Consider the following 576,716-nt stretch of genomic DNA (forward strand, 5'->3'; position numbering starts at 1 on the left):
CATATAAGAATTAAAAATGGTAAAATTTATAATACTTAAAAACTCACTGAAATGGATTTATCCAAGAAGAACATTTCTCATGGTGAATGACAAACATAGTTGGTTTCTCAGGCATTTTATCAGAAACTACTAGATCTTTCTATGGCAGTTCAGTGATAGTGATTATATATAAAGGAGAATATGTGAAATCAAGTGCCGTTAGGCCAATTATGACAAGACTTCCTCATAAGTATGAATATTTCAGACTTGTAGCTATTCTTATAAAGAAATGTAAAAAGTAACATTTCTCATGACAGCAATCTCAGTGTTCACTGTAATAGCTGCATGTCCAACTTGGTGTGCTTTTGTTTGTCCCAGGATAGCTATACCACTTGCTTAGCTCCAAGTCAAAATCCATGTACATGTGAAGACCTTTAATGGAAACAATAGTTTCTGTTTGTTTATTCTTGTGTTTTTGTTTTTTTTTTTTGTGTAGTTGATAGGATTTCTGTGCATGGTCACATACGCCTTCAGAGTACTCACAGGTACTAGTTAATTCAGAACTTTGTATTTGTTTTAAGTCATGGCTTAAACCTATCTTTATTACTGGAAAAAATGTAGTGTTAAAAAGGAGTAAAAACATTCATTAAAAGTCTATTTTATAGAAGATCTTAGTATCTGTGTACTATTTTTATGTTAACAAAGCATAACAGTTATAAGATCACTTTATATTACATCTAGAAATGTCATGAAGTTCTTCGAAATATATCTACTTAAAGTGTTTGGGAAAACTCTTTCCCACTTATGAATCTATGCTGTGTACTTTGCAGTTAACAATGCTGTTAAGAATATGCAAGACAGTGCAAATGAACATGAAACTGTATAGATGACATAATTTTATAGATATTTAAGGATGGTACCATCCAAAGGGGCAGACCTTCCCACTTCATAATAAGATAAACTTATATTTCATAAAATGTTCAAACTGCTCTGAAATTGTTTATCAAAGATGATAAAATTTGTGTTCCTAAGAAGATGAAGTCTTCCATTTTAAAATGTCAGCATTGGGCCAATTCCTTTATACATTGTTGTCAGTTACCATTTCCATATTAATCTTAAATGATTCAATATTCCATGTTTAAATTACCAGTTACCTTACTGTTTCTAGTACCACGTTATGAGAAGTAATAGGGCTACCGTTTTAGGAATTGTTTTTATTTCGCAGTCTGATAATTTGGCCAAGACAACTACATTGTTAAGAATCAAGTGTTTACTGAAACAATTAACTCTTACGTTTTTCTTTTAATTAAGGGTTCTTGAGTCCAGCAAACCCAAATCAGGTCACTATAGGAAGATATAAGGAGACAATCAACTGAAACTCCAATGAAATGATTCAGAGCACTTACTTTAAGTACCTCAATTTGATATTGTAAACGTCCACACATTCTGTGGTCTCCCTTTAAGACCTCCTTGGTCACACCAATTTCTATTCATCTGTCTTAGCAATAAAGTCCAAAGCCAGGGACTGACCTTGATAGGCAGCAATGCTTCTGCACATGCATAGAGAAAGTAAACTCTATTCTCAGCGATAAACGTAGAAGTAATGTGCATCTAGGAAGTGGTCTGCAGAAGCAACAGTCATCTTCCATTCCTCTTTTAATTCATGCAGAGCTTTCCAAATTGTCAGGCTCACAACTGTGTTAAACACTGCAGCTGTGGTATCATGATAGAGTAAGTTCTTCCAAAACTTAGGATAAATTGGGTAAATATGGTAATATTGAACATGAATCCAGAATGAAATACTAAGATTTCTTAAATTTGGTTGGATTAATTGCAGTAAAAGCACGACAGGAACAGAGTTTTTGTGGACTTGCAAAACTGTAAGCTTTTAAAAGGCATGTAGTTCTTTTCCCCGGTTTTTGAGTTTGCTTCTAGGTTTGTCTCACACAGAATGGGCTTCGTTCTACAGACTGTTCTTTTCCTCACAGCTAGCAGAGACTTGAGGGTTGCATAAGGGAAGTCAAAAAAGATATTTTGCATTATTTAATTATGAGCCCTTTAGCTGCCTGAGTAATGTTGATGGAGTCTAGAAAAATGTGTCTTGTCTGCCTTAGGCAGCATAAAATAAGAACATGCTTGAGTTCAGAGGGGAAAAAAGACACATGGAGAAACTGGAATAGGAAACTTGCACTTGACAAATGACACAAGCCTACAAAATTTACTGACAAAATATTAACACTTCATCTTCTAAAAAGCTTGACATTATCAGGTTTTGCTTTTCCTTTTGTAAAATAAAACAAAACATTGTCAAAACCTTACAAGCTAATCAACCTCCTGTTATCGCAGTCACTGTTGTTCGTTCCAGAAGCTGTATACTTGTGCAACAGAGGTATATCATTAAGTGCTCCTCTACTGAAGGAAAAAAAAAATCACAGTTCTCTATTGCTCCAGTTTGCATCCCTGAATTTTCCCCTTTTTTGTGACATTAATTTCCTCTTATAATCATGGCAGTAACAAAGAAGGCCTGTAGGCCCATGTATCTAATCATTCCCCTGCCCACACCAACCCTTAGAAAGTCAGCACAGTGATACATTTCAAAGAATGGCTTGTGAAGGCTCTCTTGTTTAAAGCAAAGGACTAGTTGTTTGATGTAAGTTTAGGCACCGATCCTGTTTCTACTGAAGTTTACCGGAGTTTAGGCCTATGAAGAGGAGACTTCTCTCAGTGTATCTTAACTGTCTTCAGCTTCTTCATCTGTCCAGTTCTCTTGGCTATTCCTTACAAGTCTACAGCTCCAGAGATGGAAATCCTGGTACCCTATAGCCCATTCCCGGACAAGTAAGGGTTCTGATCCTAACAAAGAGCTTGTAACAAATATGCCCCAATTAGGGGTATGATTAATTTTACAGACCTAAACTCTTTGTTAAAATATTTTTATTATTTCTTTGTTATTATCTTGAGTTCCACCTTAGGAAGAGTAAGATGAAATATATAAACTATGAGTGAGATAGGAACATGTCTTAGTTATGATGAACAAAATGCATCAGCTGACTTAGTGCTAGGCAACGCCAATGCAGTCAGTCAGGAAATTGCTGGTAACTAGCTAAAAGCATTACAAGTCTCTGTCTGCTAATGAGATGGGGAGCAAAATGAAACAGGTAGAGTAAGTATTGTTCACTAGAATCTCCATTCCCTAGCACTGCATCAAGCTACTACTCTTAAGTAGTACTTTTAATATATCATACACAAAATTCCATCTCCTTCAGTTGGACAAAGAAATGGAACATTAACCTAGGGAGGACCACCCTGTTTTCTGTATCACCAAACAGTGTTAGGTTTACAGACTTCTGTTCAATTATCTCAACATGTAACCAGTGATGCTTCCCAACATCCTCTGCTAGTATTGCAGAAAAGATGCCTCACCGTGTCTGAAAGAATGTACAAACAAATGTGGTTTTGGTAATAGAATGTCTCCTAGAATGGTAGAATCGTATTTCAGGAATATCAAATCATCCTTCTTTTCCATCATGAGCCTTAGGATTTCTAAATTCTAACAATTTACAATTAATATCATAAACTATCCTTTAAACAGTGATTTGTTCAAATACAAGAACCATGCAGAAGACTACATTTTCCTTACAACATGGCAGAGGAAGTATTTGTTTTGAGTACAAAAAAAAATATATCCCTAACTTTGCTGATTTTGTTTCAGAAGAAAAATTCATAAGGAAGCATCAATGTCTTGAAAGCCCTTTAAAATCTCATGTCAACATTATACTTGTGGTTTGTTGCAGCAAACAGGACACAACACAAATAATTCCATTTCCATTAAGTAAAAAATCTCCTAGACTAAAATGAACTTGTTTCAGATCAAGCCAAAACTATTCGCAATATGTGCAAGGATGCAAGAAAGTATAAAATTCGGATTGTGGTTTAGCCAGTAAAAATAACGATTTTTAAGAATTATGAAAAATAATGAGAGAAACAGCAAATCTTCAATTTCTACATCTGACATTATCAAAGCAAGCTTATAAAAGAAACTATCAGGACAAACACTGCTTGCTTAACATATACAAATAAAGTGAAGTCTGTTCAAGTCAACAAACTGACTGCAGTCTATCAGAAACATAAGTATGTTGGCATGCTGTTCTCTGATGTGAGGACAGTGTACATAAGCAAGACTTACGTGTCTTGTGCTTTCCAGTGATTTTGAAAAAAATAGGAAAACAATATTTATAAATATTGTTGCATAGAAAACCAATATTTATAAAGCAAGTGAAAAGATTTCTCACTATTTGTTCAGGTCTCTCCCAAATATCTTTCAATAGATAAAGCTTGAAAAACAAGTATTCAATTCCTGACCACAAAAAAATAAAAAATGCAAGAAGCATCTTATAGTCTGAAACATATTTCAGTCAAATAATTTTTCAGACACTTTTCTTCCCATCACCTGCATATGCACAGAGTTCATTAAAAAACTAACTGATGATTTATGCATGGTAACTTCCTCAGCAGTGATTGTTATGCCAAGGAAAAGTTATTTAATGATTGCAGATGCCCATACAATAAGATACAAATTTGTTTATTGCATGAACCAGTCAATCAGTGTGAAGCACAGGCGGTGAATGGTGAAAACAGAAAGTGCGATGTTCCTTTTCCTTTTAATTCTAAAGGGAATATCTAAGCTATATTGTTGTCACTGAGAAGTGGGTCTCTGCTCTGAAATGTAGAACAAAATAATGTGGCATGACCTAGAAACTGTACAGTTTCTGTGGTTACAGAGGTAAAACCATGCTGCAAGCATGAGGCAATAGAACAAAATAACTGTTACATATGCAACTTAGCTCATGCATTCATCTTTAGAATCACAGAGAATTCAAGAAATGTCAACACATTAATTCTGAAAATCAGATCAACAACAACAAAAAAAAAATCTTCAGCACTATTTCAGCGCTCAAAAGCTGTACTTAATCCACAGGAACTGCAGTGAATCTGTAAAGATTGAACAGTACATCAATATTCCCAGCACCAGCTCAGTAACTTCACAACTCATTTATTGTTTTATATATGAATATTACAGCTCAGGCTTGTTCAAGTTCCACAAGGACTCCATGGCAATCTTTAGGGTGAAGAAAAATCACGGGTTTGCCATGTGCACCTATTTTTGGCTCTTCACTCAGTATTCGAATCTTTTTTTTCTTCAGTTCTGCCATAGCTGCTTTTATGTCATCAACCTTATGAAAGAAAAATACAGTTTACACAAACTGACACATTAAATTGTATTATGCACATTCTACATTTGGGAGCAATAATACAAATCCTTACTAAATTGCTATTTCTAAATTCTAATATAATTGTGAAAATCAATTAAATTCTAAAATCGTTTTTAAAATCTAGTCTTAACAATAAAAATCCTACAGAAGTTTGCGTTTGTTATTTGAAGATTTTATAAAGTACCGTTTCAGTAAATTCTAGTATATATTTAAGAATTTATTAGATTAAATTTCATCATGCACTAAGTCCATTGATTTATATTGTTACTTTATAAGGACTCTATAAATAATCAAACTCTGCATTGCTATTAATAAGATTGTATTACTTTCAAAGTATCATTAACTAAAGAAGAATGCCTCCCTGTCTAATTGATGACAGAACACTGACTCATTAGATGCTGCTGAAGAGGGAGGGCAATGAGCAGAAGGTAAAAAGAAAATGCCTACTAGATTTATATATACTGCTTCTGAGTAAGTTAAACTTCATCATGTTTCCTGACAAAAACCTTGGAATTACCAGAAACATCCCCAGACTGTGACCTAGTTTTCTTATTGAACTTAATTATAATAATAGCATTTAACATTAAATTTCAGTAGAGTTTCCTGCAGTAAAACATAATTAACAAAAAACTGTCTTTGCTGTATTGTGTGATCTTAAGTCTCATGTCATGTCATCAGATGGTTTGGATACAAACCTTGAATGCATCCATCCTTTGAAATAATGAAATTAGCACTCAGTTTAGCAAAGCCAATAGTCAATAACCTAAAAAGACCTAGAATTAAAATAATAGCATTGCTGTTTTTCCAGACTGAGGTGTCTGGACATAACTCAGTGAATAAACATACATAATGTATTTTATGGAAGATACCTAGCCTTAACTTGGAGGAACCAACTTCAGTTAATTTCTACTCATTTGCTGCAGTTTTGTTCATGAGAATTCAGAACTCACTACAGTTCTTCCTGCACACAACTACCAGCCAGCAAAAAAAAAAAAGTAAAACCAAATGACTGTCAAGCATTATCTAAAAGAAGACAGCAAAGTGTCAGAAGTGTGCCATGCCTCCCTCCAGGTTGCTTCCCCAAGCAGAAAAGCTACTACAGCTGCTGCTCCTGTCCTGCAGAGATGGCCAGAAGAGGAACTGTGTCTGGGCTCAGATGGAATGAACTGTATCCCCAGGGAAGAAGTGAGAGCGAACTGTGGAAAGTCTGTGGTTGTATCCATATTAAGAGACTACCAGGCTTGGATTTCTCTCTTACCCTATCAGTTCTCCACCATACTTTTTGTCACAGATACTGACTCAGTTATAGCTTGTCTGGAATTATTTATTTCTTCTAAAAACGCTTATTTTGTCCAAAGCAAATTCCCTATCAACACACCTTTGTAAATTTTTCCTTTGAATAATAAGACAGAAGGAAGAACTGAAAGGTATTTTAATAAACTCATCAGACTTCTTCTACAGTATGGAAAAGTATTTTTAAAATTAATCTTTTTGCAATAAAATTGTTCATGGAAAGGTATTTATACAAAATATTTTTAAATTTCAAATGAACAATCAATTGAGACTGATTTTTTTTGCAGTTTTTCTGAAAACTATTTTTGCTCAACTTCAGAGGAGGACTTACCTAGAAATGGTAGGGTTTTCCATTCTGAGGGGAATGGGAAACTGGGGGAGGAGGTGTTAACTTCTTTTTGATTGACTATGGTAGCGACCAAATCAGTTTTCAGTACCACGTAAACAGCAGCTCAACAACAGAAGGTTTTCTATGTGAATTGTTTGGTAACCTTCCATTTGAATTTACATGGAGACCACTAACATAGTTGACTTAGGACAATCTTTTTTCTGAACTTATATTTATTTTGCTTAGAGAATCTAATAGTCCCAGGCCTTCACTTAGGAAAATCTGGCTGCAGGTAGCACTAGCTCACAGGTTTAATCAAAATTATCTGCTAGATTATGACTCCTGGCTTACTTGGCCTTACTGTGTATTTGGTTATTGCATACAGTTGTCCATCATGGGATCATTAGCATGTCCCATTCTTCTGTTTTCATAATTAACAGTATGGCTTAACTTGACTGTCATCTGTGGTTTGTCTGCAACAAGAAAGATTGTATCTCATACAAAACAGATCTACATAGAACAGCTTCAGTTGGTAACAGATATTTCTTGAAAATTATTTAAAGGGATTACATATTCTTGAAACTTTTGGGAGCTTTGAACTCTTTTTGCTGAGAAGTACCTACATCTTCCTAATCTTGTATGTCTAACTAAGTACCACTGGTCTTACAGAAGGCTTGAGGACTTTTTTTGGTTTTCCTGTAAATCACTTTTTTATTCTACACTCCCTGTTTCCGACGTTCAATTTCACATTTCTGTAACAGCAGCCTACCAATTCTATTTAGGGTCAATTTAAACAGAATTAATTTTCTATTCTTGAACACCTGCACATACTCAAACTTAATGTAGGAAAAATTGCAATGCCTGTACCTATGCAAAATTTCTCAATTTTCAATGAAAGCATGCATATGCAAACACTGGTCTTGATAGATGAAATCTGAAAACAATTTCACTCACATCAGTAATCCCGTTACTTTTTATTTATAACTCTTTGTATGAAATAATATAGTTTGCAAGACTCAAATATGGAAAACATTGAAAACATTTATCATAGGCAGCAATGTGGAATTTTGCATCTAACATCTACACTAAAACATGGGTATAATCCTCTTATACAAGTGAAACTTTCATAGATATGACAGCCTTATATATATGTTTTTTACACAGGTCAATCCTATGAAAAAAAATTAATTTACTATCCATTGTCTTGTTATACGATACATTGTGTTAAAATACCTCAATGCAGATATGATGCATTCCTCCAGTCTTGTTCTTTTGCAGAAAACTTGTAATGGGACTTTTCTCTCCTAAAGGGTGTAGAAGTTCCAGCTTTGTATTTCCCAGCTCCACAAAAACAGTGTAGACACCATGTTCAGGCAGAGCTACAGTCTCGCTCACCTGTGCTCCTAACACATCTTTATACAAGGACTGAGCTTTTTCCAAATCAGGCACTGCAATTGCTACATGATTAAGTCGGCCCAGTTTCCACAAAGAGCTTGGAATGTTTTGAGAAAAAGAATGCGATGATGCTAAAGTTCGTATCATAAGAGCTGAAGTCTGCAATCTGGTAAGAAGCCCTGAAAAAAAATGAATAGCACCGATATAATGCTTTTGAGAAATTATCAGTATCTGCTCTTTCCCCTTTTAATGAGGCCTATGTAACTCCTGTGTCATAAGCACACTAGTGTGGAAACTGAAGGTAAAAAAAGTGTTGTAAATGCTTATATCTGTCTGTTAAAAATTGGAATACATGGCCAAACATAACAGTCAACTGCATAACGTACTTAAATGTTACTTCTGAATTTTTCAAAGCTTCTTATAAAATAGAGAAAGAAACAAGGACATGTCTATACATATAGAAATTATAACAAACAAACAAAACCAAGGACAGAAGTAACTGATATTGCAGGATCCAAGAGAAAGATAAAAGACTTGAACTCTTAGCTGTCAGAACTATAGCAAGGAAAGAAATGTTATGTTGTGTTTGAGGCTTAAGGGATGCTAAATACTGATTTCTGATTTTTTCTCTGAAGAATTAAGTCTTTAGCCTCTCTTATTTTTCATGTGCTGTACAGGTCTTATACTTAGTTTCAGTGGTCTGTTTCAAGATGCTTAGAAATATTTCAGTTCTAAGTACTGTGAATAATACCACATTCTACTGACCAATAACACTTTAGAAGCTTATCCTTAGAAAGTTAAAATTGTATTTCCTTTTTTAATGCAACTAGTGCCACTGACTTCAGCATGACTTACAAAAGAGAAAGATTATGATTTGTCTCATCATAAATGAAAAGATAATGAAAAAAATACTGGATGACAATATGACACAAAGGCAAGGGCTAACATCTAGATGTCGAAAAAAGATGGAAAAGTCTTGGAGAAACTTGGGGCCATAAAAAACTGCTTAGGTGTCTATTGAACTCTTCACAGACTGCTCTGACAAGACGGTTCTGACCTTTGCACTATCTCACTATCTGTCATATTTCTGCACTGCTCACAGATAGTTCTAAAGTTGCTTGAATTTTAAAAAGTCAGGAAAAAAAAGTAAAATTAGGATAATTACAAATAAAAATGAATCTATCTAAGTAGTACAATTTGGAAAGATGGGGGGAGGAACTGCGGTCTTATCAATTGTGTCTCGCACCACAGTTAGAATTAAATGAAAGGGTATATTGATAAAGGCAGCATTTGAATTTCATGCTGATTTGCTTTAGGCCATGTCAGAGTTCCCCATGCCTCAAGGCCAAGCTAGAGGCATCTCAGCATTCTGGAAGTCTTTGATGCATTCTTAGCTTTAAATTCACAAATGTGCCATTTTGCTAAGTGATTGTGCCAGGGAGGCACTGAAATTTTGGATGCTTTCCAACACACTTAGGATAACTTTGCTTACATTTTTCAGGCTCTTTGTGCTCTGGAAAGTTAGTAACACCTGTAAGGTTAGCAGTACCTGTAATTAATCATCTGGTTTGACTGTAGGAAACGGAACTACCATTTAACTGGAAGGCTACAGCTGTCAGTTTATTTTTCTTCACAAAGAATGATACAGTACTGATAGATGTACGTGCATGTGTTTATGTGTAAGCTTTAAAATTACAACATGAAATTCACATAATTTCGAATACTACCATGAAAGTAAGTGTACTCAAAATCTTTTGATAATATTAAATCAACAGCCTACGTTAAGTGCTTCCATAAACCTGCTCACTTCTCCAAGTAACTGCTCTGGTGTATTTCTTGCCAGCCTTTCACACAGTACATCCTGTCATCACTTTCATCACAGCCAGAAGTTCTGGAAAATTCTTTTTCACTTTTGTTACCTTTAGGCTATAATAGTGACAGTATTGCAACTGAGTATTTCAAAGCTTTTTACATATTAAAAAAAAAAATCCACTAGCAACTTCACAGCAGAAAAATTCTTGTTTTTCCAATGTTTCTGCTGAATCTATTCAGTAGATACACTTGCTATCTAAATGGAACTGTGTCGGGGTGAACAAAGCAGCTGCCTGAGGAAGCAATACTTTGCAATGCTCTATAATGTACAAAACAGGAAACATGCAGTATCTAGTTGGCATAATTAGAGGTATGGATAAATAACTAGAGTTTGACCAGATCACCAGAGTAAATAATGCATTTAAAAAAAAAAAGTCAATTTTTTTTCCCTGTACCCAAGATCAGTAGCTGTTTCCTGGCATTAATACTTAGGGCCTGATCCAATTCTTGGAGAAGCAAGAGAAACTCTTTCACTTAGAGAAAGTCAGTATTTTCCAGAAGAGAAAAATACTTTGAAAGGAGCGCTTACTACACTTACATTTTTGATGTTTTCTATAGCACTTTTGTTGTTTCGTCCCTGCTTCCAAATATTAACATCCCGTGATTGAGTGGAAATGCTAGTAATGTAGATTTTCAAGCAATCTTTACAGATGGGAATGGGCAAAATTTTTCTCAATCATCTTTATATCTCCTGTAATCATCTGTAATTCTTGCTGTACCTCACACAGGGCAAAAGATTACATGGTTGTTATAATTTATTCTGTATTTCTTCTATTTTCAAGTAAATTGACATTTGACAGAAATTAGATTGTCACTCGGCTATTACTGAAGCAATAGCAAAAGAAATAGAAAAAGTTAATTCTGTTGGGCTCTGCTCAAGAAACACTTGATTTTTTGCAGTGTTTCCAGGAAAGATAAGAGGGAAGAAGTAAAGAATAATCCTAAGATTCTTGTAAAGTCAAAAATACTCATATGGCAGTATTTTTTATGTCTCTCTCCACTTCTTCCTCCAAAGGTGGTAGGACTCTGTATTTTTCTGGTGATTATGTAGGGACAGAGAACTCTACAGAGTTTGTTTTTTTTATAAACTTTTATCTATGAAGACATGTGAATTTATTCTAGCTCTAGTCATAAGCATATAGAGCTTTAATTTTAAACACATAAATATCAGTATGAATTGGCTGAGAATAAACAAAAAACACTTGTTTTTTTTCTGGCATTATATAGATTAGTAACTATATAGTTACTGTAATTCTAATTCTATTAATACAATTCTAATCTTTACTCATCTTCATGTTTCTGGTCTCACTTTTGTGCTAAAAAGTAGCACACTCAATAATCAAAAGATGACCCTGAAATGAAAAAGAAAGCTTTTTAGCAGCTTCAAGCTTGAAACATGAAGCTCATGTTTGAAGCTCATGCTTGAAGCTCATGTTTCAGGAAAGAAACACTGCGAGTTATGCATATATCACAAAACTAGTCCTTTGTTCAGGTAAATGTTGTGGTTACACTCTTTAACCACAAAAACATTCATCCAGTAACTTACAGTATTACTCAAATAATTCTGAACTTTCTCCAATGCTAAAAAATAGACGTTCTCTGTTTCTTTTGAAGCCAATGGACACTGTGACTGAAGTTATCTGTCCAAGTATCTGTCCTGTTTGAAAAACTTTCATATGCTGCCCAAAGTTACACATGCAGTTTTTCTACTCCTAGTATACATACATCATTTGCCCCTACTGTTTTTGTTGTTTTGTTTTTGTAAAGACCTAATTTTTCACACACTGACAACCAAGTCAGAATTTTTCTAGGTATTTTGTCCTTTAGAGAAGATTCATCAGACCTTGTTCTCATATATGATTGCTGTCTTTCTAGCCTTAGTGTTACTGCTGAATGTACATCACCATCTTCAGCTTCATTTGAAGAATATTTTAAGGTATCTATTTGTTTTTTATTCTGTTGGTAATTGACTCAGCACTAGTATCGTGCACATCAGCGTTTAAACACGTACAGCTCTCAGTAGAGGCTTACGTTCTATTACAGGACAGGTTATGACCATGAAGTCTGAAGTACCCAATAAAATGGCACCCTCCTAATGTTTATTCATAGGCTGGTTGCTGCAGTGGGGCAGTGTTTGTTGACTTACACATCGAGGTAAATAAATGCACCCAAACCCTACTGAATTCAGTCATGTTCTCAGTGGAGGGGTTGTAGAGCTGTGGGTTACAATGAGAAGAACCTCGTCACTGCTCTGGTTGGTTTGAAGCTGAGAAAACTCTGAAGCATGGAGACAGCGTTCTCAGCAAAGGGAGTGAGGCATAGAGGGGCTGCATATTAGCTCTCTGGAGCAAAGGGAAAAAGGGCATAGTGTGTGTGTTCTCAAATCCCAGGAACTTCAAGGTGGTGTTAGCATCTTGGAAACTTTGCCAGCCAACAAGGCTCAGGTCATCCTGTTCTCACTTGTGCTGGAGGTCGCTTTTGGGAATCAGAAGGGCTCTGGTTTGTAGAACTGAGTCACATTTTGTTGCAGCTGTTTATTCTCTCAAAGTGCAATTACACGGGGGTGTTTTCATCCCGTATCCCACTGAGCACCGCACAGCACCGAGCCGCCCGTTCACCTGTTCCTGCAGCCAGTGCAGAGCCCGGCAACCCGGCGCGGTTCGGCACGGCGAGCTCGGTGCGCCCTCGCCGGTAGGAGAGGGCGCAGCGCCGCCGGTGACTGCGGTGCCCGGGCAGTCACTCTGCGTTTGACCCCTGCGTTCAGACAGGCTGCCCCGCGCTCCTGTCCCCGCACCCTAGGCGTGAAGCGGAAGCGCCGGGCCCCGGGGCCGCCCCCCGTCCCGCACCCCCCGTCCCGCACCCCCCGTCCGGCCGCGCGTTACCGGCCGCCGCCCGCCGCCCGCAGGCCGCCATCTCGCCGCTCGCCGCCGCCCGGCCGCAGGCGGGCGGGGCCTGGCCGCGGGGAACGCCCTCACGGAGCGGGGCGGCTCGGGGCGGCCCGGGGCTGCGGCACGGCACGGGGACGCGGTGCCGAGCTTCACCTCACCCCAGCCCACCCCACCAAGCGGCCCGCGAGGAAATGGCGCCGGGGACGTGAAGGTGAGGGCGCGAGGCGCCACGGCCGGGCCTTTGCTTGGGGTGGGCGGAGCGCTCCGTGCGCGGAACGCTGGGGCCGCGCCGCGGGAGGTGTCCGGAGCGCTCCGCCGCGGGCCTCGGGGCGGGGCTGGCGGCCGCACGCGCCGTGGCCGGGGCAAGATGGCGGCGCGCAGCGGGCTGGAGGCCGCGCTGAGGGTGGCGGGCGCTGCCGCCGCGCGGCCCGAGCAGTTCCTGAGGTACCGCCGGCGGCCTCCGCGCAGCGGGAGGGGAGGAGGGCAGGGGGCCTCTTGCCGGCCGGCCACCGGCGCCGCGGAGCCCTCCTGCGGGCGGTGTGGGCGGCAGGCCTGCCTGCCCTCGGGAGCTGGGAAAGCGGGGTCTGCGTGCGTTCCGGCTGCGCTGTGGGGCCGGTGACCAGGGCACAACTGGAGGGAACACCCAAGCGTGAATGCTGAGGAAGATAATTGTTTAGGTATCTCGAATGTGTGAGTGTAGTGAAGCTGAAAGGCTTAAAAATTGTAACGCTTCTGCTTCTAGGAACGTTCGGTAGCAGTACTGAAGCACGTGGAAAGTTAGGCAAATGTTGTAATTATTAAAAGGTGCTAGGAAGGTGCTACGCTGTAGCACCAAAATAACTAAGCAGATAGAAAGCTACAGTGTGACCATGCGGTTACCTTAGTAGAAGCTGTGAATGAATGAAAGCTAGCCAACTCTGAAAAAAAGAAATAACTGTTGTGCTTTTTAAAGCTTTAACTTTTTTCTCCTCCTAGTGTACAAGATGGGCTGGCTGCTGAGTTCAGAGCGTTAACAAAGACTCTATACGATTTAAATAAAGCTCTGGGAAGCAATATAGTTCGTGGGAGTCCTCTAAAAGAGCTGGTGATAGAAAATTTTGATGAAGAACAGATTTGGCAACAACTAGAGCTCCAGAATAATGCAATTCTTGATTTCTTCAAGAAATCCATTGCAAGGGATGCCAATGATAAAGATCTTTGCCTTGTCTCAGACCAGGAAGATGATGGCTCTGATGCAGAGGCTAGCAGTGATAATGAATTGGAAGACATAATGGAAGCAGAAACTGAACAGGAGAATGTTTCTACAAAACAAGAAACTAAAGCTAAAGAAAAGCAAAGTAAACCCAAAGAAACCATAACGCAGAAATACAGCGATGAGGATTCTGATGTTGACTTTGATATTGATGCACTAGAAGAACAAACTAAAATAGCAAAGGAAACAACGCTGAAAAAAAAAGGAAGGAAATCTGTAGTGGATGACAAGTTTTTCAAGCTGGCTGAGATGGAAGCTTTTTTAGAACACGCAGAGAAGGAAAATAGGGAGAGGGAGGAGGAGGAGGAAGACGATATCAATTACTTTGAAGACATCATCTCGGATGATGAGGAAGAGGAACCTGAAGAAACCAAAGTCAAAGTAAGAAGATCAGTAAACTAACTATCTGAATTCGTTTTTCGTTAAATCAAGATCTGATATCTGTTAGGTTTACTATAAATTGTTGACCTCACAGGAGAAACTGCCAAGTTAAAATGATTGGAAAACTAATGATTGCTGTTAATATTTGATGTTAAGTATCTGGTAGCAAAATGCACCAGTGCACAAGTACATACTGTCTTCCTATTCCAGTCTCTGTTTAGATGGATTTCAGGTTTCTGCATGAATTAAGGACTTGGTAGTCATGTTGTAAGAAATAGGTGACCTTGCAGAATATGTGACCCAGCTTAACAAGAAAGCTGTGTTGCTCAACATTGATGTCTCATGATTAGGGATCACTAAAGTGACTGATGCAGAGCAACGGAGGCTTGGCAACTTCTTTTTCCAGGGACAGGGCTTTGTAACTCAAATTTCACAAGTTGCTGAGTACTTGTTTCAAAAATTAATCTTTTCTTATTTAAAGTTGCCAGAGATTCTTGCTTGCAAGAACTGTGCCCAGGGTATAAGGAAGCATGTACACATACCAGTGAATAATCAGAAAAATTCATTGCTCTCTGACTTTAGTACATGTTGAAGTTAGAAATGAATTTAAGTGGCAGAATGTCTTGAGTACTTGTAAGAGAGGTTAATTTTACAGAGATGCTCTGCCCTAGGTTAATGCTTCAGTAAACTGAAGTACTATTACACAAGTCATGCTATTCCCCAGATGTTAGCCTTTCAGAGGCAGGCTGCTCTTAGACTTCTGTCATCCTAACCGCTTTTTTGGTTTTTGTTTTCCCTGTCACCTTCTTAGTCAATTAAAAGTTCTAGAGACCTGACGTACAAAGACTTCTTTGATCCTGTTGATGACAATGATGACTTAGTAGCTAATGGTGTTGAAGATGATCAGGAAGAGGAAGTAGACAGTGCTATTGAAAAGGAGAATGAAGAAAGCATGTCTGAGTAAGTATTGGCATTATTTGCAGTTAAATGTGTTTATAATTTTACACTGAAGAGTGGCACTGTTCAAATAGAAAATAAATTGTGAATTCCAGGTTCACTTGAGTCACGGTTTGTCATTTTCTGTTATCTGTTGTATGTTCATGGATTGCATTGTTATCTTAGTCAAAAAGTAGTTTATTTACTTCCCTTCTTAGTGTTGTTTCTTGGGATTTATTTCAGTAAATGATTTAATAGCCATAACTTCAGCTTTTGAAGGTTATTTTTTGATGTATAGAAGTTTCCATAGTGTCTTTGCCTTTAGGCTTCAATGAAAGTCTATTGCAGTTCTTAACTATGGGTTAGTTGTAACAGGTAAAGTTGTAATGGCTGAAATATCTTCATGCACAAATGTTAGTGGCTTTTTAACCTTTACTTCATTTTAAATTGTATTTTAATTTTACAGGGTGGAGGATATTAATGAGATGATGGAAAATGTGAGAGGTAAAAAGGCCTCTTCAAAAGTTACTTTTAGATTGCCAGACGACAGTGAAACTGAAGATGGTACTGACATGCAATTAGAGAAGAGCATTGATCCTGGTGAAATAAAGTCATCTTTTGAAAAGAGACAGGCAAAGGTAATTGTTTTATCATTTTGCTAATACTTTTAAACAGTGACCAATGTTTTTTAATAATTGTGTACATGGCATACGTGAAAGGACTTCTTAAACTTAATAAAAATAAAGTAGTTTATCAGATGTGTGTATGCAATTACGTATCTTCACATTATATGAGGAGGATTTGGAAGTACCTGAAATGGCTATGGATTTCTTGCCTTGAGTTTACTTGTGAACTGTTTTAAACTTCTTAGGAAATTGTTTTTTTTTTTTTCAGATGAGTGAAAAAATAAAAAGTTTAGAAGAAGAGTTGTTAGAAGAGAAACCTTGGCAGCTTAAAGGAGAAGTGACTGGACAAAAGCGACCGGAAAATAGCCTTTTGGAGGAAACAATACTCTTTGATCATGCAGTCCGAATGGGTAAGTATTGAGGGAGGGCTTTCTTGAGAGTATATTCCCGTACCAAGTTGGATTGTCTTGCCTGTGAGCATGATGACAACACCCATGACTTGAGGATAGGGTAACAAAAGCACTAGTTAAACTTCTCAGCACGTCTTTGAGGCTGTGCGTTTTCATTGTGGAAATTACAGGAAGCTATAGTCTTCTTGGTTCAATTTTAACTTACCTGCAAGTTCATTAGTTCAGTAGCAGTTTTAGTCACTTAAAAGCCATATGTAACATCATTCTCTTTCCCATTTTCATCTCTCTCTAAGGTAGTGGAAGAAAACATTATTTGCTTGACTTCATCAATCTCTAGTTCAAGAAAAATTTTCAACTACTACATATTTGTTGAGGCTTTACTTTATTTTTCTTTTTTTTTTCTTTCTTTTTGATTCCTTGGAGCAAAAAGCGTTTCTTGCTGGAGAAACGTTAATCTTTTCTTCTTCTTTTCAGCTCCTGTGATCACAGAAGAAACTACTTTTCAGCTTGAAGATATCATTAAACAGAGAATATTGGATGAGGTTAATATCTTGCTTGTTCTTCTCCATTTTGTTCATTGACTTTATTCACAGGGCACATTCTAAGAATGTTTAAGCTCTTAACATATGAGATACAAGGTTTTCTTGATTGTTTTCTGCAACTAGCTGTTTCATTTTGTCTTAATGAATGGGGCTTTAGATTCATAATTTTTTTTTAAGTGTGTGTTATAAGCTAGGTTTTGATGTTCTTCAAACTAAAGATTATTTACAGATAAAACTATAAGGAGTTCCTCTGGAATATAATGCCAGTCTCACTTTTTTTCTGTTATCCTAGTTGCGTAGTTCTTTATGCATTCTAAATACTAACCAAAGCTCAAATGTGTGCTTTATTTTTCTTAAAAGCCACTGATAAAAGATTTGTATCCCACAATTTGTTGAGGCTTACTGTTTGCTAAATAAATAAATAAATAAAATTACATATTGGAAGAGTATTTAAGGAAATTACACGTTTGTAATTGATTATACTATTTTTGCCCTGATTCACTGAAAATAAGCACAGAAGCTTGAGCTATGCGTCTTCTATTACTTCTTCAAATTAAAGTGTGAACTTCCTGAGTTCCTGGGGAAGCCACACGCATTAGTTAGTTAACATGTCAGATAAGTAATGTTCTTTATGTTCTAATGTTTACAGCTTATTTGCTGTAACAACTAACACATATTAGTCTGTAGTTGTATTTGGTTGTTAATTTATGACTTTCTCAGGCATGGGACGATGTAGAACCGAAAGAAAAACCAAAAGAGGATGCCTTTGAATACAAGAAGCGTATCACTTTGGACCATGAAAAAAGTAAACTGAGTCTTGCTGAGATCTATGAGCAAGAATACTTGAAACTTCACCAGGTAACACAAACAATGCCTTTCCTATTGCTTTGAAGTTTGTATCACATAAGCATATATATTAACTTGTATGCTACTAACTGCTTTAAGCTTTATGGAAGTACTTCAGACTTCTCTTGAGTGTTCATGTGCCATGTGGAATGGCTCTGAATTGCATACTGTGTTACCAGTCTTGCTAAAGTGAAATTGCTTTATGAGTGGTGTTGCACTAACATTACATTATTAATGCAGCAAAAAACTGAAGAGGAAGAAAATCCTGAACACAAAGAAATTCAGGAAATGATGGATTTGCTCTTCCTGCAACTGGATGCGCTTTGTAATTTCCACTTCACACCCAAACCAGTAAGTAGTTCAGTTTCAAAGTTACTCTTTTTCTTTATTTTCTTTGAAACTGGAGACTTTCAATTTCCCTAGTATATTTTGAGTAAACATTGAGCTTGTACTTTTTTGTATTAAATGCGCTATAACTGCCTCTTAAATATAACTAGATATTTAATGTGTTCAGTTACATGTAAATTCCATTCCTTTGAGATGGTGTACTTAGTCCTGAATATTTCTTTATTTCTAGCCTGTGCCAGAAGTGAAAATAGTTTCAAACCTGCCAGCTATCACTATGGAAGAAGTAGCACCTGTTGCTGTTAGTGATGCTGCTCTCTTAGCACCAGAGGAGATCAAGGTAAAAAGACAAACAAAAACCAAAACCCAACCAAATAACACACAAACAAACAGAAAAAGTGAGGATCTATATTCATAACAGAAGGGTGTACTGGATGCCAGATCAGTGGGAGAATTCTGCTCCCCCATCCACTCAAGGTTACTTACCTCATGAACCTCCTTGCCTAGCATTTTAAAAACTCTTAAATAGCTGGAAGGAGTGGAAAGAGTTTATAAGACCATGCTAGGTCATGATACTAACTTACGGATGGTTTTTATTCTTGACTTGTGATGGTAATTGTTTTTGCCAATATATAGCTGGGTGGAAGGGGAAGTTAAACAGCAATAGACTGTCAATTGTACAAACACTACTAACCAGCTTCTGACCGTTTTCAGTCTATGCCTTAACGTGTCAGACACCTGAAATAATGGAAACACTAAGACAACCTTGAATACTCTAAAGTGAGTTTTCTTCTGCATGCTTATATTTTTTTCTTTTTAGGAAAAGAACAAAGCTGGTGATGTAAAAACAGATGCAGAAAAGACTTCCACAGACAAAAAACGAGAGCGAAGAAAGAAGAAGCTTCGTAAACGTATAAAGCTAAGGGAAAAAGAGAAACGTCAAAAGCTTCTTGAAAAGACAAAACCGGAGCAAGGCATAAAACTCAGCAAAAAAGCTGCTGCAGCAAAATTGAAAAAGCTTACAAAAGAAGGCAAAGCAACTCTGCTCAAGGTAATGCTGTCTCGAGTAGTCGTGTATAACTTAATTTTCTTTAGCTGATGAGCTCTAAAATCCCAGGGGTAGATAATGTTTAACACAGTTAGAGGAAAGGATTTGCTTCTCTCCTATCCCTCTAGGCATAACTACACTTCCTACCATCCCCTCAGAAATTCTTGTACCAAGTAGTGTATCTGCTTGCCTACACAAACCTTGATACCTTATTTATGTTTGAGTAAATATAAAAGGTAAATACAACTTCTGGAAAGGAAGAGGTAGGAAGTAGACATGGAAAGGATGTACTTTTTTTTTTCCTCCCCCTTTTTTTTCCTTGCATTCTTTTGAGCTGTAATTTTGGAAGTACTGGTCTAATCTGTGCATGGAACTGAATGCAAAGTAGTGTTGAACGTCTTTTTTTACTCCTGATTTTGCTGATTACCCTGTGAATGTGATGTCAGGAGAGCAGCCCGAAAAAACATAGCTCTGAGTTGTGCTCTGTAGTGACCTCCTTTTTATAATGCATATTCATGTAGATGTTATTACTTGAATTATAATGAATAAATCATGCCTAATTGGTTGTTGGAACCTTCAAAAGCTTATTCAGGGTGAGATATACTAAATGAGAATATTAATTTTGGATGTGTAGATAATCTTTAGATAAGGAAAAACATGAACTGTATGATACAATTACTTTGTGTCATAGTACACTCACAAAACAAATGATTGTTTGTGTTAGGTACTACTTTTTTATTTCAAAGTTCAGAAGGTGACGTTCCTGCAAATACTAGAAGTATATTCAGTCTCTTATTTCCTGTGTTTGGACTGTCCCACTTGACTAAATGGGACTGACTACTTGCATGCAGAACTGAAGATGAGGTTTCTACTTAGGTCTCTGTAAGCTTTGAGTAACTGAACTTACTTCAAACTATAATGTGCCTATTGGCTTTTTTTACGTTTTGTGGAGCTTTCTTTATAATCCCATCAGATTGATCTTGTGCTTTGCATGCTATAAAAAAGTAAATTTATATTCCACCTGTGATGCCTTATAAATTAATTTTTTTAAATGTCTGAAATTCTGGTGTATTGGAAATAAATAGGAAAATAACTTCATTACTTCTAAACCACTTCTGTTTACCTTTTCAAAAGAAAAACAAAATACAAAATGTAAGCTCAGTAATTGTAGCTTAATATGCAGTTCTAGTTGTAGCTCACATGCCTTAGTTCCCTACTATGCCAAATCAGAATTAGAAAGGAAGCATAATCTTTAGCCAGAATGGCATAAGAATCTGCTAAAAAGAGATGACTCTCTGAAAATTAATTAGTATTTTACATATGATATTTGATTTTTAAAAGAAATGATAAATAATACAGTGGTACTGTCTATATGTTTCTTGGTGTTATAACAAATATTGGTTCCATTGACAGGATGAAGGAAAAGACAAGGCCTTGAAATCATCCCAAGCCTTCTTTTCTCAGTTACAAGATCAAGTGAAAATGCAAGTCAAAGATGCAAACAAATTAAAGAAGAAACAAAAGAAGCAGAAAGAAGTCTCTGTCCATAAACTTAAATTGTAATTTAAGTTTTAATACATGCTCTGTCTTGTATATATTAAAATGTTTCTATTTTAATGCTGCATTGGAATAAATGCTGGGTTTTATACATCATTAAAATGTTCTGTGAACCTCTATGGTGATATACAGGTGTTATTCCCTATTTTATTTTTTTTCTTCCTACTGTTGAACTCCTTGATTGTCTAATTCTAAAAAGATCATTTTTTTGACATAGGGCATGTATATAAAGCAATGTGTGATGTGGCTGTATGTTCTTCAAACTATAGCCCATAGCTTCTTTATGTAGTTGTTTATATAGCACAGGAGTATGCGTTTACTAAAACTTAAATTTCCAAATCCTAGTGTAAGGATACAGTTTAATACACTTATGTTCTAAGATTACAAACTTAAACCCTCTTATTTGGGATGTAAAGAGATTTCATGAACAGCTTGACTATAACTTCAGTCAGCCTTGGAAGGATAACATCCCTTTAAAAACAGAGCAAAGAAGTGATTAATATTTCCTAAATTAGCGTTGGTATACATCTTTGATAGACATCTACTTTATTTAATGTATTTTCTTGCCTTTTTTAACATTGCATCGGCTGTGTCACGGTGGGACTCCTCCTGGAACAGCTTCCTCAGCAGGGAAAAGCTGAGGGCTGTAACGCAGGGAGCGCAGAGCAACCTGTAAGCCAGCAGTAACTCAGTAAGCAGGAGCTGTTTAACTTAAAGCTTTATTCTCAGGGTAGAAGTACTTAAGTATATGCCCCCCTTTGGTGACTGAACAGAGCTGTGAAAGCTTTAAATTACCCCGTTAGAGGTCTGCCTTTACCACCCCCTTCGTGCTTGGACGGGGCCGCTGGGCGTGACGCCGCGCTCCGCGCTCGGCTCCCCAGGCCTGCTGCCGCCATCGGCGCTGCGCTGCGCGGCCTGCATGGGGCGGCCCCGGGCCCTAGCGCCCGCCTCCCTCAGCTCCCCGCCCGCGGAGCGGCGGGGGTGGCTCGGCGACGGTGCCGGTACGTGAGGGAAGCCGGGGGGAGCGGATGGGGGGCTGGGGGCGGCGGGGCCGTGCCCGCAGCGCAGAGCAGGCCCGGGAGACGCGGCGGCGGGGTCCGTGCCTCGGCGCCGTGAGGAGAAGGGCCCGGGCGGGCGGCGGCGGTCTGACACGCGTGGGCACCGCGTGGCGCCTGTGAGGGGAGCTCAGCACCGGGAGTACCGGGCCTATGGGTAGCTGAGGGACCGGGAAGCGTGAGCTGACTGGGCTACCGGCTTGCGTTCAGGTTTTTTCCCTTTACCTTTCATCTTCATTGCATTTGGTATCTTAGAAAATCTTTCGTTCAACTTTTTGTTTATTTTTCTCTTAAAGGGATGTCAGAGGATTGCAGATGGATAATGCAAAGCCGAGAGAAGTCTCTTTTTCCTTTTAAGTACTGCAGGATAAGGAAGTATGACCTGACTGAAGTTGCACGTGCCATGTAAATGCTCTGAAGTTCCATAATGTCAGAAGCTAGGTCTTCAGAAAGTAAAAGATCCCGAGTAAGTTTGTCACTGAGTAAAAAGAAGAAAAAAAAAGAAACAGCAAAGAAAGTGGAAATTAAAGGAACACCATCTCTACATTCAGAATCCTCCTCTATTACTTCATTTTTTAACAATGTTCCCCCTGCAAAAATTACCTGTCCCATGTGTGGGCAAATGGTACCAAGATACGGAATAAATGAGCACATGGATGCCATGTGTCCAAGCAGCCATGGTGAGCTGGGTGGTGTTGATTCAACACTGAGCTCTGGAAAGAGTGAAGGTCCTCTGGGTGCAAATGTGGACAATAATTCCAGCCCGTACTTCTCAAAAAACCTCTCAAATCTAAGACCAAGTCCTTCCAAAAGCAGTTCATTGAAAACAGAAGGGAGTGCGGCACAACATATTAGCCCTTATTTTAGCAACAGTAGTTCGGACTGTAGAGTTCACAGTGAACCAGGGGATCAAACAGTTAAAATTGTCTCTTTGGGAAGCTTGTCATCTAAACTGTCCAGAAGACGTTGCGTCCAGGGAGGAAAACAGGTAGTATATAAAGAGATCGACTCGTCACCTCCAGCTGTTCACAATATGTGCAAAAGTGCTGCAACACTGGATGATGCTGATGCTGAGATTTTTTCTGGGCATAGTTCTCAGAAAGAAAATGAGCTTGCTCAGGGAGAGCATGAGGAACAAAATCCTTCAAAAAAGGAATCTGAATTTCAAGAAGAAATAAACAAATGTAGTAGGGAAGACCTTGTGGATGTTGTTCAGGTATCACTACCAGCTGTTAACGGCAAGAGATTACCATTTGGTACAAGGAACACCAAAACAGAAAGTAGATCTGAAGGTGTGATGCTTAATCCTGATAATTTTGAAACACATTTAGCCATTTATACTTCAGCAGAGCCGATCAGTAGTTTGGAGGTAAAGACTCAGCTTCACGCTCAACTTATTCCGTCTTCCGAAATGGAAGTGAACTGTGGTACACAAAATTGCTTTGAAAAGGGTGATGTACAGGTACTTCCTGTGGAAGTTCATGAACACTTTAAGGATGACATTAATCATAATTTTTCAGAAACTGTGCAAAAGGTGGAGTTTCAAAATTCCATTGGTGACATTTTAGACAAAATAAATGAGGTTATCTCTGTTCCCAACACTCCTGGTCAACCATATTACCTCCAGAATTTTTTAGTGGTCTTGCGAGCAGTCTTGGAGAATGAAGATGATGTGAGACTATTTGATGATCAAGATATGAACATTATTACTAAGTTCTGCCAATTATCAGGTACCCTTCTATTTTTACATTCTCATGCTGTCTCTTGTAGAGAGAACTTATATAGTTTTAAGTGAAGAGTACTATACCAGTGGGCAGTTCAGCTTGTTAAACTGCTTCATGGAAGAAACTCCTTTTTCTCAGGAGGTGTATCCCTCCAGTAGCTTCTTGTAGGTAAATTTTCCTAATGCTGCTTTAAGGGAAAGTAATAATAAATAGTAGAGATTGCATGAAATAAGGAGAGAATTAAAAATATACGAATGTGGTTATTTCTGTAGCTTAACTAGAAAAATAAATTTTTTTTAGAATCTCAAATCAACTTGCTTCTGTGTTTAAACATCAATACACAAAAAAAGACCATCAGTTAATACCAAGATTTTAATGGTTAATACATATGGAAATTCTGCATAATGGGGTTATAAAAAGGCCTGTGCTATACACATAGATCTCAAAATAATAGTTCTGAAACTATTCTGAAACCTAAGTTCTAAACTTAGGCATTTTCTGCAGTGATCACAAGTAAAGTCTTACAGATTATATTGTACTAATTACATGCACTAACACTAAATACAAAAACTAATGCTAATACAAGTTATGAGTCTATCGTAAGTAAGACGAGATTGTAACATAGGTCTGTATTTGTCAGGGGGCAGCTGCTCTGCAAGGGAAGATGAGCCAGCAGCCTGAGCGGGCAGCGGGGCAGGCAAGGTGCCGTGTCCACTCCTCACCTGGGGGCGCAGACCCACGCTGCTGAGTGGGACCGGTGTCAGTAACCCCAGCCAGCCTGTGCTGCAGCGGTGGCGGGACTTGGGGCCAGCCCACAACTGCAGGGCAGGCACATGGTCAAGCCAGGAAGCGAAGCCAGTGAGGTGCCTGCTGGATGCCGGCACACCAGTGCATGGCTCAGGCAAGAGCCCAGGCCAACAGCCTGAGCAGCAGCACAGCTCCGAGTGGATGGGGACGCCCTGGTCATGCTTCCCACAGCCCTTCCCTGCAGTCTGCCTGGTAGAGCCATTTGGTGTACTCAGAGCCACAAGAATATTATTTAGCCTTCTCCACCTAAATGCATATACAGTGACATAAAGCTTGATAATACATTGCTTATGTTAGGGTAGTTAAAATCGGCGTATGTAAAGAAAGAACGGAGTAAAAGCAACAAAAGTTTTTATTGGCTCATTTACATTCAAAGGAGATCTGGGAATAAGCTTGCAGTTAGGTAGCTAGTGGATGTGGGCTTTAGCTACTTCAACCAATATTAGAAGAAAAAATCAGGATACAGCTTTCTTATTTCTACACCCCCTTCTCTTGATCAGTACTTGTACACTTGTTTCTCTTTCAATGAGTTTAGGGTTCCTCTCTCACAGGAGTTCAGAATACAGAAAAAAAAGTTATTGCAGAGTAGAGCTGACAAATCCATGTCTGCACTGACTGCTACAGTCACAAATAAAACACTCTCTCTTTGCAGGGTAGGAAAAACAATGATTCAGCTACGAGACGTGGTCGTATAGTATTAAGTCAATAGATAATGATTTCTGGACAAGTGATGGATGTCTTTACCTTCAAGAAATCTTGGACAGAATACTTTAAAAGTTCAGGTAGATAAGATATCTATTCCACATTAGTAGTTTCTACCTAGGCAAGTATTGCCTCTCAGTTATAACTAGAAAAAGTACACATACATGCTTAATGCTATAAATTAAATAGCTTGAGCATAGGTATTCTCCAGTATTTCATTATTTTCTGATAAAAGTCTGCAATTCTTCCATGAGTTATGTATTAAGAAAGGAATGATATTTTTAAAAGAATTAAATTGGAAGTAGTCCTTCCCTCCTGCCTAGTTTTCTCAAAAGTGGGTGAGCAGCAAAAAGTGGATGGAGAGCATTGCCAATCACCAAACGGATAAATAAATTAGAAGTTAATGAGAGGTGAGATAGTTATTCAGAAGGGTGGTGAATGTAGTAAGAATAGCTAGGCAAATTTCAGCTAAGATTTAATAAGTTATTATTTGGTCAAATTGCAGCATTGTTAGTATTTTAAAAGTGTTTTTTAAAGTTACTTTAAGTGATGTCTTCCCTGACAAAAATCAAATCAATAGGAGTTTTATTCTTGTCTTCAATAAATATATTATTAAAATTAGGTTTTTATATCTTTGGTAAAAATAAGAATCCAAAGACTACTACACTGAGAAGTGTTCTGTGATTCTGAAATCACCAAACTACAGCTTCTTTTGTTTCCTCAGCATCAAATGGTTGCTTATTGCTCAAGTATTAAAGAAAGCAAAAAGACCTATTTAAAGTCACACTATGCAGAGTTATAAATAAAATAAAGTTGTCATTTCCTAGAAAATATTTCTTAAAGGGTGTGTCCAAAGAAAATTTCAGCAATGTTTGTTACCTACAAAATCCATGGTAATAGTTTCTATTACCTACAGAACTTAAGGATTCTAATGAGCAATGATTACTTTGAAAGGTAGGTTCTGTTGTTTTACCAAGTCTGTCTATAGAACACAGGCAGATTTAAAATGTGTTTTACAGGATATCTGCATCACAGTAATTTTTGTAGGTAAGGTAGTGAGTATGCATAGTACCGTGTTTTAGAATTTAATGTTTTTGTTTTCTTTCATTGTTTTAAATAAAATTTGCAGTTGGTGGGCAAAAGTTATATGTGAGACTTTTTCAACGCAAGCTGAACTGGTTAAAAGTGAACAAAATAGAGTATGGAGAGATAAGTTTGGATTTGTCACCAATAATTGAAGAACTGGTTGAAGCCAGATTTCTGCAGACAGGTATGGCCAGCATTAATAAGTATTAAAAGTATTATAAATAAAACATATTGGGGCATGTTAGCATTTAATGTACTACGTGCTTGTCTGTACATTGAGAAGAGAATTAGAGGAGCAGAATAACTCCAGGCTTTGGGTCGATGAGTCCTGTGTTATGTTACGTTAATAACAGAAGCAGTTGGAGCAAAGTATGTTACAGGGAGAAGAGAATAAATGTCAGTGCCACTGATGCACCAGTCAGCCTTACTTGCCCTCATCAGCCCCATCTCAGACCGTGACCTGTGAGCTGTCTTGCCAGGTGAACCTGTCTTCAGCTCTGTCCCTGGCATGGTTTGGGAGACGGACCTCCAACCAACGCTGCCAGTTGTTTCCAGTCTTGCCTCTGGCCATGTACTGTGGATGGGTCTCAGACCTAAACTGTAGGCTTGTCTCTAGGTCTGTCTCATCTCTTAAATGGACCCTGGACCTGATTCACCATCTTGCCTTTTCTAGGGCTGCCAGTAGGCTCTGTTATCAGGACTTTTGATCTGCCTGTTCTCTTTGTTTACAGTGGGACTGCACCAGGGATGGTGAAGACACTGCCTGTGCTGTGCTCACCTGTGACTCCTGGCTCATTTACCCCTGTGGAGCAGCCCCTACTCATGCTGCTCCCTGGCAGTACATTCTTTTTGCCTTGGGAAGTTTCAGTCATCAGGAAGAGAGAAGTTTTTCTTGAGCAGCTGTTCTTGTAACTCAGCAAAATTTCTTTGTATTTGCTTTTTCTTTGAAGCTACAAAGGGATTACTTCTTATTCCATTCCTTCAGACTGGACCTTTGAAGATAATGAATTTCAAGCTGGACCAGCTAGCATCAATAATATACTTGGAAGAATCTGAATCATTAGATTAGTACTAGGTTATATGAATGTACTATACTTTGAACTGTCGATTGAATGTGTATGTGTAGCACATAATGAATGTATGTGGATTATTTTACTTCTAGAATCTGAACTGGAAGACCTGTGTGAAGGGCTGGATTTGCTTTCAGCCCCTGAGCTAAAAACATTAGCAAAGATCTTTCACTTGCCAAACCCGAACAGTCAGAAACAGCAACTTGTGGATGATTTCCAGAGATTGGCAAAACAACGTTCAGTCTTCAGCAGGAGTCAGGCTGGTATTGGGACAGTGATTTTAAAAAGGTACCTCTTAAGCTGTTTAAATCTATAGTTACGTTTTGCAGGTGAATGTAAGTTATGCTTTGAAAGACTCAACATGCCTTTAGAAGAGAGGAATGCATTTAGTAAATTAAAGTATAAAAAGTTGCTTAGCCATATAAACTTCGGGAACGTACTGCTCTTTTCTGTAGTTGACAGCTGAAATATTAGTTGCCCCCTAAGATCAGAGAATATCTTGTTCAAATCTTTGCTGCTCTGTGGAGAAGTAGCAAAAAGCTTGTCTTGTATGAAAGGGCTTGATGAAGTCCCAAAACCTAGGATTCCAAACTGTGATCTGTAAATATTGCCTTACCAGCTAACTACATCTTGTTTCATGTTGGTCCTGCCTGGCATAGCAACAGGAGTGGTTGCACCCAAAGGGCAGTTAGTTCCAATTTATTCTGCTTGTGGATGGTCCTTACACTTTTTGTTAGTTAATGCGATCCTTTGGCTTTTCACGATAGATTATGTGCATTATGTGGTTTCTCAAACTGCTTCTTTCAGGGAAAATCTGATAGAGTGGCTGGGCATTGGAATAGGCTCCCCAGGGAAGTGATCATACCACCAAGCCTGCCGAAATTCAGGAAGTGTTTGGACACAGCCGTCAGACCTATAGTGTGATTTTTAGGTGGTCCTGTGTGGAGCCAGGCGTTGGACTTGATGATCCGTGTGGGTCCCTTCCAACTTGGGATGTTCTATGACTCTATGAAAATTAAGTTTATGCAGCAAATGGTGTGAAAATGAAAAAATTCTCATACTTCATTCATGATATTTGAATTTTATAACTGATGGGAAAAACTAATTGTATAATCATTTTATTTATCCTTACAGGGCGAAGGATCTAGCTGGAAGATCTGTCAGGATCTGTAAAGGCCCTCGGGCTGTCTTTTCTCGAATCCTGCTGCTATTTTCACTTTCTGAGTCAGTAGAGGATGAAGAAGCTGGTAGTGCTGGTCAAAGTCAGCTCTCCACAGTCCTTATGGTAAACATGGGGCGTATGGTATTCCCCAGTTACACTGTAAATAGGAAAATACAAATCTTCCAGGACAGAGAAGATCTTATCAGGTACGGGAAGCTTTGGCAGTTTGGAAATCTATTTTCTTCTAGAAAAGCTTTACTGCAGTACTTGTATAGGCAAATAAGATATTCATCATATAGAACTACAGATGTGAATAGGTAGAAGTGCACTTTTGCAGTGATTTAAGATGCAGTGTTGTGTCCAAGTAAGATTTGTAACTCACAATGGCTTCTATTTTGAACTAAAATAGCATATTCATTTGTTTGATGGTATCTGCTGATGAAAGTTGCTTCTTACATCGCTGTGATTATTAGAATGGAACCTAACAAAACCAAAAATATGTTCTCCAGTTTATAAGTACTTTTAAATGTAATATATCCTGCTAGTATAAACTTTGCTGATCCTACAAGATTAAGAATAAAGTTGGCTGCACAGTTCTATGTCTTTGGAGACTGGAAGGGAGTTTTTAGAAAGTACTGTATGGAGGAATTGATTTCTTTTAACTATAAATGCTTCTTGATCCTAAAGCAGTGATAATGTATTTTTCCTGTAGGTATGCAACTGCTGCTCATCTGTCAAATGATATAGCCACTGCAGTGGTAAATGGGAACTTAGAAGAAGCTAATCATCTCTATACGTGTGCGAAAGAAACGTGGAATGAACTGAAAAATCACCCCTCTTTGAGGTAGTAAACTGGAAATGAGCACAGTGTTCATAAGTGACTACTAAGTGCATTGTCTTACTTTTGGTACTGTTCCTTTTGAGAGAGGCTTATAGACTTGTGATATTATTCAAGCCTGATAAATTTAGAAACTTTAAGGTTCTTGAAAACTTTGAACTTCCTGGTTGTTTGTTTAGCTTTTAAGTGGTATCTGTGAAAAAGCCTTTTTTCTAAAGCCTTGGGAATGAATTGGTAGGCATGGATAAAGCACTAAAACACTTCTGTTCTACATGCCAATGCAGGAGAACAAGAGCCTTATTTTTCCCTCATCATAGTTTGTTTTTATGGCTTTTAGACAAATAGCAATCAGCAGAATTTAAAATTCACTGTGAACAAAAGAATGTTGCAAAGGTTATGGGAAAACATAGTGGGTTATTCATCTATTGAAAATTCCAATTGTGTGTCATTCAGGAAACACCACTGAAGATCTGAGAACTGAAGTAATGTGTACAGTTTTTGAAGTGTCCTTCACTGTTTTTTGTGTTAATTATTTTGTTCTCTGGTTTAATGATGCACTGAAAGTTAAAGTGTTAAGTTTGACATTATATTCATTGTCATGGCAACTGATCTAAAGTAATGTTCATGGAGGGTTGCATGGAGTTTATTAGGAAGAACTTCTTTACTGAAAGGGTTGTTAGGCATTGGAATGGACTGCCCAGGGAAGTGGTTGAGTCGCCATCCCTGGAGGTCTTTAAAAGACGTTTAGATGTAGTCCTTAGTGATATGGTTTAGTGGAGGTCTTGTTAGTGTTAGGACAGAGGTTGGACTAGATGATCTTGGAGGTCTCTTCCAACCTAGACGATTCTGTGATTCTGTGATTCTATGATTCTGTGAGTTCTAGTCCATTTCACAGTGAAGGCAGTGGAAAAACCTATTTAAATTTCAGTAATTTTTTGAAACATAGAGGTGCCTACCCCAAAGGCATTAATCTTTTAGGGCAGGAAATGCTTGTTCCAGCCTTTTCCTTCTGTTCAGCTGAGTTTCTGAAGTTTGACTTATGAGAACAAGTTAGCAGTAAGGAAAAACGATGTAGTAATTTACTGCTTTGCATCTGATGCAGAACCTAATTCTTTTCTTGAAAACCAGTATCCTGAATATCTTCTTTCAACAAATTTCTTGAAACCAAATAATGTTGCACAAATGCAGCTTACAATTGCTACCTCAGCTATATGGTTATCTTTGGGTTCTTGACTTGCAGAACCCAATCCATATATAAGGCATTGCATGTTTTAAATGCTTTGATTCTAAGTATTCTTAGTAAGAGAATTTTTAAGAATTTAAATTGCCATCATTAAATGAATCTCCTGAGCTGCTCTTACCTTTCAGCTATCACAGAGTTCTACCTGAGTACCTGCGACGTTTCACAGTTGGCTGGGTATATACAAGAATACTTTCTCAAGGTGTTGAAATTTTGCAGAGACTTCACATGTACAAGGTAAGGTGAGGTGGTAAGGTGAACAGGAAAACATTTTTAATGTAGCTTTATGTATCATTTTTATTTCTGACCTGGCTGGAAAATGGTGATGTTTGCCATGACTTGCTACAGTTCTCTTAACAGATTACTTTTAAGTACAAAGTGTCTTTTTTTTTTCTGTATGTTTTAGGTTATAAAGGAAACCCCATTTTTTTAGATTGTGTTGATTTATGCTTATGCTTTGGCATGTGTAATATGCCATAATATTGTTAACGAGACTCTATCATTATTTGAAGGTATCTTTGTTTCACAAGTTTGGTTTTTGCCTTTAAAAGTGAAAATCTTGGAAGAAAAGTCCTTTGTGAAATCTCCTGCCTCTTTAACTGAGGAGCTAAGATCTCCAAAGTCCTCTGACTTTTATGTTAGATAAAGACATATTATTCTGAGAAAGACTGCCTCTGCAGAAAAGGAACAAGTAAAAATCAGGCCTTTTTCATATACAACAAGGAAGACAAAAATATTTTATTTTTACAGCTAGGCTTTAAGCTTACATAAAAATATCTCTTTTTATCTTAGAGTTCCTAAGATATACACAGACAACTGAATACTTATGGTGCTGGAGTAAAAATGGGGTTTGAATTGTGCAAAGTTTTTACAGTACCGGCAATTAGAAGGGAAAATTATAGGCAATTTATATAATGGAACTTAAACTTTGTTTTCTAACTCAGTTAATAAAAATACATCCCTGTCGCTACAGGAAGCGGTGAAGGAGCTGCAGACTCTTTTGTCTCAGGGTGTGTATTGTACTGACAGCAGAGGGCGATGGTGGGACCGTCTCGCTCTGAATTTACATCAGCACTTGAAAAACACTAAGAAGGTATCTATCATCACAATTGCATGCTGTGTGGCTGGAAACACTGCAGGCATTGTCTGAAAACATTTTTTTAAATACATATTATTTCATGAAAAGAACATCTAGGTAGGCTCTTCTAAAAATGCATATGTTGGTAGAAATCCCAAGGTCGGGGAACCACTTTCTCCTAAGAAATATAATAATTTCTGCATATTGAGTGTACCTTCGTCCTTGGTTGACCAACTTTTTTGTGTTGTGTAGAAGAGGCTTGAGGGATTGTATAGAGTTACCAATCAGCAGCATCCTCTTCTGTTCTTCCTTATAAATATGCCTGATATCTGAGAAGCAGAGAAGTTATGTGCAGTAAATGCTTATGCTTCTGAACCCAAGTCATGAAAAGGCCATATCTGGAATAAAGAAACAAAACAGGAGGTGGTAGTTGTATCAGCTGTTTGAGGATCTGTAAATACAGGAAGATTATGTCCATTTTTCTTGTCCGTTACACACAAAGCAGAAATAATGTTAGTGACTGAAAATGAAACTGTAGGACAATTTATGTCACAGCAAAGTGGGACAGGGAGACTGAAAATCAACTTTTATCTAATAATTAAAGAAAGCCAATATAATTAAACACACCTAAGAGATATGACTAATTTGGCAGTGAAAAATTGAGGTGAAAAAAAAATGATTTAAGTCAAGGAACAGTACCAGTTGTAGAGTTACTTAAAATTAGCTGAGAATAACTTTTTTTTTCTTGCTGTTGCTTACTTGCCTCAGCAAGGCTATTGAGAATTGGGATTAAATGCTTGTACTTTCTGTTGTATTTAATTCTGTAACTCTGTTAATAGGAAATAATACCATAGGCTGTCTGTTGTCTGCAGTGTCTCTTCTGCATCTTGTAGCTTGACATCAGGCTATTTCTAGATTTTGAATTGGAAGTTGTACAAAGGAAGAGTCTCAGTCATTTATAAATTAGGACAAAATGCCTTTCCAAGTCACAGAAAGACAGTACGTCACAACTGTAATTTGAATTATTATTTTTTTAATTCTAGAATTAGCCCTGGATCTTCTTCAGTGCAGTCGTGCGTCGGTCTAAACGTTGCTCTGCATGTGCATTCTTGTACAAATGATCTAGTCCTTCTGTTTCCATTTAAGTATTAAGAAACAGGCTTAAAAGTATTAAGCTTATTTACCTTAGAGCTAACTTTTTTCTAGTCACTTATGTAGATTTTACACTCAGTCTTATATTGATCAGTATGAATGGATAGTAATTCCTTTTTAATGTACCAGTGCAATCAAAATTTTAATCCAGAAGACTTCCAATGCAAAATAATAGCTAGAACTTCATTACACATATAAGAAAGGCAGCCCTGTTTATGTGCTGGCTTTTTGCATTCACATTTTTGTGCTCCTTAAATCAATCAGTCCTGGTAAGAATAGAAAGATTTGTATAGGTCGTTCTAAATTACTGCTCATTATCTTGATCTTTGCTAGGCCATTGACTGCATTAGAAATGGACTGGCAGACCCATTTGTACGTACTGGGCATCGTCTCTCTCTCTACCAGCGGGCCCTTCGCATCAGAGACTCACCAAGCTGCAGGCAGTTCAGATGCCTGTTGCATGATCTGCCAGTCATAACTGTGGAGGATGTGACTCATGTAAGTAAAGATGCCGGGAGCTTCTGAGATATACAATCTCATGAAGTCTTTATCATTTTGACAAGAAGAAGTAATCTGGGAAACTGTCAGTATGTGCTATTCACCAAACTCTGGCTTACTTCTGCTCTAGGAAAGTGAAGACAAATGTGTTTCTAAAACAAAAACCTCATGTACAAACTCCTTTTGTGCAAATCTGTTTATATCTAAACCCCATTAATTAGTACCAGTAACACCCTCAGAACTTTTCTGTCAGAAGAGCCTGAGCAAGTCTGTGCATTGCCTCTGATGTCTTCAGGCATTCTGTGTGTAAGAAAAAGTAGTAGGATGATGTGAGCATTAGACTAATGGCACAAGAAAAAGCAAGGGTTTCTTTTACAGTCTTTCGGAGTTACGCACTCTAAATATACCCTATGAAACTATGCAATACTTGCATCATATTGGAATGCCTTTTTTTTAAAAAAAAACAACAAACATTCTTTTCCCTACTACAAAAGATTTGTATGTGGGCAAAGTCAGAGCAGAGCCTTGTTCTCCCTCAGCCCTGTCACTGCATACCTCCCTACAGCCCTTCTTTTTTCAGGCCAGAATCTGTCTCTTCAGTTGTCTGTATTCTTTCATCTTGGTCTCGTATATGGAAATACTAACATTCCATTCTGCTCAGCATTTTTATGACATTTTTTTTTTTTTCTGAAAAATTTGCCAGTTTGGAAAAGCTGATTTGCCATTGAGAAATTAATCTTTTAACAGGATGGTTTCAAGGGAATTGCCAGCTAAATTTTACTCACTTGATTTTTGGAAGCAGTCAGGTTTTGGTTTAAGAAAACTGAAAAGAAGATCTGTATTTTTAGGAGGGCTTTGGATATCTAGGCTAAAGTTTTTTTTAAATGAGATACTAGGAAGTAACTAGTTGTTTTAATATGTTCAGGTTACAATCAAAGGAAAGATGTGTCCTCAAATGGGACTGGGAAAATCTGTGTTTCTAATGGAGGATGTTGGTGACGAAGAAAGAGGCGAAGACTTCAGTGTATCCACAGTCATGTGCTCAGTTGAGGAGCTTGCCTTAACTCATTACAGGCAGAATGGTTTTGATCAGGGTAACGTTAACTTTTTTTTTTATAAAGTAAGATAACTATTGGAGTAAAGAGCCAATTTACTAAGCAGTTTAGTTAATTAAATAGACCAGTTTTCAGTCTGATTCTATTTCCTTTTGCAAAATCCTCTAATATGTATTTTCCAGCTGACCTTCTTCCTGGCCTTTAATTGCTGCCTTCATGTACGAAAGGCAGTTTTGAAATGTATTAAGAAAAAAAAGTGTTTCTTCTTTCACTCCTTAGAAAAATGCTTATTTTGGCTTTCTTACCAGTGAACAGCTATATATTTGTTAGGGGCAAAATGCTAGCACTGACCTTCAAGAGAGTGTCATTAAGGAAGATACATACTTTACAGGAAAGGTAAATAGATGTCCAGTGATTTTTGGTACTAGATGAACATGAGAACAGTATGTACCATAGCAAGACACTCAACAACTGCTTTTGAAAATGCTTGTTCATATATATGAACATAATGAAACATTTTTTTACTCAGCATATATATATATACATGTTCATATAAATGACATCTAAAATTATATATGTTGTATGTATACATATATGACAAGATATACATATGTAGGTATATTCACAGTATGCATTTAAATGATACATATATTATACATAATATATAATAACACAAATGTTGCACTATACAACATATATATATATGATAAATATAATATCACATAATATATATTATATACTAAATACTATAATACATTCTATTTTACCATACTGCGGTATTAATATTATACTAAAAAAGATATTACTTAACACATAATATGTGTGATATATAATATGTGTTAACTAATTTATACAATGTATATGTAGAACACATATTTTATAGATATATAATAAATGGTAAAATAGTATAGAGTTTATAAAATATTAATTCATACACATACAGAAATTATATATAATAAATATGTAAAAATGTAGTTATATATAAAAATTATTTAAGTAGTCTATTATTACATCATACTGTGCTATATTACGTATTATATACCTTATACTTATTAATAGATGTCATTATATAACGTAATATAAAATAAATTTAAATTTATTTTTATGTATTCAAATATTCAAACACAAGCATATGTGTACACACACACACACAGTTGGCCTTTAGATGTGATTGGAGCTGGCTGGAGTTCATTGCTGCTCATATGGTGCTGTGATTTAGATTGGTGACCAGAACAGTGTTGATGATGATACGCAAATATTTTAGCTATTGCTTAATAGTGCTAACACAGTCTAAAAGGTCATTACTTGGAGATGGCAGGGCACTAGTCTGCTGGTGGTACCTGATTGCTTTTGCATCATGTTTGTTTTTTGTTTTCCCTGTCACACAAAGTTGTCTTTTTCTCTGCCCATGAGGTTTTTTTCTTTTTTTTTTTTTTCCCAACTCACTTTCGCCCTTCAATTCTGTCCCCCTTCCTGCTATCCTGTATATATCTACAAGCCAGGGCCAACCCATATACATACATTTTTATATATAAGTGATCATAGACTCATTTAGGTTGGAGAAAAATGCTTAAGATTGAGCCCAACCATTACATAACACTACCAAGCCCACCACTGAACCGTGTCCATAAGTGCCACACCCACACATCTCTTAAGGACCTCCAGGGATGGGGACTCCACCACTTCCCTGGGCAGCCTGTTCAGTGCCTAACCACCACCCTTTCCACAAAATTCTTCCTGATAGCCAACCTAAACCTCCCCTGGTGCACCTTGTGGCCATTTCCTCACATCCTAACACTTGTCGCATGAGAAAGATGGGCTGCAGCCTCCTTTCAGGTAGTTGTACAGTAATGAGGCCTTGCCTCAACCTCCTGTTCTCCACACCAAGCAGCCCCAGTTCCCGTGGCTGCTCCTCATAAATCCTGCCTTCTAGTCCCTCACCAGCTTCGTTGCTCTTCTCTGAATGCATTCCAGCAACTCAGTATCTTTCATGTATTGAGAGGCCCAAAACTGAATGCAGTACTTGAGGTGTGGTCTCACCAGTGCCACATACAAGGGGACAATCACTTCAATTCCCTAGTCCTCCTGGCCACACTATTTTTGATGCAAGCCAGGATGTCACTGGCCTTCCCAGCCACACCACGGGCTCATGTTCATCTGGCTGTCGACCAGCACCCCCAGGTCCTTTTCTGCCAGGCAGGTTTCCAGCCACTCTTCCCTAGACCTATCCTGCTGCATGGGGTTCCTATAAAAAGTGTATTAAAAGATTGTTAACGTTAGAAAAGTAAGCCTTGTTATAACAGGGCATGGTAATTTAATCTTATCCTGTAAATGAAGGCAACTAGCCTGGAATGGAAGACATTAGCAAACCATTTGAATAATAAAACATATTTATAACTTTTTGCTGCAATGTTAATATATACTAACTTCAGCTGCGTATAAACCAGACGTAGCATGTTCCTCGTTTGGATCATGCTGATTTAATAGCTCTTCATATGCAGTTGCTGTAGAAATTAACGATGTTTCCATTTTTATGACTGAAATATTTGTATTTGCTCTTAAGGTATTCATGGCGAAGGGTCAACATTTATTACACTGTATGGTATTCTAATGTGGGACATTGTTTACATGGATGACATACCTGATGTCTTCAGAAATTCCTATCAGGTACTTTTAAAAGTTTTTTTTAGTTAATTTCTTTACCCATATTGCTCTAGGATTTGTAGCTGTGTTAACAATCTTATTCCGGATTGGATTCACATTTTATTCTGAGGGACTTTTCGGAAAGGTTTTGGCATTGCTTATTTTATGCTGTTACATGGGACTTGTTGCTAAAGGGCTCCTCAGTAACTAACCACCATGTAAGACTGGGTCGACTGTCAGGTAGGTTAGGATTCATCTGGTTAAATGCAGATGTCCGATATCTGAACTCACTGCTTGAAGGGTCATTTAAGTGTAGGAATACTGCTATTCCATAGTATATAGTTCACATCATAGTTCATATCATTTGAAGCTGACACACTCTGTTAAAAAGAGCCAATTTCTTTTCGGTAGCCTTTAAAGGGAAATCACATTGTAAAGCTCAAGTTTGTTCACACCCCACCCCCATCCACTCAGCCCAAACATGTTCATGTTTTGGGCTAACCCTTTTTTTTTTTTTTAATAAACAAAGAAGCAAACAACAATACACCCTCCAGCATCAGCTCTGTCATGAAGCTTAATGATTACCGGTGAATTTGTGGCTTTTATATAGACACTTTACAGACTACAAATTACAGATACAAACACTTTTAATAATTCCAACTAGAAAACTTGATCATGTAGTGACATTTGCTAAGCAAACTCTAAAGAGCTATAATCTCAGATGTTGTAGGGCTGTAAAAAGTCCAACATTTTTCTTCTTCTTTCTTCTACCTTAATCATTGCTTCTAATTGGAACCCTATCCAAGAGGTAGAACAGCTGGTGTGGTCCTCCTCCCTAAGCAGATGTATTATTTGTACTGTATGACGTTACAGATTGATATCAGTATAAGTTACCTTAGGCATGCAGGGGTTTCTTTATTATTATTGCTTTTTATTTTCTTTTTAAAAAAAAAAAAAAAAAAACACCTTGCATGTGCTCTTGAGCTTGCTTGTTACAAGCACCTTTGTAGCTCATTTGCTTATTAGTTGTTGTTGTTAGCTAGATTTTACTTATTAACACAGAGCAAAGCTATCGCAAGCCTTAGGCATGAAAGCTGAAGGCTCACACAGACAGTCCTACGCTGCAGTTCTCGGAATTAGCTGTGGCAGCAATTTGTGTAAGGAGGTCTGAAATTTGATATTCTCTAAGTGCTCTGCATCTGAGCTTGAAAAGCTAGAACGGCACTCATCTACTTGCCTGCTATTTTTACCCATGTTCAAAATCAAATAATAGCTTTAAGGACTTTTTATACTGTGATGGGTTCAGAGATTTCCGTAAGTCTCTTTGCTTTTAGGAGGCTTGATTAATATTCCCCAGTTTTACCACTGCTTTGTTCCCCCTGCCCCTATACTGTTTCACTGTAGCTGAGCAGTCTTGATCCTGATAACAAATTCTAACTCTAGTATTACTGCTTGGCGCATTAGAGAGCACTATTTTGTTTTCTGCTAATTAAAGAAACCTCTGACCAGAGTTCAAAAAAACCAGCATGGGCTAAGATGTGGCCAGCGTTTGCTGCACTGACATCAATTGTTAAAATATATGCAGCTCTTTTCCTGTTTAATAGGGGCTTATGTAATGGATATGTTTACATTCAGTTGTCTCAGTCTGAGTGACTTGGTAGCTCAGATGAAGAAAATTACATAGTAGGGCATTGTCATTCTTGGAATCGCTGCTTTGCCAGCAGGTCCTCAGAGCTGTATTTACCTTGTCATACAGACATTCCCCCTGGATTTATACACTGACAGCTTCTATGAGAACAGGAGGGATGTCATTGAGGCCAGACTCCAGCAGCTTCATGCATCTTCCTCAGAGACTCTGGCAAAGTTGATTGCTGACATCTGGACTACTCAGGAGGGAAAAGCAGCAGCACTGGTTAGCTGGGGACGTTTTGTTTCCCTCCAGCAAGTTCAGGTAAATAACTGCTGTCCAGAGCAGGTGCGCCGCTTCATCAGGCTCACTGTTAACTCACACACAAGATCATGGTGTGCTCACAGTTTGTGCTGAGGCACTGAGTCAAGACTGACTGGGAGGGAGGAATTGCATGGGGACTTCAGCACACTTCTCGCTAATCCCATGTGCTGTTACCCTTTTCTGATATGGCCACTTCTCCTGCAACAGTAGTTGGGAACACAGAGGGAAAATTGCTGCAGATAACATCTAAATTGCTCATTACTTGTGACTAAATAAGACACTGAGACTGGCCATAGAATATTCTTATGAGGATTGAGAAATGCCTGTACAAGAAATTAAAAAGGTCAACTGCCTAAATTTCTCTTCCAGAGCCTTGTCTCTTGCCTTGGAGGAATGTTTCTGAGTGGTGTTTTTAGACGACTTTCCAAAGATCTGCGCCATTGCAGAGGGGGACTGCCTGACCTGGTTGTGTGGAGTACTCACAGTAATCACTTTAAGGTATTGTGTGCAGCTAATAGTGGTTGATTGCTTTTCTGTTATTTTATCACTTATTTTGGTGTGGCCGTAATGGGTGTAAGAACCAGCAAGAGGTGACTAGGTATTGTTATAGAATAGATCTTTTTGGTTAAATTTACTGTAAGGCAATTGTTTATCAAGCACTCAAGCAGCCATACAGATTCAGACTATTGTTGGAAAGGAGTGCTAAAGTCACCGCTTACTTACACAAAAACTTGAATATATGAACTAACTACAGAACTCTCTCTACTACAAAAATTGACTAAACAGTCATGGTTTGTGTCTTGCATCATAGTGAAATAGTTGCTAGAAGACTATTGCACATATCAGCTGTTGCAGAATCTTGTTATGCATTTATAAACCACAGCCGAACAGCAGAAATCAGTTCACTAAAACAGCTGATGTAATGTATTTTCAGTTGCTGTCAGTATAAGCTGGCACTGTGTTACTAGACGTGAATGACAGATAGGGTTGTAGATGATCGGGCTTTGAATATGTGGTCTCTTCATTCACCAGTTCCTCTGGCTGTGTTTTGGTGGGTGATTACTACATAAAATTTCATTCTTACAGTTATGGACCTGGGTTAATCATTTAGTGCCCACTGGTCATATGTCATATAAATCTGTATTACTTATGTTCCCAATAACAGCCATAAAGTAATTCTTCCATTAGTCTGTTGGAATGAATGATTTTTCAGTTCCTCCACATAAGACACACTGTTAATCAATCATTTCTTTGTAGCTGGTGGAAGTGAAAGGTCCCAATGATCGCCTGTCCCACAAGCAGATAATCTGGCTGAGTGAACTGAAGAAGCTGGGCGCTACAGTAGAAGTTTGTCATGTGCAAGCAGTTGGAGCTAAGAGTAAACGCCTCAGTTGACAAGAGATGTCTTGCTCACATGGGTAACTTGGGTGTTTTAAAGGAAATGGCACAACACACACACTATTGGCTGCTGCTTATTTAAAATATTGTCTTCTAAACTCTGGCTTCTTGGAGCACAAAACATTCTAAATAGTTTGAAAAAACTTCATGATTTAATGTATGTCACTTGTGTTCAGAAGAACATAGCCTCTCTCTTTTATACACAATTCATAATTTAATCTGTGGAAAGTAATCTTTGCCCAGTGAAGACAAACAGCTGCAGTCACATTTGTACCAATGAGAACACTCTCTACAATAAAAAATGTGGGGCATCAAGGTCTGATCGTTTCCATGTTGTCTTGGTAGCCTGAGTTCATTCATTATGTTGTGCAGGCTTCATGCGCACCTTCTCTCCAGGATGTCAGGACCAGCATGGGTCTCCCATTGTCCCTACTTTGTATTCTGTATTTCAATTTCTCTTTTTAATATAAAAAATATGGTCAAAATGATGGCATAGAATAAGGTATAGATTTTTTTTAAATGTTATTTTAATTTGCTGCTATAACTGAAAGGACAGCTTGCTTAATCGTTCCTTGTGCCTCACAGATGTGTTATCTGCAATGTGTTATCTGCAAAAAGGGGAAGTGTTTCTGGTAGTAGATAGGAGTTGTTATGTGCCAAACTTGCAGCACTCATTTGCACGTCATTCATTATAGTGAGTTTTGCCCTACATAAATGGACGTGTATGCTCCTTCACAAATAAGTGAGTCAACTGAAATGGAACCAAAAACCAAGTCCTTTTTTTAAGACATAAAAAATCCAGTGGGTCTGTCTCAATTTTAACATGTAGCCAACATCTTGTCTCTGGAGTCTTCATTCTCATACCGAGTTTGTCTGATAACAGATATTCTGTTTATCATACAAATAGCAGACACCTTGATAGAATGTAGTGAGAAGTTAAGATCAGCTGCACATTTTTTCTTTTCTTAATCATCTTTCTTACAACACAGTGTCCCTGCTTTTCTTGGGGAAAAAAAACAAACACACGTTTTTGTTTCATTAGAGGAAGTGAAAGAAAGCCACCTGAAGTTCACTGTGGAAAGGTATGAACTTTTATTTAGTCTAATTTACTTCACATTCACAATTCAGCATCAGGATTTTATAATCTTCCTGGCACTGCTACTTTACTCAATAAATCATTATCAGGCACAAAGGTTTTAGTTTCAGTTGAAATAGCGAACTCTAAGCCATCACAGCAACAGCATTAGAAACCTACTGCCTAGAGCAATTTGAGGTACAGATTTCTGTCTCTTATGGTGGAGGCAAATTTAAGATCTCATCCTTTGCTTAACTGTTGGTTAGAAATTTTTTGGTTTTAATGTTTCTTTCTGTCTGAGCGTAAGCCAAAACCTTTGCCCCACTTGCTACATCTTCATTAAAAATACAAGGCAGTTAATAGCAAAGTGGTATTGCAGGCAGGTGCACATTAAACACATGTGCAGGCCTGGGTATCTGTATACACACAAACACACACTTTTCAATGCATTTCAGGAATGAAAGGAATTTCTTTGATACATGGCAGTAAATGGGGAATAAAGTTGTACCACCATGATTACTATGTCTGCAGTAACCTCTGCCTGGCAGTAACTAGTGATACTGGAGGTACACGTTAACCATATCAACCAGCATTTCGTATTTCCCCCCTGCATGGTTTACAGTGTAGTTACAATAAAAAAAATCATGATTATAACAGCCAGTAACAGCCAAAATAGTGCACATATTATTATTATTATTATTATTATTTTTTAGAAACAGACAAAAAAAGATGAGCTTCTTGGTAGTTTTTCTATTCTGGTAGCATCAAAATGGCATTAACAGTTTAGTATGTTGAAACGGTGAACAGAATTATAATTTGAAAATGTGTACATATATACACACACATATATACACTTGTATGTCAGTATTTTGTACACAGAAGTTAAAGATAAGTACTCACACCCCAAAAAATGCTTCTGAAAGCTATTAAAGACATATAGAGCAGTCCCTACTGACAATAAGGCAACTGTGTAGAGTGGGAAATACTTTAAAATTAACTTCTAGTACCTGTGTTTAAGAAGTAAAACAAAACAAAATCTGTTTAACTTAAGGGGAAGAAACAGCATTCACAGGCATGCATGCGCGCACACACACAGTAGTTTGTTCATGGGCAAGGCCCATGCAAACACAAGGAAGCAGAACCTTGTCTGTATTTTTTGGGACACATGGATCGGCCGCCTTCCTCCCTGCGCCCCCTTAGCCATGTATTAAGGGAGTCCCCACTGCTCCTTCCCCATGCTTATCACCATCCCAGCCTTCGCCTGCCTAACTCCCCTTTTTGAACTTCGTGAAATTACTTTTCAAGTCTGTTTGGCAAATAGGCATTTAGAAAGGTTTTATTTTAAAGGCATATTATTTTTAATGCTCCCCCCCATGCTATATATATATATAATATAAAGTACAAAAACCATCTGCAGCATCTGTACACATCTTAGAACTGAAATGTAAAAATTTCTGAAATCTCCTTACAAAGAAGTCAATCCTGTTTAAATATAGTACCCATTTTTCCCTAAAGGGTACTAGCTTAACGTTATTTTTTTTTTATTCCACCAGCTGCCTGTGTGGAGTAATTTATTTACACATTTTTGGTACCTTTAAACCAAACAAAGTTTTACCTTTAAGGAAAAAAAAAAAAAAAGCATATTTTAAACTGTAATTTAACAGAGGAAGAACTGGTACCAAAATACACTAAGCACACAGGTTGAAGTCAAGTATCAGGCCAGGGAAAGCAGTAAGCTAGTTTAAAAAAAAACTACAAAAGCAAACTAACACAAACATTTGAATAATGAATTGAACAGGTTAGTTGACTGCTCCAACAAGCTCGTAAATAAACAGAACTAGTTTGTGGACCATATAACATGCTCAAACCATCTTGCAGCATAATTAGGCAATTGAGGTGAATACACATTTTTTCCTCAGAACCAGTTGACCAGAAACAATCTGGCATTATGTCATAACATGCATGTGTGCACATGCATGCACACACACACACCCCGCTTCTTTGCATAACAACAGGTTTTGGGGGGTTTGGTTAGTTAAAAAAAAGGAAGTCTTTTCTTTCTCCTCTCTTATATCAGCTAGCCTTTAAAATGAAACTGCCCACCTATCCCCACCAGACCAAACACAGTGTGAGAACGCAGCATACCCAGTGTTCAACAGTTTTGCAGTTTGGATAATTTTCAGCCTGCAGAAAATACGGTCCTGTATGCACCAGACTTTCTAGCACAAAGTTGGCACTTGTAATACATGAGCAATCTTAGACATCCAAAACCCTTATTATTGTGATACAGGCTGTGCTGAGGACCAGTGTTTGGTTTTACAGACAAACGAACAGCTCCAAATCCTATTCCCCTGCCTTTTTTTTTCACTAAAATATACTGGGTATGAACATCATAACCCTTTTTTTTCATAACAACTGAGAATAGCTTCATACAAGGCCTTCAGAGCCTTAACTTGCAAGTTTGTGCCTGAAGAGAGGCTCAGCATCAGTTTAACAGCTTTTGCATTTTACACAGAAATCAGTTAGTATAAAAGGAAGACTCACTGTTAAGAGAAGGTACTCAACAGAAGCATTCTCTTGTTCTCCACCAATGCCTTAACCTGTGAGAATGACACACCACTATCCCCCTCCACCCCAGGGCACTTCACTCTCTCATTTTTCTCCCTAAGAAACTTGAGGTTTTTTTCACGCAGCATCTGACAGTGAGTGGCATTTAAAAGGTTTAAAAGCAGTGAGGAAGCTGCTGCATTAGGCAGAGGGAAGCTGTTGGATTTAATTCCCTCAAGCTGTGCTTGTCCATTGCACTGTCCGCATGTGCTAGGAGTACATAAAAAAAGAAGGCACTGCTAACCACTCTTCTTCCAGCCCTGTTTATAAGTGACAACAGCAACAGCACCCCTTGTTGATTTAGCCACTAAGAGCACAGCCTCATTTCTGGAACCCTGCATGGCTTAAGTATGAATTATGCTGAAAGCTACTTCATCCTGAAACAGAGTGATGAGAGGGGTTGGCGGGGATCCAGGCCTGTGCAGGGATATAATGGTGAGTATTTCCGGTGCTTAAAGAAAAAAATGAGGCTCTTCTGAAACTCAAAAATGAGCTTAAACTTTGAGAGGAAAAAAAAAACTACTGTCTCCTAAGCCAGCCTTCTGTTATTCCAGAAATGGGGAGGGAAAGGCAGAGGATGGAACCAGAACTTAGCGGAACAGTCGACTGTAGAAAGGCCAGGGGTGGATGAATGGGTAGCTGCATCAGAGTAAATCCTGCTACTGTTTCCTCCCGATTAAAGGCACTTCTAAAGCTACTATGATACCATATGTACAGTAAATGTTTTAAGGTTAACAGTGCATTGTCCTGAAGTTGATTCCTATAGCCTAAAGTCAAGCTCATGATAAAGAGCACAAATCTGACTGGTTGTTAATGGATGTGTTTTGGGGAGAGAAAGAAAAGGGAACGCTCCCCCCATGGATGCACGTATGTAGGGTGATCAAGTCACAGAACATTAGTACACATGTTAGCTGCATCTAACTACTTTGATTTGTCAGTCTGTTTGACACAAAGTCACTTCAGTCACTATCTGGGACAACAGGTATTTCAAACAACCCTCAATAATGACTACACCAAGCCTTTCAATTAGCATTAGCATTCATTACAAATGCTCAATCGTATATAGTGAGCCAAACCCCAAAAATATAGAATGAATTAGGAACCAGAAACCAAACAAGACATGTAGATGAGAACTACTGAAGACAAAATTGTGCGATTTGAAACACGACTCGCTTTGCTTTTAAATATTTGTGCAAAACTTACGAAATTTTTGTATATAAAATTATTACAGCTTTCAATGCTGCATTTAGCAGTGTTAAATTAGAAAAGACAAAATGATATGCTATGTTCTCCCCAAGCCTTTAAATCATCACATCATCTTAATCTTCATTTGCAAGCGTCTCAGTGGATAGCCAGATTTTGGCACCACTTAAAAATTTACTTAAAGGTGTTCCCAGAATGCTCCGTCTGCACAGGTTCCCTACAGGTGAAAACGGGAAAGAGGAGGAGAGAAAGTCTGGGGCCCCAGTGGTGTCGTTTAAACCATTTGCTCTGAAGTACATTCTGCTTTGATCCAGTTCTGAGCAGTTACCTTGCAAAGAAGAGTTGCTTTTGTACTGTCGGAGGTTCCGGTTTAACATGTCCACTTCATCTGCCAGCAAAGAAACTTTATGAAAAGCAGTGATGAAGCCACCATGATTAATCTGGGCCTCAGGAACCCAGCGGAAGTAGCACAGTTTCCAGAGTTTTATTTGTGTTCCAGAGATATGGGGTAAAATTACACCGTGCAAATCAACAGGCTTCGTAAACCAGTCTCTGAAGTACTGTTCCATACTGTTACTCTGACTCTCTGTTTGCTGTAGAAAGTCCGGTTTCAGTTTTAGTATCAGAGAGTTTCTTCTTGGAAGGAACTCCTGGTCACTGATGATTCCATTTTTTAATGCAGGGGGGACACCTCGCAAAGTTGAGCTGTAGTTTTTCTGCAGAAAATAAATACAGGTGATTTTATGCTCATTTCAACAGCAGATTTCCCTGAGCTTCTATGATGCCTCATCCAGATAATGATGTGACATTTAAACAGTTGTACGCTCATGAGTCACCACTGCACGGCTCACAGACCAAACAATGTGGCTACTTAAGGCCTTTAAGAAGAAATACTTATGTTTTCTAGACTTTCTAGAGCAATGAATGATTGAATTAATCAGTATTCACTGACAAATTTGACAACTCTAAGGAAAAGAAAGGGGCATGTCACCACTTTTTCCACAGGTGAAATAACGGAGCTGTTGGCAGCGAGTTCAGGCATATCCGAGAATGCCCTGGAATGCAAGGTTCAACAATTGCAGTCTTTGCATCTATAGAAATCCATTTTAGTAATTTTTCTTTAGGCTGTGAAGGTAAGAGAACACTCCTATCGCTAAAGTGAGGGTGTAAAACACCACATAACTCTACGTTTTTAAGCATTAACATCATATATTTAAGCAGAAACAGCCCATTCACAGACAGATAACACCATAGTTACCTTTGAGCGTTTAAAGGTTTTCACTGCTCCATTTTGTACACACGGTGCGCTCTTCCCAATATACAAGGGGTTGTGAAAGAGCAGGCGATCCCTGCTTGTAAACTGAAGAGACCAGTCCCAAACACAAGGAAATCTGAGGCCCTTCTCATCACCCAGCTGAATGTTTTTGCTTATGGCAAATTCCTGCAAGAAGTAACACTCAAGTATAATACAAATCAAACAAAATAAGCTTATTCATAAATTTAAGCTATAAAACAGTGAATAATTATCAGGTGAGGAAGAGCAGAGACATAATCTAAGGGGGTTACAAATGAAAGCAACAAAGCAGCAAGACAGTCTGCTGCTGGAGAAAACGGCTGTACCCTGCTTTTTATTAGTGCAATGGAGACACGGGACTAATGCTGACTTAGCAAAAATACTTTTCAATTATATTAAATTGTTGGTTTGTTTACTCTAAAACCCCTAAACTCTTTATTTTGAGAATACATTAATGGTCTCTGTGCTCTGCTTCTTTGTAAGGTTGCTACCTACAACTTTAATGGGAAGCTGCTTAACAAAATTTGCTCATTTGTACTTGTATCGGCCACTAAAAGTTTTCTACACAGAGTTCTAATCAACTCTAGTTTTCAAAAATATATTCAGGTGTTAGTTTACTAAATATTTTGATATAAGCTTTCATTGTGCATTACTGTTTGGACTTTACACATTCTTTTCCAGCTTTTTCAACTGTTTAAACAATTCTGTCAAGAGACTTCAAAGTTTGCCTGAAATGTGAAATTCCGTTTATTGCATGTCATTCTGCTTTATCAATTCCAGACAAAAATCTATTTCTTAGAGTACAAATAATAATGCACAATAACAAAGCTTTTTAGAAAAAAATAAAAACAAAAATTCAATGGACTGCTTTCTTGAACATCCTGTTACTGTGCATGCAAAGCTCACCTGAAAGGCCGTTCTGATCATATTAATCTGGGGAGCTGAGTATTTTGAAATACATTTTGAAAAACACAAAGGAATGCCATTTAGTTTAGATGTTGTTGTTTCCGGAACAGCAAGCTGAAGTCTCTTAATTGAAAAGTAGATGTAACACTTGGTACTCACAGTGCTTTCCTTTACTCGTTGGTGTGGACAATTGAAGAGGAAAGTGCCAAACAATGAGATACGCGCACTGTCGTACAATATGGTCAAGTACATTTCAGAAAACTCAAAGGCTGCTGGGTATTGTTCTAGCAGCTGCCAAACACAGTCAAGAAACATCAAGAACAAAGGGGACTGGAAAAAGAAACAGGGAATTAGATTTAGTAAAAGCCTTTCCCAAGTCATGCCATTTTCTTTGCAGTTAGTGTTCCCCTCAGGGTATTTAGCCATATCTCTGGTACATTCCTCAGCAGGGTGGACTGTTTGGAGGACTGTATTTTTTATGATTTTATGCAACTATAATCTTCTGTATTCCTATTCAGCCACTTCCACAAGCAACTATGTCAATTGACTTTCTCAATGTTAATTTTCCACAGATTCCTTTTCTCTTTAAGAAGTCAATCAATTCTTTCCTGGGCTCTCTTTCTTACTCACAAAGCTGCAAAAATGCTTTCTGTTATCTTGTATGTCCCTCATAATTTCCGGATTAGTCCTTGTATGAACCTTCCTTACTACTTGGCCTTATTTTCACAATGTCTATACTTCCTTCTTGTTAGAAATACTTTGAGCTTATGATTCAGCCACATTAACTACTCAATATACTTTCTTGCTATTTCCATGGTGGCCCATGAATGGCAACAGTATAAACTATAATTTATACAAAACTTCAAAAATACTTCCTCTTGCCAGTTTCATTCTTCTGTATATCCTTTTCCTAGAGTCAAGGTGTCTGCTTTCTCATTATTTCCCTCTTAATACTTCAGTTTCTTTTGTTTATTTTTCCTGCTTACCACTCAGTGTGTTCTCAGTTCATCTGTTGGCTCCACTCTCTGGAGATACAGATAGTTTTTCTGTTACTCCCGGGCTTTGTCCCTGAAAAAGACTGCTAACCTTGGTCCTTCTATTTTTTCAACTGCAATTAAAAGCCTCTCCTTTGTAATGAAGAGCCCAAATAACTGTAAAATTACCTGGAAATACTGAAAATCAAGTACTGTGCTGCCCTCTATTAATCTGTTTGGCAGCTGTGCATCGTAATTCATAAAGCTCCAGTGCTTCTCTATCAGCTCAATACTTTGAAAAATACTGCATATTGCTATGACTTGGCATTCCAAAAAAAGAGGGATGAAAACATACCCTTGGAAAAGAAAACAACAACAACAAATAGCCCCCTCCCAATACACACCTAAACGCCTTTGATTTTAATTTAAACTATGGGGTGTGCTAACATTTTCAACAGTTTGACCTTTTCATGTGTAACACTGCAGCAACATAAAATCCCAGCAACATCCGATTTCACTTGGTGTGTCATTGATTCTCACATAGCTACAATGGATAAAGAATATTTATCTTTACCCTGGACAAAGACTCATTTTCTCTAACATAAGCTTCCAGAGATTTGAAAGTATGAAAAATATTTGTAATTTAAGATTTCTGTGTGAACAAATGTTCAGGATGATATTGACCAGATACTTTTATCACATACAATTACCATTAACTTTACCTCTTTGTCAGATCTTTTTAAGTGGTTACACCTATCCAAAAATTGGTATCCTGCCATGACCCATTCCTTCTGTATCAAGCTTTGAAATCCAACAATTGTTCGAAAATAGGGATCCAGCATGACTTGAATGAGAGAAGCAGCAAGACAGCTCAGGTCCCGTCCCTCTTCCTCTGTGAATAACATACAGAAATGTATGTACATATATACAGTATATTTATATATATATATATATACACACACACTAGATACAGAATCTCAACAAAAAGTGGCAACTGCGTTTAGTTTTGAATTCCTTTTAAACAATTTAAAATTAAACAAATATATAATTGAATTTCTTTTATAACGTGCTTTTCATTGCTGTAATTGTTCTCACAAAAAGGTAGATAAAAATAAAAAAAAACAACTAACCAAGACTCATTCTATAGTAAAGATTCCTGCTGCAGTATCTAGCACAGCAATGCATTGATAAAAGAACTAAAATACTCACTGGAAAGCCTGGTATTTACAAGATATGCTAAGAAGGAGGGCGATCATGTTGCTGGAAAAGTTTTAACATGTTTTCTTCCCTGAAGCAGTTTTTGGCAAGCTAGTGAGCCAATATGGGGAAAGTGTCATATATGAGCTGAAATTACAGAAATTACAGAATTTCTGATCTAGGTATCAGCAAGTTTTTCAGTGTATTTTTTTTTAACATGTTTGCTCTTATACAACAGCAAACAATGTTAGTGAAATGCTACCAGCTACTACATGGGATCTCTGAATAAAACTGATATTGCTTATGCAAGGAATATTAGCCTAATCGTGACAGTATAAAAGTTCACCCTGAAGTTTGGACTCTATTGTATCATTACCAGAGAAAGAAACAAAAAGACTCAAAGTGAAACAGTCCTTTGATGCTATGGTATGATACTACAGCCAAGATACATAATTATCTTTTTTTCAGTTGTTCAAATGCTTAAGATATTTAGAATGGATGGGTGTTATGTATAGAAATTACAGTTGATTTTATCTAAATTTATTCATCTACATTATGTCATTAATGCAAAGAATTATTGCATGCTATATGGTTGTATTACCTTGTAGAACTACAGAAACATGCTTACACTCCATCATATATACAAGCTCAGCAGAATGCTTAAGAAATGATCTGGGTGGGAATAGAAAGTGATACAACAATTAATATTATAGGTTCATGCTATAGAAGAAAAAAATTAGTCATAGCTATATTTACCTAGTTCATTAATTAAAATAGCAAATCATTCAACTGATTCACTGCTTACTTACACCGGTGGAAGTTTTTCACATCTCATGAACCATCACTCTACCAATGGTACAAACCTGATATACTCTAACCAGTGAGTATTTTCCAGTGAGGATAGCCACTTCTCTTCTGTTTCTTCAAAGGGCTCTGCAACAAGGAAAGCAGTAACATTGCGAAATGACTTCAAATAATTATGCCTGTTAGCCAGATCCATTAGAATTGTTGTATTCCAAGAAAATAACTGCCGTGAAAGGACAGTTCAGCATACCATTAACACACAGCTGTTTGAGTTTGATATGTGCCGCCTGGATTTCCTGGATGCTGGGAAGACACTTGTCCAGATCAGATTTGAAAACATCACTTCTCAGAGGATGGCTTCGAGTTATTGCATTACAAATCCTACGTTGTTAAAAATAATTAAAAAATAGTCACTTTATTATTGGAGAGGGGAAAGAGCCTTTCACAAATCGTTGCAAAGTCTGTAACTGCAAAACACTAAAAACAGATAGAACATGCACCTTCATTCCAAAAAAAAAAAGCATTAAGAAGATAATACTGCTCCTGCTGCAATGCTAGTGGCTCAAACATTTTTGATATCTGCAATTTACAAAACAAAAAATGGAAAGGCTGGACCATCAGAACGCTTCTGGGAAATGAAAACCTCAGGCAGAGTTACAGGTTAAACAGCTCAATTCAATTTTTAATTTTCCACAATTTTTAGAAAGATTTGTCTAGGCTAAATAAACAGAGCATATATGCAGTATATAAAGCCAGGAAATCTGACAGGGTTTCAAATAAAACTTGTAGCACCGGCCTAACACACACAATGCAAGGTCTACAAAAAGACTCTGTGTGTATTGTGGCACTAGATCTATAAAACTGTAAATGCCATAAAGAAATAATTTTCCTGTGTTTCTCTGAAGCAGGTAAGGAATTCCCCACGAACATAAGTTTTAACACACTATCATCAATACTCATCCAATCCTTTTATCAATAAATTCTGTCACTTGAAAGACTAGCTACCTAAATAATAAACATCACTTAAAACTTGAAAAATTATTCAGTATTCCAACTGAAGTGGACCTTGAACAGAAATTGTGCTATAACTGTAATCAGAGGACAGTTTCTCAAAAGGTATTGCACTGCAACATTAACTATCCTTTCAGTTACAAAATGCTGCTGTATATTGCACATAATTGCCACTTACTCTATACCATGTCTGATAAAAGAATAGCTTCAACTGTTTACCTTTGATCAATTTTTCTTTGCTGCAATACATCTTTAATGTTGGCCATTCTTACAAGGGCACTCCCATTAGGATGATTCCAGGACCATACCTAATATGGGAAAAACATAAAACAACAGCAAAAAAAGCAGGTTTGTGTTATTCCTTTTTTTTTCCTTAACGCTGCACATAAAGCTGTGTTAATTGGCATACATATCTTTAATATTAATATGGTATGATGATTAAGAACAGCAACAGAATAAAAACTGTACTTACTGGCATTCGTCTCCCAATAAAAGAGTAGGAGTATAGCTTAAGGTCTTGATCTGCTAAGGAAGATGGGACCACAAAATATTCTGGGAGACTTGGGGAAAAAATAACAGTAGAAAAGGTTACTTTTCCCTAAGTATTTCATCAGCTTTTCTCTTGTTGCAATGCTGTCTTACCAGCTCTGTTAAACTATAATGCACCAAACCCTAATACCACAGTGCTAACTGGTTGTCCTGTACATCTCTTACATGTCATCTGTACAGCTCAAATGTATTTGTTTACAAACGTGCATGTTTCAGAGGGAAGTACAAAAGCATGAAAGCAACAAATGCTGGAATACAGGAAGCAACAGGGGCCATACATTCACAAAATATGACATTTCCTCTAGAGACAACACTTGCAAGATCTTCCAACCGGGGACCTCTCCAGAGAGTGGCACATTTAGAAGTTAAAGTGTGCAGTCAGATAGTATGGAGACTTTGTTAGAAAAGACAGGAAAAGACAGTTAAATTGTCGTTTTCTTCTATGCTTACTTGCATTATAGCAGAAACTTACCAAGTAGATATCATATAACCTTCGTTGACTGAACAAACTCTCCACTCTGATGCACCTGTCCTTTTGATTTCTCTATCCCAATCAGAGTAAGTTTCAAACAAAGGTGTCTGCTGACCACTGGCACTGCCAATGCTGCCACCACCACCACCTCCTGGGTCTATTCCGTTCACCTTCTTTGCTAGGAAAAGAAAATTCATTAATGCACATTAAAAAAAAAAAGAAAGAAAGAAAAATATTCCTGATTAGAAGAGCGAGCCATTAGCATCAGGACTGACATTGCCTATTTTTGTATTAAAACAGATCTGTGGTTTAATAACGGCTTGGCAATACATGAAGATGCAAATGTACTTTTTTCCTGCAATTTCAACAGAGAAGCAATGTAAAGCTGGTATGTTGTGCTGCTTTGTAGAAAGTAGGACATACTAATGCTCAGGAACAAGTGTTATCTTCAGTCACAGGACTCCTCTCTTCAACATGCCCCTTACCAGTGTTTTAAAAACATCTAACCTTTATACGCTACCCTTTAATTAACTATTTTCTGAGTAAAGTAAAACAAATGGTACATAATTTCAACAGCTTTTCCTTATAAATTACTGCTGTATTAACAGAAAGGAAAATAACTGATGACCAGGAAAATAACTTGAAAGGAAAGGAAAATAACTTGATGACAAAGACTGTTTGATAAGGTATATTTCCTAATGTATCTGCTATATATATGTGTGTGTGTGTATACACATGTATATTTATATCCAGGAAAAAAAATGGCCTACCATTTTGTGACTAGGGACCAAGAAGATTACAAGCTCTGTCAGTAATACAGAAGATCCCCTTTGTTGATCATTCTTTAGGTGCCAAGGAGGCAGTCAGCTGTGTCAAAGGACATTGCATTTTGTTTCTTGATACTTGGAGTAAATGTTTAGATGAAGGTGAAATAAACTGGGACTCAACCCAGTAATCTCCAACAGGAAAGCTCCTATCTTTAGGAAGGGTTGTAAAGATGCAAGTAAAGATGTAAATTCTGTCCAGACAGAGCAGAACAGAGGGTTAGGGCTCTACTGTCATCTCAGTGACTGTGTATTTTCTACTTTCTAATATCTACCAACTTCAGTACTCAGACTACTTTCTATATTGTTCAGAAGACAGCTATGCTGAACTCAGACTGAAGTACCTAGTATCCAGAGAAATATCATTACTAGAAGATAGTGTTAGAATTTTACTGTTTAATGGCAGGATATATAATTATCAAACATATCCTGGGAAAAAACGATGTCCATACACACCAGAGCAATGCAGGCTGATTACATTCCCCAAGAAGCACAATGACAGTACTTCAACTTCTACTTTATCAGGACTATCAGGAATAGAGAGTTATAAAACACAGTGCTGGAATTGTAAGGGCAAAGCCAGAGATCCACGCAACAAACACCATGGTTCGCTCTACTATGTGGAAACTTAAATTAAAAACAGTAACAACCACCACCAAAGTATTTCAAGCTCTTTCCTCCAGCAACTACAGCCTAGCAGAACAACCAGCTTTTGCCATTCTGACCTGCAGCTCCAGAGGAACAACATTTTTTACCCACCTTGCATAATTCTTCCCCTAGATTTTTTTCCGTATATCAAATAGTGTTTTAAGGACATAGTAAAGGCAACTTTGTGACAGACCAACATTTTGTTCACACTCTACTTTACCACTTTATGGCTATTTTATCTGCAAATTGGCTTCCTCCTTAGTACTTTGTAACGCTAACATACATGGACCTTAATTACCACCAAGACTTACCAGGTAAGATATTATATGTATAATTATGTATGCAACATAATCACATGCACCATTATTCTCGTGCATGCATAAGGCAGTCATGTAGGCATCCGCATGAGAAATGTGCATTTTTGTACAAATTTGAATGTCTGAGCTCATAATTCCACAACATTCAAATTTTGTAACAATGATTTCTAATGCCAGCTCCTGAGTAAATATTTCTGTACCACAGATCTACATCAATGGCACTTCTGCTATTTGGAGGCTTGTAGTGCTAAAACTGACGGTTTTCAGCTGTGTATTGGCTGGGGAACACTAAGCAGTGATCGCACAGCATTACACTAGAAATCAAGTTCCAAAGGCATCTTTTTCAGGCTTACCTAACTGACAGGGTTCAGTTGGAGATTGGCCTTGAGCAGAGAGGGTGTGCTCCAACTCAGCAGGGGTGGTGGAGGTTTTGAGTGGGAAGAACTGCCTAGTAAGCCTCTAGGAAAGGAGGTATGGAGTCCCAAGCTGCACAAATGCTCCTGCAATACCACCAGAAGAGAAACTTATTCCCAAAAGAAGGGCAGGTAAACAAGCCTGCCTGATGGGAGATTAGCTAGGTACCTAGAGTACCGCTACAGACCAATACACCGATAGGAAGATCAAAGTGTGAATGGAGAAATATGAGTACTCATGCTGACATTGGCAGTTTTGTTTCAGAGTAGAGATAGTGCTTTTGATTTTGGTCTTTAAAGTGTATCACAATGACTGACTTAAGTCCAAAAGTAAGAGGTTGGCTGCAGGACAAGCCAATTTACTTGCCCCCAGAGAAAGCCTAAAAAGCTTTTTGCTATTGTTTCTGGATAGAAGACTTACTAAACTTACACATTGTGGAATAGAAGAAAATAAGGTATTTTCATACTTACCTGGATTGTGATATATTTCTCCAACATACTCAAATGCAAAGAGAAGCTGAAGATCTGTTGGCTGAGAATAATGAGCTATTGCAAGGCACACCTAGGAAAGAAACGTTTATTAGTATTATTTATATACATAACATTTATTGCTCATGATTATGGCAGTATTAACTTTGCAGAGCAAAAGCTAAAACCAGTTTCTAATGTTCAATTTCCATATTTGATTTGAAAGGAAAAACAGAGGTTGCATGTTGGAGACTTCCAGGACCTATGTCAGTCCTGCATCTCATTAAGTTGTATTCCCAAATTATGAAAGGCATTGATGAATGTAAGTAAAAAGCAAATTGTTTGGTAATTAAGAGCAGCTTCTTCCCTAAGCTACTTGCAAATAGTGGGAGATATTTTCTTGATGTTAGTCACTTGCCGTTTGTCAGCTGAGTGAGAGGCTGAAGATTCTCCATCAATCTCCATTTTCAATAGAACCTGAATTTTTACAGTAGGCCCATTTATCAAGTGTGGGGACTCTACCGCTAATTAAACATGCCAGCAATCACTCCCTTCCCCAGCTGATCTTGAGAACTGAAATAGCCAACTGAAACATCAGCAAGATGTCTGTTTTAATAAATTTTGGCCTAGCCCATATAGGTTCAGTCTCAAATGAATCACTTTCATTCACAAAAGAAATCCACCCATCACTTCTAGATGCCTGTGGGTTTAGCAAGCTCCAGCACTGTCTCTGGCAATCTGATGCAGTCATCAGGTTCGACTAGGCTGAGTCACAAGCCCTGCCCAGGGAAGAGAATTTCAGCAGAGATTTCAAATAAAAGATGCATCCTCAGAACAGCAGAGATTAACCTGGGGCATAAGGAAGAGTCTTGTCTAAACTTCACATTCTTTGCAATAGTCTTAGGAAACTCTTAGCCACGGGAAAAACTTAAAGAGTGCATTCATGCTAAGTCCTGCATGGAGAAATCCACTGCATTTTTACTAGCATGTATGTAACATGTATGTAGCATTATGGAACCTTCACTGAATTTTTATTTACTCTGATTTTTGAGGGGGACATTTCCTGCTATTTATAAAACCAGTAATGACTACAGACTAACTTGAGCTGAAAACGTTTTTTCACAAAGTTCCCAACAACAAATTCCCATCAAGTCTTAGAAGTTGCTTTGACTTTTCTTTCAGTGCTACCATGGAACTGCAATACAATATAGAAGACAGGGTACTCCTGAGAAAGAAACAGTAAAAGTGTTACAGGGAAATGGATGAGCATGACTTTTCAAATGAATGTTTATAAGCTGATTTCCACAATTTGGTAAAAACTGGTTGTAACTATCATGAAGTAACTAAAAGCCACACAAATTTTAACACAACTTGAGGTTTGAAAAGCTGAAGAACCATAACAGGATAACAGCTATTCCATAATACTTGTCATTTTCTATCAGACTGCTTTTGTCTGTCAGTGGCAGTGAAGCAAAATGCAGATCTGCATACATACACGTTTTGACTTCCATTTTTCTCATTAACTTTTCATTAGAGTAATTGATGTTAATAGAGCTACTCCCGATCTACATTTATGGGCATGAAGGATGAAAGCCTTTTGCTATGCTAATCAAGTCTCAAGGCTTGAGGATGAACTGCAAGACGTTAAAGGATGCCATTGTGCTGCCAAATAGTACAATCGAAATACAGTAAAACTATTTTTAAAGGCAGCATCTAAAATCTCTTTCATTTACTCGAGAATGCGCATGTGTGACATGTTAAGAGGGGTAAAATTGTTTGGGAAATGGTATGCATTAGGATCTGGTTCACAACACGAGACCATAGCAGTGCTCTTGAACCCAGATGCTGAGAAATGTTTCTGGGTGTTCCACAGAACAGATATAGCTCAAAGTACCAGTGCCACATGGGTGAAGAAGTCCACCTGAAGATTACAGTACAGGTTCAGGACCCCAGTTTCTATTATTAAAAAAAAAATAGTACTTATACTGCTGTCTTCATTTTACACTTTGGAAAAATTCTGGTAATATATACTAAACAACATTAAAGACATACTGATTTTCCTTTTATTCCTCACTAAATTCATATAGTAGTTTTATTGTCAGCAAGTATCAAAAGACAAGCAAATTCCACAGATCTCAGCAGATTATCACCATAAGCAGAAGCTTTTAAATAGGAAAACAAACATGTTTTACAGGAAATGTTCTCATATCAAACTGAAAAATGTTTGGTATTTTTGCCAATTTACAATCATGTAAAGCTGAAGATATCTAGGCTCAGGCAACAAGAGAATAGACTGCTTGTTGGAAAGTTCATTTATCAAAAACAGTAAACACAATGGGTTTAACTATTCCATAGTACAAAGGCCGTTTCCCTATGTCAGTGTTCCCTGCACAATGCCTTTCTGCAGAACACAGATGATACTTGCAGGGCAAGCTCTTCTCTTTTTCAACAGGAATTTTACCAAGGACAAGAACTTCAAAATATTGCTAGCGCTCTTTGGAAAAAATCATTTTGAGCACTCGTATTTAAGATGTGCTACATTAGCTGAGCCCTGCATTTCATCTTCCCTGCAACAGACTGCCTTATAAACTTGCTGGAAGCATACTATTCTTCCTCACTACTGCAATTCCTATTCTGAATTTATGCAACCAAGACCAGATCAAGTCCCATGGACAGAATTTTTAATCTTCCCAGGTAGCAAGTCTTCTTGGAACAGTAAGCTTTCAGATAACAAGACTTTCAGCCCTAGCCATCATGAACATTCTCCTAGCTATTAGCTAGGAGAATTATTATTAGCTGCTTTTTAAATACCATTAAATGAGCTTAGTTGTAAAAAATAAAAAGAGCTTTCTTTATCCCTCTCCAAAGACCATAAAAATATAATATTTTCTCATGCATTCCCAGTGTCTTGAGATATTACATTCTGAGATCAATACAAACAATCAGAACAAGGTAATATAGAAGTTTTGGGGAGTAATAACACATTAGAAAGGGTCAGGACCATTTGCTCAAAACTCTCAGTTTTATATTATTCCTTGTAACAATTAGGAAAAAAATGTTCCACTCCATCCCAAGTGTTATGACGTGTTAGAAGACTAGAATTGATTGCACAGGAAACAAGATTTGAGATAATTTTCCTTGTGTTTTGATTAAGCATGTGTTTCTGAAACAGATCTCATACTCATTTTAAAAAGTTTCCTGAAGGAAAAGAGTTGAGGGAGTTCTAGAAGAGAAAGGGACTGCAAAAATAGAGATATATTTATGAAACAGGAGATTATAGGGTGTGTGCCATTCTGGTACACTGCCAAGACTCATTTGCCTGGTAAGGCAGCACACTTTCCATCACTTAACAGTCATAAGATCTAAAGCTTCACCTATTCATACAATTTAATTTCTTAGTTTAATGTCAAGTATTGCAGTGGCTAGAAGTCAGCAGAATTTTTCAGTTTGACCTGTTTGTTGTGCTTTTTGGAACAAAGTTATTCCTTTTCCTTTAAGGAAGGTGAAATGCTTCTTCTTTCACATTGTCTAACTTAAGACTTCCCCAACTTGCTTACCCGTGCTTCCCCATCCTCCACTTCCTCCCACACCCATCTAGCTTTCCTTCCTTTGGACGCTCTACAGCTTTATTTTTGAGACAAAATGGAATCCAACTGCTAAATGATGAGGAATGTGAGTTTCCATCCCCATTATTATTCCTTAACTCCTGTTTCCCAAATATCCATTAAAAACAAGAGAGGAAATATTTACTTGACTGATTAATGTTGGGAGTGTTTTTTAGCATGTATAGTCTGCAGCTAATGTTGAAGGTATGTTTCTAATATAACCGATTTTTACGCATCTTCATAGCTTACCCCCAAATAAATTAATTCACCTCAAAATCTGACGTGTTTTTCCACTTCATTTCTGCTTTAACGTGGCAAAAAAAATGAACATTCTACCAGTATTACCCACACGTCATGTATATATTTATGTTATCAAATAAAATAGATTGTCCACATCTGAAGTCTGACTGCTTTTAAACTTGGATTCATAGTTTCACTTACTACGAAAACGGGAATACTCTCTGTTCTAGTAAAGCAGCCTAATTAGTAGGGATTATTCTCCCTTTGGCCCTGTTCTGCAAACCCAGTTACTTCCTTAGAAACAGATTACCTTCTCTTTGCCAACGCCAACTTATGTAACTGAATACTGATGAGTATTTCCATTATATTCAAGCAACTATGCTCGAAACAAATTACTTAATCGTGTGAAGTTAGTATCTTTGTTCTCCTTGTGATTCTTCCACATATTTAAAGCTCATTTTAAAAATAATAATGTTCTGCTTTTTTTTCCTTTTTTTTTTTTAAACTATGGCTCTAAAGAGAACTCTTGCTAGCCTCTCATACTGAATAAGTTAGACGCACAAATACTCCCATAGTTTGAAGTGTATATTGTAGTAGGTAGATATTTCACTTTGACCCAAGTGTGTTTCATTTATAGAATGATACTCCCTTGTATTACCAGGATTACGTCTAGGTAGAGAGAAATCTCCCTGTTCTGATTTGTACACCTGACAGTATTTATGCAAGGTTTGACTAAGGAAGCTATTTATGATTCATAGAGGACTAACGTGCAGGCTAGAGGTCTCTTGCTTTACTGAACACAGATTGTAATACTAACTGTTAACTTCACTTTCCCTTCATTTTAAAGCTAACAAGTGAAAAAGACTCTTATTTGAAAACCTTGGGAGTCAGAACTACTTCAGACATGATTATAGTTAAATTACAGCCTGCACAACTCTTTGATCACAACAGAAATGCTGAGCTCTGCAGTTTCTCAACACTGAACACCCTAGAAATCCTTCATATAATGTTTAAGCATAATTCTATCCAGTTCATTTTTTCCACTCAGGAGGTTTTCATACCTAGCTCCAAAATGAGCATAATCTTTTTTTTTTTTTTTTTTGAGGAAAAGGACAGAGCTGACAACTATTTTTTCTACAAGAGTTGACTGGAGATTGCGCCCCCGAACAAGAGGGGTGAGGAAAAGCTGCAGAGGGCCCAATGGTCAGCTACCAAGATGATCACGGTCCTAAAAAAACAGCTTCCAAAGAGTGCCTGAAGAAACTGTGCTCATTCAGCTGTGCAACAATGACACTGCAGTGCGACCTACCAGCTGCCTATAGCTACCAGGAAGGTAGTTACAGACTCTTCCCAGTCTTGCCAGATGACAAAACGGGCAGCAGCCAGACGCTGTATCTTGGGTAGTTCGAGCTGGACATCTGCAAAAACATGCAGCACTGGAACAGGTTACCCACGGACGCTGATTCTCCATCTTCAGTGACTTTCAAGACACAACCAGGCAAACCTGCAGCTAACCTGATCTAACGCTGACAGCTCTGCAGAGGAAGGCTGACTAGAGGCCCACCTCCAGAGGCCCTTCCAATCCAGCACCTCTGACTCCAAGGCCAGTTCTTTACTACGGTGCTTTCCAGGTTGGAAAGTATCACTAGCACATGCAGCCAAGGAGAACTGGAAGAACTGACTCTCATCACAACTCAGTTGTACTTTCATGTTAAGTGTTGGTCCTTCTAACATAAGTCATGCACATACTGCTATTTCCATGTATACAGCTATCAACATTTTCAAGCATGAATAGCTGGATGTAAACATATATTAAAAAGGCCCTACAATATTATAAGAATCCACCTTCCTGTCTGTTTTTAAACTTCAGGACAACCGTGCTAATATATGCTACTTGAAGGTCAGGAACAGAATGAGATAATCTTTCAAGAGTGTGGTGCTAGCAAGCCCTTTATATGCCAGAAAGAACAAACCAATTCCAATAATTAGGCTACATAAGACCATTCTACTTGTGTTCACCAAAATAATACAAGCAAAATCCTGACAGACAAACCGATCCAAGGACTTCACGGCTTTAGGTAACTGTGTTTTAATGTTAACAGAATAATGTTGTTATGGAAACACTAGTTTATGTTAACTATCTCCCCTCAGTAACAGTATGCTTCCATAATACACTCAAACATCAAAGATGCAGTAACCTACTGAACACATCAAAACTGTGGTGTTAGCCATACAATTGATATTAAAAATTATACAAGTTTTCTTCTATTCCTCGTGATCACTTTCTGATATTTGTAAATGGGAATTGTTATGCTTTTGGTCACCACCATTGCCATCTTCATAACTATGCAGATTCAGATCCTTCTGGATCTCAAACTCTTCTTCCTATCAGTCATCACATTAGTCCACGTAATTATAAATGCATAAAGCAAGCATCTTTGTAAAAAGGTTTCACTTTTTGCACTTGCATGAGGAAGTGCAGCAAAAAAAGTGTTAATGAGATGCTGAGTTTGCACTCTTCCTCCCTCCTACAGGCTAATCACTTCTTAGCTCTGACAACCAATTAGAAACAGTTGCTATAAAGATATTGCAGATAGACTGCTCCAGGGTGACTTCAGAGAAGCTGTAAAAGGGGAATTGACAGCTGAAAGATTGCCAAACTTGAAAGGTTACAAACAAAGCCAGCAGGCAGGAAGGAAGGAATGCAGAAAATAACAAGGAAAGAACAGTGTGCTTCATAACTGGGTTTCTGCTTCTGGATCTCTGTAAGAGAGCAGAAAGTGAAGAAGTGATGAATTGGACATCATTCAGTTGATAACTGCAAACAGACTTATGTCTGGGCAGATAGTGCTTAGGATTTACATGGTTAAGCTCTAATTTGATCCTACTGAAAGGGGAACTCAAAACCTCTATCAGCAAATTGGGTCACTCCTTACGAAAAGATTGCTGTGCCGTGCTTGGCCACAATGTGGTGCCATGGAGGTCACAGGACCTGTAACTCAAACAACATATCCCAGCATTCCAGAGCCAGGAAGCTGGTGAGCTGGTTTTATATAGCCTAACCACCTCTGATCAGCAGAAACTTACCTGAATTTTACCAGGTTAAACAACATTGTAAGACTTCGTTGGAACTTATGGCAACAAGTGTTAAAATTGGGGAAGGAATGAAATTTCTAGTAGTGTACAGGAAGAGGTAACTCCTCAAAAGGCATGCAACTCTAAGACAACATGGGGAAAGCACATTTTTATGTAGATTAGACAAATTGGTCGTTTCAAAAGGTTATCAAAGAACTTGCTGTGCAATGTCTATCATAAGTATACATAAGATAGTACACTTTACCTATGGCTAAACTAAGGTTATTGCTTGCTGAAAACGTGTCAAAGGATCAAACAATTTCCATATTGGAATATAAACGCTGTTATACAGCTGCTACATAGTATTTTGATTCCAATATTAAAAAAACTTTTCTTAAATTAGTAATTTTAAAAAGTATAACATATTACAAGAAATGTAGATTCATCTTACATGAAAAGAGTTAACATGTCATCTTAGATTTTTTAAAAATCTAATCGTTTTCACTCTAAAATCTAGATACTCTCCTGCAATATAATGCAATTAATTTTCAAATCCATCCCCTACACCACTATTACAACACAAAACATTATTAGCATACCTGTTGCTACATGTAATGACTACAAGGAAAGACTTCATAAAACGATATAATACCTTTTTTGCACTTTCAGGACCTGCTTCATCAAAACGAAATCTGACAATACGGAAGTCTTTGCAATAAATGATTAATTCAGTTGGATTAAATTTAAGTTTTTGGTTGGGACCAAGAACCTTCTGCTTCCTCTTGGTGTCATTCACTGTAAAGAAAAGACAGTTATTGGACTGTGCTTTGTAAGTATACAACACAAGACTGGCTCAAACACAGATAAGGCGGTGTTGTTATCAGCAGTTTCTCATTTTAATAGTATGTTTCAACTATTCAGTTTAAGTAAGAACTTGTATAGGTCCTCCTGTTGATAAGCCTCCTTTCAAACAAGTGGCTGAATTACTGTTTCCCGTATGTCTGGATTATTTATATGCATCAACAACAACTTCATAAACAAGTAATTAACATTCAGTATTTCAAAGAGTAATTTGTGCTCCCAGACACATCATCATATATGCTGCAATGCCCTTCTGATGTACAGTAACTGACAGAAATGCTCTTGGTTTTTTGGTTTGTTTTTGTCACTTGGATGTATAAATAAGCGTTCAAGTTAAGACTAATTACATTTCTTACTTAAAATTCAATAATGTAAGTATAGTAAATTGCCAGGTGGCCTAGGCCTGCACAGACAGGCTGTGTCTCTTGGCCTGTGTAACTCCTTTTCAAATGGAGAAAATTAAACTTTATAAAACTAAACACCAGAAAAGCCACAGAGATTTTGTGTGTGGTAAATGGGAAAATTGGGGTACATAGCTGCTGAATGATGAATTACCTGCAACCAGCCAGCTATGGCATCTTCTGGGTTAAGCTAAAGTACTTCCATGAAACAGAAGACAAACGTTTTAGGACAGGATGGAAATTAAACATTTATGCATTAAGCTCTTTCATCTCCTGGGAAAAGGGTGGAGAGTTTATGGCTAGAAAAGGAGCCAACAACCACTATAAATACTAAACAGTGTTATCTATAGCTTACTTTTTCTGTACTGCAGTTTCTTCAGGCATTTCAGATGGACTAACAGTTCTTTTCAGAAACACCTCTAGCACCTTTCATGCTCCTTATGCTTTCAGCTGGATCTTGCACTTTCTAACTACTGGGTTAAAATCTGGACCACAGACTCAAAGGGCAAGGAGCACAACTGAAAGAAACAGCTCCTACCTGGCCTGTGTGTGTTTGTTTATATAAAGTCAATACACCTTCAGCTATTCACCTTGAATGTACCAACCATCAAGCAACCTCCTCTGCAGTATTGGTGAAAACCCTCTCAATTCCTGTTAGTAAAAGCTTATGCTTCACTAAATTTAGTGTAAGACTGCAGAAGAACAATAGAATAATAGAAGAACAAAGACTAATTTCCTCAGGTATGTGGCAGGAACTACTGCCATCTTACTCTAACAGAAAATCTAAACAGAAAGGGGTCCTAGATAACTTCTAACATTCTTCTAACGAAACTGCAAACATTCAGGCTATTTGAATGTTTAATCTAGTGAAATGTGCAGAAAAGAGTAACCTAGAACCCATCAGCTTTTATTTTGAAACTTGAGTGCTACCTCTAAAGCCCTCCCATTCAAGAACACATGGCACATGAGAGAAGACAGAATTAATAGAACAATCATTCAAAGCTGATTAGCTTTTTCCCCCTTATTTAGGGGAATTTATTATATGGGAGCTTGTATTAGATGTTAAATGAGAAGACTGCAACAGCACGTTCATAAATCTCTCTCCATACAAAACTGTCATTAACAGATTTGCATTGTTTTGTCACAGCTACCTGGGGATTTTGAAAAAGGGCAATAAATGTGGGCCGGGGAAAGACCATGTAACAGGTCAATAGCACCTCTTCTTAAAAAAAAGAACAAACAAACAGACCACATTTCTTCTTAGTGTTCTTCCTCAGACACATATTAATCTTTTCACTTCAATTAAAACCAACTTCCAGAGTGGAAACGGATTACTGGATGACTTTAGGTACTGAAAACTTATAGGTAAGTAATGATTTACATTAAGTGTAAATTAAGTGCAATTAGAAAACCAAGTATTTAACAGCTCTTACTGTAATCAAGATTTGAAAATGTATTAGCTATATGAAATTCTTTAGTTAAAAGACAAAGAACATTATCTTTAGCAAACTAGTTAGCCTAGAGTATGCAACAAATCAAAAACAGGTTCTTCAAATTCTGTTTAGTTACTTCTTCAGATTCATGGTGTATTACCTCAAAATCTGTAGGTTTTGAGGACCACTGGCTACTAACCTGCTTAAGTGTTAGACAAGATTGAAAACCCAAGCGTTTATGTTGTGGGATATCCCAGCTATGTGTAAATTGTGTAAGTGATGCATTTTTTGCAGTCCAGTGTATTTAAATGGAAGAGATTCAGATGTTTGGAAGACAAAAGTTGCTAACAAAACGTGTACTGCTCTAACAGGTGTCTATCCTAGAACACCTGCTGATTCAGTACTGCAATTACATTTAAAACCAATACAAAGACCCAGCTAAAGACCCGCTTGAGTGTCAACAATTCTGCACAATAACAAGCAGTTAATAGCTTTAAATGAGTAAGTTTAAAGTCTGTCATCCTGATTAACTGTTTTTGACATACCTGTGACAATCTGCTCAATGCATGTTAGTGGGACATCATGTTCACCGAGGAGGAGGTTTTTATAATGGAATTTCTGAAACACATGAACTCATAGCTATTAATTGCAGTTCTGTGGTTCTCAACCAGATGATACACAGCACATCTTTGAAGAAACAATGATAAAAATCAGGCATGCCTAGACTTTTTGGACATGTACCACCCTTGCCTATTCACAGGCAATTAGAAGTACTGAAACCTGCTTTCTTGTGTTGGTGAAAGCACACCAAAGAGTTTGCAAACCCCTGTGAAACATACAAAAAAAAAAGCTTCACTATTTGCATTGAATTTACTAGCCTCAAAAATTGCTGGTAGATATTCAACGATCTGAAGTGTAAGTTTATATACATAAATATATATATATAAACTATTACTGTAGTCATCTACTATTAACTCTATTACTGTAATCATAAGAAAGAAAAAATATGAACTTGACTTTCATGAGGACAAACCCAAAGCTTTCTTTTCATACTATCAAACAGAATTAAACAGATTAAATACAAAGAATTATTCCTCAATGCTAGTACAGACTTTTCTGTTCAGACAACTGAGTGTTCTGAATCCATCTTGATTATAGTATGCTGCAGGTGGTCACTTACCACTTTCACATAAAACAAAAGCAGTAACAATCTCAATTCCAGTCAGTAAAGATTAGAGAAAGAAAATACAACTGAACAATAACAACCCTGCATGTACTTAACTTTAACATGCACTTAAATCAATAGCCATTGACACATTGCTTTCAGAGGAACAAGCTTTCAAAATCTTCTACTTTGGCTTATTAGAACAAAGGCAGGGATATGTAGCCAAATTTGATAAATAAGTTTTGACAACTCCTTCATGACAAGGAAAAGTTCTTGTCATGAAGATTTCATTTTTTGAAGTAGCTTTTGTCAAGCATACTAACTGTTATTGAAAAAGTATATCTACTTTCAGAGCTTGCCTACTTAGAGTATTTCTTTGAAAAGCACAAAACGAAGGCTGAACAACTGTACTACTGAAAATAACAAAGCTCACAATTTTGATTTCCAAACAGTACTGTGGGCTGTGCTGTTCAAAGAAAACTGGTTAAGGCTTTGAATTTCATATGTTCTGCTTTGACAAAGGCTTGATTTCTTCTTTCCCTTTTGTCATCACCTCATCTATGATGAAAGCTCATTTCACAGTTACTTTGTCCTCTGTCAGTAATGCCAAAGAAACCTGGACACATTAAAGGCTTCGCTGATTTGACACTTGTGTAAGAAAAGGAGCACTTGCAATTCTCCTCCTTAAGAAGGAACACGTTTTTATACAATTCCTGCTTTGCCTTTTCCCATTAACTTCCCAATGAAGCCTGCATAATCAGAGGTAACTAGAGCTGGCTGTACTTCCACTCCAAACTCACTCTGTTCTCATATTCTCGGTGAAGGAATAGAACAACAACACATTCAGAACAGGACAGTTTAACCTCATCATTCAGCTTTCTTTGTTTTAGAAGGCATCAGAGCTATATCAGTTTGAGATAAGGATTTAATGAGAATACAAACATTCTATCTATCACATCTGTTGTCACAATGTAGTAATGTGAGCAATAACAAACCTGTAGTGGCATTGGGTCATCTGTAATAAAGGAAATCTTGAAGTTAGTGCAAACCAATTTGCCCCACAGGTCATATTGACTCGTATCTGTTGCAATGCATTTTCTCACAAAATTGACTTCATTTACCACAATTTCACCTAAAACAGAAAAAAGGGAGGGGGAAAAGAATAGCCTATATAAATCTCAAAGGTACACCAATTGTAAGTCTGTGGTACCAAGAACCCCCTCTTTATCCCATTTCAAGTTATATGCAGCTTCTGGGTAAACCCTGTGTTTAATTAACACCATTCCAGAGAGAGGAAGAAAATGATAAAAAAACACACACATGAAAAAAACACTACCTTTCCAAAATAGGCATTGCTTTGCTTTTAACTGCTTAGCAATATTGCTAAGCAGTTAAAAGCAAAGAACTACTCCTTCTCTATACCCAGAGATTAAAATCTGCAGTTCTCCACTATTAAAAATTCATTGTTTAAAGTACAGTGTAGTTCAAACCAAAGGCATATGTTAACGTACTCCAGATAGTATTTAATTTAAAAACTGAAATTAGCTAGCTATAGTTAAATACTTTAGAGACTATTATGAACCTCTTGAATTCAGAAGATTCGTGTACAATTAGCTTGCATTTCTAAACTGATGTTCAGATGATTCCAGAAAAGCAAAACTCAAAGACAAACACATTACACATTCCTTGCAGAGTTTCACAAGTTCCTACACAGTTTCTACTGTGACCATCTGATGAAAGAGACCAACCATGTCAGTTTGCAAAACAGAAGACCCAAATAATTAAAAAGCCATTAAGTTATCTGAGATGAGCTATGAAATAAAAAAGCATATAGGCAGATGTAAATGAGGACTATTTAAATAAAAAGGAAAGAAAAAGGTAAATCCCTGTATTTAGGGCTGCTTTTCAGTCTCACAACAGAGGTTTCTGGAAGCTAAATGGTAATTTCATTCTTCATGAAGAAAATAGTCGTTTAATTTACTCCTATATAGGGCTATCACTTCTGTCATCAGATAAACCACTTCCTTCTGCTGCTGTCTGCTGTAAATAGTGTGGTAATGGAAGCGTGTTCAAGAAAAGTGTAATTTTATTTCAGCTGTTGTTTTTTTGTTTGTTTCTTAAAGACTAAGGACTAAAGGTTGCTAAAGACTAATTTGCAGGCCATACCTAGTCCCTAAAATGTCATCTCAATGTCCTACGCTTTGCAAGAAAACGGTCTGTTCTTTGAGCAACTATACTAATGGCAGTAATCAGTTATCTGTACCCCCAACAAGTATGTATATAGCTTTGAATGAATCTACCATCGCTCTACTGATACAGAGGAGGTTATTGCACCCAAGGAACCATATATTCAAAGACCTCTCCTTAGCATTCCAAACACTGGAGCACCTGACTCTGGGAATGCACATTTTGCTACTCTCGAGTTCCAGTCTCTGTGCATGCTCCTCACCCTAAGCTACTTAGTCACGCTGCTGTGTTAGCTCTCTTGCCCCTAACATGATTGGGCATTAGCCTGAAAGTCACCAAAACCAGCAGTGGAGTCCCTCCTCTTAGTTCAGCTGTCATAAACAAATACAAAAATCTATTGGATTAACTGTGGTCTTGAGCTGGCAGAATTACAGTGAGTATTCTGGAGGGCTATGGGGTCCTTTCAGAGTTAGGAGACATAAGGGGATGACTTTCACTGACCTATGGTTATTAGGTATATATAACTATAACAGAAGTGAGAAGAGTTGGGAAGGTGCTCCAGGGACAAGCAGACATGCTGGAGCTTAAAACTGTTTTTCTCAAACATCCCTAAACTATGGTTAAATAAGCCTTTGAATTTGAGGAAAAAGAAAAGAAAAAAACAGATTCCAACAGCTTCAGTAAGAATAGTTAAAGTTCAGCCAAGTGCACAGCAACTGAAGACAATGTCTCATTAATAGGGTACATGAAAAGGACAGGGCCTACTTCTGTTAAACATTGTACTGAAATATTTTCATTTCTTCTAGCGGAGTCTGGCCTGAAGCCTCTTGATGTCCAGTGTTTTTTCTAATAAACTACTTGCCTCAATAACTGCAAAAGCACAAACTGTGTATTTAAGCAATTTCTTCTCACAGTTGGTGTTAATCTTCAACTATTCAATGTTGAGTTCTCAGTCACATTCTGCCTGCCAAACTTCCTCCCTCCACAAGTCAGTTCTTCCAAACCTAAGTAGTTTATAGTCTTGCCTCTCTCAAGTGCGCTGGTACATCATCGCATTTCTAATAAAAAGATATGGAGTTCCAAATATACCATAAAATGGAAGTGTCGAAGACAGGTATTTTCCATATAATATCCTCTTATCTGTTATCAAGTGGAATATTCTTTTACTACCACGCACTCTTGCTAAAAGCAAATTGCTATTACCAAACTATTCCTGTACTTTGCATCTCTGATGCTATAAAACAGTAGGGAAATAAGAGATCCATTACTGTTCTCATGCAAAATCATTCCATTTGGATCAACTACAGTTTAAAGTACGCCTGACACATTGTTCTCTTTAGCAAAGCCAGTCCTTTTTATTTCTTTCCTCTGTTCCTCATAATTGTGTAGCTACACTACAACATGCTAATACTAATCCTGTTTTAGTGCAACTTTATTCGCATTTCTTCCAACACGAATACATTATAGATTTTTTGGCCTCACTTGGATCTTCTGCTTTGCACAAGTTTACATCCCTAACAGAGAACTGTCAGTTTTGAAGGTAAGTATTATAACAAGGCAAGACAGAGAACATGCACAGTGATTTCAACTGAAGGGTTTAAACATATTTGCAATTGAAGCACGAGAAAGTTTGCAATGCAAATGCAAAGTAGATGCAGTTTTCAAAAGCCTCAAACTGAATTTGTAAATAACAGGTGTGGAATTTTATATTGACCCTCATTTGGATGTCTGTAGTGAGAAACAGAAAAAAGTGCAAGCCTTCCAAACTTAACACAACTTTAGTAAAGTTGCTAAACAGAAGTAGAAACAAGACGGTTTTATACAATGAAACCTTACTGTAGTTGTAGTTCAGTAGGTGATTTTTCTATACAAGTGTCAACAACAGAGCTATTCAGAGATATTACGCTGCACATTTTTACAATGTAGCTGCTGCTTTTTCCAGTAAACAGTCACAAGCTGTTCCAGACACGGAACAGCAGTCAACACTTCCATGTGACTTGAACAGTCAAAGAATGATCTCAGGAGACAAGAGCAGTTTGTTTAAACTCTGACAGGAAACCAGAAGAAAAATTACAGGTTGCCACCCTTAAATATAAAGCCTAATCGTGATTATAAAAATATTTCTACACTGAATACATGAATCACAAAAATAACAGGAGAGACTACAGGATTTACACAACACACACCTTCCATGGAAAACACAGCTTCAGAAACTGCTAAACTTCAGACAAATTCTGCTAAACTTCCCAAAAGCACATGTAATTTGACTTGTCCATATTTTAGACATTAAGAGAATCTGTGCCATGTTACATATCTAATCCTCCACAATACATAACACATGACAATGCATATGCAATTCAGAAAGCACAGCAAGCATGCACAGGAACAGGAGGCAGCAGAGGCAAAACTAAAAAAGCTGAATTCAGTGATCATCAGCAGAATCAGTCATCAATGCACGTGGCAGCTGTTGTGCACGTTCTGCACTTTTTTGTTCCTCCACATTAGAGTCTGGCTAAAAGTGAGCCTGGTCTAGCGTCCTCATTCACTAATGTTGCAAGTGATTATACCCAATTAAGAAAACAGAAATACAGCTTGTTTGTGCAAGAGAGACACTCTATAAAGTTCTCAATAAAAAAAGTTATCTCAAGTTGTCATTTAACAATTAAAAACATGCATTAATGAATTCACTTGTATTTAGAAAGATGTAAGCCTAAAACTGTTCCAAAATGGTTAATGAACAACTACCTTTTATAAGTTGCTGCTGAGTAAGTTTTCAAAAACAGTATAATAGGTAGCTGAAATTCACAGCATCTTCACTCATTTAGCCGCACTTTTTCTTGCGGTTAGATTACAAAAATTGTACAGGTTTATTAGCATGCTCTAGGCATTTAGATGTAAATGTTGCTAATCCATTTGTACAAGGAATCTTCTGTTCAGTGCTTTCAACCACTACCAAACTTAAGAAAAAGTAGCTGTAAGCTCATGAAAAAAAAATCTTTTCTAATTTTCTTGAGCTCTTACAAAGTATTTAGGGATGAAGGTATTATAAAGGCCAAAGAGCTGCACAATATAATAGATATCACCCATTTCCCCCCCCCCCCCCTTTTCCAGTATAATCTACGCTTAAGTTTCCGTACATCTGCAGAATGCAAAACAAAGTAAAAGTGTTTTTCCAAAAGGACAGCTCAATGCTGTGATTAATCGGGAATAAAACCCAATTTGGACATATTCCATTTGCATTACTTTTGAACAGGAGAACCTTGCATTTCTGTCCAAAATCTATGCTCACCACTGTTTGGCCTGTTTTAAATGCACAGCACCAAAAAAGCTTGCTTTGTCGACATGATTAGAAAATTTGTTATTAAAGTATCATGTAAGAATATTATACAGTTCTTCTAGTGTGCTAACAAACAAAGAAACATCATGACTGACTTAGTTAAATTTCAGAAATAGCAAGGAAAAACATAGCAAAACCAGACTTTTTGGTCAAAGTCTTCAAAGAAGAACTATTCATTTACTGTTTGTAATTACAAGATTTAAATGGGCATTTGTCCAGTAATAGATAACAGCTGTGAATCTTGCAAAAAAAAAAGAAATTGACCATAGGAGGGATCTGAAAACACGCCGCTTTTCTTAACTAGCATGGGATGCTCCACAAAATCTTCACGTCCCCACGCCCCAGTGGAAAGTGAAGGATGCAAGAACATAAAGCAGCCAGCCAAAGGGAGTTCATGCGGTGAGAAGAGATCGTCCATCCATTACAAGGCAGGCTCTCATTAGCAACCAGATCCAAAGCAAACTATTACAGCAGATTACAATTCTTGATCACACTTAAAGAATTGCTTTAATCCAGCGCAAATCTGTATTACTACTAAAATGCAAACAGTTCATGTTCATTCCCATCTCAGCCCTTGCACAGCACTACCATTTGAGAAAGACTTTGTTAGTCATGTCAGAGAAACAACTCAGTTGAAGAATTATTCTGACGTATTTCCCCTCCTTTTTTTCTTGTCAGTCCTGATATGAATTGAATTAGGTCTGATCTGGCTTGTGCTACAGTTACCCAAACGCAAGTGTCAGCACAAAGTCGTTAATAGCAGAACACATCTGTAATGATGAAAATGAAAGAATTAACTGTCCTTCTTGGCATCAGTATAGAGTTTTAGGCTGAATTACAACAATCCTATCACCAAAAAAAAAAAAAAGTTTAGCAATGATTTGGTCACAGTTCTGTAACATGAGCAGTACAGAAGCCAGCGAGGAGGGAGAGTGTTTTGGTTCTTTTCGGTCTGGCTACATGAACAACAAATTCCCAAATCCTAACTTAGTTTAAACAGTATAATCAGTAACAATCTGAGATGACTGCTTCTCAGGGTTTTATAACTATGTTGTCAACACAAGTTACAGATGCTGTTCTGAACTTGTAAAATACTTAATTTTAAGCCAACCCTGAGTCAGTCAATACAGAAATATACATTCCTTAGAAATTAGTTTGCTGAAAACTTATTTCATTGGAAATGAATATAACTGCCATGAGACAAAAAAAAAAAATGCAGTTGGTGAGCTGACAATTCACAATCTTCACTAACATTTTATTCCCCTTCTGGTCTTTATGACACATGGCATTAATGGAACTTCTCTGCAGAATGTGCATGGTGAAACATTAAAATATTTAATTGTAAAGTGCGTTTGGACTTCCACCTTTGAGGAATGATTTCTGTATTGCACTACAGCTAAGCTGCTGCAAATGGGAAGTAACTTTTGTACAAATACTTAAAACATATTACTAGTCAGGAACCGTAACAAATACATGTTATGTATTCATAACAAAGAAAGCAGAACTGACTCCACCCAGTAAAATCCATTTGTAAGACAGTATCTGGAACTTAGATCTTGCACGCAGACTGCTTCGGTAGTACTTGTATGATGCCATGCCTTAAAAAAAATAAAAAAAAGAAAAAACAAAAACAAAACAAGCAGTTAACTGAACCCAAAGCATGCCTGAAGATTTACTGAGTCAAACAAACAAATAAAAAAGCTATAATAGTAAAGAGCACTTACTATATACTTACAGTAAGTGATGCCTCAATTACTCTAAATATAACTAAAATGCCTGGTTCTTTTCTAAACTTCTTACAGTATGAAAGATGAGTTTGCAGAAAGCTGCTGTTTCAGTTTTCAAATCTAGAATTTAATTAAATAAAACTTTTGGCAAACTGCTTAGCATAAACTAAAAAACCCTACGTCAGAAAAGTGTTATGGGAATGTATCATTTTCCAAATAGTCATTCTGGTTTCTCTAATTTAGCTGTTCTGAAATGTTGAAAATAATTTCACGCTCACATATGGCACTGATTCCTCAAACATGGTGAAATTACAAAGGTATTTCACTCATCTAATATCACACACCAACTTTAATAATAATAAAAAAAATAGAAAACTTTTACATTAACATTTAAATTTCAAATAAAAAACCTGAAGCAGGAAAAAGCCCCTAGCTCTGCAATACGATGTCTTAATCAGCTGCACAATGAGTAAGAGAGCCTCAGTTAGCACACCACAATGCTGGAAATGAGAATCAACAGTCGAGTATGCTTTGGAAATGACCAGTACCTGACTTCATACAAGTTCAATGTAGTTACCAGCACTGACAGGCCATCACTATTCACCATCAACAGATGAATAACGCAATACCTGTCTGAGTATCAGCAACTCATTCCACAATTATACATGGGAAAGGGCACTGACAGTAACAACATTATTACTTGTACCAAGCAATTAAACAATCCCAGTTTCCAATTTGAGGTGCTAAACCAAGAGATTACACCCAATATACAAGAAAAGCAGACCTGACAAGTCTCTAGGGTTACACATTCAGCTCACTAACTTAGTATCTGCTTCTCACCCCACTGTCACAGGGCTGGCACTCACGCTCCAACACCCTGACCTCTCTTCTCCAGAGCTGGGATATCAGAAACCAAATGAAAATGCCAAGAAAGAGGCACAGGGGTTCAAAGCAGACAGAGAACGTATCTGGGGTACTACGTGCGATGGTGTCTCACCAAAAAGTGTACTTTCCTCCTCCTATCACAAGATGCATTGCAGCTGCTGTGGAACACTAGCCAATGTTCTAAAGATTTGCAAAGCAAAAAAAAATAAAAATAAAAATAGAAAGATCTGAAGATCTGGAAGCTATCTTAAGAGAGAATCAGACACTTATTGATACTGTCTTAAAAGTTCCCACAATTAAATTCAATTAAATTTCTACAATCGGTTGCCTATCAAAGGGCACATGTATCCAAAAAAAAAATCCAAAACCAAAAAGCAGGTGGTAGAGCCAATCCAATAGACATTATTAAACAAAAAAAATATATATATCCATTAGTGAAAATCTTGAACACAATATGCAGTTACAACTCATCAAGAAGACAGCACAACTGTAGAATGTTCAGAGGTAATCAAAAGGATGATGAGAGATAAGCAAAGCTTCCTTGTTAGGACCAACTAAGAAGACTGTGCTAAAGAAAGAGAAACATCAGATATGTGACATAAGTCTGAAAATCATGAGTCACATGGATTAGAGGAATAGAGTTTGATGTTTGCTGTGTGAGGGAAGAACTAGGACGTATCCAAAGAAACTAGATGGTGGTAGGCTGAGAACAAACCAACAAAGGTAGTCTGTAACAGCACAAAATTAAATTGCCAAACTCCTAACCAGAGGAAGCTGTGGGTGGCAGAAGTTTACGTGGCTTTAAGAAAGCAATCAGATCGATTCCTGCAAGAAAAGTCCAGCCAGAGGAATTAAATATGAAAGCACCACCCCTATGATGCTCTGCGACGCCTCACTTGGAGCTCCCCATTACGTTAGTCCGAAATGAAAGTCCCCGTGCCACACATTGAGGGAAGCATACAAGGCAGAAAAGGCAGATGGGAGCTCTGCTGACCTTGCTCTCCCCTTCCCAGGCACCTGCTGCTGGCCACTGTCAGTGGGAGGCAGCATCCGACCCAGCCCGGCTGTACTTGGACCTGCTCATGAACAGGTCTGCAGTTGCCTTCTGTGATCTGGCCCCAAAACGTGGTGCAGATACAAGAAGACTACAAATAACTGTTTTGCAACAGCAGTTTGCCACCAATGATCCCTTAATGTGAGCAGGTCTTAATGATAAAAATACTATTCTAACTCAGTTCACTGCTATGATTTTACTGTATACACTTTTAAAAATAAAAGCGACTCAACTACTTCTAGCCAGTTTGTAAAAATCTTACAAATAGCAAATATTAAGTTAAGCAATTAGCAGATTAGTATACAGAGCAACACTAAAATAATTAGTGCAAGCGAGTACTACGATTCGGGAGGAACGATCCTTCCCTCACACTTCACAGGATGTCCCAGAAGTTACACGATCTCCTGCAGAACAGCTGGTGTGAGCAACTGGCAGGACTTTTCTGCCTGATCATGCCCATACCCCAGAAGAGCACTGCTCACAGTACAGACACTGGACTAGTTCTTCATCCATCCATGTATAGCTCCTCTCTGTGCTTTGTTTTTCCAATAAGATCATAAAAGCATACACTGCATTATATTCCAGCTATGTTGTACAATTTTCTTTGAAAGCTTTGGTTGATGTCTCAAAAATGCTAGACACTGATGTGGAAAATGTGCTACAATTTATTACCAGAACAAAGCACACCTTCATGATTTAGTTTAGTATCATCAATAATGTTAAACAAAGCACAACTTTAACTTCATTCTCCCCTAAAGTACACAAGCTAATTACTTACTAGCCAGACAAGTTGCTTTAATAGACTGTCTAGCAGACTACTTGCCATTCCTCTATTTTCCTCTTGGATATACTTATAAACCAAGCTATACAAACAAACAAACAAACAAACAAGTGAAACCATTGCACAGGCCAACTCTTCAACTAAATCAGCAAAAATACTTGATCAGGAGTATAGACTAGGAAAATGGAATTACAGAAAAAAGAAAATGTTTCTCTAATTCCATCTTAAAACTTTACCACTTTTTTTTGAAGGAAATTAATCCAAATTCTATAAAAAATATTTGCTTTTCGCTATAGTGGTATCATTGTTGCCACTAACAACCATTTTATTTTTTTTACTTGCTTTAAATGATGTCTGTTGCTCTTCTTAAAGCCACACCTTGCTCAAGGTACACAGTTCCATTGGAATTATAGGCTTTTGTTCCAAAAGCTGAAGAGATGCATCTCTATTCGTCTGGACACCAAGGGAAACTTTGTAAAGAAACTCTATAAGATCAAAGTTCATGTCAATGTAAATTCCAAGGACTTTTTTTTTTTTAATAAAAACCTCATAATTTTATAATCCGACTCATATCATTTCCATGTCTGGAACTCCCTTTCCTAACCTCCACTGCATAAAAATACAAGTTTGGCAGCAGGGTGTTTAACTAGTGTCCTACTTCAGAATTCGATTTTTAGTAAACTACTCCCCCAAAATGATTACATGTTAGGAATTTCATACTTAATATAGCTATTTGCAGTTTTTGATGATTGCTAAATTAATTAACTGTTTGTGCTAATATATTTTAGTTCCAGAATAACTCCTTAAAAAATCCACCAATTAAAAGATAATAATCAACATTCAGCCACTCAGGTTTGGCTCTGTTTCCAAGAGCAAAAACAACTTCACGCTACTATTAAGGTCAGGATGTTAGGAATACCATACTCAAATTGTATTTGCAGGGGAGTACAAGTCAGCTTTAATGTAATTAAATGAGTTGGAATTTGGCCAGAAACTTAGGTTATGACAAATCCAAAAGCCCGTCCACCCAACAGTACAATGTGTATTTGTTTATGCAGTTTTCTACTGCACTAGCTGATGACAAAAAAAAAAAAAAGGCACTTAGGCTTAAATGAAACTCTTCCTGTTTAAGGTTAAGTCATTTAAAATAAGTCACTTCTAAACTTCACCCCACCCTCATACAGACTGATGCTCACAAAAAGATTTTGTCACAACTGTTCTGTAGCTGAACGCAACAGTGAATTTTATTACGGAATAATTCAAAATAGCATCTCGGAATGATTTGAAGACAGAAAGTTTAATAGCAGTTTTAATTCTGTGCTCTGAGTCCCATTCTTTCAATCACTTTCTATATTACCGAGAGCAACTTAACTACAAGTGTCCCCAAAGCCACGAAATGTTGATTTCAGAAACAGCACAAACAAGGGAAATGAGAAAAGATGCAAACCTGGAACAAATATAAGCCAGTTGAGGAAAAACAAACCCAGTCAGCACCATTTCAAGTGCACTTTGGAGTTTCACAAAGAAAGAATTAACCACACAGCAAAATGTTACTGCACGTGGGTTGTTTTCTGTAACTGCTCATGCACATGCCCCACAGTAAATGCAAGATGTGTTACATTTTGAGAAGAGCAATCTCGTACTGCCTTGCGTTTACTGTGGAATGTCTCAGGGAAGAACATGCAGTCACTTCCTTGTGAGTCAAAGACCTTGGATGAATTACAACTGCAACATAACCAATAAGATTCCAACTGTTAAGCAGAAGTTTAGCAAGCGTAAAAATATGTCAAATACTGAGCTCTCTTAGCAATGCATCTCAGAGTATTCACACCCCATGCAAAATCTGTATACTTCATGAAAAAGGTTCAGTCAGCTGGTATTTAATCTTTCAGTTGAATCTCTTCCACAAGATTCCAGCCTCTTAAGGTACCTCACTGGACCATACCATATATTAATTAGCATAGCTGAATTAACAACAGTTCCATGTGAAGAAGTGAGAGAAATAATTCTGAAGATTAACTTTTTTATTCTATTGATCACTTTGAAAGTTAGCAGGCTTTATCAACTTTGACAATGCGATAGCAAAAGCTTCCTATATTACTGTGTAAGTTTACATTTGGTAATATATACACTCTAAATGCTAAGAAAAAATACATTATGAAGTTCTGTTTTAAACTTAGAAATTACCCTTAAGAACAGCAAGCTTTGGAGTGTGCCAAATTTATGGCTGTGATGTACAGTTTGCAATTAAAGTAATCTTGAAAACAGTAGACTGTTCCTTTAGTATCTGAAAAAGGCTTTTGGAAATGCTCACTGATCAAAACATCCTTTTCACATTTAAAATAAGACATAGTCTTTGGTAAATGAAGTCATGAACAGCTTAGAACTGTATACCTATGTAATTATGAACAGTAAGAAGAACATTGCTTTTCTCATCCACACATTAAAAAGAATAGTCTGCACAGGTTTACAGACAGGTTCCAAAATAACCTAACAGCTACGTATTCAATAAGAGTACGTGAACACAGACAGCATTAGAAGTCTTCTAATACACGAGTCAATCATAACTACTCGGTGGAAGTTCTACACATACTTTCCTTTAAAATAAAGGAAGACCACAACACATGCTATGGTAGTGAGTTCAATCCAACTGTAAAGGTCTGGCTGCCTGAGAAAAATGTAATTACTAATGCAGTCTTCCTAGAAATACCACAAAAGCTGCAAAATTTGCAGTAGTTCCATTTCAAGTACTTGCAATAGAATAAAGACATTATTCTACATGTAGTAAACGGTCACACAGGCAAAACTGCTTACGTATTTATTTAGCATTTCAGGTTTAGGTAAACATGTTAGAACAGCACTCTACAGACTAGCACATCACTAGATTTTCCTACTTGGTTAGAAGTTTCACTCTCTTGAGGAGCGTGCTAAGATTAAAATATACTGAAATCTATAAACACAGAAAAACAGGGAAAACAATTTACATATTACCAATCCTACTAAAATAAACAGAAGTTTTAAATACATATTTGTTGAGTTATCTGCCAAATTTCTGGCTTACACCTACCTGGCAAAAGTATTGGTTCCAGTTTTTTAATCCTGGGTTCTGCAGTTATATGGTCTTCAGACTGGGGGAAGGAAAGAAAAAAAGGAATTTGCTTAAAAAGACACAATCCTACAATCAGACACAAGTTTGATCTGTTGGGGCAAAGGAGAAAGTTGTTCTTTTAACAAGTTGATTTTAATGAGGCAGGATCTAATCATAGCAACAGCTTTCTGTAAATATGGTTGTGGATATTTAGTTTTGTACCAGAATAGCAGTATAATATTTTAATTGCTAATATTTAACTAGTTGTGTAATCTAGGATATAACAAGTTACTGGATGAATGAAAAACAATTAGGCTTGGCACTTCATAACGGCTTGAGTTCTACAAGCTTTACACAGATACAGACCATCAGGTTTGCACAAAACTCTGCTGGCATTTAACACGAACAAATTTCCAAGCATAGGAAAAGTTTCCTAAAACCAAGGCACAGAACACACACACACCTACTTGCTTTTTAATTCCAAACTTTTAAAATAAAAACCCTTCCACAAAAAAGATTGCCACTATCAGTGAAATATGCTGAGTGGTTACAGATCCTGCACTCACAGGACTAAGAATACCCAGAACTGCATTGCGTTGACATTTCACTTTTACCAAGTTACTCTGAAAGAGCAAAGTGAGACAACCTGCCAAATGTGTTGCTGTAACAGGCCCTGCTGTGCCAGCCTTAAAGTATAAATAATTAAATAAATCACGTCCTGTCAAGTGTAAAAAGTGCACAGTCAGACGACACACAAAATCCTGGCAGTTGCACTACTACCCTTGATTTTGTTATTCGTGCCAGCAGCCGAGCATTAAAAGCGAAACAATGGGTACGGCGAGTTTAATCCCCTGCGTAACGAGCCCAGCGGCTTTCTGCTGAAGCGTTCCCCGGTGCGAAGCGGACGGTGCCGCTCCCTCCCGGCACAAAAGGGAGGACGGGAGGGAGCCGCCGCCACCTTCCCAGAGCCCCAACTTCCCCAAAACACCTCCCCTGAGCGGGCTGTGCCGCACGCACGGCGCTGCCCCACCGCAGGCCCCGCTCCCGGCGCAGCGGACACCCGCCGGGCCCCGAGGCCGCCCCGGGCCGGCAGCAGAGGCGCAGGTGCCGCTGCGCCCCCCGCGGCCGGTGAGCTCGGGAGCCCCGGGGGAACAAAGGGCCGCGCCGTTACCTGAGGCAGCGGCAGGAGGTACGACTTGAAGGTGGGCTTCGGCGGCTTGAGGGAGAACATGGTCGCTGCCGCCGGAGAGCCCGGCAGGGCCAAGCCGGGGGCCGGGGGCCAACAGCCGCCGGCTCAGGCCCGGCGCCCCGCAGCCACCCGGGCCGGGCGCTCCCAGTCAGTCACACGGCGTGGGCGGCCCCGCGCACCCCCTTCCCCGAGGGAGGAGCCAGCGGCCCGCGGCTGCCCCAAGCCCTCATGGAGCCCCCCCCGCGGTTCCCCCCCCCCGCCCCGCGGCCCCGCCTCCCGGCCCGGCGGCTCCCTACGGCCGGCGGCGGGCGGGCCGGCGGCGGCCCCGGCGGGCTGGGGGCGGGCCGAGGCGGGCCGGGCCGGGGCGGCCATGTTGGGCGGGGGCAGCGGCCCTCGTACGGTGGCGCGCAGGGGCCAAGCGGCCGCTGAGGGGAGGGGGCCGCGGCCGGTGGGCGGGAGGCGGCCCCGAGCGAAATGACTGGAGCCGTTCTTCCCCATCACCTCAGTAATAACCACTTAAAAATATTTTTCAACGTTACAGGTTGCAATACGTTAAAGTACACCGATGCCGTTTGCTTTGTGCAACCACAAAGATCACAAACTGCATCTTCTACATAGCATTCATAACGCGTTTTCAAAGGACTGTACAGCCTCAATCATTAAACTGCTGAAATTCATTAATCGTGTTTTGTCTGCTTTTAAGGCGATGAAATTTCATCGCAGAGCAGGACAAAAGGCTTGCTAGAGGCCGTGTGATGTGGTGCGGTGGACACACAGCACTCAGTCTGAGGTGCCGCTGAGGGCTGGGCTGTGGAAGAGATGTCCCAAAACCAGCATCTGCCATCTGATCTGCGCCGAGGGAGCAGCCAAAGTCCCTCCGGCACCGCCTGGAATCTGACATTGCCCTCTGCAAGATTAAATCACTAACTCTGGTAAAAAATAAAAGAGGTAGACTGGTGTGCTCACCTGTTGATCTGCCAGCTCTAATAACAGGTAAAATAGTTGTAATAATGGCTGAATCGCTTTTTTGTACTCCTCACTGAATTTGAATGAGAAAAAGCATGACACTCTCTCACAGCTCTCATAGTCTGTAATAGAAATGCGTGCAAAATTACAGATGGTGAGAATTGGCTGCCATGGGCTAGGAAAGGGTAAACATTTACATTCAGCCGTAAACAGCTTCAAACAGTGTAATGCAGCAATGTGGGGCAGGCAGAAATAGCAAAGGTACTGTTACCCACTTCCTGCAATAGCACTTCCCATCAATGTTGTTATTTTTGACCAGAGGGAAAGTAGTTTTAGGTTACAACAACTTTCCGATTTCCTCAGAGACCTCCCTCACCCACCATTCCTTGTTTCCAGATGAGGGAAGGGGAATTTGCTCCCAAAGCCTCCCAAGGGCACAGGGGACCTCAGGGCTGGTGCTCCAGCTCAGCACTGCCTCTGGGTGAGGGCCAAGAGGCTGCATCTCCTCCTGGCTTTCGCCAGAGAAAAACAGTTACAAAAGACAGGGTTTGGGGAGCACAACATTAAAATGTAGACTAAAGCAGAGGATTTCCACGATTTGGCCTCTGAGCCACTTGGAGACTGTGAAACCTCTGCCTTAGGCCTGCAAAGGGAGGTTTTATTGTAATCCGGGGTTGTCTCAGGTAATTGGTGTTAGAATCCAGCTCCAGCATGAATCAGCTACTGTTACCAAGTTCTTATTGTCACCTTTTACATGAGGTGTATCACCACACTATGGCTATGGAATATTGTAAGGACATACTGGTGAAGCTCCCAGGCTGCTGCCACAGCCATCCTCTTGCTCACCGCTGTAGATGTGCAAACAACTGGAGAAAGCAGATGCTGGTCTACAGCCATGGAATTCCCTTTACTTAGGTTTTCAAGGCATTCCCAGATTGCTCGCTTTAACTTCTCCAGAATGTGAAAGCAATGCAGTTGCCCACCCAAACTCCAAAACATTGCACTGCTATTTCTTTTGATAAGCAGGAAACCAAGTTTCAAAATGACTTATAAAATGGCACAAAATAGTACGTACAGCACCTAGCACCAGCTACTGGGAAACACACAGCATTGCAGACCCTGTGAACTTTTGGTGAGGTTAGGAGGTGGGTATTCAATGAAAGAACAGACTTCAGGGCACCATCCAGATTCCCTGACATATGATGCCCCATTGATGCCAGGCGCAGGGAGGTTTGCTTGAACAGCGAGGAGCGAAATGATCCACTGGCACCTGCTGAGGTCGAAGAAGAAGGCTGCATGCACATTTAAAGCTATTCAACAGCCCAGGGGAGAACATCTGCAAGGACCTCCATAACCATCCACTATGCTTGGACTTTCAGGTACAGAAGATTAAAACAATCCCATCCAGTATTTTTTAGAACAAGCGTACCTCCATGCACAAGGGTCCCATCTATTTGGTGTCAATGGGCAGTTCCCTTCACTTTATCCTGTACTTTTATATATAGGATTTATATTTTATGCTGAAAAAAAAAATTGTCTAACTGGCATTGTTCAGCTGCATGGTTTTGGGCTCAGAGCCTTTTCATTTTAGAGAACGTGCTGTGCTGCAGAAGCTGCTGGTGGTATAATGCTGAGTGCCTGACAGTGCTGTGAGTGCAAGCCACAGCTCTCCTCCTGATGGTGACTGATCCCCTTTCACGAGGTAAATCCCTTGAATGTTTGATAAGTGAGAAATACTGCAGGGACTTGCCCTCATCTTTACTCTTCTTGAATGTTTTTTGTTCATATTCAGAACGTTGTTCAAAGAAAATTAAAATCAGAAAAGGGGTAGGAGAAAGCAAGGGTGGGAGTGGGGGGAGGCAGAATCAGTACAAATCAGCTGGACTTGAAATTACATATACCAAATTTGCCTGTGTCATTAAAAATGACTATATCACATCAGAATTACAAGGGTGATTCTGCATCAGCACAGAGCCTTCTAAGAAGTGGCTGCAAATGCAATCTGAATCTTGAGGGAATGACCAAAGGATAGCACAAATTTCCATTAAGACTGGACTGACATTCAAATTGCAGTGCTGTTCTGAAAATGAACAAACAAAAACTCAGTGAACATTGGGTCACAAGATTTGTGAGGGTGTTTGTTGGAAACAGTCACAAGTTGCCAATGGAAGAGTTTTATGCCAGTGGGAGGAGAAAGTTCATTTCACAAAAGTGAGTATTTCAGAGGAGCAAGTTAATTCTGTCACAACTTGCAGCGCAATAGAAGCAGGCAGGACAGGGCAAGGCAGGCAGAGCCAAGCAGGGCAGACAGGCAAAGCAGGTAGGGCAGGCTGGGCTGGCAGGGCAAGGCAGGCAGATGAAGTGGTCAGGGAGGGTAGGGCAAGCACGACAGGAGGGAAGACCCCTGAATCCCGCTGTTTGGCAATGCATTAAAGTGCCTGCTCATCTCCAACCATCCCAGCTTGACTCACTTGCTCGCTATTTTCAAGCAGTTCTACTAAGCCAGTGGTTTCTGAAAATGCCTTTGTTTTATATAAACAACCCAAAAAGAAAAGTAGGAAGCCAGTGTAACTAAAAAGGAAACAACAGCCCTTCTTTATTCTCATGATTTAAAAAAAAAAAAAAAAGTTGTTTCTGACTCAGTGCAGTTATTTTCATTGCTTAAACATTAAGATATCCACAGATACCTCCTGTGGGCTAGACTGACCAGTACCCTTACACTCGTCCAGCATCCTGGCCCTCCCAGACCTGCCTGGCCAGCTCTCCTGGTGGTATCAGACCCCACATGCTGAGTGGCAGTTTCCTGAGGCTTCTTATCTCATACAATGTAAATTGTCTGTAACAGTGAGATATTTATCTGCTTACCTATGGCTATGGTGCATAACCTGCTGTATTAACAGCACGTCAGATTAGGTATCTTCCTTAAAGTTCTGGTAGAACCTCAACAAGACAGCTCTGTGGTTGGGGAAGTACTTTGGCTTGTGCAGTGCTGGAGGTCTAGGATTAAATCAGAACAGATTTTCATAATGATCCCTTTTGATCTCAGCAGATTAGAGAATGGCTTTCATTAGACACATTCAACAACAGGTTAGACTACCATCTGCCACTGATGCTATCATCACTGCTGAACTCACTTTACTGTTAATGATCTCTCTCTTCCAGGCCTGTATTTTTATGGCAGCTTGTGTGTTCTCATAGCTTTATGAAGAGTGCTTCAATTATTGGTTTTAACTCCAGGACACAAAGATGTGTGTTGTGTGATTTCACAGCTTAGCTACATGGTCAGAGCTACCGCAAATATGCAGCAAGTCTGCTAAGTCAGGGATTCACTGATCAAGGTTTAGTCTATTTTTCATTGAACACATTACGGTTTGTTACTTCAACGTGGACCTGTGCACTCAATAGTTTGCACACCCGAGCTGCCATAGTCTGCATGTAGAAGTGTGGTATTTCTTCTGGGGACTTGTGAGGAAGCCAGCCCTACAGGTCTGTATTAACTCTTGTGGAAGATCATCATTACACCTTAATTTATTTTTTTTAAGCAGTTGAAATAAAATCTCTTTCCTCAGTATCATTGACAAAGATCCAGCAGAAGAATATAAATGTGATTATTTACACAAAACAGCCACGTTGATAGTCTTGGCTAAGATATGCAAAATACATAAAAACTATGTGAAGGTTTTAGATTCTTGAGGTACCCCAGGAAAAAAAAAAAGCAACTCCTTTTAAAAGCACATCTGCAAAGTAGGGATAGTATTCTTAGTGTGTGAATTTAATGATGCTGAATTTTGCTATGTTACATAACGGTACTTTCCTTGTTAATCATTACGTAGGTATTACTTGCCTAGAGTTATTTGGAGCTATTCTTTGCTACAGTGTTCCACCTTGGCTTGCGCTATTTTACATAGGTAATGTGATAATGACTCTCAGATTACCAGTGCTTCTAAACTAGAAGCCAGCCTTTTCTCCATGGTCATTTTTGAAGTCTGCTGGTCTGATCAGATAATAGAGAGTCCATCTGGTTAGTGCAAGAGAAGGGAGATGCTGGCATCTAGAATCATGCAGGATGATGCACTGCAGTTTCAGAGGGGTTTTAATGTTGTAGAGACAAATCAGGAGCAGAGCAGGCAGATGAAATTACGCAATTCCTTTTTCATTAAATTTCACACCAAGCAAATGGTGGATATGGACGATTAATTATTCTGGCTGAAGAACTGCAAATATGACTTTATTTAAAGCCTGTTTTGAAGACTTACCTTACATCCATTGTGAGGATACAGGGCATCAACCATAAAGTACCACTTCACCATATCAAATTTTGTTTCTCCTGATTAGGCTCAAAGTTGAAAGAAGCCAAAGAAGACTGCAGTTTTAAGAGAATTTGTAGTTTGTCTCTCATTTCTCCTAAGGTCCGTGTTTAGTCAGCCTGCAATGCAAGGTACTGCTGCCTACTGGTTTTTGACTGCCCAACCACTCTGTCCCTGGCACCAGATGAAATGGGCATTAAATAGCCCAGTCAGCCTACCTGGTCCTTATACCTGTTTTGCTTTTCTGTTTGATGCTGGATCCCATTGGTTTATCAAAATCCACAATAGGCTGAAATAACCAGCTGAGGTGACCACTTCATTCAGTGAAACGCTTATCTGCAATGCCTGTAGGGAGAGGAAAGCACCTCCTGGACTAGAGTTGTCTCACAGCCCAGTTTCTAGCCCCAGCTACACTTTCTAGAAAGTATTGTCACTGCTAGTAACAGGCCACAGGCTTTATGCTGACTTTGCAGGGCCTCAGGACTGAGGCTTGTCAGGACTGCTTTGTCTGAACTTGTCTCAACCTGCCCGGAGCTGTGCCTTGGCTTGTTTGTTTATCTGAGAAAGCAATTCTTACGGTGACTAGAAAACTCAGGTGTAATACAGAGTAGTAGGCCAGTGAAGAAAAACAAAGATGTTAAGTTTTTTAGCAAACATAAAAATGCCTCCAAGCAAGCAAACAGTAAAGAAAAAGACACCATCAACATCATGCTCATCCTAGCAAAGGACCTGGGATCCTGACACCTGGCAATGTTTCCTCCCTGCCCTCATTGCAGCCTGAAGCCACTGACCCAGAGGATCAGTGCAACTGTGAGCATAACATCCGAGAAAAAGGGGTGGATACTAGGAAGTGCGTATATATCAATTTTACCTTATTTTTTCCCTGTAGTAGCGTAGTAGTATTCTTTTCTCTCCTCTCATTTTTTTCTCTCCTTAGTAATAATTACATCTAGACTAACAATAATTCATATATTAGACTGTTAGTACTTCTGTTATACTAACAATAAATTCATGACTTTTTATATAAGGTAAATCTCCTTTTTGCTTATAACAACTTTTTGAGTGTAACATGAGTCCAACTAGAGTGACCAGTGGTACAGAAGTAATAAGCTGACAATGATGTTAGCAGGTGAGACCCCTGCAATGTGTCCAAGTGCTGCTGTTACCCTCTGAAAACTCACCTCTCCCATGACAAGTGCTCAGCAGCAAACTGGCTTTGTGTCAGTGGATTAACTGTCCAGAGCACCCATTACAGCGCACAGTCCTGGGGATCATGCGGATCTAATGAAACAGTCCTGTTGACATCCTTGGTCACATGCCCTCCTTGCTTTCCTGTTTTCTGACAAGGCTTTGCAGATCCTAATTCTTTTAATTTTTATTTAGAAAGACAGATAGATATACATCTTGCCAAATATGACAGTCAAGACCAGAACCTAGAAAAGGGTCCAAAGAAGCAGTATGGAGAGACCATGCCTGAAAGGATTGAGTGATTATTTGAATTCACTATTTAATATTATGGACATTTGATTTTCTTGGTTGTCAGGTATCTAAATCCAACATTTCAAATGGAAATGGTGATGCATTGCTGCAATAGGATAGGGCTTGCAAGAGTAAAGTCAGGCTAGTCCCAGAATGACGCAATGTAAAATGGAGGAATTGGAATCAGCCAGTATAGTTAAGAACCTGCTTACATTAATATAACAATTGGTCACCGTGTTTGAAATACGTGCCTTGAGGGAGAGGGAAATGTCTGTATTGCAAGATACTAGAAGGTGAATTCACCCCAATTACCTCAGTGTAATGCCTCTGCCTTAGTGCATAGCCTTAGACTGCACACTCTTTAGGACCTGACCTGGTTCAGTACAGGTCAAGTACATAATAAAAAAACAGTAAGCAGAATTCACTACGACACTGCTGTGGAGTCACCACATCCTTAGTAACGGGAGGGATGCATCTTCTTAAAAAGCAGCATTAAGCATGTATCTTCAGAAATACCAGTTCTACACTTTCATCCTTTCACCCAGTATTCAAGAAAGAAGGAAGGCAGGCATGCAGGTGTGTTGATCATTATTCTATTTAGCGTGCTCCAGATCTAGTATCAGTCTTTTATTTACATACAGAGCCGTATTTAAATATTATTAAAATGGCCATACATCTAAAATAACTCTGCCAAAGGTCAGTGTAGTTACATCACATTTAATGGCAGAGGGGTTATCATTTCAGTTCATGCTATCCAAGAGCACAGAAAGCATCAAAGCCTTATGAAGTCATAAACGGATACAGAACTTTATGGAAAATTACTGACAAATGTTAAAAAAGAAACTTCACTTAGAAAATGTTCAGCCCACTCACTGCATAAGAAGAAACAGGTAAATAAAGAGTTGATATCCTTACCATGGCCAGTTTGGTATACTGAATTCATTTCACATCTTTTTCATAAGATTTCTTTATAAATGATTTACACAAAGTACGAAAATAAATACAAAGGTAAAATGTTTTTGTTTGAAAACTACATGTCACCTAATAACTTTGTAATGCAAATGATAAAAAAAGACTGGTCAAACAAAGTGTGATTTAACTCAAATTTTATAAACACAATGTAACAAGAGACATGCAACACACTGTACTGTGTTCCACAATGCATACTGCTTGTTTAGCAAAGTGCTGAAAAGCTGCATCCCTTTGTTTGATGATGAATCAGTTCCTGGCGAGTGTGCAGGCAAACAATAAAAGGCATTGGCAAATTGCAGGATATTTGAACCACGCATACAAAATGGCTGTGTAGTTGCATAGAAAGGTAACACAGAAGTAAACACAGAAGTGAAACAATTTCAAATGTCATTCTGTTTTTACAGAACGTCATGTTCCCTAAAGTTGAATAAAAAAGAAGCCCTCATGAAAAGCAAAATGTCAACACTGTTCTGCAACAGTGAAACCAGTAAACATGCTCATAAGACCAAGCTGGCAAAAAGCTATAGTAAATGATGACTGAACCTTCAGAAGTATCTATGCAGTTACCATGATCATGCAGTATGGTAACAATACTTCACAGTGTAATTGTAGAGTATGAAAATATAATACAAATATTAAAAAAATGATGCCATCAATGCATTCTAAAGTCTTCCATCAATCTCTGTGTTTCAAAACAGAAAAGCATTACCAAAGAACAGACAGAGACATACATACCGAGGAGCTGATGGTGGGGGACAAAAAGAAATTCTGTTTTTTCAAAATAGTGTATGAGTAAGTACTAACTGTTAATGAATTAAGCATAAACTTTGGACTAGTATTCTGTGAACAAGTAACATAGCTTTAACTCATTTTCTGTCCTGTCTGTTCATTGGCAAGCCTCTCCTGCAGAAAGAGGTGCTGAGTATTTGGGAAAATGAAATTCCTAAAAGGTAACAGAGAAGAATGAGGCAAATAAAAAATCATACTATTATGAAGAAAACTATCAAAACCTAGTATGTAGGTTTTTCAACCTACTGTTGAGACAAGTGTGCTAGGAAACTGTAACTACAGATGTGGATTTCCACTCTTAGTTGTTGAGGGATAGAAAATGCTCTGTAGAGAGTTATTTTCTTTGAACTTTCTTTTTGAAATTGACTCAAGAAAATATATAGAAATTCTCTTCTCATTTGTAGAATTTATTTTTTTTTTAGACTGACTCCTAGGAACTCTTGCTCCTTGTGCACTGTCATATTGAATTTGCAAAATGAAATACTAATTTGTCACAGTAGATTTGCTTCCAACACAGATTGGCTACATTCTGATCTCACCTAATCAGACTACCTTTTCTGTTTTTTTCTCCAGTGCAGGCATTTTAACAACGCCATTTTTTTTCTCTACATGGGATTCCACTGTAATCCCTTCTTATACAAAACACTAATGCAGATCTTGGATTCACATTATTAAAATCTCCCTACACTTTATATACTTATAATCTCCCAAAACATTTTGAAACAATAATCACTGTTTTTCAACGGTTTAAGGCTGCCAGCATGCTTTGGGGCAGGGACAGATATGATCCTGAAAGCAGACCATGGTAACTGAAGTTCAAAGATGGGTCAAGAATATGTTTACACATAGCTTTCCAGGTCAGGTTTTTCAAAACACAACTGTATTTTTCCATTCAGCTCTATTTTATTGGATAGAAACTGCTATGTTCTGCCTTTCTGAAAGAGTTGCTAAGAAGCATGCAAGAAATCAGAAGTGAAAGGGAACTGCACAATATTTCCATGCAGTCAACAATTTTGTTTTGATCTGGAAAACATAATGGCCAGAAAGAAACCAGCTGCATAAATCAGGATAAAAACTAAGGCTGGTTAAAAATTTGTGCAATTTAAGAAGTCTTCTGATAAAGAAGAAAAAATATTTTCTAAATTATTTCATGATTGTATTGTCCTTTCAAGAGCTTTTATAAAAAGTCTATCAGTAAATAAGCTTACGAGGGAAGTGGAAATAGAACAAAGGAAGATCTAAGCTCTCAGCATCTGTGGACTGTGCCTACTTTTACATCTGCCCCTGAGAGAGTATGTATCTCCCCTTCACCTGACCCACTGCACTTATTTAAGAACAGAACATGTATCTAGCAAGTCTAAAATGAAAAGAAACAAACATATGCAAAATTCTTCTGTAAAAATTCATTAAAAAATCCATAATTTGTTCAATTAGCCATGCTCCTTTTTTGACTGTTGATAAAACAGGGGCCATAAACCATTTCAACACTCAGTTTCTGTGGATGCATTTTCTTGCCTAGCTTTCTGTTCTTCCGTTGCACTGCCAAATGCGACCACTAAGTTAGTTACACTACTGGCGTGTCCTGGTCTGTTTAATTTGTCCTTTACAGACTTGGCTTTCCGAGAATGGCTGTGCAAACTCTTGGACCGTACTGATGGGAACCCAGAAGTCCTGTCTGGCTTTACTGATAGTAAGTTCTCCTTCTGAGCCTTGACAGTGGCAGGTGCAGACGTGTAAGAGGCACTAATACCTGCTTCACCAACATCGCTGTCATCATCTGTGTCCATCTGTAACTGTTTCTGCTCTGCGTGCCTTTCTGCTTCAGAGACAAAACCAGGGTACTCTGGAGGATGTTCTTGAGAAAGCTGCTGCTCAACTTCGTATTTCCACTCTGTGGCCCACTGCTCAATTGTAGAAGGGCATACCTGATCCATGATGGTACTATACTCAGTGGTCCAGTTGTTAACTCCTCCAACCAGCTTTCTGCCTTTTGCAAATATAAAGCTCCTCGACTTCATCATAGTGGTTTGACAAGCACTGAATGTTTCAGGAGGAAAATAGCGCATTGCTTTTGATTTGTCCAAGGGATAAGAGATCGTTGCTTCTAACTTAGTCCGTTCTACTTTTAACTGAGTGTTCTGAAAATCTGGTTTGGGTACCGACTGTCTGCTGATAACAACATCCATCTGGTTTATACTTCGAGGAACCGTTTCATCATTCTTGAAAATCCCTTGGTTTTCATCCCCCAAAATACCCGAACCAGAATGGGGTCTGGAAACATTTTGTTCAATTTCTAATGTAGATCTACTGTAATCTGATGGGTTGACTGCATTAGCATTAGAGGTACAATGGAGACTGGTCTGGTTCTCTCGAACCAGCATCCTTGGGTCTGCTCCATCTTCTTTTGTACCAATAGAATGGGCTTTTTTACACAATCCTATGGCTGGTGACATAGGAGTGGTGCTGTCATCATATGTTAACTCATCACCACCAATGTGGTATCTATACATGCTGCAGCCATCAGAGCTGTTGACACTGCTTTGCCTCAGGAGATACGCAGCATCACACTCAGATGAAGCCCGTGAACGCGTATATGTCAGCTCAGACTTGTCAATACCTGCCAGCTTCTCAAGAGCATTCACCATCCGACCAGAGAGTTCTTCCAATTGAGAGAGTCGAAGGTCAACTGTTTGGAGAGAGGCTTTCATAAAATGTTCTCTTTCATTCACTTCTTCTAGCCTCATAGACATATTTTCAACTCTGTTGGGTACAAAAGAGGCATAAAACAGAAAGGGTGGGATGGTGCAGTAACCTGTTATAGGCCCCCAGCTACTGATTTCTTCTTAAGACAGAATTTTGTGCTATGTATCATTATACATCATTATTTTTTCCTGTGTGTAGCATAGTACTTGTTCATTTTCTTTTTATCCATGCTTTTCTTATACCATATTAGAGGCTATTTGAATTTTGCCCTTATTTACATGCCAGGAGAGTACAAGAGTTGCAGCCCTTTTGGGAGAAACTACCATTACATTCCTCTTTGAGTGTGCCACCCTCTTCGCATTCAGTTGTGAATGCATCAATTAATTATATCAAAAATACCTTCTAACGACATGTTCACAGGATGACTTAAAATAGCATCAAGGCATGTTGTAGAACAGGTTTTGTGGCTGTGGAAGAGGGAACATGCACTAGTGTTTATGGGATTACTTCCTCTCTTGACATACCTTTCAATTACGTATCAGAGCAGAAGGGAGTAGAATTACTTAGTTCAATTTAAAAAATTCAATAAAAAAACACTTTTTTTTCCATTTTCTTTTATCATTTATATCGTAATGGAAATTATGGTACCAGAAGAATGAATAAAAAAGCCAGGTGTTAGAATGTGACTTAGAGATCATATACTAGTAAATCAACTGTGGAAATGAAATTAACATTCTTTCGCTCTTACACACAAAAGATGATTAAGCATCTGGAGCAAGAAGCCATGAGAAATACGCAAATCTGCTTTGTGACTATAGACCATAGTGAATCAGTGAGGCTTAGCAACCACGCTTTTTTCTCTGGTACAATACCTAGGATTTTGACAAATTGCCATGGAGAAATAGTGCAATAGAAATGACTTGATAACACGTAGCAGATTTCATTTACTTCTCTATTCTCAAACTTCACAAATAATATTTTAAGACGTAAATTGCCTCCCTTCAACAGAAAGATATTTATCCGTTAGGGAATTAAACGGCTCAGAGAGCAACTTCGTAAGAAATCAAAGGAAGCATGGACAGCAGGTTGAGGGAGGTGATTCTGCCTCTCGACTCTGCTCTCGTGAGACCACACTCACAGTACTGCATTCAGCTCTGGGGCGCCCCCAGCACAAGAAGGACATGAACGTATTAGAACAAGTCCAAAGGAAGACCACAACGATGATCAAAGGCTGGAGCTCCTCTCCTATGAAGACAGGCTGAGAGAGCTGGGGATGTTCAGCCTGGAGAAGAGAAGGCTCCAGGGAAACCTCATCACAGCCTTCCAGTACCTAAAGAGGGCCTACAGGAAAGCAGAAGGTTCTCATTGTCAGGGAATGTAGCTTAAAAAGTTTAACAAGTACTGATTTTCTCAAGTGGAATCTGAGGGGTAACTGTGATCTTCAAATGGGTGAGAGGGAAAAAACCACCTTGAACAAAAACGTTCTTACAATGAAGCTAACCAAACCAGCAGCCTTAGTGACATGCCATCAGAACAACAAAAAACTTGTTCTTGTGAGAGATGCATCTGCATTGACATTTACCTAGGATTCAGATCAGCTTCTGATATGGTGAGGGTTTCTCCGAGATCATAAGTCTACTTTATCTAAACTTCAGTTATGATGAGGACACAAAAAGCAATACACTGTTCCATGTAAGTGATTTGGTTTCTTTTCTTAATAGGTACCTTTCAGAGGTAACTCTGATGCGTTCATCATTAGATGACTGCTGCTCATCCTCTTTTTCCTGGAAGTATTCTTCTACGCACTGCTCTTCAAACTCATACAGTTTTTTTAGCTCTTCATCATTCAGAAATAACTCTGCATAAAACAGAAGAAGGAAATGTGTTTCCTTTTCCTAAACTTCTGTCAGTCAATTTAAATCCAATTTAACAGATTATTTTGGACATATGGATACTGCAGATTCTATGTCTGCACTAAAAGAACAGATGATTTTGTAAACAGGGAATGAGCACTTCACCAAAGATGGCTATAGCCCTGAAGGCAACGTAATGCATTATGACTATTATCTGCTTCTACAACCATCCACTAAGGGCTGTATTTTCTTAGTGACCTTTACCCTTTCTAATAATAGTGCTACATGTTGAACAAAGTCAACAGATTTTATAGGCTGAGACTAGAGCAATCTCTCCCAGTTTGATTGTTCCTTACTTCAAGTATCATCCATAAAGAATGACAGTTAAAGGCAACAGGTAACGTGATATAACATTGTTTTCCAGACATTCTTCAGATAAGAGCTTCAAAAACTTAAAATCACGTAGGAAAATCCAATGGAAACATAAGCTCGTGGGAACATTTTATCCTTTATTCAGATTTGTCTCTTTTTATCTGTAGTGACTGTTACATTTGCTCTTTTTTTCTGCCCTTATTTCCTTTTTTTAAATCAAAAGCATACTGTGCAAAAGATAATTACTTAATTGCAGAGTGTGTTAGTAGAAGAATCCTCACTGTTCTCCTGTGAAATAGCAGGTGTGTAACATGGAGGAAGTGGGTATGCTCTTGGACACATTGCTCACAAAGTTGACACTACAGATGACATTTGAAACTGTAATCCCTTCCTCTCAGTTTCCTATTTCCCCTTTCCATTGTATGAACTTTACTAGAACTTGGTAAAACCAGATTAAGTGGATGCCACATATGCTGAAGTATGTTAAAGAAAGCATTCATTAGCAGCATAGCATCTCGTAATCTTAAGAGCCCAAAGAACTCAATGGCTGTTAACTTCACATCAATTTTTTCCCATACTGTCCTCTGCAAATACACTGGACAGTCAATGTGAACAAAATTAATAGTTCAGCATTTGAAAAGCTACTGCTTTCTGCTAATATGGTGCAAAGAGCTAAATTTAGAGAAGATTCCTTGCGTACTCAGTCCTCTGTCACGCTCATCCTGGTCTCCTTCACGCTTCTTGCAGCGACAGCAGACTCTCTTGATGATTATGTAGAGGTGGCTGAAGATAATCATCGGCGGTGGGAGGACAGGTCTGTCATGGAATGTCATAATCAGCTGGTACCGCTGGAACTTCCAGACTTGGTTGGATATTGATTTTACCTCAAAGAAGGTATTGCTGAAAGGGAACATAGGTACAGTTTCTGTTAGGCCCCTAAGTTTACTTATCATTAAGCAAGAATTAACAGTGGAAAATAAATAAATATATAAATAACAACATGAGGCCACATGACTTGCTTGGTTCACTTCTTAGTTGATGCAACTGAACTTGCTGAACTAATGATGAACTTGAACTCATGATTTTATTACTCCTTTGGAAGGTAGCAGAACAGAAGGTGCTCTGTATCTCTTATGCACCACTCAAAATAGTCATCATCTTAGACTATTTGCTTCTACTGTATAAAGTGCTTTATCTGTCAGTGAAAAGAAACTTACACAATTTATGAATCACATAATTGGTCTTTTGGGGCTTAGTTATAAAGTATTTCTATTAACACATTCCAGTATTTGATATTATACGAAGTATTAAATCCATGAAAGGTATTTTGTATGCTAAACCCAGAAGAATCAGAGTTTTCTTTTAACATGCTAATCAGCTTGACCTACATAAAACACTTCTCAAGTTATCACAAAATGTTCTAAATTCAAACTTTGTTCATTCAGACTTCTGATTTGAAAACACTGTGCATATTCTTTTAAAACACGTTGTTCTTGGAAGCTATGGCTTCATCATTTCTACACCAAAATGGGGTGTGTTATAAAGACATTCTGTTTTGTAATTCAGGGGATATGAAGGAGTAGAAAGTGGACACTGTTCAATCCAGAGACGACAACATTCAGGGTTATAAAATGACAACTATGAGAGAGAAGATTTGGATGTTCTGTGTCTTAGATGAAGCTTTTCAAGCTATTTTAAAATATACTAGGACAGTTCACTTCTATGAGGATGATATTGGCACTCCACTTTTTACTTTTTCATCCAATTCTTTTCTTTCTGTGCTTTAGAAAATTTACCTTCACAAAAACAGTTAAAAAATCTCTTCAAAAACAGAGAATTCTTGAGTACACATAGCTCCTAGTTTCTTTTGGCTAAGCATACATGAGATTACTTACACTGGTAATTGACAATCTGACTTCATTCTGTGTCTCCAGCATAGCAGGAATTCCCCAGCTAGGTCTCACCCCCCTGTAACCATGCTAGGATGGCAGGAGTTAACAGCATGACCTACTTCCCAAACTGCTGATTCCCTGGTCTCTTCAGCCAATAATAGCTATCATTGTAAAATACTTCCCCTTTCCCCTAGCAATGTGACTGGCATTTGAGCACTTTAAAATTCATGACCTTTTAAGCTACATACATCAAATGAAAGACAGGCTTTGTGAGCTGTAGATTTCTGAGCACAAAATGAACTATTTTTGTGGTTGTGATACCCGCCACCTATGCCAGCAAGCCCTGCAACACTGCGTATTTATGGACATCCAAATGGAATCACCTGGTTTTCTCAGTTGGTGTTACGGGAAAACGTTAGTAGCAAGTAGATGTTTCAATTGTTCCTATTTTTTTTAATCCCTAGATGATGATAGGAAAAGCATGCAACATAACTGTTGGCAGAAAGCACAGGCTGTAGAAATGCATTTAGTTTTACTCCAGCAAATTCTAAGTATGGATTTTATGGATTTATGGAATAACATTAAGAATTTGCACAGCTGCATGTTGCTTGTACTGGCCACACATGTAGCCACAGATCTTGGTGATGTGTAGCCATCCTTTCTCTTGGTTCAAGGCAATATACACTCCTGTCATGGGTGGTGTAAGAACTCTGCAAAACCCTCTCTTCTTTTTTTTCCTAAGTTACAAGCAAAGCAAGAAGAAAAAAGAAGCCAGATGATGCAATGATAGTAGAAATGCCTTCTGCTTTTGATGCTTGCATTTTCATTCTGCAGAACTATAGTAGAATCATGTTTGCTAATGGTTGTATGGGCCTTCCATCACATATGTAGCAGGTTTCATGGATTCAGTTTTCATCTTTACTAAGCAATCTTGAGGCCTGACATATTCCATTAGGCGGTGATTGATGATAGCCAGATCCTTGCATACGCACTACTGCAATTGCTGGCAAATTTGTAGTAACCTGTCCTATGCTCTTTCTTTGTATGAACCATTCCAAACATTTGCCAGTCATGTTCATAGAGCAATTAGATTCTGAGTGCAAATGCAAACCCTTGCAAAATCAGTTGATGGACTCCCACAGAAATTTTATCTTGCCAATAAGAAAGTAAAGATAGTACATGATCATTTACATACTTGAAGACAGCAATCAGCAGGTTTACCAGGAGGATATTTGCCACCAAGAGGTAACAGGCCATAATAGCTGGAGTGAGCCAGGCCCCTGGTATGCATGGAGGGAGGCGTTTACCATCCTCATCGTAAAGATTGTCTCCACAAGGAGCTGAATTAAAAACAGGAAAGGTATTTAAATTGCCTGACAATTGAGAAAAGAATTCACATTTATTTAATAATGACACACATATAAAAATTACCAAACTAAATAAATTTTGCCAATTTATTTCCAGTAGAAAGTATGTATAATTTCTATTCCAAAGTCTGCTTCTAACTACACCATACAAAAATAATTTCCTGTAATAGTGAACATGGAAGTGACCTCAAGTTTACTGTGTAATGCAGCTTCCTTTCCAAATGGATTTTTTCCCCCCCCTCACAAAATACATAGACTCTCTGGAGTAAGGGGCTTTTTTTGCAGTTTGGGTAAATGCAGCAAGTTTGTTCTGTCTTTAAGTGCAGAGGCAGCCTATCTCATTTCAAATGCAAGGCTAAACTCTTTTATGAAACCATTTTGTATTAGGTAGAGTGTTTATCAACCACAGGTTCCTTTGCTGAAATCCCTTAATGAATACTAAGTCTGACAATAAGTTCATTACACTTTTAATTTATGCGACTAGGCAAAAACAGCTTTTTAAAGCTTTCTGGAAGTGAAAAAAAAATCCAACGTCCCCTGAAAAATACTTTCAAATATTAGACAACAGTTTATTCTTACTTACTGTGGAAGAAAATAGATATTTAGTCTACGATTAATCCCAACATATTTTACTTGCTTTTCAAAGATCAGACCTACATTTTCCTGTTTATCACAAGGAAAGTATAAAAGGGAAGTCAAATGAATCATAGTATTACTCACATGGATCAATGAAAGTGCTGCTAAAGAAACACTAATATATAGGTAATCAAAGGTAATTATTTATAACATAATATTAATTACAAAAGCTTGGCCAAAACTTCTGATCTGCAACATATATTAACATGTTTTTCCTCTGCTTCTTTTCAAATGAAACTATTTCAGCAGAAAAACAATTCACATGTGAATATTGGGTAAGCCCTGTAATTATGATATCTACTGAATACCTAGGTTCTAGTGAAGAAAAAGATAAATGAACATATTCAGCTAAATGAGATAATCAGCTCTCCACAGAGACTTACGATTGATTTCCATGGCATAGACTGAATGGCATTCCAAAGGAATGAAATAAGAAAGGAGGCAGGGAGAGAAGGAAAGAAAACAATAGAATAATATAAGGAAAACAGAAACCAAGAAAGATGATTGAAAATACAGTTTTGTCACCACAAAAAGATAAGCAACTTAAATGTCGTAACAGTGGAGACATATGGTTAGAAACAATGTATTAGTTAGAACTGCATGGCATTCTGCCATTTCCTTTTCACATTGTGTTCTCCAAATGTTACACAAGGCAACAAATTCATGATATTAAAATAAATCACAAAATGTTGATGGCAGATGATCATGTAAACTTACAAGATATCTCAGGCAACTAACAAAACTGGCAGTCACCACAAACACAAAACAACTCAAAGTTACCACACAAGATCATTCTTTCAGCTATTATGAAATATTTCCTTCTGATTTTTTATTATTATTTTAAGAATCACTCTGGCTTTGAGTCTGCCAGCTGTTTCTGTTGAATAGCTCTGTTTCCATTAATAGCCATGACACTGCTGTTATTAAAGTACAGTATCATTAAAGCCCATTCTAATGGCAGTATGGATACTTGCTCGCCAACCCCTAAATGGTGAGCATAAGAAAAATCACACTATTGAAAGAAACTCGGCCAGTCTTCCCTATTGCTAAAGAATATGTTGCTGTTGAATACCACTGATTTCTTGCCCATGGGCATCTTCTAAATGGAGTGAACTAGACTGAAAAGCTTCCTGGGCTGCATTAGGAGAAGAGTTACCAGCAAGTTGAGGAAGGTAGTTGTTCTCCTCTATTCAGCCCTGGTGAAAGCACATCTGGACTGGTGTGTCAAGTTCCAGGCTCCCCAGTACTGGAAAGTATCCAGCAAAGGGCCACAGAAATGTTTAAGATGACTGGAGCACCTGACAAATGAGGCAAGGCTGGGAACTGGGACAATTTAGTCTGGAGAAGAGAAGGCTCAGGAGAGATCTTACCAAGGTGAGATTACACCCAACAGTGGTGGGGAGTAAAGAAGACAGCCAAACTCTTCTAATACATACTAAAGGAAGCCAGCTCCATGTTTAACCATCTGTACAAATTTTGAATATTAACAAAAAACTACCAGTAATATGACAGCGTCCATCTCCTCTAAGACAGATTTTATTTTAATCTGTGCAGCTTTTGTGTAAGAAATGCTATTTCAACACCCAAAGCTAATCAAGCAGCTTTATTGTTTTGTTTTTCCAAAGATGTAGAAAAGAAAAACATGAGTGATTTATGAAACTGAAAGATTTCTGGAAAGTAGATAGATGTTAGTAAAAATGTATTAGCTCATTGTTTGTGCTGTGAGCTGGAGATAGAAAGGTATGTATAGTTTTGTCTCCTGTATAAGGTATTTATTTTCTTCTTCTTCTGTTGGAATTGTCTATTAGTAAAACATTGGTTCAAAGAAAAGTTTAAGAATGATCTCTGTTGATTCCTGGAAGTAAACAGAACGTTTAATACTGTTATACTCTCTGATAGGTGAGTATTCCAAACTATATCACTCTCACTGTTAACTGAATTGGGACATACAATGAGAGACAGGACATGCAGGCGGGGAACAGAAAGTTCTTAGCCTCCTGAGTTTGTCACAAGAAAACCCTCAAGACAAGAATAATTAATCATACAGACAAAACCACTCTAATTCCAAATTAAAAAAAAAAAAACAAAAAAAAACCACATTAATTTGGATCTGATCATCTGCCTCATAAACAGGAAACAGAATCTTACTATGAATTCTACTCTTACGGTCTATCTGGTCTGCGAACACCTCTCCATAGATCATCCAGTAGGGCATATAGAAGATGTTGCGAGCTAGTCTCCAAGAAGGCTCTTCATCCGGATGCAGGATAGCTTGACGGGCTACTCCAAAACTCATTAGAACAACAAGCATGATCACCACGAAGTAGAGCATGTCAATCATCTGCAGAGAGACCATACAGAGGGGTTCTTATCATCAGAAGCTAGTACAGTGGCATCGGCATGTCTGTTTGCCAACATGCAGTAAAATGATCAAGTCTCAGACATTTTCCTAGATAATCTTCCTGATATTATTCTTTGACTCTAACTACTCCTCATGAACTGAACATAAATAAAAATACAGGAAAAAGTCTGAATTTGTATTTTTAAAAAAGACTTAAAACAGTAAAAGGTTTGTTATTCCTATTCTCTTTTGTATCATGTATCACGGCATTACTATGCTGTGCTTCCAACACAGAGTTTTTCTGTGGTTGCAAAGAGATGACAATCATTGTTGTATCATTTTTCCACAACTGATGGTTTTGTGGATGATTCCTATGTATCAGCAATCTGTTATTGCTATGGCTTTGGGAGGCAGAAGGCAGGCAAAGTGAACAAGCTTTGAAATTGGTTCAAAAAAATTCAAGAAGTACCTCCCTCTTGAATCAAGCAATTATTAGCAAGAGTATTCAATCTCATGTGTGTGCAAAATTTACAAGGAAATTTTTTTCACAGCCCTTATTCAGAGTCCTACACAGATGGAAAAACTTCTTCAGGATTGTTATTTAAAATCAGAATTGAATTTTGTTTCCTACAAAGTTCTGGAATACATAACTTACTAACCATCTTTCCAATCATCATGACGTAAGGTCCCAGATACTTGTTAACACCAAAGATATCTAGTACTCTAATGTACCAGAAAATTATATCAACACAGTAAATCACTCTTCCATAACCCATGTAAGGCTGGTTCTGTAGACGAAGAATTGCTCCTATCATAAATACTGAAATAGCCACCAGGTCAGTAATATTCCAGTATTCCTGGAGCCAAACTTTCACTTTTTGGCTCAGCTTTCCTGGCTCTGACATCAGAATCTAAAATAAAAAATTAACAAAGACATAATTAGGAGAAATGCCAAGCTACATTTCTGAAGTAACAGTCATGAAAAAAGAACAACCTTTTCACATTTAATAGGTAGCTGGGACCCCCTCCCATTGACAGCACAATTTGTCTTAAGCAGCAATATTTTAAGTGCCTAGCTGCAACATTTTCTTTTAATCTTTCTTTCTATTTTGGCTTAATTAAGCCTTTGTTGTTGTTGTTGGAATTTATCAATAACATTCAAACCAGAAGACTTACCCAGTAAGGGGAAGTTTTAGGATATGGGAATGGGTCATAAATGAAACTCTCTCCAGTGATGGGCATTTTGGGACTCTGTGGATAAGACAATCTTCTCTCATGCACGGCTTCTCACATTCTGCATAAGTCAATGCCATTATTACCTCTACAAAAGAGCTTCATTTTGAAGATTATGTGATGTTAGTATCATCAGACTTTACCTCTCTTACTTTCTCTAAAGCCAGTGTCACAATGTAAGAGATGACAATCCATTCCTGGACTGACGGCCACCGTTCCATCCGCACCAAGATGATATAATTAAATAGCATCAAGTAACCCAGGTATGATATCTACAAAAAGGAAATCCTTTATAGAATTTTGTGACATTGATATTAACACATATGAACACATATTTTGAGGCTGTGTGTGACAGATTGAGGTGCTGAAGACTTACTTGTGCAAGGAAAAAGCTTTTCTTTCGTGAAAGAAGTATGCTTGCTACAATGCTCTTGCTACCAGAGCTGTCACGCACAGTGGCAGAGGCCATGGGCCTCCAGCAGATGGATATGATCCAGACAGCTGAATTATCTCATTTGTTGAAATAAGCAGGACAATGCCAAAGCATTTTAAATCAGGCCCTTTGTGCCTGTGGCTTTTTAAATCTACAACAGTGTAATTCCTTTACACTATGAAACCACGTTGAATACTTATATTTGAAATTAAATGGGAATTTTCCTTTTAAATTATTATTACAGGCAGCAGAAAGATCAGTATAGTGCTTTGTGATGATGCGCTGAAACTAAAAACCTACATAATATTATAGCATACTAGATATCAGAAGTCCTAACTTAGAATAAAAAAGAAACCAGTATCTTTCATGCAGGGCACACATGAAATTCATCATCAGCAGCATGAATATTTCTTTCTGTTTTATTAGAGTTTGGCACCAGACAATTCTTGATGCACTAAAGAAAAAATGAGATGGTTGTAGTTTAGATTGCTTTTAATTATTTAAAAAGGAAAAAAGCGTCTATGAAGTCTTAGGGATCTGTGCTTCTGCTGAGGTTGCACTCACCTGAGCCTAACTTGACACAGTGAATGGCAAGCACTCATACTGCAGCATTTCTTGTTGGGTGTTAAAGTGCATTTCAAAGCAGAACAGGATCCAGAGGGCTTTAAAAAGCAAGGGAATCCAGTCTAGCGTGGACTGAGTGACTAGACTATGCAGCTCGCATGGTCTGGCGTATGTTTAGCTAGCCAGAGCCTCCTTCAAAGTGTGTAGGAGCTTTAGAGGATGACAGCATAAGCTACAGTTACTCGTTCTGTTTCACTGTCTAAGCATTTTTCTCTGAATAAAAAGAGTGCTTTACTCATCAGATTCCATGAAAATCACTATTACGTACATATTATGTGGTTATTATTTTTACATTGCAATCCTTTAAGTTTCATAGGCATGAGAAAAACAATCACTGTCAGCTTAATCACCATGACTTACTGTGTAGAACCAAAATTTGACAATAGGTGCATTATAGAACTCATAGATCTTTGTTCCAATTGGAAGGCTGTTTTGTTTTTTATTTCCATTCTCTTCATCTCCTTTTCGGGAGCCTGTATCCACATTTGCATCCTGAAAAAAATGAAGTTGTCAGTTTTCACTGATACATTAAAAACAGTAGCTCTTCTCATTTATAATCCCAGCCAACTGTTAGCTTCAAAACTCCTCCTCTGAGCAACAGACCTCCAGTTGTCTTTTCTTAAAATACAAAATCTCTCAGCTATAGTAAATCTATACAACTATACAGATAATTTACACACCCTGAGAATACAGCCTACATACTTCCAAAACCCTTCACTGATTCTTCACAGAGGCAGTTGTGATTTTAACCTCAGTGACCTACAGCACAGAGAACTTAGAATACTGAGCACTCTTAGAACTTCCTGATAAGCTCCAGTACTGACCACATTTTCGTCCTCTTTTTCTTTGCCTTCTTCATTTTCTCTTGATGTCTGGTAAGAATAATCATCGTAACTGCGAAACTCTAGGAAAAGGATGGTAGGAGGGAAGAGAATCCCCATTATAACCTGTACAACAAGAAAGAATTCAACTCAGACTGCAATACTTGTTTAAACTAATAGTTTTCATAAAAAAGGCTAATCCCATAAAAAATCTTTTCTTTTGCATAGTATTCAAGATACTCTGCTATCCTTAGGCCTACAAAAGTAATAAATATGTAGCACTTAAATATTGTCAATAAGCTATTGTATGAAAAGATGACACTGGAACACTTTCCATCTCTATGAATATACAGCATGTAAAAAAAAATCTGTTCTCCAGAATTAGAGTTGAGCAGAGAAATTCCATGGAATGACATGGTGGCAGTGGGAGGAGGGCTTTAGATTTCTTATTGGACTTTATAGTTACTTTACTCAACCACTGTAATTAGTTTTTAGTAGTTAAAAAACTTGTGAAAGGTAAAGGAAATTTTGTAGATAGTACCTGGAGAATTCTTTTACTGTACAAGAATGCAGAGATACGGAAACACAGGCATGAGTTGCCAAAGTACAGAAAAAGAGTAAAAGAAGAGACGAATGCAGGTAACAAAATTAGAACATTAGCAGGTTGATTAATGCTTTGGAGAAAAGAAGGGAAATCAATGAACAGATTTAGAAATCACCATGATGAAAACTGAAAGGCAGACACAGACCTGAAGATTTTGAATGGCTTTACGTGGCAGATGGGGGAAAGCGGAAAGAAGTTGAAAATGACAGAGGGAGTGCAACGTGTGTGAGCAACCTCAGGAGCATGACCTGGGAAGGGTGGCAAGGCACTCTGACATGGGGGGATTAAGAAAATAAGGAGGTGAGACTGAAGGCGACATCATCATGATGGGCCTTCACGTGGAGGACAGCATCTGCATTATATCATGAAGAAAAGATAATATTCACCTAAAAATGCACAAAAAAACACAACACAAACACTGGTCTGGTCTATTTCCTTAATATTGGCTCACTCATGTTTCTCTTTGTGGCAGCTTCCTCACATTACTACTTTTTTTTTTTTTTCCAAACCCAATAATCAGGAAATATAAAAATCAGTACAAGGGATACAATCATAAAATTGTAGAAGAAAGGAATAAAGATCACATGATTTCACACAATACAATTGCACAGATTTCAATCTTGACTCTGTGTCTTCTGGTACAACACTAATAAGAATCTGTCCAAGTCTGGTTCCTTTTCTCTCTGTCTTCATTGTGTGGACCCATAGAGATCTTTTTGCTTTTATCCAACTAATTTTTAATTTGGGATTCATGTTTTAAATGAACAGATCTCAATATTTATTGAAAGCCACAACTTTGCTCTCAGGTTCCAATCACATTAAGCCTTCTATAGGTCACTGTCATGTCATTTTCCTTTGTCACAGGATAATGTTCCTTAGACTACCTGAGTTTAGAAACAAAAAATAGGATATTCCAAACATGTATGTTCTGAAACCATCTTTAATTAGTAAGCTAATTTGTTCTATGTATACACTATATATAATGTAGTATTATTTGCAACCATATCTTTGAAAGTAAATGCAGAACAGAAATACCTTAAGTCCTGGGTTTTTCCGCATACGTAGTCGCCCCATCCACATATCTGTTAAAAGCATCTGACTGCATGTGTGAGCAATGAAGTCCCTGTGTTTAGCTGCCACAGCCAGTTTCAGGCAGGTAGAATTACTCCAATTTTTCAGTTCATAGGTCAGTAGTTTCATGGCAATCTGCTCATCATGTTTGTAGGACTGATCCAATAGCTCAACTGCCAGCTGGCCAAAATCTCTGGAAGATGCAAGGTATGTGTAGTGAAGTTTGATTTAGCAATCAGCATTTGCTTGCATTTGGGATTTTCATTCTATTCATATAGGGTTCCATCTTCCCATACACAAAGACAAGAACAACCGAGTCTCGAACTTGATTTGGGACAGTCTACAAAAACTCCAATCAAATTTTTAGTGTCTGCAGACTATTGGTATAAGCTTATACCAATAACATCTTTAGACCAGTTTAACTATATAATCAGATACCCCTTAATTTATGCGATCATATCTTGAAAATAACATTGTGAAATAAAACTAGCTGGTTTACAGAGAAAGAAGCTGAAGAAAGAATGTGTGCCATCAGAAAAAATGCAAGTCTTCTCCTTGCTAGCGCTGCCTTCGGACTCTCAGAACAAATTTTGGCTTTTTTACTGTTGATATCTAGGCTCCAAGTCACATTCAATGAACCTACAGTCTAGAAATTAATTGTACTCTACTAAAAATCTAGCTTTTCAGCAGGTCCAACAACCCCCTCTTATCAGGTAGAGGCATACTTTGCACCAGGTCTACTAACTTTGAGTTGTTGTCCAGATCCTGAGAGATGTCATCCACTAGTTCACTCTCAGAAGACTCATGAGCCATAGATTTGTAAAGCTTACAGGCAACAAGTGCCTTGGCCATGGTTTCCTCTCCTCGTTGCCAAAGGAAGAGTGCCATCTTTTGCCGTTTCATCAGCACGGCCCATATCATAAGTTCATGAAATGGATACTGAAAGCGGCTGACTTCTGGGTCATCCACATCAATATCGATCTCTTCCTCCTTTTTCTTCTTCTTCTTCTTTCCTTTTGTGGGAGGCTCATCATCCTGAGAAGAAAAAAAGAGAAATTCTTCCCATCAATCTTTAACAGCTAATCTGACAATGGCACCATGCACAGGACGCATATTGAGAGGATATGGTATTATTACTTTTTTTTTTTCTTTTTGCTGAAGCAAATGATAAAAAAAAACTATGAAGAACATGTGAAAGAGCATGCACTGGGCTAGCACACACATTAATATTTTATTCAGAGAACCAGTTCTTGCATGCTTAACTACAAGTCACCATTCTGGATAAGTACAGTAGAATCCTATTGTTCTGAAGCCATCACTTTACACTGCATTGTAAGTGGATCTCTACCACATGTGTAATTGCACCAGTTGATTTGCAGTGAATTAATATTTAATACATTCTACTGCAGTGTAAATGGAGCTTTAGCAAACCTGAATTCACTGTGAACGTTCCACTCTAAGTTTTTATTTGATATGTCTATATCTATTCCGGAAGAACAGTGCTGCATATCTTACAGGTATCAAAGCAGTCTGCAGATACAGGTGGAGAGAGTGGTTAACATGCAAACAGAAAAGACAGGCAGATAGTGTCCTTAAGAACAGCAAGATACTAAAGGGAGTGTTCACCTTTGAATAAGCAATCTCCTCTTATGTATGCTGGGCAAACGGAAGGTTTAAGTATCCCGTTTCTTAAAGGGATAGAGAGGATAGGCCATTACTACAGGAACCAACATGGAAGTAACTGAAGGGAAGTACTGACAATGAAGCAGGATCCTGAAGGGAGAAAAGCCATGATTGGGTAAATTAAGGTTTAAATAATGTAGGAAGAACATTGCATTTATAGGTGTAGACAGAGATTATCGTCATTGTAGGCCTTGACTCCAACCTCAGAATAGGATTGCAAGTAAAAGCAATTACCATCCTACAGAATCAATTTCTGTTCATATAAGCAGTCTCAGCCTAAAGCACTACTTTATGACAATTATAAACTTAAACCCAAATTCAGGGTTCAGCCTTACACCCCAGGTTTCCAAAAAACCCTCTTCAGTTCAACAATCAAGCATGCATTTCTTTTTCAGTGGTTCTAAAAACTGCAAGTGGTGACCTTGGTCTCTTACAGAAAATTTAGGGGTCCTTAACTGCATGAATAAATTGCACATGAATAAATTGTAGAGCATCTTTGAAGCACAAAGCATAAAATCTCAAATGGAGGAACAAAAAATCAGGTACTCCTCACGCTCTGAAAGGCAAATTAAAACAAAAACCCTGGGTAGGAAAGAAAGTGCCAAGGAGCCTAAACTTCTTGTTTTAAAGCTGCTAACACTGGAAGTGAAAATAAAAATCGGAGATGCATGAAATTACTGACCACTTCAGTAGAAGAAAAGTTAATTTTTCATTTCAACATTTTCTTTTAGAAAGAGGGAGTGAGCTACACCCACTATCAAGTGCAGAGAACACTTCAGTTTGTGCCACATAAACCACTTCCCACTGAAAGAGGAAAAATCAAAATTTGCATTTGGAGAAGCATTAAGTAACCTAGATGTGATCAAAACTGATCAAACAAGGCTGCACCTCTGAGTGGCTGAGCTTTTGGCTTTGATCCATCAGAAAATATGAAGTTGAGCACAGAAATTAAATTCAGCTTGAACTTTTCTTTGTGGAGAAGAAAGCTGCTTATCTGCTGGGGGAAACAGAGGCTTTCGTGTGCGGGTAGAGTTCACATCAAATATAACACTAGCAAAATGTACATATATAGTGTTCAAATACTATCACAGCACTAATAAAGGCATACGTCATAGAGAAATGTCCTTAGCCTCTTTAGGTAAATGCTCTCCTGCTATGTATAAATACATTTTTCAGAAACAAAAGCAACTGCCTCCAGAACAGGGTGCACATTTAGGCATCATCCCAGACTTGATCCTGATCAACTCAAAATTTCTGCAGACTGACAGGTAATTGAGGCAGGTTTTGGACTGAAATTCTGGTTCAGTTCCATCTCATATTTTCAAAACATGGTGTCATCAATGGTAGCAAGGATCTTTTATAGTGGAAGACAGCACTTAACATGCCATAACACCTTGTTTTCTCAATCCACTTAAATGCTTTGTCTATGATATAACCTCATTTGTGCTTTAATTGTTACTTCACGGTTTAAAGAGATTTGACTATAAGCAGCACTGTTGGACTACACTCTCTCTTCAACATCATTGGTGTTCACATCTGAATGATTTAATCTACAGTACATTCCAGCATGAAACGTGTTATCACATAATAATGCTGAAACTGCCTGTGGATTACCATGCAAAGCTTTAAGCAGCTCTCAAGACCCTACCCATAAAAAAGTCAGAAGTATTTCAGAGGCTGTTTGCAAAACACAAGATCCTCTCTAGTTACAATTTACTTTAAGCCACAATAATAGTGAAAAAGCTAAGAGCAAGAGCAGATTTGTACCAAGAAATGCACTGATAAAACCAGTATTTTACAATAAATCCAACTTACCTCCATCCCTAGTAGTTTAAGAGCTTTCGGCTGAATATTAAGATAGAAAAGAAAGTTAGTTAGATGGGAGGCAAAATTCAAAGACCAAAAAATACCAAGGAAAAACACATTTTCATTAGAATTACTCTTCTAAATAATTGTATCAATAACGGTGCAATTAATTAATCTCCCACTTAATTGTATTTGCAGGAAGGCAATGGATTAGAAAATGTTTTCCATCCTGCACCCAAGTGAAATCTTTTGATTCAGACAAAATAGTTAAATATAATTCAATAACTGACTACTTTGAGAATTAAAATCATAATATGTTCATGTTCACAAAAAAAAAATGAGTCTAAGCAGACAAAGGGTAATGAACTGACAGGAACAGTTAAAAAAAAAAAAAAACAGGTCTTCAAACCTCTCATATTTTCCCATAAAAATATTACCTCTGTTGTATTATGAAATCTCTGCTTTACATTTTCTGTAAAAGGTTTATTTGTAAGTTCAATCAGATAGTACTACACAATATATATATACACTATATCTTGGCTACGGAATAGTTTACTTGGGGTATGAGTGGCCTTCTGACCATCTGAAGCAATTGCTTTTTGTAATTAGGTTAGGAAGCTTCACTTGATCTTCAAACCTGAACCAAACAAACAAATAAGTTAACAAAAATAATTATTCTACTTGCTCAGAACAGAATTTTTAACAAAGCAAGGCCTGTGCTTGATATTCTCAAAATTGATCCATAACTACAAAATGCTTTACTGAGACTATAGTGGTTTCTGCAGGATAAGATTTATGCTCAGAGCAGTTCCTTAGAGGACTCATTTAATTACTTGGCAAATAGACCTGAAAGTTTATTTTATACAGTTTACAGTTCAAACTAAAAGGTCAAGCTACAGCTTAAAGTAGGAATAAGTACACATGCAGACAGGACAGATAGAAATCCTTGGATTGTAAACTACTAAAATAAGAGGAAATTTACCTTCAGGTCAATGTATTTACCACCTTTTGGGCCTTCCTAACCTTTAACATGGATGTGTTACAGGATCCTTATATAGCTTCACTATCAGAGTTTCAACATCAGTCTTATAGCATTTCTTTAGCATTGGACATGCAACGTTTCACAACGATAAAGGAACAAAGTACTACCTATTTTTACCATCAGCATGATGGCCACATCCAGAATTAACTCATTCTTACCCTTTTGGTCCAAATAAATTATTATAAAGAGTCCGAAAACTTTTCGAGTATAGTTGCAGCGATAAGCTCCACCCATGAGATATTCAAGTACAAGACCAATATCTATTAGGCTGATATGATAATCTGGTGGAAGATTTCCCTACCAAAAACAAGCAAAATAAAAAACAAAACAAAATAAGGACTTGGGATAAGAAAAGATAATGTACATTAAATTGCCTGACTAGATATATTGTTTCATGTTTATACTGGTACAGTGGTAATATTTATAGCCACTGGTGTCAATCTCTCAATATTTGTACAAAATTAATGATAACCAATTCACATCATGAAAATTTTGGGGGCCAGATTTTTTTTTTCTGGCAGTATTTATAGTTGAGGACAAATTTTTATTTGTGATTTACTTGTACAACATGTCAGTGTCCATATAAGCACAAGTTGTTTGCAAGAGTTAAACTGGTGAATTTAAATAACTTTGTACTGATCATTATTAATCCAGTATAAAAGCATGACTCACTTATTTTCATAGTGAATATCAGGTATACGCTATATCTTATAGAAACTTGTATTTTGATGTAATATTATCTACAGAGTTGACTACAATGCAGAATGATTTAGATTAATATGTAGCCCAGAATCAAAGAAAAAGACTATAATTTCCACCATCACACTTAGTTGTATTAATTCTCCTAGAACCATGAGCTGAAAACTTTACTTAGTTGCTCAAACTACATCCTACAACATTAAATGCTTCTACAACACCACTGAGTAGCTGCTACAATGAAAGAACTATAACCTAAGCAAACACATCACCTCCATGTTAACCCAACTGAATCCCCGAGACTGTCGCTGAATGAGTGAGCCATGAAAATGCAATGAGAAGGAGAGACAGACAGAAAGCAGAATGCAGAAGAGCATTAGTGACACTCAAAAAGACAAACACTGAATGAGATAAAGTAAACTATGAAGTAGATCACTACAAATTACACATTAAGCCAGTACTGCATAATTCCCACTCTCAAGCCTCCCCAGGATAAATGGGAGTTTTCCTTCCAAATAGGAAGACCATTCATTGTAGTTACATTTTACTGAATAAAAACTCCAAAATCTCAAAGAGAGTAAATATGTAACAACAGATTTTATAATTACCCTGTTAATGAACTAATTCATATGTAACGGAAACAATTAACATATTTAGGACTTGTAGCACTTAGAACAGATTTTCTCCCAAGGACTGCCTGGGAGAAAAGTAACTGAATAACATACAGGGAAACAAACAAAAGGGAAGAAATTATGTTCTGGGAAGTGGGGCTTCCAGTAAACTTAGCAAGCCTTTCCTTTCACTCCTCCTTTGTAACACTGCACTGGGAGCTTCTTGTGGAGAAGAAACAGTATCAAAATCTCAAATGATACAATATTAGGAGCTTTACTTTCCTCTCCATTGTTTTTAAATTACTAGTAGTGCAATACAGCCATATCCAAATTAGACTGACACCATTATTTGCCCCAAGAAATTATCTGACTTTCCTTAACAGCTACCATCTCAATTTTACATGTCTGTTTTCCCCCATGCTGTGCTTGCTTTTACAGTTGACTCATATTGTTAATGTAATCATGCAAACGTAGTGCAGCTGTTAGGCTTACCTTTTCACATCTCTAACTAGCAAATGCAGCGTATTTGGAGGGCCCAGTCTCTGAAACAAAAATTATTCACTGTCCATTAGAGCTTCAATAATTCATATTTTTCACAAATACAAATAGGCCTGTAGGAAGAACTTTAGGCAAGTATGTGCCATCACATTTAACAGGGGTGAAAAGAAGGAACTGGGCTACAGTGACAAACACAGTATTAATCAAGAGTTGTATAGTCCCTTTCTTATAATGCTTTATGTGGTAGTTCAACGATCTTGATTCAAGTCACAGCATTTTTGGTACTGTCTGAACTTATGCTTTCCAGCAGGAGCCATAAGGGATTAGAGAACTAGACTTAAGTTATATGTTGTATGACTGCTGCCCTGGACTACCTGCCACTTAAACGACAGCTAGAAAAACACTCTAGAAGTAGTCATGTTCTTGAAGAATTTGCTGCAGTTTGGGCAGGGGAGAATATAAATAAAGAAGCATGATGTCCTACAGTTTGGGGAAAAACGTTTTGTTTTTCTTGGCCACAAAGAAAAATGGTACTGACTTATTGGTTCTTTAAATGTTCTCAACATGCATTTTAAACACGTCATTACATAACAAAGTATAACAGCTTCTAAAAGCTGCTACAAGCTCAGTCATCAGGAATGTACATATGTAGGGAAACATCAGGACACTGTGTAATAGCAATGGCTCCCTCTACTGCTATCCAACTTCTCTGGACTGTTACGGCTCAGCTTTTTAGAGATCAGTTTTTGAAGCATATATCAGAAGGAGAAGAAGAAAAAGGACATCCCTATACAGTAGCAAAGATATCACATGGCATTTTGTTACTTCTGCTCACTCACAGTATTATAAAGTTCTTCCAGTCGAGGAATAGTGAGGAAGTGTTGCATGTTAACTCCATTCTCAATGAGTAGTTTCACGAAGTCCACTCGATCCAGAACCAGTGCATCCAGCATAGCCTGCTCCAGAGAATTTACCTGAATTGCAGAATGGAGAACATGTGACTACACAAGCACAGATGATGTGGTTGGCCAACAACCACAAACATTTTCGTTACTTAGGAGATCCCCAAGTTCCCAAATACATTGATTAATCTCTAAGTGAGAAGGAATTTAGAAAATGACATTTTACCCTTGTGCAAGTCAATGCAAATGGTATAGCTTACAGGTGACTTTTTGAGAGACAAGAAAGCAGTGAAACAAACCTTCAGCAAATAAGACTATAGCTTTCCAGTCATCTAATTTAGTATTTTTATCTAAACCAGGCTTGCCATACTGGATATTATGGGAAAGACAGATTTAATTGCTTAACATGGTAGGAAGAAGTTAAAATAAAAAAATAAAATGATACTATATACATTTAATAAGAGGTTGACATAATTTACCTGGTAACTCACTTATGTATCATCTACTCACTGTCACTCACAGAGAAAAGGCAACATATAATGCCTGAGAGGCTCAAATCATTCAGGAAGAAGTATTTCCTTTTCCTTCAGCAACTCAACTTTTGGCTTTGGAAAATGGTCAGAAAGTCTAATAGATCTTCTCTTAGTATGGTCTAAAGGCTTAGAACCCATTGGGAGAGGGGAAAAGCCCTTGAGCAGCAATCCTTTAGACACATGAACTTGAATTTAGACAACTAAATGCTTTAACCTACTGCAAATGGAAAATGAAGCACTTAGAAAAGTCAATGTTTAAGCTGCCTTCATTTTATAAATAATGTATACAAAGGAGGATGAAGATGTTCACTGATGTCCTCATTTCCTTCTGACAAGTGCAGGGAAGATGATTCAGCAGACAGGCACTGACTTGTACTGTTGTGGTGTGGCTGCATGTAGTGCACACTGGATGAGAAATGTTCCTGTCTCCAAGATTGAACAGCACCCCTGCACAATTTTATTGCTGATCCTACAGAAACATGCAAATGAGTGTTCTGTAGAATAAAAATGTTTATTTGCTGAATAGAATATTTTATTTAGAATAAAAATGTTATTTGTTTATTTCTTTGTTCCTGAGAATGGCTTAAGTACTTTAAAAACTAGTAGTTTGGATTATTCAGTCTCTCATACAGTTTTACAAAAGGGTAAGTCCCACCTGCGTACAATAATAGAAAGGCATACAAAGAGGTAAAAAAAAAAAAAAAACTCTTGAACAGTTTTAATACAAATACTTCCACCTCACCCAGTTCAGGAGTTCAAGCTTTCTTGGATCTGTTTCTTCTTCTGGCTCTTCTTTTGCTTTTCCTCCTTTTTTCTTCCCTCTTCCTTTCCCCCTGGCTGCTTTAGTCTGAGCTGCTGGAGATTTCTTTTCCTTCTCAGGGGCTGTACCCTCAGTAGCTGTAAGGCTTCCTAAAGGCTGTATTTAATAATGCACAATTATTAGAAATCTAATTGATCGTACAGTGATTATGTCACTGAATACACTCCTATTGAACTCGCTTGCCAGTCACCTCTTTTTCCTACGCAGTCAACTTAAAATTATTTCCTTAACTACAAAGAACTTTTGCTTTACCTTTTTTATTAAAAACTATTATCTCTAATGCAGTCAATAACACTGCAAGTCAAAGTAGTGAAGTAGATAGCCTGTGGTGGGATTTAACATGGAAGATTTCTCTCTCAAAACAAAATCAGTGTGAGGGGACTGGGAATAGACAGTACTCAATCAGGGGACGCTTCAGCTTCTTTGCTCTCGTGTAAAGTTTTAGTTTTTGAAATAAATAGCAGCAAGCAGGTAGGAGCTGGATAGAAAGACAACAAAGATGTTGCATAATGCCAAAAAGTATCCATACTGCAGAGGCTGAAAAGGGGATGAAAGAAAGTCCCTAACTAGTTAATTTATGTTCTGCAAACAATATTCATGCTTATGTCTTTTCAGACACGTCTACTCTCTGCTAATGCCTTCCTCTTTCCAACCTACCTACCCAAGACAGGGAGGGACACGTGCAAGTATTTTGACACTACTTGTCTGTGACTTGGAGGCTTAAATTGCTCTAGCTAATGCTTAGGTTACATACCTCCATGTACATGAAAACCATGAAAACCAGAGTAAAACATCCGTGCTGTGCAGAGAAAACTAGAAAACAAAGCCTATTTTTTTGTTGCTGTTGCTTTTTAACAAGGCTTGTTTCCTGTGTTTTTGTTCATCTTAAAAAATCTTCTCTGCCTGGCTACCATGAAACCATTTGTGAGCATGGATAAAATTGCATCTGCCACCTCACAGCATACAAAAGCTGAATCTTCATGACTGAAAGCAATCTTCATGAATTAGAAATTACAATGCATCAAAATTGGCTAGCAGTTTCCACAAATTGTTGCACAGTATGATTATGAAATAGGACAAACAATAACTGGATTCAGTTCCTAGATGGTATTTCTGAATCTAAGTGCAATAATTGGGAGATTGGGGGCATTCCCTCCAAAAAATGTTTTATAGTAATAACACTTTATAATATTTAGGATCATTAAATCTTCTCTGTATAAGCATTTAATGAACCTTGAACGCTAGAAACAACACATTACCATAAGTAAAGGAATAAAACAGCATGTACAGTTAGAACTTTAATGATACAGGCTTCTACATTAAATAAACGTCAACATTATATATAGCATCCACATGAATAGTGTTCCTTTGAGAACCATTTTATTGTATAGTTTCCAGAAAGACATCTAATTAACAAACAACCACCTTGTACTTCACTCTGTCTCTCTCTTTCATGCTAGTTTCCTCATGACACTTTATAGTAATTCGATAAAAGATGGTTCAAGCAGTAGAGTAAAAAGCATCAATACAGTGCAACATAAAAGTGGCTTAAATAGAGAATTTTAGTTATACCAATAAACAAAGGCACTGCACTGATTCACCATTGACTTCAACCGGTGCAGCACCAGTTCTAATACTTTGAGAGAGAAAATTCCATTTCAGGACCTAAAGTTTTACTAAGGATCTGCTTCTTAGTTCATTTGGCACAGCACTGCCTACCAGAGGCCTGTTTTCAGCAATGATTTCGTTTGGTCATCAGCATTAATCCAAATTGTGATTTTCACAGCTGTTAATGAAGTGAGACACACAATTCCTTCTAAGCAGCTCCATGAATTTCAGCTTTGCTGCATACTCTAACAGTTAGTTGGGGACTCTAACAACTGCTAGCACATATCACTGAGACAGTCTGAAGTCCAGAAAATGTTTTTTTTTTTTTTTTTCTTTTCTTTCAAATCTCGCATGGAATCTAGTTTAAGGTTATTCTTCTGCTTGTTAGGAAATTGTTTTTCTTTTTTTCACAGAGCTTAAATTATTTCTATTTTATTCAAGTGGCAATGCAAAGAAGTTTCAAAACAAACAGATGATTCTTAATGAATGAGATATCTTACATCAGCATCAGCTTGTCATAACCAGAATTCAATACTCTTCCTCCTGCCAATAAAATCCAGGGAGTGAATATGTGGCCACTTATTTTCAATTGTTAGCAAATAAGGTTAATGGTTGGACTTAATGATCTTAGAGGTCTTTTCCAACCTAAATGATTCTATGATTTTATGATAAATAATATGGTGAGGAAAACTTTGTCTTACTGGCCAGTGGTGTCCGAAGACGAAGATTTGGCTGCGTGCAATGTCAACACGATTCCAGGCCAAAGCCAAGCTAAGCTGGTCTGGAGCAGATGCATTCGTACCTAAAGAGAAACACACACCAATATTTGGTATTTCATGCACAATGAAACAAGGATGGATAACATTCTGCAATTCACTTCCCCAAGAATTAGAAAACGACAGGCCTGACTCCATAGCCTATTACCATAAGAATGATTCTACTAGAAAGTAGTAGATGCATCAAACCAATTTATAACATCTTCCATTTGACCCCATAATCCTAATTTCAAAAGGATTAACCAGACCATCTCCCTATTTCCCTTACAGCTCCCATTTTGACTTTATATTTTGTTGCTAAAGATAGACATTAAACTCTTCTAATAGACTCCTCCTCTCAGCTCCACTGGCTGATGCTGTATATATGAGTAAAATAATTCCTCTCTTTTATCTTTTACTTAGCATTAGGGACACCAGTGTTCCCATATTGAGACTGTTATCAACTACTATAAATATGCAGACAGAAAACAGATGATGTTTCTGCAAACATAACAGGCTCAAAATAAATTGGGAGCTAATCCTAAATTTGCCCTAAGGCTTAAAGAGCACAATCTGAGGTCTGAAAAAATCCACATTGTCTTTTAATCTTCCCACCATTTCTTCTAGCTTTATAAATCTATGACAGAATTGCAATAGGATGTGTTGAAATATCAATACAGCTGTTGCAGCATTCCCATTCCAGGCCTTCAGGTGAGGGAAGCCACAAAAAAATTTCTATCTAGATTTTATACTTTGAGCTAATCTGAATTTTAAGTCAAGGATTTTCAAGTTAGTACTTTGAGCCCAAGCTAATAAATCAGACTTCAATATTAAGAGTGAACCTCAGGCAGTGTATAGGACTTTCTTTAGGGGATCAAATTGTGCATCCTTCCTTGCAAAACCCACCTTTGAGGAGAGCAGTTAAGATAGACATCTCAATGTCCTGTTGCCCTTCAGACCCCATACGGAACACAGTGATCTAAAGGACAGCATTAAACCAAACACATAGAATTACAACATATGGAAGAGAGACACTAAACATGTAAATACAAAAAAAAGAGCAGAATGCTGAAGCTTTATTATTTTCTAAGGCTTGAAAATTTTCAAAATATACAGTTCCACTCATTTTTTCTTTGAAATTGCAATTTTACAGAAACAGTGAATTAAACTTTTCAATAAAGTTATTGTAAAAAATCCTTATATTGGTAAATGTGGCAAGCATGATGAAATTCTTCACCAAATCCCTGAATTTTCACAAGTGGAGACAAAACTGTCATACTGAACTGATCATTTTCTGAAAGTTCTACTACTTTCCAGTAGTACTGGAAATGCCAGCTTGGAAATGGGAACACTACTTACCTGAGAAAACTACCATAGCATTAATTTTATTGAGTATAATACTCAAGTATTTCTGAGTTCTGTGATATGCTGCACATTGACAAACAAAAATCCAGAAACAACTAATAAGAAAAAGCAATTATTTCTAGTCATGTTTGCTTAGTTGAGTCCATTACAGTTCACTGCCTTTAAAAACAGTAATTCATATAAAACTTAGCCATTGAAGGAACTAAATATTAAATGATCAGAAATACAGAAGCAGAATAACCTAATATTCTATGTTAATTAAATTAATTCTAAATACAAGCAAAAAGTAAAATATCCTTCATTTTCAAAAACATTGGTTCATAGTAGATGCCAGTATTAAATACTGGGAATGGCAATCTTCTTGAAAGCTTGAATAGATTTGGCACGCACACGAAGATAAATGTTTGCCACAGTGACATCAGGAGAGAAAAGAACTAAAGGAAAAGTTATATTAATGAACAAAAAAATAGACAATATTATCAAGTGTAAATCATAAGCCTGCTTCAGTCGGTGTCTGAATTTTGCTGAGTAGAACAGGCCTGCTCTGATGAACATTTTAAAATTTGAAGCAGTTTGGCTAAGGCAGCTATTGGCTCTCCTTTCTCAATCAACTCCTCTAAGAAGGCTGACTCTTACAGTCAGCTTAGCATAATCATGCTTACTACCAATGTGACTTCTGATGAAGGCATAAGTAGAGAAGCAATCTTGGCACCATATAAATATAAATATATCAATAGTATATTTACATTACTCAGACAATCTAAAGACTTCATATTTGGAGCCCTGAAGAAAGACTTTATATAATAATCATCTGAGCTAATCAATACTAATCAAACTTCTGAATGCATAAGTAAAATATGAACAGATGGGCGTCTATTTGATTGTAGCATAGAGTTACATTACTAAAATACAGTATTTGTCATATTCTAATCCAAGTGGCATTTGCAGCTGGAAAAATCCTTAGATCCTTAGAGAATTTAGTTTTGACAAAGGTATTTAAATGTATCCTGCAAAATTGCATGATCTGGCTTTTATGAACCCAAGAATTAAGTAGTATCAAAATATGATCAAAATCAAGGAACAGAGATAAAACTCAAATGGACCTTCTCTTCTTGAAAAATTCCCCCCATGCTGAATACAGCATCAGTTGTAATGAACCTTGGTGAGAAAAGCATTGGGGAGAATGGGGGAAGAAGGGAAGCACAATTAGAACAGACTGCTATGACACTGTACAGGATATGGGAAATCACTTGTTGGCATTTAAGAGTTTTGTTACCTTGAAATGTATAGATATCTAAGCAAGTATCCCTTGGCAGCTGAAATGAACATTACAAAGAAAAGCTGGAGAGCATGAGACAATACCAAGCATAATCTCATGAGAAATGACAACTTTATGAAGAGAACGGAGAACATGAAACCAGTAGAAAGTCTGCAATGAACCTGGTGATTGCTTGATACAAATTCCCACCCCAATCCTATGTCATTTCAGTTGTCATAGAACAGCTTCCTGAAAGGGGTCAAGAATGGCTTTGTAGATTAATCCTGAGAGAACCTGATCGTGTTTTTTTCATGTGTTTCTTGACTCAGCTAACAGACACCCCACTGAAAAGACTATGAACTATAAGGAATGCTGCATTCAGTTTACTGGTTTATTGAAAATTGTAAAGAAAAAAATTCACATTATCTTTAGGGACAGTATTAAACTTGGAAAGACATGAGTTAATGGTTTGTCTCTGAGCTGACCAGAGATAGAAAGCATGGGCTCCGTGGAAGGAAAACCTACTTAGATATAAGGGAGAATGAAATACCATTTCCCAAAGAAGTTAGAAAAATCTCTATTTTCTCAGCTTCATGAGAAAAGTTATATTAATTAATTCTAATATTTTCTTTATAGTTGCTTGTGCTATAGGCATCACTCCTCAGTGACAGAATTAGGCATCTCAAAGAATAAAACTGCCCCACATTTCATGCTTAAATTCAATAGCAGGTTGTTTGTCTGATTCCTGAAACATCCAAGTCTGAGAAGGCTGTGGTAATTCTCTCCTGTTTCTATCCATAGAAATATGCAACTTTTTTTTTAAAAAAAAAAAGAAAAAAAAAGATAAAAATACCAGCTATACCAGTTCCAGTTGTAATAAAAAAAAAAACCATTATACTATTCACGTGCCATTAAAGCACTTGCTTAAGGTTTGTGTAAAGGCATGAAATGGAATTCTACCAGGACTCAAGGGAGAGGTCATATTGACATTTATTCATCAATTAGTCAAAGGAAAACACTCAAAGACTCACTTCACCTGTAAAGGCACAGGCACAGTGAACACCATTTCAAGGCACTGTTCACAGATGACAGATATGAATACTGAAGATTTTCTTTTCCTGAGTGCACTTTTTTTCCGCAGCTGGGTTACTGGCAGGAGTCTGAGTGGTACAGTACATAGAACAGGCCTGCAGCAAACCAGGATCGAGCACAGCTGGGATCTTCCGGAACACTTCATGTTTCAATTTCTTTTAAAGACTCGAATAGCCCATTTTATTGTCATGAAATGCTTCTAGAAAGTAACTACAGTAGAGGACCAAAGCTGTGCTGATGTACCCTGAATGCTTATTGCTCCTAGGAATCCTTTTTTCAATGATCTTTCCTCTACTTTCTGAAGTTGATGCTTTTTTAATGCATTTATCTAAGTGTCTTAGTCTGCCTTTTGGAAGTCTATACTTGGTCTCATAGAAAACGACTCCTATCACCTCACACAGGAGAAGAATCTGAAATTGGTTTCAGAGGCTTTCCAGAAGACGAAATCCCTTTCTAAGTCCAGGTGTCTAGGTTTATGAATGAGTGATTGTGTATATTTATGAGCCTATATGAAGGAAAAAAAAGGTTAAACTGTAACCCTGTGAGAATGACACTTGAAAGTACTTTACAAAGATTGGTCAAGGAAATTATCTTTGTGAACTACTTTTATAACACTTACAAGTTCCTTTTTTTCATGCATTCCATAAGAATGATGAACAGCTGATGAGCTTGATTCCTGCTGTAGTTGAAGGTTTTCTGGATTGTAACTAGTAGCTGGTCCCTGAGGGATTCACTTATTACCCTAAATGAAAAAGGAGACATAAAACATTGCCAGAATTAACATATGTTAGGAAGGTCTACTGCTTGAGAAATATTTTTTCATGCACCAGTACAGTGACTTCATTTTGAAAATAAATGAAAACACACAGGATCTCTGCATTCAGTATGGCTAAGGCCGAGGATTTCATGAACAATTAACAGTAATCAGGAGATTTATACCCAGACTGGCACTTAGGTATCTCAGCACCTCAATATTGATTTAAAAATCAGCAGTGAACTTGAACTAGCATTTTGCCCTTGCATATTGTATTTGTATTATAAGGTAGCTCTTATTCTTCCTGTTTATGTATATATACACTTTTGTAAAGAAGTTTGGCCTTCAGAATTTCAGCAGTACACTTAACTGGACCCCTACCTTTGCCTCTAAACACTGCAAGGCCCTTTGAGTATAGCCAGAAAACCCAAACTATTTCACACTACTGGTATGTCACCTTGGTCATTCTTTACTTCTTAAACATAGAATTTATTTGCTAGAGTATGTGAAACCTTGTAATACCAATTGAGAAACACATAAACCAAATGTGATTAAAAAAGATAGATTGAAAACATTCCAGAAAAGGTCAGATATGTTTGATCTCACAAAACAGTCTGAAATAGAGCCCTTCAATCTCAGTCATTTCCTAATAAAACACATGTATTTTCAGATGATAGCAAACAACACCAGAAGGCATTCAAAGCAATGACACAGCTGAGACTGCCAAGTGCAGTAAAATTCAAAGTTCATTGTTAAAAAATGATTCTTTGTAATGTGACCCATTTATGAACACATTTGTCTCATCATCATTATTGGAAAGGAAAACTGGACACCGCATCATGTGTACTGGGAAAGAAAGTCATGCAGTGAGCAGATCTTGTACAGATTGATCCTAATAAGCTCTTTTAATTACCTGTGAGCTGATGGGAAGGATGGATGAGAAATAAAAAAAAAAAAAAAAAAAAAAGGCAAATTTGATCTAAGCTAAGGAGGCTTGTTCAACAGAGAGAAAAGTGCTGAATCATAAATAGCTGGTAGGATTAAAGCTGTACTATATGCGTACATCCAGCAGAGCTGTTTTTCCAATTCAGCGCATGACATCTGCACTGCTCGACAGTAATAGTTGTCTGCTTAATATTTCATCCAATCTAAGTTTCAGTTAAAAAACTGAAAGTATGTCTCTGTCAAAGAAACAGAGACTGTTTCTTCAGTGTAAGGAGGGTGTGCTGTACCCTAGTGAAGAAAATACATTACATTTTTGCCTGAACCTTAATATCAGGATTCTATCTTCAGTAGCAACAGTGGAAATGGGGAACATGTTCATTTGACTGGGAGAAGCAATACTGAAATAAAAAAATGCAATACTCTGCTTCCGCTTGGAGTATTTGTCAGGAGAGATCTTTTACTCTGCAATGCAATGAGCTTTCTGCTGCAAATACAGGTTTCGAATCTTCTTTAAACAGACTGTATTCTACCAACCAAAAGGACAGACAGCCAATCATAAAAATTACAGATTCCAGAAAACACTGCGTTAGAAGCAACTGTTACAGCAGATAGGAGGGCTGTGAAGCAGAATGTTCCAGACAACATCCTCCACTCTGTGGCACCAAGCAGCACTAACTGCCATGAACAACTGTCAAAGAAGCAAGAAACAGAAAGGAAGAAAGCCCAACATCTGTTCAGTTGGTCTGGCAATCTTGGAGCATCAATGTCATTCATACAACACACTAGGCGCAGGCAGTACACATTTTGAAAATATGTGAACTAATTAATCACAGTCCCGGCCTGAGAAAAGGAATAATTCTTGGGAACCACTTGTTTCTCACTTTTAAAGCACCCACCCAGCAGGAAGTATAGTGCAGCAAACTTTGATGGAGCTTGTATGACAGTGCGCTGCACTGAGACCAAGTTTATTTTAATGGACCATCAAATACATCGAAGTGCTAACAACTTCCACTCATTAACACCAGGGCAAAGAACAAACAGGCATCAAAAGCTGACTAACAGCAGAATACTTCTGTTAGAAGCATTTTGTCCCTGGGCTTTGTTTTTACGAAGCTTTTAGAAAAGCAAGGCATTGTGTCCCTTGAGCAAGATGTAGCTTTGGTGAAGATCTCACAATCTTACCCTCCTTCTTCTGAATACTTGTGTGCAAATGACAGAATATCAGATGCTCGTCCACTACCATCACATATCACAACAGGAAGAGGAGGTTCTTCTCGTAGACACTCCAGGACAATGGAGATAACATTAGGACCACCTTCCACGATAAGTCCAACTACAGGAACACCTTGTCCCAGCCCTGTAAAAACAGAACAGAACCAAAAAAGAAGTGTCAATAAAACCAAGTTTAAGAGGTTGATATGTTATGAAGGGATGTGATTTGGAGAGATCTTTACAGAAAGATGTCCATACACTGTTTCATAACCCCAAATAGAAAAGTGTAAGGTATCTCTTTGCCCTTGTAGTTTAACCTGGCAGGCAGCTAAGTACCATGTAGCCATTTACTCACTTCCTGCCAGTGGCATGGGGGAGGGAACTGAAGGGGAAAAAAGTGAAACTCATGAGTTGAGATAAAGACAATTTAATAGGAATGAAAATAGAAAAAAAAATACAAAAACAAGTGATGGACAACACAGTTGCTCACCACCAGCCAGTCCCCAAACAACAGCAGCTCCTCTGGCCAACTCCCCCAGTTTTACGGTTGAACATAACGTCGTATGGTATGGAGAATCCCTTTAGACAACTTGGGTCAGCTGTCCTGGTTCTGTCCCCTCCCACCTCCTTGCAAACCCCCAGCCTCCTTGCTGGCAGGGCAGTATGAGAAGCTGAAAAGTCCTTGACTTAGTGTTTGAAACATCATTGTGTTATCAACATTATTTCTTCCTAAATCCAAAACATGGAACCATACCAGCCACTATGAAGAAAATTAACTCTAACCCAGATGACACAGGACACCTTGCTTTTCCGTCAGGTTCATACTGTTCATTTGTTCACTTAGTGATGGTGAAATGTTTGTAATCTCTTTCAATAGACACCATGCAGAGATAAAACAGCTAAACATGATACTGCTATTACTTCATTATCTTCACTGTGACTTAGATGGCTCCTAAACCACTGTGCCTTTGATGCTTTAAGTCTTCATTGGTTAACTACAGGAATTCTTCAGTAAGGTGACATACACCTATGCTTTCTCATAACAAAAAAATAGGAATTTAGTCTCTTTATCATGAAGCTGAAATGGCTGGCCGATGGAGAGACGACAGCTGAGCATCCCTTTGCTGTCCCTGCCTCACTGTGATCTCCAGGCATAGGATGACAAAGGGAAGCCCACAGGTCACAGGGTCTCAGCAGCCTCAGTCACGAGATCACTTGGGGAAATGAGGGACAAAACATTACCTGAAGGCTGACTAATCCCACTATTATAAGCATTTGAATTCAGTTCTTAATCTGTAAAATGACCAGTGTTTTGTAAAGATGTACTTTTCTGTATAGCTAAGTTTGCATTTTTAGCCTTCATTCCTTTCTGAAGAACAGGAACATCATGGACAGTAACAGCAGAAGCTTCCTGACATCCTCCTGTCAGTATACCCCAGCTCTGATAAGAAGGAGTCACAGAGCCTGGGCCGGCCTCTGTGTCCATGAAATCCTTAGTGATTCCTGCTGAGATTTCCAGAAGAGGTGCCTGTGCTTGAAGCGACTAAAAAGAAACAAAACAACTCCCTATATGTTGTTACTGGTAAGTGTACTGCAAAGCTTCATAGAACTCAAAATTTCTACATGTATTCCCAGCTAAGCCCCTTTTGCGACAAGAATCACCAAACACTACTTAAATGAGAACCAATATTCCCAGCCCCAAGTGGTATTAAAAGAAATTATACAGAATATCTTGCCTCTGGGCCCTGACTTCCTTATCTTCCAAGCCAGTGCTCTCTTTTATAATGTTACAACTCTCCCAGCATTTCTGCAGATGACAAAGATGAAAAAAGCAAAGCCATGTTAGCCATTTCAGATGTCTGTCCATGGGCAACAGTGTGTGACACTGTCTCCATGCTCAAAGGCAATAGGCATTATTTTAGTGAGTTTAGTTTTCTTAAGCTAACTGTAAGCAACAAGCAGTATTTGAAGACTTTCCAAAATGCTTAGATATCTTTTGGCAGATCTCTAAACGCATCTTTAGTCTTTAACCAGCTCTCTACTTCACTTTTCTGCTCTACCGTAAAGAGCACTTAAACCCTATTAGAGACTTTTATACAGTCCAAATGCAATTGGCATTCTGAATGTTTTGTTTTTCTTATTTTTATAGGCACACACAGCTTCTAAGGACATCTCTCAGAAGTCAGAAAGTCAGCTGGCAGAACTGATGTCTGTTTTCCTGCACTTTTTAATTAAAGTCCAGAATCCAAGACTAATATATTTTTTGACTGTTTCTAATTATTTGTTTAACTTGCTGGAAAGCCACAGCTACTAGCATTATTATTTATTTAATATTTTTTAAAAAGTATTTTTTCCACAGAAATTTTAATGAAAAATGTCTTTTAAATATCTATTTTTTTTTCTAAATAATGACAAAAACAAATCTAGAAAGTTGCTTTAGAGAGGATGTAACAACTAGCAAAAATTTTAAAGCTGCACAGGACTCTAAATATAGAAGCACTGATAAGAAATTATCTCAATAATTGCTTCAATAAAAATCAAAATTCAAACTGAGTTTATCTAGAAGATCACAGACTTTTGAGTGTGATATTTTAAAAGAAACAAATTCATATAAAAGAGAAAAAAAAGTTAGTATAAACATAAAGTTAGTATAACATCACCCCATTCTGTATATTTATGGATGCTTAAAAATTCTTGCTAGAAATGCAAAACTACTTTGCATATTCTTTTCCTTAAATTCTTACAGCTTTGAACCTTCACCTCACTTATTTTTCAACTTTTCTTCATTTCTTTATGTGATCCTTACTTTTCTGTGTTTTCTATGATGTTAGATGTGGGCTCTTTCATCTAGTTTAGTCACATAGTCCTGATCAAATTCCTGCTAGGAAGAGTTGGAAGAAACATTTAATTTCAATACCTTGAAGTATTTCAAGTATTTCCCTCTACCCTCCCTTCTTTAACACATTATTTTTACAGTTTGCCCCACTGTACTTACGTGTATTAATTTTCTGGAGGGAAATGTGTTTTTCCAACTGACGTCGTAACTTTACTTCAGCTCCATATTTACCTAGTGTACCATTGTCTGCCAGAATGAAATGTGTATGGGAACTGTTGAGCACAGAGAGCTTACTTAGAGGGTTTGACATTGTTTGGTAAACACGTGTTACCTGTCAAAAGGAGCGGTGCACCTAGATTAGAGATACCAAATAAACATGAAAATCCTCCACAACATTCAACAGAAGCACACACTTTATGAGGAAACAAATCAACCAGATGTTTATAACTGAAAATAGAGGAGAATTAGAAAAGGAGCTAGCGTTTACACTCAAAACTTTAACTCTTCACAGCAGTGTTTTCACTGGAGAATGAGTCACATCTATGCATTCTCCTGCATGTTCACCTATGCTCACTGATGTACTCTCTTTGATCACATACTGTCTTACATACTGCTATTGCTGCATTAGGAAATACATTCTCACTTGGAGTCACTAGTAGTTAATAAGCCACTGCTGAGTACCCACCTACAATAAAGTCCTAGACACATAAAGGCACTTTCATGATTTATAAAACTCGGCATTACCACACTGAAGGTAGAACCTAAAACCAACTTACACCACAGAGGTCTCTACTAGTGAAAGTAATGGAAACCTCACTAGCTCCTTACTCACTCTGTGGTCATACATGACATCCTGTCATATATATTTAAACAACAACCTTTCTTTAATAAATTGTCTAATTTAAGCTCTTAGGCAATGCTTTAGAAACAGTGAAAATACTACTACTACAAATAGATAAACTGTGTATTTTGCTACAGAGCTGACATTGCTGATTACAAAGGAATTTCCTTAAAACACTTACATCTTTTCCTATCAGATCTTCCTTGTTTTCTACAATGCCCCATGGTGCAATTCCTATGGCACAGATTCGTCCTCTGGATTTTGAAGAATGATCTTCAAGGCATCTCCCACATGACGAATGACACCTATAGATACAATTCATTGAACTAATTCTTGGCACTTTTAAGAGACTACCAAGTAACAGAATTTTCTTCTTGCTTCTCACTGAGCTCCCTACTTTTTTGTATTACTTTAACTACCTAAACTGATATCTGTTCTTTATAATAAAACACGCAATGCAGACAAACACATGCTTATATTTTGTGTAAATCTTATTTTTTTTCACATCCTTGTTCTGAATTCACTCAAGCGTTTGAAAAACTTTTCCAGTTACTTAACTTACCACAGTGTAATCTGTACTAGTCAATGGAATTACACCATTCATTGTACACAATGCTGAACACGTATGGAATGCTATCACTTTACAAACTTGGGGTCTAAGCAAGCAAAAAAGCACGAGGGTTATCTAATAAATGTTTTTCCACTCCAAAATTATTCTGAACAACAATCATCACCTTCCCTTAAAGATATTATATCTTTCTTGTAAAAGTAAAGTCAAAGGAGCTCACTTTTATCTTGCATAGTTTTCTGAGAAATAATACAAAGATTTATTTCATGAGGATAGTGGCCTAGAAATATTATAATGAAAATCTGCACCTGATTGTTCTTTGAATATCACTTACAATCCATATTAAAGAGAAATGAATTAGAAACCAACCGGTCTCCAAACATAACAGTACATAATGAGTCATCAGAGCAGCTATCTTTCAACACATCTTTCAAGTTCTGGACATCAAATCAACACCACGTTTTTGAGAGAATCCATGAAAAATACTAAAAACCTCCTGGTGGGGTTATCTGGAGTTACTCTACACATGATGTTTTAGATATGGTCAAAAAGGAAACAAAGACACGCAAAACTTTTCCAGGTGGCCTGAAGACTGGAGGAAAACGCAAATAGGAGATCACAATGTCTCCAACTACTGTGGCATCATTTACACCCAACTTACAGATTTGTGTTTCAAGATCATTAATTTACAGTAATTCCTTTAAGAATAACTACGTTATATAATTACAAGACAGAGTGTGGGTATTCATAGCGATAGGTGATCCAGGGAGACAGTGACTCAGGGACATGGCATTTAAGATGGATAATCAGCTGATCACTAACTCTCAGACAGATCACACAGCCTAACGGCTCAGTCCTTGGCTGCATGAACAAGGAAGCGTCAAATGGAAGACGACAGTATGTTAAGCATGTTTCACTCCAGAGATTAAAAGCTTCATCAAGCACTGTACCAAAAGTTGCAGCATTTAAAATTCAAGAAAACTGTTAAAATAAATAAATAAATAAATAAATAAGAGTTCAAGGCAGAGGTGTGATAAAGACTGAAGGACTGGAAAAATGTGACAGTCTTAAGGAACTCAGCCTGTGTAGTTTGATAAAAGCACTGTGTATAAAAACAGGCTCAGGAAATAGACTTCTAGTAAGAGAAAGATCTGTGTAAAAATAATAATAATAACTAAAAACAAACAAACAAAAAACAACAGTGAAAGTTAAACTAGGCCAATTCAAAGTAGGAGATTTCTTAACTATGAGGACAATTGACAATATATCACATCTAGTCATAGATTCCTTGCTACAGCACTCCTTTTTTGGTCTAGTGGCTAATAACTCATTCATGTAGACTTAAATCTTCTGCCTTTGGGAAAGAATAGTAGCTGAAAACGAATGAATTCTTAAGTAAACTAAAAGTTCTGGGAATAGCTCACCTGTACTAACACCTCCAGTGAAAATCCAGGCTCCGGTGGTCATGGCAGCCTTTATCAGACCTTTTCCGAACACTTGCTTCAGTTTCGGTTGCATTTCAAAGTTCTGGAGGCCCCCATGGACAGAGATTAAGAGTTTGGGCAATTCTAGTTGCCAGTCTTTCACCATGAGATGCAGCAGAGAATCTGGTTTGGTGTCATACGACACACGGATATACTGCAAAGACCAACACATAATATTATCCCTCTGTCAGCCCCGTAAATTGTCCATTGACTAAGCACAGAATGGTTACATTAAGCCACCCACCTTGAAGGAAGAGTTTTAGAACTATTAAGCAACACCTTAAACGTACCTACTGCTTATGATTAAAAGAAATAGGTTGAAAAATTTCATTTTACTATTCAGAATTTACCATTCGCTTCATGAATTTTAAAGCACCACTTTCCTCTCCCTCCCTTCAAAACTGACTGCAAGTGAGTGATCCTAAGCTCTTACTACAAATCTGCACTGTTGGAAGCTACCGATTTAAAATGACTCTAAGGTGTCATTCCTAAAATCTTGGTTTGACTGCCAAAGAGAAGCAATGATCTTCATAAGAAATAGGAAGCCTATGCTACATTTATCCCATTCACTGCTGACATACATTTCCATGTCTGCAGCAATGATTTTTATTCTCAGTTTAGTTCTGCTTTTCTGATTTCTTTTCAAACTACTACTCTATGAAACAAAGCTATGAAACAGTCTTGGGCTTATTTCTGCTTTAAAAACAAACAACTACTAACAAAAATCATCAAGCTCTCCCATATATTTTAGACAAGTTTTTGCGGTGTGACTGTTTCAACTGGCAGGCTCAGTAGAGAGATAAGAAAGCAAATAGGCAAATGAACAAATCCAGGTTTGGATCTGAGATGCAAAACAGAAAGAGACTTTTTGTAAAAGCTTGAATTGCTGTTACCCATTGCTAAGGAAACTCAAAAGTCCATTTTCCAGCTCCATGAAGCCTCTGTCTTTCAGGAAAGCTAGATTAACTTCTAATTTTATTAGACCTCAATCTATATCCATTCTGGGTTATTTGGCCCACAAGCTAACAAATCTAATACAAACAGTTAGAACCTTGGGCACTAAGGTGCATCCTCAGCTGACATTTACTGACAGTAACTTCAATGAAAGTGCTTCCCCAAGACATTAAAAGGTGCTTTCTAGAACAATATTATTTTTTCTTCCCTCTTCTCTTTTTTCTCTTTTTGAGCATCCTCTCCACACCTTTCTTAGGCAATAGAGACTCCCTCTGTTTTCAACGAATTATGTACTATGTGAGCTGGAATCTTATTAAGCTAGCATATGAAATGAGTATCCTAGAGTAGCCTATGCTCCTTACCATTGCCTTATTTGAATGTCCTCCTCCCTGGAATTCAAGGTTTCCATAGGCATCAGTTGGGTATGTATGGGTGTGTTTGCTGACAGACCATTTCTCTGGTTGAGCCTCCACTTGCTTTGTTTCTTCCCCATTTTTATTAGCTGTTATACTTGAAGGAGGTGGAATATGCTGGTTAATGAGCTGTCCACAGCAGCACCTGGAAGTTAAAATTTGAAGCAAATTTGAACACGGTATCCACACTATAGGTTCGTGACTAAAAAACAAATAAATCAGAAATGAGATTTTCGGTTTATCATGCCTTGCGCTACTTGAATCACAGAAACAGGTCTAGGTCATATCTTCAATGCTAGGAACTAACAACTCACTGCCTCTCCTTACTGCACAGCCTTATCGTCTCTGTATAGTACATTGCATAGCTCTGTACCAACTGGAACGCAATCACGTCTTGCACTTCTGTTGCCCTTTAACGTGTCCTTAAGGGCAACGAGTAAACTTGGTCTCACTTTCACCTGTATAAACCCAAATAGAGCCCAGTTTCCTTAGTATTAACTTCTCTGTTGGCTATTGCAAAAATTTCAAAGGTTACCTGCTAATGTCTTTGCTGTTGGCAATTACATAGATGCATTCTCTTTTTGAAAAGGTTTTCTCTATCCAAGCCTTTTGACCCTTAAAAGGAAAAAAATAAGAAACATAATGAAACAGTTCTGGGGCAAATATAGTAATATTTTCATCCTATTTTTAAATACAAGCATTGAATTCAATAAATCACCTTATAACACCATATACATCTACCCACAAAGCAATTAGGTGACGTGAATTTTCTATGACTTGGATAAAAATCAAAGCTAGAATATATGTAAAAACCTTTATGTACAAACATGCTGGTCTTGCAAAGTACAATGCTTATCTGAAGCTCTACCAAAAATGCATTTGCTTCTTCTTATTTTAGCAAAAAGCAAGTGAACTCCTAGTACAGAAAAACAGCGTAAATTGTGACATAAATAGATTAACAGTGTTTAATCCAAACAACACTTTAATACTGTTCTTTGTATGAAGAAATTACTTCCTAAAGAACTTTCCCAGTTTGATGAATTATCTTCTCAAACTCATTTTTTCCTGTTTTAAATCAAGTTCCAATCATTCCAAAGGCATGTCTAGAGGAGAAAAGTGAAAGAACATTTGACAGAAAAAGGACAAACTCTTCAGGCATGGTGTTACCTGTGAAACAGGAAAATGACCTCGAAGACAAAATAGAATCGTGTTATCTGGGTCTGCAAACCGGATTTAATTAGACCAAGCTCACAACCATTTAAAAAAAAACAAGCTATAGGCAAACTAGAACAGAACCATGGATCTGCAATGCTGTTAGAAAGCTTATTCCGAAAGTGCAGTCCAGTTAGGCCTGGGAATGCTGAAGGGAGTGAGTTCAGAAATGGCTACAGGCCAAAGTTTCCCATGCTTTATTAATTGCAAACTCTAGGGCTTGTCCTTGCAATCATCAACAAGGCAAAGTATCATCATGATGGCAATACTAAAAAGTATTTAGTAGTGAATTTGGAAAAGTAAACTCAAAAGCACCCCCCCTTACATTTTAAAGGATTAAAAAATGTTAAAGCACACTCACAGTTTGATGGCATGGATAACTTTGCCTTGATGATGAAAGTTGCTTCTTCTAAGTTTGGATTAGGGAATTAGAGTCTTAATTCATTTTTCAAGGATCAAGCAAATGCCAAGTGCATTGCTTTAGTTTCCTCTATGAAAGTGAAATGAAACTTTTCCAGAGGCAAAAGCTTAAAATGCCATGTAAACTTTCAAGGCTCCTTCAACAGAAAAATTGGACTTTCCTAGAGAAAGAACCGAAAACCTTACTGATTTCCTGACTAAAGTCATCTGCAGATTTCTGTCAGCAGAAAACTCCATCAGGCTGTCTGGTAATAGGGGGCTACTCCATCCCTGGACTAACTGCTGCACAGACTACATACAGCATGATGAATAGAGGGTGTGGTAGTTTCTCATTTTTTCTTGTCTGAGGCTGTCTCTGAAGTTCCTTTGTTCGCTGACTTGTTGGGTCCTGTCCGGCCTCTTCGTTTCCTCCATTATGTCTGAAATAATAGATTACTTGAAGTTCCCTCACTTTAAGTAAGTTGCAAACCCAATTCCATGTTTGCTCATAAAAGCTTCTGCTCCATGAAAAAGCTGCCCATAATCTGTCCAGGTAAGCAAATATTTGCCTCTTTCAGGTGCCTCTCAGCCTGAATGCCTTGACAGCCAGTGGTCTAGGAGATCTTGCACTTCTGCTCTCCACTCGAAATAGTTACTGATTTACCAAGACAGAACTGCCTCATTTCATTTGAAAAGGAATTGTTCACCCGAGAGGGAAGAGTTAAGAACTCATTAGAAAAAAAAACAAAAATATGTAGCTTACCATGTTACTTGTTTCCTAAATGACGAGGCATACATTTCAGGCATGTAGCATAAAGAGCTTGATCATAAGCAAATTTTGAAGCCAAGAGGATATTTAATTTAGTATCTAAAGGCAGCGTGACATGGTCAGCTGTCTTGACTCAATACAATCTCTCTTCAAATGAACCTAAAAAGCCTTTGTTCCCAAAAATATTTCAAAGGTTCTTTTTCCACACTTTCTGGACAGGTTTGTACAAGATGACAAATTTTAGTGATAATATTATTAGAAACAGCTCAGAAAACATTTTAATTTTATAGCATTAGAGTCTAGTTATCAAGGCGCAGTTCTAGCAAGGTAGAGAAGTAAACACCCAAGACAGGGAGATCCATGAGGCTCTGTGATAGCAGGAGGTGGATGGCTAGAGCAAACACTTGCAGTTTTCCTCTTCAGAACCAGATTTGGCTAATTCACAGGCATTCGGGCAATTCAAAATATTCAGACAGCCCAAACCACTTTGTATGACAGGAATTACATTAGTTTTTTAAAATGGATCCCAAACCATACAGTATCCAAATTCACTGCCATTTTACAACTATGCCCAACGATGTTACATGTGCTTACACACACTGTACTAGCTTATGGTCTTCAACGTTATAAAATGAGCTTAACAGGATCCTGTTACAGAGGTCACATCATTTATCCCCCTTTTTTTGCCTTGTTAAATATACTAATTTTTTGTCTGAATAAAATTTTAGACTTCTGTATGGTCTTTATTAACTCCTTGACTGAGGGACACAAATGCCCAAATCAATCCCACATTGTGAGAAGCACTCTTCAATATACCACTGGTAACAGATTCTGCACATTTAACTGGTCTGTGCAGAATACTGGAAAATGTAAGCTAGAAATATCAAAACAACTTGGATTTTTACACCATGTCATTGATTATTGCTTTACCTCACAGCTTGTCAACGAACAAACTTTCCTATTTCATGTATTTCATGTAAAAACAATTCATTAGCCAATGAATTAAATCGCAGACTTAATATGTGTTTGGAAAGGAGCTTTTGCATCTTGGTATCAAAAATGAGCTCTACAGTACAGCTGAGCTCTCAGCTGTGCATTCAATTATTAAAAACCCTGCCACAGGAAGTCTATTATCTACAGCTACACTGGAAAAAAAAAAACACAAAAAAACCACACATTTTATTCTCACACCTAAAAACCCCGTTAAAGCTCAGTCACTATAGGCTCTACAGTTGGACAATACATTATGCTCCACTAGCTTATTTTTTCAGTGCTAATGAGAAGTAGGCAAAAGCAGGCATTACAAATCAGGGGAAATAAAAACTCAGCACATTTGGTCAGTCTTTGAAGTTTCACTGCCTTTGTCTGTTTAATCTGCTTAACCAAAGCTTGATTATAATCCAATGCAAATACTTGAGCAGACATTCAGCGTCAGAAAATGGGCAATTTCCCCACTTGTTTGATACAGATTCTCTACTTTTCTTTCTCTGGAATGAAATTTGTTTGTTTGTTTGAGGGAAAATGTAATTACACATACTGTCTCTTGTGAGTTTGAGTAAACTAGAGCATTTTTTTTAACAGCCTTGGAAGGGATGAATTCTGAAAGGACTACAGCAGATCGGCTACAGTTTTCAGACCAGGAGCCAGTGGGAGTATTAGGCTGACAGACAAATGGGTGCTACCAGCAAGATAATGGTACCAAAAATACTGCGGATTTTCCACTGACCTCTAAGAAACACAAAAAAAGCAAGATCCCAAGTTGCTGATAGTAGTGAAGTTCAAACATGCTTATTACTGAAAATCCTGAATGTATTTATCAGGGTACCTGATCTTGAAAAAATGCCTACTTCAGATGTACAGTAGCATATTTGTTCTCCTTTATGAAAACTGACAACAGGTCTCCTAAAACAAAAAACAAACCACTGCTAACTCTTGGTCTTCAGCCTAGAAATCAATATATTGCCATGAAACAGTATTAAATAATACTGTGTTTTATTACCCCTTTCATGGATTTTTTTGGTCCTCTTAGCATTAAAAAAGGGTATTTGTCTCCTGTAGAAGAGACCAGAAATCAGTGTTGTTAGTTTGTAAATAAGTTAACAAATGAATTAACAAAAATCAAGACCCTAAACAATCAATCTCCTTTCAAGCACTGCCATTAATAAACAAAATAATTAGTTCCATTAAGACCAGCTGTCCTGGGAATACCACAAACAAACTATGTTATTTGGTGATAAACATGCATATGTAGGGCTGCAGACACACAGTAACTGAATTGAGGAAAATAATCTCTCACCACCACATACAGACAACTCCAGTTTGCTGCTGAAGTAACACGGAATTATATGTATTTGGCTTCGTATATAAGCAATCATTCAATGAATCAGTAGTGGGTCTGAATTTCAGGCTATACTGAAGCAGAGCTGCAGGCCCTGTTTCACTGCAGCTTCGTGCAAGAGCAGCAGGGTGGGTTCTGGACCAATGCACCTTTGGAAAAAAATGCAGGGTGGGAATTAATACAGGAGAGCAAACTCACTGGAAATGGTGTGAGACAAATGTATGCTCCATTGTGACACCAGAACCTGTGAAGCTCATCTGCCACATAAACCTGCAGGACAGCAGAAGTATTTAGTGTCTCTGTATAATCGTAACGATAAAATTATTACCACAGGAAGTGAACGAATTTGTGGAGCGGAATGGGGTCAGGGATGAGAGCTGTAGTGTCGCTGGAGCACATCCAAAGCCTAAACCCAACCAGACCTAAAACCTAACTGGTCAGACCTCTAATCTGTCATGTTCCCCAAAAAGCGAAGCTCCTTGCAACAGGGACATGCCCTTGCTGGACAGGCTGGCACGCTTGAATTGCTGCTCACAAAACGGGGTGGGACTGGCAGTTAGAGAGCACTTGTAGGAAAGCTCTTTGGCACCTGCGGACCTATTAAAGAGCACACGCTCCCCAGCTCCTGCACACCAGAGAGGCTTTGCCTGTACCAGGCACAGCTGGGCAGCAGACAAGGAGGCATGCAGACAGCAGTGCTTGCTGCGCAGCGCCACGGGCACAGATGCAATGAGGGAGTAGGCAGGGGACCAAACGTGTTATGCATAATATAGGGCAGGCTAAATCAAGCACAAAATAATACAAAACTGGAGCTGGCTGGGCAGCAGCACTCACATCTGTTGCAGTAATACAAATTATTTTCACCAACATTTTGTTACGATGTGGACTGATGACTGTCGGTTATAAGAAACATACAGCTGTAGCCCTTTTCACATCACCTTACCAACATTTTTTGGTAATCCATCTTGCAGTATGCTGCAAAAGGTGGCACCACCAGGGAAGTCAAATCTCAACTCTGTTGCCCAATTATTTAACTAGAATGACCTACAGAATTAAACTGGAATATTCGTGCTGGATTTCAGCAGAGATGTTTGTGTTGATGAGACAGTGAGAGAAAGAAATAACTGGAGGTGGAATGAAATTCATACTGTGAGCATGTGTAAGCACAATTCCATTCATGGTGGAAACAAGTCCTTTTGTAAATGCCATTCAGGTAATCACATTCAGTTGCCTTTACCTGAGAAAAAAAAAAACAAATGAGAACTCCCCCAAATAAACAATTAGGAGAAAAAGGAAAATAAACCATTGTATCAGCAGAGACTCTGTTACCTCGGCCTTAGAAATTGATACTAGACAGGTTTCTACTTTAAGTTTCTGTAAAATGCAATATCTCAATTATGTTATCCATCATTTTTTTTTCCCTTTGAAGGGATACTATTCCCAAGTACCTAACTAGTCACCCTTTAAGGTGATCTGATTATCCTGTAATGGCAGCTCCACTCTTTGGGGGAGACAGGTCCTTTTCAGAGGGTCATAAATGGGAATTCTGAAAGCACCAGCCCTTCACTAGCTAATATGCAGTGCCATGTATACGCAGCTTCTCAGCTTCCAAGGCGGACTTGACTCATGTCTGGCCAGCAATACTTGCATTTGTTCTCATTTACATACATTGATGCATTACCCTTGATTGATTCTTCTCCAGTTCTCCCTTTTTCCAGAAATAAACATCTTGATTTCTTTGTAGCTGAAGAAATCTTCAAGTGGGTATATATGTGGTGTATTTCCAAAGCCTACAAACCATCCTTCCATTTCAGATCCATCACAGAAATCTGTGAGGACTCTCCTATGCATCCAGTTTGCGCAGGATCCTGACAAATTTGCATCAGACTCTGCTCTCCAAGGCTGTTGGGGTCAGTTTCACTTCTTACCATACCTCTACAGTGCTCATTAGGATGTTACTGGTGGGCCAAAAACTGTTAAAAACATGGGATGGAATCATATTCTGAAACTGGACTCCAATCAGAAATGAGGGAAATAAAAATGTTATGGGAGATGCCCTTTCTGTTCTAGGAGAAGTGCGAAATAAATGCAGCCCTACCCAGAAGAACTGTCTTTCCAATAACAGTGTTCTTGCTTGGAGAAATATACTCCAAATTATGTGATGAATGCTAATCGCCAATGTTGTAGACACACACAAACTGATAAAACTTTACTGAAAAGTTGATCATTGCTGAGAAAAGGTAGGACATAAAACCACAATAATGTTTTTAATTTGTCTTATGTCACTAGGGAACCAGACATAAATAACGTGCCCAACTATAAAACAGTTACAGCCTGAGAAACGAAGCTTTTTCCAAAACCCTGCTTTGCATGAATTATAGCAAAAAGCAGTGATATATACAACAAACCAGAGTTTCAGCAATTACGAGAATGTGAAGTACCAAACAATATCTGCAACAAAGAGGATTCCCTATCTTGTTTGCTAATAAGCATAGCATTAAAAAAGGAGTTATGACAGTTTTAAGACTCTTTCAAAGGAAAGACTATTTCCTCAAGACAATTCTTATTCTCATCCCACTGCACTTTTCATATGGTTCAAATTGAACCCATGCTCTTCCAGCAACCTTGTCAGGGAACCGTTTGCTCTGTGGATGAGACAAACACAGCACAGGCAGGATGGCAGAGCCACTTAGCAATGTGGTATTTCAAACTCAGGCCAGAAATCACTCCTGCTGCTGATGTGGAAACCAGTAAACAGTGCTTCATGTCTTCATTATGCTTTGTGGTCCTGACCTTCTAGTGAGGCAGGCAGCAAACTTTGCTGGAACAAGAGCAATCATTTTCTCTCCACTTGGATTAGCTTAGGGATACAGATTATAAAAGGAATTAACAAGCTCTCTTTTCCCAAAGTTACACAATGCTGCCACGTCTCCTAGAGATGCAGCTCTTTCCCAGAGGCTTGAAATGAGTAACGACAACAGCCTCAACATCACCGCAGACCTGGGTTGCTCTGACACAGCTGGATATACCCACCTCTGGCACAACGTCCACAGAGGCACATTAGAAAAGTGTGCTGGCTGAGCACTGGTGCCCTACTGCGAGACAGACGCAGCTGCTTAGGCACATAACCATACAGCTAGCACAGCTAGCACCAAGCGACTGAACAACCAGTTGGAGAACAAAGCTGGAAGGCTCAGCTCAGTGCTTGCCTGCAGAGAACATACCTCTGTAGTGGGTTTACGTGGCAAGGTTTTGGTAGCAGGGGGCCAAAGGGGTGGCTTCTGTGAGAAGGATCTAGAAGCTGCCCCATGTTTAGTAAGGGCCCCACTGCTGACCAGAGCTGAGCCAATAAGTGATGTTGTTTTGCGCCTCTGTGAGAGCATATTTAAGACAGGGAAAAAAATGCTGTGACACACAGCAGCTGGGAGCATGAGAGGAGTGAGGAACAGCCTTGCAGGCGCCAAGGTCAGTGAAGAAGGAGGAGGGGGAGTGAGAGAGCAGCTGTGGTGGAGCTCGGCTGCCCACCCGAGTAAAACCACCACACTTGTATAGGTTTTTTTAAAATTTCCTTTGCCAAATGCAACAAAACTCGCAGTGACCATGTTACACACCATACCTACCACATTGTAAGACAGCAAAAGAATTCCTGCAACAGCTCTGTCCTACCCTGTACTGTGCCGCATTTTAAGGATGAGATTTTCTAGGAAACGTAACAATAATGTATAGACTCAATTTGTTACCTACTGCAGTTCCTTTACTATCTTGTGAAGTCTTCCAGGTGCGTTTAGCTCCTGTTCTAGATGCTGGGGAGATGAGGAACACTTGTACCTGTATCCTTAGCTTCCTTTCTGAGATCTGTTTTAGCTTTTTCTTTTCCCAAAAAACCTTCAGTCTGAGGCAGACACTCCAGTTTTACTCCAAGCACCTAACGTGTGGCAGAACTGTAAGGAACACAAACCAAGATGCTAGTCTGGGGGTAGAGGAGTCAGCCCTGCCTACAAGCAAACATTCTCAAGAGGCCCCATATAGCTCAGTGGATAAGTAAGAAGAGAGGGCAAGCAGCCTCTGACATTATGCTAGTGAAAGTAGCCTGGCAATTACTATTTTCCACTATAATTCTTTAGTAATTCTTGTTTGCAGATAAAAGACAACCCTGGTATTTAGATTTGAGGAGGCTCAGGAATTGCTTTTCTACAGTAGTAATTACCTTCCCTAACATAAAGACTCTTTGCTAGGTATGTTTTTAAAGGAAGTTAGGACACACAAATGATATGTATGTGGGACACGGTAAAGAGGTTAAAAATATAATTATTCCTTTGCTGTAAGAGTTTACAAGTTACTAATTCAGAGATAACTTCTATAAAATTTCTGATAAACCAGTTCATAGTGCTGATTTTTCACACATGATGTAATGGTATGGTTTGAAATCTTATTGTTCTCCATGAAACACTGGAAACCATGAGAAGTAAAAATATTTTCAAGAGAATGACTTCATGATGTGTGAGATACTGCGTATCTCTGAAGAGTGTGTTCTAAGTGCACAGTTCTAATCAGCGCTACTTCAAATGCACAGTGCACTAAACGTGTAGACTTGGAGACTTTATTATATTAACATTTTTCAGATGTGGTAAAATAAAGCCATTGTTTAAGGCATACTGCTAAGCATGTTAATAAAATACTTTAAAATTACTACTAAGTAAAATTTCTATAATCACAGTATAGCACAATATATGCATATCCCAGATGTCCCTAAAATCTGGAGATGCTGGTAACAAATATTTACCTCTACCTTTTGCTTTCTGTGAATATGCACACTCCTATATATGTAATAGAATAAAAAAACAGTCTGTCCATTAGGAAATGAATACCATTTTGCAGCACATAACACTCTCCTGAAAGCAAGATTCCACAGGTAGAAATCTGTTAAATAGTTTGAACTGTTGAAAATTTTCAACTTGCTGTGGGCAATTTTACACTCAGTAAAGCAATTACTTTCCAGGCACTGGCTAACATGTAAGCTTTAACGGAATATGCCACAGAGCAATCAGCCACATTTTGCACCCTGTTGCTTTCCGTAATTTTCAAAAAGAAAGTATTTCCAACTACTGTAACTCTTGGGCTGCAGGATTTGTACAGAATTATTCTTTGTAATCTTTTAGAAATCATTATGGAAAAACTGGAACTCAAAGGTTAAATTACTTCCTAGAGAGGATAAATACGTATGTTTCAAACACTTGTTGTATTATACATACCTAAGAGTTGCCAATGTTCACCGGGAACTTTCTGAAAACTTGAGTACTGTAGGACTGAAAAAATCACAAAGGGCAAGAGAGCAATAGGAGATTTCAAATGAGTTTGTAGCTGTTTATAGATAAGAACAGTTTTCTGAAAATAGGGTCAACTTTCTGTCCAGTCCTTATACCACATAAAACCACCAAACCCGGGAGTGAAAAGAATTCAGTGGTACGACAGAACCAGAAAGCAGTATCTCCAGTGATGCTCCTCGATGGTTTTGTACGGTATGTAACACAGGGTTTTTCTCTAAACAGAGAGAAGACCATACTTCAACAGATACAATCCAGGAAACACAGGAGATACTCTGCCTTTACTGATACACAGTATCATTTATGGATATCAAATATGTGTAACTCAGCAATGTATGTCTTTAAAGCGTTCACTGGAATGTACCATTTGAATTAATCTCAAACTATTACCATTAAATTTCAAACATGATAATAAATGGATTTATTTTCTTCCAGAAATACATCTTAAAATTTTGTAGTTCATGCCTAAAACTTCTAAAAGGACTCCTACATTTCAAATTTTCTCTGGGAGAAATTGATAAACATATGCACCTACATGTCCTTACATCACAAACAGATTTTGAATGGTGTCAAGAAATAAGCCAGACAGTGGTTTCTTAGCTTGGGTGATACAAAACGCACAGCGTAAAGATTCCTCTCTATGCAAGGTTAAATTTGACTCTCTGCTTCTGAGGTAAAGAGACAAGCCAAGTCCACATCATGTGAACGTACAAGAATTGTAAAGCCTGAATTTGGTGTGTTAAAGGAGACTCAAACAGGCCAGGACCTCCGTTCATAGCCGCTTCTGGCTCCACAGGGGAATACGAGGATACATCTTCTTGGAGCTACTGCTACCCTGAGAGGTCCCTCCTCAAGCACCCAAGTGCACTCCAGCAAAAGGGCTGGAATGCCAGAAGAGCAGGTGGGAGCAGCATTCTTCAGAATTGTGATTTGAAGAGCTAAGCTTACAAGGGCCAAAACTTCTTAGGCTCCTCAATCATTTGAACAATTGGGATGTGAATAGCCAGGGAGAGCATGTAGGTTGGATCTTGGTGAGGAAGTTCTGAGACTTCGGCTTTCAGAGCCCAACATGCTTTACAGCCAAAAAGCCTTACTTCAAATGAAAACAGCAGCATTGTTGATACAAACGTGATGTTGCTGCTGATAAATGTATGGTAAATACTTCTCACTGGGGGCCCTTACTGGTGTAAGAAAAAACACCAAAAATCATTCCCTCTTCTGTTCTAAGACTTCTGTAATACCTGACCTAACATCAGCCCCTGATAAATCAAATTAGAAACAAACACACAGAGAAAGAGGCATATCTGAAGGCTTGTTGCCAACTGTGAGCTCCAAAGAGCATTACTGGCAAATTTTGATATCTGAAGAACAACGCAAAAACAAATCAAAGACTCAACCTACAAAACAAGTAAACCAGAACTCCATCCCATTTGCTGCAGGCGTAGCACCAAAATATGTAAGATGTTTTCACCTAATCTCTCTTTTCCGGCATTTCTACTTCTTGTTACAGTCATACCAAAGAAATTTCCTACTTTTAAAATGTTATGACACACCTTTCTTTGAATCTGAAAACTCATTTTGCCTTCTTGCAATTAGTAGTTCAGCTTCCATGTCTTTCAAAACAATGAGAAATCTACAAAGTAGTCTAGTCAGAGTACTATTATTTCAACTGAATTATCTTTCTCCAATCAATCACAGCTTGCTATATACAGTTCTTCAGCACAAATTTAAATTATGCATATTGATGCTAAAAAGGTAGCAAGGCAGAAAATGATCAGGAATGAAACAAAAAACATTTTAAATTATGTCCTACCTGCTTGTCACTGGAAGTGTTTCAGAGTTTGGAAAGATGATTTACATCTAGAATAAATAAATTGCATTTAACTCTGAGTTTCTCCCATCTTTCTGTTTATTGTTCAGACTCCTCACTCATCTTACTGGTAGGACTTCCAGTCTCTCTGAAGTTCATGAGAATTCCCAAGGAGATGGGTTTCCACCACTTTAAGAAGAGAATCTCATATGATAAGCATGTGAGCAGCTTCTTTGTTCAAACCAATCTCATGACTCCCTTTGAAGGTAATCCTTTAGAAGTCTCATGACCCATCTCCCTGCCCAGAGGGTATTTTCATCTCATGGTGGAACAAGGCACAACAAATCTACTTTGATAGTGCCCAAATCTCCAATTTGTTAAACCTCCTTTCCTCTCTTCAAACATTGGATATACTCACTGTAAAAATGCCAGCACTGCAGAAAGGCTAAAGCAGGAGCCGAAACTTTTAATTTGAAGTATCCCCTCCCTTCTGCTAAAATATCAATGTTATTTGCATAATTGAGACAATTGGACATAATAGTCCTTTCAGGGGTCCTCATTAGATGTACAGCTCTACATTCTTTGAAAAAAGAAAAAAAGGAGGTCATACAGCGTTAATTATATCTAATCCTTTTTAGAACAATTTGAAGTTAGGAAAAATGTTGTACTAAACCAGCTGAAGTTGTAAATAACTCATTCATTTTGTAACTTTACATATCACATGCATTTTCATACTCTGTTGCTTTTGTCAATTTAATTAATTCCTTTGCTGCAAAGGACTTCTGCAACTTCTTCTACTTTAAAACTATCAATGGCAAAGGACATAATGCATTGCAGGTAGTTATTTATTCTGCTCTAACTTTCAAATATCTACCTTGCCGTGCAGAGTGCCAACACTGCAAATAGATGAGCACTGCACCTAGGGCCGCATATAAGAATTACACTATTTAGACCTAAATGCAGTTTAACTCCTTGTTCTGCTGCACTGCATTGTGCAGCCAGTAAGTCTGCTAGACTGATCTTACTTCACTGTTCCTACATCTGATCACCAACGCATTAACCATATATCCCTTTGTGACTGACAAATAATTATTTTAGAGATATAACTTCAACTTCTGTCCTGCCCCAAGCACCAAAGCACGCAGCTGTAACAGCTTTATTTTAGAACCAGATCCTGCTCTTCCTAATGAGACAAAATTCCTTCTGACTTCATGAAGGACAACAATGTCAGTACAGAAGAGTTAGACAAACCTCTGGAAAACTACAATGCAAAATCAATTTTGGTCTTCATTTCTGTTTAAGGAATTGATACATTTTGAAGAAGGCGACAGACATTATTAGGAGCATGAAGTCAAAGAAGGCAAGCATAAATCCATGTGGGATACAGCACTCCACAAATAATGGAAGTACCGATTATTCCTTTATTTAGGGAATTTCCTACTTAAAGCCTTCATCCAGAAGACTGGATCAGACTCTGTCAATGTTATTCAACAGGCACCAAAACAGGGCATATCACAGCTATACTCCACAGCTACGTAAGTTTCCTTTTCTACAGTTTCAAAATCAAGTTGAAATTGCTAGTTCTGATCTCTGAAATCACATCGAGCTTTAATTCCTGTTGTTCCAGAAGCTGTCTGGTACCCTGTTCAAGCAAAGGAGGGGGCTCGAAGCCATTGCCCACCATTTTTAAAAGCTGAGCACAGAAATGGAGGATATATGTTTAAGTCAACAGATGTTCTTTCAGTGAAAACCATATTTCGGACATACTGGCTTTATGGATGACTCTTCTATCTGGAGCACATTGTCCTCCATGAGACAGAAAAAGTTGACCTACTGGACAAACAGCAAGAAATATTTATTATCAAAAATAAGTCAGAAAACATATTAAAAACATTATTTGGGCACTTGAACTCCCTTCTAGAAGTGGAATTCAGACACGCAGCATGGTAAGTTTCTCTGTCTGGGTTCTCTATAGCGATGGAGGATAAAAAGGAACAAATTCCTTTTTGCTAATGAACGAGTTCTCCTTAGAAAGCCATTATGTGAAAATGTGAGTTATATCTACATAAAATGTTTTGTCTTCAAAATGCGGTTAAGAATCAATATTCAAGACATCACACCTGTGCCTTCTGTTCTCCCACTTGTTAGCTCAAGCAGAAATGACAGAAATGTACAGCTGAGAAAGTACAGTATTTTTAAAAATCAAAATACAACATTCACTGAATCTTCACGTAACACAAGTTCAATAGTTTTACAACACTGTAACTGCTCCGGCGCCTCAGTTTAAGTAATGAGACTGATGAAAAAAAGTAAGCAAGCTATGTCCACTGAGACAGAAGAAAAAAAACTGCAGCTGTTAGTGTGCTCAGATTAAGGTGACTGACATCAAGGAAACCTTCTAAGGGTAGTAAGAATATTTTCCTCGCTTGCTATTGCAAAGAGATAACAATTTATGTAAATTTTGAAGCACAAATTTCAGATTGGATCTTTTAAGCAAAGCCAAAGCTTGACAGGATGCCTACCATCTAATGAAAATGTTCTGAACAGTATTTCAGGTAACACAAGATGTGATTATATATATACACACATATAGTACAATAATATTATAATAATTATATAATAGGAATTAACTAATGTGTTGCATGTGTGTATGCGTGGGAAACTGCCATGTAAAAGCAAAGGAACTTGTACACAGTGTGTGTAAAATAAAGCGCCAAGTCTGCTAAAATCTAAAGTGCACTTCCAGTGTGAAGAGCAAACAGCCTACCGTTTGCTGTGCTTCCTGTCTCAAAGGCCTATGGGCACATTCTGCATGGTAAGAGGAAGAACTCACAGGCATTTAATTTCTAATATGTAATACTGTCAACTTCAGCCAAAGTGTTCATTCAGATTTCAAAGGAATAACACACATGAGTGAAAAAATGACATTCTCAGAGAAAATGCCACTACACAAAAGATCATTTTCATGGATGTCTGCACTCATACTATGGGAAGGCTCACAGCCCTTGGAGTTTGTTTTGTGGCATGGCTTGATATAAATGCACTGTGAAGGAAAGGGATAAAGATATGCATCTCTCTGCTGCCCTCACTGTGACTATCTCAGAAAAAAGTACCCTTGGTTTCCAGTGGTACTGGGTAACCACATGCTTGCAGAGAATTAGTAGGAATGTCAAACAGATGAATTTGTTTTTATCCTTTTAAACGGTATCTTCACATATGCATTATGCATATGCAGAGGCATTAGTCCATGCCAAAAAAAAACACAGTTTGATTTACATCCTTCACTGTCAACATATGTTCTTATTACCACCCCCAAAATAAAATATACCTGCTTCACTGATAGCAAACAACTTATTTATCTTCAAAGAGCAACGAGTTCTTAGGGTTTTATTTCAACTGATGTAAATCTAGATCTATCAGGGTAATCAGTTACATTTATGCGTGAATAATTGAGACCACAGTAAAAATAACCATTTTTCTCAGTGATAAACTTACGCTAGCATAATTAATTGCTCATTTAATGAATGTAGCTAATAGCATTTTCTTACAAAAAGGTAAAAAATAAAATACACTATATTTTTCTCAGACCTGGCATAATTGATTGTTCATTTACTGAATGTAGCTAATAGCATTGTCTTACAAAAAGATAAAAAATAACATATATTACCCTTTTCTCAGATCTGATGTACCTGCTGGTAACTCCCAAAGGCATCTATATCAGTGGAATCAACAGGCAGATGGACAACATAACAAGTTTCACTGACTGCATTTCTTATCAGATGCTTATTGGTCTTGAAATACTCCTCTAATAAAAGCAAATTAATACATCTAGTACAAGAGAAACATTTTTCCCCTTGTTTTCTTCTTCTGTATTTCTTGGAAGCATTCTGTAAGCTCTAACAGATTTTTAAAAAGTTTCAGGTAGTGACTAGTGCATTTACATATCAAAATCAAATTTACAGATAGGAAATGTGGGAACTGGACGTAGAAATGCCAAAATGCATTGTAAAATGATGTAACGTCTCAGATTTTTTCCACAAAACTACAATATAAAGGGCTACATAGACAGGAACTGAACAAAACTACAGGCAAAATGCCTGAAGATTATAATCTTCCTCACAGTCTGGCAGACCAAATACAACTTTGAAAAGTTCCAGTAAACTATAAACGTTAAAGTCATAAAGGAATGAACAACAATTACAATGCAACATAACTAAGAAAACTTTGAAGGAATAAAGAAAAGAAAAGCAATATCAAAATCTCCTTAGGACCTGAATTTTGAGCTTTGAGAGGAACCAAATGCTATTTACCAACCTAGCCTGTTATCATAACCTAGACAAACTGCATCTCAGAGAAGCCTGTATTTTTTCACAGCTGAATTAAATCCTGAACCAATGACTAATATTTTACAGGATGTGACACTACTGAACTACTGAAACTTGGGATGAGCATTAATACAAATATCACAGATACAGATGTCAGCACAGATGAGAAATGACACGATAGCAATCTGCCTGCGAGGAAACATAAGCTCACTGAGACTTAGTCAGGAATGGACAAAGAAGAAAGGACGGATTACTCATGACAAGCTTGTTCACATGAAAACAGAATAGGGTTATTTTTTTATAACCTGCCTAATAATTCTGTTCTGTAGCTGCAAAATTCATGACCACTCACTGCAAGGCTTCAATTGGCCACATAAAACTCATTCTGCGAAGCACAGATATGAAAAAAAACATATGAAAAGACAAAAATCGACCCTGGAACTGGAGGTCTCTTACTTATTCAAAAATGTAATCATTTTTAAAAAGTGTATTTCCCAAGAGACTCTGATCCAACAGATACCACCTGATGCCACTATCAAATCTGCAACTAAGTGGACTATTTGACCCTCCCGGCAAAACAAACAGGAAGAGCAGCAGATCTTAGTGTCTTGGCCTCAGAGCACTGTGCAGGACTGAAGGGGTGAACTAGATTCAAAGTAGCCTTGGTTCTATTTATTTTTTCTTGGAGGCAGTGGGTAGCATTTGGTCCAGATATATACTACCTGGCACAGCTGAAAGGCATAAATGACATGATCTGATAAGCTCAAATAAACAACTGAAGTCAGTGACAAAACCCCCAAGACAGAACACCATTCTCACCAAAAGCAACAATTTTTGTGTACCGAGGAGAAGAGCTCCGGAGTAACACTTGGCTCCCTCCCTCTTTCGAGCCCACGGTCTTGCTGCAATAGGGAACGTGCTGGTGACGTGGCACATGGCGCACAGAAGGCAGGGCTGGCACTGGGCTAAAGCAAAGCACTGACCATAGCCTCTAGAGCTCCAATAACACCTGAGTTCGTATAAGCAAAAAACAACCCCGCCCCTCCCCCCCAAAAAAAGAAAGAAGTGGCATGACAACAGAGCAACCAGAAATCCTCTTGATACCAGGGAAGAATTACCCAGGTATTGTGGTGTTGAACAGTGAATACAAACTCGAAAGGTAATTTACAATCAATTAGCCCAGGAACAGTAGTGATGGGGAATTGCTTAGTTCTCAGCCTAATTCCTATAAAGCAAGCTACAGATTTTGAAATGCAATAATCCCTGCACAAACTAGGTCTGGATGTGCAATGGAGTTATCTTCCTAGTGTGCATAACAGTCTATTACCCCCAGCAAAATTTATTATAACCTTGAGTAGGATCTGATGAAAGTATGCAGTAGAGCAGTAAAAAATGTTCCCCTTAACTCCCTCCTTTGTAGAAATTCCCAATCTGCATTCCACTGAAAACACAGAGCTCCTGTTCAAAGAATACACTGCTAGGGAATGAATGCTTTTATATGGACAGGACTGTAAAATCTATTTGATAGCTTCTTTCAACTTTGGCATATTACCACTGCACTTTCTCTCTGGATGACACGTGTATAACTCAGATAATAGCCTGCTTTACTGCCCAGGTTCGTCTCTGAACTCATCTGTAGCATCCCTCTAGAGCTTGTCAAGTGGTTAGAATTTAAGAGTATTTTTAAAGCAGAACACAGGAAAACTGACACAGCTTCTTTTATCTGACGCTAAGGCCACATCTGCTGCATCCTGTGAGAAGCGTGAGGAAAACGAGTTATTTTTGGCAAGATTTCACTGATAAGTGTTTTTGTAATTCAGTCAAGTGCGGTAAGTACAACTCCTCCCTCGTGGAAACACTTTTAGATTTTGCATAGCAACAGTGGCAATCGTGTATGTTGCACAGTTCTCTCTCCCTCCTTTGTGTGTGTATGTTCGAAGGGGCTTTGTACAGCAAAACCAGCAATGACTGGTGTGTTTTACTGAAGCACAACTGACATCAAAGGTGAGCTGTAACAATGAAGAAAAAAGTGCGGATCGCTGGAAGCAGCAACTTACCAGCACTAGCTCCGTGCCAGCCCTGCTGCAAGGTACCGAGCTCCTGAATTCCTCTCCTACCTGGACTACTCACACCCAGGTTTTACCATGAAGAAGTCTGCTTAACTCCTGATTCTGCAACCACTTAGGCACATGCTTAAGTTTATAGCGATGAACAGCCCCACTGACTGCCATGAAACAGCAGCATCCACACAAAGCTGTTCAAATAAAGTCAACGGGACTGAAACTCAGTGTGCACACTTAGCACACAACCAAGTTTTAAAATGGTATAAAACAGTGTCTTCTACAATAAACAGAGTGATTATTCTGTGTTTCTCTAGCAGTGTTTGTCTAAATAGTTTAATGCACAGACACAGATTAGTCTTACAGTTAATAAGACTTACATTTCAGTCCCATTTAGTCTTACACAGCAAACAGCTATTTTACCTGCTCATAAAAAGTTTTGCGAAGTCAGTATTACTCCCAAGCCAAGCAGCTTGTACGCGTTCATTTGGATGGAAATCTACTGTCATAAATGTGGGTCCTGCTGATCAATCCAGGGGTTAAAAGAAATTAAAAACACAGTAAGTTGCTGAAACAGTATGAGGCACTGCAGCTTTCAGCTTTGTCAAACTCTATGTTCCTCCCACTAATTAAAACAGAAATGCAAGCAAGCAGTAAATACATATTAGAGAGATTCTGAAGTTAATAATTCTAAGAATTATTGAGGAAAAAAACAACTCCAAATCGTATTTACTTTCAGTAATCTTCAGCTGCACAACTGCTAAACTACAGTTTAGGAATTTTCTCCCCAGTATATTTAAAGTTTTATGCAAATATTTTCTACGCTAACAACAACATGGTAGTGACTGAAGAAACAAGCATTTCTTAATAAATGTTCCATTTCATTATATTTCATGAGACATATGTGAATAATTCATCCTTTAAACTTGAACTTCTAACCACCTCCTAACACTTAGATAAAAGAAACACAGGGGTTATAATGTCATTATTTCACCTTGAAAAGTTGTAGAGATAGAAAGTCACTATGAAAATTTATATAGGGGACCTTCTATTTTTCTATTCAAGACACTCTTATAAAGTTCTCTATCACAGAGGGAAGTTCATGTTTTGAATATGGCTCAAATATGGCCCCAAGTTTTATTCATTACTTCTTTTTGGAAAGACTGGGGAAACTTAATGTATTTGGTGATTCTGTACACCATCAAAAACACAGAGTAACAACCCAAGCTTAACCGTTATCAATAGTCTAAGCACATAACAATACTCTGAGCTTAACCTTCACTACCAGTCTGCCACAGAACTGCGCAGGAGAAACATACAGCCCCATGCAACATCACAAAAGTGGCTGAAAACGAACTGTAGTTTGGTGGCAAACAGAGCAGCAGCATAAGCTCCAAGCTGCTTCAGGAGAAGGCACTGAGAATGCGGTGTCAGACAGCCTCTGTAGCATGGGAACCTACACAGTGAGACTCCAGTTAGGAGCAAGACAGAGGAGAGAGAACGTATTGACATGTTCATTTGTTATCAACTCCACCTCCAAATGAGAAAGCCACGTCTCATTCCAGCAGTGACAGTGAAGTCTTTGTGTGACTGTGAGTGTGGAGAAAGCATGGAAAGGGTTGGGGTAGGAGGTCCTGTTGTAACAGAGCAAAACATGCAGTCATTACTGAGACCTTCAGGGCCAGGCACACTAACAGCAGGCTCTTTCAAACAGGTCTGGTACTGGTTTTGGCACAAAATGCAACAGAACTGTGTTCTACAAAGCATCTGTCAGAAGCAGCAATGTCAATAAAAAGCGATCACTTCCATTTCTTTCACGTTCGTGATGGGACACTTGTACAGCCAACCATGTCAGCCTTTATACAGATTCTTCAGAAGGGAAAATTCAAAACCTAGTAATTAAGCAGCAGCATCTGAGAATAATGGCAAAGTTTTCCAAGTAACCCTTTCGTGGTCTGCAGAAAATCAGCACGTGTTCAGCTGTGGATTATTTACAAAGGATAGGGTCAAAGCACCTAAGGTTTGTTGGAAGATATCCCTCACCTCACTAACACTCTTAGGATACAAACTGAAGATTACATTTACATTTCTGCTTTGATAGTTGTGTGACATTACAGCAGCTACTAAGAGATTTACCTACTATTCAGGCAAAGTGCAACAGTTATTTTCTTAACAGGTACAAATCAAAATTGGAACTGGAACAACAACAACAGCAATTCAGAAACTCAACTGCTTCACAGCCAGGGTATAGACCTCATGTCGTAAAGCCTCTCTCTCTCTCTAATGTCAGAGAAGATCTAAGTGACTTCAAAGAACTGATTTTTTCCATTTATTGTCTTATTGCTACTGACATAGCCATCACAGGACTATATGCTTTTCTGACTTGTGTAGCATGTGAAGAAGTTCGTTAAACATAGAATACTGCTTTAGAATAAAGCTGTAAAGTTAAAGTTGAAATGTAAAATGAATTTAAAAGTAGTAAACAGAGTTACTAATAATAGCTCTGTCGCAGGCATTATATAGAAAGACTTGACCATATCTCAGTGCCTATTTCTATGCTGGCCCTTATACCCTCATCTGTAATGGATACAGATACTGTAAGGGATTCAGAGCCCCTCAAAAAAAAAAGTCTAGTACCCTCCTGGATCCAGTGTGAGGACACGAACACTGAAGATGTGGAAGCACAAAATACATGCTAAAAACCACTGGTCCACGCTTTCAGGGACCTGGACTGAGAGCTTGCTGAGGCAGAGATTTTTTTTATCTGTTTGTAAAACACAAAGCATAAATATGGACCATATATATATGTATGTATACATACATATATATATATATATATATATGTATGTATATGTATATATATATATATATGAATTAAAGTGCATGTGCAATATATTATACACACTTTTTAAAAACATTAAAAATCCTCTGCTAATCTAGCTGTAGCAATCACTACTATGCTGCTTTCATGGGGTAGACTGAAAGCTGGGGCATTACCTCCTTTCCTGTTCTGTAATAATCCTGCTGGAATGTACAGTATGTATTGACCTTCTTAGTCTGCCTTATGAGAGTGAATGTTACTCATATTTCACCGAAGTTCCATCACAACAAGTTACACTTACAGAATTGCAGTGCTCTGATTAATCAATTTATTTGGAGCACATTTCTCTCATGTAACTACATTCTTTGGCTAGAACTCATGGAAAAGTCTGCTAAATGTCTTTCCTGCTTCTTTCTCTTTCATTTGGGAGCTTGTGGGTGCACTCCACTTGGACCAGTTCTTGTTAATGTAGTTATATTAGCCACTGTGGTACTTGTTCATATAGTGAAGATTTGTAGCATTCCTGCTATTTGTTACTTTTTCCCTCTCTTTTCTTTAAAAAAGAAATGAGGAAAAGCCTAATACTGATCTAAACTTTCTGGTACCTGAGCCTGCTTAGAACTCTGATCTCTTCTTTGACAGAGCATGACATTGGTCATCTTTTACTGAAAGTCATGCAGCAGTTCTGTACATCAGGTTCTTCCTAGACTCGATACATGCAGGTAGGCTTCAGCAAAAGCTGTCTTAGCTTGGAGCTACGAGAAACAAAAAGGATTTTAAGTGTACTTCTATACATCCTGCTGCATTTACCTCAGTGTCCTCTAAAGAGCCTGCCACTGTTTTCCTAGCTTGTCTGGCATTAAGACAGTGGCTTGGGAGACATAGGCTCATGTCGTTTCTTGTCTTGAATCCTCTTCTAGCCCCGAACTACCTATCATAGTTCTGAAAAATCATGAAAGGATACACTCCTTTTCTTCTTGAATGGGTTGCTGAACAGGGCCAAGAGAATACTAAATCATGGAGGGACATGCAGAGTTTGTGCATCTCTCCACACACTGCAGAGTTTAACAAAAGTCAGTGTAAATGAAGGCATTGTGATACTGTCAAATCTTAGTGCATACAGCAGAGCCATCATCAGCAAATCCATGGTTAGATACAATATAGGCATTCCTTATCAGCATTATTTGCAGTAACTTAAGTTTTTATTTATGTAATTATTTTACTGTAAAGGAAAGACACCCATGGCTAAGTATTTAAATACAGAGAAAACAAAAACCCCATTTATAGATATTACAAGCATTCTGTTGCAATCATCAATCAACACATGCTCTTCCTTCATCACATCTTCTCATCTGCTCTGCACAGAGTGCCTTGCCTACTGTTTTAGTTCATAAAGACACTATTTACCACACAGATTGATTCAGGTTCTTCCTCGTGTTGTGTACCTCTCTTTGCTATATGTACTATTTTGTTCACACTTATGAGAGAGACATCAATATAAAATTATATAGTTATACACTTTAAACTATGCCAAAGGGGAAAAAAAAAGAAAAACCCTTCTCCTTAGAAAGCATCAGTATATGCAATTGATTGGCTTTGAATGCTGGACATTCCCATGAGCGATTAGGTAAAATGGCTTGCCTTTTAGCTGAAAAGCTCAAGCTAAGCTGGACGCTCTCAGGATACATTCTCAGCACTGTTCATCTTTGCTGAATGTGCAGTTCCACGAAGCTCTGATTACTAGAGAATTACAGCTCACTGGCATGAAGCATTAGCATGAGATTTTACATTTCTACCCCTCAGCAGTCACTTGAGAAGGACACAGGGGAAAGAAAACAGTATTCTGAAACAGATGCAATATAGAAAATAGGCGCATGTTATTTAAAACACTGCCAGTAATCTTCCTTTTATTTTATCACAATGCTATTTCAGGCCTATCAGTGAACAAACTTGTGCTTAACAGCGTGGGTTTGTTTTGACAAGGAAAAGACCATGAAACATTCACGACTTTTTTTTTTTTTCTTTTTTCTTTTTTCTCCTTTTTTTTAAACAGGAAAACAAAATATGCTTGATTTAGTTACCTGCTGCAGTTTAGGCAAGTTCTTCAAAAAGAAGAGGAGTAAGAACAATGTTTCCAAGCACTGAAATGCAAGACCTTAAAACCCTTATAAAACAAAAGTAGATGCAAAGCTACAAGCAAGAGTTTATGAAAGTGCACTGTAATTCAACATACTCTGATAAACAGCTAAATTATAGAGATCAGACACCTCCTTCACTTTTCCAAGGCTGAAAGGTGGGACTTATAATGTTTCTTTTCAGTCTTGGCCTGTGAATAGCTTTACTGTCTAAGCTGTGGCATGTTGTTTGCCTTCAAGACTGTCAGAGTTACTGGTCTGTATTGCTGCAGATGTCACGAGGAATACAAGTTGTCTGTGGAATGAACAATCAGTTGAATCGGATACAAGATCCACTATTGGAGTTTTACATTCCTCTTCTTTAGGTACCAGCCCATTTAAGCTTCAAATCAAGAACTGAGACAGTAGCTGGTATCCTGCAAACCAAACATCAATGATCCTATCTCATATTAACAACAAAAATATAAAAACAAAATAAAAATAAAGTGTTTTTTTTTGTTAAAGGATCAATAAAATAGTTATCATGCTTCCCTAAAAAAGGTGGGATATATGTGTTGAACGTTCTCCAAAATTCACAGTAGCTGCCAGTGCTTATCTAAATAAATATCAGATCAATTTGCATAATCCCAAATAGCTCAAGACCTACTTATACCAGGGATCATCTAACCTTTGCTGAGCACTATCTCAAGTGTCTTCAGACAGAAAGATTAGTTCGCTGCCCCAGAGACGAGCGCTGAGGCCACTAAAGACGACTGATTTAGTGGAATTCTCCCTAAGAGAATCTTTTCTCTCTCAGATTCCCTGCACAGTCAAAACACAGCCACAGACTGGTATCTAGCCTGACAGTGAAGTAACATGTCTGAGGAGATGTGCTTTTTGATAGAAGTTGTGTGCTAGTATCTGAATAAAAATGCCCCAGTTTCCAGACCTGCAGAACCTTTTAAGCTAACACTCACTCCCTGCTCTGTGAGAGCTGAAGGATTCGCACCTTCTAAAAACAAGTTTTTTTAATAGGCTTCTCTACAGGGATTTAAAAGCTTAGATGCAAGAACCCATTTTGTGAATTGTAGGCGTTAAAATTTCTGAATCATTAAAAGCACAATCTAGCCATATAGTTATATGCCGTATACTGTAAACTTCATGGTTACCTGCATTTCAACAACCTGCTAGTGCAAAGATCAGGAGCATTTCACTGATAGCTTAAAAACCAGCTTCACTCTCTAGTGAGTTGGACTCCTTAAACATGAACAAGCTGTAATTTGGAAAACTAAGAACATTTCTTTAAATTTCCTTTTTTTTTTTTTGGTAAAGAGCCATTTGAACTATGCTTGTTTGCTCAGACTCATTAACAAAATTTGGTGAAAGATGAAGTTCACTACTGAACAAGAACAAATTCCCAGAAAAAGGGGAGAAAAAGAAGGATTTATTTAGAGAAGGACATCAAAAATGAAAAAAAAATTAAAAAGTGCCCAAACCACTTGGCATGAAGAACATACCAGCTGTACCTCACTAATCCATGGCTGATCCTTGGAGAGAATCTCAAATCCACTCAACCAAGAGGCTGAGTGCCATTTTACTGGCAAGAATCAAAACCAAAATGGAATCAAATAAATACTCCTAATACTGGCTATTTAAAAGTTTGCTTGGATCTGATAAAACAGAAGTCTTAATATATATTTCAACTCACTCACAGAAAATGAAAAAGTGAAAACAGAAAAACTAAACATAGGAATTTTCTAGAAAAATATTTCATTACTATGGCCTTATTTCTGTAAGACACACACCCGGTGTACTGGACTCGTGTACTGCATATTGGAACTGTTTCTATGACAGCTAAGAATTGAACATGTCACTAAGAAATATCCAGAAGTATTTGTTTCTGTTCATTGCCAGAATGGAATAATCCGTACTGTCACTGTCTGTGCCATGCCTGTACCTGCTGAAAGCTACAGGATATCACTGATAGCCACTTGGGGGAATTTTCTGGGGCGTGAGGTGGAGTGGGATAGGGTAGGGCGGTGGTGTTTTTGTCCTTTTCCTGCAGTAGGATTTACTGCCAGATCCACACATTTTCCACCCCCCTGTAACTTCTGCACATCTTCGTCTGAATTACACTGTATTCTGCAGCATCATGGATTTAGTGTAGCTTTTGTACCAGCTCAGTACAACTCTTGCAAACAAAATCCTAGACAGTCAAAAGATCCTATCATTAGCTGTTTTACTAGTGAGATTTTATAATAAACCTCTCTAGCTCTAAGTCAAAAGTAACTTTACTGCTATAAATGAGATGAGCTGTAAAAAAAAAAAAAATCCAGAAATCATTAAATAGAACAATCTTGTGTTGGTACAGAGGTATGTTAGATACTAACATAGATACTACAGATACAATACGTAATTCCTTTTTCTTATGGTTATGAACCTTCGATCAATATATGAGCACTGTTCAGCACCAGAACGACGAAAAAAAAGAGAACACAAAAGGTAATACAACTTTTGCTTTCGAGGTTCCCATCTACAGTGATGATAAAGTAGCTCTATGATGACTGCTTGATTAAAAATTAACTGGTGTGGTAATTTAAAAATACAGCTAATTTAATAATTAATGCATAGGAATTATATTGGACTATTCACTGAAGACTTTCTTTAAGGTATACTCAAAAAGATCCATGATTTCTGCTGTATTATTAAAAGGGGGTGAGATTTTATAATATCTTGGAGAAAACTCTTCCTCATCATACCTGTCTTGTGCAATAACTGGTCCTTACTTTGTCTTAGGACTAGGGAAAACATCAATTTCAGCATAAAACTATATAGCAAGGTCCTTTCTATTTAGCATAGCTCTATCTAGTGGTTGATTAATCCAAGTGCATCTGACGGTTTAGAGAAAACTAAATCATGAGTTTGATGAAAACCAACAAAGCCTTAGGAAGGTGACACATTTTCTGATGTACATACTGTCATTCACCTTGTGTAAGTTTGGAAATACACCAGGAAAGGTTGTATTACCAATTACATCCTACCTTTACATACATGGCTGAATGTGATTCCATAGACAATTCTCCTTGCAATAAGCACTTTTTTCCCCAATATAATTTGTAGGAACAAACCAGGGGTCCCAATCCTTATTCAAGGATACCTATATATCAGTGTGACAGCTAATCCCATCAAAGTAAGCTGGGCAACTCCCATGTTTAATATATATATATGCTTTTCCCCCCCAACGGGTATCTAAAGTTGTTAGAATTATTGTGGGTGCATTTGAGCTGTGAGGAGTATGTGGCTGGGAAGCTTCTCCCTGACACTTCAACCACTGTAGGAGACAGAAAGGCTTGCAGCTAACCATGCAGTGCTGAGGCTGGGGAACAGAAACAGTGCCCTGAATGCTAAGAGTAAAAGTACTGCCTTGATTATTTTGGAAGCAGGATGATCTCCATGCATACCATGGGACTACTTCAGTCTTTCATCACAGTACTAAGCTGGGTACCACTCTGTACACTCAGTGCTCTGCAGGAGACGTGCTATGGGAGAAATGCCTTGGTGCAGAAGACTTAACAGATCAACCTGGCATGCTGAATCCCCAAACACCATGAACCTTTGAAAGCTGATTCAAAAAAATACAAATGGCTGCTCCATTTTTTCCTAATCCCATCCTCCATCTAGGGGATATAAGAGATTCTGATCTGTCAGCTTCTTATGGAACACAGCAGGGGAGAGCTGGTAAATTCTGGCCCACATAACTGAGCAATGGATTTCATCAGCACAGGGAAAGGTCACTAGTTTTTGCTGGTAATCCCAAAAGCTCCACAAAAGTATGGTTTTTGTGCTTGCATTTCTCCCAAGCTTATTGCGGCCCTTTATTCAAGAGAGGCTTAATGAAACAAAGGACATTCAGATAGAAGTTACTTGATTAATGCTCTAATAAATGACAATTTTGATAAATACCTGTATAAATAACACAGTGTAAACTGAACTATAACAATCCTGCTACACATCCCAGGACAGTAAAATTAAAAGAACAACATAGAAGCAACGCAACTGGTGAAAAAACCTGCCTGCTGCATATGGCCAACACCAAAACATAACGTGTAATTTTAAAGACAGCTTAAGGTTAGGCCAACAGAATGCTTCTAGGAAATTAGGTTTGAATGTTATATAACTTTTTTCTCGAAAGCCTGGAAACCACCTCTCCTTTAGCACAATTAGGGCACATGAATAGGGGGCCTGTTAAGACTCCTGGCACTGAGATCAGGTCACTGTGATCACTGAAAGCTTCAAACACAAACAGTCCCTCTCGTTCAAGCTCCATCAGTACACATTGTTCCAGAAAGCAACTTGAACTTCACTGTTTTGTGCAAAAGAACAAAACAGGTTTACAGCCCAATTTTCCCATCCTTTTCAACTCCTGTTTTCTCTTGCATTTCTGTAACAATTACATAGATGATACAGAAAGCTTTTACTACTTATGTTTTCATCATAAAATACTTAAAACTGCTCTAATTTATCTTGTATTCTAGCAAATCAGTAAAACACATTGATGTTTTTGTGTGCCTGCATATAGAAAACAAAAGCACCTCCCTTTTTTAACACTTTGAAGAGCAGTAATGAACAGTTTCATACTGACACGTATAAACTAATGAAATATGTTAACAGAACATTTTACCTTAGCATGAAAATTATTTGATATCCAAAGTAAAATGATTTGACCATGCAAACCAGCTCCTCCTCCCAATTCTCATGCCATGAAAATTTCACAGCTTCTGTTCTGCTTTCAGAGAAGAAATTCATGATGACAGCTACCTCTACTGACTTGCCCTTGTTCTTGATGCAAGCATAGTTTGTTAATGAACTAGGCCCATATGACTAACAGAGGCTACTATGGATCATTTCACATTGTTTTCTACTGAATAAGGTATGAAACCACTCAGTTTTCTAAATGCCCAATGATATTTAAAATGAAGTCAGGTGCCTGAACACAAGAATCTGGCACCAATTCAAGTGCATAGTGTATCAAAAACATCCTCCCAGGACTAGCAACCCTCAAGCCTAACATTCCCCAGGCTCTACAGGAGACCTTCTCTGGAGCTAGAGACCAGATGGGCCTGGAAATGGCACCAACTGGTTAAGTTCAGGTACCTTATCTGTGTCCTTGTGTGTTCCTGCTAATACTGCTTTCTTAGAGGAAAAGACTCAGTTACAGAAAACAGAGACAACATAGCTCTTCCTCAGTGCTAGGAAAAAAAAAAACACCCTTCAGAACATTATAACTGAAAATTTAAAATATTTTAAAATGCTACTAAGTGACACAGGTGGGCAAATGTCAGAAAGGTCAGGGACTGCATTAGGGTTTTTGCTTTTTCCAACTACTGAAGTCTTACCACCAGGAAAGTGTCAATACCACAGGATTTATTTGGGGAAGGCAACTAATAATCAGAATTAATTAGGCCACAGACTGGAGTTGGGCACTAATGACTACTGTAGTGAACTAGCCACTTCTAACACAGTCATTTATTTCCCTGCACTAGAAGATGCCTTGCAACTGCAACACTGATCGAGAGCTCCTAAAGACAGCCACTCCCCTGCTCTGCTCCCCACGTTGCCTCTTGCCATGGGTTCGTGTTTCCAAATGCCCAAGTGGACCAGGTCCCTTGTACACTTAAGGCTCAATCTCCATTCAGAAAGCCCCTCAGCAGCTCACAACTCCCAGTCAGGCAGAAAAGAAGAGGAAAGACAAGGTGTCTGGACATACATAAGATAAGGCATTCTGGGCCTCCGGAACCATGGCTGCATGCGCGTGCAGGAAAACAACAACAAAAATACTTTCAGATAAGATTACAGAGCCTGGCCACCCCTGGGTCATGCTACAGGGCTTTCCTCCTCCCATTCTTTTGATTTATTAGAAGAAGATCTACAAGCAGGAACTAGTTAATTGTAACACCACTTTTAAAACTGAATTAAAAGTACTGTTACTTGATGGCAAGATCATTCTGAGATGGTGGAGGCATTTTTCAGGAAAATTAACTATTTTGAAGACAGAAAGCTGATGAAAGAGTTTGGGATTCTCTATGATGAGAAACTCTCCTAAAGAGACAGACTTGTTATTGTTTGGTGAAGTCATGCCATAATGACAGTGTTTTGACACTCAGAGCTAGTAACAGGAAAACAAACTAACCTTCCACCATTTAATCCCTCTGTTCAAACCTAGGCCTGACAAATACGCAAATATGTCTCATGCAGTTCTGGGAACCAGGAGAAAAAGGATTTTTTTAAAGGCGGCTCAACAAAAATGTTTAAGTGAAATGAGAACCAAATACCAAAATGAGGACAAAATTAAATGGCAAAATTAAAAGATTCTCAACCTTGGATGCTAGTTATCAGGTTGAAGAATGCTTATCCAAACATCAAAGACTGTTTTCCAGAACGAATGAGCTCAAGCTGGCTGCCATACAACTTGCAGATAAGCTGCAGAACCGCTGGTGCAAGGTGCTGTGGATACTGAAAGGCAGCAACATCATTTCACAATATCACCTCCGGTCTAGGCAATCCCTACCTTAAAGATCACTGGCATAAGGAACACGCTGTTGGAGAGTAACTACTACATCCTCCTCCTCTGCTTACAGCACTCCCTAGACTGCGCTCTTCCTGCAGTGGGCAACCCAGCTTTCTGGTCTGACCCAGCTGGTACAGCTGCTCTTACATCTCATACTTTACCTCTGGATTTAACAGGGCATTAAATAGAAAAGGCTTATCAGCTTGCAAGCAGTATTCTTGATTCCCACCTGTATTGTTGGTCTTCAGTTTTAGGAGCAAATTCATCTCCATAGTAGGCAAATATATGGGGGGAAGCGAACTTTGATAGAACTTAAGTCAAATAGTGATTCAGATGTAATTTCTAAACAGCACACGCTGCACCATGAGCACTGATCCAGCTAATCACATGCTGATCCAATCTTTTAAAAAGCTTTGGAATTTAACTTCTGCTCTTCAGTTTCAAACTGACGAAGTTTTTGCTTTTGTACAACATAATATAAAACAAATATAAAAATCACTACCAAAAATGCAGCACTGGAAGAAGATATTTACTACTTAATGTGACCATCAAGAAAGAAACCCAATGCATTCCTGTTCACCCATCAATATCTGTATAAAGCCTTAATAAATGAACCAACAGTTTTGGGTACTGTGTATCAGAAATGAGAGGACGAACCCTTGGACAAATAAATATTTGTAATACGTAACTTGTGACAGAAAAATTGGGAAGGGGGAAATAAAAAACACCTAGGAACTCTGGAAACAAAGAAGAAAACACATAACTCTTAAATGCCTGTTCTGTTAAAAAAAAATCACAAACAGTACATTTAGTAGAGCTTAGTAACCACTGTTTGCTTTCCACTGATAGAGGCTTAAGCCATACAGCTATTAATCACATCAAAGCAGATATTAAGGAATATTAATCCATACCAGCTGTTACATCTTTTACTGTGCTATTATTAGAGATTAATCTTTATACCACAAGGCTGCCTTTTCATGTAATTTCCCAGAGGACATCATACAAGCTGATACTGTTTCACAACACATCTGCATAAAGAGGTAGAAGAAAGCTGGATATAATGGTGAAATTATATTCATCTTCATCCTTCAAATCTGAGGCACTTATATTAAGAAGTGACACTGTCTATTAAGGTAGTCAGATGATTAGTTAATTTTTATTATGACTATAAAAATGCTTTTATAGCTTGCTGTTTACTCCAAAAGAAAAAGGACATTCTCTTCGTGGTACTGGGTGTAGGCCATGTAATTTCTTACCTCTTGCAGCAGAGATTGAACCCAGTTAAAAACAGCCAATATGATCTAATTGATGGAGTGCAAGTGAGGAATTTTTAGGATTGTAACAGCATTTTAACAAACTAGAATCAACACTGAACATAATGTTTGCCAGTGCAGTATAAAAACCCCATTAAGTGAGCCAGGAATTTAGAGAACACTTGTTTTCCCTGTTGCATATACTTCATAGCCAACTACAACTGCAGGCTCTAGAGAAAGTCCTGTTGGATCACATGTCAGAGGAATGCTATTAAAATCACAGAAAGTATAACCCTGTTCAGAAAAGATTAAGAAAAAGCCACCGTTATCCATTAAAGATTATGAAAATACCATTAAAAATAAGCTTCTAATCAGTTTCTTGAGTTTTGGATGAGACTCTGGATGCACTAGGGAAATCAGTTGTCATAGTTACAAAAAAAAAAATCTACATTCTCTGTACCTGCAGTCTCCTCATTTTGCTAAACGTGACATTAATTCAGCTTCATCTCTAATCATGTTTCAACTGTTCATCAGGGTACCTCTGTTTTTTAACTTATTTGGACAACATTTAAACTTTAGAGATTATATATGCACTAGTTTTACAGCCTAAATGGTGAGGAAGAAGCTCGTTAGTCCAGGGTTGCATGATTCACTGTTCTCCCACTCTTCCTTGCAATTCACGTATCTTTTCAGCAGCTGCTGCCTTTTCACTTTCCCCAAATTTGCAAGTTTTTCAGTGGCTTCCTTCTCCACAGTCTGCCTGCACTCCATTCAGGCAACCTGACCTGTTTCAGCTGGAGATGCTGGTAAGCTAGGACTGTCAAGAAGTGTAGTGTGAATCAAACATCCATGGCAGGGTTACTATTTTAAAACAGAGTAGGAGTGATTGCTGCTGGGAAACTGTCAGTGAAGCACATTTATGAGAGACAGATGCATGTGAATCCTACAGTTGCCAGGACTGTATATAAACAGCTGGTCAGAATAGCATCAAATTGCTAAAAAGCAAACAACATTACTCTGTAAGTGACGAGGAGATTCTGACATTCAGTACACAACGTGACTTCTGGGGAATGATTTTATTCTCTCTCTTATTCTACTGAAGTGCCACTCTTCTTTTCATCATTGCCGTAAGTTCAAGTCAAACATTAAGGAACATTTCAATCATGCCACCCTTTAAAACTGAAGACTTTGCTCATGTGCAATATGAAAAAGGGCAGTTCTCCCTCTGTTTCCTTGTCAGCTTCATGTTTTTTTCTAACACTACAGAATCTTGGTACTAAATCCATGCTTTCATTGACATGGCTAGCAAAAGAGAGTCCAGAAATGTTTCCAATACTTCTGCAATTAAAATCTGCCAACCTACACTGGCTCAGCAATTGTATCTTATCTAAAAAAAACCCTCTCTCTTCTGGCCCTAGCCTCCTGCAATAGGTTATTAAGATACCGTGTTTTAGAGTAGCTCCTCTGTACACGTAATTTGTATACTGTTTAAATGTAAAAAGAGGGTGAAAGGTGTTAAGTATGAACACAATTCTTAGGTGCTAGACACCACGCCAAGCCTACCATGACACTTGCAATTCACAATACATGTACTTGTTCTGCTGGACAGTCTGTGTTTGCCATAAATTGTGGGGTTCACACAGTATCTGGCCAAACATACCGGTGTTTTGAGACACACACATTTCTCAAGTAATAGCTAGCGTCAGTTTTTAAAATGCGCCAAACCTTTAGGCTCAAACACGCTGAAGACTGCCAAAAACCTCCAGCAAAACCCATGGCGTTTTCACTGCTGGAAGTCATAATGACACGATGGTTGTACATCGGCATGGTTGTGGTCGGAGGCACACAAAGCTTTAACAGCTAATGCAGGGCAAGAACTGCTGTCTCTGATTCCATGCTGGCACCCTATCCTGAACGGTAAAACAGTAAGCTGCCATGCCTTTGTGGTAACCTTTCCTTCATGCTACGGATCACACATTACTTACCGTATGCACACACCATCTGCTCCTGCTGGATGTCTGCAGTGTACTGACTTGTAGAGAAGGGGCTTACCGCAATGCTGCATGCCTAGCCATGCTGTGACTCAGACCTGCAGAGCACAGATTCACCTCCTTACGAACAATTCCTGACAACAAATAAGAGAGACTTCTAAAAGCTGTACCTTACAATATTGGTCTTGAGAAGAAATGTACATGACATCAAGAAACATTCCTAGAGGAACCCTTTAGTCCTATATTTCAAACTGCATAAATCCTCTACTCTAGTGATACTTGTCCATTGGACTGTGGGTCATAGCAAAACAAAAGCCTTATAATTCCCTTGGCCAACTGTGCATCCTGCTTAGAGGGTTAAAAGATTTATTTCCAACTCTTGTTGAGATGAGCTGGTACTGATCTCACATCTCTAACACATACTCTACTACAGACTACTTTTTACAATGCTCTCATCCAATTTGGTGAAGAACATTAAGACAACAAATCAACTCTAAATTGATTCAGTGCTGGTTCAGCAAGGCAGTTCAGTAAAAGAGCCAGCAGATTCCGCTCTGTAAAACAGCATAAGAATGAATAAAAAATTTCACAGAATCAGACTCAAACACTGCATTTTTTTAGTTTCTTCTAAGAACGCAGATACAGTATTGATACCGTGATAGTTGTAGATTATTCTAATTTTACATTTCCTTCTTTCATGAGACTGAAGAGTACAGGCTGTGCTGCTGCCTCTAAGTTCAGGAGTCTGTACCAGAGATCAAGTACGGCTAAGTACACATTTGGATTCTTTGAAAAGGGGCAACTGATGGCTGATTCTCCATACACAAGCCTGCCTCTCTTTTTCTTTAGGGCCATAAAAGTCTACCTGAAATAAATCATTATACCTAAACATTTTCTTACTTCCCTCACTCATCTGACTCCCCAGACTTAAAAAAAAAACCACAGCAGTTACTTCCTGAGTCACTGAGACACTGGCCAGAATGTCTGTGGAAAGAGCGTTTCTTAGTCAGAGCAGAAATTTTTGGGGAAAAAAAATAGAGGTTTGAAATACTCTAAAAGAGTGCAAATGAAACCAATTCCACTCTTACCAAGAGGTCTGTCTAATCAGAACTGTCAAATTATACAGTTGCACATCACTGTTCCAAATAAATCCATTATGTTTTTTTTTTTTTTTTTTTTAAAAGAACTGTCAAAAGGTATGGTAGTTTGAAGGAAATAACAGTTTCTTGGTAAACAGTTTAGCAGCAGAAAATAAATTCATCTCACTAATCCTTTTTTTTTTTTTTCCTGTTGGAAGTTTACTATTACCATAACAAGCACACAAAACATATACTTTGTTAAAGTACTACATCCCTGCAAAACACACACATTGGAGACTATTTTCAGTCCCTCTTTTCAGCTATACCATTAGCAAAAGTTTACTCAATGCAAAACACCCTCCCCAAAGCAGAAAATCATTCAAATTTCCTTCACGGTGTCAACTCCTGAAGATGACGACTTTCACTTGCATTTATGCTGATAGCATACTGTTAATCTCAGAGGCAACATCCATCATTTCTCAGAAGTACCACTCCCAGCCTGCTACATACACACAAAATATTCTTCTCACAAAAGTTATTTTTTTATTCCTAAAATGAGCTCTAAAGCAAACAGACACCAAAAGATTTAGGAAGACTACAGCAAGTAAGACATGAAGACTTTGCAGCTTTTTAAACATTTCTTTTTTAAAAAATCACAAATCAAACCTCATTATGAAAAACAAAATCTGCATTGTGTTCTTCCACCTTCCTTGTCTTGCCCTTCCTATGTGAATGATGGGAAAAGATTAAACAATTTTAATCAGGTATTTCACTCTGACTTACTCCATTCAGGAGGTAAAATTCTATCTTCTTGCAGTATCAAGATAGGATTGTGGACAGAAAAAAAAAGCTGACTGCACCTGGGGCACTACACGTGTTGCAGACTTCCTATTCTGACCTGTCATATTCAAGTGATGCTGAATATAGAAAACAACATATTGAAGGAGAAATCCTGACATTCCTTTATCGCTGTTTCTTTGTATTCGTCAATAAAGTTAACATTACCAGTCCAAGAAACTACTGCTGACATCTGAAGTTATCTGGTTGGCAAAGCAAGCAATAAGCAGCTGTTTGTGAGAATGGGAGTGTCTTGGAGGACAGCCTGTTTTTCCACACTCTTTGCACACAGCCATGAGGTATTTTAAGTATTAACTGTGCAAGTGATGGGAAATGTAACACAAAGTGACTCTGTTACTAGGTATTAGCTGACATTCTTATATGCCACTATGCTCTTACGCCTCTCAGCAGAGAAAAAAGCTGAGCCCATTATAAATGTTAGAGCATTTTCTTGTTCTGACTGTTCCAGGGGCCTGGGAACATGGCCATTATAGCTGAAATACGCACATTTTTTCTCCTAGCACTCAACATTTGTAATATGGCTTATACTATGGCATCACATGTAACTTGATGACAATCTCTTTAGCAGACAAAGGAGCCAGATTCCCTAGTTACTTTATAAAAGACACTGCTGTAAATGACTTTATCCCTACACAGTGCTTACTATTCATCTGGTGATGCCCATGACCATCAATTTCTGTTGAAGAAGTCCCCCAAAACTAGACACAGTCATTCTTGCTTTCACAGATGACCATGGCCAATATTTCATATCATATAGAACAAATTATTTTTTAAGAAGGAAACATTTTAATAGATTCTAGTTGCCTCTGTATCAATAAATAATTTCCTCCATGATGCTGCCAGATGTTTTTTTCTCTCAATTTTGTTCTTTCAGACTTACTTTTATTATAATCTGACACTTTAACATTATGAATACCAGAAGAAATTAGAGGTAAGAGGGCTGGAGGGGTAAGAAGAGAAGAGAAATCTATTTCTCATTATTTGAATGGAGTCAGTTTGAGAACGGTCAGTGGAGATAAAATTTACATAATCCTGAGTTGAAGTTAAGTCTGTATACTGTTCCAAATGGACAATCCATGGACAAAAGATATATTCAAAATCATTTCACATTTAAAATCTAATAGTTCATTGGTTACTAAAAAGCCTTAACACACATCTACAACTTGCGAGCTTGTGACAACAGAGTGAGTTTACACGTTAGAAAGCAATCTCCTGTCTTCTTTCTCCCTCGCTTACTTTTTCATTTGTATATTGCACAGCACATGAACTAACCACAAAGTGTATTTCTCATAATATGTGTCTGCTGCAGATGTTCAGTGAATCATGTCAGAACCTTTTATAGATCCTATCAGTCTTCTCATTGATTGCATCTGAATTTTGCATGAACACTAAGTATCAACAGTCATCAAAATATGATTTAACTACGTACAGGATTACAGTCTAGCCCTGTTTGGTGATATTTATCCAAAGACAGCGTGCATATGAAAGAACTCCCCAAACAGGGATAAGATTCGTTGTCAGAACCAGTGCAATGAACACAGCCAATACCTCCGGGATTTAAAGGAGAACAGAAGGAAATAGAATCACTCTCATTTAAATTGGTACCAGCTATTAAAAATACAAAGGGCAAACAGACAGTCTCCATCTGCTTCCTTCACGTTGTGTTATTTGGGTAACTGCAGACTTACCTTTTGTGATCCAGATGCGGAGCCCTTAAATGAAGTGCGTTTGAAGGAGCCGCTCATCCTCCGTATGGAACCTGTGAACTTTCCTCCTCTTCCTTTCATAGTCCCCTGGCCCTTACCCTCCATAAGGAACCTAGTACCCCACCACCAAAGAAAACTCTGATTTTAGTCATACAGTCTGAGCCTGAAACCAACAATCATTGAAGTACAGCTTAAATAAAGTCTCACAGATGCATAAAACAAATTCAAAGCCAAGTAATGAGACCCCTGTTCTGATATGCACCCTGTCACAAGTGTTACCAGCCAGTGAGACAAGTAAAAAAACAAGGCAATGCACTGATACAAACTGCTGTCCCCCTCCCTCTCCTCTCTACTAACTCTATAATCAGGCTTAATGCACACAGCTTCTGCAAGCTATGGTTTTTAATGGACAGAGATTTAATAAATGGTGATTGAAGGTAAATCTACTTTAGAAGCGGCAGCCCGAAAGGTTTTTATTCGTGCAAAGCACAGGGCAGTCAGATGGAAATTATTTTGGTATCAGTAGAAAGGCACATGAGAAGAGCAGATGGTCCTCAGCAGACTATGGGTTAGAGGCTTGGTGGAACGCTAAAAGGTAACTGCTGATGGAGAATGTGCCTACAGTAGACCTAAGAATGAAAGAGGCAAGGTTTTAAAAGCAAGCCACCCATAAGAACACAAGTTAGATTCTAATTAATTAGGGCATATGGGTTGTAACAAACAAGGTGTGGCATGTATTATTTTCATAAATGCCTATGGATATCTCAATTCACCTATTTTGTACTATTCAGCCTAAATATGCAGAGTGAAAGCAAAAGGAGGCAATTAGGAAAGATTAGAGAAACAAGGATGGGACAAGGTACTTTAAAAGACCAGTGAAATTCTTATTGACTAGGAAATACCTAGCCAGCTCCAGAAAGACTTGCCTTCTCAGAAATGAGTGAGGAATCTGTTAGAGTATGGTTTAGGAAAGATGACAGATGAGAGCACAGAGCAACAAGAGAGACATTTCAGAAACATACACAAGGACTGCTGATCTGGCAGTTTTGCCTGTGAACTAAGTAGGAAATATCAACAACCTACAGGAGTTAGTCACACAGTTACACTAGTTAGTTATTCTGTTTTTCTAGGTTCAAGTCCTTTGTCTCTATAAAGATGAAATGGGTACCAGAGAATGCCTCCAGCTGGTTAGAGGAGACAAAGAAAATTGTGTTGAAAACCTAAACCAAAACTAAGTAAAACTGGAAGAGGATGATGGACTAAGATGCATCAATTTTTCCTGTTCTTGTCAGCTCTGCCATAATCAGGAAGCTGAAATGGGATGTCCCAGGCCAGGAAAGAAAATTAGCTGGCTACTTATCATATACTTAAAGCTGTGTTGGGAAATGGGAGAGTGAAAGTTCCATTCTTTGCACATAGATTACATTAGTGCAAATAGTTTGGGGGATCAGACTGGTGGAATGTTGAGTGGGAGGCATGGATGCTAAAGGATAATAAAAGAGGTCTTCCTTTTTAACAATTCTTTAAACTTATGCAAAAACAAGGAAGGTAAAATGAGCATTTTCAACAAGACTTTTGTCAGCAGCTTGTACATGTCATTGTTTTAAGACACAGCTTGGCTTAAGCAAACAAGACAGGCGTAGAAGCTGGCACATGAAATATAAAAATCTGGTAAGGACAGTAAACTGACAGAGCATAGACCAAAGAACCTTAAAGGAAGTAGTGATCAGAGAAGCTACTTTACAAAATAATGCCTTGTAAATTCCATGTACACCTGCTCTCCAAAATGGTCTCTCCATCACATCTGGTCAGTTAGCAGCAAAGCATTGCAATTACCGTAAGTTCTATCAGATCTGACAGGTTTCATGAGCTGACAATATGGCCCTCCTGGATCTAGCATCTTATTCGATAATTATAAACAAAACTGAAAGACATTCAGATAATAGCTCATGCTTGAAGTCACGGTAGGGAGAACATTTTTATTTTGAATTGTAGTTTAAACAATTCCATCATGAATGGTGTCATGGAACACAAAAAAAAAATAGTATTTGCTTACAAATAGCAAAAAGGTCTGTCCTGGGATAGGCAACATCTGTCATACACAGGAACATGACCCCACTGCTGTAGCACAAGGACAGTGCTCCGTTTTGTCTTTCTCACTTGGAAAAGCAGGATATGAAGTTGTTGGAGCAATTCATTTCAGACTGAGTTCTACAAGTTACTGGGTATACAAGCTTGATTGTGTACAAACATTACCTTCAAATCCTACTGAAAATGCATTTCAGGGAGCTACTAGTTCTCAAACAATCCTTTTTATACTCAGAAGGACCACACGGGATTTTCACATGTTATCAGTACCCAGAAGACCTCCCAAGAGCCTGGTGAAAGCCTACCAACAATCAATGCAATGCAAGCTGCTGAACACTAACCCCAGCTGAAAAATCAGGCAACTAAGTTCTGCTGATGTTCTTGTCCCTGCTGTGCTTATATAACTCTTTGGGGGCTGATCCCGCTATACTAAGGGAAGAGAAACGCACCATGCTGGCATTTTCATCAACTCCCATATTTTAGAAGCACAAGTTTAACTGATTTTCCAAAACAGCTCGTGGCTTTAGGAAGACAGTTGCACATTAGGGATCCTGCTAAACACTGTTACCAAAGGTTCCTGTTTCTCCTTGGAGTTTTCCACTTTATCAGTTGAGCTGATTTAATGGTTTGCGTAGTCTAAATCAGATCTGTGTAATGATCTGGTTTAAATTAGCACTGGGGGAGGAAAGAGTGTTAATCTCTTGCAACAGGATGTGGCTGGCAACGAATGAGAATTTGACACAGTGGGGAAGTGAAAGACCCTTAAACTGTCTCTGTATCTGAACAATCCATGACATGAAAGCACGCATTTGTCTGTTGCCATCAATCTGTCTTTTGAAAAAAAACGGCAAAAAGATTATGAAAAATCCTAAATCATATGTTGTCATAAGAGAAAAAATGGAGTGCAGACACTCACAATTTGCAAGATCCTTCACCTTCAAGGTCCTTGTCAGCCTGCTCCATGGAAAGAGTAGTATGCATCCACTCCAAGTACACAAAAGTAACACTCTATGTAAGACATATGTACTTATATATCCTATAGATACTGCACCATGGAAATTTAACCTGTGCACTCATGGATCATGATCCATCCATCAAATTCCCTATCACCATGTGTTTTTAAAAATGTGAATGGTTTGGTTAAAGAGAGCTGCAATTGTCTCAGCCTACAGAAAATCCATAAGGGACTAAAATGTTCCCAGTCAGAGCTCATCTATGACATCACATCAGAGAGACGGTTTAAAGAAATGTGATAGATTTAAAGCTTTGACCTATAGTCTACCATATCAGCTGAAATGTTTCCACTGACTTTGGTAGTCCAACTCTTAATACGGAAAGCAGTAGTGCATAATCCGATGAATGTTATTTACATAAACAGACTGGGGTAAGATAGGCTTATATCTGTATCAAGACTTAAATGTAAAAGGACTAATAGAATTAGGCCTTGATTTTGTATTTAATATGAGTATTAAAGTAAACATAAGCTTCTTCCACAGCCCATGGATTCTAAAACAAAACCTAAAAGGACACCTACTTTTTTTTTTTGGCATGTGAAATCTTAAGAGTATTCTCTGAAAAGAAAAAAAAAAGGTATTGGTATCTTTTGACATAACTGATACAATGAGAAAATTCAAACAGTCATCTTGAACTAAAAAACAAAAACAAAACCTACATTCCATTAAGGATGTTAAGTAACTGGGCTAAGAACAACAGCTGCCGGTATTATGCTCATTGCTGCATAAATGCTGTTCCAAAAGTGCTTACTCCAGGATAGTCATAATTAGTTATGTTTTTCTATCAAAATCTCCAGACGTGTCCCTACAAGCAAATCCATTTTCTACTTCAACAGGAGTTTTCCTGCATAAGGACATGAGCATATGCCAGGATTGTCTGAAATCACTGTGGTGCTGCAAGCTACCTATTATTATTTTGAAGCCTTTCAGGGTCTCAGAAGCCCACCTGTTATTCTGTTACAAGGAGGATAAACCTGCTACTCTCCCAATCTGAAAACAAACGGAATTACTCTTCAAGATGATTTAATCCTGTTAATCCATTTATATATTCCCTGCAAGTTGGCTGGCTTCAGAGAGACAGTTCAGTCATTTAACATATTTTTGACTTTCAAAAATTCAGCCTCTTCCAATCTGTTGTTGTGTGTTCCCCTCCCCCACCCACCCCCTCATTGTAGTACATATAAAAAGCTGCATAGAAATCAGACTAGCTTCTCATAGTTTTGCACAATGAACTCCAAAGCAGGTGATGGAGGGCCCATTTGGGAAGAGCTGAGCAGAATGAAAGTGGAAAACACTCTATAGACAAGCTAAAGGAAAGAAGCAAGAAGTTTCTTGGCTACTAATGAATCACTTTGCTTTCCAAATCAGACAACTTTGCCACAGTAGATTCACTTTTGAAGGACAAACATGAAAACAAAACTGTAAGTAATAAACACACCTTGTTCTGGAGCCTTGCATACTTCAAACAGTAACAAAATGTTTAAAATTTGAAAAACGATTATTGTTTAGTTACACAGGCTTCTCAGTGGACTACTACTGAGACCACATCGCACTACTTTCCACCACCCACACCTACACATTCAGATGCACTGGCTGGGTGGGAATCACACAGACCAAAGTAGTAGTACATTACTTTTATGTCATGAAGGAAAAGCTGTGAAACAACTTCTAGGTCTCATTATTAGCCAAAAGAAAAAACATATCCCACTACATCATGGTCCATTATAAAATCCACTGCTTTTAGAAAAAACACATTTTCTTCTCCTAAGATTTTTTATAGCTTTCCTCCCTCTCTTCATTAAAAACTAAAGAATTTGCTTTTAAAATTTTATTTCTTCTTCTTTTGAGAAACACAGAATCTAATGACCATAAATGCAGCATTGTCCAACATAAATGCAGAACAGGCAGTGGTAACACTCCATAGTAGGGTACAATAACTTAATACCAAGCTAAATAGAAATATATTGAAGTCCAGATGATGAGAGACAAAAACAAAAAATTCCACACGTACATTTCTAAAGATAAGGGACAAAATACAGATGTTCTACGTTTTCAAGTTCTGAAGAAACTTCAACAATTCATGAAATTATGATGTTTTTGCGTGGAAGTATGATATTTTTTCTAGGCAAAGTGCATTTCTTATTTACAACAAAAACAATCATAATTTTGCAAAACAGAGCTTGACATCTTTCTTAGATCAGAGTAACTCCAACTCAAATAATGAGGAGCATATAGAGAATTATACATGGTTTTTAATTTGTTTTTATAATTTTTTACAGAACTCTAAAACTTTCTGTGCACAACATAAATCATAGTGGGAGCACATTGTCTTTGATTCCCTTTGACAGTTTCCACTCTAGTTATATACTGAGGTACCTTATTATTTTATCTCATTTATAGGTCTTATCTGTTATGCACTTGATTACTGCTCTGGATGCTTTTGTTTCTATCCCTGAAATGAAGTACAGACAGAGTATTATTGTTCAGCACTAGTTACATACCATGAGAATGAGCACACTGTAGGTTCCTGGGGGCTGTTATCTGTTGGGTGAAGAAAATTCAACGTCTTTTTCTGTGAACTATATCTCCTCATAGCAATGCTGTAGTAACCTAGGCAAAAATATATTTGGATTTAAAATGTCACAATTTACACAATAAAATTCAGACAGCATATAACTGACATGTGACATACATAGCACAGAAGTTTCATTAAGTCATTTCCATACTTCAAAAGCTCAGAGGAAGACTGTGAGCTACTTTGTAGCATTCTTTCTTCAGCATTGTCTAAGTACCCATTCCAAGAGTCCTTGTTATTTATCAACTCCATCCTCCTCCTCTTGCAAGAAGAAACCATGTTTAAGGTGAAATTAAGGAGATCATGGGACATGTGGAGGAAAGGTAAAGAGACAACCTCTTCTTGTGCCAGTGAGCCTGTAACATGGTGCCTGCATTACCACCCTATTGCTCACAGATTAGAAATAGCCTAAGAACAGACCATCTAAACAACCAAATGTATTTCAGCAACCTCACTTCCATAATCTGCCTAGGGAGTAAAACCCACAGAAACCTACCAGTTCTCTTTGTCATGCCACCCTTGGGCACTGACTCATAGAATCACAGAACGGTTTGGGTTGGAAGGAACCTCAAAGAACATCTAGTTCCAACTCACCTACCCCCCAAAAAAACAGATTTATGATGCAATAGGTGAATATTCTGATAGGGAAAAAATACGAACACAAAATAAATTCCATAAAAGTTTCCATAACAGCAACATTTCTGGTAAAACTACAGGGTTTAACTTTTGTGAGGAAAATAGGAATGTTTCCAAAAAGAGGTTTCAACAAATAGGGAAGCTCTTTCTGTGGAAAAAAAAATAAAAATAAAAAAGTGCACTTACATACAATACTTCTCTATCTAGTATACCACCTTCTTCAACGCTATACTGTGGTCTCAAAGAAAGCTAGCTATATAAATCCACAACGTTTCATTGTCCACCAGCAACTAAAGGCTGAAAGAGAGATTTTCTCTTACCTAATAACGGAGCACTCAAAAAGATAGTAAGGAGAGAGATGAAGAAATTAAACCATGAAACTAAGGAAATTAAATACAAGTAAGCTTTGAAGCCTTGAACCTGCATCACTAGGTATTAGCCCACAAAACTCCACTGATCCGAGCACTGAACACATAAGCCTGTAACTCGGGAAGGAAGTAGTGTACTTCTGCTTCCCACCTCAAGACGATACCTACAACTGGTGACAAAAACCCACTCCTTGCCCAGGTAAGCAAGGAGGGTCTGCACAGCAGGCAAGCTGGAAATCTGCTCATCTGCAACATACTACATGATGAAACAAGGCTTTCTAATGTGCTCCATCATTCCTGAGACGAAGAAAGCAATGCCATCAGTTCTACAAAGAGGAAAAGACAGACTTTCATTAGATGCTAATGTTCTCTCATTTGCACTTGGCATTCACTGTGGAATGCCAAAGAAATATTTAAAAGTGCCACATCCATTTGGTACCTTTAATTGTAAATATTTCTTATAGCTCCATCACTGGCAACACTTGGGTCTCACTGGCAAGCAACGCTTTTTTTTTTTTTTTTTAAATGTTATCACTAGCTCCATCTGGTGGGTATTCTGCAGAATATATTTTCTTGAACGGAAAGCATAGCATTTTCTGATACTTTGTTTGTCCTCCCTTTGGAAATATAAGCATTAATATGTCTAATATTTAATTAATTTTACGTTATATTAGCATGGGAAAAAAGTCACAGATCTTCTGAAACTTCCATCTTTATTTGATGTAACACTGTAAGAAAAGGAATTTAATTAGAAACCATAATGTACTGGTATTATACATAATGAGGTTGGCTGTGATTGTGAAAATTGCTTTTCAAATGAGAAAAATAAACGGAATACATAAAATATATTTGGACTAAATAACAATGGAAACTAATCTAGAGAAGACCTGTAATGTGGATATGCAAAACATTTTGATATAAAATAATGAGAATATGAAATAGAGATTAGCTGCATGATAGAAGCAAACATAAAATACAGAATAGCTTTAGAAGTTATCTGATTCTCAGTTCCTCTCTTCCTGGCCCTGGCACTGATCTTCTACGGGACTGATGCCCCAGTTTCTCCATCTGAATAGAAGAAGCAATCATATAAATCTATGCAAACGCTCTTAACCCATGATATTTGTAAAATCATTTGGAGTTCTTGGATAGATAAAAGTATGATTCGTGTATGCAAAATCCTTGAGCAAACAGTCCCTACACTTTCACAAGAACATTCTCAACTATATTGACAAGTCCACAGTTCTTCACAGTAATGAGTTTTAAAATGTTGATAAATTTTATCAGAAGTACCTAGCCAACATTAATGAGACTTACTGAAAGGAAAAAAAAAGTGGTGGTGGGGAACTTTAGTTGAATTGTCAACTGTGCTCACTTAAGAGGGTCAGCAGTAGTCTACACAAACCAAACATTTCATTTCAGAATTCATATATCACCAAAGGTAAGAACAACAGAAGATGAATACAAATACAACAGAATTGATCCTACCTCTGCGTTCTAACTCTAGCACTTAAAGGTCTCTACTCCTGCTAAATTTACAGATGATACAGTTAGGTAGCACAGCTCTGTAATCTCTCACACGTCAGTGAGCAATGAATCAGCATCTCCTAGACAGTCTTGTCTGGCAGAGCTAAGCACCTCTCATTTATTGCTGATCCTCATTTATTCTCATTGCTTAACTCACTGAGGCCCGTGACATTGGCCTCAAAGCTACCAAGTTGTAGCTTTACACTGGGCATTTTCTGATTGTGGTGTTTTACCTTCTGCTGACAGAAATTTGTTAGGAAAAGAAACGTGCTTCAAAGGAGTGGAATCTAATAAAGTGAAGGGAGATTGCACAAAGCTATGCAGAAAAAAATCCATTGCTCTCATCTGCCTGCCAAGCACTAGATAATAAATGCGACCGTGCTTTTTGCTGTCAATCTGTGGAGAATAAAAGGGCAAAATCCATAAGGTTTTTCCTGATTTCCTGGGATAAGCAACAGGAGTCAGTGTAATGCGAATGCTGGAGGAAGACAGTATCAGGCATTCTCACAGGCATCTCATCCCTTTTATCTGCTGATTAGGACATTAGATCCCGTTCCTTCTGCACGGTGAGAGGTGCCAGGCTAATCACTGGAAACAAAAAACTTCTGGACAGCAACCAATCACTACCAGCAGCATCTGGACCTAACAGCCACCAGCCTGCTATGCCCTCTTATGGTGAGAGACAAATGAAAGTTAGGTGTGACAGATCCATTACCTGTCTCTCTGTCCAGCAGCAATTACACAGAGTTCCCACCTTTACCAGCTCCTTCAGTTTCATGTACTCTATTTCTACTAGGAACACTTATCACAGTAATATATTCCATCTGAACAACTCATGTCACAGGTATCTCCAGAAATCTGACAGAAGATGGTGGATTTTCATTGCTACTTCCTGAATGTCAATGTTACATTTACAAGGGGATATATAATGGAGAAGGGACTTCTCTTTTTTATCTTCCTCTTTCATTGTCAATCTCCTAACATTTTTGTGGTTGGGATCACGAGTTAGTCATCTCTTTTCCTCCTGACTACAAAGCCTCAGAGACAGACAAAGACAAAAACTGCTCCAAAAGACATGTGCTAGAGTCAAATGAGCAAACCTAGAAAATCAAAAACTAGCAAAATCCAACCTGACCTTGCAGTAATAGGATCACATCAGGATTAGTCCATGTCATAGATTAAGCCCACTGAAGTAAACTAATCTTTCTCCAGTCAGCTAAGACTGTATGTTTACTCGCTAAGCTGGGAAAAACTCACGAGTGCAAAAAGCATATCTGTTGGAATAGACCATCTAGACTGTGCCTACATCAACGATTAGTGCACTTACTGCTGCACCACTGAACTGACCTTAAAGTGGCTTCAGAAAGCAAGAACTCTTTAAACAGTTGTTAAACTACATTGTGTGCATTCATGGAAAAAGCATATACAAGTCAGCAGAGCACTGTTATGTTGAAGGCTCTTACAGACTCTATGAATTCACATTTGGGCAGTCAAAACTTTCTTTCTGAGAGAAGCAAGCAATTCTGTCCATCAGCACAAAGATGTCTTGCAGGCAGTGGAACATCTTCCCTTTGGCTGGCAGAGAAATATTCCATTCAGACTGCAAGCAACAGGAAGCTCTGAACTGGGGCGGCTCTGAGAAGGAACAGTATACCCACTGTGCTTCTCTGCCCATGAATACAGCAGCTGGTGGCTCTGCCTAACTGCAGATGTACTAGCCCACTCCTCTCCTGCCATTAGTCCCTTCGCACAGAAATCACCAGAGCACCACACTACAAAATGGGTGTTTGTTCCCTGCTCGGTGTCATCAAACTACTTCTTTCCCAGTCAGTAAGAGTAATGGCTTTTGTGCATCTGGGGAATAAGGTACCTCTGGGAGCATCCTCTTCCTCATAGGAATGCCTTTTTCAGTGCACGCATCGCACTGCTTCTCCAGAAGTCTCTACACATCTTTGGGAGCTGTCCATTCTACCATCTCAGTCCAGGCTGCTTACAGTCCTTTTGAATACTTCCTTTTCTCCTTCACCTCTGTTAATTAAAATATTTGCCAGGATCTTTATTTTGAATTCTCATCAAAACATCAACATCTGACTGAAAGTGGGCACGGGGAAATTAAGACAGAAAGTAATTTTTTTTTTTTTTTTGGGGGGGGGCAGTATTTCCTCACATGCCTGTGGTTTCCTACTCGTAGAAATGATCACAGCCCAATGCCTCCACATAATAGGGCTAGCAGAGTTGTGCCTGTGAAAACACACTAACCAAGATGCTGATCTGACATCAGAGATACTGTTTTACTGAAGATATACTCTAAGTGGGAGCAAAACAAGATTGTGCAAACCTCTGGACAGTCACCCCCGCAGAAGCACCAGACCGGGTCCCTGCATGGGAGAGTAACCAACTGCCTTTGTGGCACCACCACCCTACTGCTGCCTGCTTAACCTACACAGCTGGTCTACTTTAACACCCAATTCTTAAAGAGCTCCTGACTCAGAGATAAAGTGAGAAAATGAACGCACCCAGTCAGTGTTTGTATACATACACATATCCAGTCAATAAATTCCTGCTTTCTAGTCTACTCAAAAAAACAACTTTTCCCACCTGTCCTCAAGGAACTTCATCTTCACATGCTACAGGGCAACAGAAGTGCAACAAAAGAAAGTCTTCCATGTTCTATGACTAGAAGGTATCTTGAGAGCAAATTCATAAATAATGAAGTCCAAGATTAGTTTGACAGAAGATGAAGAAAACATCTTGAATACCAGAGAAGTTCGCCAAGAAGTAGTGTGTTCTGTGCTGTGCAATAGAACATGTTGCTTTTTTTCTGTTTTCCTTAGCAACTATCAACAGCCTTCTGGGCCCAATCCTACATACCTTACAAGGGTGGAATTTCCCAAGTAAAATTTACCATAGTTCAGAAACAAAAGTAGTGCATATTTTAGGACTTAGAGGAGAGTTAAGCATAGACTGGCATTATGCCAGTCCTCCGCATTAGACTGAATTCCACCTTTAATGAAGCTGGTCTGAACTAGGCTTTTCCAGGATTGCGAGGATTGGGCCCACTGTTAAATTAGAAACTGTTGTTACAGTGATTCATTACAGCTAAGGAATTCTCAGCACATAGACATTTTAAATGAGAACTAACATGGACAAAAGGACAAAATAATGAAAATATAACATAGTTGCATACCTGTGATGCAGATCCAGTCAAATGACTCCATTTAGCTCTTTGCATGCACTTACAAAGATCATCTTTGTACCGTGTATGTATAGTGCCTAGCTCAACAGGGTCCATGCCTTAGTTTTCTCGGATCATATCAAAAATTACTAAATCGGAAACACCACGTGTTGATTTTTTTTAAACTAAATCAATTTAGAAAGTAAGTGTACATTGCCATCTGACTTCCCACAAGATTCTACTAAAAAAATACTCATATTAAAAGGAGAAAACATTTACAACAGTAAGCGTATTTTTGCATCCATGAACAAGAGTCAAGTTTCGCTAATAAGATTCAGGAAACTGAACACCAAAGGCTTATTTTATCAAGACCTATCTAGTTGTAACTGAAGAAAAAAATAAAATATCCCAAACAGAAACTCAGTGATACAGGAACCTTAACCATCAGCATTTTTGCAATTAAAACGTGGTCTTAACTTGATGTAGAGGGTTTTAAACTAGCTGTGATGGAAGCCTGACTACCAGACTGAAATAGGAACAAGACTGAAAGCAGCCGTTTGTAGCTTTGAACATGTACATATGCAATTACTCCTAATGATTACATCCCTGACTGACTCCATTTGCAGATACTCATCCTGAAGATGAGTGACTCTTTCTTCCTTTGCTTAACCCACATTTTGTCCCAAATATCCATGTTAAATGGATTCTCACAAGAACAATGTTTGCCCACAACTTGCTTTTGAATTTTAATTTCCAAACTTGTGCTGTCTGAGGAAAGGATGACTGCACATCTTGATAACCTTCAAACTTGTGTTATTAGCAGAAAACTGTAAATCAAGCAACATTTCTGCAACAAAATTAACATGAAGTTTCAAGTAGAAAGACCATTTGAAGAATTTCCCTTTAACACCCCTGAAACTGGTAGCTAGGGCCACAGAGAAGATGTCTGAGCTGTGTTAGTCATGACATACATGGTTGCATTAATACTCAGCAAGAGTCCTCACAACTGAAAAAGATGTACCCATGGTAGACTAAGGTTTTATCGCTGCCACTGAGGTGTTTGGTTTCTATGCACGCTGATAAGTAGGCAGCTGGTGGGGCCATATTTGCTTCCTGACTGCTGTGTTTTGTGAGTTATGCAAAACTTCCAAGCTCTCACCTCTGTAGCAGTAACAGCAAGGTGTAGGCAGTTTCTTGTCCCAGAGCCACTCAAGGCCTGGCTGGTGGTGGAGCCCGCTGCCAAGCTCCATTTCAGCAGTCACCCAATCAATAAGGAAAACTACTGCGTTGATGTGATTTTCTGTTATGTATTCATCTTAAAAACAGCATGACAATCTGTTCCTCAGAACAGTACAACTAACACACCATACCTTACAAAGGTATGGCTGACCTTTCTTTCTTGTTCATTTAGGGAGGGGTAATTCACCTTAGAACTTTCAGTGATGAGTTAGTAGGATCATTGCTAACATTCTTTGTTTCTAAATTGCCAGAATAGAGAAAGTTTGCATTTTTAGTGAAAGCTATTTTGCAATACAACATTTTAAGCAGCTGAATGGTGTTTAAATCCATACCTACTGCAAGATACTAGAAAAGTAACAATTTTTAGATGAAATTTTTAGAACTTAATAGTTTGAGAGTTTTGGAGATGGGCAGCAAGGTGATCTATATTGCCTTCAGCAAATTTGTATGACCCCCCAAATCTGCTCTGCTGGGACACTTTCAAGCACAAACTGGACAAGACTGTCTATTAATTCCCATTTTCCATAACAAACACACTAGAGAACTGCAGAGTTCTTCTCCTTTCCAAAATTATTTGACTATAGATTCCCAGTGTGGTTGGTAAAGTGAGATGAACTGCAAAATGTTCAGAAATCTATCCCTTTTGTTCAGGTCAAGGAAGACCGAAGATATCATCATGACATGTCAACAAAAAGAACACCAGTTAGTTCATTTCAAATCTTTGCCTTGCATTCTGCTTATAAAACATCAGTTGTTTTTTATTCATCATCTCTTTCTTTCACTGTCCTGCTTACAAGCAATGTTTAGTCTACAATACAGTTGGTACTAAAGAAACCTGAACTTTGATGTAGCATTTAGCAAGTACATATCAAAAGATATATATGTGTGTCTGTACTCTTTCCTCAAGCACATTTCAGACGGCTAAAAATTTACTTTCATTATTCATTTTGAAGCCATGAAAAAAATCTCTCTCTTCTGCCAAAAAATTTAAGAAAGAAAGAGAATGTCTTTATTTAGTTAACAAATTCCAGGTATGTAAGATGCTACTGCATTAAAAGCTCAGATTTAAACTACTTAAGATTAATTCAAATTCAAGTTTCAGAAGACTGAAGAACTGCAGCTAGCACTATACCACTTGGAAAAAAAAAAAAAAGCAGTTCTCATCTCACTTAAATGCAGAGCCATAAAATGAGCCATTTTAGCACCCTGCTTTGCAAAAGACCTTTGACACAAGCAAATGGCCAGTGAAACAATGGCAAAAAAGAATACATTTCTCTTCTCAGTTGCATACAATCTGTTCATTTTATCTTACAGTTTTGCTTAAAATAGAAAAATGAGAAGCACCTACCTTGTCAGACATCATGAAAGCACCATATCCTTGGGACGTTAGTTAGACATAGCAACATAACGTTTAGTTTAAAATCAAAGTGTTCTCCATAGCATGCAGAGGTTCTTTTAGCTCTGCTAGAGGATGTGCAAACGTCTACTCAGGGTATTAGAAAAGGCTAATTCCTAATTCCCTCTACTAAGCCTGCTTGCTGCTATGGACTACTAGTGGCTTTATTCTTATTAGAGACTTACTGGTTGCCCAAGGTGACAGTGCTGTGTCACAGGTAATCATGAAAGTGATATGGCAAAGGGTTTCTAAAGCTCTAGCTTTGAGTAAAATATTAAATGATTACGCATGTATGTAGCTTTTTAAGACTAAATTAACAAACAGATAGTAGTGTTTTACTTTTCTAATACCAGCTAACATGCAATAACGTCATATTCCCTTTCCATTCATGTGTCACAACCTGTCATTCGAAGAATCAACAGCAGCAGATTGGAGCAGGCTGATACTATGCCCCATATGGTAGCAATTATAAAAAGAGAAGAAGGTCAAGCCATGTCAGAAAAGGGAGAGTGCTTATGCTTGTTTTTAGATTTTGGGTGTAAGCCAATAAATCTTTTCTAACCATTTAACTTAGAACCAGGCTACTTACCAAACAATAGAACAAATCCTTAGAGGGGTTAACACCTGTAACTTCCATTTGCAGCCGGAACAAGAACAATGGTACTGGTTGGAGACATTTTGTTTGATGTTCCTTGCTAGTTTAAAAAGAAACAAATAACTAGCAACATAGGTGTAATCACAATAAACTCTGATGAAACAGCTGCAAATGACATTACTCAGTAACACATTTTCCAAGGCACAGGTGAACACAGACATTGAGTTTAATGGATTTCTCTGTCACAAGTTGTTTGCATTTCTGCAAGGGTAATTAGGTATTTTACACACATTTTGACAAACATCTAAATGAGGCATTTTTTGTTTAGGTGTACCTGTACCATACTGAAGCATGTTATTTAAACAAACTATATCGAGGCATTTGGCATCAGATAAGGTTGACTAATACGTGCTCACTTGAACTGCCCCATTTCATTACAGGAGTTGCAGCTGGCTGCCTATCTGCCTATTCTCCTTGGTGGCCTGTGCTAAGCATCTCACATAATATAGTTTCTCATCTGGCTGAATTTATAGGATGCCTTCTAGAAGTCATAAAACCACAGTGTGACTTGAGTTCTCCATGAAGCCAGCTCTGGAGAGCAGGCACATATAAAGCTTTTCAGTCCATGACAGACTTCACTACTTCAACTTTGAGTTCCTAAAAAAATGATTTCTTGAACTGCCTGTTTACAGTGCTTTACACTCCTGCTTAAGTTCAAATTCTAATAGCTTGTTAGGGTATTAAGCTAATAGAGGATGATAACGCTGCCAGGTAGTCCAGGACTTAACAGTTCTCTGGTCTTTTGCCCTCATCCCTTTACAGTAGACTGATCAGTTTCTAATTCCATTTTCTGGTATACAGTTCAGGTAGATTGTCTTTTGCATTTAATAAGACGTTGGTCCCTCTCTGGTACTTTTGGCTAATATCTGATTAGAAAATGAAATAATAATTAATACATTGCAAATGGATATAATTGCATCACAGACTGCAGACAAAGAATTCCATGTAGGAAACACTTCTTAATTTCAGTAAGTCTGGTGTTTCAACATCTTCCAGAAAATTAGATTATGAGATACCCTAGAGCAAAACCTGCAACTCACAATTAACCACCTTCAGTTAGTCCACAGCATTCAACTATTTACTTTTCAAAGTCATAACTACTAGATTGTGCAGCAATTCTGTGTACTGATGTTAACCTTGAGATATTCCCCAATATTTGAATTCCTTATGGTTCTATTAGAGAATACACTCATGTTGTAGAAAAACTTGGAATCATGGTGACATTTTTAAAAAGTTTTCTTCCAATTATTCCAAGCAAGAATCTTGGCAAAAGATTCTAATTCTAAACCATGGCAAAAGAAATAAAGGGAAAAAAATCTGTTCTCATCTTAATCACCCTTCCCATGGCTTTTCAGTTCCTCCTTCCGGTGTTTCAGAACACTGAAGAGCTCTCAGATATGGAGACCTCTGTGTCATAACAGCAGCAAAGGCCCTTTTCTGTGGAAAGTACCACCATTACTATGAACTACAGTTCCCTTTTTTGCTTCTTTTTCCCCCTAACAATGTCTCTCAAGGATTTGGTTAAAAACAAGGACTGTATTAAACATACCGAGCACCTGAGCCAAAAAATCGTATTCCTAACTGTAGATATGTGATTACTTAACAAAGAAATCTGTGCTGGACAGAGTGCCAGATAAGAAGCGTCCTCATAAGTAAGCCTTTTCTTTTGCCTTTTTGTAAGACGAAGATTAAATTAACGGACAGATGAATTTTCACAAAGGTGGCAACATAGTTGTAGGAAAAGTCCTTGAAGCCCATCAGGTGTGACACTGTCAGTAGGCATTGAGTTGTTGTCTGAAATGTACAGAACAACATACTTTAAGTCTGAAATTACTCTCTGGTCTGCTGCTTATGAAGCAATCCTTTTGTTTCCATATCTGGGAAACCACTTATGAGTTTTATGCATAACTCATCAACTTTGTATTTATCAGACTCAGATAAACTATTTTCAGTCGCTTTTCTTCTGCAGTAGCATATGCCGAAGTAAAAGCCAACATAATATAGATTTGTATACTGTTCTTCTAAATTTATGTGGTTTTGGTTGTTCTCTGTGCCCTAAAGTAACTACAAAAGTCATAATGAATGCAACCAGAAAAAAAACTTTAATTAGTCTTTACATTTACACATTCTGGAGATGGCTATCCCCATCTGGTTCCTCACTGTCTCCATGACACGCACGGAGTGCTTCAATTTTTGGCACATTTCTTCCCTGTGTGTCCAGCCAAGCTTCACTACATTGTTCATCAGGGTCCAGCAGATGGAGCTAGCAATACACTTGTTTGGGATGGACATGGAAAAGAAACAGCATTTTAATGAGTCATTAGACTAGACCACACTTTTTACTTAACAGTTCTGAGAAACTAGCTGGTAATAGCTTATCTTGTGCAAATCAAATATCCCTCCACCATTTGTTCTTCCCAGAGAAGGATAAAAAGCAGTCTGTCTCTTCTCAACTCTCCCACTTTAGATCCTTGATTCTATCTCATTATTTAGCCTATTCCTTTTTCACAGAAGCATGGAAGACAGTGGCAGACAAGGAAAATGCAAGGTGGCTCAGTACTTCAGGCATTTTTTTATTTTCCTGACTAAAGTCACAGTTTACCAGGGTCACAAATTCCCTGCTTAAGCAGTTACCAGTCCCAGATGTCAAACTGCAAAAACATGGATCTATCTTCAACTGAAAGGAAAAAGAAATTATACATTTCATTTAGACCAATCTGACAGCAACTTAAAAAGAAACAGACCTTCAAAGTCAAAGCACATCTTGTTGGCAACCCAGAAGAAGACTCAAAGACGACATTAAAATTATAAGAGGAGAAGAGGATTAACAAACTGAACTTGCAGGGAATCCTGATCTGCCTACTGCAGAATGAGACAAAGCTTCCATCGCTAAAGAAGTAGCATGTTTTCTGCACGTTCTTGTTCCCTGGCTGTATCCACTGCTACATTAATCACTTTCTTAGAATGCTGGCTAACAGTACACTATGTTCCAAAGCAATGGTAATATCATCTACACTGGTCCTCCACAGAGCCTTTATTAAAGATCATACAGTTTAAAAAAAATATAAAATCCTGCTGGGTCATTGACCTTTAAAGTGAGTCTCTACAGATTGGAGTTACAAGCATTCAAAAATATTACTTCCCTCTACCTAACTCAAGTAGGGTTGAGACTGTGTAATAGGTTCATACAGATAATGCAATCCAAACAGATGTATTTCCATCTCCCTATACAGAGCTGACTATAGCCCTGCTCTTCACACTGTTGAATCTTACTCCCCCTTTTGACCTATTCAGCCATACCCCTAGACAGCATCTACCAAAGTGCAACTATACTAACAAAGGCTGAAGACCCAGAGCAACAATATGCACTGACTGCATGGTCAACTGACTATACATGACTTGCCTCCGTAATTCTTATGACTACATACAGATAGTGACTGATCCTGACACATAAGTTTATTTTTCACTGAAGCACATAGTGAAAGAAACTTCTGGAGATTTTTTTAAGAATAATAATCACATATAATGTTTTAGAAAGTGTGTTTTTAATACAATCAAAATTTTATCAGTTGGTGGAAGAAGCACTGCACTAACTGAAGCAAGAATAATGTAGTTCTGATCGGTGGAGACAGCTTTTGGATACTCATCTGCTTGAGCTGTATGCTGTCAGGCTGTCAGCAACGTAAGAGGAATTGATGTAGCAAAATCTAGACTATAATAAATGAAGAAAGCAGGTAAATGCTATGGAGAACAAGCCGCTGTTCCAACAAAACTTCATTTTACAGGATCAAAACAAAAATTCTGGCTAGGAACCCACTGTCCCCCTAAGGGGGCCCTGAGACAAAGAAAACTGCTGAAGCCAGAAAAATACCATTAGCAGTATCTTGTTAGAAAATTAGTAGTAAGAAACTCTTAAAATTATTAATATTATTACATTATATTCTGGAAAATACATAAGGATATTTATAGCTACTGTAAGAGGTGATTGCTTCACTGCTAACGTAAGAAGTATCCAAAATGGGCATTACATAATGTTGAAATAGAACTAAGTTAAGGATTTAAAGATTTTGACTGAGGCTCTGTTTTTAACGAGCCCAATTAAAAAAAAAAAAAGCTCATTTTTTGGTTTCAGTTAGTGTTCAAATATTCAGGCAATGTCCAGGCACTGCTGGGGATGCTGGACAAAAAGGTAATTCAATAGGTTAAATATCCCCAGGTCCTCAGACTTCTCCCAGAGTATCTGTCAATTCCCAGTAAGGCATTCAGAATGTTCCAGTCCCCAACCTATACCACCAAACTCCCCCCAGGTATTCCTCCTTACCAGAAGGGAAAGCAGGTACCTCATTTCATTTGGACGCAGACTGAGAAGGAAACAGGCGATTCCTAAGCCAAGTACATCTCTAGAGCAAACCTTAGTGGCATAACCACAAGACCTTCTTTCCGAAACCCAGGTCTACCTTTTACTCAGCTAGCCCACATACCAGCTGTATTTCTCCGTGTTTTTATTCTTAAGCTTGTACAGGGAAGACAAATTTTTAAGTCACCGCATTCCTCACATGCAGGAACAGTTTGGCTCCTATCTGCTGTAAATAGACCCTTCTGCTGTCTGCGCTGGTTCTCGGTGTTCCAAGCAGAAGGCAGTCAGAGCACGTAGCGCTCCTAACACCTCCACTGTGGCCCATGTTACAGCCCAGTCTGGCAGATACACTGGCACACAGCCATCATGTTTTTTAAGAGGGTCTAAGGAACAATCAGACAGAGGAAAATACATGCAGTCCTTCTGGAAAGGGTCTTCCTAAGGGACAGATTCCACCTGCCTATCCTTTTATGTTGTCAACGTGGCACAGAGGGACTGTGGTTCAAAGGAAAGCTCATCTCAGGAACTTTCAACTACGTTGACATCTTTTTTTCTGGAAATGGGGTGAGGTGAGGGTTCTGATATGTCTTTAAGGCTTTTGGGGGACCTCGGCAACGAATGTGGCATTTTTCAAAAAGCTTAGAAAGTCATTTGACACTGAGTTTGAATATTGACAGTGTGGCCCCCTACTGCAGCGAGGCAGCTATACCATTTAAAATGGGTGACACAAGAAACAGGGAAACAGCACAAGCTTTGTTTGCTCCGTTTCCCCCTGGGAGGATCCTTCCCAACCACCCTGTACGGCACTGTTGCAGGGCAACTTTACCTTCCATCCCGAGCACAGTTCAGCGATGTAGATAAGTCATACAGGATGTACGAGGCAGTGCTTATCCTTGTTCCCTCTAGTCGACAGTTCATGACTGAGCTCAACAGTAAGAGAATAAAGCAGAGAGAAAAAAATAGCTCTGACTCCCACACATTAATTAGCCTTCAGATCTCCACAGAGCATCTATTTTGACATTTCTGGATGGTTTAATCTATGTTAGGAACTAATTAAAGTTATGAGCAAGGATTCTCACCCATACCTTAGGCCATTTACTCAAGGTAGAGGGACCTGAGAAGCCTGAAGTCAGCATGAAAGCAATATGCTGGCAGTTTCTCAGGACCTTAGTGACAGTTCATGTCTAAGAGGTGTGCCAGGAATAGGACTACAGGGCACAATGCTGCTGACCTATGTCAGACATGAGATACCGTATACATGCTGTAAGACTTCCTAGATGCTGAAGCTATTTAGAATCATTAAAATAAGGAAGTCATAGAATATCCCGAGTTGGAAGGGACCCATAAGGATCAAGTCCAACTCCTGGCACCACACAGGTCTGCCCAAAAGTTTAGACCATTTGACTAAGTGCACAGTCCAATCTCTTCTTAAATTCAGACAGGCTTGCTGCAGTGACTACTTCACTGGGGAGCCTGTTCCAGTGTGCAACCATCCTTTCGGTGAAGAACCTCTTCCTGATGTTTAGCCTAAACCTCCCCTGCCTCAGCTTAACACCGTTCCTGCGGGTCCTGTCACTGGTGATAACAGAGAATAGGTCACCTGCCTCTCCACTCCCCCTCGCGAGGAAGTTGTAGACTGTGATGAGGTTCCCCCTCAGCCTCCTCTTCTCCAGGCTGAACAGGCCCAGTGACCTCAGGTGCTCCTCATACGTCTTCCCCTCTAGGCCCTTCACCATCTTCGTCGCCCTCCTCTGGACACTCTCCAACAGTTTAATGTCCTTTTTGTACTGTGGTGCCCAGAACTGCGCACAGTACGTGGGGTGAGGCCGCACCAGCGCAGAGCAGAGCGGGACGATCACTTCCCTCGACTGACTAGCGATGCCGTGCTTGATGCACCGCAGCATACCGTTGGCCCTCCTGGCCGCCAGGGCACACTGCTGGCTCATATTCAACTTGCTGTCAACCACAACCCCCAGGTCCCTCTCTGCGGGGCTGCTCTCCAGTGTCTCGTCACCCAGTCTGTACGTATAGCCAGGGTTGCCCCGTCCCAGGTGCAGGTCCCGGCACTTGCTTTTGTTAAACTTCATGTGGTTGGTGATCGCCCAGCTCTCCAATCTGTCCAGATCTCTCTGCAAGGCCTTTCCACCCTCATCCGAGTCCACAACTCCTCCAAGTTTGGTGTCGTCGGCAAATTTGCTCAAAACACCTTCTAGTCCTACATCCAAATCATTTATAAAAACATTGAAGAGGACTGGCCCTAAAATGGAGCCTTGAGGGACCCCACTAGTGACCATCTGCCAGCCAGATGTGGCCCCATTTACCACAACCCTTTGAGCCCTGCCCGTCAGCTAATTGCTCACCCATCGTATGATGTTTTTGTTTAGCTGTGTGCTGGACATTTTGTCCAGTAGGATCCTATGGGAAACCGTGTCAAAAGCTTTGCTGAAGTCCAAAAAGATCACATCAGCTGGTTTCCCTTGATCGACTAGATGGGCGATCTTATCATAAAAAGAAATCAAATTTGTTAGGCAGGACCTACCCCTCATGAACCCATGTTGGCTGGGACTGATGACTGCAAGTCAGCCAAGTCGTCTTCCCCCTTGCTAGGTTGTGAGTCTTGTGCTCTGCTTCTTACGGCTACATCACTGAATGACCAAAACTGACATTCTAAAAAACATGACTATCAATTAAAAGGCAGGTTGATTCTTATAATAGAGAAAGAAAGAAAATACTGGCAGTTGGATTCCCAAGCTGACACCTTTGTTCAACAGTGCTAAACTGTAGCTATTGTAATAAAAAGTTCTACTGTGACTGTTACTGGAATTACTAATATTAGAATGAGAGAGATAAAAGCAGCCTCATTTGAAGCAGCTAGTCTGTTCTATGATTTTAGCTACACAACCATCAGCTGTAGCTTAAATGGGACGTTACCAATGCTGGCAGGCCCACACACATAAAGGAAACAGACTTCTGCACCTCTTTGTATAGAGCTTGTAACCCAGAAATGAACGTATTACTGTGTGCAAAGTCTGGTTTTCCTGATCTCAGGTCCAGAAGCAACATTTTCTTCATTCAAATTCCTTAAACAGTGGCCTACTTTCCATATTTATATTAAGAACTAAAAATCTGAAAAGAACACTGAAATACAGTACAGAAGGTGTTGTGCAGATCAAGATTGGTGTTCCTACTGGAATAGGTGGGGTTTGTATTTTAATTGTGCTGTTCAGAAGTTAACATGACTCACTGCCTCTCCTCTTTCCTGCCTCTCTAACGGCCTTGTACTGTACAAACAGGGGTGTGTTTGAAGGGACCATGGGTGTAGTAGAGGGAAACTTAGAGTCCTTGCAGAGATATCAATGTAGCTGGTGATGTTTCCAATCCTGATTTAGAATAACACCTAAGAAGTTACATCACTAATAATGACTGTAAGAGGGAAAAATAGATAATAATAATGAATCCCAGGGAATCCAAACTAGGAACTAAACAAAAAGCACCTAATCTCTTCTGACTGTTGGCACTCCAACAGTTATTTGATAGCCAAGGCAGAATAATGATAATAAGCCAAAATAATTTTTTGAAAGGAATCTCTTAGGAGGGGGAGGCTGGAAGGGAATGCAAGTTGTCTTTGTGGAATGTTGTCAGATGAGAATTAAAATTCCAGTCTTTACTGAGGCCTCTCCTGGAATGCAGAAAACACTGGGTACATTCCCCTCATGCACACACAAACTTTGTGCTTTATTTTTCCATGCCATGGTGCTTATAGGCTCATAGCTGCATTCCTGCTTGGCTTCTCAGCAACCTTGGTACATAAACACAGTGACACCCAAATCTGCACTCTTCAGCCCTGGTGCCTCAGCTGAAACAGAAGCTATTTCACTTAGGAGCAAGAGACATCTGAAGGGCCATGCTGGGACTAGGAGGGAACTGCTGTACAGGATCATCCTCAGGTTTAGTTCATACCCAGCCTTCACCAAAAGCTTCTCAAAAATCATACCAAAGACGCCTTAACAAATCTTTAGCGGTCAGCAGTGGGACAAGCATGAGACCTGGCAAAGCTCTCATTTCTCTTTCAAATGCTTAGAATTTGGCTTATGCTCTGAAACACAACTGTTAATATTCATCATCTATCATACTGTTGATTGCAGTTGTTACCTAAAGCACTTACATTTCATAAACAATGCAATACCCTTTCAAAGGACTGAAGAGAAGGAGCAGAACGGAGAGGCGAGTTTTCTTCCATGGTATCTTCTCAGAAATGTAATCTGAATACCACAGACGAGGAAGGCCTGCAAAGGGGACAAACATCTCTTCACCAGAATGATATGTGTATTTCCTAATAACAAATAAACAAGCTATGCAGGCCACTTATTGAGGGTAACTATACAATAAAACACAAAATAACATTGTGTGATAATGAAGTTGGATGCCAATTACTTAATCTTTACAACCCATTCCCACCAATGCCAATGTCAAACACCACAGTCAATGTCGAACTTCCAAGACAAGTATAAATTGAGACTTGGAGCTGGATTTATTAAAGTATTTTTTCAACAGATGCCTTAAAATGCAGACAATACTTCAGAAAATGTCACTGTGTACCTAATTCCCATTTACTTTGCTGCAGGTGAGATTTGCAACTCTGAAAATCTCACTAAACGTTATCTGAATTTCTAGGAGCTTAAACAGCATTGAAAAGATCCACTCGTGTGACATTCATCCTCTGCAGGGATGAGAAAAAGATTTCACCAACTCCATTGGGAGCCATGAGATATGGAGGCCTTTTGATGTGGTGAGTACAGAATCTCATCCTGATCACAGTCTTAAAGGCTGCACATGCCATTTTAGAAATTACTGTTAAAACTCGGAGGCTTGAATGCAACTCCCACATGCAAGATAGATATAGCAGATTACAATACGGAGTCAAATTGTATGTAACAAACAGCTACTCCTCGCAGGCTCTGTCAAAAATTATGTTACTGAAAGCCCCACAATGCCACAGGACAACCCCCTCCTACAAATAACTTTCCAAAGACACTACAAATAGTGTCCAGTTAGCAAGGGCTGGCCACACAGAGTTCTGCTCATTTGCCTTGTCACTAACTGGTGCGAGTCATTAGTCACTAACTGAAGTTTCTGTTGGACTCACTGAGAGCAATTAGGCCAACAGTCAGGTTTAATTTTTAACTTATAAATGCAAAATGCTGCTTTTCTATGAGCAGTTGAAGGACTCTTCGTGTTCTACAAGAAAATCCCTGTTTTCCACGTCAGAAGAGCTTCCTAGTTCTTGCAGCACTGAGCAAGTTTGAGAGCACTGGGCTCCACGTGACTGCCATCAAAAAACTTCTAAACCAATCAATCAACCAATTCCATGAGCACAGGCACTAATGAAGGCTGTTTTCTATGGATTTATATATTATGGCCTCACTGTTGCATAACACTACACAAACTCACGATACAGTTTCCCACTCAGGCAGCTACTGGGTCTGTCCCATCCTCTTACCCTATTTAGCCTATTTTCAGACACTGCCTCACTGCTAATGTTAGCCAAAATTAGCTAGGGGAATCCGCTGTAGACAAACAACAGTAAGGTTGCATTAGGTCTCACTGATTTAGTAATCTAGGTTAAAAATAATCTATCCTCTACATAACTGTTGTTAAATTACTATACTGTTGGGAAAGATCAGGAAGAAAAAAACTCTTAAAATTCAGACTACTTCTGTTCTTCCTCTCTGAATACAGAGATCAGTGTGAATTCTTTTCTGCAGGCTAAACTCCAGTCAGCCTAGAAAAGTACAGGATTCCCTGCATCTATGACTTCCTAGTGCGAACAGAACACTGCCTGAGTCACTTCCAAAGAATGGTTCCCAAGCCTACATTTCCAAACACAAATAAGCCTACCCTATTACATGGAAAGTTAATATTTAATAGTTCTGACCTCAGTTATTGTGGCAGCCTGCTAGTTTCTGCCACATAGCATGGAGAAAAGCAACTTGTTTCATTGAAAAAGAGAAAGTAGAGCAACGTGACCTTTGTGTCCATAAAATTCACCCAAGTTCTGTTTGACCATGTTTCCACTCAGACCTTTAAAAAAAAAAAAAAGTCAGGAACGGGTATTAAAAATGGTCACCTGTCTAAGACATGCTAACTTTCAACCTCACTGCTGCTACTTAGCCATTTGAGACTTTGGTAAAATCATTTTACTTCTCCATCATAATTTGCCTTTTAAATTAGTCAATAGTATATACCATAATTTCCTGTAAGGTATTTTTCAAAGATTATTTGTTTTCTACAGAGTTTTGAACATGCAAGTGGACAGAGTGAACTAAATTATCACATCTTCAAGAACTGAAAACTGAGCACATTTGACAGACAATCTGAAGTGTATGTAGGCAGATATTTTGCAGCGTACATACTCACTTTCATCAGTTATTTTTCTTAATGGTTTCAAAAAAACTTTTCTTAAATGTGATATTTAACAAGCTATCTATTAAATTCCTGTGAGCCTTAAACTATAAAACTCATACCTGGGAAATCCTTTTTGTTACAACTTGCAAGCCTGATTCTCTACTTTCTCATTACCTGATTAGCTGTTCATTACTTGCTGAAAACAGAAGCTTTTTTAGTTGCTTTGGATCAGACCCTTGAAAGAATATAAGACCTCAGTTTAAGAAAAAATAGGCCTGATTTACATTAACGAAAGTGAAAGAACAGAGATTACAATTTGACCTAAATTAAGAACAGAAATTTCACCAAGCTTTAACAACAGTCGCATCTATACCTATTATCAGCATGTCTTATAGCTGTATTGTTCAATACACTGATGAATGCCAGGCATGTCTATTATTTTTTTTAAGCCAACATAATTGATAACATTCTATTACTCTGTTTCTCACCAGTATTTAAATGCATGTAACATCCAGTTCATTTAATTACAGCAGCAAAGAGAAAATTAAACAGCCCACAAGATGAAATAGCACGCTTCTCGTCAAGGTAAGATTATATGGTTGCAAACCACTTGTTCACAGGGTGTCCCAACCCAATTCCCATCTCAGCTGTAGTGAAAACAAAAACAACCCACAGTTTGAAGCCAAGCTTTCCAAACCTGTGTAATTAGTTTTATAAAAGAAAAAGCGTATGAGAAAATTTTACTATCTACCATTATTTGTTTTGCCTATACAAAACAGGCTAAATGCTGCCATAGAGTGTTAAAACGTATCCCCTTCTTCAGTGGTAATAAACATGTTTGAAAAAGCAGCCTAAGGCAGATCTTAAATTATCCCCAGGCTGGGATTAAAAGCGAAAGGACATGTAGCCCCTTTTACCCTCAGAAGTTATGCTTTCTCTCAACTATTATTTTCTCTTTCTGTTGATTTTTCCATTACATATTTTTTGGTATGACTGAAGAAATTTTGCAGGCTCTCAAATGCAACATAAAATGAAGAGTAAATATTTGGAGTGAAAAATGTATTTAACATCTGATCAACACCAATGAATTTGTGTGAACTCCCATCAAATTCAGTGGGACCACATGGTTAAGCAAGGACCAGCAGAACACACAAAGCTTTGAGTGATGATGTGTTTAGATTGTCTGCTATGTGATGTGTGAAACTTGTCTAGGTGACATTTAAATATTCTTCACAGTATGCAAAATAATAATAAATCAAATAGTCCAAAATCAAAGAATACAAAATGAGCTCAAGAACAAAAAGTGAGAGCTTACATGTTTGAAAGCAGATTCTGAAAAAAATAGATCTCCTTTGAGTAGTCACAATTTGTTTTACTGTTTGCACTGCTAGTTCACTGAGCACTTCTATTCAGCATTTTGTTGGGATGGCAGGAGGCTTCCTTCTAATTTACATCATGTAGCAAAGCAAGTCTGTATCTGAGTGATGATCCACAGAGAGTTGCCACCACTAACAGACCAGTCTTCACAAGAGGCTTTGTCACCATAAAGCCAGCAGTCAAGCCCGAGACGCCAAACTTCCTGTCTATCAGCCAAAAGCAGGAAGTACCCCAAACCTCTCTCACAGTGTAGCACCAACAGACAGCCGGGATAAGCCCTAAAAAAGAACGTGCTGTAAATGCTTAGCAAAAGGCAAGGGAAAACGTGTCTTATTTAGTAGCCTCCCACAGTATGATTTCTAGGGAGCCTAAGTAAAAGACACTGTCATTTTGCTAAACCCAAAGGCAGAATGTGGATATGCAAAGAGCTGGCAGAACTAACAGTCCTGCAGCAAAGGAGTTCTTATTGCCACCTAAGGCTGAACTAAGCAGCTCTTTCCACACTCAGAACTACAAGTTTGTATTTCAGTTCTACAACAGACAGACCACAAACTCCAGACCCAAATTCTCCATGCCTCAGAACAAACTTCATCAGGAAATTCCTCTCTGGCAGCCTCCTGAGATGACAAGTCTCAGTCCAGTGACCGATACTGCCCAGCAAAATAAAGGTCTGTGGATATGTAGCACTAGATTTTATTTGGTTCTGCTGTGTTCAATTTGTTAACTCAAAGAAAAGATGACACTCCAGAACACATATATACAAACAAGGCTGCCCTTTCATGACTTCCTCATTTTGTCTTTTTTTTTTTTTTTAAAGGACGTATTATGTGCTCAACTCTCTTACCATTTCCAAGCAACATTGATCTTTACATCGAGTCTCAGAACTGTTTTTTGTTGTTGTTCGTTTTGGTATGGCTCTAGAGACCTTTGTTTATCAGAACAAATCCTGTCATGAGATACCATTTGTCTATGACTTTTTAACATGTTGTGACAGAAGTCCATGTTGTAATGCGATGGGAATTTACTAGCAGGCACTTTTGAGGAATAACATGGTGCCACAGTCTCAGGAGGTTCATAACGTATTCGTAGAGCAATTCACCCCTCCACAGAGCAAAGGGCAAAAGCATTACAAATGCACACTTGAGACTCCTGTTCTAACACTGTGGTTTAAAGTGCTGAGGGCGTTCCTGCACATAAGAGATTACTTTTGCTCCCTTCACCTCAGACACCCCCAAGGTAAACTCTCTCTGCCACTGGCTGATTTGTTGTATATTAAAGGAGCTGGAATATAATGGCAAAGGGCATAGGGATGTACATAGCATTTGTTCTGAAAAGCAAGAAAATCCCCTAATACCCAGGAAAGCTCTAAAATGAATGTCTCAAAGACACTCCCAATTCACTCAAATTCAATGATTCATGCTCATTTGGCTTTGCTGGCATAGGCAACGAACCAACTGGCCTTGTTTTCAATGCACGTCACTACTCGGGCAGTTGCTGATCAGAGAGATATCACTAGTGCCAAGAGCAGTTGGGTGGCAGAGTGCACGCAATCGTGTTCCAGTACTCATGCTGGAGTAGGGAAGCCATCCGATGCAGTGGAAACAACCTGCTGCTTTTCAGATGAAAACTGTAGTAGAGAGAATTGAAAGCATCAAAAGTGGACACCCTCTCCCCCCCCAAACCCTTTATGAATGACAGATACAATGTGCAAGTAAATTGGGGGAATCAGGGCTGTTGTCACACTCTAACAGACTTGAATTAAAATAAGAACAGCATTTTTTAATGAGATAATTTTAATAACAGGAGTACTCCTCATTGTACAGAAACAAAAAGGATACAGACATCGAAGTTCCAGGGTATAAGCTAACAACTGAAGCAGACACTGCAATGCTTCTGATCTGATGGAAGTAAAGGAAAAGGGGAGTTACCCATTCCCTTCCTCTGTAATGTCTTTTTCTGGCTAGGTTCACACACGATACTCAAGTAGACGGTTCTAACCCGGTATGGCAATCCCTATTGCTCATGCAGCACAGCCTCTCTTTTCTCTGTGATTACAGGGACACACAAACACATTACACTTTTATACTGCCTTTCCACTAAGACAAAGGCTCTTCACTGCTTTTACAAAGTACAGTCTGTGTGTAGTAAATGATACCCCTCTGTGGTGGAAGGAAAGCGCTCCATTCCTTTCTCCTCAGATCAGAGCGTGGGTGGACTGCTGCGAGAACACACGTTGGCGTTTTCCTTGTATGTCTCCCATTTACCAGAAGGAAGGGAAAGCCTTGCCTTTGTAATCGGAGCAGGTGGCAATTCAGTGCCTCTCCTCCAACCCGTGGGAGGAGAGCCACAGGGGGAGGGAGCGTTCTCCCCACAGGAGACAAGGTCCAGGGCCAGGACCGAGACCTGCCTTGCGTGCTGCGCAGAATGACACAGTTTTTTGTAATCTCCTTCACCCGCCGGAGCTGCACGAGTGTCTGCGGCCAGGCGGTGGGGAGGGGGCCGTGTCCTGCAGCCCCGCTGGGGAAGGTCGCACCCCCAGGCAGGGGGCAGGCGGGGGGAGGGTGTCAGGCCGTGCCCCGGCCCCGCCGGCAGAGGGAGCGGAGCAGGAGGCGGCGGCGAGGCCGCGCAGCGCGTGCCCGGAGGCGCCCCGCCCCGTGCCGCTATTAATAGCGCGCTGGCGGCTGCGGGCGAGGCGCGCGGGGCACGCGAGGACAGCGGCGGCGCCGGCTTAAAGGGGCAACGGCGCCGCCACCCGCACTCACTCTCCCAACCGGGCAGCGCGAAGCCGAGCCTCCTCCCGCCGCCTCGAGGCTCTGCCCGGGTCGCGCCCCATGCGCCTGCCGCCGGCCGGGGGGGGCCCACCGGCGCCTCGGCCCCAGGCTGCCCGGCCGGGGGTAACTGCTTCGGGGCCTCCTCCCCCCCCCCCCCCCCCCGCACGCGTTCTCGGGCGCAGAGCCGGAGAGAGCTTACCCTGTCTCGCATCATCACTTTAATTGAGAACGCTAGGATACACCACACAAATAAAGGCCTTCACAGCCTTAAGCGTGCGTTCAAGCCTCTTGGTTTCTGCTAAAACCAGAAAGGCATCACTGCCTATCTTCGGAGCACAGAACAAAACACACGCTTTAACCAAGCTGAAACTTTCCTAGACAGAAAGATCTCAATGCCATTAAGGTCCTAGTTAACAGCTGAATACCTTCTCCAGCTGCCACCTACCAAAGCAAGGAACCAGGACACCTCTAGTGTGCCTCTTCCTGTTCACAGCTCGGCATCAGTTTCACCAGAGGGTCACTAAAAACAAGCAGAAATACAGGAAATGGTCTGTATAGGCCCCTACCAAGAAGAAAGGTGAGGTAATAGGGTTTGTTTGGAGCCATGCACGTATCATTTGAAAGTATCCCAAACCGTTGTTTCTCCTGTAATGGTAAAAATTCATTTCTTCTGGCCAAGATTCCTTTTAAGAGGTCTTTGCCAAGTTATGAACAATGCTTCATCAAAATGCACTATTGTGCAAAGCATGTAAACATATGCCATAAAGGCTAGGCTGTTATTCTTTCCAGGCACAGACCACCCTTGTTTTCAAAGATGTTTCAAGAAGAACATCTAATTCAATTAACAGAACTCTTTCATTTTTTAAATCACTTGTGTACATGCTTTTCTGATGCATCACTGAAGTTTAATTTCCAACATGCATGCTGAAAATAATGCACTAAAGTTCAGTGTGAAAAGTTAGATGCAGATGAATTACGTATTGCTGGTGAAACACAGCAGTGAGCAGGCAGACTACTGAGACAGGAAGTCAGAAGCAAGAGAAAACAATATAAGCAACTTAGTTCAAACAAGCTGAGAGAGAAACAAACCTCCCACCTAGGGGATGATGTGATACTTTTGCATACTGAACTTATACGTATGAATGGGAAGGGCTAACAGAAAAGGAGGGAGAGTCCTTAACCAGGAACAAAAAGGTAAAGGGCTAAATTTTAAGTTCTTTAGAGTCTTATTTTCACTTAAATTCATGCTTTTGTGTATGGAGGATGTTTACACACCACTCTTCTTTTGTCCATAGTGGGTCACTTCTAAGACCAACACCATCAACAGGTGTCTGAGGTAACAGTCCGCAATCTGTTTAACTGTGTGACATTTTCCAAAACACGTCAAAATCAAATCTCACACATCAACAAACAAGACATAAAACCACAGCTTAAGTGCTACAGAACGAATCTTAGCTCACAGTTGCACTTACTGAAAATTAAAATTCGTCAATGTGTGGCTGTTCTGACAATTGCACTAAAACATAAAGTAACATACTCAGAGGTTAGACACCAACAGTGAAAAAAAGGCTCTTATCTAGCAAAATTTGTAGTAAGGCAGGCCTTTGAGTCCTCCTCAATACATAACTTCCACTGATTCGAGTGAGAGTAAAAGAACAAGTTCTAGTTATGCTAAGAGAAAAACACATAAGTACATTTTATTCTCAAAGATGAAGAAAGATGAACACAGCAAGTTCCATACCTGTAAAAGGGAGTTATCATGGGTAAAAACGTAGCTAACAGACTATTATTCAAGATGAACTCCACCAAACGACAGGCCAGGCCAGCGGGTGCCGTGATCGACAAGAAGCATTTAGCATTTCTACAAGAGTTGTTTTGAACAAAGTGGGACTTCTAGCATTCAGGAATGTGCACAGCAGTCTTTGTTCTCCTGGTTACTGATATGCATAAACAAGTTTGCTGGTACTGATCACTGATGGTGTTACACAGCAGCGTAGTTAGAACTGGTGATGCTACTGTCCCATTGCGGGCCAGGCCATGGAGGCAGGGAAGAACAGTCTAATGCTCCACAGAGTGCTCTTTAGTTTTAGATTGCACAATTTGAGGAACAGCGAACATTGGATTTACAGACCTCACCAGGTTTAGATGGAAATCATACAAGTTTTGTTCTTCATTTTGCAGCCTCCCACTGGGCACCCATAATAAAGTCCAAAATTAATGGAAATAATTTGAAAAACTGAGCTGAATGACTTGCCAAGGCCACGCAGGAGACTTGGGATCTCCTGGCTTTACTACCACCTTACTCAGAAAGTAAGGTATATGGCAGGTATACTCTGCAGTGCAATCTTATTGTTTCCATGGCATATTTCATAGATTCAAGTAACATCACAGACAAGATACATCTGTGAATAAAGAGATGAATGCAAATAATTTTAACTGATATGCTTTGAAAAATATTTAAGATGGAGAAATTGTCTCCATTCTGAAAATATTATACACGATGCACCGTAAGTACATACTGCTGAATGTAAGGTCCTCACAATTTTTAACATCTGCATGTTTGGACCAAAGCAGTCTGTTACTCTTCCTGCATAAAGGCCATTTAAAAGGGGAATTTGACATCCAAACCCCAAATAGCAATTTTATTACCATTCCCACAACACTGTCACAGCTTTCACACCTCACAGAGGACTGGCCTTTTTCTTCTACACAAACCAAAGTAGAAAGCAAACAATATTGCAGGCAGACTGCTGTTAGAGCCTGCAGTGAGGGTGTGCACCTCCAAACCGCCACCAACCACCAGCTGGAACCTGAACACATCCTCACAGAAGCATGTAGGCAGAAAAACTTAAAAACAAACCTGTCACTGTAGGGCTCTGCCTGGCTGAGTAGGAACAGGTTAGGAAGAAATCACGGTTTACAACACAGGAAACCCCACATCATTAGCAGGATTCACACTTGCACCCCAAAACTTAATTCCAGAAAAAAATAAGATGTTATTTGGAGCTACTGAAAGTATTTGGAAGACATTTTTGCTCTGAAGGCTAATTCCCAGCTCCCACAGATGAGATACATAATTAGGATTCTGCACAGCAGAGGTTAAGACACTGGAGAGCTATCTAGCTGCTAAATTTAAAATATAATTGGATTGCTTTGTTTTACTTGCAACTCTTTTGCTTCCAGTCTTGTACTTCAAAAGTCTCACATGACTTATTCAGTACTTCTCTTTGTTTGACTAACAACCCTTGTTTGGGATTTGGGACAAGGTGAATCAAGGTGAAACAGACGGTAACATACTTCAAGCAGCTTAGTTCATAGGCATCCCTGGGGAATCGGTAGCAGAAGACATACTTAAGGGATTCAAGGCCTGAACACTGTTTAATTCTGCACTGCACAGGGGCACTGCACACACTGATACTACTGAGGAAAAGCTGTCAAAAAGAATTCCCTTCAACAAGCCCAAACTGGTACCTGTACTGTGAGGAAAACACCTCCGAATTGCAGGCAAACCCTCAATCACGGGCACTGACTCAGATTCTGTATTTTGCCCAGGCTTTATACAGGTAGAGGTTACACAGACACAAGATGACACACTTACTCAATATTTCTCAATTTTCATAAAGCTCCATATTCCATGATATTATAGCTGCATAAAACCTAGATGTGAACCTCATCAGGGTTTCTACGTGTCCTGTGCTATGAAACCCTTGGAAGAGCATGTAGATTACCCAACTTATTTTCTGTAATACACAGCTTCTTTCCCACAAACTCCACGTCCCACAGGGGTTAAACAGTACAGTAACAGAGTTAAAATAGGTTCAGGAAAGAGCATGAGACTTAAAAATAGATGAGGAATCCAGGCGGCAAAGACACAGGAAGAGGTCTAAGACAAGCTGCAACAAGCCCGTGGAGAGCGTTTAAAAAAGCACATGAACTCCTCTGCCCCACTGAAGTCAACGTGGCTTTTACCAATGCCCTTTTACTGAGCCAGTACTTCATCCTGAGATCAGGCTTGGATTTCATTTCCACATGAATGAAAAGCCAGTGTAGTGGGAGGTAGTGACAGTCACACATACACCATTGTTAACGTGGAGTACAGAGCATGGTGGCCCTTGAAAGACACAGACTGGCTTCATGTCTGCCTTTCCGCAATGAAGTCTGGAATCTCTTAAATAAAGTATTCTGATATGCCTTTGTTCTGCAGGGATACGAACACTCCCCATAATTGTGTTTTTACGGGAAGTCAAAACTGGATGAAGCTTTACTGGGCTTCAAACCATGGAAATCATTCATTGGCAAACCTTTAATCTTAATGCAACACTGCAGCAGACTTTCAAGGGCTAAGGTAGTACCAACGCATGCTCAGACACAAAGGACAAGCCTAATGGCACAGCCGAGTTTTCATACACCTCACACGGAAGTTTTGCAGGCTCTTTAAACTGCAACGCACAAGTGCCTGAATTTAAAAAGGAAAAAAGAAGTGTAATCGTTATATACAGTAGTAGCAATTCCTCAAACACATATTTGCATGTGTTGACACTTCTGAAAGGAGGGCTGTTGAGCAGTTACGCTGGGAAATGAAACATTGCCTAACCCTGAGGAGTAACCGCAAGAACAGAAAAACAAGTGTTTCTGCAGCTGGCTTCTTCCTCCCACAGCCCTAGTCTCTGATTACAGAAATAAAAAGATTAAAAGTCACCTGAGGATCCAGCTGGTATTCAAGTAACTTTCTTCAAGCTATATAAAGCTTGCAGCTCAAACATCTAGTAACAACTTCCACTCCACTACCCTCCACCCCTCCAAGAAGTCTGGCTAGTGGCAAAACAAAATACACTCTCTCTCAAAAGCTTTCTGCTAGATGCATTTACATGTTAGCCTCAACAAGTTTAGCCATGAGATGGCTGATGGGGACATTAGGGACAACATTAGAGTAACTTACTCTCCCCCAAAGGAGTAATATTTTGGACATTTTGGGCAAGTAAGAAGAGAAGGAAACCTAATGAAAGAGAGCCTTCCTCCTTACGCACATGTTCACATCAAGTAGTAGGACATACACATGGGAGAGGTTGAATTACTATGCTGCTGCTGCTGCCTAGTCCCCTTCACCAATGAAGCTGCATCCAATCTTGTGGGTTAATTAACTCTTCAAAGAAACAGGTTAGTTTAACTCACTTCTCCATTACGGTTTGCTACCGCCATGCTAATCGCAGAGCTCCTTATGCAGTCTATATTTACGGTCACAAATTGACCACTGACCAAACCACTCTGATATTTATTCAGTTGGGTCAGAAAGTTAGTCTAATCCAAGGAGTCTCGAAATGTGGGTATGATCTCACCAGAGCCAAGGAGATATGACTGCCTATTCTAGTATTTGGGTTCAGGAGCTTGGTAGACACAAAGACATGGCTGGAAATGGATGGCATCTGGAATCAATTTGGAAAACTCAGATGAAGGTCACGGAATTTTGAAGTGTTTTTTTTCAGAGAAAACCACCATGTCTTCTGCTAGTTAACACATGTTGGCTTGCAGGGATGGGGGTGCAGAAATCAGACACCTTTCTCGTTGCTCTGATTCAAGCATTGGGCTCAGTTTGACTTTTCAACTTGGTGAATCATCTCGTAAGAATCACCTTCTTTGGGAAGACCACAGGTCGGCGTGAGGCATCCTGCAAGGATCAAATCTGCCATATGTAGATGGATGATCCATGAACCACATATGAGGATTTACAGAATACACTGGACTCATGGCAAATGTGTGACACTGCTTGAGAACAAAATCTGTTTGAAATTCCTGACTGAGCATAAATAGTAAATGTAACAAAAGAGTCTCCCAGGAACTTGCTTCCACCTGAATATTATACAAGCTCTTCAGAGAGGAGATTTTCTTTCCCTCAAGCCATACAATAAAATGGTAGGAACAAGATTCACCACCAGATCTAGCTTTTAACAATAAAAAAAAGGAAGTGAAAACAAGTCACGGGCTGAGAAGCTCTTTCATTTATACTCTATATTGCTGTCTGGGTAAAAGAACCACCTCCCAAATACTGCCCACAATTTAAATCCCAACCACCTTCTGGCCAAGAAAAAAAAACAAACATCTATGAACATGTCCCCCTCAAAAATCTTTTACAGTGGTTGGATTCACTAAAACCGCTGTGTACTGTAGTGGCTAGAACAGAAGAACAGTTTCTAGAGTCTGAAACAAAGTTTGTGGACATTTCCTATGCCCCTCTACTCTTAAAATGCCTCATACAACAGCAGCAGCCCCAAGCTGGCAATTTACCTTTTATTAATAGTTAATGAATTTCCACTGCGTAGCTCATATATGTGCAAGATGTAAGCATCCTGAGTGCAACTGACTAGCATGCTTCCAAAATTCAGCACACCAAAAAATTACGTGATGTCAATCCAACGGGGAGTATAATCCTACCTAAGGAGACTGGCCCATGGGAGAAAAAGAAATATAAAAAAGAAACCGTGCCAATTTCAACCAAGAATAAAATTGAAGCAAATGGCAGGAATTATGTACTTGCCATGAGGCATGAAGCCAGAGCTAAAGAATTGCCTCTATTCAGTGTCTCAGCTTCAGAAAGAAGGAGTGGATAAACAATTAGACAATGCGCTTGGTATACAATTTCATTGCCCTGAGTCAGAAGCGGTAGGGATGTATAGACCAGTACTCTTGGAAAACCAGTGCTTGCCTTGCATGGGGATGAGATTCAATACCGCTGCTTCTGACCCATGAGGAAACAAAGAAACCTGGCAGAGACTGAAGAGCACCCCCTCCCTGTGCCATGGATACCACTTACTTCCACAGCATTCAAACAGCCCAGAATGCGTGCCATGACCCTCCAAGGCCAGTATCAGACTAAAGGCATAGTGTAGTAAACAGAGGGAAAACACATAAAACCCTTTGATGTGTACTGGGGTATTTCCATACTTAAGGCCTTCACAAGTACAGTCCTCAGCCAGGACTGAATGTAAGCTGGGCTTACTACTTTATTCACCTATTTCTGTAGACACTGGCCCTCCTCCAGATACTGCTGGTGCTTTTCAAGCAGACTGTGCTTCCCAGCAATACCCCTCGTGTGCCTCCAGCAGCCATCCTGGGCCTCCGCAACAGCGTGCTGACTTGGCTGTGAACAGGCTGGCTGCCCTGCCTGGCACAGCGATGCCAGCTGAGCACTGTTGTAGCAAAATGCCAGGATTTTGGCCTAAGTCTTTAGCTGCTCCTTAAAGAAGCCTCAGCTCCAGGTCTCACCCCCCCAGTAACGCACACTATAGAAGATAGCACTCCTTTAAGCTGGGCTTTGCAGCACCCGTGGGTTGTTTTCATTCTCCAGTCCCTGGCTGAGCCATAACGCATGTAGTGGGAAAAGGCCTGTACAGGTACTGGCAACAGTGGATATCCACTGCACAATCTAATCCACCTTCCAGTTACTAGAGGTGAGCCTAAATACTTCTTACATCAGTTTTGAAGGCCAGTGGAAAACATTAGCGTATAGTTTTACTTATTTACTTGAGATCCTGAATCTTACTTGATACACTGTTGCTACAGCCTTTCTGGGCAGTGTTACACAAGAGGATTTCACATAGGATTTCACAATTTCCTAAATTAGATTGTGCTGGGAGTGGAAGTAGGAGATGGGAGGGAAGAATGAGGATGCTTGACAGAATGAATTCAGGGTAGCAGAGTCAGAGTGATGCATTAGAACATCTGATTCACTTACAAACGCAAAACCAAGGATTGAATACCTGTTTTCCTTATTTTACACCCCTATTAGATATTTGCTACTATAGATGTTTGTCACCTAGTGCTATCCTATTGGGGGACAGAATGAAAAAGAAAGGACAATATATCCTGTTAATATGGCAAAACTCAACCAGTAATCTCCAAAATCCCTTACTTTGCTCATAAAAACATGCATGATGTTTCCTACTCCTTCTCTCTTGCCTTTGCTGCTACATGTACTCTCAGTTCTTCATTTACCTTTTCTTTTATTCAGTTAGCTTCCTCTCCCAAAAAAAACTTCTCCAAACAGCAACCTGGCAAATCCATCACTGCCATAGTGAGTTCAAGAGCCAAACCTACTGCAAGTGAAGCATGCCTCAGGTGATGGAAGCACAGCTCTTTGTGACTGGGTGGCATGAAATGCTTTGCACACAGGTGCTGTACTGGCCTGACTGACAGACCCCTCCCAACATCTCTTCCTACTTCCTCTTCCTGCTGCACATGCCACTTGCTGTGTACTGATAAGGATTACTTATTTTCATTCACTTGTAACAATGGAAACAAAATGCATCACCTGTGGGAATGAAAATACACAGAGATAACCGTTCTTGGTTTTACTGTTTCTGTGAAGTTTTTGAATCCTAGAAAGGACAGTTTTCCTTCCTTAGACAAATAGCTAACTATAAGCATTCTCTGCCTAAGGACTGCCTAGGCACTCCCCACAAACCTGGGCAAAAATGGAATTACCAGATTGTAAAGGAGAGAAGACAAGAGGAAAGTTAAAGCACAAATCCTGTCCTAAGGTGACAGACTCAATTTTTTGCTCACCATCTCCCCCTCCACTCCCCTCCTTCAAATAAAGAGATTCACCTGAAATGAAATTAAGAGACCCACATGTCCAGCTGCCAGGTACAGTCAAGCATAATAGCTCCTCAGCTTCCTCCAGGGTCCTAAAACCAGAGAGAATAACCACATTTTGTAAGACTGTAACCCTTCCATAAAATAAAGACCTGCCCTTTCTATCATCCATGGTTGAGATCTGGTGCGGGTAGAAGAGAAAAAAAAAGTGAGAAAATCCTCCACCTCAAGTTGCTGGCTCATGGAGATTTTCTAGGTGTTTTTTTTCCTATATTATAGACATAATATGTAGAGTATTTGGGCAAAACAGTACCTTAGGAAGAAAAGCAAAGGTATTATGCTACACAGCACCACTGCCCTGATATTACCAGAAATGCTGTACATAAGTTCAGTTACCAGAAATTTTTCCTTTACATTTGGTACCAACTGTGGCCAAGTCCCTTTTGCTCAAACAAAGAAAGTAACATGCAACAAAAATATAATTCCTTACTAACCCTCATGTAAATTAAGTCTAGAATAGAAACTCTTTCTGAAAATAACTAGCAACTTGAGTATTCAAGTTTGTGAGAAGTGCTAAAACAACTATATGACAGTGGAAATCCCAGGAACTTGTCACTTTTGAAAAGGAAAAGTAAATACCAAGTTACTTTGGTATTTTTGAAACCCTTACCCTCTATATAAGTAGGCCCAATTACATAGGCCTCATGCTCCCGGGCTTCCTAAAGGACAAGGAATGCAGGCCCTGTACAGACATCCACAAAATACTGAGTAAGATTATGCTTTATAGTGAAGTGCATCAATTACAGCAGTATGATGTGGAGAAGTAAAGATGCTGGTCAGTCTTCCAGCTAAACTGGTTCATTTCAACATCTCATCCCAAGGCTAACTCTACAAATGCTTACTTACCATTTACCATCCTGACAGTGATCGCTTGAAGGGGTATTTCCTTGCCCTGGGAAAAATATTCAGAACTACATAAATCGTAGTGGTCTTACCTCTACCTGCTTGCCTCAGTAACAGTTCTTGCTTTAATCTATAGTTACTATCACAGGGACTGTTACACATTTGACTGAGGGCTAAGGAACACCCATAGGGCCCCACACCCTAAGGCTCTTCATTAACACTCATCTGTTGCAAGAGCCGAATGGGCTGTCATTACTGAATGGTAATTTCTAGAAAATATATTCAAAACCAACTCAAGACTACACAGTAGTGTAGTAGAGAAACAGCAAGCATGTACATAAGGATGGTTAAGTTTTGCCCTTTACCACTCAGTTCTTTATTGTTTTCAACATTTGAATGGTTGTTTCCTAAAATACTTTGGGGGACGCAAACAACAACTCACAACAAAGTGACTTCCCCTTCCGTTGCCCTCAGAAATGACCATTTTCCTCTCACTGAGGCAGCTTACCAGCTAAATTAGGTGAAGTGCAACTCCCAGAAAGTTAATGAAATCAAAGACATTTGTTCAGCCTTTCTGAGCCCTTGACAATTCCTCCCTCCCCCCCCCCACTGTAGACAAGCAAAGCACCGGATGCTCTCCTTCCTCTCTTCACCAAAAGCCCAGTTCTAAAGGCAGCAAGACTCCTAGCCCTTCCTCCTCCTCCTCAGCCATCATGATCACACCAGCTGCTCACAAGACAAATGTTTTCCACTGCCTTCTCTCCTGTCTCTCAGCCTGTGCCTTAGCACCTGCTGAACTGGGAAAACCCTGTGTCTCCTGCTCATTTTAATAGCAAGATCTGTAGCAAGAGGGATTTTCCCGCAGCCCCCAGAGACTGTCAGCACTGCACTGCTTCCAGCCCCAGAAGTGCCATGCTTCCTCGTGGAAGCAGCCCTTGCAGAACCTCAGTTCCCTGGGAAGAGTCTGAAGCCTGTCCAGAAAAGCTGAGCAATGCATCAAGCAGAACAATAATGTAAAAAGATAGTAATAAATTGGTTACTTCTATTAGGCAGAAATATATTAACTAAATGCAGCTGAAAAAAAAAAAAGCAAATTTCTTAAAATATACTATACTACTGTATAGCAGTGTAACTTGAATAAGCTGATGAAGACCTGAACACAGGGCAAATGTTAACTCATCATGGTTGTGAAGACCTAGGAACACCAAACTATAAGATACTGTAGTGGAGAAAGGAAATATTCAGGAGTGTTAAATGGGTCTTAGACAAATGTTATTAAAAAGGTTTCCCATCATCGTAATCAGAGAATTAAATAGGCAATCTTATTGTGTTACTGGGTTATTTGTGGAGATCCTATATACCACCAGACACAACAGAATGACAAACTCCATTGTACTAAGAGCTCCTCTTCTGTCTCTGACCTAGAGCCTTGGCTTTTGCAGTAGCTTGCTGGAAAGATGCACCTCTGCAAACATTTATCGGGCCTTAATTAAACAGATTTAAGGCAGAAAGGGCAGGGGCATGCAGAGAAAAATGAATAGGAGCGTTAAGGAAAAGTGACGTGGTGATCCTGCTCCAGGATGGCAGGAAGTAATAAAGAAGACTCTTGTAACAGTTTTCCCACTGAATGCAGAACTGTAGAACTTCCCTATTCCCCACACTGCATAAACTATGAACAGGAAATATTCCTATGAGGTAAGCTGCAATATTCGCTTATGCAAAATTTACAGTCAAGTTTTTAAGCCCTTCCATTTCCTGAGTGTAAAGCATTTTTGTTTACATGGAACATGCTAGTTAACAGTGTAATGTTTTATTGCTCAAATCCTCTCCGAAACATATTCCATAGGATTTGTCTGTAATTGTGCCATTGACTTACTACAGTACATTACATCTCTTGAAATATACATGAACAGTATGTGTGCAGAATACAATGGGGTCTTTGTACACTAGAAGTATTCTTTGGGTTACGAGCAGTGAGCTTGAGGGTTGGAGGAGAGGGCCCCATTACAGTCCTGTATCCTTGCCCCATGGTTCACACCAGCCTCTGAGATGCGTTAAAAATGCTCATTGTTTGTGTGCCATTCACTGCTTGCAGAAAGTCTTTCCAGTTTTCTCCATAAAAGAGAGTAAAGCCTGTAACACGCATTATGTATCCCCTAAAGCCAGCTTTGGGAAACTCAGAGATATGGAATAGAAGAGGGTTCTCCAGACTCAGGATGGTGATTAACTGAGTAAATCTTTACTCTTACTATTATTTTTGACATATTTAGCCTCTCCCTACCCTCATTGTTTCCTTTTATTTCCTTCAGTTTTTCTTCTTAAACATTTTTATTCTCTGGATGCTCACTAACAGCCCTCTGCGTATACATAGCGCTTGCTATCTGAGCTGTAAGTGGGCAATGCATACTCATGCCATTGGCTCATTTAGGACAAGCACCTAGTGGAAAAAGGATAAACAGGAAGGAAAAAAGGAGAGAAACCCTGATCTTTTTCTTTTTGCTTCCCTGTTAAGAACCTCTGTTCCTAACAGGTTGTTTCTGCCAACTGGCACAATTCCCATTGAAAGAGAAATTCAGGGGTGCGTTTTGGCTCTTTTCCTACTCTGAAGGCATCTGCATCCTGTTTTTTGACAAGAAGCTGTTAGACACTGATCCCGGCCTCCCTCCTGCATGGAGAAAACCACAGCTCACCTGCTCTTTCACTGAGGGTATGCTGTCATTACCTGCCTCCGCATCACGATGTTTGCTGTTCCCTGATCTGATGGATTTCTCACCTGGGAAATCCCCTAGCCCAAAGAAAATCTGTTGTTCAAAGATGAGCTAGGGTGTCAACCCTCTCTTTATGCAGTTGCTTTGAAATACAAAGGCACCATCTCCACTTCTGGGAGCACTGTGAGTTCTAGACAGAGCGTGCATACTCTGAGTCATAATATATGCACTAAAATCTTTCACCCAAACAATTGCATTGTCATATTTAATATTTTCACTAAAGCATTTTCATGTGTTTAGTATCACCACACTCTAAGCTGAGCTGCCTGTACAGTGTTATTTCTGAAAGGTACTGCAGGTTACAACATTCAAAACACACACTGGGAAAATAAAATTTAACTTAGTTATTAAATGTGGGTTTCTAATTACAAACAAGTGCTGTCATGGCAGTGTACTAATTAACACAAGTAACTAAACTTGCATCCTCACTTTGCCTGTACAAGATTTCTGTTGCAAGCATCAGCCTTTACAGAGTAACTGAAAAACTAGACTGTTAGGGGACTTTGGTGACTGAACATGCTTCGTTAGTGATGTTGTTTCCCTTATTTTGAGGTGCAATGTAGCAGTTCAGCACTACAGAATAACTATGTTGTGATCAGAAAGGTGGCACCCTTGCTGTTGGAGGCTGCAGAGTATAGCCCACTTAGTTGCCCAAAGAACATCCCACTCACTGATGAGATTTATTAGGATTTTCTTTTCCATACAATTCTTGGAAAACGCATTACATCATGTCATCCCCTCACTGTGCTTTGTTCAACATTTGCGTTACACAGAACGATGAAGAACTGTTAACCAGCCAGAACTGCCCCGTGGCGCTTTGCTGTCACCACAGTGGGACAAGCACGCCCTTGTTCTGTGCTGTTGATGACCAGAGTCATGGTTCGAATGAACCCTGATGTGCTCAGCTGGGCAGAAGAACACTGGCAGCTGTGAGACCAACGCATGCAATTAACTAGCACCTGCCATGCAGCCCTCGCTCATGACATAAAACTATCCTCTGGTAAGTGAGAAGGCTAAAAACAGAAGTAGCATGTTGGAGAGAATTAGACAAACAACTGTTGCAATGCCTAGGTATTATTTAGTAAAGCACACTAAAACGCAGAAAATTAATGTAAGTTTTATGAAGGCAAAAATCTATCCTTCCTAGCAGGTACAGACAGAACTAGCTCCAGAGACACTGCAGGTGGGGTTCCACTGCAGACATTTGGCAGGAGATGGTAAGATAGAGTTTGGAGAAGACCTACTCACAGAATGCACCCAAAAGCAAAAGGTGGTTGCTATTACATAGCCCATTAAACCTTTCACCCCTTCTGGTTCCAGCAGGGATCCCAAATTGTCCACTGGGAATCTGCAGATAAGTCTTCACCCTAAATGCAGGTGGCTATCAGCATGTTATATGCTGACTGTCACTGAACTCATCTTCCTACTGACCAAGGTCTTCCATTTTTTAATACAAAAACCACCATAGGAAATCAAGCTTCTCAGACAGGCAATGAATGTCCCCAACACTGAATGTATTCAACCACTTACCTGCAGAGAACGCAAGCCAACTACCTTGCTGATCTACCTGGACCACGTTTACCGCTACGTTTTTATTCCTGAAAAAAAGATAAATGCAAAATACAGCCAGGTTAAGAGTAAATCAACTAACGCACTTAGAAAACTATCTGTAGTTATATTCTAAATACATTCTTCAGTCAGTTCTGTTTAAGCCCTCTTACGTTTGGTTTCCTTGAATACCTGAGTGAACATATTTGATTCAGATGAATGGTAAAGCTCTGAAGAGCTAACTTAGACAAAACAACAAATGTGAACTTCAATACATACTCAAAGTAAATTCCAGATTACACAACTAATCTGCAACAATGCAAATTGGGCACTGGAACTCCATGTTGCTGGTGCTTTCCGATGGCAGTTAAGAGTCAGGAAATGGAAACTATTGCATGAATTAAGAAACTAACCAATAAAACAAATTGCAAATTTTCACAATTACCTGTCTATAAGCAATTTGCACACCAAGAGTAATTCCCTAGTTCAGTGTGTGAATAGTGTTAAACAACAAACCATGTCTTGTAATATATCCCACTGGCAGCTCAAAAATAAGCAGACAGCTCAGTGAGCACCTGAATTACAGAAAAACAATTTCCTAGGGACTTTGGTGTATAGTCACTGATACCCAAATTGGGAAAAACTGTTGCAGCTTCCCATCAGCCCAGAGAAGGACCTGTCCTCCAGATACTCACCTGTTTCCAAGGGACACCTTTGCAGCTAGCTGTTTTTAAATTGCGTTGTTGAATTTGGTTGAACTCAGAAAAAGCTCAAAACCTATTAAGTAGGAAACAGCCACAAAACAACTGAGTAAGTCTGGGTTCCACAGAAAAAAAAAAAACAAACAAACAAAAAAAAAACTAAAAGAAAGACCAGGCTCTGGATTTTTACTCTCTTTTTCCTTGAGCAAAACTTGTATGGTGACTGCATTGGTTCCTCTGTCTTCTAATGAGGTCTAGATCTTCCTTCTTTCTGCTCAAAGACATGTCTGTCCTCATATACTTGATGAAATCTCTGAAGTCTTATGGGCCAGGTGCCTTTGGTTTCATCTGAATTAGAAACAGGATGGTACACAAAAAACACTAAAGGGTTACAAGAACTACAGCAACAATCACACTAATCATTTAAGGACAGAGGAAAAGGTTTAATGATTCACCCCTAATGTACAGTTCCATTTGCACCACGAAGCTATTTGTTAACTCTGCTTTACAGATGGCACATGCTGTTCCTTAAGGGTGGAACGATCAGCTTGAATGACAAATGTAGAAACATGCAGTGTAACTCCTAGGGCAAACCATTACTGTGAAAAGTCATTCCCTGATCCTGGCAAAGCCTATTTAAGCCTGAGCCACTCAGATAATCACTAGAAGTGGTAAGCCTTTCCTTAAGGATATTACGTGATTTCAGATGTTTACAGCATGCAGACCAGTAGGTGTGCAAGGAAATCTCCCAGTACATTCATTCCAGGGAGATAAACAATTCTAGTACTCCCAAAACAAATTTCTGTCTTACAGCTCGTAGCACACATCCCTTCTTCAGAACAAGTTAAACAACTGGTAGTTTAAAAGGAAGAAATCACAGCCAGGAATTTACAAAAGGAGTGGTTTAGGTCTCCAAAACTACATAAAAAGTACCTAAATAAGCAACCCGGTTATCAAAATGTCTGTGTGCCCAAGGGCTCTAAGAAATGGATAGCACTGAAATGACTATGCAGGGACGTACTGGGAGATTTGGAAACTTGTGGTCCAGCTCCATTAGGGCCAACTGGTATAGCTCAAGCTCCTCTGTCATATGAAATGTACAACCATCCCCCACTGCTTGGGCTTCTTGGAAGTATCTCTAAGTTTCTGCGGAATGCTTCATGAGATTGATCATATCTGTACTTCACAGTACAAACTGAGCCTTCTGGTAGTTTGATTACACATTTCTGCAGTTGCCCTTCTCTGCTTTAGAGATACGGTACATGTTCTGCATAAGGAACTGACTCAGACAGGAGAGGAAAGAATTTTGTCATTTTAAGTAATGTTGTTTTCATCCAGTGTCACTGAAAAAGAACTCCTTTGAAATCTGTCTACGTATCACATTTAATCCGTGTGTTTAGATTGCTCCATTTAATGGCATAAACTCTTGGCTTTTCAGGTGCCAGCAAAACCTGTACCCTGTGCCTGGGCATTTCTGCAAATGTACAGATCAGACTTCCCAGTAATACAGAAGGGCATCACAGTTCTCATCCTAGAACAATAACTTTGCTTGGCTGGGCTTCTAGTTAATGTTAGCTTGCCACATGGATTAAGTTTGGGCATTTGTGAATTGCTGTGGGTTAACACCCTATCTCAGTCAAAATAATCCATGTCTTAGGCAGCTCCAGGGCTGATATTCAGGCTTCAGGATGTAGGTATCAAGGTTATTGTGAATATGAGAAGTCCTAACACTGTCATGCAACTGAGAGATGCCAGCATAGCAGCTGAGGAGCAGGAGACAGGGATCAGATGCAGGTCTTGTACTGATAGTCTGGATTCAGAGTAACATGGGCAACAAATAATCAGAAAGGGAGAGAAAAGCAGATTCATAAATGGCTTCTGTTTATATGAAATCATACAAATGCTGCATTTAAGCTAGTGCATGTGCTAAATACATAGGAGACGCAATGAATCGCAGAATTTACAGTAACACAAGGCAGTGAAGCAACACACATTCACAGATGGGAAAGAAAGGTTGGCTTAGCTTCTCAGGCCCACTTTCAGGGAGCGGGATTATCTGCTGGATAAATCTCCTTTGCAGAAGTGGCAATAAAAGTTCTTGGCTGCAGAAGAACTGATAATGGTGCCAAAGGGGAAAAAAAATCTCAATTCAAGCAGATCTCCCACTGCCGCCAACATATCACAGCAGATGTCAATGGGATAAGACAGTTACTAAGAAAAGGGAAAACCAAATACAAAACAAAAAAAAAAAGAAAGAAGGGGGTGTAACAGCAATTGCTCACCACCAGCTGACCAACAGCAACCCCTGGAAAACTCCCCCACAGTTTTATTGCAGAGCACGATGTTACATGGTATGTACCATCCCTTTGATCAGCCAGGGTCAGCTGTCCAGCTGTGTCCCCTCCCAGCCTCTTGCCTATCACTGGGAAGGGGCAGAGTGAGAAACTGAGAAAGTCTTGACACTGTGCAAGCACTGTTTAGCAATAGCTGAAGCAGCAGCATATTGTCAACACCGTTTTGGGCACAAATCCAAATCACAGCACCATAGAGGCTGCTATGAAGAAAATTAACCCCACCCCAGCCAGACCCAGCACAGGGATCCACCTGCAGACTGTCAGAACAGAGTGAACCTGCCAACAGCCGCTACCCACACGATGCTCAGCCCTCAGCTGCACTGAGTAACTGCTTCAAGAGGAGGGGAACCTATGGCTAGGGGGCTTCCTTCTGCTTCAATGAATCAGTAAGGCATACATTTACTTCTTTTATTTTTTACACAAAAATCAGGGAGCTGATTTAGGTTGACTTACACAGAAGGGTGTGTAAACAAGCAATTCCCTACTCAGCTTCCTCAAGTGATCACTCCTCTTAAATCTCCATTACACCCTCGCCTTCACGTCCAGGTTCAGACTACAAGTAATGGTTTGTCATGGAAAACAGCCATTTTCCACCTATGCGTATTCCACTGGGATGCACAGCTATCAGCATTTTACCATCTCATTACGCAATGTAAAAGATTTTTCTTCATTGCAGGGGTCCAATTTCGAGACATCAGAAAACACACATGAGAACCCCCCAGTCCAGATTTAGTTTTCATTTCAACACAGCCATTCATACCAAATGCCAACTAGCAAGCATTACGTCCGTTGTACCAAACATCAGATCTCTTCATAATGCTTTCATAAATACAAAACACCAATTTTTTGACCATTGACCATTTCAATAGGCCCAACATATTAGCAATCAGCCTCAAACAGTATATTGTAAAAACATTCAGCTGAATATTTTGCAATACTATTTGCACCTGCAATTCATTGCTGGCTTGCAAGCATAAACATGAATAAAAGTTACACAACATTTGTTGAATAAACTGCTAGGTCAATTCACTCATTTGAGAGCTTCCTGGTGACATTTGTCAGTATTTTCTGTGGTTTTGAATGAAAAAATGCTTACCAAAGTGGGAACATGCAGTATTCAACCCACGTAAAAAGCACACATAAGCGAAGAATTAGAAATAATAAATGGGTAAATCATAAGAGACCAAATCAGTACTGAAATCAGTTAAACACAGCTGAAAAGAATGACTGTGGACCAAATCCAGTGGAAGTGATTATTTTCAAGGCATGACTACTACTTCATCACTTTGCGTTTTATTGATGGCAAAATCTTACCCAAGTCTCAGACTCCTGTTACAGAGACTGAAAATTCAGGATTTTATGTTTCACCTTCCCATGTTTTCTTTACCTGAAGAGCCTCTTTTCCTCGGGTGAGCATTATTTGACTTGATGTTTTCATTTAAGAGAAGTTACTTTAAAAAAAACCAACAACTGATTCCTCAAATACAGACACTAGATTTCAACATTTAAAGTTCTATGAAATATTTATGGCACAAAAGTTACATTTCCCAATATTCTTAAGTTTTGACAGCCCCTACATGCAGGAGAGAGGAGAAGTGTGCTATGAGGAGAGAAGCCAGAGGTGTCCACATGCACCACTTCATAGATTTGTCCAGAAAAGTCACAGGCAAGTCCTGATTGGTTCTATGGGCATAATTTGTGCACACAGTGGCTGTGATGATAATGTGGACAGACTCACTAAGACCTGCACTAAGGTGTTTTCATCTTACAGCTACTGTGTAGGAATGGAATGGGGAGAGGGCCTACATGGCCTTTCACTTTTTCCATTCTCCTGAACAGCTTCTTGGGATGACGTAAAGTAACATAAATTCACTTAAGTCCATACAACTTGAGCACTTCACACTTTTTGCAAGGGACTCATAGGATCCAAAGCAGAAGTATATGAAAACAAAAGAAATTTTTGAGCAAACTCATGCAGCAAGAGTACTGATAAAATGCCTGTAATATAAAACTGAATGTTTAGGACTCATGTTCTCAGGAACAGGAAATTTTTCCTTGGTGAAAAATTATCATCTTTCCCACTCACAAAATTCCTGCTCCAGACTGTCCATGTATTAATTTTGCGTGTTGCAGACTTCCACTACCATTTACTTTATAAAGATGTGATACTCCAGCATCCTTGTAACAGGTTTTATACCATTATAAAAAATAAATAAATCTTGCTATTGCTCAATTTCTTTTTCCCTTTTTTGGCCACGCAAAACTAGATATGAGCTGATTTGAAGCATCTGTATCAGGACTTTGTTCTATTTTGTTTAAAGTTCTGGTTAACAGAGTTCATAAAACTAGTTTAACTTCACAAAGTATTTCAGAGCTTCTCATTCCTGTAATTTAAAACAATGAGCTATTTTGGGAGAACAGGGTGGATTTGATTTAAAATTATTCTGCTGCTATGCATTTGTAGCTAAACAAGACTCTAAACTATTTATTAAGAAAACACTAAAACAAAACAAAACAAGCAAAAGACTGACAGAGCCCAGGCTGAATTATTTGAGTAGATGAAAAAATAGTGCCCTAACAGACAGAAAAATTCCCACCTGTCTATTGCACAAATGCCTGCAGCTGCGAACATGTTAACAACAATCCAATAAAGAAAACTGAAGAAGGATTAGAGTATATCTTTATTAATTTTTCACTGATCTAAAATTCAGCTCATTTGGTCGATAAGTCAACAGTTGCAGGATATTCAGCAGATGTGTATTTACCATTTATCGTATACTTGGAGAAATTCACTTTTCCACTTGTTCTGAGAAATTAAATGCACAACAAATAATAATAACAGACATATAGTCAGGTAAATACATTATCATTACAAAAAAAAGTTTATAACTAGGTAAATTTCTGTAAGATCTTTTTGCACCACTGACCTCATGACTGAAATGTGTTACAAAAGAGCATCACCACTGCCGTTTGCAGGGAGGCTATTATTTCACACAGAAACATTTCATATTTGCAATCCTGCACTAAAACCCATAGACGAGTCCATTGGGCAGCTGGAATTTTCACATCCAGATGACAAACACACCACACCCTGCTCCTGTACGTGCAATGAGATAGCAACTTCTTCAGGTTAAGTGCTCCAGAGGGGACTGTTTTTGTCATCTGGTCAGCTATTATCAAGGCAGAAACACATTTTTATTCTTAGTCCTGCTTTTTAACAAGGCAGTAACAACACCCCCTAACCTGGCTACACACATCTTCTGAATATGACTAAGTTTTCTTTCACATTAAGAAGCCTTTCTGGTACAAGCAACCACAACACCGCTCTTTCCCAAATGAGGAAGGCACGCCCAAAGGGTTCACCCAACCAAAAAAAGAAGCAACTTCTCAGGAAAACAGACCCCGTCTTCCTCTGCCCGCCGTTACCAGGCTGGCACGGAGCCAGCCCCCACGCAAAGAGCAAAACAAGTTCTCAACCACAGAATTGCAGAAGTACTAGAGAGTTCACGCAGTCCACTGGGGACTTGGTTATGACTATTAATTTCACACGAGAAGCACTCCTATATAACAGGAGCAGCTACCAGGACAAGGCTTTAAGCTAAAGACCTGTTAAAAATAAAAAATAAAAATAAAAATAAAGGTTAAGACCCCTCCTTAACATCAGGTATGGCTGGCCACTAACTCCTCACCATCCTTCTGCTGCCCACGGGCCCAGATGTCCTGTGACATGGCATCTTCTCCCTCTTGGCCAAAGGCTCCCGGGACGTGGTGGGCTGTGTCCCACCTGCTCACGCCCCGAACCAAGCCATAGGAGCACCGCACGGTCCCCAAGGGATGCCCCCGGCCCTCGAGAGGCCCCCGACACAACATGGCGCCCAGGGCCTCCTCCACTGTGGGGAGTCACACGCAGCATGTAATGTCTTCTCTGATTGGCTGCTCTACCTCCTTCTGGAGCCCCCCCAAGCATGGCAGCCAATCACACCTCCCGGTTCACCTCGAGGGATTTCTCCTCAGGGCGGGCGGGCGGCGGGAAACGGTGACAGGACGAGGCCCCGGGCCTCGGGCGGCGCGTGCCCGGCGGCGGGGCCGGGCTGCACCGGCACTTCTCGTCCAGAGGCGGCGGCTCTGCGGCACCTGCTGCCCCGAACAGGGGCGGGCAGCGCGGGACGAGGAGGCGGCGCCGAGGTGGTAGGAGAGGGACCCGGCGGGGCTGAGAGGCGGCGCGGGACGGGGCGAAGCAGAACCCCGGTGGGGCCATGGGCCGTCCGCGCCTCCCTTCTCCTGCCCCACTTCTCCTTGAGAACCTGGGCCCGAGCCCTGCCCTCTCCTCACCCCCTCACCACGGCCCCTGTTTCTCCTCGAGGTGGGAGAGCAGAGGGGTCACTGCTGCAGGGTTCTTTGTGAGGAGCTGCCAGGTAGGTCTGCTGCAGCCACCTTCAGCTACCGTCTCCACTTGAAAGGGTTGTCCCTGGGTTTATTTCCTTTAGGAATAAATAGGGGAGTCTGAAACTCGACCTTTATTTAGAAACGTGAACGTTTCCTGTAGCCATGCTCAGCAGAACAAATGGTACGACATGTCTGTATCAAAATGATGTAGCACATTGCAGCGTGAAACCACATCTTCCTGTGCTGGTGGTGTGCCTTACTCCTCCCTTGACTGCAGGGACTGAAGTCCCGCAGAGTGCCACAGGATAACAGAACAGACACAGAGGGCTGCAGTAGACACAGGTTGCCAACAGGTCTGACCTAGAGGGGAAGCGGTGCGTGAGAACCCAAAGCACAGCACCTATAAAGTGCAGTGGTAGCACTAGCATATGTTGCTCCTGAATAAGGCATTTTCACATGAATGAAACCAACTTTTTACTCAACACCAAAACTATTTGAGTTTCTGCAACAGATGTTCGCTTCCTTCCACGCCCCCTCAAACTCCAAAACTTTCCATCCAGGAAAGCTTCCAAAGAAGCCCTCCTGGTTTCTGACCAGCTCTGCCTCCGAGGAAAGGTCCATCTGCACTAATGACGGGAATTTCACAAGAATTAGTCTAAAGAAAGAACATGATCCAACCAAAGGTAAGAAGCACCACAGAATAACAGTGTTCAGACCTGAAATCAGATGCATTTCTTTCTGTTTTGGTAAGCTGGTCACACACAACCCATTTATTCATTCAGGCATTAATCTCTACAAACTGGCTGAGCTGTTATCTCTTGATAAATGAGAATAATAATAATAATAAAAAGTGATTTCCATTTGTACTTTTAAATACTTGAGAGGCAGTGGAGCGCTTTGACATAGAGGATGGTGATTTCAACAGCTTATTATTCTCTGGGAGTCAGCTAAACGTGTCACAATTTATTAAAATCCTCACACGCACTCCATCCGTGTAGCTGCAGACCAACTGGTGTACTCTCCCTCCTTTTTCCCATCACTTGTATCAGCCCCAACACTGCACCGTTTTTAGATCTCTACGTTTTAACGGCCCAGTGCCGGTTAAGCCGTCCCTGCAGGCGACGCTCTCGCGCAACACGCCCCGAGCTGCCGGCGGAGGGCTCCGCGCCCGCCGCTCTGCGCCCGGCGGTGCCGCACAGCGCGGCCCCGGGGCGCGCTCCCGCGGCACGCGGCGCGCCCGGCAGCCAATCGGACGCTTCCTTTCACTTGCGGGGGGGGGGGGCGGTGGCCTAGTTGTGACGTCACGGCCAGATGTGGGCCGTGGGCACGCCCCCGGCGAGGAGCGGCAGCGGGAGGCGAGCGGCTGTCAGCGCGCCATGCGCGGACCGGGCCGGCACAGCCGCTCTCCTCTCGCGCCGGCGACGAAACGCCGCCGGTAATTCACGCTGCCAGCAACAAGCTGCCGCTGCCGGGAGCCGTCCGCTCGCCTTTTTCCTCTCCCACTGGACTTGGGCGCTTTTTTGGATTTAGGGACGGGCTGGGCGTGATCGTCGCAGAGTGCGGTTTTGATGGCTGCTAGATCAGACTTCACTTCTACTGAGAGAGCTTAAGAAATAAAGAGAGGGGAAGGTCTGCTTGCCTAATCTCTTAAAAAAAAAAAAAAAAGAAGTGCTTTTTTCCGGTTTGGATTTCTTTTAAAACTTATGAAAAATGGCAACAGCAGCGTATGTGGATCATTTTGCAGCAGAGTGCCTTGTTTCTATGTCCAGTCGTGCTATTATCCATAGTCCCAAAGGGGAGCCTGATCCCCAACCTGATGCAGCAATACCTCCTTCGTCAAATGGAGAAGATAAGTGGGAGGTCAGAGAGACTGGGAAAGACAATGGATCGTCATTACTTGTGGTAGCTAGCATTTTAGCAGATCTGAACCAGCACGTCCCAAACTCACCCGCTCTCAAAATGGAAAAAACAGAGACCTTTGATATCACAGAACAAATACACATTTCTATCGCTCCTAAGGAGTTTGGGGAAGAAAGCGTGTCTTCGGCTGGTAAGCGTGGAGGAGGAAAAGCAGCCACACCTACTAGCCTGGCTGCAGTAACTGAGCCAAGCCCCAGACAAAAGAACAAACGCGGGAGAAGCTGGACTGACCCTGGATCACCCCAGAAAAAGCACAAATGCCACTATGTGGGGTGTGAAAAAGTTTATGGCAAATCTTCCCATCTTAAAGCTCATCTAAGGACCCACACAGGTTAGTTGCAATCCAGCCAAAGATTTATTTGTTACAGCTTGGTAATTAAAATGAATGTTGAAAAAAAAACAAAAACAAACTTGTATTTGGCCACCATTATGGTTTCATCTTTCAGAACTCAAGCTCGGAGAAAAACAAAAAAAAGCCCTCCGGGAATAAACCCTTACTAGGCATAGATTCAAAGCTAATGTTGCCTTTTATTACTTAATATCACAGGGAATGGAGCGTGGGTCATCTGTGTGGATCCTACCACACTGTAATTTTTAGTTGTTATTCTTGTTTCGTGTATCTTCGACTTACCCTTTACAAGGCTTCTTACCTTCCCCCATCTACTTTTTCCAACACTGTGCTCCTGTCAGTACCTTTATACCTGCTTATCACTTCCCATACAAACATCAGTACTCTTAATCGTTTAAAATTAAATGTTCTAGAGGCACCCGAATGACCGTGTTTCTGTTTCTTTCTTTAGAAGGCATTTTTGTGAAGCTAGAGCAGGCAGGAAGGCAGTTGAGAGGCTGAATATGAGTCACAAGGAGATACTGAACATAGATGTAAAGGGACATGGGCAGCTTCTGAAAAAGCTTTTAGCAGCTGGGTAAAACTGATTTCAACGACAACAAAAAAAAAAGCACATTAGAATGTAAACACTAACTTTTCCTGATCAGCGTTCACTTGTTGGTGGTCTCATCTGACTGCTTCTTTGTTGCTATCATAACTTACAAGACATACACACCTAAAAAAAGTTGAAGTCTTGCAAGCACCATGGAAGTTACTGAAATAGTTAGGAATACTATATTGAAAAAGGCCCTGTGACATGCCATACTTGATGCCTCTGCCCTGTGTTGGGGAACAGGATGACCTACAGTTGCACAGGGGGCTCCAAAAACCGAGGAGACTGATCTCTGCTGGAGACACTGGTCATAGTGTCTATGACAAAGCACCATGCAGATGAGAACAAACTTAGGCGAGCTGTTCAACTGAGTTACTTCAGACAACAAATTAGTTTACTAAAATCCGTGATCAGTTTGCTTATAAAGAACGTTAAGGAAAAGATCCTCAGAACCACACCTGACAAATAACTCCTGAACCATCATAGCTCAGAAGTGGCAGCCTCACCCACACCAAACAAACCTCTTCAAGCATACCTAGCTTTTCCTGCTGCCTTCCTAGGATGAAGGAAGAGCTGTTCTAAACTGAGGATGTTTGCTTTCTGTGGCAGAGAAGAAAGCCCCGTCAAGTTTAAGCATATAGATGGACAATTCCCTATACAGCGCAGCCAAAGGAACAGCATGTTCCTGGCACCCTAGGCAGCTTGCCCCGCTTTGCGCTGTGCGACTGTTTCTTGCCTGCTTGGAGTTCATGAGAAAAGGTGCTTACACTCAGCTCTCAGGGAATTTTCTCCAATGATTTTCAGTTCTTTTGCACTTATTTCTGGCCTTTGCCATTGTCCTAGAAGCAAAAGATAAACTTAGCCGTGTTTCTGGGCTCCCAAACCAACTGGAAACCAAGACAGGGAACTCCTCTCCCTGACAAAGAGAGGAGGGCTGGGCCACGTCCGCCCTGCAGGGAGAGGAGCAGGGGGAGTCGTGCTCTGGGCTGCCGCTGAGTGGAGTCATTTGAGGACACTGGCTTGCCTCCAGGTTCTCTCAGTTTTTTTTTTTTTTTTTTTTTTTTTTTAAACTCTTCACTTCCTGTGTTTTTTCCAAATCTGCAGGGCTTAATTCATTCTTGCTGTAGTGAATGGCACAGAGAAAGAGAACCATGTGTGTGAGAGCTAGAGAAAAAGTGGGGAAGGGACTGGTTTTGCCGTGGGAGTGGCAGGACCCTCAGGGACTAGAGCTTCTTTGTTTTCTCGTGTCTCCAGTGTCTGTATGGGAAGCTTTAAACAAAGCTGCCAAGTTTTCCTTCTCGCTGGCAACAGGTCTTTGTTTGGATTCTGTTCTAAACAGGCTTAAATGCCTCTTACTCATGTTGCAGAATGCTTTCTAGGGTGTTTGTGCTTTTTTGTTGTTATTGTTTTTTAAAGAAGTTGTGACTGGCTTGAAAAAAGTTAATATGACACTTGGAAAAGCTAACAGAACATACAGTGACTTCCAGACAGTTTTGTTTGTTTTAACTACAAAACACATAATGGGTTTTACTGGATTAGAACAAGGGTCTTGGGTCTCCCCTGCTTTCCAATGCCCATAAACTTACTTGGGTAACACGTACGCATCAGCCTGCCAGATGGGTAGGATAATGGCTGTCCACCTCACCAGCGAAAGTACTCCAGGAGCACACGAATGGTACTTTAAACCTTTAAGGTAAGCTGCCAGAGTGACTCCCAAACCCAGTTACTAAGAACCAATCAAAAACTTCTACCATGGATTAAAACTTTTTCCATGTGCTCTATGACTACCCCAGCTGGTAGTTAGGGGCAAACTGAAGGCTAAGAACACTACTGCAGGCTAGAAGATACTGATGATAGTGCTGGAGGTATTTGGATGGTGCAGTTTATGACTTGCTTTAGAAGCTTGCTTGTCTTTGTCTGCTACTGTGCTCACAAATTAAAGATTTTACTCTTCATGTTCAGAGCAAGGGCAGACTTTATTTTTGAGGTTATAGTGTGGCAGAGAGATACCTAACCTTTCAAGTATTACTCAGTTAAATCCAGTCCACATTAGTAGGGACTGAAAGCTGGCAGTGTTTTCTGGCTGTTTGGTGGTCCATGTAATATCTTTGATGGTTTTAGCCTGATTTTAATGCTCAAATGTGCCAAACAAACACAGTAGTCTACAGGATGCTTATTATCCTATTTCAAGCTGAAGAAACGAGGTGGAACAGCCAAGAAGGCATTATCTGCCTTTTGTCCTTAGGCCATCGCTCAGAGTACAGTGTTTTAGATTGAAGTTCCCTATTAGATCTGTATGTGCTAGAACAAACTGTAGTGTCTTGTACACTAACAAGTTAAGCTAGCTCAACCTTTGGAATGCTTCTCCTTTATTAAGACAACGTCGAACAAGGCAGAAAATACTAGTCACCAAAGTCTCTGCAGTTCTCCCCCCAGCCTACAAACCCTTCCCCTCCCCCTAGGTTTCTTTTCATGTTTATATTTTCCACCCCACCCTCTCACTGGATGTCCTGGAGTTTAACATGATCATCAGCCACAAAGCCCTTGAAGTTTTAATGTTTACCAGAAGGTTATATTTAGTGTCAACGGGTAACGTCAAGTCCAGATTCTTTTCCACTGAGGTTCCCGTGGACCTCAGAGGCTGTGTTGTGATCCACAAATGCAGCACTCTGTCCCAAGGTATAGTGATCCCATTGAGGCAAAAATTCCACTGGCTTACCAGTTTAAAAAAAATCCCCTCCTGAGAAAACTCATAAATAGAAAGAACTTTCAGAAAATCAGACAAACCATTTACATGACAAAGTTCTCCTTCCTCTTAAGCTGATTTTCAATGTGGGCTCAGTAAAAAGGTTTGGAAATTCTCTGGAGTCACTGGAAACCAGTTTGTCTCTGATATACCAGTGGGAAGAAACAGATGGTGCAGAGCCTAATAGCCATCTCAGGCCAGGACCTCACCGAGCATTGTCAGGGCCTGCTGTGTTCTGGGAGGCTACGAAGGGCACCAACTTACTGAATTATACTACATACAAACACGTAGGAAAAAAGACTACGTTTTGGGCAGGGATCTGAAGAATCCTGTATATTGCAACCCTCCCCAAAGTCACTGTGACCTCTAAGAGCTTTTAGCAATCTGCATTACACGCAGAGAAAGCACAAAATAAAGCTTTTAATTCTAGTGAGATTTCTTTCTGAACTTACTAATTCTGCTCACTGTCCACTACACCATAACGCAAGAGCAAGTTTCCAATTATTAGAACTAAATGTGTTTGTGCTAATTAGCACATGCTAAAGATGTGGCCACCAGTCGCAGTCTGAAGTATTACTGGGAGAGTCTGGCAGTGAAACAAACCTGTGGGCCAGGTGACTTCACAGTGGCTCCTTTGTGCTGTTGCTTAACTGTCATAGCTGGCTGACCAGGCATAGGAAGAGGAGGCGGCCACCCTGGACGCATTATTCTTGCTCACAGATGTCAGGTTAGGACTTGTTGAGGAGAAAGTGATCAAGGCCTTTGTTGGTCTCTAGCTGGCAGACTGACATTTTAATTAAGCCTGCTTAACCTTGCAGTACTCCAGCGCTAAGTGCAGCCTGATCTGCTAGAGGCACCAATTCAGGTAACTAGATTGAAAAAGGATGTGTTATTAGGTATCTATTATTTTTAGTCTTTGATTCATTAAGTATTAACTGAATTTGAATAAGTAGAAGAAATTGACTTCCATTCACTCGCTTGATTATCTTAAATCTCTATAATCACAATTTTAAGGGTAACACTGAGGAACCCATATGAAAAAAATTTTAACTTAAGCACCCTTTTTTCTCAGTTACTATGTCATTTCCCTAAGCAGAATTTTCCTAATGAATTAGTAACAGGGGTATATGAAAATGGGGAAACTCATAATATATTTGGTATTTGAAAGCAATCTTCTGAAATACAAAGCAGTCAGACCTCGTTCTCACAAGTGTAACAACAGTATAACAACTAGGCTAGACAAAATAAAGTATTTGACCTGTGTTTAGATTGGTAAGGTTTTAAAAAGGAGGATAGTTTTCACTTTCAGTTCTAGCAAATCTGCTTTGTTCTGACTACATTAGTTTAAAGCACGGCAGCAAAGCACAACTTCTTTGAATTTGGTCCGAATCAAGGTGCCACCTAAGCGCATGTAAAGAAACTGATTGACAGGTATAAGGAGAAGCAAGTTCACATGTCAGTGAAATAAAATTTATTTTACATTTTAGCACCTGGCAATTACCAGAAGCTTAGCTGGTTAGCTCAAAATGCGGCCTAGGTTTCCTTTTAGCTTGCCTGTAGGCACACAGTGACTCCAGAAGGGGTGTATGCACATGGGTGGCAGGCAGAGTTAGTGAAGAACCAGACCTTTACAAGAGAAGGCTGCAAGAAGAGAAGCTTGATCTAATGCCTCCTGTGCCACCCAAGAGCAGCGGAAAACAGGGCTGCAGGTTATGCTTGGGTGTAACAGCAGGAAACGTGTGGGTAGCACTGGTTCAGTCCATCCTCTAAGCTGGCAGCTGGGCTGCTCTGGATGCCAGGACCAAGCATGAAACTGCCCACACTCTGAACATGACACCAGAAGAAACTGGAAAGGTCTTTCCCCAATGGTGGTTTCCCACAAGCAGGAGGACTGGCTAAGTTAACGTGGTCCTCCCCACGTCACCCTGCAGTTTCAGTTCTAGTGGCTGGGCCTCCTGTTTTTGACTTGGATTAAAAGTTAGAAACAGCTGGCTAGCTAGCTTTGGATGCCTAACTCACTGTCATTAGCATACAGCCAGTTTATCAAAAAGCTCTAAGGTACCTCTAAGGCCATCCTGCCCTATAATGCACTTCTACTGCCCTCCACCTCTTCTCCTTACTGAGCATGACAAAAACACCTCTCATAGGTTTTTCTTTCAGACTAGAAGAAGTAGTAGGTTCAGGACAGTTTCAAATGCTAGCCTTGTGAAATAGTCATCTTTGCAGCCTGACCCATAAGCACTCTCTCTCAGTGAGAAGTAGTTCAGCGCCTGTTTCTGCACCTTTTTGAAAACTGATGTTCTTAAGTGTCTGAATAAGCCCACGGTTTTAAGAACAACAAGGAACTGCAAAGCACTGTTTTTGTTTTCTCTGAAAGAGCTCTGCAACTACTGAGAAGCATTCTAACTTTTCCTAAGAATGTTTAAACACACCAAAAAAGCATAGTTGAAAACATAAAACAACTTTTTAAACAGTGCTGCCAAAGCCCTCAGCCTAACACTCAATTTCCAAGAATAAAGTTACTAGTTAAGAGTATTGATTCTAAGCCAGGATACAGACAGTTTGTGTTCATTGAAGATAACAAACAGTATATATGCTTTAAATATTTTAGTCTTAGAAATTACTGAAATAATAAGTACAGGGCATAAAGTTCAGGAAGGAGTAAGCAGGTTTTAAAACTTACATTTTTCAAGATGAACTGAACTCAGGAAGGCAAAATTATTACTTCTGCTGCTGCTCTCTCCGTTTACCTGACTGGTTCAGGATTGAATAATAGAGTTCAATCAACTCAGCTGCAAAAGAGTTAGGGTTAAACTGATTCTGTGGGGAATCCAATTAGCTGACAGCTGTATTTACTACACACTTGAGTAATATTAGCTACAAAAAAGCCCTAAACCTCCTGACTGTTATGCAGGTTTTCTGTGAAAGACTTCTATCCTTCCCCCCCACCCCCCTCCAGTCTTTAATGAAATATTAATCATTCAGTAGTGTCTGAATGATTAATGACAGGACAGGCCCGAAAGCTGTTCTCTTATCTATGAGATATGTATGTTTTGGATAGTTTAGAAGAATCATTGAGAATGAATTTTTACTCATCTGATTACCACAACCCAGTGTATAATACAGCACATACCTAAAAAATCAAAAACTATGTATTACTCTATTTTGCAATGGGAAAAAAGATATAAATTCATGGAATTGAAAAACACTGTGTCCTACCATTATAGTCATACATCTACTCAAGATCAGGTTTTACTAAGAATTTACTCATCATTGTGGAAGTCAGTGACAATTTTGCATCACTGAAGAACAAAAAACAAATTGAGCAAGTATTTCAGAAATCTGGCTCAGAAGGGAAGATTTCTCTGCCAACCTTGTTACAGAAATAAAGCTGTTGATAATAATTGACAGAGTTTAGGTATTGGAGCCTACAAGCCTTTAAAGCAAAACTCTACATTTCATTATTGTAACTGATGGAGAGAGGATCTCCTAAGAAAATCCTCTCTTGTTTTTCCCTCTTCACCACCATCTTTGGAACGGGCATAATCAGCATAGCTAAATATTCTCTCTCTCTCTGTAATTTTTCCAAATTCTTCCTTTGCTTTTGCTGAGTGAGCAGAAGAGGAAGATGACAATCTGTGTAAAAGACAAAGGAGCATTGCTTTGAATCTGAGGAGGGACACATGGCTGGGTTATGTTGTGTTGAAACACGATCAAACTGGGAAAGAAAATCCACAGAAGTAAAATCAATTTTTAACTTCTGCAATTCTTTGGAAATTACATTTTGCTGAGACAGGTTTTGCTCTGGCAGTGAGTTGCTAATGTGCGTAACCTGTGATCGTATGTTAGGAGAGCAGAGGGTAATTAACAACAAAAAAATAAATAAATCCCAGCTATGGTTTGGCTGTTCCAGTCAACCTAATTCACAGAATACAGTGATCAGGGATACATTTTCTACAGCGCACAAACCTCGGATATCTAATGGAAAAACATGCAGAAATTTCACAGAACTCTCTTTCCACAAACCATCTTCCTTTTAGCACAGAGGTGATGGTCTGGTCTAACACAATAACACCTATTAATATTGAAAGTGGTAAGGGTGGATCACCATCCTGCTGCTCTCCTCATCCTAGAAACCTGTAGCTGGCACTTTCCTTCTCAGTAACAAGTTCTGTCTTACAGATAGTCCAGAGTATACCAGCAAATGGTCTCTTAATGACGGACAGTTGCATGGGATAGGTGTGTTTGTATTAGAAATTAATCTCAGCCTTATAGAAAATGTGTTCTGAATGACCTGTATATGATTTTTGTGCAATCGCACATACAATGTTTCTCTGCAGGATGCTGGAAAGTAGGTCTGTGTGACATGAGTTGTGCATAAACAGATCTTTCACTAAACTGGAGTTCATTATGAAATAAACTCAGTCAGATTTCATTTGAAAAGAAGGTGCCTTTAACTATTTAAAACACAAGCATTGCACTGTGTTATTGTCTAGTTGAACATGGTTATGGCACGTCCAAGAGCAGAAACCTGGAACTTGTTTATGTTGGATTTGTGCTTTCTTGTTCTGTTTTATAACTTAAGCATGTTCCAATTTTTTCCCTGTCCTTCCAAACTTGGATCAGCTGTTTGGAAGTCAGTAGTGACAGAGACAAAAATATTCTACTCTTGCAGAACAGTCTTTAACTGCAAAGTAGCCTTTGAAGGGTCTTTCTGCGGTATTTCTAGAGGTACATATATTTTTTTTTCCTTTGTTACCCACTAGGCTTTTATTAGGTAGATTCACATGGGCAGTGAGATCATTATCTTGCTGTGCATAGTTTAACAATAGCTGTACAATATGCCTTTTTATGTGTAAGCACTGAAGTCAGACACACATATCCTTTATTTTTCATGTCATGCAGATTCAGCAAGATCTTATGTGGCCTCCACTTAACCTAGAAGAAAAGTTCTTTAAAGTGCCATCTTTGTAGCTACTAGTGGAAAAACTACCTCAGAAGCTTTTTTGCAGCCCTAACATAAAAAAAACATTTACTTACCAGGAACTTGGCACAAATCAAATGGTATTGAAGTGAGCGTATCCTTAAATAACCTCTCATGCAAGGGAAGGATTTTCCGTAATCAGTTACAGCATTTTTGTAGTGTTCTCAAGAATTATAGGCAAAATATTTGTGTCCAGCTGTCTTTAATAAGCTATCTTACACTTACTGCACACAATGTGCCCACCAGACTGCTCTCTACTATTCAGTTACTTGACTTTTGGAATAGAGGCACCTGAAGAGCTTTGTTACTGCTGTGCACTTTGCAGCTTTCTGTCTGCTTTGGTCCTGCAGCAAGCTAGAGTAACCCTGGGCAGCAAATACATGAGCAGAATGGGCACGTAGGTATGTAACCTTTACTGTCTTTGACAGTAGTTTTAAAACTGCTCAAGGACAGAAACAGAAATGCTAACCACTTGATTCCACTTGAGTAAGATCACCTGAGGTACAGCAGCCAAAAAGGAGGCATCGACCTTCTTCAGCTAACCAACTGGAAGTAGTTCCACAAGGGGAATTTACAATGGAGCCAGCTGAGAAGGGTTAGAACATGGCAGCCTAGTCTGTCTTAAGATGTTTCCTGAAAAAATTTGCTGAAATGGTGAACTATTTGTTAATAAATCAGAGAAATATTTGTTGAGAAACTTGGGTTAAATAAATGAAATTACATTGGTACAAATTTACACGCTAAACGGGGGCTTTATAGATTCTTGCAAACCTTGTGGTGTGTGTGGGGCTTTCCTGAATTCCTGACCTCATAGTGTAGGATTCTCCTATAACAAATACAAACAGGGATGCTGCTAAAATATTACTGAACCACTGTCTAATTCCTCTTGTGTATTGTGGGGGCTTAATGAATTTAAACTTGCAATTTCTTTTAACGCCAGCATTAAAAGAAAAAGTTCTTGTTTGTTTTGGTGATATATTTTGGAAGACTAATGTGAATTGTATACAGCTTTCTAATGCACACGTGTGAAACTAGCAGAGGACTGAAAGCCCCTCTAAGTCAATGGAAATGTCTGTCCAGCACATGTATGTCCATATGAGCAGTTCCGATGGGCTGCTGGCAGATAGCTAGTCTTAGTGTATAAAAAGAAGGGGGTGTTTGCAGAGTATGCTTTTTAAAATAGTACATGGCCAAAACAAAACCAAGTATCTTAGATATCCCCAAAGAATTACTTATCTGCCAGGATTCACCTGGTTAGATTTATTTCCATTTGTGCAGAGATGTACAGCCTTTCATTTCCCATCCCTGGAGGTGTTCAAGACCAGATTGGATGAGGCCCTGAGCAACCTTATCTAGTGGGTAGCAGTCCTGGCCATGGCGGGGTGTGGGTTGGAAGTAGATGATATTTAAGGTCCCTTCTAACCCAAGCCGTTTTATGATTCTGTGATATCCCCCAGCTTTCATCATTCTTGGAAATAACTGAATTCTTCTCGCTTAATGTGACTTACAAAAGACGTGCAGAAGCACAGGCGTACTACCAGGAGCATAGCTGAATATTGTGGGAACATAATGCCACTCAAGATTCATTCCACTGTGGTTACATTCCACAATTTTCTTAGCATCTTATCTGCATGTTCAGATATCACACAAGATCAATAATTACTTCATATATGCTGAAGGAATCGTTTGCAATTTTTCTACATTTTCCTTCCAGCTTCAGTCAATTTTGTTGTGCTGGGATCTCCTTTCAGGCTGTGGGACAATACTGTTAATGGCACCATCTCATTGACCAAATCAGCCATGATTTAAGCCTGCATCTTTTGGAGCTTGGAGTTTAGAGGCAGCAGCAGTCTTAACTTCTGGGGAGCTGTTTTATTTAACAGGTCTCACTGATGACTTCCAGAGGATGGGATGGCCGAGCATCCCATCAGTGTTATCCTCGCTGTGCTCACTGAAATAAGCAAAGATTGTACAATGGTTGGCACAACTGATTTACCATGAACCCTGTCCCAGACCTATACAATTGGGAAACATACAGATGACGTGTTTAGGAACATGATTATCAGACACCTTATTAAGGCAATAATTTATGAAGGTCTCATTACATAATGCAGGGACAAAACTGGATTGAGAAATACTGAACACTGCTTTTCAGAGCACAGATGTTCAGCAGCAGCTTCTAAGGAAAGAAGCAAAGTTTCAGGAGGTCCTCAAAGGGTGGCTTTGTTGTTGTTACTGTTTTTGTTTTTTGTTTCTTTTTTTTTTTTCAATAGAGTAAAGAACATTTTGTTATTCTGTTTATCAAAGTAGCTTCAGTTTATGGAATTGACCAACATTTCTGATAAGCAGTTTGGACTAAGCAAACATGCTGTTTCACTGCAAGTGTAAACTCTCGCCTGACTCATACTACAAGATACGAGAGGGTGAACAGCTATACATTTTTAGACTTTATTGCTAACATTGTTTATTGGTGAAACGCATGTAGAACTCACCTGTTTTTTGTGCATTTCTGTACATGAATGTTTTGAGCAGTGCTTCCTCTGCAGAAAACAATTATCACTGACCTTATCAAGCAAAAGTATTGTATAATGATAAGCTATTTTAAACCTACATCTTGGACTTGGTACTTCCTTTTCTCTGCCCCATCATTTAAAGTGAACTTGTTTATGGCTGCTGTTAATTCTTCGAAGATTTAGGGCTCTATAAAATAGAAAATAAAGGTCATAGCTCAGCTCTTTCACTATGCTTGATAGGATAACATAATAAGGATTTGGGTAGTCTCCCCTCTCTCAAGTCTGACATGAAACTTTGCAGTGAAAGAGTCCTTTTCCTTCTCTTTGTTCATCCTTATCTTGACTGATGTTCTTACAGACTATTTATAGGAACATAATTCAATTTTTGTATGTAGTAGACTCCTTCACTTTGAATGTACAAATCATTGAACTTCTAAAGTTATTATTTGCCATTAAAAATCTAGTAGGTAACAAAAAAGGTCCAAGAGAATGCCACCTAGATAATGTTTTGTTTCTGTAATGAACACATAGTAAAGCAGCTACACTTTCTGAGGATACATAATCAGTACCCTGCCTTGTGCTGCTAAGGTTAGCATTTGTTGGTGAATTGCAGCCTAATTATTTTGGAGAAGTGTTACTAGCATATGACACCTGTGTGGAACTCAAGTGTTTATGTTTGCGTAAAGTTTTTCTCTGTGAGAAAGCTCTGGTCTCGTGTATGGTGTCCTCATGGACACGTCTAGACTATGCTATACACTTCTATATTAGACATATATATTGTAAAGTGGAGGTGATCAGTGTTGCTTGTAGCAGATCCTGTATGTCAGTAAGGGACTCAAATGTTTGGTATAAGCTACATTTTTCCAGTGTTAGTATAAGAATTGCTTTCAAAGATATGCTTTCAAAGATGCTGAGATGAATTTCTTGCAGAAAGATGAGGATGCACATAGTTTTTCTTTGTTGCATGCTTTGGAGGAAGTGAGCTGTACGCTTATTTGGAAGTTATCATTTAACTGTTTTCTCAGCTAAGTAGTTGTAGAGAGGCTGTAGCATTCTCCTGGGTGTTCTGCAAGTTTTGTGGTATTCCCTTTATGAAGAAGTGATTATGCTAGCATGCTTTCCATCTGAGTGCAGTCATTGCCATTTCAAGGACAAAAACAGTAAGAATTTTTCTTATTTTTCACAGTAAGATTTTCTTATGTGTCTATTATTCACAAAGAGTAACAATCTTAAATTTGAGTTATAAGAAGTTTTCTTTTCAAAAGAAAGTATAACCAAGTTTCAAAAAATTAACTGAAATTCAAGATCAAAGTATTGTGTACAACACATCATTTGTAGGAATAATAAACCATCCTGTTTGGCACTGTCAAGCTGCAACAGCAATAGTCAGATCATCTGAATTTCCCAAAGTCAACTCAGGGTACAGCATAGCTCGTGCAGTTGCAATTCCTGTTTTCTTTGGTTTTATTTACAGTCAGCCTGTTGTAATAGAACCTCTTGATTACTCAAGTTTATGAACCTTGCAGCTCTGCACATGGCAATTCCTGAATCCTAGCCCAAGATCCCTCAGCTGCCTGAGTTGTGCTCAGCAGGAGGTAGGAAAATGGGCAGGGAGTCAGGTTCAAATCATTGTGTAGTTCCCAGTCTTAAAACTAGATTGAACAAGAGTCCAAACAGAAATAAGAGCAAATGGGGACTTCTATAATCTTTTCAAAGTAAAAATTACGTCCTCAAAATAGGGTTTTGGAGCTAGTCTATGGGCTTGTATGTCAGGGATAGCCTGGTAGAATGTCACAATAATAGCTTAAAATAATCTGTATTTACTATTATATTTCACAAAACTTTTCCATCCAGAAAGCTTCTCCTGAAAATCTCTGGCAATAGTAAACCTGTTTATTTTGTAGAGTATTTCATTAGCCCCCCTGCTTTGGGCAAGCAAAGTGTATTCAACTAATTTGTTGCACACAGAAAGGTGTACCATCGCAAGAAGCCAGAAGGCTTCCTTCTCCTCACCCAAATTAGCAGGACTGTTAGAGAAGTAGGCCTGCTAGCATCTTAAATGAAGAAGCGTAGCAGAGCATGAATAAATGTACCGGAGGCACTTGTCATTTATGTTTTAGGCTGTGATAGGGAACTTCTACTACAATGTGTATGCCTATAGAGCATCTGCATCTCTGTGATATGTGTGACCTGCAGAGCTCAGAACCTCTGCTAAGTGGTCACTCTCACAGTAAAATGGTGAGATAAAAACATCCAAGAGGCTTTTATAGACCTTATAGAGAAAGCATTGGCTGCTGGACAAGCCCTTCTAGCATGCTTCCTATATATAAGCCCCATTCTTTATTGAGAGATCACTGGTTTTAATGCTAGGCTGTTCTGTACAGGCAAGCAACGAAGACATGAACAAAGCATGCAAGGAAAAGTAGTTATATTTGGTAAAGAAACTATGTTTGTATATCATTGGATAAATTTCAAAATAGTAAAGATGTTTCTTTCCATACTACTTTGAAAAAAGGAATCTAGTTGATTCCTGTATGAAAGTATATGATTAGATGGTTTCTTCAAAATTAAAGAGAGAAGTTTTCAAAGTTATGTATACCAAGATGCCCTTGACAAAGCTGTCTTTGAAATGTGTGTGTTCTGTGTAAAATCTTAGCATTTCAGTTATGTCACGTCATATTCAGATTATTGGCTCCTAACTTGCAGTCCTCCACAAACACATCATTCATTCATTTCCAGCACACACCATGGCCTCTCTCCTACACCCTGATCCCACATCAGACTCAGCTGGTGAGGCCAGCATATGACCTTACAGCCAGCTGTCCAGCAAAATGATCATAAATATAAACAAATATAACATGGAGAGATTCAGGACCTGAGCTGCACCTAGGCATGTTATACCGTGGGTGTTAATGCTCAGGAACAGCACTCTAGTGGTGATGCTTGTCTACCACAGCCTCTCCTCTGTCGTATGATGTGCCCCCACCATGTTAACTGTTGATACCTGACATCTCATAGACGTTGGGTGAAGCTGCTTTGCAGGCCCATCTAAGGAGGAATCCTAAGGAAATCTCATTGGAACATCTCATTAATAACCATTCATTTCTATTTTGCATAAATATGACCAAGGTGGTAACATACGCTTTTGGAAGCAGCTTGAGGCATTGCATAGGAGCCTGATTTTCAGAAGCCTGAGTATATATACCTACAAGTTTGTTCCACTGATAATAAATGAATAAATACAGCCAAAGTTAAAAGACAACAAAATAATAGATGATTGTTGAAAATCTTCTCTTAATTATTTTCTGCCTATGTATGAAAATGAGGCCTAGGTGTTTACACACATACTTGTAGTTTTAAAGAAATAACACATAGAGAAGAGTAAAAAGCAAGATGAAAGTAGAAAGGAGCAAGTAACTTCCTCTTTTTTTTCTTTTAGTACAGCTGTAGTTAAAGGAGACTATCAGATGGGAAGATGGAAAATAAACAGGAAATAGCATATATAAATGAGACTTGCAAGAGTTGATGTCGAACTGTTTGTCTTTTCCAAAAGGTTGACCTGCTGTAAAAGTGAGCACATCAGAACATGAGTACAACTACTGTTTTCGTAGAATCTGATTCATTTATTAAAAACCAGAATCTGGGCTTAAATGGGAAGTGCAGCTTTACAGTCTGGGAAGATCATCTTCTGAGGTACATGCAACAGACTTGTGCATACTTTGAATGACAGCCACCTGATGCCAGGCAACAGACCTACTGTTTGATTATCAGCCCATAAAACTAGTTCCCAGAGCTGCCTGTTTCCTGAAGCTGGATGCTCTGTATGGTCATTGGCTGATGCTGCTCATAAACTGCCTTGCGTTCAGCACTGCCTTGCACTCTGGCACAACAATCTATCCAGAGTCAGAATAAAAATAAAATTCCCACTCCCTTTCTCCTCCATACAGTTGGAATAAACTTTGAGTATCAGATCATTTCACTCAGCTATAAAGCTGTGTTTATAAACTCTGAAGTGTCACATTTCATGTATGCTGTGTTACTGTGAGGCTGTTGATTAAACAATTTAAAAGTTCATGAAGAGACATTTCACAGTTAGAACCAAAGACAGCCTCACTAACTTTTGTTTGCTTGGCTTCTAGCAAAATAAGATTTCATTCTGTCCCCAAGTCCTGGGAAGTGCTGTGCATGTAATATGTCATAACTCACCCTCGGTGTCTATTCATGCCAAAGACTTCAGTTGGAGGCAGATCACATTCAACATCTTCCAGAATTCAGATAAATAAAGCACAGGTCTCAGTTTAGAAGAATAATCCTTTAGTCTGTTATTTTGCATAGCAGGACAACCTTGCATTAATTTGTTAAGCTTTGCTTTTACAAGCACTTTCCTGTTTTTAGTAGAATAGAATAATAAAAAATCATTTGTGTGTCAACAGAGAAAAGACTGATTCATGGGGTCATATGATTCTTTACAGTTATTAAGGCAAGTGCTGGGTAATAGCTCAGGGAGCCAAAGTTTCACAATTTCAGCATGAATTCACCCACAGTTCATACCAGTTAAAACATTTAAGTTCCTGTATTAGGGATCAGAAACATTACCGTGGACATTTTGAAATGCACCACAAAAATATTTGTGAAGTAAACTTTCATTTAAAGCATTATTTAAACCACTACAGAGGTAGCTTTGTGTTCATGGTATAGATAGGGATGGTTTGTGACATTTAAGTTTGATTTCAAATGTTCTTGCAATACAAGCTTTTTCATGTTTGAGGCTTGAGGTTTGGTCAGACTTTTCAGTTCCTACCTTCCACAGTGATCAGAACTCAGATACATTAAAATTTAAGACCATCTAATTAAGCTATCAGAAGAACTTTCGATTTTTAGAAGAGCAAGGAATAACCTACATCCCACACTGATGGCTGGGGAAAGCCAGGCCATCCATTGATCAGAAGAAGAGCACAATTATCTTCTGAGATACTCTGGCAAGAGAATCTCCAAAGAAGCAGCTGATACATTTAGAAGTGACTACACTGCTTTTTTGGTGTTTGCCATTTTACCCGTGACTACTTACTGGCTAATTTTGCTACATGTGTAATTTCTCTGCATGACAGACTATGCAGTTGAGAATGAAGGGCTTGACAGCTATCCTGTCTGCTCTGTTGGTACATAATCCTGCCTTCCAAAAGGAGGTAGCACAGATTGGAAGAAAGTAGGGAAGTGCCCTTCTGTAGTGAGCACAGGATCTTTTTTTTTTTCTCCTTCCCCCACTCTAAGAGTGGGCTGGAGAGAGAGAGGGTGCCAAGGACCGTAATAATCGTAAGAGTTCCCATGGAACTGCTAACAGTCAGATGTCTGGAGCTGTTTGGAGTTTGCAGAGTGGACTGGTAATGACTGAGCGATTCTGAGGTAGAAGAGGAAAGATCCAGACAGCCATTTGTAATGGAAACCTTGTGTTTCTGTTGGTACCTTAATTATATACATTCCCTGTAGACACATTTGGTTCAGTTGTGTCAGCTGTGGGTCTGATTTTTTTTTCCCTTCCTGGAGAAGGGAGAATCAAGGCTGGGGAGTTTCCTTTTTGGCTTCAGTTGCTGTCTGCATAACAATTCCATTAATCACCTTATTTGCTCTAACGAATCATAGCAGCTGAAATCATCAGCCTGTAGCATACAACAACACAGCATGCTGGCATGCTGAGACAAAAGAAACATGGACTGTAAATGAATAAACAAGATCTCAGTCCAGCATATATTTTCACCAGGGTCCATATTAATACTTTACTTTTCAGATTTTACCTGGATTCATTTGATAAAAACAGTGTTGAGTATTACATATACTTGGAGAGCCCTCCTTCAGTGCCTTGTCACTTTAAGAGGCTTGAATTGGCTCATCATGTCTGAAAAAGAGACAAAAAAAAAAATCCCACATACCTTTATTGATGTTTATCCCTGTTACACTGTAAGAGGCCAGATTTCTCTGACCTATGCTGAAGTCACAAGCTTTTTTACCTAAGGAATGAAGAGAGCCCCTTGCTCAACAAGTTGTTGGCTCGAGGCAGGGATTCTAGGCTGAAATTCCTTTGTCGGGGTGATGTGGTAGGTCAGATTTGCTGATTAGCACTTACAGTTTTTGGTTTTGCAGCCCCAGTATTCTTTTGAAATATATTTATTAAAAAGTATAATTGACCATTAGAAAAGGAAAAAAAAATCCCCATCTTTTAGTTTTGTCATTCAGATGTGTTTAAAACCTCTACTTACAGTACTTCTTATTTTCTATTCACAATAGAGGATTTAATATTCACTTGACATTCTTACATTCATAGAATGGAGTAGAACAACAGATCAGAAGAATATAGCAGTTAAAGGGCTGCTCTACCAGTCCCAAGAGGCTCCTACTTTGCGAGGAGACTGAGACTGGTTTGGAAATGACATAGCAAAGATGCATCTTCCTCTCCCCCTAGTATTCATCACTTCATCATTTCAATGTAACACAGTTTAATTATCCTGCATTTAAGTGCAAAGTCAAAGGGTCAGCTATTGATCTTCATCCTTGGAACAAGCCACAGGAGAGAGAAAATCAAGTGGAAGTTGCTGCGCTTTTAAGTTAGTGACATTTCAGCTGTTTCACTGAGCGCTGGTCAAGGATTTGATGCCTCAGAGGTAAGGAGATAGTAAGAATTTTAGGCTTACTGAACAGAAATTGCATACAGCAATTACAGGGACCTAACTGAGAGAAAAAGCAATGTTTAGTAGTTCGCATTGTTTTAGAATATAAGCTCTTTGGCACTGAGGCTGTTGCCTTTCATTTTCCGAGAGTTAGCCCTGTCATTGGCACTCCATCAAGAGCACTGTTACCCAGATTCCAGCAGCAGAGGGGAAAAAAACTGCTTTTATAATAGGGTGCTGCAGAAGCCCATGTAAACAAAGCCATGGAGCTTAAAGGAAACACGACTGATAGCAGCTATTCCTGTGGGCAGAGGAGGTCTGTTCTGGTCTGCATGCTTACCTCTACATGTAGAAGTTCACCCAGCTAGGTAGGATAGGAAGTTTCCTTCCTCATGGGTATCCGAATGGCTCTGATGTCCCTCTTTTCTTAGATGGGAGGTCTCCATTTTGCTTGCATATCAGAACTTTGGGGAAAGAGAGTGAAATGGTGAATGTAAAGCTTGAATTAAGATAGAAGCAACAGAAGAGCAGCATTAGATAACAACGATAAATCCATATAGGACTGTAAGAACATTTATAGCTTATCTTTGAAATTGCATGAATTGTAAACACCATCTCATAATCATGTAACGTTATCATTACTAGTATGTTTGTTTCCTCTGGCTGTTGGATTATCACCCTTCTAAGAGGTAGCTGAAGTTTTGATAAGTCACAGTTGTATAGACTAAGAGGTAGTGAAGTACACTTAAAGTGCAGTGCATTTAATGTGTATATGCTATCAGTGCAATCACATCGAAAGATCACAGCAAGTATGCCAGAAAAGAGTTGAGAGAAATATTACACATATAGATTTTGACAAGACCATCTAGGTATAGAGTAAAGCAGTATCACAGTTGCCACCGCTAAGTTGTGCATTATTTTTGCTGGCCATCAGAAGGGAGCCTTACCTGGAACATCAATCATTATATCCTGTGAGGAGAAAACATACATGTGTGTCTCTTTCATACCTGCCGTGGCTAACCATAGCACTATTAACACTCAAGCTATTAATAACCAAACTAATATCCAAGAAGAATTGGTCTCACTGCATCTGGATATGATCAGGAACTCCCCCAGAAACACTTTGCTAAGAACATCAGAAAGAATAAAGATGGAGAGCAAAATACATCCTGGCCTTTAAGCGTACAAAGTACAGCCCTAGCCAGGATCGGGGAATGGAAGTGATGGAAGCTAGTTTTGGTCACTGACCTAGGCTGGAAAGGATTCGTCCTTCCATCTCTCTAGGAAGTGCTGTGAAGCCAGGTGGCATTATTAGCAGCAAATCAGCATGTACTAAAAACATAGTTCTTGTAGAGGAGGCCAGGGGCATACTTTGCAACCACCTACTCTGATTTCACGATAAGGCCACAAAATTTCACCTGCAAGCCCTTTCCTTTTGTCTCTTTCACACTTTTCTGTTACTTTTGCATACCTTTTAACCATCCCACATTTCAGCCTAGGGAGGAAAAAGATGACTGGAATGGTGACATTTGTCTGACACCATCTTTTACTGTCATCTATTTTTCTCTAGTTTGCAACTTATTATTTATAGCCTCAGATGCAACACAGCTGAGACTAAAGAAAAGCAATACATAAATCACTATTTTATAAACAAGAGTGTTCTCTACAAGCTTAGGCACAATGCAAATGAAGATATGGATTATAGAATCATTAGTTGCTTGGAGAGGCAAGAATATAACCTCACTGTATTTGAAAGAAACAGCTTGGCATTTTAGGCAAGCAAGACTGACACAACAGCATAGCCTTCCTGTGAAACCATGTCATGCAGAGTGCTGATGTGGATGAGCTGAATAGGTCACATAATATATGTTGTTTAAATAGATAAACGATGCTGACATTACAACCTTGCTCTTTGACAGCTGATCAGAATATTCAAAGGTATCACCTGTGTCTTACTGTTAGCAGTTACTTACAAAGAGAAAGGAGAGGAGAGAATCAGGTATGATGCATTAAATATTTTCATGGAAACAGCAGTATACATGTAAAGAGATTATTTAGAGCTGTCTTGCTAAATTTTAGCCCTTTAGATACCAACAAGAATATTGTTTCTTTACCTTCTTGTTGTGGCTGCTAGCAGTTTTATGATGGGAAGCTGGGAAAGACAGCAAAGACAAGGATGCTCTCATCACCCTTCACTAAATGATCTCCATTCATTTTGCTGGTAGTTGAAGGTAGCCTGTGACCCTTGGTTAGAAGAATGCTGAAGAATCTTTAAACCATAGGAGCATTTCAAAAATTAGACATATATCCATCCCTCACTTTCCTTTTCTCAGCTTTTAGTTTCTGAGTTGTCTTTCTGCAGGCTTTTCTGTCCCACTAGGTTCTATTGATGCAACAAATTGAGTTGGCAGATGCATACATTCTTATCTAAGCAGTGACCATATGACAGAGTACATGAATTATTCAGAAAGTTATAAAAGCACCTTTGGTTCGATGCTTTATTCAGCTTATCCAGCCTTTTTGCTGAAGTAGCGTATAACACGCCTGCTACTCCTAATAGGATGCATTTCAAGGATTGTTTACGTATCTAGACCCCATCATTAAAACACTTTTCTTGAATGCTGAACTCACCTTAGCGATTTTGCTCTTGATTGTGTTGCAAGAGAAAAACTCTTTAATAAATTTAACAGAACAAATGTAACTATGTTTACACAGTCCCAGTTTTGACATACTCTGTGTAATTGAATTCAGAGCTTCACAAGCCACTAGCATAGTGCAACTAATTTTTTCTGTACTTCAAAAGTGGAAGGACGATACAAGGTAGGGAGGGGTTGTGTGAGAGAGAAAGTGTGAACTCTTCAGAAACCAGGAACTGAGAAACTGCAGAGGAGAAAGCCTAATATTAGAGATAACAAGTATTAGGTGTCTTGGTACAAAGGTGCAGTAAAACCTATAGCATCCGACTCTCAGTACCCAGGTCTGCAGACGTAGATGTGAATTTCTAACTATGGAATTCCAGAAGGGGTTTTGATGACCTTTATATGGGAAAGAATTGAATTTCTCAATTACCCAACAGAATTTCCCAATTTTTTGAGTACTCTCTAGCAGAGAGAGAGAAAGAGACTGAGGCTACTTAACTATATTTTATATCACATAATTGCCTCTGTCCCCAATTCATTTACTGTGTGGGAGGGGAACGTTTATTTGCAGCCGCACAGTGAGACTCCATAGGGCACACTTTAGAAGGCAAGGGGGAGATGAGAAGTTTTAGGACCTCATGCCCCCAGACATTATAGGGGACTACAGCATCTCTTATACAAGGAGAGGCTGAGAGAGAGCTGGGCCTATTTAGCTTGGAGAAGAGAAGACTGAGAGGGGATCTGATCAATGTATACAAATATCCGAAGGGAGGGTGTCAAGAGGATGGGGCTGGACTCTTTCCAGTGGTGCTCAGCGACAAGACAAGAAGCAGCGGGCACAAACCAAAACACAGGAAGTTCTGGCTGAATGAGGAAACATTTCTTTACTGTGTGGGTGACAAAGCACTGGCACAGGTTGCCCAGAGAGGTTGTGGAGTCTCCTTCTTTGGAGATATTCAAAACCCACCTGGATGTGATCCTGTGCAACATGCTGAAGGTGACTCTGCTTGGCAAGAGGATTGGACCAGATGATCTCCAGAGGTTCCTTCCAACCTCAACCATTCTGTGATTCTGTGATGCAAGTGCTGATTTTTTTTTTTTTCAAGTACACAAATCCTGGAGGAAAGTCCTGCTGTAGATGTGCAAAGGTATTATTTTGTAGTGCTAACATCACTAACCAACATTTTCCAAAACAGCTCAGCAACACAAATGCACAAAGAAACGAAAGAAGCTTATCATGATGCTGGAAAATAAGTGTTATGTACTTACAGTGTGGGGAATCACCTAAGACTCATGGACCACAGTCCAGTGCCAGAGGGCATATTCTCAGCCACATTCTCAGCATAGATCTAAAATCCACTCCAAGACTTCTTTGTGAAGGTGAGGATAGATTTCATCATTCTTACACTTAAGTTGTTAGCCTGCCCTGGCTGGCTGTCTTGAAGAATCCCTTGTGCTTATAAACACAGGGAGCCCAGTGGAAGTTAAAAACACAAATGAAATTGTTCCCTTTTAATATAGATATTCACATCTCCAGTTGGGGAATGGAAATAAAATATCTGACAATAAAAATGTCAAACATTTAATCTTCGTGGAAGGAAAGCTGCCAAGAAACGTTAATATATTAATAACTTTGTATTTATTTTTAGCTAGTACTACATAATCTATATTTTTGGTGAACAGTTCTTCACTAACAAGTAATCTTTTATGAAAGACAATTATTTGCTGGTAAAGTCAGCAAATAATTTAGGCTGATTGTTTTATTTAAGAAAAGCTGTGATGTTAATGTTTCATTGATTCATTTCAGATTAACACTGTCATTGTGCTGAAAATTATCCCCAAAGCTTAAAGGAATTAAAATAGTGTTATCAAAAAAATAATCCTCAAAAGAAATAAAACAATTTGGTTAACCAAAAATAAAATTACTCTGGAATTCTTGGTTGCTGAGTTTTTCTGCAGCTCAGTCTTTTTATTTTTTTCCAACTGAGACAGTGAATTAGAAAATAACTTTTCCACATAGCCCTAGTCTTTTTTTCACTCTTTCATTCAAAACCTTAGCAAAAGATGTAGCAATATATATATACATATATATATAATTTGTGGTCATTTTATTTTTAAAAGCATTTTGCTTTAGGATTTATTTTCCAGATGTTGGACTTTAACTTGCAGCTACTTACTGATTGTGTGCATGAAGTGGTCTGGAATTAGGCTGTAGCTGGGAGTGGAACAGAGAGCTTCATGTACTGACCATAGAGTGATGCACTTCAGCAGATACAAAGAACTAAACAGGATTTAAACAGAAGTTACCATGTTAGGCAGAAAATGACTTGTTAAGGAGAAGTTCAAATTCATAGTCTTAATTCAAACAAAATGCAGGAACAAAGTAATTTTTTTAAAAAGTAATTATTTAAAAAAGTGCTAAGTATTCAGAAACTCAGACAGTGCAGTCCATCTTGGGCATCCACCTTGAAGAGGGATCCAATACAAGGAATGCATATTTTAGAAAACAGAAAGAGTTTGATGGAATTTCCTGGAAAAGAAAAGCCTAAAAAGGCTAGGGTTATTCTGCCTTAACAAAAGAGAATGCAAATGTGGCTGATGAACATAAAGTACAGTAAAATAGCTAAAATTATTATGAATTGAGATTTAAGATCTGGCTGACATTATTGAGCAAGCTTGAAATAAAGGCCTGGAATGGAACCGATAATAGAATGTAGTATGTAATTAAAAAAAAAAAGATGCTTTCCATTATGTTTAGAAGTGTAACTGGTGATATTTTAAAAAAGAATCAGATAGCTGCATGGAACATCAGTTATTTTGATTCTTGGATGGATCTGACTGTGGTTGAGGTTAGGATAAGAATTTTGCACTACCAACATTTCTCTGTCCTTGTAGCCATTACCATTGTAGTATCTGAATGTGTGCTCATCATTTTGTTTTGGGTCGTTCTAGTTAGCTGTGGTGATAAAGTTAAGTCACATGGTGTAATCTGTGCTCCTGGATGGAATTACACGAGCACTTCGAGAGCAAGCAGTAACAGACATTAACTTAAAATGTAAATTTGCTGCTATGAAATTCCCCTTTCAAGAAATATTCACGTATGTCTAAACAACTCAATGAAAATGTTACGACACAGAAAATAAATCAAGGATTTAAATGATGGTACGGTAGCTGATGCTGCTCCAGCCCAGTAGCAGCAGTTCCACATGCACTCAGAATACAAAGAGTCAGTAACCTACTGATTTAATGACTGCGTTTTTTTAAGATTAAAATAAAGATGCCCACACCGTAAAGTGACTTTGTACTAGATGCCTGGGTACATGCCTGCTAGAAACCTGAGAATTCCAGTTCCTAAAAAAAAAAAAAAAACACATCACACCACAGATGATAGAAACAGCAGGGACATACACACTTCTGTCATGCAACCTAGCTCCTTGGTGCTCTGTCTCCTAGGCCTGGGGCGAGCCGTATGTCCCAGTGCCTAGTAACGTGTCAACTTCAAAGCTTTTTGTGGATTTGGGCATTTGTAACACTCCTCCATATCGGGCTTCTGGTATCTAATGACAGTCAAACTCACCCTGTAAAAGAAGTAATGTTTTCACTGAGAACAGTACTTGAACCTCCTTATTTTTGTGGAATTAGTAGAGCTTAATACTGCTGAATTTGCTACTTCTGTCAGATTTGGTTGAAGTTCGCAGAGATATTTAAAAGCCGTTGGACAGAAACACAAAAGCAGATGCAAAAAACATGATTGCATTTGGCTTGCATGGTTATGAAATAAGTCTCTGCCAGAATCATGAATTTAAAACTGCTTCGTTTTAGTTTATAGGAATTCAGAAATTCGAGACTTCTGATTTTTTTTGGTTCCTTTTTCAATAGTTGATTAAGAAACCACCGTTTGTCTAATATCAAAGCTATGTTATTCTTTTTCTTGCACTCAGAAGGTTAAAGGCTTGTTTTTCAGATATCCAAAAGTGCTTGTTTATAAGCAAGAGAATAACATAAATGAAAATATTCATAAATATGTCACTGCTATTGAAGGATGACATTTTTTTTTTTTTTTTTTTTTTTTTTTTTTTAATAACAGCCATTCTTAAGGAACACAGACTGCTTGGCTGAATGTTTTTTTTCTCCCAGGATAGCATTTCCTTTCTTGGAGGAAGAGTGCTTCAGTTGCACATCTATTTAACTGTCTGCTCTTCATCCTCCCCACCCAGCCTGGCCAGTGTTTCCAAATATACCCTTAATTGTGTATATAAAAATGTAGAAATGTAAGAGTAGCACACAGTGGCATGTGCAGTTTTCTAGTCTAGTCAGTTTTCACGACAACATACAATTCTGTTCTGTGAAGCAGCAGAACATAGAAAGATCACAGAGCAATTTGTTTCTGGCTTACTGTTTCTGGTTTTGCAGTCACTCTTAGAAGTCCCAGGATACAAAGAATTTCTTTGTTACTTCATGGCCTTGGCATATGCTTGAAGATGCTAACGTAATGTGCAGAGCTACTACATAAAATAAATTGAAAAGATAGCCACCAGTAAGTGGTTAGACTTAATAATATTTTATTCTGTAGGGCAGCAGATACCACATTTCCAATTGTTCCGGTATTATTTCCTAACCTTCACAATGTAATTCTGAAACTGGTTTGTATCCCAAGTCTCACAACCTGTTTTGGTATTTCAGTGATTTGTAGGTTATTTTTTAAGCATGCTTAGACCTACACAGTACTTAGTATCATTTTTAGTTGTCGTTCAAATGCTGGATATCACGCAGATGAGCTAGTGAAACAGAAACCACATTACTCCAGGGACTGTATAGGAGTGTCACTGTACAGGAAGGGAGGCCTCAAAACAGTATGTGGATCAGAGTAAAGTCAACAGTGCCCTAACAGTACAGTGTGAATCAAGCTCAGAACACATCAGATCTGGTTCCGCCATCTCTGTAGTTCCACCATCTTTCCCATAACTACATATAGTTGTCTCAATATAAATAACAGTTAACAAATACAGAATAATACAGAGGACCTTTATATAACATTGTAAGAACAGATTGGCCCTGCTGGCTTCTGAATTCTTTCCAGCAAGAGAGAAGAGAGGCATTTTTAAATGCTGCTTCTACAGTCTGGGTAACTCTGCAGTTCCTCTGGCACTCGGCTCTGGCAAACGACGCGATCAGCAGGAGCACCTAGGGCTGTGCCACTGAAATGAATTCAGGACTCGGTGCACCTGCAGATCTCACTTAGTCTTACTCAGTGAGCACTTCGAGTTTCTTAATGCAGTTCTGTGCACATTTTTTTTTTTGAACTGGGTGGAGTTCAGGAAGAAGCCAAAAATGTTCTTGCTTGTGTAATTTTCAGTTAAGATCAGTGGATTTTGATTCTCAAGTGTGATGTTTTTCCATTAGGTTGTATAACTAAACACAACATATATGATGTCATGTGCTCTGGCAGAGGATCTGGAAAGGTTGCAGTTCATGGGGATTTAGAACATGGAAATCCAAAGCTATTTAAAATTGTGAAAAATAAGAATATTTATTAGAATATTCATTATCTTTGAAGGGCATCTCTTGTCAGTCTCTGAAGAGTAGAGAAGCCTGAGTTTCTTTTTGCTCCCTTTATTTTCAAGCATAACAGTTTATCTTTTGAAGACTTACCTCTTTGAGAACTGCTACTAATACTCAAAAAGCATAAAAATATTCTGCGGCCAGGACATAGCATTAAGAATCTCAATATACACATTGTCACACTTGACATGTTTACTGCAGTATTTAAGATTCATTTATTTATTTTAACATTTTGACATTAATTTATAGGATCAAATTCTGTAGTCATTCTAGAATGGCAAAGTTCTGAGTACAACATGTCCATGAGTTATTGCTTATGCAAGAAAGTTGTACTCTGGCTGCGTGTTCCCTAATGAGATTAGGCAATCGATTCTTACAATCTCTCATTCTGTTGATTGCTTTACTGCCAGTAAAAGGACATTTATATAACTTACCTGCACAGAAAACCACATCCCTTCTGTTAGAGAGAAGAGACTGATGACAGACTGTGAATTTCCACACGTGGTTTTGGAGCAGTAGCTAGGTCTTGTCTTAATTAATACCCCGCAGCAAGTTCGTTCCAGACCGTGTGCTCATTTTTTATGAAAAATAATGACTCTCACATCTTCACGCAAGACATTCAGCATTTCCTGACAACACAGCTTTTCTTTGAGGAGCTGTTGCTAAACCTCACCAAAGGTGGGAAGCACTCTAGAGAACTCACTGCCACCACTTTTGTGATGCCAGCTGTCAGACAGTGTAGTGAAGGGAAAGTTGCTTGGCCAAGAAATATAAAGGCAACTCCAAGAAGATATAGACTAGAGAGAGCTGAGGGGGAAAAATATTTCCTAGGAAGGAGGAGAACAGAAAAGAGTAGAAAACTAGTGTAAGAAAGGCACAGTGCCTCATTGTCTTTGGTTCGGAACCCAAATCATCACCACCACTGTCACAAATATCAAATCAGACAGATGAGTATGAACCTGAATGTTCCCAGCCAGATCTGATGAGCAGTGAGGAGAGGGGGAGATGGATTGTGCAATATCTTTATCAACTCCCTGTTAGTGCTGGATAACACAGTTATTACATAATCCTGCTCCAGAACCTCTTCCCTCATTAGGAACTGAACTGTTAGGCCTATTTCTGGCTACTAAATGCTAGACGTTTTTAAGAACACTGATAACATGCCAACTGATCAGCAGAAAGGGACTTTTTTGTGCTTCATGATATTGTGACCAGCAGAAGCAAAACATTGCATCTTAACCCTTGCCTTCCTTGTCTGAAAGCAGACATCGCATAGGGCAGTCCTTCTAGTGAAGGATGTTTGCTGATTTCGTTTGCAATGAAAACAGAGAAAATTAACTTAGGCAACAAAAACGTCCAAAGACCATTGCCTTAGCAAAAAAGATGCCATTGCTCAGGAATGAGAAACTTCAAACCTGCAGGCCAGATCCAGCAGTCAGACCATGTCTCATTGCCCTTCTTGCCACGGATCCCAAAGTCCTCCCACTGTCATAGAAGTGTATCTGTTTTATGACCAAAACGCAGGGAGAAGACTGATGTATCTGGTGGCACAACAGACTAACACATCCCACCATAGGCAGGAGCATATCCAGCGGATGACTAGATACATGACAAACAGCCAAAATATATTTGCTTCCCATGTTCCACATTTCCATCAGCAGAACAAGAGAGGAGTCCCTGACAGTTTGCAGGAGAAGGCTCAGGAGGACACTAAATGGATTTACATGTTTTTTTAAGCAACAAAACTATGTCCATTAAACCAGTTGGTGGAGTTTTTATTCTCCATAAAGTTTGTGGGGACCTAGGTTTTTAAACTTTAGTTCAAGGGAAGCAAACTGCAAGCAGTCCTGTTCATCTTAGCTGCCTTTTTCTCCTTCTCAGGCTGCACAGCTACTACAGTGCCCAGCTGCAGACCTCCAGCACTGCTGTGCATGGGCACCCAGTCCTGTGAGAGATATTTCCAGGGCCTGAGATCTGCTAAGAAGTGCATCAGGTCACCCGGCTGATATTTATTTGAGTTCACTGGGTCACTGGTCCTACTCTAAGCATCACGGGTCATGGTTTTTAGGATAGCTATTGACAGCAGGTTCCTCCCTTCAAAGTGGCACATTTACCTAGTAGAAATAATGTGCTACCTGCCTCCCACCTAAATGAGACCTAAGGCAGTGAACAAGAAAAACTATTATACCTTGCAGCAAATACAGAAAACACAGGAGGATACAAGGTGAGAGCCTCACATTCAGTGCCTCAAAATTGCTGTCCTGTATTTTCACTGTAATTGTTTTTAAGTAGCTGTAGAGAGGCTTCATCACACCTTCTGAATTTTTACAGTGAGTCAGACAGGCATAGGGACAGCTCAGAAGCGAATATCCTAGAGAGCTCAGTACAGATACAGTCAAAGTCCAGAAGTAAAATCCAGCAGACTACCAGAGATACGGAATGTGATGTCCCTGAAAGGATCAGAATCTCTGAAGATCCAGTTATTAAACAAGGTATCAATCATTTGATCTCCAGCACTTTTTAAAATGTTGGAACACCACAGTGGCCTCCCTTTGTGGTGGAGAATGCCACCACCTCCATCCATTTAGGGCTAAGTAGCATCTGCCTCACACCCAACCTTTTTGTTCTAACTTCTGTGTATGAAAAACATGGATAACATTGCTGTCTGTCTCTTCTAATTATGCCATGTTCAATCCCTACAGGTGAGCGGCCTTTTGAATGCAGCTGGCAAGAATGCAACAAGAAGTTTGCTCGCTCTGACGAGCTGGCCCGCCATTACCGCACTCACACTGGAGAAAAGAAGTTCAGTTGCCCTCTCTGTGAGAAACGCTTCATGCGCAGTGACCATCTGACAAAGCATGCCCGTCGCCATGCCAATTTCCACCCAAGCATGCTCAAGAGGCGAAGTGGAAGCAATTCAAGAACAGGGTCTGTCAGTGACTACAGCCGCTCAGATGCCTCAAGTCCTACAATTAGCCCTGCCAGTTCCCCATAGACCTACCTGCACTGGATGTCAGCACTTTGCTTCTAATACTTAATGTGGAGTTTTGTTTGTGTTGCACATGTTTTAAAAACTCTGTCACTTCCCCTCCTCAATTTGTCCCTGCCCCCTCACCTCTTTTTTTTTTTAAATCAGTAAATAGCTGCCTCCCACTGCAATTTTCAGTCAGATTTTCTTTACCCAACCACACGAGTGGCCATTCTAACCTCATGGACAGATGGATTTACATGTTCTACTTAGTGACTCCTGCTGTCTCAATATCCCATATATTTTACAACCATAACATATCCTCATGATTATTCTTTATAAGAAAATGAGAAAATCTAAAAAAGAAAAAAAATTCACCTCAGGTGTCAAAGTAGTTTTGTAAGACCAGATTGCACAACATGAGTGTACATACACTTAGAAATCAACTGTGTTGGTTTGTGTCCCCCTTCTCCTTTCTCAGGGATGGATATTTATGTTACACAATAACTACAGTGAAGACACACCCTAACCGCAGCCTTATTATGTAAATATATTTGCACTCAGAAGCTTTTTGTTAGGTTCTTTCACACACTGGGGAAAAAATAAAAAACAATACAAAAACCAAACCAGTACTGGAATATAGTACCAGACTCTTCCATTGTTTGTTTTCCTGGTTATACATCTACATTTGGGAGTACCCAAACAGGAGTTTTCTTTCTTCAAACTGCCCTCTGCTTTTGGTAGCAAGTCACCTTTTTGCTTCATGCTGAAGATGCTCCAAAACCAACTATTCCAAAAACATTTGTGAAGTTGATAAACTACTACTTTTTGTTTTATACCAGATAAAATTCTGAGAAAAAATTCTTAACACGATGCCTTAAGTAAATAACCTAAATCATGAGGAAACACATTTACACTGGGTAACATTGTATTGCAAAGTGGCATGGAATCTCAGAGGCGTTCTGTCTTCTCTCTCTCTCCAAGTCATTAAGCTCTCTGCACTGCCTGCTCAGTATGGGACCAACAGAATACTCAAACCAAACCACATTGACTTGAACAATTTTCTTTATCCTTTCCTTTTTTTTTTTTTTTTAATGAACTATGGAAATAGCATAACTGAACCAATGCCCATCAAAATTTTTATTGAGGTACTTACCTACTGTACAGCTGTATGTTAGCAAGACAAATTGCTTAAGACAGTCTCTGTATCCTGTTGCATCAAAGACATGGTCTGATAAAAGGAAGTGAAAATCACAAGGTATCTTCTGACTAGAAAAATAAATATGCATTTTTAAGCGTTACAAAAAAATGGCATTTTAGCTCAGCAGTCCTTCAAGTTTCTCAAAAAGACACATACCAGCATAAAGGATCTCTCATTTCTGAATAACTGCCTAAAGACAGAAAGGGAATCTTGGCTGTTTTTCAGTACTTTTCAAATATTGGGCATAAGATAAAGCACTAGAAAGTAGATCTTTATGTTTTATATGGTAAAAAACAGCAAAAGACCAGAGCATTGTGATGTACTAGAGACTTCAGTAGCAGCACATATGCTTTCCTTGTTATGGCTGGCTCTGATGGTGCATATTATAAATTCAGGTCTGTTTGATTCTGGAATTTGGGGGAGTTTCTTGTTTTTACTGTAAAGTCTAAATTCAGTTAAGTGTAGCATGGTGAAAGAAAACTCTATATGCCAAACGTGCCATTTGATATCAAATTAATGCATCCGCATTCCAAATGAACTTGTATCATAATTGCTGCTTTGCATTGATACAATTTTGCAGGTTTTTTTGTACTGTATATTAACTGTGAGAGGCTAATATAGATTCCTGAGTTGTTTCATGGGTACTTCCATAATATTTACATTATTCCTAATTATATAGTTATATGCATCAATACTTGCAGACGGTTAAAGTGCAGATATTTCAGTATTTTCTCATGTTCATTTGCTTCAGATTCCACCTCTACAAAATCACATTTTCCCCTTCTGAATTGGGAGTTGTGCTAGGCACAATTCTACTGCCACATTTACAAAAAATGAAGTAACATTGCAGTTTTGTTTTTTGCTGCAAGAAGACAAGCATTGCTGAATTTGTGTAGCAAGTTGCCTAACCACTGTATAGTAGGTGAAAGCCAGATATGTTTACTTCCATAGGTTTATTTTCTTTTTTAAAATCTCATCTACTGAGATAAAAAATGGTGACAACTTTATGCTATTCAGGTAAGAGGAATTCACATTCCAATCATTTCTGTGACTGATAAAAGTGTTCTTGTGCTGTAGTTAGGAAAGAGGCAATTAAGATACCCAGCTAAAGGAATTTTACAGGTCAGCTGTACCTTGTGCACATACTTCAAGTTATAAGCACATTTGTCATTATCATTACACCTTAATAGAGGGATAAGGGAGTGGAGGGGACACTAATATCAGCAGCAATCATAGGTTTTGTGTTTTGTCCTCAGTTGGTTGTAAAATCACCTTCTCCAGCAAGACCATCATTTAATCTGTAGCAAGGGAAGAACCACTCCACTCCATCCATTTAGAGCATAATATTCACCACGAATCAGTAGATACATTACTTTTTTTTTTTTTTTTAAAGCCTAGAGAAAGAATATTCCCACCATGTTTTATTAGTACTAGGATTATGGGGACATAAAGATTATGCAATAAGCTATTCCGAGACAAGAACTAGTTAATCTTTAACTCAAGCAGTTAACTAAAGCATTTTATGCATTTTCCTCATAGAGATTACTAATGATTCTCCAAGGGTTTGTGGGGCAAAAACGATTGGGTCAAAGCTGAATTTCCAGTTCAGCCAGTTCATCTAATAAGAAGGCTGGGAGACTATATATAAGCCAACATAGCTATGCTTTCAGGAAATTCTCTGAAATTTGCCTTTTTCATTTTTTTTTGACATAGCTGTAGGCACCTCAGAGTCTGTTAGGCTGACAGTCAAATTATCAAGTTTTAAAATCCTACCTAGAGCTTCAGATATCTCCATTAAATGTTAAATAAATCATTGCTCTATGATACAAAGATGAAGTCTAAACCACTAGTAGTTTTCACGACTGAATGTGAAGAAAACTTCTCTCAGCATTCTGATACGGTAAACTAGAGTTTGGGGGTTTCTAGCATCTTCTGGGAAGCAGAAACAGCAGTAAGGTCATAAGACTATTCACATGATTGCTTCTCCTAAGTTTTGCAGATATGAGAAGTCTGAACAGCTCAGATTATATTTTGAAATCTGGTTACTTACCCAAACTAACATTAGATTTCTATCCTTTTGTTGTTTCGCCCAGCTGTGTGACCTAATCCAATCTTCTTGTGTAGCAGCAGACATGACATCTGCAGGAAATAATTGCTCTTGCAAGGTGCAAATCTTTTCATAGGCCTCCTAATTTCCCCATGTAATCTGTTGAGGTGGGTCCCCACAAACAACAAACTTGCTTTATTTTTTTTCCTTTTGATTTCAGAGCACAGTAGCAGGTTTATTAATATTAAGAAAGCTCTGAAAGTTTGCTTTTTTCAAGCCATGATTCTAGCTTCCTCTCAGAGTCGAGCTGAACTACCTTGCTATAGAAAAAGGGTGCAAATTAAAGTCATCACCTCGCTACTATCATTCAATTGAAACTATAGATGCTCACACGCTCTCCAAACTGTCAACTCAGATCTTTGCATTGGGTCAAGTTGTTAATTGTAGTACGTGAACACAGGCAGAAATGAAAGGTATTAGTGTCCTCCAGAGTGCTAATCAATTTTTTACTGATATAAACTCATTCACCCCTTCCATTAACCTCATCCTGCACAAAGGCCTGAAGTGCATTAATGGCCACATGAATTCCTCCTTCTTAGAAAGCAGTCCTGAAATCTAGGCAGCTAGATTTTATTGTGAGAATTGTTTGTATCTGCAGATTACTTGTTCCTTGCTTTTGTAATATATGCATGGTATTTGTTTACATTAAATTACATAACTGCAAAGGTATATATTTATAACAAAACATCAGAAGTCTGTTTGATGGTAACACCTAATTCCTGTGCGTATCCTACCCTCTGTACTGTATTGATATTTGCAATAACTTTGAGCTCTGTGAGCCCTCTGTACGTCTTTAAAACCTCATTACCTTCTGTCCAGAAGTTCAGCGCTTTTCTTGTTTCTTGCATCCAGACAGGAAAAGACTGTCTGCGGAGCTTACCTGTTTCTAGCTATTCACATTCAAACTGGTTGTCTGCAGTTCTTTGCCATGAGTTCTAGGAATTTTAGTGTGAAATGCATTATTGTTTTGAGGAACATGATTTCTGAGGAAAGATTAAGGAAAATGAACTCTACATATTAAAGCTTGCCTATCCCTTGCCATTTGATTTACTAATTTCACCAGGTGATGCCTACAGACTGACTTTCAGGTGCTCTTTTACTCCTTCACACCATCTTTTTGTCCATTGGGTGCTAACACACAGTCTATGTCAGTGAATGGTATGATGAACATCTGTATTTTTAACGTTTTGGGGGATAAAGCTGTAGCCTTAGGCAGTAGAAAATAACTGTTATTCTTGTTTACCCCATAAACCAGAATACAGAATGCAAAAACCCATGCACTGGTATAGGTTTTATACATATATGGATTTATATAAGCATATGCACATATATATAAAAATGTGTATATGTGTATATTGTATAGTATGTGTGTGTGTATACATAAATATACAGCAGTGTGCATATACTACACACAGAATAACAAAGGGATGTCTACAGAGCAAAACTAGGTATCCGTTTCATTATAGCTAGAGATGGGTCTGAACCACAATCCTGGATCCAAACACCATTGCCTTTAGAAAGTTTGAATCTGTTTTTTGAGATTTGTGGTTTAGTTTCATCTCTGGTTACAGTTGTAGTTACTTGTGTATATATGCATTCTGGGGGACGTGTGTGTGTGCGCGCACACGTGTGCTTATTCACATGTGTATGCCTCTGTGAGTGACAATATTTGTGCAAATGTGCACGTTTACGTACATACTTTCAGCTTTGGTGAACTGTAATGTTACTGGTGTCATCTTCTCATGGACAGTTTTATCAACAGCACACGAATGCTTCCATGGTCGCTTTTCAACTCTATAAATCACTACATTGAAGTATTATAGTTGTACAGTTATATGCTCATCTATTCTTGCTCTGCTGTAACTTTTTATGTATTTTGTACTGCATAGGTTATATATTGTGATAATGCCTATACAACAACAGTAAAAAGGAAAAAAAGGAAGAAAATTAACAGCTGTAAAGCATCGTCTTAACATGTATGCATGGTTAGTGATGTTTACATTCTCCAAAATAAAACTTATAATATGAAGTGTTGCCTTATCTATAATTTCATTTTCTATATCAGTTAAAAAGCATCAACTAGGTAGTATTTCTGCTGTTAGTTTGAGGTTTGATATGTTGTTTGATGTCTTTGTTTAAATTTCAATCAGCGCTACTGTTTAAAATGGGATTTTTTTAAAAACCATTGAGAAAAAGTTTGTGTGATGTTTGTTTTGTATTCTCCTTCAATACATATTTTAGAGCTGCATAGTGAAATTCCTTTCTCAAGGCTGACATATACTTCGTTTTTCTATACAAGATAGTTAAAGGATTAATATACACAAATTGAAGCTCAGAGTCAACCATCCTTTCTTTCAAAGCCTAGTTCTTTGCAAATTTCCGATACCGTCTCCACAAATGGCAATGTCCTATCCAACCAGTTGTAATTTAATCTCACAGTGCCCTGAAATGTTTTCTTACCTCATTTTAGAGATGATGAAATCGAAGCACAAGTGATTGAGTGACTTCCTCAAAGATGTGAGGCTACTGCAGATATATGTCTTTGTCCTCCTTTGGAATTAACACCACATCCACAGGAAAACAATTTTGTGTGCTACAGTGATTAATTGTCTATGGAACATTATATCTGATTGCAAAAATAATTTGAAAGAGTAGACTACTAGTGAAAGATGAAAGCTAAAATATCCTCGCCAAGCCAGGGACAACTGTGGAAATTACTTTAAAATCAATACATTTTCTTGTGTGGGGGTGATGGAAACTGTTCAGAGCAAGTAACTTGGAGAGGCGTTATCTTTAACAGCAGCCTTCCCCATGTGTTTATTGCTGTGTTGAACTGTCACTGCTATTCATTATCTCTGACCACGCGCCAGTTAGCTTGTACATCTCTATGTATCTACAAGCAACTGTTGTTCTATAATTTACACAAAGGAACTAGCTAAATCACATACATGCTTAAATACATTAACGCAGTATTTATGGGATCTTTATCTGGGAACACCATACTCTTTGGGCAGGCAGTGTATAGCTTTGACTCTATTAGTGAACCTCACTGGAACAAAAGATAAAATGCCTGTGTCCAGCAGAAAACCACAGGCTTGTTTCATTCTTCTCTACAAACATTGGCATGATGTGGCTTCTATCTGCTTATTCTCAATGTCTTTGGTATAAATGGGAAATTTCAGGTTATGAGAGTCCTTAGGCAAAAATTCTGGTAAACTAATACCAAAGTGTGCGTACTTTATTGTCCATCAGTCTGACTGTTGAATTTCTTCAGTTTCAGATCGACTGAAGTAATTAACCTCACCCTGCTCCTGGCAGTCCTCCCCTTGAGTTTGCATCCTTGGCTGTCCTCTCACAGCATTCACATTTCTTAGTTCCATTTTTACCCCTTAACAGGTAGGCTACGCAGCTGATTTAAAAGACTAATTGCTTTCTGCTACTTGATTCCTATGGATAGGGACATTTCTGACTACTACCCCTACCCAGTTTTTGGCCACTTGCTCCATCTGAATTCACTGTTTGCACTAGATGGAAAGGTGGTGAGGTGCATTTTTTCACTGCTGCTGGAAAAAGTTGATAATAGTCTCCTGCTCCTCTTCTCTATTAAAGAATGGGTCTGAACATTTTTGAAAATACAGGTTAAACAGTGCCTTTAAAGAGTTGTGTATTTGTGAAAATAGATTCTGAAAAATAGCACTTCTGAAGCCTTCCTACATGAAGACTCCACCTCATGTTTGGTAACAGAGGAGCAGAAAAAGATCGTTTTCTGAACTTTCTGGAAGAAAGAAAAGAGAAACAAATCCTTCTGAAAGGATATGCCTTTTCAGTCTGAGCATGGAGTTGTTGCCCTGGTTCCGTAATGTTATGTACATCCCCACACAGACACCCACACTGAAACATGTAACACATTCTCATCCACAAAAGAAACTGCTCCTCTCGGGTTGCTAAATATATGGGTTTCTGTCTTGCCTGTGACTCAGCGCTCATCACCAGATGTTCATAGGCTTGGCAGCAGTCCATCAGTTCAGAAGAAAAGAGATAATGCTGTTTGAATTAGGATGGGATTTTTGTATTCACATTTACCTGTGTATGATTGCCGTCTTCAAAGCAGTTCACCTCAAGGTTCTTTGCCCCAGCTTTTCAAGGAAACACAGCCATGATGTGCCTTGCTGTTTGACTACAAGAGATTAAAGTGACAGAAATATAAATATATTATCAACAGAAAGATAGAGAAGAAAGAGAATACAGGTTGAAAAAAGAAAAAAAAAAAAAAAGATGAGGAAAATGAGACAAGCTAAGTGTTCCTAGCAGCTGACCAAAAAGGCTCACATGGCACCAGAATACATGTGGGGCTTCCTAAAGAACTCCAGGGTGACCAGGCTGGGCAGCATCTTCAAATACTGAGGACCACATCATCTTTTCTGTGAGCAGTAGAAAAGGGTCCTACATCAAAGAGTAATTCAAGCGGGCAAGCACACGTCTAGCTAGCTACAGTGCATTGCTGGCATGGCTAAGAGTTTAACAAGAGATTTTTTAATAGTCTTCTCAATCCATACACAAGACTAGGGTGAGGAGTCTGGATGCCCAGACATCTGGGCAGCAAGATAGGGAAAGGGAAGCGTGAATGAACACTGGCTTTGGCAGTCAGCTTTGTGCTCTGGGCAGTGCAGAGAACAAGAGCACATTAAACAAATGTGGAGAAAAAAAGAATGAAGAAGAGAGATCTGAGAAAACCTGAATGAGGTTTTATGCAGGAACAGGCCTCAAAGGTCTATGAACACTGTGAACAAAACCTAAACACTTACATCTTAGTAATAACTCTGCGTCACCGAGAGCAAGCAGCTCTACAGCATAATTGGTGCCTCATCATAATTGTAAATAAAGGACCAACTTGCCCAACCTGACTGGCACCGGCAGGAATTAGTTTTAATCTTTGACTCCCGCTGGCAGGAACGAATGTTCAACAGGCAAAGAGGGGTTGGCATCAGGGGCTGGGCTACGAGAGGCTCTGAGGTGCTGGTGCTGGCAGGCCTCTGCCGAGCTGACGGTTGTTCTCTGCGTCAGTGCCTAACCGCGCTGCCGGAGCACACCACAGCACGTCTGAGCCTGCTAAGCTGGTGCTGGGAGGTGCGCTCTGGAGGCTCGTGCAAACAGAGCCACGCTTGCAGCACATCCTCTGCCTCAGACCACAGTGCTTGCTACCACTTCCCTCGCAGGGGCTAAATCCAGGCACCACCCTTTCTGTGGGGCTGTTTGTGCAACCACGATGCTGTCTGTAGACATGACATTCAAGTCATACTGTCCCCAAGCTCACACGTCACACCTTTACCACCCTGTCAACCCCATCACAAATACCATAGCAAGTCAGTAGTAGTGGGCACAGAAATACATCAGAAGGCCAATATTGTACTTTCTATGAGTAGTAAAGGCTTGGAGCCTGCCCTCCTGACTCACCTGTGTTGGCAAGAAGCCCCCAGAAGTCAGTTGGAAATGAAAACTGAACCGGACCCCTATTTTCCATGTTCCTCAGACTGCAGGAGGAATAGACCACTGAAGAGTTACACAGGTATCCTGAAGTGCTGCCATTCTAGGATTTGTCTTTTAAAGCTTGCTGTCACCAACTTAAGCAGGGCTTTGCAAATACAGACAAAGATTTACCTTCCCTGCTTGTCGTGAGCTGAGTTAGGTTCAGGTTGTGTCTAACATGTCAAGATGTCCAAGCTAACTCTGGAGGTGATTCAGCTATATTAACGTGACACTGCTTGGACTGACAAATAGCCCTCAGCTCATTGGGCAGAGCATCATTTTAATGCAGTTGTGGTTACGCTGCCCAAGCTGGCTGGTTCTGAGCTAACCCAAGGATCCTTCCCAAGGCCTACCCTGTACGATCTGGACACAGCCCAAGGGAAAGGTGCAGGATGCCCAGAGGGTGGACAAGAGGACACCAATGAGAAAGAAGGGCCAGCTGAAGGCCAAGAGAGAGATGTGCTGGCCAGGCAGAGAGCTTCAGGTGTGTGACAGTGTAATAGGAGGAATGAGATGAAAAAATGTGGGAAACAGGTCAATAGTGCAATAAATGGGGAAAGTGAGGTTAAAAGGAGGAAGATTGGTGTAGAAAAAGGAGAAAGGAGTATAGGGTAGGGCAATTTTGTATTCTTTTACATAGAGAAAAAGGGCTAAGGTGCAAAATCCAAAAGGAGGTCTGGGGGAAGGAGCACGATAGCTCCTGCAGTGGCATTTCCAACAGACTGGACACTGAGATATGCCAGCACATAGTAACTAGGACGGTGTATCTTTAAGAGCCCGATGTTTGTATTTTCCCATGCTCTCCTATTATTGCTGAGATAACTTACTGAGCAATTTCTCTGATCCTGGAGACAAACGGAACAGGCACAAAACATAACAAAACAATAGCAACGGGAAGAGAGAAATTCCTCCCTCCCCGTTCACCACACACGCGTTTAACACCAGCCATCTGAGCACACCCAAAGCCTCCAAGCGGAAGAGAAACAAGGAGCAGGCTGATGGCGCTGCTTGGTGCACGTGTTTTGAATCAAGGTCACCTTCTCTGCCATTGCACGAACAGCTGAAAACATGAAAGCTGCAATTGCAGTCCTCCAGTCTGGTACTTTTAAATATTGTATCCAGTCTCTTCAGTTAAATGGCATTTCCACAGAGAGTGAACTGCAGCAGGAATTCGCTAGCTTTTTAACTTAAATGCTTTTCACTTCAAAGACCCCGCAATTTTTCTCTTAAGCTTCGTGCCCCACCCTCTGCAAAAACAATGGCAGTTTGGGAGTCTCAAAATGCCACATTGGGAAGCTCACAGACTGCAGCCTAACTCTCCTACTACACTTCTAAAAGTCAGCATCACAACCGTGATCTCCCTGGAGGGGAGTAAGGAAATGGGCACCCCCTCAAGTGGCTGGCCCCCAGCCCAGGCTGTGCCAAGACTTCCTATACCAAAAAGCAGAATCAGCACTGATCGAGCGAAGGGAATTTTCTGTCTCTTTAACCTGTGCTGAGAACTATCTCATGCCCTGTGATATTACAAGACAATAAGGCCCCACAGTGTCACAGAGGTTTGGTTTAAAACGTGGCCTTTCGGTTGACTCTGGAATTAGTCAAAAACAACTCCAAACTTTCCCACTATGGGGCTGCCGTTCAAACTGCAGTTTTCAGCCCACTGGAAAGAATAAGATGGTTCATCAAGAAGGCGGCAGAAGAAAATTTAGTTTGGGATTGGCACTCCCTCCTCTCCACCTCTGCAGCGGACCCGGCACTGGACACCCTGTGAGGGCCGGCTGCAGGGACAGGCAGACCCCTGCAGGACAGCCTCTGCCCACAGCCCCCGGGAGGGCAGCCACCCTCGGGCAGAGGGCTCCGAGCAGCCACAGCACGGCCTGGCTTCTGCACCTTCCCTGAAGACCGGGTAAGGGACGGTTTCCCCTTAATGCGCCCTCGCACGCAGTTGGACTGAATCACCCGGGTGAGGAAACAGAGGCGAGCCCAAGGAACCCTGCGAGGGTGGGACCGCCCAAACAACAGGATCGGGTGAATAAATCGGGGCTGGCTGCTGGCTTCCCTGCAAGGAACCTTCCATTAAGGCTCCACTGGATATTTTTGGACTCCAGCTCTCTATTTTTAGGAGGGATAATTAATGCAGAAGGAAATAAGGAAGGAAAATATCAAGCTTCAAGTCCAAGAATGGAAAAAATTGTATTCTCCACAAAATTGTCCACTGTGATTAAGGAGGAGTAAAAAGGAAAGGAAGGGTTATATTTCATGAGTAAAAATATGCTACAAATCACCGTAAAAAATGTATGTTACATGGTGTTTGCTAAGAGACAGGAAGCATTTCTGGAAGACAGCATTTCACCACTTAACTGCTATTAAAGAGGAGTGAATGCCCAGCTTTAAAACACAGCTGTACCCTGGCCATGTTTTTGTATTGCTGTCAGCTGTGCAGAGACTGCTGGCATCTCAGCATGTTGTGATCCCACTTGGGGAGGGGCTGGCTGTGACCTTGAGAACAACTGGCACGGGCTCTGCCCAGCTCTCTGCATGAAGTCAGTAAGGCGAGGGTGTTAAGCAACTTGACATCTGCTAGAAAACCCCGTGAGCCACATGTAACACCCATCCCAGCGTGGCTGTATTATTCTATGAAACATGGAAATATTTTCTGACATGAAAAAGCAGGTCCTTAAAATAACCTGCCTGAAACACAATGGAACAACATGTGCAATGCTTTTAAAATTCAGCTATTATTTTACTGATAACAGTGGTTTAGATTCACGTCACTCAGCCTTACAACACAGACTTGAACCAGTATTAATGTCACCATTGCCTGCAGAAGAAAAAATCTGGGTTTTCCCTCACTCTTCTTTATCTCCATCTTCAATTCTCATCTCTTTCCAAACAGCAACTGCTTGAGAGCAGGGCCTCCTTGCCTGCCTGCTCAGCATCTGCAAGGCACCTTGCAGTCAGTACAGACCCAAGTGGCATCGTCACCCTCCTCCAAGGAGAAACACCGACTTCTTACTACCCAACCAAACCCACATTCACCATTAGACACAATTTTTTGTACTGTAGGGGTCACCTCATTTTAGACCAAGCCCAGCTTGTAAATTCCTGACGCCACAGGGAACATTTGTGTGAAATATCTAACAGCAGCAGAACATGGCAGGGGGCAGCAGTCAAACAATACCTAAAACAGTACCTCCCTTTTAGGTGCCTCTGAAAAGAGTTGGCTCTTCACTTCGGGAAGCATCACACACAAATTTCTCTTTTCAGCTTAGAACTGCCGTTTTCTCTAAGCATGACTGAGGGCTGGGAAGGGTTGGAGCTAGGAAAAATCCCTGGGAATTAATACTATTTCCTAATCATACCTGTCCTGCCTGATAAACACTTGCCCCCTGTGCCTCTAATTAGACAGAACCTCTTTGCAAACCCACTGGCCGAAGATCTGTTTATTTCTAAGTCAGGGAGATAGAGGTCAGCTCTGAGGAGTTACAAACCAATTGGGAGAATAATGATGTACTACAGAGTGTCTTTTGTAATGAATACTGTTTCTAATTTCAAAGTGGTTTGCAGATGTGAATGAGACTGTAACGAGTGTTTGAACTACTCACTGCTAGCCACATTTAAATTATATGAAGCACTATACAGTAAAAGTTAAGCTGAAGCATTTATATTTCATATGTGTCCAATTACTTTCGATAATGAAATGTTAGAGCAGTATTGTCTAGAAATCTCAGAAGCCCAGATTCATAAGATATTTATGATAGAGCTAATGAGCTTCTGGCTTCTCTGATAATTTCCTCAAAAAAACAGGTCACTGTACAAACAGCAGCAGCTAAAAGCAAAGCGGACTGGCTGTGGTACAGGTTTAATCAGCAGTAAGATACATAGTCACTGCCTAGCTGTCCAAATCTAATCCCCATGTACAGCAAATACCGAAAAGGCAATCTGAGAGCAATAGCTGTCATTGCCACACAGGAAATAAGCTCAAGGAGTTCATCCAGCTCTCAGGTGGTGATTACTTAGTGAGTCACTGCCGCTGACACCCATGGCTACCCCACAGACACACGCATGGAGCGTTGTCTGGAAACAGCTTTCCTTTTCTTCATAATTTCCCAAGTTAAAAGCTTTCTTTAAAGAAGGAAAGCATTATTTTTTAAACAAACCTCCTGCCAACATTTAAAATAGCACATGCCAGTTTTCTGTTTTCCTGGAATACTATGCAGAAGACATGAAGTCAATAACAGGTTTTGCAACCAACCGATACCACATTAAATTCATGATTCTCCTTCTGTTCACATAACTGATGTTAATTGGAGAATGTTACCTATCAGCACTGCAGAGAGAGAGACAGGAATTTTCCCCTGCAGTTACATCCCCGTCATTTCTTAACTCCAGTGTTGTGTACTTGCCTTCAGGTTCCGTTCTAGAGCAGAGACACAACATATCCTGATGGCCTGGACGAGAAACTGGACTTCAAATCTAACTGGACTCTTCTGTATTATGTTTATCCATATGCCAAAACTAGTGTGCTGGTGGTATGTACAAGCAACAGAAAGTGCATATAAGTTACGATCATGAAGATCGAGTTTCCTGAGCCATCAGCATTCAACCTGGGGCCGGAGCGCCTGGTGGCCATCGGGGCAGCTCACAACCAAACAGCCAGCAGGGACAGAGCAGGTGACAGGCACTGAACTGACGGCAGCATCTGCCTCAGGAGGAGCACGGTTCAAGCTAATGTAATTTCAAACAGTGTGGACACTGACTTGTGGAAGTAAGGAAAGGGACAGCATCACCTGTGAGGTTTAGCAGAAGGTTTCATGGGGCCAGGCTGGGTGCTTGTTCTCTCCTTAACCATACCAAAGAGCTTACTTGCTGTTCCTACACATCCTGCATTGGCAGGGCCATATGCAGGCAGTTCTCTCTGGTCTACCTGCAGTAAATATATTCACTTACTAATTTACACCTATTAGTAACTGGGTCCTACACTAGCCACTGCCATTTGGTCATCTCCTTCATTCTTATTTCAATTAATTTATCAGGGTTTTTGTTATAATTTGCAGGTGAAGTCTAATGTGTGAAATTCTGCATTTCAAAAGAACTTGGACATGCCATAACTTACATGCTGTTGAACCTTGCATAAGAGGTACAGCTTGTTAGGTCTCCTTTGCTTTCATTCCAGTCACTCCAACAGTTTCCAACCTTTGCATAATTCTGAGGATGATTTGCTGTAGAATGAAGAAATTGAATTCGCTATTATTCTGCACAGCACTGAGACACGTTTTTTCCGTGGTTCTGTGATCTCCCTGAATGAACAGAGTGACTTAACATTTTCCCACACAGACAGGCAGTGTTTTCATCTTACAAGTGTAAAATGGGGCAGGGGGAGGGAGGCCAGGAATCATGTAGGGATCTCTCCAAGCCCAGGAGCTCAGATAGCCATCATGGCCTTTGCTTTACCAGTCAGGTTTCTCTCAGGTCTTACACTGCATATAGGTAGACATTTGGGCAAATGCTACACTCGAGGTAATAACAATAGCTTGAGGTAGTAACTTATTTTTGTTCATTTCTTGTCTTAGATTCACAGCACCTTCTGAGCTTAGATCAGCCCTTTGGCAAGTCTTGTTAAACATTACTGTTAGTTCCAGGCATAGCCCTGTAAGGTCGGTCAATTCTCCCCGAAGCCTTCATTGTCTCTCCCAGAGATGCACACCTGGCACAACAGCCATAGTTTCTGCTTTTGTTTTGGGATCCTTCTGTCCCTCTGACTTCTCCATCTCTGGCTTTTATCTTGTTTTTAGATTATTGACCTCGAAGGGCAAACTGCAACATACTCCCCATTTATGGTACGCCCCTGAGCTGCGGCTCATACTTCCCACCTGGCAGTTGTGATGCAGGTGCTTTTAGCGGTGCAGTTCCATTGTCACCAATCATCTTTACACTGAAATAAGACAAGGGAGACTCAACCCCTACAACAGGGAGGAAAAAACACATTTTCCCCACATGACTGGTACTTACTCTAGACCTGTGTTAGCTATGTTAGGTTGCCTGCACTACTTCCATTTTGCTTCCTTTAGCACTATTACCAGCTTTATCTGTGCCTAGCATCTAAGTAAGGTGGAGACTGGAGAAAAGGTTCCCAAATTATTCCTTTAAAATGCATTCTGAATCACTTCCTTTTCTTAGAAATGTTGCAATGAAGAGAAATGTTGCAACAGTATAATAAGTAGAGGGAGTCTTTCAAATGTGGTGACAACTCAGTGATACACAGATTTGATCAAAGAGACCATGGGAAGTAGAACACGAGGAAAAGCCCGTGGAAGTACACGGCAGATGTAAAAACTGAAGACCAGAACTATTTGCAATGAAGAACAACTCAGAAATGATTAGGAAAGAATTAAGAGCGAATAATAAAGGATAAGAGCAGTGAGAGGTGAGAACACCTCCAGTGAGGTTGAACAGTCAGTAACTGCTTCATTGGAGAAGGGTTCAGCTGCAAAGTATAGCCACATATTACGAAGAAGCTGTGCTTTTTTAAACGTAAGTCTATATCAAGTAAAATCAAGTTTGCACTTGCATTTAATGTTGTAAAAATCCTTTTTTGTTGTCGTTGTTTTCAGGCTAGTTATTTACTGAAGCATTTGCAGTATTAAAATCCAGTCAGACAAGCAGTATATTATATGCTATTTAACTGTTCTGGCTACAGAGCTGCCCTCTAGTGCTAGGGGCAAAGCTTACCTGATGAGTAATCTTTCCTGCAATTTATCAATTGCAAATCGCAAGGTTTAGAAATCTGACTCATGGGAACTCACAAAAAAGCTCCTTTTTAGAAATGTTTTCCAGTTACTCATGCAGTTTGACTGAGCCATCTGTATAAAATGCAAATGAATGAAAAATAAAAGAGAAATAAAAAAGCTTTCCTGTAGCAAAGATACTACTTCTACATTTAAACAACATTGCTAGTAAATTAATGTACTTTTTTTTTTTTTAATAGGATCTAAAGTTACCAGAAAAAAAACAAAACAAAACAAAACTATAAGTGCTAGTTAGTCAGTGAGGAAAACAATTTCACGGAAGAAAAATTGAATCACTTGCGACAATGCCGACAGGCTGAGGAGAATTCCTTTTTATCAGCACTCTGCAGATGTGGGCTAGTTCCTCTTCTTTCATTAACAAATCAGACTTTCACTCTATGCCATTAGAATGAGCATCCATCACTAGTTTTCTGTGCAGCAAGTGGTATGTAATACCAGCAGTGCTTCCTGCATCCCCACAGCAGGAGATCAGCGGATGGTAACTGCTAACAGTTGTCCGGGGGGACTCTGTGGTTATGCAGCAAGCAAACCACCCATGAAGGAGGTTCATCCAAAGCCCAGCCATTTTACAATATGACCCCGAAGAAGCCATTATTTACTAACATCATTTTTCCTGTTTAAACCTTCTTACAGAAGAGATTAGAGACATGCAGCATAAATTACAATGCTCTTTTCAAAACTTCTGTATTGACTGAGTATTCCTCCAGAGTATTTCTGAGTAAAAAGGAAACATACAACTAGCATAAGCTGAGGGAATCCGAGTGTTTGGATTTTGGTTAGGATGCTAATCAGGAAGGACAACCAATGCTAGACTTCAACACATAATGCCTTACATCGCTTTACTGTCCTTTCCCCAGGGAAGTCCTGAAGTGTTTCTTGAGTGTAAATTCCAGTTCTGCAAACTAATCTGCCTTGGTTTTTCCTGAAACACTGTTGGAGTTGATACAGCTCTAGAAGGATGAAGAAATCTGATCATACTGAACAAATTGCATGATTGTAGCCTCCAAATCGGTACAAAAAGAGGACAGATGAATTATTTTGTGTACCAGTGCAATAAAGGTAACACAATCCTAGCATCAATCAGCCAGGCAGAGAAGTTTAATATTACAATGTCCTAGCATTTAAATGTCCTAGCATTACAATGTCCAACTAGCATTTAAAACTATGTCCACAAATAGCTCTACTAAATACTCCAAGGGTTTGTATTTCAAAATATTTCTGGTTCAAATGGCAATGTATTTTGCTTAAGAAACAGATTTATAAAGTGCTTTAGACATACCACATGCAGACCAAGATTTTTAGTCGCTACTGTTGGAGGGCTTAATTTTTCATTTCATTTTATTTTTAAGCAAGTTTAGGTACTTACTTTCAGCTTGTGCTTGGGCTAGCAGATAGAAGGATAATTTTCTACCCTTGTACCCTTCCTTCTCTGTCTATTACTCCATCTTCTCCCCCATCAGAAGGATATGTTTTATAATGTGGCTGGATCATATGATCCTGTGGCTTGCTGACATGGGAGGCAGTCCTGCAACTCTCCTCCCCTTCTTCTGAACTGCAAATGCTTCCTTTGTGCCAGTGCTGGAATCCACATTACCCCGCAATGAGCTGGTTTAAGAAGTCAAGTCAATAGAAAACTATCAGAAAAAATACTGTTTTGTAGGCAATACGCTGTCTGACACAGAGGAAGCTCTCCGACATGGGGAAGCGCTCTTGAGTTTGCAGTTCTCCAAGTTGCACATAGATTTTTTTCTTGTGACAGCCCTAAACCTTCTCCCCTGTCTGGTAGCAGTGTTTCCCTGACTGCTGGTCAGAAGATGGAGATAGATGTAAAGCTATTAAGCTTCAGAGAACTTTTTCTTTGAACATTTCTACTATTTGTTTTTGGTAAGATCAATAATCTCTGAGCAGCATTAGTGCTCTTCTAAGCCATTCCTTCTGTAATACTCAGCACAGGTAGTCTGGTCGTATCAGTCAAGAAGACTCTTCAGCAAATGCATAGATCTGAGCAGCTCCATAACCCCTGCTGATCCTTAGCTTCTCTTGTATTAGGTCCAGTACATTTGCATGAGGAATAAATGAAATCCTAACGGTGGGCTGGCACATTAGTAGATGGAAACAGATGGAACCTTTGAGAACTGCAGAACAGGTAGATGCATTCAAGGATTTTGATCTTCGTTTTGGAAATTTTATCATTGATTTATCCCCAATTCAAAGAGGTTGTCAAACAACAACTACTGGAGGTAATAGTGTACTGTAAACACAGGCAAAATAATGAAGTGGTTAAGATGGAATTTTAATCAAGAATGAAAGAAGGGTGAAATAAAAAAAACACATTGTATTGTGTTAGAGAAAATAGGCCCTTTCAAAACTTTTTAGCTTACTTGAAAAGATTAGGTGTTTAACCAATCAAACATTTTGCCACCAATCCAATGTCTCAAAGGAGGGCCAGCCCTACACTATCAAATAATTTTATCAATCACAGGGGAAAGTACTTAAAAGAATTACTATCAAGAGATTACATGATAGGGTGCTAGTACAGATTGCTCAGTAAAAATCAAAAAACAAACAAACCACATGGGTTTGATACAATAAAGATTAAGTCAGACATTTAGGAAAAATAAATGCACACCCTTAGCTACTCACCAGATGGAGGTCTTTAGCTCAGGAAGTAAGAAACCTGAAAAAGACTAGGTCAAAGAGCAGCTGAATGAGAGTTCTTTGCACATCTTATACCCAAAAAGACTAAAAACATCTTTAAGAATAAATATACAATATTTTCAGTTAGGGAAGCTGGTACTGAAACTTAAAAACTATCAATTCTTACACAGAGTGAGAGACTAATTCAGAAGAGAGGCTGCGATGATTGACTCACCTCCTACCACAGCCTGCAGCAGGATCTGTCTGAATTAACTCTTGTTCAATCTGGAATGTATTTTAGAAAAAAGCTTTCAGTCTAATTCAGGTACCTACAGATCAAGGGAGATGCTAAAAAGCTGGAGGAGAGTCAAAGCACGGGCATGGGAAAGGTTGCAGAACCGGAGATACACCTTTACAACACCCTTGGAAAGCTCAGTCTATTTAACTTGACACAGAGATGGTTAAGGGATGACCCCGTCACATGGTACAAGCACTTCAAGGGCAACAAACTACTCAGGAGAGAAATGAGATCCAAAGGCAGAAGCTTGCTATGCAAATTTGTGTTAGAAACAAAAGTTCTTAAAGAAATGGTTAATTAATGAATGGTCATTTCTAGGCCTGAATTTTCTGAAGAGAGTAACAACTATCACAGCCCAGCGTGTACTACAACAGCACGAGGTGTTGCAGCACTCCTTGCATGGGAAGGCCTTGTGCCTTTAGAGCCTAGGAGCTCAAAAACTAAAGCTGAACAGGCCTGACAGTGCCTGATTTCTGGCTTTTGCCAATTACCTAGTTTATGCAAATTAATCTTGAGATGAAACTGAGTGACTTTATGGCAACAGAATGGAAGCTTGTGATGAGCCAATTAAAACCCCACTGGTTTGCAGCATGCCCCCTGCACGCTTCTCCAGGCTTCAGCGTTTCCCCAGCATAATGCTGAGGAGAATGCACAAAAAGCACAAATAAGAACGCAAGCAAACGGATACTTTAGAAATAAGTTAATTTTATTGAATAGGCATTATAGCTTCTCTCCGTTTCAAATAATGGAGAAGCCAACTCACACAGATTACAGAGCTATCAGTTACTTGGAGTAATCTTTCATAAAAGAAAGAAATTAAATACAGTTCTGCTATAAAAAGTGCGACAGTTATAACTGGAAGATTTTCAAAACATAAGCAAGTTTTACTAGCTATTGCAAAAATTGGTTTAGTGCTTAATACTTTACAAAGTAACAATCCAACTGCTAAAAACAGCTCTTACACATCATCTTTGTCAAAGTATGGATCAGATTAAAAATGACATTTAAATTGAATTAGAATGAAAACTGTATGTAGAAAAGGTTCTCAAGAACTCACACGTTTCACAACAAAAAATATTAATTATCCTTTAACATTGTTTAATGCTCGCTTCATTTGAAAAATGGATTTAAACATGTGGCAGCTTAATAATGATCAAGTGTTTTCTTTGCAGACAAAAGTGACTGCAACCAATCGCATCTTTAAATTATGAATAGGGAAGGCCATGGAAAAAGATAAATTCACTTCTTTCACATACGATAAAAGTTTTGCATGAAAATGGTCAAATATGGAGAAACCTGTAAAGTCACTTCAGCTTTAAATAAATTTCTGATATATATACTATTTTTTTAAATCCGAAATCAATCTTCACTAAAATAGTATAAATGTATAGAAGACAGTAAGAAACTCAAGCTCTGAAAAATAAGAAAGATGGTGTGCGTACCAAAAAGTTGAATTCTTAGCCAACAAAAAACAGTGAGTCTTGCTTTATTCCTTATTAACATTACTTAGGCCTTGGTGAGAGCCAACTATCTTTCTTTGAAACACGGACTGAAGTTACAAATACATTTATCATACATTTCTTCGGTTTTAAAAATGCTGACTTTGCTAGGTTATTAGAAAGAGTCACATTATCTGTCCTCATTTTTATAATTAATTAGCTTTGGTTATAATTGAACAGAGACCACCTGCTAATGAGTAAATTAACTTCTATAAACTAAGAGTGTGACATCTAGGCTATTTCAAATCTTCTTTGTGCAGACAAGCCACTCCATATGCAAACTAAACATAGAAGGAAAATCTGCCAGAGGCTTAAAAAATATCCTGCACAAATGAGAACAAAGAGCTTTAGGACTTAGCTAGGGAAGTAGAACATGAAAGGAAAAATATTAGCAAGTAGCAAAATGACATATACAAACAATTTGGGGAGCGCACATTTTATAGTAGTAAAGTTGTGATCAAATCACTACTCATCCCTTTTGTATACCTTTTGTGTATAGTAATTTGGATTGTCCTACAAAATTTGCCCTTATCTGAGAAGCACTGGGTTTTAACAACACTGGACTGTGTAGGATGCACACATAAAAAAGTATACTGAATGTCAGAAATACATGTTAATTGCATTGATCTTTTTAATGTTTCATTCAACTGTTCCCATACAAAAATGTCAGTCACAAGAATCAATGACGAGGAACAAGGCCTTCCAAGGAGGACAAAGTCTTTCAGCCATGCAACAGTTAACTTCAAGATGTCACAAAAAGTTTGTAACAGTAACTTACTCCTTGAAATTGAACAATAAAGCTCTAGATTCCAACAGGAACACAAGAGCCATACAGTTCTGAAAAATTGCATCACAGCTGAATCATGGTAAGGCTGGCACGTTACAAACGCAACATGGAGTTACCAGGGTAAGAACAATGGGCTTGAAAAACACATGGAAGTAACTGTTCCTCCCCGGGAAAGAGCACAGACCTAATCTACATGATTTGGACAGTTTTCTACAAAACTCAAAGCTGCCCTATGGTCCCAGCTGTGGCTGGGAACTCCTCAGTGTTTAGGTTTGAGTGTCTAATCCCATTCATTATTTAATCTGGGCTTAAATCTTGTTTGTTCTCCTTGGCTTATGATGAATGAACTGAGATTGGTATCATGTACATGCAAAGCTCCTTGAGAGGCTCCAAGGGAACAGCATTTTCCGTACTGTACATGCACTTTGTGCATTATACAAAGGCTGTATTTACAGTACTCAGAATCTTGAGCAACCAAACCAAAATCATTCCTTCATTTTTGTTAGTATTAAAACATAAGTGCATACAGTTTGCAAAGTTGAGAGATGAGCGTTTCTAGTACGCCCACATGGCTGTGTTTCAGTTCATACCTGATTGCAAGCCCATTGAAAGGAGACATAGGGCACACTTTTAGCCTGAGATGCCACGGTTTGCTGCAACATCTCCTGCATATTTTAACCAAAAGCATGGGGAAGAGGCTTTGTGTTACTCAAACCTGGAGGCAAATGACAACAAGGGAGTGTTCACTCCATCTGTACTGCAGAGATACTGTTTAGACACCACCAGCCAGAAGAAACTATCTGTTTCAGCTAGGCTGGCCGTGGCTCTCAGGCTCCTGACACACTGTCAGGGGGCAAAATTTCTATGCCAAAGGATTCTGATTTTATTCTGTGGCAAAGCACTTTCATGAGATTTACCTCAAAAGGTGCCTTTTACCCCTCAGTTGTCTGGGAAGGAAAATGCAACTCCTGTATAACTCCATTTTCATGTTTACATTGATTTTACACACAAACAAAGAACTGGGTCATTATCATACAAGCAACAAGCTTTTTTTTTTTTTGCCCTTTTTTTAAAAAAAAATTTCCTGCTTAAAAAAAAAAACATTTGAAAGGGTTAAAGGAAAAATTAAATACACAGCTCTCACAGAGGAGCATCTTAGGCACTGTCTAGTTCTAACAGTGGATCACACTTCTGCGATTTAGATGCTCCTGCCATTACAATAGCATTCACTCAGTGAGAGAAGGGAAGCAAACCTGCCATTGTTCTCTCCATTCCTCCCCAGTAGTGAGCCTCTGCATCAAAATAAGAGGCTAGAGTAGATGCAGAGATGAACACAGCAACACATTTCTGTGCTTTCCCAGAATACAGGAAGATGTACATAGCTTCCAGTCTTCACAGGAAATAGTTTTTGATAACACAACTATTTTCCCTTGTTTAGTACTTTGGTGCCATGGTTACTACGCTACCCACCATTCGACTATTTTTACCCTTGTTGCTTTTTTTGACCAAGGTTTTCTGACACACTGACGGTTATCAACAAATTCTAAGTTTTTTAAATAAAAATGTCTTCAAAAATGACAGGTTATTTGGATGAGTATGCAGACCCTTATGCAGCCTACAGCAGGCTAAAGGGTTTTACTCTCTTGGCTAAATGAGGAAGTGGGACAGAGGCTGCATCCAGTTAAGTGACTCTCAGTCCCCAGAGAGTCATAATTTTAAGGCTGTTTGGAACCCAGTGGCTTTTACCCATATCGTGTTTTCCACAGTGCAAAATGTGCATCAGCCATTTCAATTCTCTTGGTACAGTACATGCATTCAGGTAATGGGAGATAAAACAGCAATCAGAATAGCGTATCTACTTCAGAAGAAAAAAAAAAGTGATCATGATATCCAAGAAAAAAAAGGTTTTATATCCCCCCCAAAATCAGTGGAATACGCTAGCCCTGTTATGAATGCAGTAGTTAAACGTAATATGGTGTTTTGGTAGAAAGCAAGTCTCTCCATATTCAAGCAATCACCTTAAGAACAAGCCCAATTATTTGTTCATACATGGAAAATTGCTGAAGATGAAATGTAATTTCCATTGGGTGAATGGAAGGGTAGAATATTAAAGAAAAGCCCTGAATATGTGTTGGAGTGATGCCCACTTGATTTTCTGAAACCAAGAAAGAGCTTGTGCTCCCACAGAAACTGCTGTTCAGTAACATTAAAACCTGTATGTCTATTCATTAGGAGAAACCTAGATGCAGAATCCTAACACTAGGCATCCAGATTTGACATTTTTGGTTGCAGTACATACTTTGTACTGCATACATAGGAAATTCTTAAAACAAACAAACAAACAACACCCCACCCACCCACCCCCAACAAATTAAATCACAAAAGTTATGGAATTTTAAAAGCTATACCGACTCCCAACTTAACATATACATTAGTTTGCAAAGTCTTTTTTTGCACACTTCACCAGTAATCGATATGTACAGTACAAAAAAATATGAAGGAATGAAATCTGAACACTTTAATCTGCAGGGAGGCAACACATTTGATATATATCAAGATACGATGTATCTGCCAATTAGAGGATGATATGTATATGATCTAGAGTGATTTTCTTCCCACACATGCTAGATGATTGCACTGATTATTAATTCTCGATTTTGATTTGGAAGGTGTAATAAATCCACCATTCTTTTTTTCAGAAAAGGAAAATAATCCTACTTCAGTGGATTCAGGGTGTGTTATGAACGTCCCAAGTCAATTAATATCTGCGCAGAAATGTTTCATTTGGTAAGAAAATTTCCCAGATGAATGTTTATTCAGAAGCTGCTTATAAAAGTGGCTACTTGTAGGGACTGGAAGGAAGAGTGGAGCAATAGTGTTGTACCAAAATATATAAAGAAAAATTTAAAGCTTTTCAATTAAAAAAAAATTGTATATTCAACTCTCATTAGACATAGATGTGCACAACAGACAGAGCAGTTAGAAACAAGTACATTTTTACAAAGCTTTCTTTTCATGGTTAATTTCTACCAGCACTTTGGAAGGTAACCTACTAAAATGATGACCCTGTTTATAATAAAGGCGCAAAATATTGCTCTGTAGCATATTTTGAAAATAATATAAAAATAATTTCTATATTACAATTTAAACTTGGCTTGTAAAATTCCAACATAATACAGCCTTAAGTCTACAAACAGAACATACTTAGAAACACCTTTGTGTTTTTTTCCTCTCATTTATAACAATATAGTATTTTTAGTCATATACACTGGAAATTAATGTGCAAATTAAAAATCAATATTAGTGCCTGTTATTAAAATAATTTAAATTCTATGCTGTATACCATTTGGTGATCCTCTATGTAAGCTGCCATACCTTAAAAGAAATACGCTTCAAATACACTGACAGAGACTTAAAATACACTAAGCTGAAAAGCCATCTACAATCAGCATCAGTTATTTTGCTTTTCTGGACCTACATTTATTTGAGATTATTGTGGTTTCTATCAACATACGGGTTTCTAACTGTGCAAAAACATTCCCAGTGTTATGAAGACCTTACTCCCGTACTAGCTCATACTCTATTCTCACATCCAGCTTGCAAGCTCTGCGTCTGTGAAGCACCTGGTTTAAGGCCCCCACTGCTGACGGCATTCTGTTCACAGATTTCAGAGAACAGCAGATTTTGTCCAAGAGGCCTAAGGCATCCCCCTACACCTCAGGCAAAATTCTCATTGATTCTCTCACTGGAAGAGCAACAACTGGCAGCCTGAGGGGAACAAACACTGGCTAAAGGGCTCAGGCCTTGATCCCACAAACATTTATGGTAAGTTTCTTAACAGCTATGTTAAGTTTCTGAAAATATGCAGTCTCCTTGATATCAGGAAGACTATTCATATTGGTGAAGTTGAGCACCACTGTAATTGCTTGCAAAATCAGAGAGTTGGAGGGCAGTATTTTGTCAGATCTGTGCTGTGCATTTTTTGATATCTACACATTCATCATCACAAGAGAAGTAGATTACCCTGAATATGCCTGTATGTGCAAGGACTGATATTGCCTCAGCAGACTGCTTTGATCTGCAGTCAAATGGTGCACAAATCCACGTTAAGCATCTCTCCTCAATGCTTTCTGTATCAAGTACTACTGCTCATCTCATGAGTTTTGCAGTTTTAGAAAAGACGACTCTGAAGACTTCACTTGGCCTATTTAGACTTATTAAGAAATAATCAACACAAAACCTTCCAAATATAGCATCTTTCTTTAACTGGTTCTTCTTATGCTATCTTTGACTTAGGAAGAAAGGACCAAGTGCTAAAGAAAGCTGGGTCACACACTATATTCCATTGCATTTATAAAGCTTAATGAACTATATTAACAAAAGGTTAATCAATCATTTTAAAATCCAAAACATCTTAAGTTGTTTTTGATAATCTATGCCACCTTCTTCTGAATGAGCTGCTTGTTAGCCACTTAAAAGTGATACCCACATCTGAAAAAATACTTGTAAAGTCTGGCAATGGATTTATTAACTCTTTATAAAGCATTTTAAATGAAACTTTAATACAAAGTGTGACTGAAACACATTATGTATTAGAAGCCTCCTCTGTTATGAGCAGACCTTTGCAGCCAAGTTTAAGAACAAAGTAAAAAAAAAAAGTTTGCATAATAGGTTTAAAGATTTTTTTAAAGTAGAAAAATTGCACACACACACATTTGAAAAATTCCAGCTTCCTCCAAACTAAATATCTCCTAGTGATTTTGTATCTATTCTGGGAAGGCATAGCTTACCCAGAATTTAGTCTGTATTTTGGAATCTGGTAACAGTGATAGTGTTGAATCACTATCAAGGAGAAAAAAAAAAAGCGCACACAATTGCAAAAATAAGCATGTGCATTGCAGCCACTTGAGCTAACAGAAGACATGAACAGGGTCTCCAAAACCAAAAGTGACTTCTGTACAGCTTGGGCAAATTAGTAACTCTAAAGGTACACGGGGTAGATCAGGCATGGAGATGGACTCACTGATATGTTTACAACATAAGAAAAATTGACGCAGAAGAGCAGTCAAAGGTTAGCTATGTAGTGCAAGAGCAAAAATACATTTGAAGATTATGCTTTCTCACAGCCAGATAAGGAATGGCACGATTTCTTTCAAGGCTGGTGAATACAACTTACAAAGCTGGGAATTCTCTCTGAAAAAAACAGGTAGAAAATACACCTTTTGTAACTATAGTCTGCTTTTAATGGGACACTCACTTCCTTCAGAAGGAAACTGTTTCTGCATATCTGGACTATTTAATTCCTAATATGGTGTCCCTGTTAGAAAACTGACACAAATAGATATGCATCTGCTCAGAATTTAAAATAATAATAATAATAATAATCATCATCATCATCACAATAACTCTTGGGGGGGGGGGGAAGGGAGGAAACAACCGAGGAAAAGACAGGTAAGATTTTAACTGAAAAAATTGCATGTTAGGCCTGCAGCAGATGTTACAAGACAAGAAAATCGTGGGATATTTGAAAAGAGTTCTCAAAGCAAGCAGGAATATTAAGCAAATTTTTTATAAAGAGTTATCAAGAAAAGGACTCTGAGAAAACTGGCACAACGAAAAAGTGTTCTATCATTACATCACGTAAATATTTTTTTAAATGAGCAAACAGTATTGGTTAATACTTATGGAAATACTTGAGTGACTAAGGATGAGAGTAAACACTATCCTTTATAGAAAAGCCTATTGTTATTCAGAGGACCAATTAGTTTCTCAAAGTAATCTAACATACAGTCACAATCTCTATTCAGTAATTTATAAGCGAGTCATAATCTAAATATTAGCCTTCTGCATACTTATTTGTTTTGGGAATAGTACATCTTTAAAACATACTATAGAAACAACCCTTTGACAAATGGGAACCAGCAAATTCTCATGGTAATTTCTTGGTTTTACAGATGTGCTGTTATTTTTCTCCTCATTCAGAAAGGGATACAACTGACTCAGATACATGGGCTGGTGGAGTTTGCTGCTAATGTAATACTTCTTAAGCACAACTTCACACAGAAGCATTTCTCCGAGTATCAAATGCTACTGCTACTCTGATGCTCTAAGAATTCCTACATACCTGAATATTTCTTCATTTGATGAAGTTTTATCCTGTCAATTTTATCCATCTCTGCAGCAAACACAATCAAATACGATGTTTGATTTAACATAATCTGATTTGCTTTAACATAATCTGAAATCACAGATTTCTTTGGCAATGAGAATTTGCATGTAATCACAACAGTTAACCAAAAAAGGACACTGCTTACCAGTGTTTACAACCAGAGACATGGGATTTAGAATCTGCTTACCTTAAGCAAAGAAGTCACATGGAGTTTTAACTTTTCATTAAGCTCACCAAAATTGCCCTTTTATGAATGACTGCAAATTCAGTGACATCCAGTGTATGCTCACTATACTACAAGAAATATGAAGTACAGGTCTGGATTCATGGTACAGCTTTTCGGACTTTTTAGAAGTAGCTAGCAGACTTATTTTGAAAGCATTCTTTAAGTCTCGCATCCATGAGAAAACCTAAACATATGGTCATTTTTAAGCATATGCTCAGGTTCACATATTTCTGTGGGACATTACCAAACACCTATGTGCTTTTCCTGAAAGCAAGTAAGCATCAATATTAGATTGTGCATCATGTTTCACAGACTACTTCACACTTAGCTTCAAGACTAACTAACATTAACTGGACACAAGTCAAATGGCATCACCCATGCAAAGAATAAAAATTAGGGTACAGCAGAAAAGAATGAGAAATGATTCCTGGGAAAGAATCTCTTTTGTGCAGGCCAGAGAAGTGCTATTCCATAATATGTAAGGTAAAACTCATGTTCTGCACCTTTAGTTGGCAGAGCAAGCAGTCTTGAAGGCAACACTTCACTTATTTGTGGAAAATGAGATCTTTCTGAAAAAAAACATAGGTAGACAGTAGATGAACCATTGCTTTCAAGTGTATCTTCTTATTACATTCTGCCAGTAGGCAGTACAGGGGTGTAAAAACTGCATATGCTATTATCAGGAAGACTTGCTAATTTCATACATCTACTTTAACATTATTTCTGGTGTGTTTTACAGAAATGTTTCTATGAACAAAGATTTATTTTCAAAGGTACTCCAAAAACTTACATAAATATTTGGATTTCAGACTTGTGCAAATCTGCACTAGGAGGATCATACTTGGAGGTACTTTATAGCCATCTTGGAACCTCCTGGCAGATGAAGAACTCACTGCAGGAGAAGACTAAAAAAATAGGTAGAGTCAAGTGTCATCAAAAAATGCTCAGAAGTAATGTCTGCAATGACTAACAAACAACAATGTTGGAAAAGGAATAAATAATGATTAAACTCATATAATGGTTAAGGGAATCCACTGATGCGATACATTTGTTTGGACAAGCAGTTCATTCAGCACTAAACTAATCCTAAATTTCCTAGCTAGCCATCAAATTTTTCAAATCTCAATTTTTTTATTTTAATATTTCTTCCAATTTTAACAACAATGAAAATAGTACTGAGATTCCAGTGCCCTAAACCATACTATGTGTAGGGTTTTTTTGTTTTGTTTTTTAGGAAGTGAAGTCTTGCAGGTCATAATGTATTTTTTATAAAACTTTTTTAAAAAATCAGTAGAAATAAAAATGGCTCAAATCTACTTTTTCATGGAAACATAGAAATAACTGGTAAGAACTTAAAATTAGGAAAAGCTACAGCCTTCATGAATTCAGACCTTTCACTTCCAGTTTCCTAGAATCATTCCAGACTAAAATTTCAGACTAAAGTACAAACCTTAGTATTAATGCAACATGCTGCCATATTAAAAATGTGCATTATGCAAAAACCACTATCCTCCTGAGAAAAAAAAAGCTATTAAAAATTTACCTTTTACTGAGGAAAAAAATACTCTCATAATCGCTATAGAATTTCAAATGTTTACAAGGCAGATACTACCCTATTGCAACACCATATCTCCAGTATTATGACTTTCCCTTATCATACTACTACCTGAGTGATGTCAGTGTAAATTCAGGCACCATTAGTAAATTTTTGACCAAACATATACACAGCACTGACAAAGAAGTAAACAACCCTTCAGCTTACCATTATATGTAAAAAAGACACTGACAAAATGGAAAATAATATATATTTTTTTTATGATAAATTAATCCTATTATTTCCTCATTGCCCCGGAAAAGCGAAAAGCTAGACACTAATTTACTCATCAATCCTTTATTCTTTTTGTAAGGATTCCTTTTACTGCAATTCAACACTGTTTACTGTGTAAGTAAGAAAATGATAAAACTAAATAGTCACAGAAGAATCCTCAATGCCTGTGTCCCTTGCTTTCTCTCTCCCTGCGCTTCAACTCTTCTTTGTAGCAGTATGAACAGTAATTTTCAGTCTCAGGACGACCATAAAAGGAACAGTTATCCTTCTTACAGCGGTTCTGCTGGATGGGATATATTGGGCAAACTGTGCTTCTGCCTTGATTTTTATCATTGTTCAACCAGGTCTGAGGAGCATCCTCATCAGCATATTCTAAGCAGTCTCTAATATCGCCGGTATTGAATCCATTTGTGTATGTCTGAGACTTGTGTTCAGTAGGCATGGCATAGCTCAGCGATTCCACTGTGTTCACCGTACGGATTCCAGATATCCGGGCTGGGCTGTAGCTTTGAGAAGACAGGGATCTGTTCTGCTGGGGGTACGTGGCACAGGTTTTTAAGGTGCCAACAACTGGCTTGTAGGTATCATCTTGGAAGCTCGATGGCTTGGAGTTGACATCATGCAAATGGATGACACTTTGCCTTTGAACAGGTGGTGTATGGCTATAGTGGGCAGAGACTGGGATGGGGCCGCTTCTCTTAGCACCGTTACTAGGTGAAGAAAATGACCCAGGAGCGGGACTAGTGCGATCTTTAAATTTTAAAACCAGTTGAGTTGTATGGCTTTGAGGCAAGACAGGTGATGCCCTATCCTGAGGAGATGCTTCTAACTTCTCTTTTGAATATGCTTCTGGCTCCAGTTTCTTGTTAGATGACCCATTCAGCGCAGCCTTTTTCTCAGCATCCTTTCTTTTCTGTTCCTGCTCTGCATTGAAACGCTCCTGCGCACTGGTCAGGTAATAACCTATCATCTCCTCGTGGAACTGATGCCTATGGCTGGTCAAAAGAAGGCCAGCAAAAATAAACTTCCGTTCACCCTGCATGGCAGCTCTCAAAATATTGAGGCTGAGTTTCACATCAGTGCTGTACTTCCATGGGTCAGACTGCTTGTCAGAGAAAGATTTAGTGTTCATCTTTTCAATGGGTGAGTTGCTAGCTCTGTCAGTAGGAGATGGAGTAGTCTTTTCAGATGGAGAAGTGCTTGCAGACTGTCCAGATTCCTCTTTGCTCCCTTTTCGAGACTTAGACTTCTTCTCTTTTACTTTCTCTACGGTGTCACCATTTTTCCCATTCCCTGAATTTGCCCTGCTCATTTTGCCATGCACCAGGCCTCCAAGACCACCCATATTCTTTTTCAGTTTAATTCCCAGACTTTTACTGAGGCTTCCTATTTTATTGGCAACTGAATCCGTCCTGTTTTTGTCTTTATCTTTCCTCTGTTTGTCCTTTTCTTTTTCTTTACTGTTTTTGCCATTATTGCCGTTGGAATTACTACAGATGGAATCTCGGTCCGAGTCCATTGAGTCAGCCAGAGACTGAACATCTTCCCCAGCTGAAGCTGTAGGGGATTCTGGTTGAGCCAAAGGGGCCTGCTATGGAAAATTAACTATAATTAGATACAGCAAAATCAGTTTCATATAGGGACTTGGTGCAAAAAAGACAAATCTAATATAGAGTTTGACATTGATTTTAAAAGCCTACTTTTTAATCTACACACTGACATTTTAGACTGGTTTCTTCACTTATTTGGCTGTGCTATCTATCTTGCTTGATCCTACAATCCTGGCTCATTTCAAGCACATTTGTAGAGTAGAGGTCAGTCAGCCAGACGTTCTGTGAAAATCAGCGTCTGAATAATGGAGAGAGGCAAGTTAGTGCTCCTGTCAAGGGGTCTGCAGCTCAGCTTCCCTGGTTGCGTTGACTAGCTGAGCGGCTGGCCAGTGTACAGGGCCCAGCCACTGCACTGGAAGCATCCTCAATACCTGCTGCCTCTCAGCCAGGTGGGAGACAGCCTAGAAAGAAAATGATACCACTGTGATGGGAAGGAAGTGAGGTTCTGTCGAAAGCTGCAAGGGGGATGCAGCACACAAACCTGTCTGCAGTAACATTTCAAAATTCACAGTGTTCACAAAACAACTTATTTAAATTAACGTTCAGGTTCCTGTGCATGAAAATTGAAGTTACAATGCCTCAGAGCTAAACAACTTGCCTGACATGTCAAATATTAAACTTAAGCAAATGGACTGAAGAATACAATGAAATGTCTATTTGTTCTATATCTACTATTTGTTCTTACTGGAAATACAATGCAGATAAAACTGATGCAAGGAGTGTGAGTTCCAAGTTATGTTTTAGGTAAGGTGATAGAGCATCTTTCTTGAAAATGCAGTTACAAGGATCCTAAGAACTTTAAAATTTGGCTGCATTTATTTAGTCTGCAAAACTTAGTCTTGCATTCAAGCATCATGAAGCTATAATCTGCTGAAGTTAAATTCAAAACATGCATACAAAACATAATGATGTAGAATAGCTCTGGAGATGTATTTATTTCCACTACAGAAATGCACACCTGTTTCTTGTCCCTGAGTGCTTAGATGTCGTTTCGCTAGAATCCCTGAGCACCTCATCAACCAGCTGGGAGCAGAGCTGTCACTTGGCAAAGAAGGAAACGAATGCTGAAGTGACTTGCCCATGCTCATGTGGCAAATCCGAAGCAGGGAGAGGTAACCCAGGTCCCACAGGTTTCAGGTTCACAGCTTACAATTACAGGACCATTTTGCCTCTCCTTTTTCTGATGTGGTAGCTACCACATTAGGGTGAAACTGTAGAAAAATGGATTTTTTCCCCTCCTGCAGCTTGTTAAATCCTGTCTCCTTTTGTGTTGTGTTCCTCCTTTCAAATACCATCTGTGTAGGCTGTCTAAATCACCTCCATCCTCTCCTAGCAACCTTTTGCCTCTAGACTAACCCCTCAATCTATTCAATGTAATTTGCAGAGAAATTTGCAGCTGACAAGGTGCCAGCTGGGCACAGTTCTAAAGCAGTTTTCTGGAAGAACCAGGCTCCAGTTCAGTGCCAGTCTGTGGCCTTTTGTCAGCCACTCTAAACTGGGAGCTGTCCAGGGGTCCAAATCTGTTCTCAAAAACAGAAAGGACAAGGGACTGGTGACCTAACAGTGGCACCAGGAGAGCAAGCCAAAGTTCTGAGAAATCTGGTGAGAGAAGGTCTGTTTTAAAGTTTTTCTGAAATACTGAAATAAATAAAAGAAAGATAAAGCTAGAGAATACACTTCAGAACAGAAATACGAGTTGCAAAAATGTACAAGTAACTGTTTTAAAAACAAAAACCTAGAAAAGCTGCAAGCCAGATGGCAGTGACAGCATGCCACAAGTGACTTGTCTCCGCTGCTAGGACACTAGGTGGTTCTAGGCAGCTGGCCAGTCCATGCAGCCTACTCCACACAACACCCTATTGTGTCTCGTTATCAATTATTTGGTTTAAATTAAGGAAAAGTTTACCTTACCCGTGTCTCAGATGGTATGCGTATCCATGTTACATTCATATAGCTGTGCAGAAGATTAAGCTTTGCCTCAAGAGACAGAATCAAACTACAGATGAAAACAGAAGGGAACAAACAGTCAAAAACACCCCAAAAGAGAAAGCAATACTTCTTCACAGGGAGAGGCCACACTGCTCAGCGTAACAGCGGCCTCCCACGCAACCAGAAGACGTGAACAAAGCCCTCTCTGTTAGCAGTTCTCTCAATACTTAGATCAGGTATGGCTCAAGACATTTTACTGCTTAATACTGAAGTTACAGAAAGGTCTTACTTGGCCAGTCTGGTGTTATCATTGTCATCTTTTCCCCACTCCCAGTCTTTCCCAGGATCGACCGCAAAGTGCAAAGGCAGCAGCTTGTGTTCAGAGTCAGTCAGGGGGATCACCGCTGAAGTAGAGAAGAAACAAGGATTGGAGGGGAAGGAACAAACAAAAGACTTAGCTGTGAAAAGCACTTACAAATAAGAAGGGTAAAGAAAAAGGCCAGAAATCAAATGTGCTGCGGAATTGTCTCATCTGTATTTAGATGCTTGCGTGATAAAGAGGGGAGGGAGGGGGTAATACACTGATCGCTGCTGGCATGAAGGATAGTCACCAGTGGAGGAGGGGAGACCTCTGGGAAAACAACATTGCCATTTTGTAATGCACAATAAACATTTCCTGGAGACAAAACATTAGAACAGTACAAAGCAATAAAATGTTGAAATATTCCGCCCGTCCTGCCTCTCACACAAATGCACACACATGTTAATTATTTTGCCTTTTCAAGTTAGTACCGTTTGGTTTTCCACTGTCAAAGAAATAAAGATAGCAGCATTATGTGACAAAGCAAAAAGTAGTTACAAGGCTTTTGGACTCAAACTGTGAATTAGTGTAATTGAAGAGCAAAGATCAGCATATAGATGGGCTAAGAGGTCAGTTTAAGACCTGTCTTGCGTGTGGTGTTAGGACCATTACCGCTGTTATATCCCAGCATTACTGTCTGGGTGTTTTAGTGGTTCTGTTCTCTTGCCTCTGCTATAGCTCTCTGCCTTTTGACATATCTTAATGACTGCTTTATACTCAGCATGCAGGGACTGCAGGCTGGTTTTACAGAGTGTCTATCATTCATCACCAATAAACTAAGAGAAAAGCACTGTCAGCTTTAATTAAAGCCAGCAATTTGCTTCCATTTCATTAGAAAATACACTTAAAGCTGTTGAGGGACTGGAGCGGATCCTCAGCACGATGCAGGTCACTGCTGTTCCTCTGACAACCAATGAAGGAATTTAATTTTCTGTACCACAGGCCTTAAGGACTTTGCCTGGGTAGTCATTCCAGCCAAGCCAAACAGCAAAGAAACAGGGAGAAATCACCCAACAGCATGGCAGTGACTACTGAAAGTTTATTGCACTTACTGGTTATATGTTGCTTACAATATTTCCTGCATTTCAGAAAATATATGTTGTCAAAAACAAAGGCACAGTATTTTTGGTTAAGTATTGCTCCTCCCCTAGCAACATGCAGGAAATATAATCTGCATTTTTGATTAACATGGTGAAGTCAGTATTAGATTCAGACAGCTTCGCAACAACTGCAGAAAATATGCTTGTTTTTCATCTTCTCTGCAGGTTGGATAACGAAGTGAAAACTCTACAAGTGTCAGGGAAACGTTGCCCCCTACTGCTTATAGTAAGTAATTTCTGAAATATTTTCCCCCTATTAACTAACTGCAAATACAGTATAGAACAGCTGGAGATTCATCAACTATAGCTGCCTGTATTCCTTTAAAATGCAAGCACAGAAGTGAATACTGTAAGGGAATTTAGCTCCAAAGGAAACTCAATGGGAATAACAGAGTCCAACTCTATACAGTGCAAAATACATTGTAAAGCACGCTGTCGAAGCACAAGAACATAAAGGTAGAGCAGGGGTGGGAACTGAATCATTTTTATTAACACTTATTGGTGTAAACCTGCGGGCTTACCCTACTGCATTCAGTGGAGTTTTTGCAGCAAAAAAGAATGGAATAACTGAGAACACAATTAACTGATGGTGTTTCTAAAGGAAATCGGATATTCTGCTAATTAACTTAATTATACAGAGAGCAGGTACTGACTGGATTTACCAATGACCTCACAATGCAATGTATCAACAACCTAAAGGAAGAAGGCAACTAAGGAAAGCGCTGCATGGTAAGCTTACAGCCTGGCAGGGCCCTTCTGGTAGCACCTGGCCACATGGGTACAGCCTGGTAGAGAACCAGGAGCATGATCCTGGGGCAGGTTGTGGGGCAAGCTTGGACCTAAGAACTGCCACAGAGTGTAATTGCCTCTTTGAAATGAAAACCTTTGAAAGTCAATTTGATTTTCTTTTCTGACAGCATAATACTAATTAGTTTTCATGTAGTTCAATAATTAATAATTTGCATAAACAAATTTTAAAGAAATCCTTTTTAAAGCTAGCTGTTTCTAATAGCTAAATGATGCTAAAAATACACCTTTTAAAATGCTTACTGATAATAAATTTTATTAAAGCCTTAATTTCTAAGTACAAAACAAAGCTTAGATGTGATTGCCTATAAAGTGTTACTGTTATCTTATTTACATGTTATGACACCACAGTCTCCATCTTTGCACAGGAATTTATGTTAACTGAATTTCTCAAACTCTGAGTTGAATAGATGCCATATACTCATTCTTATGGGTAGTTCGAAGTTGGTATGACACACTATTGTCTTCCTGCAAAAGGCATCTTCTAAAGTAATGTTGGAGTTTTAAAATTCCAAAATTTAAAATTTTAAAGTCCTAGTGCTAACAGATGGGATATGTCAAAAGTAACAATGATGATTTCCCCCACGTCAGTTTTAAGACACACTGAGGACTTCCATGCCATTCGTAAGTTTGGCGCATTGCCTTCCATGCTGTGAAGTCACAGGGTTTCCTAGCACTCATTTTCATTGGCATGAAAATGGCATTCTTCTTCTTCTTTAAAAAAAGAACACTAAGCATTTCTCAAAACCCTAGTAAAGCAAAATGCTGATGCAGATGACGGCGCACTGCTGTTAAAAACCACTGTCAGGACTCTCACACTTGTTATTGCAACCTGGCAGTGGGGAGCTGTTTCACTGCTGGCTGGCTGACAAAGGGTGGAAGTGTGAGAGGCTCTACGTTCAATGAAGCAGTCTTAGGGGAAGCTAAGAACCAGTCTTTATCTTCCATAATCAAAGCTATAAAACACCTGCATAAACAGCCTGAATATGAATATAAAAGTATTTACAGGTTTTTGATCAGATGTTAAGAGTATAAATATTGTGACCCTAAGTTATGAACGACCGGGTTATCAGAGACCTACTTCCTTTCAAGAAGTCATAGCTCTACACTCTCAGCTGCATTCTGGCAGGTCAAAATCTGGCCATGTACTGCGGCACCTGTGCCATCCTATTCTGACCCCTACTGTTGTGGCTCTCCCTTCCTCTATGCCAGAGCTGCCAAAATCTGTGTGTTGGCAAGACACATGAAATGGGCATTATTAGAGCATCCTTGTGCCAATCTATTTCCTGTCAGAGCATTTGAAGAACAACAGTAATGCTGTGTTAGCTGTTAGCAGTCTCTAACAGCAACAAGCTTTGCAGCTGAAAGCTAAAGCATTCCCTTCATCCCAGATTTAACACCAAGTGCCTTGCTGCTCCACGGAATTGAAGCCTGTGCATTCAAGGCCCTGAAGTAAAAACATGTAAAATCTGATCATACAAAACAAATATATTTTGATTCAACAGACCTTGTAATTAACCGCAATGAACTTATATATAAACAAAGCCAATACTTGATGTTACTGATGCTGTACTGGATATTTGGTAGCTTTTTCTCTCCCAGCACCTTTCCTTTATGACTACGAGTGCAGGAAAAGCACATAGAAAGTTTCTAACCACAAGAAGAATATTTAATAGTATTTACAATATTTACTGCTAGTATTTGTGGGAGAAATCAAATACGTGACCTTGTTACCAAAGATCTTATTGTGTATCATTAACAGGAATATGTGGCTTGTAATACTAGATATACCGCTGAATGCACTGAGCAGTAGCCTTCTTCACTGTCTTTTGTCAATCACATCACTTAAAAGATGCCACAATAACAGAAGGTTATATAAAACAGAGTTTTATAGTATAATTACTGTATTATTTATAGTATAATTACTATTAGTATATAGTATAATTATAATTATTACATTATATATATAATTATAATTATGATTAGTATAATTTATAGTATAATTACTATTATGCTAATAATTTATATGTAGTTTTCCTAAGGTGTAGCTAGCTAAAAGAAATCTTACTGCTGATAAAGATTATTATGGTATACAAGCTTGAGAAAAATAATTTAATAGGTATTTGAAGAACACAAAAAAGGTAAGCACAAGCAGGGGCTTGTTCTCTCAGAGACATCATTATGTACAACGACAACAGTTTGAGTAAGCACACCTAAGTTAGCCTTAACCTAAATAGCCTGCATGCTAACAATAATAATAAAAAAAAAAGCCATTAGAACATTAAAGCAATCTGTGAAAGCATAAATAGGCAGTAATTGAAATAACTATAGCATGACCATAATGTTCCACAAACCCTGGCAGAGATGAGTTTTTTCCTTTGTTGTTTCTTTTTTAAACAAGGACATCTCTTCTTATTTTGCACCTACATCAGGCCTTCACTGACAACACCTGGCAGCAGCATTCAGTGACCAAACGCTCTGACTAGGAAAGCCATTAATATGGCCCAAATTTACTGTAGGTCTACTTTCTTGTGGACTTGCTTGTAGACAGTGATAGTTCAAGGATTATAAGTGAAAGGTTCTTGGCTCCCGGTTTAAACCACTTAGGTTTAGACTTCTAAGAATGTGTCAATAAAATTTAGTGGACATTGCTTCCTCTCTGATAGACAAATACACTTACAGGTAGATGAAAGTACTTTGTGCATTGTGTTCAATACATACTTTTGAGTTGCTGTGTTTATAAGCATACCTTGTTCTCTCTGTTGATCTTTTTGTTCCATGGAAACAAGAGCAGAGAAATGTGCCTGATCGTAGGCTAGAACAAGAGGTGAGCAATGACATCTATTGGGTAGAACTTCAAGTGGCAAATAAATTCCTCCAAATGGTATAGGTGCAAATGCTGCAAAGAAAAATTAGAATATTATTTTAAACTATGTCAACGAACAAACACTTATGTTAATTCTATTATGTAACAGTTGTGCTACATCATTTTCAGAGCTCCAGGAGAACAGCAGAGAAGTGGAGAAATCAGTTTGGGAAACAGTCATAACAACAGGTAAATTTTCGTGATAAAGCAGTCTGGAAATACACTAAGAACAATAATGAAACCATTCCGCCTTCACATATATTTTCCTTAATGCAATTGTTCATTAGGAAAGACATTAAGGTCTTTTAACAAAATCTTGATTCTTAAGTGTTTGCTGCATCTCTAAGGGCAAAGCTCTCTCCTTTGAAAGATTCCACACTTGGTTTTATATAATTATGGGAAGAAACAGCACATTTGGGCAGAAAAATTCACTCAACATGCTTGTTTCTAACCAATTATTTTTCCTTTTGCTGTGAAAATATGAACTCGTATTGCTGAAGTATTTCCAAAGTGAGCATAAGGAAAAAATGTATGCAAACAACACACTGGTTTTTCTAGAGACTTTTTCTTCAAACAGGTCTGCTGTGTTCAGACTTTGGGATGGTGAATAGTATTGTCTCTGAGGTAGAAATCTACATTTGAGTGAGTCTGTCCAAATCTGACGAGGGTATTAGTCTTTTTGAAAACCTATACTTTATACATACAACAGTTAAACTGGGATAATTTGATCATCTGGTCCATGAGGCCAGCAATGAGAAGAACATTGGGATTATTGTGACAATCAGATTGGGTCAAGTAGAAAAAACTGACCGAGTGGAGAAAACTGGGATAAGAAAAATTATGAGAAAGTTAAGTAATAGTGATTGACTCTGTTACAGCAGATAGCAATCATACAACCATTACTTGTAGTTCAAAATTTGAAGGAATCTGGGATTACTCAGCATTTTTCTGTAGAAGTAAATTTCTGTAAACTCAATCATGTGTTTATCATTCCCTTTTACTTAGGCAACATACTATCATCAATTAGTTCATGGTAAAAAGTGAAAGAGGTTAATCATTGCTGCTCTGCTCAGACAGCTGACCAAGTGGCTCCACATATGAATCTAACATTTGAATGCTCACATGTGTAAACTGAATAAAACATTCTGAAACTTTTGAATGAGAGGGTGGCAAAGAAGTTAGTAAAAAAAAAAAAAAAAACCAACAACAACAAGATACACACATTCAAAATTCAATTTTTCTATATCAAATTATATTAATTTATCCAGAGTTTTATGCGGAACCAAAACAACACAGCAAAATTAGAACCTTGTTAGCCTAGCCCAGTAAGAAATGTATTGTGTTCTGTAATTCCTTGGTTATTATGTTAATAGGAAGTAACTAGGATAAACAGATTTTCTGTGAGACTTACATAATTATCTTGTATTTTCTACTTTGATCTAACAGAAGTAGGTCAAATATCATTTTGCTCTTTCAGAAAAAGGCAGCAGCTACCATATAAATACTCAGATATGTTACATCTAGGTCCTTTTTTGTGTGTGAAAGCTTATGACTGCTTCAATTTACATAGGTGTATAAAGTTCCAATGAAAAACTCTTACCTTCTCCCCCCGAGTCTCGTAACATTGTGTCTGCTACTACAACAATAGGTCTTCTTAAAATATGGGCTAAGACAAAAACGTGGAACTCTTCTAAGCTCTCATACACTGGATCTTCTGAGTTATCAACTCTGGAAGACACAGAATTGAAACGTTAGTGAACCAACGCACTGGAACAGCTATTTCCTCTGCCTTGTCCATTTATATTCCTACTCTTCTGAAGCACACATTCCAATTACTGAAACAGGTAACAGAAGAAATTGGAAAAGTAAAATATATTTTTGGAAATAGAATAATAGCAACAGCGATAATGTTTTCACTTGCAGACTCCATACTAGTTTAGTAGTCATCAAAATTCATTATCTTCTGATATTGTTTGGTAGCCCAGCAGGAATAAAAAAAAAAAAGGTAATTCTTAGGCAAACTCCTGGTGTAAAGCTATTTCCACCACAAAAAAAAAACATCATTTCTTGTGACACCCTTGGCAGAGAGACTCTAAAATGGGAAAATAAGTGTTTTTCTAGTTCCTCTAAACAAAATACAGGTGTGTTATCTTGGCAATGTAAGAAATACTGATGTCAACCTGAGTAGGAAGAACGTAACTTAGAAAGTTGTGAGCAGAACTTTTTTCCTTTATATTATTAGCAAAATGTAGTTTGTTTGTTTGTTTTTAAGATGGGGAAGGTTACCTGTCTAAATAGCTGGAGATTCATTTTGCTGTCAGCCTTCCCAATGGGATGAATTACACCTACCTTTAGACATCTGAAATGAGAAGTCTAAGCATTTCACCTTGAATACTTCTATAAATAATTTAAGAAGATAAGCACATCTGGAAGTAGGATCATTCCTTCCACTTAAGCATTTGCCCAAGGATGAGATGAAAATTTTCATTTTTCTTTACAGAATACAGAAGAAATCTAGATCAGCATGTAGTGAAGTGAGACAAGGCCAGGTGGTTTTGCCAGTGGCACTTTGTATTTCTGAAAACTCACAAGTATCTTATATGGCAGGACTGCAGGGCATGAAAGTCAAACAGTAAGACAGCACTACAGAGAACCCTTATTTTTTTCTTTAAGTTCGCCTTCTAACGGGTCTGATCCAACTACCTCTGAAATTAATGAGTCTTTCCATTCTCTTAATCTAGCTGGCGCAGATACAGAGTACTTCAGAAAGTAGAGAGGTAGTATTTTATTTGTAGATTAAAATAAATGGCTTACTCAGTAGTATTACAAGGGTCTAAACAGTATTAATACTCAAGCAGCTTCACAGCGAGCAAGTAATTTAAAACAAAGAGAAAAAAGTGCTATTCTTGGAAGGAATTAAAAAATTGTCATAATATCTAATGAGGACAATTTGAGCACTTGAAGAGTCTTCCACCTTTATTGTTTTTCTTTTCAAAGTTTTTACATATGGCAAAGTTTTTACATGGCAAAAATATGGAAATGCCTTTCCACATCTAGTTCTCCAAGACAAGGGTATTAACTGGTAATATTTCTTAACTGACAATACGGTGTTTTGTGTCCAAACCAGCATAAATAGTCCTAAATTTCCAAGGTAGCCAAAAGGAGTAATTACCCGCTAAAAGAATTTGATAAAGTACACAATATTTAAGAAAAAAAAAAAAAAGACTGAGCAATCCCAATTCTATCTGAAGCATTCTACTTTCTCTATGAAAACATAATGCATCCTAATATTTAACCTTTAGTTTTAATACCAAAAATACTTGCTTTTCTTTCTGTATGTTTCAGGGTTAAGAGCATGTTGAAAGTAGAAGTGTGAAGAGTTACTTGGTAACTTGCCCCTGAAAAAGATCTCTCTAAAGATTTTCTATGTTTGAACCACAAAGCAAAAAAAGAACTTCTGGATGCGAATTACCCTCACATTAGCATGGTAACTATATGAGAAAACTGAATCAAATTGCAAAATATTATAATGGAAAGTTTCAATAATGGCATTCTACCATGCCAAAAAAGCCCCAACCAGTTGAAAAAGTGGTTTGATGCTCCTATAAGCATTGTTCATTTGTACTTTTCTCCTACTGAGAACAAGAATGAAAAGACTTTGTCATACTCCAAACTTACCCACCACCAGTGCCTCCATTTTTGCTTAAATGTGTGCGAGGCTCACTTGATGCCAGCTTAAGCAGTTCATTCCACTCCCGTTCCCATTCTTCTTCTGTATACACTAAACCTGACTATGGGAGAGAACGAAACACCATTTTACTGTTTTGCTGGTAAGCAGAATTCTGTAGTAGCATTTGCAACCAACTTTTTCAAGCTTCATACATGATACAATTTATTATCTTGGGCCATTAACTGTTCAACATTTCTATTCAGGCAGAAAGAATATTAACTTACTAAAAAAATATCTAAGACACTAACTGTATACTGGATTACATTTCAAGATGTGGATCTGATCCAGCTAACACACTGCTAATGATCCACTATTTGAGATGCGGTTACTTGTACCCACGTGACTTCTTTGCGACCACAGTTAACATGCTTTACTGCCCATTTCTGGAGCCTTGCTTTCTTCCCCGATACATGGCACTGCTAGGAAAGCCCTCCTTGGCAGACCAAGAAGTGCTTCTGTGCCCTTCGTTTTCACATAGCCTGAAGTAGCTGAGCCAATGACAGCATAGCTCTATTCTCATTGACTGCTGCCCACAAAAAGCAGGTTACAAACAAGTCACAAACAACCAGTGAGGGTTGTGGAGAGCCACTGCTGCTGTATTCAGAGATGCCGTTATTCATATTTCCACAGAATGTATTAATTATTTTGTATAAGCTTCACTGAAAACATATGGTGGTCCTCCTCTCTGCTTTCCAGAGAGTAAAGCAGCCCAGTAGCTCTCCATTAACATCGCATATAAGACAAAAACAAATGCATAACAACTTTCTCTTTAACCTTAAATAAAAACCTTAACCAAATAGCAGTTCCCCAAAAAATACATGGTGAAGTACAGCTTTTAATCAACAGTGAAGCCAAATCTACAGATGATTTTATTATTGTTTTATGTATATATACACACACACAAAATAGTTGGTCAGAGCTCTAGGAACGCTAGCTCATCACTCTGGGGAAATCTTTCTTAAATGAGGTTTTCTTTTTCTTTCTTTCACAGATTTCACCCACTCATTTTATAAAGCTTGTGATAGCTAATTTATACATTTTATTTTACAGACTAAAATTTTCTACAGGTTCCAAACACGTCCTAGACCTTTGCAGGAACCAAACAGTGCATATTTATGTCCACAAACCTACAAACACATTTGCATTCTGATGCTCAAATTTCTAAATACAAACACATCTCTCTTCCCCCATGTAAAATAGAAATGCAAGGAATTTGATGGCAACTGCAACTTTCACACCAAATTTCAGTTTGTTGTTTTTGGTTTTTTTTTTTAATAGTAAATTATGTTAACAAGTTTGATTTCGAACTGTACAGACCTCCTTATTTTGCTGGGTCTGTTGCCATCTCCATCTCCTTTTCAGTGCTTCCCTTTCAGCTCCACTTCTCATCATAGTGTAGAGTGCTTTCCGTAAAACAAGGTCCCGGTCATGAAATCCCCACATCCCTAAAGCAGCACAAGAAGGCACTCAGTTTTAAACGTGCTATAGTGAAACAGAAATAGTAAGTACTAATACAGTTAATATTGCCCTATACACAAAAGCAGCAGAGCTTATACATTATTTAAAATTCTCCTTAACGAATAATTCATTATTTTTAAAGTTTCCTTAACAAACCACTCAATATAGATAATACAAGGAACAATAAGAGAAAATTCTAACAAACGTTAAACTTTGCTTAAGGAATGACTAAGGATTTGAGTTGTTTCAATATATGCTTACATGCAACTTAAACTTTGCTGCAAGGAATGGAATATTCAACACACTGGTTTGTTCTAGCTGTAGTTGCCCACAGAGCTTGCAGACACAAGAATGCTAATGACAACTACAGGCACTTTTTGGGCATCTCAGATGATGATCGTGACACCCACAGGCATCCACTCTTACACAGCATGATGGCAAATTTCCTTTGGCTTCAACATCCAAATAAAGAGGAAAACATTCAAGATGATTGGAAGTCTAAAAATACAACAGGTCACAGGCTTTCAATCTTGTTTTAAGATAGTTCACGTATCTTCACATAGTTGAGAGTAGTAACCATGACTGAATAGCAGAGCTCTCACCAAAACATGTGCCCATAGACAGCCATGTTTCAATTACCGTATTATCAGCTGCTGGCATTGAATATGCTTATTTCAAGCTTTGCAAGTCAAAACACTCCTAATATTTGCTGTAAATAATATGCAATTCCTCCTAGCTAAAAAATGGAGTGGGCAAAGATAAAAGGATCCCTGGAAACAACAAAAGCTATTTTCCTACTACTACTTTCCAAAAGAACAGTCTCTTCAAATGATTAAAAATCCCGGTGTTTTTGAAAAAGTCACCTTTTGGAGTTCTGCTGGCACAAGATTTTAGCAACTGCAATAAAAAACTTTTCCTCATAATAGATATGATATGGAAGGCACATCAAAGGCTCTTGGCTTCACAGGTTTCTATTTATTTGATAAAATTTGAAGAAAGGCTTCAAAGATCTTGTATTAATATTTCATTAATCAACTGGAAATTATTTTTAATTCACTTCAAACTGTTTTCCACAGAGTTAAGATCTCCAAGGAATGAACAGGGATAACTAGATATTGCATTCTTGAAGATAGCAAAACAACAGTTTAACAAAGTCAAAGGAGAACAAATGCAATTCCTTGCCCACAAGGAGGACAACCCTGCTTAAGCACCTGGATTTTGTCTGTTTCAGTGCTGTTAGGTTGGGCTACATAAGGAAAATGCATATCACTGGTGTTTATGATAACATGTTTTTGATAATGTTCCAATTATACTCCTGATACTACCTCACGAAATTTATACCTCCATCCCTCAGCCATGCCTACAACAAACAGTTCTGTAAGCAACATTTGAAAATTTGAAATTTTGCTCGAAAACCAAGCTTTTAATTACAGTCTTTACATTCCATTTGTTTCAGAGCTTTTGCTGGGGATAGAGAAAAGTGGTAAATATTTTTTGGCAGGAGGTTCCATGTGCAGACTTTCCCTTACCTAAAGAGGCAGCATGCAAGAGGCAGTTTCCATCACCTGTTGTCGCCAAGGGAAGAAGACGTTTGCAGCTTGTACACACTGTGGACCACCAATTTAATCGCCCTGAAAAGAAAGCATCTGTTAAAATGGTGTAGTGGGTACTAAACCAGGATGCGTACAGGCATACAGTGATGATGTGTGATGTTGAAGGTTAACCATTGTCCTGGTTTCAGTTAGGACAGAGTTAATTTTCCTCCTAGTAGCTGGCAGGGTGCTATGTTTTGGATTAGAATGAGAAGAGCGCTGATAACATGCTGATGTTTTAATTGTTGTAGAGCAGTGCTTACACCAAGCCAAGGACTTTTCAGCCTCTCTCTGTCCTGCTAGCGAGCAGGCTAGGGATGCAGCAGGAGCTGGGAGGGGACAGACCCAGGACAGCTGATCCAAACTGGCAAAAGGGGTATTCCATACCATCTGACGTCATGCTGAACAATATATAGGGGTGGCTAGCCGGGGTGGAGGGGGGGCCGGCTGCTCGGGGATAGGCTGGGCATCGGTCAACGGGTGGTGAGCAATTGCATTGTGCATCACTTATTTCGTACACATTATTACTATTAATACTATTATTATTATTATTATTGTTGTTATTCTTTTCCCTGTCTTAATAAACTGTCTTTATCTCAACTCACAGGCTTCACTTTCCCGTTTCTCTCCCCCATCCCGGAGAGGGAGGGGGGAGGGTGAGCGAACGGCTGTGTGGTGTTTGACTGCCAGCCGGGCTAAACCACAACAACCATGAACAGCCTTTCTGCCAAGTAAACTTAAATCTAACGTTAGAAGTACAAATTGAAAGATTAGACATAAAGAGGCACCTGAACCATAACTATTATTTAAATGTACTTGGAATAAGAAGAGAACACCTTTAATTAATTTGCATCTTCTGTTCCCATACGCTGCATTCACAGGTGGACTTCTAAGTTCATTGCCTAAATACCCTTATTTCCCAGAAGTAATAAACATTGGCATCCTATATATAGGCTGTATTGCTGTAATAACGTCTCAAAAGACAAAAGTAGTATGTATGTGCTAATCAAAAAAAACATTGCTGTAGGTAAGTGTATTAAGTAGATTGTTAGGTGAATTGTTCAAACAGATGATTCTCCTTATTTGCCATCGAGTAAATCATGATTAGGCCTACAATCAACAGCTACACATTACCAGAAAATTAAAATGAAACCAAATCCATAACCCAATGTTTAGGAGAACATGTAGCTTTTCCCTTTGAGAACATTTAGAGAACCCCTTATGGATCATTGCTGTACGTAGCAAGCTTCACAGATTATAAAATACTATGAAACAGACTGACTGAGGACAGATATTTGATGTATCTAGATGAAGCAAATCAAGCCATGGAGAATATCAATGTCAAAGCCAAAACTAGAAGTCCATCGTTCTTGGCACACAGATTGCCATGTGGTAGCTTATTGGGGTATTAAGTCTGGGTGAAATGCTCACATGAATGTTTTTAACATAAAGAGAATTTGGCTAATTATATGGCACGTTTGGGGATAAGGAGGAACAGATGACTAACAATGATTAGCATAGCTGGTATATTTCATAAGACTTCAGGAAAGGCTATAGGTAATGTGCAATTGATACAATGAATAATGCAACAGGCAGCCCGTGGTGACTCAATTTCTTTGCTAATACTCTTTGCAGACTTGTCCCTCCCCAATTCATTTCCTAGGAAGATGAGAATAGATATATTTGTACAGTAAGTCTTGCTTTTAAGGTTAAAGCCCCAAAATAAAAATTGTAAGTACAAAGAAAGAAGAAAAGTTTCCTCTGTTAATATATTTTCATTACAAAATTATACTGAAGTTTATTTGTTACAGGAGGTAATGCATATTCTGCAAAAAAAAAAAAGCCTAATTATATTTTAATATGTGCCTCTAAAGTACTCGTTCTGGGTACTAAGCAAGAACTATGTCATTAAATTTCAATTAGTATAGGTTGAGAGTTACTACGCCAAAAAGGTAAAAATGCATAGCAGATCAGTAACTAAGCACATTTGATAATCCTCATATGACTTCAGCAGCTAGTTTGTAAATGCCTGACATCTCAGACTAGGCTTATTAAATTCTAAATTAAATATGCCTTAAAGAAGCTTAATTTAAAGTGCTATTGGACAGCCTTTGGGAAGACTAATCTGAAATAAGTTATCATTTTTAGCAACTCCTGTGTCTGTGGGCTGTGCAATAACAACTTACTACCTGTTTCTTGCAGAATGTTTTGGTGATATATTCAGTATTAAGTTAAACCAAGGTGCTGCTTAAAGTATTGTTACAAGACCTAAAACAGACAGACCTGAGGAGTTGGGGGAATAGTAAGTGGCATTGCTTTGGAGATTAACTAGCAGCTATTGGTAATAAATGATATAGCCTCATGTTTATACATGATTTTAATAGCTGAGGAGGTTTCTATAAAAGTTTTCTGATTTCAAGTAGATGACGCAGAACAAATTTGTGGGCTTGTTTAATATCAAGAAGCTGATGGCTGGCTAAAAAAACACCAGAAATACATTGGATTATAACAAAAAGGTGGTGCATTTTCATTTTTTCAAACCTAGTGGTCACAGTAGATCCCTTTAGGGAAACAACAAGAATGTGGAGCTTAAATCAAAACTGGAAACAACGGTGCCTCAGGCTTATTTCTCTATGCTCTGATAGGACAGTATCAATAGACGATTTCTCACTCTCCCTCCCTTGTTGGTCTCCTACTTGATTTTGCTTCTTACTTGTTCACAAATGCTACTTAATCTTAAAAAACACAGTTTCAAGAAACATCTCTTACTTTATAGTAAAAACACCATGAGAATTAATACAGCCACATTCTGTAGCACATCAAAATTTGATCTTAACTTTACCGCAAGATTAAAAGTCCTCTCCAGGTCTATTACCTAGCAATAAACAATTGGAGACACACAAAATCACAATATTGCCCTTTCTTTGCAAGGCACTTAAGACTTCAAGTGTAAATTCAAAAGAAATGCCAACAGAATCTAGTATCCCTATGGCCAAAAAGATTGCCAACTTGTATTGTGATATTATCCTAGTCCTGCACTATGTATTATACATCACACTTCACATAATGCAAAGCATGTATTGGCTCTCCCTGGAGAGAAAGAGCACTGCTCCCTTATTTGCAGGGCCCAACAAGAATCAAAAATTCTGATACAGAAGCAGCTACACAGCATGTATTCTATGCAAAGAAGGTAAGCTGTACCTCAGAGAAAGTTTTTAAAGCTTTGGAAAAAAATCACTACCTTAAATCTAGGATCTGATGACTTCCAGGACAAATTGCAAACATCAAAAGCTGCCCTATTGCAAACCCACTACATCTGTAGTCATGAATATGAACTAGCTTTTTTGACAGGTTGAAAGAGCTGTAACTAGAAGAAAAGGAAATAAGAAATATTTCTCTGCCAGCTATTTTAAAACACAGCTTTTGCCCAGGATGCTCCATGCTGGAGTATTATTAATAGACACTAGAAGGTTTTAAGTGTTATTTCCATAAGCCTCCATATTTTATTACAAGTCACAGGTATATTGCTTCTTGTTCCAGGATTTACAGGAAGAAAAGCACCAAAAAAGATTCTAGGCAGTTATATGACGTGAATGGCTCAAAAAGAAGACAGTGGAGAACAGCGAATGCGTGCCAAGTGCTAATAAGGGCAGGCTTGCTTTTAATATCAGCCCCTGATGCCTTACATACTGGCATAAGGTAAGAATGCAAGATGTCCTCTAAGCAAAACTCCATTAACAGTGTAAGCAAGAAAATAAAAATATGCAACAGAAGTTATTCTGCTTTTTGATTATCCCATAAAAATGCTCATACTGTGCTCCTTTCCCATCTACTAAGGCCAATTAAAAGTATTCATTGCCCCAGACATGCACAAGGTTGTAGGAACACACAAAAAAAACAAGTTCAAAACAAACATTAGCTTAACACTGAAAACCTCTATAGAAACTCTGCAGAAATCCTTTGCTCCCTCTTTCATTTTCTCCAGTCCGTATTCTTAAAAAGCTACTAGTCAACTAAATGTCAATACAGACTTTTTTTTTGTAGAATTAACAACCAGAAAGTTACAAGGACTTAGTAAACAGCAATTTAATAAATCTCTCTTGCACAGGAAAAGGAGATCTGACAAACAATGAGCCCTCTCTCAAGCTCTGTATGACTGGGCATCCTGGTGGTCTTTTCCCATGTGGATTCTGTAGTGTTTAATAAATGTTATTCGTACTGCAAGTTTTTCTTCCGTGGAAATGATATTCAGGGGCCTGCCATTAGGATGGCTTCTTATTTTTCATGACATTTTTAGAAACTTATTCTGATAAACAGCTTTGAAACTGGAAGAGTTAAATTAAAAAAGTAAACAGTGGTACAATGACATCTTAAGAGCTTGCTGACAAACTCAGTTTCCTTACAAAAGGAGGCTGAAAAGAGACTTTCTTTCATTTCTCCAGGAGATCATATTTCCAGAAATCCACCCCTAGGTAAACAAGTCACAAAATAATATTTTCAACTTCAAATCAAATATAATAGTGGACATCCCAAATACCCTCAAAAGTAACGGTTCACCCTAGGCACTCACCAACTCCCCTCTAATTCAACAGAAATACCTGCTCTGGTCTGCCCAGCGCTGGCTGCCTAAGCCAACAGAGGGCCACGCAGCCCATTCAGAATCAGACAATCTGCAGCAGAGCTGCTTCTGCTTGTTATGTGCTTCTTACGTGACTAGCTAAGAGACTTTCCTTATTTTGAGATTTAGTCAGCTTCCCAGAAATATCTGCAAGGCTATTTGTATACACTGATGTTCCTGAAATGTGATGTTGAGTTGTGCATGTAGAAATAAACTGTATTTCTACAGAAATAAAGTAGAAATTTCACAGAAGTAAAACTGGGCAACTAAGTAAATGCTTCGCTTTTGCTGATGTGCAAGCAACACAGAAGCTGCTGACCAGAAGGGGAATCAAGTCATAAAATCTGATGGCACAGAAATATGTAAGTGTAACCAGCTACAGATACTGAGCTCTGGTCCAGTCTTACTAGCTTTCTTCATCTGTTTTTCTGTGACGTTACTGCATTTCATCCTACTCTGTGATACAATATTTGTCATTCATATGAGAACTGAATTACATAAGTGTGTATTTCAAGCCTAGAAAGGAGGAAATGAATACAGTTCTCTTGTGATTATAGTGGTTACTATTCTAGCACCCTGCATAGACTGTGTGAAAATCTGCTGAAAATTCTGGGATGGACAAATATTTTTTCAGCCTGAAAATACACCATTTTTTTTCTTCTTTTTTCCTTTTTTTCTTTTTTAAAATCAATGCTTAATTTTTAACAGTTTGAAATTAAGCAGTTCCAGAAATTTGAGGTATTTGTTTCTGGGGAAGTAAAACCCAGGCAATATATTACTGTTTATTTTGACCACAGCTGTATTACATGCTTTGTAAAAATTAGTTTTCAAGTTCATATAGTTTAATATTTATAGTTACATTTCAGCAGAGCAATAGAACTTTTTTTTCTGTTCAGAACAAACCCTGTGTTAGACCACTTATTGTAGCCATCCCACTGCCTACGTTATGGATTTCTGAACTTATCAGTACAGCAGTTTTGTGCTTTATCAGTACCTCCCATCCAGCCAAGCAGTTTTCATAATCTGTCCGGCTACACATTAACTGCACACGGGGAACACATGTGTGTAAAGGAAATCAACTTCCTGCAGCAAAATATTTGGAATTGTGTAATTCCTTTCATACAGACCTCATTTAAGATCATCACCACCCAAGCCATCCTCCATGAAAGAACTACCCTGACTGCTGCAAGAGCATCCAGATCAGCCTGCATACACCCTGCAGCCTGGCCTCATTCCAGGCAATAACGACCAACTGAGTTTATATGATGCACAAAAGCCCCAAATAGTCTTACAAGTGCACTGTGAATCCTGATGTCTACGAGAAAAAAAAAAAAAATCAGAAAGCAATCCTCTAAACAGTAAAGCATACACTGCAGCAGCAGAGAGTAGGTAAAGCATTCTGCCTTTACTGGATCTTTCCTTGCTAATCTGACACAGCATTACTGAGCAGAACAGGAGTTTTGCTCAGTTTCTGTACAGGTAGGAAGTAACCTGAACATCCTTTTACATATAGATACAATGGCAGCAAGTGCCTGGGCATCTGAAAGGAGAATTTAAAACCTTTTTTTTTTTTTAAATAGACACCCAGCTCATTTGGGCACTTCAGACAAAATGTGCTAGTCTATTAATAGTACTTTTGCTATGTTTTGTGAATAGTAAGCTACTCTGTGTTCCTAACAAAGCTCCTCCTTCTCTTGCCTAATCAGCTTTTTTTTCCTCCTATTGAAATTCATGCCCTTAAACCAGAACAAAAGCACACACATCTCTTTTCCTTTAACAGTATCTCCAGCCTTAGCTATTAAAGCTTCAAGAGCTTCAAGTCCTGTTTTCTTCATCTTCATCTCTTTTTTTTCTTTTTTTTTTTTTTTTTTAATAGATTTTGGCCCTTTGCTGGGAATGCACCTTATCCACGAATATTTTGATGTAAATGACCAAAGCATAGTCAAACTGGGCCCTCTGTTGGTAGGAGACAAAATGTCTCATGCTGAATGTCTTATTAATTCATGTTCTTCATTTCAGACAGTATGTCTATAATAGGCATGAAATAAAAGGAAAAAATATTTGCATGTCTTAAATAAAGACAACAAGTCAGTTGTTTACATGTAGTCTTAATTTTTTTTTTAATATTCAGTTTCTGTTTAACTAACTTGAACTGAACAACTGTTTCCCAGAAGTTCTAATTTACTTGAATGAAATGCTCACACAAGTAAATTATGTCCACAGAGGTTACAAGAATACCTGTGATCAAAACTGCAAGCACAACGGTCAAAACAGCCTCCTCTTCAGCTTTCCAGATGCTCTTGGAAGAAGCCACCTTCACAAAACAAATAATAATGGGGGGACTCACAGGCTTCACTCAGTGCACTAACCAGTGTCAGGAGCAAAACAGTTGCTGATTTTTCCCACTTTCATAATATTTTATAAATAGTCAACAGAAGGACTTCTCCAGTGTGAATCATAGTACTGCCCCAATTAAAGTAATGTGAAGAAATTAATAATTCATTCTAATTGTCAGAGAGATTTGAGAGGAATGCCCAGAGGCAGGAAATTCTCAGTAGTTTTCAGTGGTGTACTCTTATAAATGTTCCTGCTTTTCACCTGTTGCAGTGGTTTCGGACACAAGATTAGGAGGTAAGACTGCTGCTCTCCACTTCCTTACCTGTCTTTTCTACATTAAATGCCTGATCTGCTTATGAAGCAAATCCTGGACAGCTGCATTTCAGAGTCTGATGTTCTGAGACAAAAACCAGCACTGACTACTGGCTGCAGACCAAAAACCTAACCCTCTCCTTTCTATCTCCTTTTGTTCTGTATTTGTCAAGTTTGTCCATCCTCCCATCTCCTAGCATGCAAGCTACTCCTCCCGGGATCTCAGTCCTACCGCACCTGTCCACATGAGATTTTTTGGACCAATGCATCTGTCCCTGTATCATCCAGTCCCTAAATTACACATTATTGTACAAATTGTATACATTATTACTAGTAATACTATTATCGTTATTATTATTGTTATTATTATTTTCCTGTCTTAATAAACTGTCTTTATCTCAACTCAAAGGCTTCACTTTCCCATCCCAGAGAGGGAGGGGGGAGGGTGAGCGAACGGCTGTGTGGTGTTTAGCTGCCGGCCGGGTTAAACCACAACAGTCCTTTTTGGCGCCCAACGTGGGGCACGAAGGGTTGAGATAACGACAGATTTGACCAGAGTGTGTCAAAGCTTAGATGCATTTAGTTACACCATTTTGAAAACAGAGTCCATATTTCAGTGAATACACTAAACGTTCACTATATAGATGTATTCATTCCATGGTTCGTAAATAAATTTTCTATTTCCTGGGGCACAGATAATATTAATTTTAAATACATTTTCTTTAAATCTTTCAAAATGACTTAAAACTTTACACTACTAATAAATCTGAATTAAAATCAGAATTTCACTTTTTTCATGGCAATAATGAAATACTACTTTCACGATCTTCAGTTCCTTCTTACAGGACCAATAATATATAAGATGTATATTGAAAAATGTTTCTCAAGCTACAATAGAACTTGAAGATGTTTCCTTCGTTAGTCACTGCAATGTAATTTCCTCATGAGCACTAGAAGCACCAGCCCCCTTGACCACTCGCCTTTTTCTATTGCCCGACCTCCCTATCAGTCCCTCCTTTCCTTCCTCCCACACCATCTTTGTTTTATTAAGCTGATTTAACAGTTTTCTTTATAAAGCTTTAAGAGAAATAGAGGATCTGGAAACTTGTCATTTTGCAGAGCAGACTGATTTCTTTTAGTCTCTGACATTTATTTTCCCATGCGGAATGCACAAACTCCAGAAATGAGGCATCATTAAGAACATCAAAGCAAATGTCAGACTGCCCAGCTGCTGACATATGAAGTCCTTACCCACCTGCTTGCTCCAAAGCAACCATTGTAGCCTGCTCAATTAAGTCACGTTCAATGAAGCTTCTGAAATCTTCACTGTACACACTAAGGTCTGGTAGCTGGAATGTGTAGATAGGCATCTCCAAAGGGAACTGTTCATTGCCACACTCGTTTGCTACATGTGATCGAGCAAGAGAGACTATGGCTGAGCTGGCGTGAGAAATGCCTCTGGAAAGCCGCTTCTCTGTAAAGAAACCAGAAAGATGATATAGCCTGTGAGACTACACTGAAAACCATTCAGCACCGAAAGTCTGGTGAATGCCTATTCATCTCACTTAGGAATGTATTCTGCTTCCTGTTTGTTTCTTTTTTGGGGTTATTTCACTATGGCAAAGGATTACTTAGTTATTATTACAAATCCCTGTGGCAAGTCATAGATGAACTTTACTCTTCTAGCAAAATAGACAAACAGTAAGGACATGAAAGATGACCACTTCTACTAAAAAAAAGCTGGAAAGTTTTTTTGTTTTTTTATGTTTCCAAAGATGTATCAGAAGAAACATTTACTGGCAGATGGACGATAATTTGAGAGTTCAAAGCATTAACTGATTGACTTGTGAATGTAAAATACAGCACCCTACAATCACTTCATATCAAGTGCCATGCTGTTTTAATCTCAGGACAGTCTACCTGAACACAAATTTTCCATCATTATGCTGAACTTAAGACAAACTCAGTTTTTAGGCATGCGGTTTGTGTTTTTTTTTTTTTAAATCCTGATCCAAGGAACAATACACAGTTCAAAAAGAGCAATGAAAATAGCAAGTCTAGTATAAAAGAATGATATTTTATCTAAAACAACTGATCTAATGTCTTGTGATTTACTGAACTTCTTTGCTGACATATGCCATATATGGAACAGCCAATAATGGGTTGATAAAGCAAAATAAGCATTGTAATGTTAAAGGGACAAAATACTACTACTGTGTAATTTTAGTTTACTGCATGTCCTCAGTTCTGGTACCAGCAAATGGGTAACAGAAAAACTCGTGTACTACATTAACACTCTGAAAGTGTTTAAACCACAAATCATTCAGTTAAAACTGACAGAAATATTTTTGAACACGGGAAAACTACAAAACTTGTAACAAACTACAGACACACTGTACGGTTTAGTAATACAAAGGGATTAGAACTATTACAACAAGTAAAAGGTTTCAGATAGCAATTTTAAAGGGAATTAGTTAAACTTCAGAAAGCAATTTCATTTTTTAAATAGACAAATTGTAGCATTGCTCGGTTTTTGTCTGACAAACTGCCTACTACAACAAGTGGGGGTGAACAAGATTATGGTTTGATTTGAATCGGTAATTTAATTCTTATTTTATAAAACAACAAGATTAACTGTAATGTGTAGAATATTCATCTGCGAAAAAGAGTATTTCCAATTCTGCAATCAAGTGAAAGCATCATATTTTGCAAAACATTAAATTGGTACCTGAGAGCAACAACTTTTTTTGTTGTGCGTGGGGTAATGCCTTCAGCTAACATCTGCTTCTGTTAGCTGATAAGCATAAACTGATGACAATTCATTAAGGAGGAATAGTTGCCTTTTCCTTTTGTACTGTAAAGCTTCCATGGAACAGCTCTAATTCCGTGGAAGCAGTTTAACTTTTGGATTAAGAAGTTTATTTAAAAGTTACAATAAAAGTGGCTTATAAACTGCAAGATGCAGGCCTTTTCCTTCTTTTGCTACGTGTTTTGGCCAACAACATGAAGTAGCCTAATTAAAGGATATTTATATTACTCTGTGTTCTCTGCAGGGACTGAAACGTTTCTGTTCATTGAGTCCATGTGCTGTCCTTACGCCAGCACATTTCCTTCATCACGCAAAAACTCCACCCAGTTGTTCTGGGGTATCATTTCACAGTGATGCAGAAACCACTGCTAGAGCATTTCCTCAGATGCCCAGAGATAGTTTCCCTCTGTTTAGTTTCTGGCCTGTACTCCTGTTTATATCTTTTAAAACTGAAATGAGTATTTTGTACCCGCTTGGGATTTATGTTCATCAAATGCTACTGGTCTTCTCTCTCAGAAGTTTAACATTGAGCATAAAGTTTCTTTCTGCACCTGAGGAGTGGCACTCCTTAGAACCATAGTCCTGTTGCCTTTCTGTGCTTCAAAGAGAATGACTTCAGGTCTGCCAACAACTTGTACTCACTCTATCCATCCTTAACAGTGGAGATTAACCTAAACTGGTCCATCACAAGACCCTCCTTTCCCTTCACTGCTCCTCCCAGAACATCCTCCTCACTCCAGTTTCGGAGCTTTAGTCAGAGATGGCTCAAAGATCATGAAGGACTTCAGTTACGCATCAAGGTGGTAGCAAATTTACTGTCAGTCCAGATGTTTAAACCAAAATTACACCACACTGCCTACTACAGACAAAAATATCAAACAGACATTTCTGTGTAAGACTTGACAGTTTAATAATATGGATTTTTAGAGTGAGCTAGATCCTAATGAGGACGGAAGCAAACAGCTTTATCGACTACAGCGAGCTACTCTTCCTCCCTTTATCTGTATTAACTCACACTTTTAGGAGTCATAAGAAGCACTGCAGCTCCTTTTCTACTGGTGGAAGTTTTCTATTTAAAATAAAGCTTTGCTGATACTTGTGATAACTGATGCCATTTCCTGTTTAATAGAAGGCAAGAGCTGGGAGAAAAAGGGAAGACTTTCTCTTCCTTTAATGACTGCATAGAAAGCCCTACTGAAATCACCAAGGTAGTGCTATTACGTCCCTACATGAGAAGCTGTCAGGCCTTTAGATTTACTTTAGTGCAAACTACAGTTCCTTGATAAATTAGTATGAAAAAGAAATGCATTCCAACAGTCTGAGCAAAATAGGGGTCTGCAATAAAACCTATAAAAGAACTGCATGCAAGAAAGTAAATTCTAATGCTTATCATGCTGTACTGGAAATCAACTGCTAGAGGTAGCTGACTCATTTTTCTTCTTAAGGTTTAAATTTCTATTTGGTGAGGCTTGAGTAGGGCTGTTCTTTCTTCTGGAAAACCATAAAAGAACAAGATTTTAGAACTGAAATTCATAGATTTCATACACACTACTCACATACTATGAAAAAGAATGCAAAGGTTGAAATGCCACTTTAAAAATTTATTATTATTATTAACCTTTTTTGGTCTCATGAAGCACAGAAAACTACATACAGTAGTGGTCTTTGACACCCTCTTATTAACTCCCTTTATGCATACCACAGGACTGCTTAGGAACAATGCATTTTTGTACTTGAATTGCTCATTAAAAACGTAATTTGCAGAGCTGAGGAAAAGTTCATGACAAATGAAATGTGGAACACAGGGTCCAGTAGCAGTACTGCAAAGCCCATCACAGTAACACAGCTCACAGCCTGAAGGACGATGACTTCCAGCTCCCCGCAGACAAGCATAACTCACCAGCAGACAAGCTAGAAAGCTGCTTGCCCACAGAAGCCCCCAAGAAGAGCTCTTACCTTGAGCAATGTCATCCTGCCTCTGCAGGCAGGGCCGCTCAGCCTTTGTCACCTGAGGGGGCTGCTCTGGCTCTGGCTGCTTGCAGTGCTTGCCCTCGTTAAACACCTGCGGCAGGTTGGCGGTGTGCACCTGCCGGAGCTGCTCATAGTCACTCAAAGCAGCTGTCAGGTCCCAGTTTTTGCCTGCCAAACAGCAAAAAGACATTCTGCTCATGTCTGTACGTCACCAGGCTTGGAACCTGGAAACATCTTCCTGTGCACGTAAAACATCAACTTCAACAGAGAAATCATTCCCACTTAAAGCATCAGCAAGGAAAGAGAGGTTTCCTTGGATAAAACATTTTACAGCTGCACCTCCCCAAACAAAAATGCAGTTGATAAACACCTTGAAAGTACACAGCAAATGGGCAAAGATGTGAACCTTTTTTTCTATTTTATTTTTCTTATATCTTATTTCCAGTTTTTTTTTTTTTTTAAATGTGTTCTTGTTTTGTTTTTATTATTTACCTCTACAGAACCTGCAGCCTTCTGCATCCATCCACTGCTGTATGTTTGCTTGTATTTTTTGCAATGCTTCAGCATTTCCATTTTCAGGGGCTGATCTGACCTTATGCTTTTCTCTAGCGCACTGACCACACTCAGACTGTAGTGACTGTCTCTCAGTTGTGTCACATCCTTTTACATTCTTTACTGTTATTAAAAATTTCACATTCAAAAATAGATTTTTGTCTAAATCACTGAACAAACTAATAAAACCTCTGTGGAAGAGAGTGAATTGTGTACAGACAACTTAGAAATTTAATTAAGTAGGATTTTAAACATTACCTTTTGCACAGATTTTTGACAAAACAATCCAACTAAACAACGGGTTGGTGAGGTTTTTTGCTTGTTTTTAATTTCAAAGCTCTCTTGGAAAAGTTTGAGTGACCTCCTGACAAAGTCCTGATTTCTTTCTGTTAGTACATTTATTTCCATCTCACTCTGCATTTCAATAATCTGATCAGCTTGAAAACTGAAATCTGAAAGAAAAGCACTAGGAACCTTGGAGTTTTGCATTTCATTGGCTCAACAATATCACCTACTGATTTTTTAGAACTCTCCTTCATAAAGATAATAGAACTAGCATCACTCAGGCTTTGTGATAGTGTTCACAGTGCTTAGACATCTTTATTCACCCTTCTTTTTCCACAATTAGAACTGGCCCAGAAATCATGAATGGAGAAAAAGTGTCCATTATTTATTTCTTTTTTTTTTACGTAGTGTTTCTCCAGTCAAGTCTTCAGCTCCGTTGTGCTGTGAGGACAGAGACCTCTTAATGCTTTACATGAGTAATCCTTGCTTGCTCCGAGTTAAGCACATGCTTTGTCAGATCACACCTGACAGGCTTTACTAACAAAGATCAGGCACCCATTCAGCAGCCTACACTAGTTGCACTGTTACTAGATTTTATGTTTTTCAGGTGATAACATTCAGGTGGCAAGACCTGAGTGATGTGCTGTTACTCAGGCTTTGTTTTTTGGTTTTTTTTTGCTTTTTTATTTTTGCTAAAATGGCATCACTTAGTGGCATTGCAACAGTTAATAAATTCGTTTTCTTTCAATTCTTAAAAACAGTCATCAGAGAAGGAGAGGACACTCATCATTAATTAGTAGGAATAGCAAGCATGCAATTACAAAGCCACACCCACAGCTTTCAAATATCCTCCTACTCCAATATGTTAAAAAGAACATTTGAAAGGTCACCAGCAATTCTTGGTATAATGATAAACAACATGCCAGAAAGGATGCAATCTGAGAAGGAAAGATCTAAATAGGAAGGACCACAGTGAAGGCCAACCTGCAACAACACACATGCAGGACTTCAGCAAAGGAAATTTTAAAAAGGGCAGGAAACGCAGTCTAAGTCCCTATCAGGACCAAAAACATGTAAGAAAAAGGATGCGGAAGGGGAAGGGAGAGGTTAGAGATAGTTAAACAAATTGTGATGCAGCCTGTGTTGACAGTTCAAGAACTGCTAGTGCCTATATCTAAGAAGCAAAAGCAATAAAAACATCCAGTAAGAATGAATGTGAAACTTTCACAAAACAATAAAAAAGAAGCCAAAATGCTACACAGCTCAGAGAGAAAGTGACTTGAAAAAAATTAGATGTTGTATTTACAAAAATAAAAATGAGGTCTGTAGAAGCACAAAAAGACGATGCTGAACTAAGCTATGTGGAAGAGAGAGCATCGTTTTTCAAAATAACAAATATAAGAAAGCAAAATTAGTATTTTAGCAAAATGGCAGTAAAACTGAAGTGAACACACCTTCTGGGATTTATAACCATTCTAATCAAATACAGTATTTGCCCATCTACTTTACATTCAATGCCAGTTTTTTGTTGTAGTTAATGAAAAATCACATGTAAATGCAATAGCATTTAGAAAACAAGATGACGACGACTGGAGAAATGGTACCAAAAATGTAACATTTTTGCTAACATTTCTTAAACATTTTACTATTATTGTGTATATAATTTACTCATGAAGTTGAAAAAAAAATCACAATCCCAGTATTACTAACACTAATGCAAAGCTCCCACTGAACCAACCCCCTATTAAAAAAAATAACAACAACAATAATCAAACTAAGCCTCCCTGCCTACAAAACAGGGTTGAAGGCTGTGAACTGCCTTGCTGGCAGACAAATCCTGTTTTCAATGGCATCCTGATCATTTCAAAAACTACTGCAGAGTCACTACTTTGTGACTCTCATAATCCCAAATATCCCATACCATGGTATGCAGAGGTGTTCTTGGAACAGCAGCTGTCCCACAAATGGGAAGTATCAGCTGTGAGGTGGGAGCAACAGCATCTCTTTTAGCCCATGATTCTCAACCAGCATTTCACACGAGACTGTACTGTGACTTGGTAACAAACCAATTAACAGGCACGTGAGCTTTCAGCAGGAATGCGTGATTCATGCTGTCCTTCCCCTTATGGGGATACAAATGACCTGCACAGAGATACAGTCTGAGATGTTTACAAATAACCAGACATAAATCCAGTATTTGGCAGGCTGTATAAAGTAGTTTTAAGTACAAAATCAAGGCTCTTACTCCATCAGTGTTCTGTGCCATCCTTCAGCTTAGACTTTGAGCAGTTAAGCATGGTAAAAAGTAAAACTATTAATTTTTACGTCATTGTCCTCCTTCCAATAAAGCAGGAAAGAGTTCTTAGCTGAAAGTGTTGGCTACAAGGCTGAGAGGAGAAATGTGAGAATTCTACATTAAGAACTCCTCATGAACAACGATATGCCCAACATGGACCAATATGTGGTCAACTGCAGCACGAGAACAGTTTTTGTTCCTTGAGTTACATGGGTATTCAATTTCACAGCAGAATTCAAAAAGGCTTGAAGGCTGTGAACTGACTTAGCTCTCTAAAACACAGGAAACACTTTAAAATTCTTCCTTTCCCTATCTGTCTCAACTTTGTCCTGTCTAGGTTTGATGTTAATTTCTGTGCTTGTAATACCCTGTATATTTAAGGAAATGGAAAATGTTCACCTTTGACACAATGGGAATTAAAAACTGAGCACTGCTAGTATATTTTGCCACAGACAGGACTTCTCCCTGAGTACTTGCATACCTGGGTGTTTTGTGAGATGCTGCTGGGAGACAGGATTCATAATTGCCAATAATTATGAGATCTTCAATCTTATTTAGGACCAAAAGGCAAAATTATTACCTTTATACAACAGGCAACACTGTTCAATCATTCTAATACCTTGACCAAATCTACACTCGGGAGCCCTTACTTAAATGTCTCAGCTGAACCATGACCAACTTCCATCTTTTTAATGCAGCATATGTTTCCAGGTGTATGTGCTGGTGAAGTTACAAGAACTGTTCTGAACTAGAGGAGTTCTGGCATTTTACCCTCACAATTTTATAGGAAGTTTTTTCATAGGACTCTCTCCAGATATTTAGAATTTGGATTACAGGTACAAGGCAAAGTTATAAGTAATGTAAAAACAAACAAAACGTAATTCCAGGAAACAAGAAGTGGCTACAGAATACACTAATACACCTTTCAACTGCAAAAGCTTTTTACCTCTTTGGTTATTCCTAGCTCCTAGGAGCTCTTTTACTGGATAACAACATTTATTTATTAAACCTACAAGTCAAAAGGAAAAGATGGATAAGCTAGAAAGGCTCGGAGAAATAGTAACCAACTTCTGTCCCTCCAGACTATTAACTAATTGTTAGTTTTCATTAACATAAAATGATCTTCATTTTGTGCCACTACACCAATGGACAATGATTAAAACTTCCCCCAACTTGACAGCCATATAAGACACGAAGTCCACCATCGCCTTCTTTCCCCTGTAAGGAAGTCTGTTGTGCTAATAAAGCAACACACAAGGTCAGGTAAAATCCCGTCATTTCTTCCTATTTGGCATGATGCAGATTAACAGAAATACTAACAAGCACACAGCAAGAGGAATTTTAGATCAGCTGTATTCCTTCTGAAAAGCTTATATGCAAAACTAGGTTAATATTAGACCATAGGATTTAAAATGAAATTTAGGTTTGGTTATCAAATAAAATAATGCAGCAAGGACATTTTGTTAACATTTTCTCTTTTTCGGCTAGAATGCAAACTCACTCAAAGCTGAGCAGACAGCTGGAAATAACCATTTTGATCTCTGTGTAACAAGACATTGATAGCTGCTCAGCTTCCTCTTCCCTTTGCCAAGCCTTCCACAAGAGACTTATAAAAGGAACCGTCTAAGGGAGAGAATAGGAGGCTATTTTGGGGGAGTTGGTTTTGTACAACCACATGACAGTACTGTAAATTTCTCCCTCCATTAATTACATGCTTTTCTTTGAATTCTGCTTATATACACTATTCTCAGAGGGAGACCATGTTTCTACTGCATCTCTCAATTTCCATGGGGTCAGTATCCTTTACCAGAGACATTTCTTGACTAGGAAGTCAATCTCCTGATTTCTGTTAGCTGAACTACACATTCATTACCTCAATTAAGCTCTACATAAAGCTGGAAATAAACACCAATTACTTTTATATATCTCTGTTATACTTCACCATTAAACAGTCAAGCAGAAAAACAAAGGTATCATCATTTATACAAATAAATGCTGAGTTATCATTTATATAAATGAATGAAACCATTTATACAAATAAAAGCACAGCTTTTTAGCTAAATATACTATTTTTGATGCAGTTTGGTATCTTTCTTATTTTATATTTGTGTTATTATTGCCACTGAATTTCACAAATCCCTCAGTTCCTGATAGTTGTCTATACTGTTGGCATTTTAACATATTTCAACCTATGCCTTTTCCCTTATCCCTTAAAGAGTCCTCCATATTAACCAAGTGATCGTTGCTGTGCACCTGCTGCTTCTGGAAAGCTCACAATATGATAGCTGATTTATTTGTGATCTTCAAGTTCCTCCACACCTACACAGAAGGTCTGTCAATACAGAAGGTCAACATTAGAGTTTTAGGTCAGACAGCCATGAAAACTTCTCCAATTATTTTTGTTTTCATACATGTAGCAGCACAAGGCAAGTGCATGCTCCCGGCACAGTGGAAGTAGAAGACTATTTCAGATCACTGATTTCTCTTTTTTTCAACTAGAATCAGAAAGGAAAACAGGAAGTACAATAAATTTTTTCCACAGACTTCTTACGTTCTTAAAAATCTATTCTTATATCTAAGGTAAATCGCCTCATAGATCATCCCTATGCTGCAGCAGACACGTTAAGAGGGAAAGCTGGCTATTAAAGTCAGTAGTGAGCATCATTATTCTCACAGAATGCAACTACTAGTGCTTAAGCAGAATCATTTACGCTGATGTACATCAGTACACGAGGAATGTATCTCTGAATGAAATTAAAGGCTCAGGACATGCTTTCGGTGATCAAGCACTAAGCACTGAAAAATACAGAAGCAGAAAGGCAAGTTAGTACCAAAACCAGAGACCTGAAATCGTGGTATTGGTGACCTGTACAATCAAACAGCAACAGAGGCAGAGTTCCCAAGTACTGAAGATTGAGGGGACAGATTACTTCATTCTGATGCAGCGTTCTGCTACAACACTGTACATGTAAGTGAATAGAATATGGTGCTTTTCTAGATTTCTAATTTCCAAAGACAAGGCTAATCTAATGAAGACAGTGTAGGTCTTAATTACACAGAACATTTTCAGGCAGGTTGGCTGAATAAATCTGTTTTTGTTTGTGACATCCCCCCCAACTCCTATAGTCTTTGAAAGCATAGAGACAAAATCTTGGGTCTCTAGGAGATGTTTTTGATACAGAGTGATCTGCTTCAAGCCTAACTGATTCCTGAACCATGTCAATGTGTAATATCAGATCCAGTTTCCATGTCCTCAGAGTCAAATGCTACTCAGAGAGCCGAGCAACTGTCAGAGTCATTCTACCTACTCTGTAATTTGCTGACATATGTGGTGCTCATATATTCTCCTCAAGGCACAGTTATTTATTATCTGGTACAGTCAGCAAACATTTTTTGGTGTCCTTTTATTTCCATAGGGATACATTAATTATCCTTTACTTGTCTCTTAATTATTAACATAAAAACATCAGGATTAATGATGTCTCGGAAATGCCATGAATTTGAAGACACTTATCTGTAGATGGCCAGGCTCTCAAAAGTTATTTCCCACTGGGTGTTACCTGAAAGTCTCTGTAAGACTAGAGAAGAAGGTACAAATTGCTATCAAGCAAGCATCCTCCCTGGAGTCCTAAACAAGGAGGAGGAATACTGCAAAGTCTTGTAATCATAACCAAGCTGACAGAATAGTGCTTCCAATTTTAATAACTCAGCCATAATAGTAGCTAAGAATTTTATCAGTGTTGATAAAAAGCTATTCTTGTAACTGAAAAGAATGATGAAAGTAACCTGGCTGGTCCAGAAAACACGCTGAAAACATACCCTCTCTAGTTGTAAGCCTTACCCACTGAAAAGAATGGCAGCAATGCAGATCTGCAGTGCTTGATGTAAAAGTTCCTGAGGCATAAGGACAACTAGTTAATGCAGACCTGGGAAAGTCTCAGAAAGTACTTGCCACGCCAGTTCCCTTATTTTTAACCAGTATGCTGTGAGGTTCCTACAGATTTTTGGTTTGCAGGTGACAGCCACATCTAATGACCTTTTACTGTTCCCTTTCTGCAGAATTCACCTGTTTGCAAGGAAGTCTTAGAAAACCAAAGTGTTTTGGAATAGTCAAGCTACAACATTTACAAATGAATCAAGTCATAAACTTTGCCACTGTTATATTGAACTTGGAAAAAGGCCTTATTGTTTTCAATATTTATACACAGTTGAATTTAAAAAATCACTGAATTAATAATAACATCTGTGACCTATTAGAGTTTCTTAGGCAGAACTATGAAAAACAAACCCATTTTTTAATTTTAATGCAGCTTTTTAAAGCATTTATATCTATTTTCAGATGCACATGGCAAAGTTCTCATGCTTTGATTTTGAGTCTGTGAAATGCAAACTCCATAAAAGTTAAGCAAGTACACAGAATTCTAGAATTGCTAACTTTGGAATGTCAAAGTGGGCACAGACTGACCACAAGCTCCCCGTGCAATACCAAGGCAAACTTAGCCAAGGATACAAACAGCAGCATATGTAATGTAATTGCAAAAAGGCAAGCTTTGCTCTCTGTATAACACTAAAAAGGTATATACCCACAAAGCCAAAGCATTTCTTTCTACATTGCTTTGAATGACAGAGAAAATACAGAAACATAAAGTGAGACTTGGAAATCCATGTTTAGCTTATCAAAATTAGATAGAAAAGAAACTGAATTACACCTTTATTATTATTTTATGATACTAATAGCTGGCAAAAAGAGCTAGACACAAATTAGAACCAAGTCAAAGTTTATAAAAATATGAAAGGACTGCAAATACCTTTTTCATCTCTCTATATCTTCATTTCAAATTAAGAATGGACACTTCATGGAAGGTGTGTCAAATACAACAAGCAGAATGTTTTGGTCAGACAACGAACTGTGCTCAATACAAAGCTCAACAGAAATAAACTGCAGGGATCATACCAGATGGTCTACACAAGAGTGGAATTCAAAAAAATTTCCACAAGAGTCAAAGAAAGGAAATGTTATTAGAAATGGCTCTGAAAAAGAAGTGAACCTTCCATAAGAAGCACAATTTGAACATTTCAGTCTGAGCATGTAGTAAGAAGAGAATTTGTGAGCAGATCAGGAAGAGAGAAGGGCTATGAGGTCCTATAAGAACTAAAACTTGTGATTATATGGAAATGAAGGTCTATACAAATAATCTTTTTTGACTCAAAGTTCTCTATTACAGATGTTTGAGGAATACAAATTACAGGCAAATCTTGAAACTTCTCAAAATGCGTACACTTGTTTTCAAATTCTTAATTGAAGTTAGTTTTCTGACATCATTCCAAGACCAGGTGTAGGACATTTGTAATAGCTTTGTGCATCATCACGTGGGAGGTTGCCCTTCTGAATATTTTTCATCTTTACAAAGTTATTTCATGGCTTTCAGCACTGCTCAGAGAGTCCAGAGCACGGAGAACACAGGTGTGCATTTCAGAGTTCAGGAAGAAAGGTCTACAACATTGCCTGGACATTACTTTGAAGTCCTCCTGACCCCAGATCAGATGCAAACCTAACAGCCCAGTGAGCACTCTGCAAACTGAGCTAAACAAGGTTGTGACATTATCTGCATTTTATCTGGGGGAAATATATGATTCTAGTGAAATATATGATTCTATGATTCTAATCATATGATAGCAGCCACATTACAGCAGCATGTCAGCAAGAGCCTGTCAACTCCACGCTGTAACACCTGTGCACTGTGACAGCTACTTGGGACAGTAACAGTGGTGTCAGCATGGCAGTCTCTTTTGTGTCCTTTTTAGACAAGTAAGAAACCACTGGATAAATTATTGACCCACAGAATGAGACATAGCCAGTGTTAACAGCTGTTACACCAAATGCATCCATAACTACATGTGAGGAAATGTTCCTGTGAGCACATTCTTGTCCAGAACTAGCAGCAAAGCATTTTACCTTGATATATTCCTGTGTAGGAGGAAATAATTGGCACTAAATGCATATGCCTAATAGCCTGTTCAGAAAATTAAATTGCTCATTCCCTATTTCTTTGTTAATATGTATGGTGTGAATTTATTCATCTCCACAAATTAAAAGTACAACACAGAAAAATACTACTCTGTATTTATTTGGACGCATTATCCTTTATAGCACGGAAAAGAAGTAACACTTCTGAATCACCTCTAATATACAGAAACGCTTTTCAAATTTTGGCAATTTTCTATCAGCCCAATAACTGACAATCTGTCCCATTAGTGCTGAGAAAAACTTCATGGTGTTCCCCACAAAGAACTTCTAGCATAAATACTAAAAAGTGAAACTGCTTTTGCAAAAAGTAAATACATACCCCAATGTTTACCCCCAAAGTCTGCTGTGGTTGTTCAGTAATTACTCTGATTTAGCATAAAATTTCTTGAAATATACTAAATTAAAAATCTTTCAGGGAAAAAGTCCAATGTGCATATACCTAGCCCACAGAACTGCATGGCAATTGACATAGATACCACCAAGTCATTTCTAACTTCCCATCCTCACAATTTTGGCTGGCTCACATCAAAAGAAATAGAAAAAAGAAAAAAAAATACCATTAAAAATGCCTTCAAAATCAAAGCTATTTTTCCACTTTTAGGCTTATAAACTTATACCAACTACAATAACATTACTAAGAACACTCAGTTATTTTTCTGCTACAGCTTCTTAGATGTTTTCCAACCTAGCCATTTGACTCCCACACCGGTTCCAACCAGGCATGCATATTAATCTCGGCCTCAAAAACATTTCTGGTTCCTCTCTCACTCTACAGTAAGACCATCTCAGACTCAACTTAGCTGCTTTGCCCAGCGAGCCAAACATTTACAGCTGCTTCTAGGCAGCTGGAAATGACAAAATTAAGCTACAGCCCCATTCCCTGGGTAGGATATCTACATTTAACACATTACCGTTAATAATTTTAAATTCTGCAGTCTAAGAATTTATTTTTTTAAGGCTTTTGCTGAAAACGCCTACTCTGATAAAATCTATAGTCAACTTATTAGGAGAGTTGGCTTAACTAACCAAAATACTAAGAAACGTCTGTTTCTAGAGGCTCAAGTTCTCTTTTTATTACTGGTTCTTGCTTTAAGAAAGCTGTGAAGATAGGAAATATTTGTGTCCTGAAAGCTTACCTTCCAGTAAGTCTCTTGCCAGACCTGGTTCTGCCCCTGTGGACCGAACAAAGTCTGACAGGACTGCATCCATATCAAGAGTCATGTGATCATCCAGAGATGCTGCCAGGCACGCAGCAGCAGCAGGACTCGCCGGTTGGCTAGAAGGCATCCATCTGCCAAGGAGAAAAGGAAACAGAATTTGGGAATATATGCCAAATTGATGTAAATGACATTTTTCTTCTCTGCACCAAACAAAACTAATAAAAATGCTAAAACATTCAAGTTACTACATTAAAATAAACAGTATTTGTCATTCATCTCTGCCTTAGCCTAGGAGCTCTTGATCACTTGCACTGTCTGCATGTTTTTCTGTTTCTTAACATTTCATATTTTAATTTTTTCTTATGTGCAGCTTCTAAGTAATTCTGCAACTCAAAGACTCCAATCCAGCAAAGCATAGGCATGGTTCGTTCAAAACACAGAGATCATATCATTGACTGTAAGGACAGAACTGTTCGTACACTGAAGTTTAGCAAGTATTTAAATGTTTGACTAGTCTAGAGCTCTTTTTTGCCTTACTTAGTAACATACATACAACAGAGCTTATTATCTGTTCTTTTATTTGTCTTGTCAATACCACTTCCATAATTTATAGTTTCCCCATTGCACCGTGTCTGGCTTGGATGCAGTTAATTTTCTTTACTAACTTCCAAATTTGTGACTAACATGGTGCTGATAGCACATCAATGTTCTGGGCATTGCTAAACAGCGCTTACACGGCATCACAGCCTTCTCTGTTTCCCACCCTGCCCACCCAGAGGCTGGGGGTACACAGCCAGGACAGGTACCCCCAGCTGACCAAAGGGATACTCCATACCCCGTAAATGTCACGCTCAGCGATAGAAGTGGAGGAGACTCTTTCCAAAGTAGCTGTTGCTTGGAGACTGGCTAGGCATCGGTCTGCTCGTGGGAGGCAGCGAGTGAATGTCTTTGCATTACTTGCTTTCCCCCCCACCTCCTCTTTCCTTCATTTTAATTAAATTGCCTTTATCTTGATCCATGACTTCTTCCTCACTTTTGCTCTTCCAATTTTCTCCCCCATCCTGCCATGGGGTTAGGGTCTGAGCAGCTGGTGGGTGCTTAGTTGCTGGCCAGGATAAGCAAATTCCAGGGCTTCTTAATGTCTGCTTCCTGCTTCTCCTCTTTGCTGTGTTCTTTTCCTTACCTGGGAGACTTATAATAAAAGCAATGGCCTCAAGTCTAATCCGGTATTTAGCCCTTGTATTGCTGCCATCCCAGTACTCAGGGAACCATCTTACGGAGACAACTAACAATTACACCTTTCTGCTCTTCTCCACGAGCCGGTTTGTGGGGAAGTTGAGAATGGCAACTCCCCCTTCTCCTCAAGGGTTTCCTGCCTTGTTGTGATGGCCCTCCAGTTTCTCAGACTTCCCTCTGTAACCAGAATGCTCATACTATGCAGAAACGTTACAGCTGTCATCCAGGTGAGGGAATTATCACCTGGCTGCTCTCACACTGGGATACTGAGGCCCAATCACGAATGACAGGGTCATTAGCAGCCAGCATTATCCTATCTAAGTGCCGGGGAATCAGCAGAGGGACCAGAAAATGGACAACAATCCTCAGTCTCTGCAGACAGCTCCTGGTGAGTGTGAAGGCAAAGTCTCCTCTCAAGGAAGACCTTGCCAACTAGCAAGGCAAGCGGACCACAACGGAGGAAGATATCCAGCGTCTGAGGCAACTGGCAGTGGTGGAGGTGCTTTACAGCAACCTGGGCAACAACCAGTCCTCCAAAGATCCATAGGAAGTCCATGTCACAGAAGTTTGTATGGAACACGCTGACACCATAGGCCAGCCCCGAGTGCTAACGGACAGACACCAAGGTTCCACCCGTGGCTAAACTGGCCTGCCAGTGCCAGCAGTCAAAAAGAATGTCTTTCTCCCTGACTCCGTGGGCCTGCACCTACCCACAGCCAGAAGGCAGAGATTTTGGAGCACCACCCAAAGAGGTGACTCATGCTGAAGAGGCCTCACTGTACAGTAAATTGTCAGAAAAAAAGAAACAACATGCTCATAACCAATGGATCCTGTCGTATTGTGAGAAACCACACAAACTAAGCTGAAGTGTTTAGTTAGTATTTAGCTGCTGGCTGGGTCAACCCACCACACATACTTTGTACTTTTGGATAAGGAATTCACATTTTCTCCTGTTCCTTCCAAAATAATGCTCTCTTTCTCACATGGCATCAGAAAACAACATTTTTCAGCTTCTGCAGCAGCTTTCATTTCAGAGCACTTCTTAAAAACCTCTCTTAGAAAGCGCAGAAGCAGTGCCTTTTCCATATAATATAATGACAACCACACTAAGAGAAAGCTGCTCCCAATCCAATGGCTATACTCCTGTTCACCAGTACAAGTCAAATGGTTCTGCCCAGACTGACAGCTCGAAGCCCTCTCCAGAGATATTATGAGACTGAGCTCCTGTCACTTTCTGGGAAAAATGACGGCATGACTTTTTGCAGAACTCCTGAAGCATCATAATCAACTCTGCACCAGGCTAAGACCCAGCCTGTACAAACCATGACCTTTCCACTTTTGTGCTGGATTCCCCCCCGGCCCCAGTAAATCTTAGCAAGACTCCCACAAAGTAACTGTCGTGGAATATGCTGTACATTGCTTTTTAAAAAGAAAAGCTCAAGTGTATAAAGGTGCCGAGTACAAACTATTTGATTGTCATACATAAAGTCAATCACAGGTAAGCAGCCTTCCTCCAGTAAATGAAGTCCCAGTTAATAAAGCTCAGTCAGATAATTTTCAGGCCAACAGTTCTACAGAGTACAACAAACACCGCAGCTGAGGATCAGGTCTACATCTAGCCTCCTCTAGTATAGTATTTCTATAGCTGAATCTTCATTGGAGAAATCATCTCCACAAAGCGAATCAGCAACAAATAAAAGCACTATAAACTCTTGGTCCGACTGAGGCCTGGCTGGGAGATGCAGAAAGGAAAGGCCTGGCAGGATTTCACTCTTCTTCTCCTGACTGATGGAATTAGAGCACTAGTTAATGCAGTTAGTGTACACAAAGGTCTTTACTGCTTTTACTCAGTATTTCTACCTAATGCCAGCCCCGACCCACCCATCTATCCAGGGCTTTCTGAAGTAGTTGCTGTGTAATACCAGCTCAATCACAAGAAAAAAACACAAACGTTTTCCCGCTTCCTTGTCCAAGCAACAAGTCCCAAGGCTAAGCGATGCTCTGTTTCAGCAGCTTGCTGCAAAAACCAACATGGCACCCGTGCATCATCGTGCCAGGGGGCTGCAGGGGCTCTGTGAGGAGAGGGGGGCTGCTGTGGGCCACACATAGCCAGCTGGGGCCAGCGCAGCAGCAACCCAGGGCAGGGCACAGCCAAGCCCAGCAGCCACGCTGTGGTGCCTGTCTGCAAACGGTCCCGCTTTACATCCAGTTAGAAGGTTGGTTTGGGAAGGAAGAAGAGAAAGAACGAGGTGATGTTACTGTAACTTAGCAGTTTTGCTTTATTGACAACCAATACTGTAGTTACTGTGCAATTTTCTCCTGTGTTTTTAAACAGTCTGGCAGGGGCAATCTTACTTACCAGGGTGCTCAGAACCACCTTCAGACCCATCAGGAAGCAGATAATTTCTTGCCTCAAGTGAAGCATAACACAATGTTGGCATGGGAGGCTTTGTTGCCAAATCCAGGGCTAACAAACATCTACCCTACTGGAGCTTGTACTTGCCTTTTTTTTTTTCTTTTTCTTTTTTTCCTGAAAAAAGTGAACTCTAGCTTTCTAGGCAATGTTCTCTCCGAATAACAAATAAAAATTAAAGCAGGTGCTTCAAGAGCAGCTGGTGCTAGACATGCTAGTAAGACAGCTGACGTTCAAAACCGAGTTATGCTAAAGGTATCTCTGTACTTCTACTCTGCCTGCATTGCTGTGGAAATAGTGCAAAGCAAAGCAAACAGGATCAAGTTAAATGATACATACTTAGGCAAAAGCACGGGTCTTACTTCCAAGCTTGTTATTCATTATTGGTCAAAGTTTACCTTTAAACATGAATTAGATCTTTCCTGTTAATTCCTCCTCACAGGCTCAGCTGCAACTTTGCCAGGTGCCAAGGATAAGGATGAGCATGGAGGTTTCCTACCAGGAACAGATGATACTGGCTCTTGCTTGTAACACAGCTACAGAGAAATAAACTGTGGGAGAAAAAAAAAAAAAAAAGGTAAACAGTTGATTTCGCTGTTCCCCAGAAGTAATGCAGTCCTTTCCTAGTCCATTTCTTACCCTCCACATGAACACGAGGAGATGTACCACTCTGCAGAGAGCACCTCCCTACCAAAGCTGTTCCCCCATCCCGTGCTGTAATGAAACAGCGCGAGGGATCCTGGAATGGCTTCCCGATTGCCACTCTATGCTTTGGTCCCTTGCAGACACGGCCGATGTTGTACTGAAGTCTGCATGCCCCAATGCACACACATGCAAAACCAGATTCCTCTGATGTTTGGTTTTGGTGACATTGCTCGAAACCAGCAAGTAACAGGACTTGTTTAAAGTACATCATATCAGTCCAATAGACTTCCTTAAAGTACTGCGATGAGGGAGATATAGTTGCCATTAGAATACTAACCTGGAGGATCTTACAAACTGCCAGGTAAAACATGACTAAGTCCTGTGATTCCTCACTTTGATCAGGCTGACAGCTGGCATACTAGCCAGTGTCCCAGCTGATGGTTGTTAACTTCTTCAGACAAGTTAATTACCTGATTATAGTCAACCTTAGAGATTGGATGCCTTAGCAATTGCTTCTTTCTGCAAGTACGTACCCAGAAAAATATCCTTCCATCTCAGGAGGAAGGGGTCCTCACTGTCCTCAGCCATGAGGACTGTGAAGTCCAACTAATTCAACGTGTCTAGGATATGGTTATATTTTTCATTAGGAAATCAGATTATACTGCTGTCAACTCTACCCATTTCACAGCTGGCCCTTACATTGGTACCTCTGTATGTTTCATACTTCTACTTCACACTTCTACATCTATACTTTTATACTAATTATACCACTGTATCATTACATTGGGGCTGCAATAGGAATAGCAGGGAAGGTGATCCTTTCCCTCTATTCAGCCCTGGTGAGAAGCATCTGGAGTGCAGTGTCAATTTCTGGCTCCCCAATACAGGAAAGACATGGACAGACTATAGCAAGTCCAGTGAACAAACTACACATCTGGATCACCATGAGACAAGAGATACATTTCTAATAGTTAACAAAGACAAGGCAGTAACAGAAGGAAGTCTAGAAATATGGAAAAGGCTACTCAAAACACAATGCTAGCACTTGAGCAGAGAGTATTACCTTAGCAGATCATGGCCAAATTTGGCATCAAAGCTTTGTAGCAATTGAAGCCTTTTCTCTGTTTCAATACAAATGCAGGACAATAATGCTGCTATTATTTGATATACAGACTCATGCAGAGATCCGCTATACTAAACAGAACCTAACATTCATGCAAAAAGACCACAAGAAATGTGATCCAATGAATTTCCTTCCCAACTATGAGATAAATCATAACCAGCATGATGGAAACATATGGATCAAGCTAAAAGAACCTGCTGCAGGTGAATGATATAAAGCATTAGTTAATTTCAGATACTAATCAGAAGTGGCTCAGTAGTATAATGACTATTGATTTAAAATGCACCAGCTGGGCACTCAAGGACAGTCCCTATGTGTGGAGGCCAGACTGCTCATAAAATTTGAAAACTGAAGTGTGTATCAGTCCAAAGAAGTCAGTTCATGAGTTGCCTCAATATCGCTTTTATTTCAATATTTTTAACGTTAGAATTGAAAAGACATCCCTTTAGCAGCTGAAAAGAGGACTGAGCTCCGTGCATCTATGACATCAGCCAACACCTCAGAATTGCCTCATGATTACATGCCCGCCAGAACCCAGTCAGTAACCAGGCTGACAGAAGCATGTTACTCTTCACCCATCCCAGCAAAGGTTATGTAAGCTGCCTGTGAAGATCTTTTCTACAGATGAAGCTCCTTCTGCTAATGTGTATATAGAAAACTGGTTATATCTGTGCATTGACAGCTGATGAGATTGTGTGTAACAAAGCCAGAGACAGCACTTGCTGTTTTACTGAGAAACAACAATAAAAAATGAAATATTATCCAGGTACTATGATACAATGATAAATAGCTTTATGGTTAGAAAAAATCTGCCTTGTGTTAGGTGCTAAGGAACCACACCTGATGGAGACCTCTCAAATCCATGACAGTGTTGAGGAACAAAGTTTCTAGCTGAACACTCCTGTGCACTAACACTATACATGTCTCTAGGCTCTGAGTACATGTGCACTAACACTACACGTCTCTAGGCTCTGAGTCCTCCAGCTGTGCTTAGAGCACCTGCACAAAAATATCTATGCTATTTAATTTGCCCTGCTACTCATCAAACCTAAATTAACAGCACAACCCGATTTAATAGTGTTTATTCAGACAGATTTGTCTATAAGATGGAAGGGTGAATGCAGAAATATGTTAATGAATGCCGAAAACTTAGAACTGACCCACTGCTGATTACCTGAAGTAACACTGGCTCATCGGTTTGGGCTACTTAAAGATGAAATAAGACATGCAGGGCTGTGCTGACTGGAACTGGACTCCTGCACAGTTTCCTGGCAAATTCAAAAATTTCAGCAGTGCTGAATTAAGCACATAAGAGACAACTAAAATCTCTGCTACACGTGCAACTGAGGAGCAACCTGCTGTGGAAGCTCATTCCTCGCACATGGGCAACGCCTCCCAAAGTCTTTACAACATTATAAACGGGATGCAGTACTACTAAACCCATGAAAATAAACAGCTTTATTAAAAATAAAATTAATTAAAATGAAGTCTCTAAAGGTCAAATACTAGGTCTCCTAACTACAGCAATATTTTGCTGTACTAACTATAGAAACTGCTTCTCTTTTTTATTTCATTCAGCAGATGTTACCATTTCTAGTCACAATTAGCACAGAGGCAGGTGATCTGGCTGTTACTTGAACTACCACACCATGAAAAAAAACTTTTACAAAAATTCCAACTATGCGTGCTCTACACTGAAAACAACCTTCAGAGTTGGTATGTTCCTCCCTTTATAAATTTGAACTAGCCCTATTTTTATTTTTTTCCCCCTGGGAAGAGCTGTTTTCTTAGCCCTCTGGGATTTAACGGGGGGGAAAAAAAAGTCTTTCAACAATTATTCTCTTTGCCAGAAAACTACTATTAGCTGTGAAAACACATCCAGATGGAATAGATTGTTAAGCAAGAAAAGGAAAGAAATTCTGAGGAAGCAGGCAGGCAGTGACTTAGTGCGAGCTGGGAGCTCAGGACCAGATGGCGACCAGACTCACTGTTCTCACCACATGAACCACCTCTCACCTGCAAAAGCACCACCACCACCTTTGCTGCTGGTGGCTAGTCGAAGCATCAATGCAACTTACACTTGAAATCCAACACACCCTTGGAGCAGATCTAACACACTTCGATATTACACCACCTGTCAACAAGCAGCACTCCTCTCATGGTAAAGGTATTGGCATACATCTATGTTTGCTGTTTTCCTTTCACATGAGTTACATATGATAAACGAAGAGCACTTTGTACTGAATAGAGATGTAAACTATTTGACCCTCAAAGCACAATGGAGACCTTGGCTTTCTCTCACTCTGTAGCCAAATTTCTGCCCTAAATAATTCTGTATTTATACAATGCAAATACAAGTAGTAATGAAGGGGAAACATTTGTTGCATACTGTAAGAAAGAGCATTTTGAAAGGCTTTAAAGAAGAGGGACAGGTAGGTTCTAAATGTTAAGACGGGTGAATAGGACCTGAAATCAAGTTAATAGAGTCCCATACATACCTGATCTTTTCTTCCCCTTGAAGTACCTGTCTCTTAAAACAGCCACTCCCACTCTTGGAAGTTCAGCCTTTATCTGAATCTAACTTTGACCTCTTCAAAATCAAAGAGCTTTATGCAGGTACACAATATAAAAATCCTTTTTTTTTCCCAAACAGGTGCAAAGAAATAGGGCTAACTAATGAAACAAAATCAAGTATGTTGAAACAAAACCCACGCCTAAGGAGTACAGATAGCTGTTGACGCAGAGGCGAAGAAGTGAAAGGAAACAGTTCAAGAATGGACAAACGTTCAGAAAGACAATCACTAAGCTGCAACTTAAATCTTCAAAGGGCAAAACAAGCATCTCCAGCAATACGCCTGAACTCAAATCTCTAGGAAGCCAGTGGAAATACACAGACTGCTTTAAGCCCATTCTGTCTGTCCCCATCCCCACCTCCCTCTCCTTTTTTCCCCCCATGTTTATTTCCCTCCAGTGCGACAGAGCTAAATACTCCATTAACATTACTCACTCCTCTCAGCTGGTCTGGCAACGCACAGGCTAAGTGCAGACCCCTTGTGTTGAATGTTCATGCTCCTTTGATTTTCAGTAGTTAAGTCAGAAAGACCCCATCTGCGCACAGCTCCAGACTTTGCAAGTAATTCTTCCTGACATGACGTATTTGATGTAGAATGTCATAATTCTACCACCTTGACAATATCATTAAATTGAACCAATACACCAAATGAGATAAATTTTATTAGTGAAACATCTAAACTCTTTGAATTAAGGTTGTGCAATTTTTCATTCTTTTCTGCATGTAAAATGTATTTACTTACAGTTTCACATAGACTTCATTTTTTTTTTTAGTAAGCCAGAGATATTTATTAGGTTATTACATTTCTAAAGCTGCTCCACTTTTCATTAGGTAACATTTTGCCAAACATTCATATACGAAATAAAAATTATTGAGCAAAAAACTGTAATTAACCAAATCCATTAGGTATTTGTTTAGAAGCAGAACACCAGCTTTAAGATGACTGGTATTTAATGTAAAAATACGGCTCTTAAGATTGTCTGGTATGAATAGTATTTGTATGTGAAAATAAATTGTTCAAAGTGTTTATCAACCAAGTAAAAAGTGATTAACTATAAAGATACAGGACCTGTTTGAAATATAGAAAGAAAAAAATCTGCCAAGACCAGCTGAAAGGAATTACACTGATTTTATTTTTTTTTTTATTTTTTTTTTCAGCAATCAAGACACAATTTTTAAAGTAATGAATAGTGCAGTATGCTTACAGGAACACTGCCACATCCCAAACATGAAACAGCTCCTTATCCTTTACGTGGGTTAACTTCAACACTATTTTACACAGACTGACTTCAGTTCAGTAAACTTCTTGTAAGCAGCATAACACTTCAATCATGCTTTTTTTTCCAGTGTTTCCTGGATAGCTGGGGACATTTATCCCTAAGCACACCGTGTGTATACACAGATATACACATAGGTAGAGATAAATGTCCCCAGCTATACACATATACATAATATACACATGATATAGTCAGGTCTGCATCCAAGATGTACTTAAAAAAAAAAAAGAAAATTATACATACAAGCATGTTTCCATTTTGCAGTATCCAAAATAGAACTAAAAGGTAAAAACAAAAGACAGATATTGGCAAAGCCTCTTCTGGAACACTGAGAGCAAGTTCAGTAACTCAGAAATCACTTCAAACTGAAACAGATGAAATGAAAGGCTGCAGAGCATCAGAAGTTAAGCATTTCATCTCAGGACAAGTGACCCAAAGAGCCTGGCTTGCAGAGCCTAAGAAACCACGGTAGAGAACTGGGTAACTGTTCCTCATAAATGCATCAAACCACAGAAAAATACAGTCCAGAAATAAAGGCAGGGCTCCCAGTGACAGAAGTACTGGGAAAAAAATATTGAATTATTTTGTAAAAATAGGGCTACAGAAGTGCACATAAAGTACAACATAACATTCTGAAGTAATATGAAACCAGTCTGAAGAACTGGGCAGTTTTTGTGCAATCCTGTGGCCTATTTTTTTTTTTTTTTTTTTTGACATTTCTGAATAAGCTGAGTTTCTAGGTAACCCTTTTAGGGGTTATTCTCACAGGACCATGGATTAAGATGGTCCACATTCCAACATTAAAACAATTTCCAAATGAGAAAAGCCCATATTGAACCTTTTCCCTTGCTCTGGATAATTTCCACCTGAAAAATTATATAAGCAAGTTGCACCCATATAGGAATTCGCTTACTTCTGCAGTAGATTACATACATATGGAACAGACATAGGTGTATATATACAAAGAGAATATAAGATTACAAGTGCGATTCTTCCTGAAAATGAGTTTATATACTCATTTACACTGGTGCAAAACAATACCTTAAATTTACAGCAGTATTTTATATCCTCTTGTCAAAGGTGGCAATGATTACACATGAAGAACTGGTGTAAGAAAAAGTCTTCTCCTCCCTAGTTTCTCTTTTTCTAACTAGCAAATGTGTAGCTTATATTAAAATATGGACTATATTGTAACTGTTTGTCTTGTATGTTTAAAATAGAGTATATAATACAACCTATCAATAAAAAGATGTGTGATCACTTAAACAACTTCAACTTAGTTGACAAGCTGTTTTTTTCCCTCTGTAAAAAAATTGTCCCTTTTTTTTTTAAAAAAACATGCCTGTAGTAAAATATGTAAGCACTACCTGTATGAATTCAGACATCTTTACTATGATGACTGCGATTATATTTATACACACACGTGTATATATATAAATATCAGTACATAACCACAAAGCTAAATTGTAACCCCATTTAGTTTTTTGGTATTAAACAAGCATGGCAAATGTATAGAGGTCTCAGAGTTAACAGCTGACATAACAGCAACGTTATTCTCTACGTCTACAATTATCTACCTTTAAGAGGAACTTAAGGCAAGTCGACTTTATTTTCCAGAATAGGTGTCTTGTTTTCTTCCTTGTCAACAAGATTGCTATTAATTTCTTATAAGAAATGAAGAATGAATACATTTTCCAGGGATAAGAATAACTGCTAAAATGTTAGACTCTAGAATTTTAATAGAAATATTGGTTCAAGAAACCCGTCACTGAAGGAAAACTGCAGAATTCCCCAGGAGCTAAGCAAAGTGCATGCAATGACAAAAACTCAGTTTTATAGAACTGTAACAATATGGTATAAACTGAAAACGTAGCTTGAGTCACATTCATCTATGCAAATCACTGTAGTAGTGTTTCAAAAAACCACAGAACCATGTGCTTTGCCTTTTTTTTTTTCTTCCCCCTTTGGTTAATTAGTATTTAGCACTTACCTTGGTCTTCTATTCAGGACACTGTTATGAGTTAAACAGAATCTACTAGAATAATCTCGTTATTGAAATGATCACACTAATTCATCTGAAAACTTCTGTTTCTGAAAAAGTTAATGATTTTGAATTAGTCTCACATTTGACAATTGCTCCATTTTTTTTTCTTGTTTATTTAATCTGGAAGGTTTGAATTTGGCACTGTAAGATCTGTATTTGTTTAAACAGTAGTGGATGAATACCTCTGTATGAAAGCCCTTCATAAATTTACAACAGGCCCCTTAGTTCTTCTCCATGTATATGTATACTTACGGTTAAATTCATTTTAATGCTTGCAGAAAGAACAAGTTATTTTTCTTGGTCCTTTGAATTCAAATGGGTCAGCAATTTGACAACTACATTTAACAGGAATTTGCTGTTAGCTGGGATTTCAAAGGGGTTTTTACCTGTCAGTAAGAATCTAGTATTCAGACTGTCACAAGCCATGAGTCATCTGCAGATGAGTGTATTACCTAACCAATGCACTAGAGTGATTATCGATATTTATGTATTGTTATTTCTATAAAATATATCCTTGGAAGAATCTACCATACTGATTATATTAATTCAAAACTCACAATATTAATTCAAAACACCACAATACTGATTTCTCAGGAGGAAACTTCAGCAGTAACTACTTTCCCAGAAAAAAAAAATCTTAAAAAGTGTGTATTTTTTGCATATATTTGTCTACAAGACTAAGAAGAATTGTAAGTACAAATATGTAGAATAAAATACAGTCAATCAGGAAGCATGATTTTTTTTTTAAACCAACTAGAAAATTACCAGAAGGAAGAACTCAACTTCAGAGAAATTCCAAAGCAGAAGCTAGATAATGTAAAGTCTTATAGATTTCCAGCCTGACTGGTGACAGCTGAGCACAACATACTGCAATTCCCGAAATATAAAAGGAGAAATTATCTGAAATGGTACTCAACAGCATATCTAGCTATATAAAGAAAGGTGTAAAAATCTGTAATTTTTTTTTCTTATATTTATTTACGACCATTCAATAACTGAAAGGAGGAAAATAAGTACATGGAGTTTGGGCAAAATCTGTGTCAAAGAGAAGGTGGCAGAGGAATACGCTAACATCACAGTCTAATAAAACACACAGAAATCAATTCAGACATGTGAAGGTAGGTAGCTAGTGCTACTCTACGTATCACACAGTAACTTCTGGGTTTCATCTGCTGCTCCACTTTTATCTTCACAGAGCCTCCAGTTTTAGCACATAAAGGTTAAATGCAGTTTTTAAGCTTACAGTTAGAATATATCCTAAAGACTTAAATGTGCATGTATTTACATACACACACTTCTCTTTTATTGGAGGTGAAGTAGTTATAAACTTTGCAGTCTGTTTAGTATGATTGGACCTGTTCTGCTCACAGAACTTCAGTGAAAGATGGTGTTCAGGAAATGCCTTTGCACAAACTACTATTTAACTACTACTTAAGCTATTGAATATTTCTCCAAAATGTTCCTGAAGGCCTCTGTACTGAGCTTGGAGGACCAACTCCTCACCAGTAGACATGTTAGAACAAACTAAACCTGTTACAAACATATATATATATATATACATACATAAACTGTGCGTATAGATGTGTGCATGTGTATGTTGAAAAACTACTTTTCATTAATATTATATGTTCTTATCATAAGATGCTTCAAGTCACACAGACTTTCATTCGAATTAGCTGCACCTTACTGCGTTCTGCTGTCAGAATGGCAAATCACTCCACTAAGAGACAATGTGTAATTGCATTATAAAGGGGACGTATGGTCAACACTTAAATACTACAAGAACCACCCAATTCTGCAAAATCTGATTAAAAAAAAAAAAAAGCTTTAAAACGTTGCTGGATGGTTGAGAGCCTGACAGAGGATGTAGCTACAGCGATGAGTTAACAGCCAAAATGGTAACAACTACCTAACATACAGTAATATGCATTAGACTTGAGAGCAAAGTCAGATCTTTATAAATTAGTTACAAAACATTGATTCTCAAAACATGTAAGATGACAAGACAACATTTAGTGACTAAGACAATTATTGGCCACTTTCTTTCTTTCTTAAAATACCAGCGTTATAGGAATAAAAGGTGAAGAAGAATGACTAAAAAAAGCTCCAATCAGGCATTACTACTAAGGTTTTGTCTACACAATGAGATACAGGAAAATCAACCCAAATTAATTTAACTGGATTTGTCCAAGTCCATTAAATTTCTTTGCAAACACTTCCATCTGGGAATAAAAATGTGGCCTTAATTTCGTTTGGCTCATCTTGCCTTTGAAGTGGATTAAACTAAATTCACTAGAGGCCACTTAAATAATGAATGGGAGAGTGCACACAGACACTTGGTGGGATTTAAGCTGTCGTCTTTACATTCCTACATTTAGTTTACTTGCATCAATTCTCCTTGGTATCTTGTGTACACGAGCCCTGAACTGATACATTTGACACAGAAGTGGAAAAATAGACAATGCGGGAAGCTGTGCTCAAGAATCCTCAGTCAACACAATGACCCCCCGTGGGAACCAGCAAAGTACTATTATTCAAGAGAAGAGAAAGACTGTTCACTTTCAGAAATACTATTTAAAACATCTACTACTCGTTTATTTATTTGAATTCTTTGAAGCTACAACTATTGATAAAGGACTCCACTAAATCATCATTTGAGAATTATTTAAGAATTAGAGGTTAGGACCTTATATTTTAGGCTAAGATAAAAGAATGTAGAAAAGAAAGACTGAAAAGATCATGCTGTGCTCAAAACCTGTGTCACACCCCCACTGAAGAAACAACATTGGAAGCTAGAAACACTCAATACATTAAAATACCAGAGTCCCCTCAAAGCACCCCCAGTCACTGACAGCAAGGGCCCCGAGAGGTGCTTTACCTGCACCGCGCCACTGCTGACAGCCTGGCCAAAAAGCACAGCACCAGCCCCACGCCAGATGTGTGCGCAAGGGAATTAATTCACCTGGTCAGGCAGTGTTCCTGCCACACTGTTCTGCAGGAACACTTTTACAATTTTTTCACAGAACCTCAGAAGCATTTCATAACACTATGGTGTTATAAATGATTATATTCTCAGAGGGAAAAACCATCATAGATAAACGAAAAGTTCATGGAAACAGGTCTAGAACTGAAATAAACCAAGAAGCAGGAGACAGAACCTTTCCAGGTATGGATCCTCCACATCCCTCCATCAATATTTTTTCAGGATAAAACAACTTCATTGCTGTGATGTTTTTGTATTCATACAGATAAAGGGCCTGAACATAAGACAGTTACGGCATCTCCCTTACTTTACTCGCAAGTCTTCACGGTGTCCTAATTGTATTCTGTCAGAAGGCAGCAGTGCAAGAGATAAACGTAATGCCACTGATAAAAACGGAATATCCCTAAAACAAAGCTCCATTTTAAGTCAAATTCAAGTATCAATTATTCTTTTATATGGGAGAATGATAAAGAAGTAGGCAGCACATTGCACTGTACTAGAAATACAATTTGAGACGTCTTATTAAATGCACAATTTCATTAAGTAACCTATATCTCTTCTACTAGAACGCATCTCTACAGAATATAAGGAATTTGAACATGGTAGATTTTCTCCTCATTTTGAATTTTTCATTTATTTTTGTCTCACACATTTTACCTGATGCTGCTACAAAAAAAAAAATTGTTTTCAAATACTGAACTTATTCCTCCAGATTTCATCATTCTTTCAGATAAAGAAGGTATCCTGGCCAAAGCTCTAAATGCACCATTTTCTCTAACATATACATACTACACACTCTGCAAATACTCTGCATGCATACAATTTACTTCATTATGTAAAAAAAAAAAAAAAAAAAAAAAAAGGCAAGATACCCAAATAACCATTATTGGATATAGCATGCAGTTTCTTTAATTTTTATTTTTATTTTTTAAGTTCACATTGCATTAAAAATGCAACATTTAGGCCTATAGACACCATGAAATGCAAGTAGCTCAAAAATCAACACAATGAAAAACAGCATAAACACTTGCTGTTTCTTACATTTTGAGTTAAATAGCCCACTATTTCTACATTGTGAATTCTAAAATTGTCATAGCAACATGAATCTGAGTCTTCATTTACAATGCAGATAATCTTTTCGATTGTGTTATTCATGCATAACCCCGTATCGTCTGATTTGCTATGTACTGCAGTAAACTTCTACTGGGGGCTGCAGGGAGAGGAACAGACTACACAGGTATGACGCACTGGCATGCAGTGGTCAGGAAGTAGCTCAACCTCAACCTCTGCTTTACAGCAAGTTATTTCCTCCAATACTTTCATTTAAGAACAAACAGCTGCTGCTGAAAAGCCAGACTGCTAAGATTAGTTCTCTTGTTACGGCTGCTTGTTCTTGAGCCATAAATAGATACACAGCAGATTAGAGCTACCTTTAAGCAAGTTTTTCATTTGACTTACTTTGAACAGACTTTAAATAAGATTTCCTTGAGGCAAGTGTTGGATGGGTGTTATGCTGCTGGTTTTTGGCGAGGAAAATAATCCATTTTTGCCACAGTAGAAGGTACAAATAAGCAAAATTGTGTCCCCTGAGAAATCTGGAAGAAAAAAAGACAATATATTAATCATTGCATTTATTCTGCACTATTTGAATGATATCTATCATTGTCAAGAACCAACTTTACCTTTGACACCAACAGCCTAATGGATACACTACTATCAATGCAGATAAATTACTGTGTGCAATAGTTTGTATTAAACAGATTACTTGGGCACAACCCAGAAAATGAAGAAAAGTATGAATTATGAATGTACAAAAATATCCTAATGGCTACCCTACGTGAAAATGGTAATTCTCACTTAAAAATTCATTTTTTTCAAAAATTTCAGTTTATTTTATTAAGATTCATCAAATACAACTTTGTAACTTTTTTTCTTCTTGTCTGTTGTATTTTTCTGCATAGTGATCCAATAAACTGAAGAATGCTCCCCATATGACCACAATTTGGTCCATGAGAAATATATGGAAATGTAAGTATACAGCATAAAATTATTAGCCATGAAAAGGTTCAGGCTGTAGAGTAACCTCAACTGCAATTATTTTTATGGGGACAAATTTAACTCATCTTTCTACATTTGCTTGGTCCCTGCAATAATTTCCATGGGAAGTTAGCAAAGAAAACAAGGAAACACAGATTAAGGATGTTACGTAAGTATTTCAAAAATCAACCGAGGCCAGATAACCGCATTCTTCATTAAGAATGAATGCTCACAATAATTTTCTCATTTTTTCCCTATTTTTGTCTGATATTTGGAAGTAATCACAGCCAAGGTGCTGAAGAAGCTTCCTCCACTCCACCTCAGTTCTCTAAGAGTCACATGTAATCTTTGCCCTAAACTCAAAAAGGACCTAATTATTCAATTCTTCTGAAACAGGACCAAAACACTTCCTACCATCTTCTCTGTAGCTTAGGACCAGCAGCACAGTTCTGAAAACCTTTTCCACTAACACTGTTTTGCACCTGGATGAGCAGCTCTCCACAAAGACTCAAGTGTGCGGTCCCTTCCATTACTTTCGTTTCAAGCATGGAATTTGAAGTAATTTAAGGAGAATACAAAAGCTACATCAACTTGGTTCTTAGTTCTAGTAAGGCTAGGCTCATTCAGCGTAAGTTCTATATTCAGAACAAGGCTTACCTACAGTTACATTGATTAGCAGTTCTTTGCAAGGATGGAATTTAGTTCAAGCAACATATGAAGGATACATGATGCCTAATAATAATGAAGCAGTAATATTTAAGAAGTGTGACTGGTAACAGACCATCTGAAGAAAGATCTGTTTACAGTAAGGACAGTCACTATCACTACTTAGGTCTTTCTTAAATAGAAATGACAAGTTTCAAAGAACTGATTAGTCTAGCTTGTGACCAACAATCACATGCAGCCACAGTTGCACTGGATAAAAAAAAAAAGTCCCTGACAGTTTAAATTAATTTGTTTGAAGGACTGCTAGAACTGACAAAGTCGTACCACAGTTGACTTACAGAAGTACCTACAGAAGGTGGATTTGCAGTGCCATCTCTGACAATGAACTGTTTCCAGCAGAGGCAAAGCTTCAGATTGTCTTGACTCTGGCCATTTCTTCAGCTAAAAATGCTGTTGAGGAACCAGCCTTGACAGGAGGAGGCAATGGAGTCTGCCACTGACAGGTGTCAGGCAGCACATCTGGGTTAACTTCTGTGCCTCTGGTTTCAGTATGATCTGCTCTAAAACTGACTGAAACTTCCAGCTGGTGATTAGTAGCCTCTGAGGATGCTAGCAGTGTTAGTCCAGTTCATATGAAGAGCATATGAAACTTTTATACAGCTGTGAAATATTAGTATAGAAATTACTGGAGAAGATGTGCTAAATATATATTTTTGAACCTTGTCAGAGACCTCTCACTCTCCAGTTAGAGATATCTCGACTGGGACAATGGGAAGAGGTGAAAACCTTCTTCACTGAAGTACCAAAAAAGCAAGCTTGGTCACTTGTCATTTTGTCATGTTATTAATGATTTCATTTTTTTTTTGTCAAGTAACGACACAAAATGTGTTGTTTTTTTCTTCTTTTTTTTTTTAAAGGCAAAAGAAGTTCTGTACTATTATAATTCTGTTTTCTTTCACACTGTTTCTTCACGTTGCAACTTCTTCAGACTTATGCCTATACATATTAGCGACTACAAATTACACTTCATTATCAAGCAAAAACCTAGTAACATAGCCATTGTGAAACTCTCTAGTGTTGAAAATGGCTCTTAATCAACATTTTAAGAATACATAAAATGCTCTAAACAGCAAGAAAATCTTTTTTTCGTTTAGTCAAATCAATTTGGTAACATTCTAAGTTTTCTCTCACTGCAAGTAAGATGTAGCTACCCCTGCAGTCATAACAATTGTCAACCGCTGCCTTTTAAATTTTTACTGTAATTCAGACAATTTAAAAAGTAATAATAATCATAATTAACAGGACATTCAGGCTCACCAAGAAAAACTGGAAGCCGATGCATCAAGGAAAGTGTTACAAGGAAACACAAAACAGTAAATAACAACAACAACAAAAGCATTGGCAACTAACAGATGGTCAAATTTGATTTCAAAGAGGTGCAGCCTGATTTTTGAGAGCTGTTGAGTATTTCTGAATAACTTCAACAGATTAGTGGATATTCAGTGTCTCTAAGAAGTAGACCATTAGTTCTAATTGTCATTGTCATCACCACCTATTATTATGTGCTATGAAAAGCAGGACACAGTTGGAGTTAAATATTAGTGTGTGAAACAGGAAATTTAGGAAGCCAGAAAAAAATGGAAATTGCTATTGATTGCAAAATAAGCGTGGAGGTGGGGGAACAAAAACCCTCCACCACACTGAATATTAATGTCTACGGGCAACAGTTAAAGCAAATAATAAAGGTGCCCGTTTTGTTGTTGTTTTTAACATATGTACCAAGCTCACATATAAAAACAGTGCCTGTAAACTTAAACGAAGAACAGTCTCCCACAAAAAAAAATGCTCATCATAGACTACTAGACAAAAAAAGGAGGGGGAAAATACAAAAGAATTTGTATTCCTGTCGAGCCTAGTTATCAAACCTGATGACAACGTCACTAAGGAATTAGAACTTGTTCTGCATAGCTTACTGCAAGCTTCAGCACACAAATATCTTTCAGTTCAATCTACTGCAAAATGAATTATTTATATATATATTTAAACCTATCTTAAACATTTGGCTCCTTTTTACATTAAAAAAGCCCTAGAAAATAAACTGGAATAGATCATCATGCCTTAAAAAAAAATCAAATCGTTGAAGCTATCCAAAGTGACATTCTCTTTCACACAATTTATTATTCTTTAAAGACATGGATCAAAACACGTGCTTAGCTGCTGATCTGAAACTAAATGCATAGCAAAGCTGACTGGGAGTTTGGGAGTTGTTGCTGTTTATTTTTAGAAAAAAAGGTATTGTCACTTTGGATGATATACGCTGTCATTTCAATAGAAATTCTTCAAAGAAGCATGGCACAAAATTCTTCTTCCCGACTAGCAGGTCTGCTTATTCGGCAGAAAAACAAGGAAGAATTCCGTGACTCCTGATTCCTAATAAAAAGATGTGGAGGTGGAAAAGGGATGATTTCAAATATTATCTATAATTACAGTTGCAAGTCAAACAAAGTACAAACAGCTGAGAAGGGGCCAGTGGGGGGGGGAAGAGGAAAGCTATTACACGAGGTGGGGAGTTGGTCCCACAATACAGCAGTAGTGTTTGTTACAGCAAATGCTCAAACAGGCAAGACTGTGGATCACATAGAGGAAGAAAAACAAGATTTTGCTACAAACCATGCTCTTCCATCATCTGCAAAAAAGCAACTAATTGGGCTGATCAAAATGGTGGCTGAATGAGTGACTGATCGGAGGGCGAGAAGCAGAGAAAGGGGATAACTCGTTTATCTGCTTCGTTTTGCAAAAACCTGTTTGGAAAAAGATGTTTTTGTTGTTTTTGTCAGTAAACTTTCTACTAAATCAGTCACTTTGCCAGACAGTGATCATGTGCAATATTTCCTCATCAGAGTCAGCTGTTCTCTTATTTACAAATGCTTTGGAAAAAAATCTTTTGATTTTCACTCTGCTGAACCAGTCGCTTAACTGCAAGTGTTCTCCATTTCATGACAGACAGAACAAGCTGATTTCTTGGAGCTGCAGTCAGCAGACAGAAAAGCAAACCTATAGTTCATAAGGCTTTAAAATGTAAAAGGTACAGGCTGAATTTTATCTAGTTGGTAATAATTTGTTTTTTCAAGCACTAGCGTCAAAGGAGAAATGGTACTGTCAGGAAAATAAGGATGTCACTACCATCAACTAGTCACATGTTTAAGCTTGGATCTGAACTAAGTTCACACCTCCACCTCCAGTACTTGGCTTTTCAGTAATGCAGAGATGTATCTAGTTATATGCAACATAATGCACACCGGGTAATATTTTCTTACATGCAACAGCAATGTTTTCTATGATTAGGAACTCTAAAGACAAGATCCTTCCAATATTGTGAACTAAAAATATCACCTTCACAAAGAGATTTGATCCACAAGAGACTGAGCTGCAAAAAGCTTCCCTGGCAACTTCCAATAGCCCTGAATCTGACCTGCGATTTTTTTTTTTTTTTTTATTTTTACACAGCCTATGTGATTGAATAGTCTGCATATACTCACATCTGTTTGATTAAATTAGACTGTCAGTCTCCTAAAGTAAAGCCATAGCCAAAAGGCCCAAAATTACATAAACAACCTCCAGCAGAGGAACTGAAAATCTGGCTCTATTTTCTCTGTAATTCAAATGGTAGAATGGAAAGCTCTGAGAAGGATGCCCTCAAACAGAATGACATTCAGAGAATTTCTACTACAACTGCCATTGCTACTTACAGCAAAGCAGTCACCTTTCACATAACACCTTACCTCCTGGAAGCCAGACCCTGTTAGAATGTCACCACTGAAAGCTGACCAGGGAAGTCCTCCTCACCGACCAGACCTGTTCCAAACCAAGAATTCACCAAGTGATGGAGTTCCTCACATTTTTCTCTGTCCTTTCTGTGAACACATCTATCCACTAAACACTACTGAGATGAAGACAGATGCATTTGTGCAAGCAACATCTTTGGTAAGGGCTTCATTTTCCATATGGAGACAAAAAAAATTAAGATTCTTAGTCAAGAAACCTGACTGAGGAAAGCACCTGAACTACTGAATAATACAACACTTGGCCTTCCTGTCATGAAAAGTAAGTAGTAAAGTAACGTTCATAACGAAAGGATAGCAAGTAGGTCAATAGACTTTCACCCTGCCTTGGCTGAACACAGAGAGAATGCAGAGTATGTATTGCTCTGGAGAGTGCTAATGGGGGTAAGGAAGAGCAGCTAGGAACTGTAGTCGCTCTTCTTTTCCTCCTCTATCTGTATTTCAAACAGTCTGAAGAAATAGCACAAAGAAGTAAAGATGAAATTTGGTTTTTAGTTTTTACAGCACTTTTGCTCTCACCTCTAGACTTCACAACTTTCTCCTGGTCATGACTAAGCTGACGTGTATCAAACAGCACAACGTGAATTATTTGCTCTGAAGAGAGATAGTGAAGACAAAGACCTAGCTTCAAACATCATTTGCAAATTGCTGCTTCTGTGAAGAAATAATGTCCAGTATTCTTGCAAAAGGACACTTTAAAAAAGAAAAAAAAAAACTTGTTGATTGTGGAAGCTAAAACTCAAGTTCATTCTGAAAGCACCCCAGAAGCTGCAGTAACAGGCACAAGTGTGATAAGCAGCACGAAGTCAGTGACCTTCCGGGTTTACAAACGGCTCTAACTTTTTTCAGAAACAAGAACCAGTTCTTAACACTGCAGGTGAGGATCTCTTCAGTTTTGTCTGGACCCATCTATCTACCTTCAGTTAATAACACCACACAAATACGGGCATGCTTTGAGGCACAGCTAATCTGAATTCACAGAATCAATTTGACATGTGTGAAACTTACTTGTAAAACCCTATCAACTTCACAGGAAGTTTTTCCTGTGAGTAGCAAAAAGAAGGAAGCCTGCTTTTTTTTGTTTTTAATTTTGTTTAATTTTTTTTTTTTAAAATCTGTCCCTTATACAGAAGCAGTCCAGAACCACATGTACATTAGACCGGCCAGACAACTGCTGTCAAAGAGTGCAGAAATCAGCAAGGTTGTAATTTCCGTCTTTCTTCTCCAGCAGCCACAGACTTTCACAAATTTTTAAGTATTTTATTAGCTTACACAATTCTAACAATTTTTCAAATTGCACAATGGTTTCAGGGGAACTGGGAACGACGCATGTACCGATGGGCAAAGTCTCATTTGCTACTAATGGAGGCTAAAAATGCTCTCCCCCTTTCATGACACTTCATACCAGTTCAAGGCTACATGCTTGTGACTTTGCTAACATGACACTCTCCAATGATGTCTGAGTTCAAAACTTAATTTCCAGCTGAGCATAATCCTGATTTGCAGATCCTAAGGGCATAGCTGAAGGTTTACCCTTTCTTATCAAGTGATGGAAAAAGACACTGCAAGAATTGCAGAGCCCCTAGCCTCTGCCAGACAAATCAATACACAAGTGGAAGTGTGAAATTCTCCCAGGACAGTTCACAGATGTAGACACGGTGCTCCAGTTGCCCTCTGGAGTCTGCATTAGCTATTTTGGGAGCCTAGGTTACAGAAGATGGTTAAAGTCGCATCATACAAATATTCTGTTATACATATTGCCTAAAAAATGCAATCAATTTTATAACATGTTGGATCAATTCATAGACATTACAGAAATGACAGCATAGAATTCAAATATCTATACCAACAATTCAATACTAAATATACATATTTTAGTGTGTCTTTATACAGCAAAACAAGGAGATCATTTTTGGGGGGCTTGTTTTTCTGTGCAGAAGTTATTTTATCACTTTGTGTCCCCTTAAGAAGCCAGCTGTTAGCCCTATTTATCAGCAACTGCAAGACAAATTGGAGAACTTGACTCACTGGCTCAAATACATGGCATGGAAATGAACAGGTACAGTAAATCTCTTTTCACCATAGCACAGTTTACTAAACCAATTAATCAATTATAATCCCAGTTTTTATTCCTGCTTTTTTAGAAGCTGAACTTTTAAAGAAGAAAGCTATTTTACATACAGCTTTGCTTGGCTCCAGCTTTCAAATACAATTCATATAGAGGCATATTGGGAATTCCCCCAGTGCTTGTCCTTCCTATACTGTAAACAACTTGATATAAGACAAAGTAAACAGACAGCCATCTACTTGATTTTTACTGAGTCTTAACTGCCCCCACATGTGCTTCCAACCTTCGTTAAATTCCAGAGCATTCCTGTTTCACCAGAAGTACTGTAGGTAAGTCAGATCGCATTCAAGAACACACGAGTGTCCCTCAGTATTTTACAGTTCTGTCATTGCCTACTGCAAAATCTGTTCTTGATAACCAGCTGCAGCGACTAGCAGAGCTTCACCCAGTAAGAGATAAAGAGAAGAGACAATTGGCTTCCTCTTGGGTGGTATCTGCATTGTCTCGTACCATCATAATATCAAACAATTCTAGCAGAAGCTTTAAAAAGCAATGAAAATTGATTGAAATTATTTCATTGTACAAATTAAAGTCTCTGTTAACTACAATTATTGAAAAAGAGTGCAAATTATTTTTATTTTCCGTATAAAAAGAAAGATCATTCCCCTCACAAAATAAAATACACCATCATAAAAAATATCGAATGTCTTATGCAACTTTTCAACCAAGCTATTCCAAATAAAACATTCTTTTAATCCTTGTCTGTTTAATAACATAAATAAGGCATTTGCTAGTTTATTAAATCACTAGCGTGCAATTCGTTTTTATGAAACAGCAACAGTAAATAACATAAGAACACAAATGGAACAATCACATCTCCAAGCCTCCAGTGAAACGATATACGGAACATAATTACATGCAGTACACATTTTGCAAAGGATGTTGACTCAGTTCCAAGCTTAGCAAAACGTGATCAGGAAATAGATGTCTGGAACTTAATTGCAGTGTTTGACCCTTTTCAGTCTTGAAGCCTACTACTTGCCAAACATCATTTCAGCCTGTAAGAGCGTTAAAGATCCTCTACTCCTCTGTAAAGAATTAACTGTTCCATAGAGAGATTTTTTTAGAACATCACTGGCCTAATTTACACTGAAACTTATTTTTGTTACTCAGAAGGATTTTATTCTCTGAATAATGTATGCAGAGATTTCTAACATCGATGAGAAACCAACAGCATCTGCCTTTGCTGCTTGAAATCTATGGAGGTAATTCAGGAGGAAATGTGAAAGGAGATGATTTACTCAAGAAAAAAAGTTACTCTCTGCCTTCTCTTTCAACGTATCAGTCAGCTGCTTCTTATAGCTATATAAACAGTACCAACTTATCAATCCATACACCCTCTGTCCCCACACGTTAATGAAACGGAGACCAGGTATGAATAATTTTTGTCCAATTTAACTGAAATTCTTTTTGTCCTCACAAAAGTAGTAGTTCAAAAAGTATATTAATTTATAAGTAGTTGAATCTCACAACTTCAACATAGCCTGGGTTATATTCAGGTTCTGCATTGCTAAGAATTTATTACAGTGCCCTGTAGCATCTATAACAGATGACATTTTTATTTTGAACTGTTCTCATTTTAAAGGTTTAATAAATTAGAAACTTGGAGTTTCTAATTGCCTTATATAAAATTGTAATGCTTGTAGAAAGACAAAGACCGTATTTTCATCACCATTTCCTACATTATAACGTTATTACATGTGCTAACTGGCAGTTTTATTTTAACTTCTTCTGCTCCTTCCTTCACTGTCTGAAGTGCAGTTCCACACTGACTACAAAGATGTAGTTATTTAAATAATAATAAAAAAAAATAATAAAAGGCCATGCTCCCATCATCCACACTGCATGTGCTCCCTTCCCTACCTTGCACTGGCATTGATGCTTATCCGATTCCAAGGTAAACCAACTCAGGAAGTTGTATTTGAAGAAAACTACACATACTTTAGGAAGATTTGTTGTCTTTGAGTTTAATTTGCAACAGTAGCTTGTCCCATTTCTCACTACGGAATAAGGTATAAAGTATTTTACTCTACTGCTAGTAATTAGAAGTATTTTATTTTCATGAGGGTTAAGTAAATGAATCTAGCTCACACTGATGAAATAAATAACACAGCTTGTAAAGGCATATACCAGAGGTAAAGAGCATGAACTAAAATGCTTGTTTTCTACATTAGAAAAAGCAAAGCGACGTGTTTACACTGACAATATGTACCTCATACAATAACAATATTGTTGTTGTTATGTAACAAAATTGTCTCAGAATAGATAGTTATGGAAATAACCAATCCAAATAGCAATTAAATCTCAAAATAACAGAGCATGGCCTGTAATTAAAACAGGCTTCTACTTCCACCCACATTAGGCAGAGAAGCCTGAGTATCCTCACAGAGCACTTAGTCTTTATTAATTGTATCTTAATGAGGATTCCTATGACAAATTCAATATTGAAATTCAAATAGACAATCAAATGGTACGTAGTTTTGAATTAGCCTAAAATTAATAGTAACTGACAAATGATGAATTCAAGAGTAAGCTGCCTGTTGTGACAGGTAATGTGTTCAGTTAACTGCAAAACCAAATAGAATGTAGTGAAACAAAATACTTCTCTAAACATACTTCAACAGGAGCCAAGAAATTTAAATAAAAATGGAATAACATGCGTCTCTTTTGCACTACAGGCTGTATCAAACTCCATCGGAAAATTAAAAATCAGATTTGTTTTCTGATAGCCACTTTCTCATTACCAGAAAGTTCTGGGACATTTCTTAAACCCCCAAAGAATGCAGTTTCTTTATAGCCTACACATGGTAGTTTGTTATGCTTTGGATGACACCATCACCAGCCCTTCAGGGGACAGCAGACTGCTGGGGCAGATGTGTAAAACAAATTAAAAGCTATCAGAACTTCCAATTCTTTGCAGAGGATGAGCATCAAAGCAGTCAGGGTAGAGACTCACTCGTTTTATGCAGGCCCTGCTGATCTCTATTTGACCACTATCGCTAACAATGTTAGATTTGAGAATTTTCTGGAGTCACTGCCCCAAATAAAATAATTACTTTTAAAAGATTAAAGAAGCCATTAACATGGATGGACTTTGCCTCAGCAATGCAATCTGTTCAGTGCTGGTGATCTGGCAAGGGCAAATAAAATTAGTCTGACAACCAAAGAGAAAGACCGAGACCGGTGGATGCTGAGTGCAGTGCCCAAGCCCACAAGGACTTTTGAGGTGACAAGAGTTCCAGATGGAAGCTTCTATAGGCAACACTTGCACACAGCATTTTCTCCACAACTGAACTGGATATTTATGAAATTCTCAGCAAGAATCCCAAAGGTTTTACTAAAACAATTCTTAACCCTCAACAACTTGAAGAAAAAACTGAGTTCCCACAGGACAGGGTGGAGTTCAGAAAAAACTGTGTGTTGAGTTTAGTGGTAGCTCAGGAGCCTTAACATAGTTTGGCACATCAAGTCCCACTTCTGAAATGGAGAAGCACCTGAAGAATCTATATGCTCCATATGCTCTAAGAAACATGCTCGAGTCCACTTGTTATTAAATACAGCTTTTGTAATTTCTCTAGCTCAAGGAACGCTTGGGTCAAAATACAATTGAACCATTGCTTATATGAACACCTCTTGTGAAGGTGATAGATCACAAATACCAAATCTGATGGTTTTGCAATAGATCCAATACAATTACTAAGTCTTAAATACTGAATTATCTTTAAAGGTGCTGTAGTCTACTATAGAGATAGTTGGCATATTTCATGGAAGTTGGTCATAATAAAGGTATCAAATTTCACACTGACAAAGGTTAAGAAGAATACTGCCTTAAAGTTCCAAGAATCCATCCTACAATTTACAACAATATTCATAAAACAAGATTATTAGTAACTAGTAAAAGAAGCAAATTAGTATTTACTTTTGTTTAAATGAATCCCAAATGAACTCAAAACTGGGGACAAATGTACTTATAGGCTTCGTTAGTTCCCCTTGCCATGGAAAATGTTATTTACAGTGAATTTCAAACCCAAGGTTAGACTTAAAAATTTGACAAAGACAAAATTACACCAACGCAGCTACATTTTCCACGCTGCAGTGCTATGAATCTTTGTTCTTTACAGACTTCTTGACAATCACAGTGAACAATGGCAGGAAATACACGGTTTGCAGCAATGCAAAATCGACCTCTCCCAAGTATTTTGTTATACTGACATCCTTAAATCCTTAAAAGATCCTTAAAAATTTTTATTTTTATGATCCAAAAATCATCAGGATTGATAGTAGTCAAAAAACAAGACCCACCCACTCCCAATCCCCAAGAAAAACAAAAAAAATCTCACAATAAGATTACTGGTGCACTTTATGAAAATGTTATGGAACACTTCATGTCAAATACAGTAACAAACCATTTAAAAGGAAAAGCCTCCTAAGTCACAAATACGCACAGAAGTCTTCTATATTTATATGAGAATACTATAAAATCTTGTTCATTTTAGCGAAGAAAAAGTAGACAGATTTAACATTTAAACTCTGTATGGCTTAGAAGACATGGTTCCCCCAACAGTATACATGCTGAAAGGCACTAGAAGAATACACTTGCTGTAACTTCCTGTAGTCAAATTTAGTAAATGTAAGAATGCAGAATTTTTATTCAGTTCTCTTGCACTGAAGCAATGTTATACAACATTTGATTATATCCTCAATAACCTGCTTTACACATTTTCAGAATGTGCAGGGGTCACCTAATGAGCCATTTTTCAAAAGCTCCTTTGGACACTACCATACAAGTGTGGCCCCAGGAATCTGACTTATTGTACTTTTTGAACCTCTTGAATGGAGGCTCAAGATTTTTTTCTTCCTTCAGTGGTCATCTGTACAGTACATACATGTCTCAAAAAAACATTAATGAGCTTAGTTAAGAATACGCATGCACAGTGTGTAACTACTACTATTTTAAAGGTGGAGCTGACGAATACATATTAGCTTTAAATATTACCAATTAATTTTGAGTTCCTGCAGATTATTACAGTTTTAGAGGGTATTTAGCACCTAAAAACTTAAAAAATCATGTTACCATGTAATCAATTTTCAGCATCATGTTCAAGACAGACACTGTGGTGTCAAATCAAGAATACATGCCATAGTTTCACATATTTTTCTGTGTGCATGGTAACAAGGAACTATTTTCAGCTCCATTTATTTTGCTGCTTTTGTTTATTGATGGTCCCCTCAAGCAGTTCTGTGGACCCAAAATGGCAGGGGAGGAAGAAGCAGTAGGAAAGAACTCAAGTCAGCGCTGCTGCCAAGGAAATATTATGTGCAACACAATTTCAGAGAAGTAGAAACATTCGTATGAATTTTGGTTTAAATAATGTATTTAGCATCACTGAGAAACTCTGCAGCATAATCAAGGATAAAATCCAACTCACCATGGTAGCTTCTACTTGCCAAAATATCCTTCTCTCCTGCATGCCCTATCTCATTTTGGTCAAGCAAATGATGCAGGCAACCATACCAGTATTCCCACTTTCTTCCTAAAGAAAGTACAAAGAAGTCAGCAAACAAATTGCAATTTACAGCAGCTGATAATCAGATAAATAATACTTATTTAACAAATGTATTGTTCACTTCCCTGTCCTTACCAAGGTTATTGCAATAGGAATCTTTCACTATAGTCTTAAAATGGATTGCACCATTCTGGTACTACAAAACGAACTGCTATGAAATATGAAAGCAAAAAACTAAGCCCAAAACAGAGCTTCCACAGTGACAGGTCAAATCCTGCAGTAGTTTAACATGACAATGATAAGGATGGTTTAGGAACTTAATTAGCATCCAAGCTTTACAAAGCACAGATAAATTTAATGAGTACTACTACATCATCTGTCAGCTCTATGTTGCCACACGCGATAGGCATACTGTTAGCTTATTAATAATTTTAGCTGGTTTCTTTGGTTGGCTACACTTAATTGGGTGAAGAACTGGCTGGATGGCAGTGTGCAAAGAGTCACAGTAAATGGAGTTGAATCCAGCTTGTAGTGGGTCACCAGTAGCATTCCCCAAGGCTCAGTACTGGGCCAATTTTTTTCAACCTTTTAATCAATGATATTGATGAGGGGATTGAGTGTATCCTCACTAATTTCACAGACAATACCAAGTTAGGCAGGCCTGACTCAAAAATAGTGTGACCAGCAGGACTAGGGAAGTAATTGTCCCCTTGTATATGGCACTGGTGGGAGCACACCTCAAGCACTGCATTCAGTTTTGGGCCCCTCATTACAAGGAGAATCTTGAGATGGTCAAATGTGTGGACAAAAGACCAACAAAGCTGATGAAGGGACTAGAAAATAAGACTTATGATAAACTGATGAAGGAAAAAGGGTTGTTTAGTCAGGAGAAAAAGAGGCCGAGGGGAGACTTCATTGCTCTCTATAACTGCCTGAAAGGAAGTTGCAGCAAAGAGGGTGTCAGTATCTTTTCTCATATGAAAAGTGATACGACACAAGGGAAGTCAAGTTGCACCATAGGATTTTTAGATTGAACATTAGGAAGAACTTCTTCACAGACACGGTGGCCAAGCATTAGAACAGGCTGTCCAAGGAAGTGATGGAGTCCCCCATGCCTGGAGGTATTCAACAGATGGCACACAGGACATGGCACCAAGGGATATTGTTTAGTGTTGTAGCTTGATAGGTCAGGTTTATGGCCAGACTTGATCTTGAAGGTCTTTTCCAACTTAGATGATTCTATGACTCTAATTGTTGTCACTTACAAGACAAATTAAATTCTTGTTTTCTTTGCAAGGCCCTTATGTTCAGCATTTCAAAACAGCTAAATGCCAGATGCTAATTTAGGGGGGTGGGAGGGATGTTTACAGCTACTCACAGGAATGAGGTAGACAAGCCTCTGCTTCTGTTTTTGGTATGTTTACCTATTTAGGAAGGCAGGAGGCAACTGTCCAGCTGATTTTACTTCTGATTTTGAAGCTCTGGAGTGTCACGTGCCTGTGAGAAAAGACCAGAACATGTTTTACTGACTTCAAAAGTAACACTGTAAAGTACTATTCCGCATCCATTTATTATCCCCACTACTCACCCAAAAATCTCAATCTATACCACTATTATGGAGAAAGACTTCCTTCTTTCTTTCTTCCAGCTTTGACCATTCCCAGGATAGTGAGAAGCCCTGCACTATGCCACTTAAGATCACAACAGTTTGTCCATCAAGAACTTCAGCCATAGCCCAATCCAATTTAGATTAAATTAAACTTTCATTAGCAAATAGAAACACAGAAAGGAAGCTTTCTATAAGAAACTGTTGTCTGACCCCTGAGACACATTAACATCGATGCAAGGATCTTAAAAGATAACTGGACAAACCCAAGTGGTATGTTGTAAGTTTCAGATTGCTTTACCATTGCAGAGATATGTGTATCATATGACAACTTGTTAGGAATGCAGTCCCCTTTACTGTTTGGTTCAGAGAACCAAAGACACTATACCTCCAAATCTAGCTTAGACATCTAATTTTCCTCCATTTTGACTGTAGGTTCCATGCTGATGACAGAGCTAAATGAACTACAACAGCTGATCCAGTACGTTTAGTCCCTTTCTACTCACGAAATACTAACCTGCAGATTGAGATTTACTGATTTTGTTCAAAATATTTTATGGTTTAAAATAAACGAGTAACAGAGCAGTTGAAGATTGGTCTGAAATGATCCGCAAAATTAAACTAACTATGAATTATAGACTGGAGTTGTTCAAAACACTATATGATAATCTTTTGATTCCTGAACGCACATGTAAACACACTGCACTTTATCAAGCATTTTATCTGGTTTACCATTTAAAGATAATGAAAATGATGTTTAGCAATACTCTGCCCAAATACAATTATTTCTGATCCCTGACTTCTCTATTAGGTACCACTAAACAAGGTCTTAAAACATTACAACTTGTTAAGTTTTTATGGCTATCGTTCTTATATTTGCTTTCTCCCAATTCTTTGAATATTTTATTCCTCCTCCTAGTTAAAACATATGACACTTTCTTCTCTATATACATTTTTCTTAACTCCATATATGTATATATATTTACTCATATTTATAGAAGCGAATACACATTTGTTATATACATTTGTTTATTAAAAATGAGACTAACGAATTATTTTTCCTTCTCTACTCTCTCTGCTATTTTTTTCCTGGTATATACATTGCCCCACAAATTTATTTCAATATAGCACACCTTCACTGGTTATTTTAAAGCCATAAGACTCTGCCTGTTTTCCAGGTTCAGTAGAGTTTTTAACCAGATTGCATGTGTCAACCACCTAACACACTTCAGGGACTATCAAAGTCCAAGTTTCCATTAAAATCCACAGATATGGGAAAACACCTTTGGTAACTTGACCAGAAGGAGGTAAGCAACCTCCATGTTCTTAGAGTATTGGGAAGTAGTAGCGGTCACACAATCTGACATTTAGGAGTGTAAAATGAATGTGCAACTCCACGCAGATATGCCCTTTCACGTGCATTTTTACAAATGCCTGCTGAAGTCCATAGAAAAACTGTATCGACATTCTAAGATATTGCATCTTTGATTCCCAGCAGTACAAAACCAATCAAAAATGCCAAATTCATTAGGTTTTTAAGAGATAGTCCAGATAGTTCTTTCACTCTTGCTGAGGCCTTTGTTCCAGACCTCTAGATATGACTGCCCAGACTCCAATTCAATTTCACTGTAGTGTTTACATTTGTTATGTGCAGATCATACAAGTACACACACTTATGCTAAAATTCTCCTAGCTGAAGAATGGTGCTCCAGATCCTGAAGTTTGTCCAACTCCTTTCCACCAGCAACATTTCATTCACAACACACATTACCGTCACACACACGACTCATTGAGAACCAGTGGTGTGTCAGTAATGTCGTCAGCAGAAACAATGAGAGCCCAAGCCCGTTGCACTGCTCGGATGCCCTGACATCCTGCCAAACTGCTTGACACTCAAAAAACTCAGTTAACACTTCTAGAAAGAGCACATGTGGAAGTACTGGTTATAGTTCTGAGTTCTGCCCATGAAAGTGCCCATTTGTTCCTCTCAAGGGCCATTAAAAAGAGGTGGTTAAATTGCACTTCAAATATAGCCAGAAGAAAGCTCCCTCTAGATAGCAAAAACATGAGCTTAAAAAAAAAAAAAAAAAAAGGAATACATAAGAGATTGTGAGAAAAAAATTTCTTCTGATATGTTTCCCTCCTCCTAAAACCATCCCTGGACACTTCCACGTATCCACTGGATGTAAGACAGGATGGGGAAATGAGAGGAAATGCACTGGTCTAGTGTTCATCGGGCAAAACTCATGCAACAGCACAAACGATAGATAAGCAGTCACAAAACTCTTCCTTCAATGCACAGGAAACAGCAAAAGCCATAGTTATCTCTGATTGTGAACTACAGATTCTAATGAAGTTGTAATTGCCAATACAAGCGATAAATTTGACCTCAGTATTCAATTCTACACTCAATTACTTGATGAGCCTGTCACAATTATACACATATAATATGAGAAAAACAAATGACACTAGATTCAAACTGAAGAAATCACTAGAAAGTCTTTATGGAAAGAACATCAAACATTTCCAGGAAGTTCCTATAAAGGTAATGAATGATTTCAAAATTACATGTCTTATTTATGCCATAACCAAGATGTTAAAATCTCTCCCTAATGATTAAAGAAGGTTTCAATGTAGTAATACCTTGAAATGATTACAGTCAAGTAAGTGTTGTATGTTCTTGCATTTGATTATATGACCCCTAACATCAATACATCGGTTATATCACTGTTTAAGCTCTGATTTACTGCATATTTACAGTTTAAGCTCTCGGAAGCATGTTTCATTTTGGGGCAGCAGTTTGCCTCCTTGTATAAAGTTCTAATTTAAGACTGATAAAACATCTCCACTATGGACATCACTGCTTGCTTTTAGCATCTGCAGTGACAGCACAAGCAATCAGAAGTCACAGAAAAGACAACTTCCCCCTAAAGTGCACAGGAAAATCTTCTACACCTTCATGTCCTGCATGTGTGCGCTTCTGTTACTTGAAATTAACCATTGCAAGATGACAGCAAAGTTACAGCAAGCGCTGCTAGTCATTTCCAAATGCCTTTCAAATTTGACTTTGTGAAATGTGTAACACAAACATATGGGCTTGCCCCCTACTTTGTTTAACTAGTTGCTACATTAACAGATTTGCACCTAAGTGAGAAGAGTTAGGCATTGCACAGCTAGAACCAGTTGTAGTGACAGAAAGGGTATGTGCAGCAGGGAGAGACTAGAAAACACGTTAACATTCCTTTAAAAGCCATAGTCATGTCATTTAATTAAATACTACCACCTATGTAGGTATGTGACAGCTTGTGAAACAGCTGAAGATGTAGCTGAAAGCAAGGAAGAAAAAAATTCCTAGCCAAACTAGTCTGTACTGTCTCAAGAATTACGCTAAAATCCAGTAGCTTTAAAAGGCTGGATTCTTCTTTCTTCTCTGTTGCTCTGCTTTGGGCTACTTAGTGCCATTCATGCCTTTCCACTCACACTGATGCTCGTCTAAGTGGTTTGAGAGCCACTGGCTCACTCAGCCAACAAAAAAGTCCTTCTACTTTTCTTTTGTATGGAAGAATTTTGTGCTGGACTGAATCAAATCACCATAATCTCTGCAAAAAACACCATAGCCAGTACGAAGCAAGTGGGGTGAAGAATCTCTTCTCTTCAGTGCCAGTGACCTTTAGGATTAGCTCTCCTCTTTTGTAGATCCACAGCTTGAGCGTGCTCCAATGCAGCTAGCTACAGGGCAGCCCACTGCAATTGCGCCAAGGGCAAAAAGCAAGGCTGCTCTACAGAACTGGTGCCCTGCTGGCCCTGGGGAGCAGGCAGCTACGCTCAGATGTGGTGACAGCTGAAAAACCACTCTTGACCTTTAACAGTACAAAAGTAAGCTGGGGCTTAGGTCCAAGGGCCTTATCTGCATGCTGTACACGGCTTGTGCTTCAAAGAAATTTTTAAATGCACGTCTGCACGTTTCTTAGCAATCATACAAATGCTGTGGAAATAGCAACAATCCTACCTGTCCTAGAAAACTGCTGCAACAACAGTGGATTCAAACATCTCCCTTTTCATTACTAGCCAAGGAATGTTTTACCAAGAGTAAGGAAAAGAAAATCATTTGACTGCATAGCCACACATCATTAATCTGACTCTTGTGTTGTCAGAAATGCTACCAGCTACTTGTATCATGTCTCCGTAAACAGGACTGAGAAATACAGGATCGTAAAACTTGTTTTGTTTTTTTCCCCAACACTGTGAACACCTACACTTTATTGTATACATACTTAAACCAACCAAACAAACAAAAAAAAACCAACCCTACCATCAAATAAGTAACTTTTTTCTCTCTTGCCATTGCAAAATCAAAATTCTCAAATTGGTTCTAAGGATTGTCTTGGAAGGTGAAAATAGCACGGAACTGAACTGAACTCCAAAAGTAGATCTTGACTATGTAACATAATTATACACTTGTATTAAAATACCATACAAAATAGGAACCACAGGACCTCCAATATGTGGAAAAACGAATGGAAAAATACGGCTACATTTTATATTCAGAGAGCCTAGCTTGATAATCACGAACAACTCCTGTCCAACTTCATGAAGAACGTGTTTTAAACACAAAGTTGTCTGATTTCAGTTATTAGCTCAATAAAAGCTCATTCTGTAGCCTTGCTTTCATTAAAATAGTAAGCTTTGGGAAATAAAAAATGCCACCACATAGCCACACCTACAAAAACGCCAAGACAATTCCAATTTTATTCATTTTTCCCTCGGTAAGCCAATCATAGGACTTCCAATTTACTTTCTGAAAAATTAATTTTGTCTTCTTATGCTAAGAAAAATTAAACAAGAACTACATAAAATGCTCAAGTAAAGATTACTTGTGAACTAAAATATGAATTTGTGAAGAATACTAAGAGATTAAATATGATTTGCCATGGTTTTGTCAGCATGTGAATTAACATTTTTCTTACAAAGACTCAAGAATTACACTGTACCCTAAACCACAAATGTTAAACTATAACCTATTTTTTTCTTCCCTCACATTACTATTAACATAAAACATTAAAATTTTCTTTGTCAATAATACAAAGTCGGCAAATGCATCAATATAGGTTTCAAAACAATTATCATTTAAAAAAATCAAGTTTTCATTTATCAAGTCCTGAAGTTAAGAGTTTAAACCCATACATATCTACCCACATGATTGCTTTTACTGCCTCCATTACACAGTTCACACAAAAGCAAGCAGCACCTCGTCACCAGCGTGGCAGTGTTTCTGAGATCTTTTAGAACACAGGAAGAAATCCTAACTTCATTAAGGTCAGAGAGTTTTCTATGAACTTCATCTATAAATATCCTTTAAATACCATGACCTCTGTTAATAAGCAAGCAAAAATCTCAGGCAAAGACCAAACAATACCTCTCACCTTTAATCGATGCTAAAATTAACTGACTTTTACCTGTAGATTCTCATTTTGTTGTGGTTAGGAAACATTATTCATACTATAATGTGTTTAAATTTGAAGTATCTATTTATATATGTTCATGCACGTGTGCGCACATATATATAAATCTACCTCACTTGTTCTTCATTATTGTTTCCCATGAGCCTCTCACACTTTGGTACAAGAAGGTAGATCTTGAGCTGGTGCCAAATCACTAGTCATTTGACTAATCAATGTTCCTATTCACAATTCTTTTTGACATGGGGGCAAACATGTTGTGGGCATACAATATGTTGCCTTCTACTGTCCTAAATAACATCCTTCATTCATTTCTAGTTGATAGAAGATGAAATGCATCTTAATTTCCAACTATTTTTAATTACCTGCAATTAGTTTCTGTGAGAAAGTTGCTTATAAATTTTGTACACTTGCAAAAAGATCACAACAGTGGCTGAACAAAGCTGTATTATTAACTTTCTCTGAAAGCTATCAGCAAAGCAATTTAGAAGCACATAGACACTGTAGCGATAGAGTACATTAGGAAAAGCTGTTGCTAGAGAGCTGTACAAACTTTAGCAAATAAACAGAATACATTTTAATTACAAACTGAGCTGCTCTCTCTTCCAAAAAAATACAAAATACAAGCTATTCAAGTTATTCTTTTGTACCCTGCAACCACCACCCAGTTTGCTGACTTCACAGGAAAAACACAGCCACTGCTTTACCCTTCTAGACTTCTTTTCAATACTTCAGTTTCACACAGACAGCTCCACTGTTACAAATAATAATGCAATTTCACTTTTAAAAGGGTTGTATTTTGTTCACAATACCACACACCTCTAGGTACCTGGCAAGCTCCAAAGTACAGCTACTACACTGTATTTCAAAGTACCTGTTCAGGTGTGACAGGACTTTTCTGGTCACTACTGGATGAGCAAAGTGCAACGTGGAGCTAGAACACGCACTAGGTACTGCTGCCTGAAGACGCGCAGCATAAAGCCTTGGTGATTTAGTTTGATCTCATGAGACCTATATTTCTTTAAATCCTCCTTATCCTACCAAATAAAGCAGTCTTCTAGTTGCCACTCTCCCGATAATGCATGGTAGAAGACTCAGAGGTTTGTGAAAGCTTCTGTACCAACTGGGAACCTGCTACTGCTTTAGATAACCACAGAAGCACCGTTTCTCCGCAGTCAGCTTCTTCGAACTGAGCATTTAGACAGAAGAAAGGAGGCCGATGGTCTGGCTCATCAACACGGTATGGCTGAGCCAGGGTAATTTCAACTGACTGCATTCGGCAAAGCTCCGTGAGTTTTGCCCATCTGTGCTTCTTACCGGCAGCTTCCAGGGTGAGGGGTGGGTGGCAAAAGGAACGGAGAGCAGCAAAGGCACTGAAAGCTGCAGAAGCCTGCGCCTTGCTAACCAAATCCTTCTGCATCGTGAAATGCCAGCCGAGCAGATCTGACCTCTGCACAAGAGAAGATGATTAAGGAAAAGGAAAAATGACTAGGGGAAATACTCCGTATGACTTAATGAGGTGGGGGAGGGAGAGAGAATATATTTTGAACCACAGACAATAACTCTCATCACTCAAAATATGTATGTGTAACTATAGCTTAGATGTCATTGAACATTTTCCAAAAAATAATTACTCAAAATCTGCTTGTTAGATGAAGACAAAAAAAGAATTAAACCATCTTTCTTGTTTTTCAGAAATGTTCTAAGAGCAAAACATGATGATTATATGATGAGCTGTCGCTCAGCTACAACCCACTCTGTTCTATTATTGCTCACTCCAGCTGCTTAAACATTCAGTCAGCTCAGCTACCTTTTATATTCATACCATGCAGAAGTTCTCAGATGTCCCTTATCACACAGGGCAATCCCTGCCCTCACAGTCCAACCTGATTTGCTCTCTTTTTGCTTTATTGGAATTTCAGATTGAATTGTCAAAGAGAATAGGAACCCTGTTTCCCTATCATTTGAATTCCTGCACCACATACATTTTTCTCTGCCCTTCCTTTTGCTCTAGAAGACTGAGGTTATATGGTACAGTTCACCATTTGCATATCAAAAGCAACAGCACTTTATGCAAAAAAGAAAAGCAACCGGTCTTCCGCTTTCAGAAAGAGCTTAAGACATGAAAAGCACTTCCTTCCTCTGAATCTTTAACTCCAAATTCAGGTGTAGCTTAGCCCATCAAGAGCAGTTCAGATAAACGTCTTAAAACTGAAGAAGCTCCCCCAGTGCCACTATTACCTGACACTCACTTGCCAGAGATTGCTTTCTTTCCAGACCCATTTCCCCCAAAGCAGTTAAAACTTCACAGTCCTAAATCAATGAACAAAATTATGAAAAAGACTCACATTCAAAAATCATAAAGAAACGATTCTTATTTATCTCTAGTTACGTACAACTTGTGCGAATGGCACTACCCCTCCTACTGAGGTATTTCAACACTTTTTTCAAGCTGGCCAGCATGGTTTCAGAGGTGTCAGATTTTGTTATTAAAATGAGCACAATGATTCTCTGCTCTACCTTATACAGTCTAAGAAAAGAACACAAATACAGAGCATTATTTCAGGTTTCTGTAACTTCTTACTAAGGTAGCGACTTTTCCCCCAGTTTTCTGTAGGAACGTGCCTTTTCTGAAGCAGAGTGTCCAGCATCAACATCAAGAACACGCACACAAGCTACTGATGCAGAATAGTTAGCACATAAACTTTAAGCTAACTAAACTTGTGATAATCCCCTTCATCAAGCTCCAAGAGACAGGCTAGATGCTATATTACTGTGTCCCATTTTTCTTAACAGGAAGCAGAAGATATTTAAGCACAAGCTATATAACCTTCAGAAGAAAGGTGGGACGAAGGATACCAGCTATTTGTCACCTTGTGAGGCGCACTAACCAGCCATCTATATGTTTTTTCACTCATCTACACTACTCATCCCGTAGATGAATGAACAAAGACTCTATAGGGTAAGAGAGGGATTCAGCCACATCCCCTCTCCCCAGTAACATGACTGATCTGTGACATCAGTGTCAATGACTTCCCATCTAGAATCACACCTGGCCACCCACGCAGCCTAGATAGAGCGGCAAGGGGTGAGCAGCGGAATGAATGACGCAGAGAAATACAAGCTGCTTACCACAGCCTCCCAGCTCTCAGTACCCACAGCAGTGGGTGGCATCTGAGCTGTCCTTGGCCCTGCCAAATCCCTCTTCAGTTACATCCCACCATTACAAATGTTGATGTGTTTCCAAATCCTACCACGACAACACACTGACCAGTTCACGCATAACTAATTTCATAAAGCAGATTTGTCTGCTTCAGATGGTTTAAAAGAACAGTAGCTAGCAGACAATTCTTACGCTCAAGAGAACCATGTTATATCACAAGTACACTGGATCACATATTCATTTGAATTGTAGCAGCCAAATAAGCTAGTTTATCATTCCTGAGTCACCTAAAACCCTTCTTAAACCCTCAGAGATATCCGAAATATATCCCCATATGTTCTCAGCGTCAGATGATTTTAATGAATTGCAGTGGATCAGAAACAAGAACCAGGCTTTAAAATTAGCCAGTCTCAGCAAACTACCTTCCATTTTTCATATATTTCTTTCTTACTTCAAATCTAAAGCACACTGTGTAAAGGCATGCTCATTTAACATCACAAAAAATGTTTAGGAGTATGTTGATATTGGCATAGAAATCTTACTATTAATTCTTTTCCATTTTAAAACCCATTTTATCAATTTCACAACCATTTCTATACCAGTGCTCTGCCTCCCATGAAGCCAACTGTCACCCGACATGTTCTCACAGAAGCAAGAAGATAGAGGATCCATAAAAGATTGAGATCTCAAACGCAGAAATAATACTATTGCCACCATAGTCAGTAACCCTTAAGGGGTTACAACTCATTTGGGAGGCTATATTCCCTCTACTGCACTTTAGTTGATAAAAGTGAGAACCTCCTAACAGTATTAGGTGAACTTTGCTGCTGAAGTCATACATCTTATGGTGAATAAATAGTTCTCTCCTTAACGGTTGCCAAATCAGACATGGAATTTCTTATGAATTATTTGAAGAAAACTACAGTCATCTTTCTAGAACGATCTGCTTTTGTGGGTTCTAGATCTATCTTGATTCTTCCAAGACACTGTAAATATCCTACATCCCACACAGGTGGAGAAGAGTCAGGTGTTAGAGCACCTGGCTTCCCCACAGTTAGGTCTGACTGGACTTGTTCATTCAGACCCCAGTGTAAGTCAAATAACCATATTCAATACACTAATCCTACTCTCTGGCAGTCTACACCACACACAAAGGAAACAATAGGAATTACCTATAAAACTTTATAAACTGTTAAGAGATAAAAAGTGCAAAGATAAATAGCAATCGACACCTGGCAAATACCAAGGTGATCTAAAGTAGCTTGGCTAACCTCTGACAGGCTCCAGGACTAGTCAAATTCAACCCAAAGCTGACTGGATATACATGTGTTAGAAGTGAACATTTTTCACAGCTCTATTTCTTGTGAAGCATACAGCAGTAACTTAATATTCACAATTCAAACAGCATACACAAACCTCTTCAAAAAAGATCACAAGTCAGCTGTCAAAACTATCTTTTCTGTTCTGCACCATCCCCAGTGCAGTCCTGCCTCGGCATCTGCCTGCCTGATGTATTCAGAGGTTGTTGCTGAAGCCACTTCCTCTTGCCCGTCCTCTTTAACTAATGTCATTCAGCAGAATAAAATAAACTATTTCTGCAATAGCAGGAAGGCACATAGTGAACTCTGGAATACCAAATATACCGATTCACTTCATTCAGTGGACACAAATTTTACCCAGAGTACCTCGCTGTCACTGACTGACACTGAAACAGACCAAATAATTCAGAAGCCACACCTGCACCCGGAACAGTCTGTCTTGTTCAGGACTGAGGTCATCCGCAGAGGGGAGTTTTGCAGCGCAGCTGCAGTACTTTACATAAATGCAGAGCTTCCCTGGAAACTGGAGTGCCTGCTTCTTCCACCCCCAACCTCCTTTTATTTTCATATACCTTTCCTATATACTTTGGGCAAATATATATTTCTGTCCCCAACTGTCTTCCATCAGCAGCTGTTCTTTCCTAATTTGAGAATGAACCACAGCACAAAATCATTTCCTATCGGAAACAACATATCTGTCTGATGATTTCAGTAGGATATTAACATAAGGTTCTTGCCTGTTTTTATAGCATAAGAAATAAAAATGCAAAACACCTAACACCACTTTTTTAAAAGCCACCAAGACAGCTTTAAAGGAGCAGTACAGATGAGATGTGACACAGACCCATCTTTCATGCTTACATGGTTATACCCTTTTGGTGGCAAAATAACCGGAGCTTGCACTCACTTCTTCATAATGCCAAGTTCCTCCTCCACCCCAGCCCTTATACTAAACAAACTGCTTACAGTGATGAAGAATAGTCATCGCCATTATTCACGTGCTAGATGCATACTTGATTCACAATATCCTTACTGGTTCACTTCTGTTGGAAGCATTACCCAGTACAGACCTGCTCAGTGCTTGCCAAACCCCACTCTGAACATTTCCCAAGCTAACCTCGTGGGGTATGAAATTCACATTTAATATTCAGGATAGCCAACCTTTACCTCTGTTAAATGGAAGCTAATTTTTTTGCAACACAAATAAGCATTTAGTAGAGCCCAAGATAATATATATCCACGTGTAATTAACCTACATCAAAACAGATCAAAGCTCTCATTTTGTGAATAGCTCTGTATGAGTGCACTTTTTTTTTTTAAACCAGGTTCCTGAAACAAGTCATAAAAGATAAGTTGCAGGTGTTTCAGTATCAGTCAGTATCCTAACTGAGCCAAACCCCCTCACTAGAGCTAGCTGAGAACCCTGCTCCACCAAGCATTCTTAGTAAAACCCATTCAAATTCTCATATAAACTGACAGAATAAGCAGGAAAGTCCAACAACAACAAAAAAGGAAACACAGATGCACATTTCAACGCATTAAAATAATGTAGGACTTCCATTCTTCTCTAACCAAGTTCCTGTGCATATGTAAAAGACGATGAAGAAGTGAAGTTTTAAATTTCAACTATGGACTGTGTTACAAGCAGCATCAAAAGACAGAAACGTGTCTCTGCCCATTCATCTGAATGTTACCTTGTCAACTGTTACTAAAATAAGCTTACTGAAACAAGTGGCAAAATCACTGCTGGCTTCAATAACAAAGAATCCACTCTGAAGAAAAAAATATATACAAATATATACACATATATATAAGGAAGCGGGCTGTTTTGCACTTTTACTAAGTGAGCTTGTATTACATCAGCTTTTGCATCAAAGCTGGTAGCACAAAGAGGAAAGCAAAGCCTACTGTTTTATGGACTGATGTAATCAAGCTGAGCATCTCTGACTACTTGGCAGTGGAGAGCAATGACAGTTCTTCACCTCAGATCACACGCTTTTGTGTTCTTTTCCTTTTGCTTGTACATCCTGACACATTAGGAGTCAGCCTGCATTCCAGTGGGACACGAAGCAACACTTGCCTCATCTCTCTCTCTCCCTCTCTTCCCCGTTCACCCCCCTCCTTCTCTCAACGGTCCCAGCTATTGCAGGCAAAAATCAAAACTTACGAAAGTGGAAAGGGAGGAGAAATCCTGGGAATTGAAAAAGGCACATCTAAACACTGAGAAGTGGGTCATAAATTTGCACACTGTTCAAAGAACAGCTGTATTTTAAGTGTAGTGTAGCAGATATTTATCCATACACAGAGCTGACCTGGAATGATTATTACTGAAGGTGTCTGCCCAGTGCCATGGGGAGGTACTTCACTGGGACTCCAGCCCCATAGAGGGGCACACTGCAGTTGAATTACAGGCTCAAAGCTCTTAGCTTTCTATTCTGCATCAGCCCATGTGTCTACTTCATAAGGCTCCTAAAAAATTATGTACGTAACTTCACTCTTCTGTGTCCGTTACCCACCTGTAAAACGGGAATAACGACACTAAGGTTCATAAAAAATGCAGACATGGACTGAAGAGAAGTTGGATCACTTTCTGTACACGTAACCCAGCCCTGGAATTCCTCCCAATGAAATCTTGAGTGTTTCATCCTCTTATCTGCAACACAAGATGTACATGCTCTATACATGTACTATACTCTGCACTGAGTTCCTTTACACTAACAAGCACAAACATACTCTACTGCCTCTAAAAAGTTGGTTTTTTTATTTTTTTTTTTTTTTAGTACTCATTAGTACAGTGGAGCATCATTTGCAAGTGACTTTCATATTCTGCTGTCATTGGAAAAACATTTTTTCCACAAATTGAGTTCTTCCACAGCCTTATCATAAAGAAACACACTTCAACAGAAAATATTAAAGAAAATGTATTTACACACGGAAAATACCATAAACCTCACTGACAAATCTAATCTATTACCGAGACCCACCAGTATACACACAGTATTTGTTGTAAGAAGTTTTCCTAGTAGGAAGTTTCTCAAATCTGCCCTGCTGTTAAGCACAAACATATCTGTACATTAGTTGTATCAAAATCCATCAAAAAAATCCACCAAACAAGCCATGCTATTAACTGAATAACCCCCCTCCACACCCCTCTATTTTTTCCCTTCATTCTGTAACTATTGGGATAAATTAATAAAGAGAAAATAGCGGTATGCTAGATTCTGCTATTTCTAGATTTTTTTTTGCCTTCTTCACCAAATTAGATCTTTTGCAAGGCTTAAGGAAGATGTTACAAAGCATCTAATCTACACTAAAAGTACCTTGTCATAGACTGGAAAAAATGAAACGTCATGCTAGATGGTTACATACATAAGATTATTGCAAATATCTTTTGTTTTTTTGTCTCACTTATTCTTCAACTAGGTAAATAAAATTTTTGTTAAAATGTAGTCAGTAAGAAAAATATGGTTCTATACAGCTGATTTACCTACTTAAATTCCTGAAACGGATGACTTATATTTGCCAGCTGTCCCTTCCATTAATAAGAAACTGTACAATCCCACACTCCACATTTGCTAGCATTTTTGAGCCACCAACAAACTAACATGCCAATAAATGAACAAACATCAATTACAAGTCAAATGCATCAACAAAAACATACTATAAATCTCAAAAATAGACATACGTGTTTTTAAGGACAGAAAGGTTATGTACATGTTAAAATGCATATATATATGTCTATAATCTAGGTGTAATATATGTATGTCCTGGTTTCAGTTAGGACAGAGTTAATTTTCCTCCTAGTAGCTGGCAGGGTGCTATGTTTTGGATTAGAATGAGAAGAGCGCTGATAACATGCTGATGTTTTAATTGTTGTAGAGCAGTGTTTACACCAAGCCAAGGACTTTACAGCCTCTCTCTGTCCTGCTAGCGAGCAGGCTAGGGATGCAGCAGAAGCTGGGAGGGGACAGACCCAGGACAGCTGACCCAAACTGGCAAAAGGGGTATTCCATACCATCTGACGTCATGCTGAACAATATATAGGGGTGGCTAGCTGGGGTGGAGGGGTGGCCGGCTGCTCAGGGATAGGCTGGGCATCGGTCAACGGGTGGTGAGCAATTGCATTGTGCATCACTTATTTCGTACACATTATTACTATTAATACTATTATTATTATTATTATTGTTGTTATTCTTTTCCCTGTCTTAATAAACTGTCTTTATCTCAACTCACAGGCTTCACTTTCCCGTTTCTCTCCCCCATCCCGGAGAGGGAGGGGGGAGGGTGAGCGAACGGCTGTGTGGTGTTTGACTGCCAGCCGGGCTAAACCACAACAATGTATTATATCTATATATTACCTATATGCCTTTATATTGTCTGTATATTTATATAGATATACCTACACATGTATTTATCTATAAATAGCACAAGTATTTTACCTGATATTGTTAACATTACTGTTGTTTTTTTTTTTTTCCATTTGGGATAAGCTGCCAATTCAAAATATAAAACTCGATACACATCACTGCCATTAACCCTACTGTAAGCCATGCAGTTAGAGACAACAGAATTTATTTACTAAAATTCTTCTTACTAGCAGAGTTCACAGGCATCTGAAAATGCAGAAACATAACATTTCAATCAACTTATCCATACACTTGCTCCATTCAGTCCCAACTGTTCTGCCAAAAGAGGAAAAAGGTTCCATAATTTTAGGGTAGGGAATGGGAAACTTCTTTACTAGAAATGGCCCTTGTTTCATTAATTTCTACAAGAAAATAAGATACATTAATTTAAAAAGCAACAACAAGAATTCTCTTAATTAAAAAAAATTCTCAGTTTTTTTTTTTTTTAAAAAGGTACCATATTCCTTCAGAAACTACTAAGAATTAAGTTTTCTAAGGTCATTCCATATTATCTCCCAAGCCATTTTCCCCTAAATTTAACGATTCTTCTCTGATGTAGAGTCCCTGGCAAAAAGAAGTCCAATTACAACAGAAGACATGCAGTTCTTTCTAGTTTTATGTCACATGCATTAAGCAGCATATAATAAAAATGCAACTTAAAAAAAATTACAATGAACCATCAAATATATTGCAACGTAATTACGTTCAATTTCATTTCAAAAGCCTTCCGGCACCACTGACTTTCATGGCTTTATTTAACCTGCAAGACCTTGAGAAATTATTAATGATTTTATGTATATACACACACACACACACATATTTATTTAAAGACAATGCATACCATAACAGAGGTGGAGATGACAAAAGGCAAGGATTTCTTACATGAAGTCACACCTTTCCCAGCTCTTCATAGCAGTTCAGATGAATCTGCCAGATGTCCCCCTGGCAGCATGGAGGAAGGTAACACACTCTGCCCAGGGTCTTGAACTTGATCCCATACAGCTTTGCTCCTTTTGCCAGCTGCACTCAAAACCTGGGTAATTACCACCAGGTGAACCAGTCATTCAGACCAAAGTGATTCAAAAACACTAAGAAGATGCAACTAAAATGTAATTTAAGTAAGCATTAACTTTAAAGATGAGCATCGAACCTTCTGAATTTCAGTTTGCTGAAAATTTCGTTCTGTTTATCCTTTGTCTGAAATGCATAGTGGAAGCAAAACAGTTGGAGACTGATGGATTATGAGCTGTTTACAAAGAACTTTAGGGTGGCTTTGGGGAAGGGCTCAAAATCAAGTATGTTCACAGAGTTACAGCATCATGGACTGGCTGAGGTCGGCAGGGACCTCCGGGTCCCTCTGGCCCAACCCCTGCCCAAGCAGGGCACCCAGAGCAGCTTGCCCAGCTTTCACACAAGCAGCAGACAAAATAAAACAAAACAAAACAAAAACACAGTATCATGAAGAACAAATCACTGAAACAGGACAGAAAGCATAGTAGCCTTTTTTAGGTAGAACATCTGCTTTTTTGCCAGAGGGACACGCAAACACTTGTACACATGTGGAGAATGAAATAGGGTCTCTCTGCAGGGACTTTAAAATCTCTGGTGCACGTATGACAAAAATCGATAAATTAAATGTTGCTTTTATTGGGTTTTAATTTACTTGAAACTTTAAAGCTTTTGTGTGCTTACCAATGAACAGAAAATAAAAAGACTCATCCCTGCATAGTATCATCGTCAGAAAATGTCAGGCAGTCAATACATAACCTGATCCTTTGGAAATTCTCACTCTAGACAAATGTTTTCTGTTGCTGAAGGAGATATTAACCAACATTTTCACAGAAAGAATGAGCTCCTTGTTCAGATTGTCTTTATCTTACAAGAACATTTCTTACATGAAGTCACTTCTTCCTGGAGAAGGAGAAGAAAAATCTCCATCTTTCATGATAAAAGTCTTGTAGGGTTTGAACTTTAGGGTTTTGCGTACATCTGTCTAACACGGGCTTTATAAATACTGTTAATGTCACAGTAAAAAGAAGACTAACTCTGTGTTACACCCGAGACATCAAAAAGAACACACAAATCCCATTCCATTACCTTTTTATAGGGGGGCAAAAATATAGTGAATCATATTAGACAAGCAAAGACACCAAGCCACCAGCTCTCTGTTATAAACCTGAACAGAGCAAGGGTCCTATCTTATAAACACTGAACAGATGTTTCAGGAGAATTTTTACAAAACTCTAACCAGTTCTTTCCTAGAATATCTGCATGGCTGCAGGTGAGCAGAACAAAACTTTAAATATCTAACCCGAAACAAGATTTTTGCTAAGCAGTAATTTCTTAAAGCCCAGATCAGGCTTAGCACAATTCCTGCTGAAGTGCATTAGTATGCTCTAGGCTTTTACTTTCAGTGCCATGGCTTTTCCAAGTATTCTCATTACCTTTTATGCTTTCCTTTGAAAAGTGGCATTCAAAGCAGATTAATCACAGAATATTTGACTATGAATATGTAATGATGCTCTTTATTTTGTTGTGAAGCTTTTCATTTGAGTCCATCACTAAAAGCAGCAGTTTAAGAGCAGACATAAAGCAGAGGACTGGTGATGTCAATCATATGCGGTCATACACCCTATGACACTGTAGAGACAGTTTTCCTATGTTCATATTGCTGCTCTCCCCATCGTAAGGATTATTAAGCATTCTGTCTTCAGAAAGAAAATACTTTTATGGGCTTTTAATTCCCAGTATCAAAAAAAGATTCTTATATTCAAGTCCAATGCTAGCCGTACAGAGAACAAACTTACAAAAATATACCAAATCAAAGCCACTGGAAAAATCTCTATCCTTCATATGACTATTTTCTAGATGTTACGTAGCTGGAATTATTTTTAAAACCCTAGGCTTGTATACAAACCAGGTTCAGAGCTCAACAAGACAGGTGTAAAGAGCATCAGACTAACATATTGCTAACCAGTAGAGTATGGCTAACAGAACTCCAACACACTTGGAGTTTAGAAGTACCCAGTTTTGAACTTTTGCCGCAAAAAAAAACAAATATATATATTTTTAAAGACCAGAATACAAAGCATTAGAGTACAATAATAATAACAATAAAGTAATAATTTTATTATCAGCAATTTATTTTGAAACAGAATACACTGTTCCAGATAAGTTGGTGAGTTAGTGTTTCGTATCAAAGTACTTTTTAAAAGAAATTAATGTGCAGTTGGCCAAATTCATCTTTGACATAACCTGCTGAGGTCACCCAGGCTTCATTACAGATAAATACGGTTCAGTAGGCTCAGCTGTTACTATTTACTTTAAAAATAAGAAGTCAGGACTGAAGCTCACATTTCACTAAGTTCTTACAGGTTTTCAATTGAGAAGCTGTCTAAGTGAAGACTCTGACAATCCACCCTAGCATATATACCTTTAGCATTTACAAACAGTTCTCAGTTTGCTGTCCTAACAATTAGTTTTTTAATGATTTCCAAATAAGAAACAGCAGAGAACTGTCTGGCAGCTGGATCAAGACATTTGCCCTTAAGATAACAAATCCAGATAGCAAATACTTAACAACATAGATATTCGTACTTGGAAAAGGCCAGAACTTACTCCATTTGTAATCCTGTCCCCCATGGACTATTCCAAATGCACAGATAATTGGAGCCAAGTGGAACAGCTTGCAGACTCAGAACTACCTGAGCAATGCTTCTCTTGACCTTGCACCCACATTTCAGACCCAGCTGAGGCTGGAAGCTCTCATACCTGAAACTACTGCAGTGCTACCCGCCTTGGACATGTCGTCTAGTAAAAATTGCCGATTAATTACTATGCTGTTAAGATAAAGCTGCTGTTAAAGAAACGTATATATTGCAACAAGTCATGCTGAACATTTAAGCAGAAAAAAATAAAAACAAAAAAAATCAGAATGGAATTTACCTCAAGCCTGCATTTCCTTCCTTCTGTTGGCTTACTGTACCACATGAAAACAAACAAAAGAATGGAGTTTCATCTAAATGGATAGTGAAGTCAGGTAATGCTAAGTTGTGCAGACTGCTTGAAAGCATATCAAATTTCATATGGAAGAGTCCTGCTGGAGTAGAGTTTTCAGTGATCATCTCAGCCGAATCCTTGAACTCTTTTTAAAAGATCTATGTTATGCCAATTATCTAGTTTATATATAAGTAAAACATATTTATACATTTTTATGATAATTTCTCAAATTCTCTTTCCAGGTTTTCTAGAATCTCTAAATTACTTACGTTCTCTTTAAAACAATGTTTAGTTATTGCAACAGATTTAAAAAACTAGTATAAATCAAGTGAGAAAAGGGTCAAAAGATTTTCAGCAAGTCTGATGCAATGACGCTAGCAGCATGTGAAGGTTTCTGTGGATCAGAATAGCTGTCATCTACTGTATGGTGTTTCCTAGCATACTGGAATTTTCCCCTATTATCGTATCTATGCACTACGCCAGCAGACAGATGGTAGCAAGGTGCAAAATACGTAATGGATATAGATCAGTTGCATGAGAGGGAACTTGGATATTTTTCCATGGTATCCGGATTTATGTCAAGAATTTAGTATCAGCCACATCATTATTCTAGGACCATGAGCTCTTACGAAGAATATATATAGACAAGCATGCATATACAAAGCAAATATACATCAGTATATTCCCATATATTTTATATACGTGTGTGTGTATATATAAACGTATAAAGGAAAAAGGTATTTTTCTTCTTTAGACTTTTTTCAATTACAGCCATAGCTGGCCATCTTGAAAAAAGAAAGAGGAAAAACATAGGTAGTCAAACATATTTATAACATGCTAAGCAAAATGAAGAAAAAAGGGAAAAGGTCAAAAATAACCTGATATGCACAGAACAAAAGCATTCGTCCTGTAATAGGCTTGCAGTGCTTGTAGGTTTCTATTCAGATGGACTGCTTGGAAGGACAGTACCTTATGATTCATAACATGTATAAATTGACACTGCAAAACTTCCTCTGACTTCCTTTTTTTTTTTTTCCTCCTCCTATTTTTCTGTATTTTTCTTGCAACAACTGAGTCATTTCTGTTATTTTTTTGGACAAGCAAAAACAATTTTTCATTCTATTTCAATTCATTCAGAAATTTACAAAGTTTCCAAAAAGGAAATTTATTAATAGAAGCTTCCTCATCAATTTCTTAAGAATGAAGGGGAAAAATTAAACTAGGCAATTTTAAAGACAGAGTTTCAGCCAGTTAAATTTGCCCTAACTACACTATCATTATTGAAATTGCAATTTTATCCACCTATAGATTTCAGAATAATATTTAAATCAATCATAGAAGTAGTTCAGAAGACAACAGTGCAAACAATCACCCAGCTCCTGCATAACTCAAGCCAAAGAAGTTCATTTCTGCAACAACTCTATGACTTTCATATGAGCTATGTAATTAATTTTAGGAAGACCATCTGCACTGATGGAAAACCCATCAGATTCCAGATAGTTAAGTAGACCTGCCACTGGAAATCTGGGGGAACTCACTTCCAGTTTGCTTTATCTAGCTCCAACTTCCAAGTCCTAGGCCTCATAATACAGTCTTGTGCTAGACATAACCATGTACTCCTACTATTAGGAGCCTTTTTCTCTGTTCTGGCAATTGTAGACTGTAATTATATCTCCTCTTACCCTTCTTTTGCATAAAACAGATTATTTTGAGCTTTGGAAAGCTTGTCTTGTAAGAGCAGATTATAGAATCTCATTGTTTCTTCTCTTACCTCACACACGTGCAGATCACTGCTCCTACAGTACTGAAAACCTGCTCTAAAAAATAAATAAAGATGTGCTATTACATTTTCAAAATACGCTTTTACAGCCTGCTACAGTCATACCTGGGCTGCAAGCAGCCAGCAGGATTATGGCTGATGCTACAGAACATCTAGGCACTCAGAACGATGACCCTGGTAGTCACACCTGACAATCACTCCCATTTCTTTTTCCTTCTGATGCGTTCAATGGCAGTTCACACACTGACAGCTGAAGACACCATTAAATGAAGTTGTATGTTCACTTGGCCTGACTTAACCTGTGGACTGTCAGGCATGGTAACAGGTTTTTATTTTAAGACATTTGGTTCATCGGGAAGTAATTGATCCATCTGAGAGGAAGGCATAATTCCTTTCTCATTCGTAGCAGGTAACCTGAGGCAGATGTGAAAACATTTCAGTTATAAATATGGACCTGTCCAACTATGCAGTATTATTCCTCATACTTGAACGGTTTGTAAAGGGTCTGGAGCATCAGGATCCAGTGATCAAAATTATAAACTACTATCAATACAGCATATGCTATCAAAAACAAGGTATCAAGTTTGATATAAAGCCTAAATATTACCCAATGTATTCACAATTTAAAACTATTTAAACAATTTTGCTTTGAATTTATTTAAAACCACCAAAGAATGAACCTGGCAAACTTTAAGTACAAAATTAATACTATACGCATTAGTTTCATCAGTCAGAATTATAATTTCTCACTCCCTTCAAAGATTCCCCTTGGCAAAAAGGAACCTAGTATTTAAAAGCATATAATGCACAAAAAAAGTGGATTGTTTTTAAGAAATTAAAAAAAATAATAATCCATTGGTAAGACAAAACCCCATGTCTGTAAGAGAATGAGTTTGCTGATTACACCGATTATTTTTTTAATTTTTATTTTTTAAAGCAGATGCTCATAGAAAATATTACATAAAGACAGGAAGGAAACTTTTATGACATACAGCCTCACCACCTTCTGGTGCCATCACCTACTTTTGAAGGCTACACAGAGTTGAAACAGCTCAGACAGCCTTCGCCAAGGAAGGGCATTCATTTCAGGAAGAAACATTTTAAGTTAGTACTATAGACGTGCTTCAGCATGATTCTGTAAGGGGGTCAAGGCTGTTCCATGATACTAATCATTGACATAAAATAACATTAGCTCTTTTAAGTTGGCTGTGCAGGTTCATTAAGCTAATGGCTTTTAGTCATTTTCTACGACAAACTCTTCACAAGCTTTATTCCATGTTCTTATATCCGTGCAACAGCACATCATGAACTGGCTGCTCTGCATCTGTGGCTGAAGTTACCTCTACATAGCTCATAACAAAGCACTTCCTTAAATGTGGAGGTAAGCAGAATACAACACACTTATTTTAGGAGGGGAGATACATCATAACGATTTACTTTCAGTAAAACTGGAAGCATTTACGAAAGGAATTCCAGTAGAACTATGGAAAAACTCAGTGAACTTAGTTTGGTCTGCATTGATTTTTAGCTGTGCATGCACCTGCCTAGTGTCTTCATTTTTCATTCTTCAAAGAATTTGCAGTGTTTCATAATACAGGCTCGTTATAACATTTTGGTGACAGCAAGCAGCAGTTTTTGAAAATAGACCAACATAGAAATGTAAAACAATTTTTCATTATCAATTATGCTTTGAAACTAAATTAACTATTTTTCATCATGCTATTGCAATAACAAACAACAAAACTTCATAAAAACCAGTATCTTGATGTTTAGTCCTCAAAATGGATTCTACCAAGCCCCTAGTGGACCCTTATTTAGAACGGCATGTATAACAGGTAACCCAATGGTGGACTGCAGTTAATAGATTTTAAAGCCAAAAAGGATGTATACGTTCATTGGTGTGGCGTGCAGCAAAGAATGAAATGGATCCTAGTATGATTTTCACTCTCTGAAGTCAAAATGCAACAATAAAACCCTGTTTTGCTCCAACTGTTGCTGTAGTCCTATCATAGCAGACATGCTCACATCCCACAAAATTAACCTAGGTATTTTGTCCACCATTTTCTGCAAAGGAGAAGAGAGCCAACAATTCTTTCTACAGAATCTAGCATCTCCTGGCTACTTCTCTGAACAATTTGAGAGCTCATTAGAAGAGGTGCTTCACTGTCAGAAGCAAAGGTCTTTGCATGACTGCACCATTGCTGTAAACCTGGTCTTGCAACGAACGGCTTTGGCATACAGGAGGTGTAAGAAAGCACGGTTCGGCATATTACTATGCTTACAAAAACTGACAAATGACAAGTACACAAGGAGAATTTCACTCACTGAAAAAGTTGGTGCTGTATATACATCCGAACAGGAGATCCTATCACAGCCTAATTCATTCAGCTCTGCTCACTATCACCCAAATGCACCTAACCAGCCAGCTTTGGTGGCTCTTCAGCAGCTAGAACACTGCACCTGGTATTATGCTGGAAGTCTTTATACCCTCAAGTAACTTCTCGAAGCCATATTTCAACATTTTAGCTAACCCACTGATTTTCAGGATCTGTCAAGATCTTGGAGGAAAATCTGAAATCCTAAAACACAGGTTAAATTTAATGATCACAGTACACAGGAATAATTTAAATTATTTTCCTTTAAATGAGAACTGTACCATGTGCTAAATATTCCCCAAATATATGTTAATAATTGTGAGGAAAAATGTGAGGTCTTTACATCTGATAAACCTTGCACAAATGTAAGGTTCCTCTCCCCACTAAGAATAAGTTGCCTGTACAGCAAGAAGGCTGTGTAGATGTACACATACAATGGTAGAAAGGGAATTAACAAGGAGACTTCTAGCTATTCCAATACCTAAACTGATCTGTTGTTCAAAACCTTGGAAATATACATCACTAGTTATTTCACCCCTCAACAGAAGCCTCTTTTAACTCAATCTCAGGAAGCAAACACATCAAAAAGCTGTTTAACTTTGATATTCCACAAAGCACTGCACTGTGCTACAGCAATTTTCTTTGCCATGTCCTAAGTTTTTTTTTTTTTTTTTTTTTTCCTCATTTAGAGAGATTAACTGCCAAAATATGTTTTGAGCTTGAAGGTCTAAGAGAACACTAAAAAAAATAATCTAAAATTCTAAAATTAACACTAAAATAACTAGAGAAACAAAAATTAAGTTGCTGCCTTGGTGAACCAAGTAATTTATATAGAACCAGTGAGAACTATACTGCCAGTCAGAGGAGTAAAATATTACTGGAAGATAAGCTGGCAAACCAAGTTACCTACATACAGTCCTAAAAGCCTCTTAACCTTTGGTCAATCCAGCAAATTATAAAGGAGACAGATAATTTTCCCGAGATATAGAAAACAAAAGAAAAGTGGAGAAGAAAGTGCCAAGTTACAGGACATAAGAAATAACACTATTATTTCTTGGAAAACCTCCACCCAACTCCTGGAAAGAGAAATAAATAGAAAAACGTCTTGCAACACAACTGCTACTAAATCAATTTAATAAAACAAATTAATAGCTACTGCTGTAACATATTTCACTAGGCAGTAAGTTGCTAAATTCCTTTCCCCACTGAAGGATTGCATTTTTAAGTTTCCAAAGCTCAGAAGTTTTGCTTTTGTATTAGGTACATCGTCCGCTGACCACAGCTGTAGTTCAGCTTCTGGAGAGCGACAACTGCATGTGCAGATCCAGCAGTGGAAAGCTGCATGCATTATTTCAACAATAGATCCTCACCAAAAGCAAACCTTATTGTCAGCAGGAACACTCTGTGGGAGCAGAATCTCTCCCCCTCTCTCTTCAGGAACAGCAATTTCTAGAGCGTTGCATCAATAGTTATTTGCCTCAGTATCAGAAAAAAACATCCTAGCTCATCAATCACAAACATATTCTCAGACACCCACAGCAAAACCACCCCCAAACACTAGGCAAAACATATATATCTACGAAGAAAAAAAAAATCTGACAGATGAGCAGTCTTTTTAGCAAAGTAAATCCTTTACAATTATCAGACTTGTATACTGTCTTTTGATTTAACTACCCAGCTACATGGACTGCTGTACAGATACTGCACAGAATTTACTGAACTTTCAGTCTCAAACTCCGAGCCTTAACTGTCATGTTACAATATTGTTCATTTGAATAACAAAATTCATTTAAAGATGAACTAGATAACATAGCAAGCAAGGATTTATTCTTAAAACCTATGAGATTGAATAATTTACCATCTCCTTTTCTGTCATACATTTACATGTCCAGATTAGAAGTATCCATCTCCCATTATTACGAATGCATTTTACTATTGTTGTATGGCAAACTTTCAGAAAGCTCCAATACAAAATATCTTAGTTGGGTCCATTGGTTTGTATTTGCTTTAACAGATTTTTCCACTTAGACACCTATCGAATTCAATTCTCACTCTAGCCTACAGAATTTTCAACTGTGAGCCTGAACTATCAGATTTCATCCCCCATTATATGCAATCTCCTATGTCAAAGTTGACTATTTTTCCAGAAAGACACCTTGAACTCAACAGTTCTTCCTAAAGTAAAAACACACAAGCAATTCAAAATCTTAAACGTTCTCAGTATTTGAAATTCTTTTAGATTATACAATCAGGCCTACTGAAAAAGAAAAAAAATGAACTACTCAAGTCTAGTCTTGATGTATCCGCCCAAAATATGAAATTAATAACAAACATACATAGTGACCTTTAGTTGATCTAGTCCTAATCAGCTAGCTACATAATCTATTTATTCTGTTATCTGGACTACAACACAAACAGGATATTCCCTCTGCCACCTAGTAGTTGTAGCCATGTGTGATATTTCTAATCAGATGAAGTACGTACTCCTTAAATAAACGGCTAAATCCAAACCATGCAGTTCAGCCTCCTTTGGACTTTCTTAAAGGTAGAAAAGTGAATTATTTCTGCCAGTTAAAAAGAAAATATTAATCAGAATTATGATAAACTAAAAATTTTGTGAAAGCACAAGCTGAAACTGTCAACAACTCTACTGCTTCTCAAACTCCAGAAGAAATGAAAATTATACCACTGATCGGGGGGAAAAAAAGGTTTTATTCCTCATGAATTTTAATCTTGTTTTTCACTGTGCTACTTCTCTCAGGATTTGGGAAATGCACAGTGCTGGTGTTCATCAGAACATGCCCACAGGCCCACAGGCACGTTCTTACTTAGCTTTCATATTTCCCATACAAGACTGCTGCTTCGTTTTGGGGGCCTTGCCCAGGAGAAGGCTGATGAAACATCTCTTACTTTTATCTCTGTATTTCTTGCCTTAATGACTATGCAGAGTTGTTGTATGGTCTTTGACATGTACAATAAAAAAGACTGTATTAGTAACAGGAATTTCTGAGAGAACTGGGACTCCTGAGCTGCTTTTTTATAGCTTCAGGGAGGTGGGGGATGACAGATTTTGCTGACATTTAGTCTTGGATAGCATTGAAATGTGAAACAGAAATGGTTCATGAAATGTATGTTGCTTTCTTCACAGTATTGGAAAATAACTCTACTCTCTTCCCAAATTAAACATAAAAATAAAAGAACGCTTCATGATAGCTGCTTTATGCAAAGCTTATATAAATTGTTTTTAGCCATCACTGTCTGGCCCAAAGCTTAATTCCACTGAGCTGCTGAGAATAAAAGATGGTGATTAAAGGAATACAGTGCCACTTCAAACACTATTTTTGTCATGTATGAGGAACAATATCATGAATTAGCATCCTAATGTATTTTGGAATTTCAGTATGTGGCTGTGATATACCCCAACCCAGAAATCTGGCTGGTAGACTGCAGTGAGTGACATCGGTCTATAATAGTTAAAGATTACTGGGTTCATATAAAGCTGCATTCATCTGATTTTAATACCGTCCAGCACAGAACATGCTGGATCTGATTTCCAATGCTGAATTGCATTAACAGGTTGAATATGCAATTGTGCTCAGCTAACAGGTAAAATTCAGTGTATCAAACACTATTTTCCCTTCCAAAACACACACGTCTGTCTGTCAGTCTCTTTCCTCTTGACAGATGCAGTAACTCCTCCTTTTATTCAAGGATGTTTTCTTGATCATGAAATCTAAAAGATTTACTACATACTGCACCTTTTCCTTCATAATCCAAGCAACTATGGGAATCTATGTTAACTGCAAACCAAAGCCAATGAGTAACGCTTCCTCGCATAATTTCAAAATTTTGTATCAGCAGTAACACACATATTTCTAGTTTTCATCAACCACGTTAGTTTTGATACAAAAATCCTTACACCTTACTTCCATCAGACACTGTTCAGGCTTCTGCCTCAAAGTCCCTTCAGTAACATCCAGCTTGATACATAGCTAGTACACTGCTTCATCGAAAGAGATTTAGCAGTTCAGTTTCACAGCTTGGTTGTTCTGTGACTTTAATGGACCTTATATAGTGTCTCCTCAGAACCTGTTGCAGAACATTGACCAATTTACTTCTAGTGCTGGGCAATGGTCATCACACAATAAATGTCAGTCACGACTTAGATTTCATACACAAGTTCCAAAACTATCTGAATGACTCATTTTGACACACAAAGTATTCACGATTTTTTGACTTGAAAGAACATTTTATTTGGGAGAGTAACTTTTTCAAATTAAAATAATAATCATAAAACTTTTTAAAAAAAATTCTCAGAACTAAAAAGAAAGAATTCTAGTGGACTTTCAGGTATACTTAAAACATCACAGTCACATTTCCCATTTCCCACTTCCCCTATAAACTTTATCTAATAATCCATTCTATGACTGAAAAAATTGGCAAAGCTAAATGAACAGATCACAATTAGTTTCACCTTCAGCAGCCAGTTGTAAATTTCTGATTATTAGAGAGGGATATCTCTCCTTTCCTTATCTGATTCAGTTTTTAGTTTTAATAACTGAAACTGCAACATAGGCACTTTCTGAAGCAAAAGTAGTGAAAAATGAATAAAGCATTTAGAGAAGGCCTCAGCACAGAGAGAAGTGCTATTAATTTCAGTGGGTGGTATGCCTAGAGACATGACAATAATGTAAGCAGGGACAGAGTAAAGCTCTTGGGTTCCAGTCCAAATCTTTCAAACAGAATGCTCTAATGAGAGTCCAAAGTCTAAATTTAGGTGCCTAAAATTAAAACAGACCAACTATCTAAGGGGTCAACCTTCTGTATCTTCCAGTTAATTTAAGATACAGCATGGTTACTCCGTTGTTTGAAAAAAACAGATCACTAGTAGTTTACATACAGAACTCACGTCCCAATTTTAAGGGCACAGGTTTACCATATAGTCATTTCCTGACCTTCATCAGTTTCCCCAAAGTTGAAAACTTGGCCTCAGAGACAAACCTCCCTTTGTTCATAATATTCTTAATATCAAAAACCTTCTTTCAGAAATAACTGGGCATGTTTATTCAGGCTATTCAAGTTTGAGTCTTTATCTTGGGCAATAACAGAACTGATCAACACATTAAGCAGCTCTTCCCTTCCAGTTTTTATAACAAACAAACAAAAAAATTTATCTGACAAATATCTCCTATCCATTCCTTCACTCCTCCTTTAAGTTCTCTATCAAGTAAAGAATAAGGTAGAACTTAGAGTCAGTGTTAATCTTCCAAACATTCAGTAAACTACAGTTGAGAATGATTGGAAGTTGTAGAATTGCCACTGCTGGACAATGAAAAGATGGATTAATAGGATGTGGACATCTACAAAACATCCATTTCCAAATGGTTGAAAAGTATTCAATTATAAAGCAGCACTACTTTTTATTTTTTTTACCCTCCTGTCAGTCTTATGAAAAATCTTTAATAGAACCACAAAATAGAGCGCTTTAACCTGCCTTTAGCCAGAGAGAATTCAACAGCCTCAGAGACAGATTACATAGATGCCATCCATGATTCGGTGAGAAATCTTTTGGGGACTTCATTTCTATTGCCATTTTGCTACACACTTGCAAACACAATCCACTGGCCCACTTGTGTCCTACCTGCCTATAGAGGCTGTGGAGCTCCTACTTATCCTGGCTACAGCATCTGACTCTTCAGCTCAAGCTGAGGAGAGATGGGCTGTTAGCATTACATGCTCACACTTCAGCACCTGATGTATCAGTTAAGAAGGTGATTAGAATAATATCATTTTACAGATATTCTTTATGAGGAAAGAAATGTTTTAATAATAAGAGCTCTTAGATAAGCCAGTAACCACATAGCAACTCATCAGGAACCCCAAATTCCCCTTTTCCCACAAGAAACATCACAGTTCTATATACGACATTCTTTGTCTTGTAGAAACAACGACCATCTGTGGCGGTTCAATCACTTCTTGCAGCTGTTAGGGTTTGTTTTTTTCATCCCATGAAACAAAACAAATGAACACAAACAAAAATGAGAGTTTTGTCATCTGAATTGTCATTCCTTGTTGCTAATGGTCTTCTTATTAACCAGGATGTTTTCCTATCTAAAAGAATGCAAAATTCACCGCTGTATTAACAAACATTCTGTAACATCGCCTTCTTGCTTCTCAAGGAATTTCTTTCCCTCCCAGAAAAATAAAACGAGAGCAAGAGCCCTTCTCCTATAAAAGCAACCTCAGCACCCTGTGCTTGTATTATGCAGAGGCCCTTCCTCATCACTTTACAGAAAAAGCAAGAGGTTTTACAAGGTGTGTAGTTACACCGCAGTTACTTTCTTTGCCTTTCCACGATGACAGAAAGAAGCTTTTGTTGAAAATGTAAAATTACAGGGCTTGCTTTTCATTAGGGATTTTTGTAATGCACTAAATTATGAAAAAAAAGTCTTGAACAGAGTCATCTCACCATTAGTGAGTAGCTACTGCAAATATATTCTCTCATTTTACGGAAGTAGTCTAGACAAGCTATTACAATATGCCACAGTTTTCAGATTTCCCATGATTGAACAGCAAATCAATAAAACGTTTTGGTACAGCTCTCACTTTCAGCTGGATGCTGACTTCATTTATTTCTAAGACCATACGTGAATCTTAGGCAAAATGTCATTAGCACCAAAGAACTTATAAAAAACCCTAGCATTTAGATGCTTCACAACAACCAAGATTCACTACGTACAATAGCTGCTCAAGTTGCATCTTGCTAACAGTAACGAAAATGTTTATTTAGAACAATACATGGTCTGTTGGTTGCTTGGCTGACTAGTAATCCACATTGAAAATATCCCACATAAAAAATGGCTTCAGATTTGGGGGAGAAACTAGAAGGTGATTATTGCACTCAGACACCAGAATACTGCAAGCGGTTCTATGCATACGTTACGCTTCTGTGCAAACAAACCACAACAGAAATGAAACACCGATGGTATAATGTCAGAACAAAACCAAATGAAATACAAGCCCACGGTGAAGGGCTTAAGAAGCCCTGCATCAATCAGTCCCTAACACCACCTAACCTCCCCAATCTTCCCTGCCAGGAAGCCAGCAGGGCCAGAAGAAGGCCCGCACCACGCGCTGCATCGCCACATTCCCTACTGCCAGCTTGGGGCAGGACAGACAGCTGGACGAGAAACAAGGGCCCATGGTAAACCTGACACTACAACAGGGGCAGCAAGTTATCCTGTTCTTTATGTACATACACTCACGCAGGTAGGCACTTGTACATATAAACACACTTGATTGTGTTTTGTTTCTTTTTTTCCTCTCCTAGAAGTGTATAACCATTTTGTAGCCAACATCCCTCTCTGCCACAAGAAAAGGCTTATTGTCTGGAATAAGCGTTTAATTTTTTGCATAAAGGGTGATATTCCACTTCTCTAAGGGTTCCTGTCCCCTTTTCTCTAATTGATTAAATTAAAAATAACAAAATATTAGGACATCTCTTTTGGTTCTACCACAGAAATAGAGCATACTATTCTATACTAGGAGACATACCTTCCTGAATTTCCTTTCAGATCAGATGGTGGAGGCGGTTTTGATCTGTACTGCGGTAAGCACACATGTTGTGACTATTGCTTTAGTTTCAGCCAGCAGCACAGTTCGTGCAGTTACTTGAAAAGTTCTGAATAAAATTTGATAGTCAGAAGCAGAAAGGATGCTAACCCAACAGAAGAAACAGCCACACTCCATACTGTTGTCTCTTGGGAACACTAGAGGTAGACAAAATCACTGATTCAAATAAATCAGAAGAAACAAAAGCTGCCAAACAGTGCAAGGAAAGAGCAAGAGATGAATATCTGCTCCTTGAAAAGCCTATGGCATAAGAAAATGAAGAAGTTTCCTCATCTCTGAAGCTGTTACTCATATTCAAAATGTTCTCTCCTTTACATACCCTGAACTGCAGAAATAATAACCAGAGAAAGCAATGTTTTGCTTCTGCTAAGTTAAAGTCCATTAATATTTACTTCAAATATGCAAGCATTTAACTGTAGAAAAAAGTCTTTGAGCGCTAACAGAGAGATGTGTGATGAATGCTTTTGGACCTTGAACACCCAATTAGAGTAATGCCTTCTGTTTCTGTAGTCAGCTCCAGACGTAAGGCAACAGCCAGCTGTTGACCCTTCCCCAGTGCAGCAATGGGACACCCTCATATTAACCACCTAGAAAGCACCAAAGAAATGGTCATCAACAAAAAGTTAGACAAAATGCTTAAAATAAAATAAATCAATATTCATAATGAAAACAAACACGTTTTCTTGCTAATATTAGTCCACCCTCCTTTTAAAAATTTCATCTGTATGTTAATACACAAATAATCACACAAAAGACTCCCGTATTGACTAAAGGGCTGTACAGGCATGATTTTTTGTGTGTGTGTGCAGTATTGCAGCTTGTGAAAGTTCTCACATTATATAAGACCTCCAAATAGTGTAAACCCTGAAATTGTCACGAGATGTAAACTGGCAGTCAAACGCCGTCCCTCCCATTTCAACACCAACACATATTTAGATTCCTCCCCTATAGAGTAATCTTATAAATTCAGTTCCTTTAAGAAAGGCAAAGAAGGATATCTGTGTTACTGAAGATCAGAGAGTACAAGGTAAATAAAGGTTTTCCTAATGACACCAAAACCAGCTTTCAGCATAAGTACATTAGTTGTCATAGGCAAATGAATAGCTTAAACTGCAATTGCTAGCCAGCAGCAGATAACTGGGTGTGTGTTTTCATCTGTGGCTGAATGTCCAAAAGTGAACTTTCGAACCCTCAACCAGAAGTCTGGTACTTGCTGCAATCCGTAGAGGTTGGCTGTAAATTTTGAAAGTACCTGGAATAAACAGAATTGGCACATTACAAGTCCTTCAATAAATGCAGAGACAGAATCTGCAATTAAAAGACTGATCACACCTTATGTTTCTGCACACTATTCAGATTAGGAAAAATAGGAGTTTGGATGCCAAAAAGAAGGGTTTGCAAAAAGTAGAAACAGAAAAAAAAAGGGGGGGGGAGGGGGAGAGCTGCTAGGAGAGAAGAAGGTGAAGATCCTGGCTGGAGAGGAAGCCCTGAAAGCAAGGGAAAATCCTGACTACCATATCATAGATGCATGGAGGTCAGTGAGTGCCAGGGGACGTCCAGGCCATGATGCCAAGACTGGTAAATACGAGGAGCTGCAGAACACAAAGCAACATGACCTTCTACCCTTCCTGAAGCTGCAGTGATCTCTCTGGTGGGAACAGAGGTCAAGAACATAGAGCTGGCAGCAGAGCAGCTCAGTGAGTATGCAAAATGAATCAAGTACGGTAAAAGCTCAAGCCTTGTTGGTTCTTAAACCAACAGGATATGGTTCCACTAGAACTCCATTTTTTGGAGTTTTCAGGATATAGTTCCACTAGAGGCCATTTTTTGCTGTTTCACCTGTGACAGCTGTATTAATTTCCTGTTTGTTCTCCTCCACGTGCTGTAATCTACCTTATGAAGAGTACCGCCAATTTACAAAGTTTAAGCACACTTTATTCACTATTTACAACATAAAAACATAAGAAGAAAAAAAAAATCACACCTCAAAAACCTAGAAAACATTTATACAATTAAACTTCCTTTATAACTGCAGGTCTCAAATAACTAGGGTTACAATCATAAAAATGTTTTATTAGAAAACAGAAAAGATTCTTTCAGAAAAAAAAAATCATTTCATCCTGCTAGCTGCTACCTCATGGAAAAATGCAGTCAACTCACATTGAAAATGAAACACTAATCTACAGTCGAAGTTCATAACAACAAAAAAGGTTATGAATCCATGGAAGGGTATCAAAGATTATTTTATTTCACAATTCCCATTTTGTGTGTCATGAAAGGAAGCAGGCAGAAGTATAAAAGGTTGGGCAAAAAAGAGCATCTTAGTCTCTTGGGAGTTCATTTTATGCTGTAATTGGTGAAAAGCCTCCCTAAAAAGGTTATAAATGCCATATTAATTTAATTAGGAAAGCTCCCATGGCATATTAATTTAGTTTCTGACACTGTTACTGCATCTTTTCAGATACATGAAATCTTAGGAGGCAATTAACATATAACAAATATACGTATGCATATATATATATAACAAATATATAACAAATAACAGTAAAGATCTGAGAAAGGCAACTATTTTAAACAGATTGGTGATAATTCAGCTTGGAAGCATGCATGTTTATTAATACACTAATGCACTTTTCTCATTAACAACATAGTGACACAACAAGAGATAGCAGGCTATGCTATTGAAATTATGTTATCCCCGAGGCCTTTGTATTTGCAAAGATTGCATGAGCAACTCTCAGAAGATTAATGACCTACTCCTTTATTTAAGGCAGATACTCATCTTTAGTGATTACATATAAACTCTGAAGCCAAGCATGAAATTTAACAACTGTCTTATCTTACGATGCTAAGAAAGACGGCTTTTTTCCAAACACTTGCTACACTCAACACTGGAGGTAATTCTAGACACATAAAATAGTTTAAATGCCAAGTTGTACAATTAGCATTAGCAGCTTCCTCATCCTGGCCTTCATTCTGTAATCAGACGTGCAGGCCTCTGAAGCTACCTATGGTCTCATTAGTTAGAAGAAGCCAACAGGAGCTTTCTTTCATATGATAAATTTATGACATATATCTGTCAAAATAAGCACGCAGATACTTACAAATCTCTCACGCTATTATCAAGTTTACATATAGAGCATTCTTTACTGCTACAGCTTTTCATAAATTCTAAAACCTGCATACACTTATCTGTTAATTGATATGTCCTGAGCGCAGCTATCATATAAAAACAATTCTTTTGACCAAGTTTCAAACACGTGCCATTCATGCAGCCTCACTTAGTCATAAAAAAGGGAATAATCAGAGAGCTTCTTTAAACCACAAAGATGCAACCTGTACAAAGCTGCTACTTTGTATTCATCCATGATATTCATCTAAGTAATGAATTAAGAATCTACAAATCAGGATCAAGTATATTGCTGAAAGAGGATGTTATAGTTCAACTAGACCTAGAGGGTTTTTAAGCAGCAACTCAACCACCAAATTCTATAGCTATGGACTTACAGCCTAAGCATCCCTTCGTCAAAAAAATAAAACTCCACTGCAGCCAATAACAGATGCAAAGTCTCTGAAGAATTTATCCATTAGTACCTAGAAGCTATATTCTGGAATTTAAAAAAAAAAAAACGTTTTTAAGAACATTCAGCCCTACTCCTGCTACTCCTGTGAACACTAACACACATTTTATTATTCTTTGGGCAACTTCATTTCATATTGAGAGGTATGAAACAAATATTTCAGATTTTTTTTGTTTGATGCCTGATCATCATTCACAAATAAATGTAACCCTGTGACAAGCAAGAATAGTGTTCATCAGCCAACATACATTGATAATTGTTCTACAGTATTTTAGATTCACAGCAGCAAGAATGAAGTGTAATTGGTTGCCAATCAAGTATGTGTTCTGCAATGATTTTGAGGAAAATAAGTAATTGAAAAGGGCATTGCTTTAGTACAGAAGGGAAGTTGGAAACAAATGTACAAAGCAAGATAGGTGTCACTAAAACAAAATTTTAAACCCATAAAAGTGTGCACACAGAAAAGAAAGGCATTCAATATTTCTGAGTACACAGGACTCTTAGTCAACCACGGATGAAAATACAGCATGAATGGTATAGTTTCCTTTCATTCGATTTTCTTCTGCACAAAATTAAGAAACACCACAGAATCACATATGACCAACTAGCCCTCTCAGAATAGGAACCTAGCCAACTGACCAGTATTCGTAAATTTTGATCATTCTTATTGAAGCGTAATTATTATTGAATCACATAGTGTTTATTTTAGGTAATACGTTCAATTTATGACCATGTTTCATTCTAATCCAGTTTAAAAAAAAAAAAAAAAAGAAAATTGCCTGCTCTTCAGGTTACCATCTGAGGTGACAAGAAGCACTGCCTTGCAACTTATGAACTGTCTCCAAAAATATTGTATTTCTTAACAGCAGTGTTTGCTCAAATGCTCTAAAATCAACAAACTTTTCTCACATATACAATTGCTATTGGTACAGGGAAAAAAAGCAGTAGAAGGAACACCTCAGAGACATGACATTATGAAATGTATTTGCCATGGCTTAGGAAGGACTATACAACTGCAAGTTTGGTTTTAAATAGACATGTCTAAGGGCTAGGAAACTGCTTATTTTCACAAAGTAAGGAAGAACACAGAGGACAAGGGTTTAGTGCTGAGCTTCAGATTCACTTTTTTTCAAGTATAGGACCAGTTTTTGGATTGGGGTTTCACAGCTTAACTATTAACGAAGTTACAATTTTACATGGTGGTTTAATCATCAGAATGAGAAAAAAACTTTTAGAAATCCCTTCACATGACCTTGAAGCCTAAATCCCATTCTAAGAAGTTATGTGGTTTTTGAAATCTCTCTCTCTGCATGGACTACTGATATTAAAAATAATTCATTGTAGTCTTTCTCCCTCCCCCCCCCCAAAAAAAAACACCACTAGAATCATTTCAAGTATTGCCACACAAGACTTAAATGTTCTGCTGCAAAAACACTAATCAAAGATATACCAACCACTGTACACTTAAAGCTCCAGTCTTTGTTACATTTGGTCAACTTTATCAAATCCTGTGATATGTGCGTATGTAGGAAGATACACTCATGAAGAATTCATTTGTGAACTACGAGTAATATATTTAAAAGAAATGTGCTTATTATTAACTATAATATGTTTCCTGTAAAACTGTGAAATCCTGCTACTAACTTCTGTAAATACAAGAAACCTTCACCTTATTTAACATGCATTATATGCAGTGACCCAATTTAACAGCGCAGCACTTGAAGAAAAGAGCTGTTAGATCTACAAATATATAATATCACTTCATTCCAGCCAAACAAATGCAGAACATGCAGAAGCAACACAGAAGGAACACTGCATCTTACTAGCAGCTCTCTGCATCCAGTTATTTTATTAAACAGATTATAGGCTTTTAATTCGTGTGCAGCCAGAACACAACAACAACAAAAAAAAAACAACCAAACAACAACAACAAAACAATATATTTCTGGCAAACTACTGCAGGATTAGCAAAAGGGGTTTCAAAAAGCTTCCTCAAACAATGTTTTGAAAATGGCCTGAGCAAAAAAAAAAAAAGTTTTATGAGTATTTTTTCTATCACAGGAGAGGGTTCACATGACCAACAAATAGACCATCCCTATGTTAAAAAAAAAAAAAAAGTATGAGGTTTAAAGCCTTCTAAAGGTTTTCAAATAAGTATTTTTGCTATTCATCAGTAACTCATTCTTTCAGAGCATGTGCCTGTAAATCTTCAGCTACTTTTTCAACAATCTCTTTCCTTTCTAACAAAAAGGCAAGAAGCCCCTTATACCTATATACATGTACACAGTTCCATATATACAGCTTTGCATTTCATTGGCTTTGTAACTTAAGCTGGAAGATCACATAAAGGTCATATTTTGCATAAACATCTGTATAGAATGTTAAGATCTGCTTTGGTGTTTTACCTTCATAGCAAACCTCATTCTTACTGCTGTATTTAAAGAGAAAATGGAACAGATGGTGTAGGGTACTCAATATCTCAATTTATACAATTATAATTAACACCACATTAAATTTTTTATGGTACGATGATAAAAAACAATAACATAACCACAAGCTACCAAAATTAGAGTTTCACTTATTAGAGATTTTTTCTCCTAGATCTCCAGATTTTACTGTACAGCACTGAACCAGCTGCAAAATAACCTCCTCTTAAGACTCTGGAATATACTGTACAGTACTGGTAGGGTACAGTTTCTAAAGAAACTGTTCATTTTTTTCTCACACTAAATATACATTCCATAGACATACCCAACAAAGGTATGGTTTGGGGATAACACAACCCCAGTAAATCACATCTATAAGGCAAACCACAATTCTATTTTGTCCTACTTTAAAAGTGAGTACACTGACATAGCATTGTTTCAAGCAGTGCAAAATAGATCTTTTCTCTATACACATCACTCATGGCAAGTGTCTTAAAACATCCAGGACATAATCTGAAGCTTCCTGACAGGAAAAGATTTTTTTTTTTCTGCTAGATGCAAACAGAGTAACGGTACCAGTAGTGAACTAAATCCACTTGTTGGCCATTCGCTGCTTCAGCATTTCAACTCAGAATGTGTTTTCCTGGCACAACTATTCCCTCTGAGGTCACGTCACCTTCTGCCAAAGAGACTCAGCACTCCACAACTGAAAGGTTATTTTCTGACATAATTATACTACAAAAGGTCTGGGGGAGGCAGGTTGTTTGTTTCCTTATTTTAAAGCTCCAGACCTTTCTTTCACCTGTCCCCAAGGGCTCTGGCAGCTTGACTCTCAGTGACCAGCTACAACCCCAAGTTATTTAAGTCTTACACAGAATCTTTTTTGCCTTCACCAGTAAATTTCAGATTTGTACAGGAAAACAGCTCACAGAACATACGTAAACAGAATCTTCATGCTGTTTTGTATGTTAATATAACCTCTACATAAAAATAATTAGAGTAAAAACAGCCATAGGGTCATTCCCACTGGCCATGACATAGAGTGCACAAAATGAAATTGTGCGCTCTTCAAAACTTTTCCTCACAGAAATAAAGCATCTTCTTAGGGAGGGAAATCTTATTATGAAATCCAAAGAGTATTCCCTCTCTTCCTTCAGAATCTGTAAATGCACATTTCATGACAACCAATTGGCTTCACAGACATCTTCTCTCATGAGAACATATCCCTCTGTTTGTAATGGATAGGAGAGTATTGTATATTATGTGAGAGACATGCAGACTGAAAGCTAACAGCTGAAGGAACCATTTCTTCGATTTGCATGTAAAGCATAGTTTAAGAGACAAAACTGGAAAAAGGGAAATGCTAATGGCTTTGTTCTCAAATTCTGTATCAAAGAAAGTGAAGAGATTATCAGCAAGATACAATCATCTCATCAGCTACAGATACTTACAACTGAGATGCTCAGGCACAAGGATTCATTCCCTTGGTAGCAAAAGCCAATGATTTATATTTCCATGTTAATTGAGGTCTAGACTTCACTAGTTCAACATATTGTGCTCATAACAACTTATCTCAACCACCTGATCTGCTCTAGCACTGAGGGAGGGCAGCCAAGCTAGCAATCTTCAGCTGGATGCACATTCATCAGGTTTCCCAGTATGACTACATATTGCTTATCTGCTGAAATGAGCATATCATCTTTTTGCGGTCACAGGGCTACCAGGCCTGCAGATAAGCAATACATCATATCAACGAGGCACACGTGTCAGTAACTCACTGCCTTCAGAAAACACAAGGACAGCTTGCTTTAAAGAAGATTCCTCCACGTGCAGCGAGTAAGGAACAGTTTGTGCCATGTGTTTATAATCACAGACAAAGCAAGTTCAAACAGACTTGGACCCCATTGCAAAACTATTGTCAGTTCTCCCAGTCGTAAGTCCTGAGGTGCAATTCCCAAACCACTACTAGCCTCTGGTTGACCCCTCCTCCTTTGCCAATTACACATATTCTCCCTTGGAAGGTTAAAGAAACTGAGCAAAGTACTCGGGGATGGATTAAGCAATAGAAAAAGGCTATCTCCCTTTACAAAGATGATGTAGCCCAGAGAGAGACAACATAATAATGCTTCTTGTTTCAAACATGGCTCTAGGCTTTATGGTCCTACTCTGTCTTCTGCACATGCTTTTATGTATGTGTCAGAAGAAATCCTGAACAATGCAGAATGAGAAAACTGTAAATTGCGTTGCCCAGGAAGTATTACAGACCTCTACACCTGGTTTCAAGAGAACTTCCCTTACTGAAAAACAAGGAAGAACAGTCTAAATTTCATAGAACATGCTTTTTTTCCCAGCCCTTAACTTGTTCCTTATTCTTGCCAAAAATAGGCATCCTTCTATTAATCCTGACTAAATTCTGCTTTGAGCATTTATGCCTATGTGCTAATGTCTATCTATCTTTGTATTTCCTGCCTCAAACCGTAGTACAATCTTTATGCTCAGTTTGGCATCGCAGGGCAGAGATGCAAACATGATTAAACATAGAAGAATAAGACAGAAAAAGACAATCAGTAAAGCATGTCTGGAGCCTCCCAGATTAAGAGGATATTATTTATATAAGACCAAACAACTTTTCCTAGCTTATTTCAAACTCTGCCTCCAAATATTTAGCAATGAACAGAAAAGAGAAACTCTAGCATAGCACAAGCATGCATGAGAACTTCAATTATGAACAGAGACGTGAAGTTTGTATAGCCGAGGTGCTAGCATATTACATCCATATACTGAAGCCTGGAGGAACAAACTGTCAATTGCTCAGGAACACACAGCTTCTAAATGACCTGTCATTTCAAGTGTTCCTCATTCAGTAAAAGTCATCCACAAAAACATGGCCCAAAAATTCATTCCTTCATACCGCTCTTTCAATACAAAAGAGGCATCACATAAAGCAACGTATCAGAATATCTGACTTCCCCCTTCCCCCTCCAGGGACATCAAAATTTTACATAAGGGGCTGTGAGAATAACTCATAGGACTTGGAATCCTTGTGGCACACTGTCACTCAGACATTGAGCTTCCCCTAAATGACTTGGCATTGGTGTGATCTCCCATCATTTTGTTTTGTCTTGCTTTTTAAAATTATTGAAAAGTCAAAAATGAAACATTTATAGAGAAAAATCAGAAATGATAAAGCATCTCAGCTGTTATTTATTTAAATTCCTAATTTTCTAGTTAACCTCACAATCTGTGAAATTAAGACTCAGCTGGTAAATGATTGGGCACCCCAGTACTCATGATTCACGAAAAGCTTGCAACTTTTCAATGTCTTTTTTTTTTTTTTAAAGCATCAACTTATCAAACTGCATATACTTTATCCATGCGTATTTATTTAACATTATCCTCATGGCCTCTGCTGAAGGACCACTACGTTACATATTACTTCTCTTAATTTGTGCTGAAGGGAAGTCCCGCTCCAGCTCTTTACTCAGCTGTACTTGTAGAACTGATGAGCGCACAATTTTGCCTGAATCTTTTCCACATGTTAACTTTACCTGCATGTTGCATATTCTGACATTAACCGTGTTGGAATTACATACATCTGCCTTTCCTTTATACTCTACCCTTCCTTTAATTCATCTGTACTTTTCCTGAGACAAAGATGGAATGAGTTATTTAGAGAGATATGGGAGGTGATTTCATTGTTTTATGCTTAATTACAGTTTGCCAAATCAATGCTCTCTTTACAGCAAAATCTTCTCCTCCTATTACCACAGTGTTATTTAATACATCTTTATGCCCTCCTTTTCCCACATATTGACAATGTAACAGCTCCAAGACCTAATACAGAAACTACTTGATTATTAAATACTCTCAGGTGAGAGACAGGCAAGTTTCTGGTAAGCAGTGGTAAATCTGACAGTAAGTATTCCTGACCTATCTACTTCCAACACTTCAGTCTGGATTCTGCTCTCACATAAGCACGTTATTCTGATTAGAGCGCATGTGCTGTCTTACCTGTATCTAAGTGCAGCATTTGATAGCCTGCATTTCCTTCTACAGCTTGCCACTTACGACAGACCGAATCTAACTAATCAGCTTGAGTTTACCACCATCAAGTATCCTCTAAACTGATCTCAGTGCTGACAGGGAAAACTATTTAACACATGACAGAAGCTCCTTGGCAGTACCTTAGAAACTCTGAAGGCAATATAAGCATTTTCACAGAAGCTTAATGAGTATGTCTCTCTAGATATGTATCTGGCATCACTGCCTTCTGTCCTTGCTTAGAAATTTCCTACAGCATATAAGCACCTGATATAGTCGCTCACGGGTAAGAGAGAAATGACTCATTCCAACTAAGAGACAGAACAACCCAAGCCAGGGACTGGTACTTTGTTTCTTGTTATAATACATCTCAAAAGACAAGGAAAATGATGGTCAAGTAAAGATATTGTCCACTCTATGTTCTTACTTGGCATTCTTGTATTTAATACAAAGATAAACCTACAGTAAACATGTTATTAATTGATAGCTGGATGAGGCTTCCAAACTACATCTATAATTAAAAAGTGGCTAATCATTCATCTCTAATTTTCTTACCATGTATGTGACTTAAAGCAAAAGATATATCTTACATTTTACAAATTATCTCACTGAAAGACTGAGATTTTACACAGCAGCACCTTTTGGCAAGTGGCAACTCAAAATTAGCACTTACCAGCAACCTCCCCGCCTTGTTAAGCGGTTCTGAAAGACAGACAAAGTTTCTGTAGTCTTGGGCCTTGATGTATGCTAATAAGGGCAATTTCTAAGTTCTGGGCCTTCCAGAGTAGCTTCATATGACATCCTGAAATAAGATTCAATTCATGATTTATATAGTTCCAGATAGAAAAACCCCTTTACAATGTCACGTTCCCAAATTAAAGCTCTGTCGTTACTCTACTTGGAGCGCTACCATTCTTTGCTGAAAGAGTGTTTTTGAAGAAAATGATACTTACTGTACTCTTTAGAAAGTAATTACAGTAAAAGAGAGTACATTGACTTAAAAACAGAAATCAGTACTGCAAGAAAGGCTTCTACTCCAATGTCCTTGTTCCTGAGACTAGAAGGAGACGGTGGAATGACTGAATTGTCAGTCACTCATGCATTCAATATTTAGACAGGACCAATACAATAACCTTAGCCTGGTTTGCCATGTAACACAGAGCAAAGGAATTCATTCAATAATTTGCTCATCGGGAATATAAACACCAGCAGAATTCCCGTGAAGACGCTGAAAAATAAAAGGCAGAAAAATGGGAGATTTTTTTCATTCAGACTTCCTAATAGGCAATGATTATTTTACCAGTTTCTATGGTACTATCACCATGGCAGCTAGCCATTTTAATCAAAGGCATTAGAACATGTTTCTGATAACATCATAGCAATGGCTTAGAAATATATTGCATCTCCTGGCCATATGCAGCAGCAACAACTTAGTAAATTTCCATATGACAGAGGTCACTAAAGGCATCAGCAGTCATCAGGATTAGAAATGTGATATTTCAGGCATCTAATAACGAACAAGTTCTCAGTGTTCCTCTTTCTAATTCTAAAAACAATATTGGAAGTATAACCATTGTGACAGAAATGAGAATCAAAATTAATTCTTTCTCAGCTAGCTCACTTTCTACATGGGCTTTGTCCTTTCTTTGATTAACTAGTCAATACATATGATTACTCAGTAGATCCCAAGAGAATGTGCAAGCAAAAAAAATTCACCACAGAGCACTGAGTAACTGCAAAATACTGACAGATAAAAATAGCTACTTTACTCTTGCATTAAAAAACAAACAAAAAAATATGCTGTTCTTTGTACAGATTAGATGGTATTAAAATGGTATAAAATCACTGCACACAAGATTGAAATCACGATCCAAGAGCATAACTCAGTGTTCTAATTGACGAAACTCTAAACATACGATGTGAAATTTAATTAATGATATATTCAGTAAAATCAGTATTTGGCAGATATAATCATTCTGGGGGAAAAAAAAAGAGGAAGCATTCAAAAATACTTTCACCAACTGAATTCTTACATTTTCTACCCTAAATAATCAGTGCTGCGCTTCAACATTTTAATGCAACTTTTCACCGGTTTCTTACAAGTACAGGACAACAACAGTGAGTAATGATTTTAGGAATCCCCTTCAAACTATCAAACAATTTAAACTAAGAAAGAGGAATGGACATCCTTGTACGTAATCTGTAAAGCAACAAAAATAAGCAATGTTCATATATGTAATCTTGTTCTGAAAGCTTACTGTATCCAAAAGGTCTGAGCCAAAGACATTACATTTAAAAATAACTAATTCTAAAACCAAGATATAATGCAGAAAGACTTGACTCTTGTGAAGTACAAGCTAAAGGAAAGCAAATTTACATTAACATTTAATGCTGTACTCAACAATGTAGGCTGAAAGCAAACCTCAGCACTAAATACTAAACTATAATAAATACTAAACAGGACAATAAGCTTTCTAAAATACAGGGTTGGGCCAAACAGGGAGAAAAAAATAGTTTGAGGATAAAAAGCCAAGTGACCGTTTCCTAATTTCACCAGAATGAAATGACATGTGCAGAGTTGATATTTGGCACTTCAATTAGTCACATAGATGTACAGGAATTCACATAAGGAGACTGAATATTCTGCCAGCTAGGGCTGGAAAATAAAATTGTCCTTTATGAAACAAATAACAACCCACCACTTCTTCTATAATTTATATAAGAAATTTTAAAACTATCTTGAAGTTATATTCTTGTCCTGAGGTTTCTGATTCTTTTTCAAACTAAAATGTATTTCAAAATGCTGAGAAACTCCAAAACATTAAATGAATTTATAAACCCTTTAATTAAAAGCTAACAAGCATATCCAACAAAAAATTACGTCATTGACTTCAAAAATAGACCTTGTTTTCAGAACAATTGAAAAGACTGAATTGACACTATTTAGACATAAAACCGGGGTCTATAAAGTTTATAAGCTGAATTAAATATTCAACAATCTCTCTACTTCAAGCCTAAAACTTTCCCAAGAGTCCATTCAAGAGATATTTAATAAGGTAAGTACAGTAATGTCAATAATGTTTTGCAGCAAAACAATACAGCACAGAACTATGACTAAAAAACACTGGTATAAACACGTCCTAAAATAGGCAGCATTGACCTCAAATAAAGGAAGAGCAAAACTCTGAAATAAACTGAGAAAAAGACTTGAAATTAATCACAATTAGCTTTGTCTCTTCAAACTACCTAATCAAAAATACTCATTACACATTCAATCGTGCTTTGAGAACAATGGAAAACAGAACTAACTGTACTACAAATCTTCTGTATCTCCAGCCTCTCCATGATCATCAACTTTCCCGTTTTATTCCCTTGAATCAGTATTTGGGAAAGGACAGCAAAATAAAAAGAAAACATGAAACAGAAAATATTTGATGGTGAAGTAGTTGTATTGTTACACTTACATGCACATACTAATTAATCTGCCTTTATAATAAAAATTTAATTACTAGCAAAGAACTGCAAACAGTGCTGCCATCTTGACTGGGGACACTTGGCTTCCTCAGTTGTGCCACGCACTGTCTTAGCAAACCAACGATAAAGAAATACAAAAACGTGCAGTGGAACATCCATGCAACTTTATATCCCGCTTCAATGGGTGAACTTCTGCTCTTACATACAAGACTCTACTGATGAATTTTCAGATCACCTAGCCAGTCAGGTTAATCTCAAAGTTTTGTCCATTGGGAAACGCTGATTAATTTGTTCAGAAGGTCTGCATACCGTTTACCTCTATGCTTTGGTACAAATGTCCATGAATGCATTTGTGTGCCTGTGCAGCGCATACTGGGGACATAGCAACTATAAATGAACTAGTAGACTAAAAAATTTTCAAGAAAAAGCCTTTTCTATTTGTTTCAGTCTTCAATTTAACAGCAGTTGCACTTGACATCTTAAGGGCTTACCACTTCCTTAATTAAAATTTTATTTTTTTGCTTAATATGAGTCCAAAGATATTTTATAAAATTCAAGTCAAAAGAAGATTCAGATTTCACAATGGTTTTGGGAATGTAGAATATATTAAGCTGAAGGAGACTGCATTGAATACAGTAAGATCTGAGGTCTAGATTACCTGGTGATAAATATTCTGCAAATTCTGTTAGTCCTTTCCCTCTTCCAACTCCAACTTTCCTCTCCAGCAATACTTAACTATGGGGGACTATCTTGCCAGAGCGGTTTTCTTCCTCCAAAGGCTACAGAAGTTAGTGTCTCTTAAGGCAATAATGATATATGTATTTTAAAATTATTGTGTGTCTATGATGAAAACCAAATTTAAAATATAGTGAAATATTATTTATTTTCCCAAACACAGACATGAAATCAAAGGACTCATACAAGACTCTTAAACATGAAGACATCACAGTGATTAGATTTAAAACATAAAATTTTAAACTATAATTTGATAGTCTACGTATAATCTTTTGGCTAAATAAAACAGATTCTCTATTTTTTCTAGCAAGTAACACGCAGGGCAATGATTAGCACATTGGTTGCATTGGTAAGATCTGAGTCAACATTCATACACCTGCCCACATACAGCTCCGCAAAAATCCTGACCTAGAGACCCATTCACTGAAAGTCTCTTCAGTCCCTGGCCTTTTTCTGAATCTGCCAACATGACTACACAGGACATCTGCCAGGGGCAAGGAAAGATGCAGAGGCAGGCTTACTAAGTACCTTCCCCACCTGCTCATTCCATGGTTACTTGAAGTCTACAACATCAGCCTTTTTTCACCCTTATTTGAATTTATACAGGTAAACAAAGACCAAAGTCTTCCAGATCCCATCTGCAAAAAAAAATTACCTTTTTCAAAAATTGATACTACATTATGATTAATCCTATTTTAAGTATATATACACATACACACATATATATATAAATGAAGTTACTAGTCTATTATACGTGATCCTTAAACAGCCTCAAACGCTAAATATTTATTATTTTATACATGAATTAAGCTATCCTGAGAATGACTGAGCTTCTTGTAAACTAGAAACATAAAAATATAATGTCACAAAAGAACAAGATTCACAAAAAAAAAAACACTTTATTCCATGTCATATCATCATTGCTAATCTGTGCATTCTCATTTGGGTGCTATACTCCACACCACAACTGATGTTACAGCCTTATCAAAAGGATATGGGTTATAGGATATAACAGAAGGCATCCCAAAGCAAGGCAGGCATCGATATTCGGCTATACTTCACACTCAAGTGGGGAAACTCCAGCGTGCCCTTGTGAGAGCAGCACATACACACCTGGACAAAATCTGGCCTTCATCCACAGGAGAAGGGAGTCCATTTAGACAATTCACATCAACAGCAGGAAATGGAGACTGATCCAGCCTCAACTGCTATCACACTCATTATAACAACAGATTATAAATAACAAAACAGTATTTTTCCTACCAAGCGTACTTTCAATTCCAGAAGCTCAATATAATTTCCTTTAAATCTGTGCCGTAGTAACCTTTCCTAAAGTCAATGTCATCTGTAAGGACTGAGTTAGAATAAAATGTGGGCCAAATTTATCAGACATTAGTTTCCTTTGGATACAGAGTTTAAAGCACTGTTTCATCCTGTGTGTGATTTGAGCTGTGTATGTTGTGTCCAGCAGCATATTTTCAACCATTCCAGTGCAAAATACTTGCCCTGACCATCAGTTTCAAGAATTTGTCTGATATGGTGAAGGTCAAACTAGAAGTGTGAAAGGTTTCTTTCTGTTCACATAAAAATTTGTTTCTACATGCTGGACATCGTAACACTGACCAGGCCTGAGGAGAGAAGCCTCAGGAGTTCGTTAAAATGCAACACCATTAGCATTGGCCAATGTAAAGGTACATTTCAGGGACAACAGAAGATATCATTTCCCTCTTGCAGCGTGGATCTGTGTACATCCATGTAGCCACGAGCACTGTGGTGTGTGCATGGTAGCGACCAGCAGCGAGGAACTTACTGTAACAGAACTACAACAGAAGTAGTCAACAATTTATTCTTTTATTTTCAGTACTGGCTCACGAGGGGTTCTGCACCGTTATTTCAGATGGATAATAACGAGCTCCAGAAAGAGCTTAGAACAGGCATATTCCTACAACCTCCAGGGTGAGCGTAGGGGTAGACAGCTTTTAAAATTTAGCTTATGTAAGGTCGTGTGCCTCACTGCATTATGTTTTATATGCACATTCTATCTCACTGCACCGTGTCACACCCCGCAAACTCCGAATGACTGTTATTTGCCCAGATCCTGACAGATTTCCCTCCGTAGCCGTACCTTTCAGAGGCAGAACACATACCATTCGTACATCTAACACCTCCCTGCCGGAGGCCGATACCCCAAAAGCCCTGACAGGGCTGGGGAGGCACAGGAGGCGATGCCACCTGCCCAAAGCGGCCTCCTGCCCGAGCAGGACCGGCCCAGCCGGCCAGGGCGCGGGCTCCTGTGCTGAGATAAAGCCGCGAATGCTGAAGCGGAGCCGGGGCGAGAGCCTGCAATGCAGAAACCCTTCCCGGAGCTCAGCGGCGAGCTGGGGGGGCCGGGGCGGGGGCAGGGGCGGCAGACCTGCCCACCTGCCCACCTCCCCGCCCCAGCGGCACGGGGAGGGGGCCCCAGCGCCCGGCTTTGCCCTTAGCGGCACGGCCGAGGGCACGCAGCGGGATCTCCTGCGGCCGGGGCGAGGCAAGGGCAGCCCGCGGGCAAGGGCAGCGCTGCGGGCCAGGCCGGGCACACCTGGGCCACCTGCCGCTGCACGGCACCGGGGAGCGGAGGAGGAGGACGATGAGGATGAGGAGGGAGAAGCAGCCCTTACCTGCCGCCGCTGCTCCTCCCGCAAGCCCTCGCTAACCCAGCTCCATCTTCCTCCGGCCGGGGCGGGGGCGGGAGGGGGGGGGGAATCTCCCAGCCGCTGCCGTCCCCCAGCTGCTGCCTTCCGTCACCGCTGTCCCCCCGCCCGCGCTGCCCGGCGGAGCGGCCGCCCCTCGGCCGGCCTGCAGTGAGGCGGGAGGGAGGCAGGGGGCGGGCCGCCGGAGCCGCCTCCTCCCATGCAGTGCCCGGCCGCAGGGTCCGCCCCAGCCCGCCCCAACACAGCGTTGCGGCCTCGCCGCGGCACTGGGCCGCCGACGCCGCCCGCCCCGGCCCGGGGAAGTGGGAAGGAGGGGCCCCGGCCTGCCGCCTGCCCCCCGGGGCCGCCTCCACGCAGGCTGCGTTCGGCCCGGCGGCTGCTCTCCCGTGCCTTCTGCCGCGACGCTTCGCGCGTTTGCTCGAGGGATGGCACCTTCAGCCTGCGGCAACTTCTCCGATAGCCTGGTTCCTCCTCCTCCCGTGTCCGCAGGTGTATTCTACCTCATTCGGCTAAAGCTACCTGCCCCGCACCAAAGCGGTCTTGCACTTCCACTCTTCCACCGGAGTTGAAAAGGAAACGGGTTAAGGGCTGTCACTAGACTCACCCGAGCACTGCCCTTTCCCACTTCCCATCACAAAGAAAACCAGAAGCCTGCAAGACCGTGGACTCGGGCAGAACATGTGGGATAGAAGGGAAAAATCACCAGTGCACAACTGTCTGTCAAGAGAAGCCTCCTTGTTTAGAAGCACCAAGAATTCCCGACCGTGATTAGCCTCCTAGAGTTGTCGAACAAATCAGTGACAGATAGAGCAGCACTAAATCTTCAAGGAGTCACAAGATGTAAATGAAACACCATAAAATGTTTTGCGCTGACACGTCACCAGATGTACCTCCCCAGATGTGCTGTGTGTGAAGGCAGTTTGGTAGATAAGCATTTTCAGTCATAAGATAATGAGGTTTGATGGTTAGGGAATAAAAACAGTTACTTATGTTCTAATTCTCTACTAGAACCCCAACATCAATTGAGAATACTGTTGAAAACTCTCCAAAGAAATTCCCCCTTACTTCTGAAACTATTTCCTTTTGTAGCTGAGGAGAAGGTCAGAAAAGAAAACGTTAGGAAAACTTCCCAGCTGGTCTTACATCTAACCTTTTGCTGCAAATGCAATGAGATACTAGCTTTTGTCATACAACCCGTGACAGGCAACAAAACAAAACAAACAAACAAACAAAACAGTATAACAGTTCTCTCCAATACAACTTCAGGCCTCCATTGAGTGAACTCCCATCATTTGCCCTTCCCTCCACTATTCACCTTAGAGGAATTCTTTACACTCATCATTGAGGATTTCTAGGTGAGCAGAGTTCTCTGCTGTGCTCTCAAGTTCCTTCCAAAAGCAAAACAGTCCTGAGCAGAACAGTTTCTTGGTTTCTTCACCAATGTAAAGCCTAACATTCTTAAAGTGCAGCAAAGAAAAAGTGTGAAATATGTGGATAACAGAGTCAAAAAGAATCAGTTACAGAAAGATACTGAAGCAAAGTGGGGTTTTATCTGAAGATTCTAAGTTGGCCAACTGGTAACACAGAGTCGGAGATTCATTGAGATAACTGCTGTGAAAAAGCAGTCAATTCTTTCTTTCAGGCAAAGCCAGATATAATCACAGCAAAAGTCTGAAGGGATTTGCTTGACTTCAGCAAAGGAAAGGGTGCCTAAAGAGATGCAGGGAGTGGCTTTCCTATTGAGACTTCAAGTTTTCTCATTCTTTGTCTTTCCTTGCCACTAGCAAAATTTTATTTATACCACCGTTATGGGAACGCAAATATGTTTGTAACAGTCAAAGTCCCACATGAAGTGTGAAAATGCAGAGAGGCTGGATCTAGGTGAAGTGTTCACATACTTTGGGGAAGTAATGTTCAACCTCAGCAGAAATGGCAGTATCTCCACTAACAGCTGTCGTAACAGATTTAAGAACCAAAATTCTTTAGTCCATGAATACTGCGATCTCCCATCTGAACATCTTCCTCCTCTCAGAACTAGCGAGTAGGTATGCAGTAGTCCACAAAGACCAACAACTCAGCAAGGTCATTAAGAGATCTTAAATTTCTAGGCTTTTAGAGAAGGCAAGCATGTGTAGGACTGACATTCCCTGCAAAATCTATTATCTATTGCATCATTTCTGTGACCACACATGGATGCAGGGTTTGGAAAAAAAAGAACAACAAACAACCTACCCCACAAAAAAAAAAAAAGGAAAGAAAGTATCTTCACAACTGAAGTTCTACACTATTCATTAATCCTGGCAGCTGAGTGGCTGTCAGCGTAACATGACTGTGTAAGTAGACAGGTTCCTGTCATGGTGAAAATGATCAGACTTCTCCCTGTCCACATAAAGCATTGCCACTGTGTTGTATCTCATCACCTGTCTTATATTGCTCTGGGTCAAAGGCAGAACTGATCATAAACTAAGCAAATTACTTTGAGCTTAAAAATATTCTGGCAAGATAAAGCTCATTTCTTGACTACTACCAAACCAAAATACTGGCGTAGGTGTTCCTGCCTTCTAAGGATGGAAGCAGGTATCCCCTTGTCTTTGTAGGTAGGTAAAAACAGAAGCAGAACATCCCTGCAAGTATGGTGGCAATTCTTCTGCTCACTTAAAACTGATAATTTTTTTCCGGTTAAAAGTAAGAAAGCATGAAAGAAGTCTGGCTCCTCACTTCCTTTTTCTGTTTTGTGTAGGGAGGGAAAACAAACCTGTGGGCCAAGGGTTCATCTTATCCATGAAACATAAGGGAGTTTGCAAACTTACCAAATTTGAAGAGAACAAAGAAACCTTTTGCATTCTAGCTGGGCATAGTAACATTTGTGCTTGAAGCTAAGAAATAGTATTACTGATAATATGGATTTTTATAAAAATATTGTCAAAAGAAAGCATGCTGCAATAGTAATTGAATAAGCATTCTACAGCATGGTTTGAATTCCAACAGTTTAAGCTGTTATGCCTGGGCGAGGGGACCACAACACATACAAGACAAACCCAAATAAAGATCTACAAAATGTATGCTACTAAAATATACACATAAAGCTGATTTGAGTCTACATAACCTCGGAAAGAGCATTGAACTTTCCAGTTATATACTAAAATTGAGTGCTTGGCTAATCCAAGACAGAGATAACAAGAGTACTGTGATTGGGTTAGTTGAATCTAAGCAGAAATCAAAATCTGTGAATACTGAACTTCGTAATCCAAACACAAAGACATGGGCAGGTATGATTGGCATTGTTATAACTTTTTCAAGTTGTAACAAAGTACTACAAAAATGAAAACTTTGCACAGAAGTAAACATCCAAAGCAACAAAAAAAAAAAAATCACTTCTCTTGATGTTATAACTCTCTTATAGCAAGCAGAAAGTAATTGTCAGTATGAGCCTGACAATCACAAAACACATTCATAGGGTTTGAGGTATACTGAAGTCACCATTAAGAGTTTGACTTCAGCATTTGCAGACACACATAAATTAGCTTTAATCTGGCTAACACAGGAAGCCACAGTGGAAGAGCAATATCCATACAATGTTACTTAAATGCTGTGCTAAAAAACATTCATTTTGTGTAGTTTTCTTACCTTGCTTTGTCCTCTGCTTCAAGGTACAGTAGTTTCATCCTGCCTACATATCTTCGGGTCTCAAAATGCAGAGAGTTTCAGAGAAAAGGAGAGATACTTGTTTCTCCTTGTAGGATGAAGCTGAATGAGTCTCCAGGTTGCTTTTTCTCAGCAGGACTTTTTTTTTATAGTGCAGCATTTCGCTTTCCCACAGTACTGCAAAAGTAACAGCAACCATATGTATGCAGACTGTATCCCACAGAGCCCTGTAATTCCCATTTTATAAGTGCAGCAATTACACAGAGGTTAAATAATTTGAACAAGAAGAAATTCATTACCAGGCTGTGTAAAGACGACATGGAATTTAAGTGCAGTCCTGCTCCTGATTCTTAAGAAGTTTTTACCTTAAAGCTTCATATTTAAATGTACATATGTCAATACCATTATCTACTATAAACATTTCAGGCAGTTGAAATAAGGACAAAGACTTAAGTGCATTATCATGACCTCTAACACGTTTTGCTGCTGGTACTGACAGACAAAAAGATCTCTGTCAGAGTTAGTGCAATCTGTCCGGAGTTTAAAAAATAATAATAATAAAAAAAAAACAGTCAGTAAGGGATCGACCACTACTTCAGTCACTTACTACCTATATCCATTATAAACATTAGCTGCATAAATCCATCAAGTCTCACCCAGACCCCCAGCCTTTTGGGGGGTTTCTCAGCCTTCTCATGTCCTTCTTTCCTTCTCTGCTACTATCTCTCACTGCCTTCCTACAGCACAAAGCTATTTATCATGAGAAGCCAACACATGTGGTAGCCATATACAATGTATACTATCGTCTTTAATTTCAGTTCTACAATGAGTTGGACTCGATGATCCTTGTGGGTCCCTTCCAGCTTGGGATATTCTTCTACTTACTCTCTCCATTCTGAGCTTACAACAAGTTACAGAGATTCCAGGAGGAGCATGATGTGAGTTCTGGACAGAAAACTCAAAAAAGTGAAGATAAACTTGCAGTTTTATTCCCAAAAATATAAGAACACAAAACTTTTATCCTTCTGGACCTTTTAAAAGAATTTTGGATAAACAACTTTGGCAGATGAAACTCTAATCATTCCTCTCTCCTTTACAGTGAATGAGCAGAAAATTATTTTCTGTGAGACTCCAGATACAGTGGCTGTCCTTAATATTTGCTGTTTTTGTTGTTTGTTTTTTAAATGCTTTGATGAATAGATTCATAGAAGTATAATGTGACATCTGTGACTTCATAAAGGTATCTAAAGTTTCAAACTTTAGAAGTACTCTCAGTTTAATCCTCAAAGTTCTACGAGAGAAAGCTTGTAGGAGACAAGTACATTTAAACAGCAGATAAATTCTACAAGCCAATCTGCAGTCCAAGCCATCCTTGAGAAGTTTATGAAGGGCACAAGAACTTGAAGCAGTTAAATTTAATTAGCAGCTAAAGAAATAATATACCAAACTCTAACAAACTCCCAAGCCTCTCATCTTCACTGTAATTGTATGAAGAGCTAACGATAGATTACAGAATAAAAGAAGGCTGTATGTTGAACTTTCTAATGAAACTCCACCACATACCCAATCATTTTTTTCTAATATTTTCTCCAATTTCTCTATATTGGTGCTATGTGCAGAATAACACCCAGTTCTATTTCACATCTGATCACATAAATCTGTCCCAAAGAACATACTTCCAAATATTTTGTAGAGAATGACTGAAACACAGAATTCATACAATTTAGTGGACTAAATGAACTGAAAAATTAAAATCATTTGAATTCTTAACATGACAGGTTTCCTGCACAACATTTGCTGTATGTACATCTCATTGAACAAATCTTGTGTTTCCTTCATCCACCACACTTACTCCTTCAGATTACCTACCTTTCTACACCTCACTGGTTGCAGATAGTTCCTTAAGAGGTCACTGTCGTCTTGAACCTAACAAGATATATATGACAAAAACTGTGGAATGGGGAATCTAAAAGGATCTATTGGTCTATGATAGATATCTCATTTTTAGAGTAGAAATAAAGTTTGTTTATATGTCTTTTGTCTTCAATATAATGAAACATTCCCTTTACATTCCCACTACAGAAAACATGGAAGTGGGGGAAAAGATATTAAAGGCAAGTTACATACCACAACTTAAACTATATGCAATGGAAATATGATTTAGATTCCTTCTAAAAAATGTCATTTAGAAAAAGCTAACTTAATTATGATCCATCTCAAATCTAAATGGTAATCCCAACTTTTAGTGTTCTTATTACAGCTAATATCAGTCTGACAGATCATTACAGAGACTAGATACGATACGAATGGACAGATAAAACAGAGTTGCATTTTGCATACAAACGTAAGAAGATGCTTATGCTTATAGATCAACAGGAACTTCTTAAGGAACTAGCTTTGTCTAGTAAAGTAAGTGAACACATAGTAAGTTATCCCTAAGAAGAAAAAACTCAGAGTCATCTTGAAAGTTTGCTACACAAGCAATAGCTCCTAATGACATTTTGGTGATAGCTTTGTAGAACCTGGAAGAGTTTCTAATGAAAAATCTCTTTTGTTTATTCCATTTGGACATAACAGTTTAACATCTAGAATCCACAGAAGATTTCCTCAAAGACTTAGGAAAATCCTCTAACTCTAGATGTAAGTGAAAACTTAAATAAAGTCATACTCACAATTAGTAAATAAAACAAATAAAACCACACAGAGATGCCAGTTGAAAAGGCATAAAGGACATACTTGAGTTATAAATACCTTGGAAAATTTAACGCAAACTATAAAGAGAGGAAATCACATTAAAAAAAAAAAATCTATTCTTGAGTAATTGTAGCTAATAATGCTTAAAATTAGAGTTCCTGCTAAATTCTATGCTGCTTGAAGTGCATACACTGAAAGCCAGGCCAGAACAGTGGGGCAGAGGGAAGGAAGTCAGTCTGCTTACCTCTCCTCCTGCTGACCTGTGACACTGGGACCCTAAAGAGGTTGCTTGTTTCCTAGCTAATTCAGCTTTAAAGATTATTCTTACTATTAGACATCACTGAAATTAGCACTGTTTCTTGCCAGCCAACTGCTTTTATTAATTGTTACAAGCACATATTTTTCTATCAAGACAGCTGGGAAGTTTATTTCTCCTGTCATTACATCAGATTATTATTTTACAGTTACAGACAGATTGTTATCAGCCTTCAGAGGCTTTAAAAATAATACAATATGGTTCCTAGCACTCCGAAGCAGACTGAGAAATGCCGCCCACACAATTAGCAATACTTTTTTTTTTCCCTCTAAACACAGTGTGCAAGAAGATTTGTTCTACAGATGTTTTGCAGTTAATTTTACAGTAAAGAACAGAATCACTATGGCATGAAACTTCTGTACTGAAATGTACAGAAAATCTGCAATGCTTTTGCCGCTTACTGGAGAGAAATAGGATGACTTCAAATATCTCTCAGCATATCTAATTTAGGACACTTCACTAGTATGTTACTACAGCTATGCTTAACAAAATTATTGAGGTTAGGCATTACAGAATATTGCAAATCTATACCCTACTGGTGAAGAGCCCAGATGTATAACCATGCAGTGTTACTAAGACAGTTGCACATGCTCAATAGCTCTCTACTTAGAGAGCTGTAAAGAGAAGCAAAATATCTCACTTCTAAATCACTATGGCATGTACAGAGGGTCTGGAAGTTGTTAGTGACAGACAGAGGGGACATGATTTTCCAATTAAAAAAATAATAATTTTAACAGAAGCATCAGCATTATACCCAAGGGACACAGTAAATGTTCCTCATTTATAAATAAACAGGATTCCTAGAGGAAAAGCTTTTTGCTTTTTTGACTGTGACCATACTTTTGGCTGACATTTGAGTTGCTGTCAGATTAGTAGAGCAAATGTATTTATGTATTTAACGTGTTCAGCTCTGGGGCCCCCAGGTATAAGAAGGACATGGACCTATTAGAACAAGCCCAGAGGAGGGCCATGGGGATGAGCAGAGTAATGGCTTTAAACCGAAAGAGGGTAGATTTAGAATAGATATAAGGAAGAAATTCTTTATTCTAACAGTGGTGAGGCACTGGAACAGGCACCTGCAGAGATTTCTCACCATAAGATTTTGTAGCAAAGAGTTAAAGCAAGCTCAGAGATAGGAATGTCTGAAGGACTGAATACCAGAAGACACGCACATGCATTCTGCCTTCCTGGCACATCTGACAGATGTTTAACATGGGCAGAATGTGACCATTTAGAAGCACTGCAGTCACATGGCAGAAGCGGGGCAGGGAAGAACCCAATACCACACACTGTATGTAATATGAGTGGGTCAGTGGAGCAACAAAAAGGAAGGTACTTCTGAAAGAACCATCCAAGGAACAGTTGAGGAAGAGGGGACACCTGGAGCTTGTCCTATGTGGATCTCAGATAACTCTAGTGACTGAGAGTTACTAACTCATATGCCTTCAACAGTGACAAAATACTACAGTCTTGTGTCACGTAAGCAGTAGTGACTTTTATACTAACTATAAAAAAATAAAAAGTGATTATAAAATACATATTTTTAATACAATTTCCCCCATTAAATAACTTTGGCTTATCTTGTCACAAGAGAAGAAAATCCCTGGTTCAATTCTGTCTAGCTAGACTAGGGAGAACAGCGATACCAGCTTTGATTTTTCTATGAAAATTGCCTGGTTATCCTTTCGGATTCCTACTGCCTACTGAAGTATAGAAATTTTGCTAAAGAATGATAAGAGATGTGATATTGACTAGATGAGATTTAATTTTCACTGTCAGTCACAACAGCTCTTTTTCCCATCCAAAATGGCAATACTATGTGGATCATCAAATGCTTGAACTGCCTCTGTTAAGCTTGAGGAACACACCATTGGTGAATATTATGAATGAACAGACGTGGAAAAGATATGCAAAAGGAATGGACCATCATTTCACCATGAATGGTACATTCTGCATATATATTCATTTAACAGGACTATAATCCACGTTTTGATACAGTATTTAGACATCTGTGGAGGGGCAACAATAGCACTTTTTTCCTGGATTGCATTACGGTAATGCAAAAAGTACAGTGTGTTCCAATATGTGCATAACATAGGAAGAAAGTTCTCTCAATAACAAAATTGTTTTCTTCAGTTAAAAGTTTAATATAAAAGATCACATAAATAGCTGAAAAGAGGCAGGAAAAAAAAAGTCTGTGTACTCAAGAGCTCTACACTGATCCTCCATGATGCTGGATTCTGCAGTTGAGTGTCCTCAAAACGAGTTTGGGTACCATCAGACATTTTATATTTTCACATGAAATTATATAATCCAAAATAAAACAAGATTAAGCCAACTTGCTCTGTCATCACCTGTGGTGCACACAGTCCCCAGTTATCTATTTCATGCAGTGTGATTGTCCACATAACCTTACCTTCTGCATATTCTGGAAGTAAGCCAAAAGTAGCTTTGTTTGCCCACTCCATTACTTAATTCAGTCCACAATAAATACAAAAGCAAGACTCATTTTCACCACTTTCAATAGGGAGGAATTATGCCAGCAAATGCTAAACATTTCACATTACAAATGTATTGTCTTGGCCCTGCCTTCCTCACATGCCAACACTTACCTACAATTACAACCATCTTCTGGGTATCCTGCTAACTTCAGGCAAAGCACACCATCAACCTTAGCTCTGCCACATGGAATGGCACTTAGTGCATGCTCACTGTCGGAGGTGGCTGCAGTTCTGAGTGCAGTACAGGTTGGTGGGGCTAAGGTTACGTGTCCCAGTTTCATTGGGGTAAGACTCCTGCTTCCACATGCACACGTCCAGATTTCTAGAGTGACTCTATGAGAGGTAAGTTGCAGATGTTTAAAAGGTTCCATCCCAGACCCTAAAATTCTACTGCCTTACAGTAAGTTTCTGACAAGACGATATCACAAGATCCCAGAACATGTATGACACAACACTAACCAAGTATAACGAGGGTGACAATGGTTCATGGTGACAATGCTGCATATGTGTTCCAAATATATCACTGTCATGTACACAGACCTGGAGATGCAGGTCATAGCTGTCCACTTGAACACAATTATTTTCTGAGATCTTCATTCTGCTACAAGTTACCACACAAAAGAATGGAAAGAAATTAACTTACCATGTACTTTGCTTTTCCTGAAGTTGGCTTTTCTGGCTCTAGGATCGCTATCCGTACTCCTCTGAGAATTATTAGCACATTGTTCATAGCCTGAAGAGCATGAAACACCTGGCACAGGAGAAACAAATCAAACACACTTTACACAATATTCTAATACAATGGGTCACAGGCTGGGTGTGTGGGGAGGTCCAGGTGAAGGTTTTTGTTAGTTTGGCTTTACAATTTAACTGCTTAACCAGCCATCTCAACTGGATCTCCCAAGATAAATGGAGAAGCTAAATTTGACATTATTTCAGTCTAGCTTGTAATCATCTACCAGCTTTGCCAGGCAGTCTGTGTACAGAGTAAATCAACTTTGCATGGAGTATGGCACATTAAGATGTATTCTGTGAGCTGTTGCTTTGTAGCTAAGTTCTGTGTTATGTTCACACCCTTCAAAATTAAACTACAATGCCTGAACAGGTGGCAAAATAAATTGCAAGCGTCTTTAGAGGAAAAAAAAAATCTAATTTAAAACAAAACCATCCATTTCTCCTTTCCCACACTAGCCCTAAATATAAGCAGTACTTTCACAATACAGTATCTGACGACACTACAGAACCCAGATTTCTCACATGGTACTTTGCTGTAAATAAATACACACATAGAGAGAAGAACAGAAAAAGTACCATTCAAAACCACGCTAATTTGCCTCTACATTTACGAATGTTGTAATATCAAAGGCGGATGTGTACAACCCTCCTATTTCTTTTTGGAATGGGTTAAAAACTGTGTGCCAGTAGTAGCCAAATCTGTATTTGACCATACTGCTTTTAGCCTGTGGTAAGTTAAACAAGATCCTTCTAGACACTTCTCAGGCCTCCACTGTGAAGTCCAGACCATTCAGTAAGGCAAAAACTGATGGCTAAATAAAGTAGTCTCTATTTATTTATTTTTTTTACTCCTGTTTTTGATTTGAGTTTTCTTAAGGAGAAGTGGGCGTATCTTCCAGAAACGGCCCAAAGGTTCTGATAATCACTGGCCCTTCTAAAGCAGTTTCACAACAGCCATCTTTGCTGAATGCTACACTTCTCTGTGACACCAAAATTAAAACCTGTCCAGGCATAAATACAGATAACTTCTTCTGTCATCCTTAGTCCATTTTACACATGCCATTTCACAGATAATGTTCCAGAAATCACAGAATAACTGAAAACTTTTGATTGGGAAGAGGGTCTCTAGTTCAGTTTGCTAATGAAAGCAAGTCTAACTTTGAAGTTACCATATGATAGCTTTGTTTTATGCTAGAGTTACCAGAGACCTTAAGGCAATTGAAGCACATGCCAATAGCCACGTTTTTCATTTCTTGAGCAAAACCATGAAGTGAGACGTCTTCCTTGGGAGTAATTCCCAAGGAATTTGTGTTTATAACACAAATTCAGGTGTAGGGAAAGGGCTTATATACTTCTCCCTTCCCTCCTGACCTAAAACATTCCCTGATGACAGCCATGGGTTCTGACTTGATGCCATCTTGGTCTCCAGCCAACAATAAGAGTGGAAACTCTGCACATCCAACTTTACCATTGACTTAGAGCATTTTGGCCTTGGTTGGGTCAGATGTTGTACCTTGCTTTTCTTGGCTTAAGATGCTAGAAATCAGTCTAGCTGAGAATGAGCTCCAAGTGCTTGATTTTACCTCTACCCTTTGCCTCCTGTCAAAAAGGTGCAAAGAAACAAATGAATAGAATATTGCTAACAGGTCTCCAGGTTGTTTTCTTTGAAACCAGCTGGCAATGAGGACCTTCAAATGAAACCACACTCACTTTCAAGGATGCCATGAACACCATGATCAAGAAAGAATCGAAACCAGGAGGTACTTGAAGGAGGAGTACTTTGAGACAGGCATCCAAGGGGACACCCTGTAAAGGAAGAGGGGCTTACAGAGCATATTCTTTGGGAAGAGAAATACAGCTACAAGCTTTCTCCATCCTGATGGGGAATGCAATATCACCGCATGGGAAGTTCCTCAAAAACTACATTATAAGTGTAGTTTATGTATAGATGCATTATCTACATGAATAAAACTTAAAAGGCTATCCCGAGTCCCCTGCAATTTACTGATACCGAGAAGAAGAGAAAATTGGAATGACTGTAGAACACTTACAAGGCAATTATAAAGGTCAAAACCATACAATTCACTATCAGTTTTCATGGGTATTATGTAACTCATCTGAAATCTCAAAGCAAAAGACTACAGTGATGTTTTATCAAGTGTTGCCTTCTTTCTCCTAACAGTTACTAAGAGTGAGAGAGAAATCACACTTGCACAGAATGAGTTCTGACTCATTATATGAGGCTTTTTAGGAGTCAATGAAACAGTATTTACTTATTACAGCTCAACATCTCAAAAAATGCAACCTCCTGGGTATGCCAGCTACACTGTTTCTCAAAAGCCACCCTCTACTCTCACAGGGATCATCATCACTAGCTCCATCTCATTCACTTTATAAGCTTTCATTGAAAGCAGAACATTAGGAAGCAATAACATTTTATAACAATCTGTTGCCAACTATCCACATTACACTTCTCTATGTAACATGAGTTTACCTTTCTGAATGAGAAAGATTGAACCTTCCATTAATAAATAACCTACCTCAAAATTACCAAGCAAAATAGAACCATCACCAAATCACTACAGATGTACTTGGGAAGAGAACAGATGCAGTAATTATCTGATCCCCTGTGAGCTTCCTTTAGAACACTTTCATTCTCTCTGCATAATCCCCATAAACCAGAAGCAGTGTTAATCTGCGAAGGGAGTTTGTTCTCTGTGGTTAATTATGAAGGTCTAAAACTTTTTACTTCTATTTAATTCATTATTTAATGAAAATAATACATATTTTCATTACTATTCCAACCTGAAACAGATCCTAATAATGAACTTATTGCAGCATTTACAGTATTTCTATATATTTTTAAACAACTTCCTAATGAGACGTTCCAACTGTGGTAAGCCAAACATTTACTTCAGCAGGCCTCTGCAATCTGCAGACTGCTGAAACATATCAAAATAAACATTAGGCTTTTGTACACTGCAGGTCTTTTTCTTTTTGACTATAGTGGAGATTCAAAGAGAAAATAAACCTCACTGATCTACATACACAGTATACAGTAAACCTACTGCCAAACCAAGGATAATGATTTCTAGAGTTGTACAGAAGCTCAATTGCAATTGAAAAAACAATACTTTGGATATATATTGATATGAATCAGTGATCTTGAAAATTTAGTAAAGGAAGAAACACCAACTCAGAACACATTTAGCCTATTCCACAGTATCATCAAGGCTGGCCATCTCTTGGTGTTGACACCAGAGATAAATAGAACAAATCATGAAGTTACTTTACCAAAGTGAGGCGTGAGTTTTAAAGCAGGTGATAAGTACCATATATATATATATATGATCATTAGAAAGACATGACTATCCCTATTTCTTCTACTCCAATTGTATTCTTTCTTTCATTATTAACTGGTCTAAGCTTCAGCCACCTGAAGCTAGCCATAAGAACATTAGCTCTTACTAGTTTATTTTACTTTGTTAATCCACTGTTTTCTCACGTGATTTTTTTTTTTTCTGTCCAAAACACTTTGCATTATTCTTTGGCTCATTTTAATTTACTTTCCTGTAAATTTAGTTAAGAGTTAAAAAGTAAAGGAAATAATACAGATTGCTCTAAGTCTCCATTCAATCATTTCTGTGCAGTGATGTGCCTTCAGTCCCTCAGCATATACATTATTCTAGCTTGAATTATGTTTCCCAACAGTTTTTGAAGCTGCTGGTATCTTGCACAGGATAATACAAAGAAGGCATTACCCAGCAAGAGAAAAAAAGTATAGGAATAAAACTATTCATATATAGACAACTGGAGGGGAACCATCACTTCACACCTACCCCTGTGTTCACAGTACCGCATGCAAACACCTTTCAAGTCAAAAGCAGTATTTGTTAAGCAGTCAACAACATTACAGCTGAGGAAAGGAAGAGAAGTTATTTAACTGAGAAGGCAGTTCACATAGACTGAATGCTAAACAAGTTGTCTTTGTCCAGGATACAGGGATGTCTAGGAAGTTTCATGCTCACTGACGGAAACAACCAGCACTTTGAACATGGGTGATCAGAACTGCAACTCTCTGCCAGGATCTGCCAGGAAAGACTTCCATGAAGCAGAAAGAAGCAGAGTAAGAAGTAGAAGGGTGTTCTGCCAGTTAGGACTGCTTCAGGGACATGCTGTTCTGTAACGAGCCAATAACTGCGTATTCATCTGTGGGGGAGACTCCTGTGTCATCTCTAAGGATGGTTCAGCTGAAAACACTAGGAGGGAAGTTATTATTAGCAAGTAAGAAACAAAAGAGCTATTGTTATTGAATAGGAATATTTTAAAACGTACACAGCTTGTGAGTGTTCTCCCAGTGAAGGATTTTCATTCCTGCATTTTTTCAGAACCAAAAGATTTCAGCCAGTGTCGGTGTGAGCTGGCTCAGGACCTGCCAGGTGCTCTATGTGCTTTATCTGAGGAACCAAATACCCTTCCCAGCCAACAGACTTACTTCAGACCTCCACATTTGCAGATATTTCAATAGAAGACCTTGTGCTTCACTTCACATGCACAGCATTTGGTGAAGCAAACAAACATCCGATCTGCCTTCCTTAGAAAAGAGGGGACCTCTGTGACCCAATATAGACATGCATTGGATAGTAGGCTAGTTTCTTAAGCACATTTTGCAAGAGAACAAGAAACAATTGGCTAGAACAATTGCATTTGAAGAAAAATAGATGGAAGAGAGATCATCATCCAAAGGAAGTTACTAAAATGTTATTTTATCTCATTTTGCTCAGTCCAACTTTTCTGACAGACACTGGACAGCAATAGCTAAAAATACCATAGGTTTTCCTACAGAAAACCCTACCACTGAATAATACTGACTGCTACATCCAGTACTGCATGCTAATTTGATGATTCACATCTTAATTCATTTTAGTCTACTTTTCTTTCATGTTGAGGACCTGAAGTTTTGTACTTTCATTACAGCCTGCTGCTTTGCCTCTCTCACATATCTAAGACCACACAGGACAAGTGGGAGAAGCCCACACTGGCTGTCACTAGCAACATTTGTGCTTTGTGATAGCAAGCTTTAAAAATCTAGTTTCTCTAGAGTTTAAGCAAAAGGAACACAGAGACAGGAACAATTCTCAGTAATACCACTCTGCTTGCCACAGGGTAGTAAGATTTAAGAAGGATGTATCTGGTTTCTTCTTTTCTCCTACATCCTTCCCTAGAATGCTGAAGTCTGTGGAAACTGAAGAGGAATAGGCACTTTCTTCATTTTAAGCTGCGTTAAGCAGAATTAAAACAGAAATTCAAATCTACTACTCGAATACTTGTCACTGTGGTTTTTGAGCTTCCTGCTCAAACACAATGATTACACTTACTGTGGCCATGATTAAGGATGCTCAAGAAAGCATAAAGATAACGATACCGGTGTGTTTTCTCATTAATGTGTTTAAATCAAGTTATTTAAGGGTCAGACCCATTTATCTTGTCATGTGTTTTAGTAGACTGGAACTCAACCTGGACAGAGAAAAAACATCTTCATAAACATTTGCATCTGCCTCAGGCTGATTTGGGGTACTTGAACATAGACATATGAACTCCAGCATGCAGACAGGCCTCCCATATAGCTAGTCTTTAAAAAAATAAAAAAAAAAATCCTAGAAATTCTGGTAATTCTTTCAGGACTAACAGTGCTAAATCAATTACAATGCGGAGTTACAGTTTTGAGAGATGGTGGGACCTAAAATTTACTCTCATGCTTGTTGATATTTTATTGCCATTTGGGGACTTACACCTACAAACACGCAAGTCTAGAGTCGTAACATGAACCCAGCTCTCTTCTCATTCATCCAAATAAATGTGATAAGGGAAAACTGAGCATATGATATACTAGCGTATGGCATGTGTTTTTCAAAAGCAAAGCAAAGCTAGCTGCTGTAGACACTCTGACATTTATGAATATAGTATACTTCCTCCTGCAAGTCCCTTACTCAATGATCTGTATCATACAGCCACCTACAGCAACCAGGTCACCAGTGAACAGATATAAGAGCAGCATTTCTTCACAGAAAATTGGTTTTTGTTTTGCAAAAGTTTGTGTACAATATAATTAGCTTCTGATGCTGAAATTAATTCCAGTCTCGTTTCTTACCACGTTGTAACAAAAAACAGCTTAAATGTTGAAAATATCAGGTAACTGTTACGCTATATTTAACCATCCCAAGTTTCACCTGTGAGGAAACATCACCACAAGCAGACGGTGTTGCTATGGGGTTGCCATCATTAGCAGAAACACACATTTGACTCTGAAAGTGGCAGCAATAAAGGACAAGAAAACCAGATTTATTATTCGGCATTTCTTGAAGCAAACCCACACCTATATTAAATCTTAGTTTGCTCCATTCCTCCATTCAGTAACATAATTTTACTGTTAGGGTTGATTCAATTCCTGAGAACTAAACAGAAACTGCATCCTGCTACCCAATTCTTGCTGAATTTTAGGAGTATTTGCACTCCTAACTTCTTTGTTCCTTTCCCTTGAAATCCCTGTGAAAGTGAATGCACAATTTGTGTTACTTCACCAAATAATTTGGGTAGCTGGGACCCTACAGAAAATAGCTTGTCATGCTATTTCAGGAGCATGAATACCACTAGCCAGCTAATGTTTTTTAATGTTATTTTAAAACGCTAGTATGGAGTAATAATAATTTTAAAATTTATGTAGGATGTAGGAGTATTCTAATTCATCCAAATAAGTTTAAATAGGTCTACAAAGATGTTTATGATACATATTATTACTTGCCTTAGGAGCTGAACTTCACTAAAAATGGAGATTATACTTAGAGAGAGGCATTGTCCTGGTACCAGGAATTGTTTTAAAAGTCTAACAGCTAGAAATTTTCCAAATAGCAACAGAATTTTCATCTGCTTAAGCACTCAGGCCAGTAACATTTCAAATTCTAAATTCATACAAAGAGGGAACAAATATATAACCATAGATAATATTCCATCAGCTGGTGAAATAATCATAATTCAAAAACTCTGAAAATAATTATGCTATTACACTTGTGGGTTACTTTAAGGTTTAAAAAAGTGATTGGTTAGATTCCATTTTAATCTTGCTTGTTTCTCACTCTTGTGCATGTAGGAAAATAAAAGCTGTAACCAGTCAATTTAGCAACACATAAAAGAGGATTTCCATGAGACTAATTCTGATGTGAAGGAAGGACTGTGATTATTACTTACTTCCAAATTTCTCAGCTTATTAACACAAGAACACAGCTGCAGGAAAAGCCTTAAATTCCTTGAAATATTTGAACAAAATGAGGGCATAAAAGAAAAACTGTGACAAGTTAATGAACATAATAATAAAAAAACAAACAAACATAGAAGTATCGATGTGAACCATCTTCCTCCCATAATACAGTGAAATACAAATGTGAAAGGTCATGCATTACATTGGACTGAGGTAAGCACGCCTTCTTCTTTAACAATAAATGTATACTTTAAGGAATCTTACTTCTCTCACTGAAGACACCACCAAAAAAAAAAAAGTATTCAAAAACTTAAATTTTGATGCAGATATAGATATATACACATTGCTATTATGACTAGCCTGGTTTTTTTTTTTTTTTTTTTTTTTTTTAATGTGGAGCAGAAATTTCCATGCATTACAGCCTGAAAAATTTCTTTGTGGTTACTAAGCATCTGTCACTAATGGCAAAGTAGATCCACTGTTTTTGTTGCAATACAAAGTATCATAACCTTTGAAGCAGCCATTTCCCCTTTTCAAGGGTATTTCCTTTATAAGGTGCAATCGATTCACATACGCTGTTAACCTGAGAAAGTGTCATAACAAAACGTTTCCCTCTCAACTAAAAAGGACTTGGCTCCGTCCTCAGCCTTACACAGCTGACATCCCTTAGGTGGAAGAAATGCTCAAATCTACAAGTTGCTGACCAAATTTATTTCCAAATCTTGTTTCATGTTGTTTTGTAGATTTTTGAGAATGCCCATGTCCTGCTACCCTCAAAGTGAGCTGTAAAGGCATTTCATTTGCCTAACACCTGGCAGTGATCAAAGGTTTTATAATTCTATAAAACAAGTAGACGTACACTTTTCTGCATGTAAGTAGAACCTGCTTGCAAGATACAAACCCAATATTCTCTACACAGAAGTCCTATTACCATCCTCTTAAACCGTAGGAATTGCAACAAAGCAGCACAATCATTAATTCCAGTATCATCATAGTGCCTAGCATGCAGATGTCTTTCCAACATGCTCCAGATTGTTACCACTAAGAGATTAGCATTTTACCAAACAAATAACCATGCAAAAAGTTTCAAGCTACCTGCAAAAACAAAGTCATCTAGGAAAGTATTAATAATCTGAATTACAAATGAGAACTGCAGTAATAAATTGTAAATAGCAAATTATCGTTATGGTTATAAATCACCTCTTAGCATTCAGCTAGCAGTTGGTTTGTGAATCGTTTTTATAATTCTGTCAGCAATGAAAGAAGCAGCACTGTAAAAGAAGAAGCCTAACTACAGAAGCCAAGTTAATGAATGCATACAAATTGAGATTCCTCCCCACCCCTCTCAAGGGCAACACTTCCTGCTCTCACAATTTTAACATGAATCTTACTATTTTTGGTGCTTTTCTTAAAGTCTCTACTGCTGGAATCATGCCTATGAGTCTTAGTATTAATATTAAAAGATTTCCACCCCCTTGAATCTGAAATTTGCAAGTGGGAAACAAGCACACCCTACAGGCTGAAAAAAAAAAAACAGAAAAAAAAATCAGGGTGGATCGTTTTTGTGTTTGGTTTAATAAATTAATAACTCATTATTTCTAAGCTGATTCCTTGAGTGGCAGGAGCCAGACAGCGCATTTACTCCTCATAACTGACTGTCCATTAGAATGTCACCTGAGCAGATGGAGACACATCAGCAATTTTACACAGAAGAAATATGCAACATTACGTCACTACTCTTTTTGTCCAGCAAATATTCTTATACTTCAGAATGTTAATCCAGCTTCTCTTAAAAGCTGTACTTCTAAAGAGAATGCTTCACCTTTTGACCTATGAAGGAACATTATTTCATGCACAAACTATTTTTCATGCACAAAATTATTATTTTTTCCCTGTAAAGCTAACTCCTCTGCAACTATGAGCACACTGTGAGAAGATATAACTAAGAGCTATGTTACCTGCTAGAGAGGTGTAAATGCATACAAAGCAGGAACATAACATCAGTCTTCCTTAAGGGCAAGATAATGCTTTTACATTCTCCTTAAGATAGCTACTTGTTTGCAAGAGAAAGTTAAATAGATTTTTTGCCAATATATTGTTATAGGATTGGACTGTTTTTTTAAAAGCCACCACTAGATGGTGAAACAACTTCAGCAATTTGTAAATCTACATAACCTCTCTGAGCCCCTTTTTTCCCCTTGAGTCTTCCCCTTCCCTGCCTCCAATCAAGTGCACTCAGAGACATCGGGAGGACAACACAAACCTGGAAAGCAAGCTTATCTCCTGTAATTAGGATTTGTCAAAATAGCATTGTCAAAGCTACCATTCCCTTCAACATCGTAATTTCGTAATTTGTTTTACACAGGAGGGAACAATGAAATTTCTCTGACTTGCTACAGCTCTGCATGACTGAGAGCTACAGGAGGAAGTGACTGGCCACTGCAGATCAGGGTGTCCAAAACACCAGTCGTGGACTTCTGAAACCCAAATTCAGCTCCCTCTTATGCTAGGCAGACCAACTCAGCAACCCAAATGCAAGTTTCTTAACATCACTGCACCTCATTTCTTGTCTGGAAGCAAAATTATAGTTGTTAGTACTTACAACCTCATATGGATGCTGGAAAGACAAGGACATTTAAAAGTTATGTCATATTCCAGAACTGTGAAGTATTTTAGTGTATTGTATATTGCTCTGAGAGGCAAATAACAGCTTTGGCATTCACTTTCCCCGGCCTCTAGTACCTTAAAAAGATTCATTTTGCTTAGTTTTAGAAAGAACTATGACAACTTCCATAAGTGTTTTACCTGCTACTGCAAGAGATCAGACTCATAAGATGCATCTACTGTGTGCCCACCTCTTCTTTTATGGCCTCCTATTTCATCCCCCTGAAGTATTTTGATGAAAGTCTGGTGGGACAGATGTATTACAGTCCTGGTTTTGGCTGGGATAGAGTTAATTTTCTTCCTAGTGGCTGGTGTGGTGCTGTGTTTTGGATTCAGGATAAGAACAATGCTGATAGCACACCAGCTGTTGCTGAGCAGCACTTGCACAGAGCCAAGGCCTTTCCTGCTCCTGGTGTTGCCCTGCCAGCGAGGGGCCTGGGGGTGCCCCAGCAGCTGGGAGGGGACAGACCCAGGACAGCTGACCCAGGCTGCCCAAAGGGATTGCCCATGCCATGCGGCGTCCTGCTCTGCAATACAACTGGGGGAGTTGGCACTGCTCAGGGACAGGCTGGGCATCAGGCGGTGAGCAATCGCGTTGTGCATCACCTGCTTTGTGCATTTTTTTCTTCTCTTCTCTTTCCTTTCTTTCCTATTAAACTGTCTTTATCTCAACCCACAAGTTTTACTTGTTGTTCCCCCTCTTCTCTCTCCTGTCCTGCTGGAGGGCAGGGAGTGAACCAATGGCTGTGTGGTGCTTAGCTGCCTGCTGGGTTAAACCACAATAATTACTATGCAGCTACAATTCTTATTCATTAGTTATGCCTATCCTGGTGGTAAAACATGGCTGGATTTTTATTTTTGTCATTTTGTTTTAATATTTATCAAGAGTTCAAGGAACCACTTATTACAAATTAAGTAAACTGATAAATAAAAGAACAAATCTTCCCCAGAGCTGAATGAACAGCTGAGGAAGTTCTGAGCTTATTTTGCTCACAACCAACAGAACCAGAAGCCTGAAGTGTATCTTACTGCAAAACACTTTTTTTTTTTCTAATGATCATCAGTAAACAGATCATAACCAAAGTTATGAGTAATGTGGATTTAAGCCTACATGAAAAAGGAAAGTGTTGGATAGGTAACATTGAAAATAAGTTGTATAGCAAGGTAAATTTTCTATCAGCTAGTAGACGTCAAACAGACTATTTAATTAATCAGGTATTTGAGATAACACACAGAAAGCACACACCTTCATTTCACAGAGGAGAAGCCTCCACCCAGCCATAGCTACCCTCCACATGAACATTAGAAAAAAATGTTGAGTAACACACTTCTGTGAAATAGACCAGGAACTGCTACAGGAACTATAAGAAAACCCCTAGAGCACATTCAGCTGGGAGGAAGAACAATAGGTTAGAAAACAGGTTTCAAAAGAAAGGTGACTGTGCCTATTGCATTAATCTAGGACCTGAAAACTAAGACAACTGAGAAGACCCTTACCACTCTGCATGCATTATGGGATCGAATTCCTTCAGGAGATAACAGGGCCTCCCCTAAGCCAAACTAAAAAATGTCTCGAAGTATCATCAGGGGGCTCATGTGGGATGCAAGAGATTCAGGCCTGTGACCTCCACCACAGAAAATAACATTCTCTGGATATACAAGGTGCATTTACCTGTTAAGCCTTTTACTACTCCGAACACATTTACTCTGCTTCTAAAACTCAGTTAAGCCTAGAACTCTTTGCCAGACTGTCAGAGGAATACAGAACTGGCCACCTCAGAAAGGTAACACAGGATTTACCAGGAATTGAACTGCCCAAAAGGGATCACAAGCGTGCCCTTTCCCCTGCACTGCACTAAGCAGAAGTGTCTAATAAAAACGTCAATAGCAGACACAAATACAGCTGCTATGCTATAGAACGAAAGACCAACAGTAATCAAGCAGCTTGAATATTCATGGAGGAAGATGTAGCTCAGGGACCTGAGGTTGAATTATATCTGCATTCCAAGCTAACACCAGAATGATATTACCATCAAAAGTCTTGGTTTCAATACAGTCTGACCAAAAGAGCATTTACAGGAAACAGTGTCAATGAATCTAGTTGTTATTCCATCGTAAACAAAATCTGGGGTGACTCCTTCGGAATTGGTTTGAACTAGCTGTTCATCTGGTTAATTTCTAAGCAAATGGGAAGATCATATTTATCAAGATCTTGCATGGAATCATTCAGTTAGAGCCAATTCCATTTTCATATACAACATAAATTATTTATACAATGGAGTAATGCAGCTATACAGATACTACATTATTTCACCGTATAAAGTTGAGAAATAGTCGCAGCCTCTTTTCATTCATACTATTCCGTTGGAAGTAGAAAAGAATCTCCTTTTCATTTAAGGATGATCAGAAAACAATGCAAATAAATATTAATTGAGGGCACATCTACACTACAAGGCCTTTTTCTAGCATAGCAAGTGATCTATGTCACCACTATTATATAAAGAATGGCCTGTATCACTAAATCAAATAGCTGCTGGCCAACCCCTGTACCGAGAAGCAGTTTATCCTGAAAAGAACTATTATGCCACCTCCTTAAGTCCCATAAGCAGGGCTGATTTAATCACACAGCTTTTATACTGGCAAAATCATGTTTACGCTGGAGGGTTTGAAAAGGGAGACCACCAAGTTATTGTATCATTGCCAAGCAGGCACTTTCCCTAGAACATGATATTTGCATATTTTAAAACAAAAAAAACTCGTTCAGCAATAATTTATGATTCTGCACAGTGACAAGAAACCAAACTTTTTCTGCTCACTCATTTCAGACAATGAATCAGAAATCTGTAGAAGAGAAAATACACCTGCTTTTACGTGAGCCACATGTTTACAGCCAACAATAGTTTTTAAATTTGAAAAAAAAAAAAATAGTCATATCTTCTGTAATTTGTTTCAAATTTTGTATTTGTGTCAAAAATGGTGCTGCCCAAAGCAAATAATCCACCCAGAATCCGCAGCATTTCAGAAGAGTTTTGACACAAAGTTGTTCTTCCTCTCTAGCCAGCAGTGCTGATCTTAGTGATTATTTTAGTTAGGGATAGTTTCTTCTTTTTTCTCTTGAACCTAAGAACTTGGTTTTTGTTTTGTTTTCAGTAGATGTAACTCCTAAACTCAGAAATTGCTCTGCACTAAAAGCAAGCTAGAGTCCTGTGTCTCAGTAGGATAGAGATTTGGAGAGATGGGAGTGCACATATAGAGAAAAAGTAGTACCTAGGATATCCACAGACAGTGCCAAAAGGTAACAGACAATACACTGTACAGTACTTCTGTGTTCGAGGCAGCGTCTAAGATAAAATATTTATTGAGAGACAGAACAGGATTTGTTGATTATAGTTGCAAGTTCTCTCTCATAATACTTTTGTGCTCATGCTATTCAACAGCATATTGGAAAACCTTTACAGGTTACAAAGGAATGTAGCGAATAACTAGATTACATTTATATAAACTAATCAGACACACATAGCTTTTTCACCATGACAGAGTGTAATATTATTGACTATTACATCTGACACTGCTCTGAAGAGGCCTATTGCCTTTATGTTAAGTATATTTATATGTACACAAAATAAATTATTTTACTGAAGTTCAGAATTAACAACTGGCAGAATGCCTCATGCTCATTATTTGAACCATGTACCAGAAACAATAAAATAATTTCAGCTACAGTTGAACTCTTTGCCTACAGCTGAAGAACAGGGCTAGTTAAGGGAAGGTAGCCAGTTCCCTTAGCTATAAATTAACTTCGGTTTAATTAGAAATATGAGTAAGGAGCGGAAATGTATTAGCAGTAGATCCTGCAATATGTACTTGATCTGCCAGATTCCCTAACTCAGCTAGCAGACAGAACGCCTGACGATAAAGCTAAAATAGGAAATGCAACATCTAGTTTAAAGCGGTCTTTGTTGAAGTTAGTCTCAGCCTTCAGCCCATCCACTTGGTGTTGAGGGTTGCAGAGAAATCCACCCACACCACCAATCTTCTGTGGATCCTCATGTTGAAAGGAAAAGCAAATAATGCTGGAATTACTCAGAAATATCTAGAAATTGCAAACAAGTTTGATATGCTTCAGGAATATCTTCTTGGAACATCTGAAAACTTTTTTTTTTTTTTTTTTAAAGATTTGCACTATTTTAAGATTTTTCACTATTTCTTGCACTAAAAAAAAAGCTAAAGAAAGAGTTGTAAAATAGGAAAAACACACTTTGCAGGTATTTTTTGTAATCACATTTGTAACTTGTCACTCCACCTAAAAGTCTTGTGAGCACATCTGCAGTTTTAAAATCAGTATCATACAGAACACCGATGATGTTCAGGTAATCCCTAAGCATTTGGGCAAGCAATTTACACTGAGCCCTGTATGAAGGAAAGAAAGGAAAATGGAATTCTGCTTACGAAAATCTCATGCTCAGCCTTACTGAGAAAGCTCCATAGATTTCTGACTCTGTTTAGTGTCTTGGGGGTTTGGCACTTTCAGAGCTAACTAAATTATTTCAAGCAAAGTACATCTTGTGAGATTACACAGGAAACACAGGAATGCCATCTCCATCTCAGAATCTCCCTGAACTGAAAACTAGGAGAGCATGCCGCAGAAGAACCACAATACATGCATTATGCTCCTCTAAACACCTGTTAACGTCACAGACAAGAGACTGGGACAGCTAGACTTGTATCCTCACACACATCCCCATGGGAATTCATTGCTCCTTTTACTGAAAGGTCACCGGATTTTAAACACTACAAGAGGAAAAATTTTTCTAGTGCAGAAGTCCTACCTTCAGAGGATGTCTCTCTCAAGAACAGAATCTCTAATACATGCCTGTGACATTCCTTCTAGTCATGGAAAGCATTTACTTCTTATCTCCTGGAAAGGGGCTTGTGGTTGAGACATCCTTCAAGACCTGAAGCATATCAAAAAAAAGGGTACTGACAACAGACATTCTCCCTTCCCTCTTGTCCACTAGCTTTTCCAGTGGCTAATACTGTGTCAGCTGCACATGGTCAAGGATATCAATATTTTAGCAATTCTGTTCTGCAGTGGCATGGCAGAGGGCATCAAGTCATAGCATCAGTCAGTATTTACACATCAGCGCTAGGATCTCACCATTTTAAGTGCAGAACACTGCTGCCCTTTTTGCTACACTATTTTCAAGCAGTTACTAGATCATGAACCATAACCTTCCTGAAATAAAGGAACGTTAGTACTCTTACTGAACACGTTCTTTCAGTACATAATCTACTGTTTGCTAAAACATACCCTTGCAAAGGGTGGTGGTTCTTTGTTGTTTTTGGACTAACCACCAAAAAAAAAAAATTCAAACTCACCACCTTGGATGAACTCAGCCTTCATTGCCCAAGAATTGCTGTATGATTAGTCATAAAGAGTCCCAAACATTCTCATCTTTTATGTGCTTTCATACTGCAAAATGCTTCTTTCAAACCTAAAGTTTTTTTTTGTTTGTTTGTTTGTTTGTTTTTAATATATTCCTCAGGAATCATTTGGGGGAAAAAAGCAGGGCGTGGGGAGTACAGCTTTAAAGTCTATTTTAGCAGCTCTTTTCTGAAACAATCTGCAAAGTTTCATCTCACTTGTGACAGAGACATTAATCAGCTAGCTCAGTTAACTCATATGAATCAATTTTTTACTGAAAAATAAATCTTACACTATTTATCTCACTTTTCAGCAAGCTACCTAATAACTAGAGCTCCAGATATTTATTGGAATAAATATTTTTATTTCAAAACCTTAAAGATCTTGGCTCTACGGTAGGACTTTCAGTGACCAGGATGCAGTCCAGAGAGAAAGTGATTAATTGCTAATCATGACAACAGCACAATTGTTTGAAATAGATGAGTGAAATGACCTGGAAATAATATTCATTGCTCACACTAGACATATTAAAATGATCCAAAAACCAGCAGAAATGCCTAAGCACTGAAACTCTCACTCATATACATGAACTATTTCAACAAGCAGAGTCAGGACACCACACGTTTTTTAACTAATTAATGACTGAGCAAGCTGGAACTAAGAGGTTCAGGCTTAAGCTAGTGAATTTATCGCTGTTTTAAGTAAAATGCAAACCAATTTCTCCATTCATCCTCTGCCCTCCACCGCCCATCTTCAGTTAAAAAGAGTTCTTAGATTCATGTACCTTAGCTCAGATTTATTGGTACTGCTTTGTGTATTGGTCTCTAACACTCTCACCACTGAACAGAGAGGAAACAAGTACACCAAATATACAGGAAATTTTTTAAAGGTGTGGGGATAAAAGAGCTTTACAGGAAGCAAATAGATCACCTGAAATAATAATAAGGAAAATGTAGCACAACACTCTCCTACAATTGCTTTCCCCCCACTACATATCAATTTTATAGTTGACAGTTCCAGTGTAGCAGGAGGCAGGGGCACTCAAGCTCCTATGAAATGTCTGTGTCTCTTTGCAGAATAGCAGTCTAAGTACAGCACGCTGCAGTAACCTGTGTTGCAAGTGAATAGCCCACAATAGTCCTAGCGTAACAATCACCTTTCCCTTGCAGATTTCTCTTGCAACTTTACTTATACGGCATTTCCTGAGTGCGAATGTAAGAACTGCTCTGCAACAATTCTACAGACATTCAAGTAAAATTTACTGAACTCACTAAGCCCAAGACACATGACCCGATTCAACAACTGGACAAACTCCTGGTGTAGCTCTAAACATATTCAGATGTGTTTCTGGGCAGCCACAGAGATATAAAGAAAACGTATTACATTAACAAAAACTTTGGACACAAATCTGTGTATTAACCCTCACTCTGTACATCAATACCATGATGTTTATGACATCATGCAGTTTAATCACAGAAAAAGTTCAAAGTAATATTTAGCTGCCAACAAAGCAAAGAACAAACTTAACATGATTCTATGATTATTTTCTGTTAAGATACAAACTCTCTCAGTAACACTTCCGTCTTTTTCAGGAACTCCTTTATCCTTTATTAAGAAATAGTCTCTTCAATAGGTTAGTTGTCGTGGTTTCGTCATTGTGAGAAACATACAAAATTATTTTCCTTCTTTTTGATTCTTTATTCCTATGTCTCTGAATGCCTTTATCTTCTGTCTAAGAGAGTTTTGTTTGCTGTTTTGTTTATATTTCCTACACTGTATGAAGCAATCGTTCTCTAAAAACAATGAGGCATGAGCTAATGTATTTATTATTCCCAGTATCACTGTGTTTTCCTTGTGTCATACCCTTCAGGAAAAAAACAGGTTATTTTTTTCCCCCACAGGACCAGTTTCCAGTGTTAGACACCACAGTCAGAAATAGTGCCGGTTTTAAAAGTTGTTTAAAGGATTTACTACTTTTAAACACTTTTACCAGCATCTTCCCACTATTTCCCTGTCTCTTCAGCAATCTGCATATGGTGAGTAATGACTTACCCCCCTATATTGCTGTATTATACACAATGTGATTTAGGATTATACCTTATCATGACAGTTCAGTTTTTGGTTAAAGCTTAAGCTAATAGGAAAAATTCTGCTGATTATATGTTGATTATGACTACCTGCTTAATCTTACTTCAAAGCCATACTCACTGTTATTCCATACAGTCCAGCTATGTTGCCTTGGATGAAAGCCAAAATTCTTCCCCTCCAGTAAGACTTCCACAGAGGTCCAAAAATAATGGAGCATGGAGCCTGTAACTGTAAGGTGATAAACATCTGCAGTGCTCAGTTATAAAATAGAAACCACTAGGCATATTATGAAGATGACTGCGTTTTGATTTTCACTTAGTTTATGCTGCTTTTTCATGCTCATGATTTACATCCACGTAGTGGTTGAGTCAGTATTGCATATGCGTTCATGCTACGTGTCACAAACCTTCAGTGAAGTAAAACTCTAAAAAAAAAAATAATGAATTTTTAACAGTTTCCTCAAAGACTGACTTAATTGTTAATTAGTCATCAAAACAACCAAAGATGATGCTACTGCGGATACAGTATTAGTAGCTAATGAAGATACAGGTGGGCTTGTTAGAGAGTAGAGGACTGAGCCACGTAATTCAGTCAAGATTAAACAAAAAGAAAACACAAGCTAAGATCTGTAACGACAGGTTTGAATTTCAAAAAGCAAAACCTGCATAAGACTATCCAAATGTCATCATGTTGAAGTCTACTACATAGGAAAGTATACGCATATAATACTTACATATTTACATAAGCTTTACTAGATTTACTTTTATACCAAAGGACTTCCTTGTTCACTTTTTCTCTCACTCACAGAAAAAAAGCAAGATGTGCCAGAATCCAGAGAAAAAGAACACCAAACTTTTGCCCTCTGAACACATACACTGGGAAGGTTATCATAAGGTTTTCCAAAAGCTTGTCAATCATTTTAAAACTTTAAATATTGAAGTATGATTCTATCATTTTGTAGATAAAATATCACAACAGCGCAGTGAGTAGAAAAAAAAAAAAAGGTCTGAACACTCAATAAAATAGCAATCTAATTTCTTATTAGCATTGTTCAAAGGAAGCATTGATTAAATAAAAGAACAGTCCTTTTAGGAAATTTCAATTTCTAGTTGACACAAATAAACAAATTCACTTAGGCCAACACACAAAGAAAGTGGAATGCAGCACTTCACAACAGAATGACTACTATATTTTAACACATGGCAAACCTAACAGCAAATTACCCATAGAGTACATTTAGGAACAATTTTGCTCAGTCAGTGGGAATATCACTAATTTTGTTTAGTGGCACTTTATTTCCTAACTAAAGTTACTGCAATATCAGAACCAGCCTTAAGTATTTTTAGGTGGGTCTGCAAAACCATTTTTCAGGCCTCATGCAGGTAGACATTTGTCACATAATTAATCCATACAAGCTTGGAGAGAAACAGCACGCTGATCTTTATGCTTTAGGTGGTGTGCTATGTGTCATTATGGATAATCACATACTTACTTGTCTTTGACAGGTTAACTATATCATAAATCATCTTACAGCTGTGAAATACACCATCGGACACCAAGATAACAAGAGCCATCAGCCTCTCTTTGCAAATACATAGTCAGCTGAGGGTGGGAAGAGGAATAAGGGGAAGACAAGAACAAGAAAAATTATACATAACCTTTTCCTTATATAAGTCATGCCTTTATCACTGATCTCTGCCCTCTCCCTAGCTCCCTCCCAGCCATTAGTAAAAGAGGATCAATTTACAAACAAAGGTTAATCTATTGGTTTTAGGTGGCAACGTTTTGGAAGGGAGGCAGATGGGGCCTACGTAACATACCCAGGGCTGTCCCACGCCAGGCAGAAAAAGCTGAGCCAGTCAGTGAAAATGGTGGTGCCTCTGTGAAGAGGAAAAGAAAGAAAAAAAAAAAAGGTGAAGAAAAAAGGGAAAAAAGACGGGAAAAAATGAAGAAAAAAAAAAGCTGCCCAGTAGTGCGTGAGAGAGGAATAGGGGCTTGGAGTGAAGTGTGAGAAACAATCCTGTGGACATCAAGGCCAGTGAAGGAGGGAGGAGAGTTGCTCCAGGCAGCAGAGCAGGCATTTCACTGCAGCCCACGGAGAACTGCTTGCCGAGCCCATGGGTATCCTCTGAATGAAGCTGCAGCCTGGGGAGAAAGACCCAGCACTCTCCCTAAGGAGATAGATTTGTGAATGAAGGAGTGAATCATAGAATCATAGAATATCCCAAGTTGGAAGGGACCCACAAGAATCATCAAGTCCAACTCCTGGCACCACACAGGTCTACCCAAGAATTCAGACCCATGTGACTAAGTGTACAGTCCAAACGCTTCTTAAACTCTGACAGAAGTTGAGCTGAGGAGTAAAGTTGAGCCTGGAAAAAAGTGGGTGGGGTGGGGGGAAGGTGTTTTAGTCTTTTCTCTACATTCAAATCTATTTTAAATAGCAATAAGCTAAATGAATCTTCCCCAAGTCAAGTCTGTTCAGCCTCTAATTGTAAGTTGTAAGAGCTCCTCATCTTTGTCTCGACCCACAATCTTTTCCATCTTATTTTCTCCCTCTGTCCTTTTGAGGAAGGGGAGTGGGAGTGCAGCTGGAAGCCAGGCTGCAACTCAAGGGCACAAAGCTAACTTCCTGGTATCCCTTGGTGCACTTTCACTTGCAATGACTAATTCATCCTTCTGAGCTACAGAAAAACTTTTAACTTCTAACAGTCTGTCCATCCACCCCTATTTAGATACCAGTCAGGTATTTCTGCAGGATGAAGGCCCTGATCATCTTCTGCTGCCAAGAACAGAACTATCAAAACCAAGGAATGACAGCCTTACACAAAAAACAGTTTGGTGGTCTTTTTGTCCTCCAGCCAAATACTTGTTCTGTAGCCCTGTCCACTATTAGCTTTCAAAGACCTCCAGTCAGCCAGAAGCACTGAGCATTCTCAATGCAGCCTTTCCAAATGATCTGACTGAAAAAGAAAACCAAAAGTGAATAAAATTGTCCAGGTTGTCAACACCGAGTGAATTTGTAGACTTTCTTCATAGGAGGTAGCAACTTTTCCAGCCAAAAGGAAGTACTGAATCTGTCTCAGCAATGTAGGTCATTCTGTGGACAATACTGGTTCTGACTATGGATTAATTTCTGTGGATTATATGAAGAGAGGAATCTTTGATTTTTCTAGCTTCGACGACTTCAGTATTGTACATAGCTGCTAAATACACACATTCTGACAAAATAATTTCAAAAAAAGCTTTAATTACTCAGAACTACTTTTCTGCAAGTATCTAAGTTAGTTTTGAACACCTGAGTTAGTTAATTCAGAGCCAGAGGAGCCTAGGGATCAGTGAGCAGGACACCACTCAAAGTACCACAAGGATGAGGAGAAAAAAACGGGGGGGGTGGGGGGGGAACAGGGGGTGGGGGTAGCAGTCAGCCAGAGAGGCCCGCACACAAAACTTCCCTCGGTCTCAGTGGACAGCAACTTGATAAGCTGCACCGTAAGACAGAGCACAATGTAAAATGATGTGGAAACCAGCTGGGTGCCCACTTCTTTCAGGCTAGAAGTGTGGCCCTGCAAAGAAATGGCACTTCGGAAGAAGGACCACCTCTACAGATAGCCTCTGTCCTTGCTTGACAGATTCAAGCAAGATTAAAAAAAATGGAAATGACATCTGCTTCCTTGACAAAGGATTGGAACATACAGAAACAATCATTTAGTGGTGCTTTTCATTGATATTTTACACACTTTAAACACTTTTTAAGATGTGTTGCTTTCTGCTTACAATTATACCTCGTGCAGGTACTTCCTTCTATTTAGCTCTTCACTATCTAGCTGACACACAAAACCCTACACACCTGTCAGACACAGAGGTTAGATGAGAGTCATTGTGCTGTGAATATCAGATTCCTCCTACTGACACAAAGGTGCTGGAGAGCACAGAACTTACCCATGAACTAGTAATGCCTATGACACAGTTATCCATCACAGAGAAACCACACTACAATGCACACTACACCTCCGAATTAATCAGCAGCAAACAAGGCTGTCTCCTGTAAACTGAAAGGATAAAAAGTGCTAAACCAGCAGAATGATAAAGACAACAATGCCCAGATAGTTTAAAAGTGACAGTACAGCTTAGAGGTGGAGTCCTTCAAAATCTCTGCAACCTAGTCTGTTACAGACTGAACAGATTCTAACTAAAAAAAAAAAAAAAAAAAAAAAAAAAAAAAAACACTCATACCTTTTGTGACCAAGAAGCTAAAACCAAAACTCTCAGTGCAAACAAGCAATGGAGTGTAACACACAAGATTTTTTTTTTGTATTTACACTCTTGGCCTCAGATGACCTCTTTATTAGGTTATCAGAATTTACTACTCCTACATATTTCTTAGAAGTCATACAAAAGCAGCTAACGCTAATCTACATGCACAAAAATTCTTTCATTATATACTTTAGTAGCCATCGCTTCAGGCTAATTCCTCCAAGTTCCAAGCCAGTTCCATGTTTCTCTCTTCATTAATTCTGCTTTCCCAGGGAAAACCCTATATCCTTTTACAAGATGTGTGCAGGTGAATCCATTGTGACAATGAGCCTTGTCATCACTACCTAAAATTCTACCATGTCCTTCACCAGGTGTGGCACAATCAGCAAACAATCACATAATTTATTTTTTTTTCTTCCCTTGGAGAAGCAAGCAGAACACTTATTTCTTCTTCACGCTCCAACGCGCTTATCTGTACCAAACCCTCAAAATTATATAATTAGAAAGGTAACAGGTCACCTTGTGATGATTTTTGTACACCATAACAGGAAAGTTAGAAAAGCACTAACTTCTGACTTGATATTTGTTATTAAAATGGAAGCAGGTATTAGAAGGCACTACACAGGTGTGGCATCTAGACTTACCGGAACTGTTTTATCTCAGAGTCTTCGCAGTTATGAAGAAATCCTTGCTCTTTTATATCAACAGAGGAATTCCGGAAATAAATAGACACACCACTCTGTTTTATGACAACACAGTGACCTTTAAGCCACAGATACCACTGCCAAACACTTCAACTCCCTTCTATGCTATTCCTTCACTATTTCAAGTACAAACAACTTCAGGCCTGCAGTATATTTCTGCAAAAAGCATACCACAAGAATCTTAGGTTATGTAACTTCTCACAGATAGTGCTGTGAAAGATCTAATGGAATATCAATACCGTTAAATCATCATTTTCTTACACTGCCCTCATATCTCCAGGCTGTTGTTCTCTTTATGTAAATAATCATGTGGCTGCAGGTTACCCTGTAGACATTACAGACATTACTTGTACGATACATTACTTGTACATACAGACATTACTTGTACGATAGCATAGTATTCTTACTATACTACTGTATTATAGTATCTTTATCATACAACACTTGTTTTACACTCACTTTTAAACAGTCACTTTTGTACTCAGAAGGAGATGTACATCATCACAAAACAAAGCCAAAGCTTTGTTTAATTTTTTTTATTTTGTTTAGCCCACAGTTTAGAAGTTTTAGTTAAACCTGAGAGCATAAGTATCATCAGACTTTAAATATTAAATTAATATTAATAGGTTTTAATGGCTATTTAGGATGAAAACAAGTTCTTATATCTTGGACTTTACCTACAAAATATTATTTTGTGTAGGCTACCATTTCTCCCATTGGGAAAAAAAAAAGCAGCTTTGCAGAAAGCATGATGTTAATTAAGTTTTATTTAATTCACTTTTCATGTTTCTTTAAGTTTTGGGATTTATTTATTTATTAAGCCTTTGACACTGTTTGGAGACCAAAGACACTATTGGCTTTAAGATTATAGCTAAGAAGACTGAAAACACATTTTTCAAGCCTCAGGATAGACTTACCAGTTGTTGACTTTTAACAAGGGATGGCTGATTTCATGTAAAAATGTGATTGAAGAGTCTTTCCAAATTTCTGAAAAAACAGCACCTCATTTCTGAATCGCAAGACCATAATTAAAAAAAATACACAAAAATGCACAACAGGAATTAACTACGAAAACCCATTTAAGAACTCTTATGTGGAGTCATCACTTTTCCGGCATTTCCCAGGGGAGTAAGAATTGGAGGATTTTGACCCCAACACCATGCCATTAAAAGGTACAACGCATATAGATCAGCTAGAACATTAAACCAGGAGAGACTGTTTACGGTGTTTTGCAATATGCTCTTGTTTTCCTAGTCAACCAGCTGTGGCCGTATGAAAGAGGATGTTCGCACACTGAAATCAGAATATAGAATCAATAGAAAAACATTGCTTTAGATAAAGAAAACCCCAAGTCTACAAGGACTTGCCATTCCCCTACACAAGGCTGCAGGGATACAGCCTAGCAGAGATGACCTGAATTGGAAGAGCTGCGTGGAAATGCAAAAGCTGCATTATTATTGCCCTATTGGAAAGTACTTTGTTCAGGTGAATGAACTCTCTACTGCAAGCTGAAGATAACTTAGAATCAAATTGCAGGATCAAGGAACACATATAAAATGGGACTGGCTTCTTCTGTGCCCTGAGAAAGCAATTCGCCCATAGCGTGTCTTGTCTACATTTCCCACACCTTTTCTCCCAAGAACACCAACTTTGGTACTTAGCACAAGAAAACTGACATACGGCAAATACTTTACGCATCACATTAGTGCGTTTCATAATGCCTACCAGAATTTCTGGACTGCAGACATCTAAGAGTACTTCCTGAATTAGCTAAACAAGTAATTCAACCAATAGACTCAGTGTTTAAATTAGGGAAGTAATACCTACTGTTTTCTAAAACCTGTGCAGAATTACACTTACATAATGGTTGTCAGTCCTGATACAAGTTCTGTGCTTGATTTCTTGACATATCTGGACCTAAATAAACAGACAGATAAAGACAAACTTTTATTTGTATTTTAGAAAAATTGTCTTCCTCCGCTCACCTATGCAAATCGACCAATATTCTATCACTCCTTCATTAAAGTGCACACTTTGTGGCCCATTATTTATAAACTGGGCCCTCTTTCTTCACCCTCTGCTTCCACTGTGGAAGCAGAGCTTCCACTTTGCCAAGCTACCCAACTCCTTTTGCAGCAATCCTTCACTAAAGTCCTAAATGCTCCAGACCAGCAGAAAGCATGCTGCAGCTGGGCTTCCAGACTACAGTGCTGTTGCTCTCACTCCCTTGACCTGTAAATTTGCATGATGTAAATGCTGGAAAAGCAGTATAGATCCAAACTCATCTAGTAATGTCTTTTTTTTTTTTTTTTTTTAAGTGTGTTGCACAGGATTGCATTCTAGGGGGATTTTCCTTGCTTTGTACACTGGACAGGGGTAAGATAAAATATTTTTTTTATATACCGACATAAAAGATAGACAAGAACCTCCTGTACTGATAAAACCCAAACAGCTACGCAACAAGGAGGGAGGCGACTTCCTTTTATTCACCTGTGGTTACGCTGAGAACGCCCAGCCACTATTTCACCCTTCCCAGGAACCTGGCACCTAAGCTGTCAGGTTACTCTGCACAGGCAGCGCTGACTGAACAACTGCACCCTCCAGCAAGTCCACGCAGGAGGTCAGCCCAGGCGAGGCAAGGCGAGGCACAGGCTGGTGGCTGTGGCTGTGCAGCGCGTTGCCCCTGAGCCACACGTGTCGGAGTGGCGGGGGCATGCGGCTGTGCGAGGGGAAGCCCCCAGCAGCACGGCGGCGCTGCGCGCTGCTGCTCAGCTCCCTGCTGCTGGTCATTGCCCTGACACTGCGCAGTGTGACCCGGCCCTGCCATGATGCCCACCCCCGCTGCCGTGACCACCTCCGCCGGGCTCTGGAGCTACCCTCCAGCCGAAGGATCAACTGCTCAGGGGTTGTCAGCGGGGACGAGCAGGCGATCCAGCAGGCACTCCTCAGCAACCTGGAGACTAGAAACAAAAGGGCACCCCTGACACCTGAAGCGTACCTTAACATGACGAAGGACTGCAGCAGCTTCAAGGAGACCCGGCGCTTCATTGAGTTCCCACTGAGCAAGGAGGAGGCTGAGTTCCCCATTGCCTACTCCATAGTCATCCACAACAAAATCGAGATGTTTGAGCGGCTCCTGCGGTCTGTCTACATGCCACAGAATGTCTACTGTGTCCACATAGACAGCAAGTCCCCAGCTGCTTTCCAGGAGGCCGTGAGGGCCATTGCTGCCTGCTTCCCCAACGTCTTTGTGGCCAGCCGCCTGGAGAAGGTGGTCTACGCCTCCTGGTCACGCCTGCAGGCTGACCTCAACTGCATGCAGGACCTGCTGCGGAGCCCCATGCCGTGGCGCTACGTCCTCAACACCTGCGGCACCGACTTCCCCATCAAAACCAATGCGGAGATGGTCCGCGCCCTCCAGATGCTGCAGGGGCAGAACAGCATGGAGTCGGAGAAGCCATCGTCCTACAAGCAGCTGCGGTGGAAGTACCACCACGAAGTGGGGGACGCCATCTCCCAGACGGCCACTGAGAAGCTGCCGTCGCCGCTCAGCTCACCCATGTTCACGGGCAGCGCGTACATAGCAGTGACGCGGGCCTTTGTGCAGCACATCTTCGAGGACCCCACAGTGCTGCAGTTTCTCGAGTGGGCCAAGGACACCTACAGCCCCGACGAGCACGTCTGGGCCACCCTCACCCGCGTGCCTGGCGTGCCAGGCGCCGTGCCCCACAACGACAAGTTCGAGCTCTCGGACATGAACGCCCTGCCCCGCCTGGTCAAATGGCAGTACCTGGAGGGCGACACCAGCAAGGGAGCGCCCTACCCGCCCTGCACCGGCCGGTACCAGCGCGCCGTCTGCATCTACGGGGCCGGAGACGTGTCCTGGATGCTCCGGCAGCACCACCTCTTGGCCAACAAGTTCGACCCCCAGGTGGACGATGCCGCCATCCAGTGCCTCGAGGAGCACCTGCGCCACAGGGCTCTGCTCGGCGCGGGGCTCTGAGGGGAGCCGGCGCACAGCCCGCCCCGGCGGCGCCTGAGGAGCCGCAGGGCACCTCACAGACTGGGGGCTACTTCCGCGGCTGCTGAGGAGAAACGGCGGAGCCCTGGGGTAAGCGGAGGCCGGGGGGCACCGGGCTCGGTGGGGGAAACGGGGGTGCTGGGGTGGGAGGGCGCAGCCCCCCTCCGCTTTCCCCCCTCTCCCTGCGGGCATCTCCTCAGACAGGGCGCGCATCCCTGGCGGCTTCCCCCCGGCCGCCCTAAAGAAGCGGGGCCGGTGTTTTTCCCATTCTCCATCTACTGACTGTTCGCAAAAGCGACGCCAGAGCTCTTTTTTGTTTTAGAAAAGCATGGCCAGGTCACAAGCCAGAGTGACTCCGCGTCCTGGTACGAGCACAGGTGAAACTATACAATTGATTGTTTTTTTGTAAAGTACCTGGCACCTGCCACACTGCTCGGCTTAGCGTCGGTTTGCTTTTTGTTTCAGGCACTTTATGATTGTTTAACTGGTGTCAATAGCTGCTGGCCGTAAAAAAAGGTTTGCCAATAAAATCAAACACACCAAAATTGGTGGCTTCTTGGTATTCTGTGTGCTGCAGTCACCTGAGGAGAACTAACTGCTCCCAGGCAGACCATTAAATTATTTCATCCATCTGCACCCCACTTCTCCATCTGTAATACACGTGAAGGGATGCTTAAGTAGTTAACTGTGTGCTAACCTACATTTTCTAACATCTTCCTCTCTATCCCTCCCCCCAGAAAAGAAAATATTATAAGGAGTGTTCTCGGTAATGTAATCGCCACATCCAGTAGTGTGTTGGGCCTTTTAGATGAACAAAACATCTGACATTCATTTTTTCTTAAAGTTTCTTTAAGCTGAAAGATCTGTGAACTGTATTTCACCTATGTGTACTTTACCCACCTCACATTAAAGCCAGCTACTTCCTGTGGATCCAACAGTGCTTCACTACCTAAGATGGTGAGGATTTAATTCAGTTGCCTTTAAACAATCAACAATTTTCCCTAGTAATTTTCTTATCAGTAAGCACTCTTACCCTTATAAATTCAAAGTCTCCTGTGGAGAACAACCATTATCCAAAGAACATCTGAAGCAGTTCCACAGCTTGTTACAATTATGAACTACGCAGTTCTTTAAAACATTGATTTAAATAGGATGAGGAGATTAAATAACTGACTTGAGAAGGCGTGCCACTGCAGTTTTGTTGGACATTCTAAAACAAATTTCATTGTAAATGCTGATTTTTAAAACAACACTGATTTCACAGCAATCGTTAAAGGCAAAACAATAACAACTATCAGCAAGACAAGCTGCCAATTAAACAAATATCTAACCTATCATTGGGCATTTATTTACCCAAAAAGACTGAATAAAGTAATAGAATCCTATAGAATCCTGGCTCCACTAGGAAGCTTTTTCCAAGTACTGTAAATAGAAATCAGCTGCAATAGAGATTTAAGCTTTATGCTAATCTGTTAATAGCATACAAAACTTAAAATGGTTTCAGCAGCCAATTCAGCATTAAATAACAAATATTCACCTTTGCAGTACATTCATTCAGAACAGAACTTCTATGCTAACTCAGGGCACAAACTCAAGTTTCCCAACATGAACTGCATGACTGCAACCAAGCCATAGCTGCCTATTTTGATTTTGACAGTTGGAGCTCTTTCTTGTACTGTAGATTAATATATATTTACCCAAAGTGGTTAACTACTGCCATTGGCTCACTGGTGGGATTGGGATACATTCACATTTCTAGACTAAATCAGGCAGAGCGGGGTCAATGTGTTTGTAATTATGTGAAGGTGGTCTGTACGTTGTCTTTTTCCCTTGGAAAATAGAAAACAAACATCCATAGTCATGGAGAAGAAACAAAAAACAAACAAAAAAAAACAGCTCACTTGTCTATTCTAAGGAATTTTATCAAAACCAATCCCATCCATCAAACAAACGTCTCTAAGAAAAACTAAATGTATTTCTCCAAGAACCTTCTGAGCACCTACAAAGAGTGAAAGGGTGCTTGGGGTAGGAGGGACCTCAGCCTGAAACAGTGACAGATTCCCAAAGAAGGGATCTCCAAAGTATTTTGCAAAGAAAGATTTATACTCACAGGTTACTTACAGATTTGTTATAGTAATTTTTATCCCTGTCAGTCTGTAAATATGTATAACTTCTTTGGTTTTCTTCTCTCAGAAATACGAAGTATTGCTTGTACAGACTAAATAACAGTAGATGTTTTATCTATCGACAGAGACTGCCCTGACCAAAAAAAAAAAAAATTCAGATGGAGAGAGAGCAAGAAGTACCTAGATCTGAAAAATACAAAATAAGCCACTTCAGATCAGTTCCACAGTAAGTCTCTTGGCAGAGTCACAATAACTTTTCTTTTAATGTTACTTATTACAATCTATGCTCTTCCTGATTAGAACTGGAAACAGATAATTTAACATTTGTCCACAGTTGAAAGAGCTTGCCCATTAAATATGAAGGCCTAAGGGGAACCAGCATATATACAAAAGTTTTACCTCTTCTCAGGGAACTAGTCAAACCACATACACAAAGTATTTTTGTGCTGTAAACATACACCTATTACATCATAAAAGCAATGCCTTACAGCGTAACAAAAATGAATGAAAGGTAATTACATCAAAAGGGTTTTAAAGTATATTTAGCCTTTAAATACAGTCCATCTGCCCAACCCACCAAAAAGTTTGGTTTTTATTTAAACCTGTCTAGCTTGAAAAGTTGGTTCTCAGGAATTTCTAACTCTTTCCTATTTCTATTGTGAGGCTTTGCTCCCAAGCCTTTATATATGGCTTATGCCATAATATTTTGAGGCAGTTGACTGTCTTCGGTGTGTTTGGTCAGTTAGACAGAAACAGGTGGAAACAGTCAGTGAGTAGCTGGACTCTCATTTGACACCTCATGGGCTGTATGGAGTCTCTGACAAAATATTTACTTTTCCAACATGATTATACTATTTTACCATCACCAACAGCATTCAGAATTTTGGATTACTCACAATTTATCTCAGATAATTTGGTTCCAAAAACAAAGGCATATCTTGTGCAAATTTATTTTCAACTCACCCTTCTCCTTTCAGTAGTGACCTAATTTCTTCTGGAGGAACATGAGGCTACTCCCAAATTGAGAATGTGAACTAAGATAATAAGATTCTGAGAGAGGAATGTTCACAGCATTTCCTCTTCCAAAGACATTAGAAATGTCATATTTATGAGTTCAGTCATATGTCAAAGCAGTGATACAGGAAAAAAAATTATTTATATGTCTCCTTATCATTACAAATGACAATTAAAAAATATCACTCAACGCCCATATAGAACTATGTATTCCAGAGATCTCGAAGTATCTCAGAAATAAAATAAATAGCATCTTGGAAAATCAGTGATGGTGCACAAAGAAATGATGCATCTTGGCAAGGTTAGTTGCAGAACTGAAAAAAGAATAAACTTGAAATAGAGTAGGACAAACCCTAGCCCAAAGTAGTATTGGTATAACCAGAATACAGGTCCGTCTTTAAAAAATAGGTTAAACGCCATATGAACTTAATCAATAAAATCCTTGGCTATCTAAATTAGAAATATAATCATATCAGAAATAGTAGAGTTAACTTGGTCTAGGGAGAGTATGAAACATCTACTTACGATGCTTCTGTCCACAGTCTGTTGTTAACAACCTGATTTTTAAATAAACCACCAGTTGTTTAAGGAGGAAGTATGTTGCAAATTCCCATTTGCCTTTCAAGATACTCACAGGAGGAAGGTGAAACTGTAATTCTGATGTCTAGTAACAGATGTATTCTTTTTATACTCACCTGGTATTAATTCAAGGTTTTTTTCACTTTCTTTTTACAAGAACAACCTAATGTGAGCTGAAACTGGCATAATATATATTATTAACAGAAGGTCCGTAAACAGCTCTTCTTAACTATATTCAGGAGGGTCTACTTCCTTCTTGCTTTGCATTTCTTTCATATTTTATAATGGTCTTCTCTGAAGCATTCTATAATAAAGAAATGGGTCAATGGAAATAAATTCAGAGTAAAACAGGTAATAAATTCTGAAAAAAAATAGAAGCAAACACGACCTATAGAAACAAAATATTGGTAAAATATTTTCTGTTATAAATGAAGTTGATTCAGCCATTGATTACTATACCATAATATGTCTAATTTATACAGTAAATTTGTCTCTGAGCAAAGCTATTTTCCTAATGAAGGATTCCCTCTAAATCATTGAGGCTGAAGTCCAGATCTCCCAGTACTGTCTTACTGAAGTTAACATGTTCTTTACCACGCTCCTACTTGTCTTCTTTTTTTTTCACCGAACATTTCCCCCAGGAACTTTTAGAGCACTGAAAACCAAAACCAAGTCACTAGTACTTTAACTGAAATTACTACTTCCTGTGCCACTGAGGATCCTCAAAAGCAAATATCCATGTATTGCCAGTACCTCTTATCTACTTCATTGTACCTAATAGTCATTGTGTCACATTACAAAATGACCCTGACTAAACTTGTCTTCTGGAAATTTGTCATAAATCCTTCCTGCTCTGTACTTACTGTTCTTCCTTGATTTGTCTTTCATAACATTTGAAGTGAGATATTCACATCCCTGACTGAGTAAACAGCTTGCTTTAGCTAACATCCGGTTTTATGCACTTTAGAAATTAACATAATCCCTTTTTCTCATAGAAGCTGTGTTTACACAGGCAGTGACCCATAGCCACTTTTACGGATTTATTTCCTTTTTCTCACTTTTTTTTTTCCTTAAGTTTCTTTCTAAATAAAAACATCCACTGCAGCTCAAGGTCAAGATGCAAAGGTATCTTTTGCTTTTTCTCCACTAGGTGGAAGTCACTGTGACCTTTATAAAATAAATTGACAAAAAAACAACAAATAGGCAAACAAATCCGTAACACAGGAAGAACCGAACAGGTAGCAGCAAGCAAACTGATGCTGTAGCCAGTGAGATAGTTTGTCTTCCGCTGGACATTAAGATAGCTTAGTACAACAAACGTTCAGTTAATACTTTAAGGTAAAAGTTCAGCCAATCTCCTGAGATCACAAAGCATGTCAATCATATGAACATGGAGGGATTAGCAGAAATTCAAACACAGGAAACAGCAAACGGGCAGAAAGATATGAAGGAGAGTACAGTAATAAAAAGCAGGAAGAATGCTGGCACCAAAACCCTTTACCTTCTCTTTGTCCCGCTCTCCATCAGTGAACTGAAATAGCCTCCACAGAAACAGCAGATCAGGGGCCTGGACAAACACCATCCCAGAAATGTGGTTAGAGCTGAAAACTGTGCTGCCAAGCCAGTGTCAGAGCTTGTCTCGGCAGCTGTGAGGTTTAGCAGGAATTAACTCCTCCAGAGGCATAGGCAAGCTTCTCTTTTGCAGTGAGCAGGCAGCAGTCTTCATGCCACAGGCAGGTACTCTTTAAGGCATTCCTGGAGCAATTGAGGAAATCAAAAAGGTTATTTCCAATAATTATTTATGCTTCAGTATGCCTCAAGTGTTTTCTAAAGAGATAGCAGAGTTAACAGGGTAAACAACTTATGCTGCTTGGGGAGTTCAGGAAAATTAGCCTACAAAAAGGGGGGTGGGAGGTGTATACCCTTATGCATGTTCTTTCTTCACATACACAAAATCAACACTAACATCTGCAGCTTTCAAAAGTATATTCGCTGAACAGACAGACATCAAAGAGTGGCAGCTGGAGCTCTTGCACTGTAACATAACCATGCAAGGAACAAGGGTGCCAAATGCTTCTCCACTGCATATGCAGATTGCCTTTTGGCTCTCAAGGAAAACAGACCGCAAGAGTGAACTACAGGATTGATAACAAAAAGCTGAAGTATTCATAGTCTGTATGCATCCAGATTTGATCCATGTCACAGAAATGTCCCGCAGATGCAAGAACATCAGATACCTGCATTGCCTAATGGTGCACTGTCATGAAGCAAAAATATGAGGATTATGCAAGTTAATTTTAGCAACAGTAAGTAGTCGAGCTTAAAACAAACTATTTTTGCAAGCTAAATTCAGAATACTTGGAAAACAAGGATTCCACCATGAGAGTGGAAAACAAGTGGTTTTCAGAACAACAGCTTGATGCATTTGCAGTAACCAGAACTATCCTATGTCATCAGACAATTTTAAACAGAGATACTAAAACAGAATCCAAATGTCAAACAAAACTTCTAATACCACTGATAACTGCCCAGGCAGCAAAACTATAAACATCAAGGTATGTTTGCCTTTCCTTCCTTCAGTTTTTGTCTGTAACTTCTGTTTTCCTGGTGTTCTGTACAAATGGGCCTTTGGACTTCCAGCTGCAGAGATGAAAGGAGCGTCTTAGGTTATAGAAGCACATGCTTGTTTGTCCATTTGTTTCCACTCATTTGTATGCTGTTTCATCTAAAATGTTCCCTTGCTCCCAATTTGTCTATGCTTTCTATCTTTTCACACAGTTAAAATAACACAGATTCTCGCAGTGCACAGTCCCTTCTTTATCACTGTGCCAGAAACAGATTCTTTCTTGTCCCCAGTCATTCCAGTTCCTCCAAAATCTTTCAAGTCTGTGTGCGTTTCTTTTAAAACTACATTACTATTAGCAAAAGGAAAAATCTCAGTTCAGAAGAATCTGTAACAACATATTTTTAATCCATGTTGTTTTTTGCCACTCACTTAACTCAGGCCAAACACCAGGCTAATTAAGAACATCAATCACACTTCAGCATTTGCACATTTTTCCACTACAGAAAAACTTGAGTGCTTTAAGTACAGTGCATTTAAATTCATTTCAGAATACCCATCTCCTTTTCAAATGCTTCCATGCTTTCAAAGGCAAGGCAACATTCAGATCTCAGTATTCAAGCGAATGGGAACCACCAGATAAGTAGGGTATACTGTTCAGAGTCTTACTGTTATGTATCACTACAGAGGATACCAAATCATCTTATCCTTCTCCAAAGAACCAGGTCTAGATCTCTTGTGAAACTCTTGCTTCTTCTTGTTTCCTGTTTTTAAAAAAGTCAGTAAAATTGTCCTGAATTTATGAACTTGATCATTTCTGGTCCTGCTCACATTGATTTGAATGTCAACAGTTACTAAGTAGCAGACATCTTTGCCATCAAAATTATTTCTCCTTTTTTGTTTGCCGTTTTTCATAGCATATATACACATTACACAATTTGCTTTCTCAGTTACATATTTCCTTTCAACTAGCAGCTGAAGTAGGACTAAGCATGGGAGCGCTCACAGAGCAGTATTCAAGTGTTGAAAGGCAAGAGAAATCAGATGGAGTAGTATGAAGGAAATGCAAACAAATGTATTCCATACAAAAAAACCACATCAGTGTAATGCTGCTTCTCTATTAAATCTGTTTTTAATGGAAAAAAGACTAGTAAGTATGCTAATGCAGACTTAATTGGAACAAAAGCTGATGTATATTTATTTGTACTAGGAGGGAGGCTACCAAGTCTTGGAGGTTGAGAAGTTTCTGTCCAGAGACAGGAAGACTGCAGGGTTGAAGGTAGGAACAGCAAACACATTCAAGAGGGATGAAATTCATTTTCCAGATGATTATTAGAGGGGGGAAGACAAGCAAACGAACAAACAAACCAGTTAACCCTAGAAGATTGAGTATGATGGAGAAAAAAACGGAAAACCATACCTCTGCATCCGTTGAGATAATGACCTCAGCACATACTGTACTGCTCAAATAAGAGCAATAGTCTGTTCTTTTGGATTCGAAATCAGTTACATACCAATCTGCAGCTCACAGAAGACATTTAGCAGAGATATAAGACAAAAAATTAGTCATAAACATAATACTTGGAGCAATCTACTAAGTAAGTCTGTGAAGTCTTTTCTCACTTAACAAGAAAAATCTCTTGCCTATAGAAGAGACTCCAGGTCTGGAGCATGGAAGGATCCTTGTTTTCCCTCAATGATCAGCACTTTTGATCAAGAGCACTAAATTTCATGTTTTAAACACCTTCTAAATGTCATTTCCAGGTCACAGTGGGATAAGGCAGGGGTTGCCACAGAGGAAACAGTTTCAAAACTAGCCTAGATTGTCTTGGCTGTACCTCGGAAAAATGAGTCAGGGAAGGCAGCTTTCAGTCAAATGTTTGCTTCTCATTTCTGCTAATAGAAATAATAAGAGAGAATTTAATGTTTTCACTTAATGCCATGATAAGGCAGGTGAGCTACGAGGCAGTTTTAATATGTTCAGAAGATGTTAAAAGAGGGAGGCAGACATTATCCCAGCCCCCCTCCCCCCTCCCCCAAACATACATCCTTTGATGACCAAAGACAGGATTTAGAGATCTATAATAGACTGGAAAAATGTTAAAGGAAATACTAGAACTTAATTAGTTTAATTAACGGACTCAGCCACTAACATATGGAGGAATATTTCAACATACAAATTATGCTTGTTTTGGCACAAAGATTTAGACTGATTAAAAAAAAATAATTACTCCATGAGTGTTTTTTTTGTATAATTCCCAGTTTCTAATAATCTGCAAGTAGTCTACTGTCAAAAATAAATGAATTTGACACAGCCGAAACAGCTAGCATTCCTACAACCACACTGGGACATGCTGTTAAGTGAGACATAGAAGCTGTATGTTACATTCATACTTCTAGTGCAGTAACTATTTTAAGGGTCTCTTGATTGGAGTTACTTAGTGGTATATTTAAATCTAAAGAACACAGTTATCCATTTGAAGTCTCTAATTTCATAGCTCAACTCTTGTTGAAATCCTGATTGCCAGGTGCTCAATTAAATGAATTCCACATAAAAATCTATTAGATAAACATGAAAATAAGCAGCACTAACATCTGTTGAGAATGTAGTGCAATCTTAACAGTCTTTGACTCATGAGCTGTGCAATAATATTTTAATATTCAGGTTAGTGTATTATTAGCATAGTGTACCATGATATTTACAGATACCTATTATCTATCTAATAATAGATAGATGTAAGATACATGCAGATAGCTATTATCTATTTACGGATAGAAAGATGCAGTAACAAACAGACAAGTATAATGACCAGCATGAGCTGCTAAGTTTTTGTTGATGTCCTCTAACATTATTTTTAAACAGCCATTTCTTGCGGTCCTAGTCAATGCAACCATACTCAGATCAGAACCCTGGAACTGAAAGCCTTTTACATTTGCAACATTACTCAAAACACATTTAGACAATATTGGGAGAACATATTACTGTCTGTTCCTACACAAAGCTTTCCAATGATCACTCATTCATTCACAAGTTTTTAAATAAAAGTTTATTAGAGAAATTATTTTGAACAAAAAAAGGCAACAGTATCTGTTGTAATTTTTTTTAAAAAGTAACATCGTGTTCTTCATGCCCCATGTGGTGAACTGAAGAAATGCTACAGGTATTTCTTCCACTGTTGTTCTGTGATGCTTTCTTAGTATGGATTAACTCACATTTGCATCACAAGAATCAAGTATGAATACAGTCCCTTTCCATGCTTCTCTCCAGAAAGTGCTGCATATTAACAGAAAATATTGCAGGCAAACCACAGTTCTATTCATTCGGCAGTATTGGAACCAGTGTCTGGAAATGAAAAAAAGAAAGCGTGAGTTATACATACCCACACTACAGAGTTAAGCTAAAAAGAACCAGTACCATTCTCTAATACCTTCCGCAAGCTCAACAGCATCCCCCAAGCATTTTAGAACAGAACATATTCTGTACCTAAGTAGTTCCTTCCACTGTTATCAATGTGAGGCATGAACTGCTTGTGCTCTTTCACTTCGTTTAGCAACACTGAAAAGAGCCAGCGCAAAACTTCAAGGTTGTGCACACACATCATTTGCTACTATGGCACCAAAAATCCACGACGCTTTGCTGTAACTCAGAGTGATATACACTTTACTGCAGTCACAAGCACATCTTGCTAAGTCACATGATCTATTGAAGAGAAAACTTTTAGCACATCCTATAACATAAGCTCCTATAGAGTGTGTGCTACTGTGTATGTCTTAGGCATTTTTAAATGTGAGAATCAGTATGACCTTCATTAAAACAACTGAGAGCAATTCTCTGTTCTGAACTTTTGTCAGAAGCATCAACTGACACCAACGCAATTTCTGGTATTACTACCAGTACTGCTTTCTTGTTCTTAGTGTTATAGCAAAAAGAATACTTATCTTTGGGTATAGGGAAAGACAAGTCAATGTCTACTACAATGTTTGTTTAGCAACTCAACTCTTTGTGTTTATGGCTGAATATGGCATTCAGTGGCTGAAATTGTAATAGCAACTTTAAATCACCCAGTTCTTTAAATCTTATCTGCATCCTTCAGCGAGTGTGAACATTATTAACAAATTGAAAATAAGGTTTCCTCTACTAGCTAAAGTGAGCACACAAAAATAAACAGAGTATGATTGTATGCTTGCCTAATACCAGAAGCTGAGAAAACAATAAATTCTGTCAGCTGTTTAGAACTACAACTGGACATGACCAATGTAATCATGCCAGGATCCAAGAAGCCATGAGGAACTTGTGTCAGAAGTCTAGGGTATGCTTAACTTTCCATTCTCATATCTTCCTTTTAGCATCCCTTCGCTCCTCCCCGTGAAACTGGCACCTTTTCACACATTAGTGACATTCTGCCACATTGATGGTTAAAAGTTACAAGGCAGCTTGCCACAAAAGTCACTAAATGATTTTTTTCCAGTAAAGAATTTCAAGCAACATCGACAAAAAGTAATGTTGTCAAGCAGGTATGGAACAAACTCCTATAAGCAGTGTACATGCAGTGGGCCTGTTGAGCAATACATGTTACATAGTATGATCTGCAGTGCCAGCATAAGCTTTTCATGTGCTTGGGTCCCCTACTATCAAATCCAGCAACCAATCGCTTCAACAGTTTTCTCAGACAATTGCTTGCTCAGACTCATGAAGCAGTCTTTGGTTCAGATAAAATATGGTGCTGTTCTAACAAACAGGTTAATACTACAGAAATCACCACACAGGAATTCAAACCAGATTACTTTTGACTTTGTAATTGCTGTAGTGGTGGTAGTTCAACAACAGATGTCCAGCAGTCTCACACATTCCTATTTCAGTGTTTGGCAATAAGAGAAGCATTCAGCTTGCTTTTGTTTCATTTCTCATTATATGTAAAATGGAGTTCAGAGCCCTACTACTTGTCTGAAAATACAATCAGTCTTGCCTTAATTGGGCATTTGGTCAAATCTTTCTATAAACGATAAAGTTTTGTGTCTCAGCTTAATTATATCATAGTCCATACTTACTTTTTCCATCACATGCTACAATTTTCACTTTATCCACTTTCACAAGTTCAGTGACCTCCCTAAACTCAACATCATTCAGTACAAATGTCCACACGTTGTCACAGAACCTGTATGTATTCAGAGACCCCTTTAAAAAGACAAGAGACATTTTCTATAGGAAGCATACCGAAAATGTGACGTTTACTGTTTACAGAACTACATACCTTCTAGAGCTATAAATCAGTTAACCATAAAGCCAACTGTCAACATGAATACATGCAAACATAGCAAACAAGCAATTGAGGAAAACTGTAGTTTAAATGCCCTCCAGTGGCCGAAGTTTTCAAGACCACATCGTGATGTTACACCTATGCAACGGGAAGCTTCATAAGCATGCTAAGGCAGCTTGTACCTTTTCTAATGTGTATAAAGGATCTGTATAACTTACTTCAGTATCAGAAAACATTTTTTAAAATATGGGATATAAAAAAAAATCAGTAACAGCAGTGATCGTAACAACATGCAAATTCTGCAACAGTGTAAATAAAAAATTAATGACAAAACATAGGTATGTGGCATAAAGGGGTATCCCCCTACATTTCATAAATTACTGAATATGTTGATACGTACACCTTCTGGCCTTCATCTTCCCCTATTTTAAATTGATTCTCTTGGAACTTAAGTTCCATATAAAATTTTTAGTTCTCTACTTAACGCATCCTTAACACTTTTCTACACCACATTACGTATACAAATAAGTATACAAGGAAAAAAAAATCTCTAACATGTCTATGTGGAAAAATAATTTAAAATCCTAAAAGCACACTTTGTTACTATATTCTGCATAGACTGCAGAAGTATTAGGACAACAGTATTTTCTCAAAATTGCAATCAAATTGACATAATTTGCTGGCTATCTGACATTAATTATGATGTGTGGCTGAACAAAAAAAAAACAAACTTATTTTTCTGTGACATTTACAGAATATAGATGCAAAATCATTCAGCGATTTGCATACAGGTAAATCTACAACTCTTTTCATATCAGAGCTGCGGGGTGAAAATCTGGCTTTATCTCACTTCTGCAAGGTACAACTGAGAGAAGCAAAAGTCTCTCCATTTACAAGACACGGAGGATGGCAAATGCTACCCATCAAAGCATTTCCCTATTCTCCTTCCTCTGTTTTCATCTGACCAAATCTCTGTTTTTGATTTTTGCGTTCCTCCAAAAGTTTCCTGGTTTAATAGTAAGAGAATAAGCTTTACGATCACACACACAACATGTGTGTAGGTAGTCATATTTCAGAATCAAAAAGAACCTTTGTAAGTTTCCACTTACAGCACAGTTTTTACCGACATTCTGCATTAGCATGCAATTGCTGTAGCTCACCAGAACTTTGATGCGAAGTTATCTTACCCTGAAATTGACTCTGTTCCGGACTCGTTGTGCCAGTGCTGAATTGATAGCTTTATCAAACTGAAGTAACACCTGAAGGGCCAGCTGAGGAGTGATCTGCTGCGACTGAAGTGGTTTTAAAAAAAACAAGTTAACTCAAAAAATGCACTAAAAGTTAAAAACATCACTACAAAGTTTACATGAAGCAGTTCTCTAGAAGGATGCTTTACAGAAATATTATGTTCTTGTATTTATTTCATTTTTCCCATTTTAACTTTGGGAAAGGAAGCAATGTGCTAAGAGAATTATTTGTGCTATACAAAGATTTCGACTGAGAAACAATCATTGGAAACAAGCATAAGAGCAGGAAACCGACTGCAGTGTTCTGGATTCATCTGGCTGTCCATTTACTGGGCGGAGCGACAGGGGAAAATGCCGCTTTAAAAACACACACTTTCCTTTGTCTGGAACGTTAAGCTGAAGCCTTCCCACGTGAACAGAGCACTAACAGCGGCTGATTTCGGCCGGTAAGCTTTCCAACACGGCCCATCAGCACCCACAGCACCACGGCTGGGCCGTCTGAGCTGCCCTAGCCCTCCCTCTCCAGCCCTGCGCGCAGCCCCCGCGGCCCGGCTCGCCCGCACCTGTATGAGCTCGTCCAGGCTCTCCTGCAGGCTGTTCCCCAGCGTGGTGTTCCTGTACAGCTGGTACGCCATGCTTCGCTGCGGCGGGCCGGCCACCCTCCTGCTCAGCCACGGCTCCGGGCGCCTGCTGCGTCCTCGCTCTCATCAAAAAAACGAGAGGAAGCGGACCTGGAAAACACAGCGTGGCCCTCACTGCACTGCACGGCGCCGAGCACCCACCGACGAGGGAGGGAGCCCGCCACCGCGCCGCCAGGGCCGCGCCCGGCTCCCCCCGGGACCCCTCCGGGGCCCCCACGCCCCCCGCGCGGCCCCGGCCTCACCCGCCCCGGTCGGCCGGACGAGGAGCGGCGCGGCCCGGAAGCGGAAGGCCGAGGGAGGAGCTTGGCCCCCAGGGGCTTGGGAGGGGGAAAGGCGGCGTTCAAGGGCTTACGGGTTGGTAACGGCCCAAGCCCTAAGAGAAGACGTCCAGACCTCTTTCAAAAGCGTTTATTGCGTTTAGGTTTCCCCACGTAACGTTCGCAATGAGGGCTAGCAGCTAGCACGTTCAGACATGTTTATCGCAGTACTCCGTGACACCATGGGAAGCAGAAAAGAGACGTTAATTTAAAAGGGAGTTATAATACATTAAGAGGTAGGTGAAGAGCCCTGTACTTGCATGGTTTTATATTCAAGGGGCAAAGGAAAATACCATCAAAGCTTCAAAGAGTACATATGGTCAGTTATTTAACCCACGTACAACATCTATGGTTCATAAACTGTTTTATTTATAAACTGTTTTCGCATGACTGCTGCAGGTTCATTTTGTTAAGAACCACAACTTTCCCGTTGCATACAGATTGGAGTTTATTGATATTAACAGACAGCATTTCAGCCCTTCTATTTACCATTCAACTGGTAGACTGCCCTCCTACACTAGGGCATTTTATTTCACTAAAGAAAATGCCTGGAGATGACAGAGTAACTACAGAACCATGGGGAAATTAAGCATCCATCTTCCATCAGCACATTTTGGAACCAGTGACTCTGAACCTTCATGTCAAAAAACAGCTAGCCCTGAGCAGGGGCTTGCACTTTTTTCCTGTTAGCTCAATACAGGGAACAACAGGTGACAGAAGAAAGTATTGTTCAACTTAATTCTGAAGTTAGGAAACCTGCAAGATTCGTCCTTCAAAGAATAAGTATTCCTTATTTTTCAGAATGCTACTGACTAAAATCAGGTATCCTTGAAAAGTATCATTAAAGCACACTTGTTCAAATACCTCCAACAACCAGGCTGTGAAACAAATCCTCTAGAGAATGACCAGCATCCATGAGGACTCAGTAAGAATCTTCCCCAAACCCTTACAAAACTTCCACAGTTAAAAAAAAAAAAAAAAAGCATGCAAGCTATTCACCCTCTCCCTGTTCTTCATATGAAATTTCTGAGGGAGACTGGAATGATTCAAATAAGTGTCACCTCCAAAGACAGCAGCTTGTGCTAAGAGCTGTGCGTAAGCCATCTTTCTACATAAATACTGTACAAGTCTGTAGAATACATAGAAGGTGGACACTGAAAGAAATACACCTTTCAGCAAGAAGCTTAACACTCTATGACAGATTCAGTCCTATTCAACCTATTCAGTGTATTTTTTTTTAATTTTTATTTTTTAAGATCCTACAGTCTTTTCAGTGGATGACAGTGAGGCTGTAACATATGACTAGGCACTGGTGCCCTCTCCTCCTTATGAGACAGTGAGGTAATTTCATAAAAGATTCCATCACCACCACCGTTTAATCTAACTTTGAAGTCTGGCAAATTTACCACTGAAAGGTTCTAATATATCATTGCAGCATTTAAGTATATGATGTATACAGCATTTAAGTGTATGAGACTTGCCAAAACATGCTAACACATACCAGGCTATATACTAGTTGTGTGCAATTTAGAATCTAACTACTGTTTTTCACTACACAGCTCCTCACAGCAATAGGTACTGTTCTTTACTTCCAGTGAACAATACACTAAGCTGCAAAAATTTATGAACAAGGTTACAGATTATTCTAACTAGTTCTAAGCTTTTGGAACCAAAAAGTGTGTATTTTAAATTCCAGAACTTCAAAGACTCCCATATGCTTCAGAACTAAATCCTTATACATCCCTCTTCATTACTTTCTAACAGAATATGGCTTTGCCATGCTACATAAAACCATCAAGAACATTCATATAATCTAGAGTCTATTCACACCATTTTTAATTACTTTCTCCAAAATACTTTTACCACTTCTGAACGTTTCTCCTGTTGCATAACTCAGTTTACAGAACCTCACATCTGCACATACAGAGGCTGCTATGCCAAACAACTCCATTTGTGTCACCCCATAATACCAAAAATTACTTATTAGCACATAAATATATATATATTCTCACACACAAACTCATTACAATCTCCAAATTGAAGGTGAATTAGTGACTCAAACTTATCTTGACAGAGCTCAAACTGTATTCTAGCAACACAAGTTTTACCTCTAGGAAGAAGTGCCAAAGGTGAACTCCCTATAATACTGTAACTTACCACAAAGTGATTCAGGTTCTGAAGTAACTTTATTAGTATGACATTCTGACTCTTTAATGTTTTTAAATATTAAAATATATTATAGTTTCTGAAGTATATAGAATAACTTAAGTTTTACAAGAAGTTAATTTGTGTTCAAGATAACTTCGGGACCTCTGCTTTTTGTAAACATCCCCCTCACCATTAAATGATGAGCTGGAAAAGGTCAGAGGGGCATCGCTCTTTAGTACACAAATTTCTCATGCTGTGTATCTTTCAGGGACAGAACTATTGTGTTAACTATTGTGTTGTATATTCATTTACAAAAACTTATACTAAAGAAACTATTAGGTGAGCATACATACATTTCCAAAAGAAATAAAACTACTGCAACATGAAACCATTGAACCAGCCAGCTACCATGAAAAACAAAGCTAATAATCCCATAATTTGAGATTACAGCCTATACAGAGCACTTTATACTGCACTATATACATAAGGAGGAAAAGGACACACAGAAGGGCAATCCTCCCACTAAGAATGTGATTTTACTGAGAAGGATACTTTTTTAGAACTAGGAAGAATTTGAAACAAGATTACTGGAATGCTTAACATATACCTTAGAACCCACACTGAATCTGCAAAAATCAGGAAGATTTCCAGGTTTGGACTGCATTGTAGAAGTATTAGTATTAAAATTAACAGGTTATGGAAGCATCCAATTTACTAACTTTAAACTAGGTCGATATCAAAATTGAAACAGGAGATAAGACAGCCCTAAAGAAATTGTTCAAATGTTCTATTTTGATCCTTTGAAAGCAGATGTAAGGCAACTTGAAATTAACATCGCCTATTGAATAAGAATATCCTATATATTAATCTCTTTGAAATCATCACACAGAAGCTAGCATAACAAAAGTACCTAGATCTTGAGACGAAAGTCTCTGAATTGCATGCAAACTCTCAGAGACACAGGCAATTTGTCCTCATCTGACATGGATCTCCTCTCAGTTTATTATGTGTATCATTAAAGATACTACATTAAGTGGTCATTAGTAATAAATCTTGATCATGGAATTAGCTCTTGACTGATACAATCAGTGACAGGTAGTAATCTAGTTGAACGCTTTTTTATTCCTAAGAAAACTGTATAACACTAACATTAAGAACAGATATTTTTGCTGTTAAGACAAAATTATGAGCATACTAAAAACCGAAGTGCAGAAAGATTTAATATTTGCTATAGTATTAAGTTGCTCAGCTCCTGAATGGATTAATTTGCATGTATCCACCCTTCTAGGGAAACAGCTACCAGATACATGACAAACTTCTACAGCCTACCAACCAGTGCATAATTGCTACCCTGATAAGCCTATAAACTTCAGTTATGGATCCAATACCTCTTACAGAGGATTTTAATACCATTGTGGGGCATGGGTGGAGCAGTAACCCTTTTTATTGCCTTCTTTGTAAGTGAAGTTAGTGCTAATATCTGAAGTTAGTGCTGTATCTGGTGCCAAACCAAGAGCTTTAGAAAGGGGTACTTCATCTGTAAGGATGACAGTTATTCTAAGACTCCCCCTACCTCTGCAAACAACTGATATTATAGCTAAGATATGTAAGATATCTAAGCAATGCCCAAGTTCCACTGAAAATAACTAGAGTTTCTATTGGTGATAGCTGATATTCATCCAGGAAGAAGGATGAACTAGAATGAACTCATTTCATCACAGCAGTTGAACTGTCCTTGATTTACTGAAGCAATCTAAACTCGCAACTTAAATTTACAAAGGTCTGAGTAGTAGGTCCGGCATCCTATTAGTTATTCAAACAGTTCAGTTTCCATTGTGGCAGAGGCTTAAACCCTTTGTCCAACAAATTCAGAGAACTCCAGACGTGTATTTTGAGAAGTAGATTAAGACAAAGCTCAAGCTCACTCTAACGAGTTAAATGGGTACTGCTTGTATGAGATGTGAACAGAAATAAGGATCTCCACACGAGAGACTACATTGTGACTGTTAATATTCAAACAAATTAAGGTTTCTATGACAACCAAGAAATGCACTTGACCATTTACAGCAACAGATCATGCACTTTATACAATAAAACTGTAATTTATGGCCTTGCCTACCTGCAAATGAATTCCTTCAGCAGGTACACAATATATTGCTCAAAGTCATAAAAATATATATTATCTTTCCTTTAGCATTTAGATACATAAATATTTTACTGAAGAACATGCATCATTTAGGTAAACAATTGCAAGAATATCCTCTAAACACAAGGTTCTTTGACATTTGGCAGTATAAAAGGATTACATAAAGGTAACTACTAAAGTCAAGACAAAACAATACAGCAGTGAACAGTCCATTGTGTGCTAGTTCAAAGAAGTTAAGCACCTCTTGCAACAAGTTACATCGTATATACACACACATCGCAAATGAAGAAAAAAAGCATCGTTCCATCTGTGTATTCTTCAGTCTTGTTTGGACTCCAAAACTTATTGTTCACTTTTCTGCTCTTGCTTTCCATTCAACTCTTGATCAACTCTGCTTAGTAAAGAAAGCAATAAAATTAAACCTATCTTAAGAGCAAATTGAGTCTGTTAGCTCATATTAAGCAAAACTATTAATCTTAACAAGAAAATGCTGAAAGCTCTTACATGGAAAAAGTTTTAGTAAATAAATATTGAAATGTTAAGATTTTTATTGAATGCAGTCACAACAAGACTTTAAAATATTTACTTACTTCCCCCTAGAAATGGATTAAAATTAAGAAATCATTTAAATAAGGATAGCATTTGAAAGGTGCAAGTGAAATTTGACTGCACAGCAAGGAAAATAAGCAAGTTTTGTGCTCTTATTAATGAATGCAAGCAGGAATACAAGTTTACAGGTAACACAATATCATCAAGCACTTCTACTTTAATGAATTCATACACAGCAGTATTAGCACAAAATTGTCTTTAATGTTATAGCAATTAAGCCAGGAAAGTAAGAGCATAAGTTGAATCAAAAAAACAGGTGGCTCCTTAAACTACAACACTTCTATTAAGTTCAAAGACTCTTACGGAAAAGTTCCAGGGAACTCCAGGAAAAATTCACCATCATACCCCTAAAGCTTTTTTTTTTTTGATATCTGCCTTCGGACTGGTAAACAAAGTAGCTTTGCAGAAACCAAGGGATGGTTCACATTCCTCTGAGATGTACTTTCCATCTTTATTTTAAGAAAAAGCTACAATTTTAACCATATCTTCTGGAAAAGAAGTTGTGCATGGAAATAATTTTAGAATCAACAGCAGTTCCAGAACAGGAGGCTCAGGATGAGTTTGTCTTCTAACAACCACGTTGTCTAATCTACCTGTTTAGTCTCTTAAACTATAACGAGCCAGTTTCTCCAAAATGTTAAAAACAATGACAGTTCTAATCCAAACCCATAAAAAGGAGCAGCAAATACTCTTTCCACAGTTTTAAGAACTGTACCTAGTACATACAGATCCAACAAATCTGGAGCAGTGTTGTCAGCGTTGTACTGTGTTTACCTCCACAGTATGAAGCTGCAACTCACCCTGTCCTCATTGCAGTATGTTAAGGAAAACATTTTGACGTGACTTGTAATTATAGGAAGTGTATGAACCTGTAAGCTAATGTGAACAGGCTATGCATAGACCTTATAGCTCACAAAATAAATCCACAGAAGGACATCATACTGTAGCTTCCAAAGAGACTCAAATATATATATATATAGCTGAAGAATTTCTACTGCCATCCTCAACAAGTTTAGTAACTGTTCTTCAACACATTTCCCTTTCCCTACAGTTGCTTTCAACCTGATTAATGACTCACAACCACTTAGTGCCTGTGATCTTGCCTCTACAAGTAAGTTTTTACTTTGGAAGTGGCAATATTGATAGTGTATTTAAAAATTTCCAGTATAACAAACACTTTTACACATTACTGTTTGAATGTTTCAGTTTTACAGCCTGATGTAAATGGGCCTTGCAATACAATTGGGCCAAATTATGTACACTGGAGAAAAAAAGCAAAACTCTTGTTCTGAATATGTACTGAAAGGGTTTCTTATGTATCAAAGTCTTAGAACTTAAGGTTACAACACTGCAAGATCATCACTTAATTGGAGTAATTCCTAGCTCAGTAGCTTTAGGTGCTAGCTTTCACAGAATTTAAATTCCTTTTATTTTTAATCTCAGTGTTCCTGTGTTTATTATCCAATTTTGGCAATAAGCCTCCCTCAACAGTTATGCACATACACAGCAAGAGTTGTCAAGAAAAAGGTAAAGTTAATAGCAAAAACTTATAGTACATTTGTTAGTTAGACATTGAAAAAAGTAACAGCAATTCAAAAAAAATTATCACAGCTGCTAGGGTAACTTGAATGGTTAGCAGGAGACTGAAAGTTAAAATCAAAACCCAGTGCTTATTAGCAAGGAATGTAGGCACTGCAAATACAAACAGCACTAAAAATATTAAATTGCATCTGTGCAAGTTAATAACTAAAGTGAATATCAAACAAAAATACAGCATTAGAACTTGCTCCGTAGTTGCATCTCTGCTGACTAGTTTAACTATAGCTTAGCACCTGAAAACAGCTCTTCAGACATCACTTGTTAGAAAAAGCAAAAATGATTAAATCACTTTGTACAGAAGCATGCTTTTGCCTCTTGAAGATGTGGTTGAAAATCCATACTCACTTAAACCAGGAATCTCATTTAATACTAGAGACTATCTACAAATATACTTAAAACATCCAGGGTGAGGTTTCAGATGTTACATTACTTGCATGCATAAAAATTAGGTCACTAGTGCATGTTTATATTTACAAATGCTTATTCCTTTACACAAGCCAATCAACTGGGAGTTAGTTGCAGTGCAAGTGATCTTATCTAGATGCAACCCTAATCAAAATACAAATATACCTTTTTTGTTTCTTTCTAAACTTTTCTTCTTCATACCTTGGTGAGGAAAAGTTTGATTTCAGTAAATATAAGATATGAAGACCAAATTCAACAGAAGCTGTAAACTAGCATTAGTATCAATATAGTTTGTGGAAACATACCAAGTTTTGAAGTAAGAAAACATTTTGCACCTCCAACATCTTTAAGTTGAGATTTAATTACCATGACATAACATATTAACCCAACAAAACTTCTTATACAGTATTTACCCATCACTAAAATTGAAAGCCTGTATTCCTAACAGTTTAAAGCCTGACATTCACCAGAGAAGTCTAATAATTAACTCCTGCAAAGGCTGAACTTGGGCTGACTTAAGACTTAATAGTTCCTTAGTACAGAAAATAGTCTTGCAAGACTTGGAATGACAGCCTGAATTTCCATTACTCATCCTTAAAAATCCCATACAACATTCTAAAAGTAGCACAAGGCCTTGTCATGTCTTTCTTCCCCAACAAAAAAACTGCATCTGCTCTATGGGATACAAAAATTCTACAGCCGAAAACAAGCTGATGGTTTACTCCAGCAAGCAGCAGTATTTTTTTCCCAACATCTATGTGCCTTTTTCCAACATTTATGTGCCACTCTGTCTAGTGATACTACACCATCTTTCCTTATAGAGTTCCCAGTTTCCATCACATTTATGATCCCTTACTGTGATACATACTCTATAGGTTGCATGTTACAGCTTCCAATAATTTGATAGAATTATTAGTATTGCTACCTAGCTCTTTCAAGATCTAAGTTTGACGATTTCTCTTTATTACTGCATCCACAAATTTTGTTGATGTGTCATCATCATACCTGATATCAGTTGTGGTGACATTAAAATGGATACTATATGGCAAAGATCTGGAAAGAAGGAAGAGTAGTAGGAAAAGAAAAGACCAAGGACATTGATGCTGCCTTCCCCTCCCTGCCAAAGTAGTTTTAGAAGTACCGTGGGTAGGGATTCAGCATTTTTCCACCACAGCTCTTCATTTAAATTAAATCCCAACCCAAGTGATATTTCACTCCTTAAGCTGTTCTGCATTTTATCATGAACACTGAAGATACCATATATAACATCATTAACATACAGAATTTCTCACTCAAGACCACTTAGCATACAATGGGTAGAACAATTGCAGTGTGATCTTGTCTCCAGAAGACTAACTCACACACCATAATTTGGTAATCACATAGGACACTGTATATGAAAATCCCTATACATTAGCATTCTGACTAACTGCTATTACATATTAAAACTGTAGCTCATCATCAATTGCTCCTAGAGATAGCAATGGTTTAAGTTAAATTTTATTAAATACAAAGTATTATGTTCAAACCAACCACTGAATATATATCAGTTCCAAAACATGGTCAACATAGAACATGTTTGAATAAAGAACGTACTGTTTTATGCATTCTGGGATGCCAACGTATTCCATAGGGATGAGTTCAGCTAGCTCTGCCAGGGTAAAGACATACCTAATTTTTTGGCTGAATTTTGAGCTGTGGAAGAACAAACGTAGGGTACAGTTACAACTTAAAGTGTTCACTAAGTATTTAACAGTTTGACATTTAAACTTTTAAGAAATATCTTCCATAATATTACCTAATGAAGGGTTTTGTGATAGCCAGAAGCGTTCTGATGAACCAAGAAGGATGAACTATGATTAATGATTTTAGATTCTTCCTTAACCTGAAGAATTCAAACATTAGACATAATTACTAGAACAATAAAGGTAGCATGACAAAGTTCTTGTTTTTTAAACAAAGGGTGCTTTTGCAGTTAAAACTGTATCCACAAATCTAGCATTGACTTTCTATTATTAGAAATTACTGTCCACCAGAAGAAAATACCAGAAAAATGCACAGCTGAAATCAGAAAGTTAATATCAGTTTGAAAACAATGAAATAACATTATAAAGAAATTTCTTGGTATCTTTTTACACGTCCGTAATGAAGTGGTTAAGAAGGAACCCACCTTATCTTACTATAGCAATCTATGAATGTTCAATGAAATTCTAGATAGTAACAGTATTCACCATTCTAACATTACTACTTTCGCTAAAAAAGCATGCCTGCACTATTATTCCACACTGTTTTGGAAGAGCTTTTCGATACACTAAACAATTTGCTTAACAATTAATCTTAACCAGCAAATACCAGAGACCACATTAAACAGCATGTTTTCCTAAACATATATCACTAAACATGAATATTGTGACAAAACATTCCACAACTTCTTACCTCCTGTCAATTTGCTGGTAACATTTCCTAAGCCAGCCTAAGCTTGGCATTTTTCTCCGTGTAGTTGCACCGTTCAGATAAACTATCATATAGTTCTCCGCTACTAGTAGCTCTAAAGTGCCAATTACATACCTGTAAACGCAAGGAAAGAAAACCTTCAAATGAAGATTTTTGGATTTTAAAGTAGTTTCTAGTACTGCTCAAATATTAAAAAAGAGTTGTCAGCATTGAGCAACATTTTTTTCCTTCCTCAGGAAGCAGACAGTTGCTTACTATTTGTTACCTTCCCCTCATATGAAACAAAAAGCTTCAAAGATAACAGAACTTAAGAATACCCAGTTTTACAATGTGAAAGTAAGATCCTCTTCAGAGGCAGATGACTTACTTAAATAGATTGTCCATTAGGTATCTGTAGTTAGGCTGACTGCTCTCAGGCATAAAGCAAACAGCAAACACAACAATGGCATTTAACCCATCACCATAATAACCTACAAAGAAAAAAGCAGCAGTAGTGACTAAGGTGACTATACCTTGACCACATTTACTCAAAGAAAAGTCAAGAACACACAGTAAGCTTTTTCATTATTTATCTTAAAGAACTTTACAAACACCCATTCTATATAGACACATTATATATATAAAGCACCTATCACCATAATGATTAACATCCTTTGGAATGACTTTGATGGCATGGGTAAGAACAGGATTAATCCTTTTAGTACCTCAGCACTTTTGTTTCCAACCAATTTTTAAAAAGGGCACAGGATCTTGCTTATAGTTACAGAAAACCTCAAGGTGATTTTTTTCAGGTTCATCTACTTTTACTCAGCATGTTTAATAACGTTTCAGATAGCCAACTTTTCTTCCTACCTAAACTGCATAGACTGTCTGAAGAATCAGTAAATTGATTTTTTCCTTAGCAGACGTAAAGATAATGCTTTCAACACTCTTAAAAACAAAACACTATAATGAACAGCTAGCCTGTTATCATGTATGCTTGTGTTAGTAAAGCCTCATCTGAACATGGGTACATTTTGGAACCTTAGTTTATTTTGGAAAAAAATACATCAAAACAACCGTATGACTTAATACTACAAGTGAATAACCACATTAGTCTTTACACTCAAAGTTCTTCCCATGCCACTGCAAATCAGCCGAAAGTAGTAGTTTCAACAGTTCTCCTCAGCATAACACTAATCCTTACCACCATGACTGATAACTTTTTTGTATGGTTCAATTGCCTTCATGTCCACCCTATGGTCCTGTTCTCCAATCCTAAACATACGCCAGCGTCGACCATCATCTTTCTCCTCCGCTGCTGTGTATTCAGTAAGTGATCCTTTTCTAATTACATCAGTAGTTTTTGGTTTTGGAAGATCATCTGCCAAAGTTAAAACACGTTCAAAATCCATTATGAATACCACATACAGTGGCAGTCAATAATGACACAGGTTAACCACTTTGCTATCTAATCTATTTTAAGTCAGCTGATGTGTTTGGCTGAAAAATAATAGTTCCTTCAGTCATTACAAAATAGGATCTCACTGATATCAAATTTAATCAAAACACTGTTAGTTCTGTTTTCCATAAACAGCATTTTTTTCTTTAAAATTGAATGGCAAGCTTCTGGTCACATGGGAAGCCTGCTTAATTGTCAGCTTTCAGAATACCGACCTTAATGAATTACACCACAATAGACAAAGTGGTTAACTCAGTGATAATTATACAGGTTACTAGATCACAGATTTACATAAAAGCGTAATTTTAGACATTGACACTATCTTGCAAGCAGACATGCAGGCAGATCTATTAGAAATTAAATCTAATTCATATGTGTGCAATCAATATATGAAATTTATGCTGACAGCAATCTGTGAAAAGAATTTGCTCCAATTAACTTATGATTCTTGACTTTGTTGCATAGACCTTACCCAAAGCGAGAAAAACCTACTGCAAGTTAGTTGTCTGTTCCCAAGACAAAGCTGTTAACTGAAACTATCCTTCCAGGAAAATGAGGGCAGCAGCATTAAAGGAAGAAAAGACAGAAACCCTTTTCAGCCATTTTTAAAAACAAAGCACAATTATCTGGAACATTTCCTTAGCAGCACTGCAAAGTTAATCCTAAGTACCAACTCTTCTAATGTACTAACTCTACTAATGTACTAAAATGAAAATTCTTTTATACAGATAAACCCACAGTCTGTTATGAGAACTTCTCCTGCAACATCTTAGTTCTTTAAAGTATGCATTTTTAATATTTTTTTCCTCTATTTATAAGCTACCTTGGAATGAAGAACATTTTTCATTCTTAATACAGAGCTTCCTGTTTATTCAGGAATTTATTGTATTCACAGCATAAAATAATTGATGTTACGTGTTTACATATCATCTTAGAGACACTAAGTCAATGTTTATAGAAGTTAGACTCCAACTGTTTGACTAAAGCAGTAGTTCCTAGCTTACACAGAAGGGCCCAAAACATAGTTAAACTGCAGGTTTGTAGTTTTTAGTTTAGTGTAGTTTGTAGTTTTTGCAGTTGTGCTTCAACTCCTACCCAAGACTTATCTCAAGTAAAATCTGAGTCACCAGGTTTTGCCTGTAAAGACCAGATGAAGGGTCTACTCATTCCTTAAAATGAAGATCATTCACTTAACACCTCTAGCATGCCTACAGCTAAAGTAACTTCAGAGTCATTTCAAAATTCCCTGACACAAAATAAGTTTTCTACCACTTCCAGTCAATACAGAAAGCATGCAAACTCTAAAAGCTTCTGACCTTCCCACATTTTTATTACAGTAGAATGAGATCAGAGATGTTAGCCATTTTTAAAAACAGACCTCTTTAAATACAAAGGCTTGCAATTGACAAATTTCGGATTAGCTAGTCTATAATCTGTATCCCTCTACATCATTTACCTCCATTTAAAATAGATCTATAAAAACGTAAAACATGTATATATTTTGTCACAATTTGGTTCTTAAAAACATATTACAATAGAGCAGGATTCTCCATAACTGAGTTTAAAAAGTGTTCAATGATATTCATGTAAGTTTATTTGGAGTTATGGTTATTATGTTTGTCTGTTGTTTACTAGTCATGTTCTGATTTGCTCTTGAAAAATTCTTTGTCCCCATTTCCAATCTAATCACTCCCATTACCATTACAAGAGTAAAAACCAAGGCAGTTATTTACCATCTGAAGAACCGTAGACCTGTACATAAAAAAAGATAAATACTTTATGGCACTAGATAAAAGCAACAAAACACTTACCTTCCCATTCAAACTCATTGCTATTCTCTGAAGGAGTATCTAAGTCATCCAAATCAATCTCTCCACTCTCATCCAAGTCAGACAAAACAGATTCCTCACTGCGATCTAAAGTTAAACTGATATCTGGTGCCACTAGTTTCTTCCTCACTTTGATTCCATTAACCTCTGCATTTGAAAAAAACAAATTAATTATTTTCAAAGCCAAGCAAGTTTAGACAAGCAAGTTAACAAGACAGAACAGCACAGCGCTTCCCCAAAGTGCACAATAAATGAATGCCCACCACATCAAAAATACATCTTTAGAACAGGAATTAAAATAAACAAAGGGTGAAAAACAAAACTTCAGAGGCTTAAGTTCAAGTTCTTAACACCTTAAGTTTAACCAACTGCATACATGCTACAATCACAGAGGAAGACCACCATACTACCAGCAGAAGAAAAATCTGAAGCGCTGCCACCACTTAAGTGACTGTTACCTATGACAGCTGCATGAAAGCTGCACCAAAGCTGCTCTAGACATTATCCCAAGTGCTGCAGACAGTGCAATAGATTCATGTTCTAGCACTTTTTTCTTTTTAGGTATTGGTAACATCATAACCATATTTGAAATAAGTAATATACAAGGTGCAAAGAGAAAAAAAGTGAGGCCAATAGACAACACTAAGGGCAGAAGATTAAAAGAAAATTTTAGGTAAATAACACACAGCATGCTTTTAGACAAGGCAAATACTTGCTTGATTTAGACAGCAGTTGAAAGCAGGAAACAAAATAAACAGCCTGATCCAGCACTGGAAATGCCAAAGCTAAAGCAGACAGACAAGATCAAAAAAATTTAAGAAAATAAGAAGAGCATTGGGATTATTTCCCCTCTGACTTTTCGGACTGCCAACAATATTAAAAGATCACAAAGGCCTGAAATTTGGAGCAAGACTAAGGTAGGCCCTATCTGATGAAAAGTAGCTAAATAATGAACAAAGATTTTAAAGTCAGTCACAAACCGAGTGCAATAATTCATTTTTGTCCAATATTACCTGGATAGCTCTGTTCGCAGATAAACATGTCATTTAGAATGCTGTTCCTTCAAGTCTCACTCAAAAAATAAAATGGAGCTTCAAAACAGCCATTTATATAGGAAGACATAAGCTTTACTGCAGTGAAGTATTCTTACCAGCTTCACATTCTGTTCCAGCTGCAGCCAACACATCTGAGTCAACAGGATCATCCTCTGGCAGGGGCCTAGTACACAATAAAGTTTTTTAATACTTTTTTTTTTTTTTTTATAATCAGCTAAACACCAAAAACCTAGGCCCATGCACTGCTAAAAACCCACCGTGGGATAGCACTGAATTAAAATATACTTACCGGCAGTAAACTAAGCACCAAAGCAGCAGAAACCTCTTTTATATCATTCAAATTACCAACTGCTCACATGAGCAGTGTCAAAATACTGATTGCTATGGGTGTCATCTTTAAGATAACTTGCTGTATTCTTGCTTGAGAAACTCTGACACTAAATACATCACAGAAGTAGTACTCATAGGATGTCTTGGAAGTCAGATTTTTTGGTTTCTTTTTAGATCTAAGCATCACTAGTACTCTTAAAAGTTGGAATTCTGCTCAGAAGCATTGCTTAGTGAAATATTCAGGGTGACAATAAGCAAACAACATTTGCAAAAAGCTACTACATGAAAATAAAAACAAAGTCAAACTTGCATTTTCACTTCAGTAACACTGGAAAGTTCAACAGTGAAATTCTTGTACTAAAAATTAACATAAAGCTATCCCTTGACAGACAAAAAAATGCCACAAAACACTCACAAGACCACTACGTTAGAGGAAAACACTGCAAGACTGAGTATTATTTTATCAGGAAGATAGAGACAGCTTATTTTGGATGTTATGCATTTGATCTGAACTTAAATTAAAAAACCTTGGAAAATCTTCATCTTGCCATTCTTCCTTAAACTCAACACCTTCCATTCTCCAGCCAACTTAAATCACTAATAGGTAGTCCTGATCAGCCAGAACCTCTTGTCTTCAGGAGAGTGGGCTAAAGAACACCTGCAGGAACGTAACATAGTTCAGTACTATTGCAACTCCGGTATTTACAACACATTTTCATTTAATCACCAAGTTGAGATATTATGTGAAAAAAAAACACAAGGGAACAGTTTACAGTTTGCTTTTTTTTAAAATAAAAAACTGCTTATGGACTAGTATCATCATAATAACTTAGGTTGGAAGGGTTTTCTTAAGGTCATCTAATCCATCATCCTGCTCAAGCAGAATCAACCTTTAAGTTACAACCAGCCCCCGAGCAACCTCATCTTTCATTTGGAATTACACCAGTTCACTTCGAACTGTGAGAAACCTGACAACTCTAGATTCTATGGAAGACATTGAATCAATATATATTTTAAGAAAAATCAGATGGTCAGATCTAAAATACAATGAAGTTCTTTCTTTTTAAAAAAAAAGAGACTTGAAAGATAAACACATTCTGAAATAGTGTTTTGTTTATAATAGAACTCACCCTGGGATGTGCAAGTCAAGCTGCGTTTTTTCAGGCTCACCCATCACCAGCAACAAGGAATCTCCAATAATGGAACAAAATAAACCATTCTGCTAACACACAAGTCCAATACAGTTGAAAATCTTGGCTGTCTTGGCTCTAAAGATTGACAGGAACAGGTAAAGTTACCATTTTTCTTATTTTCTTATCATTGATAAGAAAAACACTAACAAAAACAAGGAACCAAATACTATTTTTAAATGCAAAGGCGCAATCGACACAGGACACCAGTAAGTACAAAGCTGGAATACAATCACTCTGTTAATTAAGCTAGAGAAAGTTTATTTTTCACACAGGTAAAAATAAATAAGTTGAACCTACTCTTCTGTAGAACTGTTTATTATGCAAAATCTGAATTCCTCTTCTCCTGACCTGATTACAACCAGGGACTAAGTTTAAGACCTGCAATGCTTAACACAAGCTGCTTAATAAAGTTTTAGAATACTTTTTTTTTTTTTTAAATTACATTACCAGAGACAAATAAAACACTAATGCCAAAAATTCATCTTATTTTACTGAAGCTTCCTTCCTTCCCACACCCAGGAAACCAGAATACAACATCTAGAAGGCTGTAACCCAGTTCTCCTTATCCAGAAACCTTTCGTTGTTTGAGTTGCTCAGCCCCTGCGCAGCCCAGCTGCTGACAGGATGTGCCTTCACACATACTCTCCAAGAAGTTGTTCTCAGTAATTGTACTCCCAGCTCTTCCTCTTTTTTATTTGTCCTTTTTGAATAATACGCTTTTGGGAAGACTTTCCTGCTGCTTGAGTCATGCCACTTTCCTCACAAAATATGTCCTCTTTCATTAAGATGTCAACACTCTCTGAATAATTTCTCCTGAGTACTAACCTGCTGAGTGTTTGCAAAAATGAATTTTAAGTATTTGCTTAGAGATAAAATATTTTGATCAGTAGGAACATAGAATTGGTAAGTAGCTCTCCATACATTTGTTTTGGGACACTGAGATGAAGTACGAGAAGTTTCACAAGATATCCCATGCGGTCAAGTTAAGAGAATGCAGTGGTTACAATCAGCATGGAATAGACCATCTGAGGCTAACACAGTTCACTGAAAAGAGACTCTAAACCTAAAATAAAGTCTCAACTGATTACTTCACTCTTAAAGGGCAGATGGAAAAGGAAACTGACAGAAAAAAGAATCCAACCCTGTCACTGTGCTGGTGGCTGTAAGATGCTACTTTGGAGCTTGCCTGCACTGCATTCAGACTATACAGTTCCCCCAGGAGTATAAAAAGAGTTTTTCCCTAAGACCTGAAGTTTTGTCACTACACTTTTGATTCATGCTGAACACCAAGTAATACCTACTCATTTCAGATGTACCACATTTCAGTGCAGAAACAATTCCTACCTGCATCTATTTCGTTACATTGAGATAAGCTTGATACACTAGGACAGGCAGAAGGTTTAGAAGTTACTTAGACTACCATCAATTTTTAAGATACTTTTAGAAAATGCTTCCCACGTGACAAGAAACTGCTACTGAGAATTCTTTAGAGGTAGATTTAAAGCAGTCATCCACTGAATGCTGCATAGCATAACTGCAAACAACTTACCAGCTGAGTTCCAAGCCCTACATCAGAAAAGCAGGAGTTTAAGCTATTTCAATTCCATGTCCTACTTAACAGGCAGACTAAGTAGCTGGTTTGGAAGCTAAAAGCTCGACCACAAAAGCACTTGTCAACCAGAAGAACGAGAAATTAAGGAGGAAAGGTAGTCTTCGGTTTCAGGAAAGTTAGAGAAGTGCTGACTTTCTAGTTGGCTATTAAATTACTTTTTAACATAATATCAATGCTTACAAAGCAGGAAAGTTCTATTTCTGCTCATACAAAGTAAAGCAGAGTTTAAAACAGTATTCCTATAGCTGCTGTGGTAGTACTGACTTCTCATTTTTAATCTAAAGGTTAAATTTGAGAAGTGCAATGCTAATAACGCAAGTCTCCATTAGTCACGTAGAAGAAAATGAGTTAATTTCTGCCTGGTCCTAGAACCCTTCCCAGCTAATTCAATGCCACGGTTCCTTAACAGCAAACTTGTCATTTTACTCTCCATTGCTCACTACTCTCCACTTAACGTATAGAAATGGAAGAAATCAGAAGACTGGGAGATATCTAAAGGTCGGAAACTTCAACAAAGAACATCTAGATGCAGGATTGCCATGCGGCTCTGCTCCTTTCCTGCAGCCACTGGACTTTGGTGATCACCAGCCCCTTTTATACTTGCAAGCATCTCACCAGGTAAGCTACAATGTTACACATGGGACCACAACATACAACATTACCACAGGGGAACACAACACTAAAGTCATTTCTCCTCTGCTACAGCTAACAAAAGGATTTTCATCGCCAGACTAGCAGATTAAACCTATGTAATTTTCTATTGAGATGTATTACTGCTCACAGCGGAAGCCAAGCTGTGTTCTCATCTTTTTCCCTGGAAGAGGACTTGCTCACAGAACTGTTGCTAACACTGAGGTGGCTCAGCTAGGGTAGGTGTAAATACCAGGTGTAACGGTGGCGAGAAGACTATTGAACTGCAAACCAAATCAGACAGTGGCAGGTTAACAGACACTCTGATCAGTCCCTGGTACTTAAGAGTAAAAGAGATAACAGAATACATAGATTCATTTTTGATTAAGACCTTCTGCAAGCTTTTTTTTTTTTTTTTTTAAAGTCTTCACCTTTGAATTCACAGGAAAATATACAAATAGGAGGTAAGCATTAGTAATAGTCACATCTACTTATCCAACACTGAGACCCATACCCACTCCTTGGTTAGCACAATAGCATTTGAAGTAGAATTAATGCAAAGTTTACTCTACAAGACAACTACGGTGATACGTATGTAACATTTTTGCACGAAGTCACGTTGTGCAGAACGTGTAATTTCTACGTATTTCCATAATCCCACTGGCTTTCGGAATGCAGCCATGCTCACCACGAACCTAAGCCCCATTTCCCAGATGCAAAGACAGACATCCAAGCCTTATAACTCGCAAGTCTGCGTAACGAGGGGATGCAAAGACCTTCACTGACAGCAAGCCAGCAGTTCATCTGCATTTACTCCCTGCCACCAGCACCACCCGAGGGCACAGAAATGAGCCAGCTGAGCAGGAAAGTTTCAGACTCACGCCGCAAGCACCCAGCACAGCACGGAGCTGCGTTTCGGGAGGCACCGCGGCGCGTTTCCGGGCGAGCAGGGCTGTGTCAGGCACCCCGGGCGCACAGGCCCCGCAGGGAGGCAGCGCGCCGCCCGGCCACCCACCGCCGCACAGCGCGTCCCGCGACCCGACCGAGGCGAGGGGGCCCGGCACCGGGCGGCTCCGGGGAGCCGCGCCCACAGCTCCGGCTGCCCTCGGGCCCTATCGACCGGAGGGGAGGGGAGGGAGGGGAAGGGAAGGGAAAGCCCCGGCCCCGGCCCCCCCAGGCACGGCTCAGCCGGCGACTCCCGGCCCTGCCGCAGCCGCAGCCGCAGCCCCAGCTCCCGTCCCCCCGCCCCGCGGCCGCACCTGGCGGGCCGGGCCGGGCCGGGCTGGGCCGGGCCGGGGCCGCCGCGCTGAGGTCCCGCTGCGCTGCGCGCCGCCCCGCGCGGCCCCGGAAGCGCCCCCAGCGCCCGGCTCACGTGACCGCTGCCACACATGCGTACAGAACAAGCCCGCCCTCCGGCACTTGGCGCGTGCGCGCTCGGGAGGCGGGGCGGTGCAGGGCGGGGCCAGGCAGGCGGCGGTTGGCGGCGCGCGGGAGGGGGCGGGGCCGGCTGAAGCGGGCGGCCGTTGGGTGCGCGCGAGGCCCTTGTGAGGGAGGGCTCCTGTGAGGGGGGCGGCCCCGCCGCGGTCTGCCCCTTCCCTCCGGTGCCCGGGGCCGCCCCCTGCCGGCTGCGGGCCGAGGTAACTCGTGGCGCCGCCGCCTGCTCGGCCCCGGAGCCGCCTGGTCACGGGGATGCTGTGCGCGGGTGCGGTCCGGTGCCACAAGGCGGGGAGCGGTAACAGAAATTAGCGCAAGCAGTGAGCCGTGCGTGCTGGGCACCGCGTGCCGCGGTGGGCACCCCCAGACGTGGGGGGAGAGCAGGCGCAGGGCTGTTGAGCAAAACCCCCGAATCGCAACAGCGCGTGACAGTACGGCCAGCTGCTTGAACGCGGCTGCAGGGGCACGCAACATCCAGTCCTTCGTGAAACTGTGCAATCGTGTGACGCTGCGTGTGCACAACAGGAGCACAGATTGCTAGGCAAAACTCGTAATTTTCGTTCACCTAATAATGGTAACGATAGAGAGTATTTTTGGTCAATGTCACCAGAAGGTGGAGGTCGAGATGGAAGGAAGATTTTGCCTTAGAATGCAATCTGAAAAATAGGATGTTTCACCCCACCGGTGTGTGTTCGGGACGCATCAGCAAGAAAGCAGAACGTTTGTATCAAGCGGACTTTAAGAAGTTTAGGGTGAAATTTCCTAGTTTTAGTCAGGATGAACACCAGTTGATTTCTACAACTGTACAGTTGCTGGAACATGAATACACACATTTCTAGCACCTACGCAATCATCCAGCTACACACACAACTGGCAACTTGCCACTAACACATCGCTACAGTCAGAGAGGGCTGCTAACTCAGTGTTTGTCCCTCACAGCTAATGCCTTGCCCAATGGTGAAAGAACCAACAGTAGCAACAGTGTTTGTTTTATTGTAGGGTACGGAAGGAACTTTGAATAAATGCGACGTGGAGAAGAGTAAAAATGTGATAGAAGGGTGCATGCAAAAAAATGAAGAAAAAGATGAGAAAGGAAAATATTTCTAAAGAAGAATAGAAAGCAGAGGACCCTCCCTTCTCCCCAGCAAAGATAAAATCTAAGGATAACAGGAAATAAAGCAATTAAGGTAAATTGGTTAGAATATTTTTAAGGACTTAGCATAATTCACAGCAAACAGCCAGAGGCATGTAGGCATTATTGTAACATAAACTTATCAGCTAATAGTTATGAAGCAAGAGCTAGCTTAAATATAAAGAAGGAGTATGTAACTACTGGTATGAGAAATGCAGTAAAACAGTAATGGGAAACAGCAAAAGGTAAACAATATTTTATTATTCCACCTCTGTTATGTCCCTTTTTTGCATTTATGGAAGTAACTGGCACAGAAGATGACCAAGCAGCATTATTCAGTGCTTAAGGATGTTACATTTTTCTGTCTGTTCCTGGCTGCAAACTTATTATTACTAGTGTACCTACTTTGGAATATCCCATGGCCATATCATCCTGGTTTTTACTAGCACAGATCTGAGTACAGGAATTTCATGAACAGTTTGTATTTAAGACTGAAGGTATTTAAGACTGAGATCTCAGTCTGCTGAATCGGACTGTTTGTGAACAGTTGGAATTATTCCAACCTGAGCTGGGTTTAACTGAGCTCTGAAGATCAAGGGTATCTGTGACAATCTTCCTAGTCCTTCATCAGACCAGTAATATATAAAGGGCCACTATTATTTGTTAAGTCAAAAGGTTTAAAGTCTTCCAGCAAATGAAAGTTTTAAGAAAAAATGTTTCATACTAGATCTCTGCGTGCTTTTCTAAATGTGATGCAATTGCTGATAAACTCAAAACTGTTTTCAAAATGCACAGAGGGTGATCGTCTGCAGGACAACTCCAAACTTGTGCCATGATGGTCAGCAGAGTTGTGCAATTTCTCATTTCTTACACGGGGTGGCACAGTATAGCTGGAAATCTATCGGGTGTTCAGGCGTAACCTAGAAAACAAGCAAACAAGGGGTCAGAGACAACTACTAGGGGATGTTGAATAATTCTATTTTTAAACATCAGACAATTGCAAATATAAGCAGATTCTTACATGAAAGCTTTACCAAAGAGAACAGGCTTGTGAGAATAATGCTCTGTCACATGAATTTGGTCCTGTACATGGGAAAAATCAGCTGTTACACAGCTTCGGGTCTGGAATAGTTCACAATTAATCTTTAAATAGAAAATAGCCATCAAAAGCTACAAAATACAAAAATCTTCACATTTTCCTGGTCCTTTCCTATTTATTTTTTTTTTTAGAAAAATACTCAGTAATATTAAACAAACAGGTTAAAAATGCCCCCTTTCAAGTGGTTCAAGCAACAGCTCAGAAACGTTGGAATTCAAAAACATACATTTGAAAATCCTTCTCGCATGGATCTGGACACATAGACTGCATTTGTATATAATTCCTCCTGGCTGTTTTACCTGTAGAGAAAGTATGAAAAAAATTCTTTTTCAACTTTTTTTTTTTTTGACCTTTTTTGATAATAAGGGCTTTGAGCTGCAGTTCACCTGTGCTTCTGTAGTCTATGCACATAATTTGGCTCCTGTCTTAGACACCTGTGATGATACACTGTGACAAGAGCAATGTATTATATAGTAGTAACTTTCAGATATGTGGACGGGAACTAGGTAGTGTGTAATATTTTGAGATTCCTTTGATATTCCTGTAGGGTGCATCATTACCATCTTTTTTAAGTCATGTATAATACTGTAATCAGTTGTCATGCTGATGTAACTAGCTAAATGTGATTGATAGCTGCATCCTCTTTGTATATCATGGAGTAAACTGTTGAGCAGAAAGTGACCCTCATCATGGTCCTCCTATGTCCAGTGAATTTTATCCCAAACCTCCCAGAGCTACTTCAGGTAGAAACCACGATGCTGTAGTGGACTCGTCCCTCATAATCAGGATTGCACTTCACATGTCTCCAAGCACTGGATGTCCTTCCTCTCATTTTGCCTTTTTCCGTCTCTCAACAAATATGTTGTTGTTAATAAGCACTTAAGACAGAAATCAGGTTGAAGTGATGATCTCGTGTTTGGAATTCAGCTAGGGAAGTACAAAAACATAAAGAATGTGCACCTTTAATAAGTCAAACCAAACCTCAGACCTTTGCCATTTCAAGGATACAGCTATTACCTCCACTCAGAAGAGTCTGTTTATCTGTTTGTGTTTCATTTTTTTTAACACATTTTTCTTATCAGAGAGCATCACAGTTTGTTGGATACAAATAGTAACAACACTGTGAGACAAAGCAAGATTCAACTTACTAGCCATGAGAATTTTAATATCTGCTTCTGTGGGAGAGGATAATGGTTATGTTGTTCACAGAAGTTACTGATATTCTTCATTAGCATTTAAATAAGCTTTCTGCGTCTGCAGGTGGATAGTACCAAATACATTGCTATTAATACCATATTTGCTAACTACTGTGTCCTCAAGAAAAATAGTTATTAATTCCAAGTTTCACTTCAGTTGAAAACTGAGGTACCTATAAACTATGGGAATAATGTGGAAGAATAAAAGCAGGAGATCTCTTGGATCTGCCTTTTCCATATAAATACCACTTGACAATTACAGTGCACCAGTATAAGTGCAGGAAAAGATGTGGCTGTTTACTGTTAACTTACGTTTCTTAATCTGTACTGGAACTTCTTTCTGTCTCAGAAAAAAAAAAGAAGCTACAAATAGATACAGGTAACTTCTGTTTTCTGAGTTTATTTTGTGCATAATTATTTTTGCCATGGTATACATTATATTGTTGTGCCTTGTAAAAAAAGTGATCTTTGCCATTTTGCAGTATCAACCTGAAGTCTGCCATAAAGCCATGTTAATAATATATCTTTAAAATATTATGGTCAGAATCCAATATCAAATGTGGATGAACCACATGAGGAAAACATTTATGTATAATCAAAAATTTGCAGCTTCCTTCATTTAAAACTGTTGAGTTTTTCGATCACTTTTCTGATGGTCAGGCTGTTATTCATACTTGCATGCAGTGTGAATTCAGTGATACTTGGTTAATATCACTTCTTTCAGTTTCTGAAAAAAATATGAAGTACCCTGTTACATGGACAGAAGATATCTTCGCTGGTTGAGCTTGAGGGGAAAACTGGGTACAATTATATATTCTTTTAATTATTCATGACTTGGGTCTGAAGTGAATGTGTATACGTTTTTCACTTATTCACTTTATAAAATTCAAAACTAAGCCCAGAAGCAGTTTTATTCTTGGCAGCATGACAAGTTTCCTTTCCTCAACAAAACTGTCAAAGGAATTGTTCCTCAGAGAGTTTGTCATCCCCGTGTATCCCAGAGAGTCGAGAGGGTAGCTGGCATTCATTACACCCCCATCACACACATGCATGTGCACTCTCTCCCCACCCCCACTCCCCCACCTTCCTTCTCCCTCTCCCTCTCTGACTGTGACAGCAAGCACATCTCAGAGGACTGGGTTTATATCTAGCATGTGGTTTCATTTGTGTGTCTGATTTGCAGTTCATTAATCTAGAAAGCATTGCCCACTTTTGGCAAGGACAATGTATCCATGCACGTTCTGCCTATTCCACCTCCTGTGCCCTGTGCAACGGAGTTTGAAGAGAGGGAATTGGCTCTGTTTTGGGGAACAACTAGAACAAGAGCAGCTCAGGAGCCAAAACTGATGTAAACATACATTAGGAAATTGTTTTGATCTGGCCTATCAGGCTGCTGGCAATGCACTGTGCTTCCTTGGGAGACATGCAAATTTATGGGACACAACTTGACATGATTAAGGCAATGCATACAGAGGAGGTTATTGCCCTTCAGCAAAAGAATGATGTCAAGAAGCAATGATTCTTTACATTCTTGGCAGTGCAAGTAGGACTGTGAATTTAGGGTCCTCTTGCAGATTCATTATAAATAAGGTGTGGTTGGTGTTTTGTTTTTTTAATTATGTTTTTTCCAGCTTTTATGATTGTAGTAGTATTAGCTGTTTGTCTTTCAGCGGCACCATTCAACGGGTAGTCTTCAGAATCGAAATCTTTATCTGCTGATATCATGATAGCTTGTTGAGTCTCACAACAAAAAAGAAAAAGCTAAAATGATTCTCCAGGGAGGCATCAACTTCTCCTATTCACTCAGAGCATTGGGGGTCTTCATTTTGAAATTTAATTGTCAGAGACAGTGACTCTCCTTGTTGACAGACGTGCTTAAAAGTCATCCACATGCCTGAGTGCAGTCAGATTCATTTTGTGCCAGGGTTAATGAGGAATTACTGATCACTGCCTGGGAATTTGGGGGTAAAAACTGCTGAACTTAAAAGTGACAGACTCCATCTCCTACTACCATTCCCCTGAGCCAGCCTAGCAAATAGCTAACTGTAATATCTTAATTAACCATGTGTTAGCATCAACCTTATTCTCCCTTGCAAGCTGTACATATTGCTAATTACATTATGTAGGCACATGAGCACAGACGTTAGTGCTGCGGTGGGGCAGTTAGGAGTCCCACTGTACTGCAGAGCAAAGCAAGTCTCTGGTGACACTGGGCTGATGTTGAAATGGCACCCTTAAATTTAATGCAAAAATAACAAGAAGGGAAAACAGCAATGGACCATTTGTATGATGGAGAAAATTGCCCTTCCAACTTCTCAGACCAAACATAGGCAATAGACTAAGGAACCTGTCTTTGTGTTTTCTTTTTGCCTGAAGAAACTAGTAGGAAGAGCACAAAGTGTGTGTCTCTGGAAGCTGTCATTTTTCTTATGCCTGCTATGGACAACTATACAGAGCCTCCGACACATTTCTGCTGCTTTGAGTGCTCGTAAGCCTGAGTATCGAAATAGCCTTGCTGTGCTGGGTGCACGGAGAGAGGAAAGACGCAGCGTAGTTAGAGTGTTGTGTTCTGGCTGCAGCTGGCGTATGATTCATCAGGGACTTGTACCATCTGGTATAGATGAGAGTCTATCACATTACAGTGTCTTTATCAGAAATAGGGACCTGGAAGAATATCACAAAGCTATGATCAGTTTGACAGTGCAAATTTCACTTTTGCACTACAAACCTCACATGGAGAGGCTGGCAACTTCCAAAATCACATTCTCCAGATTGTCCAATGCACAGTCAACAAATACTTGATTTTCTGGGTCCCTCAAGTTGGATAAAACTTGGGGGAAAATTATTATTATTATTATTATTTTAAGATTTAACAAAATACAGTCCTAAAGTCCTTTGTTTTTTCCACTCATCTCTGTCAGTACACAATTTCTTTGAAATGTCCTCCACTGGTACCTGCCATGTTTTCTTGAAATTCACTTTTAGTTCCCTGTTGCTTTATGTATTAAATGTGATTTTTTTGAGGTAATTCTCATCTAAGCTTTCTCTTTCAGCCCATGGCCCCTCCTCTCTAAGCTTTTTTTCAGTCAGAATACTTAGATTTTATCCTAGCCATTAATTTTAACGTTCAGATAGTTTTTGAAGATTAGCTAAATTATATCATTTTTGCAATTAGTGTCAAATTAATCCATAATGGAAGGTAGATAATGGCAGAGATCTTAGATTTTGACAGATATCCTCACTGGGTTTAATGTTTTGTATAATGTTTTGTATAATAATAACTCCTCAAATGAGTAAAAAGCTCACCTTGCTGACTCCCCCCACCCCCACCTCAGGCTTCTGGCCACGTAGAAATACTATATTTGATTATGGGAAAAATAAAGTCTCTTTTTACATTTCTGATTTCTGACAGTGTGTTGTTAACCTTAACTATATTACACACACTTTTTTTTTTTCCCATTTCAGGCATTAGCTCTGGCACTTGCTAGCTGATTGTTGATAAACCTCTGTGGGTCATAACATACAAAATCTACCACACACAAATATATATATTTATATATTAAAACTTTGATTTCAGAGAGAGAGGTGAAAAAGTAGCCAAATGTTTTGGTTAACCAATGTAAATCAGGGAATGGTAATTTCCAGCAGGCAGGCTGGAGTGATTGGGCTTGGGTAACAAGAGGAGTCACCTTAGGATCACTTCTGGATCAACAAGAACTGACCTGGACATACCTCAGTAACTTCAGACTTCATCATTTAGACTGGTTAAAAATAAAAGGAGACAAACACAGTGTTACTTATATTGTGCTCATTTCTGTTTCCTTACAGACATACCTGTGTAAAAAATACTTTGAAGGTACCTGGCTCTGGATAGACCTCCAGCTCCAACCTGTGTTTGAACTCAGCTTGACTCTCTTGGATGCTTGGTCTTGCTTATTCTTGTCTGCACTGGGTCTTAAAACATTTTCATTTTCTAAAGCAACTTTTTGTTTGTTTTTTAAATAAGGAAGGACATGGCTAGGCTATAATCGGTCATTTGTTTGTTTTTCAGACAAGGATGGACATGGCTATAATTGTTCATTTATTCTGGCATCATATGGCATCTCTTAAAATTAAGTGATTGGTATAATCCAAAGCTTCTGCGTGTGCCTGATCTGGCCTCCCTGAATTCAGTGACAGTTTTACTTTAGGTAGTAATGTGTGAAGTATTCCTGTGATGCAGGGGTACAGGAACAACTTCTAAAAGTGATCTCTGACATTTGAGAAGACAGGTAAGCAATTCTATTGTGTTTTTGCTGGGATAAAATTATTTAGTCATTGTTTACTGATTCTGGATGAGCTTTCTTTATATACTCTCTGAATGTACCAAAGTGATGAAAGGAAATTTTCAAACTCATGACATAACAAATGCTTTGGGCTTGGTCACATCCTACTAGTTTAGGAAAATTATCACAGAATACTATTAGAGCTGGTGACAAAACAAACAAACAAACAAGCCCCAGACTCCTAAAAATCATTGCTGTCATCACAAGTAAACACAGACACTTTGAGAATCTAGGATTAAACACAGAATATATGCGTGGGTAAAAGTAATGAACAGAAGGCCTTAAAGCAGGGGTAGTGAAACCATCAGCAAGCAAACAGGATTTACCTATCCGCATGTACAAGGGCCCCAATTTATGATGCATCTCAGCTGTTGCTCCACTGGCTGTTGAAGTTAGCAGGCCTAGCTGCATCTTTCTGGCAGAGAATGATGCCATGCTCTGATGCAGACAGCAAAAAAAAAAGTTGCCTGCTTGCTTTCTCCTGCAATTTACAGTCTGGCTTACCAGCACAAATTGAAAGCTGTAGCAATTTAAACTAAATGATTACTTTATTAGGTTAATGAGTAAAAGCTCTTTTTTGCTGTCTCTACCTTGGAAGGTGTAACAGAACAAGTGGGCTTGATGACCACTCCTGAATTGGAGATAATGAATCAAAACCTTTGGGATGCTTTTGAAATTAAGATTGAAATATAGAAGATCTGCGTGTAACTTCTGGTTCTATTCTCTTCGTGACCTTGGCCAAGGAAGATCACAATAGAAGGTGTGGATCCCTATTACCCCTATTCATTTAGTAAACTGTGTAGACTCTTAAGTTCTTCTGAGCAAGAAGGATGTTAAGCTGCTAGTTTTGTACAGAGAGACCTTGGCTTTATCTGGAGCTTCTTAATGTTACTTTAATCAAAATCAGCAATACTAAATGATTGATTCAGAGCTCATTTGAATTTATTGCTAATACGTGATCAGCTATACTCCACACATGAACCTCAGAAATAAGAAGTACTTCCAAGTCACTGAAACTCCTAAGAATATGCTCGATAATATTTAAGCCTTATACTTATTTAATGTTGAGCTGAATGTATGAGCTCTGCAACGATCTCTGAGAATGGGGGCGGGGTCCTCCCTCAAATACTGTCTTGTAAAGTTTGTACCTCAGTGCTTCCAGAAACTTAACTGTCATTTGTGGGTAACAGTCTTGTTCTCTGACTGACATACCGTGGATCTCAAGTTTGATAGAAATAGGGAAGATAAGGAATGGAAATACAAGCACAGCATTTTGCAGCTTAGTGGTCACATGAAATTAAATCGGTTCTATTTGTTGGCTAGAACACTGGAAAAGAGATTTTCCTGATTACAAAACTGAAAATCACTTGCATTTCTGTTATTCCCTCTAGGTAAGCAAAAGTCAGTACAGCTTTGGCTAGAGGTGAAGTTTGTTAGATACATGTTCAAATAAAAAGTGAAATGCACTTCAGGCATGACAATGTTGGGGCATCATAGGCACCATAAGAAAATTAAAGGCAATAAGAGATGTTTCTCTTGTGTTCCACAGTCTTTAATTTATGCCCCAAGCGTGCAAGATAACTGATAAAACAAGAAAGAATCTTCTATAATGGTGCCCTCAATTTCCAGCACATTTACAAATTGTTGAACTAGCTATTACTAAAAATGACTCATCAAGATTAAAAAAGATAATTTAGTCAGAGCTGTTGTCAAGTCACTATTTAATGTTACTTTTTGTATTTGCTGTGATAAGCATTAAAATTTGCACATTCCCTGATAAATCATTGCTCAGCAATGTCTAGAGGGTCCAGTAAATGGTTTGAAATTGCCACAGTGTAATAAATGGTTATTTGATAATGAATGAAATTGTTTGAAAATACTGTTAAAATGTCAAGTTTTAACATACAGAACATTACTCAAAAGGAGTGCAAACACGGAAACCATAGTGACACTATAAATATACTGCAACAAATGCATTTATTTGCACAGGGCAAATAGTAGGTGCTGTATGCAAGCCAGTATAAATTGATATATGAAGTTAATTTCAATCTGTAAAAGTAATTGCATTGGTTTAACTTATTTAACTCTCCTTACAATACTATTTATAGCAGAGTAAAAAAGTAAAGAAATAAATGATGATAAATAGATAAAATACATAGGAAATGGGAATTGTTTTCCAGTTTAATTATGCTGTCACATAAAATTATCACAGAAATACACTATGCCGACAGGAAGAATACATTAAAACTCCATTATGCAGTACTAGAGTTGGCTAGCTTTTGTTGCTATTTATTCCTTAAATAGCTTTTCATCTTTTCAATTATCATGAAAAGTTAGACTGTGTAAAAAAAACATAGTGGTGTGAAAAGGACGATATGGGCTGTGCCAATTGATGGTTAGCCTGTAACACGAAGCTGGGAACCAAGAATGTGGTACCTTTCTCTTCAAGAAGAAATCTGACTGCATCATAAAATTAGAAGGAAAAAAAATGCCCACTAAGAATAAGTAATGTTCATTATTAATTTTTCTTCTCAGACACAACTCTATCTTCAGAGTTTTTGCATGTCTGTAGTTTATATATAACATGCTCACGTGTTGTGGCAATGGGACAGTATTACAATTACACAAAGAACAGGACCAACAAGCAGGCAAAACATACTAAAAGAGCACATGTTTTTTTCCAAGACAAATTTTTTTTTGTAGTTTTGTTTCAAACTGAAGGTCATCTAATTACTTATTTTCATGATAAACAGCACATTAATGTGTGTTGTATTTTTTATACTTCTTTCCATGTCCTGGGCTGAACGCAGAATGACAACATCATTAGAAGCAAAAAAGTGCATATATTTCTCTGAAGTGGACTTCATTTTTATTTTTATTTTTTTTCTCAAGACAATTAAACATTATTTTGCTTTAAAATAGGTATTTCCTCAGATCATAGGTAAAGAACACTATAATGTTACTGTTAGTGCTCATAATATGGCTGCATTATTTTGGCCTCTCAGCTATCTCTCAGATCTTGTTATCTTTTTTAATTTGCAACTTCCAAAGCTGTGTGGTTAAGCAGGAGTCGGTGCTTTAATTAATTTAAAAAACTTTAAATATTACTCTTGAGGGTTCCAATAAAATCTGGAAAATATGATTCTTCAGAGACTCCAAATTCAAAGGCATGTAGACTTCATTAATTTTTAAATTATTATTTTTAAACCTACTTTATAAATCTTTAGTATCTGATTGATGAGATTTGATCAATGAGGATAAGCAGTAGTCTGAGTTGAAGGGAAGTACCTGCAAAGAGAGTCCTATTGGCAAACTGAAACCCCAAAAGATAAGGCAGCTTCTTAAGATGAGAATTAGGTTAAAGATATTCCTAGTAATTGTCATACTTGTACTAAACAGATGAATGGACTTACTCCAAAACTTTATTCCAGATCTCTAATATTATGTGTATGCTGTAGGAATATTTTTTGTAAGCTTTCTATTGCTAGAAGAAGGGCTATAACTAAACTAAGTTATTATTAGGCTTTGTAAGGGATCATTTATTATACTCCAAAATGGCCTGTTATTTACAGTTCTTATTTAAAAAAATGAACATGGAAAGCATTCAAGTTTCAGATAAGTTTTAATACTGTTAACGTGTCTTCTAACAGTAAAAGCAGGTATTCTGGCTCACAAGCATGATTTATAACCTTTATACTGCATGTGAATTTCAAAAAGAAAAATTGAAAGCATCATCTGAATGTCTATGCAGATCAGAGACAAGCACCTTAATTCTTCTTATTATTTTCTGATCTTAAGCCACAGTACCTTATGTGACACATCTACAGGTTTTTTGTTTGTTTGTTTGTTTTGTTTTAGGGGGCTACTAATTTTAGCAGTCCTAAGCTTAGATGTGCCACTAAGACACATAAAGCCTGAATTTTAGATCTATAGAGTATCTAACTTACACTGAACAATAGTGCTCATCTTCACTAGCCCCAGAAATACATCTCAAAGTACTTTCAGAACTGGAGATGCAAAACACAACAGTCATAACTATCTAAAGGTACTGAGAATCAGCTGCTATACTTGTTGGAGTTCAGACACTTATTAAGAAGAAATAAAAAGATACGTAAAATACAGATACTACTAATGAACATTTATTTTAGTTCTTGCCCTTTATAAATTTTGTCACTATAATTTTTGCTTAGAGAGTTGGGCTCTAACAAATTCAAAATGAACCTTTAACAGAATCAAATCTCATCTATTTTCAGCCAGAACCATGAACTTGTCTTCAATGGCTCAAAGTGGAATTTCTCTTTGACATTTGCATTGCTCATACTGTAAACATTTCACACAACAGTAAAGATAGTGTCAAAAAAAGTGATTTTGTGTCACAAAAGGACAATCCAGAATTGAGCGATGTCTTCACCAAAGTCATTTAAAACCTTTGAAATTTTATTCTCCCATGAAAGAGGGAAGAAATTCTGAATCTTTGCATCAATGTTTTCCAGCTTAATACTGGATCCACACCTCTCTGTTCCTTTCTGTAGTGAAGTGCTAATTACTAATAATTACTAATTATTACTATTATTACTAATTACTAATAATTAATAATATCACAGTACCAAACAAGTAACAACGTTTGTTACAAACCCACATGCACACCAGGCAGAGAGATAACTAATTACATCCATGCGATTGTATTATTACTATCAGTATTTTAACTTCATGCAGGACAAGTTTTATCTTCAAAACTGTGCAGAAATACTCTGCAGTAAAATCCTAAAGTTGGAGTCTTCTTTATAGGCTCATTCATACTTCTTTCCTACTTAATTATGGCTTCTTGGGCTCCAGTCTGTTCTTTGTGAAGTCAATATAAATACAACAGGAACAGAATTCAGGCCATTTGGTCACAGGTGACACTCTAAAATTCACTAACTTCTAAGAATAAACAGAGTTGAGGTTTCACTTGAAATTCCAGCAGTGGCAATTTTGTGCCTCTTCAGTTGAGCAAGTGTCTTGGCATAACAGAAATAATGCTTCTCTTCGTAAACATTTTCTAACATCTGTATTTTTCACCCTTGCACGGCATGCTTCTTTTCATCATACTTTATACATTCACACCTCCAGCAAGAGCATGGAGACCCTCTTATCTCTGAGCATCCTCTTCATATACTATGAGGAGGACATACACTAGAAGCTGTACTCAGAACTCCAGGGATGTCAGTTCTGGACTTGAAGTCTTTACTAAACCTAGGAGAAAGAAAAAAAGGTGAGTCAGAACATCTATAAGTTACTGTGTTGCAGAACTTACATATATATGAGTGTGTGTATATATATCTACAAATATATTATGTATATGCATTTTGCTATGAAGTCTGTACAGGTTACGTCAACTGTACTATAGCTGAGCATCGCCTGTGAAGTCTGTGGCTTCCCTTTGCCACTGGCTGGCAAGGCAGATCGTGCCTATAATACTGTCCTCTGTGTTGTCAGCTGTGCATTGATTAAGATACAAATGAGCCATATGGTAGTGAACTAAGCTGTTAAATGTTTTTTTGGGGGGAAATTCAGCTGCAAAGAATTTTTACAAATGCCAGCTCAGATTTTCCTTTAAACTGCATTAGCCATAAATATGGATTATTCCTATAGGTCCTGTATATGGAGAATTCAATCTGCTTTAAAGGTTCAGCAGCAAAATACAAACATAATTATTTCCCAGCCAGATGAATGAGTCACTTTAGTAGAGACATCTTGATCACATGACTTAGTCGAAGTGCAAAAAAATTAAATATTTCCATCCCCATGCAACTTCTACCATTATATAAATATATACATAGACATACATTTACATAATGTACACATACAAAAGCTTGCAAATTTTGACTGCTTCGCTAGATTTGTATGAATACAAAAGCAACAAACAGGTTCCTAAATGAAAGGATAATCCAGTGCAAATTTACTGTTTCCTGCTATTTGTCAATACCTGCTATCTGAAAATATTAATTTATGAATTTTATTGAGCAGGTGAACTCAGTGCTTAATAGGAACTAGCAATTGGCACTAGCAATTAGTGTATGTAAATCAACTAAGACAGGAGTATCTCAATTGCTGTTCTGCATAGAGGAACAGTTAATTTGTAGGAATATATGTTTCCAGCCCATCTGATTTGAAAGAGTCACGTTTTCCACTGCTGAAAATCTCAATACCTATAACATTTGTTGTTCATTTTATGATTATTCTTAATGCCCCTGCAAACACATGTAATAAAATGCTAACAAACCATCAGCCATTACTTAATTATGTTTGTCTAGACAGACAAAGTTGGGGAAGGGGGAGCCCGTGGTAAAAAATACTGTTTCCCATTTGGCAAACAAAGATGAAATTTACAGTTTAATTATTCCTTGTAGTGCTGTAGACAGATCTTCCTGCTAATCATACTCAGGTCCAGAGCTGATTAAAAAAAAAAGAAAATAGTTGTGGATTTTTTTATTATTATTATTATTTTGGAGTGAGGTTTACAGTTGTCTCGACTTCCAGTTAAATCAACTTCCCCTCCAATCAACTTCCCCTCCAGTAGGGGAGTTACTAATGGGATTTGTATGTTTGTGAGGCTTCATTGGAAACTACACAGGGAGCTCTTCTGACAGTGATGAAACACCACCTATAAGGCAAGACAAATATCTCAGAAAATAATGTTATAGTTGCTTTCAGAAACTGCCTATGGAAAATAACAGAATAATTCATCTTAATTAATAAAAATACCTCTATGTTTCAGCAACCAAGTGCAAGAAAAACACAGGTCAGTTCCAGAAACCTTTATTCATGAGAGTATTCCACTACATTCCAAAAACTCACCTGCTTGTACACTGATGCTCATGTGATTAAAGACCATACTTTATCTCTAGATGTGTTTTTCAATACTACGTGAGATCTTCTTAGTTTTAAAGTCTTAAATAGTTTTTTCTCAAAGCCGAATGTGCCAATCACCACTGGACCCTGTAATATAAGGGCACTAGACATAAAAAGTAAAAGTATAGATTGCATTTTGAAACACGCTGTACTTGTAGTCTCTTGTATTGCAAAGATAGTGAGAAGAATCATCAGTTACTGTACTGTATTCTTCAGCAGTAACTGGGCAAGAGTATTCACTGCAGTGAATATTTGATATTAAAACCAGTCCCATTACACTTGTACAGTAAAATACCTCCTTCTAATGCTAAAGCCTACCATCTTCATAGTCCTAAGATAACTTTGTACGTCAATTAACTACGCTTGAAATGGAGAGGTGGTAAAAAAAAAAAAAAAGAAAAAAAAGGTTAGCATATCTGTCCTGGTTCTATCCAGGTCTAATTTGCTTAACTTCTATGTTAATTAGTTAATAAATTGCTTTCTGCTAAGTATTTAGAAATATATGCTACAAAGAGTTAAAATGTTCTGTTACAAACCTGTGATCAAGCTTGCCTTTGTTGTGTGAACATAAAAAAAATTGACATTTTAAAGGGTGTCTGAATTCTGGATATGTATTAATGAACTTTTTTCCTGTTTTTTCCTTGATATTTTAATGTTTTTTCTTGAAATCGGAATAAGTTGTAGAGGGCAGGTTTTTAAGTGCCAGTAAGAAAAATAAGAAAAAAATACTTTCACTTATAAGGGTTAAAAATCTGTTCAGTGAAGATATGGTGCAAGTACATAAAGCATAATCCAAAAAGAACATACAAAGATATTGCTAAGATCTCATTTATCAGCCTCAGTAAAATGCTGAATTAAACATTTTTGCATAGACTTGAACTGTACTCTCAGATCATTTATGTAAACTTAGAAATTTACTACTTGATTACTTGCCTTGCATTTTCTGGACATCAACATACTTCTTGGGCAGCCTATTACGAAAAACACTGAACTATTACTTGTGTTAGTAGCTCTTGAAAACATTTTTGTGTTGGAATGGAGTCTACTTTAAGAAAAATAGCTGGAAAAGTTTTGCTTTCTTCTTTAAAATAATCTTAAAGACACAATGCAAATAATTATTTCAGTGATTTTCTTTAGATCATTAGGTAGCAAAGAAGAATCTATACCAGCACAGAAGTAATAATCAATACTGAACAATCAATCACACCAATGTAATTACAGAAAAGGATATAACTTGTTTTTTCTGATGCTATCATGCTAGCAAAAATCTTGACATACTTGAAGGTACATCACTTTAAAAGGTACTTTTGAAGTCTTAAAAAGGCTTCTTTACAGGAATAAGCTTTATCAGTGTAAAAAAATTCATATAGAACCATAGCCACATGAAGGGATTTTTTTTAATTCTTTCCATTAATTCATTTTAAAGTAGCAATTTTTTTTTAAGATAGAGACATGCCTTAAATAAGAACTTTTTACACATTAAAATTGTTATAATTATTTTTCATAAAAAACAGAAAAAATAGGTACGCAATTTTTTTAAAAATCTGAAAAGTGAGTTTTGACAGTGACTACTAATAATACTGGATGATAACATACGGGTAATTATGAAAGGGTAAAAAAAAATAAGGAAATATTGACATAATGAATGCCTTGCATGGATTTAAAGCTTTTAAGACTGAATACAATGTACACCAGTGTAAAACACAGAAGCAGTATCATAGTCTTAAAAGCATTGCTAGGAGACAACTAACTTTCAGCAAGACAAAAAAAAAGTCATTACTGATCTTATGTTCCCTTCAGACGAAAGCCTTTCCACACACTGATCAAATATTAAACAGAGGAACAGTCAGAACTGGCTGGTAGTAAACCTTATGCTTGAATAGAAAATTCAGAGACCTATAACTTAATACTTTTTAAGCCTGACCAGAGGGGAAAGAGGAGGAAAAAGCCAAATGTCCCTGACAAACTGTTCAAAAATAGTTTAAAATATTTCTCATTCTCAAACAGAAGGAACTTAATGTATTACATGAGGAAAATACAAACCTTTAAGATGTTAATTTTGAAGCCGAATCTTTGTTCGCTGCATTGAGAAGGTGTGCAGATATAGCCGACCTTATTTAAGTCATAAGAATGATAATTAGGGTCGCTCTTCTGGAAAGCCCTTAATCACATGCTTACAGAAGTCAATAGCTTCAAATACCTGCCTAAGTGTTTTCCTGAAATGGGCCTTACTAGGTGAAAGTTAACATATGATGATCATACGGATAGCATCCGAAAAATTTGATGCTATTTGTAGTTCAGACAGACACAAACTCTCAGTTTTTGCTCAATTTTCACACATATAGGAGTCCATTTAACTATGGGTTTCCTGGTAACAGGTGGGATTTTTTTTTCACATCATGATATTTGCATAAGAAAGCTAAAGAAGCATCATTCATTACACATGAAGTCTTAGAAAACCTGTTTTAAAAGTGCTATACAAGCCCAGAGTTTTAGAGCATCTTTGAATGGAAAGTAGTTATTAGAAAATAAAATTAAAAATTGTCTTGTAGTGAACAGACTAGTTAATACCATCTAACTTAAAAAACAACCAACCACCACCACCAAAAACTTCCTCAACATTTAAAAGTCCCATAAAAAATTATCCTGGCGGGTTTCAAAGTTAAAGTCTGTTATGTTTATATTGATGATAGGATCATTTTCATTTAGGACCAGGATCAGCATTTAACAAAAATAATAGCTATAGAATGCTATAGAAAATATAAACGTATAAAATGCTATACAATATACATTAAATAATCTGCAACGTATTTTGTCAAAAACAAATTGGCTGTAGTCCAGGTAAGTTGTATTTGTTTGCACATTATCCATGCCCTGAAATATGAAGCAAATTCAGTCTTGGTTTTACAAATCGGTATCGTCCATATACTGTAGTTGTCTACCTTTGAAAAGCCTCTTAATAATGGGGGGCAGAGAGTGGGAACATCAGATAGATAAGCACTTTATCAGTTCTGGGTTTATTAGTGGTTTTTTAGTACAAACTGTATCTGCTCTGGATAGCTAGTATAAATACAGTCTATTGAGCAGGCTTGCACGTTTAAAGGCTAAGCTATATGCTTTGGGTAGAGTTCAGCTGAGGATGGAGTTTGCAATCATTCTTTGTGCTATTTTCTATTGTTGATGAAATAAGCATATATATATATGGTAATAATCAGAATTCTTTAATTATTTCACATTAGTATGTATCCTAAAGACTTACAAAGAAGTTACTGTGCTAAAGACTACAAGAACTTAAAAGAGCAAAACAACACCAGCAAAGCTTAACATTTAAAGCATCGTATTCATTCAACTTCTTGTAAACAATTTCTGTTGGCAATCCTGGATGTTACCTGTTGTTTTTCCAGTCTTGCACTTTATCCAGAAAAAATCTCCATGAATTCAATGGATATTTGACAATTAAAACACAAAATAAAACTTTAGGATTAAGTCATCACTCTGTATAAATCCTAGCAAACTAAACCAGTCTCGTTAGTCTGTTCCAAGGAGATCTGGATTAATGGCTGTTGCTATACTATACGGCAGCTTGGTGCTCTAGTTTAACCCTGCATTTACAGACATTTTTGCTAACCTAAAAGTGAACACTAATTACATACTAAGTCTAAAAGCAAGTTTTACTTATGGAATACCATAAATTGCTTTATCAAATTCTAATCTCATTGCATTGATGGTACATGAAATGCAAACAGGCATGTAATTACATGCCTGTAGACTGTATTTCTATGTTTTCTTAGTCTGTGGAATGGTAATAATGGATACTAGTAAGAGTAGAGGCTGGCATAATGGGACCTTCTGCTTTTTATAACAGCTAATTGTATGTCATTAAAAAAACTTGAGTGGTGCAGCTGAACTCTCACAAGAGAGACTTAGTGGATTTTAGTAACTAATGTCAATCTATAGTAATAGAAGGCATGACCCCAGTACTTGCAAATAGATGCAAATTATTTAACAGTAATCTCAAGGAGAAATTTAAATAATCAGAAAAACATGGTAATGTTCTTCTAAGTCTATAGTAAGGTTTTTAAGTAATGTTTTCATTTATGTAAGTCTAGAATGTCTGTATTGGTGTTGTCTTGTCTTGTCTCAGTCCTTAACTCTTAAGACAGAGTTTACACAATCACTCTACACATAAAAGAGATGACATTTGTGTTTTCCAGTACTTGCAGGAATTTGAAATTCTGAGGTCTCATTACCTTTGTATTTGACTCATGTGTTCCTGTGAACAGGGCAGGTGAGAAGAATACAGCTCATTGGTGGTGTTATAAGCTGGAATTTTGAATTTTGAGCTTGCCAAGGCCCTACATTAAAGACTGGATGTAATTGGTTACTTCAGGTAGTGATAAATTTAGAATCAAGGCAGGGGAAAAAGATCATCTTAACTTAGATTAACTTGAAAGAGAAAAAATACCCCATCACTGTCGATGGAACGCATATTCTATCAAAACTGCAGTCACACTCTGTTCTATTGAGATTAACTTTACCTGCTGAACATTGTTAAATTTATTCCAGTGGCCTATGACCACCATATATCAGCATCCGACCCCTATCTATATAAAACAATAAGCATAAGCTTAAGGCTGTCTTAAAGGCTGTCTAAGAGATGTATATTTACTGACATATAACCTGACTAAAGCCAAACATCATTACCCCCGTGACTGATTGGAGGGCAGCCGCAACTTAACAGTTTTATTTCCATTCTACAGCTGATCTCCTTGACCATGCTAGCTGAGCTGACATGGCATTTCAAGACTTCTTACCAGCTCAATGGTTCTATTATTTAAAACAAAACAAAACCAAAAACCACAAAACAACAGGAGTGGGGGGAGAAGAAGAAAAGCCACCTCTTCATTTAGCCTATCCATCTTGATCACTACTCATGGGCTATCAATAATTTCAACTTGGTTAAGCAGCTGGCTGAAGGTTCAATAAATCCTGACTGGTTGTTTGCATGATCATAACTGAATACAGTAATTTTAATTGGAAGGAGATTTTTTTTTTTGGCTACTCCATGGGAGTACTTATAGAGTCAAAATCAGGCTAGAAAAGAAGTTACCTTAGTGGAGAAGATGATTCAGGTAATTCCTTACAGGTTTTCAAGACAAATCTGGATAAAGCCCAGAGTAACCTGGTCTGATCTCACAAGTGATCCTATTTTGATCAAAGGACTATACTACAGACCTCCAGAGGGTCATTCCTGCCTGAGTTATCCTATGATCATCTGACTCAATGATTGTTCAGACAGAAATCATAAGCCTGTTAAGTTTTCCTATTCCAATCCACATTATTTGCACCTGTTAGGCTGATGACATAATCTGGCTTCTTAGGCAACAAATTCCAGGACTAGAATTTATCCACTGGTAGGTTTCATTCCACTGAAGGACAGATTCAGATGGATTTGTAACATCTTTGTTTATCCAAAAAAATTAAAAGATGTTGAAAACATTTGAAAGTGGATTTAGGAGAAGCCCATTATATAAACAGGAGCAGATCTCATCCAGAATGTCACATAAATATCATGCTATCAAACAAGAAATGTAAATTATCATACGTACTCTATAATTGGAAAGTGTATTACACATTAGTGAAGTCACCCATTTATCTCATCATAATCAGTTCCAATAAAATCTCATTTAGGAAAGTTGAGAGTAGTTCAGGGTGGATGGTTATGAGGATATCAGTCATGTGAGTTTTGAAAGCTAGTTCTCATGTGCAGAAAACCAATTATTGCACACCACATATGAAAAGGTGAAAAATACAAACTAACACTGTGGCATTCAGAACTACGGAAAAAGTGAGGCAAACACACTGAATAACAATTGGAAATGTTTTTAGAAAGTTTATGCCCAAACGAGATTTGGAAGAAGTCATTACAAGTAAGACAGGGTGTTTAATGCTAGTAAGAGATGTTCAAAAGGGGAAAAATCCTCTGATAAATCATTTGAAGGTGCTGATGAAGTAGAACTTGGATCCAAACCTCTCATACTTGGTTTTATAAATTCAAACTTTCAGTAGAATAAATTCTGAAAGACCAAGCATAGTCTGTCACAAAAAGGAAGTCAAGTACAACCGTTTTCTATCACTGCTGCCCTTCTACTGTAGCATTTTAGATAAAATAGCCTCGAGACATGAACCATAAGGGGTTTTGATTGAACTTGTTGACAAAAAGACATGAAACAGCCTGTTTTTTCCATCCATACAGTACATCCTTCCACCTGAATTGCAGGAATATTTGCTATCCTGGTTTCAACAAAAATGGCACTGACTTAATCCAACAGTGAGATAATATGGATAGAATGTATATCATGACTATAGCTGAAGAAGCATTTCATCAGGAATACTTAGTATGGTACCATTAGCCTCTTCTGAAATTAGCATTAATGATTTTTCTTTTCTGTTCCTCTACTTACTTGTGCACAGCTGCTCACCTAATCTTTTGAATAAACTTAACTGATATATTATTTGTTATATATGTCACTCTTCAGACAGTTGTAATGTAAGCTATACTGATGTTCTCTCTTCCCTTCATGTTCCAAAATTTAAACTTTCTATATGGCTACTACCCATTCCATTCTGAATACATGCATAATGATGTCAATATTTACATGCAGATATGTTTAACTAAATTTTGAATCCAGCAGTATCACGGAGAATAACAACACAACCATCTGTTTGTATTTAGAAAGGGGTACAAGAAATAAGGAAACATAAACTTGATAAAAAAATCCAAATATCCACACACCTTCTTTACTTTTTTTTTTTTTTTTTTGTATTTGCTATAAACATCCCTCAAATGCTGCATTTCAATCTTATTTCTTATATTGTGGTATACTTCTTTCTTCACAAAATCCAATGAATTCTGAATAAAGGGGTTTCTTACAAAACTCAAGGGAAAAAATTAACCGTTTTGACTATTTTGTTCTTGAAGGTGTAGCTAGCCCTGATTTCTTCTGCTTTGCCTGGCTGCAGGTACAGCCATATAATACACACAATTTATCCAATTTTAATAACATATGAGTAGAACAGGGCACTCTGAGACCTTAAGATTCAGCTTGACAAAGGGTATGAAAAACCTCACTTAAATGTGTGAATATTGCTCACCATGAGAACTCGCTGGAGAACATTTATTTGCAATCTCATCAGTGTATGAATTTTAAATTGTTTCATTTAAGAAAAAAATAATTCTATAGTAGAAAAACTTGCTGTGAAGTTACATAGAAAGCTAAAACCTGTGTAATGTTGTCATTCCCTAGTTCAATAGCATCTACCTTAAACCAGCAGTGAAAATTTTGAAATATGCTGGTCTTTTGCCAGCTTTTTAAACGAGTGTATGTGATTTAGTTCATATTTTCACACCTCCTTATTAAATACCTCCCAGTTCCATCTTGCCTAATATTTGATCCAGCAAGTTTAATGACCATTCCTTCATTAAACATTACAAGATTTTTAAGACCTTGGCAGTGCTGCATTTCATTCAATAACCTAGTGCTGCTACAAAGTCAACACTGAGTGCCAAGTTAATCCCTCGTGTCCACTAATTATGTCCAGTGCTGCATCTTCTTGGGTGAGCCTGAATCATTGGGGAAGTGCAAGATTTCCAGGCCAATGGATTCAGCACTCCAGCTATACCTCATGCCTTGACACTAGATGTCAGCGAAGGGTAATTGTTGTCTCAATTTAGAGGCCAGCCCAGGTAGCTACTAGCAACCTCTGTTAATGTTTTATAGCAAAGGTGAAGTATAGCTTAATACAAGCATCTGACATATATTACAATAAAAAAGAATATAGTTGTCTAGTGTTTTTAAAGTCAGTCATAAAAGATGAATAATGATGCAGTTTAAAGCTAAAAGACAGCTGCCAAGCTGAATGGCCATGATGGATGTCTAAACACCCAGTGTGGAGAAAACCTGTTCCCTGGAGACCACCATCCAAAAAATTAATTACTGCGATTCAGCATCTTTAAATGTGCCACTTAATATACTGCCACCATAATTAAATTTCCAGCCCTGTGACCTTGAGACCATTTCCTGAGATAATAAATGAGATCAAGGTTTAATCGATGCAGATGCAAGTAGAAGCTGTCCGAGGAAGCACAAAACCATCACGATATAGTCAAGGTCAGGAAAGAAAAACCAAGTGAAGCTGCGAATCAACACTAATTGCTTTCTTATGATAAAAGATGTTTATTTTAATTTGCTTTATTTGCAAACAAGCGTGGTACCATCGTGGTACTCTCTGACAGCAGCTTTTAAAATTCTAGCCACAGATGAAGTCAGCAGAGGGCATATTTGTTTCCTTGTAGATAGCACTTTTTGTAGCTAATGAAGCCATATTCAGTAACACAATGAGATCTGATAGCCAAGCTCATCACGCATCAAACAATATAAAGAGAAGAAACAACCGTCTGTTTCAGGTACACTCCTTCCTTTCCAGCACACACATACAAACAAAACAAAATGTAGGAGAGATTTTGGTAGAGAGATGGAGATATGAAGGCTATTTTATGTCCTTTTGAAGTATGAGTAACACAAAGGATAGAGTCCAAGTTCTACTGTTGGACTTGACTAACTGCTAAATCAGACACTAAATGTGAACACAAAGCTACAAAGCAAGCAGGTTCACAGCTAAAGAAAGGAGAGTTTTTAGGAAGACCATATGCTGGCCAGTATTCCTCATGGCATCATTTAACCTCTCTTCCAAGAGGGTTTTTGAAGTTCTGGTCATTTAAAGAACCAGCCTGAAATAAAGATGGGATGTCTAGAGAAGTAGCATTTTTGTTTTGTAGCAGTGTTATGCTGCAGTGATTACATGGTTAAGCTACATAAAAGTCAGAGCATGAATTTTCTCTGTTTATAGTGCAGTGGCCATTATTCAACCCAGTAAAGACGCCAGTTTGCTATCACACTGTTCCAATGTTGTATTTTAAGCATTGCTTGTACTTAAAACCTCTGGCAATTCAGCAAGGTACACCCACATACATTACCCACCACTTCTCCAATACTAAGCAGTGATAAACTTGGAGCAGGTTGAATCGTATCACTGCTGCATTTAAATAGAGGATCCCTGAATAAAAAATAATTTGCATGTTTCTTTAAAGAAAAAAGCTGTATTTATAATATGAACCTTTTGATTGAACTGGTAATGTGACTGTTTTGATTGAACAGCTAATGTGCTCTGATAATTTTATTTTATTATTTTATATTATTTTATAGACAACAACTCCTGTCTGACAACCTAAGCTGTATATATTTAATGCACGGGACTTGCTTTAATTCTTCCTTTCTCTCTCCCCTCTCCCCCACCCCCCCTTTTTTTTTTTTGAAATGGAATACAGAAAGATAAGATGTGGGAGTCAGCAAGCCAAACAGGGAAAACTGTGAATTTAAGGACCACAATATGAATCTAACACAAAATACATGTTGGTAGGACTGTTTCTGCAGTTCTGTACCATGTCAAGGAAAGACCACAGTTCTTTCCAAGTCCAGTCATAAATCTGGCCTATACTAGAACATCTCAATTTTCATTTAAAAAAGAAACACATTTCTGCAGTGAAAGCCCTCCTATTGTGCAGTGCCAGCATTTTGAATTTTCAGTCACATCAGTACTCTAACCTGATAAAAGGAAACCACTTTAAGAGAAGGGATAAATTTCATTGTAAGATGCATCAGCTCTTACCTATATCACTGCTGATTCTCCCAATAAGTACTTCAGCTTTTGTGCTTATGCCAAAAATGACTCATTTCCCAAATAACACCTGAACAGCCAAGTTCCATACTGTCCAGTGACAACTACTACAAGGTAGTATATGTGGCCAACACTAAAACCTCTCATAACTTGAAAATGCTGGAAGACAAGTGAAATAAACGAAATTTAATATTTAACATTAATAACTAATACAAGGAAAAACTCCCGATAACTTCATTTCCATGAATTTTCATCAGCGTATCTCAAAATTTCAGTCTATCACACAATGACACCATTGATGGTCTTGCTTAGGTATAACAGTATCAGTCAGAAAACAACAGAATCAACATGTTCTGCTGTCTTGGAATGAGTGGTTCCATGACAAAGCATCCAGTCTTTTAACAGCAAAATATATAAAGATAGCACCTAGAAGAGGACCTGTTATTTTAAGAGAAGTAAGCATTACTGGAGCTCTCATGCACTTAATGAGTTGAAATGAAAGTGTCTCTACAACTAAGTCAAGTCTACCTAATTGTATGCTGTTAGAGAAATAAGAACTAGGTAATAGTAGGGGGAACACGTTTAAAAAAGTAAGATTTTCTAACTTTTTGAGACCAACCTCGTGTAGAGGTAGGCTTCCTCTCATTTCAAACCATATTGCTAAAAACCGTGGAAGAAATTTGTGTTCTGACACCTAAAACCTCAGAGCTGTAAAAAGCATAGAAGCAATCAGTAAGAGGACAGAGAAATGAAATTATGAAAAATTGTAGACAATAGATCTTTAAATAATAGTACTTGGACATAATTTGTATTAAACAACAGTCTCTATCAATCCAGTCAACATCAAATACATTAAATTATGAAGCACTGTAAATTCCAAGGTTAAAATGTAACTGTCAGACTTCTAGAAATAACAACCAAAGCAAATCAATGGGGTTAGGGTGATATACAAAACCCCAGTGGTAACCAAGATTGCAGAGCACTTGAAAGTCACTCCACACCATCAAGATTAAAGTTAAAAAGGAACAAAACAGAACATGCCACTATGTGCCAGGGATTTAAGACTTCAAGGTACAAAAGAACTTAGAGGACATATTAGAAAAAAAAACAACAACACACATTAAAACAAACAACACGGGCTGCTCTGATGCAATGTTAACCTCACTGAAAGTTTCCAAAGATAACTGGATGATCAGGGCATGTTTTCAGAGCATATGAGTCACGGGACTGTGCCATATAGATACTTAACATTCATATTAATCCTGGGCATGTGAATACACACTTTTGAAACCTGAAGAAGAGACATTGGGTATGATTAAGACAATTATTTCCTGGTCCAAAACTATCAACTTTCCCTTGAGAAAAAGTGTTAGTAAAACAGCCTTTGTGTCTGCAAAATAATGCAACAAAATCACCCTGAGGACTTAGTCCAGCTGTAGCTCTGAAATATCTGGGTGGAGGCAGAGAATATACTGTCTCAGCACAGAATTTTCTTGGGACATGGAGATAAGCATTAGAGTCTGACTTGATTTAGGCTGAATTAATAGCATACTGAAAATTAAGAACAACGTTTGTTGAAACTTGTAGTTGATCTGCCTTCAGCCTAATGCAATTGAAGCTGGAATAAAATAAAATAAAACAAACACTGAAGTTACAACTTCCTAAAAAAATTACATGGACTTTTGACTATATGCTTCTGTCTGTAGGTAAGCTAGGAAATCCACTCTACCTTACTTGAAATGTTTCCCATTGTCATTCTGTACTTACCAATAAGACATTTAGAGAATGAAAGTAAGGGGAAACTAATTTCTTTACTTTTATCTGACAAGCTAGTGTTTGTAAATAGCACACTGTTCTAACACCATTCTCAATAAAAAGTCATTGCATGACAGATGTTATTGCATGACAAATGCCACAGAGGGCCACTACTGGCAGTTGCCAACTTTTCTTATTGAAAGATCCATTCAGATGCATCAAGGCAACCTGAAGGCTACTGCTGATAAGAACAATGAGCAGTTTCAAAGGAGAACAGGCAACACTTCAATTACAAATTTTTATTTTACATTTTTAGCCTAATTTGGTCTCTTTGTGATAAACAAGATGTTTTACATATGCCTAGTAGGAATAAATGATAGTTCATGCTACTGTGTTATACTTTTTAAAATATTTGCATTTAAAAGCAAAGTTGGACTTCTAGCTCTAGGCTATGTATATGTTTTTCCTAAGGAGTCTCAACTAGGAGAAGCATTTTGAATTATAATTGTCTTCCAAATCTTAAATTAAGAGAGACAGAACAGTGTTAACCATTCACTTAAATCACTTATCCATGTGAAAACAAATTGTGATTTAGGAAAGTTGAGTATCAGGCTACACTAGCAGATAGGCTCTAGTCACTTGACTCCTCCTATATTCAATCAGTAAGATTAGACAGATGAATAAAGATTACTTATGCCATCAAAGGTTGGAAGATCAGGCCTTAGGTAATTACGGTATTAGAACACAACATGTACTTTATGGAGAGATCAATTTTATAGTTAAAAGCTTTATAGCTTGATTCAGAAAAGCAAATTACTTGAAACTTTGCACAAAGTAGTAGTAGATCATGAAAGAAGAGGTCCTGCATACAGAAATCTTGCTGAGCTCCTCACACAAGCATTTCGTACCTTAAAAAAGATGCAAAGATGCATTGTGTAGGATGCTTTCTGTGTTGGGATTATGCAGTTTTACAAGATGTGCACTACAGAGATACACAGCTATTTTTTTGTTAGGTTGTTTGTTGGTTTTTTTTTTAGCTATAAGACTAACATTTGAAAGCTAAGATTTTCAAAAGTTACTTGTTGGTCTTTTTTGTGACGTTCACGTTGAAACATCAAGAGGCTGAAGAGAGAGAAGCAATCAGTTTTCCAAAACTTGCAGACTCTTCTAAAATACTTGGAGCTTAACAGCACAAAACTGCACAGTAAAATTATTAGTTGCTTTTCAACACATAGCTGATCTTTTTTCATCTGAACATCTTGATAGCAATGAACAAATACACAAAATATCACAGTAAACTCACGGCTTAATTCATAATGTGTATGGCTTTTAAAATCTGAGTATCATCATAGGTATGCTCATTTTATATATGGTCTCATCTTATTGTAATAACCTTCATTTTCAACATGGGTGCATGTAGCCAGAAGATGACTCACTTTGTGTACAACTCAAAACTGTTGAGAAAGCTCTATGTGCTGACCATGACTTACCATGCCCAGTTCTGTGGCAGCCGGCTCCACTCCTCACAGCTGCACTCCAACACAGCAGTATTCGCTAACCCTGACAGAAATCTGCAGCAGCAGAGCTCTCTGTTCCTTCCCACACTTGCATGTTCTTGCAGCAGATTTCATGCCAAATCCCTCTCTTAGTTATTGCCTCCTGCGATAGTAAGAAATAAAAGGGGAAAGGCAGGGAAATTGGCTGAGCTTTTGCTTTCTTCCTGAGGAAACCACCTTCAGAGACAGAGTAGAGGCAAGCAGTTGTCACATCTTACAGGTCTGGAATACTGGATGCCTCGGGTTGTGAACTGACTATATTGAGCTCCACTATCATCTATCTGCATATGAGTTTTTATGTCTATCTAGGCAGAGCCTACAGACAGTCTCAGTGTCAGAAAAAGTACAACTAAAGTCTAGGAAAGACACAGACTTTGTGCTCACACACTGATGTCATTATGTCCTGTCATTTATTCTGCAAATGCAGAGGGATATGCCTTCCTAGTTCATGCTTTGGTTTTCACCAGAACATTACAGTTACTAAACCTTGTTAGATGGCAAATGAAGCCTTTGGTATTAAAAATAACATAAGGGAAGTGCAGAGTCCTGTACAGTTAAGTAAATACATCACCTAGAGAAAGAAACAAGAATGAAGTAAAGGCTTGACAGTAGCAAGGTGTCAATTCCCTACTTCTGCAGACACAAAAAGATGTTACTATGTAAGATTATTTTGAGGCATACCAGGGAAAAAAAATGGAGTAGATGAAATAGTTTGTAATGTTATTCTATAGTCAAGCAAAAGCATAGCAATTTGTATATCTGAGGGATATATAGCTGAGGGAGTTGCCAGCAGCATCTCAATCCAAAAAAAAAAAAAAAAAAGAAGCTTTAGCTAGCTTTGAAATCCTTACCTGTCCTTGGCAAATATGGACACCAACATGTTTTGCTGGAATTACAGACTTTTTATTAATAGTTTCCTGCTCCACATACTGCACTGAAGATGAGATAACTCAGTGCTTACTGTGAAACAGTAGGGAGGCTTATTAAATCAATACACATCTGTTAGATAATGGGCTCTAAGTCAAGAATGTTATTCTGAAAACCTCTCAGCAAATCATTGCTTGTTTGGCAGTGCTTTCGTTAAGCTATTCCCTCGTTGAAGGATCCCCTCCAGAGCTGACCATCTATTTTGTAGCGTTCAGTTCCTAATAAGTGTATCCAAACATCTCTGCCAAATGGAAGGGATTCTCCAAAAATCTCAGACAATATTCTCGATTATGCCAGCAAGTGACAGCAAGACGCTGTAAAGTTCAAAATTCTCCATCCCTTAACAGGAGGTTAAGACATTAGGAACACTAAATAAACTAACAGGAGCCAATAAAAACCCTATTCTAGTTGCAACGTGCTAGAAACAATTAATCATGACATCTTGAAATATCTGTAATTATACACATACATATAAAATATATTTTAAATGTACATTTTAATGTATTAAACGTATTCTAAACATATCGTATGGCACATCTATAAAAGTGCTGGGATGTGTAGCTCTTCCTTGTGTGACATAGCATGATCTAAAGTCTCAGGCAGCAGATGTGCCACTACTTCGTGTTCTACCCCTCTCTTACAAAGCGACTTCTTACAAAGTCACTTCCCAGCCTGCATCCACTCTTACCTTTTGGCTGTCTTGCTTATTTTTTGCTGTAAACTGCATGGAGCAAAAGTTGCCCCTTGCAGTATCTGTGAAATGTTCAGCAGTTTCATTCATAGCCTCTGGGCACTTCTGTAATAAACATGAATAATATTTACCCAGTTAGATCTGCAGTATTTTACCTTTATCTCCTTAAAGTAAACGCACAGCTTAATTCTTATCTAGTGCATATGTGTGTACTCAGAATGTAGCAACAAAGAAAGTTTAATAAGAATATAGATTTAATAGGTGTAAGTGTAATGAGTAGGAACTCGTGCAATTTAAGTAAAATGCTATGATAAATGGTACAGAATGCAGAAAGATCAGCTTATGTTTATGACACTTCACTCACCCATGTTACTTCCATGATATGCATAAATTTGGCTACTTTAATATTTGAACTGAGGTTTTATACACATGCAAATATTTCTTCAGCAGTGGAAAACATAAAAGAGAATGTACATATGCTTTCATCTACTAACTCATCACAGTATTTCCTCATACAGTGGTTTTAGGGATAGCACTGGGCATGTGTAGAAAAATAAAAAGATGGCTGATGTTTGCACACTAAACTGTGTGAATAACATGATATCAATATTAATCTATCCCTTATAAAATCTTAAGGCCTTTTTATTTAATAAGATGCTTCACAACAATATAATCTGTACTTTTCCAAATTAGCCACAAACCATCTGGTTTCTCTCCAATTACTTGATTTTTTTTTCCTAATCTCTAAATGTTACTGACCTAAAAAAGATTTGATCAAAGGCTGTTGGAATCCTAACCCCTCCAGCAACTATTAAATTGGTCCACTCTGTCCTGCGCTGACAAATCATTATACTCCAGAGCCTTACAATCCATGGTGGTATCTTAATTAGATATAAAGATGAAGCAACATTTTTCCAAATTCATCTATCCATCTAAATATGACTTGATTTTTGAATAAAATAGAAAATCCATTTACAGTGATTTCTAGTCCATCACTGCTAAGTTCACTGGAAACAGAATACTGTTACTGCAGTAAGTTAATGAAGTGATTCCATATCAACAGTTTAGAGTTAAGTAAATTGTCCTAAGTTAAATGACATTGAACATAGGATACTCTTCCTTCTTTCTTATGTTTTCTTCCATTTTGCATTAAAGCTGGATTTGTGCATACCTTTTAAATTGGTGTTTGTCTTGACAAGTCTTCTGCTTAGTCAATGAAGACTGCCTCACAGAGACAACACGTACTGAGATTCAGGGTTTCCAGAAAAGAAAAGTGAACTGACTAAATAATAGACCTGCTGAATTTTATTAATTTCTTCAGTTTTATGAACTGATAATTCTAGTACAGAGTCTGTATTCAGTGCTAAAGCGATTCACAGACATACCAGAAGGACCACACAATCCATTACCTTTGTCACTGAAATATATTGTGAACCTACATCAGTTCAAGAGAAGGTTTCAAAAGTAAGCTTGGAAGTGAAATAAGATTTTGTTTTTTTTTTTTTTTTTCTTTTAATAGCCACTTATTAAATATGTGACTGAGCCAAACTGTTTAAAGTTGAACAAGAATGACCCAAACAATAGTAACTATTTTCCTCTTGGTGTAACTTTTAAACTCTACATCTCAATATGCTTGAAGTAGGCACAGTTGTCAGTAGAAGTTGCACCGAAGGAACGGAGCAATATTCATGCTATTTCTGAAATGCCACTTTTCCAATCTTCCCAAATTTATAAATCCAGTCTATTAGAGAGCAGTCGCTAAAATGGCTTCAGTTAAGAAAAATAAGCAAGTCCTTATCTTCTCAGAACTTGAATTGAATGTTCAAGTTCTACAGTTGGGGGGAAGGCTATCTCTTGCAGTGGGACCTGTGCTGTTTAACCAAGTCATCTCTGCAGAGTTATAATGGTCACTTCTAACCGACTGCAGATTTTCTGTTATGTTTTGTCACTGGTACAATAACTTCTTTCCTTGTGGCACAGTCTGCAGGATGTTAAATACAGACATTTTTCAGTACTAAGTCATTTGGCATCTACTAGAAAAAAATGTCAAGAAATTATTTGGTGGTCTTTTTGACCTTTTATTAGAGCATGAGAAATTAAAGTGTAAGAACTTATCCTTTAGGAAGCAAACATATTCTAATTTGTCTCTCCACTTGGGATACTGTGAGCCAACCAATGGAAAGCTATCTTGTAATGACAGCTCTCTCACATTGCTTAGGAATTACCATCCCCCATTTCAGTAGTCTGAAATAATCACAATTTAAAACACAAAGAAGCTCACCAAAAAGATTCCATAAACATTTAGATTCCAGCTCTGTTCCTCTGTTTTAAAGATTTGAAACTACCCATTCTCCCAGGGTACATAGAACATGTTGAGGTGCTTAGTATGTTTTAACAGACTCTTAGATTCTGTTTCAGTGAATCATGAAATAATGCTGAAGATGTCTTAAGGTTTTACATCTTCTTCAGATCAATGCTTGATAATGTCGTCAATTCACCTAGTTCTTATCTTACAGATACCTCCCTGAAAACATCTCTACTGCAAATTAAATTTGAAACAGTTGATAGTCTGTCATTCCACAGTGACAATTTACTATATACATTGTACCAGCATCTTCAATTTGGTTATCAGTTTTTTGTTTCAAAGACCTTAGTGGATGCAACATACACTAACTTTACTAGCTGACAAAGTGCTATCCTAATTACTAACTAATCTCATCTAATTATTAACTGACAAGCTGCCTAAGGTTATTTAACTGTAGTTTCAGTTATTTCCACTGTACTACTTTTGAAAAACAACACATGCTAACAGAAAATGTTTTGTTTTTTTTTAAATCTTCAGATCAGAATCTAATATCAGCATTTAGCTATTTGCCTAGATAAGCCATCTAGTGGACCATATTATGCATCCCAACTCATGATTACTCCTGTGTACCACATGTGGACCACTGTATCAGCTTGTCACACCTAAAAAGAAACCAATCCAATTTACTTCCTGGGGTTGGCAAGGAAGGAGAATTTTTAACTAAAACAAAGGAGTACTTCAGGTGCTAGAGAAACACTAATTAATTAATCTCACTGTTTCAAAGTAAAGTACAAACCACTTACATGCAATAGTTTTCAACACTGTAACTTCAGTGGTACCTCCCTCTTTACAACTGTCCTAAGATGAAGATGCTGTCCATGATCTTTACTTCTCTTTAGAAGGAAAACTCTATTTTTTAATACTGGGATTTTTATCTAGGTAAGCTTCTCTGAGACTCCTTTGTGTCCTATATTGGTATATCAAATTTCACACCAAATTTTATGTTGTTTTCGCAACAGATATGTACAATGAAATGTTACACTGAATTCCAGTGCTACATTACAGGAAGTCTTGGAAGACAGATGTTCTTTGGGTATCTTTTTCTCATTGTAAGACCATTAAGCTATTATTCTGGGAGTTTGGAACTAGTTCTTGCAATTGTAATAAAATATTTTGCTGCTATTGATACGGGAGCAGCAAATATTTACATTGTAGACACGAAGTTTTAATCAAGAACACACTTCTCTGTCAAGACAACTCTCATCAGCTTCGAAGTCCTTTAGAACAAGCTTTGATTCTGACCACAAAACTCATTTGAATTACATCACTAAGAGGAACAGCACGATACCAATTGTGAAATATATATTCCTACAGTACCAGTCTTTTTTATATTTAGTGTCTTAATCTGATCCATGACTTAAGTCACCTTTTGTACTGCTTTCTGTTTGATTATAATTTTACCTATTAATCATGTTAATCCAATAGAATCTGCCTTAATCAAATGCAAGTCAATTACCCAGTTCGTCAAATTACATTTTTAATGAAAGACTTTTTTTTAAAGATTGAATACCAATTAGGGATACAATCACAGCTTTAGAGCATGGGAACACTTGCCTCTCCACTCAGAAGGGAGTTTTCATATCAGCATTCATGCTGAGTAGTTTGAAGAGCACTTGTGAACAGAGCTAAACACACAATAGACAGTTGTTGCCTAGACTCAGAGACACAGTTTCACCAAAAATAAAATAAAAAATAAAATAAAATAAATCTGCATGCCTGTTATCTAACCACAGAGAGGAATTAGGCTAGGTAGACTTTAAAGGACAGGTCATGACTTAGCACAAAGGAATTAAAATGAAGAGGAAGATTACACTGGCCAGTGGTTGTAAGCCTGGTATGAATCAAATGTACCAGACCCAAAGATAACTGGATATTCAGAGCCCTGACCCACAGGAGCTTACTTGGAGAGGTTTCCCTGACCCTCACAGCAAATTTTCTATTAAGTTCATTCCCCTGCAGCTAAAACTCAGAAGAGCAGCATCAGTATTTGTGAGTCCATTTCTTAGACCTCATCTGGCCAACTTCCATTAAATCCTAAAAGAAAATACAAGCTACAGAAGATTACGCAAAAAAATAGTCAAGTTTTTTTCTTTTTCTTTTTTTTTTTTTTTATCATATGCTTAGAGCTAAAAATGAAGTGATCTGATAGGGGAATAATGCTGACTAGCTGATGAATGTGGTGTATGCAACAGGCAGCTACACCACATAGAAATACATAAGGCTCCAGTTTCCACCCAGTTTGCTAGACAAGCACAAAAGCCCAGCTCTAAGCTCTAACTTGTGGAGGTTTGCTTGCTTTGGATACACTAACTTGCCTAAAAAGCTCTTTACAAACTGACTTTTGCAGTCCAACATGCAGAATACCAAAAGGCACCATAAAGTTTCCCTGTGTACTTACCTATACAAGGTAAGAACTCCTTCAATATTTGGACACATTTTTAAAGCTACCTGAGGTAGCTGTGCTCATATCTGTTGGAAATGACAGTAGCATGCAAGCATATAAAAGTAAGCCAGGATATTCTATCCCTAAATTGCTTAATTGGAGGCAGAGTATTTAGTTTCTATTTATTTAGTAATCCTTTAAAGAACAACTTCTGAATGCTTACCAGTTTTCAGCTTCTCAGCTTTTCTTTTTTTTTTTTTCTTCCTTTTAATTTTATTTTCCAGTTATAGGCACCTGAGCAACTTCACTAAACCTTGAATTAGCCAATGGCTAGGATCAAACCTCTTAGCCTGTAAGAAATATAACATGACTGATTACAGGAGAACCAGGGAAAGGAAAGACTTCAAATTTGTTCCACTTCTGTAAGCCTTGTTTTTTGTTCTTGCACGGATGTGTTGATCTGATCCTTGGTCCTGTCTTAAAATATTCTGTTTTTCAGTGCATACACTTGATATATGATGCAATTGTTCTGTTGTCTAAATGGAGGATGTCACTTAACTAAGGTCATTCAACATAATGAGCTTTCAAAGGACATTTTATAAGTCCTAAGACAGTACTGTTTTCTTTCTAGTTTGAACTTTAAATTTCTCATCTTAAATATTTAAGTTACACAGCTGATCAGAAAGAATTATTATTGGAGAGTGGGGATGCTTGTTATAAAATTATATGTTATATAAAATTATCCCTTTTATTATAAAGATGTCTTAGAAAGCACATTTCTCTTTCCAAACATTGAATTTACATAGCAAAGAAAATACCAAAGATGTAAAAGACTTGGTCCAGTATTGTAGAATGCTGAATAGAATAAAATAAAATATAGTGTTTGCAGATGAACTGTAAACACAAAGAGGAATATTTCAAGCTAAAGTTATCCTTTATAAATTAAACTTCATCTGTAGTGTCATTGTTGACAAATACCTCCAAGTAGTTATCTTAAATTATACTGATCGTCTCCAATCTGAGTTAAATTCAAAATCTATACACATTCATTGTATACAGCTTTCCTGAACTGACTTGTCTATATATTAATCTTTTTAATCAGTGTCAATTTAATACTATAATTAAAATTCACATTGTTGTAATTCTAAAAGTGTTTCAGTATTCTACTGAATGCTTTTATGGAAAAAAATCTAATAGTTACATTTGCTGTTAATTTTATCTAAAACATATTTAAAATACTAAGCAAGAGAGCCAACTGAGGCTTCTGAGAGAAATTACATCAATCATCCAGAGCTTAAGTTTACTCACTAAACTGATTGATGGCATATAACATAATAAATAATCTATTTTCTAACTCCTCACAGCTACATAATGTCCTTGTTTCTTATAGTAACTGAATTCCCAATACAATATTGACAAAGCGTCACAAGGCTGGATCCAAGCTGACCTCATATCACCATTTTTCTTTCTGGACAGTTACATTGCAGGGTACTACTCTGAGTAACTGCGTGCCCAGTTATGCAGTGTTCGCAAAGACAAAGCTCTCAGAGTACCTTAGCAGATCAGACTTGCACTGACTGGATTAATAACAGAAAAGTTACTTAAAATGAGACTGTTTTTAAGACTTAAGTTTTAAAAGATTTTAAGAAATATTTTTAAACTAAGCTACTTCACGTTAGTTGAAGAATTTCTAGGTTCTTATGCAAATCAGGACCACACACAATTGCAAGTGATTCTGGCTTGATGCCATTTGGTTTTGTAGAGATTATGATTTTGGCAGGAGCTGAGGTGTCTTAGCAGTAGCAGGAGATAAACGTGCTGAAAGCCTAAGCCATCCTCCTGCTAAGGCAGGAAGCTAGGAGACACCTTTACAGGATTGGCACCCATTGGACTGGTAAGAAAGCAGAAACTTTTACAGCTCAGATTCCATTTATGCTCTAACAATTTCTAACATGTCCCACTGGCTACCAAGCATCAACACTGCCATTTTAACTGCTTTTGAATTGGCCACCTGATTCAGGATTCAAAAGGCATTTGTTCCAGTACCTTCAGTAGCACTCCCCATGCCCTTTGCACATGGCTTACAATTGCTACTCAAGAGCCAAACTTGCTGAGCTTCCACAGGCCCCCAGGGGTGGTCAAAACACTCAGCACTCTATTGCAAGAAGGGTTCAAGTGCAGATCTAGTTCAGGTGAGAATGCAATTTTCTAAAAATATCGTTGGCTTGACTTCCTGGCTTGACCGTATCCCGCCACTGTGGCTGGCCCGAAGTCCCACCACCGCTGCAGCATGGCTGGCTGGGGTTACTGGCACCAGTCCCACTCAGCAGCGTGGGCCTGCGTCCCTGGAAGGTAAAGAGAGGACACGGCCCCTGCCTGCCCTGCTGCCCGCTTGGACTGCTGGCTCATCTGCCCTTGCAGAGCAGCCTTTGCTACTCCCTGATGGCCTATGCTCCAATCTGTGGCTAAGTCCTACTGATTTTCTGACTTGTGCTGTCTTGGAATGGCAACATCAGAGAACATACAGTACACTGCAGCACCTGGGAGCACAACTTCCATGTATTTCTTTGCAGTCTTGATTGCAAACCTACTGGACTTTTTCCAGAGGCCACCAACCCAGTAACACTCTGGCAGCCGTGCTTTTTTCAGGTGCCAGAAAGGCTGTGAAAGTCAGATATTTTCTTGGTATCTTTTCGCACTTCTGTGGATTTGGACTAGAGCTGCACAAGATGTTGATTACCCAAGCACTCCCTTGCACTATTTGCCTTCTGTTGGGCATTGTGGGAGGAACCATGAAACTTTACAAGCTTTGCAAAATTTCTGAACAAAAATATTTGCTTTATCAAAGTTCCAAAGAATCAAAAAATTCTTTATTGCCCAGGACTGAATGCCAAGTCATTGTTAACACAAACTGTCTAAAAATACAGCCATCTTAAACAACTGCAATTATCTCCAGGATTTTGTAGAATTTAAGTATCCTGAATGTCCTTTGTTGAGGTCTCATGAACTCATCATTCTCTGAAAATACACTGATGATAAATGAAAAAAAAGCGCTGTTTCTACATCATCTGCTATATTTTGAAGAAGGATGGTCTGTACAGCAAAGCCTCATACAGCTTCTCTCCAAAGGAATCTTAATCTGTAAATAATATTCAGCTCAGTATCACAGCATTTTTTGCTTATTTTTCAGGTATATGTTAAATTGCAGTGGTTTTGTCCCTCATCAGAGCTGACTGTTTAAGCAGAATAACATGCTTTTTGAAGCCATAACTGCTGAGATCAGCAAGTAGTTATATTTTCACATCACAAAAGATATGGAAGAAATCATATAAGAGATATAGAAAATAAAGGCTATTACAGTATATAATTAACACAAACATTCTCTAGGTTTACCTGTCAAATACAGCAACAATGCAATACATTTCTGTTTTAATTAGCCGTGTTAGTGCTGGCACAATGAGGCACACATTTTTGTAGGATTAGCACACACCAAACCCACTCTGAATTCCAATTTTCTTAATCAGATTTTAATTTTCTGACCAATACTCCCCCACCCATCCAGGTTCCTAACAATTATATTCTTCTTTCTGAAGGTTGTTTCCTCAGTCAGTTAAAATGAGTGAAAATTGTTGGCACCTGTATGTGCTCTTTCAACTCATTAGCAGGTTTAGGTTAAAGCAACTTTGTTACTCAGCGGTGTCAAACTTCTAGCCATGCTGTTTTTAACCCTACTGCTCACCTATTATCCTTAATTTTTCACAGGATCTAGTTCTAGTCTATACAGCTCTGAGATCCTTCCCATCTGCTGCCCTTTCCACCACCTCACTGTTTTGGGGATGTGCAGTTGGCTGCTGCTTCAGGAGCTGATTGGTACACATGAAAAAATGAGAAATCTACTTAAATCTTAGCTAGTAGTACTGCTGTACTCGAAGCCTCCCCAAATGATTGCTATGTCTCATTTACATCACCTAGTTAATTTTCTCTTCAACTCTTTCCAACAGAAACACCTCTCTAAATTTGAATGAACAATCTCAACCTTATCCTAGATTGATTACCCTGGTCTTGCATTAACATCTTAAAGTAGTTTGGCTTCCCAAGTAACCATCATGCACCAAAACCTCACCTGCACTTGCTCCCTTGAGCTGACTGTTCCTGCCATTACAGATGACATCTGGACGAATTTCTCTGGCACAAGAGGATATTTCCATCCCTCTTTAACCCTGGTTGAAAATAATTAAACTGCACGATTCTCTTGAGCCCACGGCGACTTAGAAGAGTTTTGCATTTCCATGCAGCCCTCCTGGAGAAGCCAAGTGCCTGACTAATTTTGTGCATGTGAGTACATGAGTGTGTTAAGAGTTCCATTCACATCAGTCAGACTACTTACATGCTTTGGATTAATTATACATTTAAGGCAGATTTGCCAGTGATTACCACTAATTGCAACTGCAGTGATTTAGCAGTCCTTCCATCAGAGTTAGCATGAGTGCATATGGCTCATTCTTCATTAGTTTTTTCCTTTTTACTGAAGCCAAATGACCTCCCTGAATTCTTAGTTTCAAATAGAAGCTAACCTAAACCATAGTGTCTCAAGACACATCTGTGCTACTGCAGTCAAGTCTTATGGATTCTAGAGATGTACTGTTTGGACTGGCAATACAGGTGATACTTCCTGGGCTTTGACACCTTGTCATGAAATAAAGAGATCGTAGAGATTTCCAAACTGCATTAGAGAAGTATGCCGCTTAGATGCCTTTTATCTGGAGCAGCTAAAATAGTAGCATTAGCTGACTTCACAGGTATATCAACATTTCAGCCCATGCTAAGCAGATACGGTGTACAGCACCTGTTTTAGGGAAATAATAGCTTGGTTGGGGAATCTTATTACTGTAGAGACAAATACAAATCAGAGATCTGCTGTAATATAGCAGACTCTTTACTCCAAACATAATGGAAAATAAATTAAAACAATATCATGTTTTTATCACGTCTTCTATTCTAAATTCAATTTAAAGGAATATATCTTAGTGCTAATAGTTCTAATTTTTGCAAAGCACTATCTTTATTCAGCAAATGCATGTGGTGGAGGTGGAGTGAGAGGAAGGAACAAGGAAAGAAATGCTTGGCTAATAGTGATATTAAGAGATATAGACTTTCGGGAGTCAAGTCAATTTCCTTCATGATTGATCATAATCAAATACAATAATTACCAGTTAAAATACCACTCCAAGAGGGCTCAGTGCTGTAAGCCAACATCAGTAATGCTCAGCTTGAGCTATCATCCCAACTGATGTTAACAGGGAGACTGCCACAGCCCAGGTTTTGCATGGAATGGTCCTAAATCATGAGCAAACAAATAAGGAAATGGGGAATTACCTCATTAGCACAATCCTATCCTTTACAGCCTGATACTTTTCTGTTGATCCCATCACTGAGGGCACCATGTATTCTGAGATGTAACCAGGAAAAATACTGAGGTTTATTTTTAGTAAGCCCTTATTAAAAAGGTGCTATTATTTCTTACCTTGTCCTTGAAGCCTGATTTCCTGTCACAAGATAGCTACTTTTAATGTGTGAAAATTTTACTGGCTGAACATTGATTGCTATTCTGGCAGTTTTTATAATGGCATTCAAAAATGATCAAATAAGTAGCTCAAGGAAGGAAGGAGAGAGTTGCACCTCTTTCTCTTAGACTCTTTCCTCCTCTTTTCTTTGCCAGCAATAAAAAAAATGTTTAGCTGGAAATTCAGAACATTTCAGATCTTAACTTCAAATGGACTGACGCAGACTTTAGGCCTGTTTTTGTGTAACCATCAAGGAAATCATATTTACTGATTACTGACATTAAAATTCAACTTTTGGCCATTAATGTGCTACACCAAAGCCATTTAAAATTGTTCGAGATAGCAAACGTTCACCTGGAAAAAGAGCCCCCCCCCCAAATATAATGCATTTATATAATATTTTAGATGCAATATATACTGCCATAATTAGGGTCTGATATTTAGTGATTATCTAAAACATCCGTAATCTTCAGAATCAAAATTTCTAAACTAAATTTATATTAATAATTAGTTTTTATTTATCCAATTTACATTCAACTTGCCATATTATTGGAATACTTTAAATTTTGTTTTTACATTTTGACAATGAAAAAACATCTCTAATGATGACATGAAAACAGAGGTGCTTACAGATAGTCATATATATCCATGTAGCCCTCATTTTATATATATATTTGTCTCTGTGTATACATAGAAGACATAACAAATGAGAAATGTATAGTTTATACACATAATAAAGGAAAAATAAATATCAGAGTAGTCATTTTATATTATCCTTTTGATCTATAGACTATCAGTGGAAGACAATCTTTTATTTATATTATGTGAGGTAAATTTTTATAACAGGATTTTCTGTGTCTATCTTCCTGCTCACTTCATAATTAAGCTTGTAGGGCTGTATGGTTTATTTTTTAATGCTATACTTGTTAATTTCTGTTATCACTAATTTAAAGTTCACAGCTACATGTATGATAAAATATGAGGACAAAACAATTTATACAAAAACAATAAACCATTTAGAGTTGAAGGGTTGGCTAAGTTTTCCTGTGTGTACTTCTGAAGATTTCATTTCAAGCAGTGCAGATTTACAAAGCCAGAAAAAGACTACAAAGCTCTAGTGACATGGACTTTTCTCCACACCTCCATATATTTTCCCCCTGCGTCTTTCTCCCTTTATATATATGTATAAATTTTATCTCATTCATATATTTATCTCATTTATATATGCATATGAATGATAAAGATTTTGCCTTCGTTATTATGTTATCCTTTTTAATTTAACTCCGAACTAACAAACACAATCAGTCCTACCAAGATCAACTCTGACATGCACTATGAAGAAAAAGCATCTCTTATTTTACACAAAACATTACAAGGTCAGATCAGCGTCTTTCATCTCTTCCCACCTTCAGCAGACTGAACAATAGGCAGCAATAATCCTGTGATATCCACAACTAATTTATCCAACAAGAAGACAGGTAGCACTCTGAACCGCACTGCTGCCTGAATAGGTGCAGTAAATAAGCAGCTTAATGGTAGCCTTTCAGGCAGGAGGGCAACATATCACAGCATGGCATTTTTATAATCTTCCTGGCATGCCTACAGCCAAGAGCACATAGCTGAGCGTATGTTCCCTCTTCTGTCAGGCTTAGGATGCATGTAATCGTTAGATTGTGACACATTGTGCCTTTAAGCAAGTTTAACTGTTTTATATCCCCTCTGATCTACAGCTTTGTACATCTGTTACGTTGCCTCTTAAACTTCAGTCAGCACATCTGTGGATCTGATCTTTCTGAAGCTCATTGCGTGGCTTAGGTTTTGCACAGTATTTCTTTGTATCTGTGCAGTGTTTATTTGCAAGGAATGCCTTTTGTATTAGTGTTCTTGCTGAGCTAGAGCAAAAGAGCAGAGTTAAATCTATATGGGACATCTTCAACTAGCAAAAAATTGAATGGACCGTTAGAAACTTATTGAAATAACTTGATTTATAATAAATTGGTGAATAGGTCCCCTTTCTTTATGTCTTTGAGCCCAGGGAACGTCTTCTCTCCACCCAAAAGATATTTTGCTCTAGAGGCATAAAGGAGCCAGTTACTGGATTTTTTTCCCCACAAAGTCCCTAGGAACACTGATGAAACAGCCCCAATTACACACAGAAGCACTAATTTGCAGGTGCACTGACTAGCCTCTCCACCTCCCACTGATGTCAGCCAGTTTTCAGATAAACAGTGCACATCAACTAGTCTCTCAGCATTTTGTCCTCTAGCAAGAAACAGCCCTGTAGCAGCCAGCATTTCCCCAAACTGTTGCACAGAGCATGATTCAAGTAGTGGTGGGTAGAAGACTGAGCCAGCACAGCAAATAGCCCTTTGACTCCTAGAAATGCTTGTGGAAGCCCTCCAAAAGGAGTATGTATCAGCCATAATTGGTGTCCTGAAGATCTCTGCAGAAAAGCCAATACTAAAATTTTACAGTATCATTTGTTATGTCACGCTAAGCATTGGAAGCATTCATTGCAGGGTTACAGGAGAACATCTGTGTGCTCCCTACTATAGCAGGGCTGAATAATGCAGAAACGTCCCTGTATGCAGAAACTCAGAAAGGCCCCACAGTTTCTATCACAGAGCCACCAAACCGCAGACATGCTACAGTAAACCTTAGGCTAAAGGAGTTAACTTTGCACACGTCAATTTGCTTTCTGCCTTCCCACCCCCCCCCCACTTCCTCTTGGAGGAGATTTTCCAAGTGTTGGAGGTAATTTTGGAAACAATGTAGAAGGCTGTGAAGCCTTAGGTTTATTCCTGCCTTTTATCAAGAGCTATGAACTACTGTTTTGCCAACCAGTGAAAAGTTACAAACTGCTCCTATAAACTGCTAATTAAATAGAAGCCTGTCTTCAGCCAACAGTACCAGTAAAAAGAGTTCTTTTACGGTGAAAGTAGCTCTTGTCCTTCCCCAGCACTCAGTACAGCTGGGCTTTCCTGGGCAGTTAGTTGAAGGGGACATAGCAAAGCTATCACACCAAGGCAGCGGTGGCTTGCCAGCCAAAACTACTGTCGGCAAAATGTTGCCTACACTGATCACAATGACAGAATTCCCTGTTACCTTTTTAGTAAGATAATTAAGAGGATTTCAGGCATTAAGGTGTTAGTGCAGGATGGTTTCTTTTGAGATACTACCCGGATGTGAGTACAGGTTTTAGTTACTTATTCTGCCAAGGTATCGGGAGAGATCACATAGATATTCACTCTAAAAAAAAAAGTAATTTTCTGGAGTTTTTTTTTTTTTTTTTTTTAAAGTTACAGAAAATGTTTTTCATTCTCACAGTTGGAATTTCATTTATTCCTATAAAAAAACATCTCCACTTCAAACCTAGAGGCCAAGGAAAAATGAAATAGAAGCCTCCAAATTAGGCAAGATCAAATGAGACCAAAAGCAAGCCTATAAGGAAGAGTTTCGTAGAATTTGTCTGACACAACAGCTCATTTTCTAAAGGTGCAGTGCGCTGCTGGACAGAGTGATAAAGGAAAAGAGACAGTGCTGCCTAGGTTTCCTCCCTAGGATCCCTTCATGCATGCACCTTGGCATCATGACAAATGTGAACATTTGACTCATCAGCGTTGCAGGATTACCAAGAGCTGCCATGACTGCCTTTTCCCAACACAGACATTCAGCTGCCAAGTTTCTCTCTAAACTTACGCAGTTGCAATACTTGGTTGCCTAGATGAGTTTTCTCCCTTTCTTCACCTGTGACACCTTTCAGAGTCTCCCCAGAATTATACCGTATGTTTATATACGAAGAATTTTCCAGAACAGTGAAAACAGACTTCTTAGTGCAGCATCATTACCCCCTCGCTTGGCAGGGAAGTAGCAAAGAGCCTCCTGTCTGAGCTGGCAACCATCAAGCTTTACAGTCTAACAAGTTCCACTACTATAATGAAAATCCAAAGACCTGGAAACAATATACAGAGCTTCCCTGACTAATTTTATTATGCAGACACACTTAATAGCTCCTGTTACAATCACATTTATAGCAGGAAAACAGTATTGGATTGTGACTATCACACTAAATCGACATGGATTATCAGTCATTAAAAAGGAACAAAATTAGCAGCAAGCAGTAATATTTTACACTTATCAAATCTACAGCTGGTCAAGGTTCATTACAATACTATGCAATAAAGTCAGGAAGCACTGGCTCATTCTACAGAACATTTAAATCTCTATTGTATTTGTGTAGGATATAATTTCTGATAGCAATAAAGCCTAATAAAAGTTACACCCCGATGAATAAAGTGTTAATAAATTGACCCAAGACATTTAAATGGCTAATTATATTTGAGATAAAGGAGGATTCGCTTGTTTCTATAGATTGTTTGAAGCTGTACTCTAACCAGCTAACTAACCAACTACAAGATGATTTTATAAAAATATCTCCAGTATAAAATATTAATATTTCTAGCTCCTTTTTCAACAGATTAATAATTAATCAGAATTTCTTAACACATTTCCTATTCATCAAGAGAATCATACCTCTCTTTAAAATGTCCAAGCTTTGCACAACTTAACTTTTAACTAATCCCTAGATTTTATTTTATTTAAAAATATTTACACCAACTCCGTTTAGCTTTTCCATAGGCCCTTTCAACAATAAAAGCAGGTGTTTTATTATGAAATAATAGTATTATATTACAATACAAATAATACTATTATAAAATGTATGTAAAAACAGAGACGAAACAAGCACACTGACCAGGTCAGGGTATTCATACAGGATAATTATCACAATGGACCTCCCAAGATCCTGGGACTAAGTCTAAAAAGCTGTCATCCTTTAACGCTGAATTACTTGGTGGCACTGACTGCTTAAAGCATTTCGCAAACTACACCATAGAGTTCTGGAAATCTTTGGTGGTTTGATTCTCCAAAACACATCATAGTTGATAGTTAAAATTTTAACATTAATAGAACTACCCAGCAACATCACCATTTTTGGGGATGCTGAGCAATAGTTCTAGATGCTGGAGAAACAGTGATTTGTGTAGGAAGAATGAATGCAGTGGCACAAGGAGGAGAAAAAAAATGATAAAGAATCAATCTCTTAAAAAAAGAAACGGGAATTACTAAAATGTACATGTTAATTATTTTTGTGTAAGTTGAGGGAATTTTACTTGGGAGAGTGAAATGAATTGTGGTTTTCCCCACTGCAAATTGAGAACTGCCAGCCTTTGCTCTGTAATCTACTAATGCTACTGCTAACGTGTACCTAGTCTTTTCACTCTAGTGAGGGGGACAGGTGTGCAAGAACCAGAAGTCCCTATGAGACAGGAATTTTCATTTTTGAGCATCTCGGTTTTATTTTGTGTAGGGTTTAGGTCTGAAATCTATCACTGCTAATCAGATCACCTAACAAAGGAGAGAAGAGGACAAATCTCCCTCCAGCAGCTTTCTTCTATAGGTTCACTACGGGCGTCTGTTTAGCCAGTCGACCCATACATGAGGCAGCTCCGTTTGCATACAGACAGAACCCCTCCTTGGCTAGATAATTTTCAGATGACTAGAAGATACTACAACTAGGACCATACTGGAGACATTAAACTAAACAGTTGCATTTTGCAACTTTTGTCTCTCAATACGTAAACTAAACATCTGCAACACGCAAAGGAAAATTATGTTCCTTGAGAAACTACACCAAACTTAGTCATCTATTGTGGAAAACTGGGATGAAAACCCTTGCTAATGGCAACCTGTTTACCTGCATCTGCTTTGAGAGCTATATAATAACTAGGTGAGAGAAACAACATTAGTTAACAACTTCGCTACCTACTTTAAAATGTAATGTATATTAGAAAGAACTTCAGAACAAAGACACTTTTCTTTACAATTAGTTCCCATATTTTAAGAGCTTGGTATAAAGTGTTTGAGGCTTTATAAGGAAAGAAAATGGGACCTTGAGTAAGGGAATTTCAATAGAAGATTTGTGCAATTTGAAAATACTAGTCACCTCTTAACATCTCTATTCTTATGTAGTCAGTTCAGTTCTTCTGCTACTTTCCTCATCCGCTGAGAAAGAACCATTTCTTCCATGAAATACTAAGTTTTGGGTGACTAGAATCCCACTGCCCCCTGAAAAAAAACTTCAGAAACTTGTGTTTCTGGTCTCAGAATGCCAGTTAGCACTCCCTCCCTCAAATTTTTTTTGCTTTGATAATATGTTCTGCAATGGCATCAACAAATAACAGCTTTCATGTTGGTAAAAGAAAGAGTGGATTATACTTTTTTTTTTTTTTACTTGCATAGCTCTAAATGAGCTATGATGAAAAAGATGATAAGTGTAACACAAAGTAGCAAGTCTTAAAATGATGCCAATCTAGATTCTGTTTCTATGAATCTAGTATACATGGAAATGGAAGATGTACAGGACTGTGATGGCTCCTGATACTATTCAGCAGCCATCGAAATGAGTAAGAAGAAAGTCACAGGGCAGCTGTATCCTAATTTCTCCCAAAGTATCTTTGGTTTTATTTCCCATCATGCTTATCTTCCAGCATAAGCTACACAATTATAAAGCGTTCTGTTTCTGGAACATTATTGAGCTTGAAGATTTTTTCTAACTGGTCCCAGGTCAATGAAGAATTTACAAACAACAAATGTTCCACTGCCATCATGGGACCTCAGGTTATTGCTGAAATCTTCTTTTATTCATTTGTGGCAATCTTATTTTTATAGTAAGATGTCCAACACTGACAGAGGAAAAATTCCTGGTTTTAAAAAGGTTACTCTTTCCTGCCTGTGCCTTCAGAGATTTTGTGTGTTTACGTCAGACAGCCTGCATATATATATGCATGTACTTTTTACAGACTTGGTTTTAGCATACCATGAATACTGTGGCAATGACTATGCCCTATGCCATTTGATCTGCTTTGTCAAAGTTACTGTTCAAACCACAGCCATTTCCTGAAGTACCTACCAAGCTTTCCTCCAGAGAGCTTAGATCTCCTGGGCACTAACCCAGCTACACTAAAAGCAGGGTGGACAGGTTTTCTTCTTCCTTTTCTTCTTGTTACTCAGGCTCAAACTAATAATGCTCAGCCCAGAGGGATGGAGAAGCAGCAATTTTGATGGGTTCCGTCTTTTCCCCTTTCTCATTTTGATTCCCTAACCCCTAGGATTAACCATCTTAAAGTTGAAAGGCAGTTCAAGGCACCTTGAAGAACATTAAAAAATACACAAATCGCATATCCAGAAACCTTATAGTTAAGACTTTATACTATGTGTGACATCATAACTACTAGACATCAAATGAAATTACAATATCTGAGTCAAGTCTTAAAAATAACAACATGGATTCCTTACAGAGCTGATAAATTCTGTAGATGTATTGCAGTCATATGAAACCCCGTCTTTGTGATTCTGTTATATTAATGTTCTACACACACTATTAGACAGAATACCATCTGTCTGTGTACTGCGTTTTCTAATATGGTGAAAAAATCAACCTATGTCCTTTACCGGAAGCATTCATACATTGAAGGAAGTGACATGAAGTGACAAGAGATAAACTCACTAAGACTCAAATATGGCACTTACTTAAGGAAAATGCTTTCTTCATTGAAAACCTGTCAACAACCCTAAATTATTAACCTCGTCAGATTCTGTTAGTAGACACACAAATCTTTTATTAGTGTTGAGAATGAAAAATAGTTGATCATATTTACCATAAAAATCTGCATATTTTTAAAAGGTAAACACATAAATCACAGGTGGCTAAAGTTTCATTTGTTACATTGTACTTGCAAAGAAATGTAGAAGCAAGGAAAAAAAAACTTCACAAAAAGCATAAAGCACTCACATCCTAAGTCAATTTACCAGCTAATTATTGCATTGTCTTGAGTTCCTTGCTCATATGTTTCACATATCAGGCACAGTAAAGGCAAACGCTCTGGAACTATAGTTACTGCAACTGAAACAAGACCAACTTTCCTACATTTTCTGCAATTCAATGCAAGAGACTTCTACATTGAAGAGTAAATGCATATCTTGCTAAGGAAATCACAGGGTGTGAAATATCCAAATGATATTGCTGTTGTTAAATGAAATTTGAAATATCAATAGCTGCAAAACCAGTATTTATTTTTTTTCCTCCTTTGATGTTTTTTCAAAATTCTGTACTAAAATCCCGAAAGCCTAGGGGTGTTTGTTCTTATTCAAAATAGCTTCAGTCTCATCAATGTGCTACCTTAATTCTTTGCATGTTCAACTTCCTTCTTAAAAGATATCTGTATTGTGTGGTTTTAAAATGGATTACCAAGCAGGTGTTAGACCTGAAATGCAGCACAGAGCCCATCAAGTTAGCTCCCAGGAACATCCTGTCTGCTGGGAATCGCCTTGGCAAGAAGAAGTGGGGTTCCATGCAGGAACCAACAGGGATGTCTCAAGTTCTTCAGTGCTCAACAAAAATAGACTTCACCATGATGCCATTACTCTGCTTCCCAATATATACACCCTTGTGAGTCTGGCTCTGGACCTCAGTACAGCCATCTGTTTTATGGGTGCATTCCTTAAGTAAAGAATTTTGGGAAGGTCATCAAGAGGGTTTGAGACTTTCTGATTCACATATATAACTACCTTCTACAATGAGAGCAGACAAATCTTTCCACTCTCCCTCAGGGCATGCAGACATGAAAACTGCACTGTGCAGAGTACCCTGAAGCACCCAGATCCTCTGGGGAGTTGGACATCTTTTGTACCTTTTAGGAATTATCTCTAAATTCTCCAGCAATATTAAACCATTTGACTTACAACCTGCATTACAGTCATTCAATAATATCCAGGTTAACCCCACATACGTATTAACAATCTCCATTATCTCATAGGAGCCTCTGTAAGCAAGCAGAATGAGGCATTACCATAGGTTGTTTTAAATATAGTGTCTTTCTCTGTGCTTTCCTTAAGCACTGGCATAGTTCCCACAGGTTACCCCCTTTTCCTAGCTATTCAGGAAAGGTATGCTATAAAGGTTTATTCTTTTCCTGTTGTGTTGACCTAGCTCAGGACAGCGTAATTCTCTGACTATGAACAGCAGTTAAAACTTAGAATTAATTTTTACAAGCTCCTGAACAAGCAGCTTATTCAAAGTCACTGGAACTGTTAAAACCATTTGGAAAAAACAATGGCAGAGCATGACCTTTCTTTCTTTAATATGACATTAATGCCATCAGACCGCACACTCAGAGGAGAAACACTTGATGCTCTAGAAGCATGACCCAGGAACACATAGGGAGAGTCCAATGAGAGCTGGTGTAATCATCTCTGGAAAGACAGATCGGTTTAGTCCCCAAAAGGCAAAATACAACAACATTTATTCAAACAAGACTTTGATCTTTTCAGCTGAAGTCTTGCACGTCTTCGTTTTTTTGCACGAGTATCAGAATGTTTTCATTAAAGCCTGGTTCCCTGAGCATGGAAAATACTTAGTACTTTCCACCTTATGAAGAACAGTGGATACTGGAATTGCATCTGTTTGCACTTAAGTCACATCCAGCCAAAATCCAGGAATTTTGCATAGTCATTTTATCCTTCGCTTTTATTATTATTTCTTTAATTGTAGCTAGCTTTTCTCAGCAAGTGTACTACATATCCATACTGAAAATATTAATTAACGATGAATATTTATGGCCTGAATTAATTAGCCAAGGGTTTTCTTAAGTAACCATAGGGAGAAAAAAAGTATCTTCTAAAGTATATGAGCAATACTACATTACTACATGAAATGCAGAGAGAAGCATAATTAGAACTGAGAAAACTGCTCTGCATGGAAAAGAGAAGCCAGCCTGAACTTTTTTCAAACATGATCTACTCACAAATGTCTGACTAGTATTCACTTGCCATGGGCCTCTGTGGCCACCTTGGCAAAAGGCAAAAATAATGTGTCTCAAAGAAAATCACCTCACTTAAGTCCTTCATCCAACTTTACACCTGTAATCTGTGTTGCTTTTTCTATTTGCTGCTATTCCATGCCTGTAGACAGGCACACGTAACCGTTCTTGAATACGAAGGGAGTCACAGGTGAATGTCAAAGGGAGGAAAGGGGCTGGCTGCTAGCTCAAAAAAGTATAATCAAATGTATAAGGGTTTTCATAAAGTCTCAAAGAAAAAGCAGACAGCCCTCAGAACTGAAATACAACAAAAGGAAAGATATTTCTTTATGTGGTAACACTGGTAAAGAAAGCGTAAAGAAGGATCATTAATCAAATATGCACCGACTGGGCAAAAATCTCCTTCAAATTATAACGGAGTTAGGGGAGAAAATATGAAGAGGAAAAAAAGTCAAACTCAAATGCAGAAATGTTTATGAACACAAGCTTTTGCAATAGCCAGTTTCCATCAATTCCATCCATCCCATTCTTCCTCACTGTCCACCACATCATCTTGGGATTCAAAAGTAACTTGCACCATTCTGTCATGAATATAATGCAGGTGTGCCTTGCGGACTGTAATAAGAATATAGCAAACTCCAGTACTGAGTTGAGACACATTATTCCTGCAGGTCACTGCTGTGAAATGGAAAAGAGTTTGGAAATTATTACAATAATTCCAGAGTATTTGGAATAGCAGAATATCCAGCTGAGGACAGGTCATACTAAAGTTTACAATTTCTGACATAGCCTTCCAGTGACAAAGTAAAAGGTGGTATTTCCTAGTGCACACACCCTATAGGTGCTTGCCCTGATGCAGTCCGGCCTCTGAGCATAACCACCAAAACAAATCTTACCTAGATACATGCACACAGAAATGGCAGAACAGAAAGAAATCCTATTAGCATTCCTCACCATGCTAGTTTGCAAGTATTGAAACAATGAGCTTGAAACATACACAATATTTCATCAGCAAGTCTCCAATTAAATTAATTGATAAAATACTTTCTTTATTATCCTAGCAGCATCCTTACTTGCAGTTTTCCTTGGGCCTCTGAGCAGGAATCAGCCTGTGCAGTGACAGAGAGATTATTGAATTCTCAAGGACAGACCATTCTCCCAGATTAAACAATATTCACTCTCTGTCAAAAGCTTAGCTTCAAAACTGCCAAAGCATGAGGAGAACGAGATGCTGCTTAGACCTTTCTGTGCATGACAGGATAAAACACAAGACTTCTCTGCCTAAAGGAATCCAGATAATGAAATAATCTTTAATCTTTGTCCCTTCAAGGCACTCTCAACACCTGTTATCCTTGGTACTGTCACAGGCAAAAAAGTGTGAGAATTCATCTCAAGGCTGGTAATTATTTCAGCTAATTATTCATTTGGATGTAGGGAGATTACCAATGCTCCGTCAGGTGCAACACTGGCCACTTTTACTCTAGCTGATGTTTCACAAAGCAGGGGAGTTGCTGTTCTCCCATTCTCCAGCTTGATAAAAAGATGAACTCCCATGCTATTTACAATTTGTATTACAATGAAACAGCCTGGCCACATGGTTAAAATCAAATCCTTGGCAATTCGTTTTACAGTTGAACGTTGCTGACTTCTTTCAACCTGTTTACATTCAGCAACATTTCAGTGTTCAGTATTTTTCTGGATCAACATTTTCCCAATGTACCCTATTCCCAGACTTCCAGAATAACCTTTATGTCTACAAATATGAACCAGATGTCTAAGTAACGTGCTTTATTTTGTCATTTCTCTTTCTAAATCACTGGTGGGTGCAGATCACAAATGCTTATTGGTGATGAAAAGACAGTAAATACTCCATGGATTCAGGCTTTTTGGTGCAACTCTGCTAAGGCACAAAAATGTGGGAAGTTTTATGAGCACAAAGATCCCAAGACAGTGCCTTTCTTCCTATCTTCAAAACTCTCTCAGACAAAAATTCCTTTCTAGGCCCTTCTTGAGATAGCATGCTAAAACCAGTCCGAGTTGTTTCCGTGGTCTGATGATGAGCTCAGACTGCTTCTCTACTACAAGCTGTGTCTTCATTAAGTGCTTTACCTCTGTCCACCCAGGCAAATACCAAGCAAATGTTTCTCAGCCTTCAGTCAGGGCAAAAGTATATAGCTATGTTTTAGCGTGGAGAGTGCTTGTCTCAGCTACTAATTTCTAATTTGCAGCCGTCCAGATGAATTGGGAGTTGTTATACACACACCCAACTAAAGGTCAGTCTAGCCACAGAAGTATTTATGGAGAATGCTGCTCACATTTCTGAGAGGTGGTGGTTGCTACCGATCTTTAGGGAAAGCTTTGCTTTTCCAAATCTTTAAATTCTAGCGGATACAATACTGAAACCAGACTCTGAAGTGACTGCTTATATAAGAGAAAGAGCACAAGTTTCCCCATTTGACAGATTCTGTTGGAAAACAGAGTCAGTAAACATTTAACTGGTGCTGTTGGAAAAATCACAGATCCATCCAACACAACTGCGGTGGAAGAGGATTCTCTTCCCTCACATCATTGCCACAAAACAAGGAATCTTCTCTTTCTCTCCCATCTGTGCCAGAGAGGGATTGTGGAATCTCCAGCTGTAGAGATATTCAACACTAGACTTGACGAGGCCATGAGCAAACTTGATCAAGCTCTGAAATCAACCCTGCTTCTAAAGGTTCCTCTCAATACAAATTAATCTGCAGTCTTTTGCTTTTATTGGAGGTATTGAAATTAAGGGAGGTGCACCAGTCTTTTCTTGAGGCCTGGGTATAAATGAGCCTGTCAGCTGAAGGTCACAAGCCTCTTCCACCCCTCAGCGCTAACTGCCTGGGGTACAGGTGGACCGGAGCAGAAATCCCACAGTCCAGGCAAGGTAACTATTCGACAACCAGCTACAATTCGATCAGCACACAGCTAGCATGCAATGGAAGAAGAGCAGGAACAACAGTGGTCCTGCTCAGCTTGAATTTCTGTACAAACAGAAGCACAGTCGTTCAGCACTGCCTTTTCTCCATAGGAGGCCACGCTTCTTAAAATCTGTATAGCCCAAAGAGAAATAAAGGAATAGTATATTCCCCACTTCTGAGAGAAATCTCCTTAAAGATTTTTTCAAAATAACCAAAATATTCTTGACTTCGAAAGAAAACCTTGGAAATAGCAGAAAACATTTTTTAAGTTTAATCTGTCTTTAGTTTTCTAAATGTTAAATTACATAAAAACACAGTACCATAAAACAATCATTTTAATGCACAGTATAGCAGATTGCTTTGATTTTCCTTTTTAATAATCGTCACTCAAAGACTGCTTCAGGTTCTTAAATAATTGGGAAGACAACCCTAGCCCCTCAGAATCCACTGGTCATTAGCAGATAAAGATCCTAAAGAGCTGCACTGCTCCAAGCAGCAGAGTGGTTTTATATTCTTAAAGAGGCAATTAATAATTCTGTATTGTTTTTTTCTCCTCAGTTTGTGAATTTTCTGTGCTGTGTAGAGGGCATTATTTATGATCTAGTTTGCTATCAAGGAGGATTCTTTGCTGGCTGACAGATTTCTTCTGACATGTTTCATACAGAAGGGGTACACTTTGGGAAAGAGAAAAGTAGCAAATAGTCCATAGACTCTAATTCTCTTCTGAAAAAAAGGGTCCTTTGAGAGTCACTGCTCAGCAGCACATTTCCTGGTCTCAAGCATCAGTACTACATTCTCTAGAGCACTTAGTTTTACTTGGAAGATAAGTGTATGAGGGTGGGATGCTTTCTGGTACATTTAGGCAATTAATCATACATATATCACCACATGTGTTTTCCAGACAGAATCTTAAAAAAAAAAAATCTCTCTGCCCTTCCCACTCTTCCAGCTCAGGTTCTCAGAACACCATAAGAATTCATATTCTTTCCTGCTTACTTTCTACTGTATAGATTCACTGCCATTTGATCATCCAGTTATTTAATCCATAATACCAAACACATTCATCTCACTGCTTCTAATCTTTCTCATTTGTTCCTCATGTATTGAGCGAGCAAACTGGAGTGAGTTGTAGCTACTGGCATCAATACCTGATCCTTTCCTCAGGCAACTCCCTCTAACCTCCTAGCACTAAGAGTATTCCTTGCAACCCTAGATGTCTTCCTTTACTTATTCTCCTTATTCTGGTCTTCTTTCTACTCGTCTGTCCCCAGAAAAAGCATGATGGCATGTACAAAGGAAAGGCCTATTCATTCCTCGCCAGGAAGTCTTCTCTCTCCTTTTCTGATATCACAACTACAAATACCATAAGCTTTCTGTTCCAGTGCCCTACTCTCTGTTCATTTCAATTCTTTCTAACCAGTTGGGAAGATTTTCTAGAATCCAGTCTCTCAGCAGGAAGTCTGCCTTTTCTCTGCATCTCACCCTAGAGATTGTTTCTTTTGTCTTTTTCACCTATCAAAGGTTAGGTTGGTGTCCTGTGCTGAAGCACTTCAACATTGTAGTTCAGATGGAAATACCTCAGTTTTCAAATTAATGTTCTTCAGTTACCAATTACATATGGTGTCTGAGTTCATATTATATCAGTTATGTGATTGCATGGTCATGGCTTCATATATATTACAAAGAAGGTGTCAAACACAGTATCAACAACTGATGAGCCAGATATGGAAAAAGCATATGGCACAACTGAAGGCATTCTTCTGTCTATTAAAATTTTGCATGTCTGTATACACGAGCACTTTTTCCCTAGTTTGCTGAATAAACATATGAAATTCTGCCTAGGATTATTTTTCTGTATAAGAAAACAAAGTAAAGGGACAAATCAAAAAGCACATTCTCTATTACTACCTGATCTCAAATGAAGACTGTAATAGTCTACCTGCCAAAAAATGTTCCTTGGGCTACACATTCAAAACTATGAGGCATCACAGAACTGCTTTACTGGCTTCTAAATGATTATTGTAGCAGAAAAGAATATGAGATCATTGTTAATCATATGAGATCATGTTGAAACATGAAAAATATTTACAAGCCCTGGTATTTACTTTTACCATTGAAGAACTTACATTGCATGTAAAAACGTCCTAATCCCAGTCCCTTGGTATTACCTATAATACGCAGGCACACAACCCCGCTCCTTTACGTTTATATTACACTCCTTTATATACATTTTCTATGTATTTAAATCAACTGATTGCAGGTATCAGATGCCACCTGCAATCATTTGATTTAGATACACAGAAAATACTGCAGCAATATTGCCTGAATATTAACAACAACGACCAAACAAATATTAACAACAAAGCCAAACCAAAACAAAAAAGCAGCCATTCTCCATTTCTTAGCCTAGTGACTACATGTTCCTTTCCAAGGTACGGTGCTCCTTCTCAGAGGCACTCTGCATCCTTTAACATTGGTTGAATATACCCCTCAGGATGTTACCTTTAGAGCTTAAGGAAAAACTTCCTTTTTCTTTCCAGAACTCTCTTCTTGGTTCAGCTTTTCATTGCAAAGTCTTGGCAAATTTCAACTGCAGTTCAACAAAGTGGGCAAATTAGAAAAGTCTCAAGGTTTAAATACAAGAACAGTTTTCACCTTCCTGCTTAGGACTTAAAATTGTTGATTCCATTCCCATTGGCTTAAGTCTATAACTCAAACTAAAATCCCAAGTGAGGCAACAGGAGGATCTACAGTCCAAGTAACCTCATTCTGTCAGGTGAGGAGTCAAAAATCGCTGGGTTGAGAGAAGAGTTTGAGGGGGAAAAAAAAAAAAAAACAACTTCGAAGAGAACCGAAGATCTCTCTGTTATCCAGTAAGGAACTGGTGAGGAAGAGCAGCAGTTTAAAGTTCTCCTGTCAATGTAAGAGGCATTCTTGGAATTAGGTGAATTTTCAAACAGGCAAAAATGTTGTTTTCGATCCATTTTTTTGGCTCATAAAAAACTCTCAAAATCTTGCCCTTAATCAGAACATATTTTCTTGTTACTTTATTACAGTTAAATTGGCGGATAAGCTGGCAGGTGATTTCCAATGTGTTATTAGCACTGCTAACAGCAGTAAGAAGGTGACAGCCCTTATTTCTCTTTTTCTGCATGGTGTCAGCAATTCTTGTTGCCATTGCTACTTTATAAAACAAAAAACAAAAACAGAAATAAAGCAAAAAAAAAATCCACACAAACAGTATGAAAGCACAAGACTCCAAGAAGTCAATCACACTCACCCCAAAAGGCCTCTCTTTTGGAAACTGATCCCAGTAACCCAAGTTACAGGCAACTGTAAACCACCAACAGCCACAGAGCGCTAGAACACAAGGAGCACAAACACCACCATAATCTCACTGCTCAAAAAGCAAAGTCACAGCCATACATTTATAACTCCACAAAAATGATTTAAGCAGCAGATTTTATACTTTCCTGCATACACAAGTTCTCACAGAGACACAGAAGATATACTGTGATGATTTCAAAATTGTTTCCCATAACGAGTATAGTAAGATTGACTTAAACAAGTATTTTCACAAATTTAATGCAGCTTTTTCAGTCAAACTGTCCAATTTCGTTAAACCAACTTTTAGCTTGCTGAACTATGATACCTTCTTTCTTTTTCTGCCTCTATATGGTCTTTCTGTTCCTGGATAATATGTATTGGTTTTCATCACCATCTTCCACTTAAATACCTTTCTATAAATGACCATAATTACTGAGCTGTTGTTTAACAATGAGATGATCTGTATGCCTTTACCACCTTTCACAGAATTACCTGAACATGTAGGCAGTTCTAAGACCATAATTATAAAATAGCAACAGTAAAAGAGGCAGTGTCTTACTGGACTGTATTAATTAGATTAGACAAATACTATTACCTAATTTACTAATATTTTGAAACCAAAGTTTGCTGTTAGTGACTACCAAATTTACAATCTAAAACCAAACTAGCCATTTACAAAAATCTTTAAGTTTTATACATTTATAATCCAGAATACTGAAAACCTCATGAACCACAGTTTGTTAACATAATACAGTAATATTACAGATTGAAAATACTTGGACAGCTTGAAAGTCTCCTCTTCCAGTGTAATGGCTTAGCGCATAAAAATGAATATTTTTCTAAAGCATGATCCCTCAGCTCCTCACTGAAGATTTCAGCTCATTTTATGACACATGATGAAGCATCTTTCCTGTTATAATGTGACAATGGCACTACTGAGCACAACAATTTGAGTCTGAATGTGCCACTGCAAGACAGAAAAAATCTGAAGAGGCAATTCCACCCAGAACTATACAGCGAATGCATAAGAAAGAGGAAGACAAATGATTAAAGATGCATTAGCACAGTCTGAAAAACAATGCTCTCGACAAAAGAACCCTTGGTATGTCTGGTAAAAGGGGAACAGCACAGAGATTAGCTGAACGAGATGGACGAAGAATGTGAGAGATTCTGACAGAGTCACTTTTAAATACTTGAAATGTAAATGTCTCTGTTCAGACAAAAGTCAATTTTAAAACAATCTCTCTATAAAATAAATCACTTCTGAAGAGGTTTTGTACATCTCAGAAAAAAAACTTTTCCTAATTAACCAGCTCAAGTGTTAAATTGGCACGTGGAGTAACCAAAAGTGCATCAATTATAACCCTGATGTTTTTATTTCAGGTAAATTAACATACAACACATTGAACACCCCCACACGCTATTGTTCCCCCCCCACAAACTCTCAAAGTTTGGAGCAGTTTTGTAACCTGTGCTGAAGTTATTCATTGCCTCATGCCACCTCCCAACACGCAGCTGCATCTGGTCCCCGCTCCCGATCAGGAAGTCCACAGAAATCAGCAGCTAGTGAGAGTCATTCAACCCAGGTCACCCCCCTAGGAATCACCCTAGAACCCTTCTCTCTGAAGGCTCAGAGAGAAGCATCTGTTCAGACCAATATGGACCTATCTTGGCCTTACAAGGTACCTTTGTAGAGACCGCCCCAAAGAACACATATGAAAGATAGATCTGTATTTGATATATTAAACTCCATAAATTATTTTTTTCAGTTCTCATGTCCACCATTTTCCAAAAATAAACACCACATTGCATCCCCACTGCTAAACAAATGAAACCATTTGCTGTATAGCCAAACTGCAGGGAGAAACTGTTTGTGGCCTTGTAAGAGAACCAGTCCTCTAACCTTGATTTGTACACTTGACAGGAGCTAACTGTAACAATCACGTGTATACTGGTTCCTAGCACATCTGGTAGCAGCATTACCTCTGTTTGACAGCCTTCAAGCACAAAAAAGACAAGGATCTCCTGGGAAGAGTCCAGCAGAGGGCCACAAAGATGATACGGGCCTGGAGCATCTCCCCTATGAGGAAAGGCTGAAAGACCTGAGTCTGTTCAGCCTTGAGAAAAGAAGACTGAGAGGGGATCTTATCAATGTTTATAAATACCTTAAGTGTGGGAGACAAAGGGATATGGCCAACCTCTTTTCAGCGGTTTGTGGGGACAGGACAAGGGGCAATGGCCACAAGATGGAGCACAGGAAGTTCCACACCAACATGTGAAAGAACTTCTTCACGGTAAGGGTGACAGAGCACTGGAACCGGCTGCCCAGGGAGGTTGTGGAGTCTCCTTCTCTGGAGATATTCAAGGCCTGTCTGGATGCCTACCTGGGCAGCCTGCTCTAGGGAACCTGCTTTGGCAGAGGGGCTGGACCTGATGACCTCTGGAGGTCCCTTCCAACCCCTACAATTCTGTGATTCATTTAAGTCTCTGGAATACCTTATGGACTACTGAACCAAGTTATCTATTTCCTTCATAATCTCAAAATGAAATTAAGAATTTTTAGAGACTCAAACTGTAAAAGATTACTTTAATAACATTCTACTGAGTTTCTATAAAGATCTAAGATAGAAAGTTTTGATGAAAAGCACACGTCTTAAATCTGGTTTGAGGTTTGCATGTTGCCCACATTAACACATCATTTGCCTCTGCAAGGTATACGGACCCTTTAGAATGGTACAAAGCAGTCATATACATGAAAGAGGGTGATCATTTTATTTTAAACAGAACCCATTAGTATTCTTTCAGCTTCTGTAAACCTGAAAATCATTATTGCCACTCCAAATTTGTACTGTGCGTTGGACATGGCCAACAAGAGTACTTTCCTCGGTACAGGGACACAGAGCAGTGCAGATTCCTAGCCTGATTCATTAGTAAACTCTGCATCATTTACTTGTGTTTTCTACAGAATTAGCTTGCAAAAAGTGTGGGAGATTTCAGAAGTGATGAAACACCGTAACCATCCTGCTGCTGCTGCAGTGTATGAATGCCTGGCACCCTGGTGTTTCTCACAGGGATGCATAGCCTAAAGAAGGCAATCTGTACTGATCAAGATATTCCTGAGGGAACTCTTCATTAAATCCTAGCCATTTATAACTCTAACTCATTACAAGAAATAATTACCATAGCAACCACTGCACACCATGCTTTTGCTAGTAGGAACAACTGTGTGTCTTCTTGGGGGAGGAAGTAGTAGGGAAACAAGTCGAACCAAAAACTTCTATGGAGGTTCAGCATAGCCAGTCATAATTTCATTATGCTTTCCTGCCTTTTATTTTATTTTAATCAAAAGGACGTGTTTTCTATACTATGTATGCTGTTTCAAACAAGCAGCAAACATTTCAGAATTTAAGTACAACAAAGCATATCAACATTTCACAAGGCTTTATACCAAAGCCCTTTGGTGCTTTGACTTAAAACAGCACTTCATACCCCACTCTGAAGGCCTCACTTCTGATTTCAGTTAGGATGTAAAGGCAAGCTAGGCTGCTGGCTTATGACTTGAGGAACCTGATTTTTGGTTCTTTATTGTTCTTTCTTCTCTGTGTCAGAGCTCCTACATAACTCCCATTTTAACCTAGAAGCTCGAAAGACATTTAGGTACCTGAGTCCCAGTAGCTGAGAGGACCCAACCAGAGAAAATGTAACACAACTTCTCATCCATAAAAACAGAAATGGCACTGCCTTAACTACTTTACTGCGAACACACTATAGTCTGTGACATGCTTAGATGCTCAGAGCAGAGGAATCACACAACACCATAGTAGATAGTGATGCAGAACCATGGATAGTTACTAAGTCAGAAGAGTTGTGCAAAATGAAGACCAGAGGGAGTTCAGATACAGGTCTGACACCTTCACTCACATGAGAAACAGAAGAAGAGAAACTGGTAATAGCTCTGTTGCTTTCAGCTACCTTAGCCATCATCTCCCAAGACAGATGCCTTTTTGCTCCTACAGATCTCACTGGGAGTTTTGTCATTACCTCCAAATACGCTCAAATAGGTGTTTTCACTGGCCAGGGTTTCAAAGGCTGCAGGACCAAGTGTTAAAGGCCAAACACTAATACTTTGCAAGGTATCCCAAAAGTGTTCAAAGAAACTTAGACAATTCTAGAAAGCTAGTCAAATATCCACCTGCTGCTTTCAGTGCCTAGTTATTTCAGAATTGGTTGCTGTAAAGAGACCAGCAATAAGACCCAGGACTTGTAAGGATGGTGCTGATCACCTGCACAGGGAGTGGAACTGCTCAGCTGAAGGTCGCCCAGGCAGTTCTAGCGCATTGTTGTATTGTACATTTATGGGGTTTGCCTAGGAGCAAATGTTAGCAAAATAACTTTGGAGGCTGTGGTCTCTGAAGGGCTGGAAGAGCTTATTTCATCATGAAGTTTTATAATATCAATTACGGATTTCAAATAGCAATAAAACAAAGGTTTTACCCCCTTCTGAGCTCCTCCCACTTGTCATGCTTTCCCTTCCTTTCTTCAGAAGAAAATCCCTATTCTTTTACTTCACAGGATTAAAGAAGGCAAGAAAGTAAAACCCTAGGGGCTGAGAGACTTAGACTTTAAAGGACTCTGTAATGAACAGCTTCATGGTAGTTAATCACTTTAATCGTTCTTCTCTTTTCTCAATAAAAGTTTCCCTTTCTGTATTCTCCAAGTGCTCTCCAGCCCTTCTCTAATGCAATGCCCAAAGGGTTAGAGTGTGTTCCCATGCTGGAACACTGGCCTGGGTGAGGAGCAAAAATCCCTTACTCTTTTGCTGATTTTCTTCTGAAAGCATTCTAGGATTACCAAATTCTAACTGCAGCACCATGTGGAACACGCGTTTGCTAGCAATTACAAGATGTACATCTGTGTGCATGTGTATATGAATATAAACTTTGGATGAAAACCTAGTCTTTTTTCATGGCTGTAACTCTATTTAGGAAGAATAAGCTTGAGGTAAAAAGACAGAAATATTGGTCTGAGACCTACTCCAATGGTTTGGACAAAAAGGCAGGAAAAAAGAAAGTAACATCTTAAAGAGTGTTGATTCTTCTATCTCAGAGAAAAAGTAGATGAGATTCCCAGTTAGATGCTACGTGCGCCTCTCTGCATTTGATCATCAGTGGTTTTCCGTCTGGAAAGGAGGGATTGCTGACTGTAGCAGAGGTTCTTTGGCCTAGTTTGACATCTTACTGACCTCTCTTTCTGAAGGGCTGGATTTGAACACAACTATAAAACACAAGTTACTTTTGAGCATTTATCAGTATTAACAGATGATGAATACTATGTCTATTTATAGATCAGCAGGAATTTGATTTTTTTTTATTTTTTTTAAAATTAAAATTTTAAAATTTTTATTTTTTTTAAATTTAAAATGTGTTTGTTTTAAACCATGCCTTTCTTCAGACCTATTTTGAAGTCTTTTTTAGTTTATTAACTCATTGGAATAAATGCCTTAGTTCATAGAATGGAAAATAATTCTATCCCTCCAAATGCTGTAAAATAACTGTACAGGGAAAAAAAAAAACCACTCAGTTACAGCAGTCTTCTGCCTCCTCTGCCCCCCCCCCCCCCTTTTTGCTTCTCACCAACTACTAACAATAAATGTAAAAGTAATCCTACTTTCTATCTGAAGCTATCTCAGCTTTAAAACAACCTTCCAAAAATGATTGATGCTATGATTTAAACCCAGAGGTAACCCCTGAAATCTGCTTAGAATAGCAACAAATGCCTAACAATATCTTGAGCGCTTGCAGCAAAGAAATCTAATCTCTGAACTCCTAAAGGTCAAGATCTACTGCCTGGTAACATGGCTCAAGTGTAAATGCTCTGTAATGCTACACTAGGTGATTGCTTTGCTCTCTAGACAATGTCAATTTTGTCCAAGTAGCTGCAGATGTGTCTAGCATTAAGTCAGAATGGTGTCAAGGGCCCTTCTCGAGCAGTACCGGCTTCTCAGAGAAACTGGTCCTAAAGCCCTAGTCTATTAAGACCATACCCAAAAGACAGACATTTAAAACTTAAAGGAGGCTGGAGAATCAAGGTGTATTAGAGCTCTAACGTTTCAGAGTGAGAAAGCCCAGGAGAAGAAATTCTCTGGTGATACAAATGCACATCCTCAAATCGCACAGGTCTTCTCAGCTCCCCCAAAACCAGTGCAGCTAAAGTAACTTATACCAGAAGAGTATTTGGCTCTGAATATTCTTCTCTCTAAACTTTTTCCTCTTGCATTTCCTCAGTAAGGTGCTGCCATGTAGCCATGGTGTCACAGTTCAGTCTCCTCCCACACAGGTACCCCTGCATGCCCTTCCTACTCTACCTAAGCCACTTATACCCAATACATATGGTAGCTATGAAATCTTACCCTAAAGCTTACCCTTATTCCTAAACCATTCATCATTGCTATGACCTGTTCAAGCTACAGGGACACAGTAAACAAAGATTTCAATAAATTAAATACTATGTATATGCGTCATGTCCAAGAAAAATAAGATGATGATGGGGAAAGCACACCCCATTTGCCAATAAACAGTTAGAATCAGTCTGCAGAAGCTTCAGTGCCCTTAGTTCTGTTTCTGTGAAAGACGCAACACAAAACGACTCCAAAAAGCACAGTGGATGTTCCTCACACTTTTTCCTGTTTCACCATACCAATACTCGTAGCTGTGTAACAAGGCAGGTTGAACCCTGTTCCAGCAGAGCTTTTATACATCTGCTTATAGCCCTTCCCACACTGGTGTTACAGAGCAGAGCAGCAACTAGCAAGATACCTAGCGGGCCTCAGGAAACATGAAACAGGCCCACCGCATCTTTCATGTCTGCAATGTCAGGAAAATATTCATGTGGAAGCTTGGGATGACTGAAAGGCTAGCGCTGGCTAGCTAAACCCAAGGACAGCATTGCCCAAGAGCCTGAATTTCAGTGGAGACTGGGGTATCTTAGTTATAACTGAGTCCCTAGCCTCAGTTATTTTCTACTTATTTTTCCCCAATGCTTATTAATGGCATCAGAAGCATCCAACCAAGAGTTCCCCTTTTGCAGAGCCATTGTTTATTATGAGAGTAGGTATAAAGCAGAACGCTCATAGAAACATTCCAAAAATGCTTTCCAAAATCATTTCCTCTAAACATTTATCTGGTACCCAGATAACATTCAAAATATTGTTTGTTAAAGATTAACTTGCCCTGGATAACTTGTTTTGCACGTTTCCTCCAAGAATATTTCAAGAAGGTGTTTAGAAGATTCATATATTATTAATAAATATTTTGATAACTGTATGATTGCACGATGTAGTCCAACAAAACATTTAGCCCATGTCTTATTTCACTTAGCTGAGAATTCTTTGAACTTTACCACAGCTGCCTGGACAGGGCTGCTTTGTGCCACGGTTCCTGTCTGGAGTGCTTTGTGCCATCTTAGCATACACACACCTCACATCTGTAACATATTTAAGTATGTTGTAGTAGGCTTTTACACACCAGTTACACTGAAATTTCATGTATTACAGTGGCTGAGGTTCTTGCAGAAACACTTATTTCTGCAAGCCTGAAGCTTGTATTTCAGCCTTCTTCAAGAGCAAAGAACATTCTCTTTCAAATTAAACTTGTCATGGAAAGCAGTAAGGAGCCTTTTGAAAAAGCATTGACAGGATCAGACTCTGTTTATGTGGGGTAACAAAAAAAAAAAAATCAATGTAAAATTCTAGTGCAAACAACAGAGTTTAAGATTAATTACGCTTGCAGAGTCTCTGGCTTTAAATCATACAAGTAATTTCACCAGTGCTACTAGAGCAGGCATTCCTGCCAGACCTCACTGTGAGCTTACTCACCTATATCATTTGAAGTAATCCTTTTGAAGTCTTATTTATGGGCGCGTGAGAAGCACGATGCCATACAGCCTCATGCTGGGCATACTGTCATTAAGCTCTGAATGGCAGCAAATGTAATTTAACTTCTCTGAACAGCACCATTTGGAATAGGCCCAGGAAAACCTAGTATAAAACTAATTTCTAGCAGCATCAGATATGTAAGTATTTACAGAGCTCTTTGTAAACACACCGCAATTAAAAACATTTAATAGAGAGCAAACCCATTTTACCATATGGCAAATCATCTTCAGTTAAGGCAAGAGAGCCTTCGTGTCTGACAAAGAGGGCAAGGGAGACAGACTGTAAATTCCAAATACCTGACAGAGAAGGGGCACCCAGAATAGCTTATATAGCTTGGAGTTACAATAATAACATAGAAAATGTAGTGCCAGGCCTCAAATCTTTGTCATGGGATACAAAGACACCTGTAAAAATCGCTATATAGGACCAACATACCTTACACGAAAAATAATTGCTTCAAGCAGCAAGAAGTATGAGCTACAGCATTATCCCAGAACACCACAGCCTGTTAGAGCTGTTGGGAACTGCATCAGGAGATTAATCTCTGATTAGTCAGGGAGGTATCACCAAGAGTGACACATGATACAGGTAAAGCCTCAAACTCCCTGCAGCAAGAATTCAGGTGGCGACCTCAACGATTCAAGTGTGGACTGACAATGCAGATGCAGTGTGACAAAGCACAATGCAGTGTGACACAATGGAGAGAACAACAAGAAGAACCAGTCTCCTTTGCATCAGCAGGTCATAAGCCAATCAAGAAAGAAGGTGCCCCCACTTCATGCAATTGCCAGCCCGCTATAATCAATTTTTCTTTTGCACAGAAGTATGTCTGAACAAGCTGCAAGCAAGACTTGGCACAGCAAAGAAAATGCTTCTGGAAGCCCAGTTCTGGATCTGCAGTGATTCTGGTGAACAAAGGCATCTGTTCAAAGGTTTTTTTTTTTTTTTTTTTTTTTTTTTTTTAATCTAGCTTTTGCAGGAAGTCAGACACTGGAGTTGTCAAATGGCTCAGAAACACCTGAGTAGTCTTTGGTGGGTTAAATGCTTTCATAACAGGTCAAAGTTGAGTGACATTTTTAAGCTTACATTTGTCCTAAGTGAACTAATATGCAGAACTAATGAGATCATAAACTTGTCCTCCAGTTAATGTGGTAGGTGGAGGACTGGGGAGGCAGGAAGATGAGAGGCTGCCCAAACTTGTAAACTTAATTAAACCAGTTTAATTCGTGAATAAAAGAATAGGACCCATAATAGCAGAGAAATTATTCACTGGGATATGATACCTGCACCAAGGATGGCTTCAGCTGCTCTGCTTGCCCAGTATTCAGAGTATCCTAGCCTACTTAAAGTCCTGAGAAGAAACTAAAACACAACTTCAACAAGAAAACTACATTTTTTTTTCCTCAAATTAAAGACAAATTGTCTTTTTAAAAAGTTCAGTGCAGGAACATGCTCCTGTCACAAACTAACAACTGTGATTTTCTTCATACATGGTCTTTATAAGACCATAGGGATGATCTAGAAATGGCTGTAACTGCATCTAGTCTGGCAGGTTATGCATGTGTGTGTTGACTGAATTGCTTCTCTTACTACCTACTACATACAAGAAATACAGAAAGCACCATCCTGCAAAAAAGCAACAATCCCATACCTTGTCTCTAAGAGCTGATGCCATGCATCAACAGACACTGAGGAAGACTGAACAAACAGTAGATATGGGAAAAGAAGCCTAGAAGCCATAGAGCAATGTTTCATCTTATTGTATTAGTTACAGTCATCACGCACAGTGAAGCATGAGATCACCTCTTCCAAAATTCATAATCCTTACAACTTCATAATCCTTACAACTAGTCAGAAAATGCCAGATTAATTTCAAATGAAAGCATAGTATCTACCAAAATTAAGTCTATACACATGAAATTGTTTGTTATGAAAATATTTTCAAAAACTAACTTATTTTACTGAAAAACGAGCTACTTTTAAACTAATTGTTTATTTCAAATTTTAATTTCATTATACTAGCAAATAGTTGTGAAAAATGAAAGTGATATATAATCAGATTTTTTAAAAAAACTACATACCTACTTCCTTCTGAACAAATTTCAGAGTTGATACAGACATCAAAGGTACCTGGACTCAGAACTGGACAGCAGAAGTATTGTTGCATCTGAACTTATGACTGTTGCTACCGTAAACCTAAATGTTGTCACATATGCGACAAGGCTGTGTCACTCCAGCATCCCCCAAATTCTGCCTTGTCTTCAGGCCAGAAGCACACAAGTACCACCACGAGATTACACTTGACAGCAGAGGGAATAGGCTGGCTTTGCGTAAGCTATATTGCAGCTGCTGTGCCACAGGCATACACAGGCTTTTAATGATCTGTCTGCCTCATGTCTCAGCTTGGAAACTCAACAACCCCTAGAAACCTGAGGCATCCAGGCTGGGACTTACTTTATCTGTTAAGGGGTTTCTCCAATCTGACTAGTCACAGGATAGAATAAATACTAAGTGTGGTGTAATTCTGGCTTTACTCATATTGCACATGTGGAGGATGATTATTTGTGGGTACATTGGGACTTCAGACACATACAGGATAAATATATGATGAACAAACTCCACACTTCAGTTTGAAAGTTAACCCAGTTTCCTTAAACACTCCAGTATGAGTCCTTAGCATGGGCTCCTGCTATCCCTTAATGTGGAAACAGGCATGTTTACTCACCAATCTTCCCTATGTGCTTCTTCCTAAGGGACAGCCAAGTAACGTGTCACAAAGTAGCTGGAATTCACAGCCAGCCCGAACTAGGTACATAGATCTGTAAGTCTGATCATGACAATTGCTTTTCAACAGTCCCCCCTCAGCAGATTTATAAAAACTCATGTTTTTTCTTTCTAATTTCTTATTTACCTTTAAATGTGGCAGGAAAAGAACATGATACAGCACCCCCTTTATCTACTTCTTTTTTTCCCGTTAATGTTGGTTTGAGCTTCATTCTGCAACAAAGTTTGCCTCAAATTCACAGTGAAGACAGTGAAAGGACAGCCCACTAGTTGGAATACGACCTCAGGGCATAGGAATCTCAGATCTATCCCAGACTCTTTCATAACTTCTGATAAATTGGATACAGCAAGATTCTCAAAATCTAAGCTCCAGTCTCTGTGCCGCACCTCCTTGTTTTATCCTTAAAACACAGTTAGCTTTTTTTTTTTTTTGGTAGTGGGGTTGGCTTCTGCAAGGTGCTCAGGCTTATTAATAGCAGTAAAGCACTTACAAGACCAAGCTAAGACAGTAAGACCTTCCAGGGGTAAAGCTAGAATACATATACTGCTAGCTGATAAATGATATTTGTTAGTCTTCATCCCATCACCAACATGTATAGTTTCCTATTCCACACATGGACCCAAATCTTACCTTAAATATAGCTTTCCCCTGATAATGTCCAAATTCTTACATTCCACACCCACAAATCATTTATTTGCTTTGTGCTGTGTACCACTGGCTATTAAGGATGGAAAAGAGACCAACCTTTTTCTCTGCTATCCTTAGATTTGAATCACAAACTCCCAGCATGCTATCACAACTGAAATGAGCTAGTCCTTAATTAAACATTCTTTTAAAGCTCATTCTTTAATTAAACAGATGTAAGTGCCTAATCATTCAACTACTCTGAGCATACACTGCATATCATTTAATCTCACCACCCACATGACGAAGGCACAGTTTTCCTAAGACTTCACTCCGATCAAACTGTCAGATAAGCCAGCCTATGCTTTTAACAGAAGTTTTTCTCTTATGACTGGATACGCAAGTGAAATAAGAATGAATGTGAATTTATGGAGAGCTGTTTCCAGTGAAGTATGTGTGAAATAGAAATCTTGGTAAGGAGCAGGAAAGAGCCTTGCAGCACACCCACACCTCTTGCTTTTTCTCACATTCAGAGACCATTCAAGAGGCTACACTATTAAAGATTTTCTAACACCACGTATGCCTTTCAAACTACACTCCTGTAATGTATAGGATACCAAGCAATCCTCCTTTAGGCAAAGGGGGTAATTGTACCCAGAACATTTTAAGAACACCTTGGCTATACGTTCATGTTTATGTATAAACAGCTGCAAATAAACGTGTGAGGATGTGGCCCAGTTTATTCACAAATTTAGATTATGGGATATAAATGTGTGTGGGTAGAGAGGCCTGAATTTTTCTAACTTCAGATATCCAACCAGGCTAACAGAAATAGGAAACCAGATTTCCCTAGAGACAGCAATCCAAAGATCTACAAGATGAACCCACCTGCATGCTAGACAGACTCCTTGATGTTCAAAGTGAGATGCCTGACATAAGAGGAGGCAAATACTTCTGTTATGTACTTTTTGTGTGGCAATCTTAAGACGGTTACTTTTTAGAGCAGAAGAGTTTACCAGAAAGGATTTTCTGCCTTAAGGGGAGATGGGGAAGAAAAAAAAAAGATAGGTGAGGCAGTTGGCCTTCTACTCATACCTGACAGATCCAGTTGCTTACAAGAAGGGCAGGGGGAAAGAGACTGGCAGATTTCTGCAGATTCTTCAAACCATCTGGCAAAAATGGGATGGATCCTAGCTCAGATTGAGAACTGAACGAAGAGTCAGTTTCACTATTTAGCAATGAAAGGCACTGAAGATACGGACAGAGAAGCTGTGGGTGCACACTTCCATGTTCAGTACTATAGTCACGATGAAAGGAGCCTGCTGATTCTGTCTCCAATCTCTCCTTTCCATTTCTTGTGCCCATGGATGCTGTCCTCTTAGACTACGCTATGGCACACGCTGAAGGTGGCAGTGTGCCAGAACAAGCAGCCCCTTGTCTTCCTCATCCAGTGGTTTCAACGTTAGATCTGCATTGCCAGCTATGATGTCTCAGCATAAGAGTTTGTCAGGTGGATGGATGGGGAGAAGGTTTGGCTGAAAATAACTCCCCCATTCAGAAAAACAAGGTCCCTGACATTTTCTACAGTAATGCCTATAGCAGTAAGAACTGGTAAAGCACAGGGAAGGTGTGAGAACGAGGAAGGTTTGGGAAATAGGTTTGGTTTGGCTTCTTGTTTTTATAAGACAAATCCATGACCTCAGAATGCACATCCAATTATGCACTCTTTGTCTATTCCACTGCTTATAAGCTGTGGCCACACAATTTAAGAAACATAATCATCATAAACAGCAGTTAATTTTAAGTGATTTAAAAGAAAAGTGAACAGTCTAGGTCATTCCTTCAGTGCGGGTCAGAGGACAGAGGAGATGGTAGCCTCACCAACATGGCAGAAACAAGAGGCAAGAGTAAGGAAGCAAGATCCTCTCCAATTAGCTTTGCCAGAGGACTGGTAATGAAAAAGGACCTGTGCTACCACAGACTAAAACCTGAAGACTTAGGTACCTGGGATTAGAAAAACTTGTTAAAGTTTAAAATGAGATGCACATGGTTTGCTGTTCTCATGCAGTGGATGTTGGATAACACGTTTTCAAGGTGATAAAAGTCCCTTAGCAAGTGTCAAGCTTGCATACCCTAAGGTACAGCCTGATGGTGCTTAGACAATCCAGTAGTGAGTAAAACATATGATCCTACACAGGAGAGAATGAGGAAGGATTAACCACATCAGGAAGAACTGGGTCCCTTTGTGCTTTTATTGTCCAGCTAAGCAGATCAGGCTTTTGCCCTTAGAAATGTCTAAACTTTTACAGATACCTAGCAATGAAGCTGATGACTGAATAAGCACAAGACGTGCAGTAATTAGTCTTCTGAAGATGTACCTGAGGTGGGAAACAAAAAAACAGGAACCATCACAAAGGGGAGAAGCAAAGACATTTAGAAATGAATTGTTCCAGCTCAGGTTTTCTATTCCTCATGACAGTGAGGACTCATGACTTGCTGGCACGAGCCTCTCCATAATGGTCCAAATTTTTTTGAATAGGTTTCAAAGTCAATACCACAATCCAATTGGATTGTTTTTCCCCTATACATATAGCCTTCATAGGGAAAAACATACCAGTTAAGAATTCTTTCACTATAGTAAATTTACAGTGTTCTTGTTGTTCTGTTTGGAAACTATAAAGTAAAAAGAAAAGCAGAACTTTAAACTCCACATCAGCCAGATCTAGCAAATTGCCTTGTGCTTGCTGATAATGTTACAAAGAGACAGGATTCCTGTTGTTAAACTTGATGATCAGCAGCTTTGCAAAGGAACATGCAATAACCAGTGAACTTTCCACAAAGACAGTTTCCTTCCCATAGATCTCCATACATAACCTTTACTGGTCTCAGTAGGATCATTACATCCATTAGACTGTGGACTCAGCACTGCTTTCGCTCTTAAGTTAATACAACTGAGACTTTTTTTTTTTTTTAAACTTTCCTATTGGGAAGTAGCATGTGCAATTTTAGTGATTTCTTAGATCATTCCATAAGTAAATCAAATATTCTTTCAAGCCTAGTTATCAAAATTGTGTCCTTTGATACTACATCCTCCATCAAACTGCAGTAATCCAGATCAACACATTTTAAACCTCCACTATTTCTCCTAATATCATTCTAGCAGATAGAGTAATTAAATTTGTACTTTTTTTTATAAGTCGTACTCAATAAATCTGAATAAATTAACAACGCATTACTAAGGCTGCTACATTAAATTTGCATAGTGCATTTAATGAATATGCAACTGCAAGTGAAAAGGTCTGCTACTGTGAACCTTCCACATTAGCATAACTACTTCCAGCATGTTTCTTAAATAATGCACTCATTTGCACATCACTGACTTGGCTAATTCTGACTTCAGTCAGGGTAGCCTTGTAATTAAGACTCTTGCTTTAATTTTTAATGAAGTTTATGTTACATCAATCCTGACAGTAATGAGGGGACATGGAAACAAAAAGGCTGCTAATAATTAAATTCACAAACCAGTTTGAGGGATAATAATTCCTGAGGAGAAATTACATGACTAATTATTAATTAAATATTCATACTATTGCAGGGCCATCTCCCTTAACTGCTCTTCTTGTTGATAATAATGCTGAGATGTGGATGCCTTCTTGCAACCATTCTGATTTTAAGGTCTTTGGTTAATTTTAGTGCACCATTAATCAATATGACACAAAAAATAAAATTGTTTTAATTGGTATCATTTTATTGTTTCTAAATATTACTACAGTTGGTTTAGTTGTGTAAAATTAATCTAGTTAGCCAGTGCCCATTTTATGGGAACATAAATCCAGTTTATATCCATAAACTTCTAATGGCAGGACAACTTGACCTTTTTTTGTAACATTACTGTTTACAGATAATTACACCAACTCTTTAAAAGGTTGTTTAATAGCTTTGCATTCATCATAGTAAAATGAAAAACATGCAATATTATTTAACTCCAGACTATTCTAAGAAGGTCTCCGAGACCCTAATTTACCCCTGCTGAAAAGTAAGCAATATTAATTTGTGTGTTTTTAAGAAATCTATGAGAGCTTTTCCTCAAATGCATACAAACAGATTGAAAGTGTTTGTGCACAGATCCCTATTCATCTTTTACACAATTTAGATTACATACATAGCAAAACTAATAGCATTGCAATGACAGCTTGTGCAAAAGATGTCCATTTGTGGCTTTGTATATGACACAGGTCTTCAAAATGATAGTTTTCCAATCTCTTGTACATAAATACCATAAATTCACCAAGGAATTAGCTTGATTAATCCTAATTTATATCAACATTTTTATCAGCCAGAATTCTGCTTACTGAAAGTGTCATAATAAACCTTTAGGATTGCATGTTTATTAAAGGAAGCTCAGCATTTGTAGGAAAGTTTAGCAAGAGGAAAGAAATTATTTAAATGAAGCCTATTAGTCACTAAAGTCAGTTGCACCACAGATTTGTTTTAAAATATATGTTAGTGCTTTAAAGAGAGAGCATTTTGCATAGCATAAAATTGATTCTCAAATTATTAAAAAAGACATAATACACGACCTTTTTATCCTGAAGGGGCATTTGGAAATTCTGAACCAGGGCAAACAGTTCATTTTTCTAATAATTCAAACCAGTTGCTTCATCAAAGTGAAACAAGTCCATCACCGTACATGGGGCAATGATTCCCTTTAGCTACCGCTTGTCACATTACTACAATCTGACAGGTTTGTAGGGCATTATTACTAGGTCTGATTTGTACCACTCTATCCCTTTTACTAAATCTTAAAAATCTTTTTAACTTTTCTTTTTTCTCTACTCTCTTAAACTAACACCTGAAGGCAATTTAAATATACCACTCCATAATGAAATACCACTTTCGTTCTCTCTAGAATTAAGATGTAGTTATCAGCCATCTGTGCTTGGGCCTGCTCTCCATTTCTTCCATCAAAGAAATAATTCCAGGCGTGAAACACCTCATTGGAGCAACAATCACCTGAAACTGCCGGAGTGCTGCAATGCAAGGGTGGGCCTGGCTTGCAGGGACCAACGGAAGAAACATTTCAGATCACTTGGTGTCATTGCATACAGCAGGTGAGACCTTCTCTCTTTCTTCCCTCCTCCCTGCTTCTAGAAGATTTCTTCATTGCTCTACTTTTGCTGCCTAGAGTACAGTATCTGGGATACAGGACAGACGGCACCTGAAGTGCTCTCAGTTTAAGGGCCAAAGCAGGAGTTTAAGGACCAAAGAAATAGGTCCCATAGTTACACATCTTGCTGAAGTTCAGTGGATGCTGAACCAGGATTTGATGCTAGCTGTCAGACAAACACAACTCCAGCTGTGCTACTCTGAACCTCACCAGCAGTTACATGCACACACAGGGTAGCTGTAGCAACAGAACACAGGCTTTGATTCTTCACCACATTTCCACCAGCTACACAGACCTTGTTCTAGTCAGGATTTCAAAAGGGGAGATTAAAAAAAAAAAAAAGGAAATAAACATTGGAAATACAGGAGATTGTTACAGGGCCCACGGATGACTACCCAAGTGGGACTCTTCCCTCAAGTTACCACAGTGCAGTATATGACTGGAGATATTAGGTCTCCACCATTTTGCCCAGGAAATTTTCAGGCAGGTACATGAGTGCTTATCTTCTGTGAGTATACATGCAAAATCAGATAATTGGATACCCCTGTCTTGCAAAACACATCAGACCTACTTGTCCGCTTAGACGATCAGTAAGATATGGTGTATCCTCCACTGCAGATGGTATACAGGACATGCATAGAGCAACTCTGGTATGGTGGATCTGATGCAGTTGGCAAAACAGATGTATGCATACCTGCTGGATGTCCTGTCCAGGACATCTCTGAACCTAACCTGTTGTCCTTGGTGATTAATAAGATTCCAAAAACCAGAATGGAATGTTCACATGCCTTACATTCATAGAATCACAGAGTCATTCAGGTTGGAAAAGACCTCTAAGATCATCTATTCCATTCTAATAGCACAAGTCTTCCAAGAAGGAAAATGGGGTTTGTCTGGGAAAACCTGGCCATATGCCAGCTGTATTAAATAATACCCATTGAATTAAACTAAAACCAAACTTATTGAAAGGTTAAATTACCTTATGTTTTCTCCTAGATGTATTGGCATTTTATGCATGTTTTCACTTTGCTTGCTCTGAAAATTATATTGCCACAACGTACCATTAGTTTCCATGTGCATGACTTCTTACTATCTCTAACATTGCCCACATAATGTTTATTTTCAGTTTGGAAAATTTCCTGACAGATCTTTTGGCTATATGGCTATACCCATTTCATAACGCTAGGTTCCATTCTTCCATGACAGCTAGCACAACTGCTGAATTTTATTGGTATGTTCATCTTCAAATGCAAACATCATTAAAAAAAGGTTAACAGAACATTAAAAACTACCCTGAAGTTTGAAGTTATGATAAAGTGGAAGGGGTGAGCACATACAGTCCAGGTATTAAAAAGGAAGGGCCAGGGAATTACAAACCATCGAGCACAGGCTTACTGCTTAAGCAATACTTCAACATACAAGCACCAGATGATAACAGATAGTAATGGCTAATAGCAATTTGAGATGATTTCCATTTCAGAAATCCAACATCCTTCTGCAACAGGATGTTCATGTCTTGTGGATAGAGAAAAGACAGTGGATGTCTTAAGCCCTGACTTTGCTCTTCAGAGATGATGTAAAAAATCTTTGCCAATCTCATCAGCGAAAAGGAAAAAAATACCCATTAGAGCGTAAACTCAAAAATGGGTAGAAAACCACCCTAGAGAGCAATTACTAGTATTCCACCGTCAAACTGGGAAGTTGTCACACTGAATTCCTATATGGTTCTGTCACACATTAGTATGGATCAGTACTTTCACTACTGACCTGAAGGGTAGAAGAGGGTAAGCCTATAAAACTATTACAAGGTGGGAAGGCTTACAAATATTCTCAAAACCAAGAACAGAATCCAAAGTAATCTTGCCAGATAAATAAAATACAGACTAAATGGAGATAAGTCCAGGGGAAGACAACCAGAGTGAACAGAACATCAGCTAGCGAACCCCACAAGGGAAAACTGAAGAAACCAGGGCTGGTTGTTCTATAGAAGAAGTTTCCAATAGGACAGAAATAAAGACTGCTACTAAGGAAATTAACTTTTCTCAACATCTGTGATGATGGCAAGAGGAAAAATTAGTAACATACTTCAGTAGGAAAGACTATTATCAAGTGTTAGCATTCGTACTGGAATAAGTTGTAGCATCTTCATCATCAAGGTGTAGGCAAAAATCACTTTTGTAAAAATAAACAAACAAACCACCACTTCTGTATAGCTGATTCTGATTTGGGAGAGAAGATGGACCAGACAACCAGCTGTTGAGTTTGCTGGGTTTCTTCCAGTCCTGATTCTGGAATGAATTCAGCTTTATGCACATGCATGTATATCACGTGTACAAAAGAACCAGTGTGACTAAATAACTTAGTTCAAACTCAAGGTCAGTTTTTGAGACTCAAAATAATTATAACATTTGGATGATGCTCTTTAAGAAGAGCAAGTTACAGGTGCAGAGTAAGAGTGCAGGTCATCCCTGTTAGACCTGGAAGTGAAAAGGATGTGAACTGGAATTGAAGGAAGTGACTAGGAAGTGAAATTTTCCTTGTGAACAGGAAGCAAGGAGAGCCTATTTCTCCACTCCTGTTTTCTTACTGGAGAAAGAAAAAGTTTCCCTTCAGAAAGTGCATCTTTTATTGAGTTGAAGAGAAAGGAGTAAAATTCCAGGAAGCGCTGATCTCACACTCCTGAAGCTCAGGCCTAGGCCTCCATGGCTTGGTGCTCCCTCTGCTTTTCTGCATTACTGCACAGGCAGAGACGCATCTTTAAACGCTGTCTTGCACTACACACGATAGCTCAAGTTTCCAAGCCTTGAGTCCTACCTCTTTGCTGAGTTTGCCAACAGACTTGGTGAATGAGATGGTATAGCTGAGAGTTACCAGCTTCCCTCCCCCCCCGCCCCCCAGGGAATAAGATAACATCTGCGCACCATTTGACTGCCCTGAGCCAATTGATGAGGAACCACAGTTCCTGACAACATGTACTTCAGTTCTTACTTGGTCTACTGTGGCAAAAGCAGTGAGAGGTGAACTAAACTCAATTGTTGGCACTGGTTTGCAAAATGCATCAACACATACAGCTGGGTCCACGTGAGACTTAGAATCTACACTTGGAGTTTGGAATTGCAATTATTCAAACTAATAAAAGGGAGAAAACTGCCATTTCTAGTTTGGGACTACTGTACAAATTTTGAAGTATACACTCATTCCTGATAGGAACAAAACATTTGTTTTCAAATATTCTTATGAAATTATTGTTTTTAGAAAACCATTTTGCTCAAAATGATTTGCTTAAATCATCTAAAAAATGTTTCAACTAACACATCATTCTCCAGCTTATATTTTGTTTGCATGAAAGGAAATATTCCAAGATGAGAAAATTTTAATAATCCATTTGGACTTTTTTTTTTTTTGTAATTAGAGCTCTTTTCCCCCAAGCATACCTTCATTAAAAAGAACACAAGTTTAGAGAAAACATTTAAGTTTACACAAAAATATTTTTCAACAAATGGAATATTTACCAGAAGTTTTCTATTCCCTTATACTGAGATCAGTAATTCTTTATTTTGCACAAAAAGAAAACTGTAACCGAAATATTTTTTAATTGCATAATGAATTCATACTTAGATGTGGAGCCATGGCAAGTCCTCCCAGCTTGGGAAGACAATGGCCTGATCCTGTCTGAAAAACAAGAGCAAGAATCAAGCCAGTAGATACAATCCTCGAACAACCTCTTTGGCAAGCAAATACTTATTTTGTTGTATTTCTTTTAAATAGTGTTTTAGTAAGAATGATAGGTTGAAAGTATTTTAGTAGCAGGCTGGGGGGTTTAATTTGGAAAATAACCTCTAACCAGCTGTTTTTATGCACAAATCTGCCTAGCTTTCATAGAAGTCATTAAATATAGATGCCTACTAGCACTGAGGTGCACAGCTGAGGTGTTAACGGTAGTCAGAAAAACAAATTGAGGAGTGACAGAATGGGATGATCACATTATTATAAATCTGACAGTGGCACACCATAGAAAATCAGCACCCAAATAATGCCACTCAGCTATAATAACTTCAGCAATCAATCCCTCCAAACACCATCTTTCCGTGCAATAATTCCATGTTAAAAAACTTCTTTATATCTTCATTTTTCAGGAACTGCCATGTCAGTTAAGCTATATTGGTGCTCCCTCCTGCAAGCTGTCAATAATTCCCAGTAACAGCAGCAGGCACTTTGCTAACAATTGGCAGTTAAAGCAGTCTGGCCAGGCTGGAATCGAGGGCTCCAAGTCAGTGAGCATAAGAGTGCCTGGAACAAGAAATCAATTTTAATCTGGGCGACTCCTAATACACTTCCCTTCTAAAGCTTCTCAATTTTGATAGTGACATAAAAAGCATGAGAAGACACAGGGGAAGAACCACAACTCAAGACTTGTTCACAGCTTTATTTATTTATATATTTTTTAGGAATATACAGACTCAAATTTAACACGGACACAAAGTAGTCTGAAAACCACTATTTATATTGCTTCATAGCTAAAAAATTACTGGGAAGGAGAAATAACTTTGCAGCATTTTAGACCCACCATTTCCTATTACTCCATCTCCAGTGATGCCAAAGTCCTCACCAGTTGTTCAAATTGTCCTATAAAGAGAATTTCCCTATATGGGGAAACCTTAATTATCCAAATTTAGGCATGGAATTACTACAAGTGACCTACTTAGAAAGTCGCTTACACCAGATTCCATTAGCTTTTCTAAAACTAGGAGATTTCATTGCCTTCTCAAGAAAAAAACTGAAGATGTATCGGATCTTCCCAAATGGTGGGAAGACAGAGCAGACACAGGCTAGCGCCAGTGGTTGTGTACCATATCTAATACTCAATCTCATCTACAATGAGCCATTTAAAAACAGGTTACAGAGCTATTTGGGGTGAACTAAAAAGAACAAAAATAAATCAGAGTTACTGTAAAGTCATCCTATATTTTCAGTGATATCAAAGGGTAAAAAGGGCACTTTTAAATCTCGTTAGGCTTGAGTTTGAATATAAAAGTAGTTCAGCAAATTAAGTGCAACATGCATCTCACTAAACTATAGAAGGCTTGTTGTCAGGCTTCAACAGAACACTGGAAATTCAAGCCATTTTGACTGGATGTTTTAGTTACTCTATAAATTTAAGATCAGGCGGAGGCAAGCCTCCATCACCTGTTAAGGTGAAACACCTAATGATAATAAATGCAGATTTATTCACATAGTCCCCTGCCACTGTTTAAAATCTGTAATTCTGGTGAGTATTCCTGCTACATATTTTCAAAAAAAAAAAAAGGGGGGGGGGGGAACAAAAGATCCCAGGGACAAGTGCAACGAGACCTCTAAATTCACACAAGGAACTCCTGGTTTCCAAGGGGTTCTATATCAGTACAGTAACTTGGTTTTAGCTTGCAAGATGTAGATACTAATATATCATTTTCCGAATATTGTTTGACTTTTACATCTGTAAAGCAGAATTATCTTTTTTTTTTTTTTTATAATTACACTAACAGAGTAATAATGGGAATTTCTTTTACCCTTCAACATCGTGAGCTACTCAGATGAGAACTTTGTGTTGCATAATACATGATGCCCTGCTTTACATGTGATATGCTTTACAAAAAATCTTAGTCTAATTGTGAAAGACTACTGTTACAAAACATTCTCATCACTGGCATGTTTAATTGAGCTCCTGAGAGGCAGTATCAGTAAGACTTAGGGATAAATAACCAGAGTCCCATTGGTCTCACCAAGAATCCATTGATGTTTCATAAATCCTAGTCAGTACAAATCTAATTGAGTTACCATGCTGAATTAGCTTACATCTAAATGGCATTCATGTCTACAAATGGAATAATTAGAGTCTAGAAAATGGGATATATCAAGTGCTATCCCAAGTGACAACAGCAAGACATTTGTATTCATTCAATCAACTTCTTTAAAAAAGCAGATGTAATACTTGATTTGGGCTTGATGACGAGACAGTGTTATTGAGTCGAGCAACAACACTAGACAGAGAATGTTAACTATTGCTTCATATCTATCTATTTATATTTATTCTAAGAGACTCTTCACTTTGATTCTTTCAGATTTTGCTTTAGGATACAAAGTCTTACATGACTACATAATCCTCATTTTATATCTAGGGTAATGAAATCAGCTACCCTCATTAGTGCTCTTCCATTGCTAGAATTCTAAGATGAATAGCAAATAAATCAGCAAATAACCAGGTTTGCAATAGATCTTTCAAAGCTACTAATATGTTTAGCATTTTAGGCAGAATAGAGCAAATAGGACTGCTCATTCTGTCACCTTGCTTAACCACTTTCCGCTACACACTAAACTAAACATGGTACCATTACACACTTGCTGGAATTCAGTGTCACCCTGCCAGTGGCATCCCGTGCCACAGACTGACAGTTACCAGATGCCACTACTTGGCTGGTGGGGGTTTAGTTAAATACCAGCTGCTTTTTTCAGAACAAACATAATGCATGGCTATCTCAAACTGTATACAAAGCCAGTATTAAATTAGAATGAATCTTTGCAATGCTGGATAACAGATTCCTTTAATTCAGAAAGTAGTCTAATTTGCATGTATATTTTATTTATTACACCAATTAAGTTTTGCAAATAGTTTGCAATGAGGTCCCTATGACCTAATAATTCACAATTACTCTTGGGATATCCTGCCCACTTTAGCACGTTTTGAATAATATTGCTATCTCCTTGAGAAAAATAATGCATTTTTACATGATGGGTTTATTAAGAGTGTGCACATTTCTTTCTTAACCAATTTTACTCTAGGCAGGGTTACTGGAACTATTCTGTAGGCCTCTGTTGTATTGGTTAATGAGTGCTTTGCTTCAGCTTCCTGTCTTTTTGGATACTTGTCTTCTAAGCTCTTGTGGAAATCCCACGTATACACCATCTAGATGAGCACTCTGGGTGGTAACACCATGTAAATGAATAAGCACCATTTGAAACTGCCAGGATGATATTATGTTTCTGCTGTAACATTAAGCAATGGAGCATGGTTGAAAACGGACATCGTGGAACAAACTAATTTCAGTTGAACCTACTCAAGTCTGGTGAACTTGCTTCAGATTTATTCTACAGAATTTAACTTTCACGAAAAATGCATCAGACAAAATGAAATTTCAAAGTCACTGCAATATATTCAGATATTGACATGTATTAATGTATTTTGTAAGAACAAGTTACCATATAGTTTGCTCTATTTTAATCAGCTTTAAATAAGGAACTTTAAAGCATTCAGCTAATAATCTGCATTTTTAAGGGAGAAAACTGTAGCATGGAAGTACAAGGAAATGCCAGTTTTGTTTGAACACTGTACTAAAAATAAAGCGTTTGTGACACTCTAAGATCATTTAAACTACATCTTTCATTTCCACTACAAACAACCTAACAAAACTCTCTCTTTATAAGAAAGAAAATCCCTATCTTGCAAAGACAGTTAAGGGAAGACATTCACTAAAAATAATAATGAAAACAACAAAAAAAATCAGACGTCATACGTTTTGCACTTGATTTTCACATACAGACTTAAAAATCTACCTATGTTTTTGGAGAAGGTGATTCCTATTGGGAATAGAAACGTGCTCGAGAAATGAATATGCCGCAAAAGAATTTAATTTTCTCTTTAAACTAAGTATACATACTGGTTCAAAGTATCTTGCTGTTCCCACACCTCTGACTTGTGTCTCCCTTGAGTGTTTTCTCACCGCACGCTGGTGTGGTATGAAAGTGCCCAGCACCACGCTCTGTGTACAGCCAGATCCAGCCTTGATGTGGAGAAGCTGCCTCTGGCAGACAGCAACATCGGCCTCCTAATGCCGAAGAAGCAGCTGGAATCCTGCTACTGACTTCAGTCCAGTAGCTCAGCCGAGTCTCTGCGGGGGCCTACCAGGTCTCCTGTCCCATCACCTACCCACGGCTGCCCATCACTTTCTCCTCTGCCTTCTCTTCAGCAAGTCTCTTATTTTGGATTGTTTTCCCCAGTGGTTATGATCTGATTTATTTTACCCAGCAAAATGCATTCAGTGTTACTCTCCACCTTTACATTCTTTTCATGTAGATCTGAAGATCTTCTGGATAAAATACACATAGCGATGGAAAAAATAAAACAAGCAATTCCCAGATCAGCAAGTACAGAAGTAAACAGTATGCTTTAAAATAATTAAATACATATATTTATGTAGCTGTTTCCTTACCACCAACAAACTGTTTCAGAAAGTGATGCTGCAAGAGGCCTATCTCATGCCTTTAGTCAGTGTTAAATATGCTTTGTTGATAGCACCATGAAATAACCAGTTTCTGAATTTTTGGTACACTGAAATTTAGTTTTAAACAAATGGGAGCTATGCTCACGTGTTTGAAAAAAATAGAGTGAAAACGTGCAGAGTAGGGGCCAGTTATGTAATGTAAATCTCAAGTGGCTGCCTTCATTAGAGCAACGAGCGCCAAAACGGACCCTCTTGTTGAGTGAGGTGTGTAACGAACGATCCTACAAAACCAGCTAAAAGCAAGGAGTGTTTACAATATTCATACACGTAAAGAGAAATAGTGACAAACTGCATCATATTCTAGCTCTCTGAGATTTTCCTGTTTTAATCCTGTGCAATCTCATTAACTCCCTTACAAGCCAACATGCTTTAAGGAAGTCGATAGTATAGGTCATTTTTAGTAGGCATTTATATTCCATTGTTAATTGGTGGTGTAAGTAGGAATGAAACAGCCTAGGACCCACACTACATGGAATAGCTTGCATCAGCAAACAAAATAAGCAAGTAATCTAGCAGATCAGCTTCCTTTTCTAAAATCTGTCGATAGAACCACATTTCCAAGCATGAGCACGAACTAACGCATAAGAATTGGTACAAAACACACTGTGCTATGCTAACAGCTAAGCAGCATGCAAGGCAAATAACCAAACCTCCCTTTTTTCTGTGCACCATGCTAGCAGAGATAGCAAACACAGAGTAAGACGTCAATGCAGAAAGCACTGTAGTAACCATATGAAATTCAAATGCTTCTGTTATGATGGAGGGAGGTTTAGTTGGACTACATTTCCCATCATGCATGTGCAGGAACCTGATTGACAGTTTTAGTAACTACATTTTTCTGACAAGACAGAATTGTGACTCAGGATACAAGAAAAAAATACTGTGTGAAATTGCTTGCTGTTATTTGAAAGGACAAGACTAAATGACTGTTTATCAGTATACAAAATACTGAGTGAAATTTTCCCACAGGAGTAGCAGCCTGAATAGTATTAACAGTGCTTTAAACTGTAATGAATTCCCAGTCTAATTCACTATGAGGTTTCAATTTATACCACATTTAGAGTACTCCAGGTTCAAGTAATCACTGCAGTAATTAGCTTATTTCCAGTCCTCCAAAATAAACCCACTAATTTTTGCAATCAGCCTTCATTTGGTTAATCACCAGTTTAATTGATTTAATTAGTTTGATCTGCAAAATTAGTCAAGTGTAAATACTGTTTTGTAAACAGAGTTTAGCTCCAAGCTGTAATATAGGGAATTCTAATTCAAAGCTAGAGTTAATAATAAAACCAACACACATGATTTTGTTGCAGTATCCAGAGGTTCTAAGTCTGCAAGACACAAATTTACACTTTTATAGATAATGCTATTTTTTATATTAGTGACAAAACTAAGGATATTGCCTCTCAGTTTTATTCTTGATTAATGATTTTTCTGCTGTGAAAACTGACACTGGAACAGTGGTTTTCCTTTCTCTAGATTAAGAGCAAATATCTTTCTACATTATTTAGCTTTTGCTTCAAATGAGGCTAACAGGTATTTATTAATGAGCTAGACCAAAGGAGATATGTACAGAGAGCTCTGGTAGCTCCTATACTAACATTGCTTTACAAGGCACAGGAACAAAAGCAAGTGAAGCTAGAAATCTTGGCAGTAACGTGCAAGACAGAGATGATGTGTAAACAGAAATAATGCCTTGAAATTACAAGCTGAACAAAATTTGGAATGGCACTAGAATCAAAAGGTGCAATATTCTAGCCCATTTATTTTTTCCTGGCTCCACCAGTTATTGGTTCTAATCAACACAGAAGTACACTTGATACTCCAAAAAAAAAAAAATGCTAGGTATCTCATGACCAATACCCAAATTCACTATGTACACAATAAGCTCTTTAAAGTTATGCCAGCAGATGCAGAGCATTGTTCAGAACAATGCAAATGCCTGCCTGGTAGGCAGACTGGCAGATACCTACAGTTCCAGAAAAACTGGCAAACTGAGACCAACCTTCCAATGAATAGCATTCAGCTAAAGGAAATGCCTGGGTTCCACCATATTAACAAGACAGACAGTAAGAGCTTAGATAATAAGAAGTGTCCGATACTGTAGGGAAAATACTTTTCTGCAAATTTAGTGAAAGCGCAAGTCTGGGATGTAAATAAGGGATCTGTTCTCAGCTCTGCTGGGCTGCCTTTGAGTCATGATCAAGTCATCTAGATTTTCTGCATCGTGGTTCTAACTGGGAATGTAAATAAGGTTTGTTTCTATCTCATAAATAAATTGCATCAAACCATCACAAAGAAGGGGGAAAAACCCACCACCTTTCTACCGAAAAATATGATTCAACTGACAAAACATCAGAAAGTTCTCAGATTATTTTTCTCTGTACAAAAATGTTTCCTATTACTCTCAATGTAATGTGTTCTATTTCAGTGGCTTTAAATAATGTTGCTTTCATTTTTTAAATAGTTTTGCCCTGTTTCCTGTCTGTCTTCCTCTTGTCCCTGAATATAGAAGTTTGAATACAACTTGTCCTCCATTTTTCTCCTGTTTTCCCCCATCCTCTTTTTCCAGCTGCAATACTGCAAAGCCATTTCAAAGTGAAGTTATTTAACCACCACACTCAAACACTCTGAGACTTCCTTCATTGTCTGAAAAATTATTTCCTGATAGCAGGTCTTTTTCGTCACTGCAGAGGTATTAACATTTCAGAGAAGAAAGAAAAAATGATAAATTCAACAATTGTTTATTCAGTTGCATTCACTGTAAGAAATGGAGGAGAAGCAATAGAAGATTGTTTTTCAAATATTTCAACAAGTGAAATCAAGCTTCAGTTCGTTCTGGTTTGATTTTCTCTTTCACAAAATACTTACAACTTCCTGTCCAATATTTTGTTTGAAGTACTTCAGGGGATTTTTTTTTTTTTTGATTACCCACTTGGAAAACAAACTAACAAAATAAATCTGGAAACAATAGCAACTCATCTGAGCCTTTCAAGCTTTAGAAGAACATGCCCTTCTCATTCGCACATACTGTGGACAAGGCCAGCCCAGAGAGCTGCAGGGCAGCAGCTTGCTTGCAGGCTCAGTGCCTGCCTCTGCTGTAGCCACCCCACCACTGCTCAGTCTGTGTTCCACTGCTGAACGACTATCAAAGCTTGCACCATCTAAACTGGAAAGGAAAAGGAATGGCAACATCTGCACCAGTTCTTTGGTATCATCTTGAAACCTGTATTATTCATATCTTCTGATGTGTTAACTTGTGCATTTCCAAAAATAACTGAATTCTGTTTTGTACCTGCAGAGCAGTTACCACCAAGGAGGATTTGGGGTATTCTCCTTAAACAGTCCCAGATGTTTTTGTCCTTCTGATTTGCATTGATCTGTTCTTTGTCAGTCCTAATTATCAATCCAAATGGCTAAGCTAAGCCTGCCCCTCTGCAGAAGATGTATTTATGCACATGAACAAAACCACAGCTACAGTACGAAGGCAGAAGTGGTACCCCAGGTTAGTGCCGCAGCCCGGCTCCCTCCTCTCACAAGGTATGCAGCCACCCCCAGCCACAGCACACCCTGCCCCAGTCCCTCGGTCTCTCTGCAGGACACACACATGAATAAATAACATTTGCTGGATAAAAACATTATTTATTCAACTCCAACCACCAAGCCCTTGAAGAACAGTGACCTGTGGAATAGATTACAGTATTCTGACACATTTGTTTGGCGTTTCCACTAGTGCTCCTTTACCAATGAAACAAACTGCACGTTGGGTACTCATTACATTGCGCTGGAGAGAGTTGGATATCTTGTGAATAAGCATTAAACTGTGGCTAGATTTCCCTTCACACCAGGTCTGAGCCGAGGCACAAGCACACATACTTGCAAGCAGTGGTCGGGGTATACTTCTGGCACATTGCCACTGTCAATGAAATATGTCCTTTTCACAGGTCTTTCTCATACTATTGGGAACAAATTGCTCATTCATATACACAAAGACATACACAGCTAAACATAAGGTACCACGAAGTAAAAAAAAAAAAAAAAAATTAAAAAATGTTTATATAGCTAGGTGAAAACGAGCTTAAATAAAATCAGTTTGCAGAGTACCAAGCATGTGCACCTTAATGCAATGGAAGCCTCCGTTTTTTCTTAAACACAAGTCAGAGATTAAAAAAACATACCGTATCTTGTACATGGGCTTAGAAATGCAGATGGTAAGTTAAACCAAATGCAAATGATCAGCTTTGTCAGTATACGTAAGCAACATATTAACCAGTTTTACAAATAAATTGCAATTTGTACATTTGTGTTGTATGGCTTTGAAACAGACCTTAAATAAAAATATGAACACTGGGAAAATTCCAGTGATCCTGAAGCCATTTCATGTAAAAGTTACAGCACGTTTCTGAGGAGTGAAAAGTGCCCCAGATGCACAAAGATGTATGTGCTGACTGAGCTGGACAAAAACTCCAGCTTGCACAGGTGTCTTGACGCCACAGATTCTGCAGGCAGTACAGCTGATTAGCAATGACTGTTAAGACCTTTAAAAGGGTTTTTAGTTTACACTCACATAATAAAGTACTTCTGAAAGTTGAGAGACTGGCAGCCTCCCTTTAATTTCAGAGATCCAGCACCAAGATCACCAGGGATGGATCTCCGCATTTGCATGTCCTGAGGGGCTCCATCACCACATTTCTGTGGAAGACAGCAGAGCCTACAAGAAAAGGTTTGTGCCAGGGTCATGCTCTTAACTTCATACTATTTATGCAAGGAGCCTGCATAAACCTGGAATGCTGTGGATGTATTACATTTGATCCAGAATAACTGTTGCTAGTACAAAGTGTATCACTGATATTTTTAATAAATTCAAACCAGTAGAATGAGTTGATGTTGGATTAGCAATAGGTATTACGTAGAAGCAGAGTTTTTGCTTGGAATTAGAAGCCCTAAAAGAGCACTTATTGTATCATTGAACTGTAGCCCAAAAAACTGTATACAGCAGCCATATTTTAGCTAACCTGCAATTTAATTTAAATTTTATTTAATAGGAAGACCCGTTAGCTTTGTTCTCATGAGAACAAGAAAACAAGGGACTGAAATATGTTCAGTATTCAATATTTATGTATATTACTCCAATCCATGTTTTGTTAGAGACTGATGGATAATTCATTTCCTTATTTGTAAGATCTCTTAGGCAATCAAGAATAACTCTGAAACAACAACAAATGGATAATGATCACACTTACTATATTTGATTTAATGCGTTTGGCTGCGGTTAACCTATTTTGTTTCTTTCAACCATATATGAGGAAAGTTTCATCAAAATGAAGATTTGTATGTATTCCTGCAAAGTGTACTACAAATTCTCACACAGCTTTTAGACCAGATCATTTTCTATTTTGAAGGAGCAAACATGACTCCAGAGAAGCTTCAAAGCTTACCTGACTTTTAACAGACAATCACAGCAGCTTACACAATGCATCTCTACTCATGAATGCTCTGAAAACTGCTTGAAATTAATCCATAAACATAATCGGATTTTAAAAGGGTGCACTTGCACAGGAAATCAGAGCTAAACTTAGTAAGTAACTATTGTTAAAGTCACGGCAAAGATTTTTTTCTTCTTAGACACGGGTTGCTCTTTTTCACCCCTCTCCATGTAGCATGTGGCATATGATCAAGGCATATGACAAGAACAAATTACAGAAAACATACAGCATTATAGGCCACGCATATAAAGGAATAAAAGCATAAAGACAGTTACCTCACATACATTCAGGCAGTGCCACCAGAATTTAAGCCCCTTCAGGCACAATGTGGCCACATAAAATTGCTTATGACCACTAAAACCACAGTAATGCTGCCACAGGCAGAGCCTTACTCTCAGATGCGCACACTGGTCTCAACTGCATTAAATCCAAATGGAAATTACTAACCCTCTGCTTCTGAGCAAGGGCTCACAAAGTTCTCGCATTAAGAAGACTCTCCATGGAAATCATTTCCTTGTAAAAGCTAGCTTCCCTCATAAGCCTAGTTTCTTTTACTCCTAAACCACACACTTTCTGTTGCTCTCATGGACGCTTCCTCCAGGAAGCTCACAAACTCCTGTTCCTGCAGTGACTTCAGAGCACACTGACATAGCCGCCACACAAACTCTGGAAGTCTCCCCTCAGCTGTAGTAATCACAAAGGCGGTTACACATTAAGACCATGCCGCCCCCCATCACCATCACTAAACAGATAACTGCTCTAAGTCCCTATACTGGTTAAGTGGATGACTCCAGGGTCTAGAAAAAATAAGAAATTTAAAAAAAAAAAAAAAAAAAGGTGTGAAGAAGAATAGTGAAGAGAAAGTAATATTAAAGTCCGCTAAGCCCCAAAATGTTTTGGAATGATTGCTAATTAAGAGCACCTTACTCTTCCGAGTGCTGTGGAGGTTGCACATGCGCAGCACCTTTCACAGATGCTGGCGTTATTTGCACCTGCAGGCAGCAGCCCTCTGCAGGGGTATCCCCTGGGGTACCCGAGCACCAGGTGCCACTCCTTGTGTTTGACACACTGAGGACACAGCAGGGACCAACACAGAACTTTTCCTTGGCATTTAAACAGATTTCTAACAAGTGTACATCACCTGACTTTTAAGGTCTATAGCATTCCTATAGTCATACCTTATTGTCCTGATTTATTCCTTATATATTGTCTCATCTTTCACTGACCCATTTCTGTGGCTGTAAGACTGTTAATTCCATGTACAACATGTGGCTACATTGGGTAACACAACAGCCAAAATTAACAAAGAAACACTTGTGAGGACATTGGATGAGGCTTTGTATTACAGTTTGGAGCAAAAATACAAGTTTTAATGATAAATTTATTCCTGTATCTCTCCCCTCAGGATTTGTTTAATAACTACGTAATATCATATGATTGTCATGATCTTCAACTGGAGATCATTCTGCTGATACCAATAAACCACAAGAAGCAAAAACTGGTATTTCAAGATTATTAATGGAATCAAGGCCTGCAAATTGTTGAAGTCTGACAGACACTTGTAGGAATTATGCAATCCCTGTTAACAGCGACAGGTTTATGTAACTGTATGTGAATATAGTAAATGTCAACTGTGAAGGAAAACTCTGAGAGAATAAATTTGTAAAAAGTAGTAAGAATAAATGAAGACATAAAAGCTACTTAGAGGTTAGTACTTTGCCTCCTCCTCCATATGATTTTGCTAAGTTCCTCTAAAATTAAGCAATTATTATTATAATTAACCATAACCCCCCAGACTCTATTTCCCCTTTGTGAGTTCCCTTACCCCCCTTGCAAGAATACTGGAATCTGACCATTTAATGTGACTGCCTGAGCAAAAGGAAGCTAAAATGCATACAGCACTGCTCTGTTTCTGTACCTGTTTAGAATCAAGGGATTAATCCACAATAAAAACTTTAACAAACAGCATTATGGTTTATACACTGGGACCCAGCAGCATTTTTAAAACATCACTGCAGATACTTAAGCAGTTGACACACATTTGCAATTAGCAGCTTCACTCTGTGTTCACTGCACTGAGGTGAGACCTGCACTGGGTGTCTCAGCTTTTCTTTAAACCGGTCTACGGATCTTAGAAGCCTGAGTCCTGCTTTCAGAAGTGACTCAAGTATCTCAAATCCTGCAGGATAGAATGAGGCTGCAGGTACTAACACTGCAGACATGCAGACAGAGTAATTCATCATTGCAAATAAGCACCGACGTGGAATTTAAGGAAGCAATTGAGATACTAACTCCTAGTGAAATCAAAGGCACCGGGCTCCTAGGTGCACTAAAAAACCTTTCTTGAAGCTTATGAATGCTTTGAAGCATAGTTATGGCTCTAAAAACCTGGACTGAAAACATAGTATACAGACTTGGAAAACATTAGCTTGTTTTGGAAGGGACAGTCTGATGATCTTCCACATAAGACACACAAATAGATACACACAGTACAGCGGTTACCCATGAAAGAAGCTGCAAGACTGCTCACGGACCTTGGCCCTCCCCATCGATCCTTCATCACCTTGCAGCAGAGCCCCAGGGTAACTCAACAGATGCTGGTGCTCCCTGCCTCCAGCAGCCTGCGAGCCCTGCTGTGGAGTGCGTGGTCAGCCCGGGCAGCACAAACACCATGAAACTGATGGCACATCACTGATGCCCCATTTGCACACACAGCAGCAAAACCTTTGTCATCCCTTGGCTTGGTGACTATTATGGTTTTGCTGCTGCTCAACCCGCAAGAGCCTTCCTGACCACAGAAGTCTTCACAGGCTCTGGAAATAGTTTGCCTGCTCTAGGCTCTGGCTCCTTAATCTCCCTAGTGAAGCAACTATGTCAAATAAACCTGTTTTACAAAAACTGGTGTTCATTTAATGCTGACGTACCCCAACCACTCCAAATGCTAAACTCCAGCCAACCTTTATAATGCCTTTTCTTCCTTTTTTCTTTTTTTTTTTCTTTCTAGCAACATTACACATCCTTGTATAGCTACTGTGAATATTCAAATACTGTAATTGGAGATGATTTACTTTGTTTTGAATTAACTAAAATTCCATTGTTAAGCACAAATACTGCTTCACTAAATCATCAAGCTTTTAATAGGTCCACATGAGCAGGTTACTGAGCGTGTTAGGATTTATAATGCTCCTGGGGAGCTGACCACTGTATTATGCTTCCTGCTGCTAGGTAATATGCATGACACATTTCTGGACACTAATTCATTTATTTAATAGTAACAGTATGCAAAAACAGAGTTCAAAATGAGGCTGACAAAGAAGGTATAAAAGTTTTATTAATCCATAGCTAATCAAAGGCCAGTGGAAGGCATATAATGGTGGCATTTACAGACCATATCGAATGTGAATAAATTAAATTTTTGTTTCCTAAAATCTTACTAATAGGATGTATTCAGCTTGAAACATTTATACTTTTAATTACAGCAGTAGCCAATTTAGAGCAGGTATATGGTTGTACTGTACTTAAAACTTTGCATCAATGATCTCTACAAATCCTCTCAGCAGCTATTTTTTGAATCTGATTTGTTACTGTGTGCAGTGTCCATGCTCAGAAATAATAACATTATTTACTTTCTCATTTAATTATACAGTGACAGATTACTTCTAGGGGGAAAGGGCACTGAGGGAAAGATGTCTCCTTCTGTCAGAGAAATTCCCCTGAAAGGCTCAGCATCATGTCCATACAATATAACTTTATGGCTCCATCTTTCAAGTGCTTGTATATAGGAGTAAATCAATAGAACTACTCACATGAAAACAGTCATTTCTCCAGGCAAAATTTTCACAGGATCACACTCTCAGTTCTAAAAAGTTATCAATCACTCAAATCACATGGCAAATTCTGTTTGAAAATCTAATAGTCAGCTACTATTCAACATAAATAATAGCTGGCTTGAATAAAAATATAAAGAAGAGAATGAAAAAAGAAAGGAAATTGAATGGTAAAATATCAGCCATACTATATTGGCTTGTGTTTTGAAATGCTCTAAGACTTTGGATTTGACTTCCATCCCAACTGTCCAGAAAATAAGACAGAGGCAGTGTTCTGATTTAGAAAGGACTAAGATTTTTTTTTCTAAATCACAACACTTCCATAAAGTCTTTATATACCAGACTACTTTTCACTAATATTGTTTGCAGTTTTCTTCGTGCTTCCCACCACCCCCATCTGGAGTTAGGCAAAGAGGACACTTTGCTGTAAATACAAAATTAGTATTAAGTGAAGGGCTTAAGTGAAGGCCAATGCTCAAGTGCTCTGCTGAGCTTGAAGCTTTTGCCCCATAGCAGCCCTGTTGCAGCTGGACACAGAACTCACAGTCTACTGGCTACCAGCTCTATGCTTCAACTCTGTCTCTCGTGTAAGAAAGACCTGAAGCTTTTCAGAGAAATAAGCCTCTACAGAATTATGACGGTTATTCTCTGCTAAGCACAGCAAATTCTGTTTGGCTACCGCAGCACAGTAAACACAACATACAGAGCAGGATGGATAGGCTAGAGCTTAGCACAGCATTAAAAGTTTTGTGTTTTGCATTGCTCGCAGCACAAGCAGGAGAGCAAAGGTGCAGAACATGGCCTAGATCATGCTATAGACCAGCTGCAAAGGCCACACATAAGGGATGGACTATCAGTCTAACAAGTTAGGCTCAGAACCACACTGCCTTCTGAATGCCTGAATAACTGCCGTTCTCCTGAAATAGATTTGTCAGTCCGTGCTCTGATTTTTCTTGCTGGTTAAGTGACCAACTCATTTCATAATATGCTTCCATCCACCTCATTCTTCCTTTGCTCTACTTTATAAGTTCTGTTTGTTGTCTGGTTTTGACTCTTCACGAGGCCTCTCTCATTATGAGTTTGTAGGGCACTTCATACAGCCAGCCATTACCACTTGGTAATTTCACCAGATTTCAATAACACAAATAAAATGATATAATGCCTATGGACAGCCACCTCCAAACAGGTGCAATAAAGAGTTGAAACTGAGAAGACACCAAACTCAGATGGCTAAACTTCCAGTAAGCTTTGCTCAGCTCAGAACGAGTGAGAGAACAAATAGGGTCACAGAGAGAACCATGGTCCAACTCAGCTTCAAGTCACATAAAGTTGCCCCAAGACCATCATTTATTTATACTAGCTAGATGGGCTCTTCTTCAGAACCTGCATTAGCTGAAAAAGGACCAGCATATTAGACATCCACCTTCTGCTTCTCTGAGGCAGAACACATTGATACATTGACAGACACATTGACACATTTTTCCCCACTTCTGTCCAGGTCTTCCCTCAGTAGGAACAGAGCTGCTGGACAAGAACACTCCACACATCCAACTGAGAGGTCTCAAAATTGAAAAACTTGAGTCAAGTTTAAAGTGGACTCTAGGCTTGTCCATTTCTTTTCTAAAGCCTCTGATTTATAAATAGAGGATGCTATACTCCAGATGTAATCGTTTATTGGCTTTTTTTTTTTGTAGCATGTTTGTGTCAAAGCATGGAAGGAATAACTCCTCTGTCTGTGATGATGGGTGACAGTGAAGTACCCTAACTTTAGAAGTAGCAACCAGGAAACTGACACAAAGATTCCAGACATATGCATGCTTTTATACATGTGCATAAAGTTCTGTTCTGAGAAAAACAGACAGCACCCTCACACCTACTCTAGCTAACTGGCTCCATTTCCTTCTGCCTCCTCTATTTGCAAACAAGACAGTTAAAGACCGCGGATAAGTTCCTATGAAGTTTTGAAGAAACTCAAAGGATTGTAAGAGGAGTACTCAGAAGTTACAGTTCTTAGGCAAAGGCTTCAGCACTACATGGGTTTAGTACAGTTGAAAGATGTTGGGTAATTGCATGTTTGTGTTCTTAGCCTATGGTGACAGCGATGTAAGATCTGTCATGGGAGTATAAATTAATATTTAAGCAAATAAGTTTTACCTTGCATTGGTACCAGAACAGAAGCGTGAAAAATTAGTTACCTCAGCCCAAAAGCTGAAATGTTGCTTACGAAACTTTGGAGCTGATCTAGGGCCTTCAGTCCCAAAGCAGAGAGCCCACACATGGCACTGTGGAGGAAAGGGAAGGATGAGTGTGGAGGACATCCCCTACTTGGTGTTGTGTCATAGGGGATGCGAGCTCTAAATTCTACCACACTTGAACTCCTGTAATTTCAAGAGGGAGGACAATTTTGTCCGACGAGTCTCCTCTTCTGAAGCAAAACCTGAAATAAGATCAGCTTTGAAGAATTTCATTTTAGACTATTGTACTTCACATATTTAGCTTCTGAAGACAAGTAGGAATTCACAGTAGAATGCCAGCAACAGGCAAAAAGTCAGGGCATAACCTAAATTTATTTCCACAGGTACTGCTGATGCACTGAGGTATCTCAATTCATGACTCTTTCACAAGGACAAACAATCTTCCTGGATAAAATCAGATTAAACTTCTTCAGTCTGCCTCAGAGCGACAGTCATTCTTTGCAACAGGACACAAATTCCCCAACGCATACCAAAGCCAAGTAAAGGTCTGATTTCAACTCTACCGCAAGAAATAGTGCAAGAAAGGCTACTTACAATGGCCAATGAAAAATTTAATTTAGACTTCAACATGTATTGTGGATAGTTTCATAAAAATCTTTAGTCTCTTGGATGAGGGTTTTGTTTGCTCCTAAATGAAGTTCTGTCTTCATTCCTGATTTTTTCTTTAAAACTCATTAATCATTATCTGAGCCATCAAAGACAACAGAAGTCCACTGACAAATTGGGTATACATTAAGGTGAATAGATCAGGCTGAAGGCCCAAACAGGTTATTTTGATTTTAATTTCCATTTTAAGGGAGATAATTCCATTTTAAGGGAGATAAAGTAAAACTAGAATTAACGAGATTTTACTGTTCGCATTATACATACAATTGACTTGCATTCAGAGCAGCCTGGCTGTACATGAGGAACAGCAGTCGCTGCAGGCTGTACTGGCAAAGCCTAGGCAGTACTCACAATGGATTTGTTCAAGGTTTACGTGCAACAGCAGTGCATGTTTGAGAGATCAAGTTATCACTGCCTTAAATCCCCAATCATGTTAACATACACTTCATAAACCAACTGGACAAGCAGACAACATGGAAAGCCTAAAGGTTAAGCACACATTATTGACCTCAAGGAAGCTGTGTTCTACAGATCATTAAATATGTTGTGCGCTTCTGTTTCAGCTGGTCACGCTGAAAAGTGCCCTGGGAACATTATTTAATGCTTAGATGTTCTACCTACATTCATGTGACATAAAATCAATACCTTTCCCCTAACCTTACTTGCTTAGATTATTCTCAGCTATCATCTGCTTTTTAAACCATAATGAGATTAATCATTTGCATGCATGTGTAGGTGTCCACTCATACATTTTTATGACACATCGACAGAGACAGGGAACTCATCTTCATGTATGCTCCATCTACGTTGGGGTACAGACTACTTAACACATGAAACAGTAGACATGTTGGAACAAAGGATTTTTTTTTAATTTTTTTATTTATATATATATATATATATATATATATATATTTTTTTTTTTTTTTTTACTTATTTTTGCAGTGGCAGCTAATGCTCTGTAGCCCCAGTGAGGACCCCCCTGCAGGTGCAGCACACCTTCTGGTCTGGCTGTGCTTCCTGCCCTGCCCTGATGAGGCACCATGCGCAGTGCTAACACACGCACTGTGCCTGCTCACTGCGAGAGGGAAGCGAGTCTCAGAATGAGACCCTTTGGGAGTTCTGCTGAGGATGGACCTCAATGCCCCACTGCTTGAGGCACCCCTGCCTAACTCCTAATGGCTGCACTGAGCCCCCAGACGTCTCACAGGAGAAGGCTAACAGTGGCCCTTCCCGTGCATTTCAGGTCTCTCGTCCCATGAACCCCAACCCAAGGCTAGGATTTATGCCATGACATGTGCTGAATCCTAGGGAAGAACAGCCCATCTCAATCAGTCTCTTTGAAACACAGAAGTGTTAAACAGATACCAAATGGGAACAACAAAACACCTGAGTATGGTATGCACTCGTGATACCTACTGTTTTCTTTTTTCAGTCTGGGGATACTCAAAGGGAAAGGAAAGGAAAGCAGCAGTGAGCCTCATCTGTGGTCCATAAAATGCAAAAACTGCTCTGTGAACAGTGCCTGAAAAGATGTTTGGATATTTCTGTCAGTAGCTTTATTTTTGTTTTGAAAATGGCTTTCTGACAAAAAACTTTTGCTTAAGTGTCCACTTCCCAAGAACAAGCTTCTTCTTAGAGAAATCAAAAAGCTTTGTCAGATTTCATGTACATAACAAATTTACAAATAACCATCGAGAGGAAATGAATGCATACATACCTCAGATGTCTTGATATTTTATTAGCACTAAATCCCAGGTACTAAAAAACATCCATGCTGGAAGGCTTGGTTTACCCACTAAAACCTGAAAGCTTGAGATACTGTATCTAATCCAATGATCATGCTTGTATAGTATAGCACGCACCAGTACTGAATACCAGCTAAATGAGGGGAACAACAGTGATACTGGCTTTACTGATTAGTTAACACCAAAAACCAGTAGCCTGAGAAGCCCAGGGATTTCAGGGTACACTCTACACAGGCACAGCATTTGCTACATTTAAATGTCCAATAACCAAACTCAAAGTATTCCAAAACTAATTCTGCTGTTGTGGGATTAATTGTACTTTCCTTAAGATGTGTCATTTTGATGTCTTCAGAGTCTCTAAATACTCCAGGAGATTTTCACTGATATTAAAAAAAATATGTTGAAGCTGCTTATTCCTCAAATCCCTTCAGTTTCTCACTGCAAGAATATCAGACAGAAAAATCGAGAATACTGATTTGATGTCAAAAACAGAAATACATTGAGATTAGCACAGAAACTACCGTGAGTCAGTACATTGCTCTGGAGATTAACACATGAAATCAAAAGCTCCTGATGCAACTAACAGTGTGAACAGAATTGCCTGAATTCACACTCTTTCTGACACGTACAGCTGCTTTTGGAAAACAGGGCTTTGGTCTCCTAGTGGATACAGGGCAGAGGAGGATGAGAAATCACAGCCAAGTAAACTTGAACAATATCTGGTCTATAGGAAATGCACCCACATTTCTGACTGTTGAAAACTTCTGCACGGAGAATCATTTATCAAGTGCAGGAAAGCCTTAATTACTAGTTCTACTTCTCAACTAAAAAGCTACGAGTGTGACTTACTTAAGGATTTCTCTGAATACCAGCAAAGTTGTCTCTTTCTTTCAGCCCAGACTCCTCTTGTCTTGTCAACTCTCATTTGTTCAGAGATATTCTTCTGTTCATAGTGCCATGCCAGATCTTTGCATGGCAGGCACACCCCAAACAGCAACACTGTCAAACACATGAAGATATTTCAAAGTACAGACCTTGTCTTAGATCTTGAGGGACAATCATGATGATTAACAGACATGTACTTTAAAGCATCTGTCAGTTCCAGTGACCCACGTTTGAGCTGGAGTGAACATACTCTTGTAACGCTTGACAAAAGATGTTAAAGGAGAGTTTTCTGTGTAAAAGTTGGCCTACAGAGTACATATTTGAGACCCCTTAAAGAGTCTGTATATATCATAGCAACTTTAAAGCCAATCCATGAAAGCCCAACACCATTACTGCAGCATCAATCTTTCACAAACATATAGGGGCATGGAATCTCTCCAGTCAGGTTCAGTAGGAAAAACATTAAAACTCCTCTAACTCACAAGGAATATGCATCAATTCTTCTTTATATCTCTTGCATGTTGTGTCAGACTTGATTTTCCCACACAACACATAGCAGAGTCCAACAAAGCATGGCACGTGTAGTGGTCACAGTCACAGCACCACTGGGGTATTATCCTTACCACTCCCATATTATCCTACCATTTCACGGATTGTACCTGAACCCAACATTGGACAAAACTGAAATACTGTTCTCCTGAAAAAAGTCCACGCAAAATAATCCAAGTATTGCAAAGCTTATAGGAAAAAAAAATAGTCTTTTCAACCAATTCAATAAGTAATCAACAAGTCCAGAAACTATCAATGCATGACATGCGAAGTTGCTTGCCTCCATTAAAATTGCGCCCAGGAGTCACAGAAGGTCCAGTAATTGTCTGTAGGGACTGTTTATATTTCTGCTGTTTTTAAACTTCACCCATAAAACTAAAAGCCCATAGAAGAGTGATCTAAGAATGATTATACATGACACTCTATGGTCCATGGCCATTAAACACAAAGATATTCTATCAGTATCAACAGCACAATGATAAATCATGTCAACTCAAAAAGACTGCACTCCAAATGAATTAAAAGTATATTACTTACTCACGTAGTAAAATTCCATTGCACAGCTGCAGAGGATCTATGCGAAGTAACCAGTATAATTTTAAATTTCCCAAAGAAAATTGTTTCTTACAATTACTGACAGATTCTTGATTTTGGTGTTAGATAACAGCACTGCCAGATACTGCTTTGTTGCAGAGAACTTGGTAATGATATCCATTTTGCAGCAAATAAACCAGTACGTCTGTATCTGTTGCTGTCTAATAAATTCAGTGTCTATACTTAATGTTTCAATATCAGATGCCAAGAACAGTCACTGGAAACATGATATGAATACAGCAGTCTCCAGGTGATAACTATTACTGTAAATGGACTTAACTATATGAAATAGCTCAAAGAGATTTGTAAAATATTGGTAAGGTCTAAGACTCTACTGAGGTGTGAAGTCTGTACACGTAAGATCATGACAAGAAATGGATGTGCATTCCTGAAGATTCCCCTCACTTTGTTTCCATGACTGACTACTTCCAGAATCAGGGCCTTCCCACAGGCTCAGTGCGTTCATTTCCAATGCCTGTGAGACTACATCCTGAGTCCTAGGACTTGCACTTCATGATGGGTATCGCTGGTAATAGATCCTGTAACCATGAAGATGCTGTTTCTCTGAATATTCATTTCTCCTAGCAGTCATTAACTTTCAAAAGTGCGCTATGTCACACAGACAAGAAAATGCAGCCCTCCCTCAGGACTTTGGCATCTGAACAGAGACATGACAAAATGAAAAAAACAACAGAAGAAGGAAGTGAAGTGCAAAATGCAGGATACAAATACAAGATTTTTGAGTCATCTTAAAAGCATTGTATTGGTCTTGTTCCTATATCCATTCCTGCTGCTGTTTCCACCTAAATAAGCATGGTGTAGGGGTACAACATTTATTTGATGTAACACCAATCGCTCCATGTAATTCTATTTCAGATACAGTATCTGTCTGTACAAATATAATACATGTACACACCTATACACACACATATGCACATACATGAATATTACCACAGGACCTGAAAAATGACTTTCCTATCTAGGTCACCCAGTACTTTCAATTTAAAGAATGCTTGTGACCTCTCCTTTTAGAAGTTCCCACACCTCTTCGTGCAGGTGTTTGATATGCAGCCCTCCAGGTGGCGGAGTTCCTTTTCTTTGTCTCCTGCAATTCCATTCAGATTTGGCAGAGATATAAAGTGCAGTACCACAGTTTCCCCCTTCTCACTTGCTTCTGCAAAAGGAGTCTGGCAGCTTGCCCAAGCCCCTGAAGCTACCAACACAGGCTTCTTATCACCACCAAAGGAACTGCAGCGGTTGATACTGCACTAAATATACCCCTGAGCCACAAAAAGGGGAAAGAAACCAGCATGCCCTATTCCCTCAATACAGCACTGACTTGTAGCAACTACTGCTCCTCTACTCAAGGTAGCACACAGGGCATTAGAATCCTCCTATTGTGGAAAGAGGGAAGAAGGCAACCAAAGAAACCGTGGTTTCACCACCTGGCCTCCCTAAGCATCCATCACTCCTCTTCCACTGTCATACTCTGTTCCTTTCCATCTTTGAATTCTTCTTTCTCCTTTCATCCTTCCTCATCTCCAGGCCCAGCAGCATACTGGAGGAATAGTTTGCTGCATCTCAGCTTGTTAGCGGAGGCACCAAAGGAAGTGAAGCTCTGTTAAGCCCCACGCTCATCTCATGCTCTCAGGGAAAAGACCAAGATTTCCAGATTGTTTCCAGATTTATATATAAATAATTTCAAGTAGGCTGTCAGCTCAAGAAAGCACAGACAAATCAAAAGGCCACCTTGGGGAAATGTGCAAGCAGAAAATACATCCAGGGAAATCCAGAGGCATACCAGCACAAGCGCAAGGGCCTGTAGTCTTTGGAGGACACCTCTGCACAGTGTCTGCAAGCAGTTCACATCATGAGTCCTCAGTCTCCATGTTGCTTTGCTGCAAACAATTGTGAAATCCAGGGACAGCAATAATTATAAATGTGTCTCTTCTTTCTATTCTACTGTCTGGCTCACGTGTAAGACAAAGACAACCGTTGTTTTGCTAGTCTGAAAATTCAAGGTGTGCACATCTATATACTAAATGTAAGAGAACTATTACTACCCAAATGAGTATCAGCTTAGTCTCACGTGATTTCACTTTCTATTTTGGCTTATTTGTTCATATTTTTAATTGGGAAATACTTGAAAAATCTTTAAAACAACTTAATTACAAAGTTAAGCACAGAAAACCTAGCCCCTTGTGGCTATGCACTGTGATGTAAAGGAACAAGAGAACCGCAGAAATCACAAAAACTGCATTTCAATTCTGAAGCTTTGATTTCAGTAGATGTAACATCTGTGACAACAAAGCAAAACAAAAATCAAATGAGTTGCCTTTTCTCAACCTAACTCCAAGCATACTGTCTGCACTCACAAATATCTTACCTACTTTGTCAGGGCTTAAATTTGATCTACAACTTCAGGAGCATCCCTGATGGCCTACCTGGGGCCAAGGCAGGGGTGAGGAACAGCACGTCCTCAGAACTGTGCAGGGGGCCGGACTGCTGGAGCACTTGCAGCCTGTAGTGAGAAGCCTTGATCTTCTTTCTGTCACGAGCAAGAACATCACTCAAGCGTGAGGTAATGGCACATGCTTTCATGGACTGATTTCAGTAGTGTAGCAAGCTTCAGCTACTGAGGATGGAAACAAAGTATATTCATTTCTTAACATTTTTTCATGTCATAATGGCACCAAATCAAACTGAAAAGGTTGGTCTCATTTCAGCCACATCCAAAAGATACTTCAATTTGTCTTGTTACTTGACTCTGTGGACTTAACCCTAAGCACCTTCTTATGAGCTTTTTAGTGAAGGGATTTTACATGTTTTTTGAATGGAGACCACGGAGAATAACAATAATGTTGCTTCTTGAATAAAGGCTACAGTTTAATCACACGAAACATTCCTGGGGAAATATCCTTATCACAACCAGTGCATTATAAAACCACAAAAGAACAGGAGACAAATACCAATCCACACCTCTTAGCTTCAAAAGGACTCGGGATCAGTCTGATACTCATGTAATTCTATTGACATATTACCTAATTTCCTTATAGCCATGCAGAGTGGGGAGGAATGAAGCAGGAGGCTGAAACAATTACAAACCTACTGCAGAATCAATGTAGACAAATACCAAGTCATTGTGTGCCCTACATATTCTTATAGAAATACGATCAATTATGTTATTTTTACTTTTATACCTTAATAGCAAAAGGACACCTGCAGCACAAAGGGGTGTTTATATACTGGAGGAATCCAGCTCCCATTTCATCCTGTGTTTCCATCACTCTCTTCACTTTATTCATTATCAAAGCCTGTCTCTGACCCTCGCAGAGACCTACTTGACTCCACTTCCCCACCCATCCTCACATCTCAGACCACAATAATTTCTACTGGGGTCTCTCACGGACACTTGCTAAAATTCCTTTTTGTTTCTCTTCTTAATTCTTTCCCTTGTCTTAATGGCTTCTCAAGGATATCCCTGACCTTTCAAAGAAGCTGCCTTTTTGTCTTTTTATGAATATACTCATCTCGCCCTAATCATCCCTCTGTCTCTGAGCAGGGCCTTGGGTACCTTCGGCTGCTGCCTGCAAAGCCTGTAGCAGTCTGCCAAGGACCCCTCGTGGAGTTTGGAGGAAGTGGTCAGTAGGTCAGATGGTCCTTCACACAGATAGACAAACACCCAACCTCGGTTCTGAAAAAGCTGGCAGGGAATGTCAGAACATTCAGGAAATGAAGAACATTCCCAAAAGCATTAGCACCAAGTTGGAAACATTATTATCCTAACCAGGCTTTCCTGAGGCATCCTTCCTCTTCTGGCAGAATTCCATAAGTACGCTCCGCAAGGTCACTGGGAGGATTTGCCTGGCTACACTAAGAGGGTCAGCGATGCAGGAATGGTCCCACAATGCTAGATTGAAATCTGCACCTGCAGCACTACACCTGCACAATTCAGAGACCCTTGATGCACGAATCCCCACAAAGTCCATCTATAAGCATAACCTTTACATTGTAATTTTAAACCAGCTTCTTCTCCACCTGTTTTCTGTTTGCACTGAAATTTCTCACCATCAACTGTAGGCAGTGAATCTTCCTTTAGAACAGGACAATATTTATTGACTGTATTCTTTGTTCACATCTGTCAGACATGGGAAGTCACCACTGCTTTACAAGACGATCAGTTTTAAGTAATGCCATTCATCAAAAAATGGAATAGTGTGAGCAACATTTCCTCAACTGCAATGAATTATACAAGGGTCAGCAAGCTGGAGTCGCGGTTGGCAACACAAACATTGGCCTCAGGTAGCAAACCCATCTTTCCAGCTGTTCTCATCCATATGGGTTCAATGAACTGCAGAGAGTACAGGCCCCTGTTTATTGAGAGTATCTGCTGGAACTATTTCATCTAACCAGCATCATAAAACAACTATCAGGTAAGGTGAATGCTATTCATCTAAAGCTCATCTGGTAGCCAACTGCTGACAGAGGGGAAAATAGAGATGGCAAAGCAGCCAACAGATGTGATCAGGAAATGCAGGTGTTCCTCAATTTCAAACCCAAAGATTAAAACCACAAGAAGTTGAAATAATACACCTGCGGTTCACAAGCATCTGGTCACCCCAGCAGTGCTATGCTTCCTGACAAATAATTTTCAGGACTCCGCAGTGTGTTTCCCCATCACTAGCATAAAGCCCTTTCAATGTACGCCAAGCAGATTTGTTTGGCAGCAACATAACTGTCATGTGTCATGTCCCCCCCCACACCTTTTTTTAGTGGGTCTGGAGCAGAAAGCTTTGTTTACTTGGTTGGTCTTGTGAGTAAAACTATCCTGTGACCACACACGGAGATGTTACCAGAGGCCTTGCTAGTGTACACAGGGCACACACGAGGCACTAATTCTTACAGCTTCTGGTGCATCTCAGGATTCTCCAAGACTTCATTTCTAGCAGTGGGCTCTGTGATACGTTAGTTTATCTAGGTGGCATTGCTAACACTGTCAGCCTTGTTTTCCTCCCCACTTCCATCAGTGCAGACTCTTAGCGGGTTTTTATTTCAAATAGTGATTGTGCAAACAAACAATGACTGTCAGAAGTCCTTATTGAATTGATAGGTGCTAATTACAAACGTGCTACAGATCTGGCTCAAACTAAGAAAGCAACAGATTTCAGAAACAAGGCCTTCAGCAGATACCAGTCCTACACATGAGAAGCACCAAGAAACCTCAATTTTCTTATCGTAAAAGCATTCAGCCTAACAAAATCAATTCCAAGTTAAGCACTTCCCAGAAAAGAAGCTCACAACAGAAATACCAAAGCCCCAAACATCACTCAGTAGCACACTGATCAGTTTTGAGTACCACCACTGACCCAGTCTGCTCAGCCCACCAACCATAACATTTTAAAGTATTCACTCCAAGATGGACCTGCCAGGGACCTTCTCTTTTCCTAACAGAGACAGACAAGTGTCCTACCCAGCTGCCTCTCCTTTGGAAATGTAACTTGGCTTGTTATTACATAAAGAATGCAAATACCCCACATGCTGTACCAATGGATTGTAGCACAGAAACAATGAAATTAAAGGCTGGCTTCACAACTATAGGTATATAATATTTGATTCTTTTAGATGTTTCCTAGGATGAATTAAAATATGTAAATATATGTTAACAATAATTCATAATATTTTAATAAAATCTTTTTATTTCTCTTGGCTCCTTAGAAGTGCCGTCCCAGGTGTCCTTAGGGTGGTGGGTGTTTTGTTTTTACACTTTAAGGACACACAAGGTTATACACTTGACAGGCAAGGAAGCACAACTATTGATATATAATGCAGATAATGATGCCAGGCATCCTTTATCTGGTATCATTCCCAGTTTTTGCTGGGAGCACTGTTCATCAACAAAGTGACTTGGTACCAAGAAGGGGATTCACATTTTTCAACTTTTCTGCCAGCTAGCTATTCTGGGAAAGAAAAAAGTATTTTGATTTTTTTTTTCCTCTAGTGGAAGATTAAACAGTGAAGGAGTTGTCAAATTTTGCATTAGTAAATGGAATCAAATCACACTACCCAAGACTCATGCCTCAAGTGAACTTTCTCTCTGAAACTACATCCCCAGAGACATTTTTCTCCACATGGTCCTCCTGCTTGTTCAGGCTGTGAAAGTTTGTCAAGTTTAAGGTGACCCTCTTTTGAAAATAAAGCACCAGGATGTTTTTGTGATACAGTTCTGTAGCAGCGTTTCACAGCCGTTATATAAGAGACATTTTTCAGTGCTGCAGAGTCGTTAGGGGCAGGATTCTGGCAGAGAAGGGAGGCAATCCCGCTTCCAGGACTGCAGAAAGCTTTCCCAGAGCAAAGCAGTGCAAACGAGTCCACGTGTAACATGGCACTTTATCATTACCTTTTAACCCGAGCAGAAGAGTAGCCTAGCTGGAGCATCTGGGCTGTTGTCCCTTGGAGCTGAACATGTGTACCATGAGTTTACTTGCTTTCAGAAGTACAGACCAAGTCCCCACCCCAAGATCAGACTTTGGATTTCTTTTCATTTTCATACTTTTCCTATACAGCGGCTCACCCCCCTTCACTCCATCAGAAGTCCACAAGAAATATTCTGAAATACTATTTTTATTGGATCCATCTCTGCTCCCTTATGACCCTCCTTTAAAAAAAAAAAGGAAACAGAACCACAAACAAAACAATCTACCCCACAATGAAAAATATTTACACTTAAAGATTTGTTTGCTGGCAAACCTAAGTGACAGCTTGAGAAAGATGCTGATATTACTGAACACTGACATTTCAAGCTTTCTTCTCTTTCTATTAAGTGAAAGTTTCAAAGCAGTAACATCTGTAGTAAGCATAACGGAACCCAGGAAAATTTTAATAGGCATTACATGCTTTTCTCACCCCCCCCCCCCCCCTTCTTTGCAGCCTGTAAAAAAAATGCCTATCACAGTCACTATATACATTAAGTTTGCTTATAAAATTCCCATAGGTTCATGTTCACTGTGCCATATTCAACAACATGCATGCATCTATTAAATCTGCCCAGCAACATCAGGGCCCCAAACACAGCTAGACTGGCAGCATGTTCATTCAAACAACACCCAAAGCACAAAACGTGCCCATTTCCCCAAGCCACTCTCCGTGCCACAAACTTGAAGGGCTGTGCTTCCTTCGCCTTCTGTGAGGGGCTCTCCTTTAAGTCCACAGGAGTGCTGCACGTAGTGCTGCTGTCAGACCTGTCCCTGAGCGTAACGCCTTGAAACATGCCCTGACATTGAACTCTAAGCTCCATACGACAGATAGGGAATGAATCCCACAGCCAAGCATCCCTGTCCTGACTGCAATCATCTCGTCCCCAGTCTCCTCTCAGTAAGAGGCGCAACAGTCAGCTGCGCTGCCTGCTGCTCTGCCATCTGAAAGCAGCAAGAGCCAAACTGTTTCCTGACCCAGGCAAACCTAGGCACAAAATCCAATGACAAACTACACAGGGAGAGTCACTGAATCCTACAGGGTAACAAACATCTACCAAGCCTGACTTGGATCAACTTGAGTGAGGAAGCAATACCGATTTTCTCCTGTTTTCAGATTCTTTGGAACAGTGGACAGTTTGAGAGGAACTGACTCTTCCACAGCATAAAGACTCTTTGACGCTCCTGTAACGTGAAAAATATTATTTTCTATCAACATTAACGCTTGGGCAAGAACAAGTTTTGTTAACGTACTGGGTAAAGAAATATCACATTAAAAGGACACACCGTGTATGGAGGAATTCTTGTGGGGGTAAGCTTGTCTGATTTGTCCGTTGACACCAGGTAGTCCGATGAAGTTACAATCCCTGCTCACAGATCTTGTCTTGCCACAGCCCTCAGATCACCACCAAACTTCTGTTTCTCATTTTACTTTTTTTTTTCCCCGCCTTAGCACAAAAGAAGGGAAACTCCTAAACAAATTGAAAATGCACAAAGGCCATTTGAGACCATAGCTCCATTTAAGACAAGGCTTGCCAAATGTTTTCATCTCTGGGATTATATTTAAGCACATTCTTGCAAGCCATTTAACAGATGAACTGATTAAGCACAGGTCAAGTTGCTTTCATGACTCAGGACTCCAATAGTCACTCTGTGAAAACCTGTTTCCACACTTCCGTCCCTCTCTTGCAATGTCCAGTTTGGATAACTGCTCCTGTGAAGAGGGGTGACCTGCATGTGGCAGCCTGACAAGTGCCAAGGTAAAGACCTTCATGCACAGGGTCTGCAAAACAACCGAACCTGTTCAAGCTGTAAGACGCCCTGGGGATCCTTCCCAAAACGTGTCAGACTAGCTCTACCTTGTGTTCCCAGAGCACAGCGCAGATTCTTTGATGAGCACTGATGCACAGGCTCCATCGTAACCTATATATTTTGTCTGTATTCTCAAGTATTGCTATAACACCAGACTGAATAGCCTCTGTACTCCACTTCATGAATAGATGATCCTTCGGGCTCCAGAAAAGGCTTGCTGAAAATGGCTTTAAATGACTTTTTTCTACTTCCAGTCCCTTGGCTTCTTAGGGCTACGCTACATTCTGTCAGCACACACTGGTGGCCCTCTCCAGCCTCCTTGATGCCTGAGCCAGCCCTCGCAGCTCTCTGTGCAACAGGAACTGAACACGGGCAGCTGGGGTAAAGGCTGGAAGAGGAGGACAGGCGGCTTTTAACACGCCGTGAAACCCGGGCCACACATGCAGGGCTAGACAATGCCAGCAGGAGGACTGCGGCCCCTTCAGCTGACTCAGTTAGTCGGCTCCTGCCACTCAGGGCCCTTGGGACTGCTCTAGCCACGTAAAGGGGACTGAAGATTCAAGAGTTCTGCCTTCCTGAACAACCCCAGTGGCCTCAAAGCCTTGCCTAGTGCAGTCCTCAAAGGACTGCTTCCCCACCCACAAGTGAAAAATCGCAGTACTCAAAATCTGACAGCGGAGAAAATGCACTCAACTAGCATAATTCATTAATATCAAACCAGACATGATTAACAAAATTCATTTTAGTGCTGCTAAATGTTAATACATCCCAAGGTCCCTTCTTTCCCTATTTACTTGCTCCTTTTCTCTTTTCTGAGAGGTTCTCATAGAAAAGCACTTTTCACTCTAACAAGGTCTCTCTTTAGAATAGCATCTTTAAATTATTTAAATACTCATCTGGTAAACAATGCAGTATTTTTAACGATAAGGTAAAAATTGTGTCGCTTTCTGAACTATTCCTAAGGGAAATGCTGAAACATACAGTCTGGTTGATTTTTTAATTGATAACAAGGAGTGCTTGAGGAACTCTGTGCATCATTACATGATGATTAAAAACAAACTGTTAAATCTACAAATCTAATTCTACAGGAGAAAAAAATGCCTACAAAAGCCTTCTACAGTAACTATTATATATACACGAAGGTGCTTTTCCCATAGACTGTGATGAAAAAATATAAAAGCTCTTGTTAAAAATAAGACCATGTGTACAGTTTAAGAGCATCTGCATAATATTCCTTTCCATTCCTAAAACAAAACAAAAAACAACCAACCAACCAAAAAAAACACACACAAAGAAACCCACTAACCCCTCACAAAACCACTAAGTAGTATTCCCATTTTTACCACAGTCGCCAAGGCAAAAGCTGGGAGCGTTCCGCTGGCACACATCCCATATCACTAGCAGCGTGCACCTCATAGAGTTGCTGCAGTACAGCATCCTCTGAAGCAGGGGATGGTGAAGGAGCATCTGCACCATAAATATAGCCAAACAAATGTAACACTGTCACTGTAAGGGAAAGAGAAGAAACAAAAAAAATCTGCCTGTGTATACTTGCCAAAGGACAGTGCTTACAAATTGTTAATAGGCTACAGCAGTGACCCCCCATCAATCAGGCGATCCCAAAAGCAGGTGGGGTGGTTGATGTCAGGTGAGAGGGTGAGTCCCTGCCAAAGCAGAGAGAAACTGAGGCTTCCTGCCCTGTTCCTACAGCGTACAGCACCGCCTGCCTCCTTCTGCACTGTCTGCACACCAAGCTCCCATTCTCTGCCCTTCTGGCCCACTGAAGCCTGCAGGACACTTGGAGAGATGAAGAGTAGTTTTACCCTCTCTCCCCAAAAGCACCTGGTAACTGGAAACACAGGATGTCACAGAAGTTGCAAAAATTTGACGAGGGAGGGCAGCAACACCTGCAGAGAGAGAGACATAAGAGCCCTTTGCCAGCTTCATTACTACAGTCACAAAAACCACACGGACTATTTCTGTAGGAAAGAAGTCGGTTGCTGCTCTCAGAGGCAGTAGCTTTGCTTCCTCTCTGTGCAGGCATATGTTCACTTCTGACATTGCTGATTTAAAGCCTTTTGCTGTGATGGCAGTGTTGGTAAAAGCCCTAACCATAGTTTTTATGACGCTATTAAGTTTTAGTCATTTGTGGGTTTTGCAGTATATGAATACTATAGATGCCACCTTAATTAAAAGGTCTTGTCATCTTGTGCAATTAAAAAGAGAAAATGTACTCTCCTATGAATAGCCAGGAACAAATTGAGCAAGCTGCATTATACACGCTAAGTACACAGCAATTTGGTGCCTCTTCCTGTACCACATATATTCTCAAACATTTAGTACTTTCTAATAATCCTGTTACAATGTTTTATGTATAATTGACTTGCAAAGTACTAGTGGCACGGCATCTCTGACCATTAATGACAACTAAGTTAAACAAAGTTCTACTTTGCAAATACCTACAAACTTGACATACACAGAGTGCAGGAGGAAAACTGCTCTCTCTCGGGATTTGCATGTACAGATGCCTCTTAAAAGAGCTGGCTATTCATTTTTGTGGAAGGAATTATCTAAAAGATAATAAGACAGTCTCTTCCCACAAAGACTACACAACAAGATAAATACCACTAAAACCAACTTTAATACCTGGATACCTATTTAATTGGAGAGCATATGCATATAAAGTAGATCATGCATATAGCACTCACAGTCTATATGTACAAAGGTACTTCCACAGCTCCCTACAGTGAATCCCAGCAGATGGTTATCAGTAGGTGTCCCCACTTGTCAGCTGCAAACACATTCACCTTCATGAGCCCAGCCCATTCTTTCAATCCTGACTCCACCGCAAGGTCTCTGAAGACAACCAGGCAGCAAATGGCGGGTTGCCTCGAGACCTGTGCCCAGAGGGGGACTGCCTTCCACCGGCACAGGGAAAGGATATCCTACACCCGTGTGCCTTGTGTGCCCTCCATTCTCTGGGGCTTTTCATCAACAGGGCAGCAAACAAGCCAGGCATGGCTCAGCCTGAAGCAGACAGTTGAGGCTGCCTGTTCCATCCAGCACAGCTGCTGAGTCACAGGAGCTGAAAAGAGCTTTAAGAAGTAGAGGGGCATGAGATCACATCATCTTCTCCAGTAAGGCTTCGCTTGGACCTTTTGGCATTACTGCAGTGTTTCACACAGATGTTCAGACTTCTTGGGATCTGCTATAGACTACAAAGATGATGTTTATACAACAATTTTTGACAGACGTGCCTGTAAGTCTGAGGAGCACAGCTATTGTCCCTGGGTCACAAAGATCTGAACATATATTCACTCAGAGGTCCCATACAATTCCTCTGTTAATGAGGGAGATCACTACCACTTGTAAGACCTACCAGTTCCACTGATGTCGACAGCATTAGAACCTTCTGTCTTTCAGCCTTTTAAGTGGTAGATCTCATGGGTGTGGCAAAAGGATTTCAAAGGGGTTTTATCTCAGAAGTCTTTTCCATCCGCAAAGGAGACATAAGCTTGCATTTCCCTAAGCATGGCTGTCTGCTTGGAGAGCTGACACCTACCACCATCTATACAAGTAACCCAGTAGACCTGAGGGCAGTACAAGACAGCATAAACTAGGGGGTTGGAAAATTTACCAGCTGCAGAACAGGCAATGCTCTCATCTCTCTGTCAGGGGATTTTTTTTTCCTTCCTTGGTGCTTTGACTCACCCAGGAGTTTCCCACACAGCTGCTCTAGCTTCTGGGAAGATCTTCAGAACCTGTACGGAGGCTCCTGGCTTGCTGCCTTGTCCCTGAAGTGCCCAGTGCTGCCCTACAGAAGGAAACTCCAAAGCTGCTCCTTGAAAGGAGCTTTTCCTCTTACATCCATGCCAGCAGCCGCCTTTGGGGCCCAGAGGACCCCAAGCGCCTGTTTTCTGGCTGCTATGAGCCTGCAGCATCTGCTTTGAAGTGCTGCAACCTTTGGGGAGTGTCCTGGGGCACTTCTGAGCTGCACAGACAAGCAACAACTGCTGCAGCTTAGACAAGCATGTGCTCCAGAGGAAGAGACATGTTCCAGATGAGGGATGGGCACAGCAAAGTCATGACTGCAGATAAAGCAAAGGGGAAATGTTTTGGAAGGAACTGAAGGAACACTAAGGACACAGAAGGCTTCAAAGTAAACAGAAACAGTCCTGTTGGCTGTGACAGCATAAACTATCCAAGTGCAAGTTAATTAGTAATCCTACTGATAAGCTATTGACCAATTAGAATAAATATCACAAGGCATGGCTCTGAGTCCCAGGGTCCCACTCGGACAGGAGCCCAGCAGCCAGCAAGCAGCCAGAAACACCAGGCCTCAGTCACTGCACGTGCTCTAACAGCAGCACCCTTGATGCCAATGGTGTCCTTGCATGGGAGACTGGTGGCATGACAGGCCCGCAGAGTGCAAAATAGCAACTGAACGTTTCTTGGATGTTGAAAAGACAGATAAATGCACATCACCATGCAGCCTCCCACAAATTCCTGCCAGCTTTTCCTTCTCTCAAAGCAGATACGTCAGTGAGAGATGAGCAGTACCCAGCCGCTCTTCAACGATCCCTTGTAACAGCCACCAGGAACCATGTCTTCAAACCGCGGGCCTGAGACTGAAAGATACTCTTACACAGGTTCTTCCTTGGAAGCTGGCACAAGCTGCTGTCAAGAGGCCCTTTTCCATCAAAGCCAATGAGAGTAGATTAGAGTTGGTACAGAACCAACCAGCCAAAAAAAAAAAAAATAATACTAAACCTGCATACTGCAGTATACCAACCCCCTAAGAAACACACAGGAGTCACCAATAAGGAAGCTCATCCAGTGGTGCCAGCACCAGCGTGGGTCTCATTAGCAGGCTGTCAGCAGCTGCAGTCCCCTCGCAGTCATTTGAATGCCCACTAGAAAGGGGCATACTCATGGACACACTATTCTTAAACTAGGAACCACCCAAGGACAGGGCAGAGGCAGAAAGTCTGAGGAGAGATTAACAGGCTGGTAGCTTGGCTGAGAAGCGTGCTATGCACAGGGGAGGCTAAGCAGGCTGCTACAGCTGTTTCTTAGTAGGGCTTCCATCGTTAAAGGAAGAATAATGTGCAGGAAGTGGCTTCAGAATGGATCAAAGCACTCCAGAGACAGGGGAAATCATCAGTTGGAGAAAGATCCACATAAACACCACATTTGGGCAACTCAGGATAGGTAAGCAGTGCTTCCCCCCACCCTCGGGTCGAGCTGCAGTATCTGTCTAGCCTGAGCAGCCTCAGACACTAACCAGGCCACCTTCTGCCCAACTCTGGCTAAACAGACCCTGCTACAGCAGGCACAAACAGAAACTTATCTGGGATGGAAAAAACCTTGCAGAGTATGCCTGGGGTTAACTGACCAGTAAGCAGCACAGAGTAGTGCTGACGCTGTAACAAAGTATGACAGAGGCATTAACAAGAGTAAATTACAATGGGGAAGGAGGATTACTACATCCCTTTGTATTTTACTGTTGATAAAGTAACTTAGATCGCTTTCCCCGCCAATTTTACCTGACTGCATGGACTGTTTCCAGCATTCAGCTGTCCGACTTTTCCTTTTAAATTCATTTGTGATCCCCAACTCTTTGTGATCCATCCACGTGTGCCAAAACGAAAGGAAAAAGAAACCAGCAGAATGAGCAAGCAGGAAGCCATGGGGCCTGAAACCTTGCGGCAGGAGCCCCACACTGTTCCCTCAGTGCCAGGTCCTTGCCCCGAGGGGTCCGGGGATCGTTGACCCCGTTCCCGGCCTGGGCTGCCTGCCTTTGAATGGGAGCTGCTGAGAGTTTCCGGACGGAGCTGGTTTATTTACTCGCCATTAATCACGCTCAACTGTAAACAAAGTGTCTGTTTTAGTTCTGCTGACAATTATCCACTTGTCAACATCTCCCTCAAGTACCTTCAGCATCTGGCAACGCCACAGTCCCGCTACATCAAAACGCACACTTTGTCACAGGAGAAGGACCGCCACCCGGCACGTCTCCTCCCATTCCGCAGCCGCCGAACGGCTGGAGAGGGCAGGTGCTGCCCGGGCAGAAGCCGCAGGGGGATGCAGGCTCCGGGGAGCCCCCCGAGGAGCTCCCCAGCTCTGCCATGGGCCCGCAGCACCCGCCTTGCCAGGGCTAAGGTGCCGGGCTCAGGCGGGACTCCCGTCCCTTGCGAGGCACAGCTGCGGTGCAAGCGGCAGCCACCTGCCGGGCCCTTCCCAAACGCTGCCGGTCCAGCAGGAGCTCTCCTCCCGCTCCTCGGGCTGCGGCCTGGGCTTCCTCCAGCCCCCGGAGCTCCCTTGCTGTTTGAACCCTCCCACCCTAAGCTTTTAAGCCGCAGCTGCCCGCCTAAGCTCGGCAGCCCCGCTGCCCCCACGGCCGGCCGCGGCCAGCTCCCGGCGGCCCGACACCTGCTCGGAGGGGCCAGGGCGTTCCGCAGCCGAGGCGAGCCGAGCCGAGCAGGGCCGGGCCGTCCCAGCTCCGCGGGGCCCTGCTGCTCGGCACCGAACGGGCTCCGGGGGCAGCCGGGAGCCGGGCCTGCCCGCCCAGGGAAGCCGCAGGGGGAAAGCTGACATGTATCCCATAATATGCCCTGTTCCGCCGAGGGAGCCAGCCCTTGAAGCCTTGAACAGGCCCCGCAGGGAGCGGGCAGGGCTCAAGGCTGACAGAGCGCGCCCCGCCTCGGGCCGTGCCCAGGTGGCGGCGGGCCTCGGCCGGAGCTGCCCCCGCTGCCTCCCCTTTAACCTTCCCCCCCGCGCCTAAGTAATTGAGATATCTTTTGTACTCGATGTGTCGTGAAATTAACGCCTAATTTATGTAATTAGTCAATTAGCTATAATTCTAGCATATGGTTCCAAATGCCCAGAAGGTGTTCTTGTTTCCCAGGTACTTATTTTGATGTCACGAAATGCAGCTAATTAATTTTACATGCATATTAATTTCGGATCTATTTAGCGGCTCCCTTTGTGAAGGCAAATTTAATATTTGTCTTTCCAACCTTTGCGGGCGCCCGGCGCTGGAGCGGCGCTGACCCGAGCACGCTCCCGCCGCTCGCCCCCGCGGGCAGAAGCGCGCTCCCGGCGCCGTGGGGCTGGGGCCGACCGGACCTTCCCGAGCACCCGCAGCCGGCGCGGGATGCGGCTATTCAATTTAAATCCGATTAATATTTAATACTAAACATTTCCGAGGGAATTTTTGTTTGTTTTTCGCAAAGCACAATATCCCACGGACATTTTTTTTTTAAGTAGCTGCTCGCGACTCAACGTTCCGTGGGAAAATCACGGCGAGCCCCTAACCGGAGACCGGGGGTGTCGAGGGCCCCCGGCACGTCCCACCGAAGGGAGACGGTGCTCGGCTTCGGCCGGAGAGGCTCCGCCTCGGGTACCGTGTGCGGGGCCTGGAGGCGATCGCACGGCCCCGGCCCCCCCGCTGCCGGGAGGTACCGGGCCGGAGCCGAGGCCGCATGGTCGGTGCCCGGCCCATGGCCGCCGAGGTGCCGCGGGGCTCCGGGCGGGCGTAGCGGCGGCGAGCGGCCCTTTCAGGGCGCCTACGCAAGCGCTGTGGCGTCATAAAACTTTTATCCCTCTCCTGGATAAATTAATGAACGATTTAATTAATAAAATCAGAGAGTAGTGTAAGTGCTATGATAATGAAGTTAAATGAGCGCGCAGTAAAATATTCACTAATCCGGCACATTGGCAAATGCCCCCTTAATTCTGCTTAGCACTAAAAGGGTTTTGAGCACCATAATGAGATTCCTCTGTCTGCTAATTAATTGACACTCTCCTGAATATTCATATGTGCTAGCACCAATACGTTCCTAATTGCACCGTGGAATGGATCTCAGAGGAAAGTAAATCGCCATAGACTTAATTAAAATAATGTATGCCAGCTCCAGCCCTCTGAAGATGAGACATTTGCCATCAAGCGGGGTAAGGAAGTGGCACCTGGTTTGCAGCGAAAAACGAGAAGGAAACCGTTATCCCTCGCGGGTGCAGCCGGCAGGGCTGCGAGGTGCCGGCGCCCCCCCGCGTCCCCGCGTCCCCCCCGGCCCAGCAGCGCCCGGCTCAGGGCTGCGGGGGCCACTGGGGGGCCCGCGGGGCCCGGCCGGGCTGTGCGGGGAGCGGGCGGGCACCGGGCGAGGGCGGGCAGCGCTGTGCGGGGCCGTGCGGGGAGAGGAGGAGCGGAGGAGGAGGGCGGCGGGCAGGCGGGATGCAGGGGGAGCAGCCGCGTCTGTAAACTTTTCCTGCAGGGGAATCCGGTGCCTTTGAAGGCGGCTCTCGGAACGGATCGTTCTCCGCACCTCCACACTAATACCCAGAGCTAATATTGGACATCCAAATCGTTCCGCTGCTCACAGCGCGGCGACTTGCGCCGCCACTGCCTGCCGTGGCTTAAACCTGCCGCCTCCTGGGCCTGGGGGGGCGGGGGCCACCCCCGTGTCACCCCCGCCGCGCCCCGCTCGGCCCCGCCGCCTGGGGGGCGAGGGGAGAGGCGGCTTCCTGGAGACGGCGGCTGGTGAAAAGCACCACAGGTTAGAAACTCCAAAGAGTTTATCCGAAGAGATACAAATGCATATTTATTATACACATGTAGGCATTAACAATGTAAATTCCACCGCCAGCACTTGCTGGTTGTTTATTCATTAGATCTTTAGAAAATCTACATTGCCCGCAGCCAGCGGGGAGGCAGCGCGAAAGGCGCGAGTGCCTCGCCCCGCCACCAGCCCCGGGGGCTGGGAGGGACAACCGGGGGTCGGGGGACAGCCGGGGGCCGGGGCACAGCCGGGGACCAGGGCGGGGACAAGCGGGCACGGCCCGAGCGGCGGCCGACGGCGCGGGACCCGGGGCGCTCCCCTGTGCGGCGGCTCCCCCGGCCCCGAGCCCCGCCACTCGCGAGGTCTTTTGGCCTTTCATTGCCACGGAAAGCCTTTGCTCGCCAAAAGAAAAAGAAAAAGTACAAATTCTTTCCTCCATGGCTGATTAAATGCCGTATCGCCCAGGAAGAAAGACACAGCAAGAAATACGGGGGAAGAAATCGCTGCGGGGAACCCTTGCTGAGCCCGGCCCCAAAGATCCCTTCGGGGAAGGGAAGGGAAGGGAAGGGAAGGGAAGGGAAGGGAAGGGAAGGGAAGGGAAGGGAAGGGAAGGGAAGGGAAGGGAAGGGAAGGGAAGGGAAGGGAAGGGAAGGGAAGGGAAGGGAAGGGAAGGGAAGAGCAGCTCCCGCCTCCCGTGGCTGCACGGCGGAGGCAGGCGGGAGGCTGCCCGCGGGCCTCGGGAAGTGCTCGGCGGGACGGCCGGGCTGGCCCTGCCGACGCCCCCTTCTTCCCTTCCCCTCCCCTCCCGCACTCCCCGAGCTCTCCCCTGTCGGGCCCGGGCTGCGGCGGGCTAGGAGCCCGAGCTCCGCCCGCAGGGGACCAAGGGCTGGGGAGCCCCGGCGGGCGGTGCTGCCCCGCAGCGGGGCCGGTGGGGGTGGGAGGAGGAGGTTGGGGAGGAGGGGGGGGGAGGAGGAGGGGAGGAAGAAGAGGGAAGGAGGGAGGGGGCCCCTGGCGGCGGACCCGCCTGCCCCCCCTACAGGTCGGTGGGTGGCGGCCGGGGGCGGCGGCGTGGGCAGGGCGGGAGGGGCGGGGGCGCTCCGGCGGCGAGGGGACGGACGGGGGCCGCACGGCACCCGCATCGCACCTGCACCGCACCGCAGCCGTAGCCCACCCGCATCCAGCCGGGCCCGGCCGCAGCCCCGCGCTCTCAGCCGCGCCGTGCAGCTGCGCTTTGCAAACCCGTCCCCGGCGGCGGGGAGCAGCCGGGCAGTGCAGGCTCGGACCCTAATGAAATCTCGGCTCGTTGTAGACTTCACACGACGCCGGGAAATGCTGCTTTTAAAGCTTGCGTGGGTCTGAGCTCTGCAAACGGTTATTGCCCTCGGCGTTAAAGACGGGAAATAACCGTAACGTGCGCGCCATTATTCTTGTGGCTGTGCGATTTAAAGTCATCGTCAGTTGTCATAAAAACCATTTCCCAATGTTTGGCCAAGTAATAACTCCGTAATTTAACGGGGGCTCAGCCCGGCGGCGCGGGACCGCAGCCCGGGGCCGATCGTGCCCCGCAGCGAGCGCGGGAGCTGCACCCCTGCTGCTGATGGCGGCGGGCCGGGGCGGTGGGGGCTGAGCAGCTGAATAAGGGTATGAAGCGGGCTGCTCTGGAGAGAAGGGCGCGTCCAAAAAAATAAAATAAAAATAGAAAAACTAAAAAGAAGGAAAGAGAAAGGAAAATCAAGTTTGCTCCACCCAGCTATTAACCAAAACACAATACCTTTCTCTGGGTGGTACTGCACAGAAGTTGATTCAGTTTTGACAATGTTGTTTAGCTATCATTTGCTATTTTGAATGAATGGGAGCAATCCCCCTTTTTACAACAGTTGTTTCCTATTATGGAGAGGTGCAGCAGTTGAGGGCAGACATGTGAAAGTGGCTGTTTGATTCCCTTTTTCATCCCTCTGACCCTGCCTTTGTCCCTCCTCACCCTGGGAATGTCACGCCTCACTACTTCACTTTGAGATGCTCTAGAAAGTGGCTTTGTTATTCCCTTTTAGACATACACGAAATTGTTCTCATTCCCCCTGCTGTAAAAGATACTTCAAATTGGGACTCGGTTCACAAGTGCAATGCAATTTGGCTTAGCTCAACCTTTGTTCTGCTTGTACAAATGACCAAACAGTGCACACATTATACAGTTGATCTACTGCTCCCTTTACACCAGAGTTAGGGGCTGGGAGAAAAGCAAGTTAATCCCTTCAATACTAAGGTGGCATTTTCAATATTTCCTACAATGCGAAAAAGAGAAGAGAGGGCAGCTTGAAATGCGACATTTATTTAAAAGAGAAGATTAAAAAGAAAAAGTTTGCAAAGCCTCGCCTGATACTTCTCCAAATAAATTAATAAACAAACCAACAAGTCTAAAACGTGTAGAGAAATACTCCAGTGCCTCCGGGAAGGGAAGGGAAGGGAAGGGAAGGGAAGGGAAGGGAAGGGAAGGGAAGGGAAGGGAAGGGAAGGGAAGGGAAGGGAAGGGAAGGGAAGGGAAGGGAAGGGAAGGGAAGGGAAGGGAA

At 38.8% G+C, this 576,716-nt stretch overlaps 10 protein-coding genes and 3 long non-coding RNA genes across 33 annotated transcripts; 6 read left to right on the forward strand and 7 right to left on the reverse strand.

Annotated features, from left to right (window-relative positions):
- Positions 1-5,016: 5,016 nt before the first annotated feature.
- On the reverse strand, positions 5,017-13,088 carry MCEE (methylmalonyl-CoA epimerase). 2 transcript variants are annotated; one of them, XM_040569885.1, is made up of 3 exons: positions 13,023-13,088; positions 8,107-8,447; positions 5,017-5,213 (listed from the first exon to the last, which is right to left on the reverse strand). In XM_040569885.1, exons 1-3 carry the CDS (start codon positions 13,051-13,053, stop codon positions 5,061-5,063), a joined length of 525 nt encoding a protein of 174 aa, XP_040425819.1. In that variant the 5' UTR covers positions 13,054-13,088; the 3' UTR covers positions 5,017-5,060. The 2 variants fall into 2 exon arrangements, with proteins under 2 accessions (XP_040425819.1, XP_040425820.1); XM_040569886.1 differs by lacking the exon at positions 13,023-13,088 and adding an exon at positions 12,214-12,935.
- Positions 13,089-13,347: 259 nt separating this feature from the next.
- MPHOSPH10 (M-phase phosphoprotein 10) lies at positions 13,348-22,509 on the forward strand. Its single transcript, XM_040569884.1, has 12 exons — positions 13,348-13,472; positions 14,004-14,661; positions 15,473-15,621; positions 16,064-16,235; positions 16,492-16,633; positions 17,108-17,175; positions 17,896-18,033; positions 18,262-18,372; positions 18,599-18,706; positions 19,187-19,417; positions 20,828-21,972; positions 22,323-22,509. Exons 1-11 carry the CDS (start codon positions 13,396-13,398, stop codon positions 20,975-20,977), a joined length of 2,004 nt encoding a protein of 667 aa, XP_040425818.1. The 5' UTR covers positions 13,348-13,395; the 3' UTR covers positions 20,978-21,972; positions 22,323-22,509.
- On the forward strand, positions 21,953-40,741 carry FAN1 (FANCD2 and FANCI associated nuclease 1). Its single transcript, XM_040569861.1, has 14 exons — positions 21,953-21,972; positions 22,323-23,756; positions 26,389-26,529; positions 27,508-27,703; positions 28,550-28,783; positions 29,290-29,421; positions 30,784-30,892; positions 31,629-31,748; positions 33,219-33,383; positions 34,309-34,477; positions 37,002-37,105; positions 38,838-39,032; positions 39,402-39,530; positions 40,290-40,741. Exons 2-14 carry the CDS (start codon positions 22,454-22,456, stop codon positions 40,425-40,427), a joined length of 3,135 nt encoding a protein of 1,044 aa, XP_040425795.1. The 5' UTR covers positions 21,953-21,972; positions 22,323-22,453; the 3' UTR covers positions 40,428-40,741.
- Positions 40,742-41,498: 757 nt separating this feature from the next.
- On the reverse strand, positions 41,499-81,186 carry MTMR10 (myotubularin related protein 10). 2 transcript variants are annotated; one of them, XM_040569862.1, is made up of 17 exons: positions 80,927-81,186; positions 80,203-80,223; positions 79,011-79,071; positions 66,968-67,104; positions 65,353-65,425; positions 62,765-62,907; positions 55,196-55,286; positions 52,523-52,700; positions 51,974-52,061; positions 51,721-51,809; positions 50,741-50,871; positions 50,550-50,619; positions 50,288-50,358; positions 49,212-49,381; positions 47,675-47,845; positions 46,574-46,756; positions 41,499-46,031 (listed from the first exon to the last, which is right to left on the reverse strand). In XM_040569862.1, exons 1-17 carry the CDS (start codon positions 81,119-81,121, stop codon positions 45,432-45,434), a joined length of 2,472 nt encoding a protein of 823 aa, XP_040425796.1. In that variant the 5' UTR covers positions 81,122-81,186; the 3' UTR covers positions 41,499-45,431. The 2 variants fall into 2 exon arrangements, with proteins under 2 accessions (XP_040425796.1, XP_040425797.1); XM_040569863.1 differs by lacking the exon at positions 80,927-81,186 and having other exon boundaries at positions 80,203-80,428.
- A 5,346-nt stretch (positions 81,187-86,532) lies between these two features.
- Positions 86,533-216,598, reverse strand: TRPM1 (transient receptor potential cation channel subfamily M member 1). Its single transcript, XM_040570318.1, is given in 31 exon segments — positions 86,533-91,493; positions 93,162-93,294; positions 94,362-94,561; positions 96,749-96,893; positions 99,705-99,897; positions 100,557-100,808; positions 101,274-101,402; positions 102,548-102,679; positions 103,012-103,134; positions 104,648-104,876; positions 105,429-105,718; positions 108,182-108,211; positions 109,363-109,412; positions 109,415-109,511; positions 111,013-111,063; positions 111,859-111,993; positions 113,197-113,370; positions 115,584-115,684; positions 116,544-116,616; positions 119,968-120,094; positions 122,234-122,408; positions 125,259-125,430; positions 126,122-126,216; positions 126,219-126,245; positions 127,933-128,146; positions 129,309-129,504; positions 129,895-129,974; positions 171,589-171,697; positions 180,593-180,698; positions 189,181-189,301; positions 216,121-216,598. Coding segments are annotated over 28 exon segments (4,905 nt in total). The 5' UTR covers positions 171,592-171,697; positions 180,593-180,698; positions 189,181-189,301; positions 216,121-216,598; the 3' UTR covers positions 86,533-90,214.
- A 321-nt stretch (positions 216,599-216,919) lies between these two features.
- On the forward strand, positions 216,920-253,306 carry KLF13 (Kruppel like factor 13). Its single transcript, XM_040570482.1, has 2 exons — positions 216,920-219,068; positions 247,487-253,306. Exons 1-2 carry the CDS (start codon positions 218,528-218,530, stop codon positions 247,777-247,779), a joined length of 834 nt encoding a protein of 277 aa, XP_040426416.1. The 5' UTR covers positions 216,920-218,527; the 3' UTR covers positions 247,780-253,306.
- Positions 253,307-274,031: 20,725 nt separating this feature from the next.
- Positions 274,032-395,541, reverse strand: OTUD7A (OTU deubiquitinase 7A). Of its 8 annotated transcripts, none has more exons than XM_040570487.1 (16): positions 395,450-395,541; positions 344,558-344,630; positions 343,056-343,160; positions 330,412-330,548; positions 318,708-318,860; positions 314,637-314,791; positions 304,325-304,507; positions 300,815-301,033; positions 292,230-292,331; positions 290,560-290,687; positions 289,191-289,303; positions 287,113-287,240; positions 285,396-285,545; positions 280,668-280,782; positions 280,361-280,445; positions 274,033-278,430 (listed from the first exon to the last, which is right to left on the reverse strand). In XM_040570487.1, the coding sequence occupies exons 6-16, from the start codon at positions 314,785-314,787 to the stop codon at positions 276,997-276,999; spliced, it is 2,808 nt and encodes a 935-aa protein (XP_040426421.1). In that variant the 5' UTR covers positions 314,788-314,791; positions 318,708-318,860; positions 330,412-330,548; positions 343,056-343,160; positions 344,558-344,630; positions 395,450-395,541; the 3' UTR covers positions 274,033-276,996. The 8 variants fall into 8 exon arrangements, with proteins under 8 accessions (XP_040426418.1, XP_040426421.1, XP_040426419.1 ...); XM_040570485.1 differs by lacking the exon at positions 395,450-395,541 and adding an exon at positions 391,790-391,974; XM_040570486.1 differs by lacking the exon at positions 395,450-395,541 and adding an exon at positions 359,969-360,112.
- Positions 319,921-323,629, forward strand: LOC121076288. The gene is made up of 3 exons (XR_005823446.1): positions 319,921-320,843; positions 321,656-321,793; positions 322,731-323,629. It is a non-coding gene; the product is annotated as an uncharacterized LOC121076288 (long non-coding RNA).
- Positions 395,542-400,856: 5,315 nt separating the features above from the next.
- LOC121076261 lies at positions 400,857-424,091 on the reverse strand. The gene is made up of 5 exons (XR_005823427.1): positions 424,047-424,091; positions 419,266-419,367; positions 416,462-416,587; positions 401,622-401,729; positions 400,857-401,311 (listed from the first exon to the last, which is right to left on the reverse strand). It is a non-coding gene; the product is annotated as an uncharacterized LOC121076261 (long non-coding RNA).
- A 2,289-nt stretch (positions 424,092-426,380) lies between these two features.
- GCNT3 (glucosaminyl (N-acetyl) transferase 3, mucin type) lies at positions 426,381-428,284 on the forward strand. Its single transcript, XM_040570404.1, has one exon. It carries the CDS (start codon positions 426,820-426,822, stop codon positions 428,107-428,109), a length of 1,290 nt encoding a protein of 429 aa, XP_040426338.1. The 5' UTR covers positions 426,381-426,819; the 3' UTR covers positions 428,110-428,284.
- A 9,157-nt stretch (positions 428,285-437,441) lies between these two features.
- On the reverse strand, positions 437,442-441,908 carry GTF2A2 (general transcription factor IIA subunit 2). The gene is made up of 5 exons (XM_040569528.1): positions 441,798-441,908; positions 441,478-441,645; positions 440,855-440,959; positions 439,459-439,585; positions 437,442-437,752 (listed from the first exon to the last, which is right to left on the reverse strand). Exons 2-5 carry the CDS (start codon positions 441,547-441,549, stop codon positions 437,727-437,729), a joined length of 330 nt encoding a protein of 109 aa, XP_040425462.1. The 5' UTR covers positions 441,550-441,645; positions 441,798-441,908; the 3' UTR covers positions 437,442-437,726.
- A 113-nt stretch (positions 441,909-442,021) lies between these two features.
- On the forward strand, positions 442,022-463,504 carry LOC121075845. Of its 4 annotated transcripts, XR_005823189.1 has the most exons (5): positions 442,022-442,108; positions 443,129-443,213; positions 447,827-447,886; positions 459,155-459,311; positions 461,757-463,504. It is a non-coding gene; the product is annotated as an uncharacterized LOC121075845 (long non-coding RNA). The 4 variants fall into 4 exon arrangements; XR_005823190.1 differs by lacking the exon at positions 442,022-442,108 and having other exon boundaries at positions 442,130-443,213; XR_005823192.1 differs by lacking the exons at positions 442,022-442,108; positions 447,827-447,886 and having other exon boundaries at positions 442,131-443,213.
- On the reverse strand, positions 443,692-460,694 carry BNIP2 (BCL2 interacting protein 2). 9 transcript variants are annotated; one of them, XM_040569521.1, is made up of 13 exons: positions 460,583-460,670; positions 457,019-457,156; positions 456,416-456,546; positions 455,654-455,721; positions 455,220-455,288; positions 454,486-454,650; positions 452,420-452,596; positions 451,601-451,703; positions 451,216-451,347; positions 450,578-450,664; positions 450,376-450,474; positions 448,945-448,980; positions 443,692-446,557 (listed from the first exon to the last, which is right to left on the reverse strand). In XM_040569521.1, the coding sequence occupies exons 3-13, from the start codon at positions 456,463-456,465 to the stop codon at positions 446,509-446,511; spliced, it is 1,035 nt and encodes a 344-aa protein (XP_040425455.1). In that variant the 5' UTR covers positions 456,466-456,546; positions 457,019-457,156; positions 460,583-460,670; the 3' UTR covers positions 443,692-446,508. The 9 variants fall into 9 exon arrangements, with proteins under 9 accessions (XP_040425455.1, XP_040425453.1, XP_040425454.1 ...); XM_040569519.1 differs by having other exon boundaries at positions 443,692-446,560; XM_040569520.1 differs by lacking the exon at positions 460,583-460,670 and adding an exon at positions 460,205-460,223 and having other exon boundaries at positions 443,692-446,560.
- Positions 463,505-576,716: the final 113,212 nt, after the last annotated feature.

This window comes from Cygnus olor, chromosome 11, assembly GCF_009769625.2.
Source record: "Cygnus olor isolate bCygOlo1 chromosome 11, bCygOlo1.pri.v2, whole genome shotgun sequence".
Taxonomy (NCBI): domain Eukaryota; kingdom Metazoa; phylum Chordata; class Aves; order Anseriformes; family Anatidae; genus Cygnus; species Cygnus olor.

Excerpts from the sequence above, each read along its gene's own strand:
- MCEE (XM_040569885.1), bottom strand. The coding sequence starts at position 13,053 with ATGGCGGCCTGCGGGCGGCGGGCGGCGGCCG. Across the intron at positions 8,448-13,022 it reads CGGGCGGCGGGCGGCGGCCG|GGCTTCTTACCAGATTGCAG; the intron begins GTAACGCGCGGC and ends ATTTTTTTTCAG. Across the intron at positions 5,214-8,106 it reads TGCATCATATCTGCATTGAG|GTTGATGACATAAAAGCAGC; the intron begins GTATTTTAACAC and ends TTCTTTCATAAG.
- MPHOSPH10 (XM_040569884.1), top strand. The coding sequence starts at position 13,396 with ATGGCGGCGCGCAGCGGGCTGGAGGCCGCGCTGAGGGTGGCGGGCGCT. Across the intron at positions 17,176-17,895 it reads AACAGAGAATATTGGATGAG|GCATGGGACGATGTAGAACC; the intron begins GTTAATATCTTG and ends TGACTTTCTCAG. Across the intron at positions 19,418-20,827 it reads GCAAAGCAACTCTGCTCAAG|GATGAAGGAAAAGACAAGGC; the intron begins GTAATGCTGTCT and ends TTCCATTGACAG.
- FAN1 (XM_040569861.1), top strand. The coding sequence starts at position 22,454 with ATGTCAGAAGCTAGGTCTTCAGAAAGTAAAAGATCCCGAGTAAGTTTG. Across the intron at positions 23,757-26,388 it reads TAAGTTCTGCCAATTATCAG|TTGGTGGGCAAAAGTTATAT; the intron begins GTACCCTTCTAT and ends TAAAATTTGCAG. Across the intron at positions 26,530-27,507 it reads AGCCAGATTTCTGCAGACAG|AATCTGAACTGGAAGACCTG; the intron begins GTATGGCCAGCA and ends TTTTACTTCTAG.
- MTMR10 (XM_040569862.1), bottom strand. The coding sequence starts at position 81,121 with ATGTCAGATTCCAGGCGGTGCCGGAGGGACTTTGGCTGCTCCCTCGGC. Across the intron at positions 67,105-79,010 it reads GGAACCAATACTTTTGCCAG|GTGAAATTGTGGTAAATGAA; the intron begins GTAGGTGTAAGC and ends TTTCTGTTTTAG. Across the intron at positions 50,620-50,740 it reads CAAACAGCTGTGTGTTAATG|AGCCCTTTGAAGAAACAGAA; the intron begins GTATGCTGAACT and ends TCCTTGTTGCAG.
- KLF13 (XM_040570482.1), top strand. The coding sequence starts at position 218,528 with ATGGCAACAGCAGCGTATGTGGATCATTTTGCAGCAGAGTGCCTTGTT. Across the intron at positions 219,069-247,486 it reads TCATCTAAGGACCCACACAG|GTGAGCGGCCTTTTGAATGC; the intron begins GTTAGTTGCAAT and ends CAATCCCTACAG.
- OTUD7A (XM_040570483.1), bottom strand. The coding sequence starts at position 316,192 with ATGACCCTGTCATTCGTGATTGGGCCTCAGTATCCCAGTGTGAGAGCA. Across the intron at positions 287,241-289,190 it reads AATGGAGGCACTGGTGGTGG|AGTTGATAACTCAGAAGATC; the intron begins GTAAGTTTGGAG and ends TGTGTCTTCCAG. Across the intron at positions 278,431-280,360 it reads GCATACCATCTGAGACACGG|CAGGCCCCTTTGGCTCAACC; the intron begins GTAAGGTAAACT and ends AATTTTCCATAG.
- GCNT3 (XM_040570404.1), top strand. The coding sequence starts at position 426,820 with ATGCGGCTGTGCGAGGGGAAGCCCCCAGCAGCACGGCGGCGCTGCGCG.
- GTF2A2 (XM_040569528.1), bottom strand. The coding sequence starts at position 441,549 with ATGGCGTACCAGCTGTACAGGAACACCACGCTGGGGAACAGCCTGCAG. Across the intron at positions 439,586-440,854 it reads GGAACAGAGTCAATTTCAGG|GGGTCTCTGAATACATACAG; the intron begins GTAAGATAACTT and ends GTCTTTTTAAAG. Across the intron at positions 437,753-439,458 it reads TGTAGCATGTGATGGAAAAA|ACACTGGTTCCAATACTGCC; the intron begins GTAAGTATGGAC and ends TTTCATTTCCAG.
- BNIP2 (XM_040569519.1), bottom strand. The coding sequence starts at position 456,465 with ATGGAAGGTGTTGAGTTTAAGGAAGAATGGCAAGATGAAGATTTTCCA. Across the intron at positions 454,651-455,219 it reads TCAACTGCTGTCTAAATCAA|AGGTTAATGGAATCAAAGTG; the intron begins GCAAGTATTTGC and ends TTTCAAATGCAG. Across the intron at positions 451,704-452,419 it reads AAAAGTTATCAGTCATGGTG|GTTATTATGGTGATGGGTTA; the intron begins GTAAGGATTAGT and ends TTTTCTTTGTAG.